Source organism: Lepisosteus oculatus, chromosome 13 (assembly GCF_040954835.1).
Source record: "Lepisosteus oculatus isolate fLepOcu1 chromosome 13, fLepOcu1.hap2, whole genome shotgun sequence".
Taxonomy (NCBI): Eukaryota; Metazoa; Chordata; class Actinopteri; order Semionotiformes; family Lepisosteidae; genus Lepisosteus; species Lepisosteus oculatus.
The window spans coordinates 10904056-11431542 of NC_090708.1; the positions used below are offsets into that span (position 1 = coordinate 10904056).

At 36.7% G+C, this 527487-nt stretch overlaps 3 protein-coding genes and 2 long non-coding RNA genes across 10 annotated transcripts; 1 reads left to right on the top strand and 4 right to left on the bottom strand.

Moving 5' to 3' along the window:
- Positions 1–215: 215 nt before the first annotated feature.
- LOC107079133 (protein FAM227A) lies at positions 216–12196 on the bottom strand. Its single transcript, XM_069197667.1, has 17 exons — positions 12075–12196; positions 10154–10287; positions 9770–9852; positions 8465–8564; positions 8096–8202; positions 7386–7529; positions 6969–7067; positions 6144–6248; positions 5384–5513; positions 4950–5063; positions 4125–4231; positions 3252–3342; positions 2784–2875; positions 2008–2166; positions 1335–1486; positions 810–882; positions 216–393 (listed from the first exon to the last, which is right to left on the bottom strand). Exons 2-17 carry the CDS (start codon positions 10272–10274, stop codon positions 322–324), a joined length of 1749 nt encoding a protein of 582 aa, XP_069053768.1. The 5' UTR covers positions 10275–10287; positions 12075–12196; the 3' UTR covers positions 216–321.
- Positions 12197–12316: 120 nt separating this feature from the next.
- On the top strand, positions 12317–249206 carry LOC102684556 (ephrin type-B receptor 1). Of its 5 annotated transcripts, none has more exons than XR_011191395.1 (19): positions 12317–12413; positions 111033–111097; positions 130270–130951; positions 164625–164780; positions 178712–179047; positions 192495–192619; positions 204767–204929; positions 209584–209692; positions 209896–209960; positions 216114–216236; positions 216559–216806; positions 219468–219683; positions 229868–230017; positions 233331–233524; positions 234219–234374; positions 237686–239433; positions 244264–244369; positions 247753–247838; positions 248867–249206. XR_011191395.1 is itself a non-coding variant. In XM_015361286.2 (16 exons), the coding sequence occupies exons 1-16, from the start codon at positions 45316–45318 to the stop codon at positions 237792–237794; spliced, it is 2955 nt and encodes a 984-aa protein (XP_015216772.1). In that variant the 5' UTR covers positions 45146–45315; the 3' UTR covers positions 237795–243004. The 5 variants fall into 5 exon arrangements, 1 of the variants encoding a protein (XP_015216772.1); XR_011191394.1 differs by lacking the exon at positions 12317–12413 and adding an exon at positions 45146–45373; XR_001480120.2 differs by lacking the exon at positions 12317–12413 and adding an exon at positions 45146–45373 and having other exon boundaries at positions 237686–238791.
- Positions 13952–18434, bottom strand: LOC107079157 (uncharacterized). Its single transcript, XR_001480124.2, has 5 exons — positions 18306–18434; positions 16791–16858; positions 15745–15862; positions 15369–15467; positions 13952–14510 (listed from the first exon to the last, which is right to left on the bottom strand). It is a non-coding gene; the product is annotated as an uncharacterized lncRNA (long non-coding RNA).
- Positions 240762–246261, bottom strand: LOC107079156 (uncharacterized). The gene is made up of 4 exons (XR_011191396.1): positions 246210–246261; positions 244206–244315; positions 241464–241554; positions 240762–240890 (listed from the first exon to the last, which is right to left on the bottom strand). It is a non-coding gene; the product is annotated as an uncharacterized lncRNA (long non-coding RNA).
- A 228341-nt stretch (positions 249207–477547) lies between the features above and the next one.
- LOC107079116 (zinc finger protein 862-like) lies at positions 477548–482419 on the bottom strand. 2 transcript variants are annotated; one of them, XM_015361031.2, is made up of 2 exons: positions 482331–482419; positions 477548–480157 (listed from the first exon to the last, which is right to left on the bottom strand). In XM_015361031.2, exon 2 carries the CDS (start codon positions 480070–480072, stop codon positions 477985–477987), a length of 2088 nt encoding a protein of 695 aa, XP_015216517.1. In that variant the 5' UTR covers positions 480073–480157; positions 482331–482419; the 3' UTR covers positions 477548–477984. The 2 variants fall into 2 exon arrangements, with proteins under 2 accessions (XP_015216517.1, XP_015216519.1); XM_015361033.2 differs by lacking the exon at positions 482331–482419 and adding an exon at positions 482130–482289.
- Between the last annotated feature and the right edge of the window lie 45068 nt (positions 482420–527487).

Below are 527487 nucleotides of genomic sequence, written 5' to 3' on the forward strand. Positions count from 1 at the left end.
ATTTTAAAAAATCCGTAATTTAATAATTAACTTTTATATAGAAGTTAATTGTAAAAAGTCAACTCTTCTAAATTCTGCCAACCTCTTGTGTCCATTTTTCTCAATGCACCAATAAGGAATAATTGAAAACTCTTCCTTTCTTTAAAAGTATATTACAACGAAGTTATTTTTAGTCTGTGGAAAACAAACGTCCTGTAGCAATAAACAACACAAAGAAGGGGCACTCTTATTTATTTAAATGAACGTTCATTGCGGCTTGCTTTCTTCATAGTTACTAGCGCTGCTCAGGAATGCTTTCCCAGCATGCCCCAGACGTACACGTCAGTCCTGGGCCAGGAGCGCGGCTTCAAATGCCTGGGTGACTTCTGACTTTGTCTTCACCGGTTCATTCATCTGAATCAAAATACAAGCTGCTCTTTGAGACCATTGTACAGTTCAGAATTTAAAGATTTGTAGTCAAAATGTTATTTTCGAATACATTCCATTAATTTGAATTGTTTTTGGTTTTGCTTTTTTGACTTTTTACATATTCTTAATAGACTATACTTGATACCAAACTTGCCACACTTGCATATTATATTTGTTTCTCAAAATTAAGTAAAACGTGTGAATGTAGGTACTCTGTATTACACGAAGATCTCCACACAGATCAGAACAATATTTTTTGCACATTACTTTGAAATGTTACAACCATGATGCAATTCAAGTATATGATGATTTCTGTTGATACAATTCACTTTAAAATAATATCATAAGTGTAATGATGGGATAATATACTGATATTTCTTGTAGTTATTAATATTACTTACTTTTTTATCTGGGACCAAAAGCTGACACATTCTTTTAACAGTGCGCTTACAAGACAGTAATTTCTTCTCCTTCCTGTGGAAATTGAGTAGTGATGCATTAGGAAGGAGGAGTTTCCAAGGCATTTTTCTGTGATACGAATGGCCATATAGTGCATGGCAGTAATGTACTGGTTCAAGTCATTCCAAAGTCTACAAAATAATATAAGCTACTGTTTATGTGTACCCTCATGCCACTATTCTCTGTAGGAAACGACATGGGTTTCTGGCTTTTATGGTAATGTTTTTTAGTATATGAAATACCTTTCCATAAAGAAGCAGATCAGCCTAAGTAAACAGAATGTTTCTAAAACTCAGACAAAATGGATTTCTAATAAGTTAAATATATTGTGAATGATTTTTTTAAACTTTAAACGTTAGTCTTTTCCTCTCATGTAACATAATGGTTTGCTTGCGTGCCCACTGTGATCATGAGTATCATCCTGCATTATGACTGGGTCATTATGTTGCTGGCACCACACTGCATACCTAAAGAGCTCGTGCCGCTCTGACAGCTGTTTGCGATGCATGCTGGCCAGGTCTCGTGCTTGTTGTGACCGCAGGGCTCCAATAACTCTCCTCTGAGCCTGTATTTGCTGGTGAGCCTGGCACACGATCTCCCAGTATGTGCTGGAGTCCGCTGTGATCACAGAGGGTCAAGGCACTATAGTCTGAATTACATGCCAATGGAAAGCAGACAATACCAAAGTTTGACTATGCCAAACAAACAGCCTTAGTCCTGTGTGGATCACCTGTTCTCTTAAAACACCTGCAAGCAATGCAAAGATCGAAACAAAACAGCCTAAGGGTCAATTTTGAGAAAGACAGCAGCCCTCAATCAGCTTGATGCTATTACCAGTATACCAGTGGAATAGACAGGTTGGCACAGTCCTCTGTCATTTGCATAATGGGAGGCATTCAGCCTCCTTCACTCAAGAAGCATATCACTGACAGTGCGAATTTAGGATTATGATTTGGGGAGAAAACCTGGGCCACAAATTGTGAAACCATGTAACTATTAAATTTCTGCAGTGGGCAAAACAATTGTGTCCCCTATTATTTCTATAGAGTTTCTATAAAAAAACTGAAATTGTCCCTCCATTCAGTGCAGCATATTATCAACATCTGGAAAGTCAAGACAGGTATTATGAAGTGAAGGATATGGAGGAAGTTGATGAATCTCTGATCTCTGCACCAGGAAGTCCAGGCCTGCCTGTGTGTCTGCTTGGCGTCTCTGAAGGTAAAACTGCATCAGAGGGCTGTGGCCCCAAAGGTTGAAGGTGCATCTCTTGAAATATGGCCCAGGACAGGCAGGGTGGGACTAAGAGACAGTGACAGAGAAGTTGACAACAGAATACATCAGCAGACTGCATCTTTGTTTTGACTTGTGAAAATTCCTATTATTCATTTGAAAGTTTGGGAGTAGGGCGGTGCAGTGGCTCTGTGGCTGAGGATCTGGAAGGTTGCTGGTTTGTAACCCATGGCCAGCAGAGGAATCCTACGCCATTGGGCCCCTGAGCAAGGCCCTTAACCCCAACTGCTCCAGGGGCGCCGTATAAATGGCTGACCCTGCGCTCTGACCCCAAGTTTCTCTCCCTGACTGTGTGTCACATGGAGAGCAATTTGGGGTATGTGAAAAGACAAATTCCTAATACAGGAAATTGTATATGGCCAATAAAGTGATCTTATCTTATCTAATCTTGTATTATTTCCTATGTTGTGTGTCATTTTAACAGCTAAATCTGGCTTTTTACACTATACTGTTTTGAAGTTATAAAATTTGAACAGATGTGCTAAGGAACTTACAGTACCTTACATTGTGAGTTAATGTCTGCCCTAAGACTTTAAATGATCTTTGAATTTAAAGAAATGTATATGTAGGATCTATGTTTCCGGTGTTCAGATCCTATTTCAGGAGAGTTTTTCCCCTTTGCTGACCTCTCTCCTAGGGTGGTAATAGGTCCCATCAGCCTCTGAAGAGAAAACCATCAATTCTGCCCCAACCTTTTTGTTCTGGACATCAGCAGGATCTAATAAAAAAGATACTCATGTGGTTGCATGTCTAACTTCCATTACCTTTTTAGTTACTTAATAAATCAGAAAACAATCATCTTTAGGGCCATACTCCTACTGTATACCATGTTTAACTGCGTAAAAAAAATATATTTTTAAAGTGTACTTGTGGAAATATCACAACACAGAAAATAATATATATATATACCAGATACAGTACTTTACTTTGGATTAATTGCAGGATGAACTGGGCTTAAAATAGAAATATAAGCGAAATATGTATTATTTTGCTCATTAAACTAACCAGAAGTACACTATCCGCGGAGTTTGCATGCTTTTTAGTAGCCTGAGCATTGCTGAATGTAGGACGGACAAACTATGGGGTGAGCTCACCTGCTGTAATGGAAACATAGCTGCGGGTTTCCTGCAAGCCTTTGGAGTGCACACTTGCAAGACTAGGAATGCTAGCAGAAAAAGGGGAACTCTGGAACACACAAAGCCTTACAATGTATACTGATAAAGCCTACATTATATAGAATTCAAAACCAGTTCATACAGTAGCTCACACATCCTTTTGTTAACTCTGAATCAGGTTAGAACAAGCTCTAATCCTAAAACAATTCCTTTTTTAGCTTTCTAACTTTTCTATATTTCTAGGTTTTATCAAAAATGAAACAAAACAGAAGTTCTCTTTATAGTAGAATCTTTCCCATCAAAAAAGAAACATATTTGGCTTGTTTTATGATTGCTTAAGTAAAGTTTTGCTTATAGTGTCAAGAATTTGTACTCAACAGTGGCCACATTTGTACTCAAAATCTACGCACAAAAATGAACAATTGAAAAACTGTTTTATTCACTGCTTGCTTTCTATACTACCCATTTGCTTTTAATGAGTGTAGACTATGATGTGTTTTCCTGTGTAAAATGTTCTTATACGATGTTTGGTCTTTTACAATTTGTGGTAAATATAAGTTGTTTGCTTAAAAGACGACATTTAAGGTAACACAAAAGATTGGTCAAGTGTATAAAATACCCAATCTACTAATTCTCCCACTCTGCTCTGAGACACATGTGTATGCTGGGTTCTCTCTGTACTCTCCAAGGGTCCGTGTAAAATAAACGTATTTCAAAACTACACTGAACTGTGCTGTGATGTCTTGCTTCCCTACATGTGTACTGCGAAAAACCGTTATCTGCAGACCAAAGCCTTAGAATAGTCTGTGAAGTGGAAATAAAGCTTGGGTACTTGGGCACTGTGGAACTCACTCTGCTTTTGAACCGTGCCGCTGTGAAGCTAGGGTGACGACTGCATGATGGAAGACAGGGCACACAGGAGCTGGACGAGTAAGCATCCAGGAAAGACAAACTTGATCCTGTGAAAAGACAGCAAACACACACAACTTGCTCTGTTATCCATACCTTTCTCTTATAGAGAAAACTACTGAATGACTTATAATTGACACACCCATCTCAGCACAGACAAATCTATTTACTTTCCCTCATATAGTTCAATGATGTGTAGTTACTGTTTGAAATACGAGATGAAAAACGTTATCATACAATTTATGGAGTGGAGGGGTCAGGAGAAGAGAGTACAGAAAAGGCCAAGAGTTCAGGCAAGAAAGGACCCAAGAGTGGAGACAGCAAAGTCTGCTGAGAGAGTGAGGAATAAAAAAGGATGACTCCATTCCATATAGGTCTGTGTGGACCTACAGTACAGACCAGAGTTCAAGGTTCAGTGTGGTTCTGAAACAAGTTTAATATGAACGGCCCTCCAGGAAGCTGAGGAGAGAGACACCTGCATTTTCGTCTTCCATCAACTCTAGAGTTAAGGCATTTCTATGTGCTTTTTACACTATTGTAAGAGGGTACTGGGCCCCATTTAGGGTCTTTTTAACTTAGCAACTTGCAGGAAAATACACTTTTGGTATTTAATGCTTAGTGTAGTTATATAGTCCTTTATTGCATTGATCCTCACCTGGATAAATATGCTACTGCTCTCTTGTATTGGATTTGTGTGTTGTAAGGGTAGGCAGACAGTTTCTGAAGCCAGTCGCAGAATTGAGATCACTTTCCATTAGAACAGCTCACCCTTCGTCTTCTTGTTCTTGTCACTCCCAGACATCAGCTCCACCTTCCGCGCTTCCTCGGGCTCCAGAGATGAGAAATCCCACTGGCTGAAGACCCCAGGGGTGGGTCGGGTACCTGAGGAAGAGGTTCAGATCTCTGATACCATTAACAAGGCTTCCTCACTCTTACTTTAGCCACACATAGTTACAGTATATCCCAACGAAAAAATAATCTCAGGATTTTAATAAACACACAAATCAACAAATGTTTTTTTTTCATATTCAACTACAGCATTGAACAGACGTTAACATTTTTCACCTAATGGAAAGAAAATTAAAACAGGGTCAAAATCGTTCTTTGAGAAATACCCATTAAATCTGCAAAAAGACTACTTGTTTTGCATAATCAAAGCTGGCTGCTGGTGGCAGCCGTCTCTGGTCTGAGTGCAACCTCACCTCCAATCCACTGGTAGGCAGTATTGCACAGCTGCGAGAGAAAGGTGTCACAGTGAAAGGTGCTGCAGGACTGAGGAAAACAGCAGCAGAAGCAGCAGTACAGTATCTGACACAGAGTGCTGGGGAACTCCTGCAAGACCACACAGAAGAAGAAAGTTGAGCATGACTCTGCTCCTTAAAACTACACTTCTGTAAATCAGAGAGCACCATCCAATGGACTAAACTAGCTATTGAGTCAGAACACAGCACTCGGCAATGTACTGAATAGTGATGAACCATACACTACAGCACTAATAGAATATGATTACGTGTTGTGTATGGGCATGCAAAATTAATTGGAGGAACTGGAGCAATATTTTAATGCCATACTGTATATTACAAAAGGTAGTCAAGGCATACTGTTCTTATCAGTCCACAAAGGTACAGTACAGTTCATACTGTCTGTATTGTGTGTGAGTCATACAATTTATGCCATGATGGCTGTAAAAGTACAATTTGTTGTGTTTTACATCTAATATTTTAACCCTTAAATTTCAGTAAATAATAACCCATCTTTAAAATGTGCTCTGTGCTGATAAGTAGCTAGTGCCCAACAAAGGACACCCAAGTGGAGAGACTCAGATTCAGGCATAATTTCACCTTTTCTGTTATAAACCATGGTTGTTCAATGTGAAACGCTGATTAAATTGTATTGTTTCAATACAACTCTGAAATGTTGTCATTTTTTATCCTCATCCTTCCTAGCTCTTCTAGGCTTTACCTTCAAGAAAATGTCACCATAGCGGGAGAACAAACAATGGGTCAGAAGCTGGATGTAATTTTCTGAAAGTCGTGAAAACAGCTGATCCTGAGAGTCTTGTTCAGGCTAGGAGAGAATACAGAAAGATGTCCATTAAATGTTAAAAACTAAACTTAACCCTGCCTTAATTTTGCAGCCAAACCCAAAAGGAAAGTCAGAAAGGCCTTTGCAACACTAAAGACAGAACATTATGATGGTTTTCAATACTTTGTAGCATGTTAATTCTCCATAGGTATGGTAAATAAGTAGGAACATAAATTAAGTAGTAATCACCTGGACATAAATAAAAAATGGACATTTAATTACAATTTTCATTGCAATTCTAAACTAAAGTGTTATAGGACTGTTGTGTAAAACTTATATTTTGACAGGAAAAAGTTTAGAATAGAAAACAGTTACTGTATGAAGAATTTCTAATGTAGGTGCTGTAAGAGATGCAAGAAGTACAAGTTATACACCGGGTGCAAAAACAACCACACTGTTTATATGTGTATTTTATGTCTCCGTTTGTCTTTTGTGTATTAACGTTTGTTATCACAGGAGGTTCATACTCTTCTATTGTACATTTTATGTCTCTCCAATACAGAAGAAATTATTGTCCAAGCTATTGCATGGCGCAATGAGAGTTTAATGGATGACACACCAAGCAAATTCCTTGCACTCTAAACAATTTTCTGGGCAAAATTATTTTTTAATTATGACAATTGTACTTTAAAGAGAGGGGACTAATAAAGTCTTCACTTTATTCTGTCAATGTTTTAACATCTATCATCAATTTTCACTCACCTGATAAGTTTGAAGAAAGATAAACCAGAAGGAATCCAGCAGAAAGTACTCCATGACTGGCAAGGCCAAGAGACTCCGAAATTCTGCTTGGCATCTATGCTAAAGTGCACAGAGCTTCTGGGATCAGTTAAAATGCTCCTTATTTAATCTTCCCTATCTAATATAGATTATACAATTAAACTAAATGCATTCATAAAAGCTATTAGCAAAGAAAACAATAGCAATGTCTCTCATGACTTTGGAGAGCAAATATACATAATTTATCATGACAAACACACTATAATTTTTTTTTTAAGTTGCAGCAACCAAAGCAATCTAACAAAAATGAATACATCCTATTAGATTTGAATGTGATGCTTCTGGAATAAACATGTAATTCAAGTAGGTTATCCTATTAAGAAAAGAATAAACCAGTACTTTTCTGGCCAGATGACTCTGGGCTTTCATCACTCGAGAGATGATAGTGTCGAGGGTTATGTTGTTTGGCAGTAGTGTTGGCATTTCATTAGAAAAGCCAGGATATTGATGAAGTTCCACCAGCTTGGGTTTGTCTTTTTCCATCTGAAATAAGGAAACACGGTGGAAGAATCAAACCGGCACCAAATTTTTGCTGCCATAATTTCTGAAGTTGACACAAGAATCAAGGAATGTTCTTTAACAAACCAATTTAGGACCATACAGAAATAAACGAAGGATCTATTGTTTTGGTCAAATCCATCGTTTCTGACTTATTTATTTTAATCTTCTTCTGAAGGCTGAACGAAACTTTTAAGTATGGTTTAGAAAACACCTAGACCATGGTGAAAATACTCATCCCTATGTTTGTACAAAGCCAGTTCGTCCTATGAAATTTGTTCAAATGTTGTGACTAGCCTGGCCATGAAAAAGTGCTCTGCAAAATGAATAAAGCATTGTGTTCATTTGTTCACAAGTTCAAGTTTGGGGTCTCTCTGAGATACTGTATCTTCATAGCTTACTGTGGTTTGTATAGTCATATAAATGTATGAAACTACCAAATATGTGCATATTTCACTATTGACAGTTATGTAGGTGTACAGTGGCTCTATCAGTGTTCATTTAGCCCATGCTGAACTCATCCTTTCATATCTCGACCAGTAGCCTCTGACCTTTTCAAGACACGAGTTGCCCTTGTGTTGCCTGTCCAGCTGCAGGGAATGCGACGGATGTTCTGGGGAGACATGTGAGATCTCCTGCAAGTCCTTCTCATCTCTCTCTGTAATAACCAGGGAAGGCACAAGAAAAGGAAAAAAAGTTGAAAGTATCTTCTGTTCCGAAAGGCTATGGATGCCTATGGACTGCTACAGAATGTTGCAGTACACCTTTACTAGTCTGCCTGCAGTCTTGGTTGAATTTCAATGTCTGACAGTTGGCTTTTGAATACACTCTGTGCTGTGTTCATGTTTTGTAATCTAGCACAGTAAAAAATGTGCTACATAGTGACCCTAGATGTATGACTGGAGTTTTTCCAACAGTACCTTTGCACTTGAGTACCTGGCATCGGACCTTCTCATTCACCTCTGATTCAGGAGTGAAGCCCATCTGCCCCTTTGGCCTTTCATATCCATTAAAAGTGACCTGAAAGATGACGTTGGTGCAAAGTTACCACAGAAAATTGTTACAGTATATCTTCCACTTTGAAAAAAGATGACACAGTCAACTGAGATGTGCAAGTGAACTAATATCTAGCTGAAGCGAGTGTTTGACTATTTGTGGAGTAATGGTCTATAGCTATCAATACAGTTGTCTTCTAAAAGAGTCAACTCAGAGCAGTGGGTCTCAGTCCTGGTCCTGGATCTTCTGGTTCTGCACCAATTCAGCTTTTAACCAGAGGCTATTTTGGGTCAATTTTCTATTTGAGACCTTATTTTAACTTTGCTTTATATTCTTAAAAAGCTGAGTCAGGTTTATAATTGGTATGAACTCCTTTATAATTAGTGAGATTCAAGATTATTCTGATTCAGGTGTACCAACTGAGATATAACCAATTTGATTTAAGCAGAGCGAAAAAACACTGGTGCACTGTGGAAGTTGCCTGATACAAAGTTATGTCTGTACCTGTGTCTCAGTGTACATCACCAATTGATTACCTATTAAGATCTGTTTGGATGTTCAAAATTAGTAAGTTCGGAAGACACTGCTTAAAGTTCTAAAGACTTAAAATGTTCAACCTGCAATCAGATAATTTACAAGTACCAATAAGTACTGGTGATTAAGAGCTGGCTAAAACACAAAACAACGTCAGACACAAGGGTATGTCCAGGACCAGGTGACTGATGAAAGTATGAAATCTTCAGCCTGCAGTGTGTGCTTTTTGATGAAGTAGGAAACTATTCTTTGCATAAAATGCATTTAAATATAAAAACTAGTTGGTGTAGAGTATCATAAAACAAAATGACATTTTGTTTTATGATACTCTACACCAACTAGTTTTTATATTTAAATGCATTTTATGCAAAGAATAGTTTCCTACTTCACTATCAGCTTTCAATGAGGCTGGGCTAATTGTTCACTTCTTATGGAGTACAGGGTCTACATGTGTTCTGGTTCTGGTTACTGAGTCCATTTAATATGTTTATTTTTAAGGTCTTCAACAATTGATTTTAAAGCTTAAGTCAATTATAAAAGTGCTTTACCTTGAACTATTTTAATACTTCAAAGTAAAAAATAAATTTTGGAATGAATCCAGCAGTAAGATTAAATTGAATTACATGAGTAATTACTTTTTGTTACCCCATGGCTAGAGGCTAAAGGGCTTGGGCAGTAAGGTCCAAGAGACTCACCGGCCTTTTACCGTACTGCTGTAGATCAAGCTGTAGATGAGTGATTTTCTTATTTAGTTTCCCTATGGTGCCCACCAGGCAAGCTTTCAATCGAGAAGTTAAGGAATGATGCAACAGTTTACAAAAGCATGAAGGCTACAGGGATAAAAAGTGCTGTTTTATTTTCCTGTAAAAGCAATCCAATCATTTCACTGTATAGCCTTTCTCTCTGTGTCTTAACAAAACTGTTGAAAGAACGAAACGATAAATGGCAAAGCATGACGTCACTCATCATTTGAAAATCTCAGATGTGTTTGTGTCTTATAGGAATTTGCAGAGATTGGAATTAATTAAAAGACTGGCTATGCATCACGCCGATTGGGCTGGACAGGCTTGGAAGGATACACACTGGGGACCGGGTCGCTTCCTGTTGACTTTCCCTCTTCCTCTGCGCTGTAACTGGGTTCTCCTTCACATCCTCCTCATACACCGCCACTGGAGAGCAGAGCCGGTTAATATCCGCCATCTGCCCCTCGCACCTGCCACGGAACAAGCCAACTGCTCAGCTGCAACCATTCTGCAAAGTGCTCTGGACGAGTAATTCTTGTGGGGTTAGACTGAGAAAAAGTGGGATTATATAGAATTAGAGTAAAGTCTGTGCATATGGTTTTGTACTGTAGCCCTTGTTCAATCGATCAATTACACCAGAACTGACATGTATTACTTCATCTATTGACTTGCTTGACAAGTGAGACTTTAGAAAAGAAAACATTTTGGGTCACAGGCCTATGAATGCTTAAAGTACTTTAAAACTTTAAATAGATTTGACATAAGAAAGGGAATATGTGCTGCAGCAGGATGTACATAATGTCTTGTTGATTTAGTGTTGGACAGATCATTTTATAATTCTGGATCAATTAATTATGCAAGCTAGTTATCATTTTCAACATTTTTGTACTTATTGAAATAGGTGTTGAAGTGATCATCCATAGTTGCACATAACCATGTACTGTATAGTAAGGTAACCAGTATATTTTTGTTATGTAACCTACCTCTACCAACTAGGGTTAACATGCATTTAACATATAAGATTACTGCTGTGTTTTGAGTGCTGAAATGCATTTAGCCTAAGATCCCAACTCCTATGTTGTGGAACACAAGTTCTAAACATGTTAACTAGAGCAGTTTTCCTGATCTTTTGTCATTTCCTTTGCACTTTAGATGAATGTAAGGGTTTTATTTCCGCTTTCTAATCCCTAATCACCCATTGTGAAACAGGTTAGTACAACTATAGCTGACTGATGATGTGTTGATGCAAATAGAAATACTGCTCAGTACGAGGTAAATAAATGAATGATTGGCAGTATCTGATGACTACGTGGACGTTAATAGATTAATTTTGTCTGTATTTTGTTTTATTTGTTTTTTTAAAGGCAGTAGGCGGGCTTGCTGCTTCGCAGTGGCTTTAAATAGTGGTGGAACAATACAGTACTGTATGTAACAAACTATTCTAAGATGATTCCAAATTCTGAACAAGTGACGTTCTACTACTATCCACATTTTAAAGCATTCTGACCATTTATACAACTCCCGAATCGCCAGCCTTATTTCACTTGAAATGAAAACATTTCAGGTTTTTAAGCGTTTCTTCGAGAAAGTCTCCCACTGCTATACGATGGCTTGCCTTAGTAGTGTTGCTGTACAAACGAAGGCGGTACCACTTCGGGGGGGAAATGAAAAAAGGTACAGTAGGTGGGTAATTCGTAGATTCCAAATCAAGTTTATTGTTTTAAATAACTAGAAATACTACGGAGATACTGTAATGACACTCAAGTCGCCCTAAATTTCGTCCTTTACCAATTAATGATTTGTGGTTAGCGGAAATCCTACTGTAAATTCGGTAGGAAACAAAAAGAAGAAGAGCAGATTTGTCCCTTATTAAGTGAGAAAACTCAGATCAACACGTGAAACAACAAGCAAATGGCACAATCATTATATACAGTATCACCTTCAACGTATTACTTGGGCAGTTTGTCTCATTGTATGAAGTACTTCGGTAAAATAGGTGGTCACAGAATGTACTGTATTCTAGCGTATTCGTGTTCACCAAAGTTTGGTTTCCGAAGTCCAAAGTGACCTCTCAAGTAGTATATTTTATATTCATCTAAATGTAGCTAGAACAGTCTAGCTACAATCAATGAAGTACCGTACAGCGAAGGTGAGGTGAAAAGACAAAAGCCCGAAAGTAATTTATCAACGAGAGTCGCTGCCAGCTTGTTCATTGTTTCTCTTGTAGTCGTTAAAAGGTCCTAAGAGAGAATTTTACCCAGTGTAATGACCCTCCGCGTACGGGCCCCCACACTAACAGGTGATATCCCCAGTTTTGTTCTCTTCTCATCAGTCGCTGTTTCGAGTTTCCAAGTGGATACAATACAGGCCTGAACGATATATACAGTGTAACAGCAGCTGCGTTCCTGTTACTGCGGAAACCTGGTGACGACACACAACAGAGATAAACTCAAGCAAGCGAACTGTTGACAGCACAGGCTAGCTGAACATTTCTACTTAACATTCTATAGCCATTATCTCAATTAATTATTCTAATCATGCTGATCATCATAGAGTGAGCCCGTTTGCGTGGATGATGCATACACAGTACAGTACAGTAGGTAGCCAATTAAATTGATTTATGGTGTGTATATGCTGTATACAGTACTGGCTTTATTGCTGTGAAAACATTAGAAGCAATCTGAAATATTGGCATGGAGTACGATGTTGTCCCCAGGAAGGTTTTGTAATGTAGGGTGTATCCATCCATACATGGCCAGAACATCACAGACAAACCATCTGTTCAATTTGCGCTCCATTGCTTTCCTCTGGTGTTTCTATCATATCATTTGTATGCAGGTGTTTTAGATTTTTTTCAGTAATCTAGCCTACACTCAGTCTGCTATTGAAATCTCTATGATTGAAACAACGGTGTCCTTACTAGCTCCCTATCTGAATATTTGTTTCCAGTCTTTATTTTTAACCTTTCTCCCACAATAGATATTTCTGTGGAGCTGGAATAACTTATAGAGATAGATAAAGGCAGGTTGTGGTTTAAGCCTGTTTAAACATTTAATACATACTGTATACATTATGCATACTCTCTTTTTAAGCACTTTAATGATTTACACATCTGATTTTTTTCTAAATCAAACACACCCAGCAAAGATGTGTCAGTTCAGTGAATATACAGAAAAAAACAAAATGAAATATCAGTTTCATCCCTGTCTGTCTCTCTGTACAGTATATATGCATTCTGATGATGATGTTTGGAATGGTGTTCCTCTTTGATTGTCTGTAAAAACAGCATCCTTCACATGCTGGCTTGCTCATTTTCTGTGTCTCAGACAAGTGACACACACTTAATGGAGACACAAAACTCAGAGAAGATGTTTGTATCTTGACCCTGCAAAAACTATTTTTGTCTATTGCAAGATAAGACATGTGTACTGTAGTCCTGCCTAACCCCTGACCCCCATCCATTTTAAAAAGTCATCCTTTAAAAAAAAAAAAACATTACATGGAATATATAGCCCCCTGAAAGCAAAAAAGAAAGTCTGCCAAGTATCCCCCCCCTGGCTGTTCATTCAATGGAAAACAAAACAATCTGTGACTAGAAATCCACACCCATGAGGTATAAATCCATAATTACTTCAAGAATCACTGTAGGACTATGGAGAATTCAGGCCAATGAAAGGGCAGAAAAGGGGAGCTGTACTGTACATCACTGGAGTTGGATTTATTTAAATTATTTGACATCTCGTTATGGCATCTAATTGTTTCTATAAAAGCGTTGATACCATTTTTGAGGCATGCTTTCACTGTTACTACTGTATGTTGTGGTGAATTCCTGTGTGGACACTTCAGCTGTTTTCTGAGGATTAATGTGGTCCACCTTCCTGAGACAGGTTTCTGGAAGGAACGATACAGTCACTTACACAGATCTTAGATGAGCAATGACTTCAGGTTGCTCAGGTTAGAATCTGTGAGGACTGGTAAATTATTTTTATCCCAAGCTTTGCAAATATGGTTCAAGATTTGCTTTTTTACAGTCTGCTCAATAGCTATTTATAATTTGATAGTCCTAGTATTAATAGTTTTATACTTAAAAAAAACAAAACAAAATACAACAGAAAAAATTCTCCGGGAGGCAAATAAATATAATTATTTTTATTGTTTGGAGAACATTATTGCCAATGATGTACATTTCAATTTAATACTGTCAAAGATATTTTATAGCTTTGAATTTTCCAGAAGTCTGATAAATATATTTTTACAAAGACATGTGGAAATCAGACAACAGAGGAAAAGTGACATAATTGTCTAGTGTTAACATGTATTATGTATTAGTTCTTTTTCAGTCCAAAAAATGTAATTTGATTTATTTCCCAGGAAGCTAAAATATGCTGGTTTTACTTACAGTATGTAGCCAAGAGGTTCAAAGGTAACCAGGAAAATAAGCAGGTAAGAAGGGGGAAAGGTGTTTTACAAAAGCAGAGATGCTTAGTCCTTGCTCTCAAGGTAACAGATAAGTAGGTGCATATGTATATATTAACTAATTGCTAAGGGTGAACAATCATTCTAAAAAAAATAGAATAGATGGGTTTTTGCTGTTTTTTCTGGACAACCTGGAAGGTTTTATGGAGTTAGTCTTTGTCCGATTTTGAAAGCTGTGTATGAGAAACTTCTGATTTCTCTTTGAAGGGACACAGCTCTGGGAAAGAGAAACAACAGTTTGTCATTAATTCTCAGTTATGTGCCAGCAAAACAACTGGATTTTTCTACATACAAAATTGTGTTTTACATTAGCAATAAGTGTTAACCCTGTTTCTGCAGCAAGTTATGTACAATAGTATCTTTAGCATTTTGCATCAATTTCTCGATGTATTTTTCAGTACTACTTTAGGGTGGAGTTCTTTATGACTGCTGTCTTCTGGACTGATTCAACTATTCTGCTTAACTCCTTAGCTGCTAGTGATGTAAAAAGAGATAAACCCTGCTGGACCTTGCTTCTGTAAAACTTGTATTGTAGAGCCTGGTTTGAAAAGATTACCAAGGTCCAACTAACCTCTCTTCACCAAAGGTAGAGGGAGTATATCATGTGTTATCTCACAGGACCAGCATTCCTTTGGTAATTTTCAAGGTCTGCCATTCAAATTCTATCCATGATATTTTCTTCTAAATATTATGATTCTACAGTGTAGTGTACTGTATAATACATCCATCTACAGGTATTTTCAAACTGTTTCTTCCAATATTGTGTCGTGGAGAGCTGGTGCTTATCCTGGTTTATAACAGGCACCTTATAACAGGCACAAGGCAGGGTACACTCTGGACAGGACGCCTAGTAACAGGCACAATCACACTCACACCAGAGCCACTTTTCCCCGGAGCAATTTAACCTCCCAATATGTCTTTGAAGACAAGGTAAAAACAAGTAAATTCCACACAGATACAGTAGCACCACAGGTCCAGAATTAAACCCAGGACCCCAGTGCAATGAAGAAGCAATGCTGACCACTGCGCCACAGTGCTGCCTGTGTGTAATACACTAATATTTAATACAGCTCACCTTTCCCATGATCAAAGAAATCTGGTGGGGGTAATCCAAGGCACTGCACCTGCTTCTGGTACTCTTCAAGGTACGTTGCATTAATCTGTCGTGATCTCCCTAAAATGTATATTGTTGTTAGAACAGTTGCCTCCAAGTTACAGAGAAGATTAACCATTGTAATGCTCTTGTCCTGCATGAGGTACATGAGATATAAAATATACCAAGGTGAGATTATGGCCACAAAAATCTGGTAACTAACATCATCTTCTACAAATTCAACCAAAACAATCATGCCTTTTGGTATGTTTGGGCTACTTGACACCATCACGCAATGGGAATGTGTTCCAAAATTGTACTGTACATTGTTCCTTGATGCAAGAATAGGAGAACTTACCAAACAAATAAAGAGTGTATATCAGCTGCTCTTCTTCAACGCTGGTTATGTTCATCAAAAGACAATCAGGGAAGGTCTCCAGGAGTGTAAAACTGATGTTGTCTCTAGTAAACTATTACTGAAATAATAATAAAGTTTTGACTCTTTTAATTGTATTTGATTCCCAAATGGATAGGACGTTTCCTTTTATTTGTAACTTCCAATCTTTGTAGTAAATGAGAACATTTTTGTAACAGATGAAAATAGTTCTAGTTAAGCAACATATAAGCACAATTATGCAACTGAGACCCCAGCTGGAAAGAAATCCAATAAGTCTGGGAATCACTCTACAGAGCGCTCTTTCTGGAAACTGGATAATTTCATTCATGCTATGGTGCTGACGTCACTGTTGCTTTGTTTGAAAATCCTATGATTCTAACAATAAACATTGGGAATGCCTTTTGTTTGATCAGTGAAGAAGGTGCAACATGAAGTAATGTATATACAAATAATTTGTATTTAATTATTTAATCTGCTTGGTTTGTGGTTATTTTTCACAATTAGTGGTATCAGAAATATTAGTATAAGCTTTATACAAGAGGTGTACACATGGTACTGATTTCAAAGGACTGCAATGGGTTACATGTTTTAAGTTAACAAAGACTTAGTGCCTCTGAGAGTGTAAACTAAGATTTATTCAACATTCTATCATATCAATAATAGTCTATCTTTTTAGCTAAAAATTAGAAAGCCTTATAGCCTTCTGTGATTCTGTTAGAGGACCATGAAATAAGTTAAATTACAAGAGCTTGGCACAGGGATACTTAATGGATCTTCCAATACATTCCATTACAAACCTTTCGTAAAACCTGTTCTTTAATTTTGGAATTGTATGAATTATCCATTAATGAACCTTTTACCAAGCCATTTGTGCCAAAGTACTTCAGCAGTAATAATGGGACTGCTTTCTAATAACCCTGGCATCATGTTTTAGTGAACATCATGCCTCTTTCCCTACACATTTCAAAAAGGGAATTTTGTAATTCATTTTGTATTGTATAACATACATTCAAAGAATAGAGTTCCACTTTCGTCTTTCAAGTTCATGTAAGAAGGAAGCCAAGTACAGTTCTTCCTGAAATGAGAAATAAGTTTTACATAGTCACACAAGGCAACTGTACTTTATTAGTAACCACATCCCTAACAAAATACCCATGAACAAACACTGAACAAATTCTAGTATGTCCAAAATTCTGCAGCGAAAATCCTGACCAGGTCTAGAGCAAGTGATCACATTATTCCTATCCTTGAGTCATCACATTTGCTTCCTGTCAGATTCGTTGTTGACTTCAAAGTCCTCATGCTCACCTATTGTATAAAGCTCTGCATGGCTTGGTACCTTTGTACCTGTCTGAGCTACTATCGTCCTACTCTCCACCTCGTGACCTTCACTCTTCTAAGTCTGGTCTCCTATCTGTTCCCCAAATTTTTTAAATTATAATTATTATTATTATTAGATCTGCTGTGAATTATAATTTCATAAAATGACAAAGAAGCTACCATAAACTGGACAAGCAATACAAGTTCCATACAGCCAATGTTCTGCATCTGACTATCTGTATACTGTTTTAATTGGGAAAAACTAAGGTTGCTGCTGTTATTGGGGCCAGCAGGAGGCGCTCACCCTGCACTCCATGTGGGTCCTGATGCCCCAGTATAGTGACAGGGACATTATACTGTAAAACAGGTGCCGTCCTTTGGATGAGACGTAAAACCAAGGTCTTGACTCTCTGTGGTCATTAAAAATCCCAGGGCGCTTCTTGAAAAGAGTAGGGGTGTAACCCCGGCGTCCTGGCCAAATTTCCCATTGGTCCTTACCAATCATGGCCTCCTAATAATCCCCATCTATGAATTGGCTTCATTACTCTGCTCTCCTCCCCACTGATAGCTGGTGTGTGGTGAGCGTTCTGGCGCACTATGGCTGCCATCGCATCATCCAGGTGGGGCTGCACATTGGTGGTGGTGGAGGGGATCCCCATTACCTGTAAAACGCTTTGAGTGGAGTGTCCTGAAAAGCACTATATAAGTGTAAGCAATTATTATTATTATTATTAATATTATTATTATTATTAATTCTTATTTCATTTAAGAACATAAAGTTCACAAACAAGAGTGGTTATACTGGGAACAACCTCCTCAACCTCCCAAGATCAAAACCTCCTTCCACCCCAGAAAGGGACAGCTTTGAGGTGGAAATAAACTGAAGTACTCGGAGGAAGACTACAGTAACATGAAGTGAACCTGCAAATTTCACAAACGCTCTCCCAGATGGAATCAAACCCAGGACCCTCAACCTGTGTGACACTAGCACTATCCACTAACACTGGAGTCACACTGAGAATATAACTGAACATCTATGCCATTGCAGGCCATCAGAGATTTCCTGTAAAACATTTGGGTTTTTACTGTCCGTACAGAGTGTAAAGTACCTACAGTATGTACCAGAAAGACAATTACATCGCTGCACATGTGAGAGGATGTTCTAACAATAGAGGTTTAGGTTTAGGCATAACACTACTCACATCTTGTAACCCTGATTCATGATGCTTATATTAGTAGTGAGAGGCAGGACCTCGATCCAGGAGCTCTGCAACTCCTTCAGCATATCCTGATATTTTTTATAATCTGTAGCACCTGAGATCAGAATCCATTTTCCTTTGATCTACATGCAGGGAAAAGAGAGATGTACACATTAAAAAGCAAGTAAATTAGTACTTTGCAAGCAGAGCTACAAATTGTGCCTTTTAAATTAGTTTTAACTGTTACTCAACAGATCCTGGTGTACTTCCATGCTGTCATCAGTCTGATTACTTGTCTGTATCCTGACTAGGGGGTTAACTTGCTGCTATGAGCTGTAGTTGGCACATAATCATTTTGTTGGTCAATAAAACATTGAGTTTAACATTAATCTGATTATCTACAAATACAGTCTTTATATTTGTATTTAAGACTTTGTAAATAACACAAATAACAGTAGAAATAAGTATGATAGAATCACATAGAGCACCAATGAAGCTCTACATGGAAAGAATTTTAAAATGAAATTTGCACTCAATAATATGCACTTTACTCTGCCTCCTTTCAAAATATTTAGATTGGAGATATTTGCACTTCAATACCCATTTGAAACATTTAAACAGATAATGTGTGGAACGGGTAGTATTTACTCCATTAGTTCCATGCTACAGTTTTACTGCTAAAAGCGCTGAGCCACTTCAGGTTCTTTATATTACCATGATAATACTCTATCATGTGAACTCTGTGGGTTTAACCTGACTACTGTCAGGTTCTGTTTCTTTTTTTGTTTCACAGTCTTACCTCATTGAGATCTTTGATCATTAAGGGCTTCACTGCTTTGTCACACTGCAGGGGAGCTGTAGAAGTCAGTGCCGTGGCGCTGAAAATAACAGTGATGTACAGCAAAGACATGGCTGGATGAGTGAGAGATCTCCGTCCTGGTGCCAGTAACAAATGTCAGCAACTATTTTATATACTTGTATCAAGGTGTTGAAAGTGGTTCTGGAAAATCCTTGGCTATGACCAAGAACAGGGTGTCTTAAAAGAAGAACATCCAGCATGGGCTCATAATCTCCTAATCAACCAAGGATATGTTTGATTTATTGTGAAATCTATGAAACATTGTTTAGTTTTATGAGTGTCTCCTGAAAACGGCTCCAAATATCACTAAGGTTTCTTCAAAGCTATAATTCCAGTGTGTACTCAATTTCTAATCAAACAACAATATGGCATATCAGTCACTGTGAAACACAGGGGCTAACTGCTATTTCACAAGTAATTGTTATTCAACGTAGTGTTTACTGCTGCACTGATTGTGTAAGAACTGTCATAGAAGAGTTCTGAGAAGGAAACAATAATTTGTTCTTCCTTTGCTGAGTTTTGCACCTACTGTATCCTCTATTTACAAAGTAAGCCAAGCGAGAAAAGGACTCATCCTTCTTCCCTTTTTTATCTTTTATACTATAGCTGTCATGGCGTTATCCCAGACAACCAGCCATCAGCTGGGCTCATTTGAAATTGGTTTGGCTGGTAACTGGCTGCAGTAACCACAAATTTATGGTTATTTGTAAGCAGTCAGTGTTAAAATCATTACATTGACTTAACTCCCGAAGAATAAGGATGATAATACATTGTTTTTCTCTTTGTTGTAAAACCTAAAGAAACGCTGGTCATGTTCAATACCCACAGATGTATTTCTTTCTCCATACCATGTTAAAGATAATGCATAAGAAAGAGAAACACGTGGTCACAAGACTAAAATGGGAACGAACATACAGTACTTTTACATTATATCTTTTTTAAGGATGCAATACATTGTGCATCACACTAGGTGGCAGGATTGGAGCTTTTCAAAAACCACCTTTATGAAAAGATTGGATTAGTAAGAAGAAATTCAATTTATTTTTAAAAAGCCATCAGACAATTAACCAATATTTGCCTCTGTATCATCTTTTTTATTTTTTATAAGCATGAGTCTCAAATTGAAGTTCAAGGTAAGTGTTGTCAATTTATTGTATATTTATCTTATCTTAAATCCCAGTCCTCACATCAGCAAGATTTGTTTTTTGTGCAGAGCAAATTTTCAGTTAAACATTGTACTTGAATAAATCAAAAGGTAAGGGGTGTGTGTATAAAACGCACATTTCATTTCTGTACCTGACAGTCTAAATATTAGTCTGGAACATATAGAGCTTGGAGAATCCCATGAGGGCACCACATCAGAGTGTGCAGATAGCAGAAGGAAGGAATGACTTCTTCAAACTGCTTGCTGGGAGTTTGCCTTTCACTGACCTGTCTATAATGAACTGAAGGGTTTTATTTCTGAAACAGTCATAATGTTTTTTTTTTTTTACCAGCATCTCTTATGAAGTCCCATGTTTGTGGCTGGCCAGAATGTACAGAGGTACAGAATTAGAAACAAATTCAACAGCTAGCAAATGGAAACAAAAACAGAAAGCAATTGTTGTTGGTAAAAGGAAGGTGGCACCTCGAGCCCATGGGAATATCTGAAACTGTCAGCACGTCTTTAGGTCGAGACCTGAAATGTGAAAAAATATTTCATAGAATTTCATTTTAATTGGTCATTATACTGCAATTAACTAAAGCAAATGCCTGTTATTAGTACTCATAATAATTGTTTAGTGTAATAAATACAGCAAAATTCAAATCTAATTTATACTGAGTTATACAGGTACATGAATAACAAATAAGTGCTTGTGAAAGTGAAAGAGAAGCTCCAAAAATGGGAGAACTGAAGACATTTATTTTGTCTTTAGTAACAATGTATTTTGATTGTAGTTTATCACTTACTATTGATTAGCTTTAGGTCTGAAGTCTGTCTAGTAAGTTTTGATGATTAAGGAAAGGGCTCGCACTCAATCACAGCCTCCAGCACATTGTCATAATTCAGTGATCATTTGCCATGAAGTATTGACTTACAGTACATATTGATCCAGATCAATAAACTGAGTAATCTTAAAGCTGGGGGGGGAAAGCCGTTTGACTCTTTTTTTACTGTTCTTTTCAATCTCACCTGAGCAGTGATCAGTGAAAAAGGGCAGGTCAATAATCTATTAAGGCAAAGCAGGACGAGCGATGAATTGCCACCTGGAGAATTTTGTTTTTCAAAAATGTTGGTTTTCCTTGACTAAGGATGCATGCTGTGGCCATTCCAGGGAGATAAAAAGGTTGTGATCAATATATATCTTTTTTGTTAAACATAGAACAAAACATTTTGAAGATGATTGTGTTGTTTTAGTATCTGCTATGCTCTGAAGGTCATTTTGTGCACAGACATGACAACTTCCTCTTTACAGTGCACAATATTATTAGTTTACTATGGTTAGTTATTGAATAGTTATCATGCTCAGCAAGTAAAGAAAAAGATTATTCTTATTAAAGTCATTCTCATTTTCCTTCCAAAGACATGCCAATTAGCTTAACTACTGTAGTGTCTCTAAATTGTCCTTCTGTGTGCCCTGTGATGGACTGGTACTGTATCTCATTCAGGATACTAAGCTGCACCTTACTCTCTGCGCTGCCAGGATAGACTCTGGAGACAGTCATCAGGAATCAGTAGCTTTCTGATAATGGATTGATAAACACAATGCATGAAAATAAATTGTGAATATTCAAAGCATACAACAACAAACAACAAAATATTCTATCTTTATCTTTGTAGATTTCTAATTTCCTTTCAAAAATGAAAATTAAATAATCACAAGGATTTTTCATTCACATGACCATAATATTTGCTAGTATAGTGTTATGCTTTTGATTGTGGTTTGCCTAAAAACCAAAATATATTTGCAAGCTGAGCTTAATGAGGGAAGTACTGTGTTTCTAATGTGTGCAGAAGATGTTATAAAAACCCACCACAGGCAAGATGTGCTTTCACATCTGGGTATTCATTTTGCATTTACTAATGTTCTGTTTACTCTCCTGATGCCTACAGCTGCCACAAGCCCTGTAAATATTTTCTACTCCATTGTCCATAATAAGCTTTCCTGCTGGTGAGGTATGAATCACTGATTATACAGGTTCAGTGCCCATGCGAGAGATAGTTTACAGCCTTTCTTACAAGATCATGCAAAGCTATCCATCATCTCTTCAACAAGTGAGTAAAGAAAATGTACTGCAAATGAAAAATCATTGACTTCTAAACGTTTAGGTAATGGGTCCTTACGAATATTTTGTTTAATTTTTGGGATAGAGAAATCTAAATACATAAATACCAACTAATCGTTTTCTCTGTCCATTGCTCTCATCTAGCACCTATTATTATTATTATTATTATTATTATTATTATTATTATTATTATTATTGTTGTTGTTGTTGTTGTTATTATTATTACACCTTATTACACCCTCACACCTGAAGAAGGCTCTACGGCCGAAACGTTGTGTTTTCTTTCTTCTTTTTTTTCAGCATGGAATAAACCTATGACTTGTTCCTTTGCAGCCTACACATGCTGACGCAGCTACCCACCTGAACTTATTATTATTATTATTATTTTTACCACAATCAAGATTCGAGCTGTGAACAACTTGTGAATATTTACACATACTGTAAAATGGTTCTCAGTTGTTTATATACTGTACTTCCCATTGCTTCCACTGGTCCGCTATTTTTTCTTTAGACATCCATTGGGATGAATTTGTCAGTGTCTTTGAAGATTTCAAATACTTGGATCAGGATCCCTCCTTTTCTCCCCACTCCTAGACTAAACAGACATTTATTTTAAAAAATGCCTTCATAAATCAGAGTATGAAACTAAATGTATAGTTTTTACTGGATGCCACAAAGTCAGTTTTATTCTAACAGAAAAAGATTGTCAATGCCATCCTCATGCATCCACAACCCACATGTACAGTACCTCCCAAAAATAGATGGCATTGAAGGTCTGCTCAATCTTTCAGAAAGCAGTACACAAAGGTGATCTTCGTGAGTACTTCCTGAAAAAGCAATTAACCATCCATGAGACAGCAGTTCACGAGTCCCTGCTGTTTCTCTCTGAAAAAGGTCTCTGATTTAAGTAAAAAACAGTACAGTCAAGGGCAGATGAGTAGAGTACGAAATTTTACCATGAAAGGTTCCATGTAGCACTTAAAAATGGAAACTCATGTGGACACATCAACAACATCATTGTGAGAAGAGACATTTTTTTTCCAGAGATGGAAGATTTCTCTTTGTTATCCAGGGCAAAAGTACTGCCAGAAGCACATTATAAAGGATAATTCTTCTAGCAATAATTCTGATCACTAAAAAGCATCAACCCTGGGACCACCACTGAGTGAGACCAAGTTACACAATGTCAATGAATGGCCAGTGTTCAGTAATGCCAATTACATTCAGCGATACTACAGCATCAGTGGAATCATCTCCCAGCAGCTAACCAAAAGCCATTTTAAGTACCAGCCAGCACAAAAACACAAGAAGAACAGAATGAAGATTTACTGGGAGAAGCCCATTGCCACATATGGCAAAGTAGCATACAACTATCTGAACATTTTTACTCTGAAATGGAAGAACATGAAAGTCTGATGTACTGTAATTAATGTTGCTGTACCCCTTGACAAAGACCTTTTCAGTGACCTGAAAAACATTTACCACCTTGAGGGTGTGTGGATGATAGCAATTATCATTTCAACAAATAGTCTTACTTCAAAGGTGTTGCATCAGAGCCTCAAATGCTGTGTAAGAAAGGCACAAACTTTGGTAATGACTCACATTGTGAGAGCGTGATGTAAATGGTGGACTGGCACAGCTCACAATAGTGCTGTTACCATGCTAAATCCTTTTTTTGGGAGTGAAAACAACAAAAATAATAAAAGAAACTACTTGATGGAAAGCCAGAAAAAGGGATGAAACTAAGGATTATGAATTTAACAGTTATCCTGCTCTGCAGTACATACTTTGTAACACTGTACAGAAATCCTTACTGTTTTTCGGGTCTTTGGGAACTTAAAGTAGGTATAAAATACCGGGTATAAAAAATATTAGTTCCTAAAACCAAACACCAGGAAGACAAATTTGGCGTAGACAACACACAAAATTCAAATTGTATTGTAAAGGTATTTAATCATGAATATCCTTTTTACATGTCCTCCATCATTTTTTATGATGAAGAATTCACATTTATTTATCATAGAATAGAGATTTAAATGAGATTTCTTTATCTGAACGAGCTGTAATTTAAGGATTTAACTTTTAAACGTTACATACTGCCTGACTGGATTTTGATTGCTAACAGGTAATGCAGAGACTCTGCGTGCACTGCACAATGTTTTTAACTATTGAAATTAAAAAGGGTAAAACTGGATCTGAAAAGGGATTCACGAATAACACTGTGATGTACAGAGCTGTTTCAAAATGTATGTTAAGAATGAGAGAGAAAATACTTTCCCCTAGTGTATATACAGTAAATACTATGGATCACATATTAGGTTTTAGAAAGTAAACCATCCCCATAGTATCTCAAAGATAATTGAATTGAAACCTTATTAAACATGCCTGATTAAACATAAACTTTACCATTCTAACTTCAATATACTGTACAGTATATTCATCTGGACCGTATTACCAGAAATATTTACCCATCTGGATGTTGACCAAAATGTTTTCTTCTAAATTGTGAGAATCGCTTAAAACTGCTGGCCTGTTTTTCTTATCTAATGAGTGTACTTTTGTTGTTTATTCATGAATGGGTTCTTCTTGTGTTAAATGTATTATGTAGGGAGTAGCAAATTTATCATCTAGGACAATAAAGGAAGTATATATATATCATTGTATTGGGATGAATTTAATGGCATGGCCTAAATACCTGGGAAAGTGGGTTTATCTGAAAGAGTTGTGCCCTTATGTCCACTTTCCAGTGCAAAGTAACGGAGTTCATTGACTGCTTCCAAGAGCCCTATTGCATAATATGAATACATGACAAGAAAATGGATTGACAGAGATATACAATTAAATAGCCTTACTTTATTTTTTGAAGTCTTATCTTTAAGTAGATAAGATCTTTAAATATTGATTCAGATCAGAACCCTGACATTAAGTTAATAATGGCAGGCGGTCAATCTGCACAAACAACCACGACATCAACAGGAACACAAAAAACACATGAATATTGAAAACAGCTACTCTTTTGAAAGCCTTTAAAGATGATAATTAGAATTAGCCTGGTGACTTTGTCCAGTGTGACATATTGTACTGCTGTACAAATGTTTTTATAAGAAAAATGTCAAAAACAATTTTAACATCATGTGAGAATAATACGTTTAGCGTAAAATCACCTATAGGTTTCTTAGATGGCAGAAATGGTACAATAAACAGAATGTAACACAAGCACAATGGTATAGAAGCAGTATAACAGTCTAGAGATCCAAAAGGAAGATCAGAAGATCAAGCGCAGTCTGTACAGATGGCTGATGTTTAGCTGGTCATAGCACCAGGGGATGTTACTAATCTGTTCAGCTGCAATTATTTAAAAACAATTATGCTCATGACAGACATTTCTGGGATTTGATTTTGTTTGCTAACAGAAGCTGTTATCAGCAGCCGCATATTTACTGGCATTTTGCAGGTAATGATTAACAGCAGAATGCAAACATCCAATGTGCACAATCAGTAAGGAGTGAAGTATATTAATCCTGCATTCTCTGCAGAAGCATCAACATACAGTACAAAACCAAATAAACTTTGGCTCTCTATGGTAATTGTTACTGAGGCCTAAAAAACAGAATGGTAAGTGCTTTGCCTCACCATGTTACATAGACAAAGTGTCCTCCATTGACAAAGATGAAAGGATTCTCCCTGCTGTCAGCTTAAAAGACACTTTTATCAGTCACCTGTCATTAGACTGCAGTATTAGCTTGAAGCACCATAATAAGGTTGTATAGAGCTCCTTTAATGCACAGGAGCTCAACTGTTACACAGAAGATCCAGTTTCCATTTTTGATGCTGCTTCTAAAATCTGTTACTACAGTGTGGGAGTAGTGGGTCTGGCTTTGTCCTCATTGTTCACTATCATGTGTGTCCAAGCCACTTGTGTCTGTGACACACAAGGCCCACAGCGTATTTGTGGAAGAGAAAGTAACCAAAATTGGGAGTATGCCCCATCTCTATGAGCAAAAGCTGAATTTTCAAACGACCAATGTCCAGAATTCCACTTACTGTATGAGTAAATGCAAAGCTTTGAAAGATTGAAAACCTTATCATGTTGCATATTAGTTGTCAACTGCTTGTTCCTGTTGTCTGTTTCATACTGTACTGTATGTTACAGATCTTATGCATGTTCTTAGTCTTTAGTTTTAGAAGAAATAAACTGTGGAGTAGCATTTAAACCTGGGAACAGGAGGCACTTCTTTTATGGAAAGGGTTCTGGGAGTAAGGAATAAGCTACATAGTTGAAGCTGAAGCTGAAGTCGTTGAAGCTGATAAACAAGATTCCTTTACACAGCTTGTGGATGAGATCTGGATCAATTAGCTCATAACTACTTAATGAGTTCGATAGGCCAAATGGCTTCCTCTTATTTATTTTATTCTTAAACCACTCTTAATAATACTTTAGCATCAGTGAGGTCAAGTGCAGCAGTAAAAGTCGTAATTGTTAAGCCAACTGAATAATTAATGAATACAATTAAATTTGCATAACATGCATTGCAAGTAACTTGTAGATTAGCACTCTAGTTGTATAGTATACTTACTCTAAGTTTTACTCTAAGTTTATCCACAATAGTTTCTTTATTTTGGATTCCACAAAAGCTAATTGACTGACACTAACATGTATGCAATAGGATGCACTTCTTCATCACATAGTGACCTGGTGCATAAGTTCCAGTATAAAACCTGTGGCCAGTAGAAAACACTATAACCAGTCTTGTGAAGAACGCTCTAGCTTTTGGACCTCTGTCACTGGGGATCTATATGCACAGAATTGAAATAAACTCCTGGAAACATTCTGGAATGGAACATTCTCTTTCAACAAAGATAACAAATCTAAGTACTAAGCAGTCAATGAAGGATTGACTCTCAAGACTATACTGGTGTTGCTTTCTACCTGTTTTACAATCCACATCTGGAGCCAAGCACCTTTCATTTCTTTCCATATACGGTATAAAGATCCACGAAATGGAGCAGTTTATTTTCAAATGGAGGAAATGCATTCTCGTGGACAGGGATTGTGTTGAAAAGTTAAACCACATACTGTACATGAGATATTGCCATCCATTTCTTGCCATTTTAAATAGGTATTAGTCGGATAAAACATTGGTACTTTACTTTTTGTTCCTTTGGGGTGGGATAAGTCACTAAACTAAACTACATTTTGTTTCAATAAGGAAAGCCTTCCCAGGATAACACAGGTGTCACTATGTTTAAAGGGAAGAGATTGATTTTGCTCCTCGGATCATTTTAGTATTCACATTAAATCTGATCTGAAGTGGTGCAAAGATGGCTTTGATTGCTTAAGCTTGGCAAGAGATTGTACTGCAATTTCTATCAAATTGAAGGACATAAAATAAAATTAGGAGATAGTGTAAATTAAGGTGGAAATTTACAAATATTGCCTTGCATAGAGCAATGAAGCATTTACGTGCCATTGTCAGTTTAAAACTTCTCATATCTATCATATTGATTCTGTGGTTTGGTAGTACTGTATGTTTCAGTCCCAAGAATTAATTGCGTTTTTATTACTGTTTATGATCTGGCAGTATGAAATACAGATAATATCTTGAAGATAATATCTTGAATTTGTGCTAACAGCTTTTTCTTCTTCTGTATGATGTCTTATTGAAAAGAAGAATCCAATCACAGGATTAAGCAAAGCCATGAAATCCCTAAGTAGTCCTATGTACAGTTTATTGTTGATTTAACCAACTAGGCCTACAAGCCCTGCACTGCAATGTGCTTAAATGATTGCATCTTTCTAATCTTTCTGTCTTTCACTGCCAGCAGTAGCTCTGTCAGGATCCTCTAATTCCTTTAATACAAAGCTCTGCAGAGCTTCAAACAGTTTAAAAACAGAAAACAACCTCACCCCTCTAGCATGGCTAATTATCAGAACAGTATCATTTAGAATGATACAAACGTCTATACATTTTAAGAATGTGCACTATACTTGTATTTTTTTTAATAACACTGAGTTATTTTCCCCTCATACAGTATGGGTGTAACTACACTCCAAACCTTTTCATAAGTGGAAAAATGTCCTCCTCTAGAGGGCGCTCCGACCTTTTTGTATTTGAGTTTCTTTATTATGTGGACCCGTCTCCTATTTTCCTGTCCCTACTTAAGTTTGGCATCTGCAGGCTTCAGGGCTTGGTATTGGAAGATGGACGCCACAAGGCCTGCCTATCCCCCGGGCTTGCGGATAGTTGGAGGGCAGGTCTTATTTGTCACGCCCTCTGCAGCCAGAGGGCGCTCCTTCTCTGTCCTGTCCCTAGTTTCCGGTCTGCTGTCCTTCAGGTCCCTCTCTTTCCCTTGGGCTTTATATTTCCGGGTCTTGCATTCTGTCCTCGCTCAGCATTGACGTTCGGATGTCCTGAGACCCGCCTAGCACCAGGGCGCCCCACGTCCGCTCCCTGAGGGCATAGGTTTCTATTCAGCATTCCTGAACTCTTTGCACTAATGAGCCCGGGCCTTTTTCCCGTGTTGCCGTTATGCATATGGGTCTTTTTCCGCTCTCCTGCTCCCCACGTTTAGTCCCTTTGGACGTCCGTGACATTATTCCCTGCCGTCCTGACCATCTTAGTCCAGAGCTCGGAGCACCCGGCTACATTATGATTTTAACTTCCTTGTTCCTGATTCCTCGTCCCTGTTCCTGTCTCTGTATGGATGGATCTCCTGGCTATGGGCTTTTGGACTGCTTCCTGGTTTCCCCTTTCAGATTGTTTTGGACTTGTTCGCCTGAGCCATGCCCCCCGAGCACTAGAACATTGCGTCACCCCCCCAGTCAGTCATCCCATCCTGATCCTCTCCTGTTTCCCTGTTGCCCTTCTCCAGTCTCTTCCGGATTTTACCGTCTGCATAGGGTCCTTCTGTAAATACACACTACGCGGGAGTCTGGACCGGCTCCCGTGACAATTATACTATTAAGTTAAAATTCTCGCAATTGTGGAAAAAGTAAGCACAAAAAAATGGAGCAATTACTTCATAAAACAGAAGCTATTTGGGTTAATTAGAGTGAATATACAATATCTGTACTGAGGTAAAGAGGCTTTATTCTGTGACATTATTGGACCTTTATACAAGAAAATTATATTTTATCATCACGTGTTTACACTGTTTAAGGAAATTAAAAAAAAATGTTTCTTTGCATATATGAATTTGCATGCAATCAGCTATTTATTTTACATTTTATTGTTTTATGAAAAGACTAATTATTTTCTGAACATTTGCTGAGGTCAGTAATTCCTTATAATTCATTTTTGAGCATACAATTACCCTCTAAGTGTTCCTATTTTATATAGGCACCTGTTTATTGAGATGTAGGTAGAGGAGTACTACTCAAGTGTACAACATTAGTGTCACAGCCTGGGACTTGAACCCACCACCCCACAGTTAAGGGGCACACAGCATTATCCACACTGCTCCATCCCACCATCTGAGGTGGTGTTGGATTCTATACAGACTTAAGTGAAATTTCTTGCTTTGCCTGGATTGGTGATTTTGGGGATTTGGAAATGGATTGGTGAAGGAGCACCTCTGAGATTAAGGCTGAAACTGCCCCAGGTCGAGGTTTAGCTGCTTTATTCTGTGGATTATTACAAAGAACAAGAGAAGGCAGCAGTTTTCAGGTACTGTAGTTATATGAGAAGACCTCAGGCTCATAATCCTTTGAATTCTAACACTACCTTTGCTCTTCTCTAAATCCTACATCCACCTTCTACTATACACCTCTGATTCTTAATCACTCCTTCATATCTAACTTACCCCTGATACTATAACCAAACTCTCCCTTTTGGATACCTCAGCCAATGGTGGATTGCTCTTCAATGGTGACAGCTGCTAATCACAATGACTTGTCAAACTGTTGTTTGTAGAGTAGCAGGTTCCATGCTCAACCTCACAATCAAGCTTGTCTTCAGCAATTTTGTCTACCACCTACCTCCAGCCCTTGACTTGTTACATTATAATTAATGAAAAAGGGACAAAATACCACAATTGTGTTTTCTCATTAAGATAGGACCAGGACAGGGTCACATGAATGAAGCCTTTAAAAAGCCTTTTTTAAAACCTTTAAAAATTATTTTTCAGGTGGCTATATGAGACTTTTTGAACAATGAAGATGTTTATATCTGGGAATGTCAGAAGACACTAATCAGTGTTGCATGGTTGCATATAAATTCATACCTCAATGAGCATTCAATGCCACCATATCAAAGTCCTTCCACCAGACACCTCTGCTGTAGTTCTGAGGTAGCACAAAGCTCTGATAATGTGTTGGTGAGACATCCAATTGCAAAGGTTTTGACATTTATTGTTTTATTTATATCCCTGAGACCTTTGCATATTGTCAACGAGCCTATTATCAGCAGATTATGTGATCCCTGGCCATGTTATGGATACTGGAGTGCTCATGCAGGAACAATCATCAAAAATGTCATTGCTGACCTCAGAAGGTCAGTGTGATAACATTCTGCCCATCCTAATCCTTTTCTGTGGTTCACTGTGCTCTTAATTAATGTGGCCATCGCATGCCTTTACCAGATGCATCAATTAGTGCAGAAGCTAATGTGACTACTCTGCTCTCCTTTATTTCTAACAGTCCATATACCCTGTATTCTGCAAGTTTGTTTGTTTTTTTTACTTTTAATTTTTTTTTAACTTGAATTAAAACACATGCATAATCAGAGCTCAGTTCACATTGCGTTCTTTGCTCTGTTTAATGTGTTGAAGTTTGAAGAGGAGGAATTACCTTGAGTTAACATTGTACTCAGACTGACCAGATGCAACTTAATTTACGATTGTGATTTTTGCTTACACAGTTTTGGCAATGCAGCAGACAGCCAATAGAGGTACTGTATGTCAGTAGGAGAAAAAACATGAGTACGTAGAAACACAACACAGAGAAAATGTCACTTTAATAGTACAAAGAAATTAAAGATTGTTCTACTTTTAATCGGTTACTACTTTCTTGCTGAAGAGAAGTGTATTTTAAAAGAAAATTGAAACACATTTGAAAAAGATTTCACTATATTTGGCATTATATTAGAGCTTACATTGATATGACAGTTTTTTACATGCTACTAATGCATGACATAGTATAGATTAAGATATGAATTACTATATCAAGTACTTTTAAAAGAAACAAGAAGTTCTTGGAAATTCAACTTTGAACGAAAAAATCTTGATGCTGGTTAATAAACTTATTCAGATTTTGATATGTGGTCTCAAAAAACTCTTTTGCCTTTGGCATCTGTTGCTTTTCAAGGATTTTATTTACAATCTCATTCTCAATGGCCTTGGATGCACAGTTCTTATGCTGAATATTATGAGAGAGGTTTTTCAAGGGTTCAATTACTAAGACACCAATTCCAGAAGCCTGTTGTCTTTCCATCACATGCTTTCTTAAATACTCCTCATACCTGTTAAACAAACTTGTTAACATCTCTCTGTAGGTAGCAATTGTTGACTCTGTTCTTGCCCTGTTTCCTGCTCCGATCCTTACAAGATGGATCTGCATGTGGGTGTGAAAGGCAGCACCATTAATCCATCTTTTCATGGCACTGGAATCCATGTGTCCATTCATAATCATTGCTGTATAAGCATGGAGCAGCATGTCATTCAGCGTGTGTTCATAGCGACTGGTTTCTTCTTTCATCTTCTGGGGGTCATCCGTGATTTCTGAGACTTCAGTCAGGTACTTACGTATCAGAGCCCCGATTTCTGATCCAGTTTCCTCACCAAATGTGCCTTGGAGTGGATGCTTCACTGTCTGCATTTTGAGCCCTTGTCGCAGGAGGATTTCAAACAACAAAGACAAAGTAATGGCAATGATTCCCACGCCTCCATAAGCTATTTTAGTGTTCTCCTGAAAATGGGAAGCCAGCATTTTTGTGAAACTGCTGAACTGATCTGTGCTGAGGGAGCTCTGTATGTCAGCAAGGTGCCAGCTGAGCTGTGCAGAGGAGTTCAAGGAAAGGTATTTTAAGAGAGTACTGTCTATAGTTATGTCAGGGAGAATCCCTGCATCACTGGCAACATAGAACAGATCTTCTACTGTGTCCTTGGATGGATGGCAACTGCTGCTTCTTCCTCCCATGTTTTCTTGCTCTCATGATGGATAATATCTGTTTAGTGGTTGTATTTATATTGTGTTCTTCTAAATGTGCAGTTCATACATTTGCCTGAGAGCCATTGCCCCCTACTGAGTAAATATTTAAAGTCTGCACTCCCAGAGAGCAGTTTTCACAAACAAAAACAACATGAAGAGGAAACAAAAAGGAACCATAATCAGCTGTCAAACAAATTCCTCTGCAATCTGGTTTTCTAATACAGTACTAGAAATCTTTCACAAAACTGCTGTAGTTTGGTTTGTGTGTCTATTTTTTTAGAAAGCTTCTCACAGATTCTCGAATGACAACATAACCTAAGTAACAATCCTCTGGAGCCACAGAGGCTTCATTTTAGGTTTAGACTTCATAATGTACTGCAGCACTTTCTAGAAATATGATTTGGTGCCAAGGGTTTAATCAAGAACCTCTTTCATTTAAAAAAAATATTTTATCATGCAGGCGTCTATAACATTTCCAATTAACTCCTTGGTCAGAAAATGTAGGGTAGAACTTGACATTTTTGTTGCTGAAGTTTTATTTTCCCCAGTAGTAAGCCTTTTGTTATTTTCATTCCCGTCAAAAAAACATTACTAAAGACTGTAAGAAACATTAGGTCTACTGTAAGAAAAGCAAGGGGCTGTTTTGACATAAGTGAATATTTGTTCCATTTTGTTAATTTTTGATGTTTCACTTAGCCCTCTAGCTGTTTGAATCTGTTCTGAAGAGGCATACTTTCTCTTTGGCATTTTTTATTGAATCTGTTGCTTTTTACTATTGCCATTGTGACATTTGTCCTCTGAAACATGTTCCTCAGAATCCAGGTCATCACCAACTTCTCTTCCTGTAATTCATGCTCTTTTTTGTGTGCAACATGTCCTTGTTTAAGAATTTTACAGCTTCTTGGACTACAGAAGGTTTGCAATAATTCCTGATATTTGTAAACAAAATGCATTGTTCTTTATGGGTTATATACCCTCCATCCAAATTATTTTATGATGTATTGAAATTCAACTCATTTATAAATTCCGCAATATATTTGTGTTAATAATTGCTGTGGTCTGTTGTATCCTGAATTTGTAAAACAATTTAAGATGTTGCTCACAAAGATACGGTGCTATGCCAAATATATATTGATTGCTGTCCTGTTCACTGAAATGTCAGGTTAACAGGTTGGGCGCAATTATAATGCAGCTCATTAACTTTGCTTTTCCTAAAAAAAAAATATTGTGTTACAGAACCATAAGTGAACACCATTGGAGTATGTGTGGCCTCTTAAATAAAATTGCTCATTTGTTTGTATGGTTGGTTGTTATTTTTTCCCCAACAGCTGCAAAGAACAAAATTTGGTAATGACAGGGTGTAGTAAATAGCATTCTGAATTCCCTGTTTTATTTGCTCAGGCTCAGCAAAGAGACCATATAGATTCTATTTAAATAACTCAGTGACAGACTCCACATACACAGATTCATTTTTCATTTTCATTTGGCTTTAGTGGACGCATCATTATGGGAAATATTTCACTAAGCCAGTAAGTGACAAGACAGTAGGTACTGCATTGTGAGGGAGTGTTAACATGCCATGTCAGACAAGCATAGAAATCCACTTAAATTAATCCTCTGTGGGGAGGTGCAGTAGGAGCTTTTTTATTCCTGAGAAAAATTGCTTGAGCTGTGCAATAGTAAACACAGAGCATGTTTCATGTCAGATGCAAGGCAGACACCTCAATCTTGGTTAATGCCCAGCCATGACATGAGGTGTCATAACTAGTCTGCAGTAATTCCACCAGATTCACACAAGATGGCTCACGTCCAAAGTTTATTTGTCATTTGTTACAGTATATGGGAATTATAAATAAAAATGTAAGCCAATAGTAGAAAAAGACTGTCATCTGTATATAGTACAGTCTACGATACAGCATCCAGTATAGAAAAACAATATACAATTTACAATGTACAATAGTTAACAACAGTCTGCAGTATGCAGTGCGAAAAATACAGCATTTAACAGTCAGTGGTAATGGATAGTGGTTAGCCTGGTGGGCTTTGTTTTGATTCTGTGGTACCGCCAAACAGACCACAGAGATGAGAACAGTTTGTTTCTGTGATGTATATGATCCTGTTGATGCTTTGATCCTGTATTATGGCACAGGCTTTATTTAGCTAACGGTTGATGTAGATCTCTTCAAATGATGGTATGTCAGATCCTATGAATTTTTATTCCAGATGTCAGAGCGCTCTGTATGGCCCACCTATCCCGTGTGGTTCTGTGGCCTTATCTTATGGTGATACCACCAGTCAGGACACTCTTAATGGTGTAGCAATAAAACTTCAAGAGTAACCGATTAATCATCCCGCATTTCCTCAAATGCCTCAGAAAATGGAGTTGTAGGAATCTGAAACATCTAACAATTTCCACTGATGCTCCATTTGATTGCGGATCAGAGTATGGCTCTCTTTCTGTGTCCTGAACTCCACAATGAGTTCTTTTGTCTGGGTGACATTCAGGGCTAGGTGTTAGGGCAGAGCAGTGGCACTATGGCTGGAAGGTTGCCGGTTCAAATCCCACAGCCAGCAGAGGAATCATACTCCGTTGGGCCCCTGAGCAAGGCCCTTAACTCCAGCTGCTCCAGGGGCGCCGTATAAATGGCAGACCCTGCGCTCTGACCCCAAGCTTCTCTCTCCCCGTCTGTGTGCCTGTGTGTCTCATGGAGAGCAAGCTGGGGTATGCGAAAAGACAATTTCCTAGTGCAAGAAATTGAACAGTATGTGGCTAATAAAGTGATAAATTAAAGTGAAAAGAAACCTGTGTTGATGGGGACTAGCAACGGAACTACAGTATGAGATGTGGGATAAATCCACGCTTTGGGCTAGACAGCTGACAGTACCAGGGAAATTGCACAGCAGCTGACTGGGGAATCTGTTCAGCAGCACACAGTCAGAGTGAAGCCGAGCAGCAGTGCATGCACACAGGGACTGAGCTGAGCGGAAAGCGTGCACACTGAGACATGAGCTGCAGGCTGTGTTGCATTGAAGGGAACAGTAAAGAAACAGCAACTAGCTCGAGGGGGAAGATGAAAGATGAAACACCTGAGCAGTGCCAGAGCTGTCCTGAAATACTCTGTCCTACCTAATATGGTTGTGTACATTTCTTGCAGGTGATGCAGATTTCCTGTTGACACCATGGTAATCTGTACCGAGAGAAAGGTGCATTGCTGGTTACGATGACAAACGCTAGCTCGCTCCTCAACCAGCCTTTGTTGTCTATCTTTACCACCTATGATCTGCCCTTTTGGAGAGAACAGTTGTGTTAACGCCCGCCTGGAATCAATACATATCATTCTGACATAAAGGCAGATATCCTGCCTGTCAAAGTGTTTAAGGACAATGTGTAGGACCAGAGAGATGGCATCATCCACTGACTTCACCACCTAATTTCCAATTGTAACCTTTAGCTTGTGCTTTACTGTTGATGCTTAACAGTTAACAGTTAATTGTCTGGGTTGACTTGGCCAGTGACTTGGAGGATTTTGAATACTTGTATCAGGTCCACTCATAGTCTTCTCTGTAGAAGATTTTGAAGATCCTGGTCCTTTAGCCTGTTAGTGTAAGACAATTTTTGTATTGCTTCCCTCATTGTCTAGAATATGTACTGTAAATGATGTGTGAACATTAACACTTAAATCATTTTTATGAATAGCCTCCTTAAACCCAACATTTCCCATTTTGTACGTATGGTTTGTTTTTACTCTGTGCAGATAACACTCTGCACTTGCCTGTATTAAACTCTATCTGCCTAACAAATCTGCACACACTGACAAAATCTGGGACTGTAGCAGGTACTACAAAGCCTTGATAGGCGTCTACAACATCAGCAGTGAGACACGAACAAGGAGACACAGGCAGAAGCTAAGGGGAAGTGCATTTATGAACCGGGGCACAAAGGGCTTATGGGTAAGCCACAAGTTTACACTTGAGATGTCAGGAACAAGCAAAGTATAAGTCTAGACAAATTATTAAGGTGATATCTATACTTTCATCACTGGATCCTCCGATCATTCATGTAATAGCAGGATGCATTGAATAGTCATTTATACCCTTTCTTTTGTTCTTATTCTTGCTAGCCGTCCACTGGCATACACTCTTCATTTATGGACTTGAGTATCACAACCAGAAGATTAATTCAGGAAATGTTAGAAATCACTGAATGTATGAAAAGTACGAAATGACAAATTAACTTTGTAAAAGAGTTCAAAGGCACCAAAGTAAATAGTGGGGTTTTGGTATGAGACTTTTTTCACCACATATTTGCAGTTCATATTTAAAGACCAGCACAAGTCAGCCTAAGAAAATGGTTCACCCGCAATCATTTGTCAGATGAGATCACTGCACTTTTGTATCATTTATCTTGTTCTTTGTGGAATATAATGATCAATACTATCCTCCATTAAAGTTAATGATGTTCTTATTTATTCATTACAATAGGAAAAACTCCACCGTTCCTAGGCTGATATATGTTCAGTTTAGGTTAACTTTCTGAAAAAACACTATAAAGATTGTTGAATTATTTATGTATTACCCCCTTCCAACATACATTCAAGTACATCATTATTAAGCCATTTACTATTAATAGGAACACAGATGGCTTTTCAAATTTTGAAAAGCCATTAACTTTGTAATGTAGCATATTTCTTTTTCTAGAAATTCCTGGTCAAGTATTAAAAGGCCTTTGAAACTGCTGTAAAGATTTGGGACTTCAAATGTAATTTAACAATCAAGTAACTTAAGAAAATAAGGTCAATTTGCAATTTCCTAATCACAACACATTTGTTGATCTTTGCATAAGAATCAGATTTTTGACAAATCTCTTCAAAATGTCTGACACGTCATAATGAGATAATATTTTAGAAACAGACCGCGCTGTTGTTGATTTTCTAGCAATTCTGATTATTAAGAAAGCTTAAAAGGCACTTTCCCAAGACAGATTTTGGAGTTAAAAATACAGCTTGAATCCCCATCCCTTCCTGCTTATGAACGTTATTGAAACTGCTTAATTTTCTGAAATGTGAAAGTCCTTTGAAATGACAGGTGAGTTTATAAATGATTTGGGTCAATTGATGGGTTTTTAAAAGTAACACTAAAATTAAAAAGCATGAAAGTACATGAATAACCTCTGTAGTGTTCCTCAAGCAGTGGACCAACAGATGGGGGTTTGAATCACTTCCTCTGAATACGTTACAGGGAACAGAGCGTGAATTGTGAAATTATTGATGTTTTCTCTTACATGATAGTTCTACAGTACACTGTACCTATAGGTGGTAAATGATATTGCAATGTACTGTACTGCCCACCCTGAGGGGGGAATAAGGGAAAACTGAGCAAAGAACCAGCTTGTTCTCCTGGTTGGTTCCACTTTGTCCCTCACCAGTATACATGGCTGTGGCAAATTTGGTAAATGCCCAAAGCACATGATGTTCCTGCAAGTGTAAATCATGGGCTTCATCTAAAGGTTGATTCCATGCTGAAAGGTAAAGAAACACTATGTTTCAGCCACGGAGCCTTCTCCAGGTATCACTCCTTCTTTATCTTTCAGCGTGGAATAAACCTTTACCTGTTCCTTTGCAGTCTATGTACTGTATGCTGATGCAGCTCCCCGCTTGATAGATTTCACCTGACTTAGGTGGGCTAAAAGCAACAGACTTCCAGAATTTACTACAGTATGTAGTGTTATTAACTGTCTAGCTAGAGTAGAATATTGTCAAAATGCATTTAAGGTAGTAAGGGAAGCTTCTTCCTGGCAGACACAGTTGTAGGGGTGGTGGGACCATTAGACCCATTCATGGCTGGTGGTAGGGAATGTAGCAGTAGGGTGTGCTGCTACACACGGTTTTCAATCAACATGGTATACAGATAAGGTAAACGTCTGAAAATACAGATTCTATTTTAAGAATAATTCAAGTACCTGCAGGCTGTATCTGAAGGACGAATGTGAAAGGACATCAAACCAATGAATTCCTTCGAATGTGTTTAACACAGGCACAATTCCTCAATCTAACGATATGAAAATGATCGTGATATTACTGCTGTGTGGAGCCCCAGTGCAATTGTTCATAATGACAATAAGGAATTAATCACAACACAGTGGGTCGGGAGGAAACGTAGGGACAATCATTCACTCTGACAGTGAGAGATTAATGGCCTTGCCACATTTAGATCAGGCTTCTTTGATGCTTTGGTACAGTTTTTAGCTGTATGTCCAAATCTTCTTATAATGGGTGCAAAATGTAAAGAAAATCTAGTGATGACGATCTTTCTGGCCAGTCTAATTTGTTTGTTGAGCTTACTGATCAAGGATTCTATTTCTGCAGCTCTTTGAAGTATTTGAAGTATTCAGGTGCATATTTTGCTTATATAGCTGTACAATAAAACAATATTAGTTCATATATTGGCCTGTTACATGTCAATTTAACCTTTTCTACTTAAAAGAAGTAAGAAAATTTAATTATTCCCACAAGTGTACCAGGACACCATAATGTTTGAGACGGATAAAATGTAATTTATCGATTTACTCTATAATTTTTATTATGCTTTTATACTCTTGGAAAAATCCAATGTTATGTGAGGTAACAAGTACTGTACTTATTTGACAGAAAGTAGATAAGATGTCTTTTTTAAAGTTAAACTAGGTGCAGACCAATAAACACAAATTTTCATCAGTACCAGACCTGTACACACTCAACAGCTGAAAATTTCAAAACTGACTGATGGACCAATAAGTTGTTTTTCCCTTTGGGCAAGAATTAAATAACACTAGGACGTTGTTTTTTATTAATTCCTTTATTTCCCTGCTGACAGGGTATGAGGATTGATGCTCTCCACGTTTTAGTTTTGACTCGTTTTCTCTTTACAGAGGCCCTGCTTTTCACATCTCATTTGATTAATGTCGGCAGTCAGGACCATTCCAATGGGACTATGAGAAAATGGTGCTGCTCAAAACGACAGTACACACACAATCTACCCTTGAAGTGCAGTGGCTAATCTCTGGAAGCAGCTAAGACTGTTTCAGGTATAAATCCTGCAATTAACTTCAGAGGTTGAGGCACAGTCATGTGATGCTCCAAAGTTTGACTGTGTTGGTGTGCTAAGAAACCCACTTCTAGCTCAAATCAATTAATCTTCTGGCACAGGAGGAAGGCCTTTTGGGAATATTTCAAATTGTGTGCAATAAGCAGTGCCAACGTGCTGCAATATTCATTTTGATTCAATTATCACATTGTCAATTAAGTCATGTTTCAACCTTAATGCTCCCCTTTTTTCATTTCAGTTTTGCATCTCTTTATTGAATACATTAATCTTTTGCCCAGTTGTGATTTCCGACTTGCATTAACTGAGTTCTCTCATACAGGTGCTTAGTCACAATTTAGGGTAGGCTATCTCTTCTGGGTAACCTACTAGACAATTTTGCTTGGGTTTCGCTTGAGCTCAGAAAGTGCATGGTTTGTCCAATTGACTCGAAATCCCACTTTGCAAGTTCACGCTTGTTTCAGAGATTAAAGACACATTCTCATTCGATTATGATTGAATGGATGCTTGGAATTACCAAAAAATAAAATTGATCTTATATTGTACATAGTATACAACATCCATATATCACAATTACAAATTTGCCTTCACTTGGCTGTATTGATACCTTTAGAGGGCACTGTTTATGTGGTTAGAAGAGCAGTATAGAGATTATTTCTTTTATACTAAAGCAAAGGCATTCGCTAGATGGAACACTTTCAAACTGGTGTGTATACTGTTTGTTGAGACTCTAAAATATGACAAGCGCTAATCCCATGAATATAAAGAGTGTATACAACCACATCTAACACTCTTAGTTTTCTAGATCCTTATTTTCTTTTACGGCTGCAAGCAACAACAACAACAACAACAACAAAAAACAACATCTGGACCGTTAAAAAAATGCCGGATGGAATTTGAGCTTACCGGCGTTTTAAAACTGACAGCTTGACAGGTTCTCTCTTGGTTTTCTTTTTCTGGCATTTTTTGAAAGCTGCATTCTCACTTCAGTGGCTAAGAGCTGGATGCTACGGTTGTTGTCAGACAAATCAATTAAAAGGCATTTGGCATTAAGTACAGGCAAGGCAGCATGGCCTGATGAACTGTTCTGCATTCTGAGCTTTCCTGTCCAACACATGTTTTCTATTTTGACACTTCTAAAATGCTAAAGTGCAAGTGCAATTCACTATCTATGGTATAATTAATTTGGTGCTTGTTTGCTTAATACTGGGATTTTGTATTAGTTCCAATACTGGTTAGGATGCTACTATCCTGTAAATTTCACAGTAGATCCCCAGCTGGTGATGCATGTTAATCAGCAAAATAAATTTACCTACAGTGTATGCCAAGCCTGTTCAATAAAACGTCACCACAAATGCTACAAGAGTCATTCTCCTGATTTCTAAAGAAAATTCACAAATATTTAAAGTAACAATGAACAAGTTATTTGAATGTAAGTTATACTGTAAGTGATGTTGCAATATACTTAATTTCAACATATCAATATAATATAGTGATGCTTAATATACATGGAATTCTGTGGTGGTAGTTTGCAGTAAAGTAAGACCTTTATTTGTCACAGTTATTTTAGCTTGTTATACACAGTGGGTTTATAAACTCTAAGATTCTAAAAGCATTTTTTAAGGATTACAAAGCAGTGGGACACATAGGAAAGGTAATATGGTGAATCCAGAGTCTATGCCTGTACTTCACTGCAATTTCTACATTATGCAGGAGCACAGGTACTGTAATAGGGAGCCCTTGTTATATATCATTTTATAATATTATGAGCTACTAATACCATTACCACATGCCCGTGAATAGTCTAGATTTGAGCACATAAACAAACCAACAGAGAAAATTGGAAATGGAAAAACTGCAAATTGAACTGATATATCAAACAGGAGGTCACTAGCTACCAAAGGAGTCAGACCCCCTGTAAAAGACAGATGATGGGTTTAACAACTGGAAAGCAATTAAGATGTAAAATACTGTTGTATCTTACATAAAATGCTTGAACATTCATTTACTTTAATGGCACAATTATTGGCTTAACAGGGTGGCATTTCCTTATTGCAAGAACAGTCAGCAGCACTGGAGACGTTTTAAGAAGACATGATTAAAGGAATACGGTGCAGTTATTAACAGTATTGTTTTATATGCACTTGAGGCTTCCTGAAAAAGAAACCTGGACGGGCGTGACATATTGGTACCAAAGGCGAGTCTGACCTTCAGAATGAACATATTTGGCTGTAGAATATTCACCTCCTGCTAGTCAGGCTCTAAACGTTTTGCTCAGCCTTCCTCTAAACGTGCGTAGGTGTCTCACACTTCCTTTAACTGCTTATGCTGGTTGGGTTGCTTTTTTTCCCCACATCTCAGTATTTTTTTTTTTAGACCACTTGACATAAAGCTGAGCAAAAGTCTGCCAGAGATGGTCCTGGATGAGCGTTATCTGACTCCAGCCGTCCAAGAGGCTGCGATGGGGCTGTGGCCTCAGCCGTGATGCCCTGGCCCAGTGGAACAGAAGGAATAATTGAAAAGAAACAGGTGTAGGAGCTCCTTTATTGATAAGCAAATATCAGCCCCTGTCAGCAGCCCTGTGTCTGCGGCAAGTCTCCAAGGATGGGGGGGGGCATTGTATCTACCATCTGTTGAAGCAGGCAGCCACAATGGGTAGCAGAGCAGTGGGGGAGGAGGGGGGCGCAACCCACAAATATCATTATGAAATGTACATGTAATGTCATATATTTGCAAGGCAATTAAATGGCATTTTAAATGCAAATGCAGCTCTTGTGTGCTGATGAAGATAACAGTCCCCCATCCCCTGCATCCGCACGGAGTGAACCTCTACAACACGATGCCCGGCAGAGCGAGTCTTTTTTCAGCGTGATGCTACAAAGAGCCTCCCGCAGTGCCCTCTTTTCCTGTGTGCCAGTACTCGAGGAGGGGAGGTCCGTTACCGGTGGCCTGAAAAACCCACCTTAGTAGGTGGGCAGATAATTTTAAAGCAGTTACTGTGCAACACATTTAACAGTGGGCCAACTTGAAAAAAACACATTGCAAAACAAATTTAGTCCACGTGTCCTCATATTTCTTTAATTTCTACTAGCACATTTTAACTAATTCCTGTTTGACTTTCTGTGGATCTTTCACTTAGGTTATTTCCAATAATAACCAACTGTTGCCCTGGATATATCCATAAAAACACTTTTCTGGGATAAGCACGGGGAAAGACAAAAGGCCAGACTTTGTAGCATTTTTCTTGAAGTTCTGAGAGATGAGCTGTCAGGGGCTACAGTGGGCAGAGATACTTCTTCCTCAATGGGGAATACACTGTTTCATTCATTTTGTGGTTTACCTTGGAAAACAAAAGACAACCTAATGCACCGGAAGAGAGGGAGCAGGACAGAGAAAGCATTGTAATTCCCTCATTTGGATTGTGCTGCTTTTTTATATTAGCAGTCCCACAGTCCTACCTTGCTCTGAGTAGTACAATATACAGAGTATAAGCCTACAAAAACGGAACTCCCCACCAAATACTGTCTAGTGTTGGTGTTGTTTCACATATAGAAAACTCTATTAATGACTGCACAAATACTGTCTAGTGTTGGTGTTGTTTCACATATAGAAAACTCTATTAATGACTGCATCAAAGCCATCAAATTAATTTATCTAATAACCTCAGGCAGGTGTGGAAACGAGGGGCTCAGAGGGTTGTTGGATGAATTGCTTGCACGATGTTTTCCAGATGTTTATTTCTATTGCCAGCCCCAAAATGAATCATGCTTATGATCAACTGCAACACTTTCCCGGTTGTGTATTAAGTGCAAAACCTGAGAAAGTGTCACAACAGTTAGATGCTTCTAAAAATATTGCAAATACTGTGCAGTGTACTGTATATTGTTAATAAATAACAGTCAAAACTATAACTTCGCTTTTTTAACTTCAAAGATGATATTGGTCCATAGAAAAATAAAATTAGAAAGAAAGGAGGTAAGGTTATGAGGAAAATCTATAACTTATTCACTGTAACGGGTGAAGAAGACAGGGACTGAGTGAAGGAACAGAAGACTGAAATGTACTGTACTGTACTGCAGTCATACTCTCACTTAGTTATTGGGGCAAAACGTTATTTACAATGCAAGTAAACACTCCTGAAATGGGGTGACATCGTGGCGCAGTGGATGTACTGTAAGTATGAACCATTGGAAGGGATCTTATTGAAGATTTGACTATGACGTTACAGGCTACATTTTGCTTGGTATGTGGACTTGTCACTGGCAATGTGGACCTCCCTGCTCTTAAGGTCTACAATTAGGCTCCAAAGACATGAATTGTTAACTGATAACATGCTCTATTGACATGATGGAAATACTTATATAAATCAGATACAACGAATCCTAAGCCTTTATAATGCACTTTATTTAAAGAAATAATGGCTTCCTGATGCGTCAGTTCTATTTACAATATTTACCGACAGAATCGGTCCCTTGATATTTACAGTAGTATTAATCGCAGGTTTGAGATGATCAGATTGATTCGGGAATCTGACCTAGAACGTCTTTTTCTGTTACGAATTGTAATATTAAAATAAATGTAATAGTGTGAATATAATACATCACGAGTCATTTTTCCGGTGCAAATACAGTACATGGAAATGTTCAGCTGAAGTTCGGCCGGGATGACAATCACGCCACTTTCGTGTCGTCTGCTCAAAATCATAATAATTTCCATACGTCATTTCTCGTTACCTACTGTCTATAATGTACTGTACGCATGCTTCTTTTTTCGCATTTTAGCCTTCCCTTTGTACCCGATCCATACCTTTGTAACTCCTTCTTCATTAACTCCTTACTGTGCACGGGGGTCATAGCCTCCTTGGCCTTCAGGCCAGTCAAGAGGGTTAAGCCAAATATCACTCTAAATACTCGATAAACAACCTCAGACGTATTTAATTCTTTGTATCATTGTTCAACTAATAGTCCACATTCCATCAGATTGTACAGTAGTACAGCTGATGAGAAAAACTCGCTTTTTCATACTTCAAATATGAATTAAGCACCACAGAACTGAACCGATATCACATCTTTAATAGCTCGGATTGTTGGTCTGTATATAAAATACAGATTGAATAACCCAAATGCAGTGTTAGACAAAGGATAACAGTGCTAACGTGGTTCTCTTTTCCTTGTTGATGGTGTGACACCGTCATTGTAAACTCTGAATTATTTTTTTGACTAATCGGACTCAAAAAGGCCAGAAAAGGTGAAATATATATAAACTGCCACTAGTCGGTGCTATATCACTTTCTCAGACATCAGCTCAAATAGGCCAGTGAAAAGTTTTTTGTTGAGACCAACAATGCTGTTGGGAGGAGGCGCTCATTGCTTATTGGTTCGGGATCTGCAATTTTATTTCTGCGATTGGCCAGAAGGTGTTAAGGGGGGTAGGCAGTGGGGTCTCTCCGAACCCCCTCTTCCACCCCCCCGCCCCCCATCTCAGCGTCCAAAGCAGCTTCTCGCATACTACTTACTACGGCTTGAAATGTGACTCAAAATATACATTACTGAAGGGTGCGAGATACAAACTGGAATACCGTTTTGTGACAACTGAAGGATTGTGTGCGCGCTCGCCTCTTGCTAATAATAATACAAGAAGTAGGGGAGAATAACTTTGCCATGACAGTGGATTTGATTGCGATTTTCTGTTTAATCACTACGGTTTCTGCAGTGGAAGGTAAATTAATGGGATTGTCTCTGTATTTTTTAATGCTGTGTGCGCTCTCCGGTTTTCAGGGAATACTGTGAATACGGTGGTTTCTCAGTGGCACAACTATTGGAGTTATGGCATTGGAAAAATTAACATGGATGCAAGTACTTGTGCATATAGTTTTGTGTGTTTTCCAAAACTGTCAGTTCTGGTGGAGCGTCTCACAGTTGTAGTACAGCTGCCTTTTTGTAAAACCGATGCTGCTAAAACTGCAATGCAGTGTAGCCCAGAAACAGTCAGGATTGAGCTGCCAGCCTGGATACTGTGGATACCTTGCTGCTAAATTAGGTTACCTTGCTCCAGCTTTCCTCTAACGTTAGACAGTGTTACTCGCACTGCTCTTAATATAAATGTCGCTGGGCTACTTTTGCTGAGCCTACAGTAAGTAGTGATGGAGCAAATAAAACATCGTGCAGTGATTAAAAAAAAAACTATTTTTTGCAGTATTCAGGTCTTATGAAGTACAGAGACACGAAAAGTCTTTGTGGTAACATTTCACCATATACTGATTTTATGAAGGAGGGCGTCTCACATGACTAGTCGCTGTACGAGGACACTGTTCTCACTGATACTAGAACAAAATCGGCAAAACTGAATATTGTGGTGTCCAAGAGTCGTAGCCTTTCCGGAATTGTGCTGGTCCTAGGTAACATTTATTCTGCCTAATGAACACTTTACTTCCTAACTGTATCTTAAATGCCAGTAGTTCTAAACTTCTAAACTTAATTTTTCTGCTAAGCAATGTTCAACAGGTACCTTCTTAGACACGAAATTGTCGTTTTCAGTCATATGTACAAAAGGTACTTCAGTTCTTGAAAGCAATTGTCATTCTGACATTAAAAGTAATTATTTTATGCATTCAGAATTTAGTGATTATTATCTCGTCTCCGGTCTAAAAATAAAATAGCTGAAGACACGTTTGACTGTGTTACAATGAAAATAGAATTAGGACTGGTGGTGCATTGACAGTTCTTGCATATTCTGATTGATAACTCTTTGATGCTTAACGCAACGCACTGTAAGAAGCGTAGTTAGATTTTCGAGTTTCTCTTAAACATTTCAGGACAAACTAGCACTCTAGTAGTGTATGTTGCAGAACTGTTTCGGATTGTTAAGGTAAGTTTCTCGGCTAGTTCCGTGCATCACATTAATAGGTCAAACACAAAAGACGCATTCCTCGGCAGCAGAAATCATTTTGGGGGAGGAGGTGAATCCCCAGGGAGCAGACTGTACGTATGTCCGTGCTGAAATTTGTAATATCCATGTAGCCTTCTGTTGAATACAGATGGGGAGGAGGTGTAGCAAAAGCTCTATTCATCTCAGAGAGCGCGTTATAGCCGCGTGTTCAAATTCTTATACTTAACAGAATAAATTGAATACTAAATGGACGATCGATCGACTTAGTATGGTCAGCACTTACGATGCTCAATAATTAAAGAATCGATCAGCATTAATCACTGATGGTTATGAAGCACTTTCTCTTTTTAATTTCTATACGTTAAGTTTTGATTCTTCTAAACACACTTGGATCTGATACTAGAGAGGAGAAAAGCGTCTTAAATTGAGTTTTATACTGTATATTCAGTTTCAGGAGCTATTTCTTACTGATAAACGCGCTACTCTTTACTCTTGACCTATTTATGATGGAAATTATCGTGAGCATCAAAATGATTGAATGTTTATTGGTAAGAAACGAAGACCTTTACTTTTTAAACTCATTTTCTTTTTTTCTTTCCAATACATATAATTCGAAGTACACCTCATTCAGAAAACCATGTTAGTTATGTATCTGTTGAAACATGAAACATATTTCTGAATTTATTGGATTTATCGGACTTTTTTGGGGTGCAGTAAACAGCGCCTAAATTTTGTTTTTGTGTTTTTCTCTCGCTTTCTATTGCTTCTCGAATCTCCATTCTACGTTTAATACTTTAAAAATATTCTGTTTAGACTTCCATCTTCATTAATGTCATTACCATCTCATTCTATATCGTGTAATTGCTGCCTTTTGTGTATACCAGTAAAGAGCGAACTGAGATCATATCCACTTGCTATTTTACGCTTTCCGACCTCAAAGTAGAAAACTGAAGGAATTGCACTATTTTAAGATTCAGTCTCTTACTCTGGTAGAAGAATGGCAATAATTCAGTTAGGCACTTATTGCATTTTACATACTGCATTTTGAGATTTTGCAGCACTCAATTAACAAGATGCCGCCTGGAAAGAATGATAACGTACTTTATTAGTTATCAGCTTGTATTTAATTTATTTAAATCTAAACGATTTAGCCTATGTGCACACTTTTATATCACGACATCCAAAGCGATTTTAAAAAGCTCAAAGGCGTTTGTATGGTACTGAATTTTAAGTGCCTTGAATATTAATATGGCAAATCGCATAGAAGTGGCTTTCAAAACCAAGCAGTAGTAACCTCTACCGGTATGTCTGAAGTAATATAAATGCATTAATACATTATCTTTCAGGGCTTCGCAGTTTTTTTTTTTAGTTTTCTATTGTTGTGCCAGATTGTTAAAACAATATTTCCGACATGTTTGGTATTACGACATGTTGGTGAGATTTGGTTGATCTAAAGGATAAGTTTGTTGCTCTAGATTAAATAGAAGGCATTAAAGAGTTTTTGTTTTCAATGGGTTTTTTTTCTATTTTTATATGCTCGGTATGTACAGTATATATAGTTTTCCAGGCCGAAGACATCAACGCCTGTTACGCTATGTTTAATTACGAGGGCTGGTGGGAAAAGCCCTAATACGTACCCCCAGGGTGCTGACTTGAGCCTTTCTGGCTTGTCCTTTTCTATCTCCAGTAGCTTCAGGTTCCTCGGATTTTCAGAGAAAAAAAAAATTTCGCTCAACATTAAAAAAACTCCAAAGATTCTCGCTTGGTCTCTAGCATGGATAGAATTGACGTTGTAATACAACTTCAAAGTACACCAACTTGTTTTAAGTTCAAAGAATTTGCTTATGTTCCTGTCTGCAGCAGGTTAGAATGATAATATTTTTGCCCAAGTGGTGCAATGTATTCCAGTTTCAACATGCTGCTACAAACTATGAGGAATTGGAGTTCATGCCTTGCACATAGTACACAATAGTAAAAAGTAATTATCTTTTTTTTCAACAATAAATATGCATTGTTCTGTTATCTGGAACCTGTGGCACTGCATTCATACCAATCAGACAGGTAACGTGAATAAAGGCCTCTCAGTTCTCCCCAGTGCATACAGTATAAGCTACAGATACTTTTCTTTAGAACCATACAGCCATCAACAGTAGTGGATCACACCGTAAATAATTGCTAGCAATTCAGTGTGCTGCTGCTTCTCCCTTGAACTGACAGGCTGTGCTGTATTCAATGGGCCGTGATGTACACTGGTGTTAAGCTTCCATACACTTCAGCAGATGAAGGCCCCTGCAAAGGGCTCTCTACTTGCCATACAGATGGTAATCATGTCAGGCAGACTGTTTCCATCTGTTACTGGGACAGAGTGGGACAGATCCGTTTCAGCCTGCTCTCTGGGCGTATGTTACAGCACCATAGGGTATAACCTGATGAGGCAATCCCAGGTGAGGAACTGCAGTGTTTGCTCTGATGAGGCTCACCTGTTCAGATTATTGTAACAAGGTGCCATATCAATTATTATCTGCTCATTGTGTGAAATGCATAATATTTTTTTCTGTCTCATTTTATTCCTTGTTTCTGTAATGTCAGACTATTGTTTGTCCATGTATTATTACTATTTACCAAATATTTGCAAAGTTTTGTCCATTAATGTAAAAGTGCTTTTTCCAGTCTTTCTGGAAATGTCTCACATGGCACGTACAGTATGTCAGGTTTGCTTGTTCCACTGGAGCGCGCTTTGATATAGGGGTGTCTGCTCCCTCCCAGTGGGTACAGAACTGAGGCAGAAGCTGCGTCTTTCCCTTTATCAGCTGCTAAGCTGGCAGAGATCAGTATCTTAGCCTGTGTGATCCTAGACCTCTCTTTCAGGTGTTAATGAACAATGATTAATTTATCACTGCAGCTGAGGCTTCTTAATAGGGAGAATCTTGAATAATGAGATACTTTCTTTGGAACCAATTTGTTTCTCTTCCTTTGAATCCAAAATGGCTTCAGCTACAGGCGTTTTGAATGAGGCTTTACATTCATTACCACAGTATATGCTGTGACTGGGGCTGGCTTGAACTTTTCTTAATCTTTAAGGTAGTTAGGGGACTCTTTTTGTTCTTCGGACATTTACAGCTTCTTGTTGGTCTTTATATAGGGATGTACAATATACCCTACCATTTGTCAAGAAACACAGCTGAATCATTATGTTCTTTTGATTTTGCAGATATTATTAGAAAATGAGTCCTACAACTTAGAATGATAGGATGATTTCTACTTTGGAATTTTTTTAATATTTAGAAAATATGTCTCATATTATGGTCCTTGCCAATCTTAATAAGAATAGCTATTCTACGTTTTGAACTGTTCTAGTTGACAGAAAGGATCCTTATATGGCAGTTCTTAAGGGGTAAAATTGTCTGGAATGGATATAAAAACCGCAGTGGATTCAAAAGAATTTTGGGAGATTAGATTTACCCTAGGTTTGAATAGAATTTATTTCAAAATTGATCTGTAACCAATGTGCTGTACTTCATATTTTTCATTTTGGAATTACTGGTATTTCCTGAATTCTGTGTGGATGTGCAAAGCACAAGAGGGAGAAAATTAACTGACCATTTAAATGCAGTGATATAGGAAGCTTTCTTATCAAGCTGTTTGATGCTTTGTATTAGTTTCCTCTTGTTTTAAATGGTAGCTCTTTTCTTAGGTTTCTTGTAATACATACCGATTACTAAGATTTTAACTTCATGTAGGTGTCTGGTGACTACAGGAATGTTGGACAGTTTGCTGCCCTGCAAAGATGTAATTAGAGTACATGATCCTAAGTTTGCATTCATTTGGGATTTTGTGACACTCCTTGTATAACCATTTAATCTCTCTCACAGGGCCTCTGGACAATAAAATTGAAATGGCAGGCTTATCGATCAGCTCATAGTAGCAAGCCTTTTGGCTTTGCTTTAGGGTTATTGCTGACCAGGTCTCTAATTGCTGGCGTTGTCTACCTTTCAAATCATTCCTTAATGAACTGGGTGATTAACAAATTAAAATGGGTCATGTTTTGAAAAAAGAAATATTTTACAGCTCGTACAGCCTAAGGCTCTGTGAACTTCCCCTCCCTCTATCTTTTTCTGTCTGCCAGCCTGGCTCAGGCGACTCCTTTAAAATATAATGTTTTTACCTGGACATGAAAGAAGCCTTTCCAAAGCCCCACGGAGAGTATTGATCAAATAGACACGGTTGCCATTAGAAAAAGTGTTCCAGATCCTTCTCTTGCATGCTGGTCTTCACTTGTCTTAGCCAAAATTGTCCTCCCTCTTTCTTCTACTTCACTGCTTTTTGTCCACCATTCTCAGCCACCCCCCTCAACCTCTCCATCTCTCTTTCCCTCTCCTTCTCCCTGATTAATGTGCCTTAAACCAAAACAATCAGCCCCAGGCAATTTAATGGGCAGAGATTGCCGGCAGAAGAGCTTCAGTTGTACAGCATGTCCCTGTTGATACATCCCTGTCTCTTAATTCATCTTTCTATTCCAGGCGTCTAGCAAGCAGGCCAATCTAGGTTTAATTGGTTCCAGGGCAAATAGAAATAAGTGATGTTGCTGTAAGTGCAGAGAATTACGATTGCTGTTGTGAATAATGATCTGGCAATGGAGGAAACGGCACACGTTTTTAATGACATGCAAATTTATTTTCTCCTTCTCTCTTTAGCTTGTTTGATTTCTTTTCCTTTTGTTGTTGAATAAAACAACCTACAGCAGTCCTCATTCCAACACATCTGTTCTATCTCTGGCACTAATGTAGCCTAATCAGAGTTGTTTATTTGATCAAAGAGTGCCATTTCTTATGTTTGCGCCATCTTTCTGAACTGACCTGCTTTGGAACTGTATATACAGTATATGAGATATCAATCGCAGTAGTGTAGGAAGGGATAAATGTGCTTATACTGTTAAGAAACACAAGTCGGACGGCTGAAAGGTGTTAGGTACTTTAAAACTGGGACAATTGAAGTTGTGGTGCTAGAATTAATCATTACTGTTCACCTACAGAGCAAAATGTATATGGTAGAGGTACTCATTCATACCAGTTCTTGTTAACCTTTTTTCTAACACATCTGGGGCCACCATTAAACAAGCCTTATCAGTAAATTATGCTACGCAGGTGTTACCAAAGCTTTCTCTGGAAAAGAAAAGTAACTCAGAGATACAATAATAATCCATACTGTTATATCCTAAAGGACATCAAGGCACTTTACATAGAAGACGGTGATCACTTCATCTGCTGAGGTTCAGCAGTCACTTGGGTCCATCAGGAATTATGAGCCAGCATCCTCACTACAGTGCAGATCGGATGGAGAAGTGCAACATTATTTCACCAATTGATTTAAGGGGGAAATTTAGTTCAGACAGACCGAGGATGCAGATCCAGATTTTAGCCTGGACACCAGGCATAATACTCCTAGGTACAGTGCCATAGGAGCTTTGATGGCTACATTGGCAGGACTTGTGGTTTTATACCTCATTCAAAAGACAGAACCTACTACAGCACAGTATCCCGATTGACCTCATTGGAAATTTGTGTTCAGGGGAAGAATGCTGCCTACTAGTGCACCAATAGCACTTGAATCAGCTCCCTGGTTTTCCTTGGCGTGTGTTTGAACCTTCTCTTCTTTTATTATTGGAAAAATATACCTACAGTAAAAGCCTTATGAGTGGATGCATTCTCAGAATGGCATGAAGTAACAGCTATTGCTAGAGTGGATATCATGTTTAAGTGCATATATTTTCTTATTGTTTAATGTTTCACCATATAATGGCTATATAACATTATAATTATATACAGTAATTTCATTTTTATGTAATGAAAATAAAATCTAAATTGCAAAAAAATAATCCTCTGTAGTGACAAAGCTCTATTTTTCAAAATTGGCAGTTGAAATTGCTTCATTATTTAAAAAATGGACACTTAGACCCAGGATGTTATATTATGATGTGTGTTGTGTTCCTTTTTTAAATTATAATGGAAAATTACCAGGCATGAAATGTTTATGCAACGCTGAGGCAAAAGCTCAGGCACACTGTTGCTTCTGTATTGCACGCAAGGCCCAAGCAGGTTGAGTTCAATGGAAAAGGAATAAAAGTAAAGGCCTTAATTAAAGCCGACAAGACCATTTGGTGAGAGGCAGGATTTAACCTCTGCCGCTGATGTTTTTCCCAGAAATGCATGCAAGTTAATATGGTACACCTCAGATTTCAGGTAAATAGTGCCATAATTCTGCTTTGAATTTCACACAGCAACAGCATTATTGCTTATTGCAGTCATGGTTGTCAGCAGTGAAGGCAATCTGGTGGAGTTACAGATGGAAACACTCAGCTGAGATTTATTTTTAATTTTTCTGCCGTGATCTGGCACGAATGTAATTTGTGACCACTTAAAAGTATTACAGATAACCCTGCCCAGTTTTATTTAAGCAATAATTTAACTTTGAACTATTTATTTCCCCCTTTGTTCTTTTTAATACCATCAAATGCATTATAACCTATTTACAAAAGGTATATTGTCATATTGATTTGATTACAGAAGATTTGCTACAGGGCTCTTTAGTAACTCATCTGGTTAACGTTATTAAAATAAGCCTTGCTGTAAAGGTTAATAATGGTGTGGTACAGTATGCCCTTGTAAATCAGATTTCTAACTTTAAGGAAAACGTCAAGGTTAAATTCTGCACTTTAAATTAATAAGTAAAAACATAATCACATTCCCTTTAGTGTCTTTAATTAAAATTACCCTGAGGATATACAATCCCATTTTTATTGTAGAATTTTGTTTATGCTACAAATCTGAGAGCCTTTTTTCTGTCTTGGTGCACACTGAATTGAAATGTCTTTTACAGACACTGTAACCTATATGCCTGGGCCTGACTTTTCTTTGTATAAGTGTTTTATTATATCAGAGATGGACTCAATTGCACGTATTAGCTTATAATAGATGCATTATGCTGCACACTGTGTGGCCATGCAGACTGTTTTAACACTCTATTGAGTCGTGACTGTCTACATCTCACTGCCTAGTTGCTGGCAGTTTATCATGCTGATCAAGGAGATGAAGTTCATCATTTGCTGTCCTTTAAGCATTCTCCCCATTTCACTGCTTTTTATGCCATAAATATTTACCGGCCATCTTTAACCATGTCACTGCTTTTGGGTTTGATATTTCCATGTCTGATTTGAATAGACTATGGCTTGAGCTTTTGCCAAGAGACATTCCTGTGTGTGTTCCCTTGACAGCAAAGAACACATGGACGGTAGGAGATGAGAGCCCAGAAGGTAATATAGACAAATCTGCATACGGTGTGTACATTGTAAGCACCCATGATTTCTGAGTCTAACCCAGGAGAAAATGGTCATTTTCTGTGAAGAGTGCTGATTTATCAATATCTACAGCATGGTGTCTGTGGGGAAAACCAAAGCCACAAAAACTTATTCCTTAACTGCAACTTGAGAACAGGACTGAAAGAAAGACTTAATATTGGTTAGCCTTCAGTGGACTTTTTATTAGATCCTTTTTGACTTGTTTTATAGGTTACAGGAAGGCCTTATCCAGTTATAGTGTCTTTAATTCCATAAGGAAACTCTGATCCCCATACATCATTTGCAAAAGGATGGCTCAAAGATGAATCATGGCACACAAAAAGCCAGCTTTAGCCTCAGATTTAACTCTGGCAACACTTACTCTGTTGTTGCTTTCCTTTCCCAAGGAATTTTCATCTTCCTCTGTGTGGTGGGCAGACCGGTTGTTATTCTGGTCCAGTGCAGTCTGCATAGCGGAGGGAATCCTACATAGAGGTTTGATTATCAAAAAGACAGGCATTCTGTCATCAAAATTAGTTATTATATACAGACAAAAAAGCACTGTTCAAAGTTTTGGCACATTTTTCTCTCTTTTGTGTTTCTATGGTCAGTAGTAAAAAGGAAAGGAACATCAGAAAAATGGAGGAAATACTTTGCTGTCTTAGCCTGGTTTAAACATGCAGTGGTAAGAAACTTAAAAGGTTTCACAGCAAAATGCAGTGCGACTTCTAAAATGCTTGTTTGCCTGGTACTTTGGAAGGCATTATAGCCTTTCCTGGTATATTGATAGGCCTCTTTTTCTGAGAGTGTGATTAATCAGTGCAAAAGGCGCGGGGAGAAGCACAGGGCAGAGCCTTGTAATGAGGAGCGTGGGAGTGCAAATGCACCACTGACATGATACCTTGAGCTGCAATAAAAGAGGACGCTCGGCGGCGGCGGCTTGCGAAAGGAGCCTCATTATTTCCCAATTACTGCTCCCGAAAGGGGAGCGGGGAGGCGAACTTGAATTGATGCGCTGCGACGAATGGGTTGCGTTCAGACGTTTGATGCGCATTCATTCGTGAGAGGGAAGATGGCGAGTAATAGCTGGGGCTGGGTTTTCCGCCTAGGTGCTGAGAAGTTCGCTAGAGAGATGCTAGAGCAAGTGTTGATGAAAAAAGGAGATTTTAATTCAATTACAGGTTTATAGTACAGCATAAAGCCTTTCACCATAAGTAGTGTTCCAGAGCATTTCATAAAATCCTCTCCTGCAAACTGCTGGAGTTACTTATTCTATTGTACTTATTCCAGAACCTTGCTGGTATTTTCTTTTGCTGTTTTTTAGAATGCACTGCTTCGTAGTGGCTTAAAGAATGCAGGAGGGCTAACACTGGCAACTTCATGTCTTCCTCCATGAAGCAGCTATTGTACATATTACTGTAAAGCTATCATCCTAGCAAGCAAGTCATTTCCAGAGGCTGGGAGTATGATCCAGCCTCTCTGCACTCAGTCCACAGTCATTCTATTGGGGATGGACCCTGGTTTCTGGAGAGGGCTGAGAGACATTAAAGCTGAGTCTTTTGCCTTTTTGTACCATTTCATCAGCACTGTATGGTATAAATGGTACAAAACCAATCTCCATGGGAAAGCAAGTTTACCGATAACAGCGATTATGAAGTCAGAACAGTGGGTGTAGAGTCTTTCTCTTGGGGCTTCATCTCTATAGCTTTATCTGATAACATATTTCAGTAATAGAAATTATGGGCCTTGCTTTTCCATAAGGCCCCACTGTTTAATAATGTAAGCAATTGAACTAGGAATCTCAACGTTTTTTGAGAAGTAAGACATTTTAATTAAAAGTAGGACTGGCCTCCTTTTGCTTCTCAGCATGTGGTGGAGGAATCGGTTGACTTTTTTTTTTAATAGCACACAGAAGAAAGGCCTGATTTTTTTTCTTTTTTTTTTAAGTAGCTGAAATATGAATCCATTTCAATATTTACACAGGGGAAGTAGGGGCAACGAGCCTTGCCAAGAAAGAAAAATCAGTTGGATTTGACGGAAGAAGGCAACAAAGACCTTCATTTATTATTCTTTCCAGGAAATCAGTTTTGGGGCCCTGACATAATGATTTAATTTTCCTCTTCGGCTCCTAGCTCTGGGTTGTGGGGCTTTGGCAAATGAGTGGAGGCACTCTGAAAGCAAGAATGAGTGAAAAATAAATATCGAGATGTGTAATGGGCAAAACATTCACAAGTAAAGAACAGTTGAATGTTTTTAGATACTTAATAGATGCCTGATCAAATAATCAGCAGCTTGATGGTGATTTGCAATGCAATTTGCTAAACATTATTAAAGGCCTTTTTCGAGAGCTCCACACATTGATTTACCCAGAGAATCACATTTTTAAATAATTTGATAGCATAGTAAATAGTAAGACTGCATAATGCTTTCAGACTTTTTGTGAGTGGTAACTGTTTCTCCTCAACCAACGTTGCATTTCACCACTTGTACTGCATTTCATCATGCTGGACATATTTTTGGGTTTAATTCTAATGTACTTTTGGAAATGTCTTTACAGTGCTTAGAAACGATCAGAATGAAAAAAAGGCAGTGGAATTTAACGGTTGACAATGCACAATATTTTGTTCATACCTCATCAAATGCATACAGACCCAGCATTTTAGTGACCACTGTACACCATCCAAATATGTGCTAGTCATACTGTTACTATAGTCTTCAGGACAATAAATGCCATTCGGTATGTGGTGATCCTGCACAATATAATTACTGTAGTAACTACTGTTAGGCTTACAGTAGTCAAAATTCTCAATTAAATTTATTTTTGGAATATATATGCTACTCAAAATACATTTAATATTATGTCACGTGAGCTGATATTAGTGCTTTTAGTTGTACTGTATATCAGGAGGGGAAGTGTGATCTCTACTTAGAAAGCTGAGGTAAAAGTTGGGTGGTAAAAAAAAAATATTGCGCATTAAAACTCTTTATTTACTGAGCCTGAGAGAAATGACTTGTGTGTCACATTCTAAAGATTGTGTTCGGGAGATTAATTCCACTTGTTGATTTTATTTTCACATGATGTTAAATGCAATGTAAACCGTGTTGATTGCAATTACCAGAGTAATCTCTCAGCCTTTTTGGCTTTTGACCTGGGCATGTTTTCTTTCTGCAGCGGGGTTGTTTCACTTTGCAGTCTGCCATTAAAAAGAATTGATTGGAGGTGGTACTAAAGGAAAAGAAAACAAGCAAAGGAATGTGGAGAGAGAGAGAGAGCTCTCATGACCTTGCTTTGCGCATATTGGGAATCCTGGCTAACTGCTGGATTTTTCAGCTCTGCTGTCCAGCACAAGATCTTGGTGAAAAGAAAGTGTTTTCATGTAATTAAGTATTGATTTTAAACAGTGGGGGTAATAAAAAAGTGAAGCCAGCTCCCTTGTAATTACTGGGTAATATTGGCTGTCGCAGGGCTATGCGATTGAGCATGAGGTGAAGGAAAGGGGCAGTATTGTGCCCAGCAGCCACAGGCATGGCTGCCTGGTTTGGAGAGATAAAGAGGTGCTCGCTGAAACCCAACCTGGCACACGGGTTGCGGAGCATTTTGCTGGCCCAGTAATCCTCCCCACCAGCAGCCTTGTTGGAACTGCATACATTACAAGTGTCTCACGGCACTTCCATTCTTTGACGTGGTTAACAAAAGAAAATAAAAGAAATCAATATGTATGCATTGTCAGGCTTGAGGTTTCTCTGAGGATGAATTTTCATTGTAATACAGTATATGTAAGTGAACATTGTCCCCCCAATTACATATACTGTATTACAATTGGAATTCTGATGTACCATACAATCCTAGATGAATGTTAATCTGCTCATTTCTAAATAAAAGTAGGAAAAACTAGAGGTTAAACTTCAGTCTTGCTGGCCATACAAAGTTCTGCTCCCAGGGAATCTGTACACTGAATTTTAACACAACAGAAAAGGAGGCCATTCTGTGATCCCTGGCTACTTCACTATTGTTCTGTGCGGGTTTTAGAGCAGGTTGAAGAAATGCTTTCTTTTGTCTGCATCTTTCTGAATCAGAAGAAGGGGAATCATATTTTACCACATTGCTGCAGTTATGTTAACAGTGACACAAGTTCAGTCTACTGGGAATCACAGCTTTCTCTTCAAACGGGATGCTCAGTGAGCTTTTGCTGCAGAAAGCATCTCAAGCTCTAATGGGCTGTGGATGAGTCTGTGAAAGATCCAGATTATTAGCTGTTTTTTTTTCTTTTAGAACATTTCTATGACTGTACTATTAATATCTAAGGCTTTTAGATCTTTATTTAATCCAGTCTTCAATTTTAGTTATTTATTCTAGTCCTTGTCAGGAAGTGTTTTTCTTTGTAAATTTTTTTTTTCCTGTTTCCACTCAAGACTTTCGGCCTTGTATGCTGTTCTATGTATTCAAAAGCAGCACATTCTATTTAATGCAGAGCATAAAGGGATGAACTTAACTTCACTCTTGTAATTGTAAAGAGAAGACACTTGGTAAAGTTTCTAGTTTCAGTGGATGGTTAGCTTTGGTAGACTATATAGTGTTTAAAATGTATCCTGGTTAATCCTCCTCTAAAGTCTCCTGCTGTGTCTTAACTAGAGCTACACTTTTTTACACTAAAGTGAGGAACAATCAGCTTTTACCCCTCCCCCATCCCTTTAAATAAACTTTAAATAAACACTCTCATAATGCCCAAATACTTGTTAAAATGTTTGGGTCTGTCTCAGCTATTTTAAACTGCTAACGCAGTTCATAAGTAAACAATGTAATTAAGATATAAAGTATCACATTCTAGTTGGAGGATGCTCTTTTAATTTAAGGGTCCCCCTGGGCAGTGAGGAAATTTAATATCTTGGGTGGACCGAGTATGGAGCTTGTACTACCAGAATCAGGAATTTAGACTTTGTTCCCAAAGTAACTGGACACCCCACCTTTTTACCTACTCATGAGAAGGTGACCTTCTGTGACCTAGATATGGAAATTGTCTTACTGTTCTGGTCTTGTAATATTTGTAGTTCAAAATAATTGCAGTACTCTTTGTAATGAAGAAAATGATTAATGAATACAGTCCAAGGTTGCTTATTGGCATGTAAATGTTTACAGATTTTAGGCAAGCATTCCTTTTAATTCTTACAGGTTTGACTTGTAAAGGAAAACTGCCTGTATAAAAATCTAATACAAATTTCCAACCATTTCTTTTGAACTTTTTAAATGCCACACATCTTTACTACTAGACTTTGAGTTGTAGTCTCGTACAGTAAATTAGATTTATACAATCTCTGTGTTTTTAATAGGAAATGATTCCACGGAGAGTGTGAATGTTTTTATGAAATTATATGAATTTTCTAATAAGAGGTGTTGTTTAGCAACTGATTTTGTCAAGGATACAAATAAAACAATAAACCATTATCGTCAATAAAATGCCTTTTTTGTTTTTTGTATCATTTGTGAAAGCAATTACATTTCAAGCACATTGTTGGGTATTCACGCATCGTTTCATATCATTGACATTCCAGCTCCTCTTATGTGAAGCATGCAAGCTTTTTATTTAAGATGGACAGTGAAGGGTAAATGAAAACCTTTGTATGCTACATTTGGAGTACAAGACAAGATTAGAGTTTCTCCATTTAGACAGGAGGTGTTAGCGCCATGCAGGTACTTAACAGCTGACTCTTCAGCCAAGTTGGCATCCCACAAAAATATCAGGGACTCATCTCTGATTCAGCTTCTCATAGTGGTGTGTGATTTTAACTGATGGCTTACAAGACAAAACTAGATTGTGTGAGGGAGTGTGGGCGTGCTGTATAGTGCTACATTTGATAGATATTCAGCATTCCCTAAGTGAATTGATTCCCTTTTTTGTAAAGTGATAATTTAAAATGCATTTCCTCTTTTCAAAATCACTTCCCAAAGTTAGGGAGCTGCACAGTACATAAATACATACATGTGATACACATAGATATTTCTAAATTAATCTAATCATATACTGTACATCTAAAAACAAAGACAAGATGCAAAATACACAGGGTGTATTATATATAGTCAAAACATCACATTATAAGATTGTTATTGAATATTAAAATGGTTTTGCCTCTAAAAAGCCATATTACAACCCCCAAGCCACACACCCCTTTCTTGGAAAAGAAATATTGTGATTTGCTCTATGAAATAAGCAACTACCAGTTTTTTTTCTTTTAAGTTGTATTTCCTTTATTAAAGGTGAATTTTGATACCAGAATGTTCCTGAAAAAACATTGCAGTAAGTGGATTTTCTGCTTCATTGTGTTCCCTTATTCCCATTTGTTCATAAATGGATTCATTTTTATTTAGGGACTGCAAGAAATTTAGATTCAGTTATAAGAAGAATAATTAGAAACTTCTGTACTGCATGAAAAGGAACTGAAGTTCATTGCTTTTTATATGGAGGGAAAAAACAAACACACAAAGGAAAACGCAAAACAGTTTGATTTGCTTTCCTGTGGTCATTTGCATTGTGAACAAGATCTGAGGGTTTTGTCTGAAAAGTGAATAGACATCTGTTGAAAAGAGTAATTTTGAATGGACTTCTAAATAAGTACACCATGGTAATTATGTACTGTATGTTTGTAAGAGAAATTAGTTCTGACAGATTCCATGCAAAACACAGTCACTGTCACTTGCAGACATGATGAAGTCAAAATGGTTGTCTTGTTCAGTCAAAGTGAAATGACATTTTAAAATGATTGGGCAAATACATCTATACCTTAATTTTTACCAGATATATTTTAGAAGAGGTTTACTCTATTACCAAAGAAAGAGTATATTTGGTAAAATACACTCTTTCTTCAGTAATAGAGTAATTGGCCTTCCAGTTTTTGCTTCTCAGGATAAGTGTCTGTTGTGCAACAGAAAGAAAGGTCATGGTAACATATTGGACTTTGTCAAGGCGGTCTTATACTAATAGTGTTTTTGGGATAAAAACCTCATTATAGATGAAAAGTGAAAAGGGTGCCAAAACTACAGGATGGAGAACAAAAAGTTAACTGTTCCAAGAGCTTCAAGAAGGCACATTTGCTTTTTTACAGGATTGATACCCACACATCTCTATGGAGAAAAATAATAATTTCTTTGTTGTTTCCACATTTACTTTTTAGGAAACATATTCAGCAACTGTGTATGTTAAATGTATTTAAAATATTTTCTATTATTCTAGTCATTGTGCTGTATTTGGGGTATTGTGTGGTATTGGGGTATTGTGTAGATCATCAAATCTTTCCAGAAACTGATGAGCTCATTTTTAAGAGCATTAATTTGTACAGTGTTGGCATCCGAGCTAGTTAACATTTAATCGAAACACTACTTCTCTTTGACCTATTTCAAGGTGCCTTGGCATTTTCTCTTAGGTTGTCATTGGTATTGTACATCAAAGCAAAAAATTGAAAAATAAATTTGTGTAGTAGCAGGTTTACAATTTTAGGGGGGCAACATGCCAGCCAGCCACATATAAAAGGCCTGTTGCTAGCAATATTTCCATATTGCTGGCTTTTAGTGTAATATCTCAATTACACTGACAAAAAGTATTTTAGAAGAAAAGTAAAATGTCTGGGAAAAACTCTGTCTCTCTTGTGCAATGTGTATAAATCTTTACAACATGGATTGTTAAAAAATGGCTCTAACATAATGACCAAATAATATAGTACAAAATGTCTCATGTTTTGCTCCAAAAACAGAAAAAAAAACTAAAATAATGTAATAATACACCAGTGAAAAGTAACCCAGCATTCAGGGGAAATTGCCTAGCAGTTAAGATATAATAACAGGAGAATAAAATGGCATTCAGCAGCAATTTGTGTTAACAAATTTGTTTTTTTTTTCTTTTTTTAACCAAAAGCCTTAATTAGCCTTAATGTTAATCTTATAATTCTACCTAATTGGCTGATGGTTTCCAGTTGTCGAGAAAGGTCTCAAATTGCTTGGAGTAAGACTGTGGGTTAATCCTGTTGTTGCCTTCCTGCTCTATCAAGATCTGCATTAAGCTCCGGCTGTCTTTAGGTAGCCTCCACATCCATTCCTTCAGAAGCTGTCTGATTTCCATTGGCTTAGTTTTACAAAGCTCTCCTGTCAGATTAAGTGCTCATCGGAAGGAAATCATTTAGGATGTGAACACAGTCAAATATTAAATATTGGAAAGTGGAATTAATCCAGTCTTGTATCTGGATTGTGGAGAAGACTTTAGGGACAGTATCATGTTATCCAGTTATGCTAATTATATCTACAACTAATCAACAACTGTACACTGGCAACTCAGTGGAACCAAAAACATGCCTTTGAGGGACGAGGCCTCTTGCACACGATGGTGCCGAACCTCTGCATGCCACAAAAAGCATGCTGTCTTTATCAGGGGCATCAATGTGACGACGCAGCTTAGATGCCCCAGGTTAATTTATTAATGCGTCAGTACTTCAAAGTGATCCATGCTATGGCTTTGTTTGCATCCTTTCACGCTTGTGTGTTTGCATTTGTTCTATGTGAAACTCAGCGTGGGCTGCCCTCTGGCCCTGTAGTAACATGATTCATTGCATTAATTAAGAATGGTCTCATTTGTGAGTCTTATATGAAAGAATTACTGAGACACAGGCCAATTCTAGCTTTTTTGTTCTATTTACAGAACTGAAACCAAATCAAAGTCTATGAACATTGACGTTACGAATAAACATTGGTCCCACATAATTTATAGTTTTTACATCATCAGCAGCAGGCTCATTAGGATACATTAATCAAATAACTATTGTCCTCCACCATAACTGCTGACACTATGCATCTGCAGTGAAGAGTTGGTTAAAAATGGAGATTTATTTGAAAAATATTGGCACAGGCTCAGTTGGCCCAGCTTCTGCCAAGTACCACCAATATAGAAATAAAAACTGGCTCACCACAGGTATTACTTTAACAATATCTGACTTTGAATATCATCTTTAAGATTTTTATACTCAGTAATCATATAAGACATCCACATTTCTCATGTTGAAAGTGATACCATTTTTTAATCTGTTAAATCTCCATCAGCAAATGTATTTATTAAATGCCACACAGTGTTAGGTTGTCTGTGACGGCATAAAAATATATGACAAAGGTACCACAGTAATTTTAGAACCTTTTCTACTGTTCTGTTTTATATGAAGTCATATAAAATACTTTATTAATGATGATAGCATGCACTGGACAAGCTGTTTCTCTTTGCCTGTCACTGTAGTTATTTAAAATTAAGGGGCAAACATAACACTGCCTCTGGTACAGAACATGCATTTGGACCTTGAAGCATCACAAGAGAAAACACTGAAATGGAAAATGAATAGCTTACACATTTTCCAAGAACTTGCTATGAACAATATTGAATCTTGCTTTTTTGATGTTTTGAATACTTCCTGGGTTTCCTACATTAGTGCCAATTTTTTTTTATTCCTTTTATGATTCTGATTTTTAGGACTGCTTGTTGTGCATGTGAAATTGAAGGACATGTGTGCTATATATCGTATGGCTATGATGTTTACATCATTTCAGCATGACTTCATCAAATCAATCTACTGTATATCAATTGTTAAATTAGTCAGATCCCTTGCAATGAAACCTTGACCAAGTAAAAGGTCTTTCCTCTCTGATCTTTTCAGCATTCTCTAAAATCCAGAGATGGCATGTTTGCATGCCACCAAACACTTGTGTAATTAGAGGCACAGAACTTTTTTCCAAATCAAGTCATTGATATTTACAAGTCTCATTAAGCTGTGCCAGTGTGAGGTTGTTTAAGACCTTGGCTATCCCCTGTAGTTAATATCCCTCTCTCTCCTGGTCTTCTATAGTATGCTTCTAAAGAATGCATATGAAAAATAATAGACTGCAGGTGACCATCCTCAGTGTTTATGTGATGGCAGGAGACAATTATCTGCACATTTCTTGAATTAGCAGTTTATCCTGGCTGCAGGGCATCAAGTGATTTATTGATATACAACTACAGAGTTCAATGTCACGTAATTGAAACAATCTGCATGCTTTGGTTTTACTTAAGCTTTTAGAATGACAATCACCTCATCCAAAGCAATTCTCCTCAGAGCATATTAGAAATTACAGATGTAGGCTCTATGCCAAAAAACTGTATTTTTCTATTCTAATGAGAAAAATACTTCAAGATAGTTTTCTCTAGGGCTAACTGATCTACGTAAAGCCATATACATCTGCTCTAAAATAATGGCGGAAATATAAAATGCAGGATGCCTAAAGTTTTGTTCTGTTGTACAGTATCTGTTTATGCTGTCCATATTTCCTGATTTTCAAGCCTAATTTCCTTATAGTAGTTAAAAAAATTATTTCTCCTTTAATTTAAGTCTTTTTTAAAACTGTCCCTTGGATGGTTGATCACCATACTTCTACATACTGTACAGTATGTTGTTCAGTTTCGGAAATGAATATGCACACAAATAAAATCATAGAACCCTGGTGAAAAAACAGATTTTCACAGGGTTTACGCCATTTTATTTTTTTTGCTTAAAACCATAAGAAGGTCTATAACATAAAAAAGGTCTTTGTAACTCCTCAGACCTCCACATTTACATTTTGATTTCAGGCCTTAGCAAACTCAGGCAAGTTAGGAGAGGATAAAAGTATTCTTCTGCAATCCCCACATTATTGGCAGAAACACAGGCTAATGAATTCCGTCTGTCTTCTGCCTTTATCTGCCTCCCTCGCTTGAGACTGCTTGCATCAAAGGATTTATGAAGCTTGGCTCCCTCCTACATAAGCAAATTACAGTAATCGCCCCATATGTACTGGTTGAGACCTTATGGTCGTCAATCAAATAATGCGCGCTGTTCTTCTGCAAGTACATAAAGATTTGCTTGATCCTCTCCACAGATGTGTACTGTGACTCCATCATGGATGGGAGTTCACAAATGGGTTTTTATTGTAGTTAAGCATCCTACAGAGGCTGTGTGGGAAGACAGGTGGTGTTTCTCCTGTTTTATGTCAACTAACAGTGGCATTTAAGGATCTCTCAATGAGTCACTTAATGATGACACTGAACTATGGTTTGAAGAATGAGCCCTAAGAGCAGAGAAAGAAGTAATATTCTGATTGCCTATGTTCAGCATTTCAGACTGGCTTTTTCTCAATTGGATACTTTCCTATGGGACTTATGTGGACAGTAAAATGTCGAAAGAGGGGGTGGTGGCTCTGTGGATAAGGATTTGAGTCTGTGGCTGGAAGGTTGCTGGTTCATATCCTGTGGCTGGCAGAGGAATCTTACTCTGTTGGGCTCCTGAGCAAGGCCCTTAACCCCAGCTGCTCCAGGGGTGCCATATAAATGGCTGACCCTACGCTCTGACCCCAAGCTTCTCTCCCTGTCTGTGTGTCTCATGGATTGCAAGTTGGGGTATGTGAAAAGACAAATTCCTAATACAAGACATTTCATATGGCCAATAAAGTGATCTGATCTAATAGCGCTACAATCCCCCTTCTTAAACAACACTGTTATCTTCTAATAATGATCCACAGCTTTGAACAGTACTTAGAGGAAAGTAATGAGCTTGTGAAACACCCAAGTGAGAGATGGATCCTGTCCACCCTTTGTCCAGTCTTTCCCTTTAACCTTCAGGCTTCAATGGTAACTGTGGTTTTTAAAATGATTACTGATGATGGCTCCTTCTGATGATGATCACACAGCGGATTTGGTTTTTCATTTACCACTATCTGTCATGCCAAGGACAGAAAGATTGTTGATTTTCACACGCAGTCGTTGATGTTCAGGCTCCTGAGCTATGTAATAGCTGTCACTTATCCCAGTGTTTTTACACTATATATCTACATGATGTCCACTGTATTTGTCAATGAATACATATGAGGTGAACATTTTTTAAATGCTTTCTCATTCTTAACACTGCTTGCATCAAGGGATCAGTGTGGATTGATAGTGAACAGGTGTCTGAATATTCAGTATCTTTTGTCACTGTGTTGACTTATTTAGGTGGTAAGTGAATCCTGGACACTTGAGAGTAGGGTAAAATAGGTGTAAAAGTCTTGCAGTAAGAAAAGCTGATAAATGTCTCTCTTCTTCTCTGGTTAATAAAGCACCTGAACAAAAGGACTTGGTTACACAGGCTGAAAATTGATCCAATTTTCTGCTAGTGAAGCTGAGAAAAAAATAGCAGCACAGTGCGTATTTCATCCTGATGGAACAACATGTCTTTAATCTTGTTCATGACACAAAGCAAAAGCACTGACGCCCAAAGAGAAGGAACAGGAAAAGTCGAATTGCTGATGTGGTATATCTTCTCTTTTTGTAATAATAAATATGGACACATAGGTAGAATGCCTTCAAGTGAAGGTAAGAATTACAAACGAAAGACTGCAAGTTTCCTCCAATGAAGTTGTTAAGTAATTATTTCAGCAACCAGGGAAGCAGATTTCCTAAAGGTTGATTTGGCTGATCTGCATATTTTAATATGCAGCAATGGTTGGAAGCCTTTAAAATGCCAACTTTTAATTTATTCAGCACAAAAAAAATAGGCATAGGGTTCCAGAGCAAGCAGTGCTGTCAGATCCCGTAGTCCTACTGTAGTGTGCCTGGGTTTACTTCTGAAGGCTGGACTAATTAGCCTGCATCCTCTCTTACATCCTCTCTACAAGACAGAACAAACCTGTAAAGCAGGCGTTATCCATAATCGACCTTTCTTGCTCTACAACTAGTTAGCTTTCACTTCGTTATTAAAAAAGTTCAAGTGGGAGGCCAATCTTTCTGCTATTTTCCCTGTCAGTTTCTACGAGGGAATACTTGTGCGGCAGGGTTGAGAATTTAAAGAAGGCAAGAGAGGTGCAATTGTAAAAATCCTATGAAATTAGAAATTGTGATATGAAAACATCAAGTTTTATCAAATTGTTGCTTTCTGTCTAATGTATGGTTCATATTTTGACTATAACTTGATATTTTGGGGGTTTTTCTATACAAAAAAATATTTTATCTTCATCACCCTACCTCCATCCCCCATTTTTAGCCAGAAGGAAACTACTATAACCAATAAAACAACCCTCTTGGCCAGAATCCCATCCCACAGGAAGAAATGTAGAAAACTGCCTGCATGCTCTCCCAGTGGAGGATGTGTGGACCCATCAGAGACCACGCTGCACTGACTTTTGTCAAGCAGTGTGCTAAAAGGCAGGAAGTAAAAGGAAAAGTTTTGAAAAGCAACAAAAACTTTTATCGGGACCCAGATTTATTTAGATATTATCATCTTACAAAATATAGATCTGGTCTCTGTAAAGCACCAAAATAGCTTGGTCTTTTGAGAGGTTAACAGAGATTAATGACTATGATTTGCTCACACTCATATGGCACAACTTTGCCCTCACTTGCTGACAGGATAAGCAAGGGTGTCATATGCTGTTGTTTTAGAATGCCTTGTGCAGGTAGATCATATGGACGCAGAATGGTTTGAAAATGTTCTGCTATCATTTTACCTATAGGGGAATGTGCTGGTACTCTTATAGGGAGATACCATATTGTAGCTCAAGAATAGTATTTTGTTGACACTGTCACACATACTGTATGTGTACACATATACATTGAATCTTTTTTCCTTTATTATAACCATTTGCTGGTTGTACAGTATATAGTTTCACCTATGGGGGTTCAAGAGAAAGCATTCCAGATTATTCCAGGTTAACCCATGCACTACTGAAAATTTACAGGAAACAGTGAAAAGGAACTTTATTAACTTTTGCCTGACATGCTGTGACATGTTCTGCAGAATTTGAATGTTCACTTACACAGTGTGATTGAACATGAAGCACATGGTGATCAGTGCCTTTTTTAAATTCGATATGAACTTTTAGCATTTAAGGAAGACATTGTTTTAGTTAATCACACTTCATACAAAATTAGGTTTTAAGGTGAAGTGGAAAAACTCCTGTCAAAATGAGCTTTTAAGGTGAAGGGAAATTTGAATATTTTTAACAAGACATTTAGGTTAATAAATCCATCAATGTAAACATTTCTCTTAGAATAGTACATTTAAAGAGATATTTCCTTTTGTCTTATTTTGTGTTTGTGGTTTCAGGAACTCTATTTGTGATGTGCAAAAGAACATTCATAATGCATCTAAGTGCCTGTTGTACAGACAAGTCTACTGTTCTGAATATACAGTACTTCAGGTTTGAGTCATTCTGTGCTTTTATCAACAATTTACAGTATATATATATTTCTTGTGCATACACCAAATGATTCCTTTTCACACATTCCCAGAAGGATTTCTGTGAATCTGGGCAATTGCTAAAAAGCCTTTATCAATTTGCTTTGGTTGGCAAAATGAGGGATCTTTCTCTAGCTGCTCTTTGGCATTCATTACAAATCTAGGCATGGTGTGATACCAGGAACCCTTCCTTTTGGAAGGTAATTTCGGTTTCTGGTTTGGCTGGCTGTCGTTTGAAATTGAGGGCAGTGTTTTTTCAGGGAGGAGGGACAGAAAGGTTCTGTCGTCTTTGAAAAGCTATTAAAATTCATTCCCATTTGATCAGGGGGAAATAGGCTGATTGAAGCATTGTGTCAGAAAGGTCAGGGGGGCTCCAGTGATGGAGTGGAGTTTAAGGGTGGGGCTGTCCTCCTTTTCCTCTGCTCACAATCACTGACTTTAAAACAATGCTTATTGTTCATTAAAAGAGCTTAAGAAAACAATGTTGCTGTAACTGCACAAACACTGGAAGACAAATTGGCCCTACCGCGTCAGTTTTTCCTCTTTTATTGCAGAATCCGTTTTTAGTTGTCGTGTTTGTAAAATTCAGAAGTACAGCAGTGCTGCAATCTACTTAGACAGCTCTGGAATGCGTTTGGATTCAGCAAAGAATAATGCAACAAATAATTTCTAACAAGTTAATTAATACAGGAAAACACGAACCTTCCTTCAGGGCCTCTGCCTTACGCAGGCCTAGCACTGATCTGTGGGTTTGTTTTAATTGCAAAAATAAAGCAAAAAAGAATCTAGAAGTCTTTTAACCCTAGCTTCCAAGCTTCCTACAATTCAAAATGAAGGCAGAGGGAATTAATTAAAGCTGGAACAGATACTTCATTATAATAAATCACTCCAGGTAAAGAGTATCTCATTTCCTGAGTCAAAAGGCAAAGAATTAGCTTGCATCCTGTTGAGTCGGAAGGGAACTCTGCTGTAGTTCTTTAACAAACACTGAATACCAGCTTAAGGTGACACAACCTAAAGAGACGTCTAGTAGATGTGAGATTTTCAGCCTTATAATCAAGTTAATTAGTGTCACGTGACTTTTCTTCATCTTCACAAACATCCTCAGGAAATGGGACTTTCGCTCTCACAAGCCAGTGCCACTACTCAAGCATGAACAAAAATCTTAGCAAACTTCGATGAACCTTTTCAACTAGTTTTATATGCTGTGGACAGTAGATTTGTATGAGTAGGGAGGCAAGGGGTTTCAAGTCTCATTTTTTATATTAATATTTGATGCTTTTTGCTTTGAACATTTGGGAATCGGCACTCATAGCTTGTGCTCAAGCACGTATTATAAAACATCACATAACAGAGAGTGGGTCATTAGGGCAGTATTAACATGCATATAGTTTTACAAATGCCCCAGCAACAGAGCAGTAAGAGATTTTTTCTATGGAAGTATAGCCAAAATGCACAGAGTATCCTGCTATTTTTAATTTTTTTTTTGTCCAAAGGTACTTATTATCAACAATATCTTTAAAAGAACAGCAGGTCATTTCATTACCTATTAAAGCACAGCATGTGGCCCAGTTGTGTCTCAGTCACTGCCAAAGGTTTTGTCACAAAGGTTTGACAGATCATAAGGTGCATTCTTCCCTGTCTGAACTGATACTTTCTCTATATTTGTCTAAAGGACATCTCAAGTCATCTCACTTGTGCAGCTCTGCCTGAACCATTGGTGATCAGAAACAAGTGTTAGCAAGTAGCAAGAGCAGAAAATAACCCTCAAAATAAAGAAGGCAAAGGCAAAGAACTGTGTTCTAGCAAGAATATGTGTCTGCCTCAGCCTTCAGTAGTTGCTTATGCTGTTGGTGTTACCACTGTAGGCAGTAAGACGTACTGTAAGAGGTGGAATGGGGTATGGTCTGTTATGTAGTAGTCAAGTGTGTTTGCTGAGCCAGGCTAACTTAGTTTACTTGATCTGTCATCTGCCCTTGATCTGCCTGCTTGGAGAGAAACTAAGACATCCCCTTATGCCACCACAAACACTTCAATGCATGATGTCTGTGCAGGTCCATTCTCCACTTGGTCAGATCCATCAACAAGCTGCTCCCCAACCCTCCAGGCTGTTTTCATTTCCTGTGAGGCACGGGCTGTTGAAGCAGGGTGACATGGAAGCTTCACATCAAAGTGACAAGTGTGTGCAAGAGGGTTCTACCAATGGTCCAGGGAGGATTCCCTCACCCTCCCCTTCCTTTCCCAAGCTCTGGGCAGCACTGTACAGACACAACAGCTGCCTAGCAAAGCACAAAACCCTGGTAGGTCTTAACACTTATGCAGGGCTCCCCTATTTTGAAAGTAGGTCTTACACACTGACTTACTTTTTCTCAGGGTTGTGAAATGCAACTTGAATCCATTTTTAGTGACTGCCTAAAGCTGTTGATAAGCAATAAAAATAACACCTGTGCCCCAATTTTCCCTTTCTAATATTATAAAACTAGCATGTACCCATTATTAGTTCCACAACAGTTATGCACAAGATAAATATAGTATTTTTAAACACCCCTGCCTTTCCAATATTTAATTGGGTACTTTAACAAATGGAAGCAGTATTTAAACACAAATCATCATTATGCTGAATTAATCATGTCCTTGCAAAGAGTTTAGGTGAGCTTCCAGGCCCATTTAAGGATGTTAACAGTTTCAGGAAGGATCAACAGTAGCCCCTGCAGTCATGTGCAGCCCTTTTTCTTTTTTTCCCCAATAGAATAAATAATTAATTCAATTTATCTCTTTCTCTAAGTGGTTGTAGAACACAAATTAAATAAATCAAAATCAAAATATTTAATATGTCTGCATTCTTTCCTGCTATTTGGTCTACTCCATTTAGAGAAACCTGCAGCAGTTATCCACTATCATTTTAGAAAAAACAAAGATCAGCAGAGTTATCATTGTTTAAAATGGACAGCTTTGTTACAAGGTGTATCATTTCAGGTGTGTCTAGCCTGGTTAAAAATTGTTGGCTGTAAAACTCCACGGACAGCAGGTGTGCTAACTTGATCTTGCCTGAAACATACCAATGACATGAACGCCATTGGTTTCTTGATGAGTTGGGCATATTTCTTGTTCCTTTCCTTGTTTTTATATTCTTGATTTTCACTAGACTTGACTTTAACTGGGCTGAATAAAATCATCATTTGTGCCCAATTAACTCTCACTAAAAACCTGAGTTAGTGCTTATACATAAGTTGAAGGCATTTGAGTTTTTCAAGGTCAGTCACAAATGATCAATTAATAAACGAATACCAAAAAAGATTAAGAAAAATACAAAAACATCTTCTTTATTTTCTAATAACATGCTAAAAGAAAGTAATATAATGATATACAGTATCTATGCTGAGCACATACAGTATAATTGAGCTCTGAGAAATAATTTCTGTTTATTGATAGTGTAGTAAGACATAACACATTTGATAGAAATGTGAAATTTAAGATTAAAAAATCATTTTTTTAACATTGAATTATTTGCTAAGATATATTTAACTTTTTCAAAATTGTGTCCCACCTGACACCTGTGATTACTCTTCAAAAAGTGCTAATTCTAAAGCATTACTAAATCAAAGAACCCCACACAGAAATGAATTCAACGGAACATGACAAAAGTACCTGTGCCAATACCAGCAGCATCCATATCAGTGCTCTTGGGGCTACATATCAACCAAGTGCATGAATATATGTGATTTATAGAGTATGTGTGTACAGTATGTGTCTTAGGATTGCGGTTGCATATGCTTGTGAAAGCACCAATCAGCTCAAGGTCATTGCCCTGGTAGTGAAGGACTATAGCCTGGTGAATAAGACCCACTGGAAACAAAAGACCATTTCATACAGCTCTTGCATTATGGAGTCAAGCTGTTTCAGTACCCATTTCCTTGTCAAAACACACACTGCATTCAGCATTATAAAGCTACTTATTGTACTTAGAAAATGAGCTGTAGAAGCTGACCTAAGTTCTATCTAACTCTGCAATCCATCAAGGAAGGCAAATCTTGGCCCTGTGCATGTCAGGTTCCAGAGATGCCCAAGGTGTCCGAGTTTGAACATGTGTGAAAATACTTTACATTGTAGATGGTGGTTTCTCATGTCGTGCCTGTGAATGTGAAATTATCCTTTTGGTCACGACTTCTTAACAGAAGCTTAGTGATAATCGCCTCAAGATTACACGTTCAGGTGTGCCAGCCAGAGAAACCTGTTCCTGTGTGCCTGTTCCTGTGGGCCTCCAGAAATAATAGTGGGGGATTATCTGAAAACTTTGTTGACAATCTTTTACGCTTGGTGTGTTTGATCGTAGAGCAAGCAAAAGGCTGCCAAGCGAATGTTAAAAACATCTGCTGACATTTGATGTAACAGGTTTTCACTGGTCAAATGTGGAGGTTAGGGCTTCTTGAGCGATCGAGTCCAAATGTTATCTGTGTTTGTTATTTTTATGTTGAAGCGTAGAAGTGACTGCTCTTTTGTGTTGCTGTCCGGAGAGAAAAAAAAAGAATTTGATTTGTTTTTAGGCCTTTGGGAAACGTTTAAATACCGCTGCAAACTAACATCATCTGTCTAACCACAGTGTGCAGATACCAAGGGCAAACTGCTCAGCTTTAACATGCTGGCATATCTTAGAGATCCTGCCCTTCTATTGAGATATGGCTTTTGTAGAAATGCAGGAGATACAGTACCACTGATGATTTTGATTGTTTTTTTGTTGTTGGCAGCAGTGTGATGGATTCATTGTTAAGGCTCTGGATTGGTAAATGGAAAATTCTGGGTTTAATTAGGTGTTGTACTTTTGTACTTTACTCCAGCCCTTGTCCTGGTGAGGCCAAGACCAGCAGGTTTTATAGGTAGCCTTTAAACGATCATTTTCTGAAGACATGGAATTAACACTATTAAACAGTTAAACAAGTGGTGTGCTCAGTTGAATAATTTAGGGATAATCAGGAACAAAATTTTGAATATCCCCCATCCCTCAAGAACTAGATCTTCCTTTATTAAAACATTGCTTGCTTAATTGATTAATTGTTTAAAGAAATGTTCCTAATCTTTGAATAACAGATGATTTAGGGTGACCTACTGTATAAAAATAAGTGGAGTGGGGAAAGCCATTGAATCAAGTTAGTCTTCCACCCACTAATCAACTACATCAAAATCTGGGACCTCTTTCTTGATTTCATGATGTCTGTTTATGTATTGCCGATTAAACAAATCATTTGCATGTGACAGAATTAGCTTAATCTTGATTCAGTACATACTGATATTTGTTTTAGCTTTCCCTTTAAACTTTAACTAAGGAAGTCTGTTTTAAAGCAGTTATTTTTTATTACTTTACGTTTAAGCCAACAATTTAAAATCTGATTTGGTCTTCCCTTGGTAACAGGTTATAAAGATTATTTTTTCCTTTTAAACTTGATTGAAAACTGTGTAATAATAATGTTGTGAATATAATAATGTTTCTTTATTAGCCATATACAATTTCTTGCATTAGGAATTCGTCTTTTCGCATACCCCAGCTTTTCTCCATGGAGACACAGACACACAGCTAGGGAGAGAAGCTAAAGAACATTTAAGAACATTAAACTGATATCTGTACAGAGTACTGGAGTACTGTATGTGCACACTGTTTACAAATAATTTGGAAATATAATATTAGTATCAATACAACACAAAAATCACAATTTATTTTAATAAATATTCTTCAATAACATTAAACTTATTCTAATAATTTTACTTGGTCTTGGGATTGATATGGTAAAATATTAAGATGAGTAGGACTTTAGGAAAAGAGTAGGTTTTGTCATTAAACTTTATCTGAGTATAGATATGATCATGTTGTTCCTATTCTAGGATGTTCATGATCCAGGGATCAGAGCTACTGTATAAACTTAAAAAAAAACTCTTCCCACAGGGTCAATCAAAAGGCTAAAGCCTAACCTGGGAACTCTTCAGCATGACTAATGCTGTGAGCTTAGTGATGTACAAAATATTGCATTTCATATTGCGTACATATTGCAATCCTATCAAATGTCTCCAGGAGTGGAACAAAACAGGAGATTAATTAAAGTATTATTCAAATGTTTTTTAGGATTTGTTTTACTTAATGGTAGTGTGAATACTACTAGACCTATTTTTTCTGTTTTAGTTAATTTACTATTATTTTTTTTGGGTAAACACACTATTGAAAGCGTACTTAATAAAACAATCATGCCAGCATGTGAAGAAAGCTTTTTTTCTGAAATGGTATCTCAGGTCCCTTTCAGTAAAACCCGAGACCCCAGAAGTGGAAAAAGTATTACACTGTTATGCTCCAAAAATAGTCAAGCTACTGTATTTGCCAATGACTAGATTTCTGCAGTGTGTTAAAAAAAAATAGACTGTAAAAGAGTAACAGGTTATGCTCATTTTTCTGAGTACAAAATCTGGCTGGATGCAACTCCCAGCTTATGCGAATTTCACAATAAAGCCTTAAGAATACACAACCTAATTGAGATTCCTTTCTCAACAGTGGGTTGTTTATTCTTGTTATTTAGGAGCCTTGTAATACCCAAAATATAGATTTCCCACAGGGATTAAGAAAATCTCTATAAACACATTTGTACAGGGTGCTTTTTATTTAATAATACAAAGTAAATACAAAAAATATATACATTCACAATGCTCTCATTTCAAATTGCTCAAAAGCACTTTATTAAATGTCAATTTTAATAATGCTATTACTACGCTAAGAGGTATTAAAAATACAAATTTTCACGGCAGTGTTAAAATCCAAGACCAGGTCAGGTTGTAGTGTGAAAAGAAATGACCACAATTCAATTCAATCACTGTGACAGTTCTTAAGCCAGTGGTAACTTGACGTTTGAGAATAAAATCATTGTCATATTTTTCCAAACAGGAGAACCATTTTGACGTGTGTTAGTCCTGTTGTCACTAACTAACATGTCCACAAAAGGGACCAGTGATTTGCAAAAAATGTGTATCTCAAACTTTGAGGAAAAAGAAGGTGATCACGAAGCCATTGTAATTAATGCATTAACCCTATTTGGCCATATTATAACTGTAATGTCACTCAGATGATTCCTGTGAATTTTGAACTTACTGTAATTGTCCAAACAGTTTTTGAGTAGTAGCAGTTTGAGCCTTTGTTTCACCAAATAGCTAAAGACACTTTGCAGTGTATGTTTTCATGAAATTCAAGTTTCAATGAAATCAATGTAGCAGTTTCCACAACAAGAAAAGCTTCAGCTGTGAGATGATTTGAGCATCTTGGTATATACTGTATACGAACTACAGTGTCTCAAATGTTAATGCTATTCTGGATAGAATGGCACATCACACAACAGGCAGAGTTAAAGATTTGCACCACTTTCATATATATTAATTCTGTTAGTAGTAGAAGTCTAAATATAAAACTTTAATTGGCCAAACAGTTCCTGAGCTAGAGCAATGTGGTTTTTTTGGACCATGTTTGACCATGTTTGACCAAAATGGTTTATAAACCATCATTGTGAGCATAACAATTATTGTAGGGACTTTTCCCATGTATAATATACTGTGCTTTGGCTTTTAATAAAATCTGATATCTGATTGAAAGTTTTTTTTCACAGTTTTCATGGATCTTTCATGGTGCACCTGCCTCATAATTATACAAAAAAGAAAAACATTGAAACAATCCTTATAGGTTTCTGCTACATGGAAGCTAAATCATACTTCTGAAGGCAAAAGGGTTGTAAGAGATGTTCTTAAGTAGTACTTAACTAGTACTTGAACAGTGTAATATTTTTGTCACTTGACACATAAAATGTTGTGTTTTACAATTTTGTGGAATGATTTTAATCTCCCATGCAGGTCCTATAACTGAAATTTAGAACTTAAAGCCCTTATTCTCTAAGGTGAATTGCCCTCATGTAAACAGACATGTGGTAAATAAATTATTTAGAAGCTCAGATCTAAGTAGTGTTGTTGTACTGATGCAACTCTGCTTAGGTTTGGGGGATCAGCCATTGCAACACACATGCAGATGTCAGTACAAGTGAGTGAAACCTGAGCTGTGCTCCAGAAGTTTAGCTGGCCAGCATTTAAAAGGGGGCTTTTGTGTGAAAAGAATCAGCCTTGTGTTTCTTTCTGTTCTACATTTCTACCATCTCCTTCATTTTACATTCTTGAATACATTGCTGTCTCATGTAGCTCATCTAAACTCCTTTAAACAAACCTCACATACTGAAGCTCACACGACTAACATGTCAATCAGCTGATGATAAAAACATATCATGTGTACATTGAAGTTGATGTGAAGTGAGTCGTTGGCATTTCTGTGAGGAAAACAGGGAAGGAAACTAATTTTGGCTTAATTTCAAAGCTGCGTCTAGGGATGAGAAATGGTTAAAGAGCTTGAAATGATAATCTGTGTTGGTATGCTTTCAGCACACCAAACTGAGCCTGTGTTTAACCAGCATTTCTGCAGTGCCCTCAGTGTAAGCTGTAGTGTGTTTGGCTCTTCACTGGTGCGTGTTTTCTTAATCTCCTCTTCTTGTTATTCTCAATGGGCCGAGGTGGATTTGACTCTTCTCATCTGGATTAAGTCTGCCCCTAGTCTCCCCCCCCCCCCCCCCGACATGATGGGCACATTTTGTACAATGCAAAGAGGATACATGTTTCAGCTTGCACTGAAAGAGATTCAGAGGGGAAAACAGTGCAAGAATGGATCTGACGATCTGGGAAAATGGGATGTGTTTTTAATCAACATACATTTTTACAAGGTATAGTGTGAATTTCTGTACACTAGCTATATAGTAATATGACAGTTCTCTATCTGAATTGTATAACCTTTGTTTGGTCCTATAATAGTAAACCCTATAAAATACACAATGCGGCAAGAAATAAACATCCCAGCTATGGATGGCTTCTTAGAGATTTAGCAAAAGACTTGGAAAAAATAAACAGGTTTGATAAAAGCAATCAAGTTTTTCTTGACGATCACAATAATGATGCAGCCTTCTTTTACAGAGAGCAGGCACTTGTTAATTGAAAACAGCTACTTTTTTCTCCTTAATGAAATGACTTGCTCCATCATCAATTCATATGGTATAGAAGACCAAATTTGTCTACACATCACTGTGGACAGCATGACATTGTTTGGGTTAGAACTTTTAAAAGAATATCCTGTAGCTATTACAAATGCCAGTGCAGATGTAAGGTATAGAATAAAGTCATTTACAAATTAAAAATGTATAATTTGGGGACTTGCATAGCTTCTTAGCATTTGCCTATACAACCTCAGTAATTTATTAGTTAATGATTTCTGATTATATGTTATTGTTCCCATAACAGAACAGAAACCTGGAAAGGTTTGGGTTGTTGTGCAATTAATGGCAGTAATTCATTGACTTGTACATATGAGATGAAAGATGTTTTCTGTGGCTTTTAGGTTTAAGTGGTGATCACGCAGGGAGTAAATTACCTGAAGTAGGTTAACAGATGTGCTGCAGATGCAGATGATGCCAGGTTGCTTCTGAAGACCTGCTGTATTTAATCATTCTGAAATGCTCCCACATTGTGTGCAGACATGTGAGTTCTTCTGAAATTAAAACTGCATGCAATACCAGTCTTTCAGTGTTATGGCTGCACCTGTGGTGGGCACTGCAAATTAGCTCACAAAGCAGGAAAGGTTAAGACATCTTTTTGAGCAGTGGTCCCCCAGTGGCTAATTAAGAGGAAAAACAGTTATTCTGTGAATATTCATAGGCAGCCACAAAATACATACTGCGATAATGTGACTACATTCCATGACCACAGTTTAGACAGCTAAGTAAAACTAAACAAATATTGGGAAGGTCTGCAAATTCAGATTTTTTTCAAAGGTCTATTTCAATGGTGAATTATTAAGAGGTATGTATTTTAAAGACTTTAAAAATAATAATTAATTCACATTTTTAGATATTCCCCAGTTTCTCATAATGGTTTTTAGGCTGTGTTCAGTATTATTATGGAAGTTACATAACAATAAAAATGGTAGTTGCCTGATATTGGAGTCAAAGGCTGTGAGTTTTTATTTCATGTCACATCTTTTGTTTATTTGTCTGTTAGTTTTTAACAATTGCTCGTGCATAGTACTGTACAAATTAAAACATGGATCTGTAAGTGCCTAAATTATACCAGGTAAGAGTTTTTCATAGAAGTGTTCTTAAGGCATTAAATGAAACTTCAAAATTTGCTGTGTTCATTTGAGAATTTTCTTTCAAAGTCCTATGAAGTCTATTGTGTAGTCTATCTGAAGGGATTTTGTTTCATCAGTTACTTTTTTAGGTTTGACCAATGTATTGTACAGTTCCACAAAACCTTCAAACCTGCAAGAAGAAAGTAAATATCTTAACTCATTGGCAATTTAGAAATACACTTTTATTTCACTGGATTGTAAAAGGACTTTATTTATGATTTTCCAGGGCTACAGTCATGTCATTGTTTAATTGGAAGTCAGATTTGAGAAACTTGTGCAGCAGACCTGTTCTTAATAGGTTTCATGAGAGATTGCTGCTGGTGCTGTGAAAAGAGCAGGAAACTCTTTTACATTGGCATGACAAGTGCTGAGGAATGGCTTTTGTTCAGCAGGAGTTTACACTGGCACACCCCAGTCAGTCAAGCCTATCCAGAGATGAGAGTCATCATGGAAAATGTCAAGAGAATAAAGCCCACAAAAGGACGCACCCACTTTGCACCCTGATACAGAGGCTTCTTCTTACTTTGTAAATGCACAAAGACAGGGGCATCCCTGACACTTAATTTGTTAAACTTCCACTTCCATCAACAGCCATGTGTTTGCGCATACTGTAGGTGTAAAAGCCCCATGACTTTGGTGGTCCTAGCTTTGTCTTGCACAATTTAATTGTTTGGTCAACGTCCTTACAACCCCCTCCCTCTCAGTATAACAATAGTGGTAAAACTCTAAGCAAATGAAAATCAAATATCACTGACAAAGTAAAATGCATCCAAAAAACGTTAGAAAACAAAGGGTGTCTTAAGATAAAAAAAAATGATCAGAATAAGGTAGATAAACAAGAAAAGAAGTGTTTGGTTATAACACAGGTAATGGGATAAAGGAAGTCCTAATAGGATCACGCTCTTTAGGTGAAAGACATTTTGTACTCCAAATAATGAGACCCTAATTTGTATTTGTTCAACCTGCAAATTAAGTTTTTAAGGTTTCCTGAAGGCCCATGACATCCTATTCCCTCTGACTAAGGATTACTTCTTACTTCCTGGCAACTGAAGTACAGTACTACTGTATACTGTCCAAATGTGATCTTTAAGAACTATGATGTTTCTGGAGAGCTGATGTGTTAGGGATATACTTTTGAAAAAGGAAAGGATAAAGGGTGTCTCTAACAGTAAGTGCCAGAGATTTCCAAAGCAGTTACGGGGATAAGGTCTTAGTGAATAGTTCAAGTTACATTAGTAACAGGTCTGAATCTGTGAATCTCGGTTATATTAGGATCTCACGTTCATTAGAGAGATGGGAGTGCCTCTGGTGCGTAGAAGAGGACAATACGAGTTTTTATATCATTTTAACCAGTTGTTTTTGACAGTTATAAAACCATAAAAAGGATATTCCATCCATTATTTTACAGGACTTTACAATGTCCTGTACAACTGCCAAGCAGTTGTCAGTTTAGAGCTGTAAGTTATAGCCTAGAAGCACAGAGACACATTATGTTGGTTTTATTAAAAGGAAGCTGTTTGCAGAGAGCCTGCTGCCAACTTAAAAGTGGTGTCTGAACAATGCACTGTATTAGTGTGCTTGTGTTAACAGATTGTAGTGTATTTACAGTATGCAGTATGCTTGCTTGGACTAAATAAATATACAGGAGTTGCTAAGCAAGCATTTACCCGTCAGAAAAATTTGAGGGAGAAATGTTTTCGAAAATCATCAGCAAAAGGGGAGAGTGGTACAGTAATTGCCCATTAGCTATATCCCATGTATTTTAATTTGTCCTGGCAGTGAAAGCTTTCGCATTTACAGTATACAGTATACATACAGTATGTATTGTTTTTTTTGCAGTCATCATAAGTTACCTTTTTGCTCCAGTAATATGCTCAGGTATACAGGATAATTCTCTGCTTCTTCTAAGGAGTTTTAAAGTACCTTTTCCACATTGCTGTTTTAGTACAGAGACTTTTAGAAATCTTGTGCAATTCAATTGCTGTACACATCTGAGAAACATACAAAGTCAAAGAAGACAAACTCCTTATCTTGATGAAAGATAGTGGTCTCCAAACGCAAAGTACAGTAACTTGTTTCTTGCAACTTATAAGGCTGACATGGCTGTAAATGAAATGACTCACCACATTATTGCACCACATTATTTTTACCAGTAGTTGGTTGACTTAAATGTTTAACAGCAGTAATATGTGAGGAGCATGTTGTAATTTAATGGAACTAGTTGAAGCCATCAATAGAATGGCATTGATATTGGAATTTTAGACTTTACATTGCCAAATAGAATTTCAGAACCTTATACAGTACGTCTCAGAACAACCTATCTGGACATGCTCTCACAGTGGATTCACTGAGGTCCTTTCAGGTACAGACTGGGAGGGACCCTAATGTAATTGGAGTTAGGGCCCTTTAACACTAAAAATATATTTGGTACCTTTAATTTATAAATGACTTTATAAACCAGATGTTTCAGATGAGATTGCAAAATGAGACTGAAAAAAAACAATCAAATGTGTTGTAAAAAACAAAATATGAAGTATAGTCAATTGACATTTATTCAGAACAGCTGTTTTCTATATTAACGTTTCAATGGGGAGAAGCATATAATATTAGTTAAAGTTATACAGTTACAACTCATGGCATAATGTATGAAATTGAAAAATAACTAATTATTTTCTATTTTCTAATCTCTTTCTAATAGTAGTATATTTCATAGCCTAGTTGTTTCTCATCAAGGGACATTAATACATGTTTAAAAGGCTAAAATGTATTTTCTTCTTCACATCAACAATAAAATATATACTCTTTTTTTATTTTTTCAATGATCCTAAAACTTTGAGAGGAGAACTGTATAAAATTGGGAAATCACTGACTGTGCAATTCTATTTTTTGTAATGGTAGTACAGAATGCACACATGCATTGCAGTGACCTTGTTTGTAGAATAATGCACTTCATTTTAGAGGTAGAAAATGGGTTTATACTTATTGGACTTCAGATATAATATATGGGATTTTACAGTGCTATAAAACACATCTCTGTTGTTCTATTGAATATGCATTTACCAGGTGGTGAGTTACTTGTACTTACAACTACAGTTACTTGAGCCACTGTATGAATGCACTTTATTGCTAGAGAGAGTAGTGCATGCCATTCTATATACCATGTAACCAGAGACTCATTACATTGTGGGGTATGTTTTTTTTCTATACCATTCTAACACAACTTAAACGTTAAAATGATTTATGAAACCCAGTTTAAAATCATCAGGGAATTAAAAGGAAATAAAGAGTCACATTTCTTTTCAAATGAATACTCAAAATACGGAAGCAATACCACAATTATGAAAAAAAAACCTCCAGCTCACAGTTTGCGGCCAGGTTTGGTTTGAAGCCCGAGAGATGAATTAAGCAGCGTGTGCCGTTCCCTAATATGTTTCATTCATATGATTCTTTCCTGAAGGCTGTTGCCAAGGTAAATAGTCTTTCCCTCAAAGCCTGTAATATACATGACCACTAATACTGTTCTGACCGTGAAGTACAAATGGCCAGGGCTCCAGCCTGACTAAAACTTTCCATGAAAACAACTCCTCTGAAGGAATTTGGTGTGTCTAAAGGTTAATCTGTCAATAATTCTCCTCTAATACTGGGTCTGACGGTCCTTTGTGACAATAAAATTACTATGAAGAATTACAGTTTTCATTTTAATTGCATTTTGTAAAGGGCAGAGGTGGCCTTTTAATCTGTATTTTTTTTTTCATATCAGGAGAATTTTTTTTTTGACAATGTTTTGGAGTGGTTTTAAATCAACTTTCTCAAAGCGAAACTTTTGTATTTATTGTTTCAAATGTTGTCAGAAGAATGAAAGCTGCTACTATCTCATCTCCCAAGATGGATCTGTAAAGCAGCCTTCTGAACCTTGGTGTTGGTCTTAAAATCAGATTCATTTACTACTGTATATGGAAGATTTTGTCTTTTTTGCTATTCTGATCTCACACTTTCATAATGAACACAGTGAACAACACTGATTGCCCACATAGGACTTTTTTGATCAACTGAGTTAATCCCAGCCAATTTCTGCCTTCCTAAGTGGCTAACATAATTTTACGTGTCAATTCAATCAGTAAAATATCCATAATTCCATTTAAAATATTATTAATCAACAGGAGACAATTATTTTAAACAAAAAGATGGGTTATTGGTATTTATATGTATTGTGCTTGGCTCAGTTAGCATTTTTTAGATAATATCTATGTTTTATGGAGTAAAATGAGGATCACAGTAAAAGACTGCTTACCTGTAATAATATTAATTGCTTACACTTATATAGCGCTTTTCTGGACACTCCATTCACAGCGCTTTACAGGTAATGGGGGCTCCCCTCCACCACCACCAATGTGCAGCAGCCATAGTGTGCCAGAACGGTCACCACACATCACCTATCAGTTGGGAGGAGAACAGAGTAATGAAGCCAATTCAAGATGGGGATTATTAGGAGGCCATGATTGGTAAGGGCCAATGGGAAATTTGGCCAGGACGCTGGGGTTACACCTCTACTCTTTTCGAGAAATGCGCTGGGATTAAGAGAGTCAGGACCTCGGTTTTACGTCTCCTCCGAAGGATGGCAGCTGTTTACAGTATAGTGTCCCCGTCGCTATACTGGGGCATAAGGACCCACATGGACTGCAGGGTGAGCGCCCCCCGCTGGCCCCACTAACACCTCTTCTAGCAGCAACCTTAGTTTTTCCCAGGTGGTCTCACATCCAGGTACTGACCAGGCTCACACCTGCTTAGCTTCAGTGGGTTGCCGGTTGTGAGTTGCAGGGTGATATGGCTGCTGGCTATAATGGTGTTATTTAACAGTGTTTCTGTGGCCATGAGACTTGAACTGTGAAATGAATGTTCAAAACCTCACAGGATACATTTCCCTTTTGACAAGATAGCATGGATCAGGGAAAGCCATTTCAGGAGATTTTACAGGCCATAATTTCCCACCCAAACACTTTTCTGTTTTATATATCTGCAAAATATGTCTACTACAGTGTGTGAGAGAAATCGAGATTAACCTTGGTTTGGAGATTAAATTTATCATTTTTTCTTTGTTACTTTAAACTGAGAGTTTCCCTACTTTACAGTCAACACTCTTTCTCCCAGGAATCTGCAATAATCTAGATGTCTATTTCTTTGTTGTGCATGACGTAAATATGGCTTCTGCCAAAAAGGGCAATGGTGGGTGCTTTTCTCTTGCATGTCTGTCATTTCAAAGTTTACATTTCCCTTTCAGTGCTGTGGAAGCCGTCATCTTTCAGCCTGCCTAAAGTGTGCTCTGAGTACCTAAGTGTTTGAAGTTACCTGAAGGAGGATATCCATATCCAAAACCTGAGACAGCTGAGATCCTGTGGTGAAGGACTATCTTATCTAATTTAAGGTGTGATCCTGTACAAAGTAGAAGCACACTGATTCCATAGTACAGTCTATTGCTCCAGAAGATGAGCACAGGTGCTACTGAGAGTAGACTCCAGCATCAAAAAGTAACCTCTTGAGGCAGTCAGGTTCGGGAGAGAAATACCTTCTATGTGGGAGTTTATGTCTTCACTTGTCTCAAGCAGATCACTGTCAAATCAAATCAGAAGCTTTCTGTAGAAGCTAGGATCAACCCTAATGGACATTTGTCTTGAGAACAGGACTGTTTATCAGGCACAGATTTTCCTGATCTCTGCCAGTTTATATCTTTGTTGTAATGACTCCAGTAGGAATCCACACACATGCACATACACTACTCATTGTCTAACAAAGGTGTGATTGGCTGTCCTGAAAGTTCGCCATTAAACAGTTAAGTGGTTAGCCACATAGGCAATTGGCACATGAAATCTCATTAGCCTGTTGTTAAGTATGGCCAAGCCAAAATTTGGCTGCGTTGAGCTCACTCGATCAAGAATGTTCCCTGATATAGGCAAGCGGCTATGTTCACTACGCACGTCATGAACATCAGAAGGCCATTATGTCCAGTTCATTTTCTTTGTTCATGTGTAGGCAGCAGCAGTATGATCCATTCTTGTGTGGAAAATTAACCAATTATGCTATTTAATAGCTTGAAAAGGAAATATCACACAAAAAATTAAACATATTTAATAGGCTTTGCATTTGAGATCATTATGACAGAGTGTATTATCCAGTGAAGGAGTGGCATTATACAAACCAGACTAGTTTCATTTAAATCATGGTTAATCCTGAATCATTATGTTATTGGCAGATAAGTATTCAAGTAGAATTAAACTGACATTAACATTCGACATTCATTTGAATATTTTTCAAACCTTTGTTTTTTTTTACTTTTTATCCTGTTCTAAAACATAAGTTGTTCATTGATCGTGATAAAAAAATATGATAAGAAGAACTGGTAACATTCTGACCAAAAAACACAACAACCCCTGTCTTTACCTATAGGAAGAGGTTAGAAAAAGAAAACATATCAAATATTTAACTCTAGAATCCACAGTATTAACTCATGGCTGTCTGGGAGTTTGTTGTTGGATGTCTGGTGTGTGTAATAAATGCATCATACAGTATGTACTGTATGTTCTGTTTTTTTCAGGCACAAACACAGGTTATATAACACCCTTTTATTTTATTTTTTCTATATATGTGATCTGGATTTTTTCTTTTGCTGTCCGGCTTGGTTTATTATTTCAGCATACACTGCTCCTAAAAAGAAAAAAAACTTTAAGCTGAGTGAATGGAAATTCTGTAGTAATACCGTGTGTCTGTCTGAAAAGAGATATGGCTGCTTCCCCTGTGGCCTTCCTGACAATGAACTTTGTTTTTTGCCTTTTCAGGCTATTTTCCTGCCACAGTTAATTATCTTAACACAATGCAGTAAAGAGCAGCACTGGATTGCGTAGAGCACATATGAAAAGGTGTACGTCAAAGTAAGAAATGTAATAACAGAACTGATCATGTAAATGACTCCTTTAAAGAAGTGAGTTAGAAAAAGGAGTGGTGTAAAATAAAGGATAACAACAATATGATTTAAGATTACCTTTATCCTCTGCATGTGAGACGAAAAAGGGTACACTTAAAAAAATGCTTTGAAAAGCTGTCAGGGCTGCATTAATGATAGTTTTGATACAGTTAACTAAAGGGCATGTAGGCCTTGTTGAAATATGTATGGTGTTTGTAATTGTGCCTGTCAAGGTATGAATTATGTTCCCCAGTGCTGAAGGAGGTAGTGTCAAGGAGCAGTACAGGAGAATGGAGCAGGGACGGGCTGATTTATGAAGCGCAGGCAATATTCCAATGTAATCCTGTCATTACTGTGCAGAGGAATGTAATATAGCTTTGCTACTTACCACCTCATCAGTGTTGGAAAGTGAGTTATTGTTTCACTCTCTCAGAGAGGGGAAATTGGGGTGGGTCTGAAATTCTTTTGGAAAAATGACCCACTTTTCATCCTTCGCTTTGGAACGTTGAGTTCAGAAATAATTTCAAAAATATTTTTAGGCCTTAAAAGGGGAAAAAAACAAAGATTTATCATTAAAATTTTTAAATAAAGATATATCGAGACTAGTTTATGGAGATATGCAAAGATTACCCCTGTACCGTTCTGTATGGTATAAGTCATATACAGTATGTGTATCAGAATGCATGTATTTACAGTAGAGTGGACAAACCTCACAATTTAAGATCTTAAATCTTAAGAAATAGGCAGAGCTGAGGTACAATCCAGTCGATGAATTTGGGGTCTCAGATAAAGCCTGTTTTCTTCTCCCCCTGATAGTACTGATTGGTTTTTATTTTCTTAATTTTGCCATCAAGTTATAATTTTGATGTCTTTTCTACTTATGATGCATCACTAGAAAAACTCTGAAATGGAGTCTTCAGTGGTGAAGTCTTTTTCTTTCTACTTAGACATTGTAGTGTGTAAAGTAATTAATGGCTTCACTGCAGTAAGAATGAAGTACTGTACCTAACCTTCTTCTGTTACTGCAGGTAAATAGGAAATGGAACTGGTAGACAACATCCTGCATTAAATTTTACTATTGAATGCTTATAGTGGTCAGCTATCAAGTATTTGTTGTTCCGAAATATCAGAAATAATGAACAAAGCTCAAGTTGTGTTTGTAGATAAATATTTTAATGGTTGCACTTTTGTACTTTCCATTACATTGTGTCAGCAGCAGCCTCTACCCGCCCAACCTTTATTACACTCCTTTGATGAGCTAGAGTCTAGGGATTCGTATTTGTCTTCAATTTTTTTTAATGAGAATGTAAAAGCAAGTTTCATGGTCCTTTGGGGAGAGTAGGAGGCACATCCATATTGCTTTGAGTAGATCTTTCACTGTAAACAGTCTTGTTGCAGCTTCTAAGTTAAACAGAAGCTTGTATCACTTGCCATAAAGCAGAAAAAGTGTTTTCCTAAGTACTTCCCAACATAGTTTTTTGGGGAGAAATTATTGCTTTAAAGTGGCAGTTGGTTTAGAGGCAGTTTTACATCAGACCAATTACAATGCAGTCTATATAGTGTCTACCTTTAATTGTAATTAGTATCATCGTCAGGATTCCTTAACTTTGTTATACAGATGGAGATGTCAAAATAAAAATTGGAGTACTTGGGTTTAATTATTTGACCCCTGCATAAAAATGGACAGAGCAAACAGATATTTTAATTGGAGTGAAATGTGCAGAGGGAATTACAGGAAACAGATGACATTTTTGTTGAACTCTGGAGGAGATGAAGGAACGGGGAAAACTGCTAGCAGACAGATGGTGGAGTAAAGAGGGCAGACAATGTGAAAAGAGCCTTACCTCATTGGTCCTGGTTCTGATGAAACCTATAGGCTACAGCTGCTCTCCCGACCTGGCCTAAAGATGGTTCTTGGTGTTCAACAGCTGAGCTCATAAGATGCAACCTCATGATGTTGGAGACAAAGCAACTGGACTCTAAGCAGTTGGATCTCATTGGGCTGTAGCTATTGTGATTACAAAGCTCTTCAGCTTGAATCAAAGGAGGGCTTTGCAGGCAACGCTTGCGTCCAAGAATATTTCAATTGCATTTATTAGACTATTAAGAAAATAATATTTGGTGAAATTATTCTGTATCTTCTTTGGAAAACACCTGATGCTCCTCAGGGAATCCTGAATCCCAAATTGGGAACCAGTACTGTAACTTAATATTAAATGAGCCTAGTTTAAAACAACAGATCTCTAGTGTGAAAAATCTGTACTCACTTGTAGCTACTTTCTAAGGGATGAAAGGAGAATGTCTGATCAATAATTGTCTCTAGTGCAAAGGCAAAGAGCACAGGCAGCTGATTCCAATTGCAATGAAAACAATTAATCTTTGCTGACAGTTAAAAAGGTCTAGAGGCTTTCATCAAGACATAATCTTTAAAATCTTCTGTTGCACAGAAAACTCTTAAAAACTGAAATCTTGCTCCAGGTTATGTTTCTTAAGTACAGTTAAGTACTAAATATCTGTTCTATTTTGGAAAAAAGAACTCTGAACAATGGGAGTTGACAGTATGATAGGTTAAAAGAACTAAAAATTACAAAAGTATAGAAACTTAATATGAGAAATCCCTAATTTACTGTTTAATAATTGTATTTATTTTTTTAGTTCCAGTAAACTAACAGACTAAAAAAACAGCAGCCATTAATTTCCAATAGAATTACTTGCAAAAGCATATTGAATTAGACTTCATGGTTAAGTCGCTGGTTCTGAACTCCCTGATTATCTCTCTGATTGCACTAAATCCAATGGCTGTTAATTGCAATTGATGTAAATTAGTTATTAATTGGAGAAGGTGTAACTGTTTAGCTTTTTCACACTTGCTCCAGACCTAGCAATCAGAATACCGATTCTTGAATTTCATTCATTGTAGCAATTAACCATGCAATGCAGCAAAAATTACAAGCTGTGCAATTGTATTATCTATTGTAACATCTTGGAATCCATGGGTGATGCTTAATTTTGTTTTTGCTAAAAAATGGCAAATACAAAAAACAACCAAATTCCATACAATGCCAACTGCAGGACCTTATGAATAATCTCAGTAACCTTGTAGGTTTGCGTAGTATTAATACATTTCATTGAGAGAATATTAGAAAAATAAAAAAAGTCTTTGTGATACTAACAAATTCAATATCAAATTCAAAAGCACCTGTCCTTAATAGAAAACATAGAAAATATGCAGGTGTAAATGTTATCACATAATTTAGCATGGTGTGTTTCACACCACAGGTTTCCTGTGGTCTGTTGGCAACTGAAAGACCTCTACTCTGTAGTACACTATATACTGTACCAAGTCACTATGCAATGCTCTGTGCACTAACAGTCTGCCCTTTTCAACAGAGCCAAACGAAGCATTCAATTTGATTTTATAAACCAGAAATTCAGTCAGTAATCTGCACATTTTAAAGAGCAGCTTCAGTGATTGAATTGCAAAGAAAGAGTTAAAAAGATTTGCTGAAGCTCAGTTACAGCAAACTCTCTTGCTTTAGTAAAAGAATGATTAGTACCGACAGCCAGGTACTGACACTGTTTATTCTCAGAATTAAACATGTCACTCATTTTGACGTTTCAAATTTCCTTTCTTAACACTGTGTAAGTACAGTGTGTGCTCTTCTTTCTTTAATATTTGATTGAGGGTTTCGTACTTATTTGGTACCATACTATATTGAAGTCCATCCATCCAATTTCTGTCTGCTTCTTCCAATTCAGGGTCCAAGGGATTTTGGAGCCTATACTGGCAAGCAGCAGGTTCAAGGCAGGGTACACTCTGGACGGGACGCCAGTCCATCGCAGGGCAGAAACACAGACGTACATATTTACACCTATGGCCAATTTTTTCCGCAGAAGCCAATTAACCTACCAATATGGTTTTTGACTGTGAGAGGAAACTGGAACACCCAGAGGAAGCCCATGAAAACACATGTAAAACATTCAAACTCCATGAAGATTGCATCCCAGGTCTGGAATTGACCTCAAGGCCACCATGCTGCCCACTATACTGAATTCAGTATCCCACTTTTAACATCCGGTCCTGCTGTACCTGCAGTAACACTTTTACATCCAATAGCACCTCCAGAATGCAGTTAATACCTCCTGGTATTTGATGATTTCTCACAAGCTGTGAGATTCTGTTTATTCCAACAGTACTTACTATGGAAGCTTCTTTATGTTGATGGTGTGTTATTAAAAGTCAGCTTGCAGACATCACTGCTTTTGTCTATTGTCAGAATTGATTACTAGCTTCGAGTTGCCTGTGGGGAAGGTATCTGGCATGATGGTAAAAAATTCTACAAGAAGGGATGGCCTGCAAAACTGCATAGTAAGTGGCTGTGCCTTTGTCTTATGTTGAACCTTTCCACCTCCTCCTTTTAACATAGACAAATAAATATTCACTCAGGCACTGAGCCTGCTATACCTAATTACAGGGGTTGCAGCACAACTGAAGCTCCTATTTTTCATGAAAACGTTTCATTTTAAGTTTGTGCCGTGTAACTGTATTGGCCATCAAAATGTTAATAAATCAAACAGAAAATAACTGGCAAGGCATCTGAAGCCTGTTTTCATAGTCTGTACTGTTTTAAAAATATATTTTTTTTATTCCACAAGGTTGAAATTGTCATCAATACACATCGTGTTTGAGCAGGCATGCGCTGCATTGTGAAAAAACAGAATTAAGCACAATGTCTTCCCTTTTCCATTCCTCTTTAAATTGTGGTTCTGAACAGGGCAGAGGTTTTCCTTGGAATGTTAGCAGTAGACCATATGCAGCACCTGTGAATTTTAATTGAATTGTGTTCACAAATACTTAATGAAAATATCTTGCAGCTTGTTGGCCCTATAAACCTTTCTGATTTATAAAAATGCTGTGAGGTGTGGGTTTGTATTTGATTATTTAGACATTATTTGGTCTTCCATTCTGTGCTTTTGGATATTTTCACTGTACATCCAATATGTTTTAACACACAACATTTAGGTGATTGTTAATAAGATTCAGATCTACCTTTTAATTTTAAGATACATTTCTAGGTTATATGATACAAGAAAGAGAGGTAAAATTAAGCCGTCGTTTTAAATAGAGGGAGAGAGTATGAGTATGAAAGAGATAGTCCCGGTGGTGTAGTCCTCCCTGAGTAGCTACTGTAGGATGTGCTTTAAGAAGTATATCTGCTGCCTTGGGACTTCTGCAGCTGGCTGTCTTGAGTCAGAATTCTCTATGAGCTAGCAAACAAAATCTCTCTTTTTCAAGAGACTTTCATTCTGGCAGCCATTTCAAAGCTGATGTCCGTCTGCATCTCCACACCACTTGTCATCTGGTTTTCCTTGTAATTTCATTTCACAGCTAATCGTTCTAATTTATTCCCAACCACAGCAGCCCTCTGACCCCAAAGCTTATTTCTACACCTGTTGGGAAAAGCAAGATCCCAGCAAGAACCCACATGTGTAACAGCATGCTCACAACTTCATTAATGCGAGATGGAATTACTGTACAGTAGACCTGTTACTGAACTTCATTCATGTTTGTTACCTATTATTTATACATTGGCACAAAGGTCTTAATTCTGATGGTGAACCCCTGCAATGACATTTTTAACTTATATGTCACTGATGTGCCTCTTATGTGCCTCCATTGATAGCAAGTAAATTGTGCAAATATTGAAAGCACCATTTTTAGTGAAAGTTTCACTTTCCACCATAGTTTCTGACATTTCTTGGATGATTACACTTTAGAAATATGAAAAGGGGCAGATTTAAAAGAAATTTAAGAATGCATTTGTTTTTTTTTTTGTGCGAGGACAAGAGGTCAGTGTAGTAATTATTAGATAATGCCATCACTAATAGTAACAGTGATAATTATACTTAGGCCCTGGAGCTTTGCAAAATGATGCCTGCATTACCTTTCCCAGTGATTTACAGGACAGAAATAATAATCCAGACAGCTGTGCAAAGTATGACCAGAACACAGCAAGTAGTTTTAGACCAAGCATAGTATATAAAATGTAATTGTTAATACTGTAGGTTTCCATGCGATGCTATAAGGTTAGCTAGATTATGAAAAATAAAGCCTGTTATTATTCTATTGTATATATCAAGTTCTAAATTAGAATTACTCAGTCCATTTATAAAGTGGACAACTGCATTTGTGTGTGTTTTGTTTGTATCAGGCAATAAACTTCCTGTGGTGTCAGTTATACTTAAAATTCAGTACAACATTGTGATGAAAGCATTATTATTAAAGGTGATATAGAAGAATACATTTGTACTGTACATTTTACATCATACCTTTTACACTATTATAACTCAAATTTTCTACTGTAATAAAATATGCATTATTATAGGAAGTTCATTAAACTTTAAAAACTCAGTTTTTCCTTGTTGCAGAATTTGGTAGAATAACAGTAAACATTAATTTTGTGTAGTCGAATATTCTATGTAAATGCAGTAGGTATCTATGAGCACCATTCACTCCAAAATTAAGAATTGTTGCTTGAGCTGTGATGTTTGTTATGCAGTCTTTGACAGGTGTAGCTGAATTGCATACAGTATTTTCCTTGAGCCATGATCTGCTATAGGGCGACAGTACTGATGTGGCATGCAGGGTTTTTTGGCTATGTTTGGGCTATGGACAAGACTGCCACTTTAGTAGAAGTGCTTTGCTTGTTTTTTGGGCAGTTTGCCAACTTGCACAAGCTCATAGCCGCTGAAAAGAGGCACATTCACCCAGAACACATTGTATATAATTCTAGACAGAAATCTACACTGTTTGCTGTCATCTGCTTTAAAATCCACTTTGTAAAATGTGTTTCATTGCAACAGTCAGAATGGTTGGAGTCTTCTTTCAGATTGTTTCAAATGTAGCTTGAAATCTGTTTCACATTCTCTACAAGTTAAAGCAAAACTGCCAAAACAGCAAGACAGGCTTAGGTGAGTCTGAATTAATCGTCTTTGTTGCTTTGTTGTTCATAGCTGTAACAGCAAAATATAAGCCATTTAAACAGCAGTTTGCTGCAGATTATTCCCAGTGTCCTCTAAATGTATTCATACCCCAAATGAAATAGGAACAAAGGGACGAAAAACATTATATAACAGAATGAGTTATGGATAAGAAAGTCTTGTTTAAAAATTTATATAAATGTTATACTGTAATCCTAATAGCACTGCAGTAAGCAAATTCATACTGTATATGCCAGAAAACTCACACATTTGTTCACACCTTGAACTGTTCCTTAAAATAGAATCCAATAGGAAAACAAATCTACAATAATATTCTACTCTTTGGAAGTGCAATGGAATCCTCTAGAACACGATAGAGACCTCTAAAGGTTTCCTATATCCCTGGGGTATAGTAGCAAGCATCATGTTAAGGTCAGAGAGCTCTCCGAGGACTGTGGACAAATGGTCATTGACCTCCTAAGTTGAGGATAACTATAAAAGAATCCACAGAAATCTGAAATGTTCTACTTTAGTGTTGATTATTTAAAAAATGAGCTACAGGTATAGTGGCAGCCCTGTTAGGAAGAGGGCACACATTTATCCAGGAACCACAGACTGTGAGGAAGGTGGAAGGTGGGAAGCAACCTTAAATCTAAAGGCAACAGTTGGAAATTCAATACAAACTGGTTTCTTTGCAATGAAACTGAGCTTTTTGAACATGCTCATCAGAAAACACTCATGCCCACTACAAAGTATGTCAGGGTAGGTCGGTTATGTTTTGGGGCTGTTTTAAGTGTTCTAGATCCCTTGTTAGGATGGGGGAAATATCAGCTACTGTACCTATATTTATATTATATTTTTGTTCATCATGAATAAATTTGGAGGGTGCAGTATATGAAAATGTACTGCATTGCTCAGTGCTAAAAGCTTCTTGCCTTTGTGCTTCTTTTATATACATTTCGTTATATACTTTAGAATTGTAAAATATTCACCCACTTAAGTGTGTTCTCTTTTCCCATGTAATAATTCTGTGTTTGTTCTATCAAAAATACATTAAAGCAAGTATGAACACCATTATTAAAAGGATACTGGGAGTATGTTAATGTGAAATGTTTTCCATTTTTATTGGGCAAGGTTCAGATATTACAGTTGTTACTCCCAAGAGTCTTGAAGAAAACAATAAACTGTGCATAATATGTTCGACAATGTTCTCAGATATCCTGGAAGACTGAAAGGTATTATTTCCAATCTTTTCTGTAATGATACACAATTAAGTTTTATTTTCTTGCTTGGTTGTACGGCATCCTTTTCAATCAATAATATCTCAAAGGGTCTGTGGAATCAGCAGATACCTTTGTTCACAGAGAAAATGGAAAAATTACCATTAACTATTTTTCTTCCACTAGTTTTGAACATGCAATAAATACTTGAGAAATGTACTGGTCAGCTTACTCGAAAAGCTGTCTTCAAGAGAGATTTGGCACAAATAACCTTTGTTCAAAATTTCTTCTTTTCTCTCTTATAGTATAGCAGTATGACTAAACCACAAGTTTTAAAGAGACAACATGGTTCAGGTTTTATTGATCACCATTGTTCTCATTTTAGGAATGACTTACAGGCATTATCTTTCTCTTCGTGTTGAAATGATGGTGGTTGGTTGTACTGTATCCCACTTGGGATTAAATCAAAGCCATCGACCGTCTTCTTGAGCTCCACCCTCCAGAAGTGAGAGATGTGAGAAGTCCATCAATTTCCGTGCTACCCTCCAGCATTCTTTGCAAGCCAGATTGCAAGATGATGTTTTTTTATGCAGAAATGTTTATTTACAGATTGCAGAAATTCTCTGGCTTTTTGCTGTGGTAACTGCATCTTGTTTCAACTCATTTCTAAGACAGATGCCTAAAATGCAGCTGATGAGATGATGATGATTATTGTTGTTATTATTATTTATTTCATTTTGTGTTTGTTCAATAGGAGCCACACAGGAAGTTGAAGGGCTATTTCACTATACATGCCCCAGCTCAGACAGTAAATGAAACTTTAAAATCTACTAGTACTTCAAATGAGGCAAAACAAAAGGCATGTTTGAGGTGAAAAAAGCACTGAATATAGACACTTTAACAATTTTACATATGAGTTCTAAAGTATATGCGTTGAGGGGGATTGTATACTCAATTAAATTAGAAGGAAACCCTAATGTGCAACTGAGATGACTTCATGAAACAATGTCTCTAAAGCAGAAACAATACACTGAGAAAGAGAAGACCACAGGAGTTGTCTGAAAGTCTGTAAAATAATGAATCCAAACAATAGCCTGTAGAAGACCTGTGGACCAGCTTTGTGAAGGAAAGAGCAGATATGTTATTAACGCCCTCGTAAAATGAACCATCCTCATTCTGTGGGGTTTAATTTAACATTTGCAGAGGGCGAGCTTACAAGTGCAATAGCGAGGGTGCTCCCCCGTTATACAGGAGTGGGGGGTTGAAAGAGTAGCTGCTGTTGAGCTGGTGGAGGTCAGAATTGATGGATGGCAGTAGAAGCACTTGTGGGAGGAGCAGGAAAAAGGATAGATTGAGGCGAATGTCTAATGGGCTCTCTGGGGACTGTGGGAGTGTATTGGGACTGAAGTGCTAAGTGCTGCACAGAAGGAGACAAATTTGTGTTATTGTGTCTGGCCAATTCCATCTGAGCAGTGTTATCCATGAGCATCTGAGCCATTCACTTACAATGTCATGACATTTTTAATATTTTAATATGATATTTATCAATGAATGGAAACTAAGTTTGAAATGACATGACTTGGCCTGTTAGGTTTTGACCATAAGATTAATATGAATTGCAAATACAATATACAGTAATATATATTTTTGAGCAATTCCATGCATGGACTTTGTGTTCAGCTCAGTGATTTCAAGTCACCAGATGTATTAGGACATGTACACTTAAAGTAAATTGCAGAGTGTAGAAGGTAGAATTTGGTTACATATCACTTTGGAGCAATAAGAATGAAGTCTGAGACCCACTGAGCTCACAGTCTCTTTATATAATCACTTGAGATGCATTGCAAAACCTCTGCTCTAGCTACTTCAAAGTCTTGCATGATGTTGGGGTGTTTAATTTTGAATTCAGCATGTAAAATGTACAGTATACTCAATCAGATTTAAATTTGTATATTGACTTGACCAGTCTATAATTTTTCACTGAGTTTCTTGGTTTCTTTGGCTATATGCTTTGGGTTATTATTGTGCTGTGTGGTGAAGTGCCAACCCCCACATGTATATACATTATATGGAAGTATTTTCATCTACATGAGCAGGCAATGTTTTAGAATCAAATTTCCAAACTTCTGCTGCTACCAACATCATCAATAAATAGCAATTATCTAGTCCCAGAGAGGACCATGCATGTCATTACCTCCATGCTTCAGAATTTGCTCAAAAGCACAAAAATGAACCACAAGAGCTTTTGAAGAATGTTTTGCATGGACAGGTGAGAACAAAGAAATCCGCTTGTGGTGAAAGAAGTAAAGCCCACATCTTTTTGTTGTTACAATTCTGCTGGTGCACTGCACCTCAGTTCCTGCGCCTGTGGACCTGACATCAATGCAAGTGGAACACGTAGAACCTGTGGCTGTGACAGTGAGGACCCTGTACTGTCAGAGCCGTCACACTCTGCAGCACAACTGAGTGCGTTCTAAGAGGGACTTGTCATTCAGAGGAAAACAGCTCCAGTGACAGTCACTTGCTACTGTCATACTTAATAGGTCCAGTGGACATGTGCTATTGGAATCCACAAGTACATTTTCTGAGTGAATGTAAGAAAGAAAAGCTATTAGAGGAAAAAAAAACAGTTATCTTCTTTAACTTTCACTTCTGTGTACAATTTAAATGTTTTTATTGCTCAGTAGTTTTATACTGGTTTAGGAATATAACATCTATCCATCCATTTTCTTACCACTACATCCAATGCACAGTCAGAGCATTTCCAAATACCTGGATTAATTTATTTTTGTTGTGCCTGTTCAGTGTATATATACTGTAGGTCGGGTGCTGGAAAGCACAGTTTAAGTAACCTGTTGTTCTCTTGAAATACTGTACCAGACTCATTTTGTTTTTGTCTAACTTATTCCACAGCCCTTTGCCAATGTTCATTTTAGAAGCATTTTTGGATTTATAATCAATATACAGAACACATGTGAACAAGATTAAGGCTGGTGATCCTTGCTGTTTGGAAAAATATTGCTAGAGTAATTGATTGTATCGCTCTGCTTATTCTGGCTTATTTCCTGGCACGTCTGAAAAACATCTTCCATGGTCTCGTAAAGGATCAGGTATAGCATGAACACTGTTTACTCAGCCTTGCTTACTTATGTTAAGTTCATAATGTAAATCTTTTTAAAAATTTCCCGGAAACATTGAAGTGAAAACCTGTTTTCTTATACTCCTTTTCAAATCCATCTGCAAAGAGGCCTGCCAGAAACAAAACAATGTGAAGCCTTTGAAGGAGAGAAATGGCAAAACAAAAATTATGTTTTTTTTAATAAAAAATACTGTTGTTGTTTAAATAGTGCAAACAAGAAGAGAATTTGAAACCATTTGTTAAACACACTCATTAGGTCTCATGTGATTTTACATAAACAGTTTATAATCTTAAGGAATCTGTAGAAACAGGTTGTTGAATGCTTATTTCTCAATTTGTTAAACCTGAATCTTCTGAGGAATTTGTTTATCGTGAAGAGATACAGAAGGGAGAGGGTTAAAAACTCTACTGAAGCTTTTTTGCACCTGGCTGTCTGAAAGCATTGTGCTCTGCTTTCTCTAAGAAAATAGAAACACACAAATAAAAAAAAGGATGTTGCAGTCGATAACACAGTCAAGGTTATAATTACCCGGCTCTGTGTTCCTGCAGCAGAGGCATGTCATTGGTAGTGGCCTGTTAAGTAGATGTGACTAGAAAAATAAAATTACTGTTAATAAGTATTTGGGGGTGAGGAGAGTGGCATTTCCTCCAACTGAATAATTGTTTAATTAATGCTGTTGGACTTAATGTCATGATTAACTGCTGGAGGTGCAGTTGCATTCTCTCCCTGTACAAACCCGTCAGTGTCAGAGAGACCAAACTTTAGCTCTAATTGACTATTCAGATTTTTTGTCGCTCTCTCTCCCCCTGCCATGGTGTCTAGATATACAGTATGTATTTACCTTATTCTCAAATTGATATTTTTGGAATTTTATACTATATGTTTGTTAAAAGTAATACCACTTATAAAGATGCAGCTTCTATCACAAAAATATATATATATCTCCATCTCCCACTGTAATCTGTCATACAGCATACAGTATGTGCTTGAGTAATCCCTATACTACAGTATTAGTAAGGCCAAAGCTCTTTTAATACAAAAATATGAAAACATCCTAATCTACTTTTCCAACTACAAACATTTATCATGAAAGGGTGTAATAGGGGCAACAGACAATGTCAATTACCAGTTCCAACTTGTTAACAGTGATAGTGCTGACATCCTGACATGTCTGCACATGGCCTTTTAATGTACATGTTCCTGTGAGGTTAAAAAATGAGATCCCCATCTAGATCCTGTTTGTTTGATCAGACAATATAGCAGGGGAGGCGGTAATGGGGGTGTGACAGTCAGCGTCCTTTATGCTGTTGACAGTATAGACATCTGTGGGTGAAAAAAAACTTTTTGATAATTGACATTTAACAGTTCAGGCTACTAGTAGCTCTGATATACTGTACACAGCTTCAATTAAGTTGAGTTTGTTGAGGGAAACTAGAATGAAAATAAATATTACGGTTACAATAACATTGCATGAGCTGGAGTTACCATGTGAATTTCCCTCTTTTTTTTGAAAAAAAAGTTGATTTGCTCCACTTTTTCTATTGCAAAGTAATCTCAGTTGTGTGTTTATCTGCTCTAGAATCTTTTTAGTAGGCTGCTTGCTGACAAGCTGTACCAGAAACAATACGTTCTGATAAGGCCCTCCCAGAATCATTTGGGAGGAAAAATGCAGAGGAAGTAAAATATGTTACGCTTGAGATTCACTGGTCCGGAGGTCAGGTCCAGTGGTGGTGTAGCTCTTCTACACCTCTTCTTTCAGTATTCCTGAGAAATCTTTTGGAAGCCGTTTGTGAGTGGAACAGTTTGCAAGTGTGAAGAAAAGATGGTAAAACAGAAACTATAATAGAGAGCAACCTTCTGCAGGCATATTATATGATATGATATAGACATAGAATGGAATTAAGCAAACAAAACTGTAGACATTATAAACATTTCCCTTAAATCAGTGATTTTCTGCAGGATGCCTGCCAAAACAGGAGAGGCTATGGATGACTCTTTTTTTAAAATTCAGATTTGGCAAAGGCTTCACTGCATGTCTCAGCTTACACACCCTGTACCTGTTCTATGTCTTGAGATGGCACAGAATGATATTGTTGGTAGTATTTAAAAACAAGAATATGAACGTGTTAAATCAACCTTTTAAAAGGACAAAAGTATGCTATCAGTTTAGGGAGAAAAAGAGCTAGATTAAACATTAATAGTACTTCGGAGCTACAAGAATAATTTTGTCTCTAACACTCCTCCCCCAGAATGAAACAAATCTAGTATAAGTTAATTTTTATAAGAAGATTAAAAAAACATGAACTAAACAATAACATAACAAAATAAAAAGAACATTAAATATGTTCAAAATATTTATGTTTACATTATTTGTTTGATAGCATAAAAACGTTTCTTAATTTTTCAAACTAAAGATACAACATTGTCTATTGACTTTTAACTGTCCACCGAATATAGTTTAACTCCAATTCTAATACTTATTAAATTTGCCTGTTGTTTTCCCTGTGCTGCAGAAATTCTTAGAGACTCCCAATACGTAATGTTTTTAACAGTCTTGGGTCTCAAAACCCATACAGTTTTTGAGTGTGTGTTTTTGTGTACACTCATGCTGTCTTCATTTGAAATATTTGGGGACCTATATACTTATGTGCTTATATCCTCATTGGAAGTTATTCAAGTACTGTATTTTAAAGCTATGCTCCTGTTAAATACAGGTAGATCCAATGCAGTTCCGTATCATGCAGTTGTCACAGAATATTTTTTTTTGTTATGGCTGTGCTGAAGTGAGCCCAGAAAAACAGCCCTAGACACTCTAGCTGAGATGGCAAGCGGCATTTACTTTGATCTCTGTTGTTTTGAAGATGAAAGACAGGGTACCTGATTATTATGTCGTTACCTTGGCTCTTAAAGCTCTGTTATCAAACTGCAAATCACCCAATCTCTCTGGCAATCAGTGTGGGTTGTGCTGAAATAAATAGTGCAACCAATGAGGAATAAGACTTCCTTAAAGCAAAACTCAGGACATACTAAAAACCGCCAATACTTTCTTGCCCTTTACAAATAGTCTATAGAGGTAATGTTTTCTCTAGGTCTTTCAGGTCTATAAAGGGTTCTCTAGAGAACTGGGACATTTATGTAGAAACCTTTAGGCTATTTTCATAATTTTTTTTTACAGTAGGATTGTTAGTTAGGGATTCTGTAAAGTACTTACAGGAGATAGTGCAAGGTATTTTTTTAATCCTAAAAACTGGATACTAGGAAGACATGTACTAATCTAGAATTGACAAGTAAATAAGTGTTTATGTGCTTGTTGCCAAAACAACAATCAAACAACAAAAGTCCAAGGAACCTTTCAGTCACTCTAGTGGGAGCTGTTGATATTTGGAAGCACCTTTGGATAATTGGGAGATTTGTACCTTCCTCTACACACAAGTGTTTACACCAGTTAGTGAAAAAAACATTTTTTGATTATTCCCCTTATGCAGTAGCAGACTCCCATTACATACTTTACAAATGCTTGATGATCCAAGGATATACATACAGATTGAATTGTTTTAATTATTTTATTTTGATTGGAAAGATAGAACGATACTTTTTTAGGGGGGAACAGGTCATTTGTTGGTACTTTAATTGATATTTAAATTTGGAATTCTTGAACAGAATAGATGTGCTAATTGGCTTCAGAAATATGTACTTTATACAGTATTTCACTGTATCACTGCTCTGCCCACAAAAGCGAATGTCCTCCATGACACCATGCTGTAGGTGGGTTCCTTTGTCAGGTTTACCCCACAGTTTTCCTGGGTCAATGCATCGTTACAAGGATCAGTCTTGAACGTTCTTCAAAAACATCTTTGAAGAATGTTAATAAACCGTAAAAAAACTAACATATTTTAATATTACAAAAGATTCCTAACCCTACCAGTTTGATCATGCTTACTATATTTTTAGTCTTGTACTGCACCTATGATTAATATGGACGAGTCTGTGTGCTCTGACTGCCAGTCTGTGAGATTGATGGGCTACAGTGCATTAAACCCAATGCAAGACAAAGCAAAGCAAATTGGGCGTGTCTTGGTGTCAGTACACTCTAAGCTACACCATTAATGCTGTTGGTTTTGGTTCCCTTATGTCCTTTTGGACGTGGCAGTAGACCTCTGAACAAAGTGACACTTTCTTCAATCAGAAGCGGAGTCTTTTACTTAACCGTTTCCTTTGACCCATGGCTGATGACTTAATATGTTTAATGGTGCCTTCAGAAGCTCACTCATAATTTGTTTGATTCTGCAGGAAGGAGGAATACACTGGAGACTAAGTGCCATTTCAATGTTAATTTATTTTAGGCAGTGAAGGGGAGGGAGGCAGGAGTTGGGGGGCAGCACAGGAAGGGGGTGTCAAAGGTTTTGAGACTTTTTGTAGTTCTTAGGTCCCCAGTTTGACCAAAGGGAATTCAAACTGCAGCAATGATCCTTGAGGGGACTTCCCAACATGGTGTCCATACATACTCCACACACAGTGCAATTTCACAGCCCAGTCTCTCTTATGTACAGGGGACAGATACTGTATAGAACAGAGATAAATAGCAGGTGAAAATGATCCATTTATATGCTAGGTTTTAACACTTCAAACAAAGGGACTGATCTTAAATATTCAAAGGCTACAGCACTCCTGTTCATAGTCTTTTTAACTCCAACCTACAGTATAATTCCTCTCTATTTCTAGCATCTGCTCTATTTCTGAACTACAGTAAATGTAGATTTCTAGATTAATTAGCCATAGTTTATTTTTCATATATTATTTCTATCAGTGACAAGTACTTGAAAAAACACTAATATGAGAAAAAAGTAATTGAATAAAGGAATACATTTGAAAAAAAATGTTGGCAAAATATGTAAAATTGTGTAAATAAGGAGGCACTGTTCCCTGCCCTAAAAACAATCTACACAAGCATATTCTTTGCTTTACTGAAAGTATTTCTCCATGTGCAGTTTGTACCGCTTCCATTGATTGGACATGTGCATAATGATCAGCTGAGCTATAGTTAGTACACTCTGTGATTTAGATAGGTGACATGAAGTGACATGAAGAGAAGACAACTATGGGAATGAAAAGGTAATAAAATACAAAAAAAGAAGATGATCTTGGGTAAGTTTGTGTTATGCCAATTAGGGTGCTCATTTGCAAAAGACAGATTGCTTGATGGGAGCACACTACGCAATTACTGAGGACAGAATCAGGTGATTATAGTTCCAGCCCAGTGCTCTTAGCTTCATTTCTTAGTGAGTATTTCTAGATAACCGGTTTTTGCATATTTTCCCTTTGTAATAATTGATGGTGGTCAAAACTGGTTTGACCTCTTACGTTTTGCTAATGCTAGTAATAAGCAGAAGGCTGGCTATATATTTAAAAGGTTAGTAAGACCCACTTAATGAAAGGAGTTTCAAAAACATTTGAATAATATAAGTGAATATCCTTCTTTTTAGTTCTACAGCAAGCATTAAAACACCATGATGATGGACCACATTTCTTCTTGAAAACTCATCAGTTTAAAAAATAGTATTTTAGGTTGTTTGCTGATTATTAATACATATAAGGCATCAGTAGTAATGACTAGCTCAGGCAGCGTAAAAAACTTTGTAATTACATTTGTAATTATAGATTCTTTCCACTAGCTTTGTGCCATTAAGCTGTTATTAATTCTGAACAGCTGTTACATGCATTGTGATAAATGAACATAATTTCTTGGTCTGGCACTACAAAATAGATCAGAATTACATTTTAGCTTCAGGATTTTTGAAAGGATCATACATATATAATTTCAAGCACATTACTAATTGGCAAAATATATATTAAAACTGCAACTTCAAAAAGAGAGCCATAATTGAAGACTGTGGTGGTATCTTTGCAGTTCTCAGTCAGTAGCCACGTTCCTGCTACTTTAGCTGAAATGCAGCAATCTGCTACCAGACCTTGCTTCAGCTCATACTAGGGGTGTGGGATGGTAATGTATGTTGCACTTCTTAAGGGAGTAGTCTGAATGGACTAGTCTAATGGATAGCTTTAAATGGTTACAGATCTGTGAGATTTTATCTTTTGAGTCACTGGTTCTTTTGCCTAGCTGACTTTCAGGTCCATTTAAAAAAGTATGGACACCAGTAGTCTTCAGCCATTAGCAGCAACACTAATCTCTATAATGCATCCATGTGAGTCCTCCTTTAGATTCTGGGTGCCACCTAGCTAGCTGTCAGAATCACTGTATGTGGCGCTAATGATTGCCTTAAAAGGGAGGCTTTGCCAGGAGCATTTGGGTTTGATAATGCTGGGGAATTGCCTTCTCTGCAAATATAATTAGGGAGTCATGCTTGAATAGGAAATGAACACTCTAATTGGAAGCACAGTTGCCTTCTAATGAATGCTCTGAACACAGGGTCACACACTGGAGCAGCTCGGCAAAGTCAGAGGCCATCCTACCTCTCGCACACAAAGACTGAGCCTGCCAGGCAGGGACTGCAGACTGCCTCGTACATGCATAACCTGCCTTTTGTTGTCACACATAGCTCTTTGCTGACTGATGAAAAAAAGAAAAAAATCACAATGCCTTGAAGACCAAAAAGTCATCTGGCAACATGAATAATAATAATGCCAGAACGGTAGAGAAATTAAAGACTGCACTTCTGCCCTGTTTCTGAATAGCAGGCTGAGAGTGCAGCATTAATGAAGGCAAATGATGCACCATCATACCTCTTGACTGGAGGGCATTCCTCACCGAATGCTGAGTTACCTAGGGAGGGAAGGGGGTGTGGGAGGGGTGCAACACCTGTTTTAAAACACCCAATTGAAAGGAAGGATTTGATTAAATGCATCTCTGCGATTTATCTGTACCTCGTTTCTGCAGTAGCATTTGCCAAGGGTTTTCAGGACACTGTCCGCCATTTTACATTGCAGTCAGTGGGGAATAGAGAATACCATGTATGAGTTCTATCCAGTCAGGTTCAACTAATTCACTTCACTTCACTTGGAAATGGGTTGCTTTCTTAGTAGTGTAGGAGCTTGCAGTGCCTATGGGTTTAATTCTATAAAGTTTGACTATTGTGGGTGTGAAATTCATACACATTGTATATCTGGTGGGACACCCTGTAACACCCTTGCTCTAATTGCAATTATTGTGGAAAGTAAACAGCTCTGCTTCTAGTCCCATAAATGCCCCCTAGGCTTTATCAGAGTATTACTGAATTTGTTCAATTAAAATAGTTCAATTATTGAGATCTTGATGCATACAGTAAATACTCACTTTTGTTACTTGTTTAACTCACCGCAGTAGTCTTCACTAATCCGCATGTCACTGTACATGCATGTTATGAGCGTCAGGTAATGTTTGTCTGTATAAGTTTTTATTTTTGTTGCTTAATTTGGGTGAGAAGAAACCAAACTTCTTATGTGGCATTCTTTATTTCATTTCATCAAGAGAAGAAAGAAAGACAGATCTGTTTACTTATTTAAGGACCATTAATGTTTACCAGGTTTCTGGAATATACTAATACTGAAATTCTCAGACTTCCACTAACAGTATCAGATAGTACCGTGTGACTAATAGTAACCATATATACCATATATACAGTACCTGGGTTTAAAGGAAGTTCCCAATTGTCTTCTATCAGTATGTTTTATGTGGCAGATACACAGTACATAAGGAAGTAAAATATTGGGAATGGAAAACATATGATGACTTTGCAAGACCCATAACTCTGTGACTTTTAAGATTTAAGAGTACAAACACTGCATGTGATTCTGTATGTGCAGGGATTTCTTCCAGTACATTAACACCCCTGCCTCTTCCATGTCTGCTTTCCACAAGCAGACCCTCCTTGCTCTTTTCCAGATGGGGCTGTTTCTCAAATGTTTGGGTGAATTCCCGACTTTGCGCACTAAGGCTTAGGAGAGTAGCTTGTCTCAGGTGGCCACCTATAACCAGCGCAGAGTTCCTCTCAGGACATGTCTCACTAACACCTCCGCAGACACCATTTCCGACACTTTCTCACCTATTTATTTCCTTGGCACAAGCTGCTTAGTACTTTTCCTCAAGAGTTTCCCTTTTGATTTTTTAAGACATACAGTAACTTTGACATCTTTACACTTAAAGGATTTTTTCTCTCCAAAGTGCATTCTGAGGCTGTCTGCATTTATTGTGGTTTAAATTCCAATGTACAGTATGCTGGCACCACCACCCCACCATGATACAACATGTACAGATCCGTTTGAATCCAAGTTTTTGTTTTGCTTGATGTCCAAGTGCATTTCTGTAATGTATAGTTCAGCAGCACATCAAAATAGGTTGTATGAAGTCTGCATTTACATTTCATCAGCCATGCTCTTTCTTTAACATGGAAAGCCAGGCTCACTCAGTGGAACAGAGCAAAGAGACAGTGAGGCTTTTGTAGACTATTTCTCCTGTTGTAAAGTACATTGCACATCCCAACCCCTCAATCCAGCCAGCGCATCATCAGCAGGGAGAAATGAGATGACACTCTACTAACACATTAGGTTCTGTTTCTAAGAAATTTTTAAAGAGTGCCAAAATCAGAAGTGGAAAAAAAGGTATTTCTCAAACAATACATTTCTGAATAACGTGCAGCCTAGATTCAGATTAAAAAAGCCCCTAAGGGATTTATTTATTTGCTTACTTGCTAGCGAGAAGCCTGTCTTTTTCATGTCAGCCTTAAATCTACTGTGTGAATTTAGATTTCAAGGTGTTGGCAAACGTGGCTGAGAGCTGTCAGAGTTTTAGTGTTTAAAGTCCAACGCTTGTGAGGTTCAGCGCGGGAAATGGGCTCGATCCGCCAAACACAGATGTTAACGTCCGCTGGCTCATTGATTTTTTTTCCTTCTAAAATTGGGATGGGGGCCCTCTCAGTAGTAGAAGCCTGCAGTTCCGTCATGAAATCTCCTATTTAATGTACAGCTGCCTGACTGGGTAATGACTTGTGTGGTAATTGCTGCTCCTGTTGTAACAGCCTGGAGGCCTCATTTTAACATTGTGCTTCACATTGCAAATGTCAGGCAAGACTGAATGGCAAGGGAAAGGTGGGGGAATTAACGGCCATGGATCATTACCATACTTAGTACCCTCGCCACCGTTACTTGAGAGCTTGTGAAAGGCAGATCAAATCAGTCAACCATCTCGCCACTTGTGGTCAGACACGCCACATATGTGTATTATGGGAAATTACTCACTAGAATCACAATGAAGTACACCAAGCTGGAATTCTCACTGCCTTTCCTGACAGGTAGATGTATTAATTTGAGGTCCTTGGGCAAGTTACCCCTGGTGGCCTATCAGGTTCCATTGACACCAAGGATGCCCACCTGGAGGGCGAGCAAGTCCGTAGGTTTTTATTCCAACTCGCTTCTTAATGACGTAAATCAGCTCATTATTAGTTTAATTGGATCAATTTTGCAGTTGCTGTCCACTCTTCAGGTGCTGATCTTTGAAAGAGATGTAGAAAAGCTTGTAGACACTCTTGCCCTCTAGGACCAGGACTGAACAATCTTGACCTACACCATGTACACTCCGAGGTGGAGAGGTACAAAATGAAAAACCTTCACACAATAATAATTTCCCAGAGGAAATCTTCGAAAATGACTGTAAAATGTCATTCTATTTTTTTCTTAAAACATTGCCTCATAATGATGTGTCCCTAGAGCTGTGACTTAATAATAAAGGAAAACAAATGTATTTTCTTTTTTACAATTTGTTTCAGCATCTATTAAAACACCATGCTCGGCACCAGCATCATTGCTTTATGGTAATACTTAGCATGCATTAAATTACTTTGATTTTTCACTCAATAATTCAGTGCCTTCAGATGGTTCGGTTACAAGTAGATTTAATTGATGGCAACTGAAAATCGGATGATGCGGAATAGCTTCTCAGATCAAATGTGGTAATTGGAAGGAAAGAGAATGAAGAGCCTATCCTAAACAGCCAAATCATTACAGAGGTAGCAGTCTTAAATAGTGTTGAGATGAAGGATCCCAATGGCAATTTTTCAGCATTATTGAGTGATGAATTGGCTGGAGCTTTACCCTTGAGATATTTTATATAACGGCTTGGAATGAAAGTAGAACAATGTTAGTTATTAACAATGGCCTTGTAGTTTTCTGGAAAATGCGGCATGGAATTTGCAGTGTAGCCAGAAAATCAGCAATGGCTTCAGTCCCAGGTTTATTCTATTTTTGCATACCTTTGTGATGGCTTTGTTTTTTTCTGCTCTGCTTAATCCCAGAGACCCCTGCAGGCACTGCGTGCGTCCAGGTGTGTGCTTGATGTATTAAATTTTGTGTATGCCAGTACTGATATGTAATTGTAGGGAGCAGCATAATATTGATCAAAGAGCCAGGGCCGTCAATATTTAATGTAGACCTTGTTGAAACTGCTGGCCGTTAGCTATTGATTGATTCCAAGAGGAATTTCCTTTAGGACTGAAAATTTAATTGTTTCTCCAGAGCTACTTTGGGCAGGGCTTTGGGTCCATGTCAAATAGGCTCTTTTGCCCATTTCCTCAGCCCACATTGTGATTGACATGACTCTTTTAAAGAGCCTTTCTGTCCTCAACCATCTGCGCTCAGGATTCCTGTTCTGTGTGTCTCTGAGAGTGATTAATAATGCTTTCAAATGATACTGCTCACTTTTCATTTATGGGCATTATTATACCTGTTGGGGCCAATCTTATGATTTTCAGCTGAAGAGGTAACTGAAAATGATGTGACACTCCTCAGTTTAGCAGGTCTAGGGTAGTTTAATGGCAATTCTTACACAACACAACATTCTTACACAATAGAGTCTTACACAAACCTGCTTGACTGTGGTTAAAATTGTTGTCCATGTACTGTACATGTACTCCTAGATGGCAAAAAATCTGTCTTCATTTTCCATTTTATAATTAAAACATCTTTGGCATAGGAACTGTACATTATAGTACCTAGTAAAATATTATGTTATCCTGAAGAGGGGATTTTGTCTGGGACCCCTAGTGGACATGAATTTGCTCCAACAGGTAATCAGAGGAGCACAATCCTTGGTTCATTATATAGTATAGTGACCATGTTGAAAATAAGCTGGCTTTGGAGTGATTTTAGAGCTATTTTAGCTCACTCCCTCCAGCTGACACAGCACTAGGACGCTAAAAGAAATTGAGTGATGGCGACATAAGTGATAGTTGTAGCCCATTGTCAGCGCTTAAAAATAGTCTCACAGAATTGTTCATTTTCTGGATATTTCTCTACCAATTCTTGCTGAAAAAAAGTATAACTTATGGGTTCAATTTCTGCTCATGGAACTGTACATGGAACTGTATGGAGTGAACTATACAGCTATAGTAGAGCTATTAAAATTGCTTACCTTTCCTTTAATCAGTTTGATAATTAATTGTGTTGAATTGTGTTGAAAAAAACAACCAGGCAGAGAGCAGGAAAAATAGCTAATTCTTAGTAACCCTTTCCACTCTTTCACTCTATTTTCATCTACTCTCTAAAGTTTAATTACTGTTATCAAAATCTTGATTAAGAGGTTTCTTTGACGTTGTAAGACAGGACAGGTTTTTGTGGTGACTTAAGATTTCCTGACCTTTATTATGTTTTGATGTTCTGTGGTGTTTAACAATAATAATTCAAATATTTAATTTTACTTTAAGTGTTTATTTTATATAATGTCCTTGAATAAACGCTAACCTGTGTTGCATAGTATAGGGTCCAGAAAATAAAACTCGTTTCGGTAAATTTTTGTTTTCTCTGTTCAATAAAAAATGATGCAACATAAATAAATGCCAAAAGAAAATAAAACTGAATCAAGAATGAACACCTTTCATGGGACTGCAGGTTTGGAGCCATTAAGTAGATTACAAGGAGATATTTAAGCTTCCCCTCCTTTTAAGTTCAATATAATGTTTATGGGCATACAAAATAAACTAGAACCTGCTGCTGGAGTCTGGACTATCTTGTCCAAGAGGAAATCTTCCCTGGATCCACTGCATGAGAGAAACCTTTTGCACTGCTAAGAGAAACATACTGTATGACTGGTAGGATAAAGAGGCTGACAAGCAATGCTTTGGGTTACATGCACCCATTTAAAAACAGGAGAAAAAACATTTTCCTTAAATATAGAGTAAGGGCAGTATAAAGATGCGAACTGTCCTGTCTTGTTGTTACAATGCTCAGACCTGTAGAAAAATATGTTAGCACTGAACCTCTCATCACTGGAACAATATTGGCTTTTTGGGAATGTACAAAGTCCACAAATATTAATCAGGAAGTCCTGATATAACTCTCTGGATTCCTGCCATCCTTATTCATTTCACCACTGTCAGCGTTTGTTACAGTAACACTGGACCGCCTTTCTTCTGCTGGGATTCTGGACCTCAGATACAGTCCTGTGGTTGTGACAATCACAAAAATTGCATCATTGAAAGATGAGGGTGCCAGAACAGTTAGCTTTGTTATGTTAAGCCTGTCAGGTTTTATTTGATGATTTTAGTGGGGGGATATTAGAGAACCTGTTTTGTGCTGAAATCACAAGGAGAATCTTTTCAAAACAAATTCACTGAGGTATATTTGGTCTTGGAAATGAGCTGACAGTTAGACAGATGATAGATGGGGTTTATTAAATTAAGAGAGGTTCTCATCTTTCAGTGTGATATTGACTTTTCTTTGAATACAGTACATGTGGGGCGGCAGCCTGATTAGCATTCCTGGCTCACAGACCCAGGGTCATGGGCTTGATTCTGTCCCTGAGCAAGAATCTATGGAATCTGCATGTTCGCCCCACATTCTCCCGAATTTATTCCAGGTACAGCAGTTTCCTACCACCTTCCAAAGACTGGTTAGTTTAGACTGGCTGTTCTTTATCATCTCTTTCTCTGTGGTGCTGTGATGGATGAGTGTTCCATTGTGGGTGTTAATAGAAGGCAAGCTTAAAGAAAGGACCGTTATGCTGCCTTTGATTACCCTTCAAGAAACTACTAGTCTGATAATTACATCCTCTTCCTCAGAGGGCAATAAAAGCTTCTTTTCTCTGCCCTACTTGAGACCCATATAACTCCAACGTGGCTCTAATATTTTTTTTAAATTGTGATTGCTAAAAGTCTCCCAGGAGTTAAAAAAAAGTCTGATAGCCCCTCTTCTATTCCTGACCACTTTTGAATCACCTCATTAATGGAATTAATCTTGTCATTAATGTCATTATGAAGCTGGTGACATACTGTTCATTTAACCTACGCCTTCTGAGAAGTGTTTTAATAGTCTGATCACATTGACAAACATGTTCATAAGAAGCTTCTGCTGATTGCCTGGTCCCATCTCTGAGCAATTATAGAACTACTTTGTGTGTTTGCTTTATTTAAAATTTTTTTGTCAACAAGTCGATGCAAACACAGCATTTGCCCAACTGGACATATCCAGCATTTGGAACTGGAAACTGGATTCTAATTAATAGTAAAACTATTGTGAATAATCACTCAGAATAATTTTAGATTAACATGGAGAACATCTCGTTTCCATTAATTCAAAATTAACTTTGTGGTACAATACCGTACAGAATTTTCTTCTCCAGAACATGATCAAGTGAAGAGTCAAGATGTGAGCTCAATAAAAGAGGCAACTGTGTCACATTGTAAACAAGCGCAACACCATTTGTGTGTCAAGTATATGCTGCAACAGAAGGAAAGCTTTCAATGTGGGCTCCCAACAGGGAATTGTATGCCGCACACATTCCTCATTACTGTTGGTTTATGTTCAGAATCCCTGAAAATTCTTAGATGAAACTACAGGAGCAAAAGCGCATGCGCTCTAGAACGAAGGGAAATAGAGGATTACGGTCAACTTTTCATAGTGAAAATGCTATCACAGACTGATGTTTGAAGAAACAATTTCTTCTATATGTTTTACTAAAATATTTATTGATACTTATAAGAAAATAGTAAAATAAAATAATTACTGCTAATCTGAGATCTCCACGTGTACAATGGCAGCAGATTATCATTACCAATGTTCTGTTTGAATACAAAAAGGATAGTCAGCCCAGTCTACTGGTTGATTGTAGTTCTTGGAGGAAAACTGAAGTTGACAAGAGCAAAGTCAGAGGGCTCTGGCCTATTTGATTAGTTCATGTGCTAGCTTGGTTTTTGCCAGTTTTGCTCCTATGTTATTGATCTTCCTATTGTATCTAGACTTAATTTAATCTTCATTTAGGTTGAAAGGCAAACTTATGGATGTGACTGTCTATTTTGCTGTATACAGAAATCGTTATATCATACCAATAGAATATGAAAATGGATATTGTCAGCATAAGCATTGAACACTTTTTCTCATATTCCTTTATAGAAACAGTGATGGACACTCGCATCGCCACAGCAGAGCTGGGCTGGACAGCATACCCTACCTCAGGGGTGAGTATTTTATCCCTTTCTTCACTTTTTCTCAATATTTCTCATTAAATATTTCATTAAAAACCAACCCTGAAATGCAGGAATGTTTACTGCACCATGAAGTATAACACTGCTTTCTGCAGTTATGATGCACTTGCTTGGCATAAGTATAACTCTCCTTTGAAAAAGTTCCAATATTCTATTGTTTCTACTGTATTTATTATGTTTTTCACATTTTGTGTTTTTCATTGTATTCCAGAGTTTTTTTTACAATTGTCACAGTATGTTTAAGAACCTTGTTCACGGAAGCTGAATAGTGAACACTGAAGAACCACAATGTCCAAAAATAAGTCTATATTAGCATTTTATCTGCATTACAACATTTCAATCAGAATGTTATCAGTATATAAGCACACAAGAAATGAAAAATAGCATAGCACCATGAAATTAATTTAAGAATTATGTAATGTTTTTGTCAACAAAATGTTTACAAAATTTTTTACAAAAATTGATCTTTGGTTTAGCGTGTGGAAAATGTATCCCACAACTCTTTACTCTGGGATATACACTACGCACAAGCATCAAACACTTCAAATGACCCAACAGCTGCTTTGACAGGCCTTGACAGTGAACATTTTCAGATCTCCCAGATGAGAAAAACATAGCAGACCTTTGAGCTGACCTCTGTTTTTCTGCCCTTCAAAATATTGCTCAGCTCCTCTATGTGCCATTCAGTTGTATATTTGCCCAAAATGAAAAAGCCAAACAGTACTCAACCCTGGGTCTGCCAAGAACTTTTTTAGAAAAATAAAAATAAAATACGTTGAAGGTGAAGAAGAAAATCTGTGAATATGTTGATCCTTCACACAAGCAGGAAGCCAATAATTGGATTATTTTACATCATTAATTGTTGATATAGTTTGTTAATGTAACAGACAAAGTGCATGATGTTGACAGGTGTTTAGGCGTGTTTTAATTTCAGTGGAAGAGGATAATGTCATTGAAGTCAATGAATAACACTCCTTTTTTGTGTGGAAATGGCTTCTCTGTAGCACGATATTTCAAATTGTGAATCTCTGATTCTGGGAATATACTGTAGATGTTATTCTGGCACTTTGCAAATACCTTGCCTTTGTTTGAACGAACTTAGAAATGTAGATTTTGATTGAGCTGTACTTAGAAGTATGCTAGCTTAGTGTGTTGCACCTAACATATAATTGCTGGTTCTTATTTCCCCTGTAGCCACACTCTGAACTCTGTATTGAGTAAATTGTATGTGCAATTTGTTGAAAAGCTCTGCCACTAAACTCCAGTGGCAGAGGCATTCTTTATATGGTTCCTATATCCCTTATAGAATATTACCTGAACAAAAAAAGAAATAGATTTGTCAGCCTTCTTCTTGCTAGTTTCTTTTTGTCTTTCATACAAGCATTTGTGTAGTGTAAGGACAGTGTTACATGCATTGCAGCAGTAGCCCAATTTACCATGTTTAATGAGAACCAACACTGACTAAAGGAATGGCATAATTCTGAGAAACATCACATTGAAAAATTATAAGGCAGAATGATATTGTTTGTAGCCCTTGATTTCCTGGAGAAAATGCATCCTTGATTCTGAGAGTAACAGTTGGGAACACACTGATGTCACCATTGTTTGATTGGGTTTACTGCATTTATTTCTTCTTTATTTGTGCATGTCACAGTGGGTGAAATTGAATTCCTTTTCTCTAGTTTTTTTTTAGATTATTTAATGGGCTCGTCACTTCATGAAGAGCACTGTGTTTATATAGATGTATTTTCACAGGAATCTTTTATTCCCAGCTTTGTGGCTGAGACATGATTATCCACGCTGTTTTGTATTGATAATTAATGTAACCATTATTAGCATGAAGCTGTAAATGATGAATCCACATTAAATCTCATTTAGGAAACTGAATCGTTTGTTATTTGATGATCGCCTAAAATTAAAAGACATACTCTGATCTCCATTGTGTGTGACACGGTCCTGTATTGGACTAATAATGAACTGAGGCTGCTTGTGTGGATTGCCTGATAATACTAAATGAAATCGATTCTTTGAAAGTTTTTGTTTTGTGCACAGTTAGATGTTACAAAATTGAAATATTTTATTATTGGGTATATAGCAGTAGTTTCATGACTTATATGACCATATCACGGAAGAATATGACCATTCCTTGCTGGTCTACTTTATAATAACTAATTAAAGCAAGTAATTTATCAATATATCAGGAAATACAGTCTGACAAGGTATCTTAGTCAGCACACCCACTATTAATCTCTGCATAATGATGTCTTTCCCCTCCTCGGTTCTGAACTGGCTCCATGCTTAATGCTTCTTTTCCATTTGTGACCAAATTGCACAGTTCATTGTCTTTGTTATCTGTTACCATGAACAGATTTTGCTACCAACATATTTTGTGGGTTGTTCCCTTTTCTTATTACTCATGTTTGTAGTCAAAAGGAGGACATTTTAAAATTCTTCTTTGTATTTAAAATGTATCTTTCTGTTGGTTAAACAAACCTGAGTTCAATAGGCATGACATCATCATGACATACAAAGAGGTGTTTTGAATGCCTAATGTTGAAAATAATTAAATTTGGGTATTATCGCCGTCTGATTTCTGGATATTAATACAGTACAGTGTTCCTCAGCAGCTATTTTTTATTTACTATTACTTACATATCTGGAGCATTAAGGTACTGAAAAGAGTGTGTTTTCAAACATCTCCAGTCAACAAAAAGGAGACATTACTGTACCTTTGTTCCTAGTGTCTGTGTTTGTCAGCGAAGTGGAAATTATCTGAGGCTGTTTTGATGATCACAGCCTGACTGATGCCTTATTTGTGTGGGGATTGAAAGTCACTTGTCTTCAGTTATGACTCATGTCTAACGAGGCTTTTACAGAAATGCCCATCAGTATTGCCCTTTTAAACAGATGCTACTGGCAAAAAAGGGGTCTATCGATAGAGGTGCTGAGGTCTGTATCAGAACAGACTGCATTCTGCATTGGACTCTATTTGCATCAGTTGTCATTGGTACAGAGCTGTGCATAAAATTACTGAATGATTATTTTTCTAGTCTACCACATTCTCAGCAGATTCTACATAATAAAAGGTTAGAATAAGTGATAATACAAGGAAATAAAATAAAAACATCAGTTAGGAACTGTGTTGGGGGGTGGATCTGGGCACAGTAGTTTTAATTGCTGGTGTTTCTTAGGAGCTATGGCAAACCCATCTGTGGCAGGCTGTGCAGACAACTAGCAACATGTCAGTCTGTGTGAGGAGCAGGGAAGCAGCAAGCAAGCGAGCCAGGCTATATGAGAGAGATTCCTTCTCAATTTTGTGGAATATATTAGATTTGCAAAGTTGCCCTCAGTCCCGAAAGCTCAAAGACAGGCAAAATCTTATATTTAGTTCTAAAGAAATCACCATTCAATTGCAGACAGAACTTATCTTGAAGATCCAGCTGTTACACTGACCTTGGTATTTCAGTTCCAAACAGCTAATCTGCTGTAGGCAATGATATGTGTAGGAGACAGTCAGAAAAAAAGGAGAGTTTAGTCCTTTCATATTTACTTGTCAGAAAACAGCATTTTCCAGATAAGAAAGAGTTTAGAAAGCTGTTACCATTCACAACACTCACAGCTGTGACCAGTTAGAATTCGAAATAAAGTGACTGGCAGGTTGAGGTAATTTAAAAAAGGAAGGTGTTAGCAGGGTGATAGCACACAACATCCTCAGGTGCAGTATAAACATTCTGGATGTCTGGGTTTTTTTTTAGATAATAAATATGATTACATTTCATTTTTTTTAAATACAAAAACTAGTTTTGTTTTTGGACAGTCTTCTAAATTCCTGAACTATCCTTTATAAGGAATGCATGCTTTTGACGCATGTAGATACAGATTTTTCCTGTTAGAGGGACACATTATTATTTTATCTATTATCAAAGTTTAATTCTTGAAAAGTTGCTTTTTTGATTAGCACTTGGGTTACCTTTAATAACTTGATAAATGTCTTTATCCATTTTCTCTAAAATGTTAACATTTTTCTTAGATAAAAATGCAGTTACTGCACAGTGTAATGTCTATCACACCTTACAGGCTTCTGAATGCTTTTTTTTTTTTGAGTAAAATGTGCTGTTTTTAAATTATGCCATTAATAGGTATTCAAGGCTTTTGCACACACAGAGTGCATTATAAGTCTCATGCATAGAAAATAAATACATTCTGTTTTTACTTAATTTCTAAAGGTTTAAATTTGAAAGATTGAAATTTGACATTAATTTTTTTATGGACTTGCAAACACAGGCCAGAACATCTATGTTATCAGAGCGGGTGTTGGTTTTCTGATTAAATAGTGGGCTTTTAGAATATTCCTCTCCTATTTGATATGCATGCTTTCTAAACGTAGGGTGTTCTTTTGGAGTGCCATTTTTCTGCTGATGTGAACACCAACTAATTTAAAATATTGAATCTCCCTGAAAAAGGAAATGTAATTGTCTAATGAGGTGCCTTAATGAGGTGATTTAGTGCTTATGCAGCAGTCAACATCACTCCAGTGTATCCGTCTTGAATAAGCATGATTTCAATGATCAATTAATCAAAATGATGCAGAAAACATTTAATCAATATTAGAAATTCTGTATACTCATTCTTCTGAAAGCGTAAAAAGGGTAAATATTAAATATTAAATCAATAAAAAATGAGAAAAGCCCAGAAGATGGTATTCCTCTGTTTCAAGGACAAAAAAGAACATAAATAGATTTCTTTTGATGCTTTGATGCTCACTTTATACTGTATATCCTTTATACTGCAATTTTCATCTTCTAATCAAAACTAACGTGTACAATTACAAAAGCATATATATTCAAGGGGTTGAAAGGCCTGAAAAAAAAGTGAGAACTCAGAAAACGCATAGGCACATGCACTAGACAGGCACACACCAGGCCGAGGGCAGTTGCTGCTTACAGTTGAATTAAAGATGTGCTTTCAGACAGCCGGCTGCCCTCTGACCTATTCTATCCAGCAGGGCGAGCAGGCGTGAGAGGTAATTGCGGAGACGGTACCCTATGGAGTGCAAGAGGCTTAGAAGGTGAAAAAAGAAGGAGATGGGGGCGGGGAGGGGGGGGTGTGGGGGTGGTGATGAGAGAGAGGTTCCAGGCGAAAGAGATTCCATGAAAGAAAGTGTCGCCCGGCGTGCAGAAGTGAGTTTGAAAGACTCTTGGGCAGAGGTAATCTCCTCTCATCTGATTAACTGGTGGTGGAGAAAGTGGGCGGGAGGGGGCCATTGCCCTTTTCTCCCTCCCGTGAGGCCAACAGGCTGCCGGCTCCACACCATGCAGAGGAGGCTCTCCTCTCATCCGCGTGTGTGTGAACACCTGGGGACGCAAAGGGCCTCCTTCTCCAGAATACCTGGAGAAACGGGATGGATGGTTGATTGCTTTGCAGGCAGAAGGCATCTATAATTCAAAGGTATTAACTATGTACGTCCCCCTTCACAATCTCTGATGCATTGGACTAGGAGGACATATGTCAGAGAGAGATACAGAAGCTGGAATACATTTTAAAGAGAATGTTATACTCCATTAGGCAGTAAAGCAAATCCTATGGACAAAGGACACCATTCTGCAATGTGACAATGTGTGCCCACACGCAGCAAGAGCCATAGTGAAGTACAGAGTTTGGCTTTGAGCCGTTACCCCACCCACCTTACAATTTTCCATTCACCCCTTTCAGCCATTGGACTGTCATCTTTTTGTTCTCATAACAGAGAAAGGTCCTTGCACTAGAAGCTTGTGTCACTGTGGGAAAGCCACTTAGTGGCTTAAGATGTATTAGTATGTTTTCATCCTCTTGCACAAATATTAAATGGTTGGCCCTGGCAGTCAGTGATTTACACGTTGGCTGTCTCTCACACTGGAGTTATTTTCTCTGGACACTGACAACATCTTTCAATGCTGGGAGATGAATTGCAGCAGGAGAATCAGTCACATTAGAAGGAGACAGTGCCTGTTAGTCTCGATCCATGACTGAGGAAAGGGTGTTGCACCTGGAATGTAAGGATCTTGTCTTTGCAGTGTTTTTCACTCTCATTGTGCTCCTATAACCTTAGTTATTGTTATTACAATTATACAACCATGGAGATGGGGAAAGATCTAGATGTAGTAAGTATATTAATGGGGGAGGGGTGTGACAAGAAATAGAGGGTCTAGGTTTGCTTGTTTCTTTGTCTTCTGAATGAAACTGCAGAAATGTAAAACAAAGAATTAGATTCATCTTTAATATACTGTAATAATGCCATCTGCCATCACGGGAATATCATTATTTTGGCAATGTGTATTTTTAAATTATTTTCCTATCTTCCTTTTTAAAGCAGAAAATCTGTTTCATTGCAGTATTGAAATTGGTTTCCTCTTGCTGCAGAGGTGGGCACAAGCGAAGCCCCAACTGTCTTTCCAGCCTGTGAATTAATTAGTACAGGACAAGCAACTAGAGGCTGGAATTTTCCCTTCTGGACAGGGAATTGCGGCTCTGTTCCACTTCTGAGCTCTCCATTGGGAAACGTGGTGCGGGGTTAACTGGGGGAAAAATCTTTATATTTAATTCTGTGAGATCCCTGGGGTTTTCACGGATGGGCACACGGCTGAGAAAAATACCTGCCAAAAATGCAAGATCCCTAGTGACCGGTGTGATTGCAAATGGAAATACACGTACCCACAATGTGGGAAGCAGCATACTGAGTGCACAGATCAGTGCGTATATGTGTGTTTCTTGGTGCTGTGCATCAGGTGTGGTTGCAGTAAATTGACTTAGTTGAAAATATAACCTAGATGCATGTCACCCTTTATAAAAAAAACATGGTTCATTATTAGCTCATTAATAGTACAAGTAGCTGAAAACATTAGACAACCAGATTTACCCAGCAGTCACTTAAGTTGTCATATTGCAATGTAACTTAGGAAAAAAATCTTTACCAACAAATTGCTTTTGCTGTCCTGATAATAAAGGGTACAGTATATTGTGTTGCAGACCAGGGGTTGTTGAACAGTGTGCATTGTGTATAGATTTCATTGAAGAGGCACAATAAAACAATTTCCTTTTTGTTCGCTGACCCTAAATCCTATCTGTTCACTTGTTCAACCTATCTGTTGGCAGTTTACAAGCAACTTTTAAAGAAATGAACCATATTCATAAAACATGTAGATGTATGTTGTATATATGTTGCACTAATTATATCATCTGCTTTTTTAAATAATTAATTCTGTCAAGGATTCTGAATGTAAGATATTCATTATTTGTTAAAAATAATAATATAAAAAGGTTGGTTAGCTTTCAGAAAGCCTAAATATACTGTACAGGCCTATACATAGGCTTTAAAATGTAATGTGAATGTGCTCAGACCATCCCCATCCATTTATACAGTACAGTGGGAAAAACAAATAGCAAAATATGTTATGGATTGAATAATGTGTTTCAGTTAAATTCACATTGTAATAGTAGCATGACCAAGAGCAACGGCATATTTGTTCAAAGTAATTAATTGAGTTCCAGAAAAAAGAGGAACACATTTATTCACACCTCTACTCCTTTAAGTAAAGTTAAAAAAAAATCTACAATAGCATTTTGCTTTTTGGAAGAGCAATTGAAGGCTCTGGACCTACTGTACAGTATATAGACTTTAAAGGCTTCCAAAGGTTTCCTGTTTCCCCTGGGTATAAAAGGAGGTGATACACTGGAAACATTCAGTAGTAGCAAGCATCATCATGGTAAAGGTCAGAAAGCTGTTTGAAGGCTACAGGCAATTGGGCATTAATCACAAATTGGTGAACGGCTATAAAACAATCCATGAAATGCTGAATTTGCTATCCTGCTAAGCACCACAGGCTGTGAATCCATAAATCCAAAGGCAACAGTTGGAGATCTCCAATCTATACTTCAGGATATAAGTACCAAAAACTACCATTCCACTTCCAGTCAGACGTTACCTGTTGCCTGCATAACTGTTGTCTTCAAAGCTGGGTTGCAAGGAAGAAGTTTCTCATAAGGGTGAACCACAAAAGAGGCGACATGTTTTATGGTCAGATGAAAAGATTTTTTGGACATGCTCATCAGCATTATATATGTTTATTTATAATTTATGTATTGTGTGTGGGGAGGGGGGTCAATTATTTTTCAGCTTTGTTTTGCATCTATCTGTCCTGGAGCCTTTGTCAAGATAAGGTTGGCCATGAACTCCAAGATGTACCAGGTTGTTTTTTGCCAGACGCCTGGTTCTTTCTGACTAGAATCTGAATCTTGGCTGAAAATGGACATTCCAGCATGACAACAATTACATCATAATATACAAAATTAACAGTAAACTGCAAAAAAAAATGCTCTTGACTGGACATCATTCTTCAGACTTCTGTCCAATGGAACATTTGTGATTCTAACTCAAGATGGCAGATAACTAACAGAAAAGAAAGAGACAGAAAGACTTAGAGCAACACTACATAGAATAATGTTAGTAAATTTCCCCTCTGAAATGCCAAAACCTCTTAGCTTACTACAGAAGGCATGTATTTAGTGTATTCTCTGCCAGGGGAGGATTTACAAACTACTAATCACAGGGGTCTGAATAAATGCGACCTTCATATTTTCTGGATTTAGAATAATTATACATGACAAATGCAATGCAATGCTAATAAAATTTTGATAATTTTTTAGCCAAAAACATTATTCATTCTGAAAATCTGTCATTACATTATTGCTCCTATTTAATCAGGGGGTATGAATACATTTGGAGGGCACTATACCTGTGGAAATCTACCAGACTAAACTAGTTAAGTATCCCGTAGTATCTTATTGGGTGAGAAGAATCAGCATAGGTGGATGTGCTTTTGATTAAGGCAAGGTACTTTGTGACTTCTTTCCAGGGCAGTGGCTCTGTGCAGTTGACTGGCTAGGCAGACGCTGTCATTCACAGCTTTTGGCATTTTCTCTTAGCTGTGGAAGGGGAGCCAAGGGAGAGAGTGACAGATTGGCTCCCTGTGGTTTTTCCTTTTCGAATTTCCTTCTATTCTGGCATGTTGTCAAGTATTCTGCCTAGAAAGACTTTATCTTTCAAAGAAGCTTATCTTCCTCCTTTTTTCTTAGTTTTTTTCTTCTACCTTTCCCCCTCTATCTCAACTGTTCAAACTGAGAAAGAAATTACAACACTATCACAACAAATATCTTCTGTTGGAAAGGACTATTGTGATGTTCTCCTGTCTTTTTATGAACACATTTAAGAATTTCTAAATGTAAAAGTATGTTACTGTTTATTTCATCTATATTTTAGAAAAACAAGAGCATTGAGAATCTAATAACAGTTGTGGATCCTGTGTAGGTAGAGAGAAAAAATGCAATGCCAACCGCATTGTCAAGGTAATGTACAGTAGATGTCTACAAGACAACCTTATCATGCCACTTGGGTGTGATGTCACAGAATTCAGGAGAAATTACAAATTGTATGGCTTTTTTTATTTTTGAGCCACCAGCTGCTCTAAGTGGAAGCTGAGTTTCAGCCAAGAGCCCAGGGCATTGTTTGCCTGCGTTTCATGAAGAAATGACACTAATAGCTGCAACCTTGCACAGCCAGAGCACAAATTACCACTAATATTACAGGTACTGTAGGGAAGTGGGGGTCCACTAATGTGCCTTAATTACAGCCATTCCTAGTGGGGGTTATCTATTATCTCCCTGGTGGATCCTGTGACTGTAGTCTGTCTCTCTTTTAATATTGTCCAATCTCTTCCTCTTTGTCCTTTTTTTTACCTGATAAAGCAGCTGTGATAGAGAAATTACACTTTAGCTTTAATTTACTACGTTATCCCCAAATCCTTTTTTTTCGTCTCATTTCATTTTCATTTTGAGTGCTTTCTTAGTGTTTCTTAGTGTATTTCCAAAATGGGACAGCCATCAAAATTAACTGTTAGTTTTCCTTTGTGTAATCAGGAAAATTCTCATCAAGATTAATCATATTATTTTCCCTTTGGGTGGGGTGGACAATCTAGCATTTGTCGTCAAGAACAACTATTCACGTATTTGAACAGCTGCACTTTTTCTAGAGACTTTGTCTAATTAGGCTTTACCAGTTTAAGAGTTACAACAAAGAGCCCATTTAACCATCTATCAACATATCTTGACTGGCCATCATATTAGTTCTTTCTAGCAACATGATTTACCGTCATAGATCGCCTATAGATTACAGGTTTGCAGTAGTGTCATATGTAATAAAATACAGGAGTGTGAAGTAATACCTTTTTTTTTGGTCATTAGTCTTTCTTGTGGATGCATTAATGGCAGAGTGAAGAAGATCAACTAAAGTGAGAAAGTGAGACAGAATTAAGAAATTTGAGTTTTTTTTACAAACTGCGTGTAAACAATTTCTTCCATGCTGAAATAAGATGGTTGTAAAAAACTTGCTCTGCATTTTTTTTGTTTAACTGAAGAAGGAGGAGGCCACATAGTTAATATTGCCCTTTGCATATAATCTGGATAAGAAATGCATTAATTAAATAAAGCAATCACCAGCAAACAAGAGAAAAATTATTTAATACCCGTTTTATTCTAATTCTAGATAGAAGCAGAGTGAGTGTTTTGTGGTCTTCTAATGCAAGGGTTATTTGTTTTCTTGCAGTCATTTGGTTCTGTCTTTTGGAGCTCACAAATGGAATGCCATAAATTGAAAGAAATGGTTTTGAAGGGTGAGTGAGAGTGCTGTAAAAAGGAGAATATGACTCCTTTCAGTTGCATTTAGCATACAAAATAAATTTGAAATGGCTATTAAGGGCTGAACGGCACCCTACTCAATTAAGGTAAGTTGAAGGAAAAATAAAATTCTCATACTCACAGAAAAAAACAACTTTTCAGAAGCTACATTCAATGTATTGCTTTAGAACCACAGAAAAAATATTTCTCCTCCTGTTGCTGTGAACCCTGTATAATATTCTGTATTATCTTAATCCAAGTCATAAACCACCACTTATGTATTCATCATGTTGAAAGTAACTGCAAGAAGTTGTAATTTAAAAATGAATTCCATGCCTAATTGAACTTAGTCACTACAAACTACTCCTGAAAAACTAATGATTTCTCCTTACACAGCGTATGTAAATATCTGCTTATAAACACTGATTCAGATGCACAAATTATTTGTATATAACATTTTTAATAGAACACTAGGAAATCAAACAATATTTGCTGAGTGCATTCCATTTCATTCAAGAGCACCTTTCTGAATGCAAATGGAAGTCCACATTTGCCAAGTTAAGATGCACACATACCAAAGCAGTAAGAGTGATCATCGATGATCTGAGTGCTCCTCTACAATATTGCTAAACAATACTCTGATACCATTTAAGGACTATTTTGTTTTATAAAAACATTAACCTTGGGAGCTGAAACCACTTTTCTTTGAATTGAAACAGTAAATCTTAGCTGATGCACCTGATGAATCCTTTGCAAAACTGTAGCACGAACAGCTGTTTACCAAAGGACAGGACTGTACTGTACATTACCAAAATATGTTGTTCCCTGTTTACCAGGGAAAATAAAATGCAGAGAAATGTTTTTACAGAAACTTCATATTAATTCTAACTTAAAGCATGGAATTGATTTGCTGAGCTTGGCACAATCTAAATCCCTCTTTGCAAAGCTGTATAAGGCCTCCAAGACCTGTAATGTGGATAATATCTAAAGCCTTATAATAAAGCTTTATTCTCAAGGCTGTAGAGTATGCTTGAACAACACATTCAATTAACGACAACCTTGCCTTTCCCAGTAAACCAAATAATTAATAAGTAATGGATAAAGCAGCCACATCACACTGGATGGCAAAAAAACCCAATCCACTGTCCTTCATTTGGATGGATTTTACTTTTAATTCTGAAATGTGCTGTCAGTAGAAAGCAGGTCAACTCAATCAGTGAACCTCAGAAAATGGAAAAATACTTAGCTTGCCTCTTAGCTGCACCTAGGACTTTGTTAAGAAAACATTGCTAAATTGTTTTGTTGGTAACAAAGTGTTGTGGTTGATAGATCAATTCTTTTTTCAATCAATCAGTTTATTTGAAGCTGTATTTTTCTTGATACATAATTTGCCTTTAGTATATGGACAAGGACAGGGAAAAAAATGCTACAGCATGTTGAGATCGTAATTGCAGTATAATAAAGAAGCTCCACATCTGACATTTTTAAGTATTTTAAAAATATTTTTCTATAGTGATTTCAATTATTATAGTGCGTTAAAAGACTCCTCAAAGAAATATATGGTGCACTGAAATAAGGAACCTCATTTCTGTTGCACAAGTTGCATTTCACATTCAGCATCAGGCCTCAGATCACTATGAGCCACTAATTTATTTCCCCACCTCACTTTACTCACAATCGAACAAGGTCAAGAACAATCACAACAGAAAGAGAGATCACACAGAGCATGCAGAATAAGATACTGTATGCAAAAAAATGGAATGATAGAAATGATTAAAGAAATTCCTTTAAGTCTCATTCCTCGCTTGCAAACAAAGCAGCTAAAAATTGGCCTCTGTCCTAGTTGGGCATTAGCCTAAACACAACAAGTGTGTGACAGTGTTGTCTTTGTGCAGCTGCTGCTAAACCATATTTACATCAGCAAAAAGTAAACACTACTGATGCATTATTTACACTGGGGAAAAAGGGAGTCTGTGGATGTTTAATGAGAGTTGTGGTCTTATAAAAATCAATTTTCATAATAGTATGTTTCACTGAAATAGTATAAGCCATTCTTGGGGTGAATGAGAGTGAGCATTACATAGTAAGGTGTCATGAGTGGACACACAATTGACATAAGCATTAGAGAACTCCTTTATCTCAGAGCGGACGATGGATAATCGGGGCAGTTATTTTTATTGATGTCTTGAATGGCTGTGCATTACAAAACTGATTTATTTTTTAGTAGATTGTATTGAATACCCTTGAGATCACTGTTTCCTGCCTTAACAATTGTTGGTTGGAAAAAAATACCTTTAAGCAACTGATAAGGGGAAGCACAAAACATGTCTATATTAAAATGAGTATATAATCACTGAATATGATTATAGTGAGCTCTCTATGTTCTTGATCAAATCAGTATTATTGAACCTTTGTATCACAGATATCCTGATACCCCTTTCCCCATCTAAAATTCCTTCTTCTTATTCAAAGTTTCTATGTATATTTTTAATTAAAACAAAACGGTTAGTTTTAAAAGTAATGGAAACAAACTGAATATAAATTGCACACACATGCTGTTTATTTGGCATATTGCATAATGCTTACAATAGACGCACAACGTGTCTGTCTGAGAAGAAGGCTGTTCAACAAATGAAAATAATTAGAGAGTGTATCACTTTCAATTAAGAAGTACACAGAGTAATTATCTTTTTGGTTATTGTTAAATTGCCATTTTCAGTGCAACTGCTGTATAATTAGACTGTGTCAGGGGAGATGCTGTATTCTTTAAAAGGCACATAATGTTACAGCCTCCAGTGTGTTCTCACAAACTGGCAAGGGTGTAATGTGCTTACAAGAATAGACTATAGAAGACTGTAGCTCAAGGATCTGTCATTAAGCCATTTTAAACATAAACATACAGTATTAAATGTTATTACTATGTTATTGGTAATAGTTAAATTTTAAAGCATTATAATAGTTAAATTTAAAGCATTATAACTAATAAATAAAAATGAAACTAATCACTGCTAATAGATCTTTAAAATGCAGGACTTTCATAAAAACAGAACAGGGATAAATAGATAAAATCCCTCAGATACAGAAAGTCGCACTCATTGGCAACATGTACTTGAGAAAGTGTAGACAGCTGAGACTAATTTGCTGAAACAGCAAACTGCATGCTAAGAAAACAGGAAAATGGGCCAGTGGTACTAGTGGTCAGCTCTCACTGTGATCCCCAAATATTGTAGAGCACAGCTGGTCCTTCACCACCAGGGTGGGAGGAGCATGGATGGGCCAGGGCAGTCTCATCTTGCCACGTAACAGCAATGCCTGAGGCCTAACAGCCATGAATGAGTTTGAACTAACATCACTAACACAGCAGAAACACATTGCTCCTCTCATGTGTGCTGAATGTCCCTAGACATATAAGTCACGAGACAACTGTCACATAGCAGTTAAAAAATGTTAGGAGTGCATTTATACTGTAGTCCATTTCCCCATGCATGCACAGGAGATCATGGCAATGATACAGGCAATCTCAAAATAGAAAAAGCACAAAGCACATAATTTGTCTTCACCTCAGTAAGAAACATACAATAACATAAATTTACAGTATTTAGAAGTATACTTTTATCCTAGTCAATTCAAGATTCAAAATTAGAACTATTGTTTTGGTTTAATGGCATTTCTAATGCCTTCGAAACACCTTCTTTTGAGGCGTTCCAGCAGCTATGTGTGGTTTCACTGGGATTTTAATGTGAAGGTCTTTTGTATCTTTGTTTATGAATTAAAGGGCCTAATAAGGAGTGTAACTTGTCAGTCTTATTTTTTAAATTAAATTGAGGTTGCCGTGGACTAACTCTCAAAGCTTTTTTTGTCCCAATGCACTTAGGGCTAATATAATTGTAGCTAAATTACAGACATTAATCCTCTTTGCAATCTGGGCAAGTGGTTGTGTTTGTGTGACAGGCGCAGTACAGAACACTATTATAAGTTCTCATCACTCTCCATTTGACATATCTCTATTATGTCTGTGCTGTGTGGGTAGGACTGTTTTGTTGTACGGTGGTATCTGCTGGACACATGCACAGCAGAGCCATACTTTTCACATTTTCCTCCATGTAACACTGTCTTTCCCTTTCATGAATTGAAATATAGCAACCATAATGATAGCAGTGTTTATTATTTAAATGCCGTCATTGGGTTGTAAAATATTACCAGCATCATGGGCGGGACAAATGAACAGTTCTTGGTACAGAACATTCTGTTACACAGTATATTAATGGCCGGTGTTGAAAGGGACAGATCATTCTAATTCTGATAAATGGTCATTTCGGCAGAAAGGCGAGGAGATAGCAAGAGACACAAAAGAGGCTTCGTTTGTGCCTTGGATTTCTGTAAACTCATTAATCATGCCAGCTCATACAACTTCCTATTCCCACCCCACCATTACAGCCAAACAACTGTTAGTGGAGGTTTTTTATATTTAAAGTTCTTAATGCCAGCATGTTTAGCTACTGTACGATAACAATAATGAGTACTGTACATAAGTAGTAAGGTTTTATTTTCTGTATTCATCAGCATTAAATCTGTGTGTGCTTAAGCCGACATGTTCTCAACATACTGCCCAGTATTTGTGAAGAAAATAGAGCTTTTATACGGCAGAAACTGGAATAAATGATTTATACCATTAAATGCTGATGGAAGCAGATATCCAAATGGCAGTTACTCTCTTCTTTTTTTCTATTCACTGTTAGGAGCTTTTGAGGATGAAATAGTCTAATTTCCCTTCTGTTTGCTAGAAAATGTTTAATTCTGGGTCCTACATCTTGAAATGTATCTGGGTTTGCCAATAGATTTCAATATATCATGCAGAATTTAAAGCATACATTCACGAAATCAAGAACAAGTTGCAGCAATTAGTCTTGTTTTAGGAAATACAGATAGGTGTGGAGTCTGTCTAAATATAAACTGTTTTCAGTGTTTGTACATAATATCATGAAAATATGTTTTTGTGTTGCTGCCTGCAAATGTTTTCTGGCTAATGAACAAAAAACAAACATTGTGTTGTAAGAAATTCCCTCACTTCTGTAGATATTTCATTTATATTGTATCTTTTTTCATATGTTTTATATAGATCTGGAGCATAAGCTGAATTCTTTTTTCTCACATATTTAATAAAGGGTGGTGAAACCCTTTCTCCACAGCCTTGATATTATTGTTCCCATTACACTTAATTTATATCCTCACTGCACCTGCTGCTGTTGAGGTTTGTATTATTCCATAGTACTGTCTGCTGCCTTAAATTTGGTTAAGAAAGAAAAATAGGCCACAGATTTTCTTCAATTCATACAGCTTCACCTTTCTAAAAGACAAATACAAAAGTCAAGGGCTTATTTCCCCTCAAAACTAAAAACTTTTTAGCATGCTAAGGATTCTGTAAAAATGAATATTCAAAACTATTATTCTGGCTGATTATCTGTCATGAAACAAAGGAAAAAGCCAAGCTGCTTTTGTGGAGTTAAGACTCCTCATAACAAGAAACGCCTGCTATTGTGCCCTGTAGCATATATAAACATACATTAGTAATTCATTCCCTTTGCCTGTCTTTTTGGTGACTCGTGGGATGACGGAATGTGCTCTGCTGGCAGCTTTACATAATCAAAGGTATATATCATCTCCTTAGCGACAGTCCCTGCTCTCATGCACCCATTGATTGCTAGAAAAGCTGTGAAGGGCTATTATCTCTTGGCTTGTTGTCATTCCACCAGTCACTACTGCTGAGGTTCTGAAAAGTAGGCTGATCTAAACTCCAGCTAACTAGGATTCCAGTTTCTTTTCAGAATCCCTTGCCTAAAAAAGGCTCCCATCCTTATGTCCTAAATCCTAGTAATGAGGTCTGCTCTTCGTTTCATTTTTGAGCTTCTGTGCCAAAGCCTTTTTTTCTTTCCTGTTTTAAGCATATAATATGAAGTCCTGTGTTCACGTTAATGAGGCCTCTTGAGTTTTCACTTGTTAAGTGAGACTGTTGCAGTTGGATTTAAGGATTGTGTGTCTGCTAACCCTCAGGATTATATATGTTTTATGTTGATGGTTTACTTATAGATTTGTTGCACTCTGGACAGATTATGACAAGACCTTTAGAAACCTTCAACATTAAAACGAAAACTGGACAAAAGAAAGGGATGGGAAACCAGAAGAACAGTCGACCTGGGTTCATTTCTCAACCTATCCTTGAGTCTGTTAAAACAAGACTGTATTGCTATTCTGAGTGTATAGATTGATGAGGCATTATGTTTAAAGTAATCTTAGATTATGAAATAATTATCCATAGTGGAGAAAGCAACTGAAGTGGATTAGGAGTTAATCAGAATGTGGTGTTAAAACAATAGTAGAGAGGAAGGAGGGGGTTTTATAATTTAGCACCTTTCAGTGAACATCTACTGTTTGAACAGTAATAATAGAGAATTTCCGGATTTATTGTAAAATGAAAAAAGTAGAGCATTTTAGCTGTGCTTTGCCAGGCTGACCTTCAGCAGTAACAGTGTCACTGCTGATTAGGATGGAGATACATTATGGCCAACAGCAGGAAAACAAAAAAAATATGCTCAGTTTTGGATTTCCATAAACAAGATTTATTTGCCTGCCACTAAGATGTTTGTTTACCACAGTTGTTTACCAGCTTCATAGGTTGCTGCTGCAAGTGGTGTCAGTGGACCAGTAGATGGAGCTCTTTCCTCTGGACCAGAATTTCCAAACTGATGTCCCAGCATTTTGAATGGAACTAAACTCTAGATGCTGTCCATTGAATGAGACATTAAAATGGGGTCCTGACTATTCATTAAAAGGTCCCATAGCTTTTTTTGAAAGAAGGGGGGTGTTAACCCTGCTGTCCTGGCTGAATTCCAATCTTGGGTTGTACAACCTGGCTTTCCTAAAGTTCCCCTCTCGATTCAGTCAGTGAAGCAATTTCTCACTTCTCCACATGATCAGCAGTAAAGTGGGAATGCTAGTGTAAAATGGCTGCAGTGCATCGCCCCACCCAGTTGTGTGCTGCAGTTTTCTCTTATTTCTAAGCAGAGAAATATTGTATATCCATTCTCAGGCCTTGCAACTGTTAATGTTCCTTTTTATGCTCCAGTATTTCTGAGGAGCTCTTTTTAACATATTGCACACAGTGCATAATTCCAGTGATTGCTTTACAGCTACAGCAGTGTAAAAGTGGTCTGTTAACAGTGGCTAGCCTGATACCAAAGTGAGCAGCTCGATTTAATGGTCTGGCAGGAATAGTATTGCTGTACTTATAACTCATACAAATCCTAATATGCCGGTTAAAGTACTGTGAATGTAACTATCTTAAAAAGACTCCATTAGTCTCCAATGCTATTTGTACTTTGCAGTCAATTTTGTCTAAGTGCAATTCAATACTACATACAGTATTCTTGAATTTGGAATGCAAAACCTTCAGAATACATAAAGTCAATCATCTAATCACAGAGTCAATGCAAAATCATGTCTAGACAAGAAAATTTTCAACTGTACAACATCTAAGATAATTGCAGGATTGTATTCCAATAAACTGCAGCTAGGAACAGTTACATTTTAGAAAGTAGAACTTCTAAAGTTCTTGTCTTTTTTTCCTCCAGATTATGGTACTTTCTAGGTTGAAATCAAGTGTTCTAAAACGAAGTGGGTTTCTAATGGTCACTGGGTCAATGTCTAGACAATATAGTCACTACAGAAGAAAACTATCAAAGAAGTGTATCAATGATAGGATATGTAATCACTTATTGATCAAAGGTAAGTACATTTATCACCTTCACCCTCACCAGGAAAAATTGACTGAAAATGGGATGGTGGATGATTAAGTACACATTCGGTGTTTACATTTACTGATCCAGAAAGGAAATCAAATGTGGTTCTTGGTGAATTTTAAAATTGGAATCTGGGAGATAACTTTAATCTTTCCTCTGCAAGTCCTTTGAGGAATCTGCTTCTCGAGTGAAGTAGAAACAGACGGAAAATGGCAGAAATGGAGGCCCCATTTATCAAAATTACGTCTGTGTCTTGAATTGGTGATATGAGCTAAAGACTTGTCTTTGTAAACTTTGTCATATGGTTATAGAACCATCAGAAAGTTAAGAAACAAGAATGAGGAAAGAATGAAAAGGGAATTCTAGTAGAATGAGAACATGATTTTTCTTAGTAAGAACTACACATCATACATTGACCTTCTGAACTGCAGCAACTGAGCATGTCACTTAATTCACCATTAACTCCACAGATGACACTTGCCTAATTGTTTTTTATGGAGCAGTAGGCACAGTCATTGTCTACATTCCTCCTTACAATAATTCTAACATGTTGTCCAACAGACAAGGACAGAGAGAAGTGGCGGCAGTAAGTGCTCGGGCTGATTCCTTTGTCTCATATCGCCTGTTTTCTCTCCCCCACAGTGGGAAGAAGTGAGCGGGTACGACGAGAACCTGAACACAATCCGCACTTACCAGGTCTGCAATGTATTCGAGTCCAGCCAGAACAACTGGCTGCTGACGACCTTCGTCGATCGCAGGAGTGCCCAGCGCATCTACGTGGAGATGCGCTTCACGGTCCGTGACTGCAGCAGCATCCCCAACGTGCCCGGCTCCTGCAAGGAGACCTTCAACCTCTACTATTATGAGACAGATTCAGTCATCGCCACCAAAGGCACAGCTTTCTGGACGGAGGCTCCCTATCTCAAAGTGGACACCATTGCGGCCGACGAGAGCTTCTCGCAGGTAGATTTTGGAGGGCGGCTGATGAAGGTCAACACCGAGGTGCGCAGTTTTGGCCCCCTCACCAAGAATGGCTTCTACTTGGCCTTCCAGGACTATGGTGCCTGCATGTCCCTGCTGTCTGTCCGTGTCTTTTACAAGAAGTGCCCCAGTATTGTGCAGAACTTCGCTATCTTCCCTGAGACCATGACAGGCGCTGAGAGCACCTCACTGGTTATTGCACGAGGTACCTGCATCACCAACTCGGAGGAGGTGGACGTGCCCATTAAACTGTACTGCAATGGGGATGGCGAGTGGATGGTGCCCATTGGGAGCTGCACCTGCAAAGCTGGCTACGAACCAGATAATGGGAATGAGTGCAGAGGTAAGACTCTCTTTTCATTCCTGACACTCAAAGAGGTTGAGTATAAAAATAAAACAGTAACCTTTTTAGAACCCCTTGTCTCCTGTCTTCCTGTCTTCTGCTGAAGCTCTGAATTGTTGCTGAATCAGTGATATTGTAAGAATAACTGTGAATTAAGCAGAAGTTTCCTACTGCTGTATTTTCTACTTCAAATCAAAATGTGTGCTCTAACAGGTAAGGTGTGTTATTCTGTCATTTTATGTGTAAAATTCATTATAAATGCATATGCATTGACAGCCAAGGTCCACCTTTTCCCATTAAATTCTGAAAATGATTCTTAGTTACACAGAGTTTATGTAAATGATTATTTTGTTTCGTACACAACAACTCATTGCCTTATGAAAAAGAATCGCTGGGGAAACTATTGATTTGTAATTCTATGCTCCATCTGGAATGTGTGTGATTGCAAAACAGAATTTTGTCCTTTGTTCCTTTGAACCTATATTGAGATAAATCTATGTTTTGTAATTTCAGTTTTTTTTTCAAGTTAGAAGATTGCTTCTCCATGATGAGAACGAGACCAGAATTTATAACACAACTTTGTCTTCAGAGGTTATTCCTGTTCATGTTATAAACTGTCCGTACCACTGAATTAAAACATTTGCTGGTACCATTTCTTTGTTCTGGGGATAAGCTGCCACACCATCTCAGGTCATGCCTACCTGTCAAATCTCAGTATGAAGCAAATGTCCAGCAAATAAGAAATGTATTGTAATATTGTAAAAGAAAAAAGACTTAGCATAGCTGGAAGCAATGTTAAAGAAAACAAAGTCTTAAACGTAAGAGCAGTAAGTCACACATTATTTTAACTGTGTAGTCGTTATTATTCTAATGGAGCTTGTCATTTAATGCAGCTCTACACAATATGTAATGCACTAAAATAAAGAAGCTGTGTAGAGTAAGCCAGTGAGATGTATTAGGGCTCAGAAAACAATCAATCTAAATGGCCATATGTTATCAGGCTCACCTAGGCAGTGTTGTTTAGTAAACAAGCTGTTTTGGCTCTGGTACAGTAGTGTATGCTTGGACATCAGTTTAGAAAAACCTGTGGTAGCCATTGGTTTTTGCTTGATAGATGCTATTACTCGTGATGTTGTTGACTACCGATTTAATCAGCAGGGACGTCAGCTATTCCAATTACCCCAGCTAAGAGAATTTATCTGAGACTCACCTTACTGCTGACAATAAATTGCAGCATATCTCTGTCAACTCCTTCACAAATTGTAGCAGGAATAAAAACACCTCGCAGTTGTTTTGGCACTTTAACAAGATATGTGAGCAGTGGCCGTGGTTAAAGTTGAAGCACTACCTAAATGCTTTTTTTCTTGTTATTACTGAGAGCAATTGAGGCATTTGATTTGTGAAAAAGTGATTCATTCTTTTTTTTCAATAAAGGAGAATGGTAGGGCTCTTCATCAGTACTCACCTTCATCTTAGACAAGTATGGTGTATATACATTAAACCCATAAAAGTATCCATGCTTAAGGTTACAAATGACATTTCCTACTCCTTCAAGACCTTCATCATATGTGCTCCCTTCAGCACTAGCCAAGCCTCTGTTGAAAGCAGATAAGAGAGATCGATGGCTATCTGATCAATATTAAAAAGCAGCCCTTTGCGATTTGGAAAAAAATCCAGATATCCTGAGGAAATCTTTCTTTGACCTTAGAGAGAACTAGCTGTAGGTGACTTCTACTATTATTGACATACTGATTACAGTAATCTGTTGGCAGGTGGACGGAAATCTCGTTCTTGAACGAATCGATAATGGTCATAACGTACAGCAGGAAATCTCTGACTTTTTGCAGTTGGGAGATCTCTTTTCAGTATATTGTTTTCCTTAGGGACCCCAGTCAAACAGAAATAAAAGTTAACTTGGAGTGGATTGATTGTAATTGTGATGTCAATGAAAAATATTAAAAGCAATAAATTGGTTAAACATTTCAGATGATGAGAGCAAAGTTTTCCAGACACTTCTGGGACTTCAGCCCCACTTGGATAAATATGATATTTAATGAATATGATACAATTAAAAAAAACTTTAGTTTTTCAACTGTACTGTGTTTTTACTATTTTCTGCTTTCATAATTAAGTCTGAATTTAGAACTGCAAAACACAGGTTTGAACATGTAGCTCTTAATTTTTATGCAACTCTTACTGTAAGTGTTCATCCATGCAATTTGGTTACATACTGTAATTTGTAGAGAATATCAGGATTAATCTTTTGACAGTTTCCACTTTTTGACACTTAATGTTTTTTTCCATACATTGTGCCAGTATTTTTATTTTATTAAGGACCATCCTTTACTAAACAAATAGTACTAAATTAAAAACAATAAACAACAAATAAAAAGTAGACTTTGACTCTGATCCAGTGGTAAACAAACAATGAATTACCTAATACTGTATGTCTCTAGCAGGCAGAGGAATACAATATAGTTTAAACTTACATTTATATATATAATCAATACGTGTTTATTTATGTTTATATTGTATGTGCACAAATCATTGAAGTGAGTTTCTCTGCCAGCAACCTGGACAGACTTTTCTGTGAGACAACACCAATCTTTTTTATGTCCTCTTGCTTTCTTTTTGTTGTCACCAAGCTATAATTCTTCCACAGAAGAAACGGCTCCTCACAAAATAGTCTAACAAGCAAACAGTGCCAGTTTTCCCTCCTACCCTTTCCAAGTGGCTATCTAAGCTTTAGGTTTGATCTGATATAAATCTAAGTGTCTCAAAAGCAGCTGTAGGTTCCGTTTTTTATTTCCTAATTTCACCTGATTGTATTGTATTTCTGTACTACTTGCAGAATTCTCCCACAGATTGCTTAGGTATCCCTTAAAACTCAGGTACAACCAATGAGGATGCAGATAAAATCACTTAGCTTGAGTTTAGTTATAAGCAATGCCAAAGGTTAGAAAAGATTACAGTATATCAACATTTTAAATGGAGGACATTGTATTGTGCTTTAGTGAGTTTTGCAATACTGTACATTTGATTTTACTGTTTAATATAAATGATTAATACCCATTGTTTCATTGTTTCACAGGCCTTTTCATATATTACTGTCTGAGATAGTCCACACCCGAAAAAGAAAAGAAGCCATGATGTTTTAATTCTTAATGACCATTCTGCCCTCAGTGTAGGAAACATACTCATTCTGAAATGTTTCATGTATTATTCAGACTTAAAGTAGCACATGTGTTAAGGTACTTACCAAATTGAGGGTATAGTATTGATAACTTTTTTTTCAACACAAATAGCCAGAAGTCATACAATCAAAAATGGTATTGTGGTTGTTGAAAGAAGGTCTCCACGTTTCAGTAAGTTGCTAATTTGTCCATTTTTAGACACAAATTTGATTGATGCCTTATTTTTTTTTAAACCTCCTTTTACAATGCATGCAGAACTAATACATCAGATCAAACCTACAGCTAGGTTTTGACAATCTACTTGAATAAATATTATAACAATATTTTTAGAAAGTTACTGCTTTTTTTTTTCGCCACAGGGTTAATTGTAAAAACGATTATTAGAAGGTCCTAAAAAGAACTCAAGGGCAAAAAAACCCAAACCCCTAGGGCATTCTGAAGCTCATTGTTTTTAGTACTGAAGAAATTATCTGACTCTTTTGTTGTCATTCATATATTTGTGAGATGAAAACAGTAATAATTTGAAGCAATGCTGGATATTTGACTACAGTAATTTACAGTAGATCTAAAGTGCCAATTTTACTTCCTGAATCTTTACTTTGTACAAACAGGTTCAGTATTACTGAGGCTCTCATAATACATTTTTGAATTACAGAACATTTTAATTATAAGTACGCACATTTCTTAAACTTTCACTTTCTCACTTATATAGTATAATCTTTGTAATACAAAATGGGTTTGTTCCCTTTTATAAATAATGCTATTAATTTATTCAGCCTAATTGTCAAGTTGTGAAGCTCTGTATTTCTCTTGTTCTTTATGTAGAATCCTGACACATATTCAGGAGCCAGCTTTCACATACCCAATATGGAACATGGGGTTAAGCAGGCTGAGTGATTTGGGGGTTTCTGTGTGTAATTTTTGGTGTCCAATGTCGGAATTCTTTGTGATCATTATAATATTTTGGTCAAACAGAATTAACTACAGTACCTGATGATAGACACTGTTTTTGTGTCTCAGTGGTAATCTGACAGTTTATATGGTGAGAGGTTTTGTGCATTTTATTTGCAATTTGAATGAAAATATTATTTTCTTTACTTCAGAAGTAGGTAAGCATAAAGATTCATGCTCTGTATTCTGTTTTTTTCCCCAGTTTGAAACAATTGGTCCATATCACAAATGTTGCTCTGAATGAGGGGGTTCTACTGTTTTCTCCCCAGTGCATGAATTCAGTTTTTCCAGCTGAAGATCACAAAGGCCCTTTGAGAATGAAATAGTGTAGCACAGCTAATTCACTGAGATCCACTAGACGTCCCAGTCTACTGGGTGCCTAAATTAGACTCCCTGCTGGGGCATGCGCTCTTGTGCTGTCTTTACTCGCTACTTTAATGGCAACAGCAGTAGGGGGTATGAGAGCGGACTTAAGAGAAGAAAAAAATTAATCACAAGACTGAATAATGGCTTTTTAGTTTCTGCTTCTTTGTTGCAGTATAATTTCACTTCCATAGCAATTCCCTTCAGCATTGCTTTGCATTTCTTGAAATTGCCTTTTCCTTTCTAAAGCTTATAGGTTGTCCTGTTGATTTTTTTTATTGGAGGTTTCCAAAGTGCGTCACATTCCTATGTGACTTTTCTCAGGAAGAGCCTTTGTGTGCATGAATCCAGACCAAATACCATCAGTCAAGAGGGACTGACATCCCTACTTTTGTAGTTTCTGTATGTGAATCTTGATCAGGCAGCACAATGGTTCAGTGGTTAGCATTACTGCCTCACTGCACTGGGGCCCTGAGTTCAGTTCTGGACCTGGAGTGCTATCTGTTTGGAGTTTATGCGTTCTCACTGAGTTTGCATGGGTTTTCTCTGGGTGCTCCACTTTCTTATCACAGTCCAAAGACATACTGCTAAATAAATTGGCTTCTGGGAAAATTGGGCCTGGTATAAGTGTATAGTGTACTCCAGGCCTCTATATTTGAGTGTGTGTATGTCTGTATTCGTGCCTCTGCTCTGTGATGGTCCCATCCAGGGTGTATCCCGCCATGGGCCTGTTGCTTTCTGGGATAGACTTCAGCTCCCTTGCAACCCTGACTTGAAAGAAGCGGTTAAAAACTGGATAGATAGATGAACCTTCTTCTTGTACTGTACCTTAAAAAGAAAGGACCCCCTGTTTTATAGTCCTAGCCTACCTTTAATCAAATCTGGGGATGGAATAATAAAAGGCAAACTAGGCAAAACTTGAAGTTGGTATAGGGCAGGGTGGCAGCGACTTAGAGTAGCAGCACTGATAGTGTCCCATTAGAAGAGATACAGTGAGTCAAAGTAAGGTTTAGCTGTCTGGTCCCCAGAATTTAATTCCCTCAGTCTCACTGATGTTGACACAGGAGACAGTACTGTATATCTGGGAAGCTTGCACACATAGCGGTACATGTCTTTAAATCAGTCCCTGAGTGGCATACCACTCAGCTGCAAAGGATGAGATTGTCTGCTTGCAGGCGCCCAAGCACAAACCTGACACACTTGGAAGCCCATTGCTCTCCAATAATTGAGCCTCCGTTGCTCTGTACTGCTGTTGGTTTCATAAATTGCGGACATGGTTTTGTGAGAATCTATTTCCTCTACGAGAGTTTTTTTTTTTTGAGGTACAAGAGACTCTTGTTTTGTCAACTGGAAATCCCTGATAGGGTGACATGTGGGAGAACTGAGCACAACCACAGGGAAATTGTGAGTTTTCTTTCCTACTCTATTTAGTAGACAGGACAGAGCCTGCCAGCAGCAAAAAGACAGTTTGATAGACCCCATCTCCTTCTTGTTAGAGTGAATACATGTGTTAATATTTTCCATATTTTATGGGAAGATTCCTGCAGTACAAAAATTCTGAATTATAAATACTGGTTTTAGTATTTACATTTTTGCTTTACACAAGTACTTCAATGTATGACTAGACTAGAGAGATTTATAAGAGCATTAATGCAAATAACACTGAATTTATGGATTTTCCTAAAATGGATATTCCCTACATTTTATATAGTGAGGGGTATAAACTTAATGTTAAATAAAAGTGAATAGTATTTTTATTAACAGATGTAGGGGGCATATTTTGAAATTCATATAATGAAGAAGATTGCTGTTGATACGTTTGATACATTCATACTGTATATTGATACATTTGTGACATAAATTTCAGAAAAGTGAATTATGCAGTTTTCTGGTGAGCATGAGGCATATTTTGATATTGTTCTCTTGAAGTATTTTGGATGTTGGAACACCGCTTGAGTGTGTTATACTGTATATATTAAAACAATAAAATGTGCTGTATAAAAAATGCGAGTGCCAGAGTTCCAAAATTGAATAAAGAACCTTTTAGTTGAATTTTTATATTGAAATCTAATACGACCAATAACTTGAAACTGGAGAAATATTCCTTCCGAAGGATTGGATTAGATGTAAGTAAAGAGGAAGGTATGAAGTGTGAACTCAGTTGTACAGAATTGCAATGAAATAGACTGGTATCAAACAGATATGAATGCTTGGAAAAGTCTAGTCAACATTAATAATATGTTGTTGTCTTATAGGTTAACATAGTTTAAAATACATTCAGTATATAGTCATAGTTATTGTTTTGTAAATGAAAATGACAAGAGCACTGACCATATTTACTTTTAATTTTGGTGAAGTGAAAAGAAATTAGACTATAAGAATATAGCATTTCTGTACTCCATGGAGAGTTACTAGACTCATGTGTAAGCCCTAAATTAACTTGAGGTGGTTTTGAATGTGTGTTGTATCTTCGACTTTGCCCCTTGTTTTTTATTGTGAATGATGAATTATTTCTAACAGCACATGTGATTGAAAAGTAAGAAGTATTCATATCTTGTAGGCCTCACATCTGGCTCTGATTCACAGTTCATAGACTTTTTCTACTGGTGGTACTTTCAAGTTGTGACAGGCAAAAAGTACTTGTCAAAGAGACTTATCAGAGCCTCTCCAAGTCAAGCATTTTAAATTAATAATGATAGAAGAAATCATAATCGAATACCTATACTCTGGCAATGCTTTTTGAGAAAATCTCTGAAAGTTGGACAGGGGACTTGGTGTTCACATCCAAATTAAATCTATCTGCTAGAAAGAAATGTAGCAGTTATGGAATTGTCTGGTATTTGATTGCTCTGAAAGCTTATGGGCTTCAGTGGGGAACATTTTTTTTCCTGCCGAGGGTGTCCCGGCGAGGCTGTTCATGGGCAGAGATGACCTCAGTTTGAGTGTTTCCTGGCAGCATGATGACATTCATCCAAAGGAGCAACACTGAGCTCTCACAGTTTACTGCCTCAGTTGCTTTTAATGCAGCACCCGAGCAGCCGTCTCATCAGTTTTAAAATGTATCGACCTACCGCTCATCTCTGAATATGAGCTAGCAGCCACTACTGCCAATATCCAGACCTGTCAGTCACATGTCAGAAGTGACAAACGTGGCAGTGGGGGAAATTAAAAAAAAAATACTTGCTCAACACAAGAAAGAGCAAGAGAGAGAATTTGCTAGAGCTTTAAATCTGACATGCAGCTTGTGCCAAGCTTGCATCTGTCAGGTATTTAATAAGAATTTCACAGATCAGCCTGGCTTTCATAAAGCATAATTAATCATGAAAATAGGCAATGGATGTCACATTAAAAGGCCTCGGCTTCTTTTGTCAGCATGGCTTGTAATCGTTCCCCTCACTTGCCCCCTCCTTTTTTCACCTCTCATGTGCTAAATTCTCTGTTTGTCCATAAAAACGCAGATGGATTTATTTAGAAAGTTTTACTGTGCCTTGTTGTCCAAAGCACTGTGTAATATTTAATTGCTTGTTAATGTCCTTTCAGAACAGGCTGTCCAAAACATACAACAGAAGGCTTGGCTGACAGAGGTAAACTCTTTGTTTGGATTGTACACTGTGTGCTGATCCACACAATAAGGATCTTGCAGACTCAGAAAGCCTCTTAAAGTGCTGGTTATTTTTTTTTAAAAAGGTCCCTTGTCCTTGTACTAAATAATAGTAAGTCATATTGAGAGCTACTGTACATCTGATGACAAAAATTCCATTCATGCGCAAATAATCCTTTTTATACTTTATACTTAACGTCTTAAAAATAAAGTTAGAATAGAAATTACGAAACAGAAAACCTTTACAAACATTATACTTAATCTATTGGTTACTTTGAAATGGACACGAACAAAATATTGAGAAGTCGAGGAAACAGGACTGTGACTAATTCTACTGCCTCACAGTTTATGTGCTCTGGGTTCAATCGAGTATTTGAACACCTCAACAAATTCTCCCCAAGTTTGTGTGACTTTCTGATGAACTCGACTGGCTACTCTAAATTGTAATTTCGAGGGGTTTCAGGGGAACTTTCTCAGTACAATCAGTACTGGCTACGAGACTGAAGAGGAACCCATGGTGGGTATAAATATGTAGCTGTCTTATCTGCTGCATTACAATTGGACTTCAATGGACAGCAAAGATTTGTTGGATGGCAAATAGCCTTTTACTGGACACTTTTATAAGCAATCTTTGTCCAATTTACTACCCACTTTCTTTGTCGATAAGAGTTGTTTTATGGCTGTAACTAACATAATGGTTATTGAGGTAAATGCAGCATTCTCCATTTTATTTAAATGCTTAGAAATGAGTAACACCCATTGATCTGGAATTAGAATCACGAAAAGTAAGAGGCATCATTTGATTTAGACTCAAGGGAATTAATATCTGAGACAGTCTTGATATTGGGCAGGGACTGAATCGGGGGGCTTTATTCTCACACTTAGTATTATGCAATTTCTCTCCATTTTGTAATTTTGTGGCTTTCTCTGGGGCCAAGGGATCATGCAGTAGTGTGGTTTTCCATAAATCCCGAGTGTGCCCTATTTTGATGTACAGTACAAAAGCAAAAAGAAAATGCTATTACTTTTCAGGTGTAATTTTCAGATGATACACATAATTTAAGAATTCACATGTTATGCTACGTACAGTATTTTAGTATATAAAACAGGTCTTCATTAGCAAAAGCCAAAATATATTACTCTACTGGTTATACAGTCGTTTTTTAATTAATGCTGTCATACATTCAAAGACCACATGGGAATTAAAAGAACTTTAAACACTGCAGCTATTTAGTATGTTAACTACACAACAAAAAGTGAGGCAGAATTCCAGATTTTTGGTTTTGGTGCCTCTAAAACTGTTGGGACGGACTAATCCTCCTGCTGTATTTGTTGACTGCTCCTTTGCTCTGTGTCATTCTTCTGCAGGGATTTCACCCAGGTAGACAGGTCTCTTTTCTCCTCTCCTTCTCCCAAAGCTGTTCCTGCTATGTTTATTCCATTATGCAGATCAGGGACATTAGATGATATTTTCGGAGCGTTCAGCTTCACCAGGCTTTTGACACATTGGCATTAATATTACAAATATTCAAATAACTTTATTTAACATTCAGCAGTCTGTCAGGGAAAAGGAGACTCACGGCCCATTGATTGAGTGTGGTTCCATGGGCCTAAGTGCCGATTCATCATTGCCATGTTATTTATGCATAATGCTCGTGATCTGCGTGTGGCAGTGTGTGCAGACAGTGGAGCGGTACACTCATGTTCCCTACGAATCGCTGCACTCTCGCAAGAATCGGGGGAGGAGGTACTCTGGGATGAGTATACAGCCTCCAGGCAATAGATAAAGCAATGGAGCTTCACAACAACAGACCTCTTTTCTTCTCTCAATGCACGAGTAGTTAGAGGAATTGTGAAGATTCTATTGCACTGCAAGATTAGTCATAGTATCGTGCTTTCCATTTCTGTTTCTGTCAGAAGGAAACAAAACGCAAACGGAAAAAAGGCTGTTACGTTTCTATCAATTTCGGTATCTTTCTGTTAGCATGTACTTTTTTAAAGAGGAGTGCAGGTCCGCAAGTGCTCTCAGTCCAGACCCTCAGAAACTGGACAGTCCAGCAGCGTGTTAAAAGAAAGTGTGTTATTTTCCAAACCACATGGGAGTCTGTACTGTGTGAATATAAACGTAATATACACGCGCTCTTATGCGGTGTTATTTGCTTCTCTTTCTTGTGTGCATTGTGCAATATCAATCGCGAATCATCCACTTCAATAGTGTGCTGAAATGGCATATTTAGCATCCTGATGACAAACCAGCCTTTAATGGTGTCTCAGTCTTGTTAAACCCTACCTCCCCCTTTCTGTTACCTGTTTAATTAGGGTCCCAGTAAATAAAGGTGGGTAGAGAAAAGGGTAAAAAAAACTAGATCAATGGCCTTTCAGACGGCAAGAGCAGGACTAGTTAATCTTTAGGAAAATCAATAAGAGACTTCTCCGTGGAAGAAATTGGAGCAGTGAATTTATTTCAAACTTCTTCCCTTGGAGAAGCTTTAAGCAGTAGGCAGTTATATTTTAGGGGAATGCTGGCTGCACACAATGAAAATCCCATATCAACGACGAAAAAAAATTTGAGGAAGGAGATATAAAGATATAAAATAAGCTGGAAAAGAGAATGATAACAATACTGTAATTCTAAAGATTCTTACAGAAATTTTATACGGCCGCAAGAAGCAACAGTAGTGATTTGGTTACTCCATTGTCAAGATGAACGTTTTTATTGGAATACATACTGTATAAACAAAATAAAACACATTTTACATATTGTATTTAATTGGAGTTATTAGATCAACAGAATCTGTAATAATCATTACATTTAAGTTGTGTGGACACTATCAGCAATGTTTTCAAGATTACCAACATTACAGTACAGTATATACTGAATGACTTAACTTCAATTTTAGAATTAAGGATAACTATCAGTTTTGTGGGACTGCTATAATGTAAAGCAAGGATGATTTGATCTGTTTGTAATTCATCAAATTCATATCTGTTTATTTAGGAACCCCCGAGTTGCAGTGAGTTTTAATTTAGTTTTTTTTCTGTTCTCAATAGCTTGGTTCTAGTGACTTGTCAAGAAAAGTTATTTCTTAGTTCAGAACTAATTAGCACACTCTAAAATAAATAATTGCTGAACTAACAGTGTTGTAGCACTGAGCAGAAGTCCCATGCTTGGTGGTCTGTGTTTAGCACTCCTGGGGTTGTGTGGTGGAAGAGTTGGGAAACTGTGCTCGGTGTGTCCTTTGTTCTCCTCCATCCCGTTCAGGGAGCTCTATTCATTTTTAAACAGTTTATTTTATGTGTACAAACACACACACGTACGCTTTTAATGAAAGCCAACTCTCAGCCTTGTCACCTTGAAACCCAATTAAAACCCTGTATCTCTTCCGTTGGAGTCCTCGTTAGTGGCACAGAATAAAAGGCCAGGGTGGCGAAAAGGAGGGAGAGGAGAAAACAAAAGACTTCTCCTTTCTTGGGCCTTGAATGGGCTGAGTGGGTGAAGCGCGGGGCCCAAACACAGAGGCTGCTCTCTCCTTCTGACCCAAACACGGAGGTGGCTATCTCTTAATGAAGTGCCAGGAGTCTCTAATGAGGCATGCACAGCCTCCCTCTTCTCTTCACAGTGCCACAAAGAAGAAAAAGCTTTTAAAGGAGAACACTGGGCTCTCTTCGGCACGTCTTGTGACACATTCCTGCCTCTTTGGGCGGGCCAAGGTGACAGAAAGAATCCCCTTTCAGCACCCCAAATCTCCCTCCAACCCTGCCCCCCTCCTTGCCACATTTGCAGTTTCTTCTCCTAATTAGCCTTCAGTGCTTTTGTGTCGAGCTACGGATAATAAGTAAAGCAGACCGGGAGAAAGGCAGAAGGGGACACAATGGCGTGAATGGCCTCAGCAGATGGCCCTAGCTCTCTTCAATTTGCCTCTGCCACCACTGTTGGCAAAACACAAAAGCGGGGACAACAGGAGCCATTGGCAAGCACTGGGGGTGACACACCGCCTTGCAAGCCAATTCAAACCCAAGGAGACAGGGTTGCTGTCAATGATGATGAAAGGAAGGAGCCTTCGTTGACTCACTGTGCACTGAAAGAAAAAATGCATTTTGTTCAAGACGTTTTTGGTCATTATTTGAAGAATTTTAAGGGTGTTTTATCTTGTCATCTGAAAACCTAAAATAAAGACACTGCGACAAGGACATACTGTACTATCACAAAAGCTGACAATGACTCCTGACCGTTCTTTTAATTCTTAATCTCCTCATCTATCAGACAGCAGATCTCTCTCTGCCCAGGCATTGTAAAACATTATGATTCTACTACTAATGAAATCACAGGCTGAACTTCTTTGGTAATCGAGAGAAAGCCATAATGTCAATTCAGTTATTTTTATAAACATTTTATGTTTTTTTTTGCTATAAGATACTGACTCTTCTTTCCACACACTTGCAAGATATCTCGCACAATTCCTAATATAAAAATCCTACACTCAAATAATTCTAAGAATCGTTAACAGAATTGCTTGGAGTGCCTCTTTCAAAATGTAATAATGGAAAATGTCCTTTGTGTGACATGTTGGAAGCAGAAACTCAACTTCAAAGCAAAGTCTGATTCAGTTTTTTTCTATATCACTGTGGAGTATAGCCTCAAAGATTCCTAAATAAATCCAAACAGTTGTTCTCTGGATTGGGTTACATTCTATCAGATACATTAAACTGAACATACATGATACTTTTCATTGCAGTTGCTATGCATCATGCTTTTCCATGCCGACATTCAGCGTGTCTTCAGTGGAGTTGCTTTATTAACTTTATTACTTTATTAACTTGAAGTGATTCCAATATTGAAGTGGTAAAGTATCTGAAGATTTTGGAGGCAGTTACAGCACCAGTGTTTTCTGATAGCTGGAAATTTAAGCTCAACTGTGACCTGAATACACCCAGCAATTTTCTGCTGAAATATTTGTATTTTTATGTAGTGTGCATGAGGTGAGAATAAAATTGAATAAAATGGATTGCAAGGGTGACTCAACATGGAGAGCATGGTTCCAGGAATGAAACACAAACGGCAAGCCAACCGAGTTTTGTGGACTGGCTCTCTTCACAGACCTCCTCCATCGGTGGAAAGGAAAACGGCAAATGTATTTATCCATTGGATCACACAGCCCTCTGTAGAGCCATCATAGAGGGCTGTGAGCTTGGCAGCCTGTAGTTTTCCGACTGCGAGCGGTGTTCCTGCGACAAATTATTGATCAGAGCTCAGGCCCGCGCTGTCTTCTGAGGACCCCCCACTGAGGCTGCCTGCAAACAACGCCTGCTTGAAAAGATGCTGCTGGAATATTCGAATGTGCCAACAATGAGAAAAAAAAAGCCATCTCCCATCCTGCAGCTTGTAGAGCTGGACCTGGGAAGGATTTGCTTCCCTCTCTGTCTTTCACTTTGTTGTGGTGTTTGTGCACTTGTTTACCGGGCACACAAAAGAAATAGAATAGAGAGGCAGCTTCTTTTATTACTGTTGCATTTGGCTTTGGAGGGAAAAAGAAGAACAAAAAGATTGAAAAGACCTGCAGCATGAAAGGCTGGGTAAAAATGACTATTATGAGCTCGTTGCCAAGAGAGCAGCACAACGTTATGAAGACATCAGAGGTTTCAATGGAAAGATCCCAAGGTCTGAATGCAAGCCTCCTAAAGTTAGGCAGTTTCAGGAACTTTCTTCAGTTATTATTGACTACATTTTATCACAAGAGTGGTGCCTACCTGGATTTTCTAGGAGCAAGGCTTTAAAAATATTCTGTAGGTGCACAGCTCATACGTGATTGGCATTTTGAATATAAAATTCATGTCTTTTTGTTTATGAGCATCATTGTTTCTTACACTATGATGGTGCGGTGCATTGTATTAATACTAAATCTTTTTCCTAACACTTGAACATGATATTTTGTGAGAACACATAAGGAATGGGGTATGCTTTTTACATTTTAATAGCCTTCTGTACTCTGAGCTACATATAAGACAAGTTAAAGCTACAGTATAAAGAAAGGCTTGTGATGAAAAGGCTTGCTGGGAAAGTATTTGAATCTCAGTCCTACTTAATTGACTTATTTTGTATGATGTTCACATATATATGTTTTGAATCTGAGCGTGGAGGAAAAAAATTTTGGAGACTTTTTTGTTGTCTTAAAATGTTGCACACAGAACCTATTACTCATGGATTACAGAGTTTACAAATTGAGTAAGGGTAAATTTGCATTTGTTTTAGTTGATACAGGTAATACCTCTGTCCCCATGTCTTTGACTGTGGGTCTGTACTTTCCACGATTGTTTTGGGATGCCAACCTCAGCCATGACCCCCTGCTCTGAAGGTTAATGTTCTAACTACAGAGCGAATTGGAATCCTGCTGTCACATCCAATAGTAGTGGCGACTGAGTTAAAGGCCTTCCAGTTGTGTTCCATTGTCACAAGCACAAGAGAGTTAAACCATCTTCCCATCCACACTCAAGTTATTAAACAGTTTTGTTTTGTACGGTATCTCTGTGTCAGAGATTTCAAAGTGTAAAATTCAGAAGAAAGCAGGCTTATGATACTACAGGTTTAGAATCTTTTCTGTCCATACATAAGGTCCATGAGACTTGCTTTTAAATTCAAGCAATAAAAAGGCAGACTTGACTTTTCCAAGGTAGGCAAAGTGCATGGTTTATGTTCCTTGACTATCCCTAATGCTTAAAATATCATTGATGACATTCTGAAATCATAACACAAGACTACTGGATCCTTTTAAACTACAGCATTAATTTTTGGCTAGTTAAGCACATCAAAAATCTTTGAATAGCTTGCAGGATCATTGTAAGGAGTATTGTGTGAGAATAAGAATATGAAAATTACAGCTATCACATTTATACACAATGATAGATAACTGGACACCTTTTGGACCTAAAAGGAAAAAAACACTATCAGCATTATTTTTGGGTAAAGGACTGAGATAGATGCTGTATTAGAACTTTAAAGGCCATCGAATGCAGTACTGTAATATAAAGGTAAGCCATGTGAAGGCTGATTGCTGTCTAGATAGGTACAGAATGGTTGTAATCTTTAAAATATTGTATCATTCTGATTTGTAAGTTTATTTGGACATACGTTATTTGTGAAAACGTTATTTGTGTAATAGGAAATATTTTTCAGTCCAAACCTTGCTGGGTTAAGATCAGGAATCTTGGCTGTAGATGAGGCCTGTCAGATCCATGCCAGCCTGACCTTTCCACAAAAGCTTCAGGATGTGGCATAAATCCAAAGCAACACCCTTTCATGTAAAATTCAATTTGAAATTTCTGGCTCTATGGTTGGATCCAGATGACCCAACTTCCTGGGTCTAAGTCTATTCCAGCATTCTAGTTTTTCCTACTTCATTTCTTTTTCTTCCCTTTTCTGAATGTTACTGCTCTCCTTCTCTAATATCCTCTCTCTTCTCTATCTGGGCTGAGAGAAAAATCAGTATAAATGATTTGTCGAGGGCTCTCAAACCTGTCTTTTGAAAGCAGCCATTAAGTGTATAATGCCCCTGGTATGATATGGGTCTCTTAGGAATGTTTTTTTTATAAAGGGAATAGTCTCTTTTTTCGGCACACACTTGCGCACACACCCCTCAACTCTTTAATCTCCTATTGAAACATTTTCTACACGTCTGCAATTTGTCAGAAAATTCTCCATAATGTAAGAGCTTTCTGGGTTTATGTTGTCTCCCCCCTTCCCTTCCAAACCCTTCAGATGGTTAAGGAGCACTTTGTGTCAATGGCTAATTGCACAATTGAGAGGGATAAATATTCCAGGGATTGCCTGCAGATGTGATTAGAGGCCCATGTGACATGGGCCAGTCCTGCTTAGACTCCTTTAGAAGTCATCTTGTCCACTCCATTAATGCAGCTCTTTATTCCCTGTCTTAAATACCTGAGTAACAGTTCACACCAAGAATTTCTTCTGATCTTATAAAATGATTTGTTCATTACTTAATCCTAAAGAGAGGGCCTGAATGTGGTAGTAGTAATTCTACCATCTAGTATGAAGTTCAGTTGCTACACACTTACAGTAACCACTACATTTTTAAACATTTGGCCACAGGATTTCAATTTCAAACCCACATCAACTGTAGTATTTTCTCTGATGAAGCTGAGAAGCAAAAGCAACGGTAGGATAGTTTTTCAAGTTCCAAGCTAAAGTGTTGAACTAACGCATTATGCTGCCCAGATGGGCAATGCACATGTCTTATAGAAATAAGAAAGGGTGTCATAATCTAGATGATGAAGTGCCCACTTTTCCTAAGATTTGAAAATATCAGTCTGGTCTTCAGTGTATTGTTTTTGCAAGAATAATGCACCAGATTTAATTAATTGGATTTTTCTCCTTCATTAACAATAACGTTAAGATTTTTCTTTTCAAAATGAAATCTGCCCTTTAAATTTGTGTCCTCTTTTTTCTCTGCATGTCTAGATCCTCTTATTCAAATTTAATCTCGCTGAAACAACCCTTTCAGGGAATGCGGGAGACTATTTTCTTGACTGGATCTGGCCACCAGATAATGTCAAGCCATTCAGCACTGGATGAATGGCTGAACTACGGTAATCTCCATCAAGAATCTCCTAGTTCTGTTCCATGATAAGGTGCTTAAACATGACGGATTTTTCTCAACCTTGACAGTATGTATTTTACTTGAGTTCCCCGACAAGACAGAGAGCTCAGCATCCTCATGTCTTGAGTCACTGGCATTCTGGAAGCACGGCTCAACTGATGCATTTAATGGAAGACTATTTTAAAATTGTATTTTAATGTATTTGTATCTGTTTTTCAACCAAAGAAAAAATAGCAAAAAAAATTACTGCCTGAATGAAATTCTTTCTATTTTCATTATGACACAAGAAACCTAAGATACTTTCTGGATTATACTGTATATAATATGCTACAGTACACCATCTGTGGTATTTGAATCCTTCTCAAAAGCTGATCATGATATTTACAGTAAGCAACAAACTGTAAGGGTTACACATTGTTCTACTACACTACTAATCTAGTGAGAATACAATTTCTTTATGGATCAATACTTACTATAGAATGCAACCATAACAAATACTTCAGCTATTATTCAAGTTAGAATCAACCTGCGGTATCAATTTCTTGATTGTGAAACAAAGAGGAGATGCATGACTTTTAATATGTTTGAAATTGGATCTGTATCGGAGATCTGAAAAGCATAAAGATAAAAAAGAACAAGAGCATACAATGCATACAGTAGGTCCACAATAAACAGAGCAAGCTTTACCAGGAAACCATATCATAGGTTGTCATTGCCAGTATATGTTTTTGCTGTGCCATTGGTGTGTAAGTTGTGGGTTTCAGATTAGGAAACAATAGATGCACCTGCCTGCTACCTGCAAAAAATAAATTGGCAAATATCTACTTCAACAGCACAATAAAGCGTCTAGAGATATTGGCACAGCAAACAAATCAAATAGGAGTTCTATCCATTTCTGAAGAAAAAAAGACATACAGTACTCTGTATTTCTTTCCCTCTTTATTTAATCTATTATTAAACTCCAAACCCAGTCCTGGACAGTCACAGTCCAGCACGTTTTATAGGTTGACCTCAATTCATTAGTTAGAACTATTTAATTTTAGCCAATTTAGCAGGCGATTCTGCTCTCTTGACTACGATATTTTCACTACTTTGGTTTCTTTTCAGTAAAGTAAATTATAATTTATTTTATTTATATTTATTTTTTATTGCAGAGAAAAGCCTGTTCTAGTGCGTTTCAAATTCATTAGGCGGCATAATCCCTGCTGGGTCTTCAGCAGTTGTTCTGCAGAGGCCTGAGAGAAAAAACACAAGCACATTTACAATTCATCTCTTGCAAACATGTAATTACCTACTTTAAGTTAAAGATAATGTGCAAGATGGCTGGAGCGTGGAGGCAGGGGGCCACTCTCTAGAATGCCTCTGTGACAGATTCCACCACCACTGTGTGGTGTGATGGAATAAACATACGTGCATCCCCATTCTTCCTCCTTTCAAAGTCAGAGTAATTTTCAAATTGGGAAAACTGTTTTTGTTTTGCTTATTGAAGGGTTTTCCAGGATATTAGCCGTAAAAAAAAACACCTTCAAAAAGGCATAGTATGGCTAAGGCAATTTTTCCAGAAATAACAATCGATTTCGCTGAATCAATTTTCAAGAGCGTGTCGGTGGTGTTATTGTTCATGGTGGTAGGTAAGATTTTCCATAGTATGGAAGAGATAAAAATCCATCTGATTGTTCTTGTGAAGCTGTTCTGTTCCTCTGGTAGAAGCCAAGTCTTGGTCAGGTCTCTGTGTGGGACAGAAAGGATTACTGCCCCTGTGAGTCTGAAAGCCTAATGACAGCAGATGGTTTTGCTGGTGATCCATGCCAATGAAGAACCATAAAAACATAACTTGTGATGTGCACAAGCATATGTTGCAAAACCATATAGGCATCTGTTGCTGGGGTTTGATGACGGACTGCCAAAAGGACAGGAAAGGAGAGAGAGATGTTTTCTGTCTTTGTTAGAGAAGGAACTTACTGGGGTTTAGTGAATTCTGGGATGTTCTCCTGTCCACACATACAGTATTTCATTTATTTCAATCCAATGAATCAGAATCCTCAGGCAGATTTCTGCAATGCCTGATTAGTTCTAATTTTGGAGGGCTTAATGCTAACTTTGATAAGGCACTTCTCATTAGTATAAGTCAGAATGTGTGACATCAGCACTTACTGTCACAAAATAGCTTTAGGTGATAAACCTATTCGAAAATGACAAACATCTTACAGAGGAGTTTTGGTGCAATCAATATGCTTCCCAGCTGTTGTCTGTCATTAAAGGTTAAACTTTTGTCTTTACTCTGTTATGCTCATACAGTATATTCTGTAGTAGGGCGTAAATTCCATCCATATTTGTTGTTTTACTAGACCATGTGTGAGTTGCAGTGCTTTACAAAAACTGAATAAAATATTGACCACTGTCTTTTTATTTTCCTGCTATTAATACAGAAATATCTAGCTAAAACAATTACCCCACTATTTTATAACACTGTTTACACCCATTTATCTGTACACATATACAGTATGTGTAAGTATTCAAGTCTTTGTCTTCTGCTTCGATGGCAAGCTTAAGTTTTTAAGGCTTTAAAATCAGGCACATCTGACAAAACACGCGATTGGCCACAAATAAGGAGTTAAAAAAACTTCAGAAAATCTTTCTTTTTACTTCCTTTCGGAACAAAAATGGATGGTCCTGCTGAGCATACAAGGTAACCACAACAACCAAAGAAAGCAACAAAACAGTGTCTGATTAATTAGGTGTGAGAAACAAAGCCTTTTGTGGGGAAAAAGGACTTCTTTGTCTCCCTGTTGGTTTCTCTTGTTATTGATGCCATTCAGTGGGATAGTGTTTTACAGTTCTGGGAGTGCAGATTGGGAAGGCTGAGAGAGGATACTAGAATATAATAGAGTGTTATCTCACAGTGCGCAACCAACAATTCTTAAAAGCAAGTCTAACATTATTGGGTGATAATTCTTTCTAAAGATCTTGAAAACAAGAGCAAACCTACTGTAGGCATATTGGGCAGATATGCTTTCTCTTCTAGTTTTCTAGATTTTATCCTTCTTTGGTTAATAGGTGTGAATGTTTCAGGTTTAATTTTTCAAGAGCAGATTCAAATCTTGTTAATGTGTAGGTTTAAATATGTAATGAGAACCTTCAATTTATTGGATCCAATAATCATGTGCTGGAGATTTTTGAAGGCGCCGTCCTTCGGATGAGATGTTAAACCGAGGTCCAGAATCTCTGGTCATTAAAAATCCCGGGGTGCTTCTCGAAAAGAATACGGGTGCTATCCCGGCGTCCTGGCCAAATTTCCCATTTGACCTTTACCAATCATGGATTCCTAATAATCCCCAGCAAAGTGATGAACTGGCTTCATCACTTAGCTCTCCTCCCATCTAATAGCTGATGTTTGGTGAGCATACTGATGCACTATGGCTGCCGTTGCATCATCCAGGTGGAGGCTGCACATTGGTGGTGGTGGAAGGGATTCCCCATTACCTGTAAAGCGCTTTGAGTGGAGTGTCCAGAAAAGCGCTATATAAGTGTAAGCAATTATTATTATTATTATTAAATAGTTTAGTCGTTGAGTTTTATTTGCTTAAATGTTGTTTCGATGCTCTCCCAGTGTTCACAGTTTTTTGGTGGTTGATTCAGTTTCCTATGTAATGCATCCATCTGAGCTACACTAATGGGATAGTCTCTAGTTTGCTAGAGCCTTCACATGAATAAGTATCTTACTGGTAATGGTTCAGATTTTAAATTTAATATATACTCTATATACAGTAGTCAAGTGTTACAAAACAAAGCAAGCAGAAGTGGCATAAGGTTTTCTGTTAAGCTCTCTAACAAAAAAGCCTGAATTTAATTTTAGAGAAGCTGTGCCTAATGATTTATTTTAAACACTTGTGTGACTTGTCAGGTCAGCAAGTGCACACTTATCCATGTTTGTGACTAGACTGCCAATGTACGTCTGTGTACTTCTATACTCCTGGACACTTTATCATTTTTGAATGTGGCCTTTTTTCCTCACAGTTTATACTCACCATCAGAGGCCTAGATGCTATTGTAGGCTGTATCCATTATATAAATACATATTATTGCTAATATAACCTATATTGCTAATAAGACATATAACACGGATATAGATAATACAGTTTTCAGGATGTCTTAAAACATTCATTAGTAAATCATAGCTCTCTAAATAGCTGTTTCTTTGTCTTACAGATATTTCTGGAAGCTTAAATACAATCAAGGTATTCTGCCAGACTGCTGTTCAAGCTATTGAAGAAATTGCACAGAACGTTTTTACAGGGTAGCTCAAAATATTGATTAAGGTGGTCCAACAGTTGAATAAGCTTGTTCTTGTACATGTAAGGGTTAGAAAGGAGTAATCCAAGCAAAAATAAATAGAAAGCCCATTCCCCAAAAAGGAAATACAGACAAACATGTACAGTTATCCTTTAATATGTGATAAAGGTTAATCGATCTCAGGCGAAAGTCAGTGTGTTAGAGATTTTTTTGGAAAACATAATATAAAATTCTGAGTTTTACAGGAAGTGAACTTTATTGCGTAGGAAAGTTTAATTTTTGAAATGCCAAAATTATGTGATTTGCTATTTAATGTATTTTTTGCAGTATCTTTTCATTTTCTTTGTCAGATATCCTGGTACAAACAGTAAACACTCCTTACAGATGGAGCAACAGTGGGTTTCACCATTTGACTGCTGTATTCTTAAGAATGAGTATTATTGTGCATGTAAGACTAATACTAATTTTCACTATATGTCTACAACAGTAAACACACTCCATTGCTGTCCTTCCCTGGCTATCCAGCCCCATTTGTATTTTAAGGATAGTTCAGAGTTTGCCAGTATTGTCACAGCCAGATATCAATTACTTGCAAACTGGTCCAGTTGTAACTAATTATATGTGTTTTTGTGTTTCTTGCTGTCTGAACCTCTGGCAGCAATATAGCAGTGCAGCAGTGACTGGATTCTCAATAGTCTATATCACAGTCTGTTGTTCTTTTAAGGAAAAAATGCGATTTTACAGTAAATTAATGGAGATCTTATGTTTCTCCAACGCTTGGGCCTTTGTGAAGAAGCCAATGGTGAAGTGGTTTTACACTTCAACTACCAATGTTCCCTATTGGTGATCTTCATCTATTCGGTTCAGCCTTGGCAAAATACCAGCTTTTTTGAAGCCTCTGTTCTGTAGCCAACTGTGCAAACCAGTGCCAACTTCAAGATCTGAAACAAATCCCTAAAGTTAAGAACTGGCAATAGGGTATCATAAAGCCTTCCAGATTTCACAGCGGACACCGTCTGCTGTTGGGTCCTGTTCAATAAGGGCAGTAATTTCTCTGCCAGTGAGGTAGTGGTTGTATTGTTTCCATGGTGACGGATCGGTAGCCAGGATGGCACTATAGGCAGTGCTCTCCACTGTCTATAGGCGTCTTGGCATCATCTGGCCTTATGTGTTACTGTATACATGTGGCAATGGCCCAATAGTTTTTTCTATAATATATACTAGTAGCAGAGATGATCAGATAATGGTATAACCTTTCATTGTCTATGTTATTCATGTGCTTGTGCTTTACTGAAATATACTGTGCATTTGCAGTCTACCACAAGACTGTTCTGAGGGTTGCCTTGCATACTATTATAGTATTGCTCTACTTAGCCTATAAAAACTGAGCTTATTAAAACATATCACTATATTTGTGAGCTGTGTCCTGATAATGAGTGAGAAACCCAAGTCAAAGGACACAAGTCAAAGTTTAATTTGGTTGTGCTTGTACCTGTATCCCCTAGGTCGTGTTTTTGTAGTTGGGGTGCCCTCTGTTGAGTAAGGACAGATATAACATCCTCAAAAATATTGCTATTTGCTTACAAAATAGAACTCTTTATTTCTATGCAGTTATCATAAGCCTCTGCAACAATTGTTTGTATTTTTTAATGTGCATCCTAACAACTATATCCAGATGTAATCTGTATTATAATTATTCTTGAAAATTGGATTTAGACATTTTTTCAGATACAAGAAAGACCGTTTAGACACAATGTAAAGCTGTTGACAGATAGATTCAGGCTGTGAACATGGTTGTAATGTCTGTTTTTCTGTGGACAGAACCAAAAGCAGAGCACTGGGGGTCACTTCAAGGGGCTTTCAGAGAGAAGGCTATGAACCTTTGAGGACATTTCAAATACCATCGATGCATTGTTTGAACGTGTGTTCAAAGATTGATGACGGCTTACATTTGGCAGTCTAAAAGCACCATATATAAAAACAAAGAGGTTAAGGAAGTGCAGCAGTTTCAAATTTGCAATTAGAACAAAAACAAAATGAAAGAGTGCCAGAGTCACCTATTTGTGTCAAGAGGAGTGAAACGTCACCCCTGATAACCTGGTGACGCTCTTTGCCTTAATGGAAACATGGTTGTTAAAATGTTCTGTAAATACTCGTAAGATGGAAGTCCGGAGTTCATCACACTGACATGATAACTGCCCATTTGCAATAATTGTTTCTAATATTTCTTCCTTCTGCCACACTCCTTCTCTTTAATCTGTCAATTAGAGCAGGCAGGCTGCTTTATTTGCACAGTAAAGTTCACATTGGCCAGTATAACATCATAGGGTCTGTATATAGTGTTGTGTGTTCTTTATTGTGAAGAATATCAGCAAGTGCTTACAAAGCTGTATATTACCAGACACAGCTTTGTAAGACAAATTTTGGATTACTTGAACTGAATACCTTTCTGTTTCACCATATACAGGCACATTTTAAATGAAAACATGTTATCAATTTACCCTGAATACGTCTGTTTTGTGATAGTCTACACATTAAAGTCATTGCTTTAAAAGCATTTTGCACATTCCTTGCAAGTTAGTGTTAGCAGGCAGGAAGGGCATATACCATTGGAAACTGGGCAAAAGCTGTTGGACTGCCTTTGTTAAAATACCTGAGACCTCCTTTATTCTAGGAGCCTTGGTTATATAATTAGTGGTGAAATAATTCATTTTAGTAGTAGGCTGCAGTAAATATCACTATATACAGTAAGTGTTTTGATCATTGAATAAAATAAGCAACTGAACAGCCCATTCAGACCAGCTTAACTTTATGAATGCACGGCATCATATGGCAGTGTTTAGGTCTCTGGACTCTTTGCCAGATGGGTGTGGGTTCATTTACCCCTGCAGACACCATGAGTGTCTTAAACAAGGTCATTTACTTTTGAGTTCTGTAATCTACAAGTTCACAGTCCCGTTCCTGCAGACCCACACACCTGATGAGTTTCATTACAGCTGAGTCCCTTTCTTTAATACATTCTTAATCAAACCAACAAATTGCTTGGTTGGAACCTTTGCAACTTTTTTCTACTGAAAAGTTGGAGATCTCATGAAATAAAAAAGTTAAAGGGTAGATTTCCTACATGATCCTCCAGTAAACCATTAAAAGGTTCAAATTTAACCTATTTAGGGTCCAATTATTTAATCGCGTTCATTTGCAGGACTAGTATTGGAAACCCCTGCTCTAATCTACTCAGATGCACACTTGAGAACCAGCATTTATGTGCTGGTGTAACGGACACGGACTGGAATCCGTGTCGGATCTTGTAGAAGACCCTATGCGATGCGGTAAAAGCTGGAGAAAAGGAACACACAGGGATTTAATAGTGCACAAAATAATAGTGACAGTCCGTGAGACAGTGAACGGGGAAGAAAAAATGGCATCCAAATCCAAACGGGTCCAAGGGCAGGTCAAAGCACCGGAAGGGGGGAGCACACAGACAAACGAAACATGGAGGTCCGAGGGTGACGGGGCGAGATCCTCCAGACCCCGGGCTCAGGAAACGGGAGGTGTCGGGGATGAGGCCTGTGCCCTCAGGAGACGGACGTAGGGTTTCCTGGTGCTAGGCGGGCCTCGCGACATCTTTCCCTAGCGATGAGCCCTGAGGACTGGAGGAGCTGGTCTTTAAATAAGAACACTAAAAGGGTACACCTGGAGAGCTAAATGACACGAACAATAATGAGAGCAGTGGAGCGCCCTCTAGGGAGGGATGTCGGGCGTGACAATTGCCCATAGAAAGAAGATAACCTTTTAAAAGAAGTCTCAGAGAATGACTTGATTTGCTTCTTGTTTTTTTTTAGTAGCTGTCTTCTGAATACACAATGTGCTAGATTTCCCGTTAAGAGCAAAGTTGGTTCTGACAGTCCTAAAATAGACCAGTGATTAATGTCTTAAAATGTTCTTAGGGGATTCCTGGGAAATATTCAACAATGGGAGGCCTTCTGTGGGATTTTCATTCTCTTGGCTGACCGAAAAGCCTGAATATCCAAAACAGTGGCCGACAATTACATGCCAAAAGATCAGGAGACACACCCACAGAATCCAGCTCCGAATCTGCACAGCTGTATCCGTGTCTCACTGGTCTTTCAAAATGTATGGTGATGTCAAGAGGAAATCCAAGTGTTGTGATGATTGTTGCTGAATGGAATGTCGAGTGAAGGTTTGCAGTGAGCACAAAACCTTAAAGGCATTTCATTTTTCCTGCTGAGGTTACTAGAGACCGTTTCATAAGCAAGAGGTACTTCAAAATATTGTGTTTATCGTTATATTTAAAATAAAATCCTTGTTAAATAGTACTGGGTATGTCTGTGGATAAAGACTGCTGCATATTCTGTTTGGTGGTCATTCATTTATAAGAGATATTTATAGGTGTTCCTCTTTAACAAATTAATTCAGTCTTTGTAGAGAGCAACATATTGTTCAACAGCCTAGTCATTTCAACATATTGTAATGAAAGTGTGTCAGACTATTCAATGGCTCACTACCATTGTATCATAGTTGTAAACACGAATTGTATATAATTGTTAACATTTTATTAAAATAATATTATTTTGTCAGAAAATTAAAGCAATGAAACAAACGGATTTTTAAAGAGAGGTTGTATAGAGAGCAAGCTGAGGTACTGTATGTGAAAAGACAAATTCCTAATGCAAGAAATTGTATAGGGCTAATAAAGAAACATTATTATTATTATTATTATTATTATTATTATTATTATTATTATTATTATTATTATTATTATTATTATAGTCATCTGATGTCAATCATGAATGGAGAATCTTTTTAATGTATATTGCAAGTTTTACCCTGGTAGACAAACATGCTTCACTGAGGTACTTACTGTTGAACAAAGTAAGATCTTTTTAGTGACTAAATATAATGCTAGTCTGTAGTGTCTAAATGATGCTAAAACATTAAGAATAGTTTTGCCATTCTAATACTTTACACTTTACAATACCAATTCAATCAATCAATTCTTCTAGAATGTCTTCACAACCTTCAGTTCTACTTGTTTGATAGACAGTTAGAAAAACAAAGGACTGTGCTTTGCACTGTTGATACCTGTTGAACTTTGGAGAGCAACAGACCTGTGACATGCGGAGGGGAAAAAATAAAGGAAGAGAAAAAGTATACAACCATCCATCAAGTTGGGTCGAATCAATCCATCACCACCATCCTCCACTTGGAAAGGCCAAGAGGAGATGCACTCTGAAGAGCAGTATGTGTAAATTAGCTCTGGTGTCACGGCATGTCAGCATAACAAATCATGCTGGGTTGGATGAAGGTCATGCCCTGACCCTTTGGTGCGGACAGAAGTTAAGTGCGCTGACAGAGGCTGTTCCCATTTGAGTAGCTATGTGACCATATGGATCGCAAAGCTTAGTTTGCAATCACTGTCCTCTTGCAGATAGCGCGAAAGAAGGTTTCACCAAATTCGTTGGCTACAGAGAAGAGTATTTCAGGATTGTGTCTTTAAGGCCGCTGTGGAACAGAAAATTCTGAGATCAGAAAATGTGCAGAAATATGAGAATTTAGTGTTGGAACACTAATCACAGTTCCCTGTGAATCTGTTAGGAATTTACTGGTTTACAGATTCACTGCAAGGTAATCTATATTTTATTGTGGATTATTTTGATTTACTTGCTTTTGTGTATGATGCACTGTTGAACACTTTGGTCTGTTGGAGTTTATTGGATTTCATATCCCTCATTGATTGCTCATTGAATTGAATCACTTAATTGGAGGTGCTTGTTCTCATATTTCTACAACTTTCATTTTGCTGGGGGTATTGAATTAACAGTCATGAAATCGCCTGTACAGTGTTCATTTCTCACACAAAAATCCATTCATTTTTTTCTACTATCCAATCCTTAATATGGCCTTCTTGGTTTTTTATTGGCTAATGTTGATTTTTTGTAGCTCTCAGACCCCCCACACTCAATCTTTTGAATCCAAGTTGAATTTGTCCCATGCCAGCTCTGGTACCTTCTTTGATCTATTTGCTGCTACTGATAGTCCTGATGTCTTGCTGGGTTTGGCGCAATAAATTTGCCAGTTAATGAATTAGGCTCCTAAGATCATTAAGTAAAAGCTTTCACCAGTGCACAAGGTGCTTGTAAAGGAGAGAGTGGCACTCTATCCAGCTAGGATGTTAGAAGTGTGGGAACAATATTTGTGGTCTGATTGCTATCAGAGAATTGCAGTCAGGCTGGAATTTATGGGTTGTTGGTATTGAGCAAGGGCTTTGGAGGACTGTGATAGAGCTTAATATTGCCTCAGAGATAAAGATTACACTTTCCAGCGCATACAAAGATTAAATGGTATTATCTTCTTTGAGGAAATTACAAACACAGAGAGTGAGATTAGCTCACTCCACTCACCACACACCCATAGCTTCTCTGTTGTTTTTGGCTGAAAAGAAGATGCCTGTGGTGAGAATATCTCGCAAGAAATGCACATTTATGTAAGATGGCAAAAACAACTGTTAAATGTGTTGGTTTTGATGGAGGTCCAGACACGTTTCTTTGCAGCAGTCAGTTTTTAAGGACTAAAATGTGGACACCTTTATTAGTGATCAGTCATTTCATCCAAAATTGCATCCAACGTTTTTGCTGGGAAATAGAGATTTCAATTAGTATATTATAGTATTAACAACAATAACATTATTATTGTGGCTCTTGTTATCTGCCCTGCAATAGACTGGCATCATGTGTCTAAGGTGTACTTTGCCTTGTGTCTGTTGCTTGCTGTGATAGACTCCAGCTCCTCCACAACATTGAATTAGAAGAAGCAGTTAGAAAATGGATGGATGGATTTGCTGTTGTTGTTGTTAAACATGCCTGTCATTAAATCATTATTCTATGCTTTGTATACCGTGTTAATGTGGTGCCCCCTCCTCTTAAGTACTACTGTGTTCTGTGCCCTTTAACAGCTCCATTGAAAGAAGATTGACTTTCAAATAAATTTGAAAATCTGATTCCCACTGATTAGGCACATTCCCAGCAACAGAGTATTAGTTGAGCATTCATGAAGCTCAGCATCCTTTGTGTATATTGGAACAAATTATTACAGCTTGCTGATAGAGCACACTTGTCTGCATTATAAACACTTACTCTCCTCCCAACTGTTTGATAAACAGCTGAATGAGGGTCCGTATGAATGGCACCACTTATTCACGTGCTTTTGTGTTTCTGTGCGTGTCTCAAGTGGCATAATAAAATTCAGGAGTCTGCAAACTTTTCTGTAACACAGCCCACGACATTGCTCAATTTAGAAAAAAAAAATATTATTTATGTTTTTGGCCAATTTACATTTTGTTTTGGTTTAGTTCCTTGGTATTATAAATGCATTATGAAACAATTTGCTTTGGTTTTAAATCGCAAGTCCAACAAAGAGACAATCTTTCTTCTCACAAATTTTCTTACAAATCTTACAAGATCTACTGTATTTACATATTTACTATTTACATTTACATCTATTGTTATTATTTTAAACATCTAGGGCCCTTTTAAGCTTGCTCCAGACATGACATAAGTAAACCTCTTTGTTGATTCACAAATTATTAGAATTTTACTTATAATAAATGCCATTGTGTCATGAAGCGTTCTTTCAGGGCCCTATGCTGACAACACGATCCGGAGGGAAGTGAGGAAAACACGGGGAAAGAGGCATGCAAGGGGCTGGAAGGAAAACAGGGGGCGTGTCCATGGTGCGCTGGTGTTCTGGGGAGGTGTGGCCGAGGCAAACAGTCCAAGGGAGTCCGATGCAAATCCATGAGTGAAGCAAAAGTCCAAATCCGGGTAATCCATCCTGACAGACATACGGAAGAGTTAAAAACTGGAGTGGGATCTGGTGGAGGGTCGGGGAATAAAAAGGAGGTAACGGGACCAGACGCTCCCTGATCCCTGACCCAGATGGTCAGGACGCCGTAGTGAAGCCTGTGCCGTCGAGTCGCTCCTGGACTCGCGGGTAGGCGGGCTTCCAGGCATCCATGTTCCAAAGCTGAGCCCCGATAGGCAGGAACATCTGGTTTCTATAAGACAGGGGGCTGGAATCAGACGCAGGTGCTGGAGATGAATATAAACAAGGTAGGGCTGGAGCCTCCTTCAAGAGGGATATAAAAGGGGTTTACGATCGTGACACATTGTGCTCACTGTTTACATCGTCATAATATGAGCTAATTTTAGATGTACTGTACATGTATGTCAATTTAGTCTACACAGAAGGTCTAGAAAAAAATATTTGCCAGCGCAGTGTAAACTTTGTAGAGAGTCATTATTCTGCATTGTGTTGTACCTGTGACTCCCATGCATCTTTCCAAGCAACCTGTGCAGATTGACAGACATTTCTTTCAGTTCATGCCCTGGTGGTGGTTTTGTAATCTGATTCATACGACAGTTCCTAGAACAAAGGCTGACCTCCGTGGCCCAGTTAAATATATCCTTCCATGCTCATAGTTGATATCCATGTATTGTTCAGGTCTAGAGCCTCTGGAGGTTTGGCGGGCTGTTCTGTGGAATGCACCTGCTCTGCTGCTCAGTGTTGGTACAGAGATCCATCACCACCTGGACTGGCTGTCTTTCGGTGTGGAATCTTCCCCCTGTCTTGTCCCACAGTAACAGTAATTTTGTCACGTAATCAGCATTTAAGGGAAACTGGGTGGACTGCAAGATTGGGAACAATAGCACGTATTTAACCTGTTTGACAAAGGTTGAAGTGGTGCATGAAATGAATGAAGAGCACTTCTGTGCCCTTTAAAATAACTTTATGAAAATGCATCAGTTGTTTCAAAGGACATAAAAAGTGCATTTCCTTTGTGTTCTTTGATTTCTGTAGGTTCAGGTAAAATAAAAGGTCAGCAATCTGTTCAGCATGAGGCTGAGCCTGCAGTGGGTATTCTTAGAGTCATGTGTCTCGAAACAAATGTGTTTTTTGCTATTAGATTTTTTGCTGAAGTTTTATAAATAAATAAGTTAATTAATCACAAAAAATGAGTAGTTTTTTGTTTCTGTAGCTTATTGAGAAGACTGAGACCCTGTAGATTAAATCAGCTGTAAAGACTTCTCCTCTGGAGGTAAAGCAACTTTGTGTGGTCATGACTTTTCTCCTGTCGGCCTCATACCTGCAGTACCACACACTTGCATGGTTTAGGATTAAATGATGAACAATTGGGCAGCATCCCCTACTGTGTGAAATAAGCACATTCTTCTTTTTATTGTTTAACATTTTCATACCACAGTAGATACAGTACCATGCTGTAAGATCTTTTAAATGATCAAAACCAAATGCACCTGTACAGTATGTGTACTTATGAACTTTCTTTTTTCTTTTTTGCTGTGTTTGTCCTAACAAGTTTAAGAGGACTTTTGTTCCCCTCTCTTGATGTTCCAGGAACATTATCAAACCAGACCACATGTGGGTCACCTCTGACTGCTTTCTGTTCCCTTTTACAATTGATTTTCAAGATCCTTTTTTAAAAAAAAACCTATAGGATCAAGAAAAGGCTGGCTCCACATTGCTTCTCTGATTTACTGTCTCAGTCTCTTTTATTTGGCTGCTATGTGAATTCTGGTCAATACACAGTCCCTGTGGCCTGTTTTAAGGCTCAGGTTTTAGCCCCATGCTTGATGGAAATCAGTTTTGAACACATAACTCAAAACCTCCTACTGGAAGTTTTTTTTTATTTTAAAAGTTTTAAATTGATCTGTGCTGTAGTGCAAGGAAGGATGCAGTGTTATTTCTTTTTTTACTTTGATTGAAATTTTTTTTTTTGCAGTTTTTAACACTGTTTAATGTCCATGGCTTGGTTCCCATTTTCCTACTGGGGGGATATTAGTTTAGACATTAGCTGCTGTTACTTTGGTTAATTCAAAACCCCATGTGCTTTTCACTTAACACTATTTATGATGCCCCCCACTATTAGCCTGAGGCTACACAGAACTGGGTGACTGAAGTAGCTAATGAGCTTTGTTAGATAGAGTTGAGTGGCCCCTTCTTTAAGCTGAAGCTTCGACTTGGCTGGGATTTCCAGGACAGTGTTGCCATGGTACTGATGGCCTGAAATGAGCTGTCATGCTGTTTAGCAACCACTTTGCTCGTGTGTCCTCGTTAAAGTGGCATCTTCTTGTTCCAGCTCTCTCCAGGATGGGGCAGGACTCAATCATGAAAACAATAGAGCATGAGGCAGAATTAATGCAGGAGCTGTTGTGTCTTTCTGGGGTCAAAGCAAGGAAGGGCTCAAAGATGTAATTGTGTGCTGTGTGTCATTTCTTGCAAGTCAGACATAAAGGGGCTTCATAAAAGCCCAGATTTCACAGTGTTATATACTGTACCACACTAGATTATAAGCATCCTGTATATGTTTTACTTTAGTTTAAAATAAAAAAGTTAAAGCTTAAATATGGTTTCTATAAATGTGGAAAGTCTTAAGCCTGTTTGATAATTTATCCTGATACATAAAAGACAACATACTCTACTGTTCATTGTCAAAGATGCAATGTTCTCTGTCATGCTGAGGTATAATGTCTGAATCAGACTATAAGAAAAGTTTTTTTTTCTCTTATACTATTCCACATAGTGGGCAGCCTTTCTCTAATGGAGAGACATTGAACAACATGATGATTATTTCTGGTAAATCAGCAGTACCACAAGGGTCTAACATTACTTGATTCTAAATATGCACACTGAGAAAGGTGGGTTCATTAGAAAAAAAAATCAGTTGAAAAGAGATTGCTGAAGCACTTCATTAAAAATACAAAACTTAATTGGCATAATTAAGTTAAAAATGGTTTCTTCAAGGGAACTAAAGGTACTTCAGTAAACAATTATGCCAATGTATTAAGAAAAAAATATTTTTACTATTATACAATAATGCTGATTGTCCATACCATTCTAGAGCAGTATTGCATTTATCTATAACTTCATAAAATTAGGATTCAAGATGAAAACAAAATCAGCCTTCATCAAATGTGTAAATGTCATCCATTTTCTCATAATCACTTATTTGTACTAAAAATAAAAGAATCAAAAATACTATCTCATCTTACAATTCTTACACATCTTACATGTATTTTAGAACTTATAAATAAAAGCTGAATATAAGTATCACCCTACTGGGTAAATACTTGTGTTTTCAATAACCACACATAAAAAATATATTTTTATGGACTTTCTCTAGGAAAAGTATTCCATGCTGTGGGTGTGAGATATCTAAAATGTACTCAGTCTGAAGTTAGCAGCCTGTGTTTATCAAATCAATATGTTTTGGTGAGTGATCTTGCTGCCCAGAAATGTGTTTGTAGAGTTTGTTGCACTCAATTCTTTAATCCGAGAAATAGTGGTGATTGTGTTGGGAGTTTCTGCCAAGCAGTTCATTACTGATGACAGGGGCTTATGAAATTACATTTTAAGCACTTCACTTTCAGAATGGTAGTCAGCTACAGGTTTGTTTCATGTCTCCAGATACCTTCTCCAGAAAACTAAATTTTAAGAATCAGAATAAAAAAAACAACTGTAGTGGGTTAAATAAAAAACATTCAACTTGAAGTACTTGAAGAACTGTCCCTTGGAATGTACTGTACATCTTTAGAGAAAAGGTTTTCAATTGTCAATGAAAGAAAGAATAATTGTGTCATTTTTACAGAACATACAAACCTCTCTTGTGGACCTTTTGTTATGAAGCATTTATTTGATCAGTAATTGCATAGATGCAGAATAGTTACATATAGCTTTCATTCTGTTTTAAAAGCAGTATTGGCCATGAATGGTGTCTTTTGAAAGAGAGTAGCCTCCAGATTTTTGGGGGTTTCAAATTTCAGTAGTTCAAGAACACACATTGACTTCCTGTTTTTATGTGCATTTTCATTGTCTTTCCTCATTATACGGTTATAACCTCAATATAAGTTTTTTTTTAACTACAACTGCTGCAGTTTAGAATATAGCATGTTAGAAGCTGCAGGAATACTGCTGTCTCATGACACTTGCCATTCATCCTGCTCTTACCATACAAGCATTTATAACTTCCTGCCTAGATCAACGATCATTTAGTAAAACATGTTATGATGTTGCTGTCTACTTTTATAAAACTAAATGTCCTTGAGAGTACTATATCTATATTCAAAATAGATTTACTTTACCAAAAAGTGTATTTGTTTGATAACAAAAAACAGACCTTGTATATTCAAATTAAATAAAGCAAATCCTAATTTAAAAATATTTTCATTAATAACAACATTGAATTGAGACATTTGGTTGTTAAGTGTGGCTAGGTTAGATCCCTGGACTATTGAGGAGGTGTCAATCACTTGCTGTGTGAATCAGAGTGCACACAAGAATCGGTATTTGTCCCAAACAAATGAAAAAATGCAGTATAAGCTAAGACAGTACTCCAGCTCTGCTGCACCATCATTACATATAGCCTTCAGATGTTTTTTTTTATAGCAAGGACTTTGACATAAAATGATCAGATATGTGGCATAACGAGTTTAACAATATATTCTGCTAGAGTTATGTTCTTTTATGATAGAGCCTTTGGCTGTGCTTTCGAATATTTACTTGCTTGAGGCACTGTCAGAATCCCCTTTTGGTATAAAAGTGGTTGTTTTGCTCCTGTTTTACAGCATGTCCTCCAGGGACTTTCAAATCCAGCCAGGGGTCGAGGCTGTGCTCCGCGTGTCCGCCAAACAGCAGATCCACCATGGAGGCCGCCACCATTTGTGTGTGTCGCAATGGCTACTACCGTGGAGACATGGACCTCCCTGATGCCGCCTGTACCAGTAAGTAACCCATCTGTTCCGCAGCATGTAGATCTTTTCAAAGATTCTGTGTGCTCTCTCAGATCAAGTAACGCCCATATGTCACAAAAAATAGGTTCATATTAAAACAACAGGTACCGCAACAGGACAAAGGTAGATACCACTCTTGTATGTGAGTGTTAAATATCTCATCATAACAGCCTAGAGCCAGCACAGCCCATGTCCTGGTGCTAGAGTCCAAGGCCTTGATCGTCTGTGACGGTACCAATAAAAGAGATTTCATTATTCTACAGAGCCCCAGGCTGTCACAACCAGCGGTGACCAAAGAACTTTAGAGAACAGATTTAGACTTTTGGCTCTACAGGCTCTGCATTATTCTTCATGACTTTGAAACTCCTTGCCTAATGTGATTAAAAGGGCTGAAGTGCCTCTTGGCTTTGGGGTATGGATTGAAGTGCCATGTGTTCGGCATTCTGGTTCACAGTAATCTAATCAGATTGTTTTGCCTCACTGTATGAGTTATGTTTCATGTTTTGAGAATACTGTTCATTGTTGTATAGTAATATGTAATCCCTTGTACGAAAAAATAATAGAATAGAATCTTTATTGCCACACGACCGAGGCCGATGGAAGTTGTTGATGGTACAGCTTTGCTACAGACATATACAGTAACTGTTACAATAACAGAATATAAATACAGGACCTGAATACACAATATACCAAAAAAAATACATGCTGAGTTGATGCCCTGCAATATAAATATAGACAAATCAGTGCAATTTAAATGTGATACATGTCATAAGCACAGTACTAAATTTTTGATGGTAGGGGCACATTTACTTGTTGAGCAATCTAACAGCAGTTGGGAAGAAGCTGTTTTTGAAATGTGAAGTTTTGGATGTCAGTGATCTGAAACATCTACCAGAGGGGAGCAGCTGAAATAAGTCGTGCGCGGGGTGAGATGGATCTGCAATAATCTTGTTAGCACGTATGGTGGTACGTTGAGTGTGCAAGGATTCAACTGAAGAGAGCGGGGTCAGTAATCTTTGAGGCGTTCGTAACAATATTTTTTCGTAACATCTTTTCCTTGTTAAGATGTTTGTGCTTCCGTACCACACAGAAATAGAGGACGTCAGAATGCTCTCTAAAATGGCTGTGTACAATCAAACAAGGAGGTACTGACTGAAACCAAACTTCCTTAGTTGTTTGAGGAAGTACAATCTCTGATGTGCCTTCATAATGAGATGGTGTGTGTCAATGTGCCATTTTAGAGAGATACAGATATACTGTAGGTGCCCAGGAATTTAAATGACTTATGGTTATGGCTATTGTTGACTATTGATAGAGATGGGGGATTTGGGATCCTGTGAGTGCCCGAAATCCATAATAACCTCGAAGGACATTATGAAGGTCACAACCAAGTGGCTGTTCTAACTACTTCCAGCCAATATTGTGTGTCATTGTTTCCAGTAATGAACCCGATGATGGTGGTGTCATTGATGGTTGATGGTGCCTGTGTTGATGGCTGTGTTAAGCTCCCATCCTCTAAAGCAGTAATATTACATAATAAGGAAGAAAATATGAACATTGCTGGTGTAATTAACAGTTGCAGCAAAGGCATTAAGCACCAACTGACATATTTTCCTTTTAAAAGTCTTTTTAAAGGCATACTGTATGTATTTTATTTTTTGGAAACAATGATATATCTTCTTTTGAACTTGTTTCTTTCTTACTAGATGGCTGTCTAGACAATGTTGTGTGCAGCTCAGCAGATATTGTACTGTAGTGTTTTTGTGATGCTTGTGGGCTCAAAAAATCTAATTGAAATGGGCTTGTTATTTCAAAATAATCTACAAGGGCTTGATAAGATACTACTGCATTAAAGGCCTTACTACTTTGAATTTATTTGATATTATGAAAACATGTATATCTTTTTACTTACTGTTTTTGTGTACATAAAATAAGCTGCCAAGGTAAAAAGCTTGAGAGGATGGTGTTTTTGTGTCATGTACTATCTTCTTGTGCAAAAATGTTGTGTTACTTAAAAATGACATCATATATATATATTTAAATTATTTAGCTAGAAAAAGGGACATAATGTTACATTGGAATCTGCAAAGGTATAATAATAATCTTAATTATGCTGATGCTTCCATCCAAAGTGACTGTAAACCTGTAATATATACAGCTGTGCATTATACAGAAGAACTTTCAGTTATGTAGATTAATCGAAGGTACAATAGCACTGCCCCACCTAGGATTTACACCCACAGCCATTCAGTTATGGGTCTTGAGCTCTAACCACTATGAAATCGTTGATGGGGTTTTTCAACCTAGTTTGGTGGTTCACTCCCTCTTGTATTTAGGATAACATGCATGTTGAGTCCAAACCTGCAGGCATCTGGCCAGTGAAACTGTAAACTCTTGCAAAGAGCTGGTGAGTGGTACGCCCTGTATTCTCTACTGTAATTTTTATACCATCTCTCTACACTCCAGAAAAAATCTATTTTTTCCATTTGTGTCATTAATCTGTCACGTAAAATATAACACTTTGTTTTTTAGGGTAAGATTTCTACAGCCCTATGGGAGAAAATATTATAAAACAATAAGAATTCTCTGCAGATTTCTTTTTTATCTTTCAAGAAATCTTTAGCCTTTGTGGCAAAAAGAATCTATGCAAGGTTTTTTTTTGGAGCATCAGCTTAATTGGTTCAAAAGCTGTCCTAGCAGTCACTACATTTCTGGAGGATGGTATAAGTCTGTGCACATCCCCCTCATTGCCCATCTTTTCTGTTATACTGCTATCTGTGATGTCAAGCAGCTGTACAATTTCCCCATGTTGTAAATCTCTGCTTTGAGATGAGAAAAATCTCCCTGATTAAGTCGGTGATGGATTGGCACTCTCTGGGTTCTGTCAGCGGGGTGGCAGTGTGATCGATTGAGCTCTGCTGAACACTACCCCTCTTCAAACACCATCTTCCCCTCTTCATCCTTAGCAAGCTCAGCACCCTCTGTCTCTCTCGGTTTATGCAGTTTCTTTTTTTTCTACATCACCTTCTATTTATCTCCTATCCAAAGTTTTCCCTTCTAAGAACTTCAAAATGCACCTTCAATGTCCTCTGCCAAACACACTTTGTTGTTTTAATTGTGCCAATTGAATCAGCTCCCCCACAGCAAGTTAGCAGTGACTCCACATGGAAGCTTGACAACAATTGAGCTAATTGCTTTGAGTCAACTGGCAAAATTGCACTGATTAATCCCAAGGGAAAGAAATGTCTCATTTTACAACTTTGAAGTATATTATCTGTGTCTTCTTTTGATTAATCAATTCTTTAATGTAATCTTTAATAAATGAAGCACTCACAGGACTTTGACACATTCAAATAATCACCTGCAGAGCTTTAGTACCTCTTCTGTGGTTTCTCCATGTCTGTCTGTCACAGCACACTTCTGAGAGGCTGCAACAGACTGCTTTGCCGAAAGATGTACAACACGTTTCATATACAGTATATATATCATAGACCACTCGGCATGGATGAAAGAAAAGTAAAAATTCCCAAAATAATAAATTAAATCTTTGGGGTACATGGCCCAGTGGTTGCCTCCCTCCCGGGCAGTGATTCTTAGGATGTATAATGGGCAGGTTCTAGACTGTGGTTACTTCTTTGGTATTTAATCTGGGATGTGAAGGGTAATATGTTAATCCATGCGGTCTAAAACCTATTCAAGGGTCTTGCAAAGTCTTTTCTTTCGAAGCTAGCAACCTGAATCTCATGTCACAGGTTGCCTGTACACAGATTATCGTGTCAGTTGTATACTACAAGGCCTGGAATCTGGGCAATGGAAAGATAAAAAGAGTGTTAGAGCTGAAAGGTTGAAATCACATAAAATATTCAGAATCTTCTGCTCTACTGACAGATTAAAACCTAAAAGTAGTAAAGAATAAAACAAAATAGTTCAACGGTGAAACTGTTGCAGCATTTCGTATATAACTGGGTTGATCATTCCATAGTTTAGAATCACTTTAACTGAACACTCTACCTCCTACAGTTATTTTGGAAATTCTCTGATCTACCAGATAACTGTTGCCCTGGAACCAGAGTGCTCTAACCTGACATATTGTTAGCAGTCCACTTAAGTACAGTATGGGGGAGCGAGTCTTCGAAATCTCTCTGTCCTAGATTGCATTGGAGGCCAGAGCAGAGACCTTTTCAACAGAGCTCTGACCAAGCTAAACAGAAGGCAGCTGAATCTGAGTCAGATGAAAGGTCTGCTTCAAGCAGCACACAAAGGCTATGTGTTGTATCTTTGGAGCTGTGGCTATAGCCATCTATACAGTATTTAGCCATGAGGCTATTTTCCTTGAGGACAAGAACCTCTGTTTTGTCAAAACTCATCCTGAGAAAATTTGTAGTCATCCAATGCAAGGCAGGATTGATAAACACAACTCCTTGTCATTAGTGTAGTGTAAGAGTGAAAGTTTACATTATGACCCCACATAATATCCCCTAGCAGGAGGAGGTACAGTATAGTGAGAAAGCATGTGGATCAAAACTTGAAGCCATGAGCAATTCCACGCATTACTTGCAATAAATGACAGTAATTACTATTTATCCTAATGTACTGAAATCTGTTTATTAGGTAAGATTTGAAACAGGAGAGGACTTAACTTGAGAGGCCAAAATGGTTTATTGTGATCAGTGTTTGATGATTAATGGTGTCAGTAGCTACACTTTAGTTTTGTAGGACAAAAATGGTGGTATTACCAATTTTAGAAGACAGAAGTTATCTATTACTAATTTGATGAATGTTGTTTTGGTAGTATAGCTTGGAGAAAAAACTGTTTGAAATGATTCAGAAATATTAATTGAAATGAGGAAAACATGAGTTGCAATCATTTTGATAAGATTTCTAATACATATAGGAAATGTGAATTATGACTCTAATTTATAAGCTTGATTTGTTACATAGTGGGTTGATTACTGCAACCTTAAATTCAGATAGAACAGATATTACTTTCTCCGATCTTAAATTCCTTCTTAGAAAGTAATTTTCTACACAACCATCTTGTCTTGGGATTGACTATCACCTGAAATTCTGGGAAATGCTGTTAAATGGGATCAATTTAGCCGATTATGAGCTGATTCAGATTGTACTGAAAACATGCCTGCAAACACTCCGACTATTAAGGACTACGTTTTGGGATCCAAAGCGTGTTTCTCATGTTTAAACTATTATTTTGAGTAATCAATAATCAATAATTATCTAATAAAGGTATCAGTAGTAAACACAAAGGATGCATTTTGTACTTCATATTTTAATATGTCTGTATGTTTTTGAAAGAAAAGCAAATAAAGAAGAAACAAGATGAAACAGATGATGAAGATGATGAGTAATTAAGCATGTTGGTACAAATACTAACAAGATAAATCCTCTTTTAATTTAAAAATATAAAAATTAAGTTAATGAAACATTAATGTTTTCTTTCAAATCTTAACAAAAAAAAATAGATTTTAGTTCTTAGTAGCCCTATATAACAAGACTTAATGGACATGAAATATAGCTTGATAATCAGCACTGTGTGTTTTTGACATTTGGAATCACAGTCCAGATTTGATGACTAAGAGGGCAATTCTTCTGTAATGCACTTGTAAACAAACATAAGCCACTGTAATTGCTTTTCTCACTTAATCCTCAGACTGCACTGCCAGGCAGTGAATTGTTTGCATTATGTGCTTAAACTGTCCCCTCCACTCCAGTTAGCTGGAACCTCCACAGCCATCTCAGAGGTTTGGAGAGGCAGTCAGCTACAAGACCAAGGCACAGTCAAAAAGACACGAGCTGTCGTACAACCTAGTACTAAACCCCGCAGTCACTCCCTCACTTGGCATGATCAAAGTCCTAACTGAGAGAGCACTCCATGCACACAATTGTTTTTTTTTTTCTAATAGGTCCTGCACTAAAATCGAAAACAAAAAAAAACCAAATTCGACATAATATTAAAGTTACAGCATTAAACAAGTAACTGCTCCATTAAATCTCCAAGTTATACATTTTCTTTCTTTTACCTGTACAACACCACTTTAAGATAGAAATTATCATAGAATAATGTTGGATTAGTGCTTTGGAACAAAGGTACTAACATCATTAAGGATTATGATAATGCATGAAAGAGAAACTCAGCATTTTCTCCGTTAAATATGTGTCGAAGACACAATGAGGGGTATTAAACAGCATATCCTAGAAAAGATGAATATCATTAAGATAAGTACTAGGCACTAAGTATCTTACACAAAAAGCCAGCAAACTGTTGAAAATCCCAGTAGAGACTACATGCTTGGTAAACCAAGAATGCAGCAGTGCAGAATGCATTCCAATGATTTTTGTGTTTTTGTTTCTCCGATATAAATTTGTGCAGTGGTCTCAATTTAAACCCCAGTGGAGTATTCCAAATCACAAAACAAACACCACTAAAACATGATGCATTTCAATTTGCTTGCTTGAGGGCCCAGTAAAGAATGGTAGACAAGATTGATTATTTCAAGTCCTCTTGATATCAGAGGTTCTGGAAAAATCTTTGGTGTTGCCTTTTTGGCACTATGTCTGATGGTATTTAGGACTGTTGTTGCCTTGTGTGCTTTCAGAATTCACAAATATTCTTCACAGAGCAAGCATTTGAAGTCATTATCACGAGAAAGCAATATCCCAAAACAGATTTGTTGTGAAGAGCCAATTAAATCTTGTAATTAGTTTGGGTTTAGAAAATGATTGTCTGTTATACATATACATCAATAACTTAGCAATATTGTCAGTTCCACCTATGAGGGTGTAAAATCTTGAGCGTCTTGTTTTAAATGTCTCTGTTTCCCAGTCTACAATCATTGTTATGATTTACAGACCCCCAAGCATAATGATCCTTTCTTAAGAGGGTTTGCTGATTTACTACCTCTGCTTTGTTTAGGATTTAAAAATATCCTTATTCTGGGTGATGCAATGAGTCTGCTGGATCCGCCTATTTTTCCCATATCATTACCAAACATTTCTAAATATCTGTTCTCTATCAGCAATCAATTGCTAAAGACTTACTGTCCCTCTACATTACCTACCTAATCCCAATTTTGCAACAGGATTTCATAATTTTTACAACCAGGATTGACAGTATCCTGCATTACACTATATCCAACACACTTGCCATTACTAAACCTCCTCCCTGCAGGCCTGTTTTTGCAGGTCCTTCTCTTTCCTGTTTCTCTCAACTTGACACTGCATGCCTTGGTAAACTGGTATTGCTTATGAAACCCACCACCTGTCTACTAGATCCCATTCCTTCTGCTTGATTTTAATCCAGTTTTCCAGCTCTCTGCCCTAATGTCCTCGACATTATAAATGAGTTCATGAGCACTGGAGTGGTACCAATGGCCTATAAAATGACTTCAGTTGTGCCTGTGCCTAAAAAAAAATATGGCTCTGGACGACAAAAACATTTTCATCTTATACTGTACCTAGTTTGCCTTTTTTTGTGAAAATTTTAAAACACGCTTTTCCCATACATTTAGCAATCCTCTCATTGCAAATAACCCTTCTAATCTGGTTTCAGACAAATACGTTGTATACTGTAGAAACTGCCGTTGTTAAAAGTTACTAACGATCTTCTTATGACAGCTGATTCCAGTTTTCTATCTCTCCTCATTCTCCTAAACCTACAGTAAGTGCTACTTTTGGCACTGTTAATCATGAATTGCACTCTCCCATCCTGAGACTGTGTTTGGTGTTTCTGACATTGCTCTTCAATGGTTCAGCTCTTATCTTACTGATTGCCGACACTTTGTTTCTCTTGGGTTTAATTTATGAATTTGGCTTTGTTAAATCAGGATTTACATGTTCCTACTTGATCAGATAGTAAAATCACAATTGCAGTGAAATATCATTTATATGTTGATGATACTCAGATCTATGTCCCTACTAAACCTGACACTGAAGTAGCTATTTCTGCTCTCTCTAATCTCTGAGATAAGAAACCTGGATGATGCAAAATTTCCTTGGCTTAAACTGTGGTTAGACAGGTCATGGTACTCAGCACTTCCCATCACCTATGTAAAGTCAATGCAGTAACCCTATCTGTGGATGGCACTGTGATTGAATTGCAATCAAAAGTGAAAAATTTTAGTGGAGGTCTTTGATCCTGGCTTTTTACCCTCATATGCAGAATATTGTAAAAACATCATTCTCCCATTTCAGAAATATTGCCAGTCTACATCCCATATCGTCCTTGATTATGGCTGAAAAGCTGGTCAACTCATTTGTCTTGTCTAGAATTGATTACTGCAATGACCTACTTATAGGGGTATCTAAATCCACACTGAGCAAACTACAATATTTTCAGAATTAGGCAGCAAGAATCCTGACCATATGATCATGCAAGCAATGTCTGTCTGGGAGTCCTATCAGGCTTTGTCTTGGCTTACAAATTCTCATGCTCTCCTGTATGGGTCTGCATGGCTTGTCACCTCAGTACCTATCTGACTTATTGTCTGTTTACTCCCAGCCTCACAAGCTTCATTTGTCTGACTCTGCTCTTCCATACGTCCTCCAAGTTAGTTTACATTCTATGGTTGACAGGGCCTTGTCTTGCTACGCCCCACAGCTCTGTAATTTTATCCCCAAGGATATCAGAGAGTCACTTTTCCTGAGTGCATTTAAATCTAGACTCAAAACCTTTCTTTTCAGAAAGGCTTTAATTTAATCAGTGTCTGTGTCTGCTCAGTTTTCTAACGACTATGTATCTTGTGCTGCACCTTTTTCCTCTTGTGTTTCTTATATACGTATTTTGTAATTTATGATTCTGATACATTTTTACATCTATTGTAGAGCGTTGAGATGTTACTTTTATAGATGCTACAGTATATAGAATTAAGCTTATTATTATATTATTGTTAAAATCAGCCTGAAATGCTCCTGCTAAATAAATACCCATTGAGTATGGTAAGTGTAGCTCTCAACACATTAAATCCGTCCACAAATTAAAACAGCCAAAAGCAGCCATAATTGCCTCTAAATCACCCATTTAAGTGGTGATCACAACTGATTTCTCTACCATTGCTGCATTAATAATTTCCACTTGGCTGAGAACCGGGTCACAGACACTTCAGAAAGCCTTATGGGAGCTGAAACTTTGCTTCGAAGTAATTCTGGCAGTGCCTGGACTTATTCCCACCTAAAAGCTTGGCCTAGATAACATTCTCGTTTCCTAATCTAACACATAAATCTTCAGCCTTTTTTCTTACCTGTCAGAGGGGGATGAGATTAAAGAGAAATGTATATATAGGTGAGTTTGTATATATGTAGGTTATGAAATTGTGCTGAGAGTGTTGCCAATGGGCAGATTGGGTGTCTTTCTCCTCACTATATGCATAATTCCTGAGAGACTGGGCAAGTGTGTCAAAACTCACCATCTCAATGCTCATTTTTAATCTCTCTTCTCCTGACCTATTTTTTGCTTTGCCCTGGTTGAAGACCAGCCTCCCTGCTGCAGGTGCCAATTAATCAAGAAGCTACATGCAGTAGCTTTCTTCAAATACTGTGCTACCTTCCCCCATGTCACCAGGGAGGGTACAGAGGGTACTGTGCAGCATCCTGAATGGAATTGCAGAGTGTTGGTAATGCTGAGAGAAAATTTTAAGATATGATGGGAGAGAGCTAAATTTAGTTTATCCATAGACAGGGAAACAATAATAAAGGCTTTTTAAAGAGATTCAATATATGGAACATTGATATGGAAGCAAAAGGACAAGCAGCTTTTGTAAATGTGGTGAAAGGTATACTTCAAAATCATGTTTTGTTTCTTACTTTAACGCTTCAAGTGAGGAAAAGGTAAAAAACGGTCAGATATAATCTGGAAATAAGGTTTTCATGGTGCCTTTAGATGACCTGTTTGCCAAAAGAACGGTTTGTAGATCTAGTCAAGAGTAGCTCATGTAGATGAGTCTTTATTACTTTATCGTGGATAAACATGCTTTACCTTTTTGATATTCTTTAAGTAGATGAAAATAAGAACAACAAGACCATTTAAATTATAATTATGATGACATAATTAGAAGTACACACAATCAGCCATTTAAAAAATATATACTATCAGATGTAATCAGCATACCTGCTTATTAATACATCTGGAGTGAAACTATGCCTTCTTTGAATTTTATAATATACAGGTATTTGTTAGTGCGCTTTAACAATTTGTGCTTTTTTTTCCTTAATAATGAATTCACTATCTTTATACACACCTTATTTTGGTTTGTTTTTGAAGTAGCACAGAAAATGGCCTTCTCTACAAAACCAGTCCAATTGTTTTTATTATATACAATTACCTTGGAGTCACCAGTTATATGTGTCCAATATCTTTACTGACAACTAAAAATCCGGCAGGTAATTATTGAGGAGGAGGACGAACCATAGACAGATTCCTGCACCCTACCCACCATCAAATCATTCATCTTTTGAAATTTCACAAACCTGACGATCCTATACACATTAATTCACTGTCAACTGAGAGAGAGGTGCGTTCCTCACAGACAGCACTGCACACCTCAAGAAGTGTCAAGAGGTCAAAGCTACAGGGTGGAGCCGAGACAGACCTGGCTGATTTATTACAGCCCAACCCTCTGCGGCACTTAGCTAGTTGTGTGCTGCTTATGGGGAGTCCTGGTCCCAGTCAACTAGTGACATATCGATTTAGAAGTTACAGCAACACATGAAAAAATTCAAACACATTCTATGCATGAACAATCTATGTCTCTGTCACCCATTCTCTTAAAATTATGAAAATATTATGTGCTATAATTGTCACGAAAGCGTTCTTTCCGGACCCTATGCGGACAACACAATCCGGGGTTGAGTGAGGAAACACTGGGAAAAAATCATGCAGGGTAAGGGAATAAAAACAGGGGGGCGTGTCCAAGGAGTGCTGGTGGTCGGGGAAGGTGTAGCGAGGCAAACAATCCAGGGACGAGTCCAAAGAGAAGTCCAAAAACGAGGGAAAAGTCCATGGCCAGGAGATCTATCCGAGACAGGTGATTAAAAACCAGAACCGGGTCGGGACAGGCAGGGGGAACGCAAACAGGAACAGAAACTTTAAACCACGAAGGAGCTAGACGCATCCAGGACCCGGGCTCGCATGATACAGGAACCATTGCAGAGCTGGGATTGGCGTCTGCGTCTGGCTTTTAAAGGGGGAACTGAAAAGGGGCTGGAACAAGGAACAGGTGCGGGGAATGAGGCAAACAAGGAAAGGCTGGAGCGACCTTAAGAGGAGGGGTTTGCGATCGTGACAATAATAGGAGCAGGGAAGGCGAAGACAAACTTTTTTAGAGAAAAAAGCTACATATACTGTACAGTAAAAAAGATGAAAAAGTAAGACAAAAGGAAATGTACTGGAAAATTAGCAGTGGTAACTGTTAGTTGAGTCTGATCTAATGTTGTCCCATAGCCATCATTTGTTTTTGTTCAATTTTATTTTTATCTTCTTAACAGCTATTTTTTTTTGCTCGTAAGCAAACTTTTCCTCTTATGAGAAATTTCCTGCACATCCAGTGATTGATATCCACTGCTACGGAGACTGCTTCGACTGACTCACTGACTTCAGTTTATTCCCGGACCACAGTGGTCAAAGAGACTGCTGGCTAACATAGTGTCATAATCAGTGGTGAATGAGGCTGAGTAGCAATGCCAAGCTGCGCTATAAAAAGGGGTAAAGAGTTTGTATGTAGTACACTGTAGGCCTGTGAGAGTTGAGTTGACAGGATAGGTGAGATACTTTTTTATTAGCATCAAGAAATAACCAAGAAATAATAACCAAGAAATTCTGTATTTTTACAGCATTAATAACAATGTTGTAAAAAACAGTGTATCAGATTGCTGTATCAGAAGGTCATATTAAGCAAAAAGGCATGACGAGAATCTACATTTTCCTGCTATTTACATACTGCAATATAAAAAAATCCAAATGCAGTTTTTCTGAAATTATGAATTCCAGTTTACAAGTAGTAAACTGAGCAAAAGGCAAATCGGCACGGACCACATGCGACTGACAAAACTGCCAAGAACACACATAGGTTGTGAAATACTCAAAGATAACAAAGCAATCAGTAAAAAAGTGATGAAGCCTAGCATCTTAAAATGTACTTTAAGATTTTGGATTAAATAATGAACATGCAAGATTGGTTTCACTGACTTGCTGATTAATGCAAAATCATTGAAGAAGGTCACTTACTAACATGTTTCTGTATCCCTTTTAGTTTCTATACTTCTGTATTTAATAATGCCATTATATCCACTATTTCAGTGCATTGTCTGTGCACCCAGGCAGCAGTTCATTTGGTTTAGCAGAACAATGATTAATTGTGCTGCCAGCATGTAGGTTTTTTTTTTTCATCTAGAAACACTTTGTCATCACTGTTTCAACAATAACTTCAAGTTCTTGCACTACAGGATATGAAGTCAGAAGGATGTTTTTTTTTTAGAAGTTGAAACGATTTTTGTTTAAAATCTAGTAAAAAAAACCCCGACTCTGTTGTGCTTATTCAGTAAATCATTCAGACTTATGTTCCCTCCATTTTCTTTCTTGAAGAAAATTTATTCACTACAGTGAATTTCTACAAATATGTTTTAACTGTTATTTAATTTAAGCTGAAATTGAAAAACCAACAAGAGAACAAATAAGGCCCCAGCTTATTGTCTTATCTAGTACACTTAGTGCACTGTAGTAGATTATTGGTTAACCTGTACTGAACATTTTAATTTTTACAAAATCACTTGCATAGGTTGATATGTACAATGTCGAGAGCTAATGATAGAGAAGAAAACAAAGCAAAAAAAATATTGGATGTGTTTTATTTGAGAAATCAAACACAGTGCTGAGAAATATACAAGCTGAGACCTATTCAGTCTCATATTAATTCAGTTGAGCAATTAGAAATCTCTCTTTAAAAGAATGGTTACTTTCTTTTGCAAAAAAAAACTATTCAATAATAACTTATTTCACTAAAACTGTTTATAATATTATGGAGTGTCCCTTACCACCTCATAATTTTTCATTCATGTTAGTTTGCAGAGAAACACATTTTCAAGAAGCGTGTAGCATAGATTCAGACAAATGTTTTAGGCCTGATCATTACAACTCTATAGATACAGTATCCATACCTAACTGTTTTCTTTAACTACGCTTTCTTTTTTGTATATAGGTATAAATATAACTGAAAATATCTAGACACTTTTCAAATCTAATATAAAACAGACCCAGTATATACAAAGGCAAAATCTCTCTAATCTGATGATAGAAACCTTTGTGCAACTCAGTGATCGTAGATTCCAATTGTAGATTCCAATCTTCCTTAGTGAGTTCCAACAGCACACCTGCCTGTGCCAGGCAAGCATGAGAGTTCCAACAACCTGAAGAAGGCTCCACAGCCTCCATTAGACAAAACTGTTAAAGAGTAATTCACTGAAAATATCTGCAGCACAGACATTTATTGTCAAAAATGTGTTCTCAATAGCTTTGTTTTATTGCTTTATTTTATTATTTTGATTGATTCCCTTTTGTTTATACGCTTATTTGGGTTCTCAGACCCTATATTGGATTACCAAATTTCCTTATACCAAGTTCTTATCCTAATGATGATTTAGTATTAATACAGTTGGCTACACCTTTATGATTTATATCATTTATTGCATTCTTATAACTTCATACCTTAATTAAAATGTATGTAAGTAAACCCTGTCTCAGTCATATATGATGAATATTTTTCAACTGCATTATGAGGAGTAACAGAAAATCTTTTATGAGAAATCACAGCAAGGTTTCTAAACAATGAATGTCTAAGATAACTGGCGGTGGGGGGTCACATTTTGCAGAGCAAAAAGACCAATGAGTTCAAAGTCTTTCCCCGTGTTTTCTCTAGGCGTTCCTTCAGGCCCTCGAAATGTGATCTCCATTGTCAACGAGACCTCAGTCATCTTGGAGTGGCACCAACCTCGGGAGACAGGCGGACGTGATGACGTGATATACAACATCATCTGCAAGAAGTGCCGCACAGACCGTAAGGTCTGCTCCCACTGTGATGAAAATGTGGAGTTTGTGCCCCGTCAGCTGGGCCTCACCGAGACTCGGGTGTTCATCAGCAACTTGTGGGCCCACACGCGCTACACCTTTGAGATCCACGCAGTAAATGGAGTGACCAACAAGAGTCCATACCCTCCCCAGCATGTCTCCATCAACATCACCACCAACCAAGCTGGTGAGTATATTGTATACAGTACATATTATACAACATACTATATATCCCGAGGCTTTCATTATCTCCCTAAAGCTTTTCAGGAATGTATGTAAGAAAAACTGGCACCCATCATCTTAATGTAATCAGCGAGTGCAGATTGCTTTCAAGATACAAGATGCTTCACCTCTAGTAGGAAAGCTACAAACCAGCAAGGAATCTGACAAATTGAAAAATTGGGCTGAAAAAAAAATCTGAAACCCAGATTTCTTATTGGCCAACAACAATTGCTTGACGTTAGGTTGCCTAAATTTAAACACTTTTCTTTCATAATTCTTTGGAAATGTTGATAAAAAAAATCAAATTAAAATATCTAAAAATTGTTTTTTTTCAGACTTTTTACAAGCATATTTTAGCAGAATTACTTACTAGAATTACCAAAGTGATTTACATAAATAAGAGGAACTTATGTGAAGCACCCATAATATCTTAACACACAGCAAATCAGGGAGAGAAGTGAGAAACTGCCATATCAATTGAAAATCGTCTATTTAGGCTAAGTGATGCAAATCCAAAATGGAATTTAGGAAGTTAACACCTTCACCTGTTAACATCCTTTATATTATAAACAGTGAAATCTTTATTGAGCAAGTCAGAACATCAGTTTAATACAGGACGAGTCACCATACTGAGACAGTGGTTTGGAAATTCTGGTCTAGAGAGAAGAGTGTCACCAAGCTGTGTCCCAACACTGGTAGTAACAAAAACCTGGTTTTCTTTTTAGGTTTCTCATTCCAGTACTGCCTCAGCCTTGCTCATCTTATGAGATCTGATGAAATCAGGCTAGAAAGTGGTACTTAATAACACCACTTCTGTTACAGATACTGCTGGTAGCTTAGAGATGACAAACTTATCTTTTCAAAACGTAGCACACTTGGAAAGACTTCCTCTGCCCTACAGGTTTTTTTAGTAAAGCCTATGTGTAAAACAAGTATAAGTTAATTTGATGTCGGAACATAAAAAGAAGTAACACAGCATTTCAGCTAAAAACTAAGTGAACAATCGTGCATGTGAATCTCATTGAACACTCTCAGACATTCAAACTATGTCATTATCTTTAGGTTAGTGGTTTTGGCTTGTAGATACGTATCTCTTATAGGTAGACCTTGAATGACAAACTTATTCTGCTCGTGGCTTCTGATAGCTTTAAACCTCAGCCACCAGAAATGACAAGCATGAAAGGCAAAGTTCCTTTAACTTTCATATATATTTAAAGAGCAATGCATTCACTCCATTATGTACTGATATGAGGACCAAAACTAGATTTTAAACAGCCTTGTCAAGAGAACATTTTCATTTGTAAATCTTTTTTAAGAGGAATCAAGTGTAAAACTGACACCAAGCTTTATTTCTCGGATGGAGGCTGTTAGATATGAGTTGTTTGATACCAATACACAGAATGAGGTTACTTGCCGTAATAACTGTAAATATCCCATGGGAGGAAGCCCGTATTCTTCCAAGTACACATATGCTGTCAGCGACCAGCCATTTGTCTGCTTCCTGTTTTGCAGTGAACTTTGATCTCTCTGGATTGATGTGGGTGTTAATTTATATGAAGACAACTGGGCTGCCAGTTATGAGTTGTCCCATGACAGTTAGCTAATTATTTTCTGCCATAAGATGGAACCCATTTCGTAAAAAATAAAGAAATGAATAATCATTTCAGGAGACAAAAATGTTACAGTTGTACCAATTGAATGAGCAAGGCCAATTATTTTTATTTTAACTTTTTTCATATTGAGTCACAATACACCAGAAAGTAGGAGAATGAATAGCCACCCACTACTAATAAATCCGGATTTTCTCAGTTAAGTTCAAGAGGGCTTCTATCCATTGATTTAGGAGAATGCTTTCTAGTGCAGATAGAAAAATCACTCTGATAGTCACTCAGTTCTTCTTTTCCAGACAAGATTGCAGTCTTACTGGACTCAAGTGCCAATTAGTGCTGGTTCAAGTATGTAAACATATTTAACTTGTTAAACAACACCTTGTATTCAAACTGTGTTTTAAGTAAGTACAATTTGCCATGGAATTAAACCAGGAAAGCAGATGGTTTAAATGCCGGATCAAAACAGGATCAAATCTCTGTTTTCTGAAAGTAATAGTACACGTTAAAGATGGAAAAGGTACAAAGAAAGTATTAGGCATGTAGTGTTTTCATTCAAATTTGCTTTGAGATTTTTTAATACTGAAAATAAATGGGGACATTTTACACATTTTGTTGGTAATTACCTCACTATAGTTGTTTAATGCTGGCTTAATGTTTTCATATTTTGTAAGTAAAACGTGGCATGATGTAAGGATAGTGCAAGTTGAAATAGACTGCATCTGTAAATATTACATACAAAAGAAGATTTTAATGAAGGTTTAATCATATAATAAAAAAAACTTTCTATTTGAGTTGTTTTACATTTATCAGCTACATTAAGGGCGAAACATATAGCAGCTAATTATGTTACCACAAATCTCATGCACATTTAGCAATTTCTAGGCTTTATAATAGGTAGATTGAGTCTAGATATATAACAGTGAATTTCACTACTGCAGTAAATATTAACTTCAGAGTCCTTTTAAAATTTTGAAGGAAAAATGTATACTCTATGGTCATTTTAAATTCATTTTTTTATGTGTAATGACTTCCCTATTTTTTTTCTTTTCACAGAAGACAAAGGTCAATTATTCAGTGCTTAGTCTTTCTAAAAAATAATTTTACTGCAGTCTGAGATTACTGCAAGCCTGTCTCACCTCTGACTTGTTCATCTCTCTCTGATTTGGTTTGACTGAATCTTGGTTGTTGAGGAGACAAATAACTTTGTGCTAATGTTACAGTTCCGACAGGCGAGAAAGATGTTTTAGAAAGCTTGGACTTCCCTTGTTTTAAGCTGGGGAAGCATTGCATACTCTGCGTTTTTTGGAGTGGTTTCTGCTTAAAGGCAGACTCTGTTTTTGACATAATTCTTTGACATGCTCTGTCAAAATTAAGTGATATTTTACTATATATATATAAATAATATACAATATTATTAATTAATAATATGTGCTATGACCAGTTATAACATGTTTTATGCATTTTGGTTTTTGCAGGGTTTTGCTAAACTTTTCTTCCTGATAAACGTGAGTTAAATGTGAAAATCAGTCCTATAGTCAGATTTTTAGACTTTTATTAGACATAATGGACAGGTTAGAAATCCAGGATCTCCATGTCTTTCTGCAAATTGACGATAATAATACATTAAAACTGTACTCATTATATGGCCACATAACTATCTAACATTTTCCATAGGATGAAGGCTGGCGTGAACCACACTTGGTTACTTCTAGTATAACTGTGGTTTATATACGACCTTCACTCTATAGCTGTTATTTAAAATGATGCTGAGTTTGACATATATTTGGTTATTCAGAAATGCTGCATCCAACTGTATGGTGACATCAAAACTCTGTGATGTACTGTTTAACCACAGCATAGTAATGGAAATGTGAAGGTCTGTGCCTCCCCAGCACTCACAACACATGCATCTTAGTGTCAAACAACGCATCTTAGTGTCAAAGATGGCAGAGCCTGTTCTGTTAAGGCTGAGAGGACTGTAATATAAAAGATCTGCACGAGACAATAACTGTTTGAGAGATCTCACTCCCATTTATGTGGTTTGCATTCTTCTGACTATAAGTGTCATTGTTAAGAGTAACTACTGTATGTGATGGATTTATTGAACAGTCCTCCAGAGCTTTAGTTTTCCTGTTTTTTTTTCCTTTCCATATCTTCTTCCAATTTTTACGTTTCGTTTTTGTGATGCTTTAACACCATCACATGATATATGAAAAACGTGGTGCTTTGGAAACACAGCAAACGGTTTTTATAGTTAACAGAATAAGGGCATGAGCAGGTAAAAAAATCTGACTGTGATAATGGATATACTTGGAGAAAACATAGACACAGGAGCATTATCATATTTTTAAGTATTTCATATTAGATTATTAAGATTGCTATTATTCCTGACTTTTACAAAGAAAGGAGAAAAAAAATCACAAATTGCTCATCTAAATAGCCTTGATTATCAGGGAAGCTAATGGTCTAACTGTCCCTTTTGACAGGGTAAGTACTCTGCTTGACAGACAGATGTAAAATTGATGGTGTATCCATTGTTAACAGTTCAGTAAGTAATTAGGTGGCTGCTTTTAATTTGTTCCACGAATGCTTCTGCCATTGTTGCCAAGTAATTGCCCCATTCAGCAGATTTCTGACAGGGCTTCCATTGTGAAGACCTAAGGGACTTCAGGCTATCTTCTTAAGGTGGAAAGGAGGAATTGAATTATTCACAGATATTTCCTGAAGAGTTATCTTTGCACTTGTTCCTTAAGAAAGGAACAAGTGAAAGTGAAAGGCAGCAAAAGAAAGCAAACACCTACGAACAAAATTCCAGAGTGATGTCATTGGTCACTAACCTCGCCTTCCAGCTCAATTTATTTTAAATTTCAGTCCATAACTGAATGATATTAATACTGGTTTTATATAATTTAATTTGATGGTATAAGAATAAATAAATTATTTTTTCATTAAAAGTCTGTTGGAATTTGGTATGGAAGGAAATATTTGGCTGTTAATTGTTAACAGGTTGTCAGGCTGCATATGACCCCACATCACCGTAACAAGACTGCTAATTTCAATTTCACAGACTAAATTCCAATTTACAACCTACAGGACAGCTCCATTCAGACAGGAAATCACGATAAATCTGAAAACTTCAGATTTCGGTGTTTCTGTTTGACAAGCTGGATGCAAACATTTTGAGAGAACTTGCTTTGAAAAATGTTTGCTCACTTTTGATCTGAAGTTGTTCGCAAACTTCAAAGTTTTCAGCCTTGATTTATTTTCCTCCCTCTGGAATTGTCTGCTGCTGTGTTTGATTCACACTTGGGATAGACTTAAAGGGAACTTCACAAATTGATCTGGCTGAAAGCTTTACCTGAATCCCCCTAAACCTGACACAGCACAAAGTTCAGCCTCCTAATCTCAGCAGAAATGAAGGTCAATGGAAATGTACAAGATAAGCTGTAGATGCTGGCTCTGCATGCTATGGGTGGAATCTCTTTTGAAGGTGGGCAGTGAAGAGGGATTTCATGAATCAGCTTGGTTTCTCAACACAGATGAACTACACTGGGTAGCACTGCCAAACCAAGATGCCTGGCACGACACCAAGGCACCACTGACTAACCCCAGTCTTTTCCACTTTTCCATTACAGAGCCAGCGTCCTACTGAAACATTGCACTTCTCTCTTCATTCTTTTCTTTGTCCGTAGGAAAGCATTAGAAAAACTAACAAGGATGAACTCTGCCAGAATTGGAAACATATGACCATGGTACAATAGTTAAAGCCAAACACATTGTTATAACATTCTGGGAGAAACACATTATTAAAACATTTTGGTCTGAGGATTTGAGGAAAGGTCTGAGGAAAACAAAAGATTTCTGTTATGAAAATCCTTTCTGTGGGCATTTCCTTCTGAAAATTGTTTTAAAGAAAAGTTTGCCGTCCTCTAATTCATTTGTAGCAGCTTCACTACCTTTTTAATTATCTTGTATTAAATTATATATGACTGGGGGTGTTTTCAGTTTTAGAACTTGGGTTTACAGTATATACAATGTTACATATAAATCCAATGACACTTTGGGGTGCCAGATCTCAGCTGGGCTGGCTCATTTTGCTTTGCACTGTAGTGTAAGAAGTCATTTTCCACACCCCGGAGGAGTTTTAAATGAAGGTTCTGTAGTGCTTCATTGAATGAGTGCTTTGAGAAATATTATTTCTCTCACCTTATTGCAAACATTATATTTGAAAAGCCATGGTTTCTCTTGCCTCATTGTACCTTATATTGGCTTTGATAAGCTTTTGAAATTACGTCTACATTGCAGTTCATTAATAAATTCAAACCAAGCTGTTAGATAATCTGAATTTATTGATCTTAATGGGCTCTATAAATACCTAGTTATATACATTATTTAATGATTAGGTATCTGTCTTCATTAGCATGGTTTAAGATGCCCATGCATTCATCAGTATTAACTTTCCAGTGTGTTGGCATACGACCTTTATGTAATTAAGGCTTGAAACATAGATATTGAACGTTTGAAGTTCATTTGCCTTCATGTGCATCTCTATGGTGATTCAGAAGTAAATAGTGATGAGAGAACATCAGATTGTTTCAATATGAGATATATGCTGAATTTAGATGTTGTATGGCTTTTATTTTCTTTAAGGGAAATTCATCTTTGCATGCATGCATCTTTTGGGAGCGTTTCAGAGGTATTTTAATGAAAAAGGTGGTTAACCAGGCATCTTAAGAAAATAATAAAAATGTTGCAGGGGACACTTAAACTTTAAAACACTCTGCTAGAAATGGTAAATTAAATACATTAAATACGTTTTCCTGAAGATAAATTCTACAAAAGCTGCAATTAGGTGAATGCTGAAGTTCCAGCCCAAGAAAGACACAAATGAACATCTGGGAATGGTTTCAGCCTTGTGGGCTGCTCACAGTTTATTGAAATGTTTGGAGGTATTAAAGCATTAACTTGTTTGGCAAACTCAACACAGGGGGAATCGTGCTGATTGGATATTGAAGCCTTTTGTTATTTTTTTTTCTGCTGCACTTAAATTTATGAAACAATATCCAAGAGTGCTGCAGAATACTAGGGTCCCAGGACTGCTAGTATCCTCACAGCATCACAGAATCTGTACGATTGTATGCAAAAATGCATACAGGAAAATTGGCTCTGGCACTGCTGTATTTGGCACTGACAAGAAATGTTTAATCAGATATGTTGAACCTGCCATAGCAATTCATTTAATAATTTTAGTAGAGATATTTGTGGACTCAATTTTATTATTGCTACAAATCCATTTAGAATCTTTGTCAGGGTTTGAGGGGTCTTACACAGAGCTGCAATCAACAGTGTTTCCAGTAAATTGTCATTTTTTCCCCCAATAGACAGTTAACCATATACATATCAAATATGGAGGAACATGGCTACAAAAAGCTTTCTGAAAGCCAGTGGAAATGTACAAATACAAATCTAAAAGAAACTGGTAGACAGTTATGGAAAAGAGCAATGTAGCACCAGATTAGGCTGACAAATAAAAGCCAAAGGTCAATTAAATTGTTCAGGAAAATCTAAAATATTTTTGACTATCTTAAAGTGCTATATGCTATACTGTTTTTTACAGGTTTGTAATGTTACTCCACATGATACTTGAATTCTTCCAAACACATTATATTAAGGCATATTAAGGCTTTTATGCTATCCATCTACTTTCTTGTGCAAGGCCTGAATCCAAAACGAGGTGTCAGTCTTGAGTCCTGACAGCCGTTACCTCCGAGCTATGTATGTGTTGTCACATTGATTGCAGTAGGCTATCCATCTCAGCGTGCGTTTTTCATTGCTGTGAGTGGGAGCTGAGAAGCACCGCGGGCCTGTTGGAGAACTGGATTTAATTTACCCTTCTCTTGGCAGGCGTGAAGAGGGGGTGTATGAAACAAGGGGCCCTGTGTTACTCTCAGTAGTGCTGATGTACCTGTTTATTACCTGAGACCGGCCTTAACTGTGCTAAAGCAGACTGTACTCTACTGTAATTGCTCCCAGCATTCCTGAGAAGCATATCAATTAGGCTGATTAAAAGCTTTGTGTGGTTAGGAAAGTCATCAGAAAGCTTTTGTTGCTAATGTAAAGGGGTTGGCTTCAAACTTTCAGTAGCAAGAACACTCTGCATATTGAAAGATTTTAAATATATTTTTCATTGCAAGGTTTACGCATCAAGTAATTCGGCTACCTGTTGGCCTCTTCTACTATGCAAAGAATCTAGAAGAACAAGAAGGACCTAACTTGCGATGCAATGTCAGAATGATGTGTTTTGTCCAAGTAAGGCATCCTCTATATACTGTACATTTGACGTCAAGATATTATCTTGTAAAGTAAAAAATAATTCAGACGTCTTTATTGATCACCAACATTCAAATTGACCTACTGTATATATAGATTTCCACCCTATTGGAAATCCTGATTTGCTTACAAACACCACTTTCATACTGCAGTGTGATTCTCAAAGATCAAAAAGTCACTTTCCTTACTTGCTGTTCTATGAGCTAACCACTGTCCAAATTTTAGACAGACTGAAATAACAGATGATTTTTCATTAAACTTTTTTTTCTGTACAAAATCTAGGACAATAGAGAAATACTACACAAATGGTATTTCTGTATTGTCTTATATTTTGTAGAGAATTACAATCGTGAATACTGCATGTATAAAGTAAATGTAATGTATCAAAATACTTTGACAGATCAACTAAAATTAGGAGCAACAAAATATAGCATTTAAAAAATCTGTTTCCTCTTATGGATAGACTACCTTGGCATAGCATTGCTATTAGGTCATGTAACAGAACTGATGAACAACAAAAATACAGTCATTTTTGCGAGTTCAGGTCAGAACTGATTTATGTGTTTGTTATCTACAAGCTCCATGATCCCTCACCTTTCAATGGATGAATTTTATAAAAGACAAGAAGAAAAAAAAACAATGTAAATTGTTCGTTACTGTAGGAAGGCACTGCAGAGATTCTGTTAGCACTGTTTTTTGTATTTCTTGCACAGAAAGATTTGCAGTCATCTTTATTGTACACTGGAGGCTCTAAATGAAAGGTTTCATATTAGACTGTGGTTGAGTGCACTTCCAATCAAATGGGCTGTGCTCACCACAAAACAAGAGCTCTAGACTTGGCATACACTGCAAGCGTAGTGTGTCCCTCTTTCTTTTGTTTCAGATGGTTGTGCAGCATTGCATAGCAGCCAAATCTGGCTCTGTAGCCTGCAAATAGCAGGGAACCACTGTGTTGCCTTCCAGTTCGCCACTTCAAGACCTTGGCCGAGCATGTTGTGAATGGGCTGTGAGCTAAATCTGTGTTTTTTTAAATAAATGGTTGCATTTTGAAAGAGACAAAAAACAAAGGTTTAGTATGTGGGGCTTCTAAAGCATGTTAGAAATTCTGCTTTTTCTTTCAAAATTGCAATCCAGACCACCGTCATTTCAAGAAAATGAATGCAAAAGTGATTTTGTATTTCATTTTCTGCATTTCTGTTCAATTACTAAAGGGTATTAGAAAGCCTGTTTCTAGTGGTGAAAAAGTAATAAAAGATTACTGCCAAGGTAGATAGATAGATCCCATGAGGGAAATTTCAGTACAACAGTAGCTTAGCACAGTGTAAGGAAAGGATACAATAATACAACAATACAATACATACAATACTATCAGTACAGTCAATGAGAAGTGCACTAAGAAGAGTTGCTCACAGTCCATAATATACAAAGAACAAACCAGAACATTACACAAAAAGATGTATTGCACATTATAAATATAAATATAAATATAAATATAAATATAAATATAAATATATTGCACAAGTCCCTGGCATATATTGCACAAAAAACAGCTAAAAACGGGAAACGCCCTTGTAATAAATGTAAAAGTCATTTATTGGAATTCTTCTATCATGACAAATATTTAGAAACGTTGAATCACTCATTTATTGCAAAGAAAAATAATCTTGGGTGTTGCATACATAACAATATAGGAACACAAAGTGAAAAGTTGTATAATCAGTATTAACACTCTGTATTCATCTACACATCATTAAACATTAGCCTGCAGTCTCTAAATTAAATAGTTATAAAAGACTCATTTTATAAATAGGAATCTTACATTTAGACCTTACAGAATGGACAACAAATATAAATTATAAGACACATATCTAAGGATGTTACTCTCATTCTTGCTGACGACCTCTAATATCTATATTACTTGTTGATCTGAGTAAGAAAGTAATGTCATATATGGGGAAAAGAAGCTGATGGCAGTGGCACATTTAAGCACCAGAGTGTCACTAATGTGAACACTTTTTCATCAGACCACTGTCACTTCAAAAAGGAACATGCATTTTGTTAAAAGCTTGTTACGCTGTTAGACTGCACAAGAAATAAAATAGTAATAGACTGAAAGTAAATAGGAAAGGAAGAAAACAGCATGGTGATAGATGTTTTCAAATCTGAATAATCTGAATAACGCAGTGAGCCTGACTTTATCTTGTCAGTCCTTTTGAAAAAATCACTTAAGATGACACAACTGTTAAACAGTCCCAGACTGCAGTGCTGTAAACTCATGAAGGGCTATGGGCAAATGTTACTGGACGTCCCAGATCAGTCCTTGGAGACTTATACTATTGACATATACTTGAAGACTAATACTATTGATTAGCAAGAGAAATCTAAGATAATAGCTCTCGTACTCAACGGCTATGTTGCATGAGGTCTGAGAGCCAGCTTGTATCTTGAAAGAAACACCAAAAACATTTTTGGCTTCTGCCTTAGTTAAATTCCTGTTAGCCCATAGCCACCCCAATCTGATGTATATACTGTATAACTGACTCAATTAGGTTTTTATAATGAGTTCCCACTGAAACCATTTGTGCAACTAGGGGTCCCCTGCCAAAACACAGAGTACCTGTGTCGTAGAGCACTTGTAATCTCCTGAAAACTGCAGCACCATTTCAAGCTGCTGAGATCCAAGTTTACCATGGTGGTTTGCACCTGCAGTCAGTGCTGTAATTAAATCTAATATGGACCTTAATTATGTTGGTACACACACGTCCAAAGAGCTGCTGCAACTGCAATTATCAAGCCAGCAATCAAGGTAAATGCACTGCCTGAAAAAGAGATGTTGCAAAGAAATGCAGGGTAAATAAAATAGTGATTGTATGTGTAGCAATCTCCATTTGAATGACAATGTGTCTGCATTTGCAAATGAATCAGGGGAGTACAGGACACCAGACAGCTGAAAACTTGATTGAGGGGTTACATTAAATTCAAATATTAACCGACAAAGGGTAATGTTTGTGTTGTTGATACAACGTTTGGAAGATGTTGCATAATTAGAGCTTTGAAGTAAAAAACATCTGCCACAGTCAATTTAAAGGATATTTGTTTACTCAAAGCAGTGTCATTTTTGTTATGGATGTTTTTTTTAAATGTATGATTATTTTATCGATGACCACTTACACATTGAGTTGAGGTAAATTTCAGTTTTTCATAATATTCACAGCATCCTAAAATTAAGGTTTTATCATTTGTAAAAGGTAAATTGAAATCCTTTGTCACACTATTTACAGTAGTAAGGATGCAGATCTTATTTTTTACTGTGATAATTAGCTCCCTCAGGCAAATATATAGCGCAGGGCTGAGCTTCTTGTCTGTTACACTTGTTTAACAGATATCAAAGCACATTATTTCTAAACTAAATGACAATTAGTCACAGGGTTTTAGACATTGTTTCTTTAGCATTTATCTGTTTAATTTGCCATCTTTTCAGTAGTGTTAACCCAGATTTGTGTAGTTACACACAGCTTGTGACTGCATAAATACACATGAGCTTTGTGTGAAAGAGAGCAAATCACTGCATCCCTTAAAAAGAAAAATTAGCACACACAGCCTAGATTTGAAGAATACAACTATTATCAGATTTGCCTTCCTTTTAGCCAGACTCTCCATGCATGTACAGTATCATCTGCCCAAAACTGTAGATGTATAAGGCCTTTAAATCCTTTGGATCTCATAGTCAATTCTGTACTTGCCTAGCAAAAGACAAAATCCCTTAGCTTAAAGTCTAGCTTTTGTTTTGTTGCATACTTTTTAATCGTTTATTTTCCCTGTCAAATCGTGCATGTCTGTGAGTAAACCTCAGGTGTGTTTTTGGATTTTGAAGAACGTGCACACTGGAGAGCACCATCATATTTCCAAGTACTGTACAGTAATTTGTTCCTTCACTGCTGCCTCAAGCATATTGTTCATAAGCCATTCATCATCTCAGATAGCATTCTAGTGTACAAGAAAAATAAAAATCCCATAAATGGTAGTTTGTCTCTCCTTCCAGTGCACCCTTTCTGATGAAAATAACAGCAGAACAAATATAAAAACAATAGTGCCAATGTACTTGAAAGTAAGATCTGTTGATGATGTCCTAAAATGCTTGTTTTAGACAGTTTTCTTCTTCCAGGCCTAAGTATACGCAGCAATGCCTAGTTTAGGGTTTGCAAGCACACCAGACAAATTGATTAACATCACTGAAATTTTTTATTTGATAGTGAATGTCAGTGAGCAAACATTTGAAAGAGGTTGAGAGCCAGAGTATGGTCATTAGGCAAACTCAGCCTTGTCCTTTTCACCTTCATCATTGTGACCGCATAATATAACAGATGGAACAAAATTTCTTATGGAAAGAAAAAACACAAGAAACCATAAGAAATTGCAGAAAAAAACCTTAAAATGCATAAGAAATCAGACAGCAGTTCCATATCCTTATGACATATTTTGTAATTGTGAATAAATGCAGGCATGGAGGAGGATTGCAAAATGAACACTGCTGGTATTTCTGTCCCTGAGTGTGAGGATAAAAAAGCAAAAAGCTATTTGAAGTTTTCTCATTGGCTGTAAAACTGTACTAGGAACCACCAAACAATTGGGAAATGCATTGTGCGACAGAGCATGAGAAAGTAAAAAAGGCAATGAGCACAAGGTGAGTCCTCCCTAGATCATTGCCATTTGATCTGGAGCTGGGGAATTAATCTGGTTCACCACTTCAGATGTTCCACATCGTCTGCAAAAATAAATCTACTGTCGCGAACTCAAAAATGATTATTCTGGCACCATAAAAAGTAGTTTAAAATTCAATGTGTTGTTTTAATATATAGCTGAATGACCGCAGTGCTTGTTGTTGCCTCGGTCTTACTGGAGGTGAAGGAAGCCGATTGGACAGTTGTGATCAGTTGGATATAGTGGCTGTGGTTGGAGATTGAACGAATTTGAAAGTAAAAAAAAACTGATTTGATAATTTGACCAAATTAAGATAGACAAAGAACTGGCATGTGAATTCATGCAAATAAAAGGGTTAAGATAATAACGGAAGTCTAACTAAATGGAGGTGTTTCAGATATTGAGAAGGCTCAGTGCTTATGCAACAAATGAGGAAATCCTATGTGTTGCGATGAATGTCTAGCAGAGTTGGCAGCTGTTGCACAGCATGTTGAACAGCATCCATAAAACAACAAATAGAACTGATACAACTCTTTGAGGGGTTTTAGTTTGCTTTTAGGTTGTTGTTTATTATTGGAATGTTTTGTACTGCTTGTATTTTGTATTTACAGAGAATCGACATCAAGTCCTTTGATTTGCATTAATGATTTTCCTCCCAGTTTTTGCATGATTGAGAGTGAGATGGTTTTATTTCTTTAAAAAATATGTGTCAGCCACATCTGTTGCGATAAGCAACATTTGACTAAGACTGGTCTTTTTCATACTCCTCAGCCCCATCTATGGTTCCCATCATGCACCAGGTCAGCTCCACCATGAAGAGCATCACATTGTCCTGGCCACAACCTGAACAACCTAATGGCATCATCCTTGACTATGAGCTTCGTTATTATGAAAAGGTAAGAGGCTCTGTCTAAAATTAAGTATTTTTGCTGACTTTCCATTTATTGATGTACAGTATGCTTGTGGGTATGTCAATATACTATTCAATAAATTGCTTTAATAACTTAAAAGTCTATTAAATAAGTTCTACAGACATTGATCCACAATCTACTCATATTAAAATACTTTCTGAACAGTCTAATTTTTGAGACTACAGAAACATTACTTAAGAATAACAAATATCCACAAGTGATCAATAAAGTAATAAAAATGTGTCACAACAGCGTTTTTCTAGCTTATGTCATGTATTTGATCATTTCTCCATGTAGATTACATTAGTAAAGATCAGGGGTGAATGCTCAAATTTGAGTGATGTAATAAATGGGTACCACAGGGAACTTTACCAGGACCACTGCTTTTCCTGATTACATACTGTAAATGATTTAGATTCACATAGTTAATAAACTCATCAAGTTCTTGTGATGATTAAGATGATACAATAATGCAAGGAACAGCCAAAACTGTAAAAGGCCACGTAGAAAAAAACATGTTCTGACTCCCGTGAAATGCGTAGTTAGAATCCTATGCGAGACGGTATAATCCGGAAGTGACTGGAGTGGGACATCAGGGAAGACACAGCAGGATCAGGGCAGGTAGAAACACAGGGGGTGATGACAGCGGAGCGCAGGCGAAAGAGTCCAAAAGGAAGTCCAATGGGGGAAATTGGGGCGTAGTCCAAGGTCCAGGTGCCAGGAGATCCATCCAAGACGATCACAGGGAACAGGGAACTAGGAATACAGATAGTTAAAACTTTGACTGGACAAGGCGCTCTGAGCCCCAGACTCAGTAGGTCAGGACACCGGGATGAAGCAAGCGCCCTAGGGCCACTCCTGTGCCCGGTGGTAGGCTGGCTTCCGGGCTTCCGTCTTCCAAAGCTGGGCCCAGAACAACAACAAGACACCGGGCTTAATAGGGAAAAGGGGATAAGTCACAGCTGGGACAGATCAAACTGGGAACACAACGAAAAAAGATAGGAGCGCCTTCTAGAGAAATGATGACTGTGACAGCATGTGAGTCTCTAGGACCGGAATTGAAAACTCTGAATGTGTGGAGACAATTAAAAAGGCAAACAGAATGTTAGTTTAATTAGAGATGGATCATTAGAATTTATCCAATCATCTGTCTATAAATCAAGCAATGTTATGTTAAAATTGTACAGTATACTAATAAGACCTCTTTAGCATGTGTTCATTTTTGTCACAGTGATATAAAAAGGATATTACTGCTCTGTCATCAGTCCAGAGAAGAATAACCAGGTTCTCTCCCAGGATCAACAGAGTTATCTTATCTTTGAACAGAGAAGGCTATGAGGGGAACTGCTTTAAGTGCAAAATACTCAAAGGGATTAACAAAGTCAATCCTATGGACATTTTTAGGTCAAACATCAATCTCAGGACACACAGCGAAGCAAAGCTGAAGAGGATTTAAAATGGAAAATAGGAGTCACTTATTTACACAAAGCACTGTGGGAGTTGGGAACAGGCTGCACAGATATGTTGTTGAAACCAGTGCCACTGAATATTTTCAAGAAACAGCTACTGTAGATGAGATCCTTAGCTCTATTAACTAATAAAAACCAAACAAGGCTGGATGGCCTCCCTTGTTTGCAAACAATGTTAACCTAGTATACTTCAGGTTAAAATTTCAAAGTGCTTTAAAAAAAATGAAATTATCAAGTGTGTGCTTTTAATTGTATAAGTTTTTCTGAGAAATTATATGGAATGAACACAGTACTCAGATCTTTTACAGATCTTTTACGTTTGTTGTGAGATTGAAGGTGCCCCTATACCCGTTTCCATATTCTATATATGAACATGTGAAACCTGTGCATTAATGCTGATCCTTCACTAGAGGGAGCTAGTCATGAGTCTACTTAACATTGTTGATATTTAATGTTGTTGATATTTAACAAGTTGATAATGTAATGCTAGTAAAATGTTTAAATTTCTTTTTAATGAAAAGCAGTCATCGAGTAAAACAAGTAAATCAATGGAACACACAAGCTGCGTGTCCCCACTTTGTTTTGTCAGGATAAATATCTTAATCTGGCCATCTGGAAAGCATCTAACCTATTACTGTGTTCACTCAAATTAGAAATGGAAATGTGACTAATGAGTTACTCTCCAAGTCCCAGCACAGCACAGGAAAAAAGGAGGCGATCTTTCTGCTAAACCAGACCAGTTCTCTCAGATTAGAGCCATTTTTGAAAAGCAGTTCACTGTGTCCAGACCATCTTGGTGAAAAAGAGTACAAAGAAACTAAATATTTAGGGTAGTCAGAGGTATGAGCATTGTAGGTACTGGCGATACATATGTAGGACCAACAAATCTTGAGCTTCTTAAAGATATTGAAACAAGTCTCTGGACTATGTTTTCTTCTGAACAGTTAAGGATTGGACAAGCTACCCCCTACTCATTAAATAAATTCATTAATTGCCTTTCACATTTGTTCAAATCATTTTCTCATTCAATGATAACTTCTTAATTATGTTTAACTAGCATTTATAATGTAAACATTAGTTAGGAGTATGTTGCTAGGTTACTGTTATGCTTGGATAAAATGCAATGAAAGGCCTCCTTCACTAAACGTCTGTGATCCAGATTTCTTTCCTGTGGGGACCTGGGCACAACTACTGGCCTGATCTTTCCAATTATACCTAATCATTCTGTCTGGAGTTCTGACGTGGTACACAGGGAGACCGCAGTGCCTAGTAACCTGCTGGGATTTTTTGTCTGTGGAAAATCTCAAGTGGACTTTGTGTTTATTGCAAAAGCTGAGGTGGCATAACAATGTAATCTTTGTTTTACGTAGCCCAACCATGACTTCAGGCATTGACTTGTCACAGAGAAACTGACCTGTTCGTTACAAACGTTTATGCCATAGGCAGACAGGGTATGGGAAATAACTTCATCTCTTTACACTGGTAAATTTGAATGAATAATTCAAAATATCAAAGGGCCATTGGCTGTTTAACTAAGTCCAACATTTCCAAGTCAACCGAGAGACCAAGACCAGAGACATGGAAATGAAGGGTAAAAAGACTGAGGAATGGGAATTTCCTTTTATGTTATCAGAGGTCATGAATTAAATACCAAATCACTTGTGTGAAGCTGCACGATTGTGTACAATCAGCTTTATACTTAAAATTCGAAACAGTGAAATAGCTGTGAATGTATCCTGAGTTACGGAATTAGAAAACCCATTGGTCTTCCAGTAGTTGAGATTCCTCTCCATTAAATAAAGAACACCAACTTTATTCATCCAAAACATTTTTTCTCCTCTCATCCCTTTTTTAGATCTTCCCAGTAATGAGGTGTAGAACTAGATCCTGGTGTTGATAGTGCATTCTGCAGATATAACACCTGTGTTAAGAAGGTGCTAGTTTCTCACTGTGGTGTTGCTAGCAGGGGACGTTTCTAAGAAATAAAACTGTACCTCTGGCTGCAGACACAAGCAGAATAAGCATTGATAGCCCCTTGAACAAAACCTGCTACATCTTGATTAATTAAATCGTAATACAGTGTGGCAGAAAAAAATCACTCTTTTTGTGGTTAGTGAAATGCCATTTTCTCAAATGTTGAATATTCTTTGTTAAATTATATTTTTCACGTCAGTGTTGTGCATATTTAAAAGGAAACAGATGTCCTTAATGTGGGTTTCTAATACTGTCTGTGTGTGTAAATGTCACCTAATTTGTTTCTGTTTTTTTCTGGGAATTGTCATATATTGTCTAGGGTGGCAGATAAATTGCTGTCCCATGGAATTAAACAGACTTACAGTTACTGTATATGAAAATTGTCATACATCTCATAAGTCAGGGGTAATGGATTCTCAAAATTAAGTTTACAAAGCAGATAGAATATTCTTCAAGATCATCCTGAAAGTCACACTGAAAATAGAATAAAATCTAAAATGGGTTCAAGATAGATGTAAGAGTTTAAAGAACAAGCATGTGCTCAAATTGTAATGGATTTATTTATTTACATTGTTTTATATTTAGAATGATGGCTTAAATGGGTGTAAGATTAATATTATAAATTTACATCCCCCTTTATACAAACCCTTCAATACAGTCAGATAATTTTCTCTACCTGACTCAGATGATGATGAACAGTACAATACCCTTCGGCAAAAGAAGATATGCTTAAACAGTTGGCCATACTTAACTATTACTTTAAAACTTAGTTTTTTCTAATGGACTTTAAAACTCCTAAGATATTCTGGCTATATACAGTACAAGAACTGAGCAGGTCCTGTTTTTATCAAGAAAATCAGCAAAGCTCATAAATAAATCAATCAGATTTACCTTATTGAGTCCCATCACCTCAAAGAACTTTCCAAAGTCAAGTGCCAAATAAAAGTGTCATATTTAAAAATACCTGTGAGGTGAAACCACACACATTCCAGCTAACCTCTAGCTGTGAGATGAATTCAGTTATTCCCAGGAGCACTTGACTGACCAGATCTGAAGAAAGAGAAGGAGAGATATTGCATTGTTTTTAGAACCCACATATCATTACCTGAAACATATACCTTGTGGTTTCTGGATAAATTCTAAAAGCGAAAATAATAGAATGGTGACTCAGCCGGGAACATTGAAGACCATGCCTTATAGCAGTCTGAATTTACAACTTGGTTCTTGTGCAAGGAAGACAGATGCTTACCGTGAAATGCAATGCTTTTAATGTGGTCATTTTCTTCTGATTTAAAAACAAAAAAATTAATTGGGATGATTGTTGGCTATGTAAAAGGAGGGAAAATGTAAGGATTGCTTGTATATCATCATAGTATAGGGATAATATCGGGATGGAAATTCTCCCCTTTACACTGGAAGTTACTGCATGGTCCTGTAACACATTGCATTATCTGTGGAAGCGAGGCAGACATTCAGTCTTAAAATTAGAATGGCATTCTCCTTCTGCATTAAAATTGATTGTCTTTCATTCTATAGCTGAAGGCAAAATATGTGGGAGAACATTTGCCAGAGTCTTGACACCTGGGAATCTATCCGAATCTTGTCCTGTTATTCAATGTTTAAATATGACAAAAATGATAATTAACTGTAATAAAAACCACAAACATATAAGGACAGTTCTTCTTCATCTCCCACATTCCCAAGGCTAAGGTCTAGAGGTGGGTTTTGCTTGTCACCGGTTAAGCTCATTTTTATTTCTATCCTAATGGTTACAGTTTTGCTTCAGACATATTATATTGAAGGGAGATCAGTGATACCTGCTCTTTTTGCTGCCTTTATGTCTCTGGAACACAAACTTAGAAACAGTTTGGCTCAACTTCATATTCAGTAAACGTTCATTTCAACACAGAAAAATATCTCACCGAGCAGCACAAGATGAGTAGCAAAAGGTGAGACTTGAGGTAGAATTAAATATAGAAGTTTCTAAATGTCTAAGAGGGAGAAACTCTCAGCGGTGGGTGAGGCAGATTTGTAGGGCATTTCAGGGGCAATAATATTTGGCTCTGCTGTGAAAGAAAACAGAGCTGCATGTTCAAACCTCAACCTATTCCCACTCTCATGTGAATAATAAAATAAAACCTTACTTATCTGTACTTGCAGGCAACCTGTGCATGCCCAAAACTGGGAAGAGGCAAGTCTTACTCTCCTGGCATACCAATTAAGTCATATACATTTGAGACTTATTTTGGCACAAATAATAAAAGAACGTTGAATACTATTATGGGCGAAAAAAGATAAATGTTCTCTCAAAATAAAAGATCATGTACAGTAGGAGTGCCCACAATATAATATCTGTGCACATGTAGCTTAATCTTACAAGAAAGAAGCAAAATCCTCTTTGGTGAATGGGATTCATAATTGCTGTCAGCCCACTACCAGTAGCCTTATTTCAGGAATGTATCCTGAAATGTAATCCAAGTGGAGCTCTGTGTAAGGTAAATAATTATTGTGGGAATGTTTGGTACTGTACATCATCATCCCCACATGAGTCTAATATTATAAATGAATAATCTGTTAAGGGCATTTAGTCAGAAATAAGAGTAAACAGGTTAAGGAGAGGCTGCTTCTTTCTGCTGAGGTTGTTGAAAAGAATATACAGTACTTGAAGTTGGATATTTTGAATCTAAGACCTGAGTGCAGAAACATGTAAGACAAAAATCTAAATAAGCAAAGAGATTATTTAAAGGCATCTGTTAGCATTAGCATTCCCAAGGTTAGTATCCACTGATCTAAGTAAAAAATAATTGTTGATTAAAAAAAGCAGTTTTGATTACATTATATTCATGGGGATATATGATAGTATTGCTATGAAATGTGTCAGTTCTGTTTTTAAAAACTGTTATAATTATTTACCGTACCTTGTAATAGCTTGGGAATGGGCCTTGGGATGTAATGCAGACCAAAAAGCTGAACAAAAATAATTTCTAATAGGAAATTTCATTAGAGATGAATTTTAATGATAGGAGACTTCACCCCTGACCTTCATGTGGAAGTCTGGTGATAAATGTGGTAGTGATTAGAGGGATAGAGTTTCAAGGGGGATCTCACCTTATTGCCTTGTGGCCTTGTCATGAGGAGATTAAGGTGGACAACACAGTGGAAAATTAACATCAAATGTCATGCAGGTCATCTTGGGATGCCTTTTTTCTTATTCAAGAAAGTAAAATTGAAGACAGGTTATTCAGAAATTATGTTTGGTCAGTCATTTTATGGATAAGGTCAGGACCTCCTTTAAGTATTAAATATAGTTTCATGACACAGTGACTGTGGATGACTGTTCAAAATTAATTTACTGTTGTTTCTTATGGAAGCATGTTAGAATATGGAAATATGCTGATCCGTCCCACTGAGATAATTTCAGCTCATCTAAGCATTACAAGACACTCTGGTTAAAGTACAGTGTGTGAGGTCTTTTACAAGCCTTGCCATGTAGATAGAAACTTGTCATATTTCATCTGTGAAGCTCTTGAGCAATACTAGTTTGAAGTTGGATAATTTAGTTTGAGAAATAATAGTTTAAACATGCTGTCAGAGTTCAGATTTTGGTCTTGTGCATTAATTCTCCCTTGGTCAGAGATTTTTCCTTTTCAACTGTTCTTGGTCCTTTTTTTCTTATCATTTGTAATCCAAAACAAGCATCCTTTTTGATTTTTTTCCTGCCTCTCTCTGTACAAAGGAAAACTGAAGAATCACAAACAAGCCAGGAACAAATTTGACCTGGCAACAACAAAAAGATACGTACAAAATGAAAAAAGGGATACTTTGAAAGAAAAATGTTGAAAATGAGAATATCTTAAAGACAAGCAAGTATTCTGAATTCACACAATGACAGAGATAAAAAATGCTTTGAGTGCTTTTCAATCTGGACACAATGAGCCTAATTTAGGGGTTGTGCATTGTTCAGAAAAGCTCGTCTAAGCTTTTATGTGGTCCAACTATCTCTTTAAATTCTTGAAAGACTCTTTTTTCACCACTCCTTTAATCTAGGGCTCATCATAAGGTTTTACAAATTGCTTCCATACAATCCTAGCTCAAATTTGACTTATCTCAGCCATCATGGTTTGATATCTTAAAGAGACTATTTAATAAAACAGGGTGTTCTGTTTCTGTCCTGTAGTTTATATTTGAGATTTCGTTTTTTAAAAAAAGAAATACAAAATATATTTAATGAACAAAAACAGTGTTTCAGTATTTCATTTATGAAGAACAGTTTGATAATTATCATAGATAATTGTGCAGTGATGTGCTTATTTTTGTCGTCGTCAACCAAGAAAGCTGTTTTAATTTTAGACAAATTTGCACAAATGATTAATTTACATTAATATTAATTAGATATTAATTTACATTCATTCAAATGAAATAAACTAAGACAAAAAATAAAAAAATAATTTGGTCTTCAGATATTATTAAGATTTATTTTTTATCTAGTTTTTTTCAATTTGCATGTCAACCGTACCAAAACGCCCTTTTCATCCTGTTGAAAATAGGATGTGATCATGTTGATCTATAAAGTCAAAACTCAGATTGTTTCCTTTGTCTTGGAATGTTTGCAAATGTGATGTGTTTTAAGAAAAGCAGAGAAAAGGTATCCAGTTCTGTTGCTTTTGCTGAGAAGATTGCAGGCATTCACAATGCACACAAGGATAGACAGTTTCATCTGTTCTGTTCTAAAGAGAGCCTCCATTGGCATATCTGACCTGCCATGCTGTGACAGTTGGAGCCAGTGAGCTGTGTGAGATGGGGCCATCATTATGAAAAGTCCCTCATGTGGTGTTCACACATGCTTACGTGCCAAGCTCCCTCTGCCTGCCGAGGGCATTGTAAAAAATGTTTTTGGAGCTTGACTGCTGGGAGCATGCTGGAGGACAGCTTTTCCTGCGGTTTCCCACTGTGCAACAGCTTCAGTGGGAGAAAGGGAATGGGAGCCACCTGCCAAAGTGTAATGACTGAAAACTGGCCTCATATGAGGGGCCGGTCTGTTCCTCCTGGCATAGCCTTTCGCTGGCCAATTTCCTCCTCTCACCCTTGCTTCAGTCATGCGTCCTGTCCTGGGAAAGCCGAGGAAGGCCGGCTGCTTTTAACCCCGTTTGACCGACAGCGGGAAAGGTTGCAACTGTTCTGTTGGAAAAAAAAAGGGATCACATTTTGTGCAAACTGTGCATCACGCTATGTGGAATGGAATGCTGCTTGACTTGCATTTTATTATTAAGAATGCCTTTTACCGATTTGTCTTATCTGTGGTGATTAATGAAAAGCTACTGGAAATATTGCATTCATTAAGGTCCTACGACCTTTATGGTTGCGTGTTACTGAAATTCAGAATTTCCAAGGTACCTAGAAACAATCTGCTCAGAAAGGAAAACAAACTCCAAAGTGTTTAGATAGGCTCACTTGATGAATGCAAGGTGTGGGTATTTTTTTTACATTAGAGAAAGTTATTTGGAAAGTTCTGACATATTTCTGAGTCTTTTTTAGGGATTTGTGTAGGTTTTCTAACACATATTAATAATGCGTGGTTTTATTTTCAGTTCATTTTATCATTTCAGCTCATTTGAATTAATTTTATCTGACTGTTGGAGGTAGATGGTTGTACAATCAACATCACAGGGCATTTTTATGTAATTTGTTGCTAATTTGTTTAGAGAGAGAACAAAAGATGATTTATCTTATTCAGCATGTTTTTGAGCAATCCAAATCCCACGTTATCTGCTGTTTGCTTAAATATATTTGGCTATGTATAATTATATGTGTCAGACAGATATTATATACTTTGTGCTTTTTATTCAGGGAGTACAATCAATGTTTTGTTTTCCACCATTCCCATTATCTTTCCATTAGTACTGTGGAATTACATATTAAAAAAACAGATTGAAGAAGCGAGTGGAGATATCCTTCTGACTTGCCTATGTAACCTGCAAAGACTAAGTGGTTTCTCTCTCAGAAATACTATACATATTTTCAGCAGATAATAATACCTTTTGAAGATGTCTTGGAATTGACTATTTTGAACCATGTATAGCATCTCAACTTGGTTGGAATCTTGCCCTCAAAGTAGAGATGATCAACAGCCGAGGGGAAAACAGTATCACTTCTTCCAGTATATATGCGTTGGTGCATCAAAGGTTAATGCAGTCCAAATTTCTCAGACTGGTTATTAAATCTAGATAACAAAATAAATTAATTGACAGTTTCGCAAAATTTTACAAATTACGAAATAAGCACAAAATCATTACCTTTGTGAAAGCACTGTATGGTCACCATGTTGTTGCAAACCTCTGGTCTTGCCGCGGGTGATAGAGTTTGCGAGAATTGTGACATACAGTACAGTGGTCATTCCTGCTCACCAGTCATTGTAATGACCCATATAATATGATGTATGAGATAATAAGTACAGGTTGTGCCGCAAACATTTCACCTCAGAAATGTTCCATTGTGATCTGCCTACAGCATTAACAAGTAGTATTTGTTGGTAAAACTGTCTCAAAATCGAGAGCAATATTTCTATTTTTCTATTAAAAGATATGTACTGTATTCACAAGCCTGCTTGTTCACAAGATAATAGGGCTGCTTTACATCACTGCAAGGTTTGTTGCCACGTTTTGAATCACAGACAATGAGGACAATAAGGTGCTGCAACACTATTTTGTGGTGTAAAATTTGAGGTTTTATAAGTTACTATGTACATTTTACTTTCATTGTGGTTTGAAATGAACTCATCAATGGCGATTCTTCATAACCCTGCAATATAAAAATAGTATTGCAGTTTGCCTTTTATATATTTGTTTCATAAACATTTGCTTTTAGATAATACATTTCAACATACCGTACACAGATAAAAAGTTTCTAGTCTCTGTCATTTTCTGCTTTGCTTGTGTTTTTTTTTTCTACATATGATTTTAGCAGACATGGTCTTGTCTGTACTATAATCGTTAAATTCAGGAAAGTACTGTGGTCTTGGTTCTCTAGGTTTCAGATCTATTAGCTTAAATGAAAAGGATTAGACAAACATTCTCAGACAATCAGAGTGAAAGGTCACTCAATCAATCTAGGGCCATCTTTTACCTACCCTTGTTGAGGTTTGGGGGCTTTATCAGTCATGGGTACACATAAATGTATTTTTATTTAATAACGATACTTGACTACATGTAGGTCCATAGACTCTGTACACATACAGTATAGATTCTATTACTGAGTACATAACTAAAAGTGGAATCTTCATGACTGCTTTGAAAACATTAACTAATGAACAACATGCTATCAAAACCAACGTAGTGAAAAATAGAAAAAAACTTCACAGTGCTACAGATATGCCGCCTTTGTGCGGTTGGGTGTTCCCCATAGAGTATATTGGTTGGGACAAATATGTTCCTTTGGCTATCTACATTCTTTAATCTTTTCTGAAGGACACTTTGCAATTTTTTACACATCTTGCTTGATTACAGGATGTGCACATTATCTATAAATATCTGGCACTTGAAAGTCAGAATGTATTACCTCAGAAGATGTAACCAGGCATTGAAATACTGTTACAACACCAGGGCAATTCTTTCTATGCTATCGTGTGCTTCCAGGCCAGGATATTTGCAATGCCTGATTTTCTCCTTGTCATAGTCAGTCTGCATGTCAGGTGGTGACAAGACTAAATGATTTCAGGATCATTCAGGACAACATAACGAGGACCAGTATGTCAACCATTATGTTTTGGAAAAAAGTGGAAAAAATTTAAAAACACTGGCATACTTTATGTTGGTGAGACTTGGGTGTTTACTAAAAGGGAAAAAATGAAGACCTGTATCCACTTTAGTGAAAAGTGTAGAGACAGATTGTGAATAAATATAATAAATAATATATATAAATATAAAGATATAGATATAAATATTATAAGAAATAAATAGATGCCTGAACCAAATGACAAAATCTTTAGTAAAGAACATTTCTCAAGAAAGGCTTCATAGTAGGAGAATAAGGATATGTTAATTGCTTTGTTGATTAAAACGTATTGATTGCAATAACAAAATCTTTGTCATGAAAGAAGATAAAAACTTTACAATTATTTTTTTCGAGGAACAGATATAATTATTCAAGGTCCAAAAACTTAAAATACCACAGAATCAAAACAGTTTACCCTGAGACATTTTCATGTCTTGAGTCAATTAAACTTCTCCATAAAGTAGTGTTGAAAGACATAAGAAAATATGTGAATCTTGGGATGAAGCGGAATGATTTGGTTCTGATGTTTAAGAGAAAGTGAATAACTTATCTTTTGAAATACCAAAAATATTACAGTGGTGTTGGTTTTCTATTTTTTATTAATTCAAACCTTTCTTGTATGAAGCCAATGAGATGTTCCTGCTGGTGGAAAATAAAACTGTCTGAGGTGATAAAGGCAAATGAGAAAATAAAGATATTTTTACCCTGGCCATTTATTACCAATACATTTCTGTTCACTCTCTATAAAATCTGTATATTTGAACTTGGGAAGGTGCGCCTCAAATGTCTGAAACCTAAAGTTCCGAGACAGTCCTTGAACTGTTTTATGTCTAGAATGTGTCCTTATGAAAGTTACTGACATTTGTTTGGGGTTAAAATGGAAATCACATTGACCAGGTCCCATTTTTTCTTTGCACAGGATCACTCTGAATTCAACTCATCCATGGTGAAGAGCCAGACCAACACAGCTCGCATTGATGGCCTCAGGCCTGGGACTGTGTATGTGATTCAGGTTCGCGCCAGGACTGTTGCTGGCTTTGGAAAATACAGTGGCAAAATGTGCTTTCAGACTCTGACAGATGGTAAGAAACGCAGTGCCAAGAAACATTTTTTAGAGGTATGGGTAAGGGTTGTGTGGTAAAAGGTTAATGCTGATGGGAAAGTACCACAAATAATTATTTGTGATTAAAAATAAACTCTTTGTTAATTGGCTTTTAGCTGTTCTTCCCACATCTAGAGAGCTATCCCAGCAAGCTTAGCAGTGATTAGTGGTTAATATGATTAATTATCAGCTATTGGGATAAAATTGTTTGGAGTATTTCAACACCTGCTGTTCAGGCAATGTTTTGTCTGCGTACATGATGAATTACTTTTTTTTCTTTTCCCCATCTCTTTCAAGGTGTCTACATTTGGAACTCCAAGTGTATTTTTATTTTATTTAAAAAATCAGATTATGGTTGCTTTGTGTATTGTGTTTCTGTCATTTTAGAGGGCTTAAAGGATCTGGACAAGAGAGAAGTTGAAAAAAAACATTGAATGTTTTCCATTGTTTATTATTTAAGGATTTGTTTCGGGAACTGTTACGATAGTCTGCCGACAGCAGGATTTTGTCAGCACAGAGTGTTATAAAAAAAATAAGCACAATTCTTTGTCTTTAGTTTCGGTTCTGTCTTTTTAAATTAGCTGATTAGATCGCAGACTTTTCCAAATACATTTACGAAGGATCTTTGATGGACTGGCATACACTAGGGTGTATCCCACCTTGTGCCCATTGCTTACCTGGATAGGCTCCAGCTCCCCCACAACCTTGAATTTGATGACGCTGTTAGAAAATGGATGGGTGGATTTTCAAAGGATGTTTAATGCTATTTTAAATTAAGACTGAAAAATGTCTAGTTTTTATATGAAACATTTTGTTCTTCTTTCCTTCCAAAGTAAACATAGGACTTTTCCAGAATATGTAGACTTGTAGGCTTTGCACAGCGCATTGAGCTTCATGAAAGTCCCTGTTTGAAGCACTTAAAGGATATTGCAGATAGGTTTCCCTACATGAGAAATAAATTGTTCTTCCCTTTTTTCCACTCTGCTTGATTAACGAGGGAGAAAAGCAAAGGGGGCTATTTCTTACACAGCAGATAAAAGACAGGGAGTCTGACCCCTCTGAGGAAGAAGGAGGGTGCATCCAGCAAGATTTTAAGAAGGATTCTTTCCTTCATGCAATTGTAAGGTTCTGAGAAGCGTGTTGATATCTAGTCACTTCTTAACCACTTTATCCACTATAGGGTTTTTAGGGCTGGAGCGCGTCCCACAAGCAACGGATGCAAGGCAGGGTACACCCTGGACGGACGACAGTCCTTTGCAGGGCAGACAGACAAACAGACACGCAGGCACTTACACCAGGGCTAGTTTTCCCAAAAGCCAATTGATCCAGCAGTATGTTTTTGGCTTGTGTATGGAAACAGGACCACTCTAAGGAAACCCACGCGAACAAACTCTAGGCAGATAGCAGAATGAAATCCAGGGCCCCAGCACTGTGAGGCACCAATGCTAACCATTGTGCCACCACACTGCCCACATGTTGACATGGCAATGTTTAATATGGATGAACTGCACATGTTCTTTGTTTTAGGCCTGCAATGTACAGGTATATAGGACAAACCAGCATGAAGTTACTTTGTATTTCTCATTAGTAGATTATTTTAAATATGTTCAGACAAGACAAAATCCTTATCTTTGTAAACAAAAGGTGAGGCAGTTTGAAAGTTGGGAAATTTTCAACGTCTCATTAATATATAGTAATGGGTATTTGTGCTTGCATCAATTGTAAAAGAAGACAAGTAGTTTCATTTAAAAACTCAGCCATGAATATGCTACAGATGTCATACTGTATAGCCTTATATGAGAATTTCCTTTATTAAAAAAAAATCTAGTGAGTTATATATACTGTAGTTATATGTATGCTGTTTTTGGAAGAAAAGTCCTGCAAGTATTATCAATGTTAAGAGTGATAAGCATAATAAAAGGGGAAATTTAGAGTACAATTATTATTTTCCCTTCATTTTCCTTATTTTCCTGTGTTTGTGAGAGTTAGAACATATCAAACCAAACATCACATATTCTACCATGCATTTCAAAGTACCAAACAAAAATGATGAACTGAAATTTTATTTCTACTGGGTATACCACTTACTTTTCTTATTCTAATCGGCCAATTTGAAGACTTGTATCATAATTAGATTTTGTAAAGGAGTAAACAGCACTGTATTGCAGGAGCTTCAAAAGATTAAAGTGATTATTTAATAATTGCGTTAATTGCAGCTGCCTGAGTTTAATTAGAATCAAAATGAAAGTTTCTGGGAAATGAGTTTATTGGTGATGAGACCATCACCTCCCACATCAGCAGAACAACATGTGACTGATTGTTGAGTGGTGCTGAATTGCCCAGATGATGTCCTGTGAAACAATGTTACTCCATATCTTCTCCTTATCTTTTTTCTTGTCTTTGGCAAAAAAAAAATTCTGGAAGCGGTCCCAGGCCACCCGGTGGTAATTAGTGTTCCGTTATTTGAAGCGGAGGAAGAGTGGCATGTGGATTCAGTGTTTTCAAGGCACGGCCTTTGGGGAGCTGATAGAACATTGGCTGGCTCGATGCCAAGACACGGCCCCCGTTAAGACAATTAGCAGCAGGGGGAAATTAGGGTTTGCATTTCATCTCTCACGTCTTACATGACTTTCGCTAGCTGCCACCCCCCTCCAGCCTATTTTAAAGTCTCTCTGCATAATGAGTTCCATGCATGATGGTGGAAGTAAGTGATTTTAACAGCGATTCATGCAATTGGAATTCAAAGCAGTAGCAGGCAGCCTTTTCATTTCACTTGAAACACCTCCGCATGCGTGTGGATAATATGTACAAAGACAGCCAGAAGAAAGAAAAGCAGACATTTGTCCTTTCACGTGATGTCATATTTGTGGGTTCTTGCTTACTGTGATCTAATTAGAATGTGATCACGTGTTGAATAAGATTTCAACAAAGGGTGATTGTGTGAATGACTTAGGGTGAGCAGGGCATTGAATCTTATCCGGTTCATTTACAATTCTGTCACATAAAATGCGTGACCACTCCAACTCATTTAGATAGAATGAGGTTTATGTAGTCTGTGCTTTATTGGTTCTTTGTTCAGCTCGATTTGATTATTTAAATCTGTGAGGCTGCTTGAACCAATAAGTCGGTGAGCAGAACTGCCCTTTGCTGTTAGACTAACTCTCTTTGTGAGGTGGGACTCCTATAACGCTCAACCATTAAAAATGGTTGTTACCTTAGTTCCAGATATCCAAAACTTGGACTTAGTCAGGGGCCAGACTGTGAAAGTGCCTGTGTTCACTTCACACTCTCCCTTGGTGCACTGACCATTGTGGCATACATATTGAGGGTCCTCCTGGATGATGTTGATAGGATAGATGCCAGATTTTAACAGAGCAGAACCCAGACCACATTCTAAGCCAAGACTATACCACTAGGTGGGAGCCAGTGAACATATATGGATCCTGTCAAACATGTGTAGACTACTGTAGACTTTCGGCCTGCAGATAATAAACATAATAAAGTGTTAGCTGTTGAATTATTTAGTTGAAATGTTTACTGTTTCATCCAAAACAATTGTAATAATAGTCTGAATAACTATATCCCAAAAAAAATATTAAGGTGATACTTTAAGTTGTCTATACATGAAGGTCAGCAGAATTTCCTGTAGAATATTTTACCCTTCAGTTCACTCCTTTGCGAGATTCAGACACCAACAACTCTTTAATTATTAGATTATAATAATTGGTTGTACTGGCAAAATGTACCAGAATGAGAATGCTGGTATTTGGCTGTCCCTTAAGCAGAGTAAATGTTGATCCTGTTACAGATCTTTCAAAATCTTGGTCATGAAATATTCTTTTTGGTTCTTGCCATCAAAAGGCATAGTAATGAAAGTAAAGTTTTAAAGGGGTTTGGTGTACATCTTATCTACCTGCTAAATGAATATTGTGAACCTGCTTCCTCTGTTTTTGGTAAAGAGCAATGTGGCCCCAGAAAAAAATACTCCAACTTTTGTTTTTCATTTGCTCCACCCAGACAAGTGGGAAAAAAAGTTTAGTCATCAAAATCTGAAAGGAACTTTTCATCAAGTTTCTCATTTAAACTTGAATAAAAAAACAGCTGATGGAATGCATTAACTGTAATGATGGATTTCTAAAGTAATTAATTCCCTAGCAACTGTATTCCCAGCTATGCATAGATACACAAAATCAAAGAAAAACCCAGTTAATGATTTAATTATATAGAGCAATAAAAAATGTAATCTGTTTTATGACACTGCCTGCTAATAATAATTCCTTAATTTGTAATGCCTACAGTAGATATTTAGCAAACCATTTGCACTTACTTAAAATATACTGTTAGATTCAGTCTTATTAGGGTACAAGACATAGGTGACTCAGTTTTAAAAATTGTGGAAGGAATTAACTTTTATATCGCTCTTTAAAAATACATGCTATGTTAAAGGAACTGGTTCCACACAGCTGTATTACAACACAGTCTAGTAGATGTACATTTCTGCTGCAAAATGGAAGCTACAACCTTATTAAAAGAAGTGGCCTTCTGCTTCTGTTGCTTTGCCTCTTCTTGTCTCCCTATTCATGTGTCTTTTTTCTGTTCTCCCTCTTCCTTTACCTCCTCTGTCCTGTCCACAGACGACTACAAGTCAGAGCTGAGAGAGCAGCTGCCTTTGATCGCTGGCTCTGCAGCTGCTGGTGTGGTGTTCATTGTCTCTTTGGTCGCCATTTCCATCGTCTGCAGCAGGTACCGGATCCCATGCCTTAGTGTCCAGTACTGTAATATACCGTAATATACAGTATTTAAATAGACATGCTGTCTTTTTTGATTTGATAGTATAAAAGAGGTTTATCCAAACAAAAAATATTTTTTCAATCTTTTAGAGCTGGTTAGAAATTTAGGATTCCAATGTAAAACATTTAATGATGCAATGTTTTTTTTTAATGCAGGAAGAGAGCCTACTCTAAGGAAGCCGTTTACAGTGACAAATTGCAGCATTACAGCACAGGCCGAGGTGAGTTAACAGTGCCTCATTTAGAGGTTGTGCCCTGTAATTTCGACACTTTTCAGTATACTTCTTCATCTATCCTTTTTCTTTCTTCAAGTGCATTCATTGCTTTCAGTTTGTGTGAGGTGGAGGTTCAATATAACAGCTAACTGTTAAAATGATAAAAGGTATAGCAGTAAATGACAACCTAGAAGCTATCTTAGTTCCTACACAGAAAAATTAGATATGAACCGTTAATCAAATATTTATGGTTGGAGGAAAGCAAAAGAAAATTTGAAGAAAGAAAAAAAAACACTCTGGCGTTATACAGTATACACACACTAAAACTGAAAACGTGTGCTTTTCTTCAAGCCAAATGTATTATTTTCTAAAAATAAAGTTTCAGAGTATTATGTAATAATTAAAACTCAAGCTACATGTCAACATCTTCCGGCAGAAGCCTTTATTAAGACAATGAAGGCAATTAACAAAGAGAAAATAAACAAAGAACATGAAACAATAAAATCCCTAATTATCAATCTGCTAATGCCTCTTGAAATGAGCAATTAAGGAAAGGAACGCAAGTGTGCCAAATGACTTTCACTCATTCTTAATTCATTTGTGGAAAATAAATGGTCAAATTACTTTCAGCACAATCTATGAGATAAGTTCAAAAACAGTTGATGAAACACATTTTGCCACCAATCTAATGAAGGAAATGATTGGACACTTATATAAATCTACAATAACATGACAAATGCAATACTTTATCATACTCTTAACACTAGTGGTAACATACAAAATAAGCAGTAATAGAAGTAAGTCAGGAAGGTGGTCAGTCAAGATCTAAGAATGCTGTCTAAGAGTGTAACTACACAGATTACATTATTTACAATCTGTGCAGCGTTATTTATGACATAGTCTGTTCAAGTGGATTCACAGATGCTATCTCTACAATTATTTGCTGTTCTGAGTCAGAAGTAAAGAGTCAAACAGATTCCTGGTTTATAATTATCTGTCTTTGTAATTCCTACTATATACTGAGGTTCTTTTAAGAAAAAACAAGGTTTGTAATGAGTGGGAGTTGTCTCTTGTTGTTTGAGACTGCAGTCAATTTATAGGTTCATACTCTGCAATTTTTTAAGGCTGTATTCTTTAACTTTGATAATTGATTAAGCAAGTGTATATTGTGTTCTGAATTGGATGAATTTTTTAATTAGAGTACATTAACAATAGATTGTTGCAATCGTATTGTAAATAAAACTGTTTCAGTGCAGAAACCTCTCTGTAAAATAATGCAATTCTCATTTGGCCTTGTCGGGATAAAATATAACAAGGAAACACAAAAACATTCTTTACAAAAGCATGCACAGGAAAGAGTGTGCCTAATAACATAAAAACCCTGCAACTTTTCAAAACCGACATGTACAATAAAAGTTGAGGGCTTTGTTGGCTAAGAGGTCCTTGTATATTTCTAGTATGTTATGTGTTTCTTCACTCTTAAAAAGTCAAGGCCTTTTCAGAGTGAAAGGTTTACCTTTATCACACAATCCTGCAAAATAATTGACAGTAGAGAGTGAAGGATGTCAAACAATGGACATACAGTATGTGCCACAAGCCCTCTGGAGGGATTGCAGAATCATTTGTTTCTTTTTTAGTCATGTAACTATTGGAAACATACTAATACTATAAAAGAGGCATTGTTCTTGAGCAACAGCTGGTTTGTTTTAAATATTGTAATCATTGTCTCTGATCCAGAAGAAGTCCTTTTTCGTCTACAGCAATCTACACAAGTCTTGGAGTTAAATAGAGTTTATCTGGTCTCTCTCCCTCTCTCTCTCTCACTATCTCTCTCTCTCTATTATACCATATTCCGTATATCTAACTGATATTAGGATTTCTTTTTTAAATGAATACAATTTTGTATCTCACTGGGGTGTAATTTATTGTCTTACACCTCAAGGGAGCTGATCGCATTAATACAGCATATAGGCATATATTAAATGTAATGATCACTATTTCTTGCATGAGATCATTTACACAGTGGTGTGCCTAATGATTGGTTTTAGAGATCTGTAACTGGTTCAGCTTGTTGGTCTATAAACTCAGGACTAATGTAATATCACATTGCGCTTTCTAGGCAGATTCTGCCTGCGGGGTGATGTAAAGACAAAAGAAACATCCCATGTATGCTTCTATTCTAAGGATAAATTTGAAGAGATAGTGGAGCTGTTCTGTAAGCCCACAAGAATAAAGTGAAGTGTAATTTTATGAATAAAAGAGAGACCTGCCAGTTATGATACATTTGTCAGTCAATCTTTAAATAAAATGAGACCACAGGACTCCTTTTCTAAGTGTTGAGACATTACAGTGCTTCAACATCCATGACAGATCACAGATATCTCTAGAGATATCTTTGGGAAGAACCAGTTGCAGCAGAAGAAATTAGCTTCCAGATTTACCTCCTTATCAGTTTGTCATCAGATGTCAATTTATGGAAATTATGCAGCCAGCTTGCTGAAGAATTTTGTGTCCTTTACAGAATTTGAGGTTATCTGTGTGGCTGATAAATGCCCGCCACTTATTTTTAGTCATGGATTACTGAGCAGCACAGGCTGAGAGATTTGTAAAAATGTCTTCCTAGTCTGAACATATGAGATTTATGGATATATAATACAAATACATGCTTGTAAAGAACTAGAATATACTGCATTTCAACTGCATGCTCATTTTAGTGTTGCTTAATCCATTGTTGTAATAAAATACGTATTACTCTGAAAGGAAATGAAAATCAATAATGTAATACAGTATATACTGTACGTGGTATACTACCTTGTATACTACCTCTTGTATACTACCTATACGTTCTATGGTCTTTTTTTACTTGTAGTTTATTAGTTTTCTTACAAGAATTATGAGAAGCAAAGTTGTCATTGCAAAATTATCATAGTTGACTGAGGGGGGACTGTTAATATCAGCTGCTTGATCGTGATGTTTTTATTTTACCTGCTATGTTTGTGCTGTACATTATTCTGTGGGACTCCAGTACATCTGTGTTAATTGCTATTAAAGCATTTTATAGTCATGTTATTTAGAGATTCCAGGAAGAAACAAAAAAACCTTTTCTTAGATAAGATTTTATTTTTTCCCCTGAATGATCTCCCAAAGGCCAGCATTGAGGAGTCTTTTCAGAAGCTTTTTGTTGCTGGACACCTACAGTAGTAAAATAGTTTTTCAAACAGATACATCAAATGAAACTCAAAAATGCACAAACTACCCCTTTTAGTAATGGCACATTCTTCATAGTCTCACTGACTTGTGTATACCCACTTGGATTTAACAAGGAAATATAGTATCAGACATTGAACTGTGAAAACAGAAGTTTAGGGTGTGGACTGCTTTAAAACTGTGACTTTGTTCTCCGTTATGGTGTGTCACCTTGCTTAAGTATCCACAGCTCTGACCTTATTCAGCCGTAGCACCACAGACAATCAGCTCACCGACCTCGCTGACAGGGTCCCAGATGGATACCAGACCACTTGCCCAATAAACGCTCCCACAAATCAGGACGAGCAGCTCGCCCATGTAAATAAATGGTAATTTGTGTCACCACTTATAGTGTACAGATGTTGTTAAGTGGTGTCTCAGAGGATTAAGTGCCACAAGAGCCAGATGGAGTCCTATATGATGAGAGGGAAGGCAGGCATGAGGTGTCACACAGGCTTCCTTCACTTGGCTGGCCATAATGAATACTGCATATTGGCATTTGTGCTGGTTACATTTGCACATCTGCTCTTCTGGTCTGTTGCATGATTATATTTTAATGCAATGAAGGAAATCAGTTTAACATATGGGAGTTTTAGTGCTTTAATTCTAAAATTTATTGACACCAGATAGCATGTTGCATTGACTGCTTTTGGCAGCTTGGCAAATCAATCTGTTGTCACGGATTCCATATTCATACAACTTTTTCCAAGTGCAATGTACTGCAGTAAAATATCTGTCCTGTCTTTCTTGTTTTTTGATCAAACTAACTCTTACAATTTCATGGATAAAGGTTTTTATTGCACTATCCTTATTAACTCTACCAACACCTTAGTATACTCAACATGGAATGATTCAGTTACACTATGGTTGTACGAATACGATTATATTTTTGGTAATGGGATATGATAAAGAATAGAATGACTTAGTGTAGACTCTCTCTACTAAGGCACTTTTATAGAAAGAACAAAACAGTACATCATCCACTTTGTGTGCTGAGCAAGCACAGATCAAGGATGCATAAAATATTTACGTACATATCTATTTTTTCTAGCAGCTATAAAAAAATGTTAAACAGCGCTTTAAGGAAAAATACAACCCGTGAATTATATATGAAAGGCAGATATGTTCCTGTAATAAAAGCAATAGGTTCTATCTGTGTTGTTTACTGAAATGGAGACTACATAATGGCTGATAATATAAGTGGTTGTTGATGCTGAGAAAGCCATTATGTGATGCAGAGCCGCTGTTCCAAATGGCTGAATGAATTCTTTAATTTGAGTGTATGGACTTGCTTAATCGTCAATTACATCCAAGCAGCCAAGGTTCAAAGCAATTAGAAATCAGTTAGACAGAGCCTCCACTCAAAGAAATGAAAACTGTTCTTATATTGATTTGCGTGGACTGAAAGTCTATCATGCCATATCCCAAGTTTCATTCAGGACTCTTTCAACATTGCTTTTTATAGACCTTTTCCACCTATCAGGTATAGGCTCTTCTGATTCATCTCCTAATTTAGTAGAAGGTTGTGTATTCTTGGGAAGGTAGCAGAAAGCCAGGGCCTTACCCAGAAGCACAGGGTGTATGTTGGGACTGCTCTTCCCTTGGATGGAGGTTAATTGGATGGAGTTCCAATCAGGACCACTGAGAGAAAATGATAATTCAGAAAAAACTGTTATACTGTATCTACAAGTAGCTCTCATGTCTTTGAGAGATTAAAGAAAGCCTACATGCTTATGGGAAGAGCATATAAGATCCACTTATGCTGACACCCAAAACTGAAATTAACCCTTGGAGCTATGAGGAAGCAAACCTAACCATTATGTCTCCCTCCACATGGATTCATTCTACACAGAAAGCATTTTAACAGCTTCACAGATCAGAAACCCTGAATCTATGAGGCTGGGTAAAATAATGCCACAAAAGCAGGTTTAATTTGCACTTCCAAACTCAAAGCCTCACCTGTGAACTTCATCAAAATATATACTGTACATTATTAAGTGAAGATTGACATAAGAAAGTTTGCAAACTAGAAGAATCAAAGTGAAAGATTTGGCCATCTAGTTTTATTAACAAAATATTATCAACTTTGAATGCATGGCTGAGTAACTTATTTCCAGATGCCCACATGTTTGGATTAACACTTCCAGTTATTCATCTATGTATTATGCAGTCAGAATTAACATGAACAACGGCAGTTTAATCTTGCTCTTCAGTGTGTTGCCAAGATCTTTGACTCTGAATTGTCTTGATGCAAAGAATACCGTATGTGTCAGTGATGTCTGGCCCATCAAGAACAGCAGCAATTGGGTCTGTATTGGCATTTGCTTAAATTCTTTTGACAATGCTATTTACATCTACTCTAGGAATGTTGTTGACTCTTGTTTACTGATGTTGACTTGTTGTTGAGAATCTTTATAGTTGATCTGACTTGCAGGTCATGCACAAAGTCTTGTCCTTGACTGTAAACATTTTTGCCGTTGTTTTATAATAAGAAGGGAACAATTCTTTAGTTCTTAAGTTGACTTCAGAAACAACAGTGTTCACATTCCATTAACTGCAGCTCACCCCTAAAGTATTTTTTTTTACTGTTTTACTGTTTCACTTCTGTTACTTTATGATTCCTATAGGAACCTTGGAAAATGGGTTAATTGGCTTTTCAAAGCATATAGCCCTTACACAGTATGGTATATGCACAATTAAGTTATGAGCTTTGTATGTACCTGTATATACTGTATATAGCCAACCTCAAACTAGTTAGAAAGTCTAATATTATTATTTTATATTATATCTTCCTCAGATAATCTGTGGATTAATAAAATATCCAGCATATGTGTTTTTAAACACAGAATTATGTAGAGCTTTTTTGATAAATTTACATTCTTTCATCAGTCTGTTTCACAACTTACTCCTTAGGCTCTCCTGGGATGAAAATTTACATTGACCCTTTCACATATGAAGACCCAAATGAGGCAGTTCGAGAGTTTGCAAAGGAGATTGATGTGTCCTGTGTGAAGATTGAAGAAGTCATTGGTGCAGGTACAATGGATGTTTGCTATTCAGGTTTTCTGTGTTTTTTAGGTTGCAAACTACATTCATTAATTTACTTCTCTCATGATTTGATGCCTAAAATAGATTAATTATACATATGGTGGACAAAACCAATGAAGCTGAAAAAATTGAGTTCACTTTCCACCACTGTCCAGTAGTATAGCTGGAATACATCTTGTCTTGTCTTGTTGTCTTGTTGCTGGAATGGAGGTCACATAGCTATTTGTGGGGCTTTGTTTTGTGAATAGATGTTTTTTAGAGAGAAGGCAAGTGTCCTGTGTGTGGAGTGACAGATCCTTTGTGTTTCCAGGTGAATTTGGAGAGGTGTACAAGGGCCGGTTGAAGCTACCTGGAAAACGAGAGATCTATGTGGCCATTAAAACATTAAAAGCTGGTTATTCTGAGAAGCAGAGGCGGGACTTCTTGAGTGAGGCCAGCATCATGGGCCAATTTGACCACCCCAACATCATCCGGTTGGAGGGGGTAGTCACAAAGAGCCGGCCAGTCATGATCATCACAGAGTTTATGGAAAATGGCGCCCTGGACTCCTTCCTTAGGGTGGGTATTTATTATTAATTAACTTTTAGTTAACCAAATAGTTGATCTATTCAAGCAAAAATTAAGGTTTAAACTGTAGTACACTGAAGGAAACTGTATTTATTCTTAAAAACATCCTGCTTGATTGTTGAGATCAAGTCTCTTACCAATAAAGAAATTGAGTACAATATTTGCCATTTGGCTTCTTAATTCAGGATTAGATTCATTTTTTGTACACCTGTGTAGTGCAAAAATATGTAAAATCCATAGCCAACTTTAATTAAAAATTTACCTAATTTTACAACATGACATTTACCACAGAGTAGTTAGCTCCAAGATATGTCAGCTATCATGAGAACTTAACATTTGTGATAGGTGTCACTACTTGTAGTTTTCACAATAAAAGTTTACCTTGCATGTTAAACTTTAAAAAGGCTCAGCTCTCAGCCTGACCTGTCTCTGGATAGGAAAAAGTTTCTTGTATCCCCAATGCTTCCTCCCTTTGTCTGGCAGCATACCTCAGGATAATGGAGAGAGTGTTATGCCACAGAGACGTCAAGGTCAGAGTATCAGTGAGAGTACAATTTTAGAGGATTAGGTGTGTACAGTTTAGTGGTGCTGATCTGCAGCTTCAGGCCTCAGATGTGGGTATGAATGAGAAAAAACTATGAATGAGAAAAAGGCTCAGCATGTTGCCTTGGGCCTGGCTAATGAAGTGTTACTTCTCCCCAGCCCACACCTTCCTGAGGTGGGGAATATGGGGGGCTCAGCCCAGTAGGAAAAGTTGACCTACTTCTTATAACTGCAGGACTACTGCAGGCTGTCTCTTAGGCAAGAGAATGAGAACGCAGGGCAGTCAGAGATCATCAGTTAATATAATCTAGTTTCTGAAATTTCAGTTTCTCTGTCAGGGATTACTTTTTGGGTTATAAATGAACATATTATCTAAGCTAAATAACTTTTTTTAAAATACAAACTTTTATTTATAGTTTATAGTTTATTTTAAACCACATTTCCAAGGTGAGAACAGTAAAATGTTTAAGGCCTTATTTATAATGTTTAAGGCCTTGTTTATAGCTTAATGCCCCATAACACAATGTACTGTAACTCATTGCTACCAACAGAGAGTGTGTGAAAGTATGTCATGACCAGCCTTGATGTTTTTTATTGACTAAAAGAATGGATAGTTATTGATTCCAGTAGACTTTCTACTGTCAAAAATGCAGATTTCTTTTCTGTTAGACAAATAAATATCGCCAAATCAATATAGTATAGTTATAGTTAATGGATCAATTTCCTCTTCATCTTGATTTGATGCTTGTTTGAAAGTACTCATTTGAAGTAAGTTTGCAGTGCCTCTGCTACCAAGCAGGCTGACTAGTGTTTCATTGATTTTGATTAACCTGATATTTTTTAGAATCCATGGAGTAAAAAAAAGTACAGTACTGTATATCTGAATAACTATCAAGAGTGCTGTAAATAAGGCCAGGTTTGGTACTTGCTAATACATGCTACTACATTATCTTGAAACAATACTAAAGGAAATACAGTATTTGAAGAAAGTGGCATGTACCATGAAACTGAAATTATGTACACCTGAATATATGAACACTATATGCCACTTAATAAACACCTGAATACAAATATCTTCTTACCTGTAAATTATACTCAAGGCATTGCCCTGGGGAAGCTACCTGTGTGTTAAGTATTAATAAACTAAAGACAGAACAAAACAGACAGCAAAATTACTATCTACAAAAATTTCAATGGTAAATGTTTAAGGCTGGTATTTTCCTAAAAGGACTGGACAGAAAGGTGAGTTCATATGGTAAGGAAAAGTAGATTTCAGGAATTTGTGGAAGTCAATTTTAAGCGGTATGACTCAGTTAAGGTATTACACAAATGGAACAGTGTAGGCTGATCTTTTAGCATTGTATTACATCCAATTAACAAATCATATTTCTGACTAAAAAAATCAATGGTAAGTCATAATAATGTAGGTGAACTGTGCATCAAAAGAATTAGGCTTTGCAAAACTGCACTCGCAAATGTTGAATGTATGTACTGTACCTGCTTCAGGCTCATGCTAAAATGATGTGATTTTTCCGGATTCATTTTTTTCCTTTTGGCATTATGTAAGTGGGGACTGATTTGTACGTGGACCAACAAAGCAATTTTGATATGAATTGCAACCTAAAGAAAAATAAAAAATCACAGTTCTCTCAATATCATTGGTGAACCTCTTATATACAGTATACTGCATGAAATACAACACCTCTTGTTATTAAACAAAAATGGAATTTATTTTTATTTCATTTACTTTTTTGTTGCATAACCTGATGCATTGTTATTATACATGCTAAGCACTGCAACTAAAATTAGTTTTAAAAACACTATGAAATCTGAACAAGAAGAGATTATAGTGGGCAGTCTATGATTGTTTCATTGTAATGCCCCACCAATAACCAGAAAGGCATTCTATTCCAATAATTTTAATTCCTCTGGATGATTTTTTTCAATTACCAGTTTAGAGAGCTATATTTAGTGATTTAATTGATTACCATGGAAAATAATGATCAATTATCATCAAAGAGAACTGAGAATTATCCATGTATTAATGGAAACATACAGATGATATATAGTAAGGGCTTCTGTTACTACCCTGTTCTCCCTTTCTGACAGCAAAATGATGGCCAGTTTACGGTGATCCAGCTTGTGGGGATGATGCGAGGCATTGCTGCTGGGATGAAGTACCTGTCGGACATGAACTATGTCCACAGAGACCTGGCAGCCCGCAACATTCTAGTCAACAGCAACTTGGTGTGCAAGGTGTCTGACTTTGGGCTTTCACGCTATCTTCAGGATGACACCTCTGACCCCACTTACACCAGCTCCCTGGTGAGTCCCCACTCCCACCTTTCTAACCCTTAGTCTTGCATTTCAGTGCTTCACCAAAATGAACGGCTCATGTCAGGTGACATCCAATGCTATCAGGCTTGGAGGACGGAGCATCCATGAGCCTTACCTACTTTCCAAAGAGTCTTCCAGTGGTACAGACTGCTTTACAGTATATAAATATATATGTTTTACTTCATTTACCATTTAATTACGATTGGTTAGCATTGAGTGAAAAGACGCCTGATTTTTGAAAAAGGAAATAGTGTTTATTTGTTGTTTTTGTTGGAGTTGTTTTCACTCACAGAGGTACTTGCTGGGTGATTTCTGTCATTGTTCCCCAGCAATCAACTGAATTTTAGTCATTTTACCCATCCGGAACACACTGGGAAATGCTTTCTTTGTTCTTATAAAATATAGCTGCAAACGAGGGAATTGATGGAAAAAATAATGAAATGTAGTTTTGTCTGAGAATGGTCTTTGTGCAAACTTTCCTCAGTGTTATTTTGTCCTTAATACTTGTGTGCACAAAGCATATCTTTATAATGAAGGCTTTGTTGATCCACATATGAAGATAATTTTAATCAGGTGGTTTTGCCAGCAACAGATCTTCATTTTTATGTTTTCCTTTGGAAATGTAAAGACAAAAAGGAGCCATTTGGTCTCCAATCAAAAGGTACCTCAAAACATTTTAAAGCACTTATTTGTGTCCTTGTTACATAAAGGATAATAACCATAAATGGCCCAAACTGTGCTACCTTACATGTGGTTGAAAAAAAAAAATCCTTAAGGCAATCTGAGTTTTACATTGTGAATGTGTCACATTTTGTGTGGTTGAGTAAACACACGCTTGTATTAATTGGAAGGCAAAACCATGCAACTTCCTATCAACTCTGATACACCCCATTTGGAACTTAATTACATCCTGGAGATATTAAAAAGACCATTATATCCATAAAACCTGGGCAGATCAGGAGCGTCCCTGTGTGGTATCTTGTAATTATCCGGTGAGGGGAAAACACTATTTCATGTGGAGCCAGTTGCAGGAGATAGTTTTTAATTAGGCAGAAGGAGGACCTTCTTTATCTGCTATTTTAATACACCACACACTGGTTATTTGTAAATGGCAGGTAAGCAATTCCCAGACCTCCGATTTCTGCATCCAAGCATGACTAACTCACTGTTTGCGTTCCCCATTCTACCAAGAAAACTGGCCACCCATGCTGTTATTTATTGTTGACGTGCTTGTCATTCCCCGTATCTCTGCCTGTACGTGTCCTGCACATTACAATTTATGTGCAAGCCTACACTGTGATTATGGAACTGCAATTAGGCCAAGCTCTCATTTAACAGCTGAGGAATCAGTTCTGCCATTTGTCTCTGTATATTTGATGGCTACAGTGCAAACATCCCCTTTTGTGATGTTCCTGAGCTCCTCTGTGTAAGCATATGCACAGACAAATGGATGCAGTTTTAACTACATCCTCATCACCAGCCCGTTCATAAATGAATTAAGAAATTCAGTTATTCTTACTGTAGTTTAAATGTTGATGGAAGCATGTTTAATTGATGTATGGATCAGGCGTGTTTTGTGTTTACACATATAGTATTCTGCAGCATTATGATATAGCCATATTAATGCTTAACGGAATAGCAAAGCAGTTAGTAGTAGGGTGGATTATATACATACATCATATCTGTCAAAGTAGATCTCATTCTAGCTTTGCATTATCTGTTAAGGATTGGAACTCTGTTTTAGACATTTGGACTCTTGCTTCTTTGTTCTTCTCATACCTACAGTATGTATAGACTTTCTGGGTTATCTCTGTAGTGAAATAAAGTAATAACTTTACAAGCCTAATTCTGAACAGTCGCCTTGTGTTGACCTAACTTTGACGTACAGTTTTCAAGTTCCTATCACACATTTGTAGAAATTCTATCATTTATGGAAATGCTCTATATGATATGGTATTTTTCTGTAGGACATTGATAATTTGTGATAGAGATGTGTATGTTGTCTGGGTTCCATGGAATTGTTTTGCTCTTGTAATGGATATAGAAAATTGACTTGACCTTTGAGATTGAATACAAGCTTAAGTGAACAAGTTTAAGCGAAAGGTACCTTTAAAATAAGTTCAGTTCAGTTTCAACACCTGAGTGCTCATTGCTGTGTACGACTTTTTCTCAAGAGATCCAGACGAAGCTTTGATCATGATAACGTTTACTCTGAGTTTTACTGAGGGAGTTTGCTGAATTGGGCTAATGCCTGACCTGATGTCTGTGGACTCTGTACACCAACAATTTTCTACATCATTTTCAAGTAATCATAGACTACACGGTATTTGCCACCATGGAATTAGTGCAGAACCTATGAGTGCTCTATGGTGGAAGAAAAGACTGAGGTCAAATCCCCTTTGATTCTGTAGCTCATAGACCACAATCTGAAGTGTTTGAAATGCTATTATTATTTGGATTTTTAAGATGAAGACAAGACCATTTTTTTGCTCAGTTCATGTTTATATAATTTGTACAGAACACAATGAAAAAGAATTGATAAAGGATTGAAAACTTTGTCTTTTTGTAATTGCTTTTTTTAGATAACAAACTTGGTGATCTGGGTACTATTTGCCTCAAGCATATTGAATCTCTTTAGTGTTAAGGCTGAAATTATATTTGTATATAGTTATCTATATACTGTATACTAAGAGACACTAAAAAACTGGTTCCATTACTCATCACAGTGTTTTAATGCTTCTCAGTATAAACAGAGAGAAAGTAATTGTAGGTAAAGTTCTGTTTTAGTCAGAAGCTGGTTATTGCCCTCAGTATATTCCTTCCATGGAAATGTCATGTTTCAGTTAATGTTTCTGTTAATATTTCTTGTATTGAGTTTATGTCTTAATGCTATATATGGAACACAGGGCACTACGATAGCTTGTAAAAAAATGAGTGGTTTTCACTTTAAAACATTTAACGTAAGATGTAAGAATGATGATGATAAAAGATAACAAGTACATTTACATTTGGGATACAGTACCCAACTGGTAATCTTAAATTTGTGTACTTTGGTTTTCTAATCTTGGTCCAGGGGTTTATAAATCCTTGTGAAATCTTTTATTCACCTGGGGGAGAATCCTAACAATTGTTGAATGGTGAGACAGACCAGTGGAAGTTGCAAGCAGGAAAAGAAGAAGAGAGTGAGTCCTTCAGTCCATGTTAATTAGGCTTAATGCAATACTTCTTTTGACACTGTGCCCTCAGATGTTAAGGATGAAGGGGGCAATCACAGAGCAAGGCCGCTGAAGTGGGTAAGGCCAGGCAAATTAAATCTCTCTGACATGATATGATTTATCTACAACTGGACCTGCTCTGTAAATGACTCGCCTTTTTTCAGTCTTTGTCTTTCCTGTATCCCCATTAAATTACTACCAGCAGTCCACGAGGCCTTCGATATGCCACTTAATTGCATTTCATTAACCCTTCAGTTCAAATTCATTCAGAATGCAAGGGATGAGGCAGTAAACGCACCTCACCAAGTGTGACACCAAGGTGGATGAGGCTGGTGCAGAGTCCATAATTGATTTTCGAAATGATCGGTTACGCTGGCAGGGAGTTTCACGGCGCACTGAAATGCCATTATCCCAGCCCCCATCTATCCTTTGCCGTCTCGAAGCTGGTTTTCTTTATTTATTTTTCTTATTTATAACATCTTTCACCTGAGCACACCCAGGAAAGCAGCTGGGTTGCTGGCAAGACAAAAAGACTGTGGCTGGAAAATGCTTTCAGTCCTTTATTTAGCTCCCAGAGATGATGCTGAATTAGGCTGAAAGCTGAGGTCAGAGCTAAATTCAAAAGCCAGCAATGTTTATCCAACATCTTTGACCTACTTGACATTCCTTAACCTGTGCTCTCCTGGAATGCTGCACATTGGTGGTGGTGGAGGGGAGTCCCCATTACCTGTAAAGCGCTTTGAGTGGAGTGTCCAGAAAAGTGCTATATAAGTGTAAGCAATTATATTATTATTATTATTATTATTATTATTATTATTATTATTAATAATAATAATTTACAGTGAGTGTTTCTGTTGATGGTTCAGAACACAGTTGCACTCTTTTTTTTTTCTTTGTATTTTGGACTTTGAATCGGGCAACATTAGATAAAAATATTTTAATTCAGTATTTTAGTTTAAACTGTATATGAAAGCAAAGTGTGAGAGCCCCCTTCAATAATGCTTATCAACAGTTACTGAACTTGTATAGAATCTGAGCTTGTTTTCTGTGCGCAGGAGTGTTTCACAATGCTAACTTTTACACACACGACTACAGGACAAAGAAAAGGTTTTATTTATTGTGCCTCTGTAAAACATGGCTTTGCACAGCAATGCAGATTTGTGTATGGATTTCACAGAATATTAAATTGTACACTTCCTTTGAAGCTGATATAAAATAGATACACCTTCAGCAACGGGAAACAATAATAATTTGAAATCCGTGCCAGGCTTGGTGTCAGGACTAAGTACCCCCTTGTCCAGGCATGTATTTTTATTCATGTGCTCAGACAACAGCGGCAAGGACAAGACATCCATGGTAAATGGCTCACTAGTCAGGAATATTGCTTTGGGAAAGGTATGCATCTGCACGGTAAACAAGCCTGTCAATTTTGATCAGGTTTCCTCCTGTCCACACAAGACGTGTTAGAGGAGATATTAAAAGGGAGAAAGGTCCCCGCTATTCTTTGGCAAGCCAAGAGAAATAAACCTGGTTGATAACCTGGCAGCTTCTATTAGAAAACTAGCTGGTCCACTGGTGTTTCAAATGGAAAATAAAACTACCTGAGATAGAAATAGGAGAAGCATGCCCTTTTCCTTTAATGCGATTTTCCTTGGCTATTGCAACGAAACGTGGAAATATCATTGATTTTTTGTTTGTTTTCTTTTTGAGGTTTCCGTGCTGTACCTCGTTCACCCTTGCACTTCTGAAGGTTAACCTAGGTTCTGTCTTTCTTGCTGCCAAAGTAAAATAACAACAGTAATTCTGCAGATTCATGAAGTGCTTTTCATCTGAAAAATACATACAAGGACCCCACTTCATCCACCACCATCTTCTCATGTGGAGAAGTTAGAAATTGCTTCACCTAGCAAGTTAAGGGGGAACGTTAGGAAAACCAGAGCAGAATTTATCCAGGACACCTGGGATAACTCCTCTGCTCTTTCAAGAAGTGTTTTGGAAACATTAATGTGATAATGATCACAGTTTTAAGGCTCATCTGATGGTTGGTACCACACATACCTTTCACAGCAACAACTTGTGTTTCCTTTCCTGTACTGACCAAGTCCAGCCTTGCTTAGCTTCTGAGATCTGATACGATTAGCTTCAAGGTGCTGAAAATGATGAACTTGCAAACTAAATCTTGTTTACACATTATGTCAGAGAAGAACAAATTAGCTTTTTGTTTTTCTTTGTGAGTATGGGTTTATTCTCTCTATACAATACATATACGGTATAATGCATTTTCTTGGATGACTTGGATGTCTCTCTCCCACTGTTTTTTAATTATTTAGCTTTCCGATTTCTTTTACTTTAGCTTTGCACATGTTTTTTTGCACATCCTGATACCTACAAATATCCTGGTAGGTAGGTAGATCCTTTTTCACGCCATAAAGGCCCATTGGGGAATGGGGGCAAGGGCCACTGTTTTGATTGACCATCCGACACTGGAGGTGGTCAGCATCACACTCCGGCCGACCTGTTACCCCTGGAAGGATTAAGCACCCCGGTACTCGTTTGGAAAGCAGGCTGAGTGGACCTGGGAGACGTCTGGAAGGAATAAGAGCAAGCTACATCGCTTGCCATCTAAAGGTGGATACTGCACACTGGTGGTGGTGAAGGGGAGTCTCCATTACCTGTAAAGTGCTTTGAGTGGAGTGTCCAGAAAAGCGCTATATAAATTTTAGCAATTATTATTATTACCTGGGCTGCAACCCGGGACCTTCCAGTCAGGATCTCAACGCCCCTGCCGTCTGAGCTACAATGGCTTCTTACAAATACCCTGGGTTAAATGATGAGTATTAAAAAAGTCTCTTTCAGTACGTTTTAGCTCTATAATAATTTTCTGTGCAAAGTCCTTATTATTTAGTTAAAATTCATAGTCTTCAGTTATATATTGCTCTAAAGAAATGGTTAAATTGCTTCTCAGTTGCTTTATTATGCTGATTAATTCCTCCTAATCTCTATACCGGTCATTTTTTAATATATTGAATTCTATGTCAGTCTGCATCATAATGTAAAATTGTTTAATTTAGATCACTTTTGCATAATATGTACACGTGAACGTGATTAATTTCTTATTGTGCATAGTAAAGTGTTAAATAATTTTAAGATTTAAATGAAAACGTACTGGGACAAATGTGCCCATATTTTATCATGTTATGCCCTGCGGGAATTGGCCGCCAGCTTTAATTAGCTCATTTTAACAGCTCCAAGAAATCCCCTTGGATTACACCAGCATCTACCTGTGATGATAGTACAGGGAAAGTTGTTAATGCAGAATAGGATAGTTCTCCAGTGCTAAGAAATGCTCTGTTAAAATCTGTATACTGTACCATTGATTAGTGTGGTCCCACAGAGGAGTGAACTGTTTTGTCCATTTTGCAGAGACGCAAAATACAGTAAAAAGCCCTTGATTGCTGCTTGTGTAGCTGTCATCCCATTTCTTTGAACAAAAAACGTGTTTACTAGTCTCATCAGAAACTCACGAGTTAGAGCAAGTATTTCTTGTTTTGTTAAAAAAAACTGAATGTACTTAAATCTCCATAAAAGATAAATTGTCTATAAAAGGCCATTTCTGCATAGTTTTTGCATAATTTCCTTGTTTTTCATATAAACATTCTAACCATACAGCATATAAATACAAACTTACTAAGTGCCTCTTACAGCAAGCAATCTGTTGCAGATTTGTAACATCAGGACCGTAACTTGTGAGTAGAACTGAAAACAAAGTAGACATATACCAACAGAACACTTTATAACAAAAGGCCAGTAAGCAGTAGAGCAGACTTTCAAGTCACGATATGCTTTAATGATTGCAGTGCTTCAGCCTTTTTTACTTACAGTACATTCAATTCCATTCAGATCCAAATTTTAGGTCTAATAACTTGTTGGCCATTATATTAACACGGAGGGACAGCTATGACTCATGTAAGTAAATCTTTGAACACACTGTTTCATAAAGTTGGAAGTCATGTCTAAAGTTTATTTGCTTAATTCCTAAGTTACAGAATCATAGATTTTACAGATAAGAAAGGAAATGTAATTGGGAGACCACGGTGAACTCATAACTAGGATGTTTAGGAAAAGCTTTAAGGAGTACTTTCAGTATCCCGAATATCATTTCAGCTAAATACTTTCTTCACACTCACAAGACATGTCATTGCATTCGAGTACAACATGTGATGTGAATTGCTTTTTCTTTTATATACAGTATGTGCACATGCATTGATTAAAAGATAAGAAATATCAAATATTAGTTTACACAAATGTCATGTTTTATAATATTATATTAATATTTCTTTTATTTAGTCAGAATCAGGACCTTCTGGTGGTTTCTGTGGGATTATTTGCAAAACAAATTGTTCAGTAGGTGACCAATTAAAAATATGTGCAACGGTACCTAAACCCCAACATGTCCCACATACAGTAGTGTTATTATCTACAATAAAATCAGGAATATACAGTATAAGCCTGTTTCATTTTTCCTAGTTGTTACTCTTTGTGTGGCATAATATCCCAGTTTGTGGAGTAATGACAAGTGTGCATTAAGCTTTAGCATGACCATTGCAAGGTGAGAGTTTTTTCTTGAGCACTCGCCTTTGCTGTCCACACACTCCCAGATCTGTGACAGCTGTGTGCACAGCTCCCCTTTCCTTGGCCCTGTCGTACACAGACATTAGGATGATTGCTTTTAACCTGACAGCAAGCAAGCAATTCCAAGAAGATCCTCTTTGGGGCCGTCAATCATTTAACATACTGTAGAAGGTGCATTCTTATTATTTATGGATCTCTTTCTAGTGGCTTCACAGAGATCTACGTGTTGTAATCAACGTGACCTGTGGCCACAGTAAAATCAAATTTCTTTTGAAAATACTGTCCTCTTTTTTCTGTTATGAGCCCCTGCTGATTGCAGATTATCTATATGAAATGGACATTTTACCCCTGTCTAGTGATCAGTGCTACCGTCTCATGTTTTACACATCCTGACGCACAAGATGCATGTTCCTGCTGCATCTGTTTATTCAGTTATGTACACATTTGTTTTTCAAGATTTAGACTGGAATCGTTTTTGATGATTGTTATCAAAATAAGTTGTGTTTTTAGATACAGAACACAGTTAATTGGGTGACAATATTTCTTCAGTTTAAATGATGCCACATCTTAGTGTCTTGGCATTTTGTTCAAAAAGTGTATGTCAAGCTCGATAAGGTCTTCGGATACACCACCTGTTTGAGTGAGCACAGTTGTAGGCTTCAGAAATTGTCAGCACTTTGTTAACAGTAGACTTATTTTAATTCTCTGAACATTTCTTCACCACACGTCCCTGGGGTATTCACTTTTCTCTTGAGTTATTAAAAAACAGAACACTTTTCATTATATTTTTGCCTTTCCTTTGTTTGCCTTCGCATTTCAGCAATTTGCTTTATTAAAGTGGAATTTGGCTGCCTTCCCCCCACAGCGTTAATTATTGAATATCTGCATAGCAGCCTTCAACCAGCCAGCCGTGAAAATGTTATTAGTTTCAAAAAGGCTCGGTTTACAGTCCCACCCATCTGCTATTCCCTTTTCATGAGTACAGATATGAGTCTCATTTTAGTATTCCAGGGTGAGATGAGAAAAAAGGTATCAGTAAAAAAAGTGCTGAGGCAGAATACAGTACAAAACATAGAGACGTGAAGTATCAGAAAACAGCAAGACTTTCTGCAAATGCAAATCTGCAACCAAGTGATTGCTCATAAACAAGATGTTCAATAAAATATCACTTAAAGAACCTCCAGAGAATATTTCTTCTGATTTGGCTATCTTTAGCACTTGTGTTATGTGGTACTGAAATAATTTATTTTTCTTCAGGCTTGCAGTGCTATTAAAGCAAAATGTACTGCTTTTTTGGTTCAGAAGGAAGTCTCAAAATCCAAATGTTTTAAATTGGCTTGAGCTTGGCATCCAGTGTTCTTTCCAAAAAATGGCACTTGCAGTCATTGCTGCACTAGTGTGGCATGATGATATACTGTATGAGAAATTGTGGAGGCAATTAATAAATATTAAGTCAGGATGTTGTTTTAGAACAAAGAAATGTGGAAAGTCATTATTTCACCAGAAAAAAATAGAGTCTTATTAAGAGTATATATAGAGTATATAGAGTGAAAGGTTATATCAGACATCTTAAACACATTCATGTCCTTTCAATCACCATGCTGGTGTACCAAGGGCATCCATACTCTTGCCAATTACAGACTGTGCAGTGGATGTAAGAGTTTCTTAACACCTTCACCTTCCCTTTAGGTAAAGACAGTAAAGGGACAATTGATAGGGATCAATCCATAAAAGGTAAATTTGTGCTGATGCCTTGTCAAAATGGTTTTACATTTTTAAGCTGAGTAGATCAATAAAGGATTGTATTGTAGTCTGTTGTAAGGCAGCCTCTTCAGCAGCTTGTCTTTCATTCCACTTAGGGCTCCTGCTGGCCTGACAAATTAACAAGGATAGTGTCTCGACTAATGTCCAGTGTATTAATATCTTTGTGGTGAAATATCTGTGTGTTCAGCATGTGAATTTCAACATCTAAGGTGTGGTTAAAATGGGTTGTTGATGAGACATGTATAAATTGAATAAGTTATTTTTTGTATGACTTATCCTTGGAAAATGCTTTAAGCTTTTTATGCCATTTAAGAAAGAATCTTCTGAAGTACAAGGAGACAGGCATGCGAAAACATACCTGGTGTACTGTACAGATGTCTCTTCAGATACACACAACATTTAAAATACATACAGCATGAACCTGATTGTTTGTAACTGTGCCAGAAATTCTGTTTAGTGTAGAAGTTCCACATAAGGCAAACAAACCAATAGATGGGCCAAATGACCTTTTCTCATTTGTAACCTATCTAATAATGCTCTTTCTGTTTGCTGTGATCCCAGGGTGGGAAAATCCCAGTGCGATGGACAGCCCCAGAGGCCATCGCCTACAGGAAGTTCACCTCGGCTAGTGATGTCTGGAGTTACGGTATTGTGATATGGGAGGTGATGTCCTTTGGTGAGCGACCCTACTGGGATATGTCCAACCAGGATGTAAGTTGTATTTGTTTATGTATTTTCTCATTCCAGATTCCAATTTATGGTTAATCATAGCTGCCAAAGTCATAATTAAGGTGCAAAGGCAGCAGCAAGCAGTGTTTAACACTTTTCATAACTATATGTCATGTTTAATCATTATTTTGTCTTCAAAAGGGAGGACCTGCAATGCAATGTATTAGGTCAATTAGGAGGGCTATTGACATAATCTAGGTTTATGTTGCTGTTGTGTTCTCCTTTTTCCTGTGCTGTTTAGCCCCAGTGATTTAGAGTACTTCCTGACATAGCTTAGATGTAGAAGCTTTTTTCATCAAATTGCACCACTTTCAGTAATTTTCTGGTACGCATCACTGCTGTTCAAACATTTTCTTAGACAGAACCAGGCCAATTAAGCAGATGTTTCAATCACTTGGACTGATCATTGTCAGGAAGGCTTGGCGTATTTTTCTCTGTGCCTGCTGTTGTCTTTTTTTATATTTCAGTTTGTGTGAAACTTAGATTGTGTAAGTCCTAAACTAAAACATGTACTGGAACCCTATTCTTTTCACTGAGATCAGACTTGGATTTGGGAGTTTCAAATTTTAGTTCTATTCTTTAAGTTCCCTTTAGTTTTCTCTTGATCATTTCCACAGCATGTATCAATATCCATCCTTCTACTTCCTAACTGCTTTTTCTGTGGGAACTAGAGTCTATCTTGGCAAGCAACAGCCATAGAGCAGGATATACCTTTATTTGCTATGTTGACATTACATGAACAGCAGCAAACTATAAATTGTATAATTATTACAACCTGAACATAACTAATACCTAGCAATTTACAATTGGTAATTAGATGACACTGAAAAAGAAAATATGAAAAGCTAAATGAATTGAAACAAAATATCATATGATCCCTGTTTGTTGACTTGCTTAAACTGCTTAAGCATTGCTAAGAAAACCTGTTGCTGGTATCGTTATTGTGCTGAGGAGAATAGTGCATGGAAATGTTCCCAGACATTTCCATTACTTTCTGGGCAGCTGTGTGTCTTGGGAATACTCTTTAATTGAAATCAATTTCTAATAAAGGCAGGTGTAATTAAAAAAGGTACCCAGAAGGGTGATTGTTGTTTTGTCATCTTTGGTTGCCAGACACTCTTACGTTACATTTTGGCTATGATTTCTTAAGGTTTCAATCACAAATAAGCTTACAGTAACATTAAAAAATAAATAAGTACCAATCTGTCATACCATCAGAGCTTTTCCAGTTGTAAAAAAGCAGGACTTGTCTGTGGAAGGTCAAAGATCTATTTAAATTAAGTAAAGAGATACATCAGATAAATAACTCATTGTAACCTTATAGAAGCATTACAAGACATTACAAGTCTTACAAGTGTAGTCAGGCACATCTAAATTCAAATTATTAATATCAGACCATACACACAACCCTAGTAACCCTTAAGACTTACTAGTAACACTAAGTAGCTCTTAGTGTCTTGGTGAAATTTTATATGGGTACTAAAATTGCTCCCATCCAAAAGACCATGCCACCTGAAAATAGATTATTATTATACTAGATTATTAATTAATTAATAAGCTGTACATGAAAATGATTTAAGGATTGTTATTAAACATGCTATTAACCATTAATAGATATCAGTTACTACCTCATTATTAATGTATTACAGGTTATAAAAATATAAATGGAATTTGTAACCCTCTCTAAGGTGATACCAAAGAGTATTAATCCAGTATTAATGTTATATAGAATGTTTTTCTGAATCTGCTGCCATATTGTATTTCAGACTAGAAAAATATAGTGGTGGTTTTTTATGTTTTTTAAAACATAATGGTGGTGAGAAAAAGCAAAAGAAAAAATGAGTCAAGCACTTTTGTTAAACATTTTTCCTTGAATGGGTTCATATGTGAAAATGTTATGCTAACATGTGTACTTTATTTTCTTATGACATAATTAAGGCAAGGTCAATCAAGGTAGGTCAGTCACTGCATATCTGTGTGAGAATTGATTATTCTTAGTTTTCAACACTCCTAGGTTTAAACAACATCTCTCCCACCCATTGCATACATGATATGGTTGAGCCTGGCAGTTACCCAAACTGATGGCTTCAGGTTCATCCTGTTTTAAACTTTAGGAAATGTTATCAAATAATGGGAGGCATATAAGAGACAGACACACTATTCTTTCCTTAAAGCCATTGTAGTTTAACAGAGACAGGGCCTAAGTGTGTGAAGTTCATTAAAGTCCCTGTTTATCTTTATGAGCAATCAACAGACTGTGTAAGAATACTCTTGTGTTTAATAGGCTTCAGACCAGTTTATTACATTGTGACTGACATTCACAATGACATTGCCTAGATACTGGCACTTGTCAATGTCTCCATACAAACCTGTGACACATCAGGAGAATCAAATGATTTTAGGAATAGAAATCTCACTTGTTTAAATAAAGTAGGAGAGATAGCATAATAGAAAAGTGAGAACAAAACATTGTAGAATATGTATTCAAAATTTAAGTTGAGATAAAATTGGAATTAAGGAAATGGATGTCACCTAGTCCAAATATGATTAATCATACAATGTTAGTGTGTCTTTAGTTTAAACCATAATAGTTGTGTTAATGCTGTGAACAAGTGGCAATATTAACAATTTAAATGGCACTGTTACCATTCACTTGATATCTTCAAATACCATATTCACTCTAAAATGAAAATGAGTAATTTGCCCACCGGAGATAATAAATTAATAGCCTGCAACTGACACACCCCCAGCATATGGTGTACGCTGTTAAATAGTACACAACACAGCCTGGAGTTTATTGAGTTTATCAGAACTTTAAAAGAAATGGTATCAAGAAGTTATTCATAATAGGGGCTGCTCCTATAACTGTCTTCAAGGGGCAAGAGTTTTATCATCAAAACATGAAGATGGTAAATCTAAATATCTCTCCACTACTGCTCTACCTCATAGAGTGTTCAGTTATTGGGTAGATCAAGGCTCCTCTTGATTTTGTTGTGCTGGCTTTCTTTTGTTCATAGAAGGCATCTAAGTCTTGCATCTGCGCAAAAGTTGGAGACAATGTAAAGCAAGTATTGATGCATTGCAAGCACTTTTTGTCATAATGCTGAACCATTTCTGTTAACAATACAGGATCAAAGGATTGAACCAACATGATGCTGGTGTATTTGGTTCATGCATAAACATCACTACCCAGTATTGTAGTTGTTTCGGGAGCCCTGCTTAACAAGACAGATTGATTTTCCTACCTGTCTATGGAATTGTCCACTCTTATTTGGGCTGGAAATCCCTTTGGCAGGTGATCAATGCCATTGAGCAGGACTACCGGCTGCCCCCCCCCATGGACTGCCCTGCTGCCCTGCATCAGCTCATGCTGGACTGCTGGCAGAAGGACCGCAATGCTCGACCTCGTTTCCCAGAGATCGTTAACACGTTGGACAAGATGATCCGCAACCCCACTAGCTTGAAAGCCGTGGCCACTATCTCTACTGTGTAAGTAAACCTTTCCTCTTCCATAATGAAAGTCATTCACGTAGAGCCCTGAACTAGTCCTAGAACAACGAATCGAATTAGATGAAGGGCAGGAGGGCCAACAGTGTAGCCAGCCTTGTACCACTGTGGCGATTTGCCAATCCTATAAAATTATATACAGTATAAACACTGAAAATGGACTCCAAGACAACTAATTAGGCAACATCAAGATGCCTGATCAGCATAGTTTAGTATTGCAGCTGGGGTCTACAGCTTTTAATGCTTAGGTTTACAGTTTCTCTAATTACTGTCATCAATATTGTAATTATGATAGATTAATATTATTAATATAATCATAATAATTGTGAAAGAGAGTGTAGCATGAATGATTCTAGAAACCTTCTTCATTACAATCTTTTAACATTCTACATTTTCAGACCTTGTTTGCCTTTGTTATAATAAGTAGGTTATTTAAATAATATTGAATATGGATCTAATCTCTGTCTTTAGAAATTATTTGACCAGGTTTACTTGACTAGGAGTTGTGGGTGTATAAAATGAGGTACCCAGCCAAGTTGTTCATGTCAGTACCTTGGTTTCTTTCAAGAAATGGCTGGATGGTTCTTTGGATCACTTAGCTACTAACCCCCAAATGGGCTAGATGGGCTGGACTTTCGTTTGTAGTCTTTCTTATGTTTTTCTGTGTTTCCACTAGGCCTTCTCAGCCCCTTCTTGATCGCTCTGTGCCAGACTTCACTACGTTCAGCTCTGTGGAAGAGTGGCTGGGTGCTATCAAAATGAACCAGTATAGAGACAACTTCCTGAGCTCTGGCTTCACTTCCCTACAGCTGGTTGCACAGATGACCTCAGAGTGAGTATCACACAGATGTAAGAGGGGCACAATGAAAAATGAGATTTTAAAGATCTTTGCTTGTTGTAAACTCATCTGTATTGCTCTTTATGGTGACTGCTTCAGAGCAGCTTTACAAATTTCATACAACTTTTTTTGTGTGACAGAAATAAGACTTCTGGCGGGAAATGTTTAACTAAAATTGCAGAGTATTTGAGAACTCAGCACCCGGGGAATTTAAAAATGATCTGTATTTTCTGTAGAACATAAATAATCAAACATTTAGCAAACCAATATGTAGTGATGAGTTGCATTAGTAAAAAAAATAGGTTAAACTCAGTTATTTTAATTCTTTCAGCCCTTTTTCTTTAAAGAAACTTATCACTTCCAATATGTGAATCACTGCATTTAATTACATAATGACGTAATATCTGAAAATATACAAAAATGATACAGAAATCCAGTCTTTCATCACACATCAATGATGATAATTAGAATACTCTTTCACATTTGAATGCACCTTTTACAGAGATTGCAATCTTTGTTTATTGCTACATAAATATTTGTGATGCTAAAAAGTCATTAATTTCATTAAATGTTTCATAAGAAAGCTTTTTCAGTAAAAGTCTTTGTTAAAAAAAGTTATTTCAAGCTGCACAACATTAGGGTGCAAACCCATTATTTCTATTATACATAGGCAAGTTGAACAATTAAAATGGTGTTGAGAATTGTTATTACAAGTCAGTAATATTTCACTTCTAAACAACAGCCTTTGAGGCAGGAATCAAGTAGAAAACGTGAAATTTATCTAAATGAACATTTTTATTTCTTGGGTCAACACAAAACATTTTCAGTGTCTTTACATGTTGCCAAAAGATCCCCTGTTACTTTTTCCTCTGCCCCAGAGTTAGAAGAAAGGGGAAGGACCTGTTAGTCACAAGGGCTGCACCCATACATTTGCGTACTTTAAAAAAAGAGTTCTGTGGAATTCTCTGTTACACTATTCATTTAGTGAATGTAAATTCCCTGAGCCAGCCATAGCTCCTGGTCTGGCTGTGTTGAGGATGTGTAGCTCTCCACTGAGTCTGTGGACTGGGCAGCCCTCTGGGATGTGCTGCATAATGTAACGAATATGTCCCTGCGTATAACAGGGATCTCAACCGCCCATGCTGGGGGAGTTCTCCTTTAGCTCAGGTTAAGTTCCCTGTTGCAAGTTCCCTGTTATATGTTGCCGGAGACCTGGGTTCACCCAGGCAGTGAGGGGCGAACTGGCAGGGCAGGAGTGGCAAGGGTGGAAACCCCAAGAACCGTTACACATAGTTACCTGTGTCCCACAGGAACAAAGATAGCTTGCACTGGTTCACCATCTATAGAGGTTTGCAAGACAGGGACGATGACCAATCCTCAAGTAGTTTAGAGTGGACCTCTCTTCTCTTAGAAAGTGAAAGCCAGAAGCTTCTGATAAGGTGCTTGTTTGTTAATCCCTGTGATTCCCATTCTGGAGCCCAGGTGGAGTTTGCGTTGACGTTTTGCTGGGGAAAGTTTCTTTTCGGATGGCTTTCTTGAAGGCAGTTGTGTTTTGGTGGTGACGTGTGCATAGTGGCAGTCAGCTGGGTGTGTGAGCTTGTGATAATCTTGACCATATCTGGTCTCTGTGAGCAAGTGATAATCTTGTCCAGAATTTGTATGGTGAGCTTTTTTGTAGCTTTTGCATTGTGGAGGTGGAATAGACTGGATATTGTTTTTGAGTTGTGTTTGAATATCCGCATTTAGGACCTATTTCAAGGTGTCAAAAGTGGGGATCTGTGTTGCCAGATTGATGTCGTTAGAATATGTAAACTTTCAGGATGTGATTTTTGGGAGGTCATGTATTACAGATTAAACGGGGTGGGAGCTAATACTAATCCTTGAGGGAGTTCTTTGTGTCTGTCGTTTACATGTACTTACTTCCTGTCTGAAGTGAACTCTGAATTATTTGTTGCTTCGCAATATTTGTGCTACTTTGGATGCTTGGGGTGGTGGGGGGATGCAGTGACAGCTTCAATAGAACACCAGGAAGCAATGGATTAAGATCACTTTATTGGCCATATACAATTTCTTGCATTAGAAATTTGTCTTTTCACATACTACAACTTGCTCTCCATGAGACACACAGACAGGGAGAGAAGCTTGGGGTCAGAGCGCAGGGTCAGCCTTTTATACAGCACCCCTGGAGCAGCTGGGGTTAAGGACCTTGCTCAGGGGCCCAGCAGAGTAGGATTCCTCTGCCAGCCGTGGGATACAAACCGGCAACCTTCCAGCCACAGGCGCAGATCCTTAGCCACAGAGCCACCACACTGCCTAGTGTTCATATCGCATCCCTCATCAGTACCCAGGCATTCCCAGGAAAGCTAAGGATCTGACTAGCAGTGTAAATTCTAAGAGAAGATTCAAGCTTCTCACATACAGCTGTAGATTAAATTTCATATGGGCATATCAAAGCGAGCATTAAACTTTGTTTCAAGACAGTTCTAACTTCAAAAGTTGTCAGTTCCATAAGAATAATTAAGTAAACTAATTATGGAATAAACCATGCACAAACCTCTTTTTCAGTTTCAATATTAACAGGCTCTGCTTTCATGTATAAAATTCATATGGGAGTCATGTTAAGTCTGATTTTTCAAGGTCCTTCCACCTTATTAAATTATACAAAAAGTAGCAGGGTTGCATAATTATTTTATGAGAACAAAGAAATTATTGAGTACATGATCTTTAACTTAAAAGGGCTGATAATATGGTATTTTATTTATTATTTAGACATTATTTCATTAAATCTGCTATTCCAGCAATGACTTCAATGCATTGCATTTGTATATGTATCTCTTGACACCTAAGTTATAGAAAGAGCTGTAATTAAAATATTACTGTACCTCATTTTGTTTTCCAAGAACTGTCTTTCTTGTTGATGAAATGCAAAATGATATTGGTGAAAAGCAAAAAAAAAAATTAGAAATATATGATGCAATGTATCAAAAGCAATAACATTTTTAAAAGCATATGTTCACAGTTATTTAAAATTCAGGTTACCAAATAGCTTTTAAAAGAAAAAGTGGTAAGAAGTCTGCATCTCCCATGCCCTTGAAAAAAGGTGATGATGTTGAGAACTGTAAGTTTAATTGTATTTGCATCAACATCTGAACATTGTGATAGAAGAGCTTGTTTGGTTCATGAACAGGTCTTAACACAAATTTTTTTATGCTTATTTTCTGTGCACATTCCTAAGTTCAAATCATCACTATTACTTTAAATTTCATATCTAATGTTTTTCCATCTTTCTCTTTTAAACATTTCAGAGACCTCCTTAGGATAGGGGTAACTTTAGCTGGGCATCAGAAGAAGATTCTCAACAGCATCCAGTCCATAAGCGTACAGATGAACCAGTCATCGACGTCTATGGCATGACAACAGGATGCTCCATGGGACAGATCCTTAAGCCCTCTCAGTGCTTTGGACATGACAAGATATAACTGGGTTGAAACGATCATATTAATTTAACATCATTTATGGTGCAAATCAATTCAACTGCTAAACAAATGTCCATTATTTTTCGCCATTTCATGCAAGGATCACAATGGATAGTCACCCCAGTGACTCCTGTATTTTGCTTGAAAATTATAACGAAACAAAGTATTCAAAATAGACTTACACAAAATGCACAGACTGTGGAATATCGTCAATTAGGATTTCTGCTTAATGAATTTTAACTTTGGGTTTTCTTCTTTCTTTGAGTCTGTATGTTTCTCACTTGGAAAAGTTGGAGTACAAACTGCAATGTATTTTTTTTTTCTCTCCATGAATGCCGTGATGCTTTCTAACAAGAAACAACTGTGCTACCTGATGATGTCCAGGTGGATGTCATTGCCAAAGGACTGACCTAACAGTTGCTCCCGGATTTTAAATCCATCAGAGAATTGAATGAATTTTAAGAAATAAAAATCTTCATATTGAAGGTGATACATTATAAGCATATGTACTTTTTCTGCTTGCATTTTTGGCAATTACGTGTGTGTTAACTGGATTGTAACTGACTTTCAGGACCTCTGTCCTTTTTTAAGAGGCACTGTGTCGACAAAACCTATACATGTGTTGCTGGTTGGGGCTTCAAATATGGAAGATAAGACAACAACGGAAAACAGACAATGTCTTGACCAACACTGTAAAAAAATACCATATATAAATGTTCAGTGTCAGTTAACTGGCCTATGGAAAGTGATTCTAGCTCTACAGACATATTGAATTGTTTAACGTGAGCTATCCATGCCATGCTGAGGTTTGCTGGTGAGCATTATAAGGGAAATGGAGACGTTATTTTTTTCTGATTTCCTACTTCGTGTTGGAACATTTGGATCATTGTGCATTTCTAAATAGACTGTCCCAGCTTGGCAGCTTAAACACTCTGGTACGTACCTTTTGTTGATCTCTCTGATGTGTATGAGGGATGATGCACAACACATGAAGCAATGGTTGGCCTAACATGGTAAGGCTTAACTACAGAAGCACTTCCTTCAGCAAAACACAAAGAAACATCAAACTTCAGGATGGTAGCAATGTTTCGATATGGGTCTTTCTTTGTATTATAGCATGTGTTTGTTTTCCCAGCTTGTTTCTTTCTGTTCTCCTCAAGGACTGATGATTAAGATTTATTTTGGGTGTTTAAAGGCCTCTCTTTTCTGTTTGCTGCTACATACAGTAGGTTAGTCGGCTTAAGTCCTAGGCTACCCTTAATCATTGGCACTGAAGTAATTTATTCTTTCACAGTCATAAGTTATGTCTTTCAGATTTACTGTGTCTCTTAATATCGTCGTTTGGTGCGTATTTTTCGACCCTGGACTCTTTGCAGTCTTTTTTGATAGTAAGTTATGAAGTAGTAAATAAGAAGGAACAAACCTTGCATACACAAAAAACTAAAGACCTTAAAAGCTAAGTGAGCTAATAATCATCTAGGATTGTGGGAGTATGGAACAAGCTGTCCAGATATTTTGTTGAAGCCAATATCAGATCAGTTCGCTAAAAACTGCCAAACAGGTCAGATGTGCTACAGGTCAGTCTGCTCTTGCTTGTAATCTTTCTAATGTTATTATAATAACTGCTAACTGAAGCTATAAAGAAGATAGACATGAATGAAAGCAAGTCTCTTATTTAACTAGAGGGAAAGCTTTGCAAGTGAATAGATGGAAAGATTTACTTGTCACTACATCTGTAATAAGAAATCAAAGAGAATGTATGAAAGAAAAAATTAAAATGTACATACCCTGTATTTCCAATTATGATGTATTGAATGTGCAGTCCCTAACTGTTATATTTACAGGTCTTTGTGAATGATGTGTATACGCATGTGGTATTTTTCCTTTCAGAATTATGTATAGTATTTGAATAGCTGATCTTATTGGATGTCACAGACCCCAGGTTCCATTTATAGGGGAAATTACTTAAACTGAAAGTTCACAATTTTATGATACCCTTCATAACCACAATAATGGACCCTCACCATGAGGACATGAAGGTAAATAGAGGGCTTTAGCAGAAGAAAATATAAGATAGTGAATGAGTAGGGAGAGTTCTAGAAGCTGTTTACTTCAGTTCTGTATAAGACCTTTTTGGAATGGGTTTTATATAGACAAACATTTCCTCAAAGAAATTCAGTGTTTGATAATATTAGAAAGAGAAGCGTTTATGCCCAAAAGACTCAAATTCAATGCTACAGGACCATACCATTTTTAATTCAATAGTAATTTAATTATTTAATTCAGGTTAACATCCATCAGATAATTACAGGAAATAACTAGTGCAAATTTGTAAGATTAACCTTTCTCTTAACCTTCTCAAAATTTATTTCTTTTCCTTTGAATATTATAAAGCATGTGTACAATGTATAAAGGGAATTTTTTTAATTATGAAACAGGTTAGTCAGTCAGGACTCATTTTAAAATGCTACTCAAATTCTTTATACAGTGATTCCCTTTCTTTGTTTTCAGTCTTATACCTTATACTCAAATTGACATTAAAACTAAATGTACTTTTCTTTATTTTCTTTTATGTAAACTCAACGGGTTTAGAACTTGTTTCTGAAATAGCCATTAATGTGTGATTAACTGATTGTCTGCCCACTAGTATTGAAAAATGGTGATTTCACAAAAGATGACAGCACTAGAATAAATCAATGTTGTACATTAATACAAATGGTAAATTCCAAATGTGGCACTAAATGGTGGCTTTGTGTTTGGCAGAGACTTCTTACACAATGGAAAGTATTGGTGTTCGAAACTTGTATTTGACATGTGGGGCAGAGTTTTGGTCTTATCCAGGCTTAGAATAAGGGTGGATTCTTCAATTCAGAAATGTTTACTTTTTAAATTCTGTGAATCTAAATGGATAAAGAAACATTTGCTTTATTAGTTGATTCTAAACCTTGAAACCTCCAACATATACAGTGTAATAAGTTCCTTGTAACACATTAGTGAATTCCAAGACAGCTGAATTGACAGATCATCTCTCTACCTGAGAAAGAAAAAAAGAACTTTCAAGCATTTCTGTTGTTCACTCATGTAAAAATTCATGGATTAAATCTCCAAGGGGGAACATTGACAGGTTTACCTCATTTATTCTTCATGTAGTAGATTTATGATTTTGATTTACCAGGCTGGAAGTGTCTAGCTTGTACATAGCACTTGACAATTACAGGTTAAATGCCACCTACATACCGCTCTTCTTTTACCATACCGTGTATAAGGAAGCTGACTGTCAACATAATACACATTTTAATGAAAAAGAAAAGCTCAGAAACCATGAATCTTAATGAGGAAAGAGTGCTTTGTCAATAGCCTGGCTCTGCAGCCAGGCTATTGACAGTCTCTTCCCAGAGTGTATGTACGTACAAGTTAAAATAAATAAGCAAGTGGGAAAGTGCTGGCAGCCCCAGGGAGCCAAACGGAGCCGATGGAATAAAATGTAAAGGAAGTACAGTAGCTGCAGATTGACAGCTTCCCAGCACCTTTCAGCAACAAACACATGCAGAACAGAAGTGCTGGTCGGTCAGAGAACACACTGGGAGTGATGAAATAGCAAACGCACCTGCAAGCTTGTTACTGCTGATGTTGAGAATTGGAGAAGAAAAAATAGACAGACGGTACTTCCCATCCTTTTGGATGACCATTTTCTCCTCCTAAGATAAGACATTTAAGAGGGAATATGCTCAGAAAAAATGTCCTAGGAGAAGTATCAAGACAGTGATTTGTAATTATACCAGCACAAGTGTACCTCAGCACTATTCCTACTAGACCCTGGAAAATCAGTTATTGTTATAATCTAATCAGAACATCAAAAAGAACAACCAGTAATGTACAGTATATTTTATAGTCTTTTGCCGTCAAAAATATGACCTGTTGTCATGTTATAGTAATGATTTGGTTCATTTTTAACAAATAACTAAAGGAATGAATCCAGCAGTACAGATGCGTCTGTTTTTTAGAAAGTTTGTTCAGAATTAAAATATAGAAATAAGGGTATTTAAAGATTCTGTACTTTGTATGTCAGCTAGGTTGATTTCTCTTTAAAAGAAGCAGGAACCCAAGTGACATGGATGGACTTTGCAAATTTCCTCCTTTATGTAACACTTCCCTTATCTGTCACTGAGCCTCACAGTATAATTAACTGAATGCAGTCCTGGTTTTTAATTAACACCAGTGACTTCTCCTCTCACAAAGCAATCTAGAGCTCCAAGCCTTGGTTCAAAGTGTCCCAGGAAATATCGATTGACAGAGAGACTGCAAAGCTTATCAGTTATCATTTATTGCTCACTTTTCACTGGGAAAGTAGGAGGCAAGCTTTTTAATTAAATAAGTTTGTACATACTAATCATACATATTATCTCATGGGAATACTTAATTACTTCTGGAGATGATACTGTTTTTTTAATAAGACAGAGGTTAATGAGTTTGGGTGGGTGGCAGCCTTTCTCTGGATGTGATTCAGATAATGGCAAACAAGCCCTAAAAATCAAGTCATTCAAAACATTTTATGCAATACAGTTTATTTTACAGAGAAATTTAATCAAATTGTTTAATTTGCCTCCAAATACATCCAAGAACTTATGTTTAAAGATATAGTTAACTGAGATGTTGTGCACAGCATTATTGTAAGAAACCTATACAAGAGAGGAAGTATTGACGTATGAAAAAGCACTAAATGATGAACCATTCCCTATAGGTGTTTATTTAGAGCTTAATTTAAAGAAAATGACTGTGATTTGTAAAACAGTAGCATATGTTGTTTGGGCTCTTTACCTTTCAAAGTATATGTTGGGAAAAAAAGGGTAACCAAGTAGTTGCAGGACTTTTTGGAGTCAGTGTTTGGTTTCACTTCAGTAGGTAAAGTAATAGGAACCAGAAATTGGACACAGCATGTCATTTTATGTGAATTCCAAAAACTGAAAGTCGATTCCCTTACTGAGATTTCTTATTCTTCAATGGTATGGTCAAGAGTTTTTCCTAGTGAAGCTCATGTACATAATTAGCAGAGAAAACAAAAGTGTCATGTAAGGATCATATGACTGCAATTGAATGTATTGACTGAAAGTATTTCACATTAACATAAAAGGGACAGTGTTCACCTTGTACGGTCTTGAAGAGGTATACTTTTAAAAATACAAAAACACTTTATATATTCTTAAATTTCTTTCTGGTTTTAGGACTTCTATATGTTTGCACATAACAATCCCCCAGATTAAATAAAAGGAAAAATTAAAAAACATTGATGGACAATTTTCAATGAGTACAAGTGATAATAAACTACTTCTCTACTGGAAGTCCTTGCAAATATTATGGAGATTGTTTTCTTTAAAAAGTTCTTTACATTAATAGTTTATGTAGTCATATAAGCACAAGTGAATATTATTTAGAATTTACTAATTTAACTGACATAATAAATAAACATTATGCATTACAAACAATTTTTGTGTAAAAGTCTTTAAAATATATATAAGCATAGGTTTACAACAACTTATTACCTGAAGGGGAAATATGCCAAATCATTTTCAAAAACAAAAGGTTGATAACATTCTTCATTTTAAAAGACGTATAAAACATTCCAATCTATTCCTATTGTTTCCACATTATATTTAAGGATAATTGCCTGATGATGATAAAACTAAATTAATCATATATTACCATACAGTGTATATTTAAATTAAGATTATATAAATTCTAGCTCTTTCAGTAATTTACATAATTTACACATCATTTGCTATTTATGCAATCTTAGAGGGATTCATTTATACAATATTTCTAAGAAAAACGTAAAATAGCCAAGCCCACATTTACCTTCTTAATGCTCATACTTTTGAAATGTGCTTTCAAAGATAATTAATTTTCATAATTCATTTTTCTAAACATTCTAAGGATATTTTCAAACTATTTTGAAACAAATTTTGTTTTTATCTCCTAATTCACTATTTTACATATTTAACCGTATATAGCTGTACATATTAGAAGTAATTGCCGTCAAGTGTTTAGTTTGTTAACTAAAAGGTGCATTGCTATTAACTGAAAGGTCAAAACCTGCATCTACCGACACCTTACCGAGAGCAAGACCATCAGGAAGCCAATTTCCGTGTTCACAGGATTTTATCTCCTGCAGTATAATACGTGAACACAGAATCAGTACATATTGCATATGGCTTAAAAACTGAAGTTTATTTACACAGATATTTGTAGTTATTATTTTTATCCTTGAAAAAAGTCTAGAATGCAGTATATGGGCAGCAAAGTCACATTTGCCAGTAGATTGCCTTTTACCACAATGGTTACCTTTACTTACCAAGGCCACGAGGGACCTGGCTTTCCCCATCTTCTCATCCATCCATTTCATCAAACAGGTCAATCGATATCGCTGTTGCTGCCAGGATAAAGGCTCCCCGAGTGTATTGCCTGGAGAAGAAACTATGAAAATGCGAGCTTCAATTTCCACTTAAAAAACGAAAGGTAAAGTCTCAATCAGGGCAGAGCCTGGTTTCTTTAGCGTTCAGCAGACCAGCGAGCATGTGACTTCCCCTCCAGATACACTGGTCTGGTGCAGGGACTAATCCCATAATAATGCTGGTTCCCACATGTAGAGTTGGTTGGACCGCAGCACTTGGGGTAAAGCACAGGTGCAACATGTGCGATTGTGTGCTGCAGGGACTTGAACCTGTTATCAGTCCAATCTCTTACTCACTATAGGCTGATAGATTCTGTTTTCAGTGTGTTGATGAATTAAAGAAGCACCTAATGTGTCAAGTATTAAAACCTAGCATTTAGTATTATGCCTTCTTAGTGCACAGAGGTGAAGCCATGGTCTTCAGAATTGTGGTGGCCTTTGTCTGCCCAATGTGGACTATTGATTTGGGTGAATATATATTTTATTAAAAGTCTTGCTTTTATAAATTTCACTACTAAGAATTTGGAAAATAACAGTACTGTATACAGTATGCATTAATGTATGTTAGCCTACTCCATCAAATATAGGTAGAGAGAATCCAGAAAATATCTTAAATTGCCGTTTCATTCTCCTGAAGCATCAGAGACTTTTTAGCCTTCCTAGTGTAGCAGTGCGCTAGTGGGAGGATCCGCGGCGAACACCGGTAACTTGGCAACGCCCCGTGTGAGTGGGAGGAGGCGGAACCGGTGTGAGATTAGCGAAAACTGGAAGAAAAAACAAAATGGAAACATACAAAGTTGCGCTCTTATGGGTAGCTGCGCTGTTCCGTTAGGGCTGAGCGGCGCCCGGGCTGGACTTATCCTATCTAACGGGGTCCAGCCTGGAAAAATAACCCCGTTTGGCAGCGGTGACCAGACTGCACTATTATCTACTGTATCTAGAGGGGTCCAGTCTGGGTGCAGGTAGGGTGTGCAAGGCCAAAATAAATAAGAATAAAACTGGTGAAAAATATGGAAGCCCGTTTCCGCCAGGGAGTAAACAAAACGCGCTGTGGTACAGTATCTTCCAATTGCGACTTAGTATCTCAGAATTACGACTTAAAAACAGCCCACATTTCATTGTCTGTCCTTTTGTTGTTGTAACGGATTCGGGTTCTAGGGCTTGTGCACTCGCCGCTCCCACCCTGCTTTGTGCCTCATTGGCTCGAACCCAGGTCTTGCCAGCTGAGCTAAAGACCTTATTTTTAAGTAAAAAAGGACATACAATGGGAATATGTAAAAAGTATAAGTTTCAACTTTTATAACTGAATCCCTCTGGATGTAAAGTGTCTTTCTGTATTTTTTTTTCATATTCTGTCTCCGTTTTTGTAGTTTTGGTGTTTAATAACTTTTTTAAAAGCCCACCGTCCACTATTCCATCCGGGTACTATGGAAGCCTCCCTGGCGGAAATGGGATTCCATAAAAATCAGTGTAATTCATTTGATTTTATCAGGGCACTGTACAGGACAAGTCCTCAGGCCTATAGATCCTATGATCCTGTACGATTCATGAATATAGTGTAACGGAACGGCTGACATACAGGTTGTACGATCTGGTTGCAGTGCGGTGACGGCACCGCCCTCCCCTGCGCATAACAGGGATGCTGGCCGCCGCGGCTAAAGAGCTCAGCTGGCAAGACCTGGGTTCGAGCCAATGCAGTGAGACACGACGTAGGGTGGGAGCGGCGAGGGCACAAGCCTTAGAACCCGAATAAGTTACAATAACAAAAGGACTATCATGGCAATTCTGAGATACCATAGCGCGTTTTTTTTTTACTCTCTTGCGGAAACGGGCTTCCATAGAAAAAGGAGCAGCCTGCACAGGTGAAACCACACGGCGGGACAGACGGAAAAAAAAAGGGTCGACCTCACATTGCAGTACGACCACCCTCCAGAACTGCCCGTGTAGTGTAGTGTAGTGTAGTGTAGCTCCTGTTCTAGAATGGGACCCTACTCAACCCGTCGGGGAGGATAGGGTAGGGTGTCCAGTGTGGTTATATACGGCCTGAACAGCTGCTCTTCATTAGGCTAAGGCTTCCCAGCTGTGACCCGCCAGGCAACGCGTCACCCTTTGTCCAAGTCTCCGCCTCCACACTGAACACCCCTCGCTAAAGTAGCAAGACGACACTAGCAAGTCTTACATTTCCCAAGTTACAAACATCAGTGTTATTTAGTTGCAAAGTGTTCAACAAATCTCATCTCTCCTCGGATCCCAGTAATAAAGTTTACATTCCAGTGCCTTTCTGTACTTGTTAACTGTAGGGTTATTGTCACAAACCTCACCACAGTTTGATAAATAGATACATTTGTAAGAGATGCTAAATCACTTCTCTGCTCCTTTGAACCTTTATCCTACAACAATAGGACAGCATTTTCTATCATGGTAATTCAAAACGTATTCAGGTAATCTTTCAATAATTTATTGTAGTAAACTTTTCAAAGATGTTTGAGTGCTGTTTATCACTTAGCAGGGATGTTTATTAAATAGTTTGGCATTAATCTTGGCAAATATCACTTTTCTAATAAAATACTAATGAAAGCAAGTCTGGTCTGTTGTAGGTAACACTTAAAGGACTTTTCTGTCACAGGCAGCTGTGAAGGCAAGACCTCTGTAGCATTGTTCCATATCTATCTCACAATAAGCGAATTCTGCCAAAGGTCGCTTGCAAAACCTAAGAAATCATCAATGTAACTCCAGTGACATTGGACTAAACGCTAAATTATCTTAAAACTAAGCAATAACCTTGTGCAAATTAAGTAAATGTTTTTGTTTAATATGATCCTGAGAGGTAGCATATTTTTGAAAAGCTTTTTAAAAAATATAGAAAAAATGCTCTACAAATATGTGGTTTGTTTAGTTTCTTTTTCCAGAGGATGAAATGCAAAGACTTAAGATTAATTAAATCCATGTCATCTGATAATGTGGCCAGACAGCTCTGTTGGCAAGATATTTATTTTATTAGCATTTATGTTGTAGAAGATGATTTACTGGCTTTTTGGCTATGTGTAAATACCTGTATAATACTCAGAGGTACAAGTATACTTCTGCAGTGTCCCATAACTGTGGTCTGGTGAGACTGACCCCACTTACTTGTCTTAGTTGAGTAAAGCCTCTGTAAGTCATTCAGATGAGGCATGTTCATGCCCGATGCGGTCGTATTTCGAAGACTAACGTCCCATCACAACAGCCTAGGGCGAGAGATTCTGTAAATGGTACTCTAGTTACTTACAGCCATACTGGAGTTTGCATACTGTACCTATAAAAAAATGCTCAAGTCACTTTGCCACGAAACAGTCCCCCCCCACCCCCCAAGCCCGCTCTCTCAAGAAGACTGTTAATCAGTGCTAATCCTCTTTGTGATGGATGATTTGGTGACTTTCTAATGCTAATGCTTGCTTGTCTTTCACAGGCATTTCTCCATGCTGAGGTCCCCTTCTTCCCCCCGACACCTTCTTCCCCTCAACTGACGGCAGCAGTTTTAACAAAGACAAAATGGTAGGTGTAGCAGATAGCTTGTGATCTATCTGTCACCCTGGCACTTTCAAACTGTTCTCTGTTTCAATTAACCTTCCTCCGCCCTCTCCTCCTGACTCATGACATGCCCGTGCAAGTGCCAGCTAAGGTGACTGGTGACAGCCTCTAAATGAAATGCCTTTTTGGAAATCCTGATGGGTTTGTAAATCTGCCACCCTCAATGGCTTCTTTCTGTCCTTTTGTGTTAAGCAGTATGAAAAGTGTGTGTTTCTTTAGAGCAAACTTTCCCATTTCTTTCTGAGAGACAGAGAAATATGAAGAACTAGAGGTTAGGGTTTTTTTGTGTGTGTGTCTGTACTGGGAGGTCTTCAGGTTATTTATTGCTAAATGAACTAGTGTGAAACTTAATTTTGTTCTTACTTCTTACTGGTTTTCATTCACAAAAGGTGTATTTTGAGTAATGTTTGTAGAGATAATACACGAAAGCATAAAATAAAATGTTATAGACTAATGAAACAAAAGGTAGGATTCCCATATGACAAGTCATCACTTGAAGATAATGCACTGTGGGTGTTTTGAAATAAATTAGCACAGACCAGATGACCAAGAAGGTTTGTAGATGGTGTAGGAACTGTCCTTTAGAAGTCTTGTACAATGGCTCTAATACCTATTAATATATCCGGTCTTCAATTACTTATTATGGTCTTTAATGTACAGAATTAAAATGTTCATTTCTTAACATCAGGGGTCAGAATTATTGCACTGAGCTGTCATTGTACAGAGGAGCTGTTTTGGCATTTTGGTTTGTATAGAGTGGGTACTGAACCAGGAACATCCAACATGAAAGCTGCAACCTGTGATTTCTGCATAGTTGAAAGGTGTTGTTTATTACCCACTGATAAATGTAATTCAAGGGAGCTGCTAGATCATTTATCCTAATTAATGTAGTAACTCAGGTAAACACTTAATGTCCAAGCTTTTTGTTTAATTCAATGCTCAGATATTTAAACGGAATTTAACTTTTTTTTCTTTCCTCTGTAAACTTTCAGAGCAGCTGTGGGAAATATATGACTCCAGTGCAGCCTGCAAGGACACGGATCCTGCCAGTGCCAGTCTCCAAACTCGCTGTAGGAGGAAGATGACTTGACACCCTGCTGAGGTGACATTTAGCACTTCATGTCCAACCTGTCTGTAGGATTTGTCAGCCAGGGCTGTGCCAGCATGACAAAGGCAACTCACTGTACATAGAGAATGAAGGGACTGGATGTTTTCTTGTTTCATTGTATAATTCTGAATTGTTAATTGTGATGAGTATGTCAGAGTTTGTAACTGTAACTTTCTGAGAAATATTGTACTAAAAATGCACTCAATAAAGATCAATCAACTTGATTTAGTTCTTGAATTCGTTTTAAGAATAATAAGACGAATTCCTTGCATTTATGTAAAGTTTTTCATTCCAAATGATCCCAGAGGATCTTGGATCGGAAACCACCACTGAAGAACTGGGTAATGTGTGACAGTCTTTTTGCACCGGCAACCATACTATGCAGCAAATCAGGTGGAGAAGTGAGGAATTATGTCACTGAATTTATTAATTGAATGAATGGAGAAAATCAGGTTGGCCAGACTGAGCAACCCTAAAGCAGATTTTTGGAAAGGAAATGGAAGTAACATCCCTGTTCTAATGAAATAATTGAATCATTAATGGTTTGTACCTTGGTTTAGCGTCTCATCAAAGGACACATCCTATTACAGTACAGTGTCCACTGTCACCATACTGTGGAAGTAGGTGTTGTGATTCTGGCTAAAATGGAAAAATGTTACCTACTGGTCCACCATTTACATTATAATAATTGAAGGGCAATTACCAAGGTCTTAATTAATTAAAAATGAATGAGTTGTAGAAAAAATGTAAAAAGAAACCAATCAACCTAAATGTGCTTTTGTGAAAACCAGTTTTTTTAAGAATTATGTTACACCACAAAGCATACGTGTATGGACTACAAAGTGGAAATTGGTTCTTTGGAATTGAATCCATTCTCTAAAGCATCTAGTCACCTTTTTACTTTTTTATTAAGTAGTGCACATATCATTGTATAAATAACATACATATATACCACATTTGTATATATTTTATTAGGGTCTAACTAGTGCATAGTACAACTTCATAAGCAGTATTACTTCATAATTTCATTCATTGCAATTTGAAACCTAGGAAATATATTTTCTATTGCTTCTGGCACATATTTTCTGTGATGCCTTTTTCTCTGATGTGCTCTTTGTTAGTCTTACAGCACACTGGTCCCTAAATACGGTCCAAGAGAATCAGTGTGTTTTCCAGGTCACTCCAAAGCATAGCACACAAAAAGCTATAAGATGTTGCTAAATTGATCCAATTAATCAATAATCAGATAATTTAGAACCCAGCTGGACTAGAAACTTATTGTCATGCTGTAATTATATAAATAACTTGGATTATGTTATAATTATAGTTCCAATTAGTTTTGTTTTATATAATACTATCATATAAATAACTAGGACTAGGATTGTGGACCTCTGAACTAGTATCAGCAGAAACTTACCATTCCTAAAAAAGGGTAAAATGGATTACAACCTCTTTTATATACAGTATTTCCACTAATCTGTTGTACAGTATGCCACTTCATTGTATTGCGTTTAGAAAAAAATCCTTAAATCTCTTATCAATGCTAAAAAAGGAAAACAAAATCAAAGACTGAAGAGTATGTATATTTCTTCTAACAATGGAAGGATTCCAATGCATTTTAATGCACAAGGCTCTAACTTATTCATGTGTTTAATTTTATATGTAATCCAAATTGCATGAGTATCTACATTTAAATTAATAATCACTGTTGACTTAACAGCAATCAATTATGTCTTAAAGCAAAGCAGGGCTAATCAGAAGGAAGTTAAAAAACCAGACACCCAACTTATTAAGCTGAGCTGGGTCCAGAGCAATTAAATTTTAAATTGACAGATCTGCATGAAAAATTAAATCAAGAGAAGAGCAGGACATTACTGGAACAATTAATCCTTGCAGTTTTATATTGCTTGAGTTAAGGCAGAGGAGTGTTGGTTTTGAGATAATACAGCAACAAAGTATAGTTTTTCTGCAATCTTTTCAGTTGTATTCCAACAGTAATAATAAATGGTTTTGGAAAAGAAAGGTATCACTAAATTTAAACTACATGGCAACCACAGTGAATTGAGCTTCTGAAAGGTATTTTTATTGTGCAAAACGTAATTTTTGTTAGTCAAGGTATAGAAAATGACAATATATAAACTTTTGGGGGTTTTGGTTGCAAGCCAGAAAATCTTTTGAGAAAACTACAGAAATTCAAGAAAATGTACTATGGGGAGATACAAATTATGAAATTAGATGTACTGTAGACACACTGATAGAATCAAGAAACACAGAAGAACAGGTCAGAGGAAACTACGTAGTTGCTGTGAAACTTTTTGTGGATATAATCCAATTTCTTTTAAATAGTAGTAAAATCCCTTCTTTTAGTAAAAGGTACAAAGGTGTTTACAGGTTTATAAAAAAGGTTTATTAATGAGGTCAGTGGCACATGCTGTTCTTTGCAGTGATAAAGAAGTATGCACTTCACCTTAAGAACAGAAGGGTCCAGATTTGTCAGCAATTTCTATGTTAGAAGCTACAATAAAAGTAAATGTTGGAAATTAGGAAGAAATCATTAAGAAGCATATATTTAATAACCTGTTGTTCCATGTAAAAATATCATACTTAAGTTGTTTTGCCAGGTCTTTTACAATGTATACAATTGTAAATTTACAATGTATTTACAATGAAGAACTAAAGAACATATACACAGAAGAACTGAAATTGAATGAATTCAATAAAAGTTTGATCTAATTGAGATCTATGTGAGCAAAAATTAATTTCAAAACACACAACTGCAGTTCTTTAAATATGAAAAATAATTTTCCCCTTCTCCCTTAAAACTGCTTTCATGTAATGATTTAGTGGTGTTTCATAAATAGAGCATCTTCCTCCATTAAATACAAAATGGACAAACCCATATCCAATTGTTCTTTTAGTTCTCAACATCGAAGTTAAAAAAGACTACAGACAAAATCTGAGAAAGATATTATCCACCTGTGGTTTTTATGGAGGGCCATTTTTCTAATGCTTTCATTTACTCATTTTGTCTAATTTCATATTGCATCTTGGGATTGTTGAAAACGTTGTCTTCTTAACCTTTTTGGGGGAATTCACACTTAAAAGTGTTCAGCCATCCCACGGATGGTGACTTCACACCATTGGCACCTCAGCCAAGCACATACACCAGATGGCTGAACCTGTGTTTCCTCTATTTTTTTATTTGGACACTTTTGTTACATACATAAAATGGTGATTTCTAAATAAATGCAAGGAGCACAGAATGCAAGTCAATATGAGCTTTGTAAAAGTAATTTATTTATATACTCAGCTAAGAACAGATTGCAAACATGTCTGTGGAACTACAGTAAATCCAGGGTTTAAGGAAGAAATCTGAAAGCAATTACAACAGATAACAGAGATGACAGCAAAATAATTCTATAGGAAAGTGAAAAATATCCCTGCTGCCATATTAGTAGTAAATATTGGGCCAAAGTCCACAAAAAGACAAACTTTATAAATCACATTATCAGTTTGTCATGTTTCTGGTTTGTAACAAATTCCTTAACTAGAATATCCTTTTGTTGCTCAGAAGTATATATTCTGCACATTCTGAAAATTGATGTAAAAATTAATTGTTTCATGCTTGCAATTCCAATTAGAGTTTTTTGTCCGATATGGCCTTTTCTGGTTTCCTGTAGCTTCACTTTTGCTGATATGGAAAAATACAATCGAGAATACTGCGACCAAGCTGACTTTAAAAGACCACAACAGTTTTATATAATTCACACTGATTCATTAACTGTTTAAGACTCTTCCCACTGGAGTTTTTAAGTAAAACTATATAATTTGGTCTGGATTCCAAATGGACAGCAACTCAAGTTTGCAGATTAACTCAGATTCCCAGGTTACTAGGGATCAAAGCAAAAACATCACACAAAGTAATCTCTTGCTGTCTCAGACAATAAAATTAAACATTGTTAATGTTTCCTACATTCCAAAATAAAAAGACTGATTTATATGCTATGTCCAAAAACGTTACCAAAGACTAGTAAGAAAGGAATTGGTTCTGCGCTGGATTTTGTAATTTATAAGAGCCTTTTGCAAAACACTTTGAATCCCAGGAAAACTAGTTTGGCCCATTTCTACCATAACTACAATTAAGTAGTGAGGTAATGAGCAATGAGTGTGTTAAGAGATCTGTCTGGTAAAACAACTGAATTGTTCTCATTATAGGTTGTAATTTCCATTTTTTACATAATCCCTTACAAGACCTATGAGGGGGCAAATTGATGATTTAATTTTATTTTTGTAACTCCAGATGCTTTTTATTAGTGATTTTAATGACTGTTTGTGGTAGTTATTTTCCTGTTGCCATGGCTCCTGTAGAACAGAAGCCTTTATTGTAATTGATCTTTTTTTCTTAATCACAGCTTTAGAAATATATTCTTTTTATTGAAATGAAATATATTGCTTACAGAACAAGGGGGGTTGGAAGACATTAACGTAACTCCATAGCTTTGGATGAGGAATGTAATTGGACTGATAGAAACATGCTGCATAAATGCACTGTCATTCATTAAATCTTTCCAGATTTGTGACAAGGCTCTCAATTGGGCTTTCCAGGGAAATTACTGTTTTAATTCCATTTTCCCTAAACTTTAAATTGCTGCTGTGTAGACATGACTTTTAAGTTTTCCAATCAATATTCTCAAGGCAATTACCTGGAAAACAGAACATGACTCAGCATGACACTTGGAAGTGCAAAGAGCTGCTGTCGGTAACTCCATCAGTGTATGTGTGTTCCAGTGATAGGAAGTTATATTATCGCTGCAGGACCAGTCAGTTTAAATTAAAACTTAGAACCTAATGTTTGTATTTGTCAGATAAACAGACCTCTTTTTTTCTAGTAAAAAAGTGACATGCAAAACTGTGCAGACATTTTGAAACCAAAGTCAAGCTGCGGAATTAAAGGAATTCACCATGATGCTTTTATCTAATTGTGTACACATATACAGTCCCGCAACCTGCCCAGGTCAGAATCACCAGAGCTACTTTTTCCACAGGACTTTAATGAAATGGGGGGTGTCTAGCTACCTTCCTTTTTAGGAACAGTCAAGGATGAAACCGGATAATGTAGCATAAGGAAAGAAATTGTATATTGTTATTGTTCTTCTCAGTTCTCCATCTTTTAAGTAAATGCAGTCAAATAACTTTCTTTCAAAGTGTATTTAAATAAATTAGTGAGAATAATATATGTTGGGTCTTGGTTGCTTTGAATCTGTGGACCAGATAAGACCCGTTCTTTTTACTTTTAGTTGTTGTGACATTGATTAAATGACAAAGTTTTATTATATAGTTTTCTTTTTGTTGAGCCAAACCTCTGCTTAGACATTTTCATATTTTCCTGGTGCATTATCAATGCTTGATAGTTTGATTTTTCTAATAATTATAGGTTATATTTAGTTATTTTTAGGAACTTTGGGTGTTTCTTGATATGAATTGCTTATTGAGGTAATTCGATGACCTTGCTCATTAAATAGATGTTTGTATATTTAGTAAATTGGGGGAAAATTTTAATCCAAATTTATTATATAATTTAATGTTTTATTTTAGGAGTATACGGTTGGATAATTGTATATTGTTTAATATTCCAGTGGTTCACTTTTTACATTCTTTTTCAGTTTCACAGTTTTGTCTGCTGATGTTTTCCCTCTTAATAACTGTGTCTGATTTAACAAATATTATTAACTGAAGATCCCTCATCTAACTGTACATTACATAACTTTTGTGAATTATCTTTACCATCTTGTGTGGATTGTTTCTATAATATCCATCACATCGATTTAAAAACACTTTTTTTCTGAATTGCCTTCTAGCTCTGCATTCAGATTTTTACATTGTTCCCAAAAATTGAAGCAGGTCGCACACTTATTCTTACAATCTAGGATCTACATTTATAAAAACGAACATTGTTACTTGTGTTAATTGTCTTAGTTCATTCTTGGATAATTCCTTAATTGACTTACTCCTCACTTCGATGCCTACTTTACAGTAACAGATAATAATGTAATGAAAAAGATTTTCTGGAAGCCCGGGTTTAGGTTTATTATTCTTCAGTGTGCTAAGTGAACTGGTGGTTTAGCTGTACCGATTTTGAACGGTACTATTGGTCATTTCAACTACACCCTCTTAAACATGGTTCCACGGCAAGCAATTAAAAAGGTGATGGTGTAGCCTCATCGATCAGAAGGCATTTTTTATGGATTTCTCTGTGATGAAATGTACTAACGATTTGGTCCTGTTATAGCTAACTCAGTTGAGACCCAGTGGGCTGTTGAAAAATGAACAGGTATTAGAGATAAATGGGTGGATCATACAACCATCTGGCATTATATTTCTTTTATCTTTGCCCTGGGAACCAAACCTCTTTATTTCTGGCATGGTTCAATAATGACATTTATTCATTTGGTACAAACAGCTCACTCATGTTCTAGGAGGTAAGATGATTTGGGGAAGGGTTGAAGGCATATTCAATGGGACTGAACCATATTTTTCTTTAGTTCTGTTTTGTTGATCTGTATTGTTAATATTAAAAGAAAATTATTAAAAATACACCTTGAAAGAGTTCATTTTGGTCTGGTGCTGAACTCAAACACTAACTTCATTGAAAATGTGTGACAGTACTCTCAAACTTTTAAGTATATGCTGTGTCGTTCTCATTAAATAAGATCTGAACCTTGTAAAAATTACATTTCAGCAGGCATTGCATTTATATTACAAGATGTATGGCGTCAGTGCAGAAACAGTACAACAGAGCATTAATAATAGATAACAGCTTAAGCCAGCATGTTTTCCCTTTGAGGCCTTGAAAGTAGCTTTTCTGGATAAAGTAAAAAATACAGAGACTACAGCTCTACCTTTATACAGTATGTCATCTCTTGATCATCAATATATTGGAGATTTTATTTTATGTAGTTTAATTGTATAAGATTTCATAATGACATTTTTATTCCAGGATTCAACTCACTGATGTCTATCAGTATCAATTTTGTGAACACCAAACTGAGGACACCATTATTGAGGACAGCTTTGCCTCAGTACTTGTTTACTTGTTATCCGAATATGTAACTATTTAATCAGAAGTTCACTTACTTTTGACTTACACTGATTCTTTTACTTCATTATACCATTGTCACGTATTGAATTGATAAATACAAACCCTCTCAGTTATTTTAGAAAAGGTTTCAATTAAGCAAGGGTAAGTTGTCATGTCATGTCATTTGCCAAAACCACTTTATACCATATGGTGTTGTGGGAAGCCAGAGCCTACCCGGCAAGCAAGTAGCACAAGGCAGTCCATCGCAGGGCCAGTGCAAGCCACTGACCACTGAGAGTCAGGACCTTGGTCTATAATCTCATCCGAGAGAAGGTTAGTACAGAGTCATCTGCAGCCCATCATGTAATTCCAATCTTTACCATTAAGCCCTAGGTTAGTGTCCCTCTGAAGCCTACCTAACTGGTCAACTAAAAACTCATGCAATTTTATCACTGACCTATTGTGCATCTGAGTCACGGGGTTCCTGTCATGTTCGTAAACCCCTTCTCTTACGGATGCTCCAGCCCTTACTTGTTTTCTACTCATCCATCGCACCTGCTCCGTGTTCCAACCCCCTTTTCAGTTCTCCTTAAAAGCCAGGCGCTCACTCTATTCCGGGCTCTCCTCTGGTTTCCGTACCAGGCAAGTCCGGGACCTGGAAGCACCTGGTCCCATTAAGGTTTTAGTTTCTGTTCCTGTTCCCGTTCCTGTGCCGGTCCTGACCTGGTTCCTGTTTTTAACCCCGTTTGTCTAGGATGGACCGCCCGGCTTTCGACTTTTGCCTCCTTTTGGATTCTCCCTTGGGCTTATTCCTGGATTGTTTGCCTCGGCCACACCTCCCCCAAACACTAGCGCACCATGGACGTGCCCCCTGTTTTCATTCCCGACTCCCGCATGCCTTTTCCCCGTGTTTTCCTCACTCATCTCCGGATTGTGTCATCTGCATAGGGTCCGGAAAGAACGCTTTCGTGACAGTTCCTTTGGATATTTGAGTCTTTCTGACCCTTTGATTAAGATCAAGTGTAGTATCTGAGTCATGGAGTTCCTGTGATCTCTTTTGGGGTCCTGTCAGCCTTGTCCTAATAGTCAGTTTGTATTGGCCACTGCAGTAAAATAGTTTTTATACAAGTATAAAAGTACATGTAGTTTTTTTCCATGCTATTGGTAATCGTAATTGGTATTGGTAATTGTAAATTTGGCATTAGCAGCTCATCAAGGTCATAATGTCCTTTAATCTAAACAGAATATGCCACTGGAATCCATGTAGAAGAAACACTGTTATTATCCTTCCTTTCTCAGGTGTTTTTGTGGAAGAATGTTAGAAAGGTTGCAATGGCTTCTTTTTGGCTTTTCAGTTTGTTTGATAAATTCAGGTTTCACTGAAAAGAATTTGATGGCCTAGGCTAATTTTGCACTTAAAAAAGGAACAACACATCCCCTTACAGTTGTGCCTACATCAGCATAATTTATCAGTGTTGTTTGGCTGACATCCAGAAACAAGGTGATCAGGTCAGGATTCAGGTATTCTGTGGCACTTATGAGCATAGTCATAAATTTCCTCCTGGCACTATGCCCAGGTGTAGCTGCATCCATTGATGAACATTGGTATTATCAAACTGAATAAAAATACAAAATCAAGTATGGAAAATTCTAACATATATTTTACTGTATATTTTACAGTATATTTTAGGAACAAAAATAGCTCTCTAAATAACATTGCAAAATATTTCTGGAGCATTTGTACTGTAGGAAGAGAGGTGATGAATCTCTTTTCCAACTTTTGAAATATATTCCTGGATTTAATTGTACCACTTCAAGAATGGTAGTGTTAAATCCTTTTTTCATTTAAGCATAATAAATAGCTTGGCTTGGATCAAATGAGATTCAGTACTCAGAGGACTTTATCAAATTTAATTATGATAAATATAATTAACAAAGCAATCTTCCGTAGACAAGTGAATTATGATTTTAGGGGAACTTTGGCACAGGCAAGGAGTGTAATGTAACTGATAGACTGAAAAGCGTCACAGTGAAAGTGAGACACGATCTGGCCCACCCACAATTATAATTACTGTTTACTCTGAGGGTTTGCTTTACCAGTTGGTCTATTATATCCTCATCATTTGTCAATCTAAGGATATGATGAGAAGAAAACATGCATTTTCAATCCCCATCTGCGAAGGTAAACCCTAAATAAATATAAGCTCCATTTCATTTGAAGCAGGAAGATGAATTATGTTGGGACTGGATTTACACTTCCATTGCTCTCCATGCATAGGAATAGAGTACTGGTGGTGAAGGGGAGAAATGAACTAAGGCTGTAGGGGCACCAGATTTATACCTTGTGTGAATCTCAGCAGTTAAATGGACAGCTAAGTGGACATATTTTGCATTTGTTTTAGCCCTAAAAAATCAATGCATTAAATTTATTTTTATAAGACTCAGGCCAGTGGAGATAAGAATGTAATATCTGTACTTTTTATATTTGCATTCATTATGATATAAAATCCTATTTATGAATTCTGAAGTATTATGAGATGCAAATGATTCATTCTTTTGTTTTTTTAATTCTGGCCAAATCACTAAAGCGTTATGTCAGTATGTTAAGAATCTGTATTTCGGAAGCAGTTTTCATCATGAATCACTTTCTCTGTTTCTCCTAATTAGAAATGTTTTTTTAGGACTGAGGACCCCTTTTGTTATTCTGTGCTTAGATGTAAATCTGTTGTGTTTCATTGCTATGCTTCTGCTTTTCACCCACAAAAACACAGTGCACACACACATCAGGGCATTTGCTTATTGAGGCACTAAGGAGTCAAAATAAAAGAAAATAGAGACAGGTCTCTTCTGTACACTGCTAAATTGACAAACCCTGCCAGTAGCAGCAGCTGGATAGAAAATTGAAGCTCTAAAATCTCTGCCAAATTTGTGCCATCACTAGGGACAGGCTCAAGGTTTAAGTAGCACAGGTTGTCTTTGAAGCTACAATTCCATGGTTTATCCTTCATGCTGAATGGCTGGTGAAGGGGACTTTCCCCCAAAATACTTTAGTAACTAATATGTACAATGTAAGAAAACCAAGTTTACAATTTTTATTACTTTTCAGAGTGTGGTTTCTGTGTCCTTGTTTATTAAAATATTTTTACTTTAAGAAAACTACAGTCTGAAGACTTTCTACAAAACAACTTAACAGTATATGTACATATTTGTACACAATCTGCATTAATATTTGCATTATGTTTACATGAACTAGAATGGCTCATACCTGAAGAAGGCTTCACAGTCAAAACGTTGTGTTTTCTCTCTTCTCTTTTCAGCATGGAATAAACCTATTACTTATTCCTTTGCATGAACTAGAATGCCCATCTAAATACATGTATTTTCATAATGTTCTGTTACTTGTGGAATGATAGGGTTCAACATCTGCCCTTGAACATTACCTTTTTAAGTTTAATAACAGTAACAGTAATAATAACTGCTTACACTTACTGTATATAGCACTTTTCTGGACACTTCACTCAAAACATTTTATAGGAAATGGGGACTCCCCTCCACCACCCCTAATGTACAGCCCCATCTGGATGATGCAACAGCAGTGCGCCAGTACTCTCACCACACATCAGCATTCAGTGGGAAGGAGAACAGAGTGCTGAAGCCAATTCATAGATGGGGATTATAAGGAAGCAAGAATTGTTACGGGCCAATGGGAAATGTGGCCAGGATGCTGGGGTAACATGCTTACTCTTTTTGAGAAACACCCTGGGAAATTTAATGACCACAGAGTTTGAGGACCTCGGTTTTACATATTATCGTAAAGACAGTGTCCCTGTCACTATACTGGGGCATTAGGGTCACACACAGACAGCAGGGTGAGTGCCCCCTACTGGCCCCTTCCAACAGCAACCTTAGTTTTTGCAAGGAGGTCTCCCGTCCAGGTACAATCCTTTTGAAAATACTTAATCTTTTCTGTATTTTGTTTCATTTTATTAATTTCTTTTTAGTGTAGAATTAAGACTTGACCTATCCCCAACCCACACATGGAGAATAAAGACACCAGACTGTCCTCTGGTATCGCCAACAAGTCCCCCCTCCATCTAATCAGTGAATGTTGCCTAGCAACTAAACCAAGCATTACAGGGTACAAGTACAAGAGACAGAGCTCAACTCATGTGGCTTGCAAGTGGTGAGATGCAGTTTCATTTGAACCCTCTGGGGAAAATGAGAATGACACAATGACTTTCAAATCTTTTCTGCTGTACAGGAAATTCTACTCCACCTTGAAAGTAACAGTAAACATTTAACAGTGCAAATCTAGCAAGAGACAATGTAGACAAAAATAGACTATTTTTAGCCAAATGTTTGTGACTTGTAGTAAGAGTTTTCAAGGTTGTCATGATAATAAAACATAAAATGATAAACCTAAGAACACCAGCATGCTACGAAGGGTGGGTTTTAGCTGGTTATGTGGAGAGATCTCTGAGGAGTGCTTTTCCTTCAGGATTTAATCCCAAATACAACAACACCCCTTTCCATTCAAGCCTTTTTTCGATTTCTTCAAAATCAATGAAATATTTTCCCACAGAAAAGAAATGAAGTTAAATTTGGAAGATCAAGGTTTTGCATCGCATTCTTAATTAGATGGTACAAAGGGATCTTTTGTTTTTGAAGTACAGTGAAGGTTAAAATACTTTTTCTTCCATCAAAGAACTTCACGAACCCTCTGGTTAACATTAGAAGCCACAAGCTCACACTGTCTTCCCACAGTACTCTATTACTTAGAAGGCCTGGCCTTTGTACAGCAGCATTTACGTTTCACAAAACAGAAATCGAATAAGACAGCACTGATGTAAGTTAAGCGCAGCAGCACCTGACTGAGCCAGAGTAAAAAAAGGATGTATTACTGGATTTGTTTCAGGAAGTGCACATCTACCAGTGAGATTCCATGCTTGAAAAGTACATTTATTATAACACAAAATTGTATATTATGAATTTGCTGAGATCATAGTGTAGAGTTTTTCCACTTGTGAGCAGTAGAATCTAGGCTAGCATTAAGTAAAAAAGGACATATGTAAAAAGTATAAGTTTCAGCTTTTATAATTGTGAATTCCTCTGGATGTGAAGTGTCTATTTCTGTATCTTTTTTTCATATTCTGTCTCCGTATTTCTGGTGTTTAAATAAAAACTTTTTAAAAAAGCCCACCGTCCACTATTCCTTCCGAGTACTATGGAAGCGTCCCTGGCGGAAATGGGATTCCATAAAAATCAGTGTAATTAATTTGATTTTATCAGGGCACTGTACAGGACAAGTCCTCAGGCCTATAGATCCTATGATCCTGTACGATTCATGAATATAGTGTAACGGAACGGCTGACATACAGGTTGTACGATCTGGTTGCAGTGCGGTGACGGCACCGCCCTCCCCTGCGCATAACAGGGATGCTGGCCGCCGCGGCTAAAGAGCTCAGCTGGCAAGACCTGGGTTCGAGCCAATGAGGCACAAAGCAGGGTGGGAGCGGCGAGTGCACAAGCCCTAGAACCCGAATCCGTTACAATTACAAAAGGACAGACAATGAAATGTGGGCTATTTCGAAGTCGCAAATGTGAGATAAAAAGTCGCAATTGCGAGATATAAAGTCGGAATTCTGAGTTACTAAGTAGCAGTTCTGAGATACCATAGCTCGTTTTTGTTTACTTCCTGGCGGAAACGGGCTTCCATACATGCGACTACACGGCGCACGATCATTTTTTGATTAATTACCTTGGTGTTTTTCGGTTCTGAAAACAGTTTTGGTGAAGCTCCAGTTGTCCATTTTTGAAAGGTTTTCTGTAAAGGTTTTGTGCTTTTCGTTGACACGATGAATAGAGACGCACCTCTTAAGAAAATATTTGCTTAGGCACATTAAGAGGATAATACTGTGGCAGTAGCTTGGACCCACAGGACGCCACAGAATGGCTGAGGAAGGTGAAAATAAACTTTGCATTGTTCAGTGCTGCTACAGTATGCCAGTGCTTAGCAAGGCTGTCTGTAATTTAAAGCACACAGTGCTAAACATGCACATTTGAAACTGACGTTTTCTTTGTATGTAGTTTGTTACCATAACACATTTTTAAGGAGCATAAGCAGAGCCGCCATTCATCTACCATTCAACAACATTTTATGTACTGTATAAAGAAACTTTTCATGCATTGCATTTTAGGACATTTTACAAAAATGAAAAAGTAATAAAATTAGACATTTTAAAAGTTAGAGTATAATTTGTTAAGGATTGTGCATAAAAGTGAACCTTCAGATTAATTTTATAGTACACATTACAGAAGGGTAATTTTACAAATCTTTGTGCCCTTAATTTTTCTTCATTTTTTTTGTGTTTAAAGGTAATGTTTTTCTTTTTTTAAATGATTGTTATTAAAGGCTGTGTGAAATAATATTCTTCATCATCCAGACCCTGAATATTCAATTGTAATGTTCTCAATTGTAGGGTTAGGTCATGTATGGCCAGTAATGCCGATATACTGAGAAGATGAGAATCATACTCCTCCAGTCATCTCACGAAGGTAATGGTGGTGACATTGATGGCATCTGGAGAATGTTGCTAACCAGAATAAGTAGCTCTTAAAAACATAATTATCTGTTTATCCCTCTCAAGGCAGTAAGCACAGCCAAATGTGACGATTCTATAAATGGAGGCTGACTAAAATTATCGCCATCCAATATTTATGACATGGCACCACAGGAGTCTCAGACCTTATGGGTTAATGGATTTCTGTCAATATATTCCACAGAGTACACTGCTGTGCTTGTCAAAACAATGATTATTCAGTGGAAGTGCAGTATGACATATGAAGTATGTGAAGGGGCTTTTTTGATAGATGCTTTGACTGGTGCACAGTTCAGAACTTCTGAGGGACTTGGGAAGGAAAGACTGTGCTGGCACATTGGGGACCAGAGCAGTAACTTGTCTAAAAGGAACATTTTTTTTTACCAATTTATCTAACAGAGACAATTCATTTTCTTACAAAAATATATTTTACTGCCCTAATACCTGTAAAGCAACCCACACGAATACAGCAAGAAGCAAGAACATTAGTTGAGGTAATTGTCCAAGAACGCTTAAGCCTAGCAAGATTAAAAACACATTTAAGGTGCCATGACTACTTTTCTCAGGTCACCTTCTCCCACCCTAGGACTTCAGGTGGAGCACCAACTTCATGGTGGCTGCCCTGCCCAACACATTGCACTGCTACAGTACGAGCTACTGAAAAAAACATGATTTAATTGTACTGTATGTTGTGGAAATGATGAGTTTGTACTTTCATTTATTTCAATATTAATTTTCTTATAAGAAAAAAAAAGTAGAAAAGAGGTAGTAAGTATGTTGTATCAATGAGTGAGCTCTATGTTCCAGAATTCGCTCTGCAGTGGATCTTTGCTCTGCAGTTCAGAACCAAAGTAAAATATGAGCTTAATATGATGGACAGCCCAAACAGCTTCTTACTGTATGTCAGATGTACAGTATGAACCTTAGGAGTGATGGCAGAAAGCCCTGAGGTCACGTGCAAACTAAATGAGAGTTTGCTAATGCTTTATGAATACGCCCCCACAGGACTCAATTCTCTTCATTGCCTGTTTCATCTATAAATAGTATTCTGCAGATTTGCTCAGGAGACATTATTAGCAGTTCAATGAGAGGTATATGTAATAAAGACTGGCTCCTAAAAAAGATTTAAGCACTATACCCACATTACTGGCTCCTAGCTACTGACTTTTAACTTTCAGAGACCGGATGAATAATTTAGAAGCCAAAGGGCAAAGACAGTTTATATAGTCTCAGATGTGTGACATGCACAGTAATAAGTGGATTTTTACCCTCCCCTTCTTCATCCTGGGATTGTTTAATATCCTATATTATATTTTAAGTCTACATTTAGCTCATTGGAAAAGCCCTGAGCTACAGATATTTGATATTATTTGATAAACTTCATATATATATATATGTGTGTGTGCTTTACATATGGGTTCAAATCATAATGTAAATTGTATTCCAGCTTTGATGTAGGGGTTTAAGCATAATGTTGTACTATCATGTTATTGAGTGCTGCACAAGGGAATTGACTGTAATAGCAATTGCATTAATGTTCTCCAGGAGAAAAAGAAAGTCTTTGGTTCATAAACGATTCACACAACATGGAAGGACATTTATATAGCATAATTTATAATGCCAATTTTCCTCCTTTTTGATAAATGAGTCTCATATTGTCATTTTATATATTGAGTGGTAGTTGTTTTATGTGCTCAGACTATGCAATTGATTCATCAAGCATGGAAGGTAATTCGTCAGTTCCAAACTCAACATCACCTTCAAGAATACTTGGGGGATCTGTGGAATCTTGAAAGGATTAGATCTGCATAATCCAGATTCATTTTTGATAAAGCATAAGGATTGGAAAACAATGTGACTCTTCATTGTTCTACATACAAATTGTGTAGTAAGCTTTAGACTAAAATGAATAAATAACACTGAGAAGATTAGAACTTGCACCTGAAATGCTACTCATATTAAAAGTGTTCCTGCTTATACATAAAGTGCAATAGTCAATATACTGTTGAACAAAGATCAAAGCCATACTCTTTTATTAACTATTTTTTGAACAATACATCTCTAAAACAATACAGTACATTATGCTACAAGGCAATCAGCTTGACTTCAAAGATAGGGCCAATGTCTGCCGGCTCTTAAGCCTTCTACATAACCAAAATATAACCCAGGGATTTTCAATCATTCATTCTCGTGGTTGAGAGAGCCTTAGTGGTGCGATGGAATTGGCCTTCACCGGTGAGGACTAATCTGAGCGTAATTGTTTCAGTCTGTCATAGCTACTTGGATGGCCTGTGACGGACTGCCAAGACTGGGGGGCGCTATGGAAGCCCGAGCAGCATTCTTTTGGGATTTGACCTCTCTTCTCCACCTGGGAATGAGAGGCCACTCTCAAATTGAGCGAATAGAGCAGGTCAGGCCAGCATCATAGAGCCCTTCTGAAGGGAATGGAGGGTCACGGTATTTGGCTGATCAAGTATAATATTACTCTGGATAATCAGAAAAAGAAGTCACTGTTGGGAGATCAGATTGCTGGGCTCCATGGATAGCCAGACACAAGGGTAATAACATCTTTGATACTGATACCTCGGCTCCCTGCCTCTACTTAATAAGAAATGGCTACAAAGGCCCCCATTGTTTTGTCACATACAGAGAAAAACCTCTCTGCGAGGTTTAACCCCTTGATCTCCTTTTATCAATCATGCTTTGGTCTCTTAATGTGGAAAGTCATTCATTAAGTGATAGAGATATTAGATTGTTCATTCTTGCTGATTTGACACAGTATATAGCCATTCTGATACTCAGAACCTGAAGCAATGCTGTCTGCACAATCATTAGAGTCAATCTGACTGAAGTAAACATACTATATACAAATTTAAATAATTACATTTTTGCTGTGAACATTGCTATGTAATTACAGCAAACACATATATAAGTAATGTAAAAAACGTAAATAAAAATAACTAATGTAGTGTATGTATAAGGTTTTTTCCACTCTGTATAAATCTCATAGAGATACTGTTTATATTCTAAAACATATTTTCATTAATATGTTTAAAACCTTTAGCTTTTATTGTGAATAATGTGTGTAATTTCAGCCTTTAATGGGTTAAATATACTTATGTCTTTGAGTATTATTGAGTAGGTTTGTGTGGGACATCAGAAAAATTCATTTTTTTGTGCAAGATAAGTGGTGATCTTGTCACCCACCTGCCACTTGCCTGTTTCTTTTAATTTTTAATTACCAGGGGCTGCTGGGCTCTTCGATCAGCTGTCGATTTGCCGAATGTCATGTTGCCACTGAGCAGGAAGCTGTGGCAGATGAAAAAGCTGTGGCCCAGCAGTGACGCTTCATTATTTCAGCAGCTTTCTGATAAGTTTCATTTCATGTGTGAAAGCCCCAGATTCACAGCAGAGAAGATCTAATACCTCTCTCCATGCACTGGGAAGGTGGAACACAGAAATTAACATTGTAAAGTTTTTCAGCTAACACACAGACCCACACTGTGCTCAGAAAGGTGGAAAATGGGGGGGGGGATTACAACATCCTGTTTTCTAAATGCATACAATAGGTCCAATGCCAGTTTATTGTTTAAGAGACTGCTTGAATACAAATGTTGCAAAAATCTGTAGTCGCAGGGCATTCTGTCCACTATATACAATGCGTCTTGTGTACAGTAGCTAGAACTCTTTTGCAGTGCAGCCCTGTTGTATGTTGTTTTCTCATCACAGTGAAGTTATATTTTAATATTTTAATTAGGCCTATGTGAGTAGCCATTTTCATGTGAAATATAGATTAATATAAGACAGCATTTGAGTTCAGTTAAGCTTTCTGTTCTTTAGTAGGAGAATCTTGCAAAATCCAAAATATAGCCTTGTTTAAAACTGAAGGTACTTAAAACATGTAAACTCCATGTTTAATGGACTTCAGTTTTAACAGACAAAATATGCTTAAGATTAAGGGTCTATAAAATCAGAAAAAACAGACTTTTCTCATAATAACAGAGGTGAATTGCTTATGATGGGTGATGTTCATGATCTGTATGCTTTAATTAATTTTTAATATACATTTGAAAAACATACCCTAAAATGCTAACAATATGTAAGAAAGCTCTGTAAAATGCACAAATAATAAAACAAAATATATTTTTTTTACTAATAGGTAAAATTCAGAAGTATCAATGGTGTTGTATTGGTATAGCTTAACTGCTGAAGATGGGTGTCGTGTTTTGTATGCTTTTGTTAAAAAAATATTGTTGTTTTGTATGCTATGTACAGTATACATAATATATACAACAGCATTTTTAGGACACATAACATAAAAAGCTGTAAACATTGTATGTTTATGATACAACAAGGCACAGGAACACTTTTTTATTGAGTGTGTTGATTGCAATTGTTAAAGACGTTACAGAGAGCATATACAGTATATACATATTGTTATATATCTTCTCATATAATAGTGTGCTTTGGGGCTAATGGCATTTGTGATTAATATAATATTATATATATATATGATAATATTTCCAACATAGGAAAATCATATAAAAAATGTAAATCACTGGTCAGCTTGGTGAAAAGAGAAAGACGAAGATCCACATATATATATAGTATATAAATACATTTAATAATTATTATAAGTAAGGTGGAAGGTGAATATCAAAGAAAACCAATGTCTTCAATTTATTTTAAGTAAGAGAAAGGTAGTGATCCTCTGTAATAAAGGGCATTGTTCAGCCATTGATGCCGTATATATTAACCAGAAAAAACAACAACAAGAAAACATTCAGAATCATTTCTAAGGTATTGTCAGTGTTGAGTGCATAGTACCAGAAAGAGGTCTATGTATTCCAAGCCAAATGATCCCAGTCCAGTCATTCAGAACAAACAATTCTCAGAATACTCAGAAACAGAAATGTTTGAAGTTATTAGAGACCTGGTAGACCAAAGTGTTTTTTGATGCACTCTAAGTTTTTTGAATATTTGTTGTTTAAAAAGTTAATTGGTGAATCCAGGAAACCAAGAACAAGAACTGAGGATCTGCTATTGTCGACAATAAACATTAGGTCATTCACACTGTTCTTTACTAAAGATTAAGCACTGTGGTAAAGCAGAAAACTGAACCCCAGGGATTAAAGAGGGTTATTTTCTGTAGTGTACTGTGAGAGATTGCTGGCAATGACCTTTTCAAAATCCTTAGACAGAAAATGCCTAGTTAAGATAGGCAGAAAGCTGCAGAGCATCAGGGTGCTGTTCTTGAGGATAGGAGTTAATGTTGCTATTTGAGGAAAAAGAGTGCTGAACCTTTCTGCTAAGACAAATTGCTTATTGTGAAGAAAAGGAGATCTCCTGTCATTTTATCATAATTCAAAGCTGTTCTAGTAGCCTTTGATACATTATTCATGCTCACCGTGAATCAATCAAATTAACAACAGCAATAATAATTATGTTTCTTGTTTACAGGAAAATGTCATGGCAAAAAAACAATTTAGATATAACAATAAAACTCATTTTGAAAGCTCATTACCTCATAAACAAGGTCAGTGATACAGCTTCCAATAAAAATTATGCTGAGTAACAATATTCAGAAAGCTACTTGTCCTCCATAGCACACATTCAATATTTTGAGTCCCAAATAAAATGTAGCTGTAATGTTAATTAAAGCCTATATTAAAGAGGAAGTCTAAACCTACCTTTAGCTATGCATAGAACCTACAAAATATTATCTGACCAGTATGATTTATTACATAATTTGTTGCAATATTAAAGTCATTTTGTCAAAGGTACAGGTTTGTTCTCAAGTGGAATGGAGGATGGAGATAAAGGAAGGAGAGGCATTTTGAATATAGACTACAGAATTTACTTTTGGAGGTTTGGCTCTAACTGGCTATTATAATGACAGTCCCTTCTTTTGCCTGTACCAAATAAAAGCCATAATGAGGTACTGGGTTTGGGATTTAGAGCTTAAAGTTCCTGAGTTTCTCATTTGATTTTTTTCCCTGTAAATAAAGCACAGATGTTTTTATTCTGTCATCTGATTTGTTTCATAGAAGTCAAAGTTGTGTTTTTCACCTCATACAATGCTGTATTATACACTTCCATAACTGTAAGCCAGTGTACCAATCTGCTATCATAATGTTTTACAAAGGGTTAAATCAAAACCATGCAGATTAGTCCAATTCACATTAGCTAATAAATGCAATTGAAAGTCCTTAGCTTCCAAGGTCTGAAAATTTACTTCCACTTCCTCAATTTTTGTTTCTTTTTCAGCATGTTTTGGTGTTTTTTGTGGTACTGCAAAGTAAATATCATCAAAGCTACTGGTAAACTGTTACATCATTACTAGCTCTGTTTATGTAGCACACACTATGTTGTCTTTAAAGATCATATAATGTACACAACAAATACAGAATACAGTTTTAGTTTAACAGGGTTTGGGGGATGGGGTATATTTTTACACCCACTGTCTTAGAAATCATAGCAGAAATCTCAAATCCTAGCTAATGGTCTTTTTGCTATATATGAATTCTTCAAGACAATTCTGAATGCCTCTAAAATTCTTGACTGGGAGCAGTTGTTGATAAATATGTTTTCTTGTCTTTACTAATAACGTCAAAATGTAAATTGTTGAATGCTGAAGAATTTCTAACCAGCGTTTTTCATTTTATTTGAGGCTAAAGAAAATTGGTCATTGAATGCTTTTCATACTGATTGGCTTGTCCCTGTTTTGATGATACTGAAGATCAGAAAATAGTCCCTTTGTGAAGACACTCTTCCATGTACTATATATTTATTCATAGACTGCATTATTCTCTATGTAAAGTATACGTTTGCCAGATGGATCAAACAAAAGGATTGTTTTATCATGGAACACAAAATAATGCAAATTGTTTTTCCACATTGTGAGAATATGTCTCTTATATGAAGAAATATAAATATTATTTACTGTAGTTTAATTAAAAAATACTGTTAATTGAAATTTGAATTGTGCTGTGCTATAAATACAAAGAAAATGACTGCTTTTCTCCAACAAAGCTATTAAATTTAATCAATATTTTTAATTAATTTGACAAACATACTTCTTTACAGTTTATTGAGTATTTATTCATTCTACTGGTTGATATGATTTCTAGTTTTTTCTTACTGAAAGCATTGAATTTAAATCAAGATCAGACGTTAACATTATGCATTTCCATAAATGGCTGGATCAGCTAGCTCTTAAAATTCAAACGAGTTAAATGGACCTCCTCTCGTTTACAAACTTTCTTCTACTATATGTAAAAAACCATTGTTAGTACCTGCTTCATGGCAGAAAAAAAGTATTTTCACTAAAGAATTTATCATTTACTTCTACGTTTCTAGCTTTCACAGAAACTAGTCTCCCAGTTGGAATAAGCTTCTAAAATTTTACCATGGTGTGAAAAGCTGTGAAACTAGGCCTGCTAATGGCATTGAAGAAACTACTATGTAATTCAAACAAGGAGGCACATATTGAAAAGAATCTACTCCCCAGTGGTATTCATTTTCAAGAAAGAGCATATACTGTATAGGTATTGGCTCTTTAAAAGGGTGATTGAAATTATCTATGGAATGTGAAATTAGACCCTATTTTACTATCCAAGTAGCTTCAAATAGAATGTGCAGACAAGAAAATAGTACTAGGTGACCCAACCTATGACCCTATAACGTGTTGACAATCTGCTGTACAATGGTCCTAACGGGATGAGAAGACAGGAATGAGGTTCAGTTTCAATGAGGTCAACCAGCCCCAGTCGTGAGGTATCCATAAACCATGCTAGATGCACAGTGATCCTATTTATCCCCTGTTGTAAAGGTTAACATGACTCAATGAAAGCTAATCTGGCCAGCTGATCAGACTTGATCAAAGTTTTTATCTGGTCCTAACTTTCTCTGCTTGTTCTTTCCCAGCTAGGTCTATCAAATGGAAAGTTATAGAAGACTGGGGTTGTCTGTTGTAAACACAAAACCTGTGGCCTGTGTTTCATTTTCTATCTCCAGGAGTTGTGTTTTTATTAAAGTAAGAGTCATCTGTACAAAACAATACATTTAGCTGAACAGATTTCTGTATTTTGTTTTTCACACATTTTTATTTTTCACAGAATAAAAGTTTATTTTGTTCATAGAAACATGATGAGAAATGGCCTACAGATCTCCTTCTATGTCTTTTTTCATTCATTTATGCAGGTTTATTTTCATGCAAATGCATACTGTGTTCTCACTGAAGAGACCCTTTGAACTCTTGGTGTATCATTTACATGATATAAAACATATCAATGTACCAAGATTGATTCATACTCCCACTTGGCTATGTCCTCTGGCTCACTTCTGTCTGTAATCCCTCCAGGCAGGTGTTGGACATGTAGGAAAACATTTTTAACTCGGAAATAGCAAGTTACAATATTGACCATAGTTTCTGCTTAGGTGTGTTGCACATTCATATCAAAATAATAATGGCATGTACTTGAGATATAAGAACATAAAAAAATCTGCAGAGGAAAGGGGGAACAAATGTTTTTCTTGATTAAGAAGATTACAATGTGTGCAGTATTTTGAATGATTCTAGCAGAAGAGTTATAATGTACAGCAATAGCATGTCTGAGATCCTGGAATTCAGCCAGTCTAGCACATTTGGTTGACAGTAGATCAGAGAATCTCATCCAACCATTTCTTGAACGAGGCAATGATATAGACTTTGATAACATGGCTGGGTAGGTTATTCAAGACTCGTATTCCTTAGAGTATAGGAACTGCCTCCTCTTCTCAGTTTTAAGAGCATTTCTCTTTAGTTTTCATTATTTTTTGCTGACACGGTCCCAGGTGGAATGTAAAGTCTGTCCGTTTTACTTGATTTTATTTGCCCTTACACTTGTGTTTAATTTTAATTTTGGTTGCTTGTAATTTTTCAAGTGTTGCCCAGTGTGACAGTTGATTAGGCCAGGCAAAAAATTTAAATATGTTGTAAATGCTTGACAGACTGTGTGAATGATAAAAAATACTTATAAACTATAATTCTTCAAAAAGTCTTCATTAATTCCGTGTACTCCTGGTATTTGAAACTATAGTTTTGACTTTTACATTAGATGTTTATATAATTAAAATATATCTTTTAAATGTTTAGTGAAACCATGTAGCATGCTCTTCAGAAAAATAGCTACCCCTCCCTTAATCTCAAAAGTTAATAATTGATTTGATATCTTTTGTGAATTAATATGTGCTTCACGATGAATGTAACGGCTAAATGTGCTATGCAGTATATCTTAAGATACATTACACACGTTTAATGTGTCAAAGGAACAGATGCAAAGTTACTAAAGCAAGATCCTAACAGAAAAAAAATAATTGTGTTTTGCTTGTGCAAAATTTGGGTTTGAGTTGCTTGGTTACTAATTTGAGTGAATTAGCTAGTTGCATGTCATCAATAAATGCTAATCTGTTGGTGAATTGTTTTGCATTTTAATGTAACAGACTGCTGGAATATAATTTGTGACAATAGAAATGCAATACAAAAGAGGAAAAAGACACTTTACATAAAAAGACTAATAACACTGACACACATTCTATTGCTGTTTGTAGGCTTTTACCCTTAGATGTGTCTGACAAACATGGTCTATTTCTCTATTGTTCAATAACGCTCTGAGAGACTGGAATTACAAGTACACAATAGCTGCATTTCCATGGAAACCACTGATTCAAGAAATCTGTCACCTTATTTATTATCTTTCAAGGGAGATTACAGTTCAGAGAGATGTAGGGGGAAAGCCTTAAGCAATAAGAGTAACAAAATGTAGTCTGAGGATATAGAAAAGACAAACAAAGTAGGGGGCGCTTTAAAAGTTTTAATTTATGTGGCAGAGTATGTGCTATGAGAGAAAGGATTAATGTTTGTGGTACAATGTGATGTAACCTTCAGGTGACTGACAGGATTTTGGCTACAGAAGAGCACAGCTAATGAAATTCCAGCAATAGTTGAGCAATGGAATACCAAAGCGGATTTAAGTTAAAGAAATTTACTTTGATGTATGATCTTGATATTCATCATATTCATAACATGTACCTTTTTACAAATACTCCAAGTTCTTATTTAGATCATTTAATTAATTGAATGGGGCTTTGCAAACAATTCTAGGCAATAATTAGGTCACTTAGTTCTCATATTTTAACCCATTACTTGTTTTCTGGGACATAATTCCCACTGTTGCAGTGGAAAAGGAAAGAGATTGATCACTGTCAGACTGGAGAAATTGCTAATCAATTTTTTTCCAATTTCACTAACACAATAAGAAGTTTTTTTTATTCAGCTGAATGGAAGAGTTAGGAGGCCTACTTAGAAAAATAACCAGTCAACATGTTAATTAAAAACTGATTAGTATTCCCTTTCAGGTCATAATTGAAGGAATATTTCACAAACAATAAATTCAGAAACATTGTTTTTGTGATGGAGTAGTATGTGGAATATATGCGGAGTATATGTGGAATACTGTAGCTGTCCCAAAATGGCTTAGCCTACATGTTCTTACTTATTGAACAATTGTGAGTAGTTACTTTTTGTTCTTAATTTCTCTTTTATTTAAGCAGTACTCTTTCAATACAAAAATGCTGGTAGGTCTATCGAATGTTCTTTGTTTATTCTGGAGACATTTCACTTGGTAACAAGAGTATACTGAAAATGTACGGCTAGAAATAAGAGGAAAAATGTTTTTTGTTCTTTGTAACAAGATCTCACCCTACGGTCCATGTGGGTCCTAATGCCCCGGTATAGGGGACAGCATACTGTAAACAAGCGCCGTATTTCAGATGAGACGTAAAAGCGAGGTCCTGACTCTCTGTGGTCATTAAGAATCCAAGAGTGTTTCTTGAAAAGAGTAGGAGTGTAACCCCAGCGTCCTGGCCAAATTTTCCATGCCTCCTAATAATCCCCCTCTATGAATTGCCTACATTACTTTGTTCTCCTCCCCCACTCTGACGGCAGGCGGAGCGACGCGCCGGTTGGAAGTATTCTCGGTCGCATTTAATGGCAACGTCAGCTCAAAGATTTGGTTCAAACCACCAAATGGAGATGGGCGTGCCGACAAGCGGACCCTGCTGATGCGGGATTAACGCTAGGAAAGAGAGTAACAAGATGTGTCGAATTATAAAAAAGAGTGTTTCCTGTCATCATCAATTTTAGTTCTGATTTAGGGACAAAACATCTCGTCCATGTCATACTGAAAATGAGTACAGAATTCGGGTAAGATTAATTTGTGTTCATCAAGTAAGTTTTGATACACTATTTGTTATGATATTGTAACGCAACGGGGGCTCAGGCGGGCGCCCTTGCCGCATTAGGTCGGCCCCTGCACCCTCCGGGGCTCGAACCCGGGACTTCCGCGTCTCTCTGCAGCGACCTAGCCCCGTGAGCCAAAGAGAGATCTCTCCACAGCCCAGTAGCTGTGGTCCTGCTATCACAGGGAAGGGCGGTGACGTCACCCGCTCTGGTACGCCGGCTCTTACACAGCGCCTGTCGGCCGTAAGCGTTACACTCTCCCCCGCTTAAATCGCCGTCCCCGGCGAAGGGCTATCCCGCCCCGCTTCTGACACCAATGTAACGCAACGGGGGCTCAGGCGGGCGCCCTTGCCGCATTAGGTCGGCCCCTGCACCCTCCGGGGCTCGAACCCGGGACTTCCGCGTCTCTCTGCAGCGACCTAGCCCCGTGAGCCAAAGAGAGATCTCTCCACAGCCCAGTAGCTGTGGTCCTGCTATCACAGGGAAGGGCGGTGACGTCACCCGCTCTGGTACGCCAGCTCTTACACAGCGCCTGTCGGCCGTAAGCGTTACAATATGCTTATTGTTGTAAATAAGTTATTTGTATAGCCTCCATTGCAATATTATTTTCTATCACTAAACTAATAGAAAGTTTAAAATGACATAGCAAATTACGGATGTAATTTTCAAACTGCAAAATTCATGCTTTATTGAGTAATTTACTGGGCATTGCTCATGACCTAATCTAAACAGAAAATAAAAACTGACGTAACAGTGCTGAAACACCAGGTAAGTAGAGGTCTTTGCAAGCTTCTATGAATCACTCTGCTTGGTGATGTTAGCTGCTCTGTTTGGCCTATAGAGGTGACCTGGCATGTCTATAAATGTGAAGAAGGTCTTACAGCCTATTTCATTAAGCACCTCTGTCTTTAATTAAGTCAAACCACTCACTGCTTCCACCGTTATTTGCTGATACTCGGATAATCCCTCCATCCAGGACATTATTTCTAGGAAGCAGGTTGTGACAGGCACCTGCGGTCCCTCATTACTAAGCCACAGAGATACATGCTGGGAGAGCAGGTAGCTGGGCATAGAATGACTGTGATAATCAGACCCAGAAGAAGAGGTCAGTTTTAAAGGGCCAGCACAATAGCATTCTCATTCTTATTAAGGTGCATGTTTTTACATGCACTTACATTGTTATCATTATTTCTGGCAATCAACATTTCTAGCAAAAGCTTACACATGTTACACAATTACATGACAACACTCATACAATATGTTATTTTAATAGTTAAAATGTGGAATTAGCACATTTAATCCTGTCAATGTGAAAGAAATGATTGGATTCTATTCTGATTACATAACCTCTTTAAGAAAGACCTTAGGTAAATCCAGATTTTTGAACAAAAACAAATATACACTGATATCTAGTAGCTTTAACTATTATTTTTAATTCTCCTTACAAGAATACTTTGAAACCTTATTGTAGTACTTTTCTTTTATTCTTATATTTCTGTGCTTCTAAGAAAGGCGTAATACACATGGCTAAGTGACCCTTTAAAGATTGTGTATTAAAATAAACCCTTTACAATTTCAAACAGCATTTCTGTCAGGATAGTTAAGATCTAATTTTTGACAGAGATGTGCCTGACAACAATTTTTTATGCTTAAGGACTAAATTGTGTTTTAAAAATTTTAGTTCAAATCTAAAAAGAAATACAGCAAAAATACATTTTGTCCATACTGAGAAATCTTTCATGGATAACTGTTCCCCACAGATTTCCTGATATTCTGGCATTGAACTACATGATCCACTCAGTTGGAGAAGGAATCTTAACTGTCGGATTAGCAGAAAACCTAGTTTAAGATCAACATCTTGCCCACTGGGACTCCATTTACTCTGTAATATTATTCCTGCAATGATGGACAACATTGATTCAATGTGTACATTTTCATATTTTTATTCACATCCACCCAAGAGCCATTGACATCCAAAGCTGACCACTGGCTACACTGATCACTGTCAGCTGCGAGCAGGAAACTTGTACCAGGCAGTTGCCATTTTTTTCCATCAGCTTGTTTGGATGGTTATCCACCTTTTTTTTTCTACTATAAATCTGCAAGTGATATTTTAAATTATTAGAGGGAGATCTGTGTTAAAACACATCAGACATTTCTGGAACTGGTGAATAATGGCACATATTTTTAAACTTAATTAGTATGTAATTTATTCAGATGCATTGTAATTATTTTCTTTTTTGGTTCCCTTAGTGGTAGGATTTGAGAACAAAATATAAATGGAGACTGCATTTTTTTGCGTTTTTTCCAGCTGAGTTTTAATTAACATCTTGGCTGATCTACCAACTACTGCTTCTTTAAACTTCTTAATTGCTTTTAGCTCTTAAGAAAATTAAGATTTTAAATTATCCATAAAATTCAATGGGTAATCTGAGTTTTACATGTGCTTAAAAATAAAAAACAATATTCAGTTAAAAAAATCGACCACTGTAAGTGAATAGAAGTTCAGATGGAAAACAACCCAGAAGATGCTATGCATTTGAGAAGAACTGCCAAATTCTTAGAACCTTAAAGAGTGAAATAGAAAACACTTTGTATCACAACTCAGTCGTAATATCTATTCCCTTCAGGCTCAATATAAACCAGGGTGTGATTATACACCATAAAAAACTGGGAGTGAAAACGATGCAAAAGAAAAAAAAACGAGGAAAATAGAAATTCCTATTCAAGGTGAAGTCATATTTTCTTATTATATCATTATCTAGTTATTATTTGATCTGTATATATAATCTATTTTAATCAATTTTTGAAGCCCACAGTATTAAAAGGGATTACATTTTATTTTAATGAAGCACTTGGGAATGTCCTGTGGACAAAAACAGGCCTTCAAGATTGAAAACAGTGACAGAATTAATGTTGCAAGATTCAATACATTTTCTGAATTTTAATTACCTGTCGTCCACCTAAACCCTTGCAACAATGTAATTGGCTCACTAAAAATGTCCCTGGGCTATAAAATTAGTTGATTTCTTAACCAGCCTCAACATTTGTTCAAATGCAGTAAGTCTGCATTCTAGATTGTTTCTATAATGAACTGAAAAGTATGAGACAGCATGAAAAAGGATAGAAAAGGATAACAAAACAAGAGAGATGGTGGAAAAGACGAGGATAAGGAAAGGGGGGGATTTATATATATATATATAAATATGGGTTTTTGCTAAACTGTTGTTATTTGTACTTTGTATCCTGTTTTGTAACAGTATGTTTCTTTAATGTGTATTAGAAGAAGAAACATTTTACAGAATGTCTTTGCTTGGTTTTCTAGATTTTGAACTACTGAAGTAATTGCAGAGAGTATTGAAAATCAGGTTGTTAAAATGATAACAATAAAAGCTGTGTACCAATGCTTTCTTTTGCAAGTTCAGAAAAACAAAACTGAGGTCATTAGATTTTTACAATGAGAAAGTGTTTGATCGATTTGTACTCCAATTGCCTGGAAATGAGTGCTGAGATTGTGAGTGTTTTGCATCTGTGAAGTAGTACACTGTAATTGGCTCTTTCAGTGGGTTTAGACATAGGTCAAAGGTTGAAGTTTTTAGACAATTATTTGATTAGTGAAAGAAATCGGAAGAACTCAATAATCCTCAATCCATTTGTCTCTTTTAATGTCTCAAAAGGTTATAGACAGACCTTAAGCCACTTGGTGGGGCAGGACAACAGAATATACAAGTAACAAGAGCCACAAGTAACTAATAGTTAGGGTGACATGTTGTGGAAAACTACCAAATGAAAAATTCCTGAAGTATGAATAAAGAATGAGTTAGCTAACTCTGGATGACTGTTGGCTTCATAGAAAGTGACAACTTTTGGGTATATTATTCTCTGTCAAGTCTAGTGTCAGTTTAAAACATAATATTAAGTTTCAGAACATACATTACAAGATAGGAGATTTATTCAGCCCATTTATTTAATTTATATTTTTATTTTTTTACTCATTTCTTGAATGATTCCAGAATATACAGTATGCTTCAACAAAGTGACAAGTTAACTTGTTTCAGTCTCCCACAAACCTTTCTGTAAAAGAAGTGCTTTCTTTTCTAATTCATAAATACACTTTGCTCGAGTTTTCCTGTTCATCCTGAAGACATCCATTAGGTGACTATTGTCAGGAAGGATTTTGAATATTTGAGTTAAAATCTCCTCATACTGTAGGTTTCCCCATTACAAGCAGTCAGTGTAACATTTTACTTTAAGCCTGGGAACGTACTGTACCTCTTGGCTCCAATTCCAGAGCAGCTATATTTTTTTATAAAATATTCACCATAGTCTAAATGAGGTCTCACAAATGCATTGTAAAATGTTAACATAATACCCCCTTTAAATTGTAAACTATTGTAATTTAGCAAATTTGCCAATACTAACTCAATAATATCACTGCCATTGAACCATTTATGTTTTTGAACATATTGTAGTCTGAATGTTGTTTATGTAGTCCCAGCAAGAAGAATCTGCTGTACTACTGGTGCAGTAGATCAGCATAATGCAGTTATATTCAGGAGTACAGTAGATATGATAGAAACTGAAATGCTGCAAACTGTTAATTGTAATGATAATGGGCTAATATTCTTATCATCATTGATAACAATGGTTGTTTTTGCTGTAGAGAAATTTTAGATTGAGAAATTGACATTTGTTTGTATGTTTGCAGTTTTCCAGTGAAATGGTAGGGAAGGCTTTTCTTCCTTTTAATTCTGTTCATATACAGTACTGTATACATACTAATAGATTTGTGAGACCAGATATAAACAGTTAATGCTTTGCACAAAATAAAATGATATATTGTTATTGATACCCTGATGTATAACTTTGGATGTATTCTTGTTTTTACACAAAAATTCAGCAAGCAGAAAACCTGAAATGGTTTGTAAGCGGCTGTAGTTTGTTACACTGACTAGCTGTCAGGGAGCAAAGGAACTTTAAGAGTGATTAATTAAGCTTTAGAGTGCTTAACAGTGGCTGTCTTTGTGGATATTTAACCTACCTTCTGGTTAAATTAAAATATTTGAATGCATCAGCAAGGGTGACTTGAATCACTTTGTAAGAAGCGATTGACTTTTAAACCGATGAGACAGCTAGTTAGCGAACAAAAAACCTGAAGGCTTACTGCACAAGATAAACCACAAATTCTTAGTATTTGACCAGAATTTGACACAGTATTAGCGTGGTGATACTTTTATATAGAAGATGTCACTTCTAATGATACAATAGGATGCAAGTTGTGAAAGTATATTTGCTAGATGTTACTTAACACTTCACTAATAAGGCACTTTTAAGTGTGGCCTTGATGTGTCATGTACTATAATGTCATGTACATTTAGGATAATTATTTTGAAAGCAGGTGGGTTTTGGTGAGGGACTAGGAAGCGTGATAACAATGGTAAGGAACTAGAGTGGTGCCAAAGGAATGAAAATAACAAACAAAATGGAGCTGGCTAGGAAAGTGAGGGAAAGCTAACCTGACTGCAAAAGAAAACCTGAAACACATGGTCTTCTGTGTCTTCAACACCCTATGTAACCTCCCCTGACTACCCAAAACCATACAAGACAAATGGCACTCACCTGTACTAAGCTAGTGTTACTAATACAAAATCAACTAAGTGTGTAGAATGTACCCAACAACCTAAACTAACCTTATACACCAAAGTTCACACAGAAACACAAGTGAACTAGGAATACAAATAAGGGAAAACGAGAGTAATCAACAGGAACTGGGTACAAAAGAACACAAAGTTGAACATGTAACACGTTAGGGCAAGGTAATGGCAAAACAAGGATGAACACACAAACAAACAAAAGTACAAAGAAACTAACAGAAACCAACAAAACAACAAAGCCGAAGCTATAAAAAAACACTCACACACTCACACACTCACACACTCACACACTCACACACTCACACACTCACACACTCACACACTCACACACTCACACACTCACACACTCACACACTCACACACTCACACACTCACACACTCACACACTCACACACGAAGCGAAGCGAAGCGAAGCGAAGCGAAGCGAAGCGAAGCGAAGTAGGACCGAAGTCAAACGAAAGGCTCTTTCCTTCAGAAAACCTCCATGTTATATCCTGAATAAGATGCACTCTGATTGGCTGATAAGCGTATTAATCACGATGACATACAGAAAGTGTGGTGTTATGGTGGGCCAATGGGGAAGGGAGAACAATCAAGGGTCAGCAGTGTGGAACAAAAAAAAAAACACACACACAGACCACACACTGGGACGTAACAATACCCAACAGGCCTATAATAATTACTTGTATAGTGGTTTCGAGCCTAGAACCATATAGAGATTGTGGCAGTGGATTATAGTTTAGAATGAAATTTCTTGGTATTAGTTTAACCATGTATCCAAGCATTAATTTATTCTCTCCCCCATTGACATGAAACATTCACTGAAGAATCACACTGATCTTTTCCATAGGTTGGTAATACCGGTTCCATGCCAGAGTTTTTGTTGTTAAATGTTCTGCACTTTTTTAATGAGAATACTGGTGTGGCAAGAGTAGATGGGGCAAATGGCCACCTCATTCTTCTATGCAGTTATTGCTCACCATTAAAGAACAAAGAGAACTGTAATTTTGTTTCTCTTGACTGAAAACTATGCCATATTCTTCCCACTGTACCTGTACGTTACAAAGTTTGTTCTGTACTTGAAAGCTTATCCATTGAAGCATAACCTGCCACTTCAGGCAAGCAATCACACATCACCCTGGAGCTTGAGGCAAAACAACAGAAAGGCTATTGTTCCCTATGGCCATACCACAATGTACCTGCTATATCTAGCACATTTAAGACTCCCATTTAGCCTTTTGAGACTTAAATGACTAGGTTAACAATGATTGAGAATGGCAGAATGTCTGTACTTATAATTCACTTTAGACTGCACTTCCAGAACTTGCAACTATCAACATGAACAGCACTGTGTATGTTTACTATTGCCAACAGTGTATTTGCCAAGTCTCACTTGCATTTTAAGAAATGACCACAGATCCATTCATCATTTGAAAGCTGCCTGTCCATCAAGATGATCTATAAACAGCAAAAAATATAAATGAATTTTTCACGACTCCACTTTGATAAAGGAAAAGCCTGCCGATATGTGGTAGTACGCCCCGTGTTGTGGACACCTCTCTGTTGGGGGTGACAAATGTCTTCTTGTCCTTGCCCTGTTTATAATTGTGATTTTTAAGACTCTGAGCAGCAGTGCTGTCATTGAAGAGAAGACTGCTTGACATGTCAGAAATAAAAGTGGTGACCTGATGAGCATCTTGCTATAAACAAGGCTGTACCAGTGGAGTACAGTTTATTCTGTCATTCAAGTGGACTTTTCTTACTGCATGGAAAGGCATACACACACCTGAAGAAGGCTCCACAGCCGAAACGTTGTGTTTTCTTTTTTCTTTTTTTCAGCATGGAATAAACCTATTACTTGTTCCATACAAATAATATGCATCATAATGTGAAACATTTCTACATTTCACAGTTAGAACTTTGCCATTTTCACTATCATTCTGTTTTTTTTCCTAGTTTTCTAGTTATTTAAAATTGCCTGTGACTAGTTTTCTCTGCAACAGTAATAATGGTTTCATGTTGGGAGAGTCCCAAGACTCCAATAGCTGTTATGTATGACTCAAATCTGCACATAACAGTTTATACATGAAATGTGGTGTTAATGATACTATTTTTGCTAGCTGTAACTACAGTGTTATGTGTTGTGAATTTTATGTTATTATTCAAATAATAATCTATCAATTTTCTCACCATTGAGGGTCCCTGGGGAGCAGACCCTATCCCAGTTAGCAGCAAGAGAAAGGCATGCTATACCCTGGATGGGATGCCATTTGTTCACAGGGCAGACAGACATAAACACAGACACAAGCACACACTCACACTCATGCAAGGGCCAATTGTCCCTGAAGTCAATGAGCCTACCTGTGTGTTTTTGCATCATCGGAGGATACTGGAATAGCCAGAGGAAACCCAAACAAATATTGTAAGAACACGCAGTTCACCTTCCCGAAGTCCAGTTTTCAACCATGTGTCACAGTGCTCTACATTTGTGCTGTCAATAATAATAATAATATTAATAATAATAATAATTATAATAATAATAATAATAGTGCCATAAGTATTGCTGCATGGAACTACTGCACCTTCCATATTTATTGGTGCTCTCTTCCTTAGTAAAAATATTAAACTACATGCCTGCCTGACGTCAGACTACCTGATTTGACAGGACACACACCAGGAATACCCAATTATTCTCAATGGCTGCCATGAGTAACTGGAGATATATTGGGCAAATTGTAGTGACAAGGATTCTGTCAACTTGAGGGGAGTTATTTCAAGACAAGGTGTGCAGGACTGGTATTTGCCAAAGGATACTGTTTTTTTAAGAAACTCTTAAAGACTTCAGTTCTGCAGTTCTCATTGAAATAATGCAGTGTTGCATTCTGTTTTTACTTTTAAGTGTGTCATAATTTAGGAATACTTTTAACATAATATTGTCATTGACATATTCAGCAGGCTTTCAAGTAGGTAATTTTGCCATATATTTAAATAGCATTCCAAATAATGTGTAATTTAATTGCATAACAGAACATATAAAAACTGTTACAACCACTGCCGCCCCCAGGAAATATTCCCCCAACACTACCCTGTTGTCGTAGACATCCACTAGGCATGTGCGTCTGCAGGCTGAACGAGACACATGGTATTCACTGGAGACCAAGCCGCACGCTCTGTCAGGGTGGATTAAGGGGATCAATGGCCAAAGATCGGGCAGAGGGAATGGTCTGCTGAGGTCCAGGTCCAAAATGAGGTCCTCGCTCAGCAGCTCCCAAGCAGAACCCACGAAGACTGGAACCAAGGAACAGGAAGGGCTCTGCCAGGATGCTGGAAGGTGGCTCCTCTTTGAAGCGGTTTAAACGCCCTCAGAGAATCTGCTGCCACAAGAGATCTCACAACAGCCAGGTGATCTGATAGATTGTCTCCACGGCCATCCAGTAAGAGAGAAGGCACGGCCTCTGGCCACAGCAGCTGTGACACAGCGGGTGTAATACTGCCCTCTTCAGCCAAGCAGGGCAAGTGTAGCAAACCTATGGTGAAATATTACATTAAATATAAGCATGTGGTGTTCTGTACAAAGAACATTTAAAAGAAAGTAACTAGCAGATGTGTCTAATAAGACATAGAAAGCACACAATAATCCCATATAAAGCATCTGGAATGTTGAGTATTGACATGATTAATCTCTTGTTTTTTAGGAGAACATCATCATTAGCATCGTGTGAGAGTCTGAACTGCTATTATTGTACTTTCTGGTTTTGTGACATTGTGTAATATTCTTTAAACAATTCTCTGTGAAGGTAGTAATAAACTATAAGTCCAAACAAAAATAAATTTCTGCTTTTAGCATGATAATGATCTCAGAAATATGGCTGGGATATGGCAGAGCCAAGTGATATTCCTTTAGTTTTTTCTAAGAAAGCAATAAATCCTTGAACTACCCAGTCTTCTGATCACAATTCCATCGAGCTTTGCAGGATTGCACAGATGAAACAGGTTTCATTTAGAGAGTATAGCAGCTTTAAGGAATTCAGAGATTCATGATAAAAGAATTGGTAATACTTTCCTAGTTCTGCTTTTCGTTTCTTTTCTGAGAAACATTTATATACCTACCTAATCCATATTGTGAAGATTTATCTAACAGAAAGACAGATGTATTTTTAAGTGATCAGAGGAACACATCAGGAATTATTTGTGCAGCACTGAGTCACTTTTAATTAGAAGCACAAAACAAATGCTCTTCTAATGTGGACAAGGGCAAAGAATGTTCTGCTGAAGATTAAAAATGGCATATTGTTTTTTTCAAGCAATGTATTCAACACAATTATTTTAGTAGTGCAGTTAGAATGCTTTGTAAGAAAAGCATCAGGGGTAGTAAGTTAAAGAGTATAAGACATAATGCCTACATCACACTTTTGCTTTTGCAAAGTTTGACATATATTTTTGACATTGGAATAAAAGGAAACAAATGGTGTAGTACTGGCTGTGTGCGGTTGTTGATACATGTCCATGTGTCATTTGAGCAACGACACTGAGGGGGAAGCATCTAAATACTGTTTCAAAGACATTGTATAAACCTTGAGGGAAAACAATTATTTAGTCTACCTTGTTATCTGTCTGGCATTAAGCTGAGATTTCAATGTGGCACATTTATCCCTTGTGTTGGATATTTTATTCCTCGTCCATGAGGTTGCCCACTTGCTGCTTTTAAAGGCAGATCTTTGCACAACAGTGATGTATATCTATAGTAAATCCAAGGGCATTACAATAATGAGTTTATCTGTGCTTTTTATTGATGAAAGACAGATTATTTCTTCTTTATTATTATATATGTAATTTTGATCAGCAATGACCACACTGGCTGAACTTCCTCCACTTGAAAACTGTTCATGGCAACATAATATAGTACGCAGAGAGCTTCTTTAAAAAATGCTGAAATAAGAGTAATTGACAGGTTTGTCTCACGCATTGATAGATTTTTAGGTGCTGTCATATCTTGTTGCTTTTTTGTTTTCCTCTTCTTATAGAACAATGCCTGAAGGATTTACTGTAGCACTTAAATGATTCTTGATGTGTCCTGTAGCTTTAAAATGTTTGCAGGGAGATGCTCTTCTGTCATATTATTTTTATTTTGCCTTTGGCAATCTGCTTCTGCACATGCCCAAGTTATTTCTTTGTTCAGGATTAAATAATATGCACTTTCACTAACAAAAGCTGCAATTATATTTACACTGCTGTGATGTTCCTCTGCTGTGCCTATTTACATTTATCTGTTGCCACAGTCTGTGACCAATTATAACAAACCATCCACACGTTTTCAAATCATGCATCGTTAAAGTTACAATGAGTCAAAGCCTAACATGCAGACAATAGGCCTACATACCTGTACTTGGCAATTTCAAGATATCAATTAACCTACATTACAGATTAACCCAAAATCATAATTTCAATACACACTGTCAAACACCCGTGATTTATATAATATCTTCCAGAAACTGAGTGACTCTACTAAAAAACTAACATAATACAAGACAATAAAATCTTAATGTGTTTTTACTATTATAAAATGAAAGTTTATAGTAATTTGATCAATCATTTTACAGTAGTCTCCAGCCCTGGTCCTGGAGAGCTCCAGTGCAGGAAATATTATAGGCAACCTTTAAATATTCAGATTTTATAGACCTGGAGAAATATAACTATGATCATTTAAACAGGTGGTGTGTTTGTAATTTTAAGAATATTAACAGATTATCCTTGAACCCTCAAGGACTAGTGTTCCCTTCAGTGAAATATTACTTGCCTAATTAATCCATTGCTTTAAAGATTAGTGTTCCTAAACATTAAATAACATATGATTTATAGTGATCTATAAGTATAACTGTACCTGGGCTTTCTAGGACCAGTGTTGAGGAACCCTAGTTAAAATATATGAAAACATTGTAATTAATTTTGGAAATATGTCAATATTGTTGAATATAAAAAATGATAAGGGATTTTTTAAATAAATCCCTTGGACAGTGTAGTGGTTGAGTTCTATGAAATCCCATGAAGTAATTATAATGTATATACAGTACAGTATATGCTGTATATGTAAAAATGTTGTCACATGTTTATTCATATCTATGTGCATACAATCTATTTTGCAAAGGAAGAAGTAAAGGTTTATTCCACGCTGAAAAGAAAAGAAACATAGGTTTTCAGATGCGGAGCCTTCTTCAGGTGTTTTTTTCCCGAAAAAAACCTGCTGGCGCATCCACAGAGAAACTGTAGGAGCAATCTGTTGAATATAGCACCTGATTTTCAACAACAATCATGCGTCAATTCATGATATAGATACCACTGTAGGTGGATTTATTGAATAGTACAGTGTTACGTCCCAGTGTGTGTTCTGTGTGTGTTTTTTCTATGTTCCACACTGCTGACCCTTGATTGTTCTCCCTTCCCCATTGGCCCACCATCACTCCACTGTTTCAGTATGATGTCATCATTAATTAGCCTCAGCCAATCAGAACACATCTTATTCAGTATATAACCTGGAGGTTTTCAGCAAGGAGAGGCCTTTCGTTTGATTTTGGTCCCGTTCGGTTTTCGCTTCGCTTCTGGTTATTGCTTCGGCTTTGTTTGTTGGTTTGTTTTGCTTTGTGTGTGTGTATTTTCGTATAGCTTCAGCTTTGTTGTTTTGTTGGTTTTACGTTAGTTTCTTTGTACTTTCGTTTGTTTGTGTGTTCATCCTTGTTTTGTCATTACCTTGCCCCAGTGTTACATGTTCAACTTTTGTGCTCTTTTTGTACCCTGCTCCTATTTATTACTCTTGTTTTCCCTTATTTGTCTTCCTGGTTCACTTGTGTTTTTGTGTGAACTTTTGTATATAAGGTTAGTTTAGGTTTTTGGGTACACTTACACACTTAGTTAATTTTGTATTAGTACACTAGTTTAGTACGGGTGAGTGCCGTTTGTCTTGTATGGTTTTGGGTAGTCAGTGCAGGTTAGCTAGGGTGTTGAAGACGCCGAATACCGTGTGTTTCGGGGTTTCTCTTGTAGTCAGATTAGCTTTCCCCTCACTGTCCTAGCCAGCTCCATTTTTGTTTGTTATTTTCTTTCCTTTGGCACCACTCTAGTTCCTTACCCTTATCACGCTTCCTAGTCCCTCACCAAAACCTCTCTGTTTCCAAAAGAATTATCCTAAATGTTACACCCCTTTTCCCCTAGACACTTGGGGTCGTAACATACAGTATAGGCTGTAATCCGTAAAACGCACCCAGTCCAAAGTTATGTCCAGGAGTCAGTAAATGTTTTTTGTTGGAAAAGGCTACATTATGAACCTTGAGCCTTGAAGATTTTTTATTTCAACTGTTATTCCCCGAAACACCCTAAAGTCTGCATATCATGCACTTCAAGTTTCATCTACAAGGTCTGAAGTTCAGTGATCACAGTGAAGTCCAAGAAGGGGTGTAGGAGTGGCTCAGGGACTGGGCTATATAATTTTATTATCAGGGCCTCTGTAGCCTTGTGAAGTGGTAACGGATGTATAGTATGTGGAGGATACGCAAGGTGGATAACTGTTTTTTCCAACCGTTCAGCAAATTTGGCGGCTAGTTCACACAGTCACTTTGATTCGAAATACTGCCTCCACCTGGGTGGAAATGGTGATTGGCCCGTGAATATTTTGTTACCTTTAAGAAAGCTGTAGTTACAACCCAACACAGAAGCCTTAATCAAAGGAAGGTCCACTGCATGTTTCAAATTTCAAATCAATACCATTTAGTGTTCCTCATGTATGAAGTTAACATACTCTGGACACTTTTGTCAGGCCAACAAACACACAAGCACCTTAAGTTTGCTGTATTCCCAAGACTATCATTTCTGATGTGATACTTCAATGTTTGCTGCTTCTTATGTTTCCTGAGCCGGAGTTTTGTCTTTCTGCCCTTTATCAGTTATGCACTATACTCTATAAACTTGTGGATTAAAGTAATGGCACTACTCACAGCTCTCTTACACTGGAGTTCAATTTGAGGCATTGTAAAAGGTTTCTACTTGATTCATGTTCGGCTCAGTTAAAAGGTCAAATCTGTATAGGGGAAACATTAAAAGACTCTTTGGTTAAACTACCCTTTTGCCTACATTTAAAAACCATCTACTGTATATGATAAAGGTTTTATGTTTAATGAAGCAGATCCCAATAATTCCCAGGTTAATTTCCCCTTGGAAGGGTACAGTTTGTATTAATAACATCATACTTCAGTATATACCATTTACTTTGGCATATTTCTAACTTCATTTAAGATCACATGGGAGAAGGCAGGTCCAAAATAGACTGCAGCAGAATTAGAGGAAGCTGAATGACCTGCCTTTGCTCCTTATAATTATTGCTTGTTTTCAGTTGTTTATCTCAAGTGACCACATAAGCTGTACAATACTTTGACCTAAAGTTTAAAACCACTTTAATGCATGTAGGTAATGTGTTTTAGCTGACACATTCAGTAAATAAAACTGTCACAAACCTTTGCAAGACAACAAGCACCACAGCTGGTCTTCAGATGTCACTTCCAAGTGGATCAGTGCAGATTTGTGAGTAACAAATCCCCTTACACTACACCCACCACCTCTACTATGGTCCTTTTACATCACGAACTCCACCAACTTCCTGTGTTAACACTTATTCTCAGCATACATACCTTGTGTAGCACCAACAAGTGGACCGACGATCAAACAAGACATCATCATAGAGGATCATTCACTCTTCAATCAAGATTTAGGACACCCAGTGTTCATAGTAAGTGTTCTTTAACTACTGCTATTTCTCTAAACCTTCATTATTCACTTTTCTGTATTTATATTTTCTTTGTTTACAAATGTGACAATTTATACATATGTAATGTGACAGCAGGTTTGTTGTACAAAACACTTCATTAAACTACAGTGGTTTAAGCTCCTTTTGTAAAATTGAAAACATTGATTTTTTTCATCAAATGGTATCTTAAGTTAGGACTTGTGTAGGTTAATGACCAGTTGAAGTTGGTCATTATTTTTCCTTGTGTGCAAACAGTTGTTACATTTCACACTACTGTCATAGTAAATTAAATATAATCCTCCATGCAGAAAACTCCTTTTCCAGTAGTTTTGTAGTTAAATGCTATTTCTATATTCAATTTCTATTGAATATCTCCTTAAGATATTGAAGTATCTAAAACAGAAACATACTATTTCTGTTCACATTTTTTCCACGTCTGTTTAAGACTAAAATTCTATGTGAATGGGAATTAAACAATTCAGGGTAAAAAGTTCAAAAACTGAAACCTGTGGGTTTTCCTGGGTGAATTAACTAAACAAAACTTGAAACCGATACATAAATATTAACAAAGACACTTAATAGATTTCTAAGCTTCTGTTTCTGTGATTAGTGAGAGTACTCAGAGCTAACTTTCATTAAATGTTCATTTGTTATGAGTTGTAATGAAAGCTTAAATGAAATTTTCTTAATCAATAATTTACAGGGCACTGAATGCTTCTTAAGTTTATGTAAATCTTGACTAGTGAAAAGCCTTCTCCATTAATATTTCAGTGTCTTCTGTTGGGCATTTTAATGGGGATGGAGATTTAATGATCTGCTCCCATTGAAGGATGTCAATACTCCTTATTCAGCATTTTTCAGATATCATTATGTACAGAAGACATGAGCTACTGTCAGAATGATTTTTAAAATGAGATAAATAAAATATACTAAATGGTACTGCATGAAAAGTTTCACAAATAGAAAATAAATGGGTACTATGGGTCTCCCTCTGTGTGTCTGCATGTTATTGCATGTGTTTATGTGAGGTTTCACCACATTTGTCTATTTCTTCTTGGTGTAAATTGTTTGTTTTTGTGTGTCTTTTGTGATTGTGTGTGTGTATACTGGTGTTCTATTCAGGGTGCAGCTTTGCCTTGTGTCTTGTGTCTGCTGGGTTAGACTCAATCTCACCATGACCCTTTATAGGGTGAAGCATCTGTGAATAATTAATAGAAAAAATAGAATATTTCTATTCTGATAGAAATATAACTTCTACAGATCTGTTCTAAGGATCTCGTAATTTACAGTTACCTATGATTTAAGTCTCCTATGGGTTTTTTATATTAGTTATATTATTTCATTGATAAAGGATGAAACTTCATAACTGACAGAGTAAATACTGTACCTAAGCTATCTAACCTGAATATTTTGATAAATTGGTTTGCAAAACCTTGTTGTGCCACTGCATTAAGTCTTATCCAGTTATTTTCAATTGGCTTTATATTTGAGTTGTGACAGGTGGTGAAAGAAAAACTTGAAGTTCACTGCTTGCCAAAGCTCGGCTGGCAGCATCTTCAAAGCTGACATAGAAGCTATGGATATTTTCTACCAGCTTTGGTTACACAAGAACAGTACAAAGAATTAAAGTAATTCTGCCATTTACCATACAACTCCAAGGATTATGGAGTGTGTAGAAGGCTTAATTGGCTTGTCATGAAAAAATATAGTAAAACTTTTTTGGATTGTGCTATGCTTTCGCTATGTCAAGCAAAAATCTGGTGCTCACTCCACAATTGCAGTATATCATCTTCATCTGCCATATTTTCACTAATGTAATGAAATGTAAAGGTTTCTATTGAAGTCTGAGTGCTTTTATTCCTTTCTTGCATTCCTTTGTCTTCCTGAGAACTAATGGTGAAAAGTAAATGTCACTTTCTTTCCTTCTACCTTATCTCTGACAATATGTCAGAAGTTCATTTATGGACAGCGAGTTTCAACAGTTTCCAGTGAAATGCTAGAATTGTGAGGCTTGTGATGGACTACAGTTTGTACTGTACTGTAGGATTTACTTTGGGAGCTTTAAAAGGCCATTTCTTATTTCAACTAGCTCAACTTTAAAGAAGCAGATAAAGAACCACAATATAATTTTAATCACTGTATTGTAATGGTATGTTCAGTAGTCAACTATCACGTCTCCTTACTGGAACCTTAGGAATCTTTTATACCTAGGTTTCATATTCTGCAATGTATTTTTCTTTCTTATTGCACTGACTCATGATAATGTAGCATTTCACTACAGTTAGTACAAGAGCTTTTGCCATTTTAAGGGATGTATTAATACTTTTTGAACCTCTTAAAAAAATCCCTTCACAGAACATTGACTTATGATTCTCCAGTGTCCATATAAAAAGAACATTTTTTTAAAAGTTTTGCAAACAAAAATAATTTAAGTCAATTTACTATTCTGGTTCAATATCATTTTTTTTCTCAATAATATCAAATTAGAATTCTGTCAACGGAAGGGAAAGACATCACAGCAGAAAGAGCTTTTTACTTTTTCAGTTATTTCTACAGGCTACCCAGTCCAATTTGCCAAGCCGGTTGTGGTAATGTAAATTTCTGCCATGGTGCTAGCTGTGGTAGGTTGGCACAATGACAGCTGCTTGTCCACTTTCGGATTCTGTCCAACATCCAAGGCCAGCTACAGGGAATTCTGTGAGGTACACTGTCAACTGCAGTACTGTGACACTGTGAAAATCGTAATATGCAGGGGCAGGTGAAGCTACAAAAACAGGACCTGTCTTCAGCACTCTCCCTTCGTACCCATCTGTCGGAACTACTCTTCATTAGACATGGTACAGGTCCTCAATATCTTAACCTTTTTTTGGTATGCACAAGCAGGTGGCTGGGACATTAAATATGCAGTTTCATTATTTTGTACAGTAGTGATGTTTTTTTATTTTCTCATGTTTTGCTCTGTAAAGTCTCAAATGAGTGAGTGAAGTTTTTTAATTTTAAATTTAATTTCTCTGAATGACAGTTAAAGAGGTAACAGAGAATTGTCACTGTTTGCAGGAGAGGGGCATCTCTCACAGTGACGCCATTTCAGGCTTTAACTGTGCATTTACTTCAAGGCAGGGCCTTACACAAACATTACCAAATAATTATGATGTACATTCTTTAAACATCACGTTTATGATTAGAAAAGCATTTATATTTTCAGTGCCTGAGTGCTCAATAAATATGAAGTGTTTACCTTTAAATGTTTGAATATTGGCATAATTACATTCTAATAAAACATCATTTTTACCTTCCCTTTAATCTTTAGAGTTCCAGAAACCTATAATGATAAGTTTTTTTTTACCTTGTTAAGTAGTCGTGTTAAAAAACCCCAGTTGCCAAGTAGCTTGGGGCAGATAAGCAACTCAATTGTAAAAAAAACTTTATAATTTTCAAACCTTATTCAAATTCCTTTTGTTTGATTCTTCTGACAAACCTCACGTGTTGTTATGGTAACTTGATTGTCCACTGCTCAACTTCTTTTGTTTAAACTTATCAAATCACAACATAAGTCTCAAAAACTACTTAGCCAAATGTGGTACTGTAGGTGTTATACAATGGAATTCCTGTGTCAACCTGTATGAGTCACTTACTGATATTGGTGATTTGTTTTATGAATTCTGAGCATTTAGACTGCTTATGATTGAGCACAAATAACTTTCAGACTGGCCCGTAACATTCTGTAATATTTCTTAGTAGTCATATTAGGAAAATGTAGAGGAACAAGTAATAGGTTTATTCCATGCTGAAAAGAGAAGAAAGAAAACACAACATTTCGGCCGTGGAGCTTTCTTAAGGTGTGCTTTCTTCTCTTTTCAGCATGGAATAAACCTATTACTTGTTCCTTTGCAGCCTACACATGCTGATGGAGCTAGCCACCTGAATTACTTAGGAAAATGTAGTCATCTACAGAAGATCATGGAAATGCCCAGTTGACATCCCAGGTAGGGTAAGGGTTAACATTCACGCACTGCTAAGACAATTTTTAAGCTCAGCGCTGGATTTTAGGGCCAAGGTGAGGTTTAGGACGAGTGATTTTTTGTTCCTATCTGAATTTTTTTTTCTCGGAAACTCTCTGGGGCCTGGATGGCATGGTGCAGCACTCCGTAATTGTATCCCAAAACAAAGTTGGTTGTATCAATAATGTAACCAAGCACTGTTGAATATCGTTCACTTGCAACAGCTTTGATCATTGGTCTTCATTGTTTCCCACTCATACTTTTTGGTTTGGGGAACGTTTCAAAGTCTGATGACCAGAGAGGTTCAGATATAAATCATGGAAACATTCAGTTAACACCTCAGATGGGTTAGGGCTAGCATTTACACACTACTTTGACAATTTTTAAGCTCAGGAATGAATTTTGGGTCCCAAGTCAGGTTTAGGACAAGTGGTTTTTATCTCCTATCTGAAAAATAATTTTCAGAAATTCCTAGTGGCCTGGATGTCACGGTGCACCGCTCTGCAATTGTTTTACAAAACTGATTTGGTTGGATCAAAACAAGAAACCAAGCATTACTGATTGTCATTCACATACAAGTGGTTCTATCAGTGGTCTTGTTTGTTTCCCATTCATTTTTTTTAGTTTGGGGAACATGTCAAAATCCTGTGCCCAGAGACGTTCAGATAGAAACAGCAAAAATGCTCAGTTGACACCACAGGTAGGACTAGGGTTAGCATTTACACACTACTTTGACAATTTTTAAGCTCAGGAATGAATTGTGGGTCCCAAGTCAGGTTTAGGACGAGTGGTTTTTACCTCCTATCTGAAAATTATTTTTCAGAAACTCCCAATGGCCTGGTTATCACGGTGTATCGCGTGGCAATTGTATTCCAAAACTAATACTGTTGGATCAAAAGTTGAAACCAAGCATTATTGAATGTCATTCAAATGCAAGTGGTTATATCAGTGGTCTTGTTTGTTTCCCATTCATTCTTTTTGGTTTGGGGAACATGTCAAAATCCTATATCCAGAGACGTTCAGATAGAAAGAGCAGAAATGCTCAGTTGACACCCCAGGTAGGGTTAGGGTTAGGGTTAGCATTTACACACTACATTGACAATTTATAAGCTTGTGTCCCAAGTCAGGTTTACTTACACACATAAGTAAAAACATAATTATTATTTATTATTTGTTACAGTAATAACCATTTCTCCATAATAACCTTACTGTCTCATTACTAAAACATTTAATGACAACAAAGCTTGTTTATAAACCTTCAGAAATGTTTTCGAGTTTCTTTTTGTCTTATAAAACAATCTTAAAGCAATATAGAAAAAATATAAAATGTACAGTAAATAAAAACAGGAAGCACTTGACAGACATTTTTTCTCTATATACTGCAATTACACAAGTCTCTATATCAAGTTCAATTTCAAGTTTATTTTCATTAAACCCATTCACAGGTACTGTATATGGTATAATTGTCACTATTATAGTCCCCCCTCCTTAAGGGTGCTCCAGCCCTTTCACTTTAGACTTAATTCTGTGCACCTGACCCCTTTTCCCAGCCCACCTTAAAAGCCAGGCGCTGACGTTCAGCCTGGCTCTGCATCTGGTTTCCCCACCGTGCGAGTCCGGGACCTGGAAGCGCCTGGTCCCGTTAAGGTTATAATCTCTGTTCCCGTTCCCTGTCCGTCGGTTCCGACCCGGTTCATGGTTTTAATTCCTTGTTTGGATGGATCACCTGGCTATGGACTTATTCTTGTGTTTTTGGATTCCCTCTATGGATTACTTCTGGATTGTTTGCCTTGGCCACACCTTCTCCGTGCACCAGCGCACTTTGGACACTCCCCCCTGTTTTCAGCCCCGTATCCCTGCATGACCTTTTCCTAGTGTTTCCCACTTCTTTGGATTGTGTCGTCCGCATAGGGTCCGGAAAGAACTGTTTGTTACAATAATGAAATGCTATTTAGCTAGTTCTCAGACGGTAAGCAGTACAAACAACAATACAATTGTGCAGGAAAAGAAGACAGAGACAACAGGCAATGTGCAAAATTAAATCATCTATATAATTATATCATCTGTATAATTCTTTGTAAAGCTTCACTCTACTTGAAATGTAGCTTTGAAACAAATGATTCATTCGGATTTTACAATTGAAACTTTTGTAAAGGAATCATTAAATGCTAATAAGATTTCAATTACTGGTAATATTGTAAAATTAAAGTTCCTTAATTGGTAAATGATATAAATTAGCACTGAGAGATTATGGCATGTATAGATTTGGCACGTTGCAAAAAGTTTTTTTTGTTTATTTGCTACTACATTATACAGTACATTATAACACAGATTTCACATTATAGTGAAATAGCACACTGATGTGAGGTTAATCTAAGAGGCTGAACCAATGAATGGCATTAAATCCTTGGCTGGAAGATGTATATCTTCTCTTCAGTAAATGCAATGAAACAAGCACAAGTGTACCACAGTAGAGTACTTCCTACTCTTATGTTATTTGGAAGACATACAATTTGTTTTTGCAAGAATAAAACAATTTTGACTTTTTAAAATACTTTTAAAAAACATTAGTAAAAATAGGATTTTTGGAGGTGCACCTACACTGTACCTCACACTGAGGGGATAATTAAAAAAAAGATCCCTACACTGTCTAACATACCTTAATAGTGTAGAGTATTTGCATGCCTGGAGTGCTCAAACCCACTATTTTAGGAGAGGGAATTACTCATGCAGAGCTGGAACCTTGGCCTGATTGCTGAAATGCTTAACCATAGGAGTAATTTGCATATCAGTCAGTCTGCATTCCTCCTGATTTTGCATTAAAAAACCTTGTGTCCTCTAATTAGGTTGTCCGAGATCAGGGGCCAGCAAGCTAGAGGATGGATTAATTTTCCCGGCGCAGAAGAACGGCAGCTTATCATTTGTGCGCATGCTGGGGCTGTAGTGTTTGAAGCAGCTAACTAAGATCCCGATAGACCCTGGCATTCCTGTACTTCTGGCTGAGCAGAACCATGCGAATGAAAGATTTATGGTGCCCTGTAGCTCTTATAAATTGCATTCATGTACAAGAAACTCATTACAAGAAGTCACTGTTTTTTATGTAGTGGGGTTGCTGGTGTTTAAAACACGTAAACCAGTGGATGACAGGTCCCCAGGGTAATCTAGAATGAGCATTTTGGACTTTTTTTTATTGGTTTGTGTCTGATCGCATCTTTTGAAATCATATTGTGAAAAGAACGTACTATGTGCTATAAATGCTGATATGAGCTACATTATTATTGACATGGGGCGACCCGCATAGACAAAATCAATAAAAGTGTGCTGACAGTCTCAGAAAAAAAACGTCTTCACAGATGTTCAAAACGTCTTTGTGGCATACTGTACTGTTTGAGGCATCATTTGAATAATTTCCATCAAGAAAATTACAGGAACTAGTATTGGAGATCTCGTTTCTTTTGAGTATATTTTTAGATGATGACATGTTTGTGTTATCCCAGGGTTAACGAGGTGTCAAGAGATACATTTTAGTGCTTAAATCTTTAGTGATATTGTATAATTGAATGAGATTATTTATTTAAACATGCTTCCAATCTTGCCTCTGGATTAACAAAATAATTTGGGGAAGATGGGAAACTTGGAAAGAAAACGTAGTTTTAAAGCAAAGCTCTAAGTCTCTCAGTCTGAACTCCAACAGCACCAGTGACTGCTCCTTGACATGTTTAACTTATGAAATGCAAGGTGTTCCAAGGATAGCTGTGCAATATCTGCAAACAACAGGCACTTGCTTTATCACATTCAATTATTTTAGCAAGGCCTCCACACACAACTTTCCATGTGAGCATGCAATTGACCGTCGCACTGATCTCCAAGTTAATAAAAGAAATAAAATGGAAAAAAACTGTCTACTTTTAAAATGCAAATTTAACAAAATTGAAGTCTTCTCTCAATGTGTTTTTCACATAGAAATGTACAGTAGGAATTTATTTTAGATAGGATAACGATTGATTGGATTGCTCAAGGCAAGTGACAATACACATTTTTTTAAAACGAAACAGTAACAAATTAGATTTTGCTTAACTTTACACGATGTAGGAGAACTACAGTATGTCAGAATTTAATTGTAGGTTGTAAGATAAAAACGTTATTTTGAACAAAGCAGTTTAAAAATGTCACCTCATCATTAGCATTAGATTTGCTGTTTAATGAAAGTCAATTTTTAAATCAAATTGTTTACACAAGAGCATAACAGATTTCTGCATTAAAATCCAAGCAACAAAAAATTGAGCTTTCGAAAAGAAAAAGTCAGCATTGTTTAAAAACACAATTTAAAAAAAATCATCTTGGATATAAACAACCTCATAATTTCAGCCTGGAAGAATTGAATCCCACAACTGCAGCACAACCAAAGTATCAAAGTTTGTATTTGTACAGTAAGTAACCCATGGATATATCAAATACCTTGATCATGAGTAGTTTAGTACTGTATATCAACAGTCATATTAAAGTCAATTTGATGATTCTCATGTTTTAGAACTGGTTTAATATGTTGGGAAATCATTTGACCAACTGCATTTTCAAACAAGTGGATATCTTTTAATTTAAGTAGAATAAAGATTAGCAAATAAGGAATTACAATAATAACAATAATAATAATAATAAAAATGATAATAATTAATAATAAACTTTATTTTATATAGCACCTTTAAAGGTGGCTTCTCAAAGCGCTTTACAGGATGACAATAACAATAAATAAGAAGAATACACAAGATAAAACACAATTACAATACTGTATATAGAGGAGACCGTGGATGGTGGTACTAAGAAGAGCAGAGGGGTGAAGAATGGAACCAGTTAAGTAAAGGCTTTTCTGAAGAAGAGGTTTTTGAGTCTGGATTTGAAGGAGTTTAGAGACGGTGACTCTCTGATATCCTTGGGCAGAGAGTTCCAGAGCTTGGGGGCATAACAGGAGAGTTCCCTGTCACCTATAGAATGTAGACGGGCTTGGGGGACAGTAAGGAGAGCAGAATTAGAAGAGCGAAGGTTGCGAGGTGGGGAGTAGGGCGATAATAGTTCAGACAGGTACTGAGGTGCCAAGCCATGCAGAGCCTTATAGGTGAGCATGAGGATTTTAAAGTCTACACGGAATTTGACCGGAATCCAGTGCAAGGACTCCAGGATAGGAGTAATGTGAACACTTGCACTAGATCTGGTCAGGATTCTGGCTGCTGAATTTTGGACATACTGCAGTTTGTTCAGATAAGATTTAGATTTAGCAATAATTAAGCCTTGAATTTACAACACGTTCAATCTTTATTTCTGAGTAATTCAAGAAGTATCCCAGAGTCCAGTAAAGTAAATGAAACTATAGACTTTGTATACATTTTTTTAAAAATGACCATTTGACAATTTGGTTGCAAATTGTCAATCACATTTTAGATCCAATTAACAGAATCTCAGTTTTATAGCCATCCATGTCTGAATTTCAATTAGGTATTCAGTAAGAATGTGACTAATGCTAACTGTAGTGTGAATGATATACTGTATACCCTTGAGCATGAAAATTAAAGTCAAGGTTGTATTTTCTAATTATGTCCTGTAAACATGGCAAATACAAATCCAAGGATGGAACCCTGAGGATTGTAAAAAACTGCCCAGAACGCAAGTCAGAAACTCAGATAGTCATCTAATGAGACAAATTTCTCTTAGTAAAAAACAAGGAAGCACATCAGCTCTAAAGTTTACCACAAAACCCTTTATGAGACTGAAAGCGATTTGTAATCAAGACATGACATTAATTGTATTAAACACATCTGAAAGTTCTATTTAAACAAGGTGTTTTTTTCTATTATCAGCTACCATGAGGTTCTCACAAACCCTCAATATATCGGTTTAGGTCAAACATCTAAACTGGTAGAACACAGGCAGAGTTTAAAACTACTTTCTTGATATGATAGATAATGTTTTAAAGGTACAGTTAACAATTTGCAGGATTAAACAGAAGAAATTGAGTTAGGAGGGAGAGAGCAATATACAGTGCCTTGCGAAAGTATTCGGCCCCCTTGAACTTTTCAACCTTTTGCCACATTTCAGGCTTCAAACATAAAGATATAATTTTTTTTATTTTATGTGAAGAATCACCAACAAGTGGGACACAATTGTGAAGTGGAACGAAATCTATTGGATTTTTGAAACTTTTTTAACTAATAAAAAAATGAAAAGTGGGGCGTGCAAAATTATTCGGCCCCCTTGCGTTAATACTTTGTAGAGCCACCTTTTGCTGCGATTACAGCTGCAAGTCGCTTGGGGTATGTCTCTATCAGTTTTGCACATCGAGAGACTGAAATTCTTGCCCATTCTTCCTTGCAAAACAGCTCGAGCTCAGTGAGGTTGGATGGAGAGCGTTTGTGAACAGCAGTTTTCAGCTCTTTCCACAGATTCTCGATTGGATTCAGGTCTGGACTTTGACTTGGCCATTCAAACACCTGGATACGTTTATTTGTGAACCATTCCTTTGTAGATTTTGCTGTATGTTTGGGATCATTGTCTTGTTGGAAGATAAATCTCCGTCCCAGTTTCAGGTCTTTTGCAGACTCCAACAGGTTTTCATCCAGAATGGTCCTGTATTTGGCTGCATCCATCTTCCCCTCAATTTTAACCATCTTCCCTGTCCCTGCTGAAGAAAAGCAGGCCCAAACCATGATGCTGCCACCACCATGTTTGACAGTGGGGATGGTGTGTTGAGGGTGATGAGCTGTGTTGCTTTTACGCCAAACATATCGTTTTGCATTGTGGCCAAAAAGTTCGATTTTGGTTTCATCTGACCAGAGCACCTTCTTCCACATGTTTGGGGTGTCTCCCAGGTGGCTTGTGGCAAACTTTAGACGAGACTTTTTATGGATATCTTTGAGAAATGGCTTTCTTCTTGCCACTCTTCCATAAAGGCCAGATTTGTGCAGTGTAAGACTGATTGTTGTCCTATGGACAGACTCTCCCACCTCAGCTGTAGTTCTCTGCAGTTCATCCAGAGTGATCATGGGCCTCTTGGCTGCATCTCTGATCAGTCTTCTCCTTGTCTGAGCTGAAAGTTTAGAGGGACGGCCAGGTCTTGGTAGATTTGCAGTGGTCTGATACTCCTTCCATTTCAAGATGATCGCTTGCACAGTGCTCCTTGGGATGTTTGAAGCTTGGGAAATCTTTTTGTATCCAAATCCGGCTTTAAACTTCTCCACAACAGTATTACGGACCTGCCTGGTGTGTTCCTTGGTCTTCATGATGCTCTCTGCGCTTTCAACAGAACCTTGGGCTATCACAGAGCAGGTGCATTTATACAGAGACTTGATTACACACAGGTGGATTCTATTTATCACCATCAGTCATTTAGGACAACATTGGATCATTCAGAGATCCTCGCTGAACTTCTGGAGTGAGTTTGCTGCACTGAAAGTAAAGGGGCCGAATAATTTTGCACGCCCCACTTTTCATTTTTTTATTAGTTAAAAAAGTTTCAAAAATTCAATAGATTTCGTTCCACTTCACAATTGTGTCCCACTTGTTGGTGATTCTTCACATAAAATAAAAAATTTATATCTTTATGTTTGAAGCCTGAAATGTGGCAAAAGGTTGAAAAGTTCAAGGGGGCCGAATACTTTCGCAAGGCACTGTAAGACAGTAAAAGACAGTTGCATGTGAATAAGAAAGGTTTTGAAAGAAAAACAGCTTTAAAAAATAATTAAAATGACTACAGGCATGACCATTCTATTGAAAACCTGGTTTTGGATTTAGTATTTTCTAACTTATTTTATACAAAGAAGCAGGGTTATTTTTCTCATTTAAAATTAAATTAGAAAATTGTAGCCTTAGCTTTTTCCGAGACAACCTTGTTATTGCTTGAAAAGGGCCTTCCAGATATCAAAGTCAATTCAGAACCCTGTTGAATTCCACCACTTCTCCATCTAGTGAACTTTACAAATGGAGGTTTTGAGGTCACTCTTAAACCATACAGAATAATGTCTTGTTAAAATGGAGTCAGTCTGAACTGCTGTATTTATAATTCTAATGAGGGTTGTGCTATAAGAATCAACAGCCTCATCTAGAGAGAAAAACCTCCAATGAGTAGTGTAACACTGGCCATGTTCATTAACTTTGCTGGCCCAAGCAAATGTTGAGACTATAATATTCTTCATTTGAAGGAATTTCATGTTTTAATTTCAAAGGAAATTCTAAAAGGGTAAAAGAAAGTTGCTATAGAGACGCTCAAAAGGCAGATTCCTTAAGTAATCATGAAATGTAAAGTGTCTTCTTTTATGAGCTGTAGTTTTGTGATAGACCCAGAGAGTTAAGTTAGTCTATGAAGTTCTTATTAATTGTATGGACAGCAGTTGTCTGTCCAAACAATTAAATAAATAAAATACCTCAGATCTGAAAGCCTTAAATAGAGAATACTCTTCTTTCAAAACCATGCTGCTTCTTTTATTGTTTAGAAATAAAATGATGTAAATTTAGGTTGAAACATTATTATGGTACCACCGGAACTGTGATGTGTTCGACTCTGTTCTACCTGTAAACTCTTATTTAATTAGCAGTCAGGAAGCCAGGAAGCAGTCCAGACAATTCCACTTCACAAAATACTAAATTGTGTGGTACAGTTTAGGGAATTTCTGGTGTCAGGAGTGGAGCCCCGGATTAAGGAAGACGCGTTTCGGTGGAAACCACACCTGACGTGATTAAGTGAATAAACAGCAGGTGTAGAAGTAGTTTAAAGGGGGAAAGATTGAGCAGGACCTCAGCTTTGCTGTGGCTGCGGTGGTGAGAGCAAATGCGGAGGCTCTGCTGTGAGAGAGCTGGGCTGAAGCATAACAGTAGCGGGTGTGAGACGCTGCTAGTCGGGGCGGTGTTAGAAGAGCGTCCCGCCATGTACAGTATGAGTGAGCAAAGACTTGATTAGCCGCTGTAGAAACCCCGTGAGGGGGCGGGGAAGAGCGACAATTCCGGAGGGGATTGTGAGAGGAATAGCTTGCGAGGAAAAGAGTGAAAACCTCAGTCTGTGAGCAGACTGACAGAAGAAACGGAGGTTTATGAGATCGTCTAAAGATTTAAAGGGACAGCATCCTGCTAGGGTGTGAGAGCAGGGCTGTCGTGTCCGCTGTATGAGTGAGTTGTGTGTGGACCAGAGTGGGTTGTGTGGTAGAGGGACCCTTCCCCTGGCAATACACTGGTATCAGGGAAGTGAGTGGGGTCTATCTAGCTGCACCCTCTGGGAGATAGTGTACTAGTGGCTGGGCACAGTGAGGAGTGCTGGCAGCTGCATGGTGTCATGTAGTGGTGGCTGGGCATGATGTGAGGTGTGCTGGACAACTTCTGGTGTCTCACTCTCATGCCCTTAGAGGTGTTGGAGAGGGACAGTGTGTTGGGTCTCGGGATGGTGTGTAGTGCGGAAGAGACTCCGTGATGTAGGTAGTGTGTATTTGTGTAACCCAACCTGGTGGTGTTAGGAAGAGGATGTCTGGGCTGGAGGTGGACCTGGGAGTCTAAGGCACTGGTTGAGTGTGAAACAGTGATCTAATGGAGTAGGAGCAGGAGGCTCTGTGTTGGTGTCTGAGAGCAGGAGGTTCCTAGCAGTGAGGACACCAGGATGAACTTGAGACTCTGAAGGTGAAGGGCCCGGGAGTAAAGTATGTGGAGTAATGTATCCTGTTACCCTGATGAGGGGGTCAGTGTGATCACCACTCTTGGAGGAGAGTGTGTGTAAGAAACTAAAGGAACCTAAAGGGGAGTGATGGGAGATTGAGAGTCTGTCTACGCCCAATGTGGTGTCTACTACCCCCATGGCACCACAGTTGGTACCCTGTATGTCAAACGGTAATCACATGTACGCATTATAAAAGAAAGTTGAGAACTGGCAGACAAAAAATAAATATTAAAAAAACATTTACCCTTCTCTCTTAAAACGTGTATAACATTCTCATGATAGTTCATGTTGATTCAACCAGTCAAAAGAAGTGGTTTTAATACAGTAGATATAAATAATGACATTTACTGTACTACCATTCCCTCCCTGATTAATGAAGACTGCCAGGTTGTGGCTGGCATTAGTGAAGGGTTTTTTTTGTGGGGGAAGTTGCCTGGAGTATGCAATGTTCTAGAGTACCACCCAAATGAGATGATCTCTGCTGCTGACTAGTCCAGAGAAAGGGACAGGTCACATCTTTGCTGGGTCATCACACTGATGCAGGAGAGATTTCAGGCTATAATGGCTACAGCATGAGAAAATTCAGGAGTAATGATCCATATACTGTATAGTTGCAGTGATTGTAGATCAGCGTGTGTATGAAAATCAAACGCATGCTCAGAAGTCACCCAGGGGTAAAGTTGACAGTTGAGAGATGGACAGTTGAGAATTGCCATCTTCTATGGGCCAGGGAGCATCTCTGAAAGAGTGTTTTAATCACGGGATTGAGCAGTCTGTCCAGAGCTTGGTCAGATCTTTGTCACTGCTACCAGGATTGTGTTCCAGGATTAGGGATACCTGATACTCACTTTGTAATGTGTTCATTTTGACAGTATATCACATCTGTATTAACATCTAAAATTTAGCAGGATTCTTTGATCAAAATGTGTGATTATATATACAGTATAATGTATAAGAGCTAAGTGTTCCAATTCTTTGTATGTCAGTGCATGTATTTAGTGTCTATAATCTAAAATGTGGAAAGAAATATGATTCCTTGTAGCGGTTACCTGCAAGACAAAAACGCAATTAGATCACAAAGTTATTTTTCTATTTTATTACACAAAAAACAAGTTTGGGGGTAGTGTACAATCTTAAGCACAACTATTATTATGGTACATTATCAAAATGAGACTGATACCAACAGATAAAATATCTGCTAATGTACACCTTATCAGGTTTTGTATGACCCCTTTTTATATATATATTTCTTCAGACAGGTGCAAGAAATTGGAACCTGTGGACTTTTAAGATCAAATTATTGAGTGATGTCATAATACTCAATGGAGTAATCCTGTGGGCTTTCATGAATCTCTACAATGTTATGATAATCATGTTTTCTCCAGGTGTTTGATATAATTGTTACTGTATAACTTTTGGAGGTCTCTAATGACAATTTTGTATTAAAATGCCAAAAATGAAACCCAAAGCAGTTAAGATAAGGGATGTTGCCATTGGTAGATCCCATTGCTTTAATGGCAAAGAATTGCTTCACTAGAACAGGTAACCATAGCAACCATATTCAATTGCTCTGTTAGTACTGAGGCTATGTGTGTGTTTTTTTTTAAGTATTTTACAAGTGAAGTATGCAATTATGCTTTAAATGACTATGAACCAATTCCTTTTGAAAGTTTTTTTTTTAAAAATAACAGTTTATGTATAGTATTAATAAGAGTTTCAGGTGAAATTTAAATTAAACTATAATTTAAAATTCATTTTTCTGTTAATTTAAACTTTTTCATTTAAATATTCACTTTTAATTTTTTTGTATTTTGATATTCCTGATAATGTATACACTGAAAGCAGATAGGATGTAGTTAATGTGTATAAAGAATATATTTATATGTTGAAATCATATGAAATCTGAAGTGCAACCTATGGTACTTTTTGAAATATTGTGGGTGGTGAAGTGGGGCCCTGGGTTCAATTCCAGATCTGCGGGTCTATCTGCATGGAGTTTATGTTCTCTTGATGTTTGTGTAGGTTTCCTATGGATGCTCTTGTTTCCTTATACAGACATACAGGTACCTTAGTGGCTTTCTATAAAATTGGCTCTGGTCCGAAAGTGTGTCCGTGTTCTTCCTGAGATTGACTGATTTCCTGCCCAGGGTGTATCCAGCTTTTGGCCTGTTGCTTGCCAGGATAGGGTCTGGTTACCTGTATAAACCTGTATTGGATTGAATAAAGTGGTTAGAAAATGGATGGATAAAATATCATTTCAACATGGTAATCTAAAGCTTTGCTTGGCATTCATAAACAGTCCTACAGAACTGAGGTGCAAAATGCCTTGAGATGCTTATACTGTACATGAAATTGCCTCCTGAATGTAAGTGTGTATAGCATTGCTGAAAAGATTGCATTATACTTCATTATGTTTCTCATCAGTGTTTTGGATTGAAGTATTAGTAGCAGTTTTATTTTAAATACTGGAATTATATCACTCATTAAAATACATGATTAATTACCAGTACAGATATTTTTATTACCATATTTGTATCTACAGTAAGAAAATTTACATATCAGCATGAATGTATTTTATGAACATCTGTTGTACAAAAGCACATGAAATAGGAAGTTTATGTTTATGGCAGTATTTTTGATTAAAATAATTTGTAAAGGGGGTAATTCCACCACCTCTTTATACAGGAAAAAGTCAGGCTTGTGGTTCTGATACAGTAAAGGACAGAGTCGGCATGGAAAAAAAAATCCCTGCTGCTTTAGCAAGAACAGAGGCCCTAACTGAATTCTCCTTGACATTCAACCCCGTATTATTGCCAAAATGAGTCTGCAGCTTTAGCTGCAACTATTAAATACACTATTACTGAAATGTAAAATCATTCTGACAACCAAATTGTGGAATAGAAGGGATGTAGCTATTTTCTTAATGATGATAAAACAAAGAAGAAAGTGCAAGAAATTGCAATATGCAAATAAACAAATATTAAATATAGCAAAACTACAAATAAGGCATTAACTGTAATAAGAGAATTGCATCAATAATTCCAGCAGGAAATGTTTTTGAAAGATTTCATTTTATGATTTGCCTTTGTGTGAGTACTGTAACTGTAAAGTAATTGAGATTCAAGTTTGTCTCAGGATCCAGGCTAGATTCTTAGGGGAGCCCTCTGTCATAATGTTTTGTTGTGCGGTCTGAAATATTTTGTACCGGTAATTTGATTTAAACAAAATGAAGGCTAATAAATGACACAGCTCCAGACTCACTATTCATTTAACTTGAACTTTATGTTTAAATAAAATCAATTTTCTGTTAATATCCTGTATTGTAGAAGCACATTTTATTTGTGCAGCTTCTCTGCTTTTGTGTTTGTTTGGTTATCAAGTTAATAGTAAATGAAAGGGAGTTGTACAAACTACATGTGACACAAGATGGCTGTTATTTGCATGATAGCAGACACTAAAACTGTTTTGTTGCCTTCAGACATGTCACCTTTATTATCCATTTATAATTAATTGCTGGGTGGATCTGAAACAGAATTCCAGCATGCTTTTTTTATTTGGGCTTTTAAAAAAGAAACGTTTGCCCATTATGAATAACAATTAAAATACATCTACACTGTAGTTGACAGAAGTCACATTTTTGATAACTGCCAAATACAGCATGCTCAGATAAATTGCTTATGAGAAATATTAGTGTACAGTGTATATATGCAAAACAGTGCAAGAGCAGGGATGCTTTATAGAGGCTGAAAATATGGAAAAATAAGCGCACACTCCTATTGTGAAATTGAAATTGTTAAAGGGATTGTTTTTGCTGCAAACATTGTCAGATTAAATATAGCACAGTTGTGTACTCAACAGCTTTATAAAGCTGCATAAAGAAATGTACGCATATAAATATTCCTGACGGGGGAAAATAAATGGGATTATAAGAGATTATAAGACATTTGGACTATCCATTTTTACTAGAGATAGGTGACCTGCCTACAAAATATGCCACTTATATTTTTAATTTTATTGGGAAAACCAATACGGTCAGAATCATTTTACTGGAGCTACTGTAGTGCACTTGTATCTTAATGCACAAGTTTAGTGCTGCGTGGGATGGAAGATGGCATGCGAGTCTGTGTCTTTCATGGCAGCCCATGTTTCTGTCGTGTGTGTTTCTTGAAACACATCCACCACATTGTCTGTGTCAGCTCCCCACAGTGAGTGAGAGATATTGATTGTGTGTAACCTGAATGCAGAAATCTCTTTGGCAAAGAAAGAGGGTGAAAAGAGAGTGAGACTGAGACAGACAAAGAACCTGCTGGGCCATTACCACTGAACAAACTTCAGTGCTGAGAAGAAGCCTGGAGATTAATAACTAAGTGCTTGCTTTGCACAGAGGGAAAAAAAAACAACAAAACAGCCATTTTTAAAGCTTTTGAGAGATCAGTCTTTAAAGATCTGACTGTTTACTGAATTGTTTTAAGCATGATCAGGTTAAACTTCAAGCAATTAGGGTATAAAGACTGTCAGCCTCCATGGTCAAAAGGTCATTAAAGGCAATAGGTTCAAATGAAACAAAATAAAAAAGAAAGGAAATATAAGAATAAAAACACATCCCAAAGAATTACAGTACAGGTCTTGGTGCTTTAAACACAGGGATATTAAAATTAACTTACTTAAGATTAGACTAGCTTCACTCTTTTGTCAACGAAAGCTGTATTTTGTTTTTTTTCTTTTGGTTCTCAATTTATATGTTAATTTTCTGATATTATTTCTAGACAATGCAGTGTCCAAGGTAGCTTATTCATAACTTCAAACAATCCATCCAAAATCTTATAGGACTGTAAACACTACATTCTGAGCTGCAAAAATGTACAACATTTTTCAATAGCATGTTTTTACTATAAATGATATGAATAGCAACAGTCTTTTATTATGTCATTTATTATGTCATTCAAAATAAAGACTGTTAATTCAATCAATGAAAAATAGCCTCTACAATTCATGTTACTATCAGAGAATTCAGTACGCTCCTTAAGATTTTCCACTCCCTAAGGCTCTAAATGACAGTGTAATATAAGGCAATATAAGGGAACTTTTCAGCAGTTTTTTTATTACAGTAGCTTGTCGAATGTGACTTTTTCCCAAGCCATTTTTACTTCCACAGCTGTGATGTGTGTCGGGCTTTGTCTGCACTTCTTGAAATTTAGACATGGGAAACTTTCTGAATTAGACTGTTTCTTTTCAGAAGGGAATACTCCAACCGGAAAATAGCTATGGAAATTTGGCACTGGGAGGGGTGGGGGGTGGTTATCAGTCATTCTCTGTAACCTCAATTTGTGTCACCCTGGCTTCTGCCAAAGAATCATACTTATTATTTCAGGTGGCAAAAAGGGGTAGTGTTATGTTTTATTGAACATATATAAAATCATCAATTTTATACAATATTATTCAGTACGTACCAAACAAAAAAACAAGAGTCATATCCCATTGATACTGTATACAGACTGTCTTAATGTTGAATGTCAATAGATATGTTAGTGTAAAACAGGAAATAGATGATTTAGCAGAAGTTATTTACCTCATATCGCATATCTCTATCTCATTTTCTGTATCACATTATGACATGACTGGTAGATGTGGCAGTATGTATCTTAATACTCAGCAGTTTAAACCTGTAATGAGCTCTTGTCTTTGTAAACCCCCCACAACCAAGGTAGTAACATTTTTGTTTGACTCATTAACTTTTTAAATGCAAACATATGTTTTTGAGTTGCCTGTGTGGGTTGAGTAAACAAAGTTGTGCTCTGGCACATATAAATGTAAAATAATTAGCTCTGGTGGTTTAGGTGCCTACTTCTTAAAAAAGGCCATTAAAGAAGTGGTGTACAAACCTAAAACAGTTCATTCAAAACAATCAAGGAGCAGTGCTGAGTGATAGCATATCAAGTATTGCAAAACTGCTATACTGCTATATTATTAATAGATGCTGATTTGATTCAAAGGAAAGCTTTCTTCAACTTTAGAAAACAAGAGATGCTGGAATCCAAGCCTGCAAAATCTGAATGAAAGTTTGTTCTCGTGAGATCTTTGAGATGGGGTATGTAATATCTGTGTCCGGTGTTTGTTAGCCTGAACTAAGAAACTGATTAATCTTCTGAGAGGGGCTGGCAAGCCCCCATCCCTGCAGAATCTTCCCCTCTTCCCCTAGAGTTGCTCCATTTATGTTCCCACTCCTAATTTGCAGGCTGTGTAAAGTGAGGGCAATCACTCATTACTTCCCTCTCCACACAGTAAAGAAAGGGAACAAGAGTGAGAGAGTGGGGAAAAATGAACATGTTTTAATTGAAAAGATGACAGCTGGAACAGGCATGGAAAATAGAAAAAAGAGTTAGCAGGGGACCTAACTGAGAAGGTCAAACTCATTTTCACCCCCCTCTGTAATACGATAGTGTCAAGGTTGGCAGGGAACAGGTCTCAGAATCCCACCCCTCCTGCCTCATCCCAATCCCAATCACTTGCACTGGTGCTAAGTGTTCCATGAAGGACAAGCATCTGCAAGGAACCAGAGATCAGCATGCAGAATTCACATTTGTAATTCTTAACCACAGGTCTACTGGCAAGCTGGGTTTAATGATAACCAGTGTGACAATCCTCTGGAGGGGCAGCCTCTGGAGTTCAGTGTCTTTCTTTTGCAAACACACACACATTAACCCCCCCCTCCTAATAGTTAATTAATTTCATTTTGCTCATATAACCTTGGAGCAAAACTTGGCAAAGTGAATACTGAACAACTGGAAAACTGCAAAAACAATATATAGGAGAATATGAAAGAATTTTATAATTTATAAAAAATCTTATAATTTTTATAGTGAACTGCATAGTTCACTCACCTGTTCATCTGGCATATTTCTGTGCAAAATATGCACATTCAACTTTTAGAATTATGACTAGTTGCTATTTTTTCCCTATATTACTAGTACTTTTTGTTTTTACAAGCATAAAATGAACTTTGTTCAAAAAGTACATCAAAAAGCCATTTTCTTATGCTGCACCAATATAATCATACCAATACATTTGAAAACTGTTAATATCCAAGCTTTATGAAGGGAATAATGAGTTGAGTGGTAAAAATGAAGGCAGCTCCAGTATTTAAGCAGCAACAGCAGACCAAGGGGACACATTTTTCTTGCTTGTTAGCAAGAGGAAACAGAAGTGTCTTTACTTGATTAGTGTACACTCTCCAAATAGGCTTTTAACTCATTTATCATCTGCAGATGCTCAAGAAAAATTAGGACACAGGTGAAGGTTCTACATCCTTTGCCTTTAAGAAGCTTTTCCAAGATATTAATATTCTGGAACATATCAGGCAAATGCAATCTCTAATTAAGCAGCACATCTTTAATTAGACAACCTTCCAAACTGTGAGAGCTAAATGCTTTGAGTAATACACCTTGATAGCTAGGATAAAACATTTATTTTGAATGTTTCTTTATATCATCAGCATGTTTTAGGCTATCTGAAAGGTCTAACGAAGTGTATTTTATTCTTTGTAATTTCTCATATATTGTATGAGTAAGTATTTTTGGAACCATTGCAGTGCTTGTTCTTTTCAACATTGGATCAGAACTATTTTGAGAAGTATGTTCACTTAGGTCCAGGTCATTGCTGTGACCCATTATAATTCAGGAATTAAAAATGACAGAAACTCAAACTAAACACATTCAAAAACGTAATGTGCTAAGTGGGAAACTAATGGGGTTATGTGAGCCTGGATCAAGTTAACCAGCCACATGTTGCGAATAACACCTTGGATTCCTTCAGGAAGCTGTTGAATAGGATCCTCAGAGAAAATGCAATAAGGCAAGCTAGATGAAGAAAATGCTTTCTTTTGTTTGTTAGCAAGTAATAATAAAGAACTAATAATTGAAAATTGGAAATATATATTGATTTAAAGCCATTGTCATATTCCTTTCTGAATCTTTTTCTTTTTAATTCACATGACAATGAAAGGATGATTGTAATACAGAAAATATTGATTATAATTTAGAGGTGAGTTGCTGGAAAGTGTTTTTTTTTTACCTAACTCTTTGTGTTTGTGTTTACTCCTTGATTAATACATAACATGCAACAGTGAACTAATGCATATGAAGCCAACATATTAGAACTATTTATGTATTTTAAAGATTTTAGTGTCTCACAGCTCCTAAGATCTAAGGCTCATTTCAGGCCTACAGGTAGCCCAGCAGGCACAGACAGTGCCTTCCTGAATTGCTAAAAGCACAAAATGTTTGATTTTTAATCTAGTAGCACCATACCTTTTTGAGAATCTGCATGGCTTGTGTTATAGCTTATCTCTTTCTGGTGAGCCTGAGGTAGTAAAGCTGAGCAGAATTGTATGATATAAAGAGCTGCAATAAATTTCTGATTCCTCTGCTTTGTTTTTAGACACAGCTGAGAAGTACAAAATTTGAAAGTTTTTAAATAAATCAGTGTATATGATAGTCTTTGGCCATCCTTTTCTACAGCTTGCTTATAACAAATACCACACCGCCCTGTTAAAAACAAACTAAAAAGATAGGTCAGTGATACAAGTGATTCAGTTGGCAACTGATGGATGATAGTAACTAATTTAGGACTGTGAATGAGACATTGTGATTGTGATGAGAGGACAATGATAAAGCTACTATACTTTGTCAGTAACTACATTGGATAGATTTCCATTTGTGGTATCTCGGCTCAAGCTGAAAGTTGGTAAAGCAGATGAAACTCTGGTAAAGGAATAGTAAGGCCCAGAGAAGTGTGGTAAAACAGGTTGAAACTCATGGAAAACTATTGAAAACTACAGAATGGAAAGCTAATGGTGTGAAGTGACACTAATGTTTCAAAATAGTTTTATGAATAAGGCCCAATATGTGGTACAACCCAATTAAAGCAGAAAAAATACACTATAATTTTACTGTGGTATATATTCACATGGATATTACCGTCAATCTAGCAATTTTTTATTAATTATTTGAAAATAATTTATGTTTATAAACTTAGGTCTTCAACAGATCTATTTTTTACATTTTTCTTCATTAGTTTCCTCTTGAGGTACTGTACTTCCACTCTACACATACCATACAAGTAGTTTTGCTGTATTTAAATACACCAACGTAGCCTTATGGTTCATGACATAAAATTTAATTCAAAACTTTCTGTATGTGAAAAATAACAATTAGCCCATCAATTATGTTTATCATTTCCATCCTTAATTTACTTTACACTGCAGAGTTAATCAAACTATTACCAGTGAAAAACCCTTCTGCAAAGTGTTTACATATGAGAATAATTTATTCTTTTATTACTAAAAAGCATTATAATCATTGATTCCCACTACGGTTAAGACTCTGCTGATTTTCTTACATTTATTTGTAAATGTAATGTGCAAATTAAGAAATGTTTTTTTACTCATTCTATTTTGCTTGCGGTTTAAAAATGTTTTGAGGTAATGCATTACTTATCTAAGAAATTTTAAACACACAAATTAACAATATCTAAAAAAGTTTGTTTCTTTTATGACTATTTCTTTCAATATTTTTTGTTCAATCCAGCTATTACAACTGCTGCAAAAACTGAATGAAAAAATACAGTTAATTTAGCCAAAACTGCAATTTTTCAGTATTTCCTTAGTATCTGTACTTGCCATTGCACTTCTCTTTCTCTGACAGCAACAGAGGGGCAAAGTGGTTAACTGCAGGCGATCATGCATACTTTATAGGGGATTCATAGCTTTGATCCATTGTTGCTATTCTATGAGACTTTTTTTTCTCTGATAAGGACACGAAAGAAGAAAAAGGGTAGATATCTTCCCTGAGAAAGTGAATCTCCGAGGAATGAAATCAAAGCAACCTTTGAAGTCAGCTGCATTGGAAATGCAGAAGGCATAGAAATGCCCATTTCTCATTGGCACTTGTCAACTGTACTTTATGAGGAACTTAAACATTACCGAGTCTAAATGTGGTACTGAGGACATATTGAAGTCAAACTGAGCCTTTATATTTTTCCTAAGATACATTTAGATTAGAAAAAAAACAACATTATTCTATTCAGGCTTTCCAATTTGGATTTGAACTTGCTTCGGTGTAACAACCCTTGTAGCACAGAACAGACAAAGACAATATACAGTATGATCCTTTAAAACGCTTACTTGGAGGCCGCCCGTGACAGCAAGTAATTACTGAAAATGAGCTTATGACAAAGCATAGAGATGATGCTGCAGTCATATGGCAGACATATTTGTTATCAGACAAGACAAAACTGATCTAAATGCATGGTTTAAGTGCGTTGCTTGGCACGGCATGACCCCAATACAGAACATTACCCAGTCAACACCAGTCTATCTTTCAAGCATTATGGCACAGCAAAATGTTATGGGGCTACTTCTCATCAGCAGGTACTGGGATGCTTGGCAGTATTTAGGGGAAAAAGGCAAATCCTAGACAAAAACCAGCTTGAATCATCCAAGAATCTAAAACTGAGTTCAGTAATTCATCATTCGGCAGAACAGTGAATCGAAGCAAAAGACCAAAGACACAAAAAAGTAGAGTGGAGAATTAAAGTCCACGAGTGGCCCAATGAAGTTCTGTTTTGAAACCAATATCAAATTTATCATGAGACTTAAAAGATTGCAGTCTAGTTCCCCAACAAACCTGCCAGAACAGGAGTACTTTGAATCGGAAGAATGGACAAAAATTATACTACCCTACAGTGCCAAAAGGCAGCAGGAATTGCTTTAAAAGGTGCTTCCTTCACGTAATGATCTGGGGACTTATTCAGGGTATTTATTTTCTTTCCAGGTTTTGATTAGTTTCAGTGCCCATGACATACAGTATTACACTGTTCAATCTGATCATTACAGTCGTAAATAAAAAGGTAATCTGAAAAAAAAACATTTTCATTATTGTATAGTCATGACAATGTGATATTATCAGTAGGACCTGCAAAATTTGCAAAAGAAAACATTATTTTTATTAATTAATAAGACCCCATTTAAAATATGGTGTTCAGTTGTGGTCACCATGTTACCAATAAGTTATTCATGCTGTGCAACCACTGCACAGAAGAGCAGTTAGACACATTCTCAGGCTTAAGCAAATGCCCTATGCTGAATGACTAAAATAATAGAATATTTTTAGTCTTGGCCAGAGACAAGACCATGAAGAACAAAAATAGATACTAAGGGAAAGTACATTTAAAACTGAGACGAGCAGGCATATTTTTTCCACAAAGTGTTGTGCACGTCTGGAGCAAGATACCCAACCAGACTGTCAAAGCTGATACCCTGGCTTCTTTAGCCACACCAGGTCAATACCTGAAGAAGGCTCCACAGCCGAAACATTGTGTTTCTTTTCTTCTTTTTTCAGCATGGAATTAACCTTTACTTGTTCCTGTAATATAGTTCTACAGACTAGTAAGTTGTTTTATAAAACATTTGTCAAGAAGAATCTCTGCAAGGCCCTACAAACGTATGGCTTGAACTGATCTTCCCCAAGTGAAACAGACCTGAAAATCCCCATTTGCTTTGGAGTGGCTATACCTACTGTATGTCCCTCCCCCTTATGTTATCTGATTTTGCTTTGTTATATTTTTATAAGAAAGTATACAAAAAGATCTAACCTGGTCTCATGCACTATCTCCATGATGTCAAAGCACTAAAAGGTTTTGCCCGTGCTGTTTGCCAAGGGCTGCTTTAGGAATGGAAGAGCTTGATTGCTTCAGGTGGTGTGCGTGCTTCACACAGAGATATTATTTGCAGCTGCCTGTGATGGTCGTGGGTTAAGAAGAGTTTCACATTTCCGACATTTGGAATAAGGTTTAGGGCAGCACAGTACAGTCCTGGTTATCGTTGCTGCCTTGCAGTACTTTGGCTCTGGATTCAATTCCAGTACTGGGTGCTCTGTGTGTGGAGTTTTACGTTTTCGCTGTGGGATTGGTTTCCTCTGGGTGCTTTGGTTTCTTTCCACCATCCAAAATCATATTGGTGCTGTAGGTTAATTGGTTTCTGGGGAAATTGGCCCTGGTGTGGGTGTGTGTTTGTCTGTGCTACCCTGTCATAGCTACCCTGAAACCCTGAAGTGGAAGAAATGTTTAGAAAATGGACGGATATAATAACTTTTATGGGGAGTGGACAGAAAAGTAATTTTATTTTCCCTCAAAATAATTTATGGGAAACGCATTACAAAAATTTCTCAATTACTGAAGTGAAGAAAGTATAAAAGTAAAGTCTATTTAGCCATTTGTTTGCCTGTTTTTTTAATTTACTCTGATGCCTAAATGTAAGTATAAGATCATTTTTGAATTAATACCTTACTAATATGGAAGCAAACTTTAATTTATGTTTGGCTCTTAACTTAAAAGACCCGGGTTTCAGTATTTAATTGAGTACCAACATGTAACATTGAAAATGATTTTAGGTTCTTGATCTTGATTAATAATTGTTTGCCTTTTATTTTTATTAACATTACATAGCCCTTGTCGAGCCAGTTTCTTTTCCTTCTCTCCTTTTGCAGGCAAATCAATGTGATTGCTTGGCAGTAATCTGCAAGTGCATTTCTAAGTAGTTATGTGAGGTCTCCATAGTTACTAAATTTTCATTTGTGGGTTTGTCTGCTATAAAGATGGATAAGGTAGTGCCTTAAAAACAAATGGAAGTTAAATTCAGTTTTAATATGACCATTTATCTCTATGTAGATAAGCTGCATGAATTGAGCAAATGTCTTCTTCTGAATTCTAAAGCTGAATTCAGGCAGTTGTTTCATTTTGATATATTACATGATTTGCCACTTTCCTATATGGAAAAACTAAAATGAAAAACAGTCTCCTGTAATACTTAAATCCCTGGTTATATTTTTTCTTCAGTTTTGGCATGTTATTTCATAGTTTCAAGGAAGAGCTTCGCCTCATTGGAGTTCTAAAATAATATTCATTTATAACCTTTATGGTAGGAGTGGAAACGTATCCAGATGGGGCCAAGGACTGAATTAAATATGAATTTGCAAATTAAGTCAACACCTTAGCTCTCTCAAAAGGGTCTCGCTTTGGACAACAATTTTAGAAAATGAAAATGGCATAGTAGTATGTGCTTATTAGAATTAATGTTTTATTTTTAGAAAAGTCCATGTGTGACTCTCATTTTTTAAATGTTGTCTGTGACTCCAAACAACATGAAGGTGAACATTTGTTGCCTGCAGATAATGGTTCTTCTTTCCCTAACAATTATCCTCTCTTTTTACACCTTTGAACACATTTTACACCCCTAAAATTACACATTTACAAGTCTGTCAACCTTGACCTGTTTTTGTTTTTTGAAGCAGAACGTGATTGTTGATTAAATGGTTGTAAGAAAATAATTAATGTCTGTATACACCAAGAAGTGTTGTGGGACAGAATTGTAATCAAAACAGCTAAAGCATTACATCTGCTTGAAAGTGAATGGCCTCCTACCTTATAATATCTTTAATATGCACTATCTCAATAGTGGTTCTCAACTCAGCTCTCATTCTCAATTGTTTACAGACAATCTGGCTTCTGGCATGCCAAGTTTCAGATACTTTATATCACAGCTTGGGCTCTGAAGGTTTGTTCTAACCTTTGGTTCCCCTCCAGTGTGGAAGACATAGAATTTTCACTTCCTTGCCTCTCTGTTTCTCAAAGAAGCTTATTTATATTTCTGGGAAAAGCAGTTTGAAGAGCAATTTGAAAAGATTTTTTTTTTGTCAGAGTCTGAAACACACAGCAGGTGATGACTTCAATATGGGTATTTGGGTTTTTTTTTAAATCTTCAAAGTCAAAGATGTGTATGTAGGAATCTGTCAAAATAAGGGGAAAATATTGGATTCAGAGGCAATTTTTGAGTTCTAGCACGCTGCAGTACCAATCTGTTTAAAAAATTAAGAAGCAACTAAAAGTTCAGGTCCTGTGATATTACTTGACTGAGAATTGACCCCTTTAGAGCAGAAAAGGCCACACACATTCTTAACAGTCTCCTTGTGATATCGGTAAAATCTATAAACAAAGAATAAAGTGCAAAATTGATTTTGTTTTTGTTTAATTTGTGTTGTACAATAGCCGTGTAACATTAGGTAAAATTCAATATTGAAACATTGCTTCTAAACATTTTTTTTCTCTTTGCAGTGAAGTGCCTGTAACGGAATATATAGTTTTAACAGTAAGGTAAATAAGAAAAAAAATAAATAAATCTAGCTTGGTGTGCTTTCACTTTTCACATGCCCTTAGCTCTATTTAGGAAAACGTCTGTTGAAAATGAATTGAATCAAATGTGAAATCACTGTGAATATTCCTCATATTATTATAAAGTCTCAGAAAACCATTATCATTTATTTTAAAATGACTTTGACATGTAATTCAAGTCTTATTTAGGGTTCCAATTGTATGTCTGTCTTGACGCATCACCAGGATTCTTGTATAACACACACTATGCTGAATAATAAAATCCACAGCTACTGTATATCCCAGAAGGGTCTGTACATGCTTTGCTGTGAAGAGCAACCATTGACATGTATCATTAAGGTTTCATTAGCACTCAGAAAGCTATGTCTCATATGAAATGGATGGTGATCATCTTTTTTTTCACTTCGTCACACAAGACAGATAGCTCAGTATGCACAGCGTAATCCATTCCTTTTGAATTCTTTCTTTGTCAAGACAGATGAGGTCATATTGCTCTTCACACATATGCTTCCTTGGGGCAAAGATACACATTTTATTTTCTCTGGCAACTGAAAATTGACCATAAAAATTGTCTATGGGCCATCAATGGATGAGCAGAATCATCAGCAGGTTATTGGAATTAAATCTAGCTTTATTTTTTCCTTGTATCTGGAATGTATCTTGAATCCTTCCAATTAATTTGGTGTTTAGCTCATATGAACTAAACATTAGCCCTAAGGGGTTTTTGGATTTTCTTTCCTCCATATTGTGGCAGACATTTTTTACATCTCACTGAAGAAAGAGGGATTCAGACATCAAGTAACAGCTTTGTGATCAGAAATTCGTAGATCAATGTCACGAATGTCATCAATATGTGAGACACTCTGGCCAGAAGCACAGACATCATTAAAAAAATAAAATTACATTAATAAAAGAAGATAAGTGGATTTTAAAAATTCAATGTTTAATACAATGCAAAAAAAAATCATGTTTTTACAAACAATGTGTTACATTTTTTTTTGTTTTCATGTGTTTTGTACATAAAAGTATATCTGAGTACAGGTAATTACCAGTAAGGGAATGTTCTTCCTAATCAGGATCATATACATGTACTGTAAATACAGTATCTAACATTAATAGGAACTCCTTTTTTAAATTTAACATTTAACTATGTTTTTATGTTTTTGAAAATTCACAGATATAAGCAATTGTTTGTCACAGATATATGATGTTTTTTAATGAAATGTACTAGAAATAACTGTCGAAAGACGACATACAGTATATTCATATTGTAGGATGACTTTCTACATCAAACATCCCACTGCTATCTGGCTATCACCTCTTCCTTTGGTAGTTTCCAAAGGATAATCAAGGTCTTTTACACAAAAAAAAGATGCAGGTTTTTTCCTGGAATCTGGGGAGGATTGAGAAGCTTATCTGTTGTTATAGGCTCACTGATTTACAGCCAAAGTTTTAGTAGAGATGTGCTTAGTGTGGCTGAAAGACAGCACTTAACAGCAGGTGATTTTTTTTTTCCACAGGAGGAGCATTTACTTAAAATTCTTTATATTGGCATAGACAGGAGAAAAAATAACTTTTATTGGACACTGAACAATCTTTATAACATAAACAATGGAGGAGGTTATATGACTCACTGTGAGTTATCTGCAACACTTTGGATGTTGCACTCCTAGATATTTAAGAAGAATATGCCCATATTGAGAAAACAAACACGTTTGGATTGGGTAGGATAATTGGTTGGGTGTTTTTTACACATACAGTATCTTACTTGTATCTGTTGTCAACTGGTAGCCCAACCAGTGCACTTTGAAATACATTAGAATGGAATGTTCCAATTTGTGTATTGGAACATACGTCTGCTTTCCCTACTTCACAGATAGAAGGTAAGTAAGATATTTTATCTCTTTAAAAATGTATATAATATACTGTTAAAAACTGAGACAATTCTCATTTGATAAAGAGTAAAGGTCAACCTAGCTTATTTACTTTAAGTTTCATGTTTTACTTTTTAGGGTGTCTGATGCACTAAGTTCTTAGCCATGTCAAATGCCTAAAACACAAACAATGGAAAATGTTTGTGTATGTTTTCAAATTTTACTAAATTTGTGCATCCATCTTCATACAAAATAATAATGTCCTGAAGACTGCAAAGCTCAGTACAGCAGCTCTGTCTGGCATTATACTGTATATATACATCATGAACTAGCAGTCTGTGTGCAACTACCGTCACATTATCATTTGTGGAATGCCCAGTCAGCAACACACTTTAATAGCTATTGATTAAGAGATGTGCTCAGCACTGGTCACTTGGAATCAGGAATGTCCGGAATCCATTCAGTTTCACTTATGTCTGCAATCTCCTCAACTCTGCTGCATCTTGGGGCTACTCTCCAAAGTGCTCCTTAAATCAAAAGCCAGGATTCTCATACTAAGATCTGTGACAGGCTATTGTGAATCCTCATGAACTATCAGGCAAACAAATATGCAGAATAATTAGGCATTGGTTTCTGAATTTAAAAAAATACTAGACTAACCATCTATCCTCTTTTTCTAAGATGATTGAAGAGCTTTTTCACCAGGTCTTCTTAAGCACTAAGGCAAACGTGTTTGATCGGAGCTACTGTATGAGCTTTGAGTTGAACAGTAGAAGTGTAGTGTTAATTCACTATTCAGTTACCTAAATTTAAACCACATTGGATGATCGATAATATTCCACAGCAAGTGATTAATATGATCAGTGACCTATCTACAGGCATTTTCCTTATTTACTGTTTACTGAGTTAGAGAAACTCCGCAAAGGTTGAAGAAAGGTGAATTGAATTCTTGCTCCAGTACTTTTTTATCGCCCTTCCATATCCTGGATCACTTTCAAGAAAATTTCTCCTAAAAATTGTTCAGAATATTCCTTATTTTATCATTGGTATTATAATTAATCATTTCAATTTTACTCTCTAATCAATCTGGAATATAGAACATAGTAAAGTTCATTGAGATGCACAGTTCATAGATGTCTGTAACCCATGGTACAGTACATGCAATGAGAAGGCATTACAGTATATATCAGAACTGAAATAATGTATTTAATTAATCCTCACGTCTACTAGAAAGGTGAGCAACAGTGTTGAGGAAGCAAAGCATTTTTTATACCTTTTAATATGAAGATTTTCCTAATGTGCACCTGAATTTATATGAATTATTGTAGAAACCACACTTCAAATGTAAGTACTTAATGTTTTATTTTCCTTGGCTAAGATGTTTTAGGTAATTGGGAACTTAGAAACATATATAAAAGCAAAAATAAAATGATTTTCATTACATTCAATTATGTTTCATGTTCCACCATAACTGGAAATGGATATAAGGTATATTTGTTCAATCTACAGTATGACACTTTAAAACTCATTTCCTGCTTCCCATCAAGAACTTTCCTCCAAAGTAGCCAAAAAATTATTTCAGGCTGCTTTAAGGACAAAAGTATAGAGACATAAGTATAACAATAAACCTTTAATTTAGAGATATGGGCTACAGCCTCATGTAAAGTGTGAATAATGTGAAAAAGAATTAAACTGTAGGGGAAAAAGTTCCATTTTTTGTAGGCCTTAGAGTGGATTATGGGTTTTCAGACAGCAGCATTATGTCGGAGCCATTGCTTTTGCTACCTCAGCAGATCACTTTGCCCTTAGAGTCAAACGCATCAGTGGCAGATATCTGTAGCTTTCTCTCTTTTTACTGCTGTTCCTTCGGCTCTAGCACTTTCCTCAATTTTCTGGTTATCATTCTTCATAATGAATTTCGATCTAGAAAATGCTCGTAATGTTTATTTGAGGCAGCATGACAAGTATGGAACTGAAATATATTGAAATAGTAAGGAAAGCTTTTGTGGGCGGGTAGACAGATGCATTATGTGCATTCAGGGTTATACAAAACTCTTGATCTATCTTTCTTCTTCCAATCCTTATGTAATGTGGATGACACTCATTATGTGAATGTCAATTATAATGTATTCTAGAGCACAACTGTATGTAAAATGGATCATTTGGATGCATACAATGAGAACAAAGTACTACTCTGTACCATAGTGCATACAGTCATGGAACAAAATCTGTCATATTACACCACTAAAAGAGGCTCAACACTAGTTTAATAATTAGGTGGATGAGTTCTGATAAGAATGCAGCTATCAATTTTTCTTTCCTATTTTCTAGTTGGTTAGAAAAGACAATTATATCAACAAAGCCAGCATAAGTTATCAAGTTACAATGAGTTACAAGTAAAAAAGAAATCTTATGAACCATTCATAATGCATTTCACTGCACTGAAAGAAAAAGTCAAGACAAAATTCTTCCTTTTCTACTGCCACCTTTACAGGATAAAATCATAAGATGTGTTTACTGCAAAGAAATGTCTAAACTGCCCATTATCTGACAGCTTCATAAGGGAGACAATTGCAGAATGTTCTGGAATGTTAGGGAGGTAAGAGGGTTACTTCTCTCTGAATTTGCCAATTGCAGATGTATTCCTAATTGTATGTCCTTAATAATGATCTCTTTCTATCCCTTTTCTGTACATCAGAGTGTGTGCCAGCTGCTATCTTTTTGCAAGTTACAAGAAAATTGTAAAAAGTGAAATGAAAACAAATATAGTTTAAGAAATACAGTAGATGTGTTTTCAGTGAGAAGTTAACTTTTAACTTAAGCAATTTGAAAATGAGAATGGGGGGAGGGGGGTTAAACAGGCCTCTTACTGTTTAAAACTGTTTAAAACTTTTAGCAAATGTCCACCTGGAATTTCCTACCAGGAGCCTGGTTCTGGTCTTAAATTGAAGCTATTGAAGCTTAAATCTAAGCTAATTGAAGCTAAGGTCTTAAATTGAAGCTAAAAGCAATAACAATAAAAGCCATTACACTTACTATAAAAACCTTTAGACACTGCTAGAGAGCCCTTTTCTGCTGTTATGCATTGAAGAAAAACCTCAGAGTTGCCTTCTGGAGGAAGTCTCACCCCCTAAGGGCTCTGAATGGCAGAAAATACAATGAATGACAGTGTTTTTTACCAATCAGATCACCTTATTTCAGGCGGTCCAGTTTCAAATATCTATTCAAAAGCCAATAACTTTGAGTTTCCTCCAGGTCTGAAGGTGGGTTAGTCTAGCCTTTTGTGGATATATATCGTACTTTTGAATAAGGTAAAAACATGGGATATATTATTTTCTTTTGCTGATTTTTGCTTTTGTGGTAATGTTTTGCTGGCTTATTGATTACCTTATTGATGCACTTCGGAAGATTGCTGAAGTGCATCATCAGATAAAAAGTGTCCTTGTGATTGATTGCCTTGGTGTTTTTCGGTTCTGAAAACAGTTTTGTAAAGCTCCGGTTGTCCTTTTTCAATTAATAACAGGTTTTCTGTAAAGGTTTTGTGGTTTTGTTAGTGAAAAATTATTAAATATGATGCAGGTCTCAAAAGTAAATATTGACTTAGCCCGTGGTCGCAGGCGGTAATGCAGAGCACAATCATTTTTTTATTATTACCTTGGTGCTTTTGAGTTCTGAAAAGGGTTTTGTGAAGCTCCAGTTGTCCGTTTTCAATTGATTAAAGGTTTTAGTTAAAGGTTTTGTAACACGATTAAGTGAGACGAGCGTCTTAAGTAAATAATTACTTACCCAGTAGTCATACGCGACTACGCTGGACAGTACTAGGTTTACATTCTATGCATGTTCACTGTATTATATGTAAGTTCATATGAGCACCACACAATACAGTACATATTACATTCCCAAAAAGAAGAATATAATCTTAATTTGATTTTGAAAGATCAAATCTAGCATGTTTAGTGTGTGTTGAGAATAGTGGACATTCCTTTACAGTTTCATTATATTTTTTGGAAAAGCAGATCAAAGGCTTTTAAAACCTGAAAGATTTCAGGATAAATTAACTTTTATTAACATCTGGCAGAGTTACAACAACTTCAGCGAAAGCCTTGCTTTCAAAAATGACACAGAAGAGAACTTTTGTACTACTTCAAAGCTTTATAGAGAAAAGGCAATTGGGATGCATATAGGGAGTTAGATAGGTGCAGTTTTGACTCTCCAGGAAAAGAAAAAGAACTGCAGCACAAACAGAAGACATTAAACTTCATTAATCTGGGCAGCTGCACTGCAGATTAAAAGGTAAATTTACTCAGAATAAAGTTCATCTTTTATCTTTCTGCTGATATTGTTTTTAGGGGTAGTCAGTAAGATTTGGATTGGACTCATTTCAATGTTGCACATTCTTAAAAGGAATTTGTGGTCTGTAAGTGGCAGGAATCTGTAACACTTCAGAAAGTGATGAGCTATGACTGAGAACTGTCTGAAATGTCTGAATTTGTTGTCTGCAGATTATGGCAATGAAAACATATCACTGTCCATAAATTATTGGATGTCATGAAAAAGAAAGCTATTTTCAGTAGTGGCTAATGCTTATCTTATCCAAAAATAATGATCACATTGGATATGAGACAGCTTCTTAAATACGCAGTTTTCCAAGAGAAGTTCCAAAAACTGTCATTTTATTTGCCTACAATTTTACTGCAAGCAATGGTTTATATTTATTCTAGCCTATTATATACCTAGTCATTTGTCCTGTTCCCGTGAGTAAGAGTTTGTCTCAGAAGTAGCCTCCTCATTGTTGTCAGCCGTGCAGTGCATTCTAGTTTTTTGAATTTACCTCATAAAGAACTTAATTCAATACATTTTCACCAACACAAACGTTTTTAATGTCACATTGCTCACTAAGGGATAATGAATCATTGTCAGAGAGCAATTCAGACACTTGCCTTATTGAGACACTTGCTTTTATTTCTGCATATATTATCTTTTGCAACATACCATGGTTGCCTCATAATCTCTTAAAGGGATTTTGATTTATTTTTTAAATGATTTGAATCTGTGCATTGAACCAGCTGCAGAATTTGGTGGGCTTTACCCAAGGCACTGACAAATACCAATGTAATGCAGTAGAAGGTGGTAATGAAGATGTAGGATTAATTATGTTTGGAGTTTTGTATGTATTTCCAAAAATGATCACTCCAAAAAAAAAAGTTCATACACTACAACATACAGTCAACAGTAGAGTGTTGTGTTTTTATTTTGCTTTATGACAATTAGTTACCAAACATGATGCAGGCTTCTAACACTCCTTATGTTCAGTCTTCCTCCTCAGTTCTGGAATTGTTTGTCTGAGCAGGTGATATTAAAAATTTAGGCTGGACAGTTGTAAATAATGCATTTTTTTAGGCTACGTCTTGGTTGCCCTGTTGCGTCATAAGTTTTACAGCCATAAATAACATTTGCCTACAATGTTGTACGTAGAGCTTTTATGGCACTGTATGGACTGTCCAGTTAAATACTTAATTCTTTTGTGTATCAACAAAGAAAAGCTACACAGCTGAAGAGTATTTTTTTAGGTTTTGTCTCTGAAGTTCACAGTTCACAGTGAAGTACACAGTTCAAATACTCCTAATCATGGACTACCTCATACTTTTGCTGGTCAAACGATAAAGGACTGTTGCCACTGAAAATTTCCCTGAAGGTCTAGCTTGGATAATAATAAAGAATGACTTTGTTCAATGATTGGCTCAGTCACTCAATGAATCCAGAAAACTGCTGCATTGATATTGGTTGCATACATGTTTGGTTGGTGGTGATCAGTATTAGCATCATTTACTGTTTCAGTGACAACTATGACTTGCAAAGCACCACAACATCTTAAATAATAATTATTTTTCTATCAAAACAAAACTAGGAGTATATATTTGGGAAGGCATTTTCTCTCTTGTTTATTTTAATTTCGGCTTCCTTGGCAATGTTGGATCAATACTGGGGCAACACCCAACCAAGATAGCAAGGTTTTCTTTATTGGTTGGAACTTAAGTTAAGAACTGGAACTGGCCTGGTGTTTGATATAAACTATCTTAATTAGCCTAGGTCTTTCAGAAAAAAGATGAAAGGAATATTTTTTCTTCTTTTTTGAATATATTTCATATGCAGATAACCTGTGATCCTACACTCAGAGGTCAATGGTCCCCAAAGAAATGAAACAATATATTCTTCCATCCAGGGAATTGAAACTTTAATTACAAACATATCTGCCACAGTGATTTCAAAAGAAACACTATCCCCATGAGTCTGTCGTAAGCTTTTATCAATATTACCTCAGGGGATGTTCATTATGCTTTGAACAGAAGTTATTAGCAATTACATTTAGGGTTGTAAAAGCTATTCAGTTGGTGTGTTAATATTCAGCGCTTTTTTAATAGAAGCTGGTCAAAACATAATTACAGTGGGATATCTGTTTTGTTCTTTTATGAAACTCAAATGGATGCCCATCTGTTTTACTCCCAATCATCTATTTTATTTCTTTGTGCAGGACATGTTATTAAAAGTTTATCAATGCAAATTTTAAACACAATGAAGCAGTGTTTTGATATATATCTTGGGTAGACATTATTTTCACTCCACTGAAGGTTATGATAATCAGAGCTTTGAAATGGCAGAGAGAGCATACTGAAAATGTTGAATTCAGAATCACTTACTTGGTAACAGTGGGGTCATCATATGGTTTCAGATCTGAGTCCAATGTTTTCTTTTTCTATCTGCTGATAAATAAAAACATTGACTTTACTGGATGTGGACAATTCTGACTTACTCCAAATATAGGTTAATATTTTTAATAACATACAATCAGTGATGTGTTAGAAGAAAATAAAAAATATAAACTAGAGGATTAAATTCAGCTGTCGGATGGATGCCAGTGATTACCTGATCTAATGATCCCATCCAAGCATTTCCCCCAGAAAGCCAGAATATCTCCTTCAAAAACATTGCTGACCTACCTTGTTTCAGACTCCTACAGCCCTTTTTGTAAAGAAGGGCCTCCCATTCTCAGTCTTCAATGCACTTCCCTTTAGTTTCCATTTATGTCTTTCGGTTCATGTTAAACCTGCAGATTTCCACAATGTAGTACAATATTTTTTATAGAAATAAAGCTAAACAATTGAAAGAAGTTATAGAAAGTTGTTTTGTTATGGTTTCCAGCATCAAGTGGCACATTATTAATGATTATACACTTGAGTCCATATTCCACCTCCCTCTCCTTCTCTTTTCAATTAATAAATAATGCCCTCTGTATAATCCTCTTCTGGGTGAAGTTAGTGCTGTACTGTAGTGTAGTTTTATAAACAGTTACCAAAAATGTGCATTATTTCAAGAACATTTTACACAGGTAGCAAGTAAAGAATGGAAAAATGTAAGACAAGACATTAATACAGCTTTCACATTTTATTTACACAACTTTCTTTCTGTATATGTTCCCATATACTGCAGTTTTTGTTGTTCCAAAGTATTTGATCCTGATTGCTCTGCTCCTCCCAGCTATTTAAAAGGATATCAGCATAGCAGGTGGTAGCCCAGAAATACACCAGCATACCATCCCTGGGGAATCAAGTATTCTCAGTCCACTTAACTCTAAAAAAGCCTGGATAAACTGTGATCTGACAAACCACGAGACTCCAAGTATGGACTTGACATTTTTACATTACTACCTCCAGATGTTCGGAACAATTGTCTAGAGCAATGGAAGAATGTTAACTCATGTGTATTCTTCACTAAAGTGAAAGAATTTCACTAAAGTGAAAGACGTGTTTTTCAAATTCTGTTGAAATGCGCTGTTTCCAAATCATTTCATTTTAGGAGCAATGGCTGTATCAGTGCTATATGAAATCTCGGGAGTTCCAGAGCTTTGAGGCATAACAGGAGGAGACCCTGTCATCCATAGAATGTAGACGGGCTTGGGGGACAGATACTGTAGGAGACCAGAATTAGAACAGCGAAGGTGGGGAGTAGGGCAATAATAGCTCAGACAGGCACTGAGGTGCCAAGCCATGCAGAATCTTGGAGAAAATTAAGTTATATCACTTAAATTATGATAGCAAAGTCTGGATTTTATTTTTAAACAAAATCTCACAGTTTGTTCTATACAGTATACTGTACTTATATGTGTATGCTTTGGGAAATAAATAAGGAATGATCCAAAAACCCAATCATATACAGTAATTAAAGACTTATACAAAGAAACATTTGTCCAATTATAAGTCTGTAATGCTGAAAAATGAGAGATTATAGGAATCAAGTAAAACAGAGTGATCATATTGAGTTACAATGCCCTCCAAAAATACAGTGCCACCAATGTCAAAAGTTGTATTTTTGCCTTATAGTCACATAATAATTCCATGCATGAATTTAATCATATTAGAACACAAACATGTTTTGGTGTTCAACCAAGTGATTTCAAATGATCCTTTGTACTGGGACAAATTCACTTTAAATTTCACAGTATAGTATTATTTGGTTGCATGTATCTATAAGGCAATAACAGCATAAAGTCTGATAACACATTGAGTTCACCAAACTATTAGTGAAAAACAATTATGGTGCTTTGAGAAGCCTTTTCTGTAGCCACTTTAAGTCCATACATATTGTTGGTGTGTTCAAAAAAATATTTTGTTTTGCATGTAAAATGCACACTCAATTGATTTTAAATCTAGAGTTTGCTTCGGCCAGAGTAAGATTTAAAACTTTTTTTGACTCGTGACTACAGAGGGTAAAGTGAGACAATATTAATATAATGTTCACACCTTCTTTATATGTGCCTAATTACCCAATAAAATACAAATTGTCCAAATATATTTTGCCGTTCAAAATAAATAAAAAGCTTCAATACTATTGTGACAAAACCACCTGAAATTAGCCAAATATGGCCACATAAGTCGTAAAAACATAGACCAGACAAAAAATGCCATAAAATGTATCTTCATTGAAATGTGTTTGTGCTAATAAAATATTTACAAAACAGAAAGCATTTAACAAAATAGTAAATTACATTTTTACAAGGAAGTTCCTGTTAGCAGTCTCCAATAAGTTTAGTTATAATTATACAGACAAGGTTACTATGCTCAGGTAAGACTAACTTGCTAAACCATTAGTGTCAGGTTAATTACCCTAAGCTCCACCCACACGCCATTTTGATGGACAGCAAATCCTCCATTTAAACCAGGGATGAGGCAGGCTCTGTAACCTTGACAAAAATGGTGAAATAAACAGATAAGGACAAGATTGTGGATGTTCAACAAGTAAAGCAGATACACACATCCAAATTTGTGGATTAATCGATTTGCAGTAATATACACTATATAAAAGTACCAAGAATTTTGATCCTGAATGACAAGGACAACAGATGAGCAAGAAACAGGATGAGATACAGTAGACCTCAACAAAAGTCATAAAATGAGGGTGTGCAACTACAAATTGCCCCAAGAGGGGGGAGGATTCAGCGGCACGTTAATCACCCCACAGAGCTCAGACCATCCAAAGTGATCCGTGCTTTACTCAGGGGAGAAATCAACTGACTGCAGTTCCATTTGTTTCCCTTGCATACTGTATGTACAGCAAACTCAATACCTCCTTTGAAGGCATATTGATCCTCCGGGGCTCTTTAGTTTTAAGCAGTAACGTGTTCTGTTGCTGGATGCACTAACTATCCATCTTTAAATTAAGAATTAGTAAACATTTTAAACACCTTCTCTTTTTTAAGTAGATCTAGAAACATTAGCTTAACTACAATTTCTCTATTTTGTGGGTGTTGATATGCTAGGAGAGTAGACTTGTACATGCTTTATTTTGTAGTCTTCAAAGTTTAGCCTCTGGGTGCTTGTGAATATGTATTATTTTGGGCTCCTAGCAAACCACTGTATACAGGATAAGACTACTTCTTTGTGATACTGGAAGAAAATACTTTTTTCGAATTGGGCTTCAGGCATGCCTGATTTTTACTTTAATTAAATTTACATTTTATAACTTGCAGCAGACAGCTTCCTACAACATATATAAATTGTAATGTTAATATGTTCCAAAGTCTAAATATAATGTGTAATTAGGGCATGTGTTTTTAAAGAAAAATTGATTAAAGGGCAGTACATTCTACAGTGTTGGTGGCATTGTTGAACACTTATTTTTTTCCTTTATAAGAGACTTCATGCCCAATTAGTAGAACGTAACTTGCAGTTCTTGAATAGTGTATATTTGACAAACACTCTTGGTATGTTGAAGTTTAGTGCAGAACTGCAGTTATTGCTAAAAGCTTTAGGGTGCTGCAAGGGTGTTGCAATGCCAAAAGCTTTTTGCTTTCAAAGTGACTTTTTTAGAAGGATCCTGAGCTGGACATTGTCAGTATTTTCAATTCGTAATAAAAATGTATCTGTCAAAATCTGAAAATCTGGCATTCCAGTGAGGTTACCTTTTAACATAAAGAAGGTAAAGTTTTGCCTTACATGTTCAAGACTAGCATAAATCATATCACAGATTTGTTTGAGGATCCCTGTAAAAAACATATGAATGAACAATTAATCTAGTCCCCTAAATTAAAGTTTGCGTAGAACAGTCCGCCACATTGATTCAGTTCAGGTTGCATATTGTTAAAAACACTAAGGTTTTAACTTCCATAGCATTTCTCCAAATTATTTTTTCCTAGTCAGTTATCCATAACTAAACAATAAGTAATGTTATGGTATATGCGTAAATCATTGTCGATATTTCTGAAAGTACTTTTTTGAAATCATAGATGTGAGTTAAAGCTTCTTTAAAGTACTGATTGTGAATTTCAGTGTACAGTATGTTCCATCCAGGTTTTGCAGTTGCTCACCTTTTCTCTGTATTTGCCTTCAACATGATAGAAAAACTCTAAATTGATAAACATTCTAACATTCTATTGTGAATATGTACTAGAATATAATAGAATGAGGTATTGTGATTGTTAGGAAAGACAGTACAGATCATCCTAGTGTGTGCCTAATTCCATTCAATGAAATATGTACAGAAATCCATTAATACAGTTTTGAAATGAAAACTTTTTTCAACCAAAAAACATGTGGTGGTGTCTCTGTGAATGCATTTGAATTCTACACATTATTAAATGACCAATGTGTGTAGAAATGTGTGCAAACAATATTTCAGCATGTCTCAGAATTATGTTGTTTATTTCTTATGCAGTGCAGATTAAATTAAAAGATGTTTTACTAAAGACCTGTGTCAGCATGCAGACTGCCTAGTAACAACCAGAGGTTAATTCCTCAATGAAAAATAGAAATGAAGAACAATTCAGGTGATAAAGCAGAAGAAGTATTACTTTAAGTGGGCTGAAGAGATGAAACATTGTGCTTTTTATTTCTTTCTAGTTTTCCGTTTGGAATTAACCTCTACTTGTTTCTAAATTGCAAGATACATACTCATTGTATCTGAAGTGTATAATCACTGTTTTCATTTCTGTTTTTATGTTTACAATGAGTTGCTAGTCTTTTTGTTATTTCTTCCATCACATAAAAAGCATTACTGAAAAAGCAGGTGTGACAGATTCCTTCATTTAAATAGACATGCTAATTTATTTGTTCTCCAAAAAGGAGAAATTGTGAACTGAATTGAAGTGTAGGGCTAGGGCAGTTATCCAATATGCAGTGAAATTAATTCAATGCGATGGCTGGTAACAATGCAAACTGCATTGTTTATATAATTTTTTTCATCATTGATTCTAACTGCAACCTCATATTAGCTCCTCATTTGCAGTAATCTATCCTTCCTTTGGGCAAAAATGGATGAATGAAGCTGAAGTGTTTTTGCTTATAGTAAAGGCAGTACCATTTCCAGTCATCTGAAAATGTTTTGCACTTTTGCAGGGAAAGAACAGTGATAACTTTTTGTCCTTGTGATTCTATAGATAGTAAAGCCACATGTTATTTTCTCCCCCTTGAGTGTCTTAGAAGGGAAGATTACAGATATTAACATAATCAAAAAGTAAGATCACTCCCAGACACCATATGGAGGTTAAGAGAAATAAAACAAAGGGGCTCCTTTTTGAATTGTTGTCTGGGTTGTAAAGACTGTCTGTCCTTTTGCTGCCTTGTAAAATACATGGCCTGGCAAAGGGATTAGAATCTCTTTGTGCTACATTTTCCGAAGCCAAACAGGCCGTGTGACAGAGTTTGGGAGAATGTGAGGGATTTGCCGGAAGCAAATGAGCATACCAAAGAGCACGCTAGTTATTTCTTTTTTTGAATGTTTTGTTGTTAAAAGGACGAAGAACCAATTAGCATTGAAGACTTGACACTTCCACGTCCTTGTTTACTCTGAAACAATGCCAGGCTCTGTCTGAAATGCAAAACAACCTGTAAACCTTATGTGAGGGGAAAAGAAAAATGACATACAAGTGTATTAGATTGACAATCCTAAATTGTGAGGCCATCTGGGCCTCCATTATTCAAGAGACCACTTGATTCAATTCAACAGCAAAGTTGAGGACTAAGCTGAAAAGATGGCCATGCATATGCAACAGCAACATGCTTTTTTCTTCCAGCTACATATTTTAGAAGTGGGGGACTATTGTTTATGAAGTTTTACAGATCTTCTCACCTACAGTGTGCACTGGTCAAAAACACAAACCATACTACAATACTAACAATAAATGATAGCTTTAAGACACACATGAAACCAAATCTGATGCAAAAATACTTTTTTAAACAGAGAAGGAAAAAGGACATATGAAAGAAAATCAATTTGGGTGCTTTGTTATTATCAGATATAAAGATGGTGTCATTTATTGACTCAAGGAAATTCATTCATAAAAAATGTCTATTTGCACAAATTTATAAAATCTGTATGTAGTTAATATAATATACTGTAAATGAAATATTGTATCAATTGTTGATAGAAACATCAATGAAAATTATGTATGTTGTGGCAAATCATCTGTTTCTATATTAAACCCCAACTAGAATTAGGATTAGCAGTCCCACACAGGGGTCAAGGGGCAATGAAGGGCTTCTGAGTCCTTGAGGCAATGGTGGGTCTGTGAGTCCCAGGAAATCAGTTGAGGAGGGAACTGATGATGCTGTTCCAAGACCATCCATGCGCAGTGAAGAGTTGCATCCTGCCCGAGGTGACCCTGCTTTAGACTGAACATGGTGGATCTAGACAGGGAGGTCAATAAACATCCCTGGTGGAGGGTCAGCAGCATCCTCCAGTACTGGCATGGAGCACTGGGCGGAGCTGGAGTCCAGCGGTATGGCCAGGGCACTGCGGAGGGCAGGCGAGGCTCTAGAGTCGCGATGAAGACAGCTTGCCTTGGGGCTGGTCACCCCGAAATCACCGCCCCTGATCCTCCAGGCTAGGGGTTAGGCATGGGGCTGAGAACCCCACCTCAAAAAACAATATTGTTGTGAAACCCGCACCCAGAACATCCACTGGATTGGATTTATGGATTTAACCTTAGCATGTTAAGGTACATCTGAGAAAACAGAATTTAAACCTTGCTACATGGAACGTACTTTCCTTAACAAGACCCGGTACACCACAACAAGTAAAGGAAACCCTTGATGCATATAAAATCACCATCACAGCTATCCATGAGGCAAGGTGGAAGAGAACTGGCATTTTATCATCTAGAACTCATGTACACTTTTACAGTGAAGGAAATACACGATCATACGGAACTGGTTTCATTGTTAAGAAGGACTTAAAGAGTGATATTCTAGATTTCAAACCAGTGAAGGAGAGGATTTGCCAATGAAGCATAAAAGGGAAGATGTTTAACATCACCCTGTTCTGCGTCTATGTATTTTATGATAGGTTGGAAATGGTACAGTGCCTTGCGAAAGTATTCGGCCCCCTTGAACTTTTCAACCTTTTGCCACATTTCAGGCTTCAAACATAAAGATATAATTTTTTTATTTTATGTGAAGAATCACCAACAAGTGGGACACAATTGTGAAGTGGAACGAAATCTATTGGATTTTTGAAACTTTTTTAACTAATAAAAAAATGAAAAGTGGGGCGTGCAAAATTATTCGGCCCCTTTACTTTCAGTGCAGCAAACTCACTCCAGAAGTTCAGCGAGGATCTCTGAATGATCCAATGTTGTCCTAAATGACTGATGGTGATAAATAGAATCCACCTGTGTGTAATCAAGTCTCTATATAAATGCACCTGCTCTGTGATAGTCTCAAGGTTCTGTTGAAAGCGCAGAGAGCATCATGAAGACCAAGGAACACACCAGGCAGGTCCGTAATACTGTTGTGGAGAAGTTTAAAGCCGGATTTGGATACAAAAAGATTTCCCAAGCTTCAAACATCCCAAGGAGCACTGTGCAAGCGATCATCTTGAAATGGAAGGAGTATCAGACCACTGCAAATCTACCAAGACCTGGCCGTCCCTCTAAACTTTCAGCTCAGACAAGGAGAAGACTGATCAGAGATGCAGCCAAGAGGCCCATGATCACTCTGGATGAACTGCAGAGAACTACAGCTGAGGTGGGAGAGTCTGTCCATAGGACAACAATCAGTCTTACACTGCACAAATCTGGCCTTTATGGAAGAGTGGCAAGAAGAAAGCCATTTCTCAAAGATATCCATAAAAAGTCTCGTCTAAAGTTTGCCACAAGCCACCTGGGAGACACCCCAAACATGTGGAAGAAGGTGCTCTGGTCAGATGAAACCAAAATCGAACTTTTTGGCCACAATGCAAAACGATATGTTTGGCGTAAAAGCAACACAGCTCATCACCCTCAACACACCATCCCCACTGTCAAACATGGTGGTGGCAGCATCATGGTTTGGGCCTGCTTTTCTTCAGCAGGGACAGGGAAGATGGTTAAAATTGAGGGGAAGATGGATGCAGCCAAATACAGGACCATTCTGGATGAAAACCTGTTGGAGTCTGCAAAAGACCTGAAACTGGGACGGAGATTTATCTTCCAACAAGACAATGATCCCAAACATACAGCAAAATCTACAAAGGAATGGTTCACAAATAAACGTATCCAGGTGTTTGAATGGCCAAGTCAAAGTCCAGACCTGAATCCAATCGAGAATCTGTGGAAAGAGCTGAAAACTGCTGTTCACAAACGCTCTCCATCCAACCTCACTGAGCTCGAGCTGTTTTGCAAGGAGGAATGGGCAAGAATTTCAGTCTCTCGATGTGCAAAACTGATAGAGACATACCCCAAGCGACTTGCAGCTGTAATCGCAGCAAAAGGTGGCTCTACAAAGTATTAACGCAAGGGGGCCGAATAATTTTGCACGCCCCACTTTTCATTTTTTTATTAGTTAAAAAAGTTTCAAAAATCCAATAGATTTCGTTCCACTTCACAATTGTGTCCCACTTGTTGGTGATTCTTCACATAAAATAAAAAAAAATATATCTTTATGTTTGAAGCCTGAAATGTGGCAAAAGGTTGAAAAGTTCAAGGGGGCCGAATACTTTCGCAAGGCACTGTATACTTGCCCCTCACGATTTTCACAATCTTGCCCCTCGGCAGGATGTTAGATAGTACTGGGGGACTTGAATGCGTATATTGGTCGTGAAAGAGCATTCAGGAAAGTAATTGGGTGAGAAAGTTTACTTAGTGCTACTTGGTGCCCTTCAAAAGCTTGTTAAACTCATAAGAATGGCGAACACCCGAAGTAAAGTGAAGGGGCGCTTTCAAGCAAGTTCGGTATTGACCTAGGCCAAAGGCAGGGAGATGGGATTTCCATAATCCTGTTCAACCTCATGCTCGAAAAAGCAATGAGGAAGCTCGCCATCAGTCCTGGTGGAACCAATTTCAACCAACTGGCCCAATGTCTAGCATATCCTGATGATGTAGATATAATGGAGATATAAGAGACAGACTGTAGAACTGCTCAAATTAAACCCCAGCTAGTGTTGGTGTTAGGATTAACATAGTACTTAGACATGTTTTAATCTCATGACTGTATTTTGGGGCCCAAGTGAACTTTAGGAAGAGTGAAAGTTTTCTCCCATCTTAAATGATATTTTCTTGATATTTTGGATGATTACATTGTACTGTAAATTTTAAGGCTATTGCAAAACTGAGTCAAATAAAATTGTAAAGAAATCCCATTGCTTTTGGCAAATTCTCTTAATTTTCTCATTTTAATTGGAACTAGAAGTGTAAATGGAGACAACATTTCACAGTTTTTGTAACCCTAACACTAGAATGGCCTGAAATGCATTCTTATGTAAATACAATTTTAACCTCTTTTTTCAACTGCTTAAACATTTACCTGAAGGAGGCACCTTAATGCAGAAGATACATTTGCAAGTGTTTTTATGAATGCATTTGATTGTTTCACATCATATTTTCAATACATCAATATGTCACATTTTTGGGGGTTTCAGTAACATTTTCAAATTTAATGAATGGAGAGCTTCCGACACAGAATGACCTGAATTGTTTGTTTAGTGGCCCTTAAATGGCCCTGTTCATTTTAAATACCATTTCCACAGCGGTACAGTATTGAAGAAGACCATTTTTCCAAATAAATTTTAAATTTTAAATGTTCTTTTAGCAATAGTTTTAATTGTACTTTTGTGCCATCTTCATTTTTTCAGATACTGTAGGTTGAGTTGTTTATGTTGTATTACACAATTTAGGATTTGTATTCTAAAATTGAGTCAAATTAATATTATTTTGTTTAAAGACAGAGAATCTAACCCACACATTAGAAATATGTCATCTAAATATCATACTAGTTATTCTGTCCCTTTAGGTTGCAAATCCCTATTTGAGTTCATTAAAAATTCTGGAAACACCAGTTTGAAAAATCTCGTGGTACTGTATGTGTCCAGTGTTTTCAAAAAGGCACTGCAAACAAGTATAGCCTAGGTTAACAGGCTATCACAAAATGTAACAAACTTACTGACCTGTTAACAGGCCTCTTTCACTGGTTGTACTCGCTTATTTGGTCATGTTAGATCATTTTTATTCTTATGACATAAAACAATAATATGCTAGGACAATCCAAACCAACAACTTTTGAAATACCCTTTGCTTAATTCGCAAACTGGTTGTCTTGCATTTACAGCAATTTGTATTATATAAAGCAAAAAAAAAAAAACTAAAGGTGTATTTTTTAACAAAATCTAAGACAGCTAGATTAGCAAAACATTAGTCAGATCTTTTTTTTTGGTTTCATATTGAAACATTTAGACCATTGTTCTTGGGTGGGGACACTTATAGACATTGTTTTTGCTGAGCTCAGTGATAAAATTGTCAGCTAAATAAGAATAATTACAAACCAGTCTTATCTTGAAACTAATGTATTTATTCTTCCAATCCCTACAGAGATGATAAAGCTTTGTGCTGTTTACTGGTCTTATTGCACATCTAAAACATAAGGAGATGTGTTTTGTTTTATTACATTTCCAGGGTGAAGGCACTGTAAATTAAAATTCTATAAGGAACTACAAGACAAAGATACTTAGAAAATGACTGGAAATTAAGGATGGGTCGTTGAAATTGATCACAGTCCTTTATACTGTATAAACAATATTTTTTAATTTACTTAAGCTTCTATTACAATATTTTATTCTACAGTATGTCTTATTACTTCCTCTCTGAATCCACCAGTCTTTACAATTTAGACATTCTAAGATGCTGTTTATATAAACATAAAAAATGATGATTATCATGAAGTCCACTATCTTATGGTGGGTCCTTTCTTTTTGTGGCAGGTATTGATTTTTGGTAGAATGCATTGCCACTCGTCTCCTTTTAAAACCAATTCTGCCTCCACAAGTCAGACAAACCATTAACTCTTTTGGTTGTTAGAATCGTTACAAGCTTCCCTGACCACCTTTTGATAGAGGGGAAGGCATAAAGTTGTTGGAAAGAGTAAAAGAAGGCAAAGTATGTCATCTTTGACAGGACGGACTGTGGAATAAACACCTTGTGGACAAAAGCAAATTTATATTTGCAATCATAGGAATGAAGTGAGATAACCTTTCCGATGATAGTTTTCATTTAATCCTAGTGAGAGACCAAAAAGCAGAATGAGAGATTGGCAGTAAGGATGAATGCAGGTCCTTTCAAAATAGTACTGTAACGAACAGTTCTTTCCGGACCCTATGCAGACGACACAATCCGAAGAAGTGGGGAAACACTGGGGAAACGTCATGCAGGAATACGGGGCTGAAGACAGGGGGGCGTGTCCAAGGTGCGCTGGTGCACGGGAGAGGTGTGGCCGAGGCGAACAATCCCAAAGAGTAATCCTTAGAGTATCCAAAAACATACGAGAAAGTCCAAAACCAGGAGATCCATCAAAACACGAAGTTAAAACCACGAAGGCCGGACCGGGACCGGGGGACCGGGCGCTTCCAGGTCCCGGACTCGCACTATACGGAAATCAAATGCAGAGCCCGGTTGAGCGTCAGCGCCTGGCTTTTAAGGTGGGCTGGGAATAGGAAACAGGTGCACAGAATAAAGTCTCACGTGAAAGGGCTGGAGCACCCTTAAGGAGGGGGAACTATAATCGTGACAAGTACACGCAGCTGTCTGAAGATGCACATCGCACCAGTAATTCCAAAAATAATAAAAAGATTCCAAAAATAGTGAGTGTTTTAAACTGCAAGCAAGGACAAACTTTTTCTATCAAGTGTGCATCTGGTTAATGCAAGATAGAGGCATCCTCCACCCCATTAACAGAAGTAAGAGTGGTTTGCAGTAAAACTCTCAACAGAATAAAACTAAGAACGATGTGAAGCCTGATAGAAAGTGAAACAGCACAATTTCAGCGCCACCAAACTGTTTGAACGAAATACCAAGGAAATTAAATAGGAATTAACTATTAATACTTTAATGTAATTCAATATTTCTGTGAAAAAACAGATGTCTGTTGGCATGCTTTGCTACTGTAGTTTGCTTTAGGACACTCAAAATATTTTGCTATGCCCACATTATTGTGTGGTATATTTAAGATGATGAACTTCTAATACCTGAAGGTAAAACATGCATATTGTATTTACTGTTGATATTACATGTATATAGTTTCATCCCTAAAAGATTTACACATAGTTGGGGTCCCTCTTCACCACTCCACTCTCCACCACTGAAGTGCACCACTCACCTCTTTGATGTGTAGCAGTTATTACAGTACAGTATGTGTCAATTGTTTAACTTAACAGCAGATACTGTAAAAAAGCCCAGTTTAACAATTAAGGTTAGAAATAACATGATAACCATAAGTTACCACATTTGAACGATAATCTCAAATATTATTTTGGAAGTCTTTCAACAACCAAATATATACTTTATTAAGAGAGGAGGGTGTGCAGTTTGGCTGTATTTTCATACATTTTGTATGGGCCCGTTTTGGAGTTGTGGATCTTAGGACTAACACTATGAAAAACAGATTACAGAAAAATTAAAATGAAAACAAAAATAATACTTATTAGGGGTATAATAATGATCCTCCTAGGTTTAAGTTTGTAAAAACTCTCTAGTTTTCTAATATCATTGCTAGTCACAACAATGGTGTTAGTGAAACAATACTTTGACCACTACAGAAGACCACCTGAAATTCGAACAGCCTGTTGTGATTCTACTCAGAACCACAATTTTCACTCAAAATGTGTCATAAATATGATACTTTTTCCTCAATTCTTTATCCATAGAAATTGCTGATTTTTAGCTTCACACACTGTGACAGAGGTAATAGAGGTTTTCACAAATCCTGGCCAATTTATTATCTGTAGGAAAAGAAATGCCCGTGTTTCTAAAAATAGATTAGGAAAGAGATATAGACCAGCGTCATCTTGTAATATGCTGTTCTGTTTATATATGTATTCTATGTTGTATTCACTTCAGTTCCCTGTAGTCTCCTTTTTTTAAAATAAATATTGATGTTTTTATAAAACTGAATATATGCACAATCTGAATGTTTTTTTATGTCTGTGTACTGTATATGTATACATAGTATTGTCTCACTTCATTTGAAATAGTTATGAATTCATCCATTTTATATGTTACAATGTTGGTTTATTGTTATTTGTGGGGGGGGGGGGTTCTGTCATAATGGAGATTTCCATTTTGAGGTTACTGGTGCTATGAGTCAATCAGAAGGCAATATTACTGGTAATTAAGGAAATGACACTCAAAATTATATTCTGTGTAGGAAAACAAATCAGGATTAAATTGTTACTGTACACTGCAACTTTAAATCTACATTAGAAAATGTCTGTTGAGAATACTTTCCCTTGGAAGCTACCCCATTAATACAAAGAAATCTAAAAAAATGGAACTGGAAAGAGAATGAAGCAGAAAAGACTTAAAAGCTGAGCACAATTGAATAAAGTCTATATGCTGTAGACGGTGCTCCCTAACCTTGGCTTGAATTGATAGAATGTGCTCTTAAGACATAGAATAAAATATACTGTGGTTTTTCCTAACCAAATAGCCAGGCCTTTTCAGAGATAGACAGATTACATAGTAACACTGACATTAGACATTTCATTGTCAGTAAATGCCGGTCCATAAAAGGTTGCTTTTAAACTCAGCCAATAAAAATGGCTTTTTTAAGTTACTGTGTTTGTTATCACATAGATACCTGAATCACCATGCCACAGACAGCCGTGTGCATACCCTCAATTTATATTGTAATATCCAGGCTTGTCAGACACATAAAGGCAGCTATTTTATTTTATCAAAGAATCTCGGAGAACATTTTTCATTCACAAATTGGGTTGGTTTCTGAAGAACAGCCACAAGCAAATACATTCCTGTACATCAATATCCTGATTTTCATGAGAATGCTATGTATAGGCTTTGTGTTTCTAATAGACACTGTTAAAAAACACATATTTATTATCAAAGGGGTAAATAATGTGCTTGTCTTAAAACTCTTCGGCTTTGTTTGGAACCATCAGGTAAACAGTTCTGATAGGCAACAGAATAAATAAGGTGGAATCTGGCCTCTAGCCTGGAAGTCGAATGATTCCATTCCAGGAGGAAGCATGTAATGGGCTGAGCACTCTTTTTGACCAGCAAGATGTAGCAGTGGCAAGTGTAGTAGAATAGATGGGTAAAAGAAATGCAGCTGGAGATTCTACATTTTAAAAGAGGAAAAAATAAAGTTGTTACTTTCAGATGCATTTTTTAAACAAAGCTTTACACTCTTGTGTATTACAACAGTCTTGCCACCTGGTGCATTTCAACCAGTTCACTTATGTATGATTGCTGCCAGTAGTGTCATACTTTTCTCCAGAAACACTCCTTTTGTACTGAAGTTACAGTAGATCTGATGTGTAATTGTAGATGCAGGGATCTAGAATGTGTGTCAAATCTCACTTTATCAGAAAGCGCACAGTCCGGTCCAATGTCCCGCGATAATCCCTTCACTGCTCAAAACAGATTGAAAGGTGGTGCTTGTTTAGTATTGGATGTTACTGAAATGATAGTTTAATTTAAACTTTTAAACTGTTTTTTCTTTGACTAAAAATACAAGAAGTCAAATAGTATTTCTTGAAAATATAAGACATGTTTACATAACATAAAATATAAAATACATAGGCTAGTTACTCTTTCCAAAAACAACTAATTATGTGACTTTAGGCTTATCAAAACAACTGAAATTAATATTGCAATTTGCTGTTATATTGTTGAGGTACAGCATGCATTGCTCACAAACATTAAAGAATTTGACTAATATCCACATATATCCATAATGTAAACCAGCTATAGTATTAGTATTAGTGCAGACTGCCTTCATCTAGATGCAATTATTTACACCACTGTTTTGTAATCAATTATGAAAATGATATTAAAATGTTTCAAGTCATGCATACTGCATACTGAGATACAGTATGCACCACATATTGTAAAAGAGTAGGGGTGTAACCCCAGCGTCCTGGCCAAATTTCCCATTGGCCCTTACCAATCATGGCCTCCTAATAATCCACATCTATAAATTGGCTTCATTACTCTGCTCTCCTCCCCACTGATCAAATTTAGGTTAAAATAATGCTGTCAAGTCCTCTATCCTAACTGAATCCCTCTCGTTTGTGTTCTTATATTACCAACAGAAAATCCTGCTGACCGAAAATATAGCCTATCATTCTGCATAGTCTCACGAGGATGTATGGTTTGTTGGGTAAGTCTTTTTGCTGCTTTGTCATCAAAAGAGTAAGAAGAAAACATAATGGCTCCTTTATAAAAATGTCATTTCAATACTTATTACTGTCACTAGTGTTACTCTTGTAAATAAAAGGAAATAAACATCAACCACATTCTAATAAACAAGGAATATCATACTCAGGTGGCAGATATGTTATGTTCAGTGGAAAAATTCTCATACTTTAAAATATAAATCAACTCTATTTCCGTTGGTAAAAATGAGCTAACAATTTCAAAGTGTATGCTGCAATGGGAGAATTGTCTTGGAAGCACTAAACTGAAAAATGTTTTTCCATTGTGAATTAAACTACTTCATTAATAATATCCATGTTAGATGACATGTCAATAATATACTGTATAAAGAAAGTATACACTGAGAAAAAGGAGGTTCTGGAATGATCTAAGCCAGTTTGATCTTGCAGCCTATTGGAATTCCTAGACAACACCATTTCAATCATACATTTTTATTATTTTTTTTGCGTAAGCCTCCTTTAATTAAATTGAGTTTACAGAAGTCAGTTAAAGTATGCCACACCATGCTCTGAAAACAAGAGACTGCAGACTGTGAGATTTTGTTTCTTGGAGAAATGGTGTGGTCACAGGTTACATGATAATTCTTCAGCATGTCTGACAAGCACACACTGAATGAACAAAAACATCACGATCCCAGCCAAGTTCGAGGATTTCACTTTGAAATAACTGCTCCACCTAATTTCCTCTTTGATGAAATGCAAAATTAGGCCTTAATAGGTCAGGACCTATGCTGTTTTCTCTGATTATTTGCCCATTGTTGCTTCATCTAAGGGTGTTCAGAACAGCTACTCAATTTAGCACTAGTCTCTGCAGTACCTCAGGGGATTGAATAGGTAGCAAAGACAGGAGGTCTATATTATCAAAAATGAAATTAAAGAATAGCTGGATTTCTACGGCGGCCTACTTTAAATGCAAAAATGCCACCTTCTTCATCCTGAGAAACTGTTTTAGCAGCAGTGGTGATGTGTTTAGCATGCCTGTTATTGTGTAAGCTTCCTTGCTGCTGGGAACAAACTAAAACAACTGGAAGAATATATTTTATTATTGTTTAAATGGATGCTACTGAAAACATGGACAAATGCAAATGTCAATTTTTCAAAAGCAGAGTGATTTCTCTTGAATGCCCTTCAGAATCCTTTTACTGAATTACACCAAACAGAAAAATGTTATACACAAAATATTCCATTAAAGCAAAGATTTATTAAAAAGGTGAAAAAAAAGTGGAAAATAATAACTGGGGAATACATTTGAGGGATTTTAGGAATTTTAATTTCTATTGCATGCTGCAGAATAGTTCTATTTGGTGTCATTACCATCTTTCTTTCAAAATCATTTTTTTCCCTCATTCCCTTAATGGCTTATTTGTCAGCGGCCAAAAGACAGCATCTGGTGTGATGTGTTTAATTGTGCAGCGTGATCGAAACATTGCTATTATTTTTCTTAACATTTTCTGTAAAAAAGGGAACATTGATGTTACAGTTTTAAGTAAACAAGAGATCAAAGTGAAACTTATGACTGAGAGGCCCTGTTTTCAACAGAGCCACTCATTTGCGTACTGCCATCATGCCTAAAGCACCAAAGATTTCCAAATCAAGATCTTAGGAAATTCAGATTTTAACATATTTAAAACAAAGCCCAGATTTACTTCTGTCTTCAACCAAGTGACAATAGATAAAAGAGACAAAAGGGGAAATCTCTTGCCTGGTGAAGGGATGCTATAATATGGACACACCAGACTGTGGATTAGAAAGTGATGAATTAAGCTGTACATAAATAGATACAAACTGCCCAGATCTTGGCGAAATGTGTAAATTAATGTATATGGATTAGGCGGATCACAGTAGTTGGCTATGTGTTTTCCCATCTGGGCTTCTTTACTTGATATCTTACACTTTTTTGATAGACAGAACCATCAGTTATTCTAGCAGATGAGAAATAAGTATTCAGTTAATTGCTTGTCTTCATTTTCTTAATTTAGCACAAAAATTTTGTATGCTTATTAGTCTTAATATTACATTGTACATATTATATATTATATATATTATATTGTACAGCATTGCATATAAAAATGTTTATAACACAGAACTGCAGTATCCCAACTACACTGTAACAGTCTTCTTTGTAGTAGGCAACGGTATTCTTACTAAAACTTATCATATCACAACAGTCAAAAGATGAGACATCAATGAAATAATCTGAAGCTAGGACAGGGATTACCACATTAGAGCAGGGGTGAATCTAAGAGAGCAAGAGTTTTGTACAATTTTTGGAATTCAGCCATTGGCTTTGGAATTAATGCTACTATATTTAATGTCATCAGCCCTTTAATGTTCACAGAGAAGAACCTTGATTGGTCATCTTATCAAAAGGGTTAATTTCTTTGCACCAGCTCCCCACCTTTCTTTCTGTATTTTAAACATTTAAAACTGCAGTAAAAAAATTAAATAAGGAACTATACACAATGTGGTTACACAGGATGGCACTCATAAATATTTTAACACATTTCATTATGCAATAAGATCAATAAGATCTGTTTCACTGCAATTTATTCAATGTAGCAGGACCTCTTGCTTCACAGAGTGCAGATTTAAACAAGCATTTCATATACAGTACAATACTTGAATTTTGATTTTATTGATCGCAGTTTCTCAGATCTCTGAAAAAATACATTCTACTTTTTATTTCTAGCAAGAAATAATAAGAATATGAAAAGCCTTATGCACTACGTACAAATAAAACCTTTATGTATTTAGAGATGTACAGTAGCAACATGCTAGATAAAACATTGACAGGATTATTGTAAATGCAAAGCTTTACACCTGTTGAGAACCTAAACCACTAAATTCACCATTCTATGATCACAGCATCCTACTTAAATCTAAATGTATATTTCCATGTATAGAATACAAAGGAAAAGGATATTTTTAGAAAGGGCAAATGTCAAAATATGCTTAATTTAAATAGATTGACTGAATGATCTTCTACATTCCTTTGCATAAACTTCGTCCCTTAGTTGAAAGCAGTGACTGCTCCTGTTTAAAGTGTGAATCAATTGAACCAGAGCCAATCTTTCATTTCAGTTTTGATGATCTGCACCCCCCACAGAGAAAACCATGACTTGCCTAGAGTAAATCACAGATGGAGTGAACTGCAGTGGTGAGCAGCATTGCAATAGTAAAATTATGAAAACAGCGCCTAACCCATGAAAGCTCCAAAGGATTTCAGCTCAGAAAATGCTTACATTTGTATAAATTATCTGCATCAAAGAAAGCAAGGTCGAATAACGTTTGCTATTTAAATCAGGCTAAGGAATATTAACAAAAAGAAGCTTATAAATATAAATGTGTCTTGACCATTTAAGTGAGAAACCTAGGAAAACAAGTAAAACTTAATGTTAAAGATGTTTAATGACTATGACTGCTGTTTTTAGGGGGTGCATTATCGCCAGCAGCCATATCACTGAAGCCAGTACCTGGATGGGAGACCTCCTGGGAAAAACTAAGGTTGCTGCTGGAAGAGGTGTTAGTGGGGCCAGCAGGGGGTGCTCACCCTGCGGTCCATGTGGGTCCTAATGCCCCAGTATAGTGAAGGGGACACTATACTGTAAACAGGCGCCGTCCTTCAGATGAGACGTAAAACTGAGGTCCTGACTTTCTGTGGTCATTAAAAATCCCAAGGCGTTTCTCGGAAAGAGTAGGGGTGTAACCCCGGTGTCCAATCATGGCCTCCTAAAAATCCCCATCCATGAATTGGCTTCATTACTCTGCTCTCCTCCCCACTAATAGCTGATGTGTGGTGAGCGTTCTGGCGCACTATGTCTGCTGTCACATCATCCAGGAGGCTGCACATTGGTGGTGGAGGGGAGTCCCCATTACCTGTAAAGTGCTTTGAGTGGAGTGTCCAGAAAAGCGCTATATAAGTGTAAGCAATTATTATTATTACATGATTTGCTTTTCACAAGATATAGGTAAAAGAGTTTGAGCAGAGAGGTTTTGATTACATGGTGTCTGTTAAATGTGTACAGTTGTATTTGATTTATAATTCAAAACTCTTAAATACAGTATGTGATTAATATCCTGTGAGCCTGTTCTTATGTTTAATCATAACACGGTTATACTGTACCTAGTGTAGACATGATCGGCAGCAAAGTAATGCAGTTTTGTGTGACTGCCACAAATTCCTGTCAAAGAAATGTCTTTGATAAGGATTGCTTTTAAATCCTGCTAGGTATCATTTAATTTATCAGGAGTGGATGACTGTTTTTTAATAGTGTTTTGACACTTAGGATGGAGGAAGGGACCTCAATAGATTCAGTCAGAAAAGGGCCAGCAATACAGCTAACTGTCAATACACAGAAACATTTCACTGCCTTTTACAGAATATTCAAAGCCTCAATGAATATTCTTAATATTTACTCCAGTGTGAAATGAGGATCGTACAGATGCACCAACGGTTGTCATTTTTTTAAATCCTTATATGCCATATTTGTTTTTTTACGTTGTTATTTGGAAATATGTTAACACAGCCACAGAATAACAAACTGTGAACAGGTATATAAGAGATAAGGATCATTTTGAAATCAGGACTTTATGTTTCTTTTAATTGTCTACTAATTTCCTTAACAAAATGAGAAGACAGCCAGCTGTGTCTAAAGAGAGATGTCTCCGTCTAGTGGTTGTTAGAAGAATTACAGTTTTACCATAATGCATTAGCCAAATGTATTTAAAAATATCAGGTCGTGTTGCACTTTTTATACGAGAGCGGAATGAGAGTTTTATTAACTTTTGTATTGCTGTGGTGGATAGTGCATTTGTAACCATATTTCCTGGAACTGGTATTAGACTGTAATGACACGTATGGAATCTTTGCAACTCTGTGAAAAATAATTCTAATTTTGCCCTGTAATGTTCTCTTTTGTGCTAGAGCTCACAGCTGCTTTCTTTCAAAACTTATTCTGAAAATTAAAAATACAGGAACATATGTCATAATTATTAGTGCACTCACCACTATCCACTAATTCTGTACCTCCAATTTATTCAAAGAATGATCAATTTAATAACTTACAGTACAATATTTAGAAAAATACTCATTGGTTCATATTATTATAATGAAAACAAAAACACTGAAAGCATTACAATATAACAAATGCTACTGGTTCTAATATGCATTTGTTGCTTTTTTTATATCTCTCAACATATATAAGACATAATTTGTCTGTTTTAAGGAGTCATTAATGTTGCCAATTTATCACTCTTTGAATGAAAAATGAGCACACAGGATTATTCCAACTATGTAGTTAGGTTTTGTTAGATGTCATAAAGTATTATGTTTTCTGTCTTAAGAAGTTTTGTTAAGCAGTTTGAAGAATTTCAGTATTACTGTAGCATGTGCAGTATACACCAAATGCCTCTGAAACAATGGCCTTAAAGATACTCACACATGCACACAAGCAAAGTGTACTACGTTTTCTAAAACCAGAGTTTTATGACTTCATTATGTTTCTGAACTCTTGTGGCTGTTTTGTGTTTAGTGTCCTGCACAAATTAGATCAAAGCATTTGTGTAAAGCTGTTTTCCATTATATCCAAAATAGTAGCCATAACATTTTAAATGAGCAGAGAGGGAACTTGAGTCTTAGTTTAAGTCTTTTTGGCTTTTCAAAAAATAAAGTTTATTGGGGGCAACATGACAATGTAAACAGGAGCCTTTCTAAGCACATACAGTGGATATACTGTAGAAAGTCACCACCCCCTTTCACAATTTGTATTGTACCTTTTGATGTATGACACTCTGAAAATAAAATCAAATTAAATTAGGTTTGTTCCATTTTTATTTACACACAGTGACCCACATTAGCCAAGTGAAAATCAAATTCTAAAACATTCTGAAATTAATTAATATTACAACAGTAAAATACCTTATTTGGATAAGTGAACAACCCCCTTAAATTGCATTTGTAAACTTGCTCAGGTATTTACCAATCACCTTACAGATCACACAACAAACTAATTGGCTCCCACCTGTGATCAATTGTGGTGGTTTTGATTAGTTCAGAATAAAAGCAGCTGTTTCTAGAGGATTCCACCGCTTGGAAGTGCATTTCACCTCACAGGCCTTCATCTCAGACACCCTCTTCATGTCCTCAGTCACCCCATCATGAGATCCCTCCTACTCCTACTCCATCTTCCCCTGCCCTCCTCGGCTTATCCACCACAGCTGACCAGGTCAGGAGGGAGTTGAGGAGACTCCATGCAGGGAAGGCAGCGGGTCCTGACGGTGTCAGCTCTAGGGTGCTAAAGATCTGCGCGGACCAACTGGGTTCAGTGCTGCAGTACATCTTCAACCTGAGCCTGAGATTAGAAAGATTTCCAGTGGTCTGGAAGACGTCTTGCCTGGTGCCAGTACCCAAAAAGGGGTACCCTAAAGTCTTGAATGACTACAGACCAGTGACACTGACATCACACCTAACGAAAACTCTGGAAAGGCTTGTACTGGACCACCTCAGAACCCTGGTGAGTACAGCACTGGACCCCCTGCAGTTCGCCTACCGGTCACACTTGAGAGTGGAGGATGCAGTCGTCTATCTCCTTCACAGAGCTAACTCTCACCTGGAGAAGATGGGGAGCATTGTGAGAGTTATGTTCTTTGACTTCTCCAGTGCCTTTAACACCACCCATTCTCCCATTACTGAAAGATAAGCTAAGGCCGGCGCAGGGGGACACTCCCCTGGTGTCCTGGATTATAGACTATCTGAGCTGCTGCTACAGTATGTACGGCTACAGAGCTGTGTGTCCGAACAGGTTGTTAGCAGTACTGGGGCCCCACAGGGTCCATACCTGTTCACTTTTTACACCTCTGACCTTAGGTACAACTCTGAGACATGTCATCTGCAGAAGTTTTCAGATGACTCTGCAATTGTGGGGTGTATAAGTGAGGGCAGGGAGGAGGAATATAGGATTAACAACTTTGTGGAGTGTTGTCATCTTAACCATCTCCAGCTAAACACCAGCAAGACTAAAGAAGCGGTCATGGACTTTCGAAGGAATAAGTTTCTGCTGAACCCTGTTTCCATCCAGGGTGAGGACATAGAGGGGGTGCAGTCCTACAAGTACTGTACTTAGGGGTACACCTGGATGGTAAGATGAAGTGGTCTGTTAACACTGACACCCTGCACAAGAAAGATCAGAGACGACTCTATTTTCTTAGGAGGCTCAGGTCCTTTGGTGTGTGTGGAACACTGCAACACATTTTTTATGAATCGGTGGTGGCAGTGACATCTTCTTGTGTGCTGGGGCAGCAGCGTCATGACAAGAGATGCAAATAGGCTCAATAAACTTATCAAGAAGGCTGGCTCTGTGTTGGGGCTGAGCCTTGACCCCCTGGAGGTGGTGGCTGAGAGGAGAATGCTGACCAAGCTCACAGCCATCATGAGCAATGCCTCTCATCCGCTTCATGGGACTGTTATTAGGCAGCGGAGCACTTTTAGCAACAGACTGTTCCAGCTACGGTGTTCAAGGGAACGTTTCCCCAGGTCTTTCCTCCCCGCGGCTATCAAGGTTTATAACGCTGCCCTAGGCTAGGACTGTTAGCCCTTCATCTGCTCGTCTATGGGCAGCATGTTGCACCATTTTACTTTTTCTTGGACACTCAATCTGTATATACCTATGCACATTTTGCACATATTTGATTGTTTTTACAGTGACTATATTTTGCACACACCTACAGTATGTATTTATTTCGTATTACTGTACGGATTTTAATGTTTCGTCTATTCTGATGTCTGTTTTTGCTCGTCTTGGGCTGGGCTGCTGTAACACATCAATTTTCCTTCGGGATCAATAAAGTCTTATCTATCTATTTCAAAGCAAAGAATCCACTATGGGCGGAAAGGTGCTTTCAAAAGAACTTTGAAATAAAGTTGTGGAATGGCACGACTCAGGAGATGGGTAGAAAAAGATTTTAAAGGCTTTAAGTATCCTATGGAGCACAGTCAAGACCATTGTTAAGAAATGGAAGGTGTATGGCACCGCCCAGACCTTGCCTAGATCAGGCCGTCCCTCCAAACTGGATGACCGAGCAAGAAGGAGACTGATTAGAGAGGCTACCAAGAGGCCGATGGCAACTTTGAACAAGCTACAACAAAGCAACCATACAGTGGCTAAAGGAGAGGAAGGTGAATGTCCTTGAGTGGCCTAGTCAGAGCCCCGACATAAATCCCATCTAAAATCTTTGGAACAATTTGAAGCAGTCCATCGACAGTCACCACACAGTTTGACTGAGCTTGAACAATTCTGTAAGGAGGAATGGGCAAATATTCCTCCCTCTAGGTGTGCAACATTGGTAGAGATGTATCCAAACAGTCTCGAGGCTGGTGACTTTCTATACCCACTGTAGTTATTTAAGTCTTTTCTCATTAACGTGTTTTAGCAGTTCTATAGGATTTTTTTTCATACATTCTGAGTTTTTACAAGATTGAAATGAATCTCTTAAACTTTCAGTTGAGGTCCTTTCCATTTCAATGACCCTGGTTTGCTACCTTTCCTTTACAGACTGATTTTACTATGAACTGTTGTGTACATAAATGAGATACACAATTTGACATGGATATATCTGTTATTTATCTTCTCATAAGCTTAAAGTGAACATCTAAAATGGAGTCCAACTGGGACTATTACATTGGCTAAGGATTTCCCTTTGGCTGACACTGATTAAATTCCTCCCCTGACAATATCAAAGCAATGCCTACTGGGTATAATCTGCCTGAACTAAATCTGGTTTTACTGGTTTTGGGATGTGAGCAGCATTCCCTTATTTGTTCCCTGCAGTGAAAAATGCCCAGACTGTAAGAATCGAGGATTTTTATTGATCAGATGCTGCTATTTCCCTGTTGATTGTCCTAGAAAGGTATAATTAAAATCAAGTAATCTGAACTGGATAGAAACTGGAAATATTTCATATATTAAAAATTGATTTTCACTAGCAAAAAAATATACTATTTATCATATGTGAAACACCCCTCCCAAAAGATATCAGTTGTGTTCTTTGGAGTCTGTGACCGTCTGATTTAAGAAATGTGCATTTTTATGTCAATGCCTCCACATACAAAATAGCAGGAGCCGTGGCTTTCATATGCAAATCCGAGCATTTCAAATGTAGCAGTTAGCCAAGCCCGACAGCATGTGTGTCACTGTGTTTATGCACTAGGGGCCTAGAAAAACATCTATCTCATGATGCCACACATCAGAAGTAGATGAGGTCTAATATAAGATTGATGCCCTTTCACGTGGGCTTATAAATCTTGGAGAATTGTTGAAAAATTTAAAATTAGAGCTATATTATAACAAATAACTTTCTCTCTCCCCTGGAGTGTTAAGTGCACTGCACCACTCATACAGTATGTCTCTCCGTTTATTTTCTGCGTAGTCCTGACCAGAATGTAAATGCACTCCAACAGAAAATCAGGTCACCACATTTGCTTCAGTGTCTCTGTTAAGCAAGTGCCTGACTAGGGGGCTTAGCCATGCACTGTAAAGAGCAAGTTGGTACTAAGATTTGACACAGCCCCTGAGTACACACAGAAAGAGTCTTTCCTTTTATTTCACTGTTTTTTTCGATAATGTTTCACCACAAAGCTTACATTTGCAATAGGAGTATATTTAGTACATTTTAGGAGTATATTTATCTCTTTCCTAAATGACGTATTGGATTCACTGAAAGAGAAACACAATGTCGTAGATTTCTAAAGTTTTACAAATGCATACTGTGTATGTCAAGAAAATTAATCCCAGGATGACTACCTTTACATAATGAGCCTTTTGTCTCTGGAGACGTACATACAAGCCTAGCTCTGGTCACAAGTGCAACTAATTAGTTGTTCCAAACTCAGGAGCATTAAGGCAGTATCACAGAATTGTTCAGCCTAAACTGGTGCACCTGCTGACAAGTCAGAAGCCAGAGAAGCACTCTGGGTCCATCCAGGAGTATCATTGCGGTACTGTTGTCTAGGACTACATCGTACTTATCTTTGTATTAGCTGCAAAAATTCAGCTAATTCATTTTCCAGGTCTATATGTTTGGTATTTTTCAGACACAGTAAGTAAAATAAGTATTTGGAGGTAATGCATTGAAACTGAACACAACAAAGCAGCAGGATATCTCTGAAGTTTCTCTCAAACTCAGTGATACAGTACTGTAGGTATGACCACTGTGTAATGTACTGCATATGATCATTGTTCTTTAAAGAAAATATGCCGAAAAGCTTCAAATTTTATTATAGGTTTCTTTTCTGTTTATTTCCGGTTTTTGTTTTTTATTTATTAAGCCAACTCTTTAAAACTTTAGCCTAGTGAGTAGTGTCACTCACAGCTTGCCCCGATTACACAGTTGACATCGCAGGAGCAGAAAGATGGTCTGCTGCTCTTGATTTCTATTCAAGAGTTATCTACTGAGCTTGGATGGCACCCTTTAAATATGGTAGATCCTCCCCCATGGTGACATTTGTGCATTTTTTTTATTTTCCTAATCATAATAATTTAAACTAATATGACCATAAAGTGGCTCTCAGCTGTCTGGTTATGGCATCCCAAACTATATCTTTGTCCCTGACTTTGAGTGTGTATTTGGCCTACAGTATATACTGTAGATGTGTGAAAGTTTTTGCTGCAACCTTAAAACCCAAAACAAATACCTATTTATTAATTTAAAAAAAGTTCATTTTTCAAGAGAGTGGATGGGTACTTTTGCATATTGCAGATAGAAGGTACATATAGAGGAATGAGAAATATTACATGTGATGCTGTTGTGATAAAAGCTGAGAACTCTTACCAGACCTTCACTGGCTTGTTGATCGAGGGGTACGATTCTTGCTTGGGTTAGGATAGGGCTTTCCTTAGCTTCCTGGACAAGCCCTCCTTTCTGTCAGAAGTTGTAGGAGTCTGGGACATGTTATCCAGATGTTGCATACCATGGCTTCTTTCAGGAAATGGTAGATGAAATCCACAGATCCTTTAGTTACCACCATCCAGATGAACTAGATGGACGGAATGGTATTCATCTCATTTGTAAACTTTCATAGGAATTGTCATAGGTGAAGTGTGCTAATATTCAATTCAATTCATTGTTGATCTCAGTAATTGATAGTGGCAAATTTCTAGAATTGTCCAGATAATTAATTCTAGAGCACTGTGGGGTTTTACTACCTGGGCTAGTTGCTTATGAGCTGCCTGCTTTTAGTCATCCATATGCTTATTTTAGGATCCTTCTTGTCTTGTGAATCCCAGAGTAGCTGTATTTTCTCCTCTGTTAATCCCCCACCTTGTTTCTGCTCATGTAGTTCCATTATTGTCTGCTTTCTCAAAACCCCTGTTGAGGTGTTGCCTGAGCTTTAGTACATAGCAGCTTTAGTCAGAGGTATTTCCTATCTGACGATAAGCTACTGTGCTAGAGGGAAGCAATCTCTCTAACTCCATCGTAAAGAACTAGAGATTCTTGCCATAGGTATCCTTGTTATGCTTTGTAATGTAAACTCATTATACTCTGCACTTTTCATTCTGGTCACAGGAGATTTAAAATATCCTGATGAAAGGAAAACCTGATATTCATTAGCGGTTTTCTTGGTAAACCCAATTATGACTGATAGAAGTGTGCAATCACATTCCCTTACTAGAGAACAAAATAATTCTAGACCGAAAATTTGGGTTTATACTGGCTCAATTTAATCAACTTTGAACAGAGGATGAACTAACCAGGAATGCAACAATACATTTTCTTTTGATTATGTGAAGACAGTTCATCCAGAAATGAAACTTTCATTTTATTTCTCCCACAGAGAAGTCCACTTGTCTGATTCATTCATCTGCAATTCTGAGCAGGCAATATCTGGTCTTCCAGGGAGCCTCGAGGACAAACTCTAATCACTTGCCCTTGTGTGGTCCGCCCTTTCTGTGTTCTCATGTAATTTTAGTTAATTGCTCTGTATTGTACCTTCCTGCTGCTGGTTGTATTTCCTCAGCCTACATTCATATCTACATTGATTGTGAAGGTTCTACATTAATGAAGAGCTTAATAAACATCTGTGACTCCATTGAAAATAAGGTCAGCTTTCCTGTTTTTAACCTGCTGTAAAATGTCAAGAAACAGCTGTGCATATGCATTTAAATCTTCAAGAAGTTTCTCTGCAGAGCCAAACATTTCCTTATCTTTATTAATTTTTTTACATTCAACACAAAGTATGGGGAGGCAACAGGAGAATTAAGGGCATTTCATTTTAAGATCCACCCTGAAATCCTTGTTGATCGCTTTTCGAACACACAATTTTTGACCAATGAAAATTGTTTTCTCCAACTGTAAATCAATTGTATAAAACAGCAGTAAGTGGATTACATTTCTCTACTTATTAGAATTACTCACTGCTTTTAATCACTGTAGAAGAAACTAAAAATAATATATACTGTACATACAATACCATAGAGAAAATATGTATTCTGAGTGTAGCACCATCAATGAATCAATACCATTCACATAGCAGTTTAAAAGTGGATGGACTGCCTTTTATGTTTCAGTTTTGAAGAATTGTAGGTTGCTTTAGAGGTAAGAACAGATTGAAAAAAACATTACCTAAATTCAGCAGCTTTCTGCAGATCACTTTCTAAATACATCTTTTCTTTTTCCTGCCAATCCCAACACTTTCATTTTTTTCAGTTTACCAGTCATTATATTACATTGTCAACCTGCAGCTCAGAGTTAGCTACCTCCTGCCTGCATAGTTATTAAAAGCTTTAACACAGGTCTAATTTTGTATCTCACTTCAAAGTAGCACATCAATTCATTGCAGCCAGCCTTTTCAAAAACACACCAGCGAATCAGTATAATTGCTTAAAGGGCAGAAGTAAAGGCATACCAAAAGATTTTTTATTCATCTGAGCTTGAAAATGGAACTACTGTATGCTCCTGACTTAAAAAGTGGACACACCACACAGATTACAGAGTGGCTCATTGTTTTTCTAGTGGAAATTCAAGGAAATGGAACAACTCTAGTGTCAGCTGTAGCTACACGTACAATAGCTCTAACATCGAGTACTACTGACACATGTCCAGTGACATGCATCATCGTGAGCAGCAAACCAATCTCCAAATGAATCCACCCTCTGGCAAAGATAAGCCTATTAGGAGCTGCCACTGGGAACCCATAGTCAATGTAACTTAATGGCATATCTTGGATTTAAACCACAGATATTGAAGAATTCTAACAAAATGAATTAAAATACTAAGTGATATTGTATGTGCAAAAAAGGCTTCAGTAAGCCCCTCTTTTTTGAAAATTTCAGATACAGTTCCACCATTCATCTAAGATTTTACCATGAACAGCCTGGCAATTTTCATTCAACTTGCTGCTGCAAATGCACTGATTTCATCATATACTGTATATAGCATATAGACGCTGCCTCCTGGCCCTTCTAATAAATTAAAGCAAGTCACTGTGCTTGACAGAAGCAATCGTCACAGGTGTGTGCTTTTGATAATTGACGTAGATGAAGAATGTGAAAAAGTAATTTTATTGAGTTGCTTTCACCAGCTCCCATTCATTTATTTTATGATATTTATTAGAATGCCTCAGAGTGTTCTGGAATTCTAGGGCCAGATGGTATCCCTAATCAAGGCAAATTGCTTTTGAACTTGTATTCTGAAACTATTTTTTTTCACTATTGTGAATCAAAATATGGCTTATTTTGTTCAGTTCATTAATAATAGAAACTGTCCTCAAAACGTATAATATAAACACAGAACTACACACACTACAGGGTAACAGAGATAATTTCTAAAAATAAACATTTATGAAACTGTTTTTATTCACCTCATCTGAAAGCAAGACCATGCAAGACATCACCCAGATTATTTTTTCTCATCTTTTTTTTAAGTTAAAGATCGAAGCGTTTCTTTTTCTGGGATTCATTTTGGTAGCTGGTAAAGTGGAATTACCAGGTACAGGTGAGATAGGGTTTAAAAAATGTGTAATTATTAGTTCAAAAGGAGGAGTGTTTTCTACTTCCATCCTGATTTCACAAACACTGTTGCTCTGATGCACTTTTGGACGTTTTCAAGGATCTTAAGTGTGAAGGAAATACGAGAAGCTTCATTTTGCACTAGCAGAGCACAAACTCTTCCGTACGCTAGAGGAAAAGCCAGAAAAAGTACAGCTGTGGCGACCAGCACCTTCCATGTATCACACCCTGAAACACCGTTGGATTTTTTTCTCTATTTTCAAGCACTTACAGTTCTGTTGAATTGACAGTGCCTAACCCAGCACCCCCTATAACCTATGGTACATGAGGGCGATGGCACATTAGAATGCAATTCATCTTTCTACTTTATACTGAAGAAGATCATTGCTCTATTAATTCAGACTAATGGCTAGCAAAACTACATTCTCTCTTTCAGTCAATTTACAGTATAACTCACAGTCACTTGCTACGTTTATGTTTTGTAAAACTGTTATAAACCTTTCTATTAGCTGAAGTGAACAGCACATTACAGGAGCCGGGAATACACTTTATAGGATCTTTTTTTTTTACTTTTGACACCTTGCACATGTCACAGAGTGGAAAGTACCGTATGGGAGTAGAAGGCACCAGGTGTCACAGGGTCTATGGATGTTGATTGTTTTAATGGGCCAGTAAAACCATAGTGTTGATACAGTTTCATGCCTTGTCTTCTGTATTTCCTGCTCCGATCAAAGACCCTTTTAACAAAGATGCTGGGCAATTATCACACCATGTGGGGTTGCAAACAGGTTTGACTTGACCTGTGTCCTTCCTCTAAGGAAGGATAGGGTGCTGTTGAACAATGCAACATTACACTTGGGCATCTTTACACAGCCATTTCCTGAAGAAGCCCAGGGCATTTTGCCCTGCCCACACCCAAAACATCACAGGGACACTTTCACCTCCTGGGGAAGTCAAGGACCCCTGTCAATAAGGCTTGAAAAAAAAGCCCCTGTACAGTAGAGAACAGAAGGACTTCACAGAAGCAATTGCAGCAGGTGGAACCAGGAGAAGACTCCACTCGGAAACCAGGGACTGGAATCACCAAAGAAATTGGTCAGCATCACCAAATTGGACTTGGAGACAAACAGGGGCAACACCAGGAAGACATGGTTCAGGGTATAAGGACTGAGGAGGTTGTCTGGAATTTCACTATCTCTTTGCTGTGGTGTAAAGAGGCACACCAGACAATGCCAGATTGTTTGTCCAGGAAAACTGGTAACTGGTTCTGGGAGTGATCTGTCATGTGCTCTGGATAAGTTGGATAAGTGGTCATAGGAACAGTTTGTTTCAGGGATACTTTTACTGTATGTGAGGGGAAGACTGATTACTGTAAATAAATGGGATATGACAATTGTCTTGTTTGATCTATGGATGCACTGGTGATTCTGGGAGTTGAATAGAACCTGTGGCAAGAGGAAAGGGATCTTTTAAAATTGCTAGGTGGCATAGTTGTGCACAAAGCAAGAATAAATCTTGTTTGAGGGGTCACCTTACTGGGACACAAGTGCATATACTTTTGTTGTTTTGGCATCATTAGTCAGTACCTGGATTAGAAACCTCCAGGGAAACACTAAGGTTGCTGCTGGAAGAGGTGTTAGTGGGGCCAGCAGGGGGCGCTCACCCTGCGGTCCATGTGGGTTCTAATGCCCCAGTATTGTGACAGGGATACTATACTGTAAAAAGGCGCCGTCCTTCGGATGAGATGTAAAACCGAGGTCCTGACTCTCTGTGGTCATTAAAAATTCCAGGGAATTTCTCAAAAAGAGTAGGGGTGTTGCCCTGGCATCCTGTCCAAATTTCCATTAGCCCTTACCAATCATGGCCTCCTAATAATCCCCATCTATAAATAAGCTACATCACTCTATTCTCCTTCCCACTAATAGCTGATGTGTGATGAGCATTCTGGCGCACTATGGCTGCCGTCGCATCATCCAGGTGGATGCTGCACATTGGTGGTGGTGGAGGGGAGTCCCCATTACCTGTAAAGTGTTTGAGTGGAGTGTCTAGAAAAGCGCTATATAAGTGTAAGCAATTATTATTATTGTTATTAATTGATTGATCACATAGACACCTTTTTCTCAACTTAATCAGCTTATCATATGGGCTCCCACAAACTAGTCAAACATGAAATAAGGTTTGAGTAATTTTGTTGCCTAATTTTAGCCTGTCACTGTAAAGCAAAAGCAGTAGCTGTTTTATTTGCAATTTCGTAACGGTCATTTATAACAATTTAACTGAATGTTGATATGACACATAATTTTAACCTTCTTTGGTAGGCCGCTCCATTAACCAGGAAAAGAAAAATTAATCTTTTCATTATAAACTGTATTTTATCATAACAAAATAAGTACATTTTTTTTCTGATATGATCTTTAGAGACAAGAGGCAGTATCGTGCATATTTTCTTCTTAGATTTATTTCTGTTTCCCATACCGCAGCGGGGGTACAGTGAAGCCAAGAAAGATGTCAGACATTAATATCTCAGGATTAATGGACAGACAGGGGATGGGGATATAAACTCCCGGGCTTCCAATGAAGATGCAAGCGGGCAGAAAATGAAAGCAAAAAATAATAATTGTGATAAAATATCTACGACAGTGAAGCCCTGTGTCAGAAGTTGTTTAGTATTCTGTTTTGATATCCTAAAGTACTCAGAGCTTATTCAGTGTATCACTGTTGTGAAAATTACAAAAATATATATTCCCTTAATAAATATATACCGTATCATGGTGGAGTTAATGAATAAGATGGCAGTCTGCCCTTTTTATTGCAGGAGCGGAGATGAGTAGCCATGTGATGAATGGAGCAATTCTACTCAGCTATAATTAAACCGACGCATGGCTTCCCTTGTAATTGATTTTTAATACCCTAATAGAAAGTAAATCACGTGTGCAAAGTGTGATTTAACCCCATCACTGGTGCGACAGCTACGACAGCAGGAGAGAGACGCCCAGAAGAAGCACACTGGAGTGGCTGAGAGACGGGGATGCTTGTGGCTCTCTTCCATTACATCTGGTGTAAGAGCTCCATGCTGAATTGTTGAAGCCAAGGTTTTACAGAGCATTGGGGATTTAGATATATGTGAACCTACTGTTAGCTTTGCTTCATAAGCTAAGATAGCCAAGCTTCAGATATACTGTAGGCTTAAATGTTTTTTTCTAAAAAAAAAGTGCTGAAACAGAGATCCGGTTCATCAGCATAACTGGAGGGACACAGAGCTGGAGGACATGCCTTTTTCCAGGACTTACAGTATATATACTGTACAAGGCCACCTGCAGGTAGTGATATGGCTTGCTCATTAAATACCTGGGGAAATTCTGACACAAGCTTTCTTCCACTTTCAGACCCATGTGAGATTACTTAATGAGCCATATCACACTTGCACCAACAGGCCAAACAGGTGCCCTGTGTTATGCAGTATATGCTGTATATGATACAGGTGTTCATTTTATTTTGCCAGGGAATTATATATTTAATTCTCTATCTTTTTCAAATGTGGTAAAATAAAACAACCTTGCCTGAAACTGTCAAATGAAATATGACAATATCTGAAGAAAAGGGGCTTAGCTTCAGGGGCTGGCCTAATATTTCACAAAGAGGAACAGATGGTATTTTAATGTGGCATGGTACTGTAGATAAAAAAGAATGATGCTGCTTTGCATAACTGTTGTATTCTAGGCTTTATTATTGTAAGTATCGTTTGTTCTGAAAAGAACACACCACTTGAATTAAGAAGATGAGTAGCAAGGAGCTGAAAAAAACACAGATGACTAAATTACCTCACAGTCATTTGTTTTGAAGTAGGTGACATCTTTTGCCGTTGCCGTGTGGAATACGAAATGTGTAGCTATTAAAAATTATTGCTTTCAAAAAAATACAATTTCAAATTGCTAATTAAAGCTTTTTAAGGTGGTAAACAGACTTTTGAAAACAGCTGCTGGCAAGAGGGCACTTTACTCTCTCCACTGCCATATTTCGTCTCATGATTACTGAGCAGTTCAGTGACTCCAGCAGAAGTGCAGCCGGACGATTTTACTTGGAGTGCTCCTCTAAACAAAATTTAATGGCAATGAATTCAGGAAACAAAACATCAGCATGATTAATCAGGCATTGTAACACTAGTGTCGGTGGCTTATCGCACTTGGACCTGCAGCTCTTCAGAAGGCATTTCTAGAGAAAATGAGCAACAGCACTGGTGACGGCATTGCTTTTTGATAATTTCTTATGCTTCCTGAGATCTTGCTGCTTTTCTGTGCTTTTTTAAAGCACTACTAAAAGTGGACTGTGTCTATCCTGCGTCATGGGTTTTGACAATAATATTAATAACAGGAGGAAGTAAACCTCACTGTCTGATGAAAGAAACTGCAGCTGTTTTTTTTTTCTAGAGCTGAACTACTTGAAATCTGAGCTCTGAGTGAGATTGTTACTGTATTGTTTCTAAAGTAATGGTCAGTTTATGTCCACACTTCCATCATCAGTGCTCCAAAAGACATTAAATGCTACAGAGGAATTCATGTCAGTTTTCTGCTTTTCTTTGCCACTGTAAAAATACTTTGTAGGCATCTCTGTTGCTTATTTATAATCCCATTTACTGGACCTAAACTTAAACTTCCATGTGGAAGTGATGGTGTCTCAAAAGACTAGCCTTTCTTTGTTCATCCCAGACCATCATCAAGCACGAGCTCCAAGTTGACTGCTTAGTTGTTATATTCATTAAATTCAGTCATGCTGGTATATACACTATTAAGTGTATATAATATATAACGTCAAGCTGTGTTGTGGAAACTGACTGTCTATAAAGGATGATACCTGGATGAGATTCTTAGATACATTAGCTACTAATTTCCAGATCTGCAAGATAGAAATCTGTTTCTCAAATGGAAGTCACAACATTTCACTTACTGGTTTCAATTTTGTAAAGACACATACTATATTGTTTTGTTTCTCTGTTGTCTGTAGCATGAAATGCTGCTTGAATGTTAAAAGAGAAAAGTATTCAAACTCATATTCTTTCACAGAAAACACTGTCACCATCTTTCAGTGTTTCTTAATCTGTTATGGATTTTGACAGACCATTTCTGCAATGTACTGATTTCAAATGTTATGTAAAGTCAGGTTGTTACAGGCAAAAAGGCTTTGTTACCTCAGTGGATTACTTTAGGTTTAATGTAGAAGGACAGTGCAGCCAGTGTTGTACTCACAAAAGAACAATGTCAAATGTATTATTTGAAAGGATCATTTCAATTTTAAAATATGGAAATGTGGAGGTCTTGGAAAATCTGTGCTTTCCATTTTTAATTGAGAACACAGACCAGAACAGATAAATAAATGATACACTTTTCTCTTTTTTACTCTCTATTTTTTTATCACAAGCTGTTGCTCCTAATGACTATAAAAAGCGGTGATCATTATGGATTATGCACACATTACTTACAAATAAGTTAAACAAAAGAGTCACACCAGGGTATTCATTTTCTCAAGAATGCATTTTTATTTGCAATCAAGTGAGTATATTGTATATAATGAAGAATATTTTGACTACATAAACATTCCTTTTCTATTAACATAACGTAACTAAAACTTCATGTTATGCATAGCAAACTTGAAGCTGCATTGTTTGGAAGCTTTTGAAGAGTATAGGGATGTTTTTTTTCCCTTTTTTAATCAGGATGTTAGAGATCTGTTTATGAAAGGAATATCCTACCCCTTTTGTTAGAGAACACAGCATGAACAAATACAGAAATAGTGGTGAAGGTCTTTTAAATGTAAATGAGCAGTTATTGATTTTATTGCTGAAGAACACTGGGGAACTGTCATTTGCATTTATTCCCTGGTCCTTTTTAAGTCATCAACGCAACACACATTATAATGAGAAGCAACGATTTATGAAAGAGTAAAAGATCGGAAAATGTAGTCCATATGAAATCATTTTTTAGCTTAAAGATGTAGAAACAAGTATTTTTCAGTAGTTTAGATTTTTCACCAGAAAGACTCTTATTCCCTAAATGTACACTATTTGACTTGTTTCTGTTTAAATATAAAACATCTACAGTATCTAATAAAGGAGTGAGCATAGTTTTGCAGTCACTTCACGTACTGTAGATATCCCACTTAATTTATCTGAAAAACTTAGACACACACATACACATTCCATATGATGCTAAAATAAAAATGACTTTTATTGGGTAAAGGTTTAATTTGTTTTTATTTTCAATGAGCAAGGCAATAGCATTTAATGGATTTGACATGTACACAAGATAAAAGGTCGTTGACCCTATGATGCGATAGACACTGTACATGCCACTCTAAAGAAACAGTCCTAGAGCATGGACTGCTGGTCAAGCACTGAGATTGGGTGTGGTGGAGTTGACTGAGGGATATCTAGATCACCAGGGACCAATTGACCTACTATGTCTGTGGCATTGGTATCGTGAGTGCCTTGCCTATTCTACTTCAAATAGAATGCTTTAATGCCTGCATATTAGATTTCGAATGCAAAAGCAAGTGAGTAGTTTGATGAAACACATTTTAGTGAATCATTTCAAATTATTGTTATTACTTCCACAAATGGTGAAAATGTGGTAGGCTTAATAACTGGTTTCCAAATTGATAGTTATTAATTGGGAAAATAATTTGCAGTTTATACATGAAAAGAAACCTTATGGAAAGAGTGAAGCTAAAGATTTAGTCATTTGTCCTGACTTATAGTGAACTAGATGTTAAACTAGTCATACTGTATGCCTTAGGTAGTACACTGTGATGTGGATGTCAAAGTTTCATCTGAAGGAGTGAGAGTAATTCAGAAAGACAGGAATACACACAGAGTAAATGGTGTGTTCATGTGAGCGATCATTTGGCTTTAGGCATGACCAGTATGATCGCGAGACCTAGTATCCATCTGGCATTTAGTAAATACTGCAAAAGTGGTTGTCACCATAACAGCTCACTTTAAGAATACAAAAGTGGACTTGTGCTCAGAAAATCCCAGAGCAGTAAATGGAATTGCCTTCACCTGCAGAAATCTTAGAAACCACTGCTGAGCCCCTGAGTTGTTCAAAGATTGTTAGTGCTAGAATATTAATTTAAGACAAACTAGAGCTAAACCTCAAAGCATTACTGCAATATCTACATTATATGAGTAGCATTCACAACATGAACAGGCTGACCTTGGAAACATGGATGTGAGATGTTATCTTAAAAAGCTGTGTCTAAAGGCTGATAAATATGTTGCCAAATTCCCCAAGTCACATGGCAGAATTTGTCAGTATGACCTGATGTTTCCCCAGTTTCTTGGCCTAAGGATAGCAACAATGAAAGTGCTCTCACATAGACTGAGTATAGAGCCCTTATTCAGTTCAGAGAGCAGCATGTTTGCTTTGAATTCTACCACAGATTTCATGCAGATCAAACTGATCAAGCGCAGCACTGCTGTTCATTTTCATCTGTTTCTGTGGGTAATATCAGGGGACGTTTCATATCTTTACCCTTTTAATCATGATAGATGTACAATTTTTTAAACTAAGAAGAAAAGCAGATACTCTATGTACACTAATATAACAAAGAAACAATTTTATTTAACATAGTTGGGTTTTTGGGGGACTTACAAAAGAACACAAAATCCAAGCTGTTTTATTTGCAATTCTGGAAAAGCAGGAGCAATTGATAATTGATTAATTGTAAAACTAGCATGTGCTTATAAACTTACTTCAGATACCCAACATAAAACCCTTTTGTGTAAAAGCTGACTGGCTTGTCCTCAGCAGTGAAAGTGAATGAAGGTGGTCTGGATTCAATAAGTGCTCACCACTAAGCAAACACAATGCTTGGAACATATGGTAATGTTTGGTATTCTCAATGTCTTGTTTATGCAAGGTAGCATCACGTCCATCTGGTGACATTTTCTACTTGTGGATTCCAGCCCATGTCACAGTGGGGGGAGTGAACTCACAGGGAAGGGATAGAATGGCAAGCTGCAGCTACAGTATAAGGCATTTGGGGCATTGTTTCTTATCATTAATGTGTGTAGGGCAGAGTAATCTCACAATACTGTACAGTATGTCCCTTCATTTAACTGAAAAGTATTTCCCCCACCATAACACATCATATATTAATTCTTTCTTTGTCACCTTGTAAGTTCACCAGGTATGATTTTATACTCATTCACCAGCAAAGAAGAGATGTTCATTCACAATTCACATTCATTAGCTCATTACTCCCAGTGAAATGGGCTACATATTGTATATTACAATGAAATTCCCCATTTAAAATAGTGTTAATTTGTTTGTCACTATAGAAAGCAAGAGGCCTACACTAGGAGACGTGTACTATATATAGACAGCTTTTTCTCTGTACAGGTTGGTGCAAAATTAGTCTTATAAATAATGACTTGGCCCTTTAAGCCATTTTAAGATTGTTCGCCAAACAAATCTGCCAGTTGATCTAGGATGTACCTAACATTCATTTGCAGAGAGCGTTTTGGTAATATTTCTCTTATGTGTAGTATGAAGGAATGAGCTGCTTCAGGGGAATCCCAATACTTGTGCTTCAGGGGAATCCCAATACTAGCATGAAAAATGCTGACAGAATTTGTGTCTGTAAAATCCTTATTTACTTTTTTTTAAATCCAAAGCATGCATAGGTCAAGGTTAGCATAAATACGTATTAATAATAGAAACAAATGTTCATGTTCACTTCAAAAGAGTGTAGCAGAAAGATCTACTCTCTGCACTGACTTCATATCTAATTCATATTGCTGCATTTTCCATAAATGTGTGGTGAAAAGGGCATGAAGAAAATATTAATCCTAATTTGGAATAGGTAATTTATTTAGGTTTTTCCAATATGTTTTTTGCTCTTTTCAAATGTATTGCATTCACAGCAGTGAGAAACAAACCATATTTTGCCAGCATGTTGTACTGGGCTCAGTTTGATAAGGACTTATTTCCACACAAACACAGTTGCTAAAATTTATGTTATCTCACCCCCATCGCTTTTGTTTATGTTCATGAGCCCATTCCTGGAGCAGTTTCTCAGGTCCACACTCAGGGGGCGGTTGGCATAAGGCAGGGTGGTAAGACTTGAATCTACAATAGCTGACTGAACACTATGGAAGAACCCACACTAAAACAGAAAGATATTTTACCTTTCCATCTCTCTATGACATTTCAGTTCAAGTCACAATACTTTCTTTAATTTTCTTTAAAATTTCATGAGGGTAACTTCTTTAAAGACTTTGATAGATAAGACAAAATGTTTTATTTGTAGATGCATACATCAGCCTATTCAAGGGAATAACAGCAGACATCAGTGACGTACTTATTGTCAGTTAAGTTGTTGTTTAGATCAATATCTTCTGTGGTTCTTGGTCCCTATTAGTCATTCCATGAACTTTAAAGAAGAAAAGTGGAACTCCAATTGTATTTAATACTAAACCTTTCCGATTTGAATAGGGATTAAGTTTGTGTCAGTTTTTGATGTTTGGCTCTGTGAATTCAAACTTTTATTTTCATAATGAGGTATTGAAATGTATAGAAAACAAAAGTAATATCTTGGTTTGCACCTTTATTTCTTGGTAAATACTCTGACTAATCATTTTTAAAAGCAAGAAGACAATGTAAACTCCCCAGCCTGCAAAGTTTAGCTTTCCAAAGTGTTTTAATACATCTATGTAATAATACAAACCATTATTGGAAAGTAAATTATGAAATATTGGGTGCCAAGTTAGTTACATGTACATTGTGCATCCATACTGTACTGTATATGTACTGCAAAGAACAGGATATTCAGGAAATCTATGAGAGATAACTTTAAAATGTCTTGGTGCGTTTTGTCTGATGAAGCCTGTCATTTGAGTGCCTAAATGAGTGCCTGCCATAGTTGTGGTTGTGCTCTTGCAAACTGAGGCTTGTCAGTGATGGTATCTCCAGCTGCATAGTTTCCCACAAGTTCAACACAGCAGCGGATGAATCCTTTTGCTGCATAAAACATTTCCCTTGCCCAATGTTAGGAAGTCAGGGCCTTCTTGTCAGGCTGAGTGTCAGCTAGTGCACGTGAAGAAGATAAATGGTTCTAGTTTTTTTAGAGCGAGAGTGGGAGAGTATAAAAGATTTTTTTTTAAATACCTCCTGGGTGCCACTGGTTGACTCCCTGACTGATGAGGTTTAGAAAGCTAGTTAATTGTCTGAAAAAGCCACGAATGAAAATGGATTTATTCTAATGAGGACTTTGGAGAAATGCTTTTGAAATCAAATTGTAAAGAAAGCCTTTTCTTTACCCATGTGTGTATGCTGACCTTGGGAAATCACAAAAGACAGGCTCTAGTTAGCAGCCCGAAGCAATGACAGATAAAACAAGGCTGCAGACAGTGGCTTAAATCTGTGTACTGTATATGAGGAATTTTTGTTTTCTACTCATAATACATTTTCACGACTCTTTGGTAACAGGGATGTTATGAAATAAGTTGATAAGTTGATTCCTATTTTCCCTGAATCACATGTGGATGAATTAAAAAAAATTATTACGTACTTTGAATCAAAATAATTAGCTGAGCCAGTTAGAATTATTTGCAGTTCATTTTCATACCCCAGTATTATTATATTCCATTCAGTACTGTGTGGCTATGCTGTTTAAAGCCTATGTCTGAAGTTTTGTTTAAGCAGACAGAAAGAGGCATTTCTGAAAAGAGAAAATTGATGTTTGTTACAATAAATGGCACAGCATTGTAAAGGCTATACCCTATATCAACAAGGATGAAGCAGATTCTGTACATGGCTATTAGCAAATCTAGATTTATAAAGAGGAAGAAAAGAGAGGTTATTTATTATTCCACGACCACTGCCTTTTTTACCAACAGTGATATCTAACATGGTATACATTTTAATTACATTTTACCATTTATATAGTTAAATTAATACTAAGTTGATATGCAATTGCATGTAAATGAACATTTAGTGATTCTGTATTCTCATGTAGTATTTAATAAATTATAAGATTTCTAAGATGATAATGTCAATAATAATTAACTGCAATTTACTATAATTTCCTATAGTACATTTTGATGTGGTAAGTGGATACTGTAAAGCCTGTTTAAAAGTAAATATGAAGGCAACACTGCTCCTTCACAACTCTTGGATCCTGGGTTAAATTCCACATTGTGTTTCTTCTGCATTTGCATATTCTTCCCCATGTTTTCCCAGATGCAAACCTTCCAAAGACATCCTGGCTAGGCTAATCGGAATCTCTGAATCCTCATGTGTGCGTTCTGTGATAGACTGAGAATCCATACAGGGTGTGGACTTGCCTTGCACCCTGGATTTCTGGCTTGTCACAGCCCTCACCAGAAATAAATTACTTCTGATAATGAGGGGTTGGAACTGGGTTAAAGAAGATGGACTGACATTATAAGTAATTAATGAATTAATGTTAATTGATTTTACATAATTTTTACAAGGATTCAACAAGTAATTGGAGATGGGATGTAATGTTATTTTTCACCAGACACAATAAAGTGCTGTCTTATAATAAAATATGGGAAAACAGTTGTTGGGCCAAGAGGCACCAGAAAATCTCTTTTGCGGTGCAGAATGTGTTTGCACAATAGGATCAAGTAGTGATTGAATTATAGGATCTGATGGTGTCAAAACCTATTCCAAACCACTTGGAAAAGAAGGAGGTTCTTTTTGGATTCCTTGGGCTGATTTTGTCCAACTGCTAAATTCACCTTGCAGTCTCAAAAGTAACCTACCCATCTTCAACACAACAAACCCCAAAACAATAAAGTGTAATGAAACAAGAGTCCCTGACTTGCACCCCTCTTAATGCACTCCCTATATTTGGAAGGTTGGTCATAAATCTTTTTGGCTTAAAACTGACAAGTTGGGTGACTTTGAAGGTCTGAATTTCCATCTCAATTGAAATAAATAGCTGTCCAAGTTCATTTGTTTCAGAAGTGATGCTTACTTCTTCTCAAAGGTTTTTTAAATTAGTTTTGCATACTTTATGGAATTTCTCATCTTGCTACTCTTCTGTTACTTCTCAATAGAATTAAACCATCTTAGATCTTTGTCTGTCTGCTCAACCAGGTAATTAAGAGACTTTTGTGTAGTATGTCCTTCGTTTGTATGGGACGTTATTAAATTTGAAGGGTACTTTCTATCATCCTGTATGGAACTGTCAAGCATTCATTTAGCCTAATTTATAAGTGCTTTGACATCTTTAGGCATTCAATTTCAAATGGAAATCTGAAATTGAAGTGAATTTGAAAAAAGTGAATCTGTTCACCAGCCAGGAAACCTCTTTCCCTCATGAAATCTTGTCCTTTGCAAGTTTTTGAATAGTTTTACCATGCTTCTGCTCTGCATTTACTGTCATGGTTTTCCATAATTCTTCATATCTTGTTAACCTACAGTACATGATTACATGGACTTTATTACTTTATTAATTTACAACTTTCATCATGTAGACTGTACCATACTACACTTTTATGAGTGTATATTCAATTCAAGGAATTAACTTTCTTCAATTGCTCTTGTTTTAAATTACACAATTAAATCTATAAAAAGTAATGCGTAAGAAACACACAAGACAGTGAACAGACATGAGGAATTTTCATAGGTTCAGTACCAGTTCTTAAAAAATCATGTTCTGTACTTGGGTCAGCAATTGGACAAAGAATAAGATGGATCTTTCTCTCCTACAATAGTTTTTTTTTTATACCAATCAAAATATGAATCAATATACAGTATGTATGAAATGAGAGCTCTCTAAGGGAGTTCTTTCTTAGTCATGCATGGCACGGATTTTTCAAACAATGCAATTCCTTTTGCCTTTTTAATGGAACTGTTAGGGGAATCAAAAAGGAAAATTCACACAGCATGGCCACAGCATTGGAGATGAGGTTGATAAACCATACAGGCTTGTTTAGTCAAACAGGAGGTGAGCATTTGCTTGCATGAGATGTGGGGGGATGGTATTTCGTAACCTGGAAAAGGATGACAGGCTTTGCATCTCAGAACTGCATCAAGACAGATCATTCATGACACGTTTTTCACTGGATGATTAGCTGAAAATAATTTTATTAATGTTTTTCATTTGTTTTCTCTTAAGAAACAGCACGATGTCACTGGGAGAAGGTGTAATAAAGACTGTGGAATTTATATTGTACAGTCTAACACATTGTGACACAGGTTTTTACAGTCCTACAGTAGGTAAAACAACAATAAAAAAGTTAGGTCACTAGAAAAATAATATAATTTTTGGAATGTTTTTGCTTCACAAAGCACCTGGCTAAGATCCTCATATCAGTTAGCTACTAGCAATACTGTAAATTGAATAAGAAGAGCATAATGCTCTTTTTTCATTACCAATCTTATGTCTGTATCCCCACATTGATTGTTTTACTTCATTACAAAACTGTTACAGGAAAGTAGATAAGAAAATTGCTGTTTTAGTTTTGCTTCATGTCATATTTTATCAACGTTCATAATCTCATAGTCTCATAATGCAGAAATAGAATTATTAAGTAACTAGAGACATGTCATGTTTTGGTACAACTGGACTTTGATTGTTTCCTTCCATTTACCTTCCAGTGTTGTACTGTATGATATTGGTTTGTAGGGAATGTGTTTCAGGGAATGTCTGGATATTAGGCATTTGTTCTGTATGTCTGTATGGTATGCTTGCCTATTCCTCAGAAGCGCTGTGTTTGGGTCTCAAATCACAATGGCGAAACTCATATTGATTGGCTTCAGGTGTAAAACCTGCCATGTAAAATACAGTTCATTTATGTGGCAGATAGCCTGAGATAGAGGGAAATAATAACTGTGGAACTTCCACTAGATGCTGACAAACTGGGCCTCAAAGCCTCAGAGACTCAATTTATTTTAAATTGTTGCTCCTGTGAAGAAAAATTGCACGGAATGTTGCAATTCTCACATGGGGTGAATTAGTGGGTTCTGTCTACAGTACAGTATGTACAAGGGTGTTGGTTTATGAACTTGATTATCCGGACACTACAGCGGTTGGAACACCAAAAAAGGTTTGATAGTAACCACCTTGAAATTGGAAACATTTCATAAAAGGTGAAGAAAGTTAGTTACAGTATATCAGAAAGTTAGACAGGTTGTCTAAAATTTAATAAGGCTTCTTGTGCTTTCCGACAGGGACCACATTCCCCAGATTACACTGGGGGAATGAGCCGCGGCTCTCCGTCACCTGACCCGTTGCAGGAAACAGAGGCTTCCTGGGTAAGGCTGGGAGAGTAAATGGGGGCAGAAGGCTGAATCCATCAGTGTGCACCACTCACTGGGAAGAGGACTGGCCAAGAACTGGAGGTTTGGGAATGTTTTTGGATGTTTTTATGAAGAGTCTTGGAGGGAGAGACTTTGTTTATCTTAAACGTTTGAGAAGAGTCCGAGAGACTGTTTTGGAGACATTTGTTGTTTGAAAATTTATTTTTGGCTGGAAAGCAGTTTAGTTGTTCAGACTGTGTTAGACAGAGGCTTCTTGAAAAGTTTAGGCAGAAGCTTGATGAAGAGCTTAGGCTTTTGTTTTGTTATTTGGTTATGGTGTTTTCAATTCCCTGCATTCAATCAATTGCACTGGTGAATTTGAACCTAATGGCTATGTTGTGGTGTGTTTGTTGGCCTGGACCCACCTATTTTATAAAGATTCCCATTACAACACACTCATGTGTGTATCACAGTATGTTAAATAAAAATATTTCTAGAATATTAAGTTCCATCAAATGTAAACTGGTTTATGTGTAAAGGCTGCTGATCCACTCTACCACATACAAGGGAATCTTTTGCATTTGATTACACAATCATCAATATTTTTTGGCATTGAGTCAAGCGGAAGGTCAAATTATATAAAGGCAGTAAACTTGCATTTGCAACATTAAGTCCTTCAAGATACAATAGAACTTATAAGCACTTTTTCCACTAAATAAAGAGCTGGATTTACTGGATTCACTAAATGTATATTTTTCATTAGCAAACTGAAATTGAAATAAGGTATGAAGCTCTTTGTCTCTTTTCCTGATAATGTCATCCAGAGCTGAGGAAGCCGAGAAACAGATTTAGATACCACGACAAGCAAATCCATAAAGCACTATTCCTAAACAGTGTAAGGATAATCAGACTATAAAATCAGCATTATTCAAATTCATGCCATTTGTCACTGTTTTACATCTTTGACACTACCGTGTGCTTTAATTACTGCTGCACATAGAGCTTCAAGTTATTCCTCCACAAGCATAATCTACAGAGCTGCTGGTCGTTTAAAAAACAATATGGTTCTGTCTTAAATGCTTGAGTAGCTACAAATGCAGTACAGTGTACTGTGGTGTCTGTCATCGTTTTACATGACTCCTTGTGGAAGTATTGCAGACAGGTGTTCACATTCCAAGAATGCACTGAATTAACATGTTCTGAGAACTAAGTGACAAGCAGAAAAGGTTTCCACCTTTGGGTATTGTGTAAAGGCAGATTTAAACAATTTGATTTAAGTTTACAGGATTACCCAGGTTTCCATTTACAGTACAATATTGCTGCTTAGAAATGGAGCCTTGATCTTATGTTAAATCATTTAACATCCCTTAGGAACTATGCTACAAGATACTTACATTTCAAAACCTTTGTAACAGCAAATACAGGAAGCACACTACATGATTAGGGAAAAAAACTGTAAACTCATTTTGCTATAAACTAAAATAGTCAGACTTCGTGTAGCAAAATTGTCTCAGCAGATCCTTTGAAAATACAATGTAAAACAAGCTATTGATTCACATACACATGTTCTATGCACAATGTTATGCACCAGCTAATGTTTAGGTATTCTGTGGCTGAACAACAAAAGAATGACATTTTGGAAATTGTCTATATCCAGCATTATCACAGTAAAATGCATGCAAAACATTTTAATATGAGCAGATACAAGCCTCCTGACCAATTAGACCCATCTCATTTTCACTTCAGCTTACTTGCATCCATGCAAGGTAATATTTGATAATTAAACAGATACCTAGGTTCAGGAGTAAATGTCAAATCAAACAAAGCTCCTTTTAAAAGGCAGTACTGTACATTGATTAAACTGATTAATGGGTTGCAACCTGGGACTATTCAAAGGAAGTTAAATGGAGCATGATCTCTTATCTGGACATGAAAGGAAGAGTCCCAAGATAGAGACCTGGAGATTACAGGCATTTTTTGTTGATTGCTGTTGTTTTCCTGTCAAAGTACAGCATACAGTACCTTGATATCAAAAGGGCAAAAACATTTGAACGTAATCTAATTCCTGTAGAGCCTAGTAGTAGGATATCATACAAAAGTAATGAGTTTTGAGACAATTACAATTTCGCAGGCCCAAAATTTAATATTTTTGCTTCTGTATTTGAATTTTTTTGCTACGTTTCTATAACACACGTTGAACTATAAATCTCTGTAATATAAAACACATTGCTTTTGGTAAACACCTGAACACAATAGGGTAATGAAATAAAAGCATAACAAGCTAATCATTCTTGTGTTTTCAAAGCCTAGGAGCACAGATGGTGTTGCATTATCAATTGTTGCAAGGAAGATCACAGTCTTCAGAACATGTGCTAAACACTGGCAGTTTTAGCACTTCTTAGTTCCCATTTCTCCACTGCTTTGACACACAGGAGAATCAATTAAAGTATCATTCCTCCAGGAACTCTTTAAACAATGTAACATTTCATTACAATTTTTTCAAGCTCAATTGAATCTGATGCCCAGGTGTAAATTACCTAATTAACTCCAGGCTTGCAATCTTTTGCTCATATGTGGTGTTTTACTTCAGAAGTTACTGCAGAATCTATAATGAATCCACACTAATTCTTTACTTTGTTATCTTCTCTTTTGAATATCAGTTTCAGAAAGCAAATAACCCACTTTAATGCAGAATATGTCAACCATTACTCTGGTTAACAAATTGACTGCTTATGTTGATTAAATCCAGGATATAATAAAAATAACCATAACAATAATTATGAAGATTTTTTTTAAAAATCCAAACTGAACTGCACAAAATATACACTGAACTCAACACTTAAACTGAGATGCTTATTTAATATTTTAATGAGAACAATACAGGGTGTCTCCACTGTCAGGTGGAGCAAGGGGAATGAAAAAGTCACATATTACATTAACATTTTTATACTGTCAATTATCAGCAATTAATGTGTGGTTTACAAACTAATATTCCTATGAGCTCTTGATGTATAGAAATGCTTGGTTATTTCCATCTAAAAAAGTTCTTCAGATAGCCCAGATTTCTTGAAGTCTTCTAAAATATACTCACTCTCCAATGTATGCTTGTTCTAAATTTGATACCTACTGTGTTTTTCTGTTGTACTACGGTATATTTCAATTTTCCAGTTATAGAAAGAGCAGGATAGAGCTCACAGTTTTATTTTTAACACCACATTATAATTTCTAAAACTTAAATCTTCAGAAAGCTGATGCCTGTTCCTGCATGCATTTATGTCCAATCCTTAATTGAGGAAGATATTTTTGATTATCTGGCAAATGTTCTTGCCAGCTTGCCTGGTGCACCTCATGATGCACATACCCTTCTACTTGGTAAAATATTCAGTCAGAATGACTCTGGGGAATTCAGAGACAGCTGGTTGCACTGTATTTTTTCTCTTTCTTTTCGTATTTGACTTCTATTAAACTTTGTAAAGTTAATTATGAAAAGGGCCTTTCAGGTTAGTATAGTGGATGAGACTTTCCCTTTAAATTACTGATTGGTGCCAACAAAATCACAGGGTTCATTATGTAAAACAGTATTTTTTTCTTTTTGCTTTTGTTTTAATTGTGGTTTTCCATTGCTAGACCTATACTCGAAAATATTTTTTTTCATATTAACTCTACAACGCATTTCATCTTTAACAAGCAAGAGATGCTGTTGGAATATAAGGTTAAATTTAATTTTTAGTCCTCCCGGTTTGGAATTGACAGTGGTTACAAAATATAATCCTCATCTATGCTAACGAGACAAGGATGAAGACAGTCCAGTACATACTGTACAGTATGCTTCCTCTGAGAACATATCTGTGGCAAAACATTTTGTTTTTTGTGAAGTAGAAGAAAGTGCCATTGTAAAGGCAATTTCAAGATGACTTTAGGACCTCATAACATATGTAGTCACTGGCACAATACCTGTACCTTTTCTAGTGACAGACACGTTTGTTTTACAGCAGCCTAATCATCTGCCTAGTTCCGTTACACTCAGCCCAGCTTTGGTAGAGTTAACTACACAAGTACACAAAGCCTGGATTCCAACCAGCAGCCTGCTGCAGAGGGGCACTAAATACAGTGGCTTCTGCCTCACTTTGCAAGATGTGGGCAATTATCTCATCACATCAGGTGCTGAAATTGAAGAATGGATTTCCAGAAATCCATTAATCAAATGAACAGTTTGTGTTTTGCACTTTTGTGAGGCTCTCAGATTTATTTTTACTTCTTTTATTTTCCACATCATTTGATATTTTGACTGTGTATTGCACTCCTGATAGTATAATTTACCTTCATTTACAGTACGTGTGAATTTCCAATTCACACCAGGCACAGGTTAAAGCTAAGCTTTTCTAAATGATCATGCAATGTGACAATGTGACAATTTGGAGTAAAACGCCTGGCAAAAGAACTTGACTGTAAAATCAATATACTGTAATGTGAACTTTGTTTCTATGATTCCTTACTTGCTTGTTGCTCCTGAAAACCCCTAATCACAATCCCTGACACAGGTACTGTAGCTATAGTACATTCAAAACCCATTGTATGCTGTTCTATCACCATGAGTGGGAAGAAGTAAAATACTTTTTTTATACTTTACTCTTATACTCTTATACTTATACTTATACTTTACTCTATATAAGGTAGAAACCTGACCTTTCATTTTCTTCACTTGATTAAGTATTTATTATAACGATATAGATAACTATTTTTTTTTATTTTCTTGCAAGTTTTGACCATATGATGGCTCCTGTCCTAGCTCACTGGACTGACTACAGTAGCCATGTTAGGCCTCTGGTAAGTGCTACTGGGATGACTGGTATTGTGTTAGGGCAAGCGCTGAGGACCTCATCTCTCATTCTCCCAATAATCTCTTTATAATTGAGTAAGTACTGTAGTACGTCTGCCTAATTTAGTAAATATAAAAAATAATGTCCTATTACAACAAACTACAGACAGACAGATGCTGCATACATCTTTGTAGCTGTGTAGAAGGATGTTATTCTTATTATTTAGAGGAGTTATTCAGGCTGTGTTTTAGCCATGGACTTTGGTGTGATCCAGTGATAATCTCTCATCATAGCATGATAAGAATATTACATGCAAATAGACACACAAGACTATAGTCCTTCAGACCTGGAAAAAAATTCACAATCTCCTCAGTGTCAGCCAATAGTATTATTCTGATGATGCTATTTAGATATTGAGTGAAATATGAAACAAAATCCTGCTGTATATAAAATGCATCAGTCTTAAATTTCCTTAACAAAGGTTTCTTGTGAAACTGTATGTTATGTTGAAAAGATAATATTGTGAGAAAATTGATTTCAGTAACAGCCTCCATTCTTCCCCATGCTTTTTGCATATTAACAAATCTCAATGGTGAGAGAACAGAGAAAAGGGGTATAAAATAAATCAATTACTTTTTAAAAATCTCCCTTCATCTCACATTAATGATACAATAATACTGTCTAATTTGAAAAAATAGTTTTCCCTCTAAGCTGCTAGATTTTACACACAGAGAGACTTACAAAAAGAGTACATACAGTACAACCATTACATTAAAATAGAAATAAGATTATATAAAATACATCAACCACACAAAGTCATTACAAAACTACTTACCAGAAACTGCAGGTTTCGGTCACTCAAAGCCCCTATAATTACACATAACCACTAATTGTATTTGCCCTTCAAACCAATACTCCTTTGTTGTGAACTAATTTGTTGAGTAGTTTTATTGAATGTGGGATAAAGGAATTTCTCATTTTGTTGTGTCTGCATTGAGGGATGCAAAAACCTCTGAAGGGATCAGCTGGTATTCTTCATGCAGAGCATGTGAGGGATCAGAGGAGCTACAGTACTAACAGCTAGTTTCAACATACTCTTATTGTTAGCAGTTTGAAAGTTCTGTTCAAATGGTTATTCCATTCTGCATGACATTTTGCACCACAGAAGTGAAACACGAGGACAGAATCTGACTATTGGTGCTGAAAACCCTCAAGGAAGTAAATCCGCTGTTTTTGCTGTACTTTATTACAAATAGTCAACATGTGCCTTTTAAGTCAGATCAGCACCTACAGTATGTACTGTATATTTCCAGATAATTATAGAATGTTACTTGCTTATGAGTTAAAACTGGAGTAGGATATTCCTCCTTTTCAAGACCAAAAATATTTTCTTCTAGTATTTAAAATCAAGGCATTCCTGTCACATCATGTAACCAAACTTCTTTAATTTCACTCCTTATCTTTTCATTAGTATCCTAACACTTTCTCAGCTTTGCTTCAGTTCTATAAAGAAGTGTGAAACAAAATCTATTGTGAAACAACCCATGCATGATGATTCAGCCACTATGTTTTAACTTGCATTACATTGACGATAAGACAAATGAATTCTGACCTATATCATCGAGAAGTTCCTTCTCCCTAGGAATAACAATAAGTAAGATTCATTCCTTAATGCCATAATATCTGACCCCACGTCAGTTAGAGCCCTTGGTTGCCACGTGTAAGTAAGTAACATAATGATCAGCAGATTGTGATTTAGTCCATGTGCATGAAATGACCCTGTAGCTTTTGTCATCCAGGACTAGTTCTGCTTAGAATCTAAACCCAGCATGTGTCTGCTGATCTCCCTAATTATAGTCCTTAGAGTGAATAGAAGGCTTCATAGGGAATAATAATCTGTATTCAATATGCAAACTTTTCTTCTGTTTCTAGGATAATTTTTGTCTGCAGTGAGGCTGTAATTAGCAGTACTGAGACAGTCCCCCCCCCCAACAGATTCCAAATGGCCCACATAGATCAGGGGCTATGCACACCTCTCAGCTGGACATCCCCTCCACATGGCACCAGTAAGATCAGGATCTGAATGGTAGAGACAGATTACAGGAGAGGGCTACAGCAGAGAGCTGCAAGGAGGGAACTACAGTTTATCTCTCCAGGCACTTGTGTTCATCTGAGTGCATTTCTAAATACAGCACTGATATCAGAATCCAATCACTCCTGGTGATGGTAACAAGACTGCAGATTCAATACAGCTCTGTAAAATGAATGACTTCATTTACCGCCAAAGGCTTGTTCACATGGGCTTTTTCATTAGGGCTGCTCAAAAAGAAAAAAAGTTTATTAATACAAAATGTCATTAACAGCACTTCACCCTTCTTCATTCACTTCAGCTGGCGGATTTAGAGTCTTTTCATTTTTTTCGTTGCTTTCTTTGTCCACTATAGTTTCAACATATTCCTTGCTATAAATAACCTAGAAATATATTTGAAGTATTTGCATATTTATTGAAAAACGTTGCATGGTATTATTCCCATACTGTATTAATAAGAATACCTCCTGAAAAACATTCAAAACAGAGTTGTCAATGTGTTGACTAAAATAGACACCCATGTCATATACAGTACATGGTTCTGTAAAGCAATAGATAAGATATGTGTCAGAAAAACATCTTGAATTTTTTATACGGTGCAGTGTTATTTCAAACACTGGTAAGACTTTTGTTTTATTTTAATAAAGCAACATTTCCAGCTAAAAATATCAGTCTATACCCATCGTATACCTATAGCATAGAACAACTACATATTTGCAGAAAACTTTCTAAGAAGAACTAGACCAAATATGAGTATAAACACTGTAACATATAAGATGATGCAAGCTGGTATGTTATACAATATAAATTACAATGCAATGAGTAATAAAATGATGGACACTAATCGGTTTTTAGCCTTCATAACCTGTTTTGTTCTTTGAAATTTTATTGTATGAAATGTTATTTACTTTAATCAATCAATAATCAATCAAATCAATAATACATCACCTGTTAATATACAGTATGTATTATAAATGGATCAAGTTTATTTCTGAAAATAACCCTAAGGTTAAGTGCATAGCTTAAAATATGTTCAGGCTAGGATTTTATAATGATAATAATAAAAATTCCTTACACTTATATAGAGTTTTTCTGGACACTCCACTCAAAGCGCTTTACAGGTAATGGGGACTCCCCTCTACCACCACCAATGTGCAGCCCCACCTGGATGATGCAACGGCAGCCATAGTGCTCCAGGACGCTCACCACCCATCAGCTGGAGCTGACTGGAGCACACATATTAGTTGGGAGGAGAACAGAGTGATGAAGCCAATTCATAGATGGGGATTATTAGGAGGCCATGATTGGTAAGGGCCAATGGGAAATTTGGCCAGGACACCAGGGCAACACCCCTACTCTTTTCAAGAAACCCCCCTGGGATATTTAACGATTACAGGGAGTCTGGAACTCCATTTTACATCTCATCCGAAGGACGGCGCCTTTTTACAGTATAGTGTCCCCGTCACTGTATTGGGGCATTAGGATCCACACAGACCACAGGGTGAGAACCCCCTGCTGACCCCACTAACACTTTTTCCAGTAGGAACCTTCGTTTTTTTGAGGAGGTCTCTTCATCCTGGTACTGACCAGGCTCACTGTCACAATCGCAAACCCTACTCTTAAGGGCGCTCCAGCCCTTCCTAGTTTGTTTCATCTCCAGCACCTGTTCCCTGTTCCAGACCCTTTTCAGTTCCTCCTTATAAGCCAGACGCTGACGCTAATCCAGGCCCTGCATTGGTTTCCTGCATAATGCGAGCCCAGGACCTGGATGCGCCTGGCTGGGTTATGGTTTTAGTTTCTGTTTCTTGTTGCCAGTCCCGACCCGGTACTGGATTTTAATCGTCTGTCTCGGATGGATCACCTGGTCTTGGTCTTTTGCCCTGTTTTTGGATTTCCCGTATGTCTCATCCCTCGACCACACCTCCCCTGACCACCAGCACACTATGGACACGCCCCCCCCCCATTATCATCCCCGTATCCTGCATGCCTATTTTCCTTGTGTTTTCTCACTCAACCCTGGATCGTGTCGTCTGCATAGGGTCTGGAAAGAACTTTCCTTGACACTTCACACCTGCTTAGCTTCAGTGGGTTGCCAGTTGTGAGTTGTGAGTGATATGGCAGTCTGTCTTATCATATATATGATAAGATTTGTATACAGTATTAATAGGCAATTAATACCATATACAGTTCTTATCATATTTATGTCGCTCTACTAATACAATACTATTCTAAGTGTTAAAAAAGCATTTACAAATAATCTTTACAGTACAAACCCTAAATCTATAGTGTTGCCAAAATATTTATGAGTGAAATTAATAGATTTCATAACAGAAGGAAGTTTAATTCCTAATCTTGCACACTTTTGCTACATCTACGTTCCCTTCATAGTCTAGCACCCAGGACCTCCCTTTGCATATCTCTCTTGCACCCCTGATGCCACCTTATCTAAACCCCTGCAACAGCTTCATGGCTCAGTCCTCACAATACTGAGGGGGGGCTGGGCAACCTTGATCTGCTGTCTAGGTGAGTCATGCCAAATACAATCTATTGTACATATCTCATCCCTCTATCACATTCATCAGGATCTTACCAAAGTACTGAAACATTTAGAATCAAAGTGTTTTAAAGTGTAGAATATTTGAGTTAAATTGCAATCACAGACAGCATTTTGCAATCCTTTTAAATACATTTTTTAAACGACAATGTAATAGTAAGTGTGTAAGGATACAATATCAAATCAAGAGGTTTTTAATGTATAACCCCACATAGAACTACAGGAAAAGGAAGAATATGCTTACGCTAGCTATGTTACTCATTCACAGAGTAAATAAAAGTTTAAGACTTCTTAAAAAAAAGACTTGTTGAGCTCTACATTTCGAAGGAAAAAATCCCTTGGGACTTTTGAGCTGATAGAGACAGATGAGTAATTAAAATGAGTCCATATCAAAGCACTAAAGGACATGGTTTCATCTATACAGCATATGGCAAAAAAACTGTAGTTGAGCTTTATCTAATGGAATGCATTTTTGTGACTGACAGTTCTGAGCTCAATACACTTTGGCAGGCATGTCATTGACTTTTCAGTACAGATCAGTTTCTGCCAATCGCTCCAGCTGCATGTGCATCAGCTTCAGCATAATAAGGTCTATGGGGTAGAGAAAGATATCCTAAGTTATAAAAAATAGGGTACCGTGATTCCATAGTGTGCATTCCTTACAATAAACATACTTTTCAATTACCTAGGAATCTGGTAGGTAAATTGTCTTTTTGGAATGGACTCTATGATTGAATATACAATATACAGTACAGATTTGGACTAAAATACTTAGTCCATACTAAGTACCTCATACTTGAGATTCACTGTGTAAAAAATACCCTTTACTGACTTTGCTTAATACTATGTAATAAAATAATACATTAACATATACCATACATGCAAAACACCACATTTTATTTAAAAAAGAAGTTATGTTTTCTTCTTCTGAGAAAATACATCATTAGATTCTAGAACGGCTTATACTAAAGATAATCGTAAAGCACAACATCATTAAAGTCAAGTAAAAAATGGCAATTACCACTTCTTTACTTAGGCAAGCATTTCTGCCAGTCTCTTTAATGATCTCTATAAATATTGATTGGTTCCTCCCTAAGATGGCTGTGAGCTGAAGGTCAGGCTTTTGGAAAAGGACGCTGTCTTCCTTTTTATTGTAATCAGTAGAATCAGTAGTGTGCAGTTAAAAGCAAGTATTGTAGTTACACAAGTATTACACAAATAATATAATAAATAATGTAAAACATTTGCAAGAGAATCATTACATTGCTTTAATTGTTTTAGTGCCTTACAGGTCATCTCCTTATGCGTGTGTGCACACATACTGTACTGTCAATGTTTAGATTAGTGCAGAAACACTATTGATAACTATTTGAGCACAAGGTATACCAATTGCCTGAGTGATTTTACAATAAACCTGTTTTTTTAAAATATACTTTATTCTAACTTTCCATAGTTTTCCACACTGTTGCTTTGTTGACAGCATGATCACCAATCATTTTCAATTACAAATGCTAACTGGAGCAGAAATATGTGGTATTTTGAACTATAATCCAGTATTATGTGCCTTAGCATCCTTAGAGTAGAACACAAAAAAGAGAGGGAAATGTATTTAGTTTTACCATTCAATTCTTTTTTTTCACAATAAATATAGACCTTTGATTCCTGTGCATGAATACCAGGCATTTTGTTTTTCTTATTTGTAGTAAAATTATACTTTCTTACAGTATTCTCATAGATGTGTAATCATTTCCCTTAAAATAATGTAAGGGGCTAGATGCTGTTCACTGGGGATTGAAGAACATTTCCCTTCTGCAGCTGTAGAATGTGACAGCCCAGTAAGCAAATACAACACCTCAGTAATTTCACTGTGGGTTAAAGTTACCCGTAGATTGTGTTTAAATTTGTGTAATATTGAAATCCCAAGTTGCAAAGGTCATTAAGTTGAATTAATTAGTGATAGGGAGAGCATAGACTACAGATGTGCTATTAAATGTCAGCTTCGGTATGAGAAAATCAGTAGGAATTGCCCACAAGGCATTCACCTGAAAATGAACCAATTTAGTTCTGATGGGCATCCGTGTTAGGAAGGATGATGCGTTAAAGTGTGTTAAAAGATTTCAGAAATGTGTCTGACATTTAGAGTGTTGCGTGGCATAGTAAGTGTGAAGGAACCCAGTTAGAAAATATATTATTTGCAGCAGCAAGTCAGAATTTATACTGCCAGGAAATATATTCATCATCTGACTTTTAGTTTTAAAATAAACTCTGTTAGCCAATTATTAAAAAAGTATGCTCTATGAATGACAAAAATGTAAATTACCTTGTAAAACGGAAAAAGTACATCATAAAATAGAAAAAAAATGATAACACTTTCTTAGCCATCTACTGTACATCAGCCCCCTTTTACATAGTTATACTGTATAACACTGATAAGTCTGGATTAGATCATGATTTTACATTTACATCAATTCAGTATGTTTTTTTTCATTCATATATGAGATTAAGGTGTCTTTCAAAGCCATGCTGTTATAAGTCTCTGTAAAAATTCTGTAGTGGTCCAAGTGATCAAGAAAGCACTGCAATAAGAGCACAGGTGGAGCTAAAAAGAAACACTCTTTTGGCTTTTGCAGACTGCATTGTTTGAGTGTACAAATGCACTCAAAAGTCAGTATGGACTCCTAAATATGAAGGGGAAGGCATGCAATTGTTTACTTAATCTGGCTTTCCATCTGTTTTAGCTCAATGGATTTTTACCCAGATCATTCCTTTGAAATGTTTCAGTATCCTAGCTGTTCACAGACAGAAATGGTTATCACTAAGAGTGAAAAATATTTGCAGGATACTTGACATCAGAAATTACTTGAAAACACTAGTTTCTCTCATTCTTTTTCGCTGAAATCTTTCTCCCTATACTGTTTATTCATTTAGGGACCAGTCCAACAGTTGCCACTTCCTGGCACAGTATAAGCGATCTGCATGTCCTTGCCGCCCCTGGCACAAACTATAACCCAATCGTCAAGATACCAGTAATCAAATAGCAGGTATTGCCTTGTACTTGTTTATCAGGCAGAAGACAGCGTTGTTCCATTGTCTGTGCATTTGGTCAGGAGAAAGATATTGTCCCGCGGGAGTTGACCTTTCCCACTCCTTTCATGCCAGTGGTTCTTTTCCAAAGGTTTCATTCCTTTCCAGCTATGAAATTGAAAGCCATCAAGAACAAAACTCCTATCTCCTGCTGGAAAACCAGAAAGGACTTAGTAGGTTGGAGCACTATTCCTCTTTTTTCATGGTCAGTATGAACAGTCATATCTGCAACATAAACACTGATGTCAGTTATGTGCTGGCTCCCTGCCTCTTTGGCACAGACTATCATAAGGTTCACATTGATTCCAAAAGGAAGCTCATTGAAACCAGGTGTTTCCATTATTTAAGGATTTTTAGGAAACTCTGCTCAAACCCCAGCTGCATTCAACAATTTGTATACCACACCAAGTACTACAGTTGAGTAATGGCACAGTGTTTTTTTTATTTGAAATCTCCTTTTTACTACAGAGCCCATTCTATAAATTTAGAAGTGGGGATTATTAGTGAGCCATTAAAGAATTCTTAAAACGATCTGAGATTGATTGTAAGAAGGTCAGATTCATTGCACAGCTTCATTACATTGAAAAACTGGTAGGGTGTAGTTTTCCAGACTGATAATCTGTGTATTATATGGGTTTTTTTTTTACCTTGTGACAGTGTTTGGGAAAGTGTTTGTTGAACTAGTCTGTAACCTGGATAAGCCCTGACACCATTACAAAAAGCAAATACAAACCAAAGAAAGGAATGAGGCAGCAAAAATGACAGAAAATGAGAAGTCAGACCAAGTAATTGTTGGAAATTTACAGGAGATACAGTACTCTGTCACACAATGGCCTGAGGAAGGCCAAAGTAGGTTTGTTTTATAACTCATACTAAATGGCTATGCCACAAAAATACATGTAAAAATACAAAAATCAAGTAAAATGAGTGCAGTTTATTTACAGTGCTCCCAGTCCCCCACACCAGAAAACAAAACCCCAAAAAGAAACAAAACTAATTCTTCAAATCAAGATAAATCCTCCATTCTCCCTGTTTTCAGTCACACTACCTGACATACCAACAACCAACTCCCTCTTAGGCTGAGGAGCCAGCTTAAATAGCTTGTAAGCCCCCCCTCTGGAACAAACCATTTCTCCAGTTCAATGCATGGTTTTTCCCATCTCCTTAAATAAGCCTTGAGAAATGGGGTTAGGTTTGGCCTTCTTAGGCCACCATAGACTGACCCACCCTGGAAGTACTGACACCAAACAAACAGTGAGTATCATCCGTTTTGAGAGCGCTCTCCATTCACACCACAGTACTCACTCATACCTGTGTTTAAGTACGCGAATGTAGATGAAATTAAGTAATAGCAGTTACTAGTCAAGCCCTGAGTGTGCACCCTCTGGAACTTATCTAGCAACTGCTCAATGGAAGGTGTATGAATAGTGTATTTCCTGTGCTATCTGTACCCCGTGACAGGCTCCTCTGTCACATACTCTCAGAATGAGTTTGTAATGCTGAATAAGTCAGGATCTTATCTTGTTATATAATATTATTATCTGTGTAGTGACAGCTCATTTGCTCATGGGGGAAGAGAATTTTATTTGAAAGCCCAAAAGCCCCAAAATAAGATAATTTGGCCAACATTGTATTTGTAATGGGTAGATTGTAAATTTTAAGAATATGCTTCCTTGTGTAAATGTAGGACAGCTTTATGAAGCAAGAGAGTATTGTTATACAGTATATTATATAAGGTGATGCTAGTTCCTATACGGTGTGTCACACCTGGGTGCCTTAAATGTTGCATCCGTTGTAGAATATTTTAAATTATATTAATATAGTAGAGGAAATTTGTGAACTCTGATTCCAGTAATCTACTCATATTGTAATTTTTAATATTGGTCATTTTTAATATCTGTTGTATATCTATGCTAGATACCAACAGGTGAATTTAAACACATTACTTTTTATTCCTATCATTTGTACAATTGCCTCTTGAAGAATAAATGACTAGAAAGTAGTGAAATAAATAAAAGCCAACAGGCAAACAAAATGTCTCAAACACTTTGGATGAATGTTAACAAATTCTTAGGCCACAGGTTGAGAAGGCAAAATATCAGTTGATGGATGAGGATTTGTTAAAGTGAAGCAAGATAGGAATTATTTATTGATCAGGTTCAGTGTGAGATGGCTGACTACTATACCTGACCTTGAAATTGGAGTCATTCTTTTGCGTGACTTCTTGGATTTCTCAATGTTTCTTTACCCCACACTAGGGTTTTGGCTTGCTCACCAGGTCACATGGGTCAATATACCCAAGATTGAACCATGATATTTAACTTATTCCATCTCTGTGTGAAATTTCTTTCTGCCTTCTCCCCACACCGTGAATCAATTTGTACACGGTGAATGCAAATGCAGAAATTTCATGTGATTAAGCATTCAGAACAATGCTATTAAGGCACACATAATGACTGTTCTTTTCTCATGAACCCAGGAATCACAATTATTGGTGAGTTTGCTGCCTTCATTTGGAGCAATTTGGAAAGAGGTTAAGTGTGTTTACAATGTCTGTATACAGACACCTCAGGAGAGGTCTGTGGATGGTCTGTATTAATAAAGAATAGATTTGATAGACCACAATGTAAATATCTTTAGATCTCCAGATCAGGTTGAAAGAAATTGTCTGTAGAAATGATATAATAACAGTTTATATGAAAATAATGTTCATAAATAGAAGGTACATTCAAGTCACAAGAAACATTAATTGCTGGTGGTATAATATGAGCTTTCCTGCTTTTGAGATAGGGAAACAGGTGCAGAGGAAAAGAACAGCTCTCAGAGCAAAGGCAAAATAAAATTCCCTGCAGTGTCATGCAATTATTGCAGAGGCACTGAAGGGAATTTGACTGAACACATCTTGAAATGACACAAGCAGCCCTCTGCCACATCAATCCATTTCCAAATCTTTTATCATTTATCACAGTCTAACTTTTTTTTTCTAGTTAAAAAGAATCTGACAAACATCTGACACATGAAAGTCAGTTACCTGTGCTCTTCCGCTCTCTGTTCATCTATAATCTGTTTTGGTTTACAGTACCTTGTGGATTCACTGATTTGGCCAATGACATTGCATTTCTGTTTGTTTTTCATCATCCAAGAAACATTGTTTATTGCTACAGGTATGTCTACTGAGCATGATCATTCCCTTACGGTCCAAAATCATTCCAAAATCCTTAGTCTTTTGGTAGTTTCATTGCAATTTACACAGTACATCTGGGGGAGGTATTGTGAAAATATTACATGTAAACAAAAAAAAATCAAGAAAGTGTTTGGAAATTACAACAACAATACTTTATTTGAAGAATAGAACAGCAGATGAAACTTTATGCAAACATATTATGTATTGTAGTAGTTTACTTGTTTACTTTAGTAGTAGGTTCAAGATTGTGTAAAGAAATACACTTTGTTTCAGGCTGCTGTTCACCATAATTCACTGAGTGAATTGAGACATGAAGCATTATTTTATTTATTCTATTAGTGGATTGACTTCCAAACACATACTGTATATAGGCATCAGCCCTCATACAGTGAGAGTAAAATGAAATGACAGTTTCTTCATTAACTTTGCTGGCAGTGATGCTCTTCCATTCTGCTATTATTGATGAGGTGAAGGATTCCATTAATTTGTTTTTTTTATATTTGATGTTTTTTTATTACTTGGTTGTTTTAAAGTACTCCACTTTTTTCCAGAATATTAGTGCAAGAACAGGTGGTAAGCAATGGTTCTAAAACAATTCAGGTAAAGGCTGACTTCTAATCTCATTTCCAATTCTCGCTAAATCAATATTCTATTCTATCTGTCTACATGCTCTAACCATTTACATCTCATTTAGTCCTATCCTGCAATGTTCTCAATTCTTCCAGTATAAAGAAATATCAATACCATTTTATGATTTAACTCTTGGCAAATGAAGAAAAAAGAACCTTATTAAACTGACCCTTGGGGACGTTTGTACAAAGTGATGTCATTGCTGTCAATTACAGATATAATTAATTGATTTACTGGTTTCTGGTCTGGTAGTTAGGTACAGGCCTTGTTTGTCTTTTGCATGGAATTTCATAGGGCTTCAATAATAACCTTTTTAAAATGCAACATAAGTAAAATTCTAAACTTTACAATTGACCTGTTTTGATCATAGTGTTATATATGAAGATTGATTCTATTCATTATAATAAGAGAAGGCCAGTCTTTTGTTTGATCAGTAAAAGCTCTACCACGCTCTCATTGTCCGCCTACTGTGTCTAATTGAGAAGATACAGTATGCTTGCAACATTTCCTCAAATTTCTGAACCATTTTTCCTATCCTTATCCTTACCACTTAATCAACTATGCAATATTTTGTCAAATTCTTTTTATTCAATGTACATAAACCATTTAAAAGTCCACAAATGTGTGTATAATATAAAATTATATTAGTTTAATTCTTCACAAAACCTTGATACTGGTAAGTGGTCTGAAATTAGTAGGACCTTTGAGTCTGTTCCTGTTTTAGAATTCTGGAATTTGAATTTTGTATCATATTAATGCCTAAATCCTCATTATGATTTAGTCTATCTTCCTAACCACTTCCATGTCAGACTTGCAATAAAGATATTTTTAAACTGTTGAGCAGGAGATGTTTATTTACTAATCTCTTTGTTTGTTGAACTAACTGTCACATACCATTTCTTTTTATTAACAAAAACAGGAGCAAATTAAATTCCTGTGGTAAAGAGGCTTATTACCATGCACTTAAACATGTTAAAAAAGTTATACCTTTTGCAAAGCCTGCTGCTGAATTTTTTTTTCCAGATAGTTGTGCATTGTCCATTCCAATGAGTGGTGTGATTCTTTTTAATCCTCTGGTTCAAGTGAAATTGTGCAAGAATCTGAATAATCAAACAAAAAAAGCTTGGTAACCTAGCAAACTAGATCCTTGTGTTTTTAAACTTATTTTAACGGCGCGCTGGCTCTGTGGCTAAGGATCTGTGCCTGTGGCTGGAAGGTTGCCAGTTTAAATCCCGCGGCCGGTAGAGGAATCCTACTCCATTGGGCTCCTGAGCAAGGCCCTTAATCCCAACTGCTCCAGGGCCGCTGTATAAAATGGCTGACCTTGCACTCTGATCCCAAGCTTCTTTCTCCCCGTCTGTGTGCCTGTGTCCCATGGAGAGCAAGCTGGGGTATGCAAAAAGACAAATTGCTAATGCAAGAAATTGTATATGGCCAATAAAGTGATCTCATGTTGAATGCCTCATTAACATGTCTGTCTTATTTGAAATTTTGAGTGTGGTGTATTGTGGTAAAAAAACAGAATAATCTGAAGAAATACAGTGTACAGCAGAAAAAGAAGGCAAAAAAAATCAATGAAAATTTACCATGAACTTTCATTACTCTCTTTGTGGAGAATATTTTCCAATTGGCTTAAATATAGTGCCTTGTCCACACTATATCAAAACACAGTTTTTCAGCTGCTTAAAGTTTACATGAAAACAAGATAAAAACAAAAACCTGGAAACCAGTTAGGCATTAACTCTGCCCCTCATCACTCATATAGCTGGAATCACGGGAAATGGTGGCACACTTTTGAAAATGTTTTGAAGGTCAAGTTATGAATCATTCTATTGGGTTTCTGCACAGCGCCAGCGGATCTTGACGTATTCGTGTGAAAAGAGCGAGGCCAGGCTAAAGGAGCATAATCAATCAGCAGCACGGGAGCATTAGCAAGAAAGACGTAGGAAACTGCCCTTTTTTTCTCAGCCCCAGCTTATTAGCCCACCTGCTGTGATTCTCATTGACGGTCTCGGGTCAATATAGATTAGTGGTGGAGATAGAAGGCCTTTTTTCCCAGGTTTTCAGGAGTGAATGCCAGGATCTTAGAATGGGGCGTTCACTTTCACACTCTAAGATCTGAAAATGCATATTCATCCTTCAAAAAGGAAAATAGATTTTAAAAAGGATCATACTGTAGATAATGTAAATTGTATTTTTATATGTAGTTTCTCATGTCTTGATTGTTCTTTCAATACTGTTATCCTTTCCCAGATTAATATGCATTTATATCTGTTGTATCCTATGCTACAGTATGTACTCCAACACAAAGATCCGGGTGCCCACAAACTCTCCTCACTGAAGATGAAAAACAGTTTTAAAAAAACCAAAGTACACTAAAGACTGTTGAGAAGATTTTTGGTATATTTTTACTTTTCCCTGTTTAATCAAACCACGCCTGTACTCTGCCTCACCTCACTAAAGACAACAGGATAAATGTTCACGGGAAGGATTTAGATACAGAAAACATCTTTTAACTTACTGCTATTCTGAAAAGTACCACAGTTTCTCCAGGTGTTTTGCACACAAAAGTACTAGCCAATTTTATTAGATACTACTTTTCTTAATACAGGCATCAATTAATTTACAAACATAATTTGTTACATCAAAACTGTTTACAAGGCAAACATTTGTACATTAAAATTTAATTCCCATAACATTATTTGTAAAATCCTCGTCATTTGTAAAAGGGTTCCCAAATACTGGAAAAAATCACACTATTTTCAATCTTAATTTTGTGTGATACAAAAGCATTACAATGATGACAGTGTTACTTTTAATTTTAATTACGGACATTTAAAGCCTAGTTAACAGACCAATTTCCACATGTTTGGAGGGGTTTTGTGAATTTACTGGAATAATTAATTAATTGTAACAGTAGATCATGTGGTTTTTCTTTAATGGCTATTGGAGGATCAATCGTCAACACACACACGGATTCAAATATACGGAATACATTTATTAATACACAAAACTGTGCATCTAAAAATATATCAATCTGCCTGGATACAGGTGGCAGATCTTACTGTGAGGGTTACCAAGATATAGAATATATCACAAGAGATACAAAACACATCTTGAACAAAGAGATACAAACAAGGAATATGCTTCAGTAAACCATTCGGCTATACTACTGTAGATCATTAGTCAGTCTCATTGATAGAGATTGTACATTCTATGCTCATAAGTAAATGCATTAATCATATGAATTAAATTGATATCACAATTTGTTGAGATAACAATTGAATTCTCGATTGGCAATGTCGAATATTGGATTTATTTATCCAGTACCGTTTTATATCTCCCGGCACGAACAGTGAAGAACAGCTGACTGGCTCTGTTGGTCCAATCAGTGCTCCACTGGCGCGGGGCCAACCAGTCCTGGTTCTCGGAATCGAGGGGAGATGGAGAACTTTCTGCTTTGCCGGCAGTGGTTCTCCAGAGACTGCTAGTTAGCCTTGGGCTGGACTAGGAAGCTCTCTCTGTGCACAAAGGGGTGACTGCGTCGGTCAAAGCGAGTCACTCTTAAGGGGGAAGAAACTTGGTTTGCTTCCGACGTAGTGGCTATTTCTGGATAAGAGTATCCAGTTGTCGACAAGGGTCCAACCGTATGCTCCAGGCAGAATTCTGCTTTACGTAAGGGCTTCCCCCTGGCTCGGCTCAGAGCTTGCAACACAAAGTTGCAAGTCCCACACTCAGAGAACAGTGCTGGCAGGCACGTGATTAAGTCTGAAAGTGCACTAGAGGGGACAGAGGAGCAAGATCTGAGGTAATTTTGCAACTGATCAAATCTGTAACTATTGTTGAGCATGTCAACAGTTTAGTGGATTTGAAAGTCGACCATTAAGTTATCTTCGTAGGATAGCTTATGGACACTCTTTGGCTAAAATATGTCACCCCTAATGAAAGGTATTATCTGAATATGGGATTTTTAGATTTTTTATCACACATTAAAAAAGTAATCATTTTAAATTCTCCTAAAAACTTAAATCCAATCAAAGGATCATATACATTTGATGGTTGCAATGCAGAAATTCACAGCATTTTATTAACAAGAAAGGTGTTATTTTATAACTACCAGTCATTTAAATGTTTTAATATGTTCTAAAGACTAATTTTCCACCCTTAGAATCTCAAAAAGATCATTTTCTTCGTAACACGGCAAGAAAGTGTCAAATAATACGTCAGATGATACACTGAATAAGAGTAGCAGGTAATAGGAAAGTTTGAATTTGCTCTAGAAATCAAGATTCACAGTCTTGTCAGTTGTAGGACAATGAGGCCTCCTTTTCAAATAACAGTTTATAATAACAGTTTCCACAGTTATATTTGTTCATTAATGTACAGTGTTAAGTGAGCCAGTCCTTAATAATCTGGATTTTCCTTCAGTATTTGTACTGTTTTTTCTAACTTCTGTTTTATCAGCCAAAGTAGTCCTAGATACTAGTGGAAAGATCACAAGGAGGACATTTTAAAATGGTAAAAGCACACTTTAGTGTTGATCTATGTCTTTAAGTTATTTTAGTTATATTTAGTAATTTCAGTATATTATTTTAGTACCGATTTGCAAACATTTCAAAAGACAAATTTTCCCATGAAGATTACGCAATGGCGCCAGTTGTGCTCCTGGCCTTAAACAACTGCCTATTGAAAATATCTTTATTACAGCACAGGTACTGTAGCATGTCTCTTAATTCAGAGTATGGATGGTTTAGTAACTTCACATAACGTACCGTCCCAAAAACAAACCTGTCACAATGCCCTAGCCTCTCTTGAAAATTTCCAGTTAGAAATGCTGCACAGTTAAAGTGTTTGATCTCTTAAAGACATATTGTAGTTGTTCTAGTAGATGGTGACTGCAGTGTAAGTACTGAATAAAGGAATCACCCATTCCCTCAGATCCAGTAGCACTTAGCAACAAGATCATATCACTGTTTTTAGTTTCATTCATGGAAATCCTGCTTGTGGCAGGGATGCTTTGTAATCAACAGCGCTAACAACATGCAACTGTAGTAAACACGAATGCCAAGACTCAGCCGAACATTACAGTGTCTGCATAGTGCACACAGAATCCCATGCAGAGGCATATCATTTGAAATTTTCAGATTGCATGCTCAACCAGTAGAAAAGCAGTATTGCCTTTTTTTCAACAAATAACTTTATCTGAATGCGTGTTGCTCTCTTCATGTCTTATTTGGAAAGGAACTTGAAGAATTAAGGATCAACGTACTGATCAAGTATACTACTTTAAAATAATAGTTTATACTGTGTGCAGTTTAACTGCATTGCCTTCCATGCATTTTACATACAGTGTTATGATTTGTTTTTCGTTTATTGCATATGCTTAGGTATTTTGAGAAGCCTTCTTATACAGTAGTTAAGTGCTAAGAAGTGTAAAGAAGAAAAATTTCTTTGGTCTGTACTGTAACATTTATGGTCAGATTACTTTGTGTAACACAATTAATACTTCCCCTGGACATTTCCTCTCATTTAACTTGAAAGCCTTCTAATAAGCTGTTTACTGAAACAGCCAATCTGGCAGAAACTGCAGAAAGTATTTACCCACCTGAAAGAACCACTCGTTTTGATTAAAAATCAATGTAACTGTTATGACCACGGAGAGATGTCAGTGCCAGTTTGTGTAGTAGACCCTATGCGATGTGGTAGGAGCTGGAGAAAACAGGAGGTGTCGTAAAAGGAAACACACAGGGCTTTAATAGTGCACAAAATAATAGTGACAGTCCGTGAGACAGTGAACGGGGGAGACAAAGAATGGCATCCAAATCCAAACGGGTCCAAAGGCAGGTCAGGGCACAATCCGGGAGTCCATCTTGGGACGCGACAAGGCTAAAATCCCCGGGAAGGGGGAAAACACAAACAGACAAAACATGGAGGTCCAAGGGTCCTCCAGACCCCGGGCTCAGGAAGCGGGAGGTGTCGGGGATGAGGCCTATGCCCTCAGGAGACGGACATAGGGTATCCTGGTGCGAGTTGGGCCTCGCGGCAACCGTCCCCTAATGATGACCCCCTAGGACTGGAGGAGCTAGTCTTTAAATAATACACATAAGGGGGTACACCTGGGGAGCTTAGCAACAGTCACAGGAACAATAATGGGAGTAATGGAGCGCCCTCTAGGGAGGGATGTCAGGTGTGACAGTAACATCCCTATATTTAATTTAAAGACATACAGTACTGTATACAGAAATGTCATTTGGTAATAAGACAAGTTAGTGGAAAGGGTCATGTTGTAAGATTGGTGGTGTAATTTTGCGGGTTCGCTGTTAATACCGTTTCCAGAAGACTAGACCTTTCTAGTCTTGCATTCATATTATGACATGAAATTGATCATTTCTCAAACAGTTGAGATGAGAAGTCAAGAACTGATAGGTACCAACAATGTAGTATTATCTGCATACTATGACCAAATAAATATATCCAGTTCAGAATTGCTAGTGCTGGCAATAGCAAGTTAGAAAAAAACTGCCTTGTGCCCCCTCACTATACAGTTCCTGTGGCTAAACAGAGTAATACAGTATATATAAAAGCATGATGCATGATGTACTGTACCTGAAGTAGTATTTTTCAGTAATCAGATTCACTGCAAAGTATTATTTGGAACACAGAATGCCATAAATGCAATTTTCCTGAATAATACTGCACAATGTGAAAAACACTACAGAAGGGATATATTTAAAATATTGTGTAGCACTGAGTTTCTTGTAAGGAATAAGATTTGATGAAATAAGATTTAAACATAAATATGCTATATCAGCACTGAAGCACAATATTGTTATATAGTTCTTTTTTTAAAATAGTGCAATACACATCCTTGAAAAATTACATTCTTAGACTTCCATAGAATGTGTCACATAAGGCTTCTGTAAGGAGAACTACATTTGAACGTGAGGAAGAGCAGAGAAGAAATTTTAATAATCTTGTCCACCAGCATGAGGCTTTCATACAGGGGGGCTGGAAGGGAGTAAAACATATCTAAGGTACATTGACAAGAGATTGTTTTAAGATCCTTGCTTTACAGGAGGCATCAATCCCTTGTAACATGTACAAATGACTTTCTAATTGCACTGGGTGAAGAGGGGCTGGAAAAAAAAGAAGTCGAAAAAATAATGGATAGCGAAGACTTGGCAGGAGAAAAATCATTATTGTTCTCTAATAGACTGTAATTTAAGGGAGGGATGAATTATTTATGGGTGTGATTACCAGGGGCACTGTTATTATGCCATTGTCACACAATCTGTATTGCAGAACGTTAAAGGGATTCTAAATTTAGCCAGGCAGCTTGGTTCCAGAAATGGAATTTGGTTCCAGAGGCTCTTGTGTTATGAGAAAGATGGAGGCATTAAAGTAGCAGCAATTTAAATAAAAAAGTTTGTTGTCAGAGACATACAGAGAACAGGCACTAGGTACAGTATTTCAGGTGGGGAGCTGCATCAGCATGCGTAGGCTGCAAAGGAACAAGTAATAGGTTTATTCCATGCTGAAAAGAGAAGAAAGAAAACACAACGTTTTCACCGTGGAGCCTTCTTCACATGTGAGGGTATTTCTAGGTATTTCAACAGCTTGGCAGGATTAGAAAGTCACATGGGAAAAGCACTATCATTAAAGGTTTTGAATGTTATTTCAAACAGGGACCCACATGCAATAAATTCAGCAAAGAGAGGAGAAGTGGGCCAGGTGACTAAATGTTTTAACCTTTTTTCAAATCACAGAACATTAATGTAGCCCATCCTCACAGCCAGTGAATTTATACAGTAGCTCTTTCAAATAACACAGCCCTGACAAAGTTGTGGCATGTCTCATTAGAAAACAACTGTTTTAATGATCCAGCTAATAAAATAACACAGTTATTGGTTTTACGATAGGGACAATATACTGTATGTGATTTCTTATTAATATTTTTAGTTAAGTCCAGGGCTTTGACGATGAAGTTAATTGGAAGTCTGCAATTACAACTGCCAGGTTTAATATGTGAGGGCCCTAACAAGACAAACAGAAGAAGCGAAAGCCATGAATAAAAATAAATGCCAAAAATAAAAACTTCATCATACAGCAGTCTCAAATTACAGAGGTCTTAATCCTAGCTCTTCAAAACCTGGGATCAAGTAATGGGTTTGTAATTAAAGAAGTTTACTTCTGCTAGTAAACAGGACAGAATAATCACATTTCTTTTACACATGGTAGAAGTAAGCCACTACATTGGAGAAATTATTGAGGCCTAGGAGGATCCAAGACTCCAGATGTACCACCCATGCATTACTGCTATACTAAAAAATGTTCAAAATACTGTAATATTGGGCTCCATATACAGTATCAAATGCATTCCTCCAATTTTGTATTTTTTGCACTAAGGATTTAATCTTCAAATGGACATACAAGACATCCTGTTAATCCTTAAGACCCCTACACATAGTCTGGATGTTATAATTTCTATATTCTTCTCGTAGGCTAAATCTTATGAGAGAATAAGGCCAATTGCAATCTGAAATCTGAAATCACTCAAACCTTTTCTCTGTGATTACTGCAAGCTATGACTGAAACAGATTCTTTCTTGCTATTACAGTTTATAAAACAATAAAATAAAGGGTTGAAGTGGAAGAAGTCTTGGGGTTGTACCAAATCATCCATCTGTGTTCTGGCCAATTTTCCCAGAGGCTAACTAACCTACTAATACGTTTTTGGTCTATGGGAGGAAACCAGAGCACCCAGACCAAACCCAAGCAAACACAGGAAGAACATACAATCTCCCTGAAGATAGCACTCAAAGTCTGCAACTAAACCCAGGCCCCTGTTGCTGCAAGGTAAAAACGCTAACCACAAAACCACTGTGCCACCTGTACCAAAACGTCACCCTCAAAACTGCCTGTGAGAAAATAATATGATTGTGTTTTCAATGAGTTTGAATGACCTGATTTCTTACATCCTCTCTGTACTTTATCTCAATTACTTCCAGCTAATTCTTAAATTACTACTTAATTGGTTAAATTCCTGCAAATTAATTCTATCATATCATCTCTTCAACATTGTTGACAAACATCTCAATTTGCCATTTAAACCTCCAATTAGCTTTTATTAACCAGCAAACAATCTCATTCTCTAAGAGTAAATGAATACAATCTGGCATACACTATACTGTATAGCAAAATCAATGCAAGAACCCACTGTTCCTTTATAAAATTATGCATGATAAAGCTATATCAGTGGAGAAAGTGCTTGCCTTTTATTTAGTGGAGTTAAGTTACTTTAAGTAACTTAAGTTCTTACCTTCACTTACAGTAAGTGACTTTTTCTTTCAGAGGTGAAGTAGTCTGCCTGCATCCACATTTTAGGAGATGCGTGTGTTTTTAATCAGTTAACAGTGTGAGGTGGTACACTAATGAGGATGTTTTAACTTATTTAAATATACAACAGTTTGGAGAAAAAAAAAACTGTCAATGTTTAATGAGCAATACCGTGACATTTTTATTTTTACAGCATTCATTCTTATGATTGGTAAAATTAGAAAAACAGAAGCATGTTTCTCACTCATTTTTTGTTAGTAACAGAACTATTGCCGACAGAACAATCTACCATTAAAAGTTAGCTTTCTCTTTAAGAGTTACAAAATTTGCACACATTCTGAATTCTTTCCTTACTCAATACATATCTATCTTGTCCTTTGGGCTTGTACCAGAATTAATGACATTTAATTAGGACCTAGCATTTCATTCTTAAAGAATAATGGAATATGCACCTAGCAGCCGCACGCAGACCGTTAACAGCAGCAATTTCAGAAAGTAAAAGAATGATTCAGAAATGTTTTCATCATGTGGACTTCAACAAAATGCAGTGATCATAAATATACGTCAGCAAAGCTTAACCAAAGTGAGAGTTGTTTTCCTCATTTGTTTTCATTTATCCTCTAAAATAAAGCTGAAATGCTCATTCTTAACCTATACTGCACAATGTTCAAAAGGTAAATACAGTACAGCTATATCAAGTGATATTTGAAGCACAATTGGAGTTTGCTCTTAAATGGAAGTTCTTAGACTTAGAGTCTCCTTAGAACTCCTTAGAGGGTTAACAACAAAATAGCTACTTTTGTCCCAGCTGTACTAATTAGCATTCTCAAAGTAATTTCTCAAAAGCTATTTATATCAGGATCATATCCCAATTTTTGTGTTTAACCTCATTCATTCCTCCATCCTATCTCCACCTTTGAAGCTTCCCCTTGGTTAACTAAGCATTGTGAACAAAGGCCATAGCCTGCTCTTCCTATGACTTCCCTTAGTCAAGTGGGCCAAGCCAAATATCACTATACCTAAATATTCATTAAACATCCTCAAAAGAAACTTGTTTTTTGGGGATTATTATTTGTCGTGATAGGTTTTTATTCTCAATATTTTCTCTTTTTGATGGAAATAATCCGGTAAAACTTTAGTCTGAGACTTTTTAACTGATCATTGAATTGAAGTAAGTTAGGGCATTGCTAAATACTCACCACATCATCTTATGGTAAGTATTTGAGATAAGAGACTGTATAAGACAGAAGCTTTCTGTGTTCTGGATTTACTGGAAGATTTACTTGTGTTCTTTTTAATGCACTTGAAAACATGATTCAGTTACTCTGTAATTACAACAAGAAGAGCTCTCTTTGAACAAGTGATTTGTGAATGAGGTCTGATCAAGATAGATATCAGCTGTTTGACTACCAGAATGATTTACTGATTCACATTGCAGAGAGGGTAGTGGTAAAGTAGACTCATCTTAATTTTAAAAGGAGGTTTTTTATTTAATTAGCTGCACAGATTTGTAATTTGTAATTTATCTCACGGTTTGTTAGAAAAATATGAGATTATATAGGATTGAACAACCAAGAATAGTAATAGACATCCATTCATTTTCTAACAACTTCTTCTAATTCAGGGTTGCAGGGAAGTCAGATCCTATCCTGGCAAGCAATGGGCACATATCGGGATACAACCTGTTTGGGATACTAGTCCATCAACCTGTTTGGGATACCAGGCACACACTCACTCCAGGGCCAGTGTTTCCAGAAAACAATTAACCTTACCATGCAAACATGGAGAGAAAACATACAAATTCCACACAGATACCACCCCACATCTGGAACTGAACCTTGGGCCCCAGCACTGTAAGACAGCAATGCTAACCACTGCACAGCCGTAACAGATCTCAAAACCAAATAATAATAGCCTTTAACCGCAAAAAAGATTTTAAACTTTCACTTGCTCCCTAACCTTTAAGATATGACTCAGATGAGCACTCTATCTATTGTATTCTATTTCAAACAACCTAACTTTGGAATAAACACTTTAATACTCCAGTCTTTGTACTATACAGCTTTTTTCTTAGTATTTACTTGTGGAATCGAATATTTGACACTCTTAAATACAGTGATACTTTAGTACTTTAGCAATTCCCAGAAGTCTGGATCTATTTCAGCTTTGTGCCACCAACGAGAAATGACGAACCAACTGAACAAATATCCTTAACAGACATTGGTAGAAAATTTGTTCAAGCATGAATCTTACCTTTCTTAGTTCTTTCTTTCTATTTTAGGGTGTGAATACACCAAAATGTGCAAAATGAAGAATATAGCATTGTTTACAAAGGAAAAAATGCATTTTGACCACTCTAGCACAATTGATTTCCAATAGCCAAGTGATCCAAGGACCTCATCCAGCCTCTTCTTGAAACAAAGCCAGAATACCAGATTTAACAATATGTCTGGGCACCTGCTTGAATAAAAAGGAGCTTTTTGTTCTCAATTTTAAATATTCTTGTCCATGATTTTAACTTGTATCCTCTGGTTCACCTTTCACTACTGGTTCTAAAGAAGACTAAAAAGATTGTTCTTTTAACCTGTCAGAGTAAGACAGATTTAAATCTGGAAATGTATCTATTAACTCTTCTTTGGAGTGACTGCGGAGTACAGTAACAATATATTTTTGTAACATAATGATCGTAGTTGTTCACAATATGCTTAAATTATATCTTTCAAAGGCATTGTACCTTTCTAACATACCATTATTAATCAAATTACTGCACTTTTAACTACAGTATATATCCTAGAATTCTGCTCACATTTTTTACAACTTTTCTCCACATTCTCAATAGCAATGGTTCTCAACCTTGTTTCTGGAGGACCACTATATCTTTTAGTTTTCAGTCTAATTCTACTCTTAATCACTGACGTTAATTTGATTCCTGTCATTGAACGTCTTACTTGATTAGACATTTTTAACCTCCTTCTGCATTCAATTTGCGGTTTTAAAAATATTCTGCTGGAGTTCTGTTGTGGTAAAGACGTCAAGCCAAGAAAACTCTTTGAAATATCCATTATCTCCTTAATTTGTTGTAATAAAGTACATTAAGTGGAAAACCTGCCTTATTCTTGTTTAAATGCCTCTGAATAATTGACAAATTAATGATGAACAGACACTTGTGGGAATGGCACTGTTGTGGCAAACTGTTACAATGAGGAAAAGTTTGAAATGCAGAAACTGGTTTAGGGAGTGTACTAATTACTGTCACAATCCAAATCCACTGAAAAAGAATCTTAACATTTATCTATAGATCATTAGGCCTGATTGATCAAAGTTTTCACTGAAATTAAAAGCAGGAGACTTTCAGAATCATATAGAGATCCACTTGTCCAGAGCAGCAAAGTCATCAGTACATGAACTTCACACCACCAGGCACAAAATAGAGCAGACAGAAACACAGAGTCTGATAGCTTAGCTCTGTGTTTCATGCAGGACCCGAGACAGGTACATATGCAGGGAGCTGATGTTTTACAGTTTGCAGGAGCAGAGTATTGTAGTCAAACTGGACAGTTCCTTTATCTTATGGGGATGGTTATTGTAACATCACAGGGCTCTATGCATGTACAGTACAGTAAATCGTCTGCAAAACTTAAATAGGCAGTACCCAAAGAAGGCTCCACAGTTGTGCTTCTTTTCTTTTCAGCATGGAATAAACCCATTATTAAACCTATCATGCCTTTATCACTCTATTTTGTTGTTTTCTGAGTTGCCTTTCCTAGAAACAAAACAATGTGTGTACTACAGCTGTTGTATTATGAAGGTATCTTGATTTACATGCACATAAATAATATTCAGTCCAAAACAAAAGTCTGATTACCTACTGTATATGTTCTTTGTTCATGTTCATTCAGAAAGGTGAATGAACTACATTTGCATTTTTAAATACTTTTTTAAAGCATTTTGAGCTTAGTAGGGTTTAGTTAAATATGAGAAGCATAAGAAATATCTGTAGAAATGTGTGGAAATTTGTATTATTTCATGTTTGTAAATATCTTTGAATGTTTTTAATGTTTTCTTGACCATGTGACTACCTAGGTCTGACACACACTCTAGGTCTATACTCGGCCTGTCTTCTTTGTGTGGAGGTGAGCGGTGTGTAATTTGCTAGTTATTTTGTTGTGCACTTGTGGATGACATTTTATACCTCTGCTAATATAAATTGCAAAATCTAAAGTTGGGAGCACTTCTGTTCTGTAAAAATATTTTTCAGACAGAACATTTCCGGGGTCCTTACTCCAGAGCAATATTTGAGATGATCTTTAAAAATACTCTGCACTGTTGTTTGTGATAAATGTTTGTTATTTAGAACAGGAGTTGTGACAATTCAAATTCAAGGATGTAGAAAACCTCAGATCTAGCCAGATTTATAAATTGACATAAAAACATTGAAAAACAATAAATGTTTTTACTGTAAATAGGTTCATTCTTGGGTTTTCTTTGTCTTCATATTGTTTGGAGCATAAGTGAAGGCCTTGAGAAAACAGTCTGAAGCTCTTAGCTGAAAAGGAGTTGCTGAAAATAGTAATACAAGTGAGGGATATAAGAAGGCAGTTCATAGACTGAATCCAGTTAAACCTGATAGAAACAGGTAAACAAAATGTGTTGAAGGTGCTCTCCCCTTTGGAAATTGAAATATTACAGTTTGAATATTGCGAATACCAATAATGGTTGAGTAGTGATCAAAATACATTTGTAAATTTTCATACAATTTTCATACAATTTACCTGACATATTTAATTTCTCAGTGTTAGAACCTTATTGTCCATTTGTGGAATATAGAATGCTCACTGAGAAACAGAACTCCTAACTCTATGAAAGTGAATGATTTGCCATCCTCTGTACACATGGTTGTTTCCAGAGAAACCAGAATATATATAAGTGCCATCTCATGCACAACAAGAGTAATTGGGATTAGCTGTCACTGTCATGGTGATTTATGGTTTAATTAAAGGACAATTAAGTGACTTCCAAATGGCAGATTAGCAGGCTGATCATTTCTTTCCATAAATTTAACCCTTAAATATTAAGCATTATATTTCTTCTATTTAGTTAACATCTTCTTCACCTAAACATAGGAATTAAACAGTACTTCATACAGCTCTACTGTACCAATTTCATTCACTGTACTGTATATGTAAATTCCTGTCAGGCATATAATATATAAAGCAGATTGATATCCATGTGGATTTGTTGCACTACTGTATATATTTACATGAGAAGCTGTGTAATATTTGCTGTTGCCAATTAAAAACATTTATAAGCAGGGAAATCTGTCAAAAGTCGACTAATTATGTTACAAAATGGTAATTTTAACATATCATAGGTAAGCAAAAAATGCCGTACTAATTTATTTGGATAATGCTACATTTACAGACACTTTTGCAACTGGGTAATTTACTGGAATACTTCAGGTGAAATACCTTGCTCAAGGATACAACAGTAGTATCACAACTGGGATTTGAACCCACAACCTTCCAATTACAACAGGATCCTAACCAATGCTCCTCTATAGGGGTATTGTACTTTACCAGAGACTTAGCATGGATTGGAGGAGAGGCACATCGCTCATCAACAGATCAAAGGAGGACACAGAGGTTGTTATAAGCTAAAAAACTAAAAATAAAATTGTGTTTTGGAAATCCAGGTCATAGTTGGCTGATGATATGACACAGGTTTGGACCCATTATCATGGAGTTCAACCTATGCTTGAGAAAATGCCTTTACTGGTTGAGCCACTCAGGAGGCTGTTATATCTTTAACATGATGTAAACATTATCAAGATTCAATGCTCACTGTTTCTTTACAATTTTTCTAGTTGGGTTATTTTTTATATAATTGAAAAGTTTTATCTTAAACTAAACATAAATTTGGTATTGCAAAAATTCTGTCATAAGTACTCAAACTTTAATTTGCTGTTTGTGAGGCGCTAGTTCCAGATAGCTAGCTAGCTAATTGTAACTAATGCTGGTAGCAAATGTTCATATTTTCTCTTGTCACTCTTGGTGTCATTCACTAGTGCCATTTGAGACTTTCACTGCAATGGCAGATGGTCTTTCTAAACAGGTACAATTAAATATGCAGAAGGAATCATTCTAGGAATTGTCATTGTAGGAATCATTCTAGAATATTAAACTTTGAATATGATATGCATCTTAAACTAAAGATGGCTTCTTTGACACTTCTTCTTCGATATTTTGGAATATAACTTTGATCTTTCCTTTTATTGAGGATTGAAAACTCAGACAGGTATTTTTATCAATATGAAAACAAATCATTCAAGCTTTATTAATGCTTCTAGTTTAATAGTAACACAATCTGAAACTGAAGTTTCTAAAATGACGGTGTCTTCCATAGAGCAAGATTTATTAGTGGGTACTGTATGGTGGCACAGCAGTCAGCAATGCTGTCTTTCTGCACTGGGGTCCATGGGTCCAATTCTGGACGTGGGGGCTATCTGTGTGGTTTTTGTATGTTCTCCATGTGTTCATTTGTGTTTCCTCTGGGTGACTTGATTTTTTCCCATAGTCCAAAGATACACTGATAGGTTAATTCATTTCTGGGAAAACTGGCCCTGGTGTGAGTGTGTCTGTACTGTATCTGCCCTGTGATGGACTGGTGTCCTGTCCAGGGTGTACCCTGCCTTTAGCCTGTTGCTTGCTGAGGCTCTGGTTTCCTTGCCCACCCTGAATTGGATGAAGCTGTTAGAAAATGCATGGTTGAGATTTTGTATTAACTTGGTAAACTAAAAATGCCACCTAAAGCACATTAGAGCTCTAATTTCAAGCGGTGCCTCATAAAAGCTCATACTTTTTTAATAAATTAGAGGATTTGGGAAATAAAATATGGGAATATTTACCAGTAGTTGTACTTGCATGAACTGCTCATGTATAAAACGTACTATTCAAAGTTTTTATAGTCTTATTCATATTTAAAGAAATATTGTTTTTTCCATTGAATATGTCTAAATAGGTCCCAGTTAATCTTATTTTAAGCCAACCACAACTTTTATTTTTTTTAAGATAACCAAATAGTAAGCTGGCAGATTGTGCAATTTCAAATCAAACATCATACAGCTTCCTTGTACCAATACATTAACATGCATGATTGATTTAGTTCCTAAAGTCTTACATTTTTTGGAAAGTAAACTATTTAATATTTTTGCCATTCTGAAATGTGTATATGTAAATCAAGATAATATTGAATTTTCTCAATGTTATTTTGCTTACCTGTAGGGTTATAGTATTTGCATCATAGTCTCTGGGACACTTTGAGACAGAACAAACTTTCCTGTAAACTGAAATATTTAGCAATGTGAGAGGCAGGACCGACTAAACTTTTTATCTTTGCATTTTGAATTTGATTGTTCTAATAGTTTCAGATGACATAAAATTGCTTATACTGCATGGTAATTGTGAGTTGCAACCACAGGCTTTTTGTGTTAATCTGTAAATTCTATGAAATGTATCTGTGTTTATTATTTTGAGCATCCTATATTTTTTTCACATTTCTTTATTCCAGAATATACACATTATTCATTTATAATGCAAGTGCAAAAGTTCTTTTGAGAAGATAAAACGTAGTTTTGTTCACTAGCTGTCACCCTCTGTCAAAAAGCCACAGTTTAAGATCAGATTAAAGGCTGTGCTGATTGGGAAAAAAGAGGAGTGTTGTGTTTTCTGGGGCTTTGTTAACTTCAAAGCTGTCTTTTCTTAATTACTCCCACTCTGCATTCACCCTGCCCTTCTCCACAGCTTTTAACAGTTTAATTCCTAATTAGTTCTTGCTTAGTTTATTCTTAGTGGATTGCGGATAGAATTGTGATTACCCTCAATGCACATTGTATGTGTTTGCATCAGGTACTGAAAATTGTTTTAAGATTATGTATAAAGTCTATATCTGCTGTTTGCATCTCTATTCATTAATTATATATATTGACTACACATCTTTCCTGCAACACATTGTATTTAGATACAAATGATATTTGCCTCATCAAAACTATCTAGAAATCTATTATGTACTATAAATTTTGTACCTTAAAAATGTTAACCTTAAAAAACAGGCTACACAGTGGTGCATTTTCATTTAAAAATATGGTTCCTGTTTTTAAAGTACCTTTATTTAGTCTACTAATATCAATTCCATATTAGAACAAAACTATTGAGAGGTACTGAGTAATCTTTCTATGTAGAGTGTTGAGCTGTCATGATTGATGACCATATTCATTTGCAAAGCAGAACTGCATCAATTTACCCTTGGGTCCAAATCAGATAGGCAATTTTCTGTAATGTTCAGCCTCAGCATGTTGATAGGGAATCAATTATGCAATCAATTAAGATCATCTTAAAAGGATTCTGCTATCTTTGCCAGGTCTGTTATGCTCATGTTGTTCTTTTTTTCTCACAAAATGAAAGCAAATTAAAATAAAACACAACATTTCAACATCTCATCGCCCCAAGCATTATACAAAGCATCTATGAGAGATTAAATACATAGTTTTCCAGCACTGCCTCCTGTCAGGAAATTCAGGTTCAGTTTCTTCAAAGCACTCCTTCCACCTCTCAATGTTACCCTCAGTCAAGGTAAGCATGGGACTCACCTTTACTGAGGATACCCTTTGCAACATCTCCTGTGGTGTTGAATGGCCTGCAAGAAGACCTCTGAGGCTGCGGAGTAGTTATGCTCCATGGCCTTTTCTGAATGTTTCAACAACCACTAGAGCTGTTCCCCTCCTGACCTGACCAGTATGGGTCAGAAGTCTTGCTTCTTTGACTTGAGCACTTTTTGCCACCAGGGTCCAAGATTTGGCAGGTTCTAGATTTGCCACCATAACCTGAACCCATGTAGTGGCCTCAATGATTGCGGGCCTGAGCTTGATCCACTCAGACTCATTCTAAGAGGAGACACACATTTGGAGGTGGGAGATCACATCTGTACTCATCCAGTAGATGCTCCCAGTTGATTCTTTAAAGAATCAGTTTATACATTCTGCCATTCATTGAGTGTCTGAGTGTCATTTTCAAAACCGCGTAATATCTACTTGTGCATATTTAAAGTTTTCAGAGCCTTGCTGATTTCCTCATCTGCACATAGGCATCTACTTTGATATGTAAATGGTGCTGTAGGAGTGTAAGTTTGGCAATAATGGAGTAAGAAACTGTTTAGTGATAGAAGAGAGTGATAATGAAATGCACTGGAGCATTTGAATCCCAACATAAAATTTCCATCTTAAATGTTTACCAAGGTATTTTCTAACCTGGGTAATTTCCATTTTGGGTTTTCCTTTCTGTGTTTCTTGCCTCTTCAGGAAGTCCACAAGAGTCTATGGCATGTACAGTAGTTTTCCCAAAATAATCTTCCCGCAAGCTGTCAGATTTCTTCCCTCTACCCCTACCACTGACTCACACTAATGTTTTTTTCTCTTCTCACACTGCATGTTCAACTGTTTTAAGTTGTATGCCATTTAATTTTTTGTTGTTGCTGCTGTTGTTTTCTGTTTATGTTTTGGTGATTTCTTGAGGTCTTTGTATTGGAGTCCACATACAAATAAGCACTTCATTGCACTTGTGCATACTGTATGACAAATGAACTGAACTGAAACTGTGGTCAAAATATAAATATAACAAATGAAAAGGCCTAAATTTGTGGAGGATGTGAAAAACACAGGACATTTTGGAGAAATGCTGACCTTCTTTCAAGCGGTTTTCATTTGCAACAGAATTTACATTCCATAATATGGTAAACTCCCTCATATCCAAAAGAAACTGGCGGAAAGGTGTTTCAGATACAAGGATTTTTCGAATAGACAAGAATCTGAGGAGCAATGACACATTGCCAAAAGAAAAATGATTAGGGCAAAACCACACGATAAAAAAATTGAAATTAACTCATGTAACGTCACCATCCTCTGACGAAGTTTTAGTAATGTAATAAAGTAATCTTTGGGACTAAACTATAATTTCACTTTTACTTTTAACACATATTGTGCAAGTTTAAAAAAGTTCATTATCACAAGAGTCCTTACCAATAATTTTTTGCACATTTATACTTAAGAGCACTCAGGTTCCACCTAGTCAGGGTTGCGAACAGATGACAAGTGTCATCAATATTATCAAGGCAAAGGAGGAGAAGGTTGAGGGAACTAGGTCAAATGCTGTAAACAAGGAAAATACCGTGGTGCACGCGGAATTCTACCTTATCGCCGAGCTTTTTTTTTATTAATTTCTTAGATTTGTTCCGGCTGCTTTAGGTTTTCGGATGCATGTTTATCAGATATGAGTGAAGTTTACTGTAAATAAGAAAGACAGGTAGTTTATTTCTAACCTTGCGGGCTTTAGTGATATGTCTAATGGACTGTTTTGTAGTCTAGATGTACAGTACATTTCTGATGTTCTTTACTAAAAATGCTAGCTAACAACAAAAAGGAAATGAGCTGTTTTCATAGTCTACATTACATCTTTTCTACATTTTCTTTGTAAGGTATTACAATTTAATCTACACGTGAAATTGCAAAGTAATACTTATTTTAACCTAATGATAGAATAAATAACTTTACATAACTAAATATATAATATTATATATAATAAAAGAAGGATTATTTATATATGCATTTATATTTGTTTTGATGTGCATGCTTATTGTTTTAGTCACATCTGTGATCAAATTAAAGTGCAGTACAACAGCAGCATAATTGCTTCAATGAAATCTAAACTCTAAATTCAGCTCTTGTATTAAACATCCACAAATAGCTGCTGCTTTAATTTTTTTTTAAATAACAATGATTTTGTGAAAGCAGTTTCTCTGAAGGAAGTATGGTGAAAAAACCCACTGTGAAACAGTGGTGAACCTGTGTGTTATAAACCTCCCTCTGGGGTCAGAGCAGGTGATCAGATAATGTATGTTCTTGCTCAGCAAGGGTTTGTGTCATGGCTATGCTGACAGTTTCAACACAAACAACAGGGAAGTGACCTCTCAGAATGTTTCTTCTTATACAGTACCTCACAGGGGAAGCACCACTAGAGAAGTGATATATCCGCTCATGTTTAAACCATTAAATTAGACCCCTGTCGGGTATGTTTTACAAGTTAGGATAAGCAGGGTTAACCCTGGAAAGCTCATTTCCTCATTACTGTTCTCACCTACACTAGTCCATGTGTGCACCATTTCATGAAAAAAGGTCAATGTCAAATTTGCCTTATTCTATTCATCTCTTTCTTGTAAAAGTTGAACCACGCACGTTATCTTGTACAGCTTGCTGTGTCGCTTTTTTCCGTATTGGTTATGCCATTTTATGAAATAGATCCAGTGTATGGCAATGCAGAAATAATTCATCTACCCTGAGAACAAAGAGGCTTTTGATTTCTAAAATAACCCAAATGATTCCACTGTTCCCTTGCAGAATTGCTTTGAGTACCTTTCTCATTATCCCTGTGTTTGGAACTATAGATACACTATTAGGAGCATCTCCCGTATCTTTATATGAGAAGAATAATAACAAGGCATTTAAATTATAGTCGTTTAGACTGTGTAAAGCACCTTGTGACATTTTGTAATGTAGACAGAGTGTTATAGGAACATAAGATGTTTGACTGAGAGGGTGCCTAACAAAGTGCATGCATGGAAGCTTTTAAAGTGCTAATCTTTTGTCTTTACATTTGTATATCTCTGTGTTCAGCCCTACTGTAGTTTAATTCTTTTTCCTTAAAAGAGAAACTAGTGGATATTTTAGATGAATTCCAAACGCATTATGTTAGAAAAAATACAATTCATAAACCCTTAAAAATATATTACACAACTTTCAATAAGTCCAGAATAACTATTTTTAAAAATACAACAAGAAAGCATGTTTTACTAATCTCTCTTTCAAGACAGATGGTAAATTGACAAAAGAACAATGACAAAATCAGCCAGGTAGACTTGGATTTCTGTCTTAAAAGTCTAAGTGATTACTTCTCTTCAACTTCATTGTAAAGATTTGTACAGATGTTTGGTTTACATAACACTGTTCATTGGGATTCCAATCAACAAGTTGGGAAATTCAAACTCCAAGATGAGGAATTGTACTAAACCACAGTTAACACGAGAGAGATTCACAGCTACAGTACGCAGTCTAAAGAATCGGTGATTCTTCAATTATGCTGGCATGTTTGTACAATTCATTAGATAGCACAAAAATGAATGCCTCACTTTTTATTAACTGCTAGTTCTGGTATTCTAAAACATTAAGAGACACCACTGAACTGAATTTCTGACATTACAATAAAAAAATAAAAAGTAGTAAGTAATATTCTTCTTTTTTCTTCAGAATCTAATTAATTCTAAATGCTTGATTCAAGTGACTGTATAATCATATGTGGAAAGAAAGAACTTTAATTAAAGACTAACCTTCAGCTGGCAAGATGTGCTTGATAGGCAGAACAGAGGGATGCCATTAATTGGTCAGTTACAGTCCTTTTCTGTTATTCTTGATTTGCCTGTGGCTAAATGGAAATTTCCTTTTTATCAGAACCACAAGTGCAATAAAATGTGCTAGCACAAGGAAACACACTAATGAGATTTAATAAACATCCCAAATTATCAATTGCAATATACACTGCCAAAAAAAACTTTACAAGGAAATGTATGTTTTTAATTAAAAAGTCACTACAACATAGTTTTCAGAAATGTTATTGTCTAGCCTGCTGGCATAGATTGCATGGTTATACAAAAAAAATAAAATATTACATCCAAAGCTTGAAGCGTCGATAAATGTATTTTCTTGTTTGAAGTAATATAATTAGGACATTAAAGTATCTAACTTAAATCAAGGGAGACATATCCATCTTACTATGAAAATTCATATGCTTCTGTAAATGTGTGTAAAGCACAGATAAAACACTCTCCTTCACATGCACTTACAGTACTACCTGAGTGTCATATATATGCTTCCAAATGGGATAGCTGTACAATTATAACATTTTAAAACTCAAGTTTTCTCTGTCACTAAGCTCTTTACATGGCTTCAAGTCATATGGCATGAGAATAAAACAACGTTATCATTAGCTGACTTTCACTTTTAAGCAGTGGGATTGATTGCACAGGACACTCCTAATTTTTTAAGGGTACGTGTGAGTGTCCTCATGGTTATAATGATTGTGTTCACATTAGGTAGAATGGTAATCCAGGTGGACAGTAAATCCTAGCACATTCTGCACTGGACATTGTCACGAATACTAAACCCCACAGTTCCAGCTGAGCTATCAGTAACTTCTGTGTGCTGTCATTGCACAATGTAACAAATTGTCGTAGGATAAGAGACCTCCAAAGAAAACATGGCTGCAGCTGCATGTGATGTAGTGTACTGTAGTGTTAGTGGACCAGTAAGCAAGGAAGTAACACTTCCCTTTCTACTAGAATTTACACACCAGTATCTCAAGATGGTCGATTTGGACACTGTGCTGTAGCTGATGTGCTTTGGATGAAACATCAAGTCTTGAGTCTTGGATTATTAAAGAATATGGGATCATTCCTAAAAGTAGTGGCATCTTGGCAAACTTTTCTACTTTACGACGGCACACTTTGGCTGCTTTATACTGTATATATTTGCTTTATACAGTATGTTATCCATAGATGCTGCATGTTTGAGCAACAGTAAAAAAGGCAAAAGGGCAACAGTGTCCATACACAGCGTTGCAAAATGGTCAGAGCTAATTAATGTTGATATTTCCATAATTAGAGCTGATGGCCTAATTTTAAAACAACTTCATAACTCAGAATGTTATTTACTGTAAGATACTGTACTGTACATACAGTGCAGTACACAATGTATCTTAATAAGATACTGTGTTGTTATCATCTTTTTTAACCTACATTTTCATAACCTCATTTTTTTTTTGTGACTCTTGGTCAATAACATTTATTATAAAACATTTCAAAATTTTTCTGAATATTTAGAAGGTTATGAGAATAGGTTGGAAGTTGTTTTGGAATTGCTACAGTAAAAATTATTTTAAAGTATTACATCACACAAATCTAATGGCTGTACTGTATGTTATGTCCCAGTGTGGGGTCTGTGTGTGTTTTTTGTTATGTTCCACACTGCTGACCTTTGTTCTCCCTCCCCTATTGGCCCATCATTACACCACTGTTCTGTATGACATCATCATCAATCAGCCTCTCAGCCAATCAGAGTGCATCTTATTCAGTATATAACATGGGGGTCTTCAAGAAGGAGAAGCCTTTCCTTTGACTTTGGTCCAATTTGGCTTTGTTTTGTTTTGCTTCATTTCGGTTTTGTTATCGCTTCGTTTCACTTTTGCTTCGGCTTTGTTGGTTGTTGTTTTGTGTGTGGGTATTTTCACATAGTTTCGGCTTTGTTGTTTTGTTGGTTTCTGTTTGTTTCTTTGTACTTTCCTTTGTTTGTGTTTATCCTTGTTTTGCCATTACCTTGCTCTAAGGTGTTACATGTTAAACCTTTGTGTTCTTTTATACCCAGTTCCTGTTGATTACTCTCGTTTTCCCTTATTTGTATTCCTAGTTCACTTGTGTTTCTGTGTGAACTTTGGTGTATAAGGTTAGTTTAGGTTGTTGGGTACATTCTACACACTTAATTGATTTTGTATTAGTAACACTAGCTTAGTACAGGTGAGTGCCGTTTATCTTGTATGGTTTTGGGTAGTCAGGGGAGGTTAGCCAGGGTGCTGAAGATGCCGAAGACCGTGTGTTTCGGGTTTTTCTTTTGCAGTCAGGTTAGCTTTCCCTCACTTTCCTAGCCAGCTCCATTTTGTTTAGATTCTTTTCTTTGGCACCACTCTAGTTCCTTATCCCTGTGTGTTATCGTGTCTTACCAGTCTCTTATTCAACTTAAAATCATCACTTTTGCATCCACCTTTGTTATCACGCTTCCTAGTCCCTCGCCAGAACCCACCTGCTTCCAGAAATTATCCTAAATGTTGCACCCCTTTACCCCTAGACACTTGAGGTCGTAACACTGTTGAAAGCGGGTTCTTCACAAAGACTAAATCCATGGATTTTCACTCTACAGTAAACTTTTATTTGAATTGATTTGCAGTGCAGCTGCGGTAACTCACATTTTTGCATGTTTTCTTTTAGGTTTTCAAATTCTGTGTTCCAAAACTATGCCTGGTTTTTAATTAGGAATCATACTGTTTGTAACCACTGTTCTGTTCAAAACAAAGAATTGGTGCCTCACTTGATTTAATCTCATTTGAATCTAAATGTGTTAGGAGCACCTCAAAAATTAATATGTTGTAGTTCTAACGATTTTAGTTTTTGTTCTTCTTTCACAGAAGAACAATACCAATGCACCATTACCATGTAAAGATTCTGTGCTTGAACCATCTGTTCTTTCTGAAGAATTGCACACAGCAGGACTGCTGGTTGCCTTTAAGCCATTACCATATTATTGAAGAATAAAGCAACTTTACAGAATTCACAAGATTTCTTTCGAAAATTCTCTCTAAAGTTATACTGGTTTGATCTGGTATAGATAAATATATATATATATCACCTGAAAAAGTACTGGGATGACAAAAAAATAGGATATAATGACCAAGGGACATAAGGACTATGCACTAAAATGCAGTTCTAATTTTGTCAATTTAAAGTTGAAAACATTAGAAAAAAGAGTAACTGTAAAACAACTGTTATGACTCCACATATTACACAGAGAGCGGAGAGATCTAACTATTTTTAATTAGGTTTTATAATGGAATTTTGTGTAATTAAGTACAAAAGTGTTAATAAGGAAAATTGGCGCAAGTCCTCTGTTACATATTCAAATGCCATTAACATCCTCATGTAGAAACATACCCTGCACCTGCTGTGTAATTATAATGCTAGAGCTTTCTTTAACAAACCATTTTATCTGTGATTGCTTGTACAGTATGTGTTCTTTTTCATTTATGATTTTCTCAGCTTCAGTAGCTATATCTGTAGCCCCGACAAACATGGAAAAAAGCTTGGAAATACATTTATAAAAACAAAACATAAAAAGCTATTTTTATTTTGTAAAAATTATTGATGCCCAATTTGAATGTGTTGCCCATAATAATATATTGTATCAAAACCCAGCTATAACCTAGCTGAAGCTCCACGGGTAAATTGCAGTTTTGTGACAGGACTTAAAAAATAAGCTTGATGTTTTATGTACTGCTTTAAACAAAACAGTCGGGATCTTGCATTAAAAAATAATAATGAAGGACTGGAGAGGTCATTTTCTATACACAAACACTCTGCAATCTTATGGATTTTTAATACATAATTCATTAGGCCTCACTACATGCAGCGTTGTTGGCTAGCTGTTCAACATTGTGCTCACACAAAATAGTGGTGGTGTTTTTTAAGTAAAAGTAAAATGGTTGATCAAAATTTTAAATGCAGTCTTCAACGATGTATGTCATTTTTGTAAATCACAGGCCAGTAATGAGAGCAGTCAAACAGCAATAATAAATGTCCACACATCCAGGAAGTGTAACAGATTTCCTTAAAAACATTCGTACCTTATTTGAAACAACGAAAAGGTCAAATATCAAACTGCACACTGAATGGTCAGGGTCAGATATCACACCTGACACTGAAGGGAAGAAATCAGATATCACTCTGTTGTTAATGTCTGTAACATGTCTGTAGATTTTTTTTACTTTTATTTTTGTTTTGTTTCATGTTAATTGTATTATTTTTATTTGCTTTGGCAACACTGATTGTACCCATCGGTCATGCTAATAAAGCACCTTGAATTTAATTGAATTTCACACCTCACACTGAATGGTCCGGGTCAGCTATCACACCTCACACTGAAAAGTCCAGGACAGATAACACACCTCACACTGAACGGTCTTATTAGTATATCACATCACACAATTTTCAGAGCATAGCAATAAAAATTGGATTAATTTCTGTATGAAAGAAATAAAAGTAGGAATGATTAGTTAGCATCCCTCTTGAGTATGACTTGATTGTAATTCTTTAGTATCTTATTGTCTTTTTTCTTTTGTAACCACTTGTCTGCTGTGCTGATATTTCTAGTTGCAAAATCCCATATTGATAATAGATGAGGCTAGTGCAAAAAATACCAGTTTTATGAAGGAAAAATGCACATTATGTGTAGAACAGTGCACTGTATTAATACACAGTGCTATTTTGTTATTCTGTTTGCACAGATATTAATAGTGTGATTTTTTATTTACTACTGGGGCATTGATATTTACCATTAGTGCTAATGTAGTTCTTAAAGGCTGTGCAGTTGTAAAACAGTGGTGCTATCACATTAGTCTTAATTGCACTGGTCATTACGATTCCCCGCCTTGAGTAATATGCACAAATATGAGATTATTTTAGGGAGTAAATGCTGCAGAGCAGATATAAAACATCCCTCGTGAATGCTGTCGTCAACATAAGCAGAGGACAGCAATTGTTTTCAGAGCATTCTTTTCAAGAGTGAATCGATTTAAATGTAATTTAAGTGTTCTTGCATTTCTTTATCCCAACAAGGAGTGGAGCATATCACTTGGTTTGGCACGGAAAAGGTTAATGCAGATCTAGGCACAAAGGGGAGTGGCAGGCTCAGACCTTATAGGACAAGCCTTTACTAAGCACAGTCTTTGTTTCCTGCCAACTGAAGAGACGCCTTCCTGAGCAAAATAAATGTGCAATTTGTAAAAACGCGCCCAATTTATATGATAATTTATTTTTTTAATGCTCCACCATCCTGAGCAACTCAATTTCCTCTCAGCTGTTTGTTTTGCAAGTGTGGGATAATTACATTGAAGGAACGTGGCCTAATTACTGTCAACAGCTTGAATATTTAGGAACCTCCATTAGCCGCTGCATGCAAATCTTCCTTGCAGGCTCCGTGCCGTCAGTGTACTTTGTCATTGCTGTCGAGTGTTTCTCAGCACTTTGCAACACACGAGACCTCCACCTCTTTTAGCACCGTTCCATCCAAAAAGGTCAGCAACAGTGCCGCACTTTGATGTATAACTCTGCAATCACACAATGGTTTGGAAAGGAGAGGGCACAGATCAGTGCTCTCACAGAGAAAGGGAAGTCAGACTAAACTTTTTCTGTTTTCTACCGATTCAGCTTTCCAATTAATTCATCTGACCCTGAATTGTGTGTCCAGCCACTGCAACAATGTGGAGGTTGGGGGTGTGCAAATACAGAAATGTTCTGCTCCCTGTTAGTAGAATGTAGGTTTGTAGCCCTTGAAGTGCAAGGTTTTCCTCATTGCTGGATAGGAGTGTCTCTGGATTCTGTATGAGCCCACAAAAGGAACCCAATTCTGCATACTTCGAAACTATTGGAGATATTCAGTTTGAAAAGAGATTATCGTGAACCATATAATCTCTTTTTTGTCCCCCTTTACAACCTTTAGAGTCGGAGACTGTGATTCCTGAACACTTAATACATAAATTAAAAAATAAAATTGCGGCTGGGTTTTCTATTACATTAACCTCGATGTTGTGAATTATGTAAAACTGGAATACTGAAGTATTGGATGCCGGTGCATACAGTAACTCTTTCAAGTATGTTTTTTTCACAATCTACCTGCCCATTAAATATGCATAGAATAATGTGGGTCTCTGGCAAAACCTGCAGTAAGACAGAAAGTGTACAGAGTTCCTGACAGATGGCTGCATTATGTAAAACAATAAAGCAGATATTTAGGATCAAAGCAAGCTGGAATGAGATATTAAAACCATGAATAACACGATTGCTTTGGATTATTCAGCTCTGCTTCTGCCATCTATAATAAAATGCACCCAATGTATTATGAGTACCATTATTCCCCAGCATGAAACAAAGTTACGTGGGAGAGATATTGAGATGGGCTTTGTGGCAAGCCTAAGAAATGCTGAATAGTGCACAAGGCAGCAATAACAACTTAAAGAGCAAATTGAGAGGCAGTCAGCTGGGACCCAAAGGTCTTTTTTAATATATTTTTTTGAAAAATCTCTTAATTTGAAGCTCAATTCAAAGTAGAAAGGAAACAGTTTTAACATTGTCATAACTAGACAGGCAGGCAGTCATAACAACATATGAAAGGGTACAGACAAAGAAGAGGCCATTTGACTTGGCATCTAGTTACTGCCAAGCAAAAGGTTATTTTACCACCCAAAATCAATCTATTGTTTCAACAAAGAATGAAATACAATGAATTTGGAAACTTTTTACTCAGCTTTTATCTTTTCCTCTTAACTATCATGAAAGTCTAATTTCCAGGTAGTACTGTTTTTTTAAGTTGTTCTTTGTTATCCTTAGATAGTCTCATTCAGAAACCATTTGTTAGATTTTGAAAATACTTTGGTGAACTATGTACATATTTTCCCTTACATATTTTCCCTATGATTAAGTTTTCCTGAGATAATAGTTTGTGCATTATTCTATTTCTTGTTTCATGTCATTATGTGGCTGCTCTTTGTGATATTTTCAGTATGATCACAGAGAAACAAAGAAAGTAATTATGTGTAGCACAATGTTCTGAAGCATGCCATGACACCTGTGTATCACAATTTTAACTCTCCATAGAAGCATTTATTTTTTCTGTAATAAATATATAATGATAGTATATGGTAAACCATTTTAAATTGTGTTGTCCCACAGCAAAAAAAAGGCATTATTTTAAATTTGACTCAGTCAAATCTAAATATCTCTTTGTTTATTTAAACATCTTTTTTTTTTAACCAAGAGTTCTTTTTTATCCAGAGGGAAGTTGCTTTTGTTACCACAAAGGTGATCCTGAAAAAAGCGGAATATTCTGAAACTCTGATCCATTGCTTGACCACAGCACTGCTGTCTTAGTTTGCAAATAATGTGTGCATTCCAGATGTGCAAATCCTCCTGTCTAACTAGCACTGGCAAATGTTTGCTTATTTATTCTGGTTTGGTTTGCACAGCATTAGGATATAGCTTCGCTGAACTGGAAAAGCAGAAGGGCTTTGTCTGGAACAGAAATCATGCTCTGCATAAACATCTCTTCTTTGTGAAGGTAGTCGTAAAGAGGTTTTCAGTTTTAGTCGTTCACTCCATGTTTGTATTGTGTAATGAAACTCGGGCAGGATGTGGGGATGATGAAGGGATCATATGATGGATTTAGTCTGGTGCTTTATTTCAGCTTAACCTGCATATATCACACATAATAAAGTGCAGGAAACATGATCATGTGTGAGTCAAGCCAGAAGTGCACTTACCACCTAATGCACACTTGTTAAGCCAACATACAAAAACATTCAAAGAAAAGGTATTCTAAATCATGATCTTTACAATGCCTCTGAAAGCAGTTCAGTCCTATTTGGATCCCAGGCACCTATTGTATACTGATTACTCATACTTTTTAAAGGAACTAGAAAGAAAAATGTCATTTGTTTGCATGTCATTTATCTTGAATTCTGCATTTGAGTCATTTTTAAATAAACAGTTTAAAGGAACTGATAATTAACTGAGCACAGTCACCCTCTGTCTAATTATGACTACCAAAACAAACAGCTTAAAAAATATAATAAAAACAGTTTATATTGTCACAGTCTGATATTAACGTTAGTCAGAAAAATATCAAAACGTGTAGATTATTTGAGGGGGTGAGTCAGTTTTCCTAATAATAGAGAAAATAAACTGTATATATACTGGGAAAAGAATTTGTACAGAGTTTAGTCTAAATCTTAAGTTTTCAGAAATGAGTATTATACTGTACATGTACCTATTGTATTAAGCTCTTACTGAGCAGTAGTCTTCTTTGAAAAGAATGAAAGAATAACAATTGTAAATTGCACTTTTTGCCAATTTACATCGTGTTAGCCTTGTGCTAAAAGATTTTAGCAGTTGTATGGCTGATGCATTTAAACTAATGTGATAATGAAAATAGTCAAAAGGCCATATCTTCACCAACAGTGCCTTGCATAAAACACTTTAGTATTTAAATCATTATTAAAAAATAGCATTTATTGAACAGTTTTCAAAAATGCAAATGAGATAATTTGTGGATGTTACATCCATCCATCCATTTTCTAACCACGTTATCCAATAAAGGGTCATGGTGGAGCTGGAGCCTCTCCAGCTTGATACACCCTGCATGGGACACCCAGTCCATCACAGGGCACACACAGACAAAAATTGTCACGATTATAGTTCCCCCTCCTTAAGGGTGCTCCAGCCCGTTCACGTGAGACTTTATTCTATGCACCTGCTCCCTATTCCCAGCCCACCTTAAAAGCCAGGCGCTGACACTCATCCGGGCTCTGCATCTGATTTCCATATCGTGCGAGTCCGGGACCTGGAAGCGCCTGGTCCCGTTAAGGTTTTAACCTCTGTTCCCGCTCCTGTTCCCTGTCCGCCGGTTCCGACCCGGCCTTCGTGTTTTTAATTCCTTCTTCTGATGGATCTCCTGGTTTTGGACTTACTCGTGTGTTTTGGATATTCCCTAAGGACTACTCTCTCGGATTGTTCGCCTCGGCCACACCTCCCCCGTGCACCAGCGCACCGTGGACACGCCCCCCTGTCTTCTGCCCCGTATTCCTGCATGACGTTTCCCCAGTGTTTCCCCACTCCGTCGGATTGTGTCATTCGCATAGGGTCCGGAAAGAACTGTGTGTGTTACACAAATATGAACATGGACAGAATGTATAAACTCCATGTAGATAGCACCCCAGAAATAGAACCCAGAAAACCAGAACTGCAAGCCTGCAATGCTACCCACTGCAGCACCATGTTTCACTGTATGTTATGTATCTTAATTAATTGCACAGTACCTGGGATTCCTGTATAATTCTAAATCAATCACATCTGTAGCATTGTCAAAAGAACACTACCATTTGCAATTCAAAGAAATGAGAATGCGTTTTGCAAATGCTACATTTAAAGTTGTATGCATATGGACTACGAATTGTAGTACAAATAGCTACATAACAAACTGTAAAAAGAGTGACTATATAGCATATGGGTAATTCTGTGAAGTGTAAATTGTTTTGTTTATGGGATCAAAACAGTGTTCCTTGAAATATAAGTTATTGCCTTCTGGCAATCAGTGCTCCTATATCTTTATTATTCTGCAAAAGAGCACTGCAAAAGCAGTTTACTTGCTAAAATACGTAATGTATTTTAGTTTGGAGCTATCTTAAAAAATCCAGGTACTAATGAGCTGATTTAAAATACCTGTCCCAGTGAGTTATTTAGTTGTTTTAGTTTGTATTAAAATTCAATGTGCATACCATACCTTGGTATTGTCTCTGAAAACCTCAAAGCAATATCACGGACAGCGGACAATCAGAAAAAAAAGTCACTTAGTATTGTTTCAAGTTCTGTTATTCAAACAAATTGATGTTCAATATGATATGACTTATATTACTTATACAGTGTTGAATTATAGAATTATCAATCACACCTTCAAAATAGCTGTACCCAAACATGTGTGAAATTGAATATTTTTACACCTGTGCATCCTGTAAGCAGCTGAGCTCAAAAACACTAATCAAAAACAGATTCGCCCTTAAAGACAGTTTTCTGCCTTGGTATGTACCATGAATATTGATATTGAATTGTAATTTGGTTAACTACTCCTTGCTTTGGCATTTCACATTGAAATAAAACCAAATTCGTGCTTTTTATTTATGAAGATAATCTGAAATGCTGAAAAAGTGTTTTGAAGTAGATAGTCCAAAATCACTCATTTGCTTCTCCTGGGCCTCATCACAATAAAGTACTGGAATATGTTGACAACTTGAGTTGCCTGTAAGGTAACTTAACAGCTGTCATAGTCATCATTCAGATAAACAGATGCCTATGTGTTCTGTGTGGTCTGAGCAGAAAAGAGATAGAAGGAATGAAATAAGGCAGGTGATGGAGTGACATTGTGTGAGTAGTGGAAAGTTATAAACTCACCTCTTTTTCTATTCCACATCCCAATTTATTGTAAGGATAGATAACTGATCAAACTGTGTTTTTATGATTTGTGGATATTTGTTAGAAATTCTTTAATTACAGCATTCTTCATAAAAAATGGTAACATAACAAGGAAATATTATTATTAACATTTAAAAACAAAGTCCTGTATAACAGCACTATGTAATACAAAGAATTAAAAAAGAAAAAAAGAGGAGAATTATAGTAATTTGTCTAAATCAGAGAAAACTAAATTCTTCATTAAAAATATAAATATTGAAAGTCGCTGCATTGTACTGTAAATGGATTAAGGCAATAAATTCCACAGAAATTATGCTGCTTATAAAATGGCTCTGTTGCTCTTTGTGTGGATATTGATCCCATGTAGAACAAAAAGTTATGGATGATCAGATTTCAGATTAAGTGTTGGACTATACAAAGTCCAGGAACTAGATCATTCAGTATGTTGCAGAGAGGAAATTATTTTAAAGTCCACACAGTACAATTGCAATTTACTTGGGACAGGAGTTGAAGCAGAGTAGCTATAGACTACACAGAACCACAGCACATATTCTGGAAGCCTAGTTATTACCTTGGATGGTATCCCATTAAATAAGGCATTGAGTAGTGTCAGCTTGATGTACTAAAGGTATTTATCAATTTTTGGCTTCTGGGAGTCAAATCAGAGTAAAACCCACAAAGGAAGTGCCAATGACCAACAGTATCACGTGTTTTACTTGTACAGTATTTGTTATAGCAGGGTATTGTAACAATATGGCTCACAAATGGTCGAATCCGAAATGGAACTCCACAATGTAGACAGCAGTTTGAGACTGGGTTAGTGCCATTAAACAACTAAAACCAAACATTCACAAAGTAAACACCACCGACAGCTGGCTGACTTGAAAACAGCTCATTGTGATCTGTCAGGTTTCTGTGAGCTTGTACTTGTAAGAATTTATGTAGTGAAAAATATATTAATACCTTACTCTTTCATATGAAGATAATCGCATCCCCATTCTTAAGGCTTCAAAAGAAATGGATCAGAATAAAACAGGGATTGAGTGAAACCAGTTTATTACCAAGAGCAGCAGTAATTACAATCATGGAGACAAAAGATAATTCCTAAAAGGAATGCTAATTTTCTTTTGCCCTGTGTCACAAACATTAAAAATAGCATACATCCTTTGTTTTCTGCACAGAGATGGAGCCACTGAGGACTGGGTATGGTTTCCAGCTAAGCTTACCCCCGAAGAAACATTTCTTATGTACTTAAAACAGCTTAACTTTCATTTGAAATGGGCACGTACTGACCACAGTTTATCAAGCATGTCCTTGTGATGGCTACTTTGGGTTTTCTATTCACATTGCCACACCTCTGCTTATCACCTCTGCCTTGTCCTATTACATCTGGTTTTCACTGGCTTGAAACCTGAAGCCCTATATAAGATAAGCAGAACATGCCGTACAATTCTTTGACACCAGGTGCCCTAAGGAACAGCCTTATCTTTCGCACCATGAGTCCTCTTTGTTTCAGAGTTCTGCAGATAACAGTATAAGAAAGATGGAGAGATACTAATATTCGTGTGAAAAGGCAAATACTGTTAGTGCAATAAATTATATAACTTTCTATATATATATACATTTTTAGAAATGAAGATTCTCAACTGACCACAGTCAGTGTTAACTCTGCTTGAAGATGTTGTAGGACTTGTAGTGTTGACAATGTAATACAGTATGTACTGTATGTATTCACCCCTCAATAGCTGTTACAATTGTCATAATACTATGAAAAGTTCAATGGCAGCGGTGATTGCAGACTTAAATTCCAGAAATTCATATTATACTTACATAATGGTAATATCAAGGTATTGTTGATAAAGTTGTAATACAGACAAGAAACAATAGTGGAAACAGAAGAGGCAAAGAAGGCAGAGAAAGATTGAAATGAATTTGTGGATGTTATTGTTGGAGTAGCTTAAACTGGTTCTGACCATTTTTTTTTAGCAAAATGTGAGACTGGAGAAGTTATCACAAGGAACTAAATTGTATATACAGTAGAGGTCCTTTGTGGAAAAAGTACTTTTTAAAAAAAAGTAGTTCAGGGACCTGCTGCGTACACAAGTGTATAACATCGTTTATATTGATGTCTCTTAGTCAGTAAAATCCAAAAGAGATTCTTGTAAATGTCACATCAGTGAGCCGGATAGCCAACAATAGAAAATGTACCTGCAGATTTCAATGTTTAATACATGTGAAGATGCCCTTTGGATCTTGTCAGTCACAGCACCACAATTATAAAAGAAAAAATTCAAAAAGCCGCCCACCATATCTGCATTCCTGACACATTTCAAGGACATTTTATTCTCCTTCCACTTAAATCTTTCATTAAGCCTTTTATTTTTTTATTTTATCTGAACTTAATCACTTATCCTTTTGTTGCTTTAATACTCAGGTTTAGATTTAAAATTCTTAAGATTTTAAGGATTTGGGTGGTTATTGCCATTGATAAAAAAGGAATGAGTCAATTTCCAGAGAAAGCATCTAAAAAGTCTTGATGGACTTGAGCTGTAACAGCTCTTGTCTCTCAAGGCCTGAACTCTCTATTTGTTTACACACTTTATACCAGCTTATTATGAGTGCAGAAATCTACATGAAATGGTATATATGAGTTGAAAGAGAGTTTATAAACTACAAATGTGAAATATTACTGTACTTCCCTCTTTTATTTTGGCAGCCATGTAAGAGGAACAGAATATAAACTAAGCATATTTTGTTAATAGTTTCTAACAATGCAGCATATGCACACGTTCTGCACACACTGCACAGCTTTTGAGTCTTTCAAGTACAAATAGCCCCAAAATACAATATATTCTTAAACAATTAAATTTAGGTAAAATATTGGAATAGCACAAGGTATAGAACATTTATATTGACAAACTATAGTCAGTAAAGGTTTGTACATTAACCTATGAGGAAATGTGAGTTGTATAAAGTCAAGAATGTGGAGCGCAAAAACTATTGTTTTGAATTTGTAGGACATTCAATTTTAATTTGGAAAGTAATCTATTCTGATTAATGTTTAAACAAGATTGCACTGTGAAAAGCACGCACTAACAGTCGCAACCCATTTTCAGTTGAGGGCTGTCAATTTCTTTTCCCTTCTTCCAAATGCAGGTGTACCAGAGAGAGGTGGGAAAAGACATTTCTTGCACATGAAAAATGCATGAGTTGTACAAATAAGTGTGGAATAATGAGCACCTACAAGGACTGCAAAAACAATTTCCTTCTATTGCCCATGAACCGTGTGCAGTGACATTACAGAAAACAGTCAGGATTTGTATCTGGGGCCGGCAAGCTGGTTTTGCAGGTAACCAGCAAACACTGTACCAGTGATGATACAGATGAAGCTACAGTGCCTTGCGAAAGTATTCGGCCCCCTTGAACTTTTCAACCTTTTGCCACATTTCAGGCTTCAAACATAAAGATATAATTTTTTTATTTTATGTGAAGAATCACCAACAAGTGGGACACAATTGTGAAGTGGAACGAAATCTATTGGATTTTTGAAACTTTTTTAACTAATAAAAAAATGAAAAGTGGGGCGTGCAAAATTATTCGGCCCCCTTGCGTTAATACTTTGTAGAGCCACCTTTTGCTGCGATTACAGCTGCAAGTCGCTTGGGGTATGTCTCTATCAGTTTTGCACATCGAGAGACTGAAATTCTTGCCCATTCTTCCTTACAAAACAGCTCGAGCTCAGTGAGGTTGGATGGAGAGCGTTTGTGAACAGCAGTTTTCAGCTCTTTCCACAGATTCTCGATTGGATTCAGGTCTGGACTTTGACTTGGCCATTCAAACACCTGGATACGTTTATTTGTGAACCATTCCTTTGTAGATTTTGCTGTATGTTTGGGATCATTGTCTTGTTGGAAGATAAATCTCCGTCCCAGTTTCAGGTCTTTTGCAGACTCCAACAGGTTTTCATCCAGAATGGTCCTGTATTTGGCTGCATCCATCTTCCCCTCAATTTTAACCATCTTCCCTGTCCCTGCTGAAGAAAAGCAGGCCCAAACCATGATGCTGCCACCACCATGTTTCACAGTGGGGATGGTGTGTTGAGGGTGATGAGCTGTGTTGCTTTTACGCCAAACATATCGTTTTGCATTGTGGCCAAAAAGTTCGATTTTGGTTTCATCTGACCAGAGCACCTTCTTCCACATGTTTGGGGTGTCTCCCAGGTGGCTCGTGGCAAACTTTAGACGAGACTTTTTATGGATATCTTTGAGAAATGGCTTTCTTCTTGCCACTCTTCCATAAAGGCCAGATTTGTGCAGTGTAAGACTGATTGTTGTCCTATGGACAGACTCTCCCACCTCAGCTGTAGTTCTCTGCAGTTCATCCAGAGTGATCATGGGCCTCTTGGCTGCATCTCTGATCAGTCTTCTCCTTGTCTGAGCTGAAAGTTTAGAGGGACGGCCAGGTCTTGGTAGATTTGCAGTGGTCTGATACTCCTTCCATTTCAAGATGATCGCTTGCACAGTGCTCCTTGGGATGTTTGAAGCTTGGGAAATCTTTTTGTATCCAAATCCAGCTCTTAACTTCTCCACAACAGTATTACGGACCTGCCTGGTGTGTTCCTTGGTCTTCATGATGCTCTCTGCGCTTTCAACAGAACCTTGAGACTATCACAAAGCAGGTGCATTTATACAGAGACTTGATTACACACAGGTGGATTCTATTTATCACCATCAGTCATTTAGGACAACATTGGATCATTCAGAGATCCTCGCTGAACTTCTGGAGTGAGTTTGCTGCACTGAAAGTAAAGGGGCCGAATAATTTTGCACGCCCCACTTTTCATTTTTTTATTAGTTAAAAAAGTTTCAAAAATCCAATAGATTTCGTTCCACTTCACAATTGTGTCCCACTTGTTGGTGATTCTTCACATAAAATAAAAAAATTATATCTTTATGTTTGAAGCCTGAAATGTGGCAAAAGGTTGAAAAGTTCAAGGGGGCCGAATACTTTCGCAAGGCACTGTATATCATGGATATGTTAATGATAGATCAGTGCATATGAGGCAGTGTTCTCTCAATAAATTGTGCTATACCTAAACACACTTGAGGTACTTTGCTTTTCATTTTCGGTGTTGCTTGTATACTTTCCACATTTGGAGCTCAGCACTTGATCATTTACAAATATGCAGATGTACTGTATGAAAAAGTACATTCATCAGAGCACAACTACATTTCTGCAATTACTGTAGGTTGAGATTGAGCATTACGCCTGTAAACAGAACTAATATGGAAGTAGATAAATGGCAAAGAGATGACATCTTTATTTTGTCCACTGCTGCCAATCCAGAAGTGAATCACACACAATTATTACTGGGTCTGTCATTTTAAATTGCTTATACTGTATAATGAAGCTCCAATCGCAATTACAATTAAATCTTTAATTTCACTGTACCTAACAAAGCTATACTGAATAACTTTAAAGAAATAAGACATTCTATGAAACAAATGTTTACCTCGCCCAAAAAATAATTTCTTATAAAGAAACCTATATGTATTCTCAATTGTGCAGAGACCTTGTCATTGTTTTTACCATGGAGGGAAAGATTTCAATATTTATTTCAGGTACACATTTGTTTATGTTCCATTTGTTTCCTCTTTTCAATCATGTTCATCATGAAGTGAAAAGTAAGATTGAATCACCTGCAGAGTGAGCGCTGGCAGGCCCTGACGTGTGCCTGTTGAACTGTAATTACTTTGGCCAGTAATTCTTTCTGGAGTGAAAAGTCACAAAGACAGGCAGTCCCTTGTGTTCTCTGTGCAGATGCTTTCTGCAGTGACCAAAACCCTTAGAGTGTTAGAGGCAGGAATTAAGGACAAGCAGTGCTCTCTAGTGGATGGTTCATGTACCAGTTCATGTATTCCTGAGCTTGTCCTCACTTCCTAAGTGCACTTCCAGTTTGTAAAAAAATCAAGGTGTGTTATCCTCTGACAGTGATACACAGCTCATGAAAGTGATTTGGGTAATTCCCTTCATGGTGTCATTTCCTTTGGAATAATCTCTAACTCCGTGAACATATTTAATAGCATTTCAAAGCATATGAACTTGAACTTAAACATTGTATGGTACAATACATGTACAGTAGCTCCATATACTGTTGACAGTTGACAGTTATGTAAAGTTTCCAGGATCAATGAAGTTTAATCATTCAGATTTTCATAACTGATAAATCTTTATTTTAGTTATGTTTTTAACATTTGACAGCTTTTGTGAAGTGGGGCTCCTGTACAGTAGTGGAGCGATGTGAGGGATATGCAGGGCTGAGTAACTCACAAGTGGGAAAGAACCTTGATTGACCTTCAGCACAGAAGGAATTATGCTAAGCAGTGTGCTTCAGTTCATCTGACAAATATTTGAAATGGTTCACTTCAGATTGTGTCCAATGAAAATGTTTCTTATTGCCGTACACTGGCAGGAGCTGGAAAAAAAACAGATATTTCAAAGAGATGTAAGTGGCTTCTCATTTTCAAAAGACTGGCATTTTCACTCGCAATTCAAAAGCTTTCTCGTCTTCTCTGCATTTCGCCTCATGAAGCAATCATACGTGTTCACTCCACAGCATTCTGTTTGATCAGTGACACAGCGGGAGTCTCAAGACTTCTCCCCACAGTCCATAATATGCTGCCTGATATATATTAGTGGGTTAAGATCACAATACACACCATCCTGAGCTTTAGTCTAGCCCCTATTCAGTGAAATAACTTTAAACATGCAGTACATCTCAGTCTGCTCTTTTCATGCCTGTGCAATTACTGAAGTGTAAACAGTAAACAAATCAAGTTTTTTAAAGTCATGCCTCCAAAGAAACTATTATAACAACAGTATATGATGAAAATAACATTCCTATAAAGCAGCATTGTATGTACATTTTGTAGTTTTAAATTTCCCTGTAGGCTCTCTAGATTGCAGAAAGAATATTAAAGAAGTATCAGTATCTACTGTATCTATAAAACAGTAAATGGCAGCGATTAAGGTTCAATCTGTCTTGGAAAAGGATGGTGTACCTGTACTGCAATGAGTTTTCATTGCAATAAAATTATAGTGCTTTATCCTGGTCTTCATACTGTCAGATAGATTAGTGGGGGTTATGCAATTTTGAAAGCATTTCTCGGTAATGTTGCCATCTTTCAGAATCTGTTGTCCAAGATATCAGTTTCTATAATGCTGAAAGACATCTGTTGATATAAAACTCCCTTAAATGTGAATTCTGACTTCTATGCAGGAAGATAATACCTGAATTAATTAATAATTTGCTCATGGACTCTATTCGGTATGACTATTACAGTACGTACTTAATAAGTTAATACATTTCTTTCATTATTAATACAGCCAATTGTAAAATTAATATTTAAAAACCAATAGTATATTGTAAGTCCAGTTTTCTTTTACCTGTCATGTAAAGACTAATTTCACAGTGTGCAGAAACTACATATATATATATATCTTGTAAACTTTGTGTTATAGGGAAGCAATTCATATATGAAAAATCTTCCCAAGGGCGCTGTAATGGTTTCAGAGTGCTTATTTCTTAGCAAAATTTTAAATATTTCTTTAAGATATGTTTCACTTAAAAGCATCGGAAGTGCTTAAAACATAATATATATGGCAAATGGGGGCATTAGAATGAAAACCATACTAGGGAGCACAGGCTAGTACTGAATGGTCTACTGAAGACCATTGTCAGTGTGACCGCAGCAGCACACAGCAGACTAGCTGTTAACTTCTCCATCATGGGAACGTGACCGCTCCCTTATACAGTGACTGTGACTTCACAGGAAGCTGTCAGCTTTATCGGGGATACTTTTTATTGTTTTTCAATTTCTGCATTTTCAAAAGCATTATTTTAAAAGATAAACTGCTATTTTACTTGCATTAATGAATCTGTGCATTGGTAGGGCATGGGGGGATGCTGTTTATTGCTGTACACAGTAAATGCAGGTACCTCTAAAAACAGCAAGAGATGAAACCCTGGCGTTAGCGGGATCAGAACATTAAGACTGTAGTGCACACTGTGTCTTTGGATGGAGTGAAAGTCCTTTCATTGGAATGTCCAGTGGGTGGAAGCCAAAGCAATCAGTTTGGTCTTTAGCCAGGACATATCTTTGAATCAGGCAGCAGGGGAACTGAGTGAATAGAATGTCAGCACATGGGTATATAAAATGATCCTCCTATCCCCCTATCAAGTCTAAATTTAAAGAGTGATTACATAGCTGAGTCATCTCTTGGCAATTCATCTTGCCTTTTTTTCTTATTCTTTTTTATTATTTTAAGCATCACTCAAAAGCATTAGTCACATTAGACCTCTGACCTTTAAGTTTTAGAATCCCTCATTCGCTGTTTTGGGAAACGTGTTTCCTTGTTTAAATTTACACCAACCTTGTGCTCACAAAAGGGGGCAGCATAGAGTATTACTTACAAATCTGGACACAATACCTCAGTGTTGTAGGTTCAAGCCAGGAAAACTGACATTTGTCTTATCATCGAACATGGTACCATACCTCACTTAGCCTAGTTGTCTCAATCAACCCAATAGTTTAAATAAATACCAGCTTTGCTGGGCCAGAATCTCATTCATGTAAAGTCTTTTTACTTAGTTTAATGCTACATAAATCAATAAACTAAAGACTATAACTCAGATTTATGTACTGGTTTATATTGTCTTTAGAGTACAGGTGTGAAAGTTCAGCATCTAAGCCTACTAAATTAGAGAAGGCATCTTGTTTATGTTCAAGTTTAAAAAGTGCAGTCAAAGAATTGAAGCTTGTGTTTTGCTTTTAAAAATTATACCTACCACCAAAATAATTAAGAACACCTTTTTAAAAGCAATGTGAATGTAAATAAAGAGTTACAAATCTAAATAATGTAAAAATACCATTATAGAATTATGATTAAATATGACTTATTACTTTACTATGGATAGTAGATTAATCTTGAGTATTTTAAAATCATTTTCTGTTACCTGTTTTATATCTTCTTAGAATGTTTTAGCAGCAGCGACTCATCTTAGGAGAGCAGACAATTTCTTAAAGGCCCCTAAGTGCCGTTTTTTACACAAAGTCAGAATTATTTTTTTTATATCTGCTGGTGAGATGAGTTTAGACTACAAATGTTTAAACCTACAAAAAAGCATGTTCATTTAGCGTGCTTTACTTTATATTCTTCATCTAAATGGTCGTACAAACTGATCTAAATAGTTTCAATGTATGAAAGCTTCCTGTTGAATGTTTCAATCAATATTGAAAATTTTAATTTTTAGCCCTGGAATCACCTCTTTGAAGTAGCATAGGTATATATCAATAACTGGGAATCTGCCAATCTCCAGCCTGAAGGTCATTTCCCACTCTCTGCATGGACTCTCTTCCTGGAAAAGGTTACTGAGAGTGAATTCCATCATTGGCCCTGTACTTGATGTTTGAGGAAAAAAAGGACATTACTGTACATGGTAACTATACACTTACATTTTAAAAATGAATTTTGCTTGAAATAAAATTATCTCAGCAGGACTTTTTAACTTATTTTTTTTAATATAAGGATATTATTTTTCAGCATATGCCATTTTCATCTTAATTTAATCTATGCCTTTCAGTTTTTCCCCTAAAGAGATTAGTTATATGTTATGCCACCTCACTGCTCAAGTGCCAATGTAGTGCAGCCTCTGTTCGGACTGAGAATCCAATTAGACAGATGGAAGGCAGTTTTAGGATCAATATGAGGCCAGACTCTGCCAGTGAATGCTGGCAACTCTTAAATTTAATTACATTCTCAGTATGGTAAGCAGAGTGTGCCATGGGCAAAATAAATTCTCTAATTTCAGCAAAATGAGAGACAAACTGTTTCATTTACAGCATGTTTAAGGTGTCTTCCTTCGATGGATTTTGTTGAAAAGATTCCATTAACTCCTTTCTGCTGTACTGCACTAATAGGAAAAATGTGCTTCAAGCCTAATTTAATATTTATATTTTCATGATCCACAATGTTTATATGGGCCCCTTCAGGAAAACAAAGAGATTATATGCAAATCCATTGACTCTGGGATAATTACAATTTTGCAGTGTTTTTGTGCCCCTGACTACTATATTAAAGGTGTAGAGTTTGGTCATTACCGTTTAAAAGCAAAGGTCTACAATGTGTTTGTAATGCCACACATTGTCACTTCCCACTGAGAGAAGAGTATACATTCTCTCCTTTAAAATAATTTTTTTCACTGCTGGACGATTTATCCAGCACTATCCAGCAGATAATATATTGCAACACGCAAATGGGGGAACATCTTCTGTTCACTGATGTCACTATCAAAATTTGATACCCAAATGAATCAAGCAATGGAAAATATAATGGGCTTCTTCTTAGACAATCTTCTTAGTCAACACATTTCTGGTAAAGTACACATACAAATACATTGTGTAATTGCACCACATTTTTACTTTAGATTTATTGATTTGATCTCTGTTTCATTTTATTTTACCTACAATATACTGAATACAGTATATTATTCAAAGGACAGTGATGACCTTTGTCATTGATTATGAAAAAAGGTTAATGAATGTTATGATAAACAACTTCTGTCAACAGGCATTTTTTACAGAGCAGAACTTAATTTAATACAGAGCAGTTTAACTGTATGAACACACATACTGTACCAAATATTAAAAGAAACATGTAAAACTGATGTTTTGTTATCATTTTGGTTGACTAAGCGATACATTCAAGTGACTTTTGAGTGTTGTAAAACACCTCTGTGGATTCGATAAAGGTATGGTGGATCAGTGGTTACCATGGCTGCTTTGCAGATCTGGGGTCCCATGTTCGATTTCAGACCTGGGATGTTATCTGCATGGAGTTTGTGTCTAAGTGGGGTTTTGCTTGCACAGTCCAAAAACATTCTGGCAGGTTAATTGGCTAATGGGAAAATTGTCCTACTTGGTATCTGTTTCTGCCATGAGGTGGACTGGTGTCCCATCCAGGATGTCCCCTGCCTTGTGCCTATTCCTTGTCCAGCTCCCCGTGACCCTGAATTGGAAGGAACAATGAGTCTGTTGGTCATAAAGCCTGAAATCAAATAAAAACACTGAATATGCTCTGCATATCATGAGTACATAACCTTCATGCACTCAGTACGTTTGAGCCTCGATATCATCTCTCGCCATCTGTGATTTTCATAGTCAGCAGTATTTTACCTGGCAAAACATTACAGCCAAGCATTGTACATCAATAGTAGACCATAACATGGGAGACATCTCACCAAGATGTCCAAACGTGATGAGTATTACATAGGTCATACCCTGGAACATCACTTTTTTTGCAAGCTTATCCTGGTTTGATAACCTTCCAGCAGGACTATGTGTGTCCTCATGCTATTCATGTAACAACAGTTTCTTTTTGAGAGATGAGACTATTACTATTATGCCATGGATGCTCTATTCACCCTACTGAGATCTTTTCATCTTTTGTGAGATGGGCTTGGACAACATGTGGCTTTGTGGGCTCAGGGACTAGTGAAATGCACATGCTTGTCCAGGCTCTACGTGAGGAATGGAGCAGAATCACACAAGACAAGCAAAACTTTCATTATACAGTACATGTATTGTAAACTGTTCACTCTACTTGCCAATGACAGGTGTAACATGTAGGCCCTGTATTGATCAGTCCAGTTGATGGAAAATGTTAATGCGTATAATGAAAATACTATGTACGTACAGTGTCTCTTTAATACAGTAACAATTTAACTTCCACACAAAAGATTTGGTTATTTTCCCCACTTTCACCTTATGAATGTGTTGCAGTTATAAGTGGTATTTTTATTTGTATTTTTAGTATAGTTAAAAAATGTGAATCGCAAAAAAGAATAAAGCTAAATGTCAGTTTTTAGGTGAAAAGTTCAACTTTTAGGTCATGCCACTCTGCAGAAACATATCCTAAGAAAAGATAAATAACCAATTTATCATCTACTAGACAACTGGAAAACGTACCAAATTGTAAAGGTCAGCTCTGGCCACTCTACAATGGATAGATTTCACTAGGAATGACAACACCCAAGACGAAAGCGTCATGGAGCGAAGTTGTGGCTTAACCCGCTTGGCTTAACGTCCCAGCCAGAGGACAAGGAGACAAGGACCCCCGTGCAGGGTGACCAAGGGGCAGCTGCAGAGGTGGAGGTGGGATGCAAGAGGCATGCAAGAGAGAGAGATAGGGATCTCGTAGGTATTTATAGCATCTGGGAGAAGAATGGATTGTTTGGAGTGATTGCTAATTACTGACAGCTGAGTTTGATTGAACTTGGTTGTTGTCATCCCTCCCGAACGTTCGTTATAAACTCCATTTATCTTCATTACAATGATCAGATATTTAATTTCCAATTAAATAAAGTAAAATATTGATTGTTGTGCCTCTCAAATGCAAATACAATCAATGGCAGCTCTAGAGCTGATGACAATAAAGCTTTGAAGATTATTTCCCATTTCTTACAAGCATGATTATTCCATCTTTTATTATTTACTAAAAAATTATCAATACAGGATAAACCCATTGAGATGCATGCAACACATCTTCTGGACAAAAAAGTGAAATAATGAATACGCTTTTGAAAACAAATTAAATGCAAAGTATAAAACTAATTATGTAAAATACCTGTGGTTTCTAGAATGGAAGTAAAGAATTATTTCAATTACATGGAGTTATGATGACAAATATGTATTGGAACATCACTGAATAAAGTAGCATTACTTAAAGTTCCTGTGCATATAAAGCCCTACAAAGACAGACAGTATCCAAGAACCACTATAGTTCCTGGCTTTATAGGCAATATTTGTGACACCTGAAGAAGGCTCCCCAGCCGAAACATTGTGTTTTCTTTCTTCTCTTTTCAGCATTGGAATAAACCTATTACATATTTCTTCACTACATACTATGCTGAACTTTATGGTTATTCAGGAGAGTGGCAACCACAGTCTCTCTTGCCTACATGATTTAACTTTACCATGGCTATAACTTGTGTTAGGTATAAATAAAAGATTATCCAAAGAAGTTGCTGTCTGGAATTTTGACATCTTAAATACAAACGTTAATGACCTATATCTCCACCTTTTGCTAAAAATGGGATAATCTAAGCATTGCATCATACAACAGTAATGTATATCAAAAGGGGCAATCTACAACAAAACAAGCTAACCTGTGATGTGAGTTTTCTGATATACTACCTTGGATAGTGTAATTTTATTAGTACACATACAGACATGACACCATTGTACCATTTATTGTGTTGCTACATTCCCCATCTTAGAAATATTCTCTCCTTGATGCAGCAAGAATTGATGCTTCCACTGATACATGTGCAATGAAGTACACATACTGTACAGTACCCCTAAGTAGACTGTTTAAGAACTTAAGAACTGATTTACCTCTTCAGTTTTCTATCATCAATTCTTCATTTATTGCCTGTCCTTCAGAAAAGCACCGGAGTCATTGTAGCTCTTACTTTTTACCACTTCAATATGGATCTGTTTTATGTTTCTTATCATTGCAAGGTATTGAGCCCGGCTTGCCTCCCCCTCCCAGGGAACTTACACTTTAGAGCTTCTTCCCATGTTGCTCTTTCACGCTGCAATGAAATGTCCTTCCATTGATCTCAATGCTCAGATAGCTTGAAATTTTAAAATAAATGGATTCTTTCACAGTTCCTGATAAAATTTAATCATCACACTTAATAGATTGATTGAAGTGTAAATAATTGAGATTAAATGTGGGTTGTAGCTGCATTAGTATTCTTTGCAAACATATTTTTCCTAAATAAAATAGTGCTGGTTGTGCTTGTAATAAACTGTGTGACTGGCTTCAAGGAAAGTAAAATATGCTTATGGTGATGCGTATTTTATACTTTATGCGTACTATATTATATAGTATGATGCGTATTTCTCAAAATAGGAGAACAATATTCATAAACTACTATTATGCAAAAAATACTGAATATGTACTTTTTGAAGATAAATGTTTCTGGGAACTGTCTTTGGATTTCTGGAAAATAAAATAATATATTTAATTTTCAAATCAGTTCTTGCCATGTTACAAACCAGCAACTTTGAGGTACAAGGATGTTTTCCCCTCCACGATGTACGTTAAAAACCAAGAGCACAGCATTAGAAATCTGACTTTACTTTTTTCCATGTTTTTTTCTTTTCTGTATTCCCTTTCCTCAGATCTTTCATCAGAGGATTTCACTTTGCTTACTCACCATGAATAATCACTGCTCTTCTGCAATGAAATGTGTAATGCTTAATCTAATTGATTGCCACTTCATCTGTCAGCAAGATGGGCTATTGATACTGTAGGATCAATTAGTTGAAAGAAGCAGGTAATTGGGCCTATTCCCACCAAGTTGATAAGAGAAGTAGGTTTTTAAGATTTAGAGGTTTCCAGTTTTCCACAGCACTACTTCTAAGAAGAAATGTGTATTTTTTTCAAAAACATTGCCACTATGTTTCATGTTTAAGATGTAAAAAAATGGAACAAGTACTAGGTTTATTCCACGCTGAAAAAAAGAAGAAAAAGGGAACACAACGTTTCGGCCGTGGAGCCTTGTGTCACACCTGAAGAAGGCTCCACGGCCGAAACGTTGTTCCCTTTCTTCTTTTTTTCAGCATGGAATAAACCTATTACTTGTTCCTTTGCAGCCCAATCTTGCTGACACAGCTACCCACCTGATGTAAAAAAATACTCATTATTCAATTATTATTATCAACTTGCTTTAAAAAAAGCAGGAAAAATAATATTAATTTTAGGAAAAGTCAGTAACATGCACATAACTGCTTTTTTATTACCGTTTAAATTAAAAAGAAAAAATAAATACAATTAATGAAGTCGGTGAACAAGCTCCAGTCGTGGAGATGTTGTTATAATAGCGCAAGTATCAGATTTAATTACAAAAAATATATATTGTACATCACACAAGGGGACCAGCTTCCTTCACCACAAGTGCATGACCCACCATTGGTGACGCCTGGCGGTCATCATGCTCCAGAGCCCCAACTACACAGCAGGTGAGGTTGCTATGACAATTTGCTTCACCAGTTGGATTAAGGTGGGGATCTAAGGAAGTAAGGTTGTCTAAACCCAAAGTGGTATTTATTCTGAGCACTGGGGTTAACACCCAGCTCCCAGTACCACAGGCTCTTTAATGAACAGGTAGCCAGAACCTTAGTTTAAGGTCCCATTCAAAGGATGAGATTGGTTTTGGATATTCTGGTGCATAGGGAAGAGCACCTTCTACTGGTTCACTAGAATCACTTATAACTCCAACTTGGTTTTCCCTGGAGGTCTCTCATCCTAGTACTGCGTTTCGTATAGACGTCCTTGATCTTTCTCCTTAGAAATTTCTCAAGCATTTGGATCACAAAATAGAAGTTGGCGTAAACTATGGAGAATAGGAGTAACCAGTTGTTTGCAGCTGAATGTCTTTCTCCAGATGCTTTGGTCTCTTCTTTCAACACCAATGTACAGATGTACAGTAGTCAGTTGTTCTCTCTCCTCTACGTGCCCATATCCCTCTTGACGTCTTGCTATTAATTATTCAAATCCCTGTTTTCTTCTCTTTGTAGTCTTGAATTCCCAACAAAGCACTTCAATGTTTTCTTTTTTTATTGTACTCTTTTTTTCCCTTTCTTTGTATGATTTTGTCAATAATTCTGCTTGAAGGTGAAAATTCCTATCCCCACCAAGGCCCAAACATCAGGTTCCTACATACAGCTGTGCCCATGATCCTATTTTAAATATGAATGAAGAACATGAGGTTGTATTAGACACTGACTGGTCTGGGTTTGTGTGTGCACATAGACAGGGGAAGCAGAATGTGTGTAAGTGGGGCTGTCTTGATAAGAGAACTGATTTGTTATCGTGTCGCTTGATTCAGGGGCAGCAATGCTTGGGGGAGGTATCTGCGTTTGTCTGTGAAGTCAAGGTTAATGTAGAAAAGAAGGCAGCTTTGAACTGAGATAAAACTGGGAAAGCAAAAATAAAAAGCTCATTATTTTGTAACATAAGCAATGACCTTGCCACGTAGAAGACACTAGAAATCTTTACAAACGCTGAAATTAGAAGCGTGATTCCCAAAAAGACTTTTGTGCTTTGGATCACAAAAAGATGGAATATAAATTATGTTGCTTCATTTATTTTAGAAGTTTTCAAATTTCCAAAGGGGCTATACAGGAAAACGAACACAAGCTTCTTCACATACTAGTATATGTTCTGGTTTTCTGTGTCATTTCTCCTTTATTGCTTCTGTGGTATCGCTTCTAAAATGTTATGACTGTATATCAAATCTGGGCCTAATGGGATCTAGTGATTTAATACAAGTTTCACTCAACACTAAATTAATTGGCTTGCCTTAAAGTCACTGCTTTCATGTTGGCAAAAACACCATTTTGTTTTGTAGAACTTAATACTATTGCAGAATGCTTGTACCGTATATAAAACAGTTCTTTACATACAGGAATTCCATCTAAAAAGATTGTTATAGGCTACAAAAGGACCAAAGAATAAATTAAAGTATGCAATCCTTTCTTCATATTGTGTGAAATAAAGAACCTATTTTTTTAATTTAGTGCAGCACATACACCGTACACAGTATATTGACTACAATAGGTGTAGGTGATAAATTAAAACCCTTTATTCAAAATACAAATGTTGTGAGACCTGAGGTCAATTAGTAATGCTCTAGAACAAAGTATACATATTGTACTGTATACAATGTATACTTAACTAAATGTCTGTATCTGTCAATCAATTTATTTTCATACAAATTGAAATTCAAATTTACATACTGTACCAATCATTGACATAACTATATGTTACAGCTATACAGCATTAAAATAAAAGTAATCCTATTAGGTCGTTCGTCAAACAATCTCATATTTCCATTCTCAGGCACTAAAGCAATACAGGAAGTCCAGATTATCTCAATCTCAGCAGTATCCTGTGGAGTTTAGCTCTATAGTATTTGATTCTTTTAATTTGCAATATATATACAATCCCTCAGAGTGAGCTTATCTATGTGATTGAACAAGAGACAAACCTCTTGCTCCAGGCAGCTTTATTACACTTTGCAGCAGGATCTGTAAGTGTGGTTAGCAGACAGAGTTAAAATAATTTTATGTTACCTCCAATTATTAATTCGCACTTACAGAGATCAGAAGGTCTCCACAGACCTTCTAAAATTGCATGTCTTTTTGCTCACGAAAAAATGCCTAGTGGGTACAAGCATTTGTGTTGGAATTTTTTATTGGATTTCATAGGATTGAACACTGCAGTTTTCTGAAGAAATACTCTGTGCAGCTGGCAACCTTTTGTGTCATTAAAAAATTCAAGTCTTCCACAATTGTGTATTGCATGATTTTCTTCTCTGTTTATCTGAGATTTGATAAATGTTCACATTTAGCTAAACATTGTTGTTCTTCCTCTTGCGAGGCTCCCCACAGTTCTTTAGTCTCATCGTTGCTATCTACCCATAACATATGGAGGCACTCTTCAGTGGTATAATGGTCAAATATAAAATGCCTATTTTCAAAAAATGAAAAGCTTTTGGACTTTTGAAGAGAGCACTGCAGGAGGCTGAGATTTCAAGGGCAGAAAAGGTCCATGGCACCATGCCTGTGTTCCCTTTCTCACAGAAAGTAAAAAAATAAATAAATTGCCTTTGAAAGCGCTGTTTACACCTGAGCATGCAGTACCATCTTTCTGTTGTACCTGGTAAATATTGTATATTCACAATGTTAATGTGTGATTTACAAAACGAATGGACAATCGCTGTATTTAACAATGCATATTAATTTTGTTCAGTAAAAAAGAGATGATTGTATTTTGAAAATGACTAAAATTCGGATTATATTCAATTCCATGTCAAATACCAACCATACCATATTCTGTAAAGATCAAAAAGAAAACGCAGGACATTTTAAATGGACTTCAGCAGTATGGGTTAAGCAATACAAAATCACATTTTTTTCTCATAGAAAACACTAAAAGAATGTATCTTATCAATGTGCCGATTTGTTTTCCAACCATAAAAGTAAACTTTTCATGAATTTGGACTTTCCTGCAAAATGATAACCTGTCACATACTGTACCTCCTAACCTACCAATTTACCAACCTACCTGCCAAATGTTTATAAAGCACAAAATAAATGTTTTTGATTGGCTATCACAGTCGCAAGACTCTAACTGAACAAATCATTTAAGGAGTGATTGAGAAAGCACTTTACAAGCACAAACTGCAATCTGAAAGAGGTGAAGATATTCTGCATGGAACAGTGTTCAAAATCCTTTTAAAAAAAGCCTGAGCCTATTAAAAGTCCATAAGAAGTGCCTTGTCTGTTATCAAGGCTAAAGGAGGAACAATGGATTAATTATTATTTATATAAGACTAGTTTTAAAACTTCAAATTACAACAATTTTTTATTTGTTTTGATTTGTGATACTATTGTAGTCTTTGAATTTTATTATGTTTTTGTTTATTAATGCAATACACACTGTATGTATTTCCTACAGATACTGTATATATCCCAGATAAGGATGCATATCATTTTTGTATTTCCCCTTTGTAGCTGTTTGTTGGTTTTCATTAATGTGAAATGCACACTTCTGTATTGCTTAAAATAGTTTATGATGGACTCAGCTTGTTTTCTGGTACACAGTTAAAAAATTTCAGCCAGCATCAAGGGGAAAGTATGCTTGTGTTGAGAATGCACAGATGAGATTTGAATCTCATATGCTTTGCAGCTTTGAGAAGCTTGGAGATCTGTAATGAGATTCGTTTGACAGAGTGAGAAATGACAAGAGATTTATTATTGTGAATTAGCCTTCTAGTTGAGAACAAACCAATCTTTCTGAAGACAGAGTTGTGAGGTGAAACTTCTCTGCTTTGATTTTGCTGACAGAGTTAACAAATGTTGCTGTTCCCAAGCCAATATGCCTTTATTTATCTTGATAATGGGTATGGAAAAAAACACAACAAAATATTATCAAAGCTATTCCTAGGACATCTGTAGATTGGCATGCAATTTGGAGTTTCAGTATGAAATAATAAGATAATGATAATATATTCTTAATCTATGTTTATCATATTTGTTTAACTAATATGTATCTAAATAAGAAAAATAGTAAAATTAAACTAATTTGTATTTTAACCTAGTACCGTCTGAGACAGTACACATCTCATAGATGATACATAGCATAGTAAACCAGAGAGAATTGCCCAAGATACTCAACCACTGAGCCCTTCATGGAGTCCAGCACTCCTGTCAAATAAAAACAGCAGAATTGCATTACATTTAAGAAATCTCCAGCCATCTCATTACCGGAGCATTAGAGCCGTGAAGCTACAGTCTATTAATGGGCGAGAGAACTGTGTCCAACATCCTTGCAGCTGAAAAGCAGAGTAATCTAGTTAGGGCTGACTCCCTTCAGTATCCTGCTGTACTGAGTATAACTGAGGAAGGCAGATTCTTTCTGTTTTCCTACTGGGACCTTCTTCAAAGCAAATGAAGGGGGGTTATAGCGTCCTTTCAAATTGATAGAAGATTCTGAATTCTAGACTTTGGTAAGACATGGGTAAAACCAGCTTGGTCTAATGTGTATGTATGAAATGTAAAAAAGCTTCTGATTGGTAAGGATTACAAAAAGCCTTTTGGAAAAAAAGAATGCCTGTTTTGTATTAACATTAATATTTAAGAAGGCAAACTTATGCAGCATTTTTTGTCTCCTTCCTTGCACTCATTTGAAATTATAGTGTTTCATTGAGAATCATTACTTATAGTCTTATAGTTATAAACCTTTGCCTGTGCATAACATGGACAGGCATACATTTTTGTAATATTTTTTAAACCTTCGGCAATGTTTTCTTTCTCCTCTGGGAGAATGTTTTCACCTTGGTTTAATTTAAAGGCAGTGTTGTGTGATTATTAGCATCTCATTGTACACAAGTGATCTCAGAAATTAGTCTCTGCCACTGTATAATATAATGGTTGGGGGAATGCAACATTAGTACATTAAGGAATGTGACTAGTAATGAATTATTGAATGAGATGCAATGGCCTTAAACCAAATTTAAAATCTTACAAGTGGAATAAGTCTGTAAATTGTTTTTTATTGAAATTCAGACTGTACAATATGTATGGAATTCATCCTACTAAATTATTGAAAATTCACGCATTGCCTTTATTGAAGAACCAAGAAAAGCCAGAAGATATTAACTATTAATAATAACTATTTTATTTCTCTTACTACAATTCTGTGATTAAGTGCAGAAACAAAACAGAAGAATACTGTTGCATTTAGGAAAGGAGTTGACTCACTTTATTAGAAATATATTATCAAGTAATCCATTTAAGACATTAAGACTAGTCATATGGCTGGATAAGGTTGAAATGGCAATTGCTGAATCCAGGATGTGCAGTCAACTTTGAATAGGCAATGGCTTAGTCAGCTATCCTAAAAAGTACAAGTTATACGTATGTAAGACAGGCCCACACACTGGTCTGAATTGTGCAATTCTACTAAAGGCAAAATTGCTCCAGGTTACGTATGCTGCAAGCTCAGCCTCCACTGAGTAATGAAGGGCTGCTGTTAAAGACTCTTTGATACATTCTCTATTAAGAAGAAGACTGCTAAGATTATATAGGCATTACTTGGAACCTCTGTTCCTTCAGTTTACTTATTCAGCAAAATTTAATCAATTACGTAATCTGGTGTTGGTCCTAAAAACGTTAATCTTTCAAGAATTTACTTGTAATGCTATAAATCCTACATTCTCACAACTGAAATTTTGATTTCTGAAGAGAAACTTTGCTATATGCTACAATTCTCATTTTGGTTTTGTATACTGTACATATGCATATGGGGGCGATGCAGTTGCCCTGTGGCTAAGGACCTGCGCCTGTGGCTGAAAGGTTGATGGTTCATATTGTCACGCCCGACATCCCTCCCTAGAGGGCGCTCCACTGCTCTCATTATTGTTCGTGTCATTTAGCTCTCCAGGTGTACCCTTTTAGTGTTCTTATTTAAAGACCAGCTCCTCCAGTCCTCGGGGCTCATCATTAGGGTAAGTTGTCGCGAGGCCCGCCTAGCACCAGGAAACCCTACGTCCGTCTCCTGAGGGCATAGGCCTCATCCCCGACACCTCCCGTTTCCTGAGCCCGGGGTCTGGAGGATCTCGCCCTGTCACCCTTGGACCTCCATGTTTCGTTTGTCTGTGTGCTCCCCCCTCCTGGGGATTTTAACTTTGTCGCATTCCAGGATGGATTTCCAGTTTATGGACTTTCGGACCGTGCTTTGACCTGCCCTTGGACCCGTTTGGATTTGGATGCCGTTTTGTCTTCCCCGTACACTGTCTCACGGACTATCACTATTATTTTGTGCACTATTAAACCCCTGTGTGTTCCTTTTTACCACGCCTCCTGTTTTCTCCAGCTCTTACCGCATCGCATAGGGTCTTCTACAAGATCTGACACGGATTCCAGTCTGTGTCCGTTACAATATCCAGTGGCGGGTAGAGGAATCCTACTCTTTGGACCACTGGGCAAGGCCCTTAACCCCAACTGCTCCAGGGGCGCCGTATAAATGGCTGACCCTGCGCTCTGTCCCCAAGCTTCTCTCCCTGTCTGTGTGTCTCATGGAGAGCAAGTTGGGGTATGCGAAAAGACAAATTCCTAATACAAGAAATTGTATATCGCCAAAAAAGTGATCTCATCTTATTTCTGTACGGTTCTATATTAATATAAAAGGTTTTAAACAAGCGGAGGCAATGTTTGCTTGGAAGTAGAAAATTGATTGGCAATCTTATCCAGCCAATTCTTGAAGTGATGATGTTTTCTTTGACATCATGACTGAGGTATCATGTTCCAGTCTCCCACTACCTTTAATTTAAAGAGGTTTCCATTTGTGTCCTCCAGTTCTACATTTAAAAAGCACTTCACTTTAGTTTCCAATCTGGTTAGTATTCACTGTTAGTTTCGAAGAATTCCATAAAATATACATCCTCCACCTAAATGCAACTCAATACAGCAAACAGAAATTATTTTCTTAGAGTGCACTCCCGATCACTTTGACGTGCTGAGCCATAGCCTTTTCCACATCAAATGCCCGTTCTAAATGAGTTTCTGATTACATTGTGCTGATCTGATTAGTCTAGAAATAAGACAAGTGGCCAATAACTAACCGAGCACTTTGCATCTCCTTGATTGTTCTGAGAGAAAATTTCCCCAAGCTTATTACCCTTCAGAGTATAAGGATATATGTAAAGGGGAAGAATATATTTGTGCTGCCATGTCCCTTAGCAACTCTTTTTCAATGTCCGTACATGTTTGCAGCTCCAATACAAAACCTGTAAAGAGAGACAGAAAAAGCAGGCACTTGACTTTTTCACTAAAGGAAAGGTAATATGTTTTGTAATGCATTGGTTAAACTTCACACTAAAGGCTATTCTCTCCTTCTGCCCCAATGCCTGCAGTCCACTTAAATTTTCTTTTTCTTGCACCCCTATTTGTTCTGCTTCTCACTCCATTGCACCTTCATCATTTATTTATTTTGTAAAGCAGCAACCGCGACATAACAAAAAAATATATCACAGCAGCATTTTTCCCAAATTGGTTCAATAAAAAGTCAAATGTGATGGCTTCTAAGAAAAGACAGAGAAAAAGAAAGAAAATCTCAATCTGCTGCCAAGTGAGTGATTCCTAACCCCATTAATTCAAAAACCCAATTTTCCATTCTTCAGCCTTTTATCTGAGCCCATTACTGCCACTCTATTTGTTTCAAACCAGGGAAATGGGCGGCTTTGTTTAGACTATTGTCAGCCTTAATGAAAAAGTGTCATTTACTCCGAACAGGAGCCGATGCAAAAGCTGTCTGTATGCTCACCAGATAATAACTATTGATTGCTCACAAGAGACAAAAAAATTGAAGTGAGGTAACTGAATCTGTGATTTTAACCCTTCTCCTTTTTGGCTATTTTCTTTTTGTGTGCTGAGTAATGAACGGAATAGTATAGAGAACTTGCCTGAATTTAATAACGGCTTTTAGAATAATATGCAGAATGATTGTTCTTGGTATAGTTCTTGATATTAGTGGAGGCAGCAGTTGTTGGAATTTGCAATGCTGTGATTATTCACAAGAAAAAGTGAATAGTGGATTCTCCACTATGTTAAGTCAGCACACATTGAAATCTGCTGGATGGGTCATAAGTGCAGAGTATAATTCATACCTGGAGCTGATAAGAATTGAAAATATGTCAAGGCATCCCAAGAAAGTGGAAAGCTGACTAATGAATCTACTCTTATCAGCACTGAGGTGAAATCTTAAGCCTTGCTGTCCAAACTTTGCCAGTTTTAAGCATTACATTTATTTACAATGCATTGATGAATAAATCATTATTTTCATAAAATCAATTTAAAAGTTGACCTTAAAGTGCCTTGACTAAAGCCTTTACTATAGCAACAAACAGAACTGTCATGACAAACATAAACTTTCAGTCACTCCATCAAGGTTAGATCCAGGCAAACATCCAAACGACTGAGTTTTACTTTACCATTTCTTATTCTGCATATGAAACAGCATATCACCATTCCCTTTTGAGGTCCATATGGAAATAATTCTGTCTTTTCTTTCAAGTAACAGTTGGAAGTGAAAGAAACTGTTAGCCACAAAGTCAACTGCCTTGAGCAAAAGAGCAAATCACTGTGTTCAATTTATTTGATTTTTTAATAAACTTGTATAAAGGTGAACAACCTGCTTGCATCTAAGGACAATTATTAGGATCACCTGCAGCTGTGCAGGTTTACATTGTGGTATCCTTAATTATTCTAATCATGACAAATGTGAGAAGTTTTGCTGACTATGTTTTGTCAACCATGTTTCAGTGCACAAGATGTGATAAAATACTCAATCATGGTCTTGCACGATTGTAAAGTATAATTGAGTGGGGGGGAAAAAACTTTCCAGTCAATGCCCTTTATTCACAAGTTTCTACCATATTCTGTCCGTGGTGCAATCTGAGTTCATGCATAAGATACTGCTTAGTACAAAAGTTATAAATACAATTATACAGACCTTTTTTGGCATAGTTCAGACACAATACGTCTTGACATAGTAGTCAAGGCTAAATATCTTCACTGTTTGTACTGTACAGTATGTCACTTTTTACAAATATGTGAAAAGATATGTTTTCCCTTTGCTGCAAATTTTCTGGCATTTGTGTATTGGATGACCTCAGATCTCACTTGAAGACTGAAGCTAAGCTCTGTTCTAAAACTTGATGCTCTTAAAGTATACTCAGGCCTGTTTCTTTTAAACATTAAAAATATATATTTAGAATTTTAGCATACAAATTGGTTTTTCATGGTCAACAGAAAACCATTTTAGATTCCATTTTTACATGTGACTGCTGGCCGACTGTGTGAGGGAGCTATCAATACATATTTCTCAGTAATCCCTAAAATTGGGAAATGTTATTATTATTCTTCAGTAATATTCAGCAATAGGATTTACACTGCAGTGTATATCTGAAATACCTTTTCTGTTGGCTTTTCTTCTTTTGATAAATGTTATTCTGTAAACTGTAGTGCCAATAAAATGTTCTTCCCTTTACTTTAAAAATAAATTAATAAGTCACACAACTATTTTTGTTGAACAGCAGGCTCTGAACAAAAAGGCACCATAATTCATCAGCAGTAGTTACTCATCCAGGGAAAAGAAAGGTAACACCATGTCTGCTTGCAACTCTGGGTTAGCTAACTGGCAAAACTGCTTAATATAAAATGGAGTTTCGTATACTTTGTAAATCTAAAAATATCAAACACTACTACAAACATGAAAGTACATAAAAACACCACAGCACTATTTCTGATCTAATGACTTCAGGTGATGCTTCTTATTATATTTATACACAAAGTACTATATATAGTACAGTATGTGTACAGTATACTATAGTAAAAACCCCTTACTAAGGAGTTTTTGGTTCCTCTCCTCCTTTGTCTTCTGGTCTTCTGTTCTGTGTTGACAAAATGTATCGTCAATTGCATTGTTAAGCGCCTTGAGGCAACTGTGTTGTGAAAGGCGCTATATAAAAATTGAATTGAATTGAGTGCAATATATAGTGTACATATACAATATACATGCACATATACTGCTAGTACTAGAATGAACACCCTCCTACAGGTACTGTAGGTTCACAACAGCAGGTAATATTACTACCATTTCTACCACTACTTGTAAAGATAGGGAAAGTACATTCTTTTCCCAGTCCATTGACGTCCTGCAGTCTGCAAAAACAAGCACCTGCTGAGTAGAGATCTTGTCCATCTGACGGCTCCTAAATATTTAATGATATCGAATGAAAACACTAGCATTGTAACCTACATTACTGTTTCACCTTTTGCCATTTATTTTCTTACCAAACGTCATGTTTTTTTTCCAGATGAATGCAACAAAGATGGTTTCTGTCTAGAAATAGCTCCTTTTTAAACCTGCTTATGAAAACCTCATTGAAACTTAAAGGTTGTGCAGCAGCAGGTGTGTTTTTCTCAGACAGCTTATAATTTCTTTTTATTCTGCTTTGTGAAGGTGTACCATCCTACCATCCTCAGAATCCAGTTGTGTACTCCAAGGATCATAAAGACTATTGTCATGCAGTGACCTTTCCAAATTACTGACTTTCAGAAATCTAAATATGAATTTCTTCCGAGCATTATTACACTAAATTCTGTGATTCGTACTGTATGTACTGTATACAATTTGGGGGTATTTGGAAGCTTGGTAGCAGCTGTTGTCAGAAGTTTTCTAATATAGCAGTCATCTTTTTTGATATCTGTGGAAGCCCTGTTACAAAGAATCATCAGAGGTCACTAAATCTTTTTTACATTCACTTTTATTCATATTAGATACATTTCTTCAACATTTTGGAGTCAATCCATAAAGATCATTTCCCTGCAGAAGATATTCAAAACTATGTTCACAATAAATCCCGAACTGACGTAGCTGTTTCAGTACTCTCGGGCAAACCAATAAGCTTGTTAGTGCATTTATATTTTTAAGTATGTTTACTACCCTTAAGTTACAATATGGTCAAAATTTAGTGGTTAGAACCCTGACTGTCACACACAACTGATCACATCACTCCTGGCTCAGAGTCCTTAAAGCTTCATGTCAGTCTTGATGATCAGTGAGAAAGATTTTAAAAACATTGATAAGATCAAGGCTTTGAAAACTTTTCAGAAAGGCTTTTTGTGTGCTTGTTTTATATTCTGTATCTTCTTTGTTGTCTTAGCTTTCTAGTTTTGTGAAACATGTTGTTTGACTGTAAAATGCTTTATGATTGTTGCATTTACAGGTGCTACTGTTTATGAAATAATGAAATCCACATTGCAATTGTGATAAATATAATGCACAAAGAACAGATGTAAAATTATTTTTCCACAAGAATAAAACTTGGGGGCTACTTGAGAACTACTAGACAAGGAAGCCTATCTATTTTTTAAACACGTAGAAGTACAGTATATAAATCAAGTTTCCCAACTGGTGCTTCTTAAAGGAATGAGAACTGTAGGTCCATCAACCCATAATGGCTTGCTTGCATATAACTAAACAACCTAACACAGTAGTTTGTAGATGAGTTTTTTTTTTCATTGATCCAAGGAGTTAGTTTAAAGATTACTTCTGACAAAGCATTTTGAAAATGTGTATTGTTTGCTTGAGATTCAGTGTATTTGAGTGTTTCAGTATTTTTTCATCATCAGTTAATTTTGTTTTATTTTTTACATTGAAACCAGATTACAAAGCTTCACTGAATAGTTGTTAGTTCCTCTTGACTCTTCGTTCTGTCTTCAAGAATACAATACGCTGTATCTGCCTTGAGAAACCTCTACTTCCAATCTTGCCTAAGTGAAGAGTAATCATGTTCTATTACTGAAAATGACAAGCATCACTGCGTACCTGCTGTTTAATAGAGTAAGCTTCCTGTTACTTTTTAATGTAAAGTTAAAAAAGAGGAAAATAGTCACTCTGAAAATGAGGGAGAATTAAACTTACTAGACTGTAGGAATAGAGTGCCAAACAGCTGTACCAGTCTGACAATGATCCTGTGACATGCTGAAGTCTTTATTCATTAAAAAAACTTCTAAATTACTGAGCAGTAAACTTTCTCAGTGTGGCCTATGTCTGCTGACCTTGTCTGACTGTATACTACCCCAATGAGGTCATTTATCTGGCAGCAATGACCGCAAACCATGAACTAATGGTTAAAGTAGCTTTTCCATCTGGATAGGCTGAGGGTGATTTCAGTTGTCAAGAGATTCCGATTAGAAAGCTCTAAGGAGCCTACACTTGTGGCCCATGTGGCAATGGAAGGGCAAGTCACTTTGTCAGAGGAATTGTCATCTCTTAATGTGAAATCCAGGCCTTATTATGCCTCTTTTTTCCTGCGGTCCAGAAGCATGTCTGCATGTCACCAGCCTTTCCCCACACTGTTCTACTAGGGCTTCCCATGCTGGCAGCTGGCATTTTGTCACTGTCAATTTATGGCGACTCATCTGCCTGTCGGCTGTGTGTCAGAATGTAGTTCAAAAGGGGGAGACCACTTGTTAGGAGCCTTCCGTGGCAAACCTTGATGGGCAAGGCAGATTGCACTCTGGAAGTCAAAGTTCACTGTCACCCACTCCACTGGAAAGCGACAAAGCTGTTCTTGTCATGAGCCCTGACAGCCAAGTGTCATGGTGTGAGGAAAGACCAGGTGTAAAACCTGCACGAAGCAACCATGTGTGACTGTGGTCACGTCAGCCTCGTGTACAATGAGGCATGGAGACAACCTCCTCTGATACCAGGTGCCCTTTGAGTCTAAAACTGGTGGAGGAAAGATTAAACAGCAGGGTAAATGCGACTTGGCTAGAGGCTTCCTTCTTCTTTTACGTAATTGCCGCTGAACCAGGACTGGCCTCTTTTGTTACGCTGGTCTTCACACTGGGACTTTAATTGGGCCGTCACAGAACACCTGAGCCCTGCTTAGCCATAAATGCAGAGTTGTTTTGATAAATAAATAATGATGCTTTGTCAGTTACTAAGAATAATATCTAAATTATGCCAAATAACAAGGGAAGCTTGTACCATTCCACCCGATATCCCAGAAAGTCATGTTTATAAGGAATTGTGTAAAACATTGCCCTATCAAGTTGAGAAATATTTTCAGAATCGCTTATTATTTATCATTCTTTAGTTATCTACTTTTGTCAGAGCGTTTACTGGTGCTTAATCTAAGTCATGCAAAGGAAATGTCAAGATTTCAAATACATCTTATGAATGAATTACATGACTATAGGATAAGACAGAGTATCAGTATATTCATTTCACAAGTTTTTATTAGCACTGTATACAGCTTGTTGCAAAACTCTTCTCCCCTTCCAATAATGTTCCTTCACATCCTGAATGTTTAAAACGAAACTCTTTAATGGGTTAAAAAATGTGCTAATCTAAATATAGGTATCTAAAAAAATCTAAATATAAAATACAGTATATAATAATAGATTTTTTAAAATTGCTATGTCTCTCATTTTTATAGACCATTAATGGATGCTAAAACCTAAAAAACGAAGCTTGCGGAAAATGTTTCATATTATACAGTATGCATAAAGAGACTAGACAGGGACTGTTGCCCAAATCTGCTACATTACCAATATTAATTTTCTTAGATTCCTGGGACATTTCAATAGAGGTATCTTAAAGTTACCATCTTCAGTAATCAGTGGAGTTAGTATTTCCATGGAAGTGAAATGTGTGATTATGTGTAAAGTGAGTGTTCATGCTCATACTTAGGATATCATTAGACTGGAATTTATTATTGTTTTTGTAACATTCTGTGGTTTTGTAACAAACAGTACATGACACCCCCCTTGGTGGGACACCAGTCAATCACAGGATAACACCTTAGCAATGCTGATACTTGTTCATACAGTATTTGGGGTGAAATGTCTTTCACAGTGATACAATAGTAATGGGAGCATGACTGTCCTGTATAACTCCAATTTGATTGTCTAGAGCTTTAACTACTACTGTGTCATACCCCTGCTGCGATCATGTACTGTACAGTATGTCATACTGCATCTCTTGTTCTCTTTGTATTGCCTGACACAAAAACTCTTTTAGAAACATGTTGTGCAATATATAAAAATGCACTTTTTAAGACTGCATTTTAGCACTACATTTTTATAGTATGTAAATTTTAGAAACTTGACTAAAAAATGAGTACAAATAAAACTCAGCTTACTGCTTCACATGCCAGGCCACACTCATCAATAAATACTTAATACTTACATAATGCTAATGTGACCACTACCAAGCTAAAATGAGAAAAAGCTTCACCTACAGTATCAAATCAATAATGTGTGCTACACATTTTCCATGAAATATTCAGTTCAGATTGTATAAATCTGTGGAACACAATTTTTCATTCATCAACACAATCTTTATAAACCTAATACCAAGGCTACTCCAAATGAAATAGCTATTTCTTCACTGAAATGTATCAACATAAATCAAAACTGTAAAGCAGTCTACTGCTTGCCTTAAATTATCCAGTAATTGGGTTTTTTATTTGTTATGTGTTTTTTTTGCAATATTTTCAGGGAAAGGCTTTCAAGATTAATTTTGTTATGTACAGTACATAACTAAACCTTCTGGCTAAGAAATTGTACTGAGCTCGTGTCTTTTGAAAAGATCATAAAACCTCCAACACACTAAGGTTAGTAATAATAGACCTACATGTATACATAATGTTAATAAGGAACTGAGTGTACAGTTTAAGCATGTCTTAATATAATCTTCCTACATTATTGATGCATCTTGGTATATTACTATTAGTCTCCTTGCTCCTTGAATAACTTGTTGATAATAATAAAAGCTATAACCTTAGATTGCTATGTTTTTCTTTTACTTAAACTCAGTAAGATTCTTTTTTTGACCATGTCTTATATTCTAGTATCACAAAAAGTCTGTCACCTACATGTACTGTACATGTAGATCTATTGACATCTGTTACACATGTCATGGTTTTCTTAAATTCAATTATAATTTTGCTGCAGTAGTACTTGTTTTTGTTGTTTTCATTTTTCAAGTACAGTACGTTAGTTGGGCACGCATTCACTTTCATAACAGTGACCTTTCCAAGGCATTTATATCATTGTTGCACAAAAATGCAACAACAATTGTTGCACATTGAACAGAACAAAGAACAAAGAATGATCATTCAATTGTAAATATCACAAGACAACTAAATAACACAAGATGTGAGAGTTACCAAATGTATTTGTATGATCTCAAAATATATATGTATAGTGCATAATGTTTTATTCTCATTTGTAATTGTAACATTGTCACACTGTAATGTGATTAAATTGAAACATTTACTAAAGATTTATAGTGGAAATGTTTAAGGATTCCATGCCATTGTTTTGCATTTATTGTACAGTGTGTAATAGATATTTTTCCACTTTCATTGCAGCAGTGAATAATAGTTCGACCTGATAGAGTTAAAAGGTTGTTTTTTCCTTCCAAAGTAGGAGTTGCCATTTCCCCCATGCAGCAATCCCAGAGCAAGGAAAAAGTCAGTATTTGAAGGCAGAACACTGGTAAACAGCCAAGCCAATATCAGCAAAGGACTGCAAAGCCTGACATGTAATAGTGAATACAATGCACCATGACCTCAGTTTCTTTCTGCAGAGAGAGGAACAGGTCAAGTGTGAAGTGTTTAAATGGAAATCTGCCGGGTTCTGGCAGTTTGGATGGCAAGAAACCGACCTGCTGCAGATGGAGGAAAAGAGGAGGGGGAGACCTAATTTAACTTGAGTGCTGATGCCACTGCAGACTTTATTAAACTCTGTTTATGCTATAGACTATGAGATACACAAAAGGGCTGCATTTGGTGAATGAAGTTACACTTAATCAGGTACCCGGGTGTCAGGATCAGAAGGAAAGTCGCAAGGATAATTCACTATCCTGGAGGTGTGGATTTTAAAATCCCAGTTAAATTATCATTGGAAAAAAGCACTTACTGTAAAACACTCTGATTAAAAGTCAGGCCAAAGGCTGTATACACTAGAGATTGAAGACATACTGCATTACAGTAAACTGCAGGCATGCATTTTTCAAGAGGCATCATGAAAGGCACCACCTGTAACATTATTACTATATAGAAACCTGATTATGTCTATATCAATCTGTAGTTTACATTGGGAAGGCTGTTTCTTGAGTGTTTTTTCACTTCAGAAATGGATGAATCTCATTGCATAGTACTGTATGTTAGACTAGCTCCAGTTTATATTAAGAAACATTCAAGGTTATTGATCCAGGTTCATTGCAATTTTGGAATCCACATAATTAATTCAGCTACTGTATATATATATATCATCTTGACAGATAGCTCGCCAGTTATCTTGCTTTTTTCACTGAATATAGATCCCACATTTTCAGATCAAGCTGTTTGCAAAGGAGAGATAATTACACAGAAAAAAATGAACCTCTACAAAACAAATTAAACACAACCTTCAGACACAGCTTTTGTAGTCTGTCTATACCTGCTACCTGTCCACATGTCTGACTTGAGTAACCAATTATATGACACATGTAATCATACCCATAAAGAAACAGGAAAATTAAACATCAAAGAACAAAGAGTAAAAGACAGGATGGCATTTTGTGCTTTAAAAGGTCTACTAATATTATACAATAATCTTAATAGCATTCAACAGAGCAAAATAATATTTGTCATAAATAATCTAAGGCCAGAAAACATGAGGTCACATTTGTTCACAGCCCTGTAGTTAGTATTTTGAGTTAGAGGTGTTAGTACTAGTGAGGAAATCATGCTCTGGTAGAGATCACATGACTAGATACCTCCTCTGGTGTGCTATGAAGTTCTGGCCCTTTTAGAAAGGAAATGTATTAACATTCCTCCAGACCCTTTGATTTGCATTGGTGAATTGCCAACTTGAGCTACAATCACAAATGTTCGATTGGATCGAGCTCTAAGATGGTCAGTTGAGAACATTTATTTTGCGTGCAGTTAACTGTGTCTTTGTTGATTTTGATGTATATTTTGGATCACAGACTGAGCCTCTTGGCAGGAAGAACCAGGTGTCTGGCCAAAATGTCCTGGTACATTTTGGAGTTCTTGATTGCCCCTGTCTTAACAAGTGCTCCAGGACCCATAGATGCAAAAACAATCCTAAAACATTAGACCCCCCCACACACAATATTTTGCAATGAGCATGAAAGCTTCCTCAGCATAGATATTTTTATTTCAAAGAACACTGAAAGATCTTCATTTCAATTGTCAAAATTGTTCCAATGGTGTTTGGCATTGGTTGCCTCTATTTCTGGTTCCCTCCCAGGAAAGGCTTCTTGCTTACAACCCAGATGTTAATGCCACATTCATGTAGGCAGCTACAAATGGTTATTTTCAAAACTGTGTACCGTGAAGATGGCAGTACATATTGGAAATCTCCAAATGTTAACTTTGATTTTACAGTTGCCTCCCCTATCACTTATTTCACAGCCCATGGTGGCTGGATACACTTGTTTCCTCTTTCTAGCTGCCACTACACCAGCAGATTCTGCCTTTTGTAGGTTCTTTTACAGACATGCCCCAAATGTGTGGCGGAGTAGAGTGAGTTTATTGCCATATGTACATTGGCTTCTTATTTGCGCTGCTCTCTCAGGACATTCTGTACATGGTACAGCAGATGACACAGTACAACAAACGACACCACGCGATGTAGACAGTTCATTCCAAACACAATACATAATAACGGAACAATATACTGTGGAGAACAACAAATATGCAGTAGTAAAAAAAAATATATAGTAGACCATGCAAAAAGAGTCTGGTTCTGAGGCACTGAGTTAGCTGTAAAGGACGCACACTGCAGTAGGGTAGAAGCTGTTCTTAAGTCTAGTGGTCCGTGCCTTAATAGTGCCGTACTGCTTGCCAGAGTGCAGGGGGAAGAACAGTTTGTGGCCAGGATGGTCGGGATCCCATAGGATTGGGATTGGGATGGATTGGGCTTTATTGCAACCTACAACTCCCTTAAATAAGTAACAGTCAATGAAGACCAATTTTTTTAACTTTTGAAGCAAATGAACTGCTGTGCCCACTTAGCTTAGGAACATTAGCAAGATAAATTAGAGGGTTGTAGCCTAACTTTCACTAAAATGCAAAGCCATAAGTATAGAGGAAGAACATTTTGTGCCTGAGAAACCAGTGCTCTTGTTGGGGAGGGGGGGTATAAAAACAGAATGACATAATGGAACATTATTCTAAACTTTGATTTTGCCGAGTTTTAATTGAGTTTTTAAAAGAAATGGTTTGTTATTTGGTGGTTGCAGATAACCTTGCAGCTCTGCAGTGTACTGTATGTTAGAACTATATGAATATGTGTGTAGAACCTGTTACAGTAATCTATTTAGAATTTGGAAATTATCAAGATAATGTCCTGTTAAAATGGGGTTTCTAAGCAACCTTGAAATGTTACTGTTCCCCCTTTCTCTGGGATCACAGTGATGTCTCAGACCTGCTTTCCATGTGCTTCCTCTCTGTGGACATGAATTTCAATGTCTCTGAGACTCAGCAGTGCAGTATCCAACAAGCAGGTCTCCAAATAGAGAAGCGTTTCTGGAGCCATGTGCAGTACGTGTTTACACAGACAGAAAATCACTGGCAATACTGCAATTTCTATCATCCTACAAACTGAAAATAAGTTGGGTTTTACATTAAAATAATCCATTTTCTACCTGCTTTCTGCAATACAAGGTCTCAGATAGAGCTGTAGTCTACAGTTTGTGGGCAAGCTAGGGGCACAAGGCAGGATACACCCTGGATGGTACACCGGTCCATCACTGGGAAAACAGACACAAACAAACACGCACTCAAACCAGAGCCAATTTTCCCAGAAGCCAGTTAACCTATCAGTTTGTCTTAAGATTGTGGGAGCACACCAAAGCACCTAGAACAAACCATGCGAATACGCAGGGAACATACAAACTCCACTCCAGATACTGCGGCACACCTGGAATTGAATTTAGGGCCCCAAGCACTGTGAAGCACCACCCGTAGCAAGATCAGCTGAAGAATTATTTATGAAAATAATAAAAACAATGTTTTTTTCCAGAACGTAACAAAATCAAAGTGACTGTACTGTATGGCAAAGCATTTCAAGGCACAGCAGAAGCATTATCATAAAGAAAACTAATCTACAGTATTTCAGATTCTAAAAACACCGGCTGCAGTATAATATCCCAACACACATATTCCGAGATAAATTCTTAACTTCATAGATATCAAAATAATTCAATCAACCACAAAAAAGTGAAAGGTACTCCACACAAAACAATGAACAGGTTAGGTTCATCTGAGGATCTACAGAGCAGTGAATATTTTATATCTGTAACAAACTATATCTCAATTTTTTCTAAGTCATCAGCTTGTTTGTTTTTCATTACTTTAGTTGTATTTTACTGCTGTGTTTTAAGGTAAATAATCAGACATTTTCACTTGCCAGTCTAGCACTGGCCTATAGATGGAGCATTACAGTTGATAATAGAGTAGCATTGGACATCCATGGTTTCAGTCGGGTATTCCCTATAATACAATTATAACTTTATTGGAGCCATTTCCAAAGTTTTATCACACACAACCCTTTTGTGTTTAATATTTATCATGAATTATCCACATTTGTTGCCTGAAGAAAGAGGACCATGTGTAGTCTGTAGTTTTTATTTTGGAAGATTTATATACATTTTGAAGAAGAAAATCAGATAAGCATCTAAGAAGGATAAAATCCCTGCTGTAAAAACAAAATAGCCCAGCAAAGTAAATTGCCTCAAGAGATCTGTAAAATCAAATTATGTCCATTTTAGTAGGGCAGAAGAATCTTTTATGTATTACCTATCAGTATTAGAGTCCATCAAGATCATTCTCATAAAACCGAGATGTGAGCTGAAGGTAGAATACTTTTTTCTTCGAAAAGGCTTCTGCTATTTTCAATAGAAAAAAATCCTAATTTTTATGGGGGTTAGGAACACTAATTCCGCTTTGAATTTTTAAATTGGTGCATTAAAGGTTGCGATTGCTGCTAATTTACAGACTCAGTGTATAGTGAAGTCTTGCACCTATTTTGTGAACAAAACAAAGTAATGTGTCTCTACCAAACCTCTCGTAAACACACTAATTATCTGTCTGTCTGTTGTAGATGATTTTGAAAGGTGTTTCTTAGGACAGGCATTGCATTTCCAAATTGATTAGAAGCACTTGGATGTCTCTAGCATTGATGGATCGCATACAGTGCCATCTCCTGCAGCCTATTATTACTTTCAAAGATACCATGACAAACCACAGATCCCTGTTTGTGTTCCTGACAAGAGATAATTTGTAGTCTGAGCAGACTGCCTGCAGTCAGTGTCAATGATCGTAGTCCAGGCCTTAGTGATACCCTGATAACAAATAGGATCATTGTGTTTCAGTAGCTACCGGCTCTTGAATATGATAACTGCTGCTGAATGGGTCGTTTTACCTTAATAGAAAAAAAGACAACATATTTTTTATTCTTCAAGGATAGAGTCATCGAGCAAATGAAGTATCCTCATAATAACATTATCATGTTTACAGCCAGCTATTTATGATACAAATTGGTGGAAAGATAATGAATTCTTAACTCTAAGATTTACTGTACATCAGAATATATATCATTATATTTATTAAAATATGAATGTATTTAAGTGGTCATATAAATAAGGAATATTTGCATTATACTTCAACAAAGATATTAACAGTATGTTCTAAAAATAACTAGAATATACAGCCAGATGAACACAAATAATTAAAATACAATTCCAAAAGGGTTTGTGCATGAAGGTTTTGAAAGGTACTGTATGTGTTTGTATTGTTCTGCTTTGTATATATATAGGTGTTAAAATGCAATGGCATTTTGTTTGCATTTGTAATGTGGTATATATGAGCATGTAATGCTGTCATAAAGTCATATTATATAGTACATTATTCATGATCATATACTTCAGCATATTAATCCACTACTAACTTCAGACTAGTAAAAAGTCCATTAAGAGTGTGATGGATCCTATAGCCAGTGCCAGTCCAAATATAAAATCTAAAGTTCTGTATTTTGGTCAAGTCCTAATAATTTTAACAAAGAGATGAAGTGCGTTAAAGTTTATTTGGCGTAATTTGCTGTGCTATGTGCAGGTGACAGGGGAGAGGTTTGTGAGAAATAAGCAAAAATATTCAAAGGAGAGCAAAAGTAGGTAAGATTAGTAATATGACGTCCTCCAAAACTGATGTGTATGTTTTATCTTCATCTTTCTACATTTCCAAAATGGTGTAAGTATTTATTTCAATGTAAATAAGTAATTTAAATCATAAGTACAAACCTTGTCTGTTACAGAATTAACATTTCAAGTAGAAAAACGGCAAGAAAAACTTGCACATACTATATATAATAAAATAAGATTGTTGTTTCCTTGATAGTTTAATTTAAAATACAATGTTGGTAAAAATAGGCATTTCAGTGTTTGACCATTGGTTATTCTCTGTCCTTAATACTGAATGTTTATGGAATTTTGCTGTACATTCTGCCTGGTGCAATATGGACTCAAATGTTTGAACAGAAGCAGAGTGTGAGAGGCATGATAGGCTGACACAATTATACAGCACTGCTGTCAGTCACCACACATAGACATTCACTACATTTTTATTCCATTTACAGGACATTACAGTAATATTTTTAATTCAATAAGGTAATTTCAACAAGTATTTGTTCCCCCAGAATTCATTGGCCTGGTAAAGTGTTTTTAAAGAATCTCTTCAGTGTTAGTAATGGTACGAAATAAGAATTGCAGGTATGGTCAAAGAAGGAGAAAATTACAAATGAGATGCTTTTCATTATTGTGTATTATTGACATAAAGATTCTTGAACAGTGGGGTCTAGTATGTGTTTATGGCAGGTTAGCTGATGCCACACTGTCATTAGCAAGTTCAGGTCAGGAGCAGGTTGACAGTGATGGCGATTATGTACATACTTTAGAGTGTTTTTTGATTAGGTCCATCATTTAGTAAACCTTTCTAGGGTCCCATCACTACCTACTGTATCAAAGCCAGCACCATGCTTTGTTTGAGGCAACTGAAGGAAAGACTGATATTGTGACTTTTATGATGATATGCTGTTTTGATTTGCCTGTGTTGTTACCTAATCACTGAACTTTTTAAGATTTTCCAATATATCATTTAAAGATTTTATGAATGACCACAAATCTGCATACCTTACAGCCTTTCGGTTTGAGTATGTCACAGTTGAATGAGATGAAATGTTGCTACCTATGGCAACAGAACCTAAAACAGTCCGGGTATTTTTAAAACAACATTTGTATTTAGAACAACAACAAACAACTTGTGCAAAAATGTGTTAGCACTTTAGGAGTTGAAAATGACATTTATAAAAGTTTAATAATTACATATTTTCATATAAAAATGTATTCATAACAAATAAACAGGAGGACATAAATGTGATCAGAAGCAATCAACTAAGAATTCATTGGATTTTAACTCTTGACCACAGACACCTAATTCCATTAGTAGTACAAATGACTTTGTATAACAAGTCAGATATAACAGAGACCTAAAGTAAATTCTGACCAAAATGGTTTTAATCAGTGAAAATAAAGGTAGAAGATAAGCCTAAGAGGACATACAGTAGTAATAGCAAAACAAATCAAATAAAAACACAGAAAAAGATTTAATCTTCAACAAAACATTATCCTTATAATTTAGAGGTTTTTCTGCTTTGTTATTACTGAGGGCATAAAACAGGTGACACTTCTTCCTATACCCTAAATTGTTATATAAAGAAAAGCTATAAAATGTCAATTAAACACATGCAATACTCAAACCATTGAGTTGTTGAGGTGGGTGTGTGTGGTGGAGGGGAGGTAGTGTAATCTGCATAATCAAGGGACTCAATTTTACTTAACATTGCATGTTACTTTAGTTTTTATGGATATCAGCATGAATATTTGCCAAATGTTAGAGGTTTAACTCTGGAATGGAGAGATGGGCATCTTCTTCAGCCATGCTTTTATGAACAGCTACTGGCATACTGAATTTATGCAAAGTAGCCAATGGACTCATTCTCAAGTAGATACCTAATCATACTTATGTCAAATGATGATTAGGTCATATGAATAATAATTAAACACAAGTAACAAAAGCAGGTTTAGGATGATAAGCATGGATATGTTTTCTGCATGTATGGGAAAGTGTATACAGTAGGTAGGAATTCTAGAAAGATTTGGATTTCAGGAATATTAAAGACTCACATTTCAGAATATGTGTTAATATAGTTACTCCAGTGGGGTATACTGTATCTCCTTCCATAAAGAGGTGGTAAAAATGATGACATTCTTTCTCTGGGTTAGAAACACTATTTTTGTTTTTTGCAGTAACATACTGTAGATGCAGGTATTGGGAGTGGTTTAGAGTAATTAATTATTTTCTTACTAGTGGGTTGTATGGGTGAATCAGCCATCTGTCAAGTCATACTTGAATCAATCTATCTTTTCTAGCTTTATTATTTTTAGTGTAAGAGGATATTACATTTTTAGTTTAGGTAAGGTGACTAAGCACACTGGATTTATAGTTTATTTTTTGCTTGTTCAATTATTGATTACATTGAATTGTGACCATTTGTAAAGAAAATCAGAGTCTGTTTTCAATGTTACTACTGGATAATTGCAAGGATAAAAATAATATTCCTATTCCCATCAGTTTAAGACATTCCTGATTTTACAAGCTGCAGGATCTTATGTCAGCCCGCATCATGTTCTTCATATTTCATGCTTGTTGTTTTGAGTAAATTTGCATAAGCAGGCACACAGTTAACATAGCCTAAAGACTAATTTGATTTTCTGCTTTTTCAGTTGAAAGTGTACAGGAGCATTTATTCTGTAAAATCTCAGGTATTATTGCTGTGCAGTGAAGTCTTCTTTTCCTTTGTAAATGTATTGGTAAAACTGAATAGTATTTTGTTTTTTAAATTACCTGATCTACAAACATAGGGAATTATTTAATTCCCAGCATTCCATTCATTCTTGTGGCTCTTCAAGATGTGGATTGACAATTAGATTGTTCAAGAAATCTGAAATGATGTACAAGAGAGGCAGCTCAAACAATAATCATTTTACCCTCTAAATCCTGTTAGACGTATTGCAGCAATTACAGGCAAATGAAAATTTGACAATTTGAAGGACAGTATTCCTTCAGTAATTAGGCAGTTCCTTATTTCTGAAAACCTCATTACTAGTAATAGATTAAAAAATATGAGAGGAAAATGAAATATACCAAATTACAGTACTTGTACTGTATTTCTCCTTCCCACATTCTTTGGTATCATTTTTTTTTCTGACCTTCTAAAGTGAATGTGTGACTATATTGTAATATTATTACACTGTTTTGAATAAAAATCAACCATCTGCAAAAGTAAAGTGAAACCACAAGGCAGCCGTCAAGCTGGGCATTTGCTAAAATTAAACAAAAAAACAGAAGCTTGATGACTCTTAAGATAATAGGGGGATATTTGTCTTGACTAAGTCTTTGTGGGGGTAGATCTTAAACGAAAGGCCCTTCTGATATGTAAATTAAGTTTTCTCATTTAGTTTGACTGGATTACCTCAAAGGGTTTGAAACGTAAGTAAACTGAGCTGAGATCTCCCAGGGCATTCAATTCATTCCAAAGCCTTTGATTTGGCTGTATCAATCATTCACATGAAGTATAATCACAGAATACCACTGCTACCTGCCCTTGGCGTGTTCACTTTGTGAGTGTGGCTTGGTTTAACCCAAGGTCATGTCAACTAACACTGGAGGTTATCTTGTTCTGACCTTCCAACTGATACACAATATGAAATCCATCACTCCAAGCTGGAGAAGACCAATCTCATCTGTCTCATCTAGCTAGGGGGTAAATGCCCTTAACCCCTTAATATGTTTTTTTTGTTTTGTTTTTATTCTGCAACAATGTGCAGCAAACAGAAAGTCATTTGCAGTGACTCTAAAGTCATTTTAACAATAAGAGGCATCTGCTTTTTTTTTTCTTTTTAATACATTTTAATTCAAATATGCAAAAACAAATACATCTTTTATAATGTTGTTCCAAGAAATCTTTAATGTGTTCAAATTAGATTAATCTTGTATTATGGCTTGGCAGTATCAGTAATGAAAAGGAAACCCAAGAATTCAGTTATTTACTGCTCTCAGAAAGCTTGTCTTCATTTGCTTTAAGTGCAGGGCTCAGATTGAACCCTTACAGTCCATCAATGTTATGTTTGAATGCAATATCTGCTACCCACAGTTAATGGCAGGCTGCCAATTCCTAGTAGTGGCACAAATGTGTACAAAGAAAAATCAACCTGGGGTTTTCAGCCTGCTGTACAGCAGTGGCTCCTTTGCTGTCCAGCTGTGCTCGGTAATGGTCAGTTTCAACAGAAACTGTATCCAGACCCCCATATGAATTCAAAGTTCCACTGTTTCCTTTCTGCATCCAAAAAGTATGGGCTAGTTTGACATACCAGAACCCATTGAACCCAGGGTTTTGTACAGTATGTCAAGTAAAGGAGTGCAGTGGTGTTTATTCGCATTAGTTGTTCTGTGAAGGTGTGCACAGGGAAATGTTAGAAAAAAGAAAAGCAGAAGCTGTGCTCCTGTGCTGAAAATGGAAGAATGAGCCTGTGGTTCATGGCTGTGTGCAGCCCGCGAAGCCTCAGTCATTGCAGACGCATCTTCCATCTGCCACATTTGTGGGCTAACATAAAACAGAAGCTGTCCCCCATGTGCACAGTGATATATGAGGTAGAGGAATATCTATTAAATTATTAACACAAGAGCCCCCCTGAGAAGGCTGGTGATTAATGAAACTGAGTGTACCTGGTGTCGATGGTACCTTGAAAAGCCATTATATTTTTGCTCTGTATATTGAACTGTAATATTTAGCCCTGTGGCCATGAGTCACCACTATCCTAAGGCCAGAGACATACAAAACTCCAGAACATTCTGACTGCTTTCATGATTGTGCCTTTTTTTCAAGGCAGGGGACAAAACAAGCCTGTGCTCGTAAACTATAGGACTCAGATTTTTCATCTCTAGCTAAAAAAATTCAAAACCACTTTGTAGTCCTGTGTGTCTAACAGACATTAAACTCATTATATCTTGGATGTCTTATTTTCTGGGAGAAAATGTACTCCTCAAATATCATCAAGGATCTCTACATCTATAATTATATTGAAAATTTGACTCTGAATACAAAATTGGAAATATGAGCCAAGCTAGTAAAGAATTGCATAACGCTGTTTAAAAGTAAAGAGCATAACAAAAAAAAAACATGTTATACGGGAAAGAAAATGAAAACCTGTTGAATGTACTGTAATTTGAATTATCTGAATGAATCTAGGATATTTTAACACAACACAATTGCTATCAGTATTTCAGTGAAAAGTGTTGCTTTATGTAAGACACAAAAGCCTATAGTGCAACAGGCCAAAATTTGAGAAATATTAAAAAAAACAAACATTCAAATCAATAGTTAAATTGCAAAAACTACAAAATGTTCTATACAAAGTATCAAATCAACGTTCACATTAAAAAAAACATCCTTTACCATGATTTGAAAATGTTCTCACTTCATAGCTATAACTCTTTGACTCAAAAAGATAATATAAATGTATGTATTGTATCTTCTTTACCCTGAAAAAATAAGATTAAATCTGTGAATCAGTTGAAAATGTATTTTCCATTTTTGTCAGTTTACATCTTAATAAGATTTTAAGTCATCTTTATGACATTACCGTGTTTGCTGATCCTGTTGTTTAGAATTGATAAATCTTAAGCTCATTTCAATAATTAAATAATTACTTGTCACAAAGCCTGCAACAGATACCATTATAGTGATGACATGTCAAGAATCTTCCTCTTGAAGAAGCTCACTCTGGGACATCCAGTTCATGTGTAGGAATTAATGCACAGTAATGTCTTTGTCTTCATTTCCCTTCCCTGTTTATTATGCTATAAATGTTCTTTTCTTTTTACCCATTAAATAAGCACGGAAATAGATCCATTGTTTTATCATAATACCTTTGTTTGTAATTTAAAGTCAATGTAACACTGAATCTGTAGAATCTGTATTTTGTGGCTTTCAAAGAGTTTATTATCTCAATGGTTCTCATTTAAACGGAAGAAATATAGCGCATGAGGTCATCCTGCCTTTTCTTACTGGATTCTTATTCATTGTGACTAGAGAATTGCAAGAGTATGTTAACGTTAATCAGGCTTTCAGCCATGTCACTGAAGTGTTTTCACATCAAAGAACTGCAATAAGTTTCTGGGAAATTAAGTGCATTATAAGACCTGAGCACTGCTAAAAATGACCAAATCCTGGATTTACGCTTTATGCATTATCACAGGTCTATATCACAAAAATAAATTAATACCATTTATCAAAAAGATCCTCCAGCCATTTTGCAAAGTTTCCTTGACATGTGTTTCTGCTATTTTTATTTTCTGAGGTAAAATATAGGGTGATAAAATGCAGTCCTTTGCTGTTATTGATAGTGAAAAAATTCTAGCAATATAATACCGCATGCAGAGTGGCTAGTATCTGTGAAAGCTCAGAATTGTGACAAATATTGGCTCATACATCTTTTTTTGTAAACTGTTTCATAGACTGAAAGAAAAAATGGCCAAAAACAGAACAGCACTAGTGTGACATACTGTATTAGGCAAAAAACAGTGTAATATTGCTTTCATTTCACAGCTTTGTTAATATTGACTACTTTAATTACTGGGCTTGTACTGTTTTTCAAGTTGAGCAGTAAATCAAAGAGTGAATATTTGGAGCAGGGTCTCTCTCTCTCAATAAACCTGAGACCTAAAAGGACAGGCAGAGTCAGTCCTTCTGGGAATTGCTTATTCACCACATGAACTACTCCTGTTGCTGAATATAAACTGGGGAGAGAAGTGGTGAAAGTGCAAACATAACAATAAAGATTAAGTTACTGGAAAACTGTAATATAGGTATTGTACAGTATGATCCAGGACTTCAAATTCAGGTCATTCTTCCCCAGAAAAAGGATAACAGAGCTGGACAACCACTGTCTTTCAGAGGTGAAGGTGTCACCTCTTTGTTAGGAGAAATCTGTGCAGAGTAATGCAAGTAATTTAGACTGTTATTGAGAACTAAATTTAATTGAACATAAAAGGACATGATCATTTAAAAACAGATATCAGTGCCTCTGTGTTTCTATGCAACACTTTGTATTATTCTGTGTGAGTCATATTAATTTTCTTCCGGTGCTGATGCTTAAAGATCTATATTTAGCTCAAATTGGAAAATGCTAGTGCCAATTTGCCAGTCATAGGCTACACAGCATTTCAATTTGAGATGCTCTTTCAGAAAAGCTATATTGTCATCTTGTCTGTACTTATTTGAATTTAAAGATGAGACTTGCTACAGAAATAAATGTAAATACAATAGATCATACTGCAGAGTCAGATGTTTTTTAGTAAATAACTAAATCCACAAGAATAAATGTATTTGCATTATATTTGCCTTAACAAACAAAACATTCAGAGAAATATATTGAACTACAATGTATTATTATTATCATTGTTATTACCAAGTACCACTCAAATTTCCTTTGCTCAAATTCCTAATGTTCTACTTTTAGCACAAGATTGAATACAAAATTATCTTTTGAATACAGTCAATCAGTCTTTAGTATACTGAATACAGCAGAGACATAAAACCGAAATCTTGACTCTCTGCAGTCATTAAAAGGCATTTTTCAGGGCATTTCTCGAAAAGAGTAGAGGTTTTACCCTGGTGTCCTGGCCACATTTCCCATTGGCCTTTACCAATCATGGCCTCCAATTAATCCCCATCTATCCCTCTGTTCTCCTCTCCACCAATTGCTGATGTGTGGGGAGCATACTGGTGCACTATGGCTGCCGTCGCATTATCCAGGTGGGGCTGCACATTAGTGGTAGTGGAGGGGGGTCCCCATTACATGTAAAGTGCTTTGAATGGAGTGTCCAAAAAAATTGTTTTATAAGTGTAAGGAATTATTATTATTGTTGCTGTACCAAAATGAAAGGGTCTATGTACGGTGTGTAGTTTGAAGTTGCTTTACTCAGCAGTCAAAGTCACTTGAAGGACTACCAGAGCTTCCGTGCTTTTAGGAAAAGTGCATTGAGGGGGTGGTGTTTGTATTGAGGAGAAGTCCTCCAATAATGGCAAAACATTCATCTGGATTGTCTTCAGAAAAGGGTGGTGATATATCATAAAAATATTTGCATTTTAATATGTAATATTCTCAATATAATCTAAGTATCAAAAGAAATGCATCATGCATTATAGGTTTTACAAATTCACTGAGTTATTATGAAGAAAATAACAAAATATTTTTTGCACCTGGTGCAATGATATTTTATTGACCACACATGACAAGTTATTCATGCCAATTAATGTTTCTCATTTTCAACAGGGGTTGATGGACACGGTGTGTACTGTAAATATTGAATCAGGCTAGTAGTGTGTGGCCCCCATTGGAAGCAACACAAGTTGTATATTTGCAACACATGTTTTGCACCAGGTAACAGATGCTGACTTCTGTCCTATTCTTCTCAAATTGAATATCCTGGACAAATACCTGTATGTCCCTGTTCACTGGTCTCTGTGCCCTAGATGCCACACGTCTTTCTCATTCATCAATGCTCAGTGAGACTCAAATGTCACAAAAAGAATGTCTGCAGTATAAATGTGACATTTATTCCATGCCGAAAAAAAGAAGAAAGAAAACACAACGTTTCGGCCGAAAGAAGAAGGCTCCACAGCCAAAACGTTGTGTTTTCTTTCTTCTTTTTTTTCAGCAAGGAATAAACCTATTACTTGTTCCTTTGCAGCCTACGCATGCTGACGCATGCAGCTACCCACCTGAACTAAATGTTACATTGTCATCACAAAGGCAGTATGAGGATGTGCAATGTCCTGATAGAATGTTGCCACATTAGGATGAACCCTCAGTAAGTAATCATTTTTTCTGTTTAGTCAGGTAACCATCCATCAATCAGAGGTAGAGTTCTGTAACAACTAGAAACTGCTGCCCAGACCTCCATACTTGGACCTCTCCATCGATCTTGGCAAGGTGACGTGACTCACGGAGTCCCAGATCATGGCCGATCACTAGGGAACAGTTTTTAACGTCTTTCCAGGCTAGGAATCACTGGCTGGTAAAGCCCCTGATGGCAAGCAATAAGGTGCAGATTTAGTCCAGACACCTACTGTACATCTTGATATTACAAGGAGTCCCCTCTAGATAAACACTAAATATTTGTTTCCTTTGGCTTGCCATATGACATGCCTTATCACCTGTTGTATCACTTCACCTCAGCACCTGTGTCCAGTCCAGTCTTCCACTAATGAAGTGATTTTGTGTGCTAATGCAGTAGTTAAAATTACTAGAGTGTATCCTGGTCAGTCATGAATGTTCAATTAACCAAAATGTAATCAATATCTAAAATCCACTTTTTTTTTTAATTCACGCATAAACCAAGCACAGTGTTTTATGTTTTATATATAAAATTCACCGGGTAATTTTATATATTTAAGGAAAAAATGTTTATCCTTTGTATTCTGATTGTTAGATGATAGGTTTACACCAATATTTCAAAATGAGTCCTCAAACTAAGAGTCTGAAACAATCTACTTTATAGCATTAAAGAGCAACAAATATTTATATATATAATTGTGGTAGTTGTCATCAAATGTGCAGTCAAAGCAATAGTACAATGCCTTAAATGACCTTCTAAGTAGGGGTGTAACACTGATTTATTCTTTACAAGGCAGCGATGGTAGCTTATTAAAAAGAATTGTCTCTGAAGGCTGGGAGAAACCCTGAAGCCAAAATCAAAGGGAGACACAATTTGTCTGTGTAATCTCTGAGCTGGTGTTCAGATGTCAGTGTATGGAGTGTTCACAGCAATATGTGCCTGACACCATTTGCTTTAAATGCTTTTTTCTTAGAGAGAAAATACACAAAATGCAGATTTGAGCTTTTGTAAAGTGAGGACAGAGGGCATCACAGTAGACAGGCTTGATGTATTTTGGATAGGCTTACAGTTAATAATGCACATTTAATTATTTATCCACCATTTAAGTCTTTCTGGCAAAGAGTGTGGCCATAGAATTCAAAACGTCAGAACACAATCTACAGAACACAATCTGCAGCATTTCAAATAGTGAAAAACTGAAAGTCAACATGCTGAACTCCCCCGCCCTATGTTCACCTTTTCATTAGTTTAGGATGCACTACTGACTTACCATATCCTTGAATGTAGCCTTCAAGTTTCTTGTTATTTTCAGAAGGCTATTCTGAAACAATCCATGTATCTATTCATCAATTTTCTAACCACTTTATCCAATACAGGGTCATGGGGTTGCTGGACCCTATCCCGGCAAGCAAGGGGCATAAAGTGAAATACACCATAGACAGGACAACAGTCTATCACAGCACAAACAGAGACACAGTCAAGCACATAGCACAGCAGGGCTAATTTTCCCAGAAACCAATTAACCTACCACCAGTATGTCTTTGGACTGTGGGAGGAAAGTCATGTGAACATGGGGAGAACATGCAAAATCCATACCGTTCTCACCCCAGGACTTGAGCCCAGGGCCCCAGTCCTGTGAGGCAGCAACACTGCATTCTAATATGCAGTAATAAGTAATTAGAATTAATATGCATTGTACTATTATTGTAGTATTATGTATGGTAATACTAAATTTCCAGGGTCTAAAAGTTATGCTAACATGAAAGAGATAGCCACAGAAGAATCCTGTCCTTTCATATACAGTACATATACAGTATAAAACTTGAGAATTTTTTTACTTTTAGTGTTTCTGCGTACTCTAACAAGGGTACAAAACTTAATGCTAAAAATTCATGTTTTGTCTGAGAAACGCATGTTTGGGCTACAGAGTCTTCTTCTGCTGTATGGAAAAGAGGATCATGCAGAAACGTGAGACAGCGAGATGGGGTAGGGAAGACAAAACACATGAATTGATAGGACGAAGGAGAAAGTATCTGCATGATTACTTTAGTGTTCAGGGCTGTTTACTATTTTTTTTTCTATTTATGAAAATTACATTTTACAGTTGTACTTGAACAAGGGGGGCTGTAAAATACCAAAATTGTCAAGATCAGGATAGGTACAGTACTGTATGTGCTGCAACACAACTGGGAGGGTTTTGCCCCTAGAAATTGTTTTAACCTTGTCCAGCTACAGGTCGTTTTCCGGGAGGCTCAGGGAAAAAAACGTTTTGACACAGGAAATGTTCTTCAGCCTCCAGATAGTAAATATTCAGCATTACCACAATGAAGTTGGCAGATTAAGCCATTATACTTTTGGAAACAAATCTTCTTCACAGGCTGAAGTATCTTATAACCTAAAGAGAGAGGCTGCTTAATACTGTGAAAACAATCGGAATAAACCATAATTAAAATTAACAAAAGCAAACGGCAGAAACCTGGAAAAAAACTACACACCAGGGTTCCCTTTCAAAAGAATAAAGAAGACTCAAGTCAGTGGAGCTATGTATGAGCAATGCAACGTGATAAACAAGTAGTGTACAACCGCAGAAAATCTTCTCTTCTTCTGGGTAATTACCTTTTGCACCACCATACCACTGCTTCAACATCGGCAGTGAGGTTTGAGGTAGTTCCATTAATTTCTATGAAGCCAAGAACTTCCTAATTTACACACAATTTCATGGCCAGAGCTTCAGTCATGATTTATTCATTAGTTACATGCTTGTTTTACATGACACGTACCAAATATTGCTCAGCTCCTTGTACTCCCTGCTCCTTCCCAGTAATCGGCTTATACAGTACGTATTGCACAGACTCGCTTTGTTTTGTGATTACAGCTCCTCTTCGCCGCCCTGTGTGACTCCTTTGTGGGTGCAGGTGAACTGCTTTAAATGTTCCTTTGGCTTCTATGAAAAAGAGAAATTTTGAGGTCCATTGCTGAATTTGATTACAACAAGGTTTATAAAGTAATTGAGTTTTCCTTTTACACTCTGTAGTGTTTTCATTTCATGTGTACCACAGCCAGAACAAACACCAAAATGAGACATAACAAGAAATGCGGTTTTCTAGTTCTTCTAAAGTGCTTTATTGATTTGATTCAACCACTGCAATAGTGTACTAGACTTAGCCTAAGTGCTCAGATCCTTTGCAAGCAATTAAGTTTAAAATTTTAATTCAATGGATTTTATGCTTACTGACAAAGAATAAACTGGGCAATAGATATTAATCAAAGAATTGCCAGCTTTGCAAAAAATACCTGCTCTTTGCAGTAGGAGATTTAGCGCCAGCATGGGTCAATTTATTTATTATTCCTAAAATCTATGTGAAAACTCTTAAATTTGCCAAGAAGCAGTGCATGTAGTGCAGTGGTAAAACCATCACACGCGCTGAAGAATGAAGGCTGTGTATTTTTAGAAAAGAAACAGAGTAATTCCAGAACAAGACGGAAAAGTGAGATTGAGTTGGCTGTCACCTTTTCTGATCCTCGGTGGAATGGAATGGTTTCTAAATGAACTTGCTTTAAAATGAAGTACACTCAACTTCCATTTGCAACGCTGACACTTCTTCTCCGCCAGTAGCCAGATTCCATATTGAAAATGGCAAGCCTTTTTGTATCACAAGTTTTGAAATGTTGCTAACATCAAATCTTCTTCTAGCTCCAACAACTTCAAGTCCAACAAGACTCTTCTATTGTAACAAACCCAGTGAGTATGATGTGCTATGTGCTTGTTTTCTTTTAAGCACAGCTTTCATGTATTTAGTGACATTGTAGTATCTCTTTTGTTTACCTCTACAATCTACAAAATCAAATAATGGAAAAATTCTGGCAATACTTTCCCCCACACCATTTAGAATTGGAAAAAAAATAAAACTGTATAAACTGAGAAGGATTAAAAGCTCAAAAACTCAACGAATAGTATTGGTTCCAATAATGCCATTCAGTGTATTGTACATTCAGTAAAATATTTTTTTCTTTTGTTGTCTTTCTCCCTTTAAACAATGCAATCAATACTTAATCAACACACAACCTGTTTAAACATAACCAAACAGCTGTAGGACAATGTAATCATTCTTATATACAAAGGATAGTCCTTATGTATAACCCTAGGCCAGAGTTTGTTATCTGAAGGTCAGTGTTATTAAACATGGGCAAATAGATGCAATGGCAATTTGGAATCATGAAAATGAAAGAAATAATTTTGGGACATGAAAGCATTACAACCATCCCTAAAGAAAATGTTACTGTATGTCTTTTTAAATAGGAGCTGAAAAGCAATTTGCTTACTTTTGAATGGTGTCAGTAAGTATGAGCTCTTTGAAAAACATAATTAATACTAACCATTTCTTCTTGTACAATTTAAATTAACAAATATTCATGTAAATAATGTCTAAACGGATTAACACTTTACAATGAAAGTGTTACAGTGAGGTACATGCTTTTTTTTTAAATGCTACAGTCATTTCATTTCTGGTAAAAAAATCAACCATTATTTACCTTACTTCACTACATCTCAGGTGGCTGATAGCACTCACTGTACACATGGATGCATTTGATCTTTTAGACGTCTGACTGGCACTTCATAGATAATGTTGGAGACTGCTCTGTTCTAAGCAGGGTTTAATCCAGTGTCGGGGGATGAAACAAAACCCTACAGAAACCAAGCGGCTATTAACTTAACTTTGATAATGTGCATATGTGCTGTATACTGTACTGTATGTGCTGTATACAGTACATGTACTCTACATGCAGGTAGAGAAAAAAACACCTTGCTGTTTTCTGAATTATTATTTAGCAGAATGGCAGGAAGTGATGTGGAGAGAGAAGTTAAACTTCTGGACAGGAGTCTTTAATAGAGCTCAAGTTTTCTATCAGCTTGTTGCTGGCTGACTACACAGTACTGCAGAGGCAGCATGGCTGAGTACTTAGCATTTGTGAGAGATAAATAGGAGGACTACAGCCCCAAGGAGGCCTATCGCCCTCCAGAGAATGTAAGCTCAGCAGCAATCACTCAACCCTAAGAGCAGAAGTGATTTAACAGACTAGACAAGAAAGTACCAAGACTCATACATTAAGGGTTGAATACAGGCATATTTAATGGATTTACTGTAATTCTCATTTTCCTACTGTTATATATCATATAAAATACATTGCAGATACAGTACAAAGCAAAGAAAATCACAACTACATTCATATCAGTGTCAATCTAATATGCTTTAAAGCAGAAACGGTGAGCTTTACGGAAGTTAGTAACTGAGGATAACAACTACAAGTCAGTCTCTCATACTGTAGCTATTCTTAATCATTACAGAAATTAGCACTAAATATTGAACACAAACACCTCTTTTAGGACTCATCTCAAGCATCACATCTCCACCCCATCTCTACCTTACAGCTATAGCTGGTTAATTTCTTTCTGAATGGGGTTTGAGTCGCCTTATCCTATGGCCTGGAGTTTTCCCATTAACCAAGCGGGTTAAACGATGAATAAGTGAGACATACAGGTAGTATGGTAGTACAGGTGAATTGCAGGACCCACATTCAAAAGGCATATTTCTCCCATAATTTGTACAGACAAAATGAAGGAAGAGAGTTTGCATTATACTGTACACTGTATAAACCACCCCTGGGAAATGTCTGATCCACTAACTCAACTGGTAGAATTTGTTACTATACACATTTGCATATGTTTTCAAGTGCCTCTTTTAAGGAGTGGATTATCTTTATAGGATGGTTCTATAGTTTATGTGTATGGGGAGTTTTGTACGTTATTTTGGTTTCTGTTGAATGGTAAAATAAAAGCAAAAAATAATATCAAAATAAAGCAAAGCAAAGTAGTGAATAAAATTTCTGAATATAAGTGTAATTAATCATTAAATCACTATAACGGTAAACCCTCAGTTTGATGGACTAATAGGAAGAGGCGTCTCTTACTATCCAATGTCCATTAAATCATGAATGACATTTTGTCAGCCCAAAAACACTATGAGAAAAAAATACTACTTATACTTACTGCACCTTTTGACTTATTATTTCAACATTTGCGATCATTACAGTAAATGAAACATGATTCTGCGCCTTTCATCATAAATATATAAGCTCTTTATTTCATGTGTTGGAAATACAATACACTGTATAAAATTCACTAAAGCACAAGGATCACAAACCCATCATAAGCAGTTGGCCTGCCATTAAACTGCTATTCCTTAATTTGAGACCAATGTCATATTTAACTTTGTTTTATTATCTGTGCACTTCATCATTATTGCGGGGAAAGTGTTTCTTCATTTTACAAATATAATTTCATTTAATCTGAAGTCTGTTAAAAGGAAGTCTGTTAAACCAAGTGCTTACTGCATTAAAAAAAGTACTCTGCTTTTTCTGAGTTGTTTGATATTAATGTGTTGGAAAACAAAAGAAACACTTCCAAAGGAAACAGAGTGGGCTCCAAAATACAATAGAAATCAATAGCTACACATACAATACTGAACAAAAGTGCCCTTAAGGTGAATTACTTTGTGTCTTCTCGTTTAACTCGCAGTAAGAAGAATTAGTATTGCAGAAGAGTTCATTTCTTATATGTTCACTGTTTATATGTGCCTTGAGTTACAGGGGAAGGCAGCTGCACAGGAAATTCAGTGGTTAAGGGAACAGGCAGGCCTGTGGAAGGGGTTAAAAAACTCACTGCACTGCTGGTATCTCATAGCACCCTTGCCAGCCTGGCCCTTCAGCACACATTTACTTTCCTCCCAACCTGCAAATTAAACGTTTGCCAAAGAAGTCATGAGCAAGAGAACCGGGATAAAATAAATGAGCTGACATCCTCACTAAAGGTCAGATACAACACTGATTGTTCTTGTAAGGGAGCCATTGAGGCAATCAGTGAAGAATTTCGTAGACTGGGAAAGGAGGAAAAATGGTTTCCAAACTGAGAGCTTATGTGCTTTAAGTACTAGTCACTTAAAGACCAGGTGCCTGATGACAGTTTGACTGTCAAGATAGGCAATGTAAAACTTTAAAAAGGCAAATTAATTTTACATATTGCTGCTTTATGTTTTCTTCTTTCTTTTCATAACTTGCATCACCAGTTATTAATGAATTTGGCTCTAACATTACTCCCCTAGTAACAGAACAGGAGGCATGTGGGCCATGTGAGCTTTCCACAATCAGGGCCATCTGCCATTTTTCACAATTCAAGACTAAAAGAGCCTACAGCAGAGTTACTATTGTTTGGAGGAGTGATGCAGGTCTCCCTGACAGCACTCTCACAGGTGACTTGCAGATGACAGGAAATTATCTCACGAGGCAGTGTTGGAGTTTTTCTTGCCGTCTTATTGAGGACTGCACTTCACATTTTCATGATAGATCCTTTAAAAAATGTTACAAATGACCTAGAAGAAATCTGTGCCCCTATAATTCCATTCCTCTTGAACACTAACATAAAAACACATTCATACTGTATTAACGACTTTTTAAATGGAGGATGCTAGTTACAGCATTTTGACTGATACCATATAATTTATTGTAACGAGCTTAATGTCGTGCTCACTGTTCTTTTCTAATACTCAGAGCACTGCCAAAGCATAAAAGAGCTGAAATAATAGTGCTGTTCTTTATTTTACATTTGCTTTGGCTAAGGTTCAGAAAGGCTTTTTAACTCAAAATTTAAATATTAATGAAGTGAGAGACAAGTAAAAGTCTATAGGGGGTGGCTGAGTAGTTCAGGTTGAGTGGGAATTCACTATTATAAATTAATGAGTTTAAAAAGAGGAAAAATAATTATCTAAAAAATAACCATAGTGATTATTATTAACATAATCTGTCTACGGATTAGCTTCACCAGTAAATAGAGATTATAAAACACAACTTTTGAGAAAACTATAAGAAGGTTTAACAAGCAATTAGTATCATTTGCTTTTAGAACATGTTTTAACATGTTTAGCTTGAAATTTAGAAAAGCAGTAAGAGTATTTTCTCTGTATTTTTCTATACTAATATTACAAATGCAATTGCATAAAGTTTCAGAGACCACCCACCCAACAATTAATTTGGTGAACATTTGTCCAAAAACCTGGGTTGAAGAGTTAACAGTTGAGATCTGTAATCTGTACGGACACGATCAAACTAAAACTATACTTTAAAAATACATATTTAGTTTGTTGGTTTTACAGTTGGGAAATCACATATAAATTGGTGCTGCCCTCTCTTGGCAGTGCTTAGAAAACAACAGCAGCAAGTTACTTGTTGATCAGTGTGTACTTTCTCAGAGTCTCTTAGTCAATAGAGGGTGTACACTTGATTTATTTCCATGATGTTTTGCATTTCAGAGGAATGTGTCATTTTGCCTATAATACTACCTTCTTGTTGACTAACAATTGATCTGCAGTACTGATACCTTTCCCCCGAGCGGCACTAAATCACCACCCCAGTTTAATAAGAAATTGCCAACCGCATACAAAGACAAAAAAAAACTGTAACTCACCAACTCAGGAGTTTAACAGTAGGAGCATCTGAAATTCATTCAAAAAGTAGCTGAATTTTCTCTAGAGAATGGAATTTTTTTTTTGTGCAAAATTGTTGTCATGAACAAAGGTGCCAAGAGCTTATTAAATTAAAAATCTCAAATTCCAACATACAGTATACTGTGGCTATACTGTGGACAATTTTCATCAGATGTGATAGTACAGATCACCATCACTTAGGCTTGTTCGAAGACTATCAATTCCTCAAAAAGGCATGCCAATTGCAGAATGTACAGTAGACATGTAGTGGAACTAAATAGTGAAACCTATTGCCTTGTAAATTTTAATAACTCATCAGGTATCAGGATACTCATCAGGTATCTTGAAGATATAAAATATATGCAATAAACCTGTAATTCTCACAAAAGATTAAAACTACAAAAATAATTAAATGCATGTAAAAGGGAGATTAACAAAACTCTTCCAACTCTTCCAATAACAATATTAATGGACTCACACAGAGCATACGAGATGGTACTTTTTTACAGTATTTTTAGTATTTTCAGAAGGCTTTTAATTTAATCTATAGATTCTAGACAACCTTCATGGGGAAAAGAAGTATATAACTTTTCCACATGAAGTGTTGCTAGTTTGGAACCAACATCCATTCGATCTGAAGATTGAAAAACCCTGTCTATGTCAATAAGATCTGGCAACATGAATGAAATGCACTTTGCCTTCCAGGTCCTTCAATGAAAAGTTCATTTGGTTGTGACACTTCAGAAAGATGCCTATATCTCTTCTAGGACAGTTTTAAGCTTAATCATCCAAAACAATTGGTTATAAAAGAGGAAAATGATTTGTGACTCCACATTAAAACACAACAGTTGTTACACATATCTTTTCACACATCAAAGAGGATGGGATGTGAAACTGTATTATCTATCACTTTACATTTCATTTTGTACTTAGGTGGTGATGCTAAACTGGGCTGATCCTGAGAGACATCAATGTTTTCCAGTATGTACTGAGCAAAGTTGATTTCCAAATGCTTCGCTAATCTTTATCTAATACTTAGTCCTTATTCCCTATGGTACAGTTCATGCTGTTCTGAGGTGATATAAAACAGATAAGATCATTCACAAGACAGGGATGACAAACTAAGCTATTCTTTAGATTATAAGAACTCAATAAAAACATATCCCAGATACACAAAGATCTTCATAGATAATAACATAATTGTATCTCCTTACTACAGATCTTTTTTCAGGATAACCAAAAAAAGTAATGCAAACTGACTCCAAGAAATGTGCACAAACATTGATGCTAGATAACATCACTGAAACTGATCCCATATTGTGTCCATTGTAAAACACTTATAGTTATGATATTATTTTCTTTTTTAGAAAGAGGAGGAGAGGGTAAAATTTATACACATTTGTTCCTAAATGGGACATGCACTCTGGGTAAAGCTGAGGAAATAAAGGATTTAGGTTATGAATGAGAATAGTTTATTTGGTCCATTGTTTTCATTTTGTTATTTGTATGTTATTGAATAAATTACTTCATCAATCTGCAACTTATAAATTTCATGTGAATCAGTATCCACAGCATGTCAGGTAATTTGTCCTATATATTCATAGCTCTCCTCTAACATTTCAGAAGTATGTGAGAATGTATCTGGGGAATAATATAAAATGAAAATCAACCCCCTGCATCTTTTATCAACCTACCTCTGTTAGAAGTGTTAACACTTCATCTGATCACAGGCAAGGTTACTTTAGCTGAAAGTTTATGAGTAGTTTTTTTTTTGGGCTGGAAACAAAAATTAAAAAAAGACAAATGAGGCAATCAAAACTGGGACATGCAAAACTTGCTGTAATTCAGTACTGCGTGCCTATTATTACAATGATGTCTAGGTTCACTTGCATCCATTAATTTGTGAAAACAAAATAAAAAGGAGTGGCACTTGTCCTTCACATTTATATTTCAGTGATTCATGTGACACCACTTTGCTCAACCAAACCAATGTTATTTGTTAGTGTCTGAAGTATCTAGGTACAGGACACAATATTTTGTAAGACTTTACTCTAATAGATAAGATACAGTACCCTGACAGGCTAAAAGACCTTTATTTTTTTAAATAGAAAAGACTACATACACTCACAGCCCATTCAGTACTGATGGAATGGAAGTGGAAACAGTCACCAGCTTTAGGTTTTTGGGAATTCACATCTCTAAAGATCTAACCTGGACTGTGAACACTGACTCTATCATGAAGAAGGCTCAGCAGCGCCTTTATTTCTTGAGGTGCCTCAAGCGATGGGGGATGCCAATACATGTGTTGGTGAACTTCTACCGCTGCACCATCGAGAGCGTCCTCACCAACGGGATCACCGTGTGGTATGGCAACACCTCTTCGCGAGAAAGAGGCACTGCAGAGAATGGTCAATATGGCCCAGAAGATCATCGGCTGCGGTCTCACCGAGATTAAACAGCTCCATGAGGACCGCTGCCGTGGTAGAATTCTGGCCATAACAGAGGACAGTCACCACCCCGGGCATGAGCTCTTCACCCCACTGCCCTCAAGCAAGAGATATAAGAACATACGGACACTTACCACTAGATTCTTCAATAGCTTCTTTCCACAAGCAGTGAGGCTGGCGAACACATTTAGCCATCCCCCTCGGACCACACCTACACCATCACCATCTACCTCTTTATGATTTCTTATCTATTGCACATCTCCAGTCATTGTTTACACGTCTGTATTGTTTACATTCAAACATCTACATGTTTACTTGCACATTGTCTATTGTTTGTTTGTACATTGTCTTGATGCACTGTTTGCACTTTGTCTTGTTTTTTACACTTGTTTACAATCAAGAGACTTTCTGTAAATTCCATTGTACCACTACCGGTTACATATGGCAATAAAGTTCAAGTTCAAGTACAAGGAACACTATTTCTGCTTCTACTGTATATCGACTAGACACAATGACAAAAACTCAAAGAGCTGAGCTTGTAGCTCAATGGGTCCCTTCTTGAATACGAACATATCTTAAGCAGCTTCCTGGAGGTGCATTCATTAGCGTCTTGGCTTATCACCAGACAGAAAAATTAGATAACACTTTGTTTTAGGAAGACTAAGCCTGTTACATAAGAGGTCTAGAAATCTATATTATCCAAGTGCTAAAATAAAGTGCGGAATGTTCAATACATGTCTATTACTGACAACATTAAAAACCACAATATACTGTATAACATCCAGCCTAATCTATTGATCTATTTATTTGTACTTCTACTCCCAATGTGAGCATCAGTCAAGGGATGCAGGAGAGAAATCAGCAGACGTTACCTCCCACTGAGACCAAGCAGGTATTCAAGGCACAACGACACAGGAAACCTCAAGGTCACAACAGATGAAGGTAAAATCTGAGTGATGCAAGTAAAGATGACATTCAGCTCTTAGACAGCAAAATGTCACAATATCAGAGACTTCCAACCCCAGGGAACCAAGGAAAAGGAAAAGCTGCCTAAATAAAGTGACAAGTGCTTTTAAACAGTCCACTCAGACAAAGTTTTCATTTTAAATAAAGAAGTCAGCACAAGCAACATATGTAAAAATGAGAACTAGTAAAACAGTTAAATACATTTAATGGGTCTTGCCACACAACAAGCCAGCATCAATAAATGAAGAGCAACACAACTTCAAGATCCAAACACTGAAGAGGCATGAAGTAGAAAACATGTTAGCATTTGTCAGTTTTTTGGTTCCTTAGTTTAAGCTATCAAGAATGTAATTAATCTTGCTGTAAATTTAATTCTCTGTTGAAAAGTCTTGTGATGTAAACAGTAGATGGACAGGGAGGGTGTGAGGTTTTAGAATGATAAAAGCAGGAGTAACTCTCATAGGAGCACTGACTGTACAAAAACCAGAAGAGTAAAATATAAATGCAGTTTTAAACTATTAGAGTGACTGTATTATTGAGAGCACGAGAGTGGCAAGGGAAATAAGTGAGTAATGATTAAAATAAAATTTCTTTCTGCTGCACAGAAATTCCTGGAGGTGGTAACCTGTCTGCCCGTTGTTTTCATAAACCGAAATGTGCCAGTAAATCTCTCTTTCAAAACAGGCAGCTCAAATTCTCTCTCCAGAGGCAGAGACACCAGTGTTTGTTCTTAACGTAATTACTTTATATAGGAAACTGAATTTTAATATTTGAACTGTGTTAATAACAAAATCTGTGTTTGTAAAAAAAAAAAAACTATAGTAAAAGATCTGATGGGAACCAGAGAGGATCAGCTCCAAAGAGGATAATTATGGATGTTTTTTTTAATATTACTGTGCATTGCACAAAGAAGAATACAGTAACAGAATCGGAATTAAATGTATTATGCAGTTCAGAGGCCTCTCAGGTGGACCTGAACAAGAAAACAAAACAGGCACGAAAACCATGTCCACTTCTTATGCTTTTTGTCCTCAACATTCAGTGTAATGTTTAGAACATTCTGCTGCACAATAGATGAACTATTTATATCTAGCACTGTCTCAGTGTCAAACTGTACAGCAGAAATTAAACAGTTATCCGCTGTGTGTGCTATCTCTTTCCATCTCTTCATACAATTGTAAAGAGGCGGCCAGCCACATTTCCACTGCTCAGCTTTGCATTTAATTCTCTGTCAATTGATTTAAACTGCATTTAGCAGTTTTTCAAGCATTTTTCTAAATATTACCAGAGTAGTGCTGTACTATCGTCACAAATAATAGCACTATATATATAATAGCACTATGTATAACCTTGAACACTTACATCTACAACAAAAAACTGTAAATTGATGTTATAAAATTACTTGACTGGGGCATTATCTCTTACTTGGAGATGGAAAATATTTGCCAGGATGTAAAATCAACACTCTTCCATGGTGAGTGAGCATACAGTGGATCTTTTGACCTACATTTCTGCTTTTAATTAATCAGCTTTTAACTCATCAACTCCTCATTTTTAAATCCTCATCTTGAAAGGTCATTAAACAAATATGAATTCCCCATTAATTAATGGCAATAATTAAGAGATATGTGACCTAAGATAATATTTACATATTAATAATAGTCAAATATATACAGTATGTATATATAACACAAGCATTTGCTACAATAAACAGCACACATTTAAACAATACAGTGGAAAATGAAGTGGCATTAGTGGGTTAAGCTTGACAAGAAATTGGAAGTCTAGAAGAAAGGCAAGAAATTTTGAGACAAAATTCACAAAAATGGCTAAAGTTCTGGGTAGGGTATAGCATACAATCAATAATGCAGCACAGAAGTGGGGACTAGCTGTGTGAGGCGTGATGGGCATGGATGCAATATACACAAGGCATGCTTTGGTTTGGGAAAAAAAAAAATTCTGCATTCTAAAAATTAGGTTTTCAAATGCAAAAACTCATTAAATGGATGTTCATAAAACAAGTTAGTGTACTGTATAGGTTTGTAGTGACATTCAATTAATTGTGTACTTCAGTTTGTTTAATACAGAGCTCATTATTTCAAGGGATTTCTTGAAAAGGGGTCATCAGTCTTAAAAAAGTGTAAAATCATAGCTATTATATACTTCATTGAATTAAAAATGATCTTTATTAATGTTGCTAAATGTATATGTTTACCCTCAATAAATTCTATCAAAAGCATTTTTCTACCAGAAAACTATACTCACATTCAGATAACTTACTTGTAGTCACCTGTGCCTGAACGAAAAAACGTTCTCATTAGCCAGCAATCTCACTTTGTCCCGGCACAGCAAAATATGAGCAAGCTATCCTAATGACCTATTCTGTATTTTTTAGAAAGATATTATATCTGTCTATAAAAGATAATAGCTGTCAATCAAATTAAAATTAATATGGAATTACCACACCAAAAATGTCAACTTGTCATCTCAAAAGGCCTAATATGAAAATGCAAACATAATCAGTTATTTTCCCTCCACTACTGATAACGAGTGAGCATCATTATTTAGGCTTTATCTTCGACTGTCAGCAAAACGGACTCATGTAGCTCAAAAGGCACCTAATTCTGCTATTTTTTACATTTCAACAAATCAGAATGTATGTTTAAATATATATTTATGTATGCATTTAAAAACAAGGTTAAATTTCTGAAAAGGCATTCAAACCTCTGCTACCAAACAGTATACCATGAAACTTACTTCCAAGATCCTCTAAAATTTTATACTAGGGAGAAAATACAGTATCGTGTGACTAAAAAAACTAAAAAAATAGAAATCCTACTACTAAAGGGAATACTACTACTATTAAAGGAAATATAAATCACTAGTGTATGTCAACATTTATTATACATTTCAAATGAAATTTGGGCACATTTACTGACATAATATCCCTTGAAATACTATAGGTTCCCATATCAGTCAGAAAGCTGTAACATTCTGACCCTGAAAATACCCTTGTAAAACTTTAAATGTTACTAGAGGAAAATCTTCAGGTTTATTTCAGTATAATGTGACTGCAAATTCATGCAAAACAAATAAATTTGATTTGAAATCACCCATTTATTAATACATGATTAGTAATATCAACAATAATTGCAGTCTGCAGATTGAGAGATCAATCTCTCTCAATCTGCAGACTGATCTTCGTATCTGAGAAACTGCATGTTTATTTGACTTTGATAAACCCAAATAAAATAATAGTGAGACAGTTTATGCTCAAGCAATAAAAACATCAGCATTCAGCATTTATTGGTACAAGTGCTGATATTCAGTAGGCTCAAAAGCTTAAAATGATATCTACTACTGTAACCTAAGGCTGAAGGTAACTGAACCGCATTTAAAACACGCATGCATGAGCAGTGTGAAACTACAGCATTTTGAAGCAACTCAGTATTCTACATTTCTCTCAATACCAGGACGTCCTACGGAGACATTCTAGTTTGTGCTAGCTTTGTCTGCGGCGTCGGAGCCCTTCAGTCACTGCTGTACTCCTCTGGGGTGAAGCAGGCCCTTTTATTGGGAGAACTGATTTCTTCATCTGATAACACAGACATAGATGTCCTTTTGACAACAGGGTCAGCAATGAAACCCATTTGCTCAAAGCAGTAGAGGCTGACAGCTGCTTGGGGATCAAAGACATCTGGCTCAGGACCCTCTACAGAGATCCTAGTCAGATATTCCAGTGTGTTGATGGACATCTTGCTTCTGCTCTCAGCCTTCAAGCGGGTGACTGCAGAGTATCCCCACTCTAGAACCACACTGGACACTGGGAAGCAGTGGAGAATGTGGATAACATGGTAGAAATTGGGGAAACGTGCACGATCTCGAGTCAGCATGTTCTGCCACATCTGCTGGCTGGAAAGTTCAGCGAGGCACTCAGTTCGAAACTGCCTAAACTGCTCCCATTCTTCCAAAAGCTTTGTCACATCTACCTGGTTGATGGCCAAAAGCTTGGCAAAATGCCGGCAGAATACCTGTAACTCCACAGTGCCATAGTTCTCCATGTCCTCTGGAGATTCAGGCCACTGATCAGCCTCCAATATTTTCAAGCAGCGGATGGGCTCCATCAGATGGAGAGCACCAAACCGGTGAAGGATGCAGTCAGACACAGTGGCCACATAAGAAGGAAGCTTCTCTTTAAATGCTTTAACTATCTCAGCTTCACACTGCAGCCGAGTCCCACTGAAATAGACAGATTGGGGATCTTTTTCTGTTTCTTCCAGCACCTCATGGAGAGGGCCATGCAGAGCACCCCTGCTGAATCGCTCCAGAGTGCTGTAGAATTTCTCTAGCAGTGAGGCGGTATAGACAAGATCCACAGTGCTGTTTTGCAATGAACGGGACAGCTTGGCAATGGGCTCCAGTATCTCAGAATAAAAGAGTAAGTGTAGCACAAAGTTGAGGCTCCGCAGAGTTCTCAGATACTCCTGGAAGATGGTCTTCTCTTTGGGCAGGGTTGTCTGGGTGGACATGTTGGCCAGGTTGCAGACAACAGCTGGGTAGGCTTGTAAGAGGGCTCTGGTTGCCCGCTGTTTGTGCTGCACCCACCGAGTGCCTTCAGCCTGGTGGGGCTTGGTCTCTCCTTCCAGCATTATTTGTGCCAGGGTCTTCAGCTCATGCATTCGGCTTGGGCAGGTCCAGTACAGCTTGGCCAGGAGGTGAAGCATCTCGTTGACATTGTCGAAACTAGTACCATGAAATATTCCCTTGACAGCCATCTCTAATCGATGGCTCGCACAGTTTAACGAAATGAGATAGGGCATCTCCTTCTGCAATAAAGGTGGAATGTCTGCCTTTATAGTGCCACTATCTGCCATGTAGCCTACAAGCTTCCGTTCTATGTCAATGCCCTCTTCCAAAAATGCATTGAGAACTGTCCGCTTCAAACATTCTGGATGCACATGCTCCACCTCTCGGAAACCAAAGAAACGCATGCAGGGCAGGCCAGTACGATCCACATACAGCACATAAATCATTCCCTTTTCAGTCATGCTTGGATCTGCTGAACCATCCACTATCACAGAGAAATAGGGAGCCTCCTGGATGGCGTGCACCAGCTCAATCTTTGTTGATCGACCAATGTAGTCAATGTACTCCTTGCACTTCTGCTCAGTGATGGCTGTCTGGCCCAAGTCCACCCCATGGCGCAGTTCCAATTTGGCAAGCTGCTTAAACTTTGCAAGCGGTAGCTCTAGTTTAGCAACTGTGTAGGCAATATCAAAAAGTCGATTGAGGTGACTTTCTTCAATGGTCTGGGCCAACACTAAAGGCAGGTTGGGTACATTGCCACTTAATTTCTCTAGGGCCAAGGCCTTCTGATGCATCTCACTCTGAAAGTGTTTCTTGACATTGTCCTTCTTCAAAGAGTTCCCCTCGATACCATTCACAAATGCTGGACTGAAGTTTCGCAAGTCTTTGATCTTGGCTTTGTGCTTGTTGCACAGAGCACACTGGATCTTCACCACATAGCAGCCATCCACACCCACCTCATACTGCAGCCAGTCCTGAGCAGAATGGAGCTCCAGCTGCCACCTCTTCACAGTCTCCACTCTCAAAGTCATTCTGGATCACCGTTCCTGGGAAGCCTGCTGTTCTCAAACCACCAGGTTCACATCCAGTTATCGTTCATGGTACTGACTGAATCTCCTGGGAACACGGAGACAAAAGTTTTCATTTCCTGTAGAAATACATTAGAATCTTTCAGTCAAAAAAAGGTATGAAAAAAACTGTTCTAAAAGGCTCTCCTTTAAAAACATCTTTATCTCTTTGGGATAGGTGCAGTGGCTCTGTGGCTAATGATCTGTGCCTCTGGCTGGAAGGTTGCTGGTTCAAATCCCACGGCTGGCAGAGGAAACCTACTCCGTTGGGCCCCTGAGCAAGGCCCTTAACCCAAAATGCTCCAGGGGCGCCATATAAATGTCTGACCCTGTGCTCTGACCCAAAGCATCTCTCCCTGTCTCATGGAGAACAAGTTGGGGTATGTGAAAAGACTAGTTCCTAATACAATAAATTATTTATGGCCAATAAAGTGATCTTATTAAAAAAAAAACACTGATATCTGACAAATACATTTGGTATATAATAGAATAAAATATAAAGAATTAAATTGGATATTAAATTATGTTCTAAAAATATGATCGACTTTTTACATAAAAGAAGAACATACAGTTTGCATTATTTTTATGGGAAGATCTCATATATATTCAAGAATTCATATTATTCCCTCCTAAATTATGAATAAAATCGCCTTTAAAGGTGGCTTCTCAGAGTGCTCGACATGATTAAATACACCGAGATTACGGGGTCTTAAAACCCACAACCAGTTGCACATGAGTAAGTCCTTAGTTAATTTCAATTACATTTCCAACACGTACTGGGGGTAAGAATTCTGAAGTGTGATCTGTAGTTCAAAATATGTTTTGTAAAAACTGCTGAGTTGATGCCTTTTTATAATTGAATCTTACCTATTTGTTCTCACCACTTTAAGGAAAAGTCCATATTGAGCCAAAAAAAGGTACCTGATATTTTTAATGCACTTCCTGTGAGGGGAACATAAGGATGTATTTCCCTCCTACTGAAATCTGCACTGACCCTATCAATAACTCGGAGGAGTCTGTACTGGTGAAAAATGTTTTAGAGTGATTTAAAGAAGACTCCCTTGCATAGCAATTTTACGAGCTAATGGCTCTTAGAAAAACATGATTATTTCTCACTTTTGCTCTCCCACTCTGCCTTTGTAGTTTATATTTTGTTGGAAAAATATAGGTTTTAAATTATTCCAGCCTATGACAGAAACCCTGGTCCTTGCCAATTCCCTTTCAAAATGCCTCCATTTATTCAATTGGAAGACTCCTGCCCTGTTATCTCATACAAAGAAGTAATAAATTAGCATGTATTCACATATCTGTTTTTTTTCCAGATTTATTCAAAGTAGGGTAATAATCTGGAGCTACCCAGAACCTGTGGTCGGTTTATACATTATGTGAACCTCAAACTCCTATTCCTTGTTATAACTCAAGACTTCATCATTTGCACAGTTTTCTTTAGCGTCCCCCATAATTTATAAAATAACCTATAAAATTTAAATTTTAATTACCTATTTCAGTGCCTCCGCGGAATTAAAAACTTTAAAACATTCTAAAAAGAAACAATTCGACTAAAGAACCGACTACATTTCTAAAAAAGAAACTACAAATCTCAAAATGAATTTGCAATCTCCGGGGGGGAATCTATATCCATACAAAGGCGCCATTTAGGAAATAGGCAAATATGCTTATTACTAAAATGCAGCACTTTTTATACATGCAACAAATTATATACACAGTTTAAGAACGCAGAGCTACATCAGCCTCCAGTAAAAAAAAAGAACAGGTTTATAGGAAGAGTTGACATTATCAGGACTGTGGTACTCTACGTTGCCCTCACTAGTTCAAAACTATTTCTGACTTGTCACCACAAATTCCCGATTTATAAAAAAAAGGAGATTCTCTTTAATATGCTACAACCATGTTCTGTATAACTGAGCGATGCTCTTCGTTGCAATTTCTTGGTCCTAGATCCTGAAGTGTGTATGAGTACCTACCAGCTAAAACAAATGAATTAAGAAATAAACCCTTACCATATATCATTGCACATACTGTACCTATTCATAACTACGAGATATTAGACAGCCCTTTATCAATATTTACCAATACGATTTTTTTACTGTAATGAGGAACATTTTATTTTGAGGCACCCCTCCCGATTTCCGTCTAGGCTGTTTTTATTTTACATGCTGAACAAAGCTTAACAACTTCTAACAAAAGGGGAGCTTTCTTACCTGTTTTAATTACACTCTACAGCATGGCAAAGCAGAGCTGTCAGAACCTGTGCCGAATGCAACCGTGCACACAACAGAAGAAAAATATTGTAACCGCAGGTCAGATGTTTTTAAATATTGTTAAGAAATACTGTGAGTTTATTTTATTTTTTCTTTTATATATTTTTTACTTTTGTATTCATTCTTAAATTCTCCTCTCATTTATAATGCTGTAACAGGCATATTCTAGGACAACTCGCCGCAGGTCCTATCTGGTCTTGCTGAAAAATAGGAAGTCGAATAGGATGCAGAGAGTGCGCTTACGTTAGCATTGGGAGAAGGTGTCAGAGCGTGGACTGTAGTGTGTGTTATATTTTATTTTTGCTGGTAAATTAAAATAATTTATACATGGTTTAATATAGGCTTCTACAGCAGTTTACTTGTACATTTTGCTCCATGTTTTTTTATGCTGAACATTCTTGTTATTTTCATGACTTTTCGAAGGATTTTTAATTTACAGGTACATGGATTACCGGCGTCTGATTATAACAGATTACTTTCTCTTTCTACAAAAACCCTTTTATTAAAGTTTCCTCCCCCGAAGGAACGCTATTTAATGTACCTTTTGGTATTCAGAAGCAATGGTTAGGGTGAGGCGCTTTCGTCTCCTAACGTTTTAATTAAAAATGCAATCGAATGCACTGTGTATAGTTTAGGGAGTTTCTGAATAAACATGAATCACAGAACAGAAGTGTGACCTGGGTAACGAAAATTTATGTTCAGGGTTCAGTATTTTTTTAAAAATATATAGAATTACAAGTCATAGAATTACAGAATTACAAGATATGTAATATATATAATACCCTTGATTTTACATTTCTGTCTTCTGGTTTTGGTTGTGATGGTGGATGTTTCACAAAATAAATTATACGGAGGCTAATGACGAAATGCAAAGATAATTTGGAAAATGACAGTATGGACATGGTGAGAATTCAGGCATGAGGGATCTAACACCTCTGTGGTACTCTAGGTGCCTGTAGGTGGCAAAGGTGTTTGCCACTGCTGTGTTTGTGTGCTATCCTGTTGGGGTTCTTTTTTTACCGTCATCAATTATATTTGAACCGTCACAGATAGGACTAAGGAACTGACTACATTCAGACTCAATGTTCAGAATCAAAGGAGATTGATTTTGTGATTGGCGTTCATAATTGTGTCTGCCTTTTCTTAATTTCCAAACTTTGTTATAAAACAACCACAGGATGCAGTACAAAGGCAGATGATGATTCGTATGTCCTGACTCGAGGATGCTCTGTGTTTGCTGGTAACTTCTGTGATTGTCTGAAAAAGCCCAGTCCTCCTGATCGGATTACCTTTTTCATAAATGGGAAGCCATTTGATAAATTGGCTGGTAGTCTATCTAAAACAGTTCTAATGTCAGATAGCGGGTTTATTAAAGTGCACACTTGAACAGTGCTCTGTTCATTTGAGGCAGAGAATGAAATCCTTGGAACACTTTCTTGTTCCAGGAATGAAATTTTCATTGTATAAGATTGTCACATGGAGCTTTTTTAAAGGTGCAGTCTTAAGCAAGCAGATTTCCCAGTTTGTGTGAGCATTACTATTGTATCCTGTTTTTATATCTCATCTGTTTAGTGTTTGAATGGAAATGTTTATGACTGTTTCAGTCATGTATTCATTACCTGAAGCACCTGTCTGAAGTGATAGCATTTTTAAAGCATTGTTTTTAGCATTTCAGTGCTTGTTAAGTGTTTTTTCAAGTACAGGATATCTTACAGAATTAAAAAAAACACTAATATCAATGGATAATACAGGAGGACTAGCAGACATTTGTTGTTCTTTAAGTACATTTCTGTAAAAAAGATTAAATGTAAGTCATTTAAATTGTTCAGCTTCTGATATTTGTTTTGTTACAAACTAATAGCAATTTTGAATGATTTTGTGATTTTGCTTTTAACCCAGTTTTGATATAGGACTTTCAAACTGAACAAATACATTTGAGTACATACAGTAAACAATAGCATAACACTATTACTACCAGTTCACTGCTTCCTGCCCTCCCTCATCTTCTTGTTTTTGTTGTTTTGCGATATTGGGAGTGTTGCTGATCGGTAGGGCTCACCAGGGGAGTTTTGTGTTCTTATGGACTGGATGTGAATACAGAATGCATTCCACGCTAGATGTTATTAAAATATATTTAAAAGAAATATAGGACTGGACACGGTAGTCTACTACATCATGTGGAAATGGGCAGCATCAGCAGGAGCTCAATCTGTCAACCGCGTATCGACACAGTGCCTATTTCACAATCCTAATTCAGAAAGAATCAGTTTGGTAGCACTTCCATGACAAGATTTGTGTGGAGCTGCAGTGACTCTTTTGGTTGAAAAAACAATTGCTGTGAAAGAGCTGTGTACAGCAGATAATGCTGACTGTTCTTGATTTTTGAGTAAGCATTTAAAATGCAAAAAAGAACTCTCAACTATGGTCCTTCAGTCAAGAAATGCAGTGTGACCTAAGCTAGATATTTTTAAAATTGATTGTTATGCCTTTAAAATGTGGATTCTTGTTTCTTATTTTTTGGGGTTGAAATTGGAAAATCGATAGAAATTAAAAAAATGCTTGGCTAACATTAGTTAATAATGAGTATAAAAGGCAACACACAATATGTTTCTTGTTATGGAGTACTTAAAAATTGCCTCAACAGTTTTTAACACTGGTCATGTCAGGATTCACCAGCTAATAGTCTGTCTGTAGCAGATTAGGAGTTTTGGCTAACCCTGACCCCAGGGTGACTCAGGACAAGTAAATGATTGAAGATATACTGTATGTGAAACACATGCTAATGTTTAAATTCACTGAGGAACCTGTCATTATAACCAGATTCTAAGGCTAAAAACACATCAGCAATTTAAGTCTGTTGCTCAGACCACAGCCTGCAGTCTCATATTTACTGTACACGTACATATAATGAATGATTTTAGTTACAAGATAAGATCACTTTACTGGCCATATACAATTTCTTGCATTCGGAATTAGTCTTTTTTGCTTACCCCAGTTTGCTCTCCATGAGACACAGACACACACACACACAGGGAGAGAAGCTTGGGGTCAGAACGCAGGGCCAGCCATTGTACAGCTCCCCTGGAGCAGTTGGGGTTAAGGGCCTTGCTCAGGGGCCCAGCGGAGTAGGATTCCTCTGCCGGCCACAGGATTTGAACCGGCAACCTTCCAGCCACAGAGGCTCTGCCCCCAGATACATTTTAATAACATCTCTTTAATAACATCTTTTGCACAGATCACAAATAACATAGTAGTGTTCTAAAATAGTGGGATATTGAAGATCAATTAAGGATCTCTGAGAATATTTTGAAAAGTCTATTGGTTCAATTTCATATTGAGACAGGGTTAATAATAATAATTGCTTGCACTTTTCTGGACACTCCACTCAAAGCACTTTACAGGTAATGGGGACTCCCCTCCACCACCACCAATGTGCAGTATCCACCCGGATGATGCAATGGGAGCCATGGTGCACCAGAACACTCACACATCAGCAATCAGTGGGGAAAAATAAATAACAATACCTCTGACTTAGAATAACAGTGTAGATGAACACTGGAATGTATATGAGCTTCTAAATGTAGGTTTAGTGAAGCTTAGGACAGGTAGACAGGTACTTACACTGTAAACAATATAAATGCATTAAGTAAATTGTATTAACATCATACAATTTGAGGTAAAACATCACTTGTCAGCTTTGTAAAGTTTTACCTACGTTAAAGAACCAAGCTATTGGCATTGCCATAGTTACATTTAACTATGTACTTAAAGGAAATTATTGTATTATTTATCACAGCATTTTATTCAGTAATCAAGGTAAATTACACATATAGTCTGAAGGATATGAATCTTCATTTCTACTACTGTTGTAATCCTGTTAACATAAAGAACACAGTAATTTAAAGAAGGATTGTTTGTCATTCACAGCTAGCAGATTTTCCTACCCTATAGCTAAAATATGTAATGTATTTACAATTATATTATTTTTATTTTATTTAATGGGAGACTCATTTGTACATACTGTATATGAAACAAAAGATTGTATATTCAATATTCAACAGTTTATTCAATAGTGGAATAATCACGATACTGTACATTTTGGAATAAACATTGAGTTGCTATATAGTTGATACTGCAATGATGAATGAATGCTTAAGAAAAATCTGAAAATAATAGAACTGTAGTAATGGTTAATATTGTGTCAGAATTTAAATTTTGTCCTGATTTATTAGTACAGTATGAGTGGTGGATTGTACTCACAAAATTGTACCCACAAAATTGGGAACAGACATGGATTGAGATTAATTTTAATTTGACATTAAGGACCAACATTAGCATAAGGTTAAACTGCCAAAGGTTTATGTTTAGAGTTTAGGTTTTGCCCAATGATATTTTAGATGTTCCTTTGGCTTACCTTCAAAGTCAGCAGATGTTCTAGTGAGGTTTATTGTTATGCCTATAATATCAACCCACTGTTTAAGGATTGGTTTTGGAATAGATTTATCATTATTCAAGGTTTATTGTTCGATTTACATGGCATTACATAGTTTGAGTAGAATTTGCATTTTATTCTCCTGTTTATATAAATATGTTATCACTTCCCCTTAAACAGGACAGGTACCTCTTTCCCATTTGACTACACAAATCAGGGGGATATGTTTCTGAATTAATTGCAAGCAGCAAGTGGTAGCTCACTGACCTTTTTAGCAACTTACGTGGAAACAGTAAGGCTTGCATTTGTACCGGCTGCCTGCTGAAATCTGGCTGTGACTGATATACAAGATCCTAATAGGATTATGGGCCACAGGGAGTCAGCCTTTGAATTGTGTGTCGTCTGTGAGAGGTTGATATGGCAAAAGTTTGAGAGGCATTTGTATTTGGCAACATGCTGCTACTGTATTTGTTTTTCTGGTATGGCGCAACAGAAACAGCTGCTATAAACCACCCTGCCACATTGCAGCACTGCTGTCTGCTAGAATGCGGTGATTCTGTGTCTTTGCAGGCTTGGATATCGGTTATTCTAGAGTTTGTGCTTTGGACCAGTTTGGAATACCTTTTAAATTTACAGTACGCTGGTAGAGTAGAGGGAAAAAAAGCACTAAGGAGGCAGGTCCTGGTGAGGATTCATACTGGCTGCCTCTGAAGGCAAAGGTGATGGCTCAGAAGGTCCGGCCAGACCTGCTTGCATGACAGAAACAACCTCCCTTCACCAATTGCGCCGCCCACCACTCAGGCACAATACCCCCTTCAACAAGACCCAAATACCCAGAGACCTCCATCCCACTCTACCACGTCCATGCTCAAAGGTTGAGCTCTTTTGAACAGGGGCAAGTAACCTGGCTGCTCTCTCTGAAGCTAAGATTGTTTCCTTATTACAAAAATGAGGTATGGCCTGGAATATACTGTATTTGGTGGAGGAATTTGTTAGTTTCCTTCTCTATTACTTCAGGTAAGGAGGCAAAATGCAAATATGAATTTACTGGACTATTCCAGAGGGTGGTAGGTTTACATTCTATGTGGAACACTGTTGTTGTACCCTTGAACTACTGTAGATACTTGAGAACCTCAATACCTCAGTTGTGGGCTCCCATATATGCCTTCCTCTACAAATGGGTACTCTCTAATTCATCATTATAAAGGATACTTTGTTCAAAATACACTTCCATGACTAAATAAAGGATTAAAAACATGTCATACAATTTACTACTTTAATTCTGTAAGAGAACAGGCATTCATTACACAATGCTGTCAAATTTACTGTCTATGTTAAACATAATTTAATATACTGTATGCATTAACATGCATTGTATCTTCTCTGTGCTTAGTTTATACCAAATAACAATTTTGTAAATTAATTTGATTTAATTTCTTAATGTAACATTGAATACCTTTAACCTGTACTTTCCCATTAGGTACTGTATATATCAGTTGTTCTCTATTACAGTTTTAGCACCTTTTGAACTTAGTAAGTAATACAAAGCATTACCCATTGATTTTTTTGAAGGTCTGAACTGGTATGAGTGCAATGCTTGAGATCCATGTTCCATAATTCTGTATTCTGATGCCGTCACCAGTGTGAAGTAGTTTCCCTGACCTGGCTGGGCAATGAGCCAGCTTTAGAAGATATATTTGCTGTAGCTATTGAGTTGCAGTTGATGAAAAACAGAAGAATTGCAATCAAATGTGATCTTGAATGTGTGAGTGTAAAATAAGCAGGTTTAATGCATTAAAAGCTATGAGGGATGTGGGGGGAGTTTGCAGCAAGCTTAAACTGAAAGTGCCCTTTCAGCCTGAGTGTTTAGTGATAAAAATGTCCATGTCCATGTTTGTGTGGAAGCTGTGCAGAGGGCTGCGCGTCACAGAACTCGGAGAAACTGTAATTTTCTGTGAATTCCTGTGGATGTGGATCAAGAGGATCCATGGTTGTGATTAAATTATGTTTGCCATGCCACGGGTTGTATTTTTTCATCCAATTATCACATTTCATTTTATAATATGTGGGATTCAGTTTAATTGACTTTTTCTACCTCAAGCAAACATTAAAGATTTAGATGCAAACATGTTAAGTTGCACAGTAAGTTTACACAGTATCCCTGCCTGAAAACTTATATTATTTTCAATACTCTGTTGTTTTCTCTTATGTATCCACCACTGCGTTTGGATGCTCAGCCTTCACAGCAGGCAGCATTGAATTTCAATATTCAGTTTATTCAGCTATTCATAACTCTTTTGAACAATAGTTATATGCTAGCACAGTAGGCAGTATACTCCCTTAAACCAATTCATTAAGATTCTTTTAGGTAGTACAGAAATCATTTCTAAATTATTTTTTCATTTCAGTGCAATGCTGTCTTGAGCTGGCTTCAGTCAGATCTAAATTGTAAATGGAGCCTTAATGTCCCGCAGAAATGCTGCAAAGAAGTCTCATATTTACTGTAAAGACATTTTGCATGGAACAATTACGTAATGTATATTATAATATTAGTATTATAATGAAGCACTAGACCCATTCAGAAATATAAACCCCATGGCTCCAAGGAATTAGTAATTATATATTGGATTGTGGTTTGTTTCCATAAGGTCTAGTCCAATTTGGTTTAATTGGATTGCATCAATAATGAAGCACTTTAAAGTCTGCCCAATCCCAATTGTCTTATGAAATGCAAATAAATAAAATGGGGTTATATATAGGCCTGACAAGAAACAACTACACATTACTGATAAACCTACTGCACATGTTACTGACACAACTTTGTCCCTTTCAAATCCTAGTAATTATTAGGTTGCTGGTGTCATTTTTGCAGAGACAATTCCCTTTTGAATTGAAGAGAAACCAATAAAGTCAATTCAAGTGAATGGAAACAAATTATTTTCTCTACAAAACCAGTCTCGCCATGGGAATGTTTGTACAGTATAAGGGTTATAACAGAGTAAGAGTAATAATGCCCAAGGTCTTCCTTATCTTCTTTAGTCTATTTTTAGCTTTACGTTAGCTCTACTTCATAAGTCTGAAAAACCCCCAGAAATGGGTTGGAATGAGGACTTTTTTATTTTTAATTGTCTGAGATAGTTGGATTTCATGCATTTCTTATGCCGTTTCCCAATCCAGAAGTCTTAAGGTACAGTGGTTTAAAAATTGCTGTTACACAAGACCCATAGCAACATGTATAGAATTCATGGTGCAAAAATGGACTGTTCAAAGGCTCAAATTAATTGTAAATATTGTTTATGTAGAGCAAGTGATATTTAAGGTTTTAAATATTCTAACGAGGAACTCATCCCTGAAGACTTTAAAAACAATCTAATAAAAAAAATCAGATTTTTCCACATTTTGCAAAAAAAACCTTAAAAGATCATTATTCATTAAGCATGCTTTTTTGGTTTTGTTCAACCTACTGAAAATCAATACTAATTCATACCTCATTACTTATTAAGAGGGCGTGCATTTAGGCTTAAGAATGGGACCACTTCTTTAAGTGACCATGTTGACGAAGCGGATTCCCCTAGATTTTCAACAGATAGTTGGCTAGATGTGATCTTTGGATCACTGAGCTTCTTGGAGCCAAACAAAAAGATGGGCCAAATAGCTACCTGTTTGCCACCTTTCTTTCAATTGAAAAATACGGTATACTGGAATATCTGTATTATACACATAAGAGATTAAAAAAGAGGAAAAGCAGCACAGCAAATGAACCCAATAAAGCCAAGATTAAAACTAAAATATACATTACTATAAAACTAAATTGAAATCTCGTCCTTTTTTGTTTCATTGACACTTATTTCGGTAAAATAATAATTTCCCCTATTTTCCTTTTGATTTTTTTACTTACAGTACATATTTTCTAGCCCCCTCTCTGAACACTCAAAGATGATGGTGTGGATTATCTTTCTGCAATGGGTCTGGATTCACAGTTAATACTATTCTAGTCAGGCTTGTTAGCAGCCTTCATTGGCATTTGGTGGAAGCAGTTTATCTATTGATTACAGTAATTAGTACCTGCAAACATTCATTAATCTCATTAGCATAACACAGCAAAATAGTTTGTTTGTGCCCCTTCAGGGAATTGAAACCATTAGATTTTGTTTGCTTATAAATAAGTAACGGTCTAGTGGGCAATAAAAATGCATTACAAAACCAGTGGGCTTTGAAGAGCATTGGCGGCAACAGTTGGCAGAGATTGATTCTTGATCCTTTGTCGGGTGAAAGATAAAAGTCTTAATTTAACCCATGCATGGTCTTGTCCTTAGTATATCAAAGTGAGCTTAATTTCTTTGAGCTTCAGGGACTTCAGGGTCAAAATTATGCGGTGCTGTGTGATACTGCTGCATGTGTAGTTACTGTACATCTGTTTAAAATAATCTTCTGCAAGTGCATCAGAGCTATGATCAAAACCTTTCATTTTAATATTTACAGTTACCATTCAAATACAAACCTTAAGCTTCATGTGTGGTCCATCCTTTTCTGTTATCTGCCAGCACAACAGAGGAAACCCAGACTAAATCAGGATCTGCACCCAAAACTATTTAATTCTACATTTGCTCACTTGTCTCTTCTTGTCTGTACAGTATTCAGGACATGAAAAGTTAGGTCTTGCATGTTCACTGTACACTGAGAATCATAACTCAAATGTACTGAACAGCTAATATACTCTTTTGATGGAGCATGTTGAGGGTATTATTAACATTATGTATGTTTGACTATGGAAAATGAAGACTATGTCATTGACAGCAGAGAAACTTTACATTTTAATATGCAGTTTGTTATATTGTTATTAATGTGAAAGCTAATAGATCATATGTAATGAGAATAAAATGGTGCACAGGCTTTAAAGATGGAAACGATGCTTTAGGACAACCATTAAGATTTAATAAAGTTAAATAACATAACATTTGAAGCAGTGGGCTTCAAGCGTTAATATAATGCTACTGTAGCATGTACTTTGTATAGAATTCTGTATAAACTATTAACTGAATTGGAGTCAAAATAGATTAATTTAGGAAAGTATTTTAGGCAAACATGCAATTTCCATTTCAACAAGGTTCTGTGACCAGGAGAATCCAAAATATTACAGTCATTCTAAAAGTCCATTAAATTACTTTGAACAGAAAGTATTTCATTACAATAACTTTTAGCATTTAGTAATCACAAATGTATGCACAGTAATGTACTGTACATTAATTTTTAAAGGAGAAGAAAAAAACAGTGAAAATAAACTGTCAGCATAACAAAAAAATGGGCGATCAGTAAGTTTACAATTCAATAAGCCATTCAAAAGAATGCATTGCCGAACATGCAGATTAAGCTTTTATATATCACCATGGGATAGGTTTTATTTGATCATTCTGACAGCACACAACCCAGATCATCCCATTTAAGTAGGCCTAAATCCTTCTACTGAAGGGCAAACACACTGGCCTGTCTTGTATTCATGAGAGACAGATATCTTTAACTGGTTCTCTGATTCTATCAAAGGATAATTTTACGAACTTTTTTTTGTGCTTCGACTAACAGCTGTTGTTATCCAGTCATTGTCTCCTTGACCCAAAAATCTCTCGTGTTTAACAACAACAAAAAATAATTCACCACTAAAAACCTTAATAAGTAGGTAATAAATTCACACACTTTAAATTTTCAGAATTTGACATCGAGCCGCTTTTATTACTTACACTACAGCTATAAAAGATGTCAGCAATTGTTAATGGTTAGAAAAACCCACATTTCTAGTACACCAAGAGGAGAATCCTTTAGTTGTGCAGAGCTGCACCCTCTACCTCTGAAATCCTGAGCTGGAGACTTGTAGATCATCTTATTAATCAAATCCTATTTCTATTATAGTTGTCTGCCTTTATTTTAGGAATAGTTAAAATAGTTAAATTAGTTAAAAAATATATATTTACATTTGTTCTCTTTTTGGATAATTCAGATTAGTAAAAATTGGATCACTGAAAAGTAATACACCACTGCTCAGGCTGACTGTGACCATATTTGTCAAATAAGGGAAAATGAAATGGCAGTTATTAACTGAAGTTTAGGAGGGATAACAATGACAAGTCAATCACACACTCCTGTACCTAATCTCCATCATTATGGGGATTAGCTATATATGTATTAAACATTTACGTGGTTTGAACCACAAATGTTTGATTGAATTGAGGCCTGGAAACTGAAATTGTCAGTCTTGATTATTTTATATTTAGTTAACAGTTTCTTGGTTAAGCTTGACTTGCTGGGCAGAGGGAACATAGTGTTAGGCCAACATATCCTGGTACGTGTTGGAGCTTATTATTTCCTGTGTTTTATCAAGAACTCCAGTATCTTTACATGCCACATAACCACAAAATATAATACATCCCAGGAGCCAAATTTCATAGAGGGCATGGGTGGTTTCTCTTTGGTATAGCAGTTTCAGCTTTTTTGCACCAAACATAGTGCTGATGAGCATGTCTAAAATGATCAATGTTCCTTCAACTTGTCCAATTGCCATTCAAATCATTAAACTACACTTTGGCAAGTCTGAATACTTTGGACTCTACGGTAAAAAGTCTTAGATTCAGCTTTTTGTGGATTCATTTATAGCCATCCCCTAACTTGTGGAGGTCAATACTCTTTTGACTGCAGTCTTCAGGAAGCTCTTTATCATTAACCATGAAAATGCCTTACACTGTTATGCAGAAAACATTAAAACTCTGTAGCCTTTATAGAGTTCCTGTCCACCTCCAGAGAGCAGAATGTCATTGTTTTGTTTAATTTATAGGAATCCTTAGAGGTGTGAATAAAAGTGACCCTTGTGTTTTCTGTTAAAAATATCTCCTTAGGGGTTCAATCACACAAGACACTGATGGTCTGATTCAACACCTGTCTGCCCTAATTATGTGTTTTGTTGGACTCGATTGCACAAGTTATCTTACAAACAATCTGGGCGTTGGGTAAAATGTCAGCTGCAAGACATGTCTTTCGCAGTGCCTGAAAATAAGACAATAAAAAGAGCTCTTTTCTTTGCAGATATGGGTCGCAGGTTGTGGTTTCTGACACAATGCAGGCCTCTGATTTCTCTTGGGTCATGTGAGACTGATATCATTAAAGCCCTTTTCTAGGAGCAGGTCTTTGGAGACTGCCCCACTCTACCTTTGTCTTACGTGGATATCAGATGGCTTCTCAGTGTGGTTCCCTTTTTTCTTTTTTGTTTTCTTTCCGTCACACTCCATGCTGTCTAATCCAACTTTTAAAGAAAGGAGAGGGAGCTGTGAAACCCAGACAATATTGAATAAAGGATGACTCTCCATTTCATTGGGAGATAAAGGTCTGGGCGGTGGAGGAGATGAAGGCCACCCTTAAAATAAAAGGCGAGCTACTGTAGATCAGTCAGGAGAGGTCTCCTGGGCCTGGTGCAGGAGAAGAAGGGAGATTAAACATAATTGAATTCTGAGTCTGGCTGCCTTCAAAGGAATGAGTTCATATGAAACACAGAACTTGGTGTTTTTCATTGCATAGCGAGGCGAAGGTTGAAATCTAAACCACAGTTTAGTGTGGGAGAAACAGTATCGGCAACACACACAAAAAAACTGCCATTAAAATGGAAAACAGTTAAATTTCCTGTTTACTTGTTTATGTCTGATTGTTTCGATTCATCAGAATCAATCACAATGCATATCTGAATGTCCTCTAGATTGAAGTACTCTATAACACAGATCGACTCATCTTTAAACAGTTTTCTGTTTCACGGTCACTCCACAGAACAGAAAACTAGCCCTGTGAGCTATAGATAAAGCCCACCCTGCAAGATACATTTGACAGAATAGCAGAAATAGAAAGCAAATTTCTTATCTTTGCCCTTAAGCTACAGTAAATGCACATGTGAGCTTCTCACAAAATAGATTTCATTTCTTATTATAAGAGACTGAATTATTGAGAAATCTCATAACTCTAGGTAATATAAAAATACCGATTCCTAATAGGGCAATGAGGTCGCTTAACCATTACGATTTATTTGAGCTTTTAAATAACTTTTTAGCAAATTAATATAATCTTCTTTGACATTTTTGTTTAAAAGATTTATTTTTTCACTTACCATGCTTTTTATATGCTATTGACACTTTATAGGCTCTGTAACATCTTTCAAAAAAATCTTCTAACAGGCACTTGAAGCTATTTCTTCTGCTGTTGGTAATGCAAGCCTTCAGGTTCATACTTTTCCCTCTAGTGGGTAACACTGTGGAACTCAGCTTTGATCAACTGAACTATATTTTTTCTAAGGAGCAATTATTTCACCAATAATCTTTACTTTCTGACAGTTTTACTTTCTGTCCAGTTCCCCAGTTTTTATTAATCCAGTCTTAGTACAATATATACTGATGGAAAAAAGAAACATAACACCTCCTCCTCCACACTCTGGCCCTCCTGTTTGCATGGAACAGGCTGAAGAGTGACTCATCCGTGAAGAGGACCTGATGCCACTGCTGATGAGTCCAACACAGCCTCTGTCTGGCCCAAGCCAGTCGGGTGTGACATCTAGGAGGTGTGAGCAGAGGGTCTCTGACAGGTCGCCTTGCTTTAAGGCCAGCAGCATGGAGCCTCACTGTCTTGTCACTGATGCAGGCATTGTGTCTGCCAGCAGTTTCAGCAGCAGTATGGGTGGCAGATCTGGCAGTATGGGTGGTCCTGCTCTGGTGTGGTCACTCAAGGGCCACCGGATCTTGGATGGTCATCTGTCCTGCCGTTCTGCTGAAACCTGCTCTGCAGTCAGGACACAGTGGAGCGGCTTACTCTATAATGTCTGGCAAAGTTGGCACATGACATGCCTGTCTGCAGCATGGCAATGGCCCTCTCCCTTGCTTCTGGTGATATTCGAGGCATTATGGAATGCACAGAAAATTGACTAAGTGTGGCCTTTTTCTTGCAGTGTCCTAGGTAACCTAATCAGGCATTGTTCCACGTGGACTTTGTTGGGTAAAGGTGCACCTAACGAGCTTTCATATGATTGGCAAGTTGCAATGCCTCACTCATCAAGCTGTTCTGCTGGTCAGAGGCCTTAAAACAAATTGACAACTTTTTGTGAATGTCCGTAAGCCATAACTATAGTATTCTAATTCCAGAAAATGTTGTGTTTCTTTTTTCCATCAGTATATAAGCACATGTATCTTTAATTTGTTTTTGGATGAAATACAAACACTTGCTGTGAGAGCAAATGTTTCTTTGCCTCCAAGGATGAACACACTTGTACAGGATCTGAGAGATATTTATGGATAACCTCTCAGTTTGCCCTGAGAATTAAAACATATTCTGTTTAGGAAACTGGCAATGAACTGCTTAAAAACTGGAAGTTTATAGAGGAAGAGCCATCTGAAATATTATTCAATAAATATTTACAGCTGGAAAAATCAAGGTTGCTCTCTTTGGTGCTAAGGTAGCTAAGTTAGGATTCTATGCTCCTAACTCATGTAAGTTAGGAGCATACTTATTATCTTTGATAAGTTTAATGCTTGAGCAATTTTAAATGCAGAATTTACTAAAGCCTGGCCATAAGGATGAGCACAACTGAACCGTACCCACCTCTTCCAGATATAACTATTAGCTACTGCAAGGGAGAGGATAGGGTGGCAAAACAGTGAGTTATTTTTTACAGAGACCTAGGACTATATAATCTATGAAATATTAAAAAATGAAATAATAAACTTTTTTAAAACTATTTTTTCAAAAGGGAGGATGAAATGCCCTTTATCATCTATTAATCTATTATTAAAGAAGTACAGTGAGGCCTGTTACAATAGTTCTAAAGGCAGATGGAAGCTTTACATGTTATTGACGGATATACAAATACGCACATTTTAGGCTAGATGGAGTGTGTGATGTACAGTATGTTGTTTGATGATTTAAAAGTGTAAAAGTAGAACATTTTATTCATTTTGGGTTTTGCAAACTAAATGAAAAGAGAACTGTTGAGTACACTGTTCATTCTCATAAAAATAAGTGAATCACCCATAAAACCAAACACAAGAGCTTAATATTAGTGTTTTAATCCCATTGAAATTATTGTTACTGTATATCTAAGATTTACAGCCAAACGTCACCTCAGACACACACCAATAACCCAAGTATCAGCTTTAAACGTTATGTTAGGTGGCTGAGTGTTGAATGAAATTAAAGAATCTTGTATACATGTTTCTTCAAGATCTGATCAATATCTTATGCTTATTTAAAATAATCAATAACCAGCAAAGGCTATGCACTGTCTTGTCTGCTTTTATTTCATTCCTTGAGGTACATCTGACCTGGCTCTTTAACTTGGATCCAAAGACCATGTGGATGGCCTTAAAGAATTTCTAAAGAAGGTTGAATCAACTCAGTCAAAACACTCAACCCACAATCATGGTTTGGACATGTGTTGAATATAAATATATATATATATCCATTTTCCACATCAAGAAAATTATTCTTTTATTGCTTTCATAGTAATTTTCCCCCTGCCAAGATCTGAATAGCACCCTACTGAATTCACTTTGCTGCCCTGCATTTTTTATTATTCCTTTTTGCCCTGGCTCTTTCCGTTTTCTGTGTCAGCTTTAGCACTATGTGAGTGCTGATTGCTTCACATTTTTGTAGGGGCAGCAGGTGTAGTTTGAATGCTGAGAAGCAATTTGTTCTGCGTTTGAAGGCTGATTTGCTTGACTAACATCTGCACTCAAAGCACTATTCTGCAGGTATAAACAATGACACAAATCGTTGCATTTACAAACAAATTTAAAATGGAATAAAAAATATCTAAGGCAATATCATTCATTCCTTTGTTTTTATCCTTTTGCTTTTACCCATTTAATACAAGTATCTGTCTGAATGTCTGGCACTTTTGTAATTTTCAGTAATACTTTCCCTGCACATCATGATTAAATGCCATATCTTGCAAAATCTCATTTTTATCATGTGAAAGTAACTTCTTATCAGGATTGCACTATGTGAAATAGTTGTGGTCCTCACTACTTGCCAATTGATTTGTATGCCATTTTGAATTAGACTTCTGGCATTTGAGGGTTGACCTTCAAAGGTGCTCTTTTACCTGACTAAAACAGTTGACTGCTAATGTTATCTGAGGCAGGGGAATTTTGAGTGTCATGATCTGAGGTTGGGTGCTTTAGGATAGAGGAATTGTTTGCAGAGGTGCTGGCGTCCTAGTAGAATGAAAACGCTTAATTCACCTCTAACCTGGAACATTCTGTTGCCAAAAGAAACACTGAGATGGAGGTAGAGATTTGGCTGCTGTAATCGTTGTAAATGCCTTTCAGTAAAGCTTCTCAATATAAAAGTACTGTACAGAAAATATGTATGCTTCATGCAAAATCACTCTACCACATAAAATGGAAATACTAATCTTCTATAAACAATCGTCCATAATACCTTCATCATATATCTGCTTTGCATGCACCAGATTTGGGTAAATATGTACCTGTAGAATTCACACATACAGTACTGTAGCTTTACCTTCTTAATTACCCACCCAGCTGCAAGACGGAAACATTCAAAGGAGTATCACAGTTGATATAAGTGTTCAAATAATGTAAAAGGGAGACTGGTGTTCTGGATTAAACAAATGTTAATATTACAGGCACAGATTTTTTGTGTTAAATGTATTTCCAATATGGTACAGTACTTTAATCTCCTCTATGGAGGTAGAACCTACTGTAATACAGTATATATTGTGTGACATTTTACCATTATAGAATTCATATTTAAAGTATAATAACTGTAAAATCCCTAAACACACAAGAGCACTAAACATACTGTATAAGGTGTGGTGAATACCTCATGTCTCATACAGTACATGGTCTACTGATATTACTTTGTGGAATACAAAATAGACATAGATTGTATAATGATAATCCCTTTCCTTTTGGTGATAGGTGATAAAACCTACTGTATCCTTTTTCTTACCACACCAAGATTTCAAGTCTACCAATACTGGTCATTTGATGACGCTAAGCACAAAAAGTACACTATGCATGTAAATCTAGGCCTTGTGCATTCCAAACACTTAGTGACTTACTACAACAATTTAAGTGAGTGAGAATTTGATGAGATTCACTGCACTCCTGTATGAGATACAGGGTAAGTCGAAATCGAACAATTTTCAACCAAATATTTGTGTCTATGTGTAATGTCATTATTTTTTGTGTGAATTGAGGGTTTACTGCTTAATTTTTATCTTTTTAAAGATTTTTTGAGTGGGTGCTGATATTTGCATCAAACAGTATTAACTGATCAGTAATTCCATGAAACATTTAATTATTTAAAACTAATATTTTCTGGATATAAATTCCAGATCTTCTTAATGTGCTGTCCCTTTGAAGGTTTATAAACAGATTTGTGGAGCACATCCCTGTGACCTCTGAATCAGGACATGTATTCCAACAAATTAAATAACTACTTTAGTTTTACTGGCATTTTGGAGGCTTCTATTCAAGTTGAAAACATTTATAAACCTCCTGGAAGTCCATGGCTTGTTATGCATAGCCTCAAGGAAGCCAAGTGAAAGTATGAAACCATCGTGATATCAGAAGTATAATGATTGCTCTTCTGGCACAGAAAAGACATTGAGATTTCTAGCCACATGTATTTTTCAATTTTACCTCCAACTGTGGAAGACAATACAAAAGCACACTAAACCATATGCACAGGCTCTAATAAGCATTTATATTAAATGTGCAAATGCTTTTCAGAGCCATAGTAAAGATGAATTAAAGAAATGGATGGAATATCATAAAACTGCAAATAGCATATATTAATTATAAAAACATTTGCAATGGAAAAATTGATATTGTCAATTTGTCTTCTAAATGGGTTGTTTGCAGTATGCGAAAAGTGCCACCGATATGTATTCACGCATGTGGTGTATTTGTGGTTATTGGAGGCACTGAAGTAGAAAAATTCAATATGCAGGCATACACAACCACATTCAATTTTCTCTTCCCTGTCTATTCAAGGTCTAAGGACAATGCAGTATTCCCCTTGTGCCCTGAAGTGATATCTTATTGTACAGGTCTAGAGTGGTGTACTGCAGCTAGCCTGACAGACTCTGCACACTGTTCAAGTATTCCTTACTAGGCCTGTCTCGGGAGGGCCTTATTAGAAGTTTCTAACGACATATGAAGTAGTTAAAAATAATCAAGCTTCACGGAATAACTATTTTTTTAAGAACGTTCCTTTGAGTTTCACTTTCAGAGCAAGGTCACCGTCTGCCTCGTCTCGTCTTTTTCCCTTGTGTCAAGTAAGTGAGGGAACATTTGGAATCATATGCAACTGCGGAACAAAAGCAGCAGAATTAAGATTCCTCAAACAAGCCCGAGCTGCTGTCAGGACTGCCGCCAATGAACCAGACCTCAGCAGAATTCCACAGAAGAGCAGCATTGTTTTAAATACCTGAATTGAAATGTGGTTGGAGGCCATAAAATTAGCATCTTTCTTTCTCCAGAGGAAAGTTTTTTCTTCCTTCTTTTTAGAGGAAGTGTACTTAAGTCAACAATGTTTTTAGCATGCTGCAATCAGTGACATTATTTTAGCTAAATGATAATGATTTTAGTTGAAATTCTTTTATCAGTTTTCTGATATCATGTTTTCTGCATTGTATCCAAGAACCCTTCCTACCTAAAATCATTGTAAACACAGGGAGAAGATACAAACTCCACACAGATATCATACCAAGTCTGGAAGTGAAATCAAGGCCTCAGAGCTCAGGGGCAGCAATGCTAACCACTGTGCTATAATAACACACACACTACAGCATGACGTATGGGGAAAAATACAGAGAAGAAATACATAAAAACTACCAATTCATCTTGAATAAATGAATGGTTTTATTACAGCTTCTGAGACACAGAAGAAGACATGATGCTTGCATTTTTATGGGTGCTTATTAGTTTGACAAAAAAAGACAATGAAGAAATTTCAATTAATGCTGGAGAGAAATGTAATCATTTCGAAAACAGTTCTATTTAAAATACAAGTACTCAAAAGGTTTAGATGTTTGAAAATGCATCAAATATCTCCCCAAAAGACATTTGTTGGATTTGTCGTGCATCTTATTTAGGAATTCTTTTTTTTTCATTACTGGTATATATCTTTTTAATTCTTAAATTCTCTACATGTATTTAAAGCTGGAATCTGAAGTTGCTCAGTTGGCTGTTTATTTAAAGAGGATGCTTATCCATATTAACATGTTGATAATTTAGTGTTCTGTATTAATGAAGAAAGACTTTTTCTTGAATTAGATTGATAAACAACAGGACAGGGGATGAAAAGCTAATCTCTCAATACTCTGCTTATTTTCTTTTGTATCATTACTACCTGGGTGGAACCAATCAGAAGAGAGAAAGAAGTGAACATTTTACAGAGTTCATTGCCATAGATATTTATTTCCTCCATAGATGCATTTGTAATGAAAACAGAATCAATACCACTGTACACACATACAGCAATATACATTCATAAGAAATGGAAAAAAAAATCCCTGCATCTGAAGGATTCAGCTTAAGAGCAGATGTTGTGAATTGAGGTCAATCAACATCAGGAGAGGTGAGAACAGTGGAGGAAAGGAAGAAAGTATAAATGACTCTAACAAACGCAAAGCACCAGCATTTCAGAATTCTCCCATTTATTTCAAAACCCATCACACATCCATTGCTAACCATATTGCTCGAGGCCACATTTCAGCTTCTAAAAATATCTAGAGACATTTGAATAATTTATGGAAGAAAGTTGTCTTTCCTAAATTAAATTGGGTTTGACCATAGATAGGGCCTCCTGAGTTGTAAGAGTAGAAGTGGAAACATGCCAGCCGTTCACAGAGTATGGTGAAACAAAGGGAATTATCAATGGCTCAGGGGTGCAGCCTGTACAGGTAAAAGTTCAAAATTACTTCAGAATAAGTCATTGAGCTATTCTCCTGCTCAGCGTCATAATTCATCTTTCTGCAGTTTGATATCTCACTTTTTATACGTCGACAGCTATATTGAAGACATCTAAATCCCTCAAAGATATTTCAGCCCACACTGCAAATCCCTATGAAGTATCTATGCTTCACAATTCATTGAGGTACAAGATTTTTTTTTGTAGATGATACTTGCATGAAGAGATTTAGCCATTCTACATCTGCAAGGGAAGCATTTGTTTGATATATGTGTACTTTCTGTCATACTGAACAAAATAAGTCTCAAGTTCTTTCTCTTATGTTTTGACACTTCATCTTACTTTACGTAGGTGATAAAGTTTAACAACTAATAAAATTGCTCCAAAGATGTACTTAAGGAATACTGAATACAGAATTTTAATAAAATCTATGCACATAAAAGTGTCTGATCACAAAATGTGGACTGAAGTTATTAAAAAGAAGGCCATTTAAAATCCTAATCATCAAATGAAATACCTAATTTTTCTTCACAAAGCGTACTTGGTCCCCTGTAGATTAAAATTCATTGAAGCTTAAATGAAGCTTGTCCCTAATCCCTTGTGTTTGCCCTGTCCACAGGGAACAATGTTCAGTTTTCTACCCTGGCTTTGGGAATGTGTAGATTGTTTCAGTTTTGTTTAAGTCTTCTGAACATAGATATTAATTTCCCTCTCCTTATACTGTTTTTAAGTGATAACTCCAAAGTTGGCCTCTCACTGCAGCAGCATTGTGGCCTGTGCATGGCAGTCCTGGGTATGGAGGAGAAGGAAGGCACCTTAGGGGGAACATGAACTCCACTCCCATCTACTTTGCATCTGGACCTGACTCTTTCTCATTTTCTTTCCCCTGAACTGAAGATCACTACCTCACTGTTGCTCTCTTGTAAGGAGCTAGACCTAACATCTGTAAAACCTCTGTTTCAGTGTTGTTCCTTGAACTGATTTACCACAGCTGTGAAAGTGAGCCCCTAGCTTCTATTAGTTTGCTACAATGGTGCAATTACAGAAAAATGTAATTGCAGGTGACAGTGTTATAAGAGCTTGCTCAGAAAAGTCAGGATGGTAAGCTGTTGCAACCAGTCCCCTAGTTATACTGAAATGAATCACTACAGTACTGTAAGCCATAGGTGGGAGTTACTCGGAACCAACAGATACTTTTTTCCTTGAATTGCAAATCGATGTTTATTTGTACCAACAATGCACCTCTGCTGTAGCTTCTGAGTTTCAGGGATCTGCAAGGGAGGCTTGAAAGATGGCTGGAGGCCACACACGAATACTAGCTCAACATCGAGCATAACACAAGAGTCTGGTGTATTAATGGAAATATCATGTTGCAATTCCCTGGTGCTCGTGAGACCTACAGTATAGCCACTGTGAGCAAGCAAAGAGTCAGTAGATGGAGACAGTGAAAGCAGCAGGAACAGACACCTCCATCTTTGTTCTTTGGGAGAACACCAAATGCAATATTAGCCCAGTTTGACAGGACCCAGAGGCCAGTCCAGTGCTGGTTGGCCAGGATGTGGTGGGAGTTGGCAGCCAACTCCAAGACAGTGGATTATTTCACCAGGTGATAAGGGCCTAGGTGCTCCCAGATCTGAACATGTTCAGTGTGGCTGATGGGTTACTCCATGGTATGGAGCTGAGGTTCAGGGTCATGGGGGAAACTGACAATAACTCAGGGGTGAAATGTTGATGTGCAGGTCTATCAAGAGCTGTGCCAGTGCATAGACTTCAGGAAGACATGTGCCACCCACCTGCACCCACAGAGTCTCAGAGGTCACCGGTGAAATTTAACAGAACCGTAGCTACCACCCTCACTGACTGGCACCAGCTGGATTAGGATGGGTAGATGGTACTGATGGCTTATTAGACCAAGCTGCAGAAGTCTGACCCAGTTCAGGATACATTGGAAGCAGGCAGACCAGTGCATGTGGATGAATTGTGGAGGCAGAGGGTCAACACCACCATTTCACCTACAATAGAAGTGTAACCACAGCCTTCATGCCTAGGGTAGGGGCTTCATACTCAGAGAGCAGTTTGGGGGCATTCTTCCCTGTCACCAAAACGTATCCTTTTTTGTGAGGACCCTGTAGTGAACTGCATCTCAAATATACAGTAGTATCATGTATACACCATGTAGAGTTGAATGATTGGCAACATACTGTACCAGCAGTGTCAGAAATTTAGGTCCACAAATGGCAGTGGAATTGCCTACAGGGCTAACCCTCTAGTTAGAAAAAGTTTCTTGCAATATGAAGATTTCTACTGCAATGATCTGTGTTGTGGGGAACTTGAAATGTTGCTGCTGATTTGATAAAATATATACCTTATCTGACAGTATTTATATAAAATAATATTCATATTTCTTTGGTATAAAATTCAGAGTGTGCCCATGTACACCCCTGATGGTCAACGGGAAGGGATTTAGGGAGGGCTGGAGGAATATTGAATTATTTTATCTGATCGTTCTGATTTTTAAAATGTAAAATTAATAAAACTTGATTCAAAAAACACTAGGAGGTTTCTCTTTTTACTTTTCCTCCCACATTTTAAAACATTTCAGTGCAGGTACATGCATATTTTTAATCATCATGTGTATATTCACTTGATGGCCTATCCAAGAAGAAAAAAATAATTTTGGGAAACAACTGAACTGTAATCATGAAAGACAGGAGAAGAAGAACAGCTCAAAAACAATTTTACCTATCTTTACTATATTTCATTGTGTTTTAAAGAAACTTGGAAACTTCATCAACTTTCCATACTTCAACAAGCTGGACTGTGGAAAGCATTTTAATTCTCTTTTTTGTTACAGCAGAAGACACAAAAAATTAATTCAGCTGTCATTACTCTATCTGTTTTTGACTTTGCTCAAGCAAACAATCCCACGCACAAAAGTAATTACGTTCTTGTGTTTTTCAATTAACTGCTTGTCAATAAACCTAGCACACCGGAGCTCATTTGTCATTGTGAGAGGTGTTTTTCATGAGAAAGTACATAAACGTCATATACTTTTTTATTTTTCCTTTTTCACATGAAGGGTCACAGCATATCAGAGTCACTTAGCCGCACATTTCAAACACCAGCATCACATTATTTGGAAAAATCTGCTTTGTTTCAATTTCCAAAAATATGAAATACAGTACATTAAAACATGTAATGTACAAGAGATAGTTTACATTGATGCTTTTGAATCTGTAATGATAAGCATGTCCAATAGACTCAGTGAATGCCAATGCTCCTTTTAAAAGTTCCTAATAAAGGTTTTACAGAGTAGTTTTATTTCTGAATCTCCCCTTTAACTGCTGTTTTGATAAAACAAGCTGAGAGTGAGGCTTTTATCATTTCAATTTGTGTGCTTTTGTCCTTCGGGACTGAAGTACATTCAACTGACCTTGAGTGGGCATTAAGCTGCAGTTTATATAAAATTAAGAATGTTGTTAAAATCTTTTACTATTTAAAATGTCCACTTGCAGATACTGCATGCTTCTGCAAAGTCACTCAGATTACATATCCCCAAAAGACAAAAGATAATGATAATTTCCCCATTAATTTGTTTTCTTAAATGTGCTGTCAAAATCAAAGATAAAGGCAACTTTTGGAAAGTACACAAAATGTATACAGTATGTCCTATATGCCCTATAAATAATTCAGCAGAATAATGCATTATTCTGTGGCGTAAATTATTACATTCCTGAAAGTGTAGATTTTCATCTACATTCTACACATGAAATAATTACTATTAGGAAATTAAAAAGTCTAACTCTAGGAGGAAAGACCAATAACAGATTATTATAGCTCCTCCATCATGTAACCATGATATGAAAACAGCCTCTTCCCTTATCTTGAAAGTACTAGAACACTAGATTCCAACAGACAAGGAAATGTTAAACATATGCAAACAACTTTCTTTTTGTGAAATCTATAGCTACAATAGCATAAACATATTTCAGACTATTTTTGTAGGATTACAGACTTCTTGTACTTTTCTACTGAAAAGAAGGAAATATAAACTTGTAACTTTTGTCAGTAGTTTTTGAGAATGTGAGTAATAGAAAACTGACAGTATTCTTGATTTAGTAGCTAATCTATAATACTGTACATACAGATCTGAAGTGTGATCTAGTTTAGGTTTTAGAAGTTTGACACAGCTATAACTACTGTATGTGTAAAGTTCATTGGCCTTTGAAACAGGGCAGTAGGTTCAGACAAGATGGCAGGTTTTGCTTTCAGCAAGATACTGTGCCATTTTCCACCTGTTGGTCAGGGTATATTTAAAGCCAGGAATCTGGGGCTTCTAGGTATATTCAAACTATGCTCACCAGAAAATCTCTGTTGGCTACTCTGCTAGACACACTCCAGTTGCACAAGAGTGATAAGGGAGTAGAGAAAAAAGCGACCAATCGATGAGCTAGTAAACATTACTGTATACTTGAGCTTTTTGAAAGAAGTGTGTTTTGGGAAAGAGTTACTGAATTAAGAGTTTTGGGTTCAAGATAAACTTTGATTTTGTGAAGCTGCCCCACTGTATTTCTAGATAGGGGAATCTGAAGACGTTTAGCTTAGAAGTTTAGGCAGAGCTAGGCTTTTGTGTGATGTTTTTTGTTTGTTGTAAACGTTTAACTAAAATCCAAATTCTTTACAATATGCTGAAGATGAGCGCATACATGTGGAATTGTCCCTAAACCACTCTTCCCAAGGTAGCATAGGGATCTTCCACATCGTATACTAGGCAAGCAATCGAAGCCCATTCTAATGTGCATCTCTCTTCTTCATCAATGCTTAATTTTATGAAATGTGGAGCTGAATATTAAATGGTGCAAAATAGAAAGAGGTATTTTGAGAATAGTTTTATTAACTAAAAAAGAGAAGTCTGTGCTATTGTTGTTTCACTTTATGTGGCTTTGGGGTTATCTGAGTCTTATAGAAAACTTTTTAACTGGAAGGGTCTTGCCTGTTTCGAGGAACTGTACAGTACACAATGTACTGTAGGTTGTCGGAAACCCAGGCAGAGCAGATTGTAGTGTACAGGGAATGCAGAGAACCTCACAACAAACTAAATCTCTCTCTCCTTCTCGGCAGGAGTCCCCGGCCAGCCATCAATGCCAACAGAGCCAGTTGATGTGAGGAAGAATGAAATGGAAAAACAATTAGTCTATAAAGAAAAAAGAGCCTGAAGAAATATGTTGCCTCTAATTAAAAGGCATATCTCATTGTACCGTGAAATAGAAAGCAGTTTGAAGTTGATAAAAAAGAAAAGAGGACGTATTTATAAAATACAGTATCTCCAATCACATAATTCATTGCACAAAAGAAATGCTACCTTTTTCACAAAGTTATGATTTAATATGGCATGAGTGTCTGTAGAATTATCCTGCCCTCTCCCTCATCTTGCATTCTATGCCCCTGAAAACTTTTTTTTTCCATAAATGCTTTCCAAAGTCCAAAAGCATATAAATCTATCGTTTTAAAAATATGAGGAAATTTATAAAATAAATACAATATGCATAATGTAGCTAAGGCACGTGGTCAGTAAGAAATATGGATAAATTATCTGGATGTGTACCTGTAGCATTACACTTCCTTTATAAGCATTTCGTCTTCATATGACAACAAAAGAAACCAAATAAAAAATAGGAGTTCAGTTGGCCCATTTACCCCATTTGGTTGCTAGTAACTAATTGATCTAAAGATCTAATCCAATCAATTTTTGAAGGTAGACAAGTTGTTGGCTTCAACAGGAAGACTGGCTTAATTTATCTAGACTTCCACTGTCCTTTATAAACCCCTTACACAACCCTCTATACTGTAGTTTTCAATGTACTTCCAATAGTTTCCATTTTTATTTTCTGGTTCATTTCACATATGATTTCCATATGTTGACTTCAGTGAAGAAATCAGGTTGGGTTCTAATATTTTGTGATTCAACAGCAATGTAACAGATTAAGTTAAAAACGTATAGGGAAAAATCTTAGGTATTGTGAATCTGTAAAATCTGTAAAACCTTTATCATGAAAATGTTTTACATGAATACCATTTGAAGATAAGGAACAAATGTCCCACATTAATAATGTATCGGTAAACATTTTACCTCTCTCTCTGAATGACTTAACTTGCCTATTTTACTTACAATCTTATCCATACAGAAAGCTACAGAGGTTCATGTTTAAGCCCTCGATGAAGATACTTTTAATTTTCTTTCAAAGATTTTTTTAAAATTATCATGAGATGAGATATTTTGTTTGAACATCACCCGTAAAAATGTTACAATTGTTTTGAATACACTGATCATCAAAAGAAACTTAGCACTACAGTAATAACTACATAGTTCATGAAGTTACTGCCAGGAAACTGACAATAGTTTTTACAGTAGCTGTGCTGACATTTAATTGAACAGACTTGACGTTGGTAAATTCATTATGCTGATTACCATTTGCTGCTCACAGGGGGTCTGTTGTGAAAGTCATAGGCTCCTAGCTTGGAAGGAATACAAGCTGTGCACCAGGAACACATGCTTTGCACTAGATTGCAGATGTTGTGATTCTGTACCTTTCCTTTCGTACAGCCCAGACTGCTCATTGGTCTCTAATCCCTAGATGACACAACATCACACCTCATCCCACAGATGTTCAATGGGGTTCAAAGCTGGTGAGTAAAGCCTCTGTAGCACAGCTGTCACATTCTCTACTGGCACAAAAGCCATTGTTACACTAGGAGCATGAGGATGTATGTAGTCTAGCACGAATCTTGACACCTCAGGATGAGGCTGCAGGAATGGCAGCAAGTGAGGTCCATTAATCACTACCAGTGGATTTCTTATCAGCTAGACACTCCTGCCCAGACCATCACACTCTCCATCAACTGATCTATTGTGCACAAGTATCATTCTGCAAGTCTGCACCTTGCTCAATGATGTCCATCAGAGGAGTCTAGGCAAAACTGACAAAGAGGACTTTGATGAGTCCACCAGATTTGAAAAATAGGCTCTTGTGATTGACAGTTTTCTGTTCATGCGGAGGGTGTGGTTGAATTTGCAATGAGAAAATTATATGAAGGTGCTACATGACAATGTCAGACCTGAAGAGGTGTCATAACTTGTGGTCTCCTAGATGGTGACAGATCATTGACAGACTGTGATTGGCTGCAACGCATTGTCAGGTTTGAAATTGCTTGTTGTAAACACATCAGATGGCAAGCAACAGTGTGCTGACTTAGTATGACCACCAACATACTGATGGCACAATGTTGTTCTCTTTAAAAAGAAGGACATATTGTTTTATCTCTGTTTTTCCTTCTTGATTTTTACCAAAATTGACACCCAATAGGTTAATATTGATGCTGATACAGCAGTCAAAGTCACTCAAGCATATCATACTGAGTGGCAAATAATCATTAATCAAAATAATGCCAAACATATTGTATTATATCAATATCTATAATATGTACACTTTGTATACGAGCATATATACTGTGTATAAATATATATATAAAAAACATAAGCACATACAGTAGATTGATAAGTTTCTTTTCATGCTCAATATATAATTTCATGTTCAAATTCAAAAGAACAGGAGATCCCTAGTGATTCAACTCTCCAGGGAATTCTTGACATATGGGACTCCCTTGCTCTTGAATATCGCTTCTCTTCCATTATACGTTGCCTTTAATTTTGGACAAAATGGCATGTTCAGAATTCAGAACATATGGGCAAGGTAGTTAATGGCTTGAACATTAAACATTAAAAAAATCTGAAAGAAATACAGTCCTCAAACATTTGACATGCGAATTGATTTCCATATGTACAGTATGTAGATTTTTATGGCTGTATGTGTTTGGCTGCACATTTTACCACACAGCAACATTTCTTTTGCCTGTTTTGAGGATACTATTAGAATTAGATGGGGGACTGTTTGCTGGTGATTTGTTTACATTACCACCAGAAGTGCCTCATAAAATCCTCTGCTCTGTAATTTAACATCTTTGTGCTGTGTAGTTTTAAGAGCCTTGCTGTTAGATTCAAGAACTTTCTGTCTTTCGCTTTGCTCTTTCAGCCATGTCTAAAGAAATACACTGCCATCTTCTGATGTGAAAGAGTATATTTGAAAATAACGCTTCCATCTCACAAAGAGGGATTTAATCATGTATCCAGGGTGACGAAGCTTTAAGCGATGCAGCATTTCTCTGAAGACTGTACCATGTATTCTTTAAGTATTACATCAAAACACCTTGTTCAAAGTTATCTTTCACTTTTAGGCACAAATCTATTCAGCTCTCTAGGTGAATATACAGTATAAATTATTGTTTTTTTCCTGTATTTTATTTGTTCATTCTTCTTGTACAACATCTTAACTTGAAACATTTTAACACAAAATAACATTTGTCTACATTTGCCAAATAATGATTAATTTCCTTTCTTGACATACAGTACAGTTCATTAACTAGCAAATATATTCAGATTTCCCTGACCTACTGTATACCCAAAAGTGCATTTAGAATGAAAATCATTTGTGTGTACCTAAGTAGAGAATCTAAGAAAAATAAGTACATATATTTCAAAATGTTTTGTGAACCCTCATCTGGCTTTAATAACCCCAAGGAAGCTGCAGTCTTTCTTAAGCTCTTCAAGAGGAATACTCAACAACTTCCATATGTTGAACCTCTCACGTCTCTCATATTGTGCTGGGTCTGTACTTACAGTCTGTTTTTCTTCAGTTTGTGCCATTAAAATTCCACTAGAGGCTGTGATGGTCAATCAAGAACACTGATTTTGATGTTGTTTTAACCATTTGCTCATTGATTTCCATACAACCTTTTGTATTACTACTGTACCTGTATAGTCCATTTGAGACCAAGTGTGACTTTCTTGCAGAAGACACCATTTTGTTTTTCTAAAAACATCCTGGCAATCATTGGAATCTGTCTGTCCCTGCGGTCTAACTAGGACATTAGGGTGAGATCCAGAAAGGAGGTATTGTGTCCTGATGGTGCCATACAGTAGGTGTTTGAAAACTCCCAGCTGCTGACACTAGGTTTGAGCCTTCCAAAACACAATTCTAACCATGGAGTTGAGTAAAATCTCATATCCTCTACAACAACTATATCATCAACCTTGGTTTCTTGTTTATGGACACCACAATCAAAAACTCTTTATTATACACTTATCAGGGCTCCTAATACCAATTCTAGTACCAATTTGAAATTAAGGAATAAGTAAGCTACTGTACATTATAGTACAGTGATATCTCAAACAAAGGAAAGAAGGTCAAAATGAAGATAAATTCAGATATTTTTATTGCAATATCCTTAAGTGAGCACTGTTCATATTTTGACTGAAACAGACAGAATCTGAGTATTCAAAGAGTTGTACAGTTTGGACTGTACAGATGGAGGAGTTGGTATTTTATAATAACCTAAATTAACTCAATTGACAGGCTTTAGCAATTGCACATGTTTCTTATTTGATATTGACTTTGCTCAAGGACGTCACAGATCACATTGATGAGAAGGGTTTATGAACAGAAAAATTTGCTTTCTTTCCACATTCTTCTTTAACGTAATGGTGGTAGAAAATATCTCAGACTTAAAATATGGTATATTTGCTGTATCATCCAATAAAGGACAATGTACAGTACAGTATTTCTCCCATCAATCCATAAACAGTACTTTGTGTCAGTCTTGTCACAGTAGCACAATGTATTAATAATAATAATAATAACAACATTAGAAACAAGGGTTTCCAATTTAATAAAAAGTTTTTTGAAGATGAAGGTTTTGAGTCTACATTTGACAGTGCTTAAAGAAGCTGAATCCCTGATATCCTTGGGCCTAGAATTTCTAGAGCTTTGGGGCTTAACAAGAGAAGTCCTTGACACCCACAGAATGTAGACGAGGGTCAAAGAGGAGACCAGAGTCAAATGAATGAAGGTTGTGAGATAGGGAGTAGTAAGATGATAAGTCAGATAGGTGCTGAAGTGCCAAGCCATGTAGAGCCTAATAGGAGATAATGAAGTTTTTCCAGTATGGATTTAGATACCTCAACAAGTAGGGCAGTAATCAATTGGAGAGAAGACAAATGTGTAGACCAGGTTTTCAGCTACTGTCTGAGACAATATAGTCTGGCAATATTTTTAAGATGGGACAATGATGTTTTTACAATATTTTCCACATGTGGGTCAAATGTCAAACCTGGATCAAATATCACCCCCAGGTTCTTCAGTTCAGATTGAAATTCAATTACATTGCCATCCACAGATGGGTTTCTTCCATTGGCTTTATACAGTTGATGGAAAGTACTGACAAGTATAGTTTCAGACTTGACAGAGTTTCCTTCTGACAAAAGCACAGTACCTGCCAGTCTCAGGAAATGATAATTGGCAAGCACAATGAGAAAACCGATAAACCAACGAGCCACATCCTGCGTCAAATAAATGAAGTAAAAATTAAAACAAAATATTAAACGTAATAATGAAGGCATTCAATCTGTCAGCAGCTTCTGTGCTCAGAGTTGGATAATTCCACTATTTCTGCAAAAAACAGTATATTTCACTTATGTAACCAGAGCCTTTCCATAATGGAAAAATGAATCTGGGTCAGGATAATATGAAAAAAAAAAGTGCAATAAAGGAAATTATTTAAATTTTGGAAAGGCATTGAAGCATTTACAGAAACATTACTTCTGCAGTTTAAAATTGATCAAAAGTGGTAACTGTTACAGTATCTGTTGACACAGAACATTTGCTATTTTCTAGACTTTACTTTAGAGCATACTCACACAAGTGACATACATAAATTGTTTAAAAGTTATTCCTTGACCTATACCATCTTCAGACCGCCATGTATGAATTGATTTATTTTTTGAAGTGACCTTTAAGATGCATTTAAAGGGGATCACCCAGGGAGAGGTGGTTTAAATGTGTCGGAATTGATGAAAAAGGTGTATTCCACTGAGTGTGCAAACATGGCCAAACTGCACAAATGGGGTTCCTTTCTTATCCTCCTGTGAACAGCTGTTAAGGGTAGTGTGTTTTCATGACAGTGTGATGAAAGAGATCTCACTAAATTATATTTTTAAAGCAATCTAGGCAATCTCACTCAGGTTCTTATCTTTTTCTCTTGAAGATATCTAGTACTGCTGTGCCATATCTACAACCGAAAATGCCGGTATGCACTAATTAAAATTTGATGTCTTTGTATAGCTGTTTCCTCTACTATGTAAAATTGCCATTTATTTCCAATATATCACTGTATACTGCATGAAGTTCATATGTTTTCCCTTCACAAGGGTCCTTCAGTTTCCTCCCAGAGTGCAAGGAGGTTAATTGGCTCATAGAAAAATTGGCTCTGCTGTGAGTGTGTGTTTGTGTACCCTGAGATGGACTGGTGTCCTGTCCAAGGTGTATTCCGACTTGCATACAATCTCTTCTGGGATGTGAAATTATGATATCACCATGGGTTTAAAGGGCACCAAGTTGTGTGGGTGATAAATAATTGTGTGAACCTTTTATACAAGGTGTACCAAAGTATTTTTCCCCCCCTTGAAGTAACTCAATACAGTGATACTGAGAAGTATCAACACATCAGTGCTGTAAAGTTCTGACTATGGTCAACATAGTCAGCAATTTGGGTTTCCCAGAGACACTAAAATGAAAAAGAGATCTGTAACCTTGTTACTGTTGCACAATTAATGCATACTTCATTTGTGTGATGGATTGATTTTCTATTATCGTAATAAGTAACCCATTTAACAAGCTTATTAAAATGGTTACACTTCAGTTGGAGATATATAGAAAACCATCAGCATAGTTCAGCCAGGGTGAACTGTAATCTGTTCTGGCAAGACTGAAACCCATCCTGTGGACAGCACACCCCATGAGACCATAAATGAATGTTTTCCTCATTATGATCTTGATTTTAAATCCTAATGGGATATTTTTAATTGGCTTCAGGTACAGTAAAGTGGATTTTTTTATTTTTATAAGAATTTAATTTAATTGCATTCCTTAAGAAGGGTTATGAGGTTTTGAAGGAACAGTCTCTGTAAAAAATACCTTAAAATAAATATGTTAATATGGCACTCTTGGGATGCAGTCTAGCATTTTTTTGTGAGGAGGCTTCTTGAATTAATGTAGATTATACTAGAAATGCATATTTTCATATTTTCACTTGAGGGTCTTTTATCTTCTAAACACACATAACCCTTATTTTGTAAAATTTCTCTGACATCTGAATTTTCAGCAAAGACAACCAGACCAACTTCAGCTCATGAACATGCTGATTAGGATGTCAAACTAGATACAGTTCTTTTTCGTGCCCCAAAATGAAAATGTGGGTTTATCTGTGTCCTTGTTCTAAATTTCACATACTGCATGAAGTGCTGAAAACAAAATTCGCTGATGTTATTTATAAGTGTTTCATATAAATGTTCTGCTTTTGAGCCAAAGGTTTGAAGCCAGAAAAGAGTTTACTTGATGAAGCATCATGAATCAGACAGAACCTATGTTTTAAATATACTACCTTTAAAAAAAGGCAAGAGATGCACATTGATACAGACTGTTAAGAAAACCTTTCCAAGACTTTTTCATTATGACCCCATAATCCAAAAAGATGTAAGTGATAAGGTCCTGTTTAATCCTCCCATTCATTTTCTAACAGCTTTCTCCAATAAAGGCTTTTTTGGGAGGTCCAGAGCCTATCCCAATAAGGGGTACCATTTACTTGTATTTTAATAATCCAAAATAAATATTGATCTTACAAAAATGTTCTATACATATTGGAATACCATAATTAATCTTTAGTAAAAGTTAATAAATGCCTGCTTGCTAATTCTCAGTTGAAATATTTTTTTATATTTTGCTACCCCCATTTTTTGGGAAGAGTTCATTTTATGTCTTTTTGAGAATGGAGAAAAAAACTTGCCACCCACTACCAACTATTTTAATTCTGCAAAGAATAGGTTTGGGAAAGGTGTGAAAGGATTCAGGGTTTTAGCTCTTTATATCAGCAGAAAGGGTGAAAGGTGGTGAAACTTTGCCAAAATTTCAATCCCATATCCAAGAGGAACCTTTGAAACCAAGCAGACGGCAGATGCTGTCATTGGTGATCTTTTGAAACTGTGCACTGCAGCAGAAGGAGGCAATCCGATGTAAGTTTATTGATCTTGGGAGAAGACACTTCAGATACTTACAACTTTAGCCTTGGTAGAGCAGAGCCCTTTGTGTTAGATCCAAGTATGAAGGAATCATATAGAATTCTATTGAATAAGCCAACATGTGTAGAAGCTAATTGATTTTGCTTGAATTGTGGGAGGATATATGAATATATATGTCCGATCTCTCTTTCAAATTGTTTTCCATTTCTGCAGTGCAGAGGACATCACCAAGAAGCTAACACTGGTTAACATAATTTTTCCAGATTTTTAATTTTCTTATTTTTTCATAGAGATATTCAATTATCCACTTACCTATGCATGCAGCTATTGCAGCCTGGCTTTTTAAGCAAGAAATGTCTGAACCAGAACATCTTTGGTTTATTCATTGCATTCAATAACAATGTAAAACAGCAGGCTTCACGCCTTGGGACCAACCAATATAGCCCCAGGCATAAGAGTGAGCCCTAATTACTAAAATTTACTTTTGTTATTTGTTATGCATAAGGCATTCAGTTCTTTGTAATTAGTAGGTAGTGCAACAATTAATCAATGCACTGATAGTTGAACATCTAAAATTCCCTGATTTTCAATTATTTTTTAGTTAGTCAATGCATCAAATTAGAATCCACTTTTCCGCCTCTTGTTGCACATTTGCATTAAACCTTAGGAGTTAGTGTGAGAATACACTGCTCTAAGTGGTAATAAGGTAGCTAATGTAGGAAGGTGGATCTCATATGCACGTTTGACCTTATTTGCATATGGAACGCATATGCATCAGGTAATTATTAAAAATAAAACTTGTAGATTAAACTTGCTGTCGTCATACTGTAGCTGCATGATGAGACTGAATATACCAAACATAATTGCTTTAAGCAAAGTTGTTTAGAATAAAATAATGTTTCCAATGTGAGAGAATGTAGGAATTTGGATTGTTTGCCGGATTTATATACAGATAAATAGACGTCTCTTCTATTGTAAAATGGTTATAAAATGAGCAGCTCTTGTTAAATTTAATTGCTTCTCTGTTAGTGTCCACACTTATTTGATGAAGTATTACTAATTGCTCTACTGTCTCCTGTTTTCTGCTCCCACCCCCTACGTTTTCTAGTTCTTTGTGTTTTTTTTGCAGAGTGCTTTTCCTGCATATTCAGAATCTCTTTAAAGTGCAAAAATACACGGACTCTTTTGAAGACCTAGCCTGTCTGAGAGAGATAAGAAGCTTCTGAAGACCGTTTTTAATCATTCTTTAATAGGTTGGGAAAAATGGATGTGCAATCCTCTATCTGGAAGAAATTGTACAGCTCTTGCATGCTTCTGCAACTAGGCTGCCTGTGCTTATTCAGATTATTGCTATATTCCTATATTCTATTGCTTTTCCCCCCAACCTATTTGATATCTCACATTGCAGAGATTATCAAATGATTAAGCCATTTTCATGCCACTTGTGTGAGTAGGTGTTTACACATTTATTCTTGCTGTGCATATACAGATTTTTTTTATTTACATTAATATTGATATATTTAACAGTGTTATAGAGGACCTGAGAAAACTTAAGACCATCGAAAATTTAGTAAAGTTTCTTACTGCATCAAAACAAAATCTTCAGAGCCTATACATCTTCACATTAAAAGCTCAGAATGCCACTGAGCTTGATCGCAGCATGCCGACAGAAATTTACGTGTCATGTTAAAAATAGGGAAACCACAATTGTGCTGTTTTGCTTTCCTGTTTTCGCATTGTCTTGTTTGAGTTCACCTGCAGAAACATGCAATTTCTCCTAGAAACACAATTACTAATTCAAAGGCCTTAAACTGGACTTACAGTATAGTAAATCTTTGTATGTGTTTGATACATTAAACATAAAGAAAATCCAAAACTGCCTTTGTATTACTCCATAAATGCAACAACTTTCATTCAAAAGGATCTCCAAAGTTGTTAACTGGAAAAGAGAAACGTATGTCTTGCTTTTAATGGGCTAACAAAAAATACCTCCCTAAATGGTTGCTGTAAAAGGTAGATTCTTGTAGATTGTTCTACAAATCCAACACTACATATGATTTAGATTTATTGCATTAGCTGTACAAACCAACTGAAGTATGTCTTTAGGTAACAAGATTTTCTCAAGTTAAAAGAAACACATGAAAAAAGTTTTAAAATGTACAAACAATACAAAACAGATCTTTCTAATCCAAACATGGGCAAATCACTGTGTTAAAAAACAGACAAAATGAAAATATGATTAAACAATCTCTTCTAATACACTACTGTAAAAGGTTCATCAAAATCATGCCAGTACATTAAACAAAAATGCTTATGTGATTTATAGAATTAAATGTAAAATAGTTATTCAGCAACATATTTATGGATCAAATAAAACAGGAACATTACTTTACATAATTAAAATTGGAACCATGTACCTAATATTATGTCCAGTCCAAGTCACTCACTTACTGTTGTACTAAGGAAAAATCGTGTATCCATTGGTAAATTGAGGTCTATAATGAGGACTATTAAGGTTGACATCCCTCCCCTAGAGGGTGCTCCATTTTACTCCTGTCAATAGTTCCCTGTGATTGTATACTGTATGTGTTACAGGTTTTCCTTGTTGTGTCTCCCCTTATTTATTCTTACAGTAGCTCCTCCAGGGCCCCAGGCTCAGTGTTAGGGGACGGTTGCCGCGAGGCCCACCTAGCACCAGGATACCCTACGTCCATCTCCTGAGGGCATAAGCCTCATCCCCTACACCTCCCGTTTTTCGAGCCCGGGGTCTGGAGGAACTCGCCTCGTCCTCCTAGGACCTCCATGTTTTCCGTGTGTTCGTGTTTTCCCCCTTCCTGGAGATTTTAACCTTGTCGCGTCAGAGGATGGATCTTTTGTTGATGGGCTCATGGCCTGTTCCCTGACCTGTCTATGGACCTGCTCGGATTTGGATGCCTCTTTGCTCCCCCGTTCACCATCTCACAGACTATCACTGTTACGTTACTGTGGCATTAAACACCTATGTGTCTTCCCGTACTCCGCCTCCTGTCTCCTTCAGCTCTTACCGCTTCGCATAGGGTCTAACATAACATCTGACACGGACTATAAAGCCTGCCAGGACAAGGCTTGAAAAGAGGAAGCAGAGAATTTTTTTCATGTTAGCTCCTGGAATCCTGCGCTACTGTATGGTGTGACCTTCAGTCATGCCTGTTCTTCAGTTGGAACTTCAGGTTTGTTGCTTTTGTCAGGATTAGTACTGTGGAAAGTTTTGATTGGTTTGATCATTGAGTCCCGGTGGATGCTTTAGTTAGCATTATTTGGATTGTTAATGTGTAATGGGCTTTTTTGGTTAAATATTGCAGTGTCACTGCAAACGACTGTTAAATGAGGCCAGACTTACAGTAAATATGCATGCCTAGGAACAACAATACAGAAAAAAACTAGGATTTGTGCTGAAACTCAGTCCAGTGTGATATTCATCTTTCATGGAAGATTTTTGTAATTAAAATACTTATGGTATGAACAAAGAAGAAAGATTTCAAAACACTTCTGATATCTCTAGTAGTTGGTGTTCTACTGTAATTCATTCATTCATGCTTCTGCCGTCATCATGCGTCATTATGGGTGTCTGCACTGAACATGCCCCAAGAGTTTTTTTGTGACACCAGACTTGAAAGTAAATTATTACAGAGTTTCAAATTCCAATGCATTTCATGTGCCAAATGACCTCTCTTCTGTGGCTGTTCTGAAAATGAACACCATTGACTTAATGGTGTGTGATTCTGTGTGAGTCCTAATGCCCCAGTATAGTGATGGGGACACTATATTGTAAAAAAGATGCCATCCTTAGGATGAGATGTACTGTAAAACAGAGGGCCTGACTCTCAGCAGTCATTAAAAATCCCAGGGCATTTCTCAAAAAGAGTAGGGGTGTTAACCCCGGTATCTTGGCCAAACTCCCCCCTGGCTTTAATCCATCATGGTCTCCTAATAATCCTCGTCTATGAATTGGCTTTATCACTCTGTTCTCTTCCCCACTGATAGCTGATACTGGTGCACTTTGGCTGCCGCACAGCTACCACAGAGATGGATCAGTTACAGGGCTATATCAAAACAATATAATTCATGAAACACTGAAATTGCATACACATACAGCAAGGATTACAGAGATTAAGATGTTAAGGCAGAGGTGCTGATGATTTTAGAACTTAAGTAGAATCTGCATTCTTTCTTGTGGTCAACTGTCACTGTCCGTATTCATATTCCAAAGTTAAAGCAACCAAATTCAGTGCCCCGTGTGACAGCTCCCCATTACAGTTATTTGAATGAACCAATGGTCTTTTGAAGCAAACTACTACTAGGAGGGATCTCTCTGAAGAGAATTCCAAACTCACAGGTGGTTAGCTGGAAATTACTTCCGAGAGGAACATTTAGTATGAGTAGAACTTTAACTCGATCACCTGGACATTGAACTTCTGAAGCTTGTCTAATCTTCAAAAGCAAATGTGAATGGTTGTGAAAGTCACGGAGGACAAGGCTTGGAAAGAGGAAGAAGAGATTTTTTTTTGTTAGCTCCTGTAATTCTGCTCTACTGTTTGGTGTGACCTTCACCCATGCCTGTTCTTCAGTTAGAACTTCAGGTTTGCTGTTTTTGCCCAGATTAGTGCTGTGGAAAGTTATGACTGGTTTGATCATTGAGCCCTGGAGGGTGCCTTAGTTACCATTATTTGGACTGTTAGGAGCTAAAATAAGGAGCAAAACACAGAAAAGTGTTCTGATTATTTCTACTCAAATTGTTCAAGTTATAAATGTACTTTAATTCCAAAGAAATGTATACATTAAGGTTGTATTTTAAATTATGTAAATGTAAATTTGTACTGCACACAACTACTGTTTGTACGAGGTTCTGTATTTTCTGTTTATAAACCTTCAGATTGGTGCTGGTAAGTAAAATAGTGTATTAATTTAGAGCTTCAAGTTCTAGATGAAACAAAAACATCAGAGGAAAAGTATGCTTCTCTTTCAGACTAGATGGAAGTGAAATAAAATAAAAACTAAGAGGATAATGAAGTATTGAACAGGCTTTTGCACAATGAAGTGATTGGAGTTAATTCAATGCAGTGTAACTGAAAAAAATGAAAGTATTAACTTATGTTTCCATTGGCCTCTTTTGAAGTCTCCTCGCAAAGCCAAAGCAGCAGCAGAAAAGTAAACATAAAAGAAAAAGTCTCTGTTGCTTGTACCGCTGGACAGAGACATACTGTAGAAATATGCTCATCGAACACAGAACAGAATACAGAGTTTTCTTTAAACTGTAAAGTCTGTCAACAAACATAAAGTTTGAATATGAAAAGAGAAAGATTGTGCTTGATCAGCAGAATACCGTATGTGAACTACAAGAATGTTTCATACAAACAAAACTTTAAGACTATTTGAGTAACGACTCTTGTTAAATTAACAAAAAAATGGCACCTCTTTGTGAAGCTTTTAATTATTTATTGTTCATACTCTTCATGTTGAAAAATTATAGTTCTTGGATGTTTTGATTGATCTTTCTTTAAAGACATGGTGAATGTCTCCCAGCAATATTTCTCATTTTTTACGAGTTATAATTATATATATAAATATTATATATTATATTTATATATATAAAAGTTATAGATCTTAGTAAAGGGTGATTTTCACTGTGTTTTAAGCGCCTTCGGGCAACCTTGTTGTGAAAAGTGCAATATAAAAATAAATTGAATTGAATTGAATTGATGACCACTCCTACTCTCTTGTTCTCACCTTTGCAACAGGTTCATTCAGGGATGTTGTCACTGTAGTGCACACTTTTCCAGCCTGCTGGTATTATTGCTGTCTTTTATATTGTTTATTCTTGTCTAGTGTGACCAACAGGCAGTGTTCAAGGTCACATAGGAAATAAATGTTAAAACAAAGTTTGCTCTTTAACTTTTCAAATTCATTTCAAACTCAGGTTACACCCATGTCTAAAAATAAGCACCAGTAAATCAGAAACCAGATCAATCCCCCTCTGTAAATGAAACAATTGTCTTCTACTTGGCAGGAGGTCACCCGAATTAAAGCTTCGGGTGACCAGAGAAGCCAGCAGGTTGATCATCATAGAGAGATGTTGTTTTAGCCTCAGATAAAACAAAAATTGTGGGCAGCCTCTAACTGCACAGAACCTTTTTGTGCCCAGAGACATTTTGTGCTTTGACATCTGCTTTTTGAATCATGTAGCTGAAAATAAATATTTTTAATTGCCTTACACGAACAGTATTTAACAACATCAATTAAGTTCCCTCCAAATTATTTCTATTGATCAGTGCTCTCCCAAATTGCAATTAAATGACTTTCCATGACCCTCCAAATGAAAGCCTGTGTCAGGCTATCAACACAAACTGCATTTCCAGCAGAATGCCTGGTCCTTCTCATTACCCTGCCTCTTCCTGGAAACAGGAATTTGTTTTGTTCTTAATGTTAAATTATAGTTACATTTCACCTTCATCTGGAGGCATCTTTAATAACAAAATGAAATGAAATGAAACATTAATTTTACTGATTGTTTTCATTGAGTTTCTGCTGAGCGAGAATCGAGTTAATTCTATCACAGTCTGTGTTAAGGACAATACTGTCTGAGTCCTAGTTCCTGAGGTCTAACCAAATAGTAAGATATTAGAAGTGATTAAAATAGTACTATTCACATGAAAAAAAACAATAATAACTATACATAATACCTAATCCTTTACCTACTGTACAGTATATAATAGAAAATTGAACATATCTGTGTATACTTATGGGTATGTTAAAAAAAAACATGCTGATGACATACAGATCTGTTTAGCATACAAATCAGTGACCTGCATTATTAAAAATGCAGTTTCCACCATAAACATACCAAAAAAGAAAGAAGAAATGAAGAACAAAATGTTTATTTTTTACTTCTCTTTTGTTTTTGTTGGCTGGTAGTGTTGTTTGGATAATATCTCAATGATAGTGTACTCTGTTTTCTGTGGATGAGGGATGTATTAATCCTGCATGTGACTTTCTATCTACCTGCAAAATTAGGACTATACTTAGTTTTTTTGCTTTTAAGAATTTGTACTTTTTTGTGCAATACTCCATTCAGCATATTAATGAGGTTTCTGTGTAAAGTGCTTCTGGAGGTGCACTCCTTTTATCGATGTCACAACTTTACACCTCTCCTTAACTCTACTAACAAAGTAGCTGGATCTATGAAAGCAAGCCAAAGATTCCAACTTTTTCCTCTTTATTTTATTCTTACCTTGACATGTTTCTTATTAGTCATTATAAAATAATTGATAGTGGTGGAATTTTATAAGTAGGCCCCGGCTTCAGGCCAATTAGTGTGGTTTCTTCTCTCTTAACATCACAAAGTACCTTTGTTGTATTGCACAATGCCATTGGCTTCAAGGTGTATCTGAGTGCTGCTATTCTTTCAGTCAATCAAGCCTGCTATGGGTTTACAGCTCATTCTCAAGTTGCTCTTTCCTGACAGTTCTTGCCTTGTTTGCCTTGAAAAACCTCCACAGTAGGATGCCTGATTTGCTTTGATCTCCTTCTTCCAACAGTACTTCCTTTGCTTTTCCAAGACAAATATGAAAGTATGTCCCATCCCCAGGGTTTAGGGATTAAAGTAATTGATCAATTAAATAAAAATAAAGTAGAACTCGGTAATTGTAAGACAAAATTTGTTCTATTACTACATTAAGAACAGGTTAAATACTTTTTTTTACTTTCTAAAATCTGTAAAAGTTGTAAGCATAATGCAAAAAATATTGGCAAGTTAGTGCCACTAACAGATGAAACATTTCCATTGACTGCAGTTCTGATTTGAATACTTTATATTTAAAAGCACCACTTTTCCGGTTGATGTAGACTTCAGTTTGCTTGTATTGTCACATTAAAGATCTTTATTGAAACAGGTTGCTGGAACAGGAGTCCTCAAGCAAGAAAGCTAGAAGATGCACAAAACCCCTGATGTGCTCTTGTGTGATCATAGGGCATGCTGCCCTCTGGAGGACTAGCAGGGTAACCTGTACAATTTTGTGTTGTGGAAACTGCTGTGTCTGGACTTTGGTTCTGAATACTACGATAATAATACTGCTACATTGTCTATAGTATGCTTATGTACTTATTTATGTTCTTTTTGGCCAGCAAATCACAACGTTCCATGTTTTAAGAATGTTTCATTATAAAGACATACACTAACAATGAATTATTCATGATATTGCTTTAGAGCAGTTACAGTGTTCTCGGGGTGATAGAACAATATCATCTAAAATCCCCTTTTATTACTTTTAAGGTGGGCCCTAACCCTCCATATCCCTTTATTGTTCTATCCGTAAAAACATCTAAAAAATGGTTACAACTACTTAATTATGTGTGAGGAATGGACTGACGTGACAATATTTTAAAATGTTTCTGCCTTTGATAAAACAGTGACATCTCCTGACATCCTGCGATCTCTGCTTGTCATATGTCTATCCTAAAACTACAGTAGTAGTAGTTGTAGGATGAATATTGTTATTTTGAAGTTGAATGTCCAAAGTCTTCGTATGATACTCTGTGACAATGCATAATCTACCAATATCTTTCGACATACTATGAATCTGGAGCCAGCCTAATCTTTTTGGGAAGTGCGTTATATTTTTAACATTGTTAATATTTCACTATGTTAAGTTGATATTCAGACCAGCTATAACAATGAATAGACCTCTTAAAGTCAGTCAGTCAATTCAAAAGTCATGTATCCTGGCGATTTGAAAGTACACTCTGTACTTCTTCAGATACGTCAGACAGTATGAACATAATTTTTGAGAATGGTGTCTAAATCTTGGTAATTGAGTGACTAATAATAGCTGATGTCAAGCAGACCTACCGTACTTGTTGTGTAATGATTTTTCAACCTTCATATACTGTAAAGAAAAATAGATTAATTTCATTTGGAAATATGGATTTTTTGTGTTCTGTTCATTTAATTTTACATGCCTTTTAAGGGAGTTTACAGTAAATAATTTTTATTTCAATAAGTACTGTATGACAGTTTCTACCACGCATACATAATTATGACCTTAATTGAAGTCAATTTTCATATGGAACTGGAAACATAACCAAACCCATGCCTGTCTCAAATGGTATCTGAGCCTTGGGCCTCTCAATGGATAAGATCTACAGCAGCTAAAGAAGATGAAGGATTAGAAGAGCCAAGGCATCACTTTAACACTATTCAAACATCTAACACCTTCTTTAATACTTTATGTCTTAAAGCAATAACAGAGTAGGGATAGATCTGATATCATTACTGATCACAATAATCAGTACTACATTAACATTACCACTGCTTCAAGGGAACTCTTCACAAAACATTTTTAATGGTGCTGTAGATGTAAGCAAGTTATAAAATATAAATATAATATAAATGCCTGGGACTGAATAATACATTTAAGACATTAAAGATAAAGATAAGATGTTTACTGTAATAATATAGTATACATGAGTAAGATTGCATATTTTTTGTTATGAGGTGGTTGTTTTGGTTCACTTTGTTGACACACCAAATTTAGTTATAAAATTACCTGGACTTCTTTAAGCCAGTGTAGCTCAAACTGACCATACATACTGTACTGGCCTTCAAGATGATTAATAACCAATAAAATTGTCACTAGTTCAATAAGTCATTACACAACCCTCATATACTGCAGTTTTCAGACTTTACACCAAGATCAAGTTATTTCCGAATGGCTTAGAAGAAACATTAGTTATGCTAGGACTCCTCTTATCACTTTAACACCTGAATCTTCTCTCTTTTATAATAAAACTGCCGTTTTTATTACAAGAAAAAGAAAAGTTTTTATGTAATTCTGTTCCTCATGTCAATGTTTTGACTGTATAATCCTGCTTCTACATATTTATTTACCCAGATAAAACAGTGAAACCAAACTGGGTGGACAGAAAAGTCTTCAGTACTCTCATTAAATAGATTTATATAAATATTTCTCTGTTTACACGAATTGATGCAGTCTCCCTTAAATGTGTTTAGAAGAATGCTGAACTGAAAACTATAAAAATATGTAAACATCACTCGCTAATTTCCATCTCATGAAAAATAATCATTTTGGTGATAAACAAACAAGTTCATTTTGATTTGTTACTGTCATTTTGGGAGAAAGAACCTTCCACATTGGGTGTTACTGTACTTTCTAGCTTTTATTATATATTGTGTCTCACATTTCAGGTTTTAAAATTTAATGATTTATGGTTTAGCGTTTGCAACAATAGGGTCATTGTTATCAAGTGGTAAAAAATGGTTGGCACAGGGCTGAAGGAATTTATAAGGTTTTATTAAAATACAAATGATCTTGACAAAGAATGAATAGTCTATGATGCCATTGGGTATCTCAATTTTACCGGGAAGTGCAGAACCTTGTATAAACAATTCAGAAGACTTAAGAGTGCTTACTTCGGCAATTAATATTCAACGATAGCCGGTAACTGCGCTGTAAATCTTGAATCAGGTATAAAAACTCTTTACATCTTATGCATATGAATTACTAAAGTTGCAAGTCAAGGATGCAGATTATATGGTAGTTGAACTAGTAGTCTTAACTAACAACCAACTAAATTGAGTTACAAAAGATTGTGATGTGGTCTATTGTTCTTAACATGGTTTGATTCAATTTTACTAAATATATTTTTTCTGCTGCTATCACCTGATAATAAATGTAAGTGTATGGAGAATGGTTTCTGCCTCTCTCTGTTGTCCTTTAGTTCAGTCATTCAGTCATGTTGGTTTTTGGCATTATTCTACATATAACTAACTCCTGTGACAGGAATACCACCAAGAAAAAGCCTACCCTGTAAGGAAATTCATGAAATATAATAATTTTGTTATCAGTGCTAGCTTTCAGCATAAAAAGTAACATTGATTATACAATTCATTAGCAAAGCCCAAGATTACTGAAGAAAATTATGAGGCATCTCATGCATTCTGACTAACCATTGTTTAGATTTATTGTTAGATGAAACATATATTATACTGTATCTGAGATATGCGGTATTTAAGTTTAAGTAACATTTTCTGCTACCAAAGATACTGCTCTACAAATACGTTTTATCACCTGCAATTTTCATATGGTTGTTCTCTTTGCTATTTTAACTCATTTCATCTGCTTTTCTTTAGGCTGTAGTTACTTAGAAAAGCAGGATTCAACAGTTTAGCACTGATACATATGCTACTCTATATACTGTAATCTATGACAATAAAGTACTTATTGACATTTTTTATTTTATTTCTTATGTAAAGAAATAAACTTGCATTCCTTGTATTCTTTGCTTTTTAATCCCATGTTATAAAAATATAAAATCTATATAAAAAATATAAAATCTCTGTTATAATCTGTGTTATAAAATCTCCTACCGCTCTGTGAAAGTTTTTATTGGTGGAAGTACTCTCCATACTTAATGTAACAAAGGCTGCAATTAAGATCTAAATCTGAAACAACCTGAAATGCTCACCAAATACATTATTGGTCTGTTCTAGAAACCTTGTCTTGTGATTTATCTAACAAGGAAACAGAAGTATTTCTGGAGGCATAATAAAAATACGGGGAGAGAAATAAAAGAGGTGGTCTAGGAGAATCAGAACAGGTTACAGCCAAATTACACTGTAAATCAATAACCATGTGTTGGCTTTTTTTGCAATCATGAACAATGTTTATTTTGTCACACACATCTATTTACTCCTTAGGCTAAAGACAATGAGTTTTCATCAGCTGTTTTTATTTAATGGATAAACTGTTACAACCCAGAAGAAGGACCCTATTCAGAATCCTCAGAACTCTATAGTACAAGTAGAGGTTTGTCCAGAAATGTGGGTCAGGAGGTCAGGCTGGGGTCAAAAACCAGTAGATACAGAAAGAAAGTTCAGGGAAGCTGACAAAGGAAGCAGAGTCCAAACCAGAGAGATCCACAAAATCCAAGTCAAGAGCCAGAAGACCAAGTCAAAAAGAAGCCAGGGGTCAAAACCAAGAAACCTTGGGGGAACGGGGGAACTCTATCTGCAATCTGCAAATAACCCAGCATCAGTGACTTTGCATACAGTACAGTATAGTACATCACCCCTTAGCCTTTATACTTAGTGTTTCTGAATTTCGTTATCTACAGTTTAAAGCATTAAGTGCAGTAATGTACAAACAAAGGGCAATCAAAAATAAGAAGATTCCAGCTGGTGAAGAGACTTTCTCACAACTGAATGACTTGGAAATGACTCACTGGTCAGAAGCACAGCACTGGTGCTGCCAGTTTAATACTTTATCAAGAGGTCTTGTATCTTTGATAGGTATAAATGTACTTCTGTTTCTAACTTCCAACCTGAAATGAGAGTTATTTTCAAAAATATTTTACTCTAGAGCATCTAATAAACTTGGCAAAGAACAAGCAGAAACAGAAACTCACTGAACTGGCTAGGATAAGAAGAAAAATGTTGATAGCACCAGACTCAGATACAGGCCTGT

Excerpts from the sequence above, each read along its gene's own strand:
- LOC107079133 (XM_069197667.1), bottom strand. The coding sequence starts at position 10,274 with ATGGCGGATATTAACCGGCTCTGCTCTCCAGTGGCGGTGTATGAGGAG. Across the intron at positions 5,514-6,143 it reads ATGGTGACATTTTCTTGAAG|GAGTTCCCCAGCACTCTGTG; the intron begins GTAAAGCCTAGA and ends GTGGTCTTGCAG. Across the intron at positions 3,343-4,124 it reads CGGCACGGTTCAAAAGCAGA|AGTTCCCCTTTTTCTGCTAG; the intron begins GTGAGTTCCACA and ends TGTGTGTTCCAG.
- LOC102684556 (XM_015361286.2), top strand. The coding sequence starts at position 45,316 with ATGACAGTGGATTTGATTGCGATTTTCTGTTTAATCACTACGGTTTCT. Across the intron at positions 209,693-209,895 it reads ATTTCCATCGTCTGCAGCAG|GAAGAGAGCCTACTCTAAGG; the intron begins GTACCGGATCCC and ends TTTTTAATGCAG. Across the intron at positions 233,525-234,218 it reads GTGGCCACTATCTCTACTGT|GCCTTCTCAGCCCCTTCTTG; the intron begins GTAAGTAAACCT and ends TGTTTCCACTAG.
- LOC107079116 (XM_015361031.2), bottom strand. The coding sequence starts at position 480,072 with ATGACTTTGAGAGTGGAGACTGTGAAGAGGTGGCAGCTGGAGCTCCAT.